Raw genomic sequence first — 421,842 nt, 5'->3', positions numbered from 1 at the left:
TAAATATCCAGAATAATAAGAAGTATGAGGCATGATAATTTATGCAAAATGCCATTGACTAATGCTTATAATTTTATTCAGGTTCCCTCTACATTTATGACCCTAAAAATTCAATTTTCTGTGACCTCCTCATTTATCTTTTCACTAAACATATTATTAAGCATATTACTATTACTAAGCATAAATAGGTTTTCTCTGCATTAGAATCTAGATATTCATGTGATTAGAAAATAAAATCACAAAAATTAATCAGATGAGAGAAAAGAATGTAGAGATAACAGGTAGTAAAAGTTTATAAGACAAGAGAAGTAAAAAAAAAAATGTGTCACTCATAATTAACCTCCTTTAGTTATTTCAATACTTTTATGTAACTATACTTTCTTCAGGTAATTTTATGTCAGTTGATACAAGTTTTTAAGTATTATCTCATATTAGCTACTTGAGGACAAAGATTTTAACCTGCATTTTTTCCTCATCCCATGGTGTCTACCAAATTTACAGAACTCAGTATACATTAAGTAAATGCTTATTTTTCATAATTAATATATTAAATCACTTAAGGTTATTTATTTATAGAAATATGAGATACTATACTCACGCAAATAAGTATGCAGTATGATGAGGTCGGGAGGCAAATTTATACTTCCAGTCTAAAAATTTATATAAAACATTATAAGGAGGTCCTTCAGTAGAAATTTTATTTTTATCTGACCAAATCTCTATGGAAGATATTCTAACAGTAAGTTTTAACTGGATAAACATCTAAATGGAGAAAATAAATGAAAAATTTTATATAAATTTGAACATTGTATTAAATTTTTGTAAAGGTATATTTAAGACATTTAATTCAGTATTTTGAATGTGGAAACTCTTCAAAAGTATGGCAAAATATTACATACATCAATTCATATTACCTATATTTTTACAAAATAAAATTTTAAAATAGTTTTAAAAACTTACGGTGTTAACAAGGCCAATGATCTGAATAATCTTCTGTGTTACAGTGTTTATATCAGAGCCCATGTAATCAAACTGAAAAAGATACATTATCATTTAAAAATAATGGATACTATTAATATACCACACATGTACAATATGCTATTTATACTAAAGTAGCCAGAAGGTTACATTCCAACTGAAATCCATGAAATGCTTATTTATATTTATATAAGTAAGTTAATAGTACTTTGCATATGCATGGATAATACTTTGAATAGATTAATTAAATCTGTTATTTACATAATAGATAACTAAAAATATATAATAACATGATTTTTTTTTATTTTAATTGGAGGCTAATTACTTTACAATATTGTAGTGGTTTTTGCCTTACATTTACATGAATCAGCCATGGGTTTACATGTGTTCCCATGTAAATAATGTTTTAAAATAATATCTAATGCACTTAACTTGTGGCATTATTTACTGTTCATGAAAATTGAATCATAAAAGTTTTTGTGTTATTTAATAATGTACTTATTTCTAAAATAATACATATAATCATGAACTAAAAAATGTATGCATAAGAAGGGAAAATCTTTAATAAAAGGTTTACTACTAAATAACATGGACACTGTTAGGATACATCCTCTGACATCACCATGTAACTTGTATTTTTAATGCTTCTTTATTCCAATCAGCTCTTTCTATGTCTAACTGCTTAAAAATGCCAGGAAAATGTTAAAAAACAATGGTGATATCAGAAATGTGAGCTTTGTTCACGATTTTTCACTGGAAATTCTCAAATAGTTCATCATTAAATGGTGTCCAGCTTAAGATGGATATTTTAGATTATGTTGAGAAACACTTATAAATATTCCCATTTGTAAAACTTATTGAAAATAAAGTTGAATTTCTATACAAAGCCTTTCTGAAGCATACCAAAATAATAATCATTTTTGTCTTCTGACGTATTGAGGCAATACACTTCATTATTACTTAATATTAAGCCATCATTATATTCCTTGAATAAAACATTACATTTTATTAATATACTAGCAAAGTTAATACAATATTTTGTTTAGAAGTTTGTAGCTTTCAGAAATATGGCCTTCTGGGTCATGTGTGTATGCATGCATACTTTATCAGAATTGAGCAAATAAATGTTGCTTACTATATATTAAAGCACTACCTAAAATTAAGTTGCTTGTTGTTTCTACACTCTAGAATCACATTAGCTTATGAATTATATTTTCCTAAAACATTTTTTTAAAACTCTCCTCTAAAATTATCTATATTTAACACTGGCAATTGATCCCTTCAAATTCTTATATTTTCATTTTCTTGAAATATAATTGACATATGCATGCATGTGTTCTAAGTTGCTTCAGTCATGTCTGACTCTTTGTAACCCTATGGACTGCAGCCCTCCAGCCTCCTCAGTCCATGGGATTCTCCAAGCAAGGAAACTGGAGTGGGTTGCCAGTGCCCTCCTCTAGATCTTCCCAACCGAGGGATCGAACCTGCGTCTCTGATGTCTCCTGTATTGGCAGGCGGGTTCTTTACCCTTAGCACCACCTGGGTTTGACTGTGTTAAGATGTACAGTGAAAGTGAAAATCGCTCAGTCGTGTCCAACTCTGCAACTGACAGTCAGTTCCTAGGCTAGTTGATAAGAAGTCCGGGGTCCCTGAGGAGGAGATGGGGTCTGGAATTCTCAAGGAGGAGGAAAGGACAAACATCTTTTTTTCTCTACATTCCTTAGTCTTAGTTACATAAAACATTTTTTTCTTTAAGCCTGATGATTACACACCAAACAACTCAGTTTAAACTCTGTACTAAGGATTATATAACAACAGTATATCCAGCTTGAGGACAGTTTCTCCTTCCTGAAAACCTTCTGGCTAATCCTGTTATCTTAAAATGTAAATTAAGGGAGTGTGTCTAGTAAGATCTTTACAATCATGAGACATCCTTCTGATTTATTGTAATAACTAATTTAAAAAGTATGTAACTCCCTTGGTAGCACTAGCGAGGGGGGCACTGCCTTCTGACGTTTGTGTCAGAAGCTTTCTCTGTCCCTTTTTCACTTTAATAAAACTCTGCTACGCAAAAGCTCTTGAGTGATAAAGCTTGGTCACTGGTCCCGAGGCTAAATCTTCTTTGGAGGTCACGAATCTGACATCGTTCACCGTAAGCTATCAAAACCCCATGGACTATACGGTCCATGGAATTCTCCAGGCCAGAATACTGGAGTGGGTAGTCTTTCCCTTCAGCGGATCTTCCCAATCCAGGGGTCGGACCCATGTCTTCCACATGGCAGGTGCGTTCTTTACCAGCTGAGCCACAAGGGAAGCCCAAGAACACTGGAGCAGGTAACCTATCCCTTCTCCAGCAGATCAGCCCGACCCAGGAATTGAAAAGGGGTCTCCTGCATTGCAGGCGGATTCTTTACCATCTGAACTATCAGGATGTACAATATGAAGATCTAAATTCTTATCTCCGTTGGAGAATTTGTGAAATTTGCATTTGTTTGTTTTAATCTCCCCCAAGGCCACAGTTATACCATCTTAATCCTTTTTAATACCATAACATGTTTTGTCTTTTCGCTTAATTACACTTTCTGCCTATTCATCTTTTCAACAACTTCAAACAACTTTAAAACTTCAAATTGAAAGCTTCATTCAAATTTTTTCATTCTTATTTTTCTAATAGAAACTATTTAAGAATATGAATTTCCTCATTGTTTAGCTTTGATGCTATCCTCTGCGACAGGCATTATCCCTGTTTACCAATATTCAGTTCTCTTTTAACTCAAGTTGTTGTTCAGTCGCCCAGTCATGTCTACCTCTTTGCAACCTCATGGACTGCAGCACACCAAGCTTACCTGTCCCTCACCATCTTCCAAAATTTGCCCAATTTCATGTTCATTTTGGCTAAGATCAAGTGTAGTATCTAATTCAAGAACCCTTCTTTTAAAGACAAGCACATGCTGTTCTTTTCAAATATCCATGGTGAAACAGATCACCAGCCCAGGTGGGATGCACGAGACAAGTGCTCGGGCCTGGTGCACTGGGAAGACCCAGAGGAATCGGGTGGAGAGGGAGGTGGGAGGGGGGATCGGGATTGGGAATACATGTAAATCCATGGCTGATTCATATCAATGTATGACAAAACCCACTGGGAAAAAAAATAATAATAATAAAAATTAAAAAAGAAAAAAAAAAAAAAAAAAAAGCAAGACCTGTACAGAAAAAAAAAAAAAAAAAAAATAAAGACAAGCACAGCCAGCCAATTCACTTTGGCCAAGACAGTGAGGGCAAAAGTGATGCATGTCACTTCCGAGAAGCATTTCCTTAATGTAGCTCACATCTCTCTAATCGGCACTTCTTTTTTTTTTTTTTTTTTTTTTTAATTTATTATTTTTTTTTTCCAGTGGGTTTTGTCATACATTGATATGAATCAGCCATGGATTTACATGTATTCCCAATCCCGATTCCCCCCTCCCCCTCCCACCTCCCTCTCCACCCGTCTAATCGGCACTTCTATGGGTTTGGCAATTGGAAAAGAAACAATCAATCTAGAAATGCCAAAATATCTAAGCACTCTCTAGTACTGAGCCAACACATGGAAAACTGCTGCCCTGGAGAGTCACCCAGAAGCATGGTTGACACGGACTGAATGAATGAAAATTAAACTATGGTTAGCCATTAAGATTTGGAGGATATTTTTTACCATAGCACAACTTAGCCTCTTTCAATTAATACATATCTTCCAAATTTTTAAAATATTATATGTGCTAAGTTGCTTCAGCCGTGTCCAACTCTGAGACCCCATGGACTGTAGTCCACCAGGTTTGTCTGTCCATAGGATTCTGCAGGCAAGAATACTAGAGTGGGTTGCCATTTCCTTCTCCAGGAGATATTCCCAACCCAGGGATCAAACCTGGGTCTCCTGCATTGCAGGCAGATTATTCACTGTCTGAACCACCAGTGAAGCCCACAACATTAAATATCTAATAACTAAGTTTTTCTTCTCTGCCTTGAAAAATTACTCAAAATTGTATTTAATTTTTAAGTTGTATTAATTTTCCCTTACCTCTTTATTCCCTATTGTTTTACTATATTATGATAGTTTTTGCAAATTGGTTTTTACTTTTATAAAACTATTGGTGTTTTCCTTGTGACCAAGAGATGACTACATTTGCATGTATTTTCTATATGTAATCTATAGACATTTCAGTGTATGTTTTTGGTATCCATTAATGAACTTCCCAGGTAGCACTAGTGATAAAGAACCCGCCTGTCAATACAAGAGATGCAAGAGATGAAGGTTTGATCTCTGGGTCAGGAAGATCCCCTGGAGGAGAGCATGGCACCCCACTCCAGTATTCTTGCCTGCAGAATCCCACGGACAGAGGAAATTGGCGGGCTACAATCCATGGGCTCACAAAGAGTTGGATACTACTGAAGAAACAGCATGCATGCACGGTACCCATTCATAAAGTAAAAAGGTCAGTAAGTGTTTAGTAAAGCAAGCTGATAATTTGATCTTTATATGTTAACATTTATTTCCTGTCTATCTGTTAAAGCCTAACACACACACACAACACATGCACACACTCTAGTTTTTCTTAGATTCTTCTGATTACTATCAGAGGTTTTACTTTTATACTTTCATCATAATTTACTCATTACTAAATGCTCATTATTAGAAACTCATCCTTAATTTGAATTGTAACATTCAATATAAAATATTTCTTTCGTTCTCCTACTTGCACTGTTCTATCCCAAACTTTATCTGTTAGTAATATCATCTGGATTTTCTTTTTTTAACAGCTAATCTTGACACGTTTGCTAGTCTTTTAAAAAATATTTTATACCTAATAGTGCTACTTTTAAACTGTCTCACAAATGTCATCTAAATTGAGATTCTTTGCACATTAATGGAAATATTTAATCCATTCAATTATTATAATAAATGAAGCTGATTTATAGCTTTCTATTTTTCCTGTTCATGCCCACATGGTATTTCCTTTTGATTTTTGCTATAAGATATTTTAAGCAGATAGGTTCTATATGATTTCAAGGTTATACCTTCAGTATTTTATAGTCAGATAGTTTAAATATTGAACAATTGGATTCACCTACACAAAAAAAGGCCTCAGTTGCTTATGAGGTGACAATCAAAAATTTTGAGGATTCACTAGAGTTCTTTTTTCCAAAATGCATATAACTCTTACTAGGAAGATACTGAATATGGTTATATAAATAAGGCAGTACCACTTTCTGCTAACTGATAATGCATATATTGCATTCTTCTTTCTGTATGACATAGTGATAAAGTTGGTATACAGTTTTTTGAAGTATGTGTTTTTTAGTGTTACCCAACTCAAAATTTTAGATCAAATTTATTGAGATATGATTTATATACAATTAAATTCTCCTATTTTGGTTGTTGTTCGGTCACTAAGCTGTGATGACTCTTTGCCACCTTATGGACTGCAGCACTCCAGGCTTCCTTGTCCTTCACTATCTCCTGGAGTTTGCTCAAACTTACGTCCATTGAGTCGGTGATGCTATTTAACCCTCTCATCCTCTGTTGCCCTCTTTTCCTTTTACCTTCAATCTGTCCCAGCATCAGGGTCTTTTCCAGTGAGTCGGTTCTTTGCATCAGATGACCAAGGTATTAGGGCTTCAGCATCAGCATCAGTCCTTCCAATGAATATTCAGAGTTGATTTCCTTTAGGATGGACTGGCTTGATCCCCCTGAAGTACTCTCAAGAGTCTTCTCCAACAGTTCTCCAACAGTTCTTCTCCACAATTCAAAAGTACCAATTCTTCTGTGCTCAGCCTTCTTTATGGTCCAACTCTCACATCTGTGCACGACTACTGGAAAAACCATAGCTTTGACTGTATGGACCTTTGTTGCCAAAGTGATGCTTGTGCTTTTTAAGATGCTGTCTAGATTTGTTATAGATTTCCTTCCAATGAGCAAGTGTCTTTTAATTTTATGGCTGCAGTCATGGTCCATAGTGATTTTGGAGCCCAAAAAAATAAAACCTGTCTCTCTTTCCACTTTTTCCCCTTCTATTTGCCATGAGAAGATGGGAACGGATGTCATGATCTTAGTGTTTTGAATGTTGAGTTTTAAGCCAGCTTTTTCACTCTCCCCTTTCACCTTAATCAAGAGGCTCTTTAGATCCTCTTCACTTTCTTTGATACCACATTACAGTGGTATCATCTGCATTTGAGGTTGCTGATATTTGTCCCAGAAATCTTGATTCCAGCTTGTGATGCATCCAGTCTGGCATTTTGCATATGTACTTTGCATAGAAGTTAAATAAGTAGGGTGATGGTATATGGCCTTGTACTCCTTTCCCAAATTTGAACCAGTCCATTGTTCCATGTATCCCATTTTAAGGATTCATTAATTCTGACAAATAGTGCTTACTTTTTATTCTGAAAAAAAAAAATCAATCTACAAAAAATTTAAAATTGAAGGACTATCCATGTATCCTTCACCTAGATTAATTTATTATTAATATTTGCTACCATCTATTCTTTCTATTTACCTTCCTCTACCTGTCTATGGATGCGGAACTGGGCATACATTGTTCGTTTTGTTGAATTACATATAACAGTAAGCTAAAAACACTTCAGCATGTAGTTCTTAAGAATAAGGACTTTCTGCTGTTTCTGTACTATACCATTAACATGCTCAAGAAACTTAACATTTATTCAATAACATTAAATATATAACAGGAATAATAAATAACATTTGTTCCATAAGTATTAACTATACATAAGTGACATAATATCTATATGTCATATCTAATTATATATAATACATAACATCAAATATAAAATATCTCTGGGCAAAAAGCTAATCCACAGATCTGCTTAACACTGAAAACAACCTCCAACCCTGCCAACAGAGAAACCTAACCAGAGCTTCTGGGAATCTCACTAGCCCACCCTGCAGCTCCAATTACAGTAGCAGCTGAGCAGAAAGCCCAGCCAGTGGCTCTCTTGTCTGCAGAGCCAAGGCAATGGCCCTGAGTGTCCAGGGAATTTTAGAGTACAGTCTTTCTTATTTGATCCAAAAATACAATTTCCAGTCCAGGGCTTGTTTTGCAGCCCTAACTGGGCAGGGAACTCATTTATACCACCACCCGAAGTTAAATACAGCCTCACCTAGTCTGATGAGGAAACCTAACTGGAGATCTGGGAATCTGTGTAGCCCGTCCTGCAACTTCCTGGGTAGCTCAGCTGGTAAAGAATCCACCTGCAATGCAGGAGACCCCAGTTGGATTCCTGGGTCAGGAAGATCCCCTGGAGAAGGGAGAGGCTACCTACTCCAGTATTCCTGGGCTGCCCTGGTGGCTCAGATGGTAAAGAAACTGCCTGCAATGGAGGAAACCTGGATTCGACCCCTGGGTTTGGAAGATCCCCTGGAGGAGTGCATGGCAACCCACTCCAGTATTCTTTCCTGGAGAATCCCCATGGACAGAGGAGCTTGGTGGGCTATAGTCCATGGACAGAGGAGCCTGGTGGGCTATATAGCCCATGAGGTCTCAACGAGTCAGACGCGACCGAGCCACTAAACATAGCACAGCACATCCTACAACTTCAGTTTAGAAGAGTCCTTGAGGACAGAGCCCATCCAGTCTCCTATCAGTCTGCACAATTACAATGCCCACCAGGTCAGTGAACACCGTGCATAGTTCTGCTTAATTTGATCCCCTGAGAAAAGGCTGGCTGGAACTGGAACTTGTGGAGGGACCTCGCCCAGGCAGGGAAACGAATTCATAGCCCAGCCCACTTCGGAACACAGCCTTCAGTTCAGGGACCACACCTGAGTATACAGAAGGCTGTGTAGCACGTATCATAACACTGCTTATGGGAGTACTGAACAGAGAACACAGCTCATAGCTTTCTGCTTTTGCAGATCAAAACTGGTAGCCTTATCTGACCAGGGAATTCAGAGCGAAGTGTTGTCTGATTCAGGTCATCTAGCATGAGCCATGGAGGCCATGGGGCTCATTCTGCTGGCACACCAGGTTAGGAAAGCTAATTCATAGACCTGCCTACTGCTGAGTATAGACCTAGTCCTGATCATCTAGGATGCCTGACTAGAGAATCCAGGCAACTGTGGAGCCCCCATCCTATAGCCACACTTGGACAGAGAAGTAAGCCAGGAATCCTATACTACTGTTCTTAGCCAGCACCCCACCCATGACCTCAGCCCTCAGGCAGTAGCCTCACCCAAAAATAGAGTCTTACTGCAAACCCTATTTACCCAAAGACACTACCTGCCGACACTCCCAAAGCCTCAAACTAATTTTAATGGTGAAGGACTATCTCTGCCAAAGTGAGTCTATAAAGTCTGGAATCAGTTCAGTTGAGTTCAGTCACTCAGGCATGTCCGACTCTTTGCGACCCCATGAATTGCAGCACGCCAGGCCTCCCTGTCCATCACCAACTCCTGGAGTTTACTCAAACTCATGTCTATCGAGTCAGTAGTGCCATCCAGCCATCTCATCCTCTGTCGTCCCCTTCTCCTCCTGCCTCCAATCCCCCCCCCCCCCCCCCAGCATCAGGGTCTTTTCCAGTGAGTCAGCTCTTCACATCAGGTGGCCAAAGTATTGGAGTTTCAGCTTCAGCCTCAGTCCTTCCAATGAACACCCAGGACTGATCTCCTTTAGGATTGACTGGTTGGATCTCCTTGCAGTCCAAGGGACTCTCAACAGTCTTCTCCAACACCACAGTTCAAAAGCATCAATTTTTCAGCGCTCAGCTTTCTTCACAGTCCAACTCTCACATCCACACATGACCAGTGGAAAAACCAGAGCCTTGACCAGACTAACCTTTGTTGACAAAGTAATGTCTCTGCTTTTTAATATGCTATCTAGTTTGGTCATAACTTTCCTTCCAAGGAGTAAGCGTCTTATAATTTCATGGCTGCAGTCACCGTCTGCAGTGAATTTGGAGCCCAAAAAAACAAAGTCTGACACTGCTTCCACTGTTTCCCCATCTATTTGCCATGAAGTGATGGACCAGATGCCATGATCTTAGTTTTCTGAATGTTGAGCTTTAAGCCAACTTTTTCACTCTCCTCTTTCACTTTCATCAAGAGGCTTTTTAGTTCCTCTTCACTTTCTGCCATAAGGGTGGTGTCATCTGCATATCTGAGGTTATTGATATTTCTCCCGGCAATCTTGATTCCAGTTTGTGCTTCTTCCAGCCCAGCATTGCTCATAATGTACTCTGCATATAAGTTAACTAGGCAGGGTGACAATATATAGCCTTGACATACTCCTTTCCCAATTTGGAACCAGTCTGTTGTTCCATGTCCAGTTCTAACTGTTGCTTCCTGACCTGCATATAGGTTTCTCAAAAGGTGGGTCAGGTAGTCTGGTATTCCCATCTCTTTCAGAATTTCCCATAGTTTATTGTGATCCACACAGTCAAAGGTTTTGGCATAGTCAATAAAGCAGAAGTACATGTTTTTCTGGAACTCTCTTGCTTTTTCGATGATCCAGCAGATGTAGGCATTTCTGGTTCCTCTGCCTTGTCTAAAACCAGCTTGAACATCTGAAAGTTCATGGTTCACGTATTGCTGAAGCCAGGCTTGGAGAATTTTGAGCATTACTTTGCTAGTGTGTGAGATGAGTGCAACTGTGTGGTAGTTTGAGCATTCTTTGGGATTGCCTTTCTTTGGGATTGAAATGAAAACTGACCTTTTCCAGTCCTGTGGCCACTGCTGAGTTTTCCAGATTTGCTGAAACATTGAGTACAGCACTTTTACAGCATTATCTTTCAGAATTTGAAATAGCTCAACTGGAATTCCATCACCTCCATTAGCTTTGTTTGTAGTGATGCTTTCTAAGGTCCACCTGACTTCACATTCCTGGATGTCTGACTCTAGGTGAGTGATCACACCATTGTGATTATCTGGGTCGTGAAGATCGTTTTTGTACAGTTCTTCTGTGTATTCTTGCCACCTCTTCTTAATATCTTCTGCTTCTGTTAAGTCCATACCATTTCTGTCCTTTATCGAACCCATCTTTGCATGAAATGTTCCCTTCTCGGTAGGTGCCCAATATGCTACTGGAGATCAGTGGAGAAATAACTCCAGAAAGAATGAAGGAATGGAGCCAAAGCAAAAACAATACCCAGTTGTGGATGTGAATGGTGATAGAAGCAAGGTCTGATGCTGTAAAGAGCAATATTGCATAGGAACCTGGAATGTTAGGTCCCTGAATCAAGGCAAATTAGAAGTGGTCAGACAGGAGATGGCAAGAGTGAACATTGACATTCTAGGAATCAGCGAACTAAAATGGACTGGAATGGGTGAATTTACCTCAGATGACCATTATATCTACTACTCTAGGCAGGAATCCCTTAGAAGAAATGGAGTAGCCATCATGGTCAACAAAAGAGTCCGAAATGCAGTACTTGGATGCAATCTCAAAAACGACAGAATGATCTCTATTCATTTCCAAGGCAAACCATTCAATATCATGGTAATCCAAACCTATGCCCCAACCAGTAATGCTGAAGAAGCTGAAGTTGAACGGTTCTATGAAGACCTTCAAGACCTTCTAGAACTAACACCCAAAAAAGACATCCTTTTCATTATAGGAGACCGGAATGCAAAAGTAGGAAGTCAAGAAACACCTGGAGTAACAGGCAAATTTGGCCTTGGAGTATGGAATGAAGCACAGCAAAGGCTAATAGAGTTTTGCCAGGAGAACACACTGGTCATAGCAAACACCCTCTTCCAACAACACAAGAGAAGGCTCTACACATGGACATCACCAGATGGTCAACACTGAAATCAGATTGATTATATTCTTTGCAGCCAAAGATGGAGAAGCTGTATACAGTCAGCAAAAATAAGACTGGGAGCTGACTGTGGCTCAGATCATGAACTCCTTATTGCCAAATTCAGACTTAAACTGAAGAAAGTAGGGAAAACCACTAGACCATTCAGGTATGACCTAAATCAAATCCCTTATTACTATACAGTGGAAGTGAGAAATAGATTTAAGGGACTAGATCTGATAGACAGAGTGCCTGATGAACTATGGACGGAGGTTCGTGACATTGTAGAGGAGGCAGGGATCAAGACCAACCCCATGGAAAAGAAATGCAAAAAGGCAAAATGGTTGTCTGAGGAGGCCTTGCAAATAGCTGTGAAAAGAAGAGAAGCGAAAAGCAAAGGAGAAAAGGAAAGATATTCCGATTTGAATGCAGAGTTCCAAAGAATAGCAAGGAGGGATAAGAAAGCCTTCCTCAGCGATCAATGCAAAGAAATAGAGGAAAACAACAGAATGGGAAAGACTAGAGATCTCTTCAAGAAAAGTCTGGATTAGAGATAGCTAATTCAAATGCTCAGATATCATGTGAGGCATCAAGAATCCAAAAAAAAAAAAAAAAAAATTCAGGAAAACATGATACCACTGAAGGAAATTAACAAAGTTCCAATAACTGATCCCAGTGAAATGGAGATCTATAAGCTCTCAAAGAGATCTGAAAAACTATCTTTAAAAAGTTTAGAGAACTACAAGAACACAAAGACAACTAAACAAAATTAGAAAAACAATATATGAGCAAAGAAAGTTTTCAACAAAGAAACAGAGATCAACAAAAACAACAATAAAAACAAATGGATGTCTTAGAGCTGAAAAAATACAATAACTGAACTGTAGAAACCAAAAGAGTTTCAACAACAGACTCAATCATGCAGAATTAAAAAATCAGTTATCTATAAAACAGGGTATCCGGCGTTATCCATTCAGAGAGAAAAGGAATGAAAAAGAATGAAGAAAGCTTATGACACTAATGGAAAACAATAAAAAGAAAGACTATCTACAATATGGGAAATGAGAAAGAAAAGAAAAATGGACCGCAAGTATATTTAAACCAGTAATAACTGAAAACTTCCCAAACATGTGGAAATAGGCATCCACATCATGGAGGCTCAAAAGATCCCAAATAGGGGTATATCCAGACACATTTTAGTGTCCCTTGGACTGCAAGGAGATCCAACCAGTCCATCCTAAAGGAGATCAGTCCTGGGTGTTCATTGGAAGGACTGAGGCTGAAGCTGAAACTCCAATACTTTGGCCACCTCATGCGAAGAGCTGACTCATTGGAAAAGACCCTGATGCTGGGGGGGATTAGGGGCAGGAGGAGAAGGGGATGATAGAGGATGAGATGGTTGGATGGTATCACCGACTTGATGGACACGAGTTTGAGTAAACTCCAGGAGTTGGTGATAGACAGGGAGGCCTAGCGTGCTGCGATTCATGGGGTCACAAAAAGTCAGACACAACTGAGCGACTGAACTGAACTGAACTGAACTGAAGACACATTATGGTCAAAGGTCATAGACAATGAGAGTTCTGAAAGCAGAGGGAAGAACAAATCACATATGTGTAACACCTTATAAGGGACACTCATAAGACTAACAGCAGATTATTCAATAAGAATTTTTCACTCCAGGAGAAAATGGGATGATATTTTCAAAACACTAAAAGAAAAAATACTGTCAAGTGACATTATACCTACAGAAATGAAGGACAGATACAGACTTTCCTAAGCAAACAAAAGCCAAAGGAGTTCATCATTACTTGACCTGACTTTCAGAGTATGCTAAAGGGAATTCTTTGAAACAAAATGATGCTAATTAACAATATAAAAACATCTGAAGGTAACATAAAATTTGCTGGTACTGCTGTATATATAATCAGAATCACATTCCCTAATGTGGCAATGGTGGTACACAATCACTAACAATTCTAGCCTAAGACATTTTTTAAAGTACTAAAAGTAAACTTGTTAGTTCACATGTCTGATGTACAATGTCATGTGCATGCATTCTCTATAAGTTACGCCTTTGTGTACTTTACTGTACAGTACCATATAGAGTATAGTAGTACAGTATCTTTATTTCAAGCCCAGGATATACAGAAGCAAGCATAAAAGCAGTGGTGATGTATCTGGTATGCTAAGAAGTGCTAAGTGATAACTATGGAAACAAAAGCAAAAATAATTGGGAGGGTGAAGTGAGGCTAGAGATAGAATTGGAGGCCCAGAGAAAGGAAGAAGAGAGAGAAGAGGAAGAAGAAAGAAGAACCAAAGAGATTCATGATGGAGGAGATGGTAAGGGGATTTTCTTTATTTGAGGAGGCACCATTAGCTTTTGAGGCACAGGACCCAAACATAGAATGGTACATGAAGGCTGCAGCAGCTGTTCAGAATGCAATACAGTGCTACAGTATCATCTATGATGAGGAGAAAAAAAGCTACTACCTAGACTGATGCTGAAGCTTAAACTCCAATACTTTGGCCACCTGATGCAAAGAACTGACTCCTTGGAAAAGACCCTGATGCAGGGAAAGAGTGAAGGCAGGAGGAGAAGGGGACAACAGAGGATGAGATGGTTGGATGGCATCACAGACTCGATGGACATGAGTTTGAGCAAGTGCCAGGAGTTGGTGTTGGACAGGGAAGGCGGGAGTGCTGCAGTCCATGGGGTCGCAAACTTGGACACGACTGAGCTGAACCGAACCTAGACATCACTGGATCATTTATTCAAAAGGGTAGATAGAGTTGAATCCAGCAAAGAACCAGGACCTGTGCCATCACGTCAGGCATGAGTGAAGCTGCAGCTTGCCCTTCATCTCCTTGCTGATGACCCGTCCGCTCACCGTCTCCCACTGCCCCTTCTTCCTCCAGTCAGCAGCTCTTCTTGCCTCTTCACTTGATGCCAGCCTTATATGCCAGCTCTTGTACTGTACTACTATACTTTTCAAGGTACTCCGCTATAAGATTTTAAATGTTTTATTTTTGTGCTTCTTTGTTATGTATTATTTGTGTGAAAAGTATTATAAACCTATTAGAGTACAGTACTACCTAGGCTAACTTTGTTGGACTTATGAACTACCTGGACTTGGGAATGTGCTCTTGGAATGGAACTCATTCATATGTAGGGGAATTTCTATAATAGACAAAAGAATGATGACAGAAATGGTCAAAGCAATACCAAACGTCATCAAATCACAGAAGAATACAAGATCAAAAGCCGAGAAATGATAGCTCTACAAAACAGTCAGAAAATAATTAACAAAAGGGTAGTAGTAAGTCTTTACTAATCAATAATTACTTGAAATGTACATGGATTAAATTCTCTAATAAAAAGACAGAGAATGGCTGAATGGAAAAAAAAGAAGAGTCAATAATATGCTGCCAATAAGAAACTCAGCATTAAAGGCAAAAATATATTGAGGGAAAGGATGGAAAAAGAAATTCCAAGCTAATGATAACCACAAAGAATCAAGGACAAATAAACTCATTTCAGATGAAATAAAAATTAAACTAAAAATGGTAACACAGATGAAGAAGTGCATTCCACAATGACAAAGCAATCAATCCATCAAGAATATATAGCAATTATAAGTATATATGCACAAAACATCAGAGTATATAAATATATAAAGCGAATATAAACAAAACTAAAAAGGAGAAATAAACAATAGTACAATACTTAGAAACTTTAATATTCCATTTTCAAAAACATTTCATCCAGAAAACTGGACAGCCACAGGTAAAAGAATGAAATTTAAACACTCACTAAAACCACACAGCAAAATAAACTCAAAATGAATTAAAGACCTAAATGTAAAAGATAGCATGCAGATACTATAAGACTCTTAGAGGAAAACATAGGCAGAGCACTCTTTGACGGAAATTGCAGCAATATCCTTTTGTATCCACCTTTGAAAGTAATGAAAATAAAAGCAAAAATAAAGAATTGTGACCTAATTAAAATGAAAAGTTTCTGCATAGCAAAGGAAACCATCAACAAAATGAAGACAGCCCACACAACAGGAGGACATTTTTGCAAATGATGGGATTGACAAGGGGTTAATCTCCAAAATACACAAACACTTCACACAGCTCAGTATCTAAGTAATAAACAACACAATCAAAAGGTGGCAGAAGATCTAAATAGACATTTCTCCAAAGAAGGCATACAGATGGCCAAGAGGCACATGAAAATACATTCAACACTAATTATTAAAGAAATTCAAATCAAAACTACAATCAGGCATCACTTCACACCAGTCAGAATGGCCATCATCAAAAAGTCTGTAAACAATAAATGCTGGAGAGGGTGTGGAGGAAAGGGGACCGTCTTACATCATTAAGTGGAAATCTTAGTCGCTCAGTCATGTCCAACTCTTTGCAACCCCATGGACAGTAGCCCACCAGGCTCCTCTGTCCATGGGATTCTCCAGGCAGGAATACTGGAGTGGGTTGCCATTTCCTCCTCCAGAGGATCTTCCCAACACAGGGATGGAATCTGCATCTCCTAAATTGACAGGCGAATTCTTTACCACTGAACCACCTGAAAAGAAAGAAAGTGAAGTTGCTCAGTCACATCCAACTCTGAGACCCCATGGACTGTAGCCTACCAGGCTCCTCCATCCATGGGATTTTCCAGGCAAGGGTACTGGAATGGGTTGCCATTTCCTTCTCTGTGAACCACTTGGGAAGCCCCTAATTCAAAAAGATACATGCACTATAATGTTCACTGAAGCACTATTTACAAATATTCAAGACATGGTAGCAATCTAAATGCCCATCAATAGATGAATGGATAAAGAAGATATTGTACATATATACAATGTAATATTACTCAGTCATGAAAAGACTGAACTAGTGCCATTTGCAGCAACATGGGTAGACCAAGAGATTATTATACTAAGTAAGTTAGAGAGAGAAACACAAATATTATACATGTGGAATCTAAAGAAAAGATACAAATAAACTCATTTTAAAAACAAAACTACACTCACAGACTTACAGAACAAACTTATGGCTATCAAAGGGGAAAGATGGGAAAAAATAAATTAGAAGTTGAGATTAACAGATACATACTATATTTAAAACAGATAATCAACAAGGGCCTACCATGTAGCACAGGGAAGTATATTCAGTATTTTATAATAACATATATGGGACAAGAATCTGAAAACAAATAGATATACATATATATATAAATAACTGAATCACTTTGTTGTACACCCAAAACTAATACAACATTTAAAATCAACATACTTCAATATAAAATTTTAAGTGAAGATACAGAAAACTAAAATTAAAAATGAAAAGAAGACATTACAATGGATATCACAAAAATAATCAGGATTTTAAGAGACTACTATGAATCAGTTCAGTTCAGTTGGAAAAGCCAAGATATATTCTTAGAAACCTAACCAACCAAGACTGAAATACACAAAAATATTAAATATGTGACTAGATCAATAATTAGATTGAACCAGTAATCTAAAGCCTTTTTTACGGTATAGTTTTATAGCCTTCTACTTTCATGACATACCATATTATTTTTGATATGTCAGTTGTAAGCAGAGGGTATACGTAGGTATGTATGTGTGTTACGTGCATGTATGTCTTGCATCATACTCTGTTCTTTTCTTTTAATTAAACCTTATCATCGGATTTTATTTATTTATTTATTGGCTGCATTGGGACTCTGTTGCTCTGTGCAGGCTTTCTCTAGTTACGGTTAGTGGAGGCTACTCTCTCACTGCAGTGTGCGGGCTTCACACTGGGGCGGCTTCTCTTGTTGTGGAGCACAGGCTCTAGGCTTGTGGGCTTCGGTAGCTGCAGCTCATGGGCTCTAGGGTGTGGGCTCAGTAGCTTCAGGACACAAGGGCTTGTTTGCTCCACAGCATGTGGGAACTTCCCAGACCAGGGATCAAACCCACGTCCCCTGCACTGGCAGGGAGTTTCTTAAACACTGGACCTCCAGGGAAGTCCTTAACATTGGATTTTAACTGCAGTACTCAGTCCCTCCACATCTACTATAGTTATTTATATATTTTACTTGAAATATTTTATCTTAATCTTAGCTTTTAAATTGTCTCATATTTATACAATATTTAATACACAACATTTTTCTTTCCTTTTTTTGCCTTCCTTATGCTAATTGTGCTTAAAATTTTGCTCTCTTACTTTGAACTGCTTTGTAATTTTATAGAAATATGATTTTAGAGTATGTGTTGGTCACCTTAGCCATGATAAAAAAAATCCTCCATTTTTTTAATGAGTCATGCACTTCAGTCTCTGTGACCTCTGCCAAGAGTTAGCTCAGCTTCCCTGACTCATATTTACCCCTCCAGAATCAATGACTTCCTACTGGGAAAAAATATATTTCATAATTTATATCTTAAAATTTTAGTATCTACACATTTTCTGAGTCTAATGTGTGATTTGTTTTGCTAACCCTTGATATGGTGGTTAAATCTCTTATGGATTTTGAGCTCATATATGGCTGACATTCATCTGTAGGAATCCTGCTTGAACTTGCATTCCTCCAGAGAAAAGTATGACTTGCTTCCATCAGCTGCCCTCAAATCTACCAACCTGGGTCAAATATAGCTTTCTAGTTTAGACTCTACTAACCACTTATGTTGTATGAGCTTAAAACCTAAACCCTGAAGTACATCCTCATTATGAGAATTGTCATTTCAGGAGGGAGGAGCCAAGATGGCGGAGGAGCAGGACGGGGAGACCACTTTCTCTCCTACAAATTCATCAAAAGAATAACTGAACGCAGAGCAAACTTCGCAAAACAACTTCTGATCACTAGCTGAGGTCATCAGGCGCCCAGAAAAGCAACCCATTGTCTTCGAAAGGAGGTAGGACAAAATATAAAAGATAAAAAGTGAAACAAAAGAGCTAAGGACGGAGATCCGTCCCGGGAGCTCTTAGGCGGCATTGCTTGGGGTAGGGTCCGGGCCTGAGTGCCCTGAGGACAATCGGAGGGAGCTTCTGTGAGTTGCCAACTTGAACTGTGGGAGACCAAAGGAGAGAGAGTAAATTAGCCGGCCCGAACACACTGCCGGCCGTTCGCAGAACAAAGAGACCGAGAGGGTCCAGAGAGGAGCTCGCAGGCTGCGGACCGGCCCAGCTCCGCCGGAGGCAGGAGGCAGGGGGGAGGGGAAGGTCGCGGCGAGACACAGGGCGCAGGCACCCGACCGGCGCGGGCGGGACTGGGGCTGGGGACGCGGAGGGCAGAGGGCGCGTGCATCCGACTGGCGCAGCGGAAACTGAGACTGGGTGCGCGGAAGGGAGGGGGCGCGCCACACCTGGGGAGAGTGCGCCCACCAAGCCCCTGGCTGCCTGGACCGCTCTGACGGGGAAGGCACAGAGAACAGGCGCAGCTTTCCCCTCCGCGCTTTTGTGGAACACCCGAGGGCTGGAACCTCGCGCAGCGCGGGGCGCGCTCCATATAGAACAGCCGGGAGCCTGAGCAGCGCAGAGGAGAGAGCAGCGTCAGCCCCTCCTGGCAGCCCCAGCCCCGTCCCGCAGCGCCAGCCCCTCCCCGCAGCGCCAGCCCCTCCCAGCAGCGCTACGGAACTAGCTACCTGAATAAGAGTCCACCTCCGCCCGCCTGTGTCAGGGCGGAAATGAGGCTCTGAAGAGACCGGCAAACAGAAGCCAAATAAACAAAGGGAACCGCTTCAGAAGGGACTGGTGCAACAGATTAAAATCCCTCTAGGAAACATTGTCTACACCAGAGGAGCCTGTAGATATCGAGAAGCGTAAGCTGGAACGAGGAGCTATCTGAAACTGAGCCGAACCCACACTGACCGCAACAGCTCCAGAGAAACTCCTAGATATAATTTTACATTTTTCTCTTTTTTTTATTTTTTTTTATTTTTTTCTTTTTTTCTTTTTTATTTTTTCTCTTTTATTTTCCTTTAAAATCCCCTATTACTCCCCCATTACTCCTTAACTTTCATTTCCATAGACTTTTACGATTTTTTAATTAGGGGGAAAAAAAAAATTTTTTTTTTTCCTTTTTTTTTTTTTCTTTTTTTTCTTTTTTTTTTTCTTTTTCTTTCTTTTTTTTCTTTCCTTTCTCTCTTCTATTTTCTATTTTTCTTTTTATCTTATTTCTTTTAAAGTCCTCTAGTACTCCTCTACTACTCCTTAATTTTCATTTTCAATACACTATAACCTTACAAAAAAAAAAAAAAGAAGAGAAGCCCTATTTTTAAACCGAAGATTATTCTCTCCCAATCTTGACTCTCTGTTTTCTACCTCAGAACACCTCTATTTCCTCCTTTCCCCTTCTCTTCCCAATCCAATTCTGTGAATCTTTGTAGGTGACTGGGCTACGGAGAACACTCTGGGAACAGACAGCTGTGTAGATCTGTCTCTCTCCTCTTGAGTCCCCCTTTTTCTCCTCCTGTTCATCTCTATCTCCCTCCTCCCTCTCCTCTTCTTCATGTGACTCTGTGAACCTCTCTGGGTGTCCCTAACGGGGGAGAATCTTTTAGCCATTAACCTAGAAGTTTTCTTATCAGGGCTGCATAGTTGGAGAAGTCCTGAGACTACAGGAAGAATAAAACTGAAATCCAGAGGCAGGAGACTTAAGCCCAAAACCTGAGAACACCAGAAAACTCCTGACTACAAGGAACTTTAAGTAATAAGTGACTGTCCAAAAGCCTCCATACCTACACTGAAACCAACCACCACACAAGAGCCAATAAGTTTCAGAGCAAGACATACCACGCAAATTCTCCAGCAACGCAGGAACATAGCCCTGAACATCAACATACAGGCTGCCCAAGGTCACACCTAACACATAGACCCATCTCAAAACTCATTACTGGGCACTCCATTGCTCTCCAAAGAGTAGAAATCAAGTTCCACGCACCAGAACACTGATGCAAGCTTCCCTAACCAGGAAACCTTGACAAGCCAATCGTCTAACCCCACCCACTGGGTTAATCCTCCACAACAAAAAGGAACCACAGACCTCCAGAATACAGAAAGCCCACTCCAGATACAGCAATCTAAACAAGATGAAAAGGCAAAGAAATACCCAACAGGTAAAGGAACATGAAAAATGCCCACCAAGAGAATTGTCATTTCATCGACCTTGAACTTAGTTGAACAAAACATAACTTGTTTACCTAGAACTTAGCTAGAACAAAACAGATAACTCATTTTCTTCCTTTTGCTTAAAAGGAGTGGCGTATTTGTTTTGTAGTAGACTATTCTTCTGGTTCAGATGGTAAAGCGTCTGCCTTCAATGCAGGAGACCCGGATTCTATGCCCTGGTTGGGAAGAGTTCCTGGAGAAGGAAATGGCAACCCACTCCAGTACTCTTTGCCTGGAGAATCCCACGGATGGAGAACCCTGGTGGGCTACAGTCCATGGGGTCACAAAGAGTCAGACACAACTGAGCAACTTCACTTTTCACTCTTCCAATTAAGCTGAGGAAATTAAATATTATTGTATGTGGGGTTTGAGAGTTTGGAGGAATTCTAATCTACATTTCTATTGAGGATGTAGCTCTTCTGGAAAAAAAAAAAAAAAGAAAGAAAACTAGCAGGCAAGCTTTAAAAAATGAAAAGATAGTTCACTTTACAACAGTGATTAAGAGCGCCTTAATACAAAATAAATGAATTAACAAAAACTTGGTATAGTCACAATTTTTAAGAATTCATTCATGGTAAAAGCAAAATAAACATTTATCAGAAAATGGTTTTTAAATTTTCATTATATCATTGAAATCAAGTTAAGACAATTATTAAATCATTTAAAAATATAAATGCAAAAAAAAAAAAAAAAAAGAAAAAACTTACCAGATTTTTATCCACAACAATATACATATCAATGTATCGGGAGGATAATTTGGTATGGCCAAGTCTCTGAAAAACATATAACATGACTCCTGAGAAATTTGTAAAAATGTACATTCTATTGAAATTATGTTCAGAGATAAACTGAGAGACATGTTGCTACTGATCTTATATTACGACGATTTTCAAATACAAATTTTAGGTACTATTCAGAAAATTCCAGTTCAAAATATGCCTATGGTTAATAAGAATTTTCAGTGAGATTCAGCGCTCTATATAATACCCAGGCATACTTTGATTTTTACAATAGCTGATATTAGAAATATTAAGTTTATAACATAAAATTTTCCTTTGCTTGTGCGCTCATTCAGTGGTGTCTAACTCCTTGTGATCTCATGGACCGTAGCCTGTCAGGCTCCTCTGTCCATGGGATTACCCAGACAGGAATACTGCGGTGGGCTGCCATTGTCTTCTCCAGGGGATCTTCCTGACCCAGGGATCAAACCCATGTCTTCTTTATCTCCTGCAGTGGCAGGCAGATTCTTTACCACTGGGCCACCAGGGAAGCCTTCCTTTCCTTAGCCTTGTGATCATTTTTCATAGAAATCTTTCATGTGGGCAGATTTTTTGCTATCAATTATTAGAAACTACTTTTGACAAACCATGTGGTTTAGAAAAATATTACTAAAGTTTACAATCACTGACAGCTCACTGGATCCGGGAATGTTATTTATGGCAGCTTACAGGTCTTTGTGGAGGAAGAATTCATCAGCTTGCTTTACACATACCTTATGCAAGCCACTAACTATTACTACTCATTTCTGAATTCTCACATAACAAAGACTCATTTAGAAATTCAGATCACATATTCACTCAAATTACGAGAATAATTCAGGAAAAGGAAGAATTTACATTAATTATCCAAATGTCCACATATGAAAATTAGCTTTTTGGTTTATTTATTCTTATATTCACATATCTGTTTCCAAAATCAATTACCTAAGTTTTTGCTAAACTTTCATCTAACAAGAAGCATAGCAAAAAATTTCATTCTGCATCTATCTGAAAATCATGAAATGCCATCAGGAAAAAGGAAAATAAAATTTACAAGTCACCAAATTTTGCTCTGCAAGTATTTTTCATTTTATAATATTACACAGAATATATTATAATAAGGAGTCCACACTTACTTCTGAACTTTTTCTGACTTTATACTGTGAGCTCTCATAGCTGTAAGTGTCATTTTTCAGTAACAGAGGGATAGGATTTATATCACTTTTTTCTTCATAAATCATGTGCATGAATCCTGATACAGACTCAACTGGTTCAACTGCATATGAGATGTTTTTAAACTGCAGTGTTCCCCTGAATGGTAAAATAATCAAAACAAATCTGAAATTATTCTACTGGAACTGTAATTCTAATAAGAAATGTTGGCCAAAAAAACAATTTTTTTTTTACATTTAAAGTCACCTTGGTTTTTCTATTTATCTCTTTATTCTTTGAGGTATTATTCTAGAACTGGACAGTAATAACACAGTATATGTCTGGCTTTTTATTACAAATATTCCAATAGAAATATTTTTATTATCTTAAAAGAAATTAGTGTTAATGGCATGCATCTGTCAACTTAAAAAAAAATGCACAATGAGAGAGCTGCAAGGTAAGTTTTATTTGGGAGCAAAATGAGGACTGCAGCCCAGGTGATAGTACCTCAGATAGCTCTAACTGTTCCAAAGAGGTAGCGGGGAAGGAGAGTTTATAAGTGATTTTTGTGAAGGTGGTGTACATGCGATCAAGCATGTATTTTTTGTAGAAAGTTTCTGCTAGTCTCGGAAGCTTCTGCTAGCCACAGGAAATAGTCATCACCATGAAGGATTTTATTGCTTTTCTAGCTATGAGGAAAGACAAGAATTGGGCTCATAAAATCAGCTCCTGAGAATATCTAACTACCTAAAGACCTGTTCTGCCAGTCTTCACAGAGCACAGAGTGCCTCATTTCTGCTCTCAACCCTGAACTTCACTCCTTCAGGGGGTACAAATTCAGCAGGAGCATACAATTTAATCCTTGTTGAGGCAGATGGCAAGGGCCAATATGTAGGCACATCTACACACACCTATGACACATCTATGTGTTTAAACAGGTTAAGATCTCTACCTAGGGTGTTGATGTTCTAACCAAGATTTTAGCCATAGGCACTCTTTTCCTTAGTTTAGATTCCTTTCTTCTCTTTGAAATCCCTATATCTCCCCTGACACTTCATGTTCTAAATCATTTGTGTGGCTGAGTTAAAGGTGCTATCTGCCTGAGAATGACTGTGAGCAGAGCCAAAGTATCGGTCAGACTCAGGCATTCCACACTGTCAGTCATTCTAGGAAATTAAGACAACTGTAAAAACATAAAGAACTTGAGAAAACTAGTATGGAGAGACCCAATCAACACCACCTATACTCAAGATTGCTCTAAGCCTCAAGCAGCATAGCCTGTTAGAATCAACATGTAGACTCCCATCTGGAATGGATACTACCAGGGTGACTAACTTTATTGTATCAGTAATTCTGGTTCACTCCTTAGGAAATTGAAATAATAAAGGTGACTTTAGAACTAGAGAAAGTACTGGAGGATAAATATTACAGTTTAGCAAGATCTAATACTGGCAAAAGGAGTATCTCTAAATGGGCTACAACCTGAGTCCTGAACAAATGTTGAGTGATACAAGAGAATTTGGAAAACCTGCAACATATCCATGATAACTGCAATCCATCTGAGAAAAAAGAAAACACAGGAAAAAAAAGGTTAACTTCTTTTTTAAATGGACATTCCAGATACCTCATTTGTAATTTTTACTTCCACTACCTTAGTACTTTAATATGAATGGCCATGACCCAATGAGTTGTGCCAGGCAGAAATAAGAACTCGTTCAGGTTATTTAATTTCACTGAATGTGTGAAATAACATTCCAGTTATTTCATAATATTTATCTTTTAAGGAAATTCAGAATAAGAAATCTGTAACAAAGAAACCTAAGTCTTACCTGAGCTGACAAAGGCTGATGATGTTGGATGTCATTTTTGTCATAAAAGTAAACAACAGACGCTGAAGATAAAAACGACCTAGGCAGAAATCACAAAAACATGGTCAAATTGCAAACAGAAAACATAGAAAACTTATTCTTCATAATACATATTTTATTTTTAAAGGAAGAATTTAAAGTAGTGCCAATTATCTTGGCATATCTTATTGCCCAGATTCTGGTCATTTAAATAAGTTTGGGGCAGAGGGAGGTATTTTAACTACAGTGACATAATACAAAAATGCACGATAATGAACAACTCAAACTGCTAGAAATATCAAACAGTGAAATAAGACAGGTCTCGATTTTCAGCATAGAACTTTCAAATCCTTGTCATTATTGCTCATTAATTCTAGGTTTCAAACTTGAATCTCAAAATTAAAATGTAGGGTTAGGCCAAAATTTTGAAAGATTTTCTTAGCATCACTACAAAATTCACATTCACTAACATTAACTAACCTTAACTGTGGTGTTGGAGAAGACTCTTGAGAGTCCCCTGGACTGCAAGGAGATCCAACCAGTCAATTCTAAAGGAAATCAGTCCTGAACATTCATTGGAAGGACTGATGCTGAAGCTGAAGCTCCAATACTTTGGTCACCTGATGCGAAGAACTGACTCATTGGAAAAGACCCTGATGCTGGGAAAGACTGAAGGCAGGAGGAGAAGGGGACGACAGGAGAGGAGATGGTTGAATGGCATCACCGACTCGATGGACATGAGTTTGAGCAAGCTCCAGGAGTTGGTGATGGACAGGGAAGGCTGGCGTGCTGCAGTCTATGGGGTCACAGAGTCAGACACAACTGAGCAACTGAACTGAACTGAACTGAACCTTAACTGAGTACCAAGTTCTTCTCAATAACACTGGTCAGAATTTTCTTTCGTTCTCCTCAGTAATTATACAAAAACTTGACATCGTTCTGCCAATCGTCTCAGTAACTTCCATGTCACCTCACTGTCAGATCCCCTGTACCCTACCTTACTCCTTATCTTTGAGAATGATTGCTTCTTTTGTTCAAAGCAAACCCTCACACCTGTACTATGCATCTTATTCTGTGCCATGTATTGAAGATACATCACTTTATTAGTACTGTAATTTCAAGCTCTTCCTCTCTACTGTTTTTATCTTAATACTACTGAAAAGTTTACTGTCAAGTCATTATCATCCTGAATAACTGTCCCTCAGCTTCTGTGTCTTCCTTTCGCTATTCCCTACATATTTTCAATTCTCAATAGATTTTATCAAAAGAGTAGTCTACACACAGTTTCTCCACTTAGTCAATTGTTACTCACCCTTAACTGCTCTAGAAAAGATCCAGAATGTCAAATCCAAAAGACAATTTTAAAACAACCATTGAACTGGACTTCTAGTATCATTTTTAAAACTGTGGCCACTTTGTCTATTCACTTAATTTAAATCATACATCACTCATGCTTCTCTTCCTACCTCCCTGACCCTTCTAGCTTGATCTCTTTTGGCAGAACCAAAAAGAGAAATACTGGTCTTTCCCAAGATTCCATCTTTAGCCACCTGTATGTTTGTAAGCACTCTGTAAGTTCTAATTTGTTTTTAATTACTGCTAAATCTATATTGCCAATCTCTCCTTAGAGATTCAAATTCTTACATTTGTATACCTAATGGAAAAAAAGCCACTTGAATATCTTATAAGCAATGCAAACTAAACTCACCCCTCAGATAAATATCTCCTTCATTAATACCCCTCATTTTATTACACTATAACCCACCAATTTTAAGCAACAACTAAATTATCCAAAACTCCTCACTGTTTTCCAATCATCCTAACAAATCTGTCCTCAAGATCTACTGAATTTTTCTTTCCAGTGCAATGATCACTGTTCAAGGTACTATCATCATGCACTTAAACTATTAGATAATCATACAATTAGACATTCCACTTCCATTTTTACCCCCTCAAAAACAGCCTATGAGACTCAATGGACCTATATAAGTATGTGTTTAAAAATATTTATGGCTTCTAATATCCTTACCATGGCATTACAGATCTTCTACAATCTGGCTCCTGCCCACTTTTCCAAAATCTTTTACTTTTATCCTCAAAAAAGATGTCATTCAGTCATTCTCACACTGAAGTTCTGCACACCACAAAATCTACTCTGTATCAACCTGCAGATGATTTCCTCAAAACAGAATACCCCCCAACACTACCCCACTTCTTTTAGAACTAAGTATCTTTCCTCAAGTCATCTCTTTGCGAAAAGCCTTCCCTGATTTCCAAAGAATACTATTTATACATTTATCACAATATTGCATTATAAAACAATTCTTCATTTATCTATTGAGGTGTCTGAATACATCTTTATTACAAATTATTTAACTAAGACTACTGTTTCATTGCCTTTTGTGTGCTTAGGACTTTACCCAAAAACTGATATATAATAGGTATCAAATGTATACACATATCTAATAAACATTTGAATTAAAATGATTCTATGCATAAAACCAATACACCAAAAAATTAAAATATTAAAAGATAAAATAATTACTTACTGCTTTGTAAGATGGAGAAAATATGGATTTCCTCCTATTGTAATGACATAAGCCACCTGTACATGAGCATCCAAAAAAAAAATCAATAATAACACTTACAAAAATGATGCTAAATAATGTTTTCTCTAAGTTATCCTTTTAAGATTGACAAAATTAATAATAATACATAACTATTGTATGTGCTTCCCTTGCCATGTGGATATTCAAATCTTCAGAATTCTGAATTGAGAACTACATGGGAGCATTCCCACATGTCTGCTATTCACCATTACTGACATATCTGAGGGATAAGCTTGCTGATAATCATCTATTGTCTAAGACACACACCGTCAACTCACCATGCCCAAGATAAATGCCAAGATGCCCACCTCACTTGAGAGAAACCATTTCTTGCTCACTCCCAGCCCTCCTAGAAAGTAAATTTTCCTGCTCGTTGGAACAGACACTTCCAAAAGTCAGAACTACAAGAAATGTATTACACCTGTGGCAAGATAACACAACAAGTACCATTGCACTTGGCTTATCAAATGCAAGCAACGAAATTCCTCTGGAAGAGAATGAAGGAGAGAACAGAGGAAGATCACAGACATGCCTAGAGAACCCTCTAGAAGATAACAGAAAATATAAAATTCATTAAATTGTTTATTTGGTTAATTTTTAAAAATTATTTTAGCAAGAGAAATAGCCATTTAAAAGTTTTTAGTTCTTCAACTTTCTATTATAACAAAACAAGATTCTCTGCAATAGACAAATGCTCTGTGAAGAATCACTTGAATGGCACTCTGGAAAGAAGTCTGAATGGAGTCTAGAGGGGACCTGAAAATTGTGCCCTCTAAAAATGCCTTGCTATTAAATAAATATGATGAAAAGAAAGGGGAAAAACAACAACAAAATTAGGATGCAATTAATAAGAAATGTACAAAACTGACAGGAAGAAAAATTCCAAAAGACATCATCCAGAGCTTCTACAAACTTTTATACACAAATCCAACTGTTTGGGTTCAATTGTTTTCTCCCTCCATCCAAATTTACATGTGAATTCCTAACTTTAGAATGTGACCTTATTCAGAGACAAGGCCTCTACAGAAGTAATCAAGTTAAGGAGAGGCCATTAGTGTGGCCCTAATCAGGCAATGGCACCCCACTCCAGTACTCTTGCCTGGAAAATCCCATGGACGGAGGAGCCTGGTAGGCTGCAGTCCATGGGGTCACAGAGTCAGACACGACTGAGTGACTTCACTTTCGCTTTTCACTTTCATGCATTGGAGAAGGAAATGGCAACCCACTCCAGTGTTCTTGCCTGGAGAATCCCAGAGACGGCGGAGCCTGGTGGGCTGCCGTCTATGGGGTTGCACAGAGTCGGACACGACTGAAGTGACTTAGCAGCAGCAGTAGCAATCCAATGTAAGTGGTATCCATCTGAAAAAAGGAAATTTGGACACACCTACACAATGGGAGAATCTCTGATCTCTATAAGCTAATGGCAGAGGCTCGGAACAGATCTGTCCCTCATAGTACTCAAAAAGAACCAATGCTGCCAACATCTTGATCTTGGACTTTTAGCCTCCAAAACTATGAGACAATAAGTTTCTGTCACTTAAGACACATTGTTTGTGTTTCTTTGTTATAGGGGCCTTTGCAAACAAATACACCAACTTTCCCTTAAAAAAAAAAAGATAACAAATGCTAAAAAACAGGATCAAATTTAAAACAAATAAAAAATAGAGAATAACAACAAGCCCACAAGTAATACCTATTAAATAACTGATTAAAATGAGAACATGGAGAATTTCGATAGAAGTGTAGAATCTGTAATAAAGAAACAAATTAAAATTGTACAGCAGAAAAAAACAGTATCTGTTATTAAAAATTCAATGAAAGGGTATAAAAGCAGATTAGACTTAGCAGGGGTTAAGATTGGTGACAGGAATACAGGTCAGGAGAAAATATCCATGTTGAAACACAGACAGAAAAACGCAAAGAAGAAAACAAAAGAAATGTGACCAGTTAAAAATGTCTAACACTCATGTACTTCCCTCGTGATTCAGACTGTAAAGCGTCTGCCTACAATGCGGGAGACCTAGGTTTGATTCCTGGGTCAGGAAGATCCCCTGGAGAAGAAAATGGCAACCCACTCCAATACTCTTGCCTGGAAAATCCCATGGATGGAGGAGCCTGGTAGGCTACAGTCCATAGGGTCGCAAAGACTCAGACACTGAAAAGACAGCCCTCAGATTGGGAGAAAATAATAGCAAATGAAGAAACAGACCAAGGATTAATCTCAAAAATATACAAGCAACTCCTGCAGCTCAATTCCAGAAAAATAAATGACCCAATCAAAAAATGGGCCAAAGAACTAAACAGACATTTCTCCAAAGAAGACATACAGATGGCTAACAAACACATGAAAAGATGCTCAACATCACTCATTATTAGAGAAATGCAAATCAAAACCACAATGAGGTACCATTACACGCCAGTCAGGATGGCTGCTATCCAGAAGTCTACAAGCAATAAATGCTGGAGAGGGTGTGGAGAAAAGGGAACCCTCTTACACTGTTGGTGGGAATGCAAACTAGTACAGCCGCTATGGAAAACAGTGTGGAGATTTCTTAAAAAACTGGAAATAGAACTGCCATATGACCCAGCAATCCCACTTCTGGGCATACACACTGAGGAAACCAGATCTGAAAGAGACACGTGCACCCCAATGTTCATCGCAGCACTGTTTAGGACATAGGCAGGACATGGAAGCAACCTAGATGCCCATCAGCAGATGAATGGATAAGGAAGCTGTGGTACATATACACCATGGAATATTACTCAGCCATTAAAAAGAATTCATTTGAACCAGTCCTAATGAGATGGATGAAGCTGGAGCCCCTTATACAGAGTGAAGTAAGCCAGAAAGATAAAGAACATTACAGCATACTAACACATATATATGGAATTTAGAAAGATGGTAACGATAACCCTATATGCAAAACAGAAAAAGAGACACAGAAATACAGAACAGACTTTTGAACTCTGTGGGAGAATGTGAGGGTGGGATATTTCAAAAGAACAGCATGTATACTATCTATGGTGAAACAGATCACCAGCCCAGGTGGGATGCATGAGACAAGTGCTCCGGCCTGGTGCACTGGGAAGACCCAGAGGAATCGGGTGGAGAGGGAGGTGGGAGCAGGGATCGGGATGGGGAATACGTGTAAATCCATGGCTGATTCATATCAATGTATGACAAAACCCACTGAAATGTTGTGAAGTAATTAGCCTCCAACTAATAAAAAAAAAAAAAGAAAAAAAAAAAGAAGACTCAGACACGACTGAGCGACTTCAATTCACTTCACTTCGCTTCAACACTCATGCAATTATAATCCAAAAAATAAGGAGAAAGGTAAGGCTAAAAAATAACATTTGGAAAATTCACGATTGACACTTTCAAAGCTTATGAGAGATAACAACTCACAGTGTCAAATTATTATATAATTCCAAAGCAAAATGAACACAAAGAAAGCAAACTTAGGCATGTCATACTCAAACATTTAAAACAAAGGAAAGAGAGAAAACACTCAAAATCAATAAGAGAAAAATGACACATTACGTTCAAAACAATTCTTAATAAATTGTGTGAATGACAGAAGGCAATGGAATGACCTCTTCAAAGTGTTGAAAAAAAAGTATGAATACCAGTACTAGCCTATATTAAAACTTGTAATAAAGCTACATTAATTAAGGCAGTAGAATATAGGACAATAGGAATAACAGTCCAACAGCACAGATGATAAAGGGATCAAGGCAACAAGTTGATATAATAATTGTAAATATATATGCACCCAACATGCTGCGGCTGCTAAGTCGCTTTAGTCGTGTCCGACTCTGCGCAATCCCATAGACACAGGAGTACATAAATACATAAAGCAAATATTAACAAACAACAAAGGAGAAATTGAGAGTAACACAACAACAATAGGGTTTTTAACCCTTCACTTACATCAATACACAGATAATAGAGACAAAAAATTAAAATTAATAAGGAAACACTGGCCTTAAATGACACACTATCAAATGAACTTGAGAGATTCTTACAGAAAATTCCATCCAAAAGAAAAATACACTCTTCAGGGGTACTAGAAGCATTTCCAGAATAGACCACATACTATGCCAAAAACAAGTCTCAGTAAATTTGAGAAAACTGAAATCACATCACTCATTTTTTCAGACCACAGAGGTCTGAGACTAGAAATCAGAACAAGAAAAAAAAACTGCAGAAAAACACTAGCATGTGGAGTCTTAACAATATGCTACTAAACAACTGATGTATTATAGCAGAAATCAAATAGCAAGTCAAAAAATACCTGGAGATAAATGAAAATGGAAACAAACTGATCAAAAATATGTGGGATATGGCAAAAGCAGTTCTAAAATTAGGGACATTTTTAGTAACACATCTTATCTCAGGAAACAAGAAAAATCTCAAATAAATAATCTAACCTTACACCAAAGGAACTATATAAAAAGAACAAACAACACCCAAAGTTAGTAGAAGGCAAGATATCAAAAAGATCAGAACAGAAATAAATGACATAGAGATTTTTAAATAAATCAATGAAACTAAGAGCTAGTTCTTCGAAAAGATAAAAATCACAAAACTTTTAGCAAGACTCATCAAGAAAAACAAGAGCCAAAATAAAAGCAGAAATAAAAAAAAGTTCTAACAAACACTCCAGAGCTACAGAAAATCATGAGAGTACTGAGAAGAATTATACACCGGTAAAATGGACAATTCAGAAGAAATGGATAAATTACTAAAAATGTACAATCCCTCAAGACTAAATCAATAAGAAATAAAAAATATGAATAGGCTGTAATGAACTGAATCAGTAATTTAAATAAACTCCAAACAAACAAAAGTCCAGGACCAGATGGCTTTATAGGTGAAGCCTACAAAACATTACAAAAGGAGTTAACACCTATCCTTCTCAAAGCACTCCCAAATATTAAAGAGAAAGGAACACTATCTTATTCAGTGAGGTATCAGCCTGATACCAAAACCAGACAAAGACAACACAAAAAAGAAAACTATAGAACAATATCATTGACGAACATAGATGCAAAAATCCTCAACAAAATATTAGCAAAACAAATTAAACAATATATTTAAAAAATCCATACACCAAGTGGGATTTATTCCAAAGGTGCAAGGATATTTCAATATCTGTAAGTCAAATATTGTGATATATCATAATAACAAATTCAAGAGTTAAAATATTGTGAAATGCAGAAAAAGCTTTTAACAAAACCCAACATCACTATGACACCTCAACATAATAAAGTCCATGTCTGACAAGCCCATAGCTAATATACTCAATCATGAAAAACTGAAAGCTTTTCCTCTTAGATCAGGAACAAAACAAGGATCCTCACTTTCATCACTTTTATTTGGCATGGTACTGGAAGTCCTAGTGAAATTAATCAGACAAAAAATAAGTAAAAGGAAATAAAAATGGCAAAAGTACAACTGTCACTGTATCATGTAACATGATATTATATATAGAACATCCTAAAGAGGCTACCAAAAAACTATTAGAAGTAATAAATGAATTCAGCAAAGTTGCAAGAAAAAAAACTAATATACAGAAATCTGTTGCATTTCTATACACTGACGAACTATCAGGAATAAAAATTAAGAAAACAATCCAATTTACCACTGCAACAAAAAGAATAAAATACCAAGGAATAAATCTAACCAAGCTGGTAAAAAACCTGTACTCAGAAAACTATAAGACACTCATGAGAGAAACTAAACAGATGGAAAGACGATATAAAAAGATGGAAAGAAACTGTGTACATAGATTATAGGAATTAATATTGTTAAAATGACCATATTACCCCAAGCAATCTACAGACTTAATGCAATCCCTTATCAAAATACCAATGCCATTTTTCACAGAACTAAAATAAATAATTTTAAAATGTTTATGGAACCACAAAAGACCTGAATAACCAAAACAATCTTGAGAAAGAAAAACAAGGCAGGTGATGTCACACTCCCTGTTTTCAAACTATACTACACAACTACAAAATGGTATGTTTTCAAATGGTATGATTTCAAAAGGGTATGTTACTAGTACAAATATAGACACAGAGATTAAAAAAAGAGAACACCGAGCCTAGTAATAAGCCCACACGCACATGGTCAAGTAATGTATGACAAAGAAGGCAGGAATATACAATAGGAAAAAGACAGCCTCTTCAGTAAATTGTGGTGGGAAAACTGGACAACCACATGGAAAAGAATCAAACTGGACCTCTTTCTCACACCATATACAAAAATAAATTGAAAAATCAATTAAAGACTTAAATGTAAGACCTAAAGCTATAAAACTCCCAGAAGAAAACAGAGGCAGTATGCTCATTGACAGTGGTCTTAGCAATATTTTTTTAAATATCTCCTCAGGAGACCAGGGGGGAACAAAATGAACAAACAGGACTATATCAAACTAAAAAGCTTTTCACAGTGCAGGAAACTACTACTAACAAAATGAAAAAGCCTATTGAACAGGAGAAAATATTCACAAAAATCATATATGATAAAGGACCAGTATTCAAAATAGAAAAAGAACTTATACAACTCAACATCTGAAAAGCAAACAACACATTTAAAAAATGGGCAGAATATATGAATAGATATTTCTTCAAAGAAGACATACAGATGGCCAACAGGCACATGAAAAAATCTTCAACATTACTAATCATCAGGAAATGCTAACCAAAACCATGAGATATCACCTCATACTTATGATCAAAAAGACAAGAGATAACAGTGTGAGAGGATGTGGATAAAAGAGAACCCTCATACAATGTTGGTTGGAATGTAAACTGGTGCAGCCACTATGTAAAATACTATAGAGGGTCCTCAAAAATTTTTAAAGACAGAACTACCATCAGTTCAGTTCAGTTCAGTCGCTCAGTCATGTCCGACTCTTTGCGACCCCACAAATCTACCATAGGGTCTAGAAATTTCACTTCTGAGTTTTTTCCTGAAGAAAACAAAAACTCTAATTCAAAAAGATACATGCAACCTATGTTCACTGCAATTATTTACAATAGCCAAGATATGGAAGCAATTTAAGTGCCCATCAGTAGATGAATAGATGAAGATATGGTTTTATACACAAAATAGTATTACGCAAAAAGTGAAAACTTGCCATTTACAACACGGATGGACCTACAACACAGTACTAAGCTAAGTGAAATAAGTCAGACAGAGAAAGACAAGTACCATCTGACTTCTCTTATATGTGGAATATGAAAAACAAAACAAATGAACCAACATAAGCTGAGAGACCCACAGATACAGAGAACAAACAGGTAGCTGCCATAGGGAAGAGGGTTAGGGGGGTGAATGAGATAGGTGAGGGAAATAAACAGATACAAACTTTCAGTTACAAAATAAGTGAGTTACAAGTATGAAATGTACAGTCTGGGGAATATTGTCAATAATATTGTAATGACTTTGTACAGTGATAGATGGTAACTAGGTTTATCAAGGTGATCATTTTGTAATGTACAGAAATACTGAATTACTATGTTTTGCACCCAGAAATAACATAATGCTGCAGATAATTATTCTTCAATTTTTAAAATTAACTATAAAATTAAATCTTTATAGACAGAAACTGAGGGGGAAAAGGTGGAAAAAATTTATCATTTGGCCAAAATCTTAAGTTGTGTGACTACCATTAGAGATCATTTTTATCACCAGGTACAATCAGAAAATCAGCCAGTTAACAACAACCACACTCAAATAACTAGCTTCTGAAAGTTTGCAAATCAATGACAACCCCAAGTTTCTAAAAGTCAGCCAATTAGTGACAGTCACAGCTTCTAGACAGGAGTCAGTAAGTGCTTCAATCCACTGATGAGGATTCTGAAAGTAAGACCAACAAGTAGTCTACCTCAACTAAATGCACCAACACAACTGAAAGCCTGTCTATACCTAAACACTCTCCTTTCTGAAAGCCCATGGGTCCCTAAACACTAGACTTCCCAAAACCTTATATAAGATTAGCTGGCTTTCTTCAGAAAGACTGGGTTTACAACTGGCCCTTACAAGCAAATTGTAAGGTCATTATTTGTTTTGAGTAACATATCAAGTTCAATTTATAGTTTGTTCACAAAGTCACAGTCTTTTCAACAGTTCAGCTCTTTTATGATTAGTTATGAGTTTAGACATCTGACAGTTTCACTGACACAGCTGCAAGATTTTCAATTCAATATTTTCAATTCTTTAAATGTTTTTAAACTGTTATCTACATTTTTATTTCCGTATATTTAAATCCCAAAATGACAAAGCACAAGTGCAAATCTTGTAATGAATATTTTGAACAGGAGAAATTTCTCAACTGAAGAAAAGTTCCTTTTTGAAGTTTTTTGTGTGGTTTGCAATTGTTCACTAAACATCAAACTTGGTGGAAAGTCAAATATAAGCCTGCATATACTAATGGCTAAGCAAAAGAAATAAATGATTTTCTCATACAATACCAAAGAAGGTGATATAACAAATTTGGGGGATTAAGAAAAATTCAGAGGAAGAAGATATAAGAAATTGTAGCAGGCACCATAATAGTTTTTCACACTGTGTATCATCAGTCTTTCTGCCCAAATGATTAGTCATTTAGATGCACAACTACCATAAGTATTTATTTCAAAATTGTAAGCAAATTTCCAAGTGCCAGGTTAAAATCCACTGCAACAATTAAAGAATGAAACAGCTCCCTTTGCAATTACAGAAACATGAAAGATGGACATGTGTCACCTTGTTGGAGCACAGCCATAGGTGCAAGTAATCACTATGCAGAAAAGAAAATATTCCTTTGTTTTTGCATAGTATTTTTCTAGTAAAACAAAAAAGAGCCTTGCTCACAAGGTTTTGCAAGTAAAATCCCTTCCAGATGAGACTTAGACAACAGGAAACTTTTGCAGAGATTCTCTTACTGAGTTGAATCAATAAATAAAATACACGGCTTTGGGTGGAGATAATAGTGATGACATGTTTAAGATCATTTAACAATCAAAGTGGAATATAACTATGGTTCAGGCATCCCAAATGGAGTCGGGTGACCACCAGTGGGTGGGGTTTCAGACAAATTCTTGCATCACTGAGAATTTGAATTTTTTGAACTGTATCAAACTCAAGGGCACCACCACTCATTTTCAAAACCGTATCTGCTAGCAGCTGCTGGATGCAACCCTGTAGTTTTACAGGCCCCCTCTCTTTTTCCCAGCTATGTAATCATTTCAAACTCCAACCCCAATTCTTGCTTAATGGACACCCTTACTTCTTGCCAGCTCCAATCCTAATTCTTAACAATTTATGTAACCTAGTAGCTTTCTTCCACCATTTTGTAGTCTGGTGGAACATATTTCAGGTGCTTCTTGGATCAGTGTCTCCCAGGCTGCAGTCCTAACAAACCCCAAATAAATGCACTTTTTTTTTTTTGCCTCCTTGTGAATGTTCCTCCTTGTGAACCTGGTCTGAGCACTCAGCTCTGCCTCCAAGAACTGAATTACTGCCCAACATCAGCAGCTATGGTCTTGATACTAAAAGCAATTTCACACAATTTAAGAAATAAAAATATTATTTCCCAATTACGTTATTTTCTGGATCTTTGATTGCCTCAGACGTTGAAATCTTTTCAGGAATTGTGGTCTGCAGAAACTTTTTATGAAGATCTAAAAGAAAAACAAGCAAAGTTATTCTGATACTTGTAATCTGACATTTTCATTTCTAAATCCAATTCTTCATGTGTTTTTCTACATTACCAACTTTTTTGTGTGTAATATATGCATCTGCTTTCCCTTTCTGCTCTCTTTTGGTCCTTCTTACCCATACATTTTTTAACCCTTTATAATCTTAAGGTTTCATTCTCTCTCTTTTCCTATCTGCAGGCAGGCAGTTTGACTAAGTAACAGTAACAAACTACACTGAGGCAAGAGACATGAAACTCTAATACTTTGGCCACCTCAGGCAAAGAGCTGACTTATTGGAAAAGACCCTGATGCTGGGAAGGATTGGGGGCAGGAGGAGAAGGGGACGACAGAGGATGAGATGGTTGGATGGCATCACCGACTCGATGGACATGGGTTTGAGTAAACTCCAGGAACTGGTGATGGACAGGGAGGCCTGGCGTGCTGCGATTCATGGAGTCACAAACAGTCGGACACGACTGAGCGACTGAACTGAACCGAAGTGAACTGAAGAGACATGGAAATTAAAAAAGTGGACTGCATCAAGAAACTGGGACCATTTGCAGGGCGGGGGGAAAGATACAGAATATTGAATACAAAGGTGATCTGCAATTTTCCACGGAGAGGGTGGAAGACTGCAGTTACCAATGAGGAACTCATTGATAAACGGCTTCTTCATGGCGGTGCAATTATTTCTAGAAGAACAGAATTCTGAATGTCAAAAAGACCACATCTTTCATTTTTGTCCATTTTACAGACAAGGAAACCACCCAGAGAAATGAAAAGATTTTCCGCGCCAACGCTGTCTCTGCCTCCTTGGCTGCAGACCTCGAGGGCAAGCGTCAAGAAGGGGTGGAAGGGAGTCTGGGGCCGGACCCTGGACCGACAAGGGCAGCCCTCCAACCAGAGAAGGCGAGGTTCTGGACTTACTGGGGCCTCCGTGCAGTCCCCTGAGGACGGTGAGAAGCCCTAGAAGAAGGAACATGGCTCCGCTGACCTGGAGCCACACTGGCCCAACAGTGACGGTTGAGGCGTTGCAGCGAATGGGGGCGTTGCGGCGAATGCGGGCCCAGCGCCGGTGGGAGACGCCGACCGCGCGCGAGGAAAAGGCTGGGGGTGCTCCTGGCTGCCTCCGCGAGGGCCAGCGGGCGCACCTAGCGTGGTGGGCAGCTGCGGCTGCGGAGAGAGCATCCGGTTTCTTGAGAAGGAAGGAAAAGCTGAGCAAGCTACAGTGCTCAGATGAGGCTGGTGGCGCCTGGTTTTGTTTGTATCTTCCACTTGGATTGACGGTTTTTGAAGTAGTTTCCAATTACAGTGAGGAGAAGGTGCAAAGGTAATGTATCATAATGCCATTTGCTAAAAATGGCTTTTCCTTACATCACCTGCTGCTGCTGCTGCTGCTGCTGCTAAGTCGCTTCAGTCGTGTCCGACTCTGTGCGACCCCATAGACGTCAGCCCACCCGGCTCTGCAGTCCCTGGGATTCTCCAGGCAGAACACTGGAGTGGGTTGCCGTTTCCTTCTCCAATGCCTGAAAGTGAAAAGTGAAAGTGAAGTCGCTCAGTCGTGTCCGACTCTTCGCGACCCAGTGGACTGCAGCCTACCAGGCTCTTCCATCCGCGGGATTTTCCAGGCAAGAGTACTGGAGTGGGTTGCCATAGCCTTCTCCGTTACATTACCTGGTGACTAGTAAATATCAGATAACCGCAGATATGCAGAAGACACCACCTTTATGGAAGAAAGTGAAGAAGAACTAAAGAGCCTCTTGATGAAAGTGGAAAGCTTCTTGATGAGAGTGAAAAAAATTGGCTGAAAGCTCAACATTCAGAAAACTAAGATCATGGCATCGGGTCCCATCACCTCATGTCAAATAGATGGGGAAATAGTGGAAACAGTGGCTGACTTTATTTTTTGGGCTCCAAAATCACTGCAGATGGTGATGGCAGCCATGAAATTAAAAAGATGCTTACTCCTTGGAAGGAAAGTTATGACCAACCTAGACAGCATATTAAAAAGCAGACACATTACGTTGTCAACAAAGGTACATCTAGTCAAGGCTATGGTTTTTCCAGTAGTCACGTATGGATGTGAGAGTTGGACTATAAAGAAAGCTGAGCACCAAAGAATTGATGCTTTTGAACTGTGGTGTAGGAGAAGACTCTTGAGAGTCCCCTGGACTGCAAGGAGATCCAACCAGTCCATCCTAAAGGAGATCAGTCCTGGGTGTTCATTGGAAGGACTGATGTTGAAGCTGAAACTCCAATACTTTGGCCATCTGATGTGAAGAGCTTGACTCATTGGGAAAGACCCTGATGTTGGGAAAGATTGAAGGCAGGAGGACAAGGGGTCAACAGAGGATGAGATGCTTAGATGGCATCACCGACTCGATGGACATGAGTTTGGGTAAACTCCGGGAGTTGGTGATGGACAGGGATGCCTGGCGTGCTGCGGTTCATGTGGTCGCAAAGAGTCAGACACGCCTGAGGGACTGAACTGAGCATTTAAAAAGCGTTCTGATATTTATTCAGTTCAGTTCAGTCGCTCAGTCGTGTTCAACTCTTTGCGACTCCATGGACTACAGCACGCCAGGCCTCCCTGTCCATCGCCAACTCCCGGAGTTTACTCAAACTCATGTCCATCGAGTCAGTGATGCCGCCTAACCATCTCCAGTCCTTCCAATGAACACCCAGGACTGATCTCCTTTAGGATGGACTGGTTAGATCTCCTTGCAGTCCAGGGGACTCTCAAGAGTCTTCTTCAATACCACAGTTCAAAAGCATCAATTCTTTGGTGCTCAGCTTTCTTTATGGTCCAATTCTCACATCCATGCATGACTACTGGAAAAACCATAGCTTTAACTAGACGGACCTTTGTTGGCAAAGTAATGTCTCTGCTTTTTTAATATGCTGTCTAGACTGGTCATAGATTTTCTTCCAAGGAGCAAGGATGACTGCAGTCACCATCTGCAGTGATTTTGGAGCCCCCCAAAATTGTCTGTCTCTGTTTCCATTGTTTCCTCATCTCTTTGCCATGAAGTGACTGGACCAGATGCCATGATCTTAATTTTCTGAATGTTGAATTTTAAGCCAGCTTTTTCACTCTCCTCTTTCACTTTCATCAAGAGGCTTTTCAAATGCTCAAGTTGACAGCAAGCAAAAGTTTCCTCCTAGTAGCAATAGTTACCCATCAGCAGGCAAATGTTATTTGCAAACACTGGTGCAAACACTGGGACTCGGGTAAGCCTCGTGGTTGGATAGCCATTGTGGGTGTGTGTGTGCTCAGTCTGTCCGTCTCAGTCCTACAGAACTCTTCGCGACCCCATGGACTGTAGCCAGCCAGGCTCCTCTGTCCATGGAAATTTTCCAGGCAAGAATACTGCAGTGGGTTGCCCTCTACTGGACAGCTATTGAAGGCAGAAGTCTCCTCCCCTCCACCCATACAATCTTTGTTCAAATAGAGACTTTTCAAAAAATCTTCTTTAATTTCTTTAATATCACAAGTTATTATTGCCACACTGTGCAGTCCTGTAGCCCCTAGTTTTTACTTTGTTAGCTCCTTTTACAGTACATTCTGCCTGTATTAGGAGCAAGAAGAGTTTGATCTCTTGAGGTCTATAAGCATCCTTTCTTTCACAGATCCTCGCCCATATCATACTAAATACACTAAAATATAGGCATACTTGATATTGACTATACATTTCCTTTAACAAATGTCAGAATCATGTTTATAAATTCACTTTGAAATTGCTTGGTTGTACTGAAAAACAAAGAGAAGTTATTAGCAGAATACAACACTAACAAATAATTCTTAAAAATAACCAAGTGGCAAGAAATAAAATCACAAGTGTTAGTATAAATAGTAGCATGGACACTTATTGCTCCAGTTGATGAACTCTCCCAGGAAAGAACAAGAAAGAATTTTATATATATATATAAATTTATATATTTATAAAATAAATATATATATTTATATATATATAAATGTATATAATTGACATATATATAAATTTATATATAAATATATATAAATGACATATATATATCTATATATATATGTCAAAACTAAAATTAAGAGATAAGGAGTAGAGAAGTGTTAGTAATAGTATTTTCCAGAAGGAGAAAAATTAAAATAACTAGAAGAAAATACTTAAAGGGATAATGGGAAAACTCTTTCTCTTAATTTGAAAAATAAGAGAATGGCTTTAGAAAGGACCCAAGTATTAAAAAGTTAAGAGAAAAGTGAAAGAAAAGGAGAGGACATTTGCAAAGTTTAATACCAACCAGGAATTACTATCTAGGATATCCAACATACCTGAGCACCCCCCCTACACACACACACACACACACACACACAGACAAAGGTATGGGAGGAGACAGAAGGGGACAACAAAATCCAGTAGCAATATAGGAAAATGTTATGAATACTTTTCTTCATAAAGCATGATAAGTAAATGCCTAAAAGGATATAAAGAGATCTTTAGTCTAAATAGTAATCACAATTGAGCAAATTAAAACAAAAATGATATATCACTTTCCATCCAATAAATTAGCAAAAATTAGGGTGGTGAATAGCACCAGGTGCAGGTAAGAATGAGGAGAAACATCAGACTTGGTTTGTAGGCATGTAAGCAGTAATAACCATTCCAGAGAACAATCTGGCAGTTTTCCAAGAAATACTTTTTTTAATATATTCTATGATTTACCAAGTCCAGTCCTGGGGATGACTTCTGGTAAAGGTTACACTAATGTGTAGTCTGATTCCTCACACAGAAAATAATTATAAATGCCTGGCAAAATACCTTTAAAAACCCAAAGGACCTGGAAAATGACCAAAGGCAGACACAAACTTGAAAAGAGTTTACTCTTAGAAGACTACCTTTACATCTAGTAAGAACTAAGAGTTTGTGTGGCTTTCTTGCCTGGTCATGTTCCACAACTACAACAGCTCAGGCAGGGGAAAACTGCATGCAGCCTCAACGGGAGCAGATCACATAGCATACGAGAAAATATTAATGTAAAGCAGGAGATGCTTGTTGTGGTTTCCATCTTCTTAAATTTAAGACTTGTTTTCTGACCTGTCTGGGGAATGTTGTATGTATAATCAAGAATGTGCATTCTTCTGCTTTGGGTGAAAAGTTCTGTAAATGCCTGTTGGGTCCACATTGTCTGTGGTGCTATTCAAGTGTGCTGTTTATTGATTTTTCTGTGTGTTTTACCTATTATTTAAAATGGGGTACTGAAATCTCCTACTATTATTGCATTGCTGTCAATTTCTTCTTTCAGATTTGTCAATACTTGTTTTACACACTAAGGTGCTCTGATTTTGAGTGTATGTATATTTACAATTGTTATATCTTTCTGTTGAATTTACCCTTTTATCATTCTGTCATAATCTTTTTTTTTTTTTTTGTCTCTAGAGGCAGTTTTTGATGTGAAGTCTGCTTCATCTGATTTAAATATAACCACTCCTTTCTTTTCGTTATCATTTGTGGGAAATACCTTTTTCTTCCTCTCACTTTCAGCCTATGGAGACCTTCAATCTAAAGTGAGCTTCCTGTAGATAGCATACCGTGGGAGTTTGCTTTCATTTTTAATCATTCAGCCACTCTGTATCTTTTCATTGAGAAGTTTAACCCACTTTCATTTAAAGTAATTATTGATAGAAAAGGATTGATTATTGTTATTTTATTAACAGTTTTGTATTTGTCTTGTAGTTCTTTTGTCACTCTCTTCTCTCGTTATAGCAAACCAAAAAGCTCTTCACAGCAAAGGATACAGTTAACAAATGAAAAAGAAACCTATGGAATGGGAAAAATACTTGCAAATCATATATTTGAGAAGGGGCTAATGACCAAAGTATATTTGGAATTCATGTAACTCAATAGCAAAAAAATTACAAATAGCCCACTTACAAAATGGGCAAAATGACCTGAATAGACATTTTTCTGAAGAAGACATATAATTACCAACAGATACATGAAAAAGTATTGAATATCACTAATTATCAGGGAAATACAAATAAAAACCACAACAAGATAAAGTCTTACAACTTTTAGAATGGATATTACCAAAAAGATAAACAGGACAAGTATTGTCAAGTGTGTGTGTGGAGAAATTGGAACTGTGGTATGCTGTGGAAGAAAGAATATAAACTGGTACAGCCATTAGGGAAAGCAGTATGGCAGTTCCTCAATAATTAAAAATAGAATACCATATGATCCAGCAGTCTTACCTCTGGGCATATATCAGGAGTAAATGAGGTCAGTATCTCAAAGAAATATATGCATACCCATGTTCTTTGCAGCATAGTTCACAATAGCCAAGATATGGAAATAACCTGTGTCCATAACAGACAAATGCATAAAGAAAACATGATATATTCATTCAGCTGTGAAAAAAAAGGAAATCTCACTCTACTCATTCCTGCCCTTTCTCAATCCTGCCATTTGTGACAACATGGATAAACACAGAGGACATTTGCTAAGTTAAATAAGACACTGAAAGATAAATACTGTATAATCTCATTTATATATGAGATTTCAAAAAGAATGTTAATAAGCTTTACTTGACATTTACATATTTGACAACTACAAAACATACATTTTTAGTGCACATGGAACATTCACCAAAATAGACCATAGAGTGGATCATAGCAAAACAATAGTTTCAGAGTATGAGAATTATGCAAGTATTTTCTCTGACCATGACTAAATTAAGAAAAGATGAAACTGAAAATATCCAAATATTTAGAAATGAAACAACATACTTCTAAGAAATCCATAATTCTGAGATCAAACTAACACATCAGAACTCATGAGATGTAGCTAAAGAGATTCATAGAGCAAATATGTATCTTTAAATGAATTAGAAAAGATTTAAAAACAATGAGCTAAACTTTCACCTCAAGAATCTAGGAAATGAGCAAATTTTAAGACATAAATCAATGAAACAGAAAACAAAGATGCATATGGTATAACCATAGTTAGGAATGAAAAAAGGGACATAACTTTAGCTCCTATAGACACTGTAAAGGATATTATGAACAACTTTATGTCGAAAGATTGACCATTAAATGAAATGGATAAGCTGCTTTAAAATTACCACTTCTGAAAAAAAACACAATAAATGGAAAGTCTAAATAGTTCTCTGGCAAAGATATTAAATCCATAATTTAAAATCTTCCCACAAAGAAAACTCCAGTTTCATTGATGAATTTTGCCAAATATTTATTGAAAAACTGAACAATACATAGTTTCAGAAAAAGGAAAATGAGAGATGTGTTTCCTAACTCAATTTATCAATCTTCGTATCAAACTCTGATAAGGCATTAATCTTTGCTCCTGAGACCAAAGCCCAAGCTGCCTGGGTCCTTCTGTCTTCCGGGATTCATCCTGCGGGTCACCCAACCCAGGGGCAGGAGAAAGGTGGCAGGCAGAATGTGAGGCCTGAGCAAGCACAGCTTCCCTTAGCCCTGGTTCTGCAGTTGTGGGCAGGGAGAGGGGGCAAACAGCTGCATTAACTGAGATCTGCATGCAGCCAGCCAAGTCCAGAGAGGAGGGCCAGGAGGAGGAACACAGGCCACACACAGATCCTTCCCTGAGTAACAGCAGTTGATGCAGATCCCCAGTCGCTCGGGGCCTAGGCAATAAACCCAAGTGGGTGGTGGGAAGAGCTGTGGAGAAGAGCTCAGGGAGTTGATGAGAGTTCAGACTGACTGTCTTCAGTCAAGGGCCCTGACATGGCAAAACTGTGCCTCGGGGTGGGAGAGGAAATAAAAACAGACGCTCCTGCAAATTGGTCCATCTTGGTTTATTGTTTTCTGTCAGCTGTGACCAGGGGAGAAAAGGTTGAATTTTCATTTCTCAGTGAGACCCCCAGTGATATCCATTGCCTTCTGAAGGAATTATGAGTTACTGTGGAAGAGAACAAAGACACATGTGCTTAGGTATTGATAAACAAGTAAATTACCTTCCACTGCAAAACATGCAGTTGGCATACTGCCAAGTGAAAAATTCATATGGCAAAAAAAAGAATTCTAGGAAGAAATTTTATATTTTGCTTATGAAATTACTTAACTGTGAGTAGCTTATTAACTAGCAATTGTGATTTCTGGAGAACCATCGTATTTAATAAGAAGTACTTGCAAATGAGAAAATCTAACATTTTTTCCACATGCAACGAACTGTCCTTGAATATAACAAGTTAAATCTTTGCATTGTTTTTAGAAGTGTAAATGCATATCAATTTTACTTTTTCCATATCTTGGAGCCAATCATTTTTTATTTTCTCATATTGTAAACAGTGTTTTGGTTTTGGCACTTGGAAACTCACAGGCCTTAGCATTTTGCCTATAGTACCTAGTGGATAAAGTGAGTGGCTTAATCATTAATTCATAAACTAATTTACATATCATATGTCTTATTAGAGTCAACTCTAATTTCATTTTATCCATAAGAGCAAGTTCCCAACAAATTTATAAGAACTTTATTAAACTGAAGAAAAAAGACTAAAAGTCTTTTAAAAATGATTTAAATACTGAGTAATCAAGGTTAGTAAAGATTAATGCTTTATTTTTGGTGAAGTACTTTACCAATTCACCAATAAATATTTAGGAATTAGTTGTGGATTATAAGTTTCATTTTAATTTAAAGCATATTTATTTTAAGAGATAGTTCCTAATATATTTGCCTACTATTAAGTGTTTCACTGCTTTTCTGTGATTTGAATCTAAATAAATTTAAGCTTGAAACAATACACTCTGAAAAAAATGGATTTTTATGGCAGTTTCTTCTTGTTTCCCTTCAAAATTGTAGTAAAAAAGGAAATATCTGCTACATTTTTTATACTCATTATTATCAAAAGTCAAAACCAAATTCTTGAACCTCTTTTCCACTTTTATATCCAGAGATTTCTTATTTCTGATCCCCCAACCAAAAGAATGAAAGAGTAAAAAAATAAGTTGAAAATAAATTAACTGAGTCTAATCAACAGAGAAAATAAAATAGGTAGTAAGATAGGGACAGAATTCAGTGATAAGAGAGGCATAAATTTACCCTTCTTATCCTTTACTACATCTGCTATTTTATATCTTCAAAACTTAAAGATTTTTCTTACTACTCTAACCACAAAACTCCCCTATTTTAGAAAGTGAAGTGTTAGTCATTCATTCATGTCTGACTCTGTCACCCCATGGACTGTAGCCTTCCAAGCTCCTCTGTCCATGGGATTCTCCAAGCAAGAATCCTGGAGTGGGTTAATACAGTTAGTTCTCCCTCAAACCAATAAAGGGATTTGTATATCTGGATTTGTCAGACTACTGATTTCTGGCTTAAAAAAATTTTTTTGTCCTGGTAGTGTTTACCTGAGGAGTTGGTTCTATCAACATCTCCCACTGGTTTTCAAACTTTTTAAAATAGTGAAAAAAAGAAAACAGTGAGGCAGAGAAAATATGTCTGCTAGTTTATTAAATTTAACAGAAAGAATAATCCAAGAATGCTTTTTGGTTTATGCTAAACACAAGGACTGGATGAAACACAAGCTGGAATCAAGATTGCCGGGAGAAATATCAATAACCTCAGATATACAGATGATACCATACTTATGGCAGAAAGAGAAGACGAGCTAAAGAGCCTCTTGATGAAAGTGAAAGAGGCAAGTTAAAAAGTTGGCTTAAAACTCAACATTCAGAAAACTAAGATCATGGCATCTAGTCCTATCACTTCATGTCTAATAGATGGGCAAACAATGCAAACAGTGACACTTTATTTTGGGGGGCTCCAGAATCACTGCAGATGGTGACTGCAGCCAAGAAATTAAAAGATGCTTGCTCCTTGGAAGAAAAGTCATGACCAAGCTAGACAGCATATTAAAAAGCAGAGACATTATTTTGCCAACAAAGGTCCATCTAGTCAAAGCTATGGTTTTTCCAGTAGTCATGTTTGGATGTGAGAGTTGGACTATAGAGAAAGCTGAGCACTGAAGAATTTATGCTTTTGAACTATGATGTTGGAAAAGACTCTTGAGAGTCCCTTGGACTGCAAGGAGATCCAACCAGTCAATCCTAAAGGAAATCAGTCCTGAATATTCATTGGAAGGACTGAGGCTAAAGCTGATACTCCAATAATTTGGCCACCTGATGTGAAGAACTGACTCTTCTGAAAAGACCCTGATGCTGGGAAAGATTGAAGGTGGGAGAAGAAGGGGATGACAGAGGATGAGATGGCTGGATGGCATCACTGACTCAATGGACATGAGTTTGAGTAAGCTCCGGGAGTTAGTGGTGGACAGGGAGGCCTGGCATGCTGCAGTATGTGGGATCACAAAGAGTTAGACACGACTGAGCAACTGAACTGAAACACAAACTATACTAATGGCTTAACACTCCAGACCACACACTTCAAGTGTGATATATATTGTCCTAGGATGGTGATTATCCCTCAGTCTTGAATACCACTTCCAGAAGAAGATGACTATGCAAATGACATATTCTATAATGAGAGATAATGTGCGGGGGACAGTTGGAGTAGCTGTAACATCAATCATGTGTGTATGTGAAGTTCAAGATGTATGTGATATTCATCCACTATGCAAGCATTTAGTGAGCATTTACTCTGCTAGGTGCTAACCAGAAGTTGGTTAGCAAAGTATACATAGTCATTATATTCAAGCAATTTCAGAGCTTATTGGCAAAGTAAATCACTAGGGGAGCAGCAGTTTGGAATTATTAGTGTTTGAGCACTATATTACAAATCCCTTGGTAATGGTGAGAGTAGAGGCAATAAAGAAAATCTGCCTTTTTCTTCACACTTAGTTTGGAGGAAGCAATGTCTATAAAAAAGTAACTATGTTAGGAAACATTAAAAAGAAAAAAATAAAGGAAATAGAAATGTCAACAGCTTCCTGAATGGAGGGAGTGACGTCATCAGGGAGGATAGAAACTATCTAACATAGTGGTGCAGCCTGAAAACAACCTGTGGGTATAAAGGAGATTTTGGAATATCAGTGAATTGAATATAACTAAAAGAAGACACTTTAAGGGAAATGCCAAGCAGTACAAGTAAACGAAAACTCTATAAGGGAGAAAAGAAGACTAGCAGATCAATAAATATTTGATGACTTTGGAAGGATCACAAGGCCTAATAGGAAACTGAAAACTCACGAGAACTCTGTATTAACACAATTTCGGGCTGTTGGATTGGGGTGGGGAGTGTGGAACATGTAGAATTTCAGTTTGTTTATAATAGCTGTCTCTTAGATAAACTCCTTTTAAGAGCAGTAATAATTTACTCAGTTGCTCATATTGAGTTTGTGGGTATAAGTGTGGTCTAAAAAAAAAAAAAGAAGTATTTCTCTTTGTGTATTTCATCATAAAACATGTTCAAAAATTGCTCTGATTATGAGTTAATTCACAAAATAATTATAAATATCTTGCCTCTCATTAGACTTAACTAGTTTTTCCCTATGTATCAAAACAGTAGGCAACCAATAAAAATTTAGTAAACTAAAGAAATGACTAAGTTCATTAATACTCATTCCCAGAATGGAAAATATTAATAATTTGTTTTTACTGTAGTACTTCATCAATTGTAGCTGCTCAAAAATATTAAGCAATTATTTGCTCATTTTCAACTTATAAGAAACATTTCCTAAGTCGCTTACCTGCTGCGATTTGTTTGGGCACTACTTTCTGACTTCGATCTAAATAAAAATAAAAATGTCTAAAAGTTAATACGAAGAAACATGCCTACCTTAAAAATGACAATCAAGCATTTTATACCCGAACTACTCTAGTTGAAATGTACATATTCCATTGGGTTATGCTATCATCCCTCATTCAGTGTAGGTGAATTAATATCCTAGAAGAGATGAATTATGTTGACAAGGTTTCAGAATGAGAGATAATAAGAGAGGGAGAAATGGGGCAGTTAAAACTTTATACATACATACATGTGTGTGTCTGTGTATTTGTCTTTATACTTTTGTGTTTGTGGATTTTTTTTGTCTGGCCACCTGTGTGCATGTCTGTGGAAAAGATTAATTAATTAATTCCTTTATTCAACAAATGTTTATTGAGCACTTACCATAAACCAAGAACTCTTGCTACATGCTGGCTATGCAGTGTGGAGCAAGATAAATATAGGCTTTATCCTTTATGATAACAGTGTAATAAGACATACATCCAATGTGAGGAAAAGGTAACTATGTTTAAGGATCACATGATAACTCCCTGACACTGAGACGACATACTAATGAAAATCAATTTTTCTTTTTAGCTTAGTGAGAGTAACTCATGACTCCATAAGTGTCACTGAAAGGAAAAGATCATAATAATGAAAGAGAGAGAAAGGATAAGAAAAGAAGGCATTATAATGGAAGAGGAAGACCTATTCAGATTAAGTGAAATTAAACAGACCTGATGTACAGCCTAGACATCCTACTCTGTATGTTTGGGTGTGTCTGGGAGAGCAGTATACTTTGGAGGAAGCTAGGTGGAGGAATCATGAGGGCACAGGAGCACACTCCAGTATTCTTGCCTGGAGAGTCCTATGGACAGAGGATCCTGGCAGGCTATGTCCACAGGGTTGTAAAGAGTCAGACACCACTGAAGCAACTGAGGATGCACACACACATGCACACATGTTGACTAACCCCATCCCAAACTGTTGGATGTGGAAAACTAAACAATTATTGTATTATTACACAGACATATCCACCTTTCAGGAAATGGAGGGAGACTTAATTAAAACTACTTTGTAACTGTATGTATGGCTGAGTCCCTTTGCTGTTCACTTGAAACTGTCACAATTAATCTTTGGTTAATTAGTTACACCCCAATACAAAATAAAAACGTTTTTAAAAAACTACTTTGTAATCCTGAAAGGCTATGTAACACACAGAATTATTATTTCCTTTACAACCTTTTTCTTCAGCAAATTTTTCTCAAGTGACCAGGGTAAGCACTCATTCAGTTGTTCAAGAGCAAACATATTGGGTTTCTACAGTCTCCAAATAAAGAATTGAACTTCTCCATTTATGAGTTAGCACCATAAACCTTTCACCACTCATTTATTCCTTTGTTTCCCCAGAATAAACTCCCAAAATACATTAACAAACTGAAGAAAGCATTTATTTATTTAGAAAAACACTCACTAGTTACTAGGTTAGAAAATACTAAAGGAAATTTGTGTGTTTGTGTGCTGCGCTAAGTCCTTCAGCTGTGTCCGACACTGCAACCCTATGGACTGTAGCCTCCCAGGCTCCTTTGTCCAGGGAATTCTCCAGGCAAGAATACTATAGTGGGTTGCCATGCTCTCCTCCAGGGGGTCTTCCTGACCCAGGGATTAAACCTGTGTCTCTTATGTCTCTTGCATTGGCAGGCAGGTTCTTTGTTCACTACTAAAAATATTAAGGGGAAAGAGAACCAACCATCTCTTTTAGAAGCTATATGTGTAGTATATCTTATCAATTGTTGCTGTGTAATTAATACTTAGCAATTACTTGTTGAATATCAATTTCTTCATCTTATTTTAAGAAATCGTTTCTAATTCACTTACCTGACAGTATCTGATTGACTGCTACTTTCTGATGTGGACCTAAATGCAAGTGAAAAACAATGCTTCAAAGTTAATACTTTTAAAAAAGTGTGCCTCCATAACAAATGAATGTCAGGCCATTTTGTAACCTACATTAATTCTTTTATACTACTAATCACCACTAATGAATCATTTCAAAAGATTACTAAGTTACAGTCTGCAAATAATAGCATTGCTTTTTATCGATATACCATGTCCATAAAGAACATAGATTTCAAATTCCCAAATAGAAAGAAGAGCAAGAAAACTGATTTGTCACTTCTCAGTACAGAATACATGCTTGATTCCGAATGCCTGATTCAGACCTCTAGGTTCTACCCTGATGTGTTACCCATTGGTAAACAAATTACTGCAGGTGGTGATTGAAAACCCTCACTGACTTCTAAACAATTAGGCAGACTGTACTGACAGGGTAATCTCCACCTCCTATTTGACACATAGAGAAATGGTGAAAAAATAACACAAAATCCAATGAAAATTTAAGGGAAGGAAGTGATATTTCTAATGATAGTTTGAAAAAGAGGAAATAGAAAGCATAAAAGGTAAATGGGAAAATATTGGGTCAAGTTCCTGACTTTTTACAAAAAATCTCTACCAGAACACATTATAACTAAATAGCAACTCTAAGGCCAATGTATAAATGTAGAGGTTGATATAAGCAGAATTCAAAAATGGCCCCGTAAGATTCCCATTCCTTGGTTATTTAAATACTCTTCAAAGTATTGCTTTGAAAAGATTTTGCAAATATAATTAAAGCTCCAAATCTGTTGGCCTTAAAATACAGAGACCAGGTGGGAGCTAAGATGGTGGAGGAATAGGATGGGGAGACCACTTTCTCCCCCACAAATTCATCAAAAGAACATTTGAACACTGAGCAAACTCCACAAAACAACTTCTGAACGCTGACAGAGGACATCAGGCACCCAGGAAAGCAGCCCATTGTCTTCGAAAGGAGGTAGGAGAAAATATAAAAGATAAAAAGAGAGACAAAAGAGTTAGGGATGGAGATTCATCCTGGGAAGGGAGTCTTAACAGAGGAAGTTTCCAAACACCAGGAAATCCTCTCACCGGTGGGCCTGGGGGAAGTTTTCAAATCTCGGAGGGCCACCTAACCGGGAGGAAAAATAAATAAATAAAACCCACAGATTACATGCTTAAAGGCAACTCCCAGCAGAAAAGTACCCCAGACGCTCGCATCCACCACCAGCAACTGGGGGCTGAACGGAGAGGAGCCAGCAGCATTACTTGGGGTAAGGACCGGGCCTGAATGCCCTGAGGGCAATCTGAGGGAGCTAACGTGAGATAGCAACCTAAAGTGAAGGATAGCAAGACAGAGAGAGAAAGAATTAACCTGCAAAAAGCCCTAACCTGAGGCAAGAGAAGGCAATGGCACCCCACTCCAGTACTCTTGCCTGGAAAATCCCACGGATGGAGCAGCCTGGTAGGCTGCGGTCCATGGGGTCGCTAAGAGTCAGACAGGACTGAGCGACTTCACTTTCACTTCTCACCTTCATACACTGGAGAAGAAAATGGCAACCCACTCCAGTGTTCTTGCCTGGAGAATCCCAGGGACGGCAGAGCCTGGTGGGCTGCCGTCTATGGGATCACACAGAGTCGGACACGACTGAAGTGTCTTAGCAGCAGCAGCAAGGCAAAGCTGGCCCATTTGCAGAACAAAGGACTGAGCAATACCAGAGAAGAGCTAGCCAGCTGTGGACCGGCCCATCCCCTGCTGGAGGCATGGGGAGGCGGGCGCCAGCCAGAGCCAGAAAGGGGCAAACTCGGCCCCAGAGAGGGCATCCCCTACCAAGCTGCAAACAGGCTTCCAGTTTCTAACCAAAGAGTTCCTGAGATTCTGGATGGTTGACATCCCCGGGGAGGGTTGCAGCCAGAGATCAGCACCCCAGAACAGACACAAGGGGCACCGGACTGGGCGCGCCCAGAAACTGGGGCAGGGACGGGGAGGGGAGAAGTCGCGCTGCACCTGAAGAGAGTGTGCTCATCAAGCACCTGGTTGCCTGAGCTGCTCGGACCGGGAAACGGCACAAAACGCAGGCCCAACCGAGTCTGCGCCTTTGTGGAGTACCCGAGAACCTGATCTTGAGCGGCTTGGGCCTGGGAAGTGCACATAACGCAGGGCCCGCTCCCTGTAGAGCAACCTGAAGCCTGAGCAGTGTAGACGGGGAAAGCACACACGCCGTGAGCGGGGGCAAACCCAGTGTGGCCGGAACACTGCAAGCACTCCCCACACACGCCAGTGACATTGGTCTGCAGCGCCCCTCCCTCCCCGCAGCACCACTGAACAAGAAACCTAAACAAGAGACCACCTCCGCCGGCCTGTGTCAGGGCGGAAGTTAGACACTGAAGAGACCTGCAAACAGAAGCCAAACAAACAAAGGGAACCGCTTCAGAAGTGACAGGTGCAACAGAATAAAATCCCTGTAGTTAACACCGACTACACTGGAAGGGGCCTATAGATATCGGAAAGTATAAGCTGGAACAAGGAACTATCTGAAACTGAACTGAACCCACACTGCCCACAACAGCTCCAGAGAAATTCCTAGATATATTTTTACTATTATTATTTTTTATTAAAATTTTTTTCTTCTTTTTTTAAGTCCTCTATTACTCCTTTAATTTTCATTTTTATAACCCATTAATACCTTGCAACAAAAAAAAAGGACCCCATTTTTAAAGTGAACTTTGTATATATTTCTTATATTTTTTCTGCTTTTTTATGTTGTATTTTTAACAGTCTAACCTCTACCCTTGATTTTTAATCTTTGTTTTTTAGTATTTGATATCAGTTTTATAGATTTAAGAATCTAATCTTCAGTGCCAATTTTTACTCAGGAGTGTGATTATTGGCTTGATTACTCTCTTCCCCTTTTGACTCCCCTTTTTATCCCCCAGGTCACCTCTATTTTCTCCCTCCCCCATCTCTTCTCAACCCAGATCTATGACTCTGTGGGTGTTCTGGGCTGCGGAGAGCACTTAGGGAACAGAGGACGGCCTAGATCTGTCTCTCTCCTCTGATTCCCCCTTTTTCTCCTCCTGCTCACTTCTATCTCCTTCATCAATCTCCTCTTCTTCATGTAACTCTGTGAACCACCTCCACAGTGGATATCCCTCACTGTGGAGATTCTTGTCACCAATAACCCAGAAGTTTTATTATCAGTGCTGTATAGTTGGAGAAGTCTTGAGGCTACTGGAAGAATAAGACTGAAAACAAGAGGCAGGGGGCTTAAGCCCAAAACCTGAGAATACCAGAGAACTCCTGACTCCAGGGAACATTAATTAATAAGAGATCATCCAAAAGCCTCCATACCTACACTGAAACCAACCAGGACCCAAAAGCCATTAAGTTCCAGAGCAAGACATACCACGTAAATTCTCCACCAACGCAGGAACATAGCCCTGAGCGTCAATATACAGGCTACCCAAAGTCACACCAAACCCATAGACATCTCAAAACTCACTACTGGACACTCCACTACACTCCAGAGAGAAGAAATCCAGCTCCACCCACCAGAACACCGACGCAAGCTTCCCTAACCAGGAAACCTTGACAAGCCAGTTGTCCAATCCCACCCACTGGGAGGAGCCTCCACAATAAAGAGGAACCACAAACTACCAGAATACAGAAAGGCTACCCCAAACACAGCAATCTAAATGAGACGAAAAGGCAGAGAAATACTCAGCAGGTAAAGGAACATGAAAAATGCCAACCAAACCAAACAAAAGAGGAGGAGATAGGGAGTCTACCTGAAAAAGAATTTAGAATAATGATAATAAAAAAGATCCAAAATCTTGAAAACAAAATGGAGTTACAGATAAATAGCCTGGAGACAAAGATTGAGAAGATGCAAGAAATGTTTAACAAGGACCTAGAAGAAATAAAAAAGAGTCAATTAATAATGAATAATGTGATAAATGAGATCAAAAACACTCTGGAGGGAATCAACATTAGAATAACGGAGGCAGAAGATAGGATAAGTGAGGTAGAAGATAGAATGGTGGAAATAAATGAAGCAGAGAGGAAAAAAGAAAAAAGAATCAAAAGAAATGAGGACCACCTCAGGGACCTCTGGGACAATGTGAAATGCCCCAATATTTGAATCATGGGAGTCCCAGAAAAAGACAGAAAGAAAGTACATGAGAAAATACTCGAGGAGATAATAGTTGAAAACTTCACTAAAATGGGGAAGGAAATAGCCACCCAAGTCCAAGAAGCCCAGAGAGTCCCAAACAGGATAAACCCAAGGTGAAACACCCCAAGACACATATTAATCAAATTAACAAAGATCAAACACAAAGAACAAATATTAAAAGCAGCAAGGGAAAAACAACAAATAACACACAAGGGGATTCCCATGAGGATAACAGCTGATCTTTCAATAGAAACTCTTCAGGCCAGAAGGGAATGGCAGGACATACTGAAAGTAATGAAAAAGAATAACCTACAACCCAGATTACTGTACCCAGCAAAGATCTCATTCAGATATTAAGGAGAATTCAAAAGCTTTACAGACAAGGAAAAGCTGAGAGAATTCAGCACCACCAAACCAGCTCTCCAACAAATGCTAAAGGATCTTCTCTAGACAGGAAACACAGAAAGGTTGTATAAATGCGAACCCAAAACAACAAAGTAAATGGCAATGGGACCATACTTATCAATAATTACCTTAAATGTAAATGGGTTGAATGACCCAACCAAAAGACAAAGACTGGTCGAATGGATACAAAAACAAGACCCTGATATATGTTGTCTACAAGAGACCCACCTCAAAACAAGGGACACATACAGGCTAAAACTGAAGGGCTGGAAAAAAATATTTCATGCAAACGGAGACCAAAAGAAAGCAGGAGTCGCAATACTCATATCAGATAAAATAGACTTCAAAACAAAGGCTGTGAAAAGAGACAAAGAAGCACACTATATAATGATCAAAGGATCAATCCAAGAAGAAGATATAACAATTATAAATATATATGCACCCAACATTGGAGCACCACAATATGTAAGGCAAATGCTAACAAGTATGAAAGGGGAAATTAACAATAACAAATAAGAGTTGGAGACTTTAATACCCCAGTCACACCTATGGATAGATCAACTAAACAGAAAATTAAAAAGGAAACACAAACTTTAAATGACACAATGGACCAGTTAGACCTAACTGATATCTATAGGACATTTTATCCCAAAACAATCAATTTCACCTTTTTCTCAAGTGCACACGGAACCTTCTCCAGAATAGATCACATCCTGGGCCATAAATCTAGCCTTGGGAAATTCAAAAAAATTGAAATTATTCCAAGCACCTTTTCTGACCACAATGCAGTAAGATTAGATCTCAATTACAGGAAAAAACTATTAAAAATTCAAACGTATGGAGGCTAAATAACACGCTTCTGAATAGCCAACAAATCATAGAAGAAATCAAAAAAGAAGTCAAAATATTCATAGAAACGAATGAAAATGAAAACACAACAACCCAAAACATATGGGACACTGTAAAAGCAGTGCTAAGGGGAAGGTTAATAGCATTACAGGCTTACCTCAAGACACAAGAAAAAGGCAAAATAAAGAACCTAACTCTACACCTAAAGCAATTAGAGAAGGAAGAAATGAAGAACCCCAGGGTTAGTAGAAGGAAAGAAATCTTAAAGATTATGGCAGAAATAAATGCAAAAGAAACAAAAAGAGACCATAGTAAAAATCAACAAAGCTAAAAGCTGGTTTTTTGAAAGGATTAATAAAATTGACAAACTGTTAGTCAGACTCATCAAGAAACAAAGGGAGAAGAATCAAATTAACAAAATTAGAAATGAAAATGAAGAGATCACAACAGACAACACAGAAATTCAAAGGATCATAAAAGACTACTACCAGCAGATCTATGCCAATAAAATGGACAACTTGGAAGAAATGGACAAATTCTTAGAAAAGTACAACTTTCCAAAACTGAACCAGGAAGAAATAGAAAATCTTAACAGACCTATCACAAGCATGGAAATCGAGACTATAATCAGAAATCTTCCAACAAACAAAAGCCCAGGACCAGATGGCTTCACAGGTGAATTCTACCAAAAATTTAGAAGAGAGCTAACACCTGTCTTACTCAAACTCTTCCAGAAAATTGCAGAAGAAGGCAAACTTCCAAACTCATTCTATGAGGCCACCATCACCCTAATAACAAAACCAGAAAAAGATGCCACAAAAAAAGAAAACTACAGGCCAGTATCACTGATGAACATAGATGCAAAAATCATTAACAAAATTCTAGCAAACAGAATCCAACAACATATTAAAAAGATCATACATCATGACTAAATTGGCTTTATCCCAGGAGTGCAAGGATTCTTTAATACCCACAAATCAATCAATGTAATACACCACATTAACAAATTGAAATATAAAAACCATATGATTATCTCAGTAGATGCAGAAAAAAAAAACCTTTGACAAAATTCAACATCCATTTATGATAAAAACTCTGCAGAAAGCAGGAATAGAAGGAACATACCTCAACATAATAAAAGCTATATATGACAAACCCTCAGCAAACATTATCCTCAATGGTGAAAAACTGAAAGTATTTCCCCTAAAGTCAGGAACAAGATAAGGGTGCCCACTCTCACCACTACTATTCAACATAGTTTTGGAAGTTTGGGCCACAGCAATCAGAGCAGAAAAAGAAATAAAAGGAATCCATATTGGAAAAGAAGAAGTAAAACTCTCACTGTTTTCAGATGACATGATCCTCTACATAAAAAACCCTAAAGACTCTAGCAGAAAATTATTAGAGCTAATCAATGAATATAGTAAAGTTGCAGGATATAAAATTAACACACAGAAATCCCTTGCATTTCTATCACTAACAATGAGAAAACAGAAAGAGAAATTAAGGAAACATACCATTTACCATTGCAACGAAAAGAATAAAATACTTAGGAATGTATCTACCTAAAGAAACAAAAGACCTGTATATAGAGAATCATAAAACATTGATGAAGGAAATCAAAGAGGACACAAAGAATGGAGAAATATACCATGTTCACGGATTGGAAGAATCAATATTGTGAAAATGAGTATACGACCCAAAGCAATCTATAGATTCAATGCACTCCCTATCAAGCTACCAATGGTATTTTTCAGAGAACTAAAACAAATAATTTCACAATTTGTATGGAAATACAAAAAGCTTGAATAGCCAAGGCAATCTTGTAAAGAAGAATGGAATTGGAGGAATCACCTGCCGACTTCAGGCTCTGCTACAAAGCCACAGTCATCAAGACAGTATGGTACTGGCACAAAGACAGAAATACAGATCAATGGGACAAAATAGAAACCCCAGAGATAAATCCACGTACCTACGGACACCTTATCTTTGACAAAGGAGGCAAGAATATACAATGGAGAAAAGACAACCTTTAACAAGTGGTACTTGGAAAGCTGGTCAACCACTGGTAAGAGAATGAAACTAGAACACTTTCTAACACCATACATAAAAATAAACTCAAAATGGATTAAAGATCTAAATATAAGACCAGATACTATAAAACTCCTAGAGGAGAACATAGGCAGAACACTCTCTGACATAAATCACAGCAAGATCCTCTATGACCCACCTCCCAAAATATTGGAAATAAAAGCAAAAATAAACAAATGGAACCTAATTAAACTTAAAAGCTTTTGCACAACAAAGGAAACTATAAGCAAGGTGAAAAGAAAGCCTTCAGGATGCGAGAAAAGAATAGCAAATGAAGCAACAGAAAAAGAATTAATCTCAAAAGTATACAAGCAACTCCTGCAGCTCAATTCCAGAAAAATAAATGACCCAATCAAAAATTGGCCAAAGAACTAAACAGATGTTTCTCCAAAGAAGACATACAGATGGCTAACAAACACATGAAAAGATGCCCAACATCGCTCATTATCAAAGAAATGCAAATCAAAACCACAATGAGGTACCATCTCACGCCAGTCAGAATGGCTGCTATCCAAAAGTCTACAAGCAATAAATGCTGGAGAGGGTGTGGAGAAAAGGGAACCCTCTTACACTGTTGGTGGGAATGCAAAATAGTACAACCACTATGGAGAACAGTGTGGAGATTCCTTTAAAAACTGGAAATAGAACTGCCATATGACCCAGCAATCCCACTCCTGGGCATACACACTGAGGAAACCAGAACTGAAAGAGACACGTGTACCCCAATGTTCATCGCAGCACTGTTTACAATAGCCAGGACATGGAAGCAGCCTAGATGCCCATCAGCAGACGAATGGATAAGAAAGCTGTGGTACATATACACAATGGAATATTACTCAGCCATTAAAAAGAATACATTTGAATCAATTCTAATGAGGTGGATGAAACTGGAGCCCATTATACAGAGTGAAGTAAGCCAGAAAGAAAAACACCAATAGAGTATACTAATGTATATATATGGGATTTAGAAAGATGGTAATGATAACCCTATATGCAAGACAGAAAAAGAGGCACAGATGTATAGACTTTTGGACTTTGTGGGAGAAGGCGAGGGTGGGATGATCTGAGAGAATAGCATTGAAACATGTATATTATCAATTATGAAACAGATCACTAGTCCAGGTTTGATGCATGAGACAAGTGCTCAGGACTGGTGCACTAGGATGACCCAGAGGGATGGGATGGGGAGGGAGGTAGGAGGGGGGGTTCAGGATGGGGAACACATGTAAATCCATGGCTGATTCATGTCAATGTATGGCAAAAACCACTAAAATATTGTAAAGTAATTAGCCTCCAACTAATATAAATAAATGAAAAAAAATAAAAATGAATTAATTTAAAAAATAAATAAAAGCCAAAAAAAATAGAACAGTTATAACAATATACTTTAATAAAAGTTAAAAAAAAAATACAGAGATCATTTTGGTGGACCTGACCCAGTCAGATCAGCCCTTTACAAGTAGGGTTTTCTCTTGCTGGTAGAAGGGAGAAGTTAAGAGACAGTCAAAGCCTTAGGAAGACTTCTATACCCTTATTTTTTTAAAGGTGAAGGGAGGTACCTGAGTAGCAATGCAGGTGGCCTCTGAGAGAGAGAAGGGCCCCAAGCAGACAGGCAACACAGAAAGATATACCTCAGGCCTAAAGCTGGAAGAAATTGGATTTTTCTTACAACCTGGATGAACTATGATCTCAGGCTGGCCTTCAGGTCAGCCTTGTGACAAAACAGTCAAATCCACCTGGATTTTCTACATATAGAACTTCCACACAGGAAATTAATGTGGTTTAAGTTACTAAGTGTGTGGTAATTTGTTCAGAAATACAAAAACTAGGTAAAATTCATATTAATCTTAAAGGAATAAATGAATCAACACACTAACAAAAGATTTATCATCATCAGTAATAAATGCCACACTACACTTACATACCTTTAAATAGTGGAAACAAAATAACTCTCAACATAGAAGAAACCAACACAAAAAGCAATTATCCTCCAATTAAAAATTTAAAAAAATAAAACCCAGATGTCAGCACACACACACAAGAAGTCCATACTACCTAAACTCACATTTGAGAATGAAATAAGCACAATTTTAGGTGGATAAGATAAACAGTTTGCTACACAAAGACTCACTGATGGAAATGTTAAGAGATATACTTCACCAAAAGGGAGGTTGAACATCAAAATATGGAATTAAATTCAAAAAAGAATAGTGAGTAAATAAAGTGACAAGAATGTAGTGAAATCTTAGTATGTTTTGATTAAATATAATAATAATGATAACACTGACTTATTTGTATCAGGCTAAAATTCAAGAGTAACTAAAAACCAAATGATAATACTATGATATAGTGAATAAAAGAGTATAAGGTTTAATGGGCTAATATGCATAAATTGTTAGAAGAAGATCATAAGTACTTTTATATCTAAAATTATAACTTTATATTTAAACAATTTAATAAAACATAATATAATAACATAATAATTAAAGAGTATCACTAAAAGAATACAATTAGAACACATAATGACCAAATTGATAGAAGGAAAGAAAAAAGATTGAAAGCACAATCAATACAATGGAATACAAGAAAGAAAAGAAAATATTGGAAAAGCATGAGAAATAGAAAAAACAAAACAAAATGGTAGTATTTTACTCTAAACATATCAGCAAACATATTATAAGTATATAGACATACTAAATTCAACTACTGAGACACTTGGGGTTACAGATTTTAAAATATCATTGGCAGGCTATTTTCAAGAGACCAAATTAAACAGAAGGCTGAAAGTAAGGGGACTGGAAAGTTCTATCAGATAAACTGAAATGTTGGTACGCTGCTCAGTCGTCTCAGTCATGTCTGACTCTGTACAACCTATGCTCTGCCACCTGCCAGGCGCCTCTGTCTGTGGGGTTCTCTAGGCAAGAGTACTAGAGTGGGTTGCCATGCCCTCTGCCAAAGGTCTTGCCGACCCAAGAATCAAACCTGGGTCTCCTGCATTGCAGGCAGATTCTTTACCGCTAAGCCACCAGGGAAACCCTGAATGTTGGTATACCAGTTATAAATCAGTAAGGACTGAAGTTATTATTTAAGAAATATTAATGAGGACAATATGCTATCCATTACTGATTTTTAAAAAAAATACAGGAAGTAGATATAATTAGTTTTTACCAATCTGTAACTACTATAGAAATTTATACATGAGTTCGGTCATGTATAATCTATCAAATATCAAGTACTTGCTTGCTCATTTACCCAAGCTGTACATGAATATAACCCAAGCTGTGGTTTCTTTGGTAGCTCAGTCGGTAAAGAATCTGCCTGCAATGCAGGAGACCTGGGTTTGAGCCCTGGCACAGGAAAATGGCCTGGAGAAGAAAATGGCAACCCACTCCAGTGTTCTTGCCTGGAAAATCTCATGCATAGAGGAGCCTGGAGGGCTACAGTCAATGATGTTGCAAGGGTCAGACACAACTGACTAAACCCCACATACATCCTTTTTTCTTTACTAATTATACATATTCTAAATTTTATTAGAGTCAGCCATTTTATTCCTTGTTTCCTCAGAAAAAAATTGTATTTTTTTAAGTGAATAGAAGAATAATTTACAAGAAACTAAATTACTATATATTAGTAGCCTGGTTTTCAGAGGATTACTTTACCAACTGTAGCTAGACATTGTGAATTACTAATTCATTCTTAATTTTAAACATGTGTCTGAAGATGCCTTACAGTTTACCTACCTGGTGACATTTCTGTGAGTGCCACCTTCTGACCTGGATATTAAACAAATGGAAAATAGTGTCCAAAATTAGTCGTAAGAGAGCTTGTCAACTGCATAAATAAAAGTCTGGCCATTTTATAAGCTGTATTATGTCTTTTACAAGATTAGTTACCAAAAAAGAAAACAATGTGCAAGGTCACTAAACAGAGATGCAAATAAGTAAACATTCTCATTTACCTGCGTACCTCATCCATAAAAAGTGTATTTCAAACCTGCAATGCAGAATTATCAAGAAGGCACAGATTTGCTTTTTCTTTATCACTTCTGAACACAGAATATAGGTTTGATCCTGAATGTCTGATTCTGACCTTTATACCCCAACATTTAACCTTTTATTCATTGATAAAGAAATGCTACATTTTATAAGGTAAAATCCATACAGACTTCTAGACAATCTGACAGACTGAACTGGTGGGAAAACTTCCCTTTCCATTCCTCATAGAGGAGGCCTGAAAAAAATAGCACGAACTGTTAACACATAACTGAGGTTAACAAGAAAAGAATTCTCTTGGTGCCAGTAAAAATAAAGAAACGGGGAGTTCAAAGGGTAAACAGGAGTTAAAAGTAAATGACTGCAGGGGTGTCTAAACCAGTGATACAACTTTGGGACTAAAGATTTATTAGTAATTCCTTAGAAGGAGTTAAGTTATGAGGATTTTGCATGTAGAAAAACTAAGTGAGCTCCTTAACTGGAGCTACTTAACCTTGAAGCCATGAATGGTCATACCACCCATTCAACAGGGGATAGTTGACCAGTGGCCTTTGGAATGCAGCAGGGAAAATGGGGATATGCAACATGCATGGATAGATGGGGGAAAGTGCATCACTGAGGAGTCCCAAGCCTCCAAAAAATGCACTTTCAGGATGCCAGTTCACACTCTTACAAATGCTTGAACACCATGCAGAGAAATTGCTTTAAATATTTTTGCTTTAAAAGAAGCAAAAGTGAAACCACCCACATGTGCGAGTCTTCAACACAGGGCATGCTGAATTCTCATGGGAAAATCATAGATATTGAAGAGAAAAGAGTCTATGATTACAAAGCCCTAGTAGTTAACATCAGCAGCCATAGCCAAACAGTGAGCTCACACACCGAGAAATACAAATGATTTAAAAAAACTCAGAATATTTAGAAGCTCCATAGAAATCTTTGCAAAAATAGAAGCCATAAGTCTAGAACAGGACTGAGAAGGAAGAAATGGTGATATGAGAGAATGATCTGAGAAAATCAAACAGAATATGAGATGGAGAGATACCTATGAAAGTGTGGTTACAAACCATAAAGATACAGTTCCAATGCTGATCAAAATGGAGTAACAGACAGGATTTACACTTCTGCCGGAAATAACTGAAAATCTGGACAAAACATGTTAAACACTGGTTTTCAGATACTGAATATTAGGCAAGATAGTGATCTATGAGAAAAGAAAATAAAGACCCTTTATTACCCTTTGCCCCTTCTTACTGCAGGGAAGAGTTTCCATGCTGTAACACAGAAATGGGAAGCCAGGCAGAGAAAGAAGTCTCCCCAAATTGAGGTGATACCATTTGGGGAGATCAAGGAAGCTACAATTCTCTGTTAGCCTTTGCCCTGCTTCATTTTGTACTGCAAGACCAAACTTGCCTACTACTCCTGGTATCTCTTGACTTCCTATTTTTGTATTCCAATCCTCTGTGATGAGAAGGACACTTTTTTTGGTGTTAGTTCTAGAAGGTCTTGTATGTCTTCATAGAATCGGTCAATTTCAGCTTCTTCAGCATTAGTGGTTGGGGCATTGACTTGTAATACTGTGAAGGTGAACGGTTTGCCTTGGAAATAAACAAAGATCATACTGTCGTTTTTGAGATTGCACCCAAGTACTGCATTTCAGATTCTTTCATTGACCACGAGGGCTACTCCAATTCTTCTAAGGGATTCTGGCCCACAATAGTAGATATAATGGTCATCTGAATTAAATTCGCCCATTAACACCCAGTTTGGTTCACTGATTTCTAAGATGTCAATGTTCAACCTTGCCATCTTCTGCTCAACCGTGTCCAATTTACCTTGATTCAGAGACCTAACATTCTAGGTTCCTAGGCAATATTGTTCTTTACAGCATTGGACTTTACTTTTACCACCAGACACATCGACACTGAGCATCATTTCCATTTTGACCCAGCCGCTCCATTCTTTCTGGAGCTATTAATAATTGCCCTCTGCTCTTCCCCAGTAGCATATTGGACACCTTCTGACCAGGGGGGCTCATCTTCCAGGGTCATATATTTTTGCTTTTTCATACTGTTCACAGGGTTCTCACACTGAGAACACTGGAGTGGGTTGCCATGTCCTCCCCCAGTGGACCAGAACTTAACAGAACTCTACACTATGACCTGTCTGTCTTGTGTGAGCTTGAACAGCATTTCATTGAGTTATGCAAGCCCCTTCACCACAAGGCTGTGATCCATTAAAAAAAAAAAGGTATATACACACACACACACATAATCAAAAAATAAGTGAAGGTCTCTCAGTCATGTCCGACTCTTTGTGACTCCATGGACTATATATATGCCTGTAAACACTGGTGAATATTAATAAGGTCTATCAGTTCAGCTCAGTTCAGTCACTCAGTCGTGTCCGACTCTTTGCGACCCCATGAACCACAGCACGCCAGGCCTCCTTGTCCATCACCAACTCCCAGAGCTCACTCAAACTCATGTCCATCGAGTCGGTGATGCCATCCAACCATCTCATCCTCTGTCGTCCCCTTCTCCTCCTGCCTTCACTCTTTCCCAGCATCAGGGTCTTTTCCAATGACTCAGTTCTTCACATCAGGAGGCCAAAGTATTGGAGTTTCAACTTCAGCATCAGCCCTTCCAATGAATATTCAGGACTGATTTCCTTTAGGATGGACTGGTTGGATCTGCTTGCAGTCCAAGGGACTCTCAAGAGTCTTCCCCAACACCACAATTCAAAAGCATCAATTTTTCGGCACTCAGCTTTCTTTATAGTCCAACTCTCACATCCATACGTGACCACTGGAGAAACCACAGCCTTGACTAGACGGACCTTTGTTGGCAAAGTAATGTCTCTGCTTTTTAATATGCTGTCTAGGTTGGTCATAACTTTCCTTCCAAGGAGTAAGCGTCTTTTAATTTCATGGCAGCAATCACCATCTACAGTGATTTTGGAGCCCAAAAAAATAAAGTCAGCCACTGTTTCCCCATCTATTTGCCATGAAGTGATGGGACCAGATGCCATGATCTTAGTTTTCTGAAGGCTGAGCTTTAAGGTCTATAGTTTAACTGATAAAACTATACCAATACCAGTCCCCTGGCTGTGAAAATTCACTGTTAATGTAAGATGCTATCATTGATAAAACCTAAGTGATAGAGCCAAGAAACTCTGTGCCATTTTTGCAACTTTTTATATTTCTTGCTGGTGGTTTAGTCGCTAAGTTGTGTCCAACTCTTGTGACCCCATGGACTGTAGCCTGCCAGGCTCCTCTGACAATGGAATTCTCCACGCAAGAATACCGGAGTGAGTTGCCATTTCCTTCTCCAGGTGATCTTCCCAACCCAGGGATAGAACCAGGGTCTCTTGCATTGCAGGCAGATTCTTTATCAACTGAGCTACGAGGGAAGCCTTTTATATTTCTTAAATTATCTCAGAACTAAATTTAAAAGAAAGGAATGGTAAAGCAAAGAATCTGGAAAATGTAACAGGAAATTCTAATAAATGTTAACTAAATACAATAATGATAATTTTTAAAAAAACACAAAATTTATTTGGAGGAAACTGAAAAACCAAATGACAATTAGATTGAAAAAGAGAGATTAGTGTTACAAGGCTAAGATCCTTGTCTTATTCAGAAGACTACATAAATGATTAAATTAAGGCATTGTATATATAACATTTGCTAAATACAAGTTAACAAAAATGATTAAAACAATAAAAACAGAATTAAAAATGTACAAAATAGTAAAAGAAAACAGAAAAATCATAATTAAAAAAATGGAATTTTGGAAAAGGAAACAATGCCAAAAAGGAGGATAGTAAGTAGGAAGAAAATAAAATGGTAAATTTCAACATGAATATCTGAGCTCATACATTAAGCATATAAATATGACAAACTCCACTACTATATTTTTCATATAAAGGCTGTTTATAGGATATCAACTAAAATCTGAGAAAGAATGAAAATAAGGGATGAAAAATATGTAATAGGTAAATCTAACTTGCAGAAAGCAAGCTTGGATACAACAATATAAAAGAGTAAAAATAGAATATAAGATACAATTGTTAATGATGAAAAGAAAATACATCAAGAATACATAACTACACTGAATGTTATATATTTAGTCACTTCCTGGTGGCTCAAATGGCAAAGACTCTGCCCGCAATGTGCAGCAAGACCCAGGTTCGATCCCTGGGTCCAGAAGACTCCCTTGAGAAGGGAATGGCAACCCACTCCAGTATTCCTGCCTGGAGAATCCCATGGATGGAGGAGCCTGGCGGGGTACAGTCCACAGGGTTGCACAGAGTAGGACATGACTAAACAACCAACACTTTCACTTTCAGAGTATATAGAGCAGAAATTTCAACAAAGAGAAAGCCGTGATATATTGGAAAATTTAGCTTGTATACAATAGAAATGAGACCCACTGGGCATGTGAAAGCAACAGATGTGGATGCATTTCAGTTCTTCCTGTCTCAATTACCAAGGCAAGAACATTGGTAAGTTATTAAAACCAAATTCTGAAATTTTTGAAACTTTAAAATAAGGATATCCAAAACTATCTCAAACAATTAAATAAGATATTGATGTAGCATTCAAAATTCCTGTAAAATATAAAGTATTGTTGCTGTTCATAATATTGCCTTACATCTGACTAGATTTAAATGGTTTAACTTCAGAACACAAATTTAATTTACCCACTACTTTGGGATTCCTCTTTCTTGCTAAACCACTTTTTCGAAAGCTTCCATGAAGCAGCTATTATTATTGCTACAACAAGAACAGGTAAAGCAATGTAGATAGCCAAAAGCCACTGCTTCTTCCCACCCTTCTCAGAAGTTCTTTCCGTGGGTAAACCTAAAAATAAAAATACATAAAAAATCAGAGAAAAAAATTAAGCTGTGTACTTTTAAGTTACAGAAAACTTATCACAATGTTCTTAATTTTCATCATAATTCAAGTAACAATGAAAAACAATAATAGAATCATAATACTTAAGACTATCTCTATAAACTCTCATTCTGAAAGAACAGACACTAATTTCCGGGAAGTTCTAATGTATTCCACCTTATACAGCAGCTACAGCAAAATCCCAGTATAAGCAGACCCTCATAACCTCAGAGACATGTAGCCAACAAATTTGCATTATTACAAGGTGCATTATCACAGAATTCCACTGTATCTGTGCATATCTTATTTATCTTTATTAGAGTGCTGGCTCTCCAACATTAGGGATCTGTTTTTACCTATAGAGTCACTGCAGTGTTACTAAAATGGCACAGGCATAAAAAATAGGAGACGTGATCCCTAACTCTAATTCTGCAACTAATTAGCACTGGGTATTCTTTAAGTTCCATGAAGAGTGGGGCTTTGTTTTGCTATCTGTACATGCTTACTGTCATACGATAAGCACCTGGCATATATATGAGGAATTCAAGAAATATTTGCTAAATCAGTGGATGAATGACAAAAACTAAAGTCATGATAAACAAACAGAATAATGTTTTAGCATCCTTCTATCATCTCTTTAACAGCAATCAATAGATTTTTATCATTTAAACTGAAAACTCCTTCAGACTAAAGGTTTATCTTCTACTTCCTTTCTTCTATAACAGACACATATTAGTGCTAGACACAGGGTGTGCTGGTATAGAGCTCAGATCACAGGATCAACCATAAAAGTGGGAAAGAGTTGAAGGATAATTTAAAGGAGAAAGTCAGACACAAGTAAATAAAAATTTTAAAAGATACTCAGCTTCAGTCATATTGAAAAGTTAATATTGGGGGGGGGGAAAGCAAGATTAAGAAAGCATATTGGTTTCTATTTCTTTCGGAAGCCTATTTGTTTACCTTTTAATTACAAATATTGGTTTCTTTCTAAGTGGCAAAAACCTAACTATGTTTTTGTGAAGGCAAGCAATTTGACAATTCTATTAACTGGATATGTAAGAGATAGATACTTGCCCTGTTCCCCAGGCGATATTCTGGATCTCACTCTGCAATCTGGAGGTCTGTAGCCACCAGTACAATTGCATATCATCGTGGAAGTGCACACCTAGAATCATTTTTTTTTTAATTCAGATAGTCATTTAAAAATATTTTCTCATAGAAAGCAAAATTATCTGATGGATCATCAGGCTTACTCTGGTATTTTCATCTAGTGTAATTTTGTTTCTTTGATTTATTTACATAGATAATTCTACAAATCAAATACTTGGTTTCTCAGCCTAAAGTATGCACAGACGCACACACATGCTAAAAAGGAGCTATAAAGTGAGGATCACAATATTTGAAATATCTGGAAAACTTAACACCTTCAAATGTTCACCTGAAAATTTAGTGTGCAATTCCAGAACCATCTACTTAAGTTCTATTGAAAATGACACCATTCCAGCGGTGTGTGTGAGCCAGCCAGTATCAGCTCGCAAGGAGGACTGTGTACACTTCTTCCCATCTCCACTTTCTGTAACATCATGTGGTGGTCTGAAGTATCTGTACACATAGATGAGGACTTTACACTTCCTCAAGCTACTTGGTAAACACTTAACAGCATAGCACTGCCCTTGACCAGGATCAGGTTTGTTCACTTCATTAGTTTTCGTTTGTTTGATTTTTAAGCAAAAGTTTTTTGTATTCCAAGAGGGTATCAGATAACTAATTTTTGTAATTAACTAATTAATGATAGAAACAGCTTTATGGTGCTTAAAATGTGTGAGTCTCCATCCTGAGCACTTTACACTGATTTACTCATTAAATCCTCACAACAGTTCTGTAAGGTTGGGACAATAATCATTCCCACTGAATAACCTGGAGGCATAGATATTTAACTTGCCAAAAGTCACATGGCTAGTAAGTGGTGGAGACAGAATTTAAACCAAAGAAATCTGGTTTCAGTCTCTGACCTTGCCCACTAGGCTATGCTACTCCTCAAAACGATATAAAACACCTCTCAATTTCTAAGATCTCAATTTAAGAATGTGACTCTAATTCCTGTATTCCATGGTTCAGATGTACACGGAAAAAGGTGTTCTGTTTGCAGTTTCCACTGCCCTAGCTTCTATCATATAACTTTCATGTTGTAGTGTGTGTGTGTGTGTGTGTGTTTACTCTGAAATATTGGGTTGGCAAAAAAAATCTATTCATGCTTTTCTAGAACATCTTACAGAAAAACCAGAATGAACTTTTGGGCCAACCCAACATTTCATTGAAATAATATTGCCTTTCTCAGGAGACACATGTTGTCAGTTCAGTTCAGTCACTCAGTCGTGTTCGACTCTGTGTGACCCCGTTGATTGCAGCACGCCAAGCTTCCCTGTCCATTACCAACTCTCGGAGTTTACTCAGACTCATGATCATCAAGTTGGTGAGGCCATCCTATCACCTCATCCTCTGTCATCCCCTTCTCTCGCCTACAATCTTTCCCAGCATCAGGGTCTTTTCCAATGAGTCAGTTCTTCACATCAGGTGGCCAAAGTATTGGAGTTTCAGCTTTAGCATCAGTCCTTCCAATGAACACCCAGACTGATCTCCTTTAATAGCAACCCACTCCAGTATTCTTGCCTAGAGAATCCCATGGATGGAGGAGCCTGGTGGGCTACAGTCCACGGGGTACAAAGAGTCGGACACAACTGAGTGACTTCACTTTCACTTTCACTTTCATTATTAGGGAAATGCAAATCAAAACTGCAATGAGGTATCACTGTACACAAGTCTGAATGGCCATCACCAAAAATCTACAAACATAAATGCTGAAGAGGATGTGGGTAAAAAACAACCCTCTTGCACTGTCAGTGGGAATGTAAATTGATACAGCTACTATGGAAAACAGTATGGAGACTCCTTAAAAATCTAGGGGAAAAAACCACCGTATGACCTAGCAACTCCACTACTGGGCATATACCCTGAAAAAAACCATAACTCAAAAAGACATGTGTACCCCAAGGTTCACTGCACGCTATTTACAGTAGCTAAGATGTGGAAGCAACCTAGATAGCCATCAATAGATGAATGGATAAAGAAGTTGTAGTACATATATACAAAGGAATATTACTCAGCCATAACGAGAAACAAATTTGAATCTGTTGTAGTGAGGTGGATGAAACTAGGGCCTGTTATACAGAGTGAAGTAAGTCAAAAAGGAAAAAATGAATATTGTATATTAATGCATATATATGGAAACTTGAAAACTGGCTCTAATGAACCTGTTTGCAAGGCAGGATAGACACACAGAGAATGAACTTGTGGACACAGTGGGGGAAGAAGAAGGATGAATTGACAACAACAACACATGTACATACATGGACAAAGAAACAAAGCTTGCAGGAGAAGAGTTAAGTCTGAATTGCAAAAAATATGGTTAATTTTTTGCTTTCTACTTTAGATTTCTAAATTTTCAAAGTCTTCAATGATAAATAAGTACTACTTATTTAAGCAATATGCATGAATTTGAAGGAGATAGATTAGATTGTTAGCAGATCAATAATTGTCCTGTTGGACAAATGTAAGCTCCAGATAAGCTTTATCTGACATGGCCAGAGTGTTCAAAGAAATATTTGGGGTGAAGGAGAAAAATGAAACAGAGTAGGTTTATATACATATATATTGCAAGTAAAATTTAAAATGGGAGTTTGAGGAAAGAAACATGATTAAATGAGTCCAAAATAAACAAATCAAACACTATAAAGTGGTAACAACAGAACAGTCAAAACTGATGTGGTAACACTAATATAATTATAAAGTTAAACCTATCAGTGAGTTTATGTATACATATATATGTATATATACACAAACACACATATGCATGTATACAAACATACAGCATACTTGTGAGAGAGTCAATTCCTAGGCAGGTTGATAAGAAGTCCGGGATCCCTGAGGAGGAGAAAGAGGTTGATAAGAAGTCTGGGGCTCTTGAGGAGAAGATAGGGGTCTGGAATTCTCAAGGAGGAAAGGACAAACGTTTTTTTTCTACATTCCTTAGTAAGGATTATATAACAATAATGTATCCTGCTTGAGGACAGTTTCTCCTTCCTGAAAACCTTCTGGCTAATCCTATTATCTTAAAAATGTATATTATGGGAGTGGGTCTGGTAAGATCTTTCTATTGTGAAGTTCTAACCCTGTTATCTTAAAATGTAAATTGTGGGAGTGGGTCTAGTAAAGTTTTTACAACTTTGAGACTTTTTTTTTTTAATTTATTGCAATAGCTAATTTAAAAAGTATATAACTCCCTTACTTAGACTAAGCGAGGGGGGCACTCTCCATCATCCTTCTGACGTCTGTGTCAGAAGCTTTCTCTGTCCCTTTTTCACTTTAGTAAAACTCTGTTACACTGTTGAGTGATCAAGCCTGGTCCCTGGTCCCGAAGCTAAATCTTCTTCTTTGGAGATCAAGAATCCAACACCGTTCACCATAAGCTATCACATGCACAGAGATGTTTCAAAAAATAAAGAAAATGGCAACCTACTCCAGAATTCTTGCCTGGGAAATCCCTTGGACAGAGGAGCCTGTCTGTAGCTACCCCAAGCTACAGTCCATGGGGTTCTAAGAGAATCAAATAAAAGACCTCGCAACTAAATAACAAAGCAATACAGCTAGGTTTGTGTATCAATGGTGACACAACTAGTTTAATGTCTTTCTTTGAATAGCAAATTAACCTCATTCATTGATCTTGTCTGTTGACATATTTAAATTTGTGACCCCTTAAAGTTATTAACAGAAAGAATATATTTTAATTTGGATAGTGTTTTACATTTGTATTAAAATGTGAGTTTTTTTTAACTTTACTGACTTCATACTGCAACCTGCTTTTGATTACTCTAATATTTATTATTTTAATGCTGTGTGATTTTTGGCTTTAAGCTAATTTTCTGAAAGTCAACCCACAGAAAGCTAATTTGCCTTGGCCAATTCACTCAGTGTCAAACTACCTAACAGTCAATTCATGAAATAGTTATCTGGTATTTGGGAAATGAAATTATCAATCTTATTATTTAGTGTTATTTTTTAATCTCTTAAATTATACAAGATTGATTGAGTGGAGTACCAATCACTGAATTGAAAGATTTCTGTGAAGTTTTAATAAAGTACTCTTTATTTTGTCTTCAGAAATGTATCTTAAGACAATTTCCGTTTATATATGTCCAATTTATATCTCTCTAGTTATACCAGCAGAGACAGTTTTTAAAATTTTTGTGAGAACAAAAGCAGAACAGTGTTTTCTGATCTGGTGTATAAGAAGCTCGGAAGTCACCACTCCATCTTAACAAGTAACAAAAGAGAACAAACTGAAAATCAACAATTTTTATGTCAGAGAACTAAAGGTCACAGAACAAACTGATGCCTCCAAAATGGTTGAGGCAGACAGGCAAACACAGAGAACCACAAATGTCCAGGGTAGAAACCCAGGAGCAGAAATCCCCATGAGATTTAACACCAGAACAGGAAATAGATACACTACCAGAGGCTCAGTCTGGCCAAGTCTGAGAGTTAAAAACTCTAAGAGTGTCCAATGGGCCCCACGCTTTTGTGAATTTTACCTCTAGGAGCTGGACCAGATTCTCACAGTAAATATCAGAGAAAAATTCCCTTGCATTTTCAGCAGGAGGAGGGGAAAGGAAGGAGTTTTTGAAACATACCAGAATACTCTGTTCTTTTTGACAAGGTTTAACATTAAGAAAAATTACTATATCAGAAACTAAATTTATTGAGTTTTCTTTTTTTTTCCGTGCCTATCTAACATAGGTGAAGAGAAAATTCTAACTCTAGTCTACTTACCAATCATATTCCATCTAAGAGGGGGGAAAAACTGAGAAACCCTTGTGAAATTCACAGACCACAGGTGTATTAGGTCTAAAAGATAGACCTAATGACAGGACTTAGAATGTTTCCACTCCTCTTCCATAGAGCTTACCACATATTATTAAAGGCTTTCACTATGGCAGTTCCTTTTACCCAGTCATCATGTACAGCTATCAGGAAAAAAATTACAGGGTTTAAAAAATAGCAAAACACACAATTTGAACAGAGCAAGCATCAGAGCATCCGACAATAAGGATGTTGGAATTATCAGACTAGGAATTTACATTAACTATAATTAATATTTTAAGGACTTTAACAAATAAAATAGACTGCAAACAAATACAGATAGGTAATGGAAACAGACAGATGGAAATTCTAAGACAGAATCAAAAAGAAATGCTAAAGATTAAAAACTACAACAGAAATGAAGATGGGATAAGGAGTAGACTTGTCAGAGCTGAGGTAAGAATCTCTGAGTTTAAGGATTTCTCAATAGAACTTCCAAAATTAAAAGACAAAGAGGAAAAAATACTGGAAAAAAATCCCAGACATTCCAAAGACTATGAGACAACAACAAAGGGGATAACTCATGTGAAATGGCAGTGAAAGTGAAAGCCACTCAGTCATGTCTGACTCTTTGTGATCCCATGGACTATACAATCCATGGAATTCTCCAGGCCAAAAGAATGGAGTGGGTAGCCTTTCCCTTCTCCAGGGGATACTAGAAGGCAAAACAAAGAAAGATATGAAAGACACTGGAAGCGATAATGATTGGAAATTTTACAAAATTAAGGTTAGATACCAAACTAAAGACCCAAGAAACTCAGAATCCAACAAGTAGGATGAATGTCAAAAGTTTACACGTAGGTACCATATTCAAATTGTAGAAAATCAAAGATAAAAGGAAAACCTTGAAAGAAGCCAAAGGACACCAAAAAACCCTTATCTATAGAGAGACAATGATAAAAATTACATTGGACTACTAGTCAGAAATAATGCAAGCAAGAAGAGCATGGAGTGAAATATTTATAGTGTTTATAAGAAAATAATCATCAAGCTAGAATTTGGTTTCCTGCAAAATTAATCTTTCAAAAATGAAAAATAGACTTTCTCAGACAAACCAAAATTGAGAAATTTGTCATCAGTAAACCTATTATGGTAGAAATTATAAAAGAAGATCAAAGATAAGAAAAATTATGTAGGTCAGAAAAATCAGATTTACATAAAGAAAAGAGTATTAGAGATGGAATAAGAAAACAAAAAAAAATTTTCTGTTGTTCTTCTTAACTGATTTAACAGAAATCAGACTGTTCAAAAAAATAATAGCAGCTTTGTAATCAATTATGTATGTTTCTGTGTAAGTAGAATGAATGACAGCATGATACAAAAGATAGGAGGAAGGACATGGGTTATTTTCTTATTATAAGATTACTTATACTACAAGCAGTATAGTGTTATTTGAAAGTGGACTTAGGTTAATGTAAAATATATACTGCAAACACTAGGGAAACCCACTAAAAAAAGTAAACCAAAAAATATAACTGATGTGTTAAGAAAGAACAGAAAATGGCATCATATATTACAAAAGACTCAACTAGAATGACAAAAAGAAGAAAGAGTGGAAGACAAAAATAAGAACAAGGCAATAAATAAAAAACAGCAACAAATATGATAGCTATTATTCCAACTATATCAATCATCACTTTGGGTGTTAACGTTCTGATATACCAATTAAAAGAAGCTGGAAAAGTATGGCTGAAGATGGTAACATAGGAAGACCTTGAACTCACCTCCTCCCATGGACTCGCTGAATCTACAACTACTACAGTTTCCTCTAAAAGAAAAAAAAAGTCCAACACAAGCTAAGTAATTCCAACATACCAAGATAATGAGGAAAAACCCACATGGAAGCAACTAGGAGATGCTCAGATACAATCTTGCCATAAACCCCACACCCAGTGCAGTGACCCACAATCAGGAGAGAATTCAAAACCTCTAGCTTCTGGCAGAGCAGCAAAGGATTTCAACCTCACCTCTGGCACCCCAGCTTTTCATACATGAACCTGAGAGATGAACCCCACAGAATCCAGTTTTGAAAGCCAACAGGGCTTGCATCTATGAGACCCCCAAGGTTAAAGCAAGGGATAATGCCAGCAATAAGGCGAAGTGAAAAGCTACCTTTGTTGTTCCCCTTCAATCTACAACCTGTAAAACATCCACACTGCAACAAAGTTGTCTCTGCCCGACACACCAGCACACTACAGAATTCTACACATCTTTAAAGCTAAGGGCAGGTAAACTGGAATAGACAGAGAAAGCAGAAAGGAGAGAAAGCAGAGGCTGTGCCTGCAAACCTGGACCTCCAGCCATGACAGCTGAGTCTGCAACCACAGAGAACCCAGGGGCAGCAGAGCAGGTGGCACGGATGACCCTGGCCTCCTGGATACAGCCGCATCTGCAGCCACGGGTAACTGAGGTGCAGCAGCAGTGGACGTGGGACACTGCCCCTCCCGCTGCTAAGTCACGACTCCGGCCCCCTGCCCCCTAACCCACAGCAAAGGAGCCCACAGACTTTAAAACATCAGACCTGTTACAAGTGGCTGCATGATCCTGGCTCCTGTATCACTCTTCCCCTCCCACAGTGGTGGCAGAGCCTGAGAACCAGGTAATCCTGGACAGGAGGGAAGAGCCCACCTTCCCAGTGCTCTAGGTAGCAAGGACAATGACGCTAACAGAATCTCTAAGGCACAAGAAAAGTGATCATGAGGGCACAGGCAACAACTCTGACAGAAGTGCTCGAGGGCGGAATGTGCAGGCTTTAAAGTACAAAATAACCAGAAACAGCTCCTGTAAGAAAACCCCAATACTTATGCTCTTCCACCACCTACTGGAAAATAAAAGAAAGCTCTCTAATTTCTAACTCATTGAATCATTAGAATCAAGCAGAAAGATATTCCCTACTTAAAATGCACCAGAAGAGGAAAGACTCGTCAAGCGCCACGAAGAACCAGTTAACACAATTTCACAAAAAGAAAATGAATCATCCAGAAATTGAACTTTAAGTCAAAAAATACTGCAGTCTAACTGATAGAGAATTCAAAACAGCTGTCATGAACAAACTCAAGAAGTTACATGAAAACTCAGAAAGGCAGTTCAATGAACTCAGGAATAAAATTAATGAACAAAAGGAATACTTTACCAATAAGACTCAGACTCTAAAAAAACTCTAAAAAAAGAACCAAATAAAAATTCTGGAGCTGAAGAACTCAATAAATGAGATGAAGAATGCATTAGAAATCTCTAGAAATAGAGCAGACCATATGGAAGAGAGAGCTAACATGAGCATGAAGATAGAAATCTAGAAATGATACAAGTAGAATAGGAAAGAGAAATAAGATATAAAAATGACAAAATTCTGCGAGAGCTATCCAATTCTTTTAGGCAGGGCAATCTGGGTAACAGGTATTCCAGAGAAGAAAGGGAGAAAAGAACAGAGAGCATTTTTAAATAAATAATAGTTGAGAACTTCACAAACATGGGGAAGGAACTGGATATACTAGGACATGAAAATAAAAAACTCCTAATAATCTTAATGCAAAAAGACCTTCAAGACACACTAAAATTATCACAAGTCACTGATAAAGAATTTTAAAGGTAGCCTAGAAAAGAGGGATGGTAACCTACAAAGGAACCCCCATTAGTCTATCAGCAGAAAAATTCTACAGAGATGGCAGGGGGCAGAGGGGTGACATTCCCAAAATACTCAGAAACAGAAACTGTCACCCAAGAATACTCTATGTGGCAAAGTTATCATTCAGATATGAAAGAGAAATAAAGACTTTCCAAAGACAAAAGTTGAGAATTCATCACCCCTAGACCTGCCTTACAGAAATCTTGAAAGGAACTCTTCTACCTTAAATGCACATTAAACTTTCAGTAAGGTGATGTATCTGGAGGAGGAAATGGTAACCCACTCCAGTATTCTTGCCTGAAAAATCCCATGGATGGAAGACCCTGAAGAGCCACAATGTAAAGGGTTGCAAACAGTCAGATATTACTGAGCAACTAAGCAAGGAGATACATAGACAGACAAAACTAAACAAACAAACAAACAAAAAAACAACTGCAACTTTGCATCAGAATAGATTTTATAAAATTTTGTTGTAGCATAAAGATTAAAGAGAAAGAAATAGAAAAAAATAACTAGAGCTGTTTCAATTTGGTAACAAATTCACAACATAATCTGAGAAAACAAAAACACAAAAGTGGAAGAGGAAATTGATGGAACTCATATAGGCAAATGAAGATAAGAAGCTATCAGCAGAAAAACCAAATATATTATCTATAAGAAATTTTATTTCATTTTTTATTAATTTTTATTAGAGTATAGAACTGGACACGGACCAACAGACTGGTTCCAAATAGGAAAAGGAGTACATCAAGGCTGTATATTGTCACCCTGCTTATTTAACTTATATGCAGAGTACATCATAAGAAACGCTGGGCTGGAGGAAGCACAAGCTGGAATCAAGATTGCTGGCAGAAATATCAATAACCTCAGATATGCAGATGACACCACCCTTATGGCAGAGAGTGAAGAGGAACTAAAAAGCCTTTTGATGAAAGTGAAAGAGGAGAGTGAAAAAGTTGGCTTAAAGCTTAACATTCAGAAAACTAAGATCATGGCATCTGGTCCCATCACTTCATGGCAAATAGATGGGGAAACAGTGGAAGCAGTGTCAGACTTTATTTTTTTGGGCTCCAAATTCACTGCAGATGGTGATTGCAGCCATGAAATTAAAAGACGCTTACTCCTTGGAAGGAAAGTTATGACCAACCTAGACAGCATATTAAAAAGCAGAGACATTACATTGCCAACAAAGGTCCATCTAGTCAAGGCTATGGTTTTTCCACTGGTCATGTGTGGATGTGAGAGTTGGACTGTGAAGAAAGCTGAGCACCGAAAAATTGATGCTTTTGAACTGTGGTGTTGGAGAAGACTCTTGGGAGTCCCTTGGACTGCAAGGAGATCCAACCAGTCAATCCTAAAGGAGATCAGTCCTGGGTGTTCATTGGAAGGACTGATGCTGAAGCTGAAACTCCACTACTTTGGCCACCTGATGCAAAGAGTTGACTCATTGGAAAAGACCCTGATGCTGGGAGGGATTGGGGGCAGGAGGAGAAGGGGACGACAGAGGATGAGATGGCTGAATGGCATCACCAACTCTATGGACATGAGTTTGAGTAAACTCCAGGAGTTGGTGATGGACAGGGAGGCCTGGTGTGCTGCGATTCATGGGGTCGCAAAGAGTCGGACATGACTGAGCGACTGAACTGAACTGAACTGAACTGAACTGATGGTTGCTTTACAAGCTTGTGTTAGTTTCTACTGTACAGCAAAGTGAATTAGCTATACTCATATACATACCCCTCTGTTTTGGATTTCCTTCCCAGTTAGGTCATCACAGGGCACTGAGTAGAGTTCCCTGTGCTATACAGTACATTCTCATTGGTTGTCTATTTTATACATATTATCAATGGTGTATATACATCAATCCCAATCTCCCAATTCACCCCAACCCCCCCTTCCTCCCTGGGTTTCCATATGTTTGATCTCTATCTGTGTCTCTATGCTTTGCAAATAAGTTCATCTATGCCATTTTTCTGGATTCCACGTATAAAAGATATTTTTCTCTGACTTACTTCAGTCTGTGTGACAGCCTCTAAATCCCTCCACATCTCTGCAAATGACACAGTTTTGCTTCTTATTATGGCTGGGTAAAATCCCATTGTATATATGTACTGCGTCTTCTTTATCTATGCTTCTCCTGATGGACATTTAGGTGGCTTCCATGTTCTTCTGCCAATAGTGCTGTCATGAACACTGAACTGAAGGATATTGTTGAATTTCGGTTTTCTCCAGATATATGCCTAGGAGTGGGATTGCTGGGTCATATGGTAGTTCTGTTTTTAGTTTTTCAAGGAACCTTGATACTATTCTCCCTTTGGCTGTACCAGTTTGTATTCCCACCAAAAGTGTAGGAGGCTTCCCTTTCCTCCACATCCTTTGCTGTATTTATTGCTTATGAATTTTTTTGATGATAGCAGTTCTGACCAGTGTGAGGTGATCTCATTGTAGTTTTGATTTGCATTTCTCTAACAATTGGTAACACTGAGGATTTTTTTCATGTGCTTGTTGGTCATCTGTATGTCTTCTTTGGAGAAATGTCTAACTAGGTCTGCCCACTTTTTCATTTTGTCTTTTTCTTTTTTATATTAAGCTGTTTGTGCTATTTGTATATTTTGGAGATTAATCCTTTATCAGTTATGTCATTTGCAAATATGCAGTATGTAGGTTGTCTTTTCCAGTTGTTTATGGTTTCCTTTGCTGTGCAAAAGCGTTTAAGTATAATTAAGTCCCATTTGTTTATTTTGTTTTTATTTCCATTACTCTAGGAAGTAGGTCCAAAAAGATATCACTGCTATTTTCATATCATAGAGTGTTCTGCCTATGTTTTTTTCTAAAGAGTCTTATAGTATCTGGTGTTGTATTTAGGTCTTTAATCCACTTTGAGTTTATTTTTGTGTGTGATATTAGAGACTAGTCTAATTTTATTCTTTTACTTGTAGCTGTCCAGTTTTTCAGTAAGCATCATTTATTGAAGAGATTGTCTTTTTTCCATGTATTCTTGCCTCCTTTGTTATAGATTAATTGACCGTAAGTTGTGGGTTTATTGCTGGGTTTTCCATCCCATTCCACTGATCTATATTCTTATTTCTGGGCCAGTACCATACTGTTTGGATTATTGTAGCTTTGTAGTATAGTCTGAAGTCAAGGAGCGTGATCCAGTTATATTTTTCCTTCACGATTTCAATTTTTCAAGATTGCTTTGGCTACCTGGGGTCTTTTGTGTTTCCTGTGTTCCATACAAATTTTAAGATCTTTTTTCTATTCTAGATCTTCAAAAAAGCCATTGGTCCAAAAGTACACATGCACCTCCATATTCATAGCAGCACTGTTTATAATAGCCAAGACATGGAACCTAAATGTCCATTGGCAGAGGAAAGGATAAGGAAGGTGTGCTACATGTGTACAATGCAAAAAGAACAAAATAATGCCATTTGAAGCAACGTGGATGGACCTAGAGATGGTCACACTGAATTAAGTAAGTCAGACAGAGAAATACAAATGTCATACGATATCACTTACATGTGGAATCTAAAATAAAGGCTACAAATGAACTTATCTACAAAACTGAAATAGAGTTACAGATGTAAAAACAAACGTATAGTTACCAAAGGTGAAAGTTGGTGAGGGAAGGATAAATTAGGATCTTGGGATTAACAGGTAAACAATACTATATATAAAACAGAAAACTAATAAGGACTTACTGTATGCACAGGGAACACTACTCAATAATTGGTAATAACCTATATGGGGAAAATCTAAACAGGAATGGCTATGTATATGTATAACTGATTCATTTTGTTGTACACCTGAAGCTAACACAACACTGTAAATCAACTATACTCAAATAAAAAAATTTTTTAAAGAAGAAATAAAATAAAATAGGTGTGTTCCACTATCACTTGGAGATTGGAGATTGACAATCCAACCTTCTATCCACTGCACTCTTACTTTTTTGGTGTGGGAAATAAATTGGCCTCAATGGGGAGAAAAGTCTATTATAAAAAGAGGGATAAAACAAATCGTTTTCCCTCACACTATGTATTCACAGACACACAAATTTTATCATAATTACCTTCCTGCAATGAACAGGTTAATGCATTTATTGGAATATTTAACACCTCTGAAAAGTACCCAACTATAATAATAAATTTGCTAAAGGCATCAGCAATTTAATGCTGTAAAATGTTCCCTAATGCAAATGGCAACAAATTTAGTAATCTGATTCAGCCCCATATGGCTAGATACAACAGGTCCTAGGCACATGGTAGAAACCCAATAAATGTCAAATAAATTAATGACTTATGCTGAAAAGTATCTAAGAGAGATATAATTTGGGGAAATATGAATCATGTGCTTACTTACTCCATTTCCATTGCACTTTGCTGAACAATGATTTAATTTGTCTATAAACGGCCCTACTTCTAAACATTCACGATTTACACAAATCTAAAGAAAAACAAACAATTTCCAAGTTAGAGGAGTCCAGTTATCTTAACATTACCATCAGTAATTTTATAACATAGAACAACAGCTATTCAGTGCAGTAAATTTCCATTAAGTACCGCTTCTGCTGCATCCCACAGATTTTTATGTTATATTCTCATTTTCATTAAATTCAAAATGTTTTTCAATTTCTCTTGAGATTTCTCCTTTGGCATAAGTGTTATTTAGAAATGTATAGTTTAAGCTAAAAATATTTGGGGATTTTTCAGATAAGTTTAATGTAAATTATGGACTTGGTGTAGCATCGTGGATAGTGGAGTCTGCATTTATGTAGGGGTAAATGGTACATGGAAATTCCCTGTATTTTCCACAACTTTTGATGTGAACTTAAAACTTTTCTAAAAAATAAAGTATTTTTTAAAATAAATTTTTAAGAAATTATTCTGGTTTATGTTATTACTTCCCCATGTAATAAGAAGCTTGGAAGTTGCCGCTCCATCCTAAAAACAATGAAAAAGTTGAACAGACTGAAAAAGAAAAAACTTTAAGGATCCATAAAAGTGGTTTGGTGGCAAATCACTGCTCTCAAATTGGAGAGACAGACAAGCAAATACAGGGAGTCACAGCTTGCCAGAGCAAAGATTAACAAGGAGAATGCTCAGGTACCAGTGCCAGGTAAGGAAAGTAATTGATGGATAGTAAGAGCCTCAATAAGGACAACCCCAAGACTTAAAAACTCCAGAGGCACCCAGTCATGAGGGACCCCCACTGCTTCATGTGATGTATATCCAGGAGCTTAACCAGGTTCTCACAGTAAATATTAGAGAATTTTTTTTCTTGTTATCTTGCAGAAGGAGGGGAAAAGAAACTATTTTGAAGTAGCCAGAACAGTCTGTTCATAACAAAGCCGGCCCTTAGGAGAAACGAGTTATTAATAATTATAGCCTCATCTGCTTGTGTTCTATCAGAGCCTAACTGATCTTGGAGAAGGGAAATACCCAATATCAGTCTGCTCTTAACCTTCCATATGTGAAAAGAGAAATAGCCAACTCCAGTCTGCTCTAGCCATATTGTCCCATCTAAGGGAAGAAAGAAAAAAAAAACCTGAAAAATATTTGTGAAGTTCACAATCCAAAGGCACAGGTTCACTGAAAGACAGATCTAATCATAGGACTGAAGAATATTTCCCCGCCACAACACCTCCCCACCACATCACTAAAGGTCCATTTATAGCAGTTCTTTTGCCTGGTACATCATACTCAGCTCTCAAGAAAACAGATAAAGTTATATTAAAAGCCAAAACACATAATTTGAAAAATGGAGCAAGTATCAGAACCAGACATTGTCAGGAATACTGAAATTATCAGCCTTGGAGTTTAAAACAACTATGAGAAGGAAATGGCAACTCATTCCAGTATTCTTGCCTGGAGAATCCCATGGACAGAGGAGCCTGGTGGGTATAGTCCATGGGGTCGCAAAGAGTCGGACACAACTTAGTGAACACTCACTCACTCATGATTAACATCTTAAGGGCTCTAACAGACAAAGTAGATGGCACGCAGGAACAGACAGGCAATGGAAGCAGAGAGACAGCAATCCCAAGGGAAAAGAAATAAATGCTGGAATGAAAAAAAGTACTAACAAAAATGAACGATGCCTTTAACGGACTTATTAGTATACTGTACGTATCTGAGGAAGGAAATCTTTAAGATAGAGGATATATCAAAAGAATCTTTGAAAACATAAAAGCAAAAAGAACAAAGACAAAAAAAAAAAAAAGAATATTCAAGGGACAACTACAAAAAAGCATAATGTATATGTAATGGAAATGCCAGAAGAAAAAGAAAAAGGAACAGAAGAAATACTTGAAACAATGTGCATGCTAAGTTGTTTCAGTCGTATCCTACTCCTTGCGACCCCATGGACTGTAGCCCGCCAGGCTCCTCTGTCCACGGGGATTCTCCAGGCAGGAATACTGGAGTGGGTTGCCATGCCCTCCTGCAGGGGATCTTCCCAACCCAGGGATCTTCCCAACCCATGGATCAAACCCAAGTCTCTTACATCTCCTGCATTAGCAAGTGGGTTCCTTACCACTAGTGCCACCTGGAGAGCCCATTTGGAACAATAATGACTGAGAATTTTCTCCAAATTAATATCAGACACGAAACCACAGTTTTAAGAAATTCAGAAAACAATGAGAGAAGAGTATCAGATCACCAAAAACTATCATGACCAAAAATCACCAAAATACATACATTCATTTTACATATTTAATATTTTATTCAAAATCATCTGTCAGGTAAGGAGGAAGAGTCAAAATTCAGATCTCTGTGCTTCTGTCTTTAAAGGCTACACTTTATACTATATGATAGTTCCTCATGAGCAAATTTCTGGCTAAGAACTAAATGAGATTCTGAAGTAAAGTTATTCCATGCTTTCTCCATATTTGGTTGTTTGGTCTCATAGATAACCAACTATAACAACAACCAAGAATAATAGCCAACCTATATTTAGTTCTTACTATGTGTTGGTCATTGTACTACACACTTTATAGTATCGTCTCATTTCATCTTTGCAATAACTCCATAGAGTAAATGTTATTATTATCCCCATTTTACACACAGCCATGATATCTCAAACTGGTTGGGTAACCTGCAAAGTGTCAAAACCCAAGAGGTAAAGATTTATTCCTTGTGGCACCATCTAAGTTGTGGTCTTATCTACTGGGTCACAAAGAGACATATATAATTAAGTGGGATTTCTTCTCACTTATTCAAGAATAAAAGTAAATTCCCAAGTTATGGAATATTTAACTACAAGTATTCCCAAGACCTCTCTCCTTCACACTCCTGTCCCAAAACTCTTGGGGCTTCCTTGCTTACAACACTGAAATTCTAAAAAGTAAAGCAATTAGCCTCCAACTAATAAAAATAAATGAAAAAAAAATAAAAATAAAAAGTAACAAACACTCCCGTTTCCCTCAGAGACCAACTGAAGCTTATTCATTTTCTCCTTATCCAAATATTTAAGGTTATTTGATCATGTGTGTGCTTAGTCACTCAGTCATGTCCAACTCTTTGCAACCCCATGGACTCTAGCCCTCCAGGCTCCTCTGTCCATGGGATTCTCCAGGTAAGAATACTGGAGTGGGTTGCCATGTCCTCCTCCAGGGGACCTTCCCAATCCAGGGATCTAACCCAGGTCTCCCACATTGCAGGCAGATTCTTTACCAACTAAGCCACAAGGGAAATTAATAGAATAGATTTTTTTATTGATTTTGAGCTACTCACCCTCTCTTTATCACAAATAGTGCCATTATTGACCACGAGCGGGTCTTCTGTACCCACTGTTTCATAGTGCATTGTTATACACACAGTACTTCGCACAAAAGCATAAATCACAGAAGCACTGTCTCGAAGGAAAGGAGTTTGAAGTGGGTAGGTACAGATTAATCTTCCACATATAAGACTCCTGCAAACATAATAAAAATATATGATTATTATACATTAGGCATTTATTATGAATGCTTCATATTTTCTTTCTTTGACCAAAAAAACAAAGAATGGTTCTCCATTTATGGTAATATATCTAAGGAAATGTAACACTTTCCTGCTAACAGTTAAAGTAAAATGTAAAAGCCACTGATATAAGCTTATCTTTCAATGATACTAATGATCTTTTGATTCACTGTACAGATTGGTGTACTGATTGCCAAATGAACAGTTCACTCAAGCATTTTATATCTCTCTATAGAGTTGTGACCTCTACCCACAAAGACCTTACAGTCTAATACTAAATATGACATAAATCTTATTAAATGCACTGTAAGTGAAATAAGCAGATTTTTACAGATATTCAAGATGTAGATATATTCTAACTTAGTGGCCAGGGAAACGTCATAGAGAAGATGCCATCTGAGTCCGAGCTTATGAATTAGTAGAATTTCAACAGGCAGAGTAAGGTATTTCAAAACAAATGTCATAGCATAAGCATTACTTATGAAGGAAGTAATACTACAAGAAGCATAAACTTAGATGATAAGTCTGCTGCTGCTGCTGCGCTAAGTCACTTCAGTCAGGTCCGACTCTGTGCAACCCCATAGATGGAAGCCCACAGGCTCCTCTGTCCCTGGGATTCTCCAGGCAAGAATACTGGAGTGGGTTGCCATTTCCTTCTCCAGATGATACGTTTACCAGCCTGTAAATTCCATGAGTACAACGATCATGTATGTTTTGCTAACTTGTATCTAACTAGCTAGTGACCAGCATATAGTAGGTTCTTTAAAAATATTTGTTAAAAGAAATTCATGACCAAAATATCAAAGAACGGGCTCTTCAGATGCAGGAGAAATTGAACTTCATTTTAGAGACACTGGGCAGTCTTCAGCTTGGGGAAGCATTCAAATGAATGGGGGTAGTATTTTCATTTTTAAAATAATGAGTATGTTCAGACAGGAAAGGTGCAATGGCTATCATTAATTTCAATCTTGGGTCAGATCTTGGAGCCTAATAATCATCTACATATAAATGTTTAAAAATCAATGTATGACAAAACCCACTGGAAAAAAAGTAATAATAAAAATTTAAAAAAAGAAAAAAAAATAAAATAACATATGCAAAAAAAAATAAAAAAAAATAAAAATCAGGTTGAAATTTAATAAGCCTGTAGTACAAGAATGATGTCAAGACTAAAGATTTTGACTTCAGATTAACTCCTGCACATATGTGATACCTGAAACCACTGGAATTAATGACATACATAGTGAAAAACTAAAAACAGAATTTTATAGTATATAAGATAGGAATTTTCACTATTTGCATAGCATACCTCCATGGGCAAAATGTATATCTGGGTCCTTCTTTACCACAGTTCCCAAATCTATCAGTTTGAGACTGTATTTCTTCATAGCAGGCAAATGGAGCATTTTTTGAACCTGTCAAAGTTAGAAATATATTTGGATTAAAACTTCCTTTAAATTAAAACTTAAATATATTTAAATTAAAACTTCCTCAATTTCCTCATATGTTTCTTTGCTTTTTTTCTCTATCACTGTCATCTATTCAAAAGTTCCCTAGTGAAGTTTTAAGAAGAGAGAAATGAAGTGAAAAGTAATGCTCATGATTATTTCTCCTTTTAATTCATTTTGGTCATTTGTAGCTCAAAAGATACTATGAGGGTAGAGAAGAGTTGAAAGTGAAAGTGTTAGTTGCTCAACCATGTCCAACTCTTTGCAGCTCCATGAACTGTAGCTCATCGGGCTTCTCTTTCAAAGAATTCTCCAGGCAAGAGTACCGGAGTGGGTTACCATTCCCTTCTCCATGGGGTCTTTCTGATCCAGGGATCGAACCTGGGTCTCCTGCATTATAGGCAGATTCTTTACCATCTGAGGCACCAGAGGAGAGTAATAAAGTATAAATCTTAAGAGAACTCTGTGAAAGAAGGCAATAGAGAGAGAATACAAGAAAACTATTCTTGTTCTCCTAGATTCTGAGTAGGAATTTATAAAAAGCCAGGTCTATTAAAAAAAAAAAAAAAAACTCATTAAAGAAACATCATACCTTCAGAAAGTCTGAACTGAAGGGACCAAAATTGCCAATCCATACATATGTACCTATTATTCCTTTGTTATTGTATTAGCTTTCTATCACTGGGTAAAAAATTACCAAAATCTTGACACCTTAAAACAACACCCATGTCACAATTTCTGAAAGTCAGAAGTCTGGCAAAGCACAGTTAGGTCCTCAGTTCAGGGTCTCAAGGCTGAAATAAAGTTCCTGGTTGGGGTTACAGCCTCATTTGAGTCTATAGTCCTCTTCAACCTCATTGGCTGTAAAGAATTCATTTTTTTGTAGTCGTTGCTTCATTTTGTTACTATCTGTCAGGGGTTGCTCTTGGCCCTAGGAACTCTCCCTCAGGTCCTAGTGACATGGCCCTCTCACAAAAAATGGCTGTTTATTTCTCCCAATAGAGTAGACATAGATGTTTTTCTGGAACTCTCTTGCTTTTTCGATTATCCAACAGATGTTGGAAATCTGATCTCTGGTTCCCCTGCCTTTTCTAAATCCAACTTGAACACCTGGAAGTTCACAGTTCACGTACTGTTGAAGCCTGGCTTGGAGAATTTTGAGCATAACTTTGCTAGCGTGTGAGATGAGTGCAATTCTGTGTTCGTTTGAACATTCTTTGGCATTGTCTTTCTTTGGGATTTGCCGGGAGCCATTATGGGAGATCCCACCCATGACGAGGTCATGAAGAAAATCCCTGACAGGCATGGCCATCCAGGATCCCATCCATGACGAGGTCATGAGGAAAAAACCTGACACGCAAGGCCATTCAGGATATAAGGGACCCTCCAGGTTGGCCTCAGCCTCTATCCCACCCTGTATCCTACCCCCTTTTCTGCTGTTGTTCTTGTTTGCCCTGCTGCAGATTCTTGTGTTGCCTGCCGAGAGCTCTCCTGCTCCTTTTTCACTGAATAAAGATCAACTTAAAACCCTAATTAATAAATCTCCTGAACGCTGGTACTCTATGAAGCGATCAGGGATGAAGGAAATGCTTCAATTCAAACCCTTTTGCTGGCATTCTGGCTTGTTTGATAAATGTGTGCTCTCATTGCAAAAAATGCTGATGATTGTTCTAAACATCCTAAACACAGTACGCTAACAAAAGACTATTAAGTGTAGGTCCCTCCGCAGGGTGAGAAAAGCTCCACAAATATAATAGTTACAAATGTGCCTAATAGAAAATAGTTTAGATAGAGATTAGCTGGTGACTTCTTGCAGGTAATTAACTTTTAGACTAAGAGCCTGTTTTGTGCCATATCTGCTGTTTTTGCAATCCTTTGTATTTCTGTTCTGTAAAAATGTAATCCTATCTAGTTCCCATAGAGATGACACCTAATAGAAAGAAAATAGATTAAGCACAAAAAAGACAGGGTCATTTCGAAAGAACAGCATGTATATTATCTATGGTGAAACAGATCACCAGCCCAGGTGGAATGCATGAGACAAGTGCTCGGGCCTGGTGCACTGGGAAGACCCAGAGGAATCGGGTGGAGAGGGAGGTGGGAGGGGGGATCGGGATGGGGAATACGTGTAAATCTATGGCTGATTCATATCAATGTATGACAAAACCCACTGAAAAAATAAATAAATAAATAAATAAAGGGAAAAAAAAAAAAAGACAGGGTCTGATACTGAAGTTGCTTAAAGTTATACCAGGTGCAAGCCATAAATTGTCAACGGGCCTGAAAGCCAAAAGATATTATACATAGATATTAACCATAAAAAAGGCCCTAATAGGCACAGAGCCCTTTGCGGGGGTGAGGAAGCCCTATTAGAGAACACAAAAAATATTGTTTTAAAAGTGGTTATTGGATCAACGTTTGATTGGTGTTAATGTGCTGAGGTTGTATAGTGGAAACTATTGTTAATATAGTTGGAGATCTAGAAAAATAAGAGTTTAGCCCTAGTGTAAAAACAATAAGATAACTGTTAATTTTAACCAGGAGTGCTAAACAGGGGCTGCCTCACCAGAGCCGCAGAGTATTTGTGTGTCAAACTTTTTAGATAAATTTAGCTGAGAACTTCTGCAAAAAGACTGACTTTTGTGTTAACAGGATTGTATTTCTACTACGTTGCAACCTGCTGTACCATGAGACTGCCACTTTTCTGTTTTCTGCTAAGCTCAAGGCCAGAGATAATGTACAAAAAATCTATGGGAAAAGACTCTCATAAACAAAAAATATACAGAGAACACCTGGTTTCGTGAAGTACAAGCTGATGTTATGTTAAACTAAGTCTGTATGCTTATCTCCCCCTTAGAAATGTACCAACTTAGGGTATAAAGTCTATGGTGAAAAACAAAGCAACTGCCAGACTCCGCTGCACACTCCGGTCTGGTATCTTTCCTTCTCTCTCTCTCTCATTCGCTGACGCCGTTCATCCTGAGGGTTCCCCTGGATCCTGCTGGGGCTGGACCCCGGAAGGGATTGGAATAAAAACTGACCTTTTCCAGTCCTGTGGCCACTGCTGAATTTTCCAAATTTTCTGGCATACTGAGTGCAGCACTTCCCAAGCATCATCTTTTACGATTTGAAATAGCTCAACTGGAATTCCACCACCTCCACTAGCTTTGTTCATAGTGAAGCTTCCTCAGGTCCACTTGACTTTGCATTCCAGGATGTTTGGCTCTAGGTGAGTGATCACACCATCGTGGTTATCTGGGTCATGAAAATCTTTTTTGTATAGTTCTTCTGTGCATTTTTGCCACCTCTTCTTAATATCTTCTGCTTCTGTTAGGTCTTCTGCATGAAATATTCCCTATGTATCTCTAATCTTCCTGAAGAGATCTCTAGTCTTTCCCATTCTATTGTTTTTCTCTATTCCTTTGCCAAAGCCTTTGACTGTGTGGATCACAACAAACTGTGGAAAATTCTTAAAGAGATGGGAATACCAGACCACCTGACCTGCCTCTTGAGAAATCTGTATGCAGGTCAAGAAGCAACAGTTAGAACTGGATATGGAACAACAGACTGGCTCCAAATCGGGAAAGGAGTACATCAAGGCTGTATACTGTCACCCTGCTTACTTAACTTATATGCAGAGTACATCATGAGAAATGCTGGGCTGGATGAAGCACAAGCTGGAATCAAGATTGCCGGGAGAAATATCAATAACCTCAGAAATACAGATGATATCACCCTTAAAGCAAAAAGCGAAGAAGAACTAAAGAGCCTCTTGATGAAAGTGAAAGAGGAGGGGGAAAAGTTGGCTTAAAACTTAACAATCAGAAAACTAAGGTCATGGCATCTGGTCCCATCATTTCATGGCAAATAGGTGGGGAAACAATGGAAACAGTGACAGACTTTACTTTCTTGGGCTCCAAAATCACTGCAGATGGTTACTGCAGCCATGAAATTAAAAGATGCTTGCTCCTTGGAAGAAAAGTTATGACCAAACTAGACAGCATATTAAAAAGCAGAGACATTACTTTGCCAACCAAGGTCCATCTAGTCAAAACCATGGTTTTTCTAGTAGTCATGTATGGATGTGAGAGTTGGACTATAAAGAAATCTGAGCACCAAAGAATTGATGCTTTTGAACTGTGGTGTTGGAGAAGACTCTTGAGTCCCTTGGACTGCAAGGAGATCCAACCCAGTCTATCCTAAAGGAAATCAGTCCTGAATATTCATTGGAAGGACTGATACTGAAGCTGAAATTCCAATACTTTGGCCACCTGATGCAAAGAACTGACTCTTTGGAAAAGACCCTGATGCTGAGAAAGATTGAAGGTGGGAGGAGAAGGGGACGACAGAGGATGAGACGGTTGAATGGCATCACTGACTTGATGGACATGAGTTTGAGTAAGCTCTGGGAGTTGGTGATGGACAGGGAAGCCTGGCGTGCTGCAGTCCATGGGGTCACAGAGAGTTGGACATGACTGAGCGACTGAACTGACCTGATTTCTCCCAAGCCAGCCAAAGAATCTTCTGACATTTCCCACCTTTTAAGGGCTCATATTATTAGGTGAGGCTCCACTTAGAATGATCTCCTTTGGATTGATTCAAAGTTGGCTAATTATGGATCTTAATAAGGTCTTTTTAAAATCCCTTCATATTTTCTATATAAACTAATCATAGGGACGATAGTCCACCATGTAGTCACTGGTTCTCGCCCAACTCAGAGGGAAGATTCTCCAAGAAAATACCACAGTAATGATGGGGAATATCTTAAGAGTTCCACCTAGCAAAGTTACTTTCTCCAGAATGAACCATACTAAGTCTAACTGACCATCTATAAAATATAAAAGTAGGTAATAATATCTACCTTAGTGGATTATTACTAAAATTAAGATGATATTATTTAGTCACTCAATTCCAAGCTAATCCTTCTCCATTTTCTTTTAAGTTAGAGAAGGTTTCTATTATTTACCAGCCATTTCCATGATTTTATATTTTCCCCCACTATTTACTGGAATTTTTTGCCTTCTCCTAATTCTGTCTCTTTCTACAATTTCTTTTTAAAGTTTTTATTTTCTAGTGTTCCTCTTTTTTTCCATTTATTTTTATTATTTGGAGGCTAATTACTTTTTCTACAATTTTTAAACATTAGCCCATCAAAGGCGATTGTGCATATACTGTGAGGGCAGGTAACATTATTCTGAGTATTGACGATGTTTAATCAGTTCAGTTGTGAATCTGAGACTACCAGGTTAGAAATATTCTTCATCCAACCCTATCTTTACTAATCCAAATATTAGTGAAATATTCCTTCTAAAGGTACCAATGTGCCCTATTACTAATTTCTCCCTTGAATACCCTCTCTCATGTTAGGGACTTTCTCTCAGCTTAGTCTGGGTTTTGCATGGTAATATGGAAACACCAAAAGGGCAACATGTTGAAAACGTGAAATCGCATGTTAAATATTTCCTTAAGTCCAGTATACTGACCAAGTCTACAAAGTAAGAGAATGTGCCCTTCCATAGTCCAAATGGTGTACTTAGATTCTCTCTACCCTATTATCAAATACTATGAGGCACAATCCCCTTCATAGATCACTGCCTTGTTGTGGCAAAGGGGCTTGCTTCACCTTCAATGAAGCTATGAACCATGCTGTGTGGAGCCACGCAAGATGGACAGGTTACAGTGAAGAGTTCTGACAAAACATGGTCCACTGGTGGAGATAATGGCAATCCATTCCAGTATTCTTCCCTGGAAAAAGCCATTAACAGTATGAAAAGGCAAAAAGATATGACACCGGAAGATGAGCCCCCAGGTCAGAAGGGGGATAGAGCTACTGGGGTAGAGCAGAGGGCACTTATTAATAGTTCCAGAAAGAATGAAGCGGCTGGGCCAAAGCAGAAACACTGCTTAGTTGTGGATATATCTGGTGGCGAAAATAAAGTCTGATCCTGTAAAGAACAATATTGCATAGGAACCTGGAATGTTAGGTCCATGAATCAAGGTAAATTGAACGTGGTCAAGCAGGAGACTGCAAGATTGAAAATCAACATCTTAGGAATCAGTGAACCAAAATATATAGGAATAGCCGAATTTAATTAGGATGACCATTATATCTACTACTATTGTCAAGAATCCCTTAGAAGAAATGGAGCAGCCCTCACAGTCAACAAAAGAGTCTGAAATGCAGTACTTGGGTGAAACCTCAAAAATGACAGAATGATGTCAATTTGTTTCCAAGGCAAACCATTCAACGTCACAGTAAACCAACAACTGTGCGTAAGAAGTTAAGGTTGACCGGTTCTTTGAAGACATACAATACCTTCTAGAACTAACACAAAAAAGATGTCCTTTTCATCATAGGGGATTTGAATGCAAAAGTAGGAATTCAAGAGATACTCAGAAAAACAGGCAAGTTTGGTCTTGGAATACAAAATGAATCAAGACAAAGGCTAACAGAGTTTTGTCAAGAAAACATGCTGGTCATAAAAAAGTACCCTTTTTCAACAACCCAAGAGAGGACTCTATACATGAACATCACCAGATGGTCAATACCATAATCAGATTGATTTTATTCTTTTCTGACGAAGATGGAGAAGCTCTACACAATCAGCAAAAACAAGACCTGGGGTTGATTGTGGCTCAGATCAACAGCTCCTTATTGCAAAATTCAGGCTCTAATTGAAGAAAGTAGGGAAAACCACTAGGCCATTCAGGTATGACCCCAATCACATTCCTAATACAGTAGAAGTGATTAATAGATTCAAGGGATTATATCTGGTAGAGTTCCTGAAGGGCTGTGGACAGAGATTTGTAACAAACCATCCCAAAGAAAAAAAATGCAAGAAGGCAAAGTGGTTGTCTGATGGGGCTTTACAAATACATAAGAAAAGAAGAGAAGTGAAAGGCAAGGGAGAAAGGGGAAAATATACCCAATTGAATTCAGAGTTCCACAGAACAGCAAAGAGAGATAAGAAGACTTTCTTAAGTGAATAACACAGAGAAGTGGAGGGAAACAATAGAATGGTATAGACTAGGAATTTCTTCAAGAAAACTGGAGATATCAAAGGAATATTTCATGCAAGGATGGGCACAATAAAGGACAGAAACAGTAAGGACCTAACAGAAGCAAAAGAGATTCAGAAGACATGGCAAGGATACACAGAATAATTATACAAAAAAGTCTTAATGACCCAGATATCTACAATGGTGTGGTCACTCATCTAAGGCCAGATATCCTCGAGTGTGAAGTTAAGTGAGTCTTAGGAAGCATTACTACTAACAAAGCTAATGGTGAAAGAAATCCTGCTGAGCTATTTAAAATCATGTATGTGGGGTTCTCATATGTATGAACTAACATCTTATTTCTCCAGTTAATCTGTCTTCTGTCATTTTAGTTATTTGACCAGGCAAAAGAACCAGAGAAGTTAATGGGGATGGGAAAAAATAAATAAAATAAAGTAGAAGCAACTTGGACTTCATCCAAAGCTGTGATCAAGCATTTAAAAATAAAAAGAAAGTCAAAATACAGAAATTAATTGAATTTCTGAACACTAACAACAGCTGAATTTTTTTTTTAATTCCATTCCCAATAGCATCAAAATCAATATGATACTTTGGAATCAACTTAACCAAGTAAGAGATGTATAGCCTGAAAACTGCAAGATCTTCATGAAAGAACTCTAAGAAGACACAAAAAGAAAGATATTCTGTTATCATGGGTCAAAGAATTTACATAATTAAAATATCCATATAGGAACTTCCCTGGTGGACTAGTGGTTAAGAATCTGTCTTGCAATGTAAGGGACATGGGTTCGATCCCTGGTCAGGAAGCTAAGATTTCACATGCCACAGAGCAACTAAGTCTGCACACCGCAAGGACTTAATCTGTGTGCCACAACTAGAGTCTCTGTGTTGTAACAAAGATCCTGTGTGCCACAATTAAGACCTGAGAGAGTCAAATAAATATTTAAAGAAAAAAAGAAGTCCTTATCATCCAATGCCATCTACAGATTCAATGCAATCCCTAACAAAATTCCAAAGGTATTTTTCATAGAAATACAAAAAACAATTTGAAAATTTGTATGGAACCACAAGAGATCCTGAATAGCCAAAGCAATCTTGAGAAAGAACAAAGCTAGAGGTACACCTTCCTTGTTACAATTATATAACAAAGCTATAGAAATTAAAACACTATAGTACTGGCCTAAGAATAGACAAAAAGACCAATAGAATAAGACTGAGAGCCCAGAAACAACCCCCCACAATATACTAAACTAAGATTTGACAAGGGAGTCAAGAATACTCAATTAGGAAAGGAGAATCTCTTCAACAAATAGTTTTGAGAAAGCTGGACAGCCACAGGCAAAAGAATGCAATTGATCCCCAACCTCACATAGCTCAAAAAAAAAAAAAATGAATTCATAAAGACTTAAATGCAAAAAGAAAGAAAACACCTAGAAGAAAACACAAGGGGAGATCTATTTAACATGATTCTTGGTAATGACTTTTTCAATATGACACCAAAAGCATTAGCAACAAAGGCAAAAATAAAAAGTGGGACTTCATCAAACTGAAAAGTTTTTGCACAGAAAAAGAAACAATTAAAAAATGTACCACTTTGGCATATTTTGAGCTAAAGGCTATATATATATATATATATAGCCTTTATATATATATATATATATATATATATATATATATATATATATATATGCCACCCTTCCCTTAACTACCTAGAAGAATTTAAATTAGGGACTTTTTTCCCCCAGAAAAATATTTAATATCAAAGATAAATTCTATCTCACTGGCCTGATCTGGATGGCAAGGCAAATATATAATTACCAAACATCTGCTCTTCTTATCATCCTGTGAATGACCCTCCTGTCCTTAAAAGCCCCAGGCCCCGATCTCATTCCTTAGTGCAGGACAGCATATACAACTCATTTTATCTTTCTGTCTCTGAACCTCTTATGTGATCTCCGATTCTCTCATGTATGTGGGGTTCTCAGATGTATGAACTAAAATTTTATTTCTCCAGTTAATCTGTCTTATGTCATTTTAATTATTTGACCAGGCGAAAGAACCAGAGAAGGCAATGAGGATGGGAAATTTCCCCCTTTCTGATAGTGTGGATCAGCAAAGAAAACATGAGATATAAATATTCAGTCCTGAGAAAGAAGGAAATCCTGCCTTTTGCAGCAACATGGACTCTGAGGGCATTATGCTAAGTGAAATAAGTCAGACAGGGAAAGACAATACTCTATGATAATACTTATATGTGGAATCTAATTGAATTGAGAGAAACAAAGAGTAGAGCAATAGTTACCACAGGCTGCAAGGTGGGGAAAATGGGGAGGTGTTCAAAGGTTACAAATTTCCAGTTATAACATGAAAAACTTCTTGGAATCTTACACACAGCATGATGTTTATACTTAGTAATATCAAATTATATACCTGAAAGTTGCTAAGAAAGTATATCTTAAATAACCTCACCATGAAAAAGAAATGGTAATTATGTGACATAATGGAAGTTTAGCTAACACTATGGTGGTAATCATTCTGAAATATATAAAAGTACCAAATCAATAATTGTACACCTTAAACTTACTGAATGTTATATGTCAATTGTGCATCAGTAAAGCTTGTGGTTGAAGAGACTTAAACTTACCTGAAACTGTAACTATACTAGAAAAAAAGAGATAGAGAAAGCTCTCGGATACTAATCTGGGCAATATTTTTTGGATGACATGAAAGCACAGGCAACAATAGATAAGTAGGACTGCATCAAAATAAAACACTCAGCAAAGAAAATAAGCAACAAAGCAAAAATGAAACCTACAGAATGGGAGAAAAAATTAGCAAACCATATAGCTGATAAGGGATTAATTTCTAAAATATGTTACTCATAATTAAATAAGAAAGATAAAGAGATTTAAAAATAGCAAAGGACCTAAATGGATATTTCTCCAAATAAAAGCCAAATGACCATCAGATACGTGAAAACGGACTCAACATCACTAATCATCAGGGAAATGCAAATCAAAACCACAACTCACACCTTTTAGGATAGTGTGTTATCAAAGAGAAAAAGATAATAAGTATTAGCAAGAATGTGGAGAAAATGAAACTTTTATATACTGTTGATGGGAGTGAAAATTGGCACAGTCATTATGGAAAACAGTAGACAGGCTTCTCAAAAATGCACCACCTTAGGATCCAGCAAGCATATTACTGGGTATATACAGGCAATATGTTAAGCAGATGACTGTGGCAATTATTTCATAATGTATATGCATATCAAAATATTAGGTCATACACCTTAAACATATTTTTAATAAATTCAAAAACTAAAAAGAAATTGTGTGTGTGTGTGTTAGTTGCTTAGTTGTGTCTGACTCTTTGCAACCCCATAGACTGCAGCCCCACCAGGCCCCTCTGTCCATGGGATTCTCCAGGCAAGAACACTGGAGTGGGTTGCCACTTCCTTCTCCAAAAAAGAGATTTTAAACAGAATAAATAATTTAAATATATCTAATTGACCATTGTCTTGGTAATGTTAATGAAAATATTGAGGACCAACTATATAGATGTTACAAATCAATACCTTTTCCAAATACACTCTCACAACGTGCATCAATATCTTGGCAGCCTCCATCATAACAAAAAGCTTTTCCTCCTTCACATTTCCGTCCATTGAGTATAGTTATATCAGCCGGACACCTTCCAGAGCTTCCATTACAAACCTCAGGAATATCACATTCAGGATGTGCAATGGGCCTACATGTAGCACCTGCTTGCATAAACTAGTAGAAATTAAAATATAAAAAGTAAAGCATTATATATGATTATTGTGTTTACCAATATTTAATCTTGCTCTAATTCCATTTATAGCTTAATGAAGTACTTATTCATTAGTGTCTCTCAGTACCTTCCTGTTATAAAACATTATAATAATCATACTGAATAAAACTGAATGTTATCAACCAAAACAGGAGGTAAGGAATATGCACAAGGAAAAGTATATTACAAATATGATACAATGAGAGCCCAAGTTTTGGCTAGAAGGCAGGAAAAGTAGCTTTTAGCTTGGGATAATTATTATTTTAGGGAATATTGTGAAATTTAGGTACTTTCTAAATAAAATATACTTATTCAAACCATAGTCTTAAAGTATGGAATATCTGTAATTCTATGAAAATGTGAAACCTAAAAAACTGAGAATAGAATGCAAAGAATGATTAAGAAGGCAGTTCAACTACTAAAGTCTTTGGGGAAAAAAGGAACCCAATAGTAAACTTTCTCCTGACTTATCCTATGGGTCATCAACATTTTCTTGTATAGCATTCTTAAAATTTATATAAAGAACATTAACAGGGCATTTATCTTATACTTCTTAATTGATGGCTTCTAGTTTATACTATAAAGATCACAGAGCAAAGAATTAACCATGGTAAGATTCCAGGGTTAGGGGAAACCATATCAGTTAACTACAGTGAAGAACACAGAACCAGTGGCAGATCATTCAATAGAGGGCTTCTCATGTGATGAATCTGTCACATACATGTTGGAAGAGCTGAAAAGTAAAACAGGGGACAGGAATGAACATCTTCATCATATAAGCTAAAATGTAACCTTTAAGTCAAATGGTCTTTGTATAACAAATTCATAGTTTAAATTTTGTGCTGACATGCAGCATTTGGAAAGTGTTATATCTAGTGAGTTTCATTATTTATGCATTTATGGGAAATTGCATACTCACAAATACCCATCATAACCTAAAAAATCATTTTTTATAAAAATACAAATATTGGATAAAAAACGAAAATAGTCCCTTTCAATGAAGATGTTCTGCATCAAAGAATTCTGTCATAGCTGTCAATCAAGGCTTAAAACCAATAGCATCATTAGGGAGAATAATGGCATTATAAGGAGGACTCAACATCCAACTATATAATCCATAAAATTAGACACATCACTCTGAACTTATTTTTGTCTTTACATGAAAAGTCATTTATTTTGAGTTATAACTAAGTGTCTGTATTCAAAATAACCAAGACACGTTTCACTTTATACTTAGAAGATGGTAATAAACTAAAATCATACTTTACAGTTGTTGCAGCATAATCCTTTATCACATTCTGAACCTGGTTTCAGCACACAAGTACGAGGATTACAACAGTTGTCAGGCCCACATTGCTATAAATGAGTGGAATACACAATAAAAGTATGTCATGGAAACAACATAAACTTTGGCAAGAGCTATGTTACAGTTTTTTAATTTGGGGGGGAGAAATATGCATGCTGTCGACACTTATAGATTTTTGCATCTTTAAACAATTAAAATACTATGGTGGAACTTACTTTTAATCAACTAGACAACTGGGGAAAATATATAAAACAACTTTTTTTTTTTTTTAGAAACTAAATATTGTAACAGAGAATAGTGGCACCTCCAGTGCCTAAATGGTGAGAGGAAAGGGGAGATACAGATCAAAGGGTACAGACTTTCATTAATAAAATGAGTTTGTTGTCAGGATCTACAGTTAACAATACTGCATTATACAGGTGAAATTTGCTAAGAAGATAGAAATGGTTTTAATGATAACTGTGTGAGATGATGGACATTTCAACTGGTTTGATCGTGAGAACCATTTCACAATGTATACATATATGAAAACATCACATTGAAACCTTAAGCCATATACAATTTTTATTTGCCAATGATACCTCAGTAAATCAGGGCAGGGAAAGAGGTAGGTATGGGACTTCCCTGGAGGAAGTGGTTAAGACTCCATGCTTCCAATACAAGGCATGCGAGTTAGATCCCACATGGAAATAAGATCCCACATTCTTTGGAACACAGTCAAAAAAATAAATAAAATTTTAAAAAAAAATTTAAAGGGGTGAGTAGAGTTTAGACCCACTGCAAAGTTAGAAAGAACAGTCCCCAAGAGTGTCCTCATTTTCACCAGTCACAAGCTCAGTGGATTCCCAAAACCACACTCATGATGAAAACTACAGAACTTGATGAAGAAAATCAAATAAAGTATAAATAAATGAAGAGAATGTTCATATTCATGGATAGGAAGACTTCATATTGTTAAGATGTCAGTTCTTCACAACTTGATGTTCAATGCAATTACAATAAAAAGTCCAGCAATTGTTTTTTGACATTGTCAAACTGATCCTAAGGTTTATACAGAAAGGCAAAACAGCGTAGACAACATAATGTTGAGGAGGAGAAAGTAGGAGGAGCAGCAATAGAAGGAAGAAAACTGAAGGACTTAAAATACCTAGTTTCAAAACTCAATAGAAACTATAATTACGGTACTGTAGTATGTACAAAGGAAATCAGTCCTGAATATTCATTGGAAGGACTGTTGCTGAAGCTAAAACTACAATACTTTGGCCACCTGATGCAAAGAATCGACTCATTGGGAAAGACCCTGATGCTGGGAAAGATTGAGGGCAGGAGGAGAAGGGGACGACAGAGAATGAGATGGTTGGATGGCATCACTGACTCAATGGACATGGGTTTGGGTGGACTCCGGGAGTTGGTGATGGACAGGGAGGCCTGGCTTGCTGCAGTTCATGGGGTCGAAAAGAGTCGGACATGACTGAGCGATGAAGTACATACAAAAAAATAGATAAAGAGTTTATTAGAACAAAATGGAGACCTCAGAAATTAACCTACATAGAGATAATGAAATCTTTGATAATGGAACAAATGCAAATCAGTGGAGAATAAAAGCGTTTTCAACAAATGGTGTTGGAACAACTGGGCATTCACATGAAAAACTCTAGATATTGACTCTACACATTTCACACACACACACACACACACACACAAATAATAATTCAAAGGGATCGTAAATCTAAAATTAAATTGCAAAACTATAAAACTTCTAGGAGGTTAGATTTAAGGGGGTAAATCTACTGCCGAGTGCTCTTTCACAATAAATAAACAGGAATAGTACCAAATCTTAAACAAATTCTTTCAGAAGGTAGGAGTAGGGAGCATATTCCAACTCTTTTTATGAGCCCATAATTACCCTGATACAAAAATCAGAAGAAAAGATTGCAAAAAAAGAAAAAACTACAGACCACAATCCCCTTCTAAAAATACATTCCATAATCCTGAACAAAATGGTAAATTAAAATGATTATATACATGTGTGTGTGTGTGTGTGTGTGTGTATATATATATATATATATATATATAAAATAACACAAGTGCAGCTAATCTCAAGATTGCATGATGGCTGGGTTAGCACTCAAAAAGCAATGAATGAAATGCATCACGTTAATAGAAGAAAAAAAAACCAGAAAATTAATATGATCAGCTCAATAGAAATAGAAATATTTGAGAATATTCAAGATGAATTCTTAATTGAAAATTCTTAGCTAACTAAGATTACACTTAATGTAGAGAAATTGAAAGCATTTCCCCTAAGATCAAGAACATGGCAATAACACCCACTCTCAATATGCCTATTCAGTTTTTGGAACTTTATTTCTGAGGTCTCCAAAGAGTTCTAATAAATTCTTTGTCTATTTTTTTTGTGTTACTACATTGACATTATTATAGTTTTTATTAAGTTTTGAAACTGGGTATTTTCAGTCCTTCAGTTTTCCTGAAAACCTAGCTAGAGTAATTGGGCAAGGAAAAAAAAAAAAAGTCAACCAAAGAAAAAGAGAAGTAAAACTGTGGTTATTTGCTAATAGTATGATCCTACATACAGAAAATCTCAAAGAACTGTCAAAAAACTAGAGTTATTCAATGATTTCGATTAAGTGGCAAGATACAAAGTCAACATACAGAAATCAATCACATTTCTATATGTTAATAATGAAGCTTCTGCAACAAAAATTTTACAAATCCATCCCATTTACAACAGTATTAAAAACAACAAAATACTTAGAAATAATTTTAACCAAGAAAGTGAAAGATCTGCCTAATGAAAATCACAAAACTTTGCTGAAGAAAATTTTAAAAAAGACATGAAGACAAGAAGAAATGGAAAGATATCCTATGTTCATGGATTGGAAAAATTAATATTATTCAAATGGCTATGTGACACAAAACCATCTACAGAGTCAACATAATCCCCATAAAAATACTAAAGGCATTCTTCACAATAATAGAGAAAATAATCCCAAAATTTGCATGGAAGCTCAAAAGACTCCAAATAGGCAAAATGACTTTGAGGGGAAAAAAAAAACCTGGAGGTATCATGCTTCTGAATTTCAAACTAAACCACAAAGCCATAGTAATAAAAACCACAGGTGTGTGGAAACACAAAAGATCCCCAACAGCCAAAACAATCTTGAGAAAGAAAAACAAAGCTGGAAGTATCACACTCTTTGATTTCAAATTACAGCTGGTCCTCCAAATCTGTGAGTTATGCACCATGGTTTCAACCAATCTTAGATTGAAATTATTCAGAAAAAGATCCAGAAAGTTCCAAAAAGCAAAACTTAAATTTGCTGCATTCTGGCAATTATTTACATAGCATTTACATTTTATTTACAAAGCATTTACATTGTATTAGGTATTAGAAGTAACCTAGAAATGATTTAAAATAGTAGGCATATATTGGTAGGTTATGGGCCATTTATAAAAAGAATTTTAACATGTATAGATTTTAGCATCCTTTAAGGGTCCTAGAATCAATCTCCTATAGATATCAAGGGACAACCATTTCCTATAAAGCTACAGTAAGTAAAACAGTATGTTTTGCTTCCTACAAAGTTACCATAGTCAAAACAGAACAGTACTGGCACAAATACAGACTCACAGATCAATGGAACACAATTGAGAGCACAAAAATAAACCCACACATGCACAGACAATAAATTTACAACAAAGAATACACTACAGAGAAAGGAGAGTCTCTTCAATAAATGGCGTCGAGAAAACTGTACGGCCACATGCAAAAGGAAGAAACTAGAGTACTACCTCACACCATAAAGAAAAATGAACTCAAAATGGATTGATTTGAATATAAGACATGAATCCATAAAATTCCTAGAAGAAAACGTAGGCAATAATCTCACTGATGTTGATCTCATAAGGGTAAGGTTTTTGTCGCTCTGAATTGAAAGGCAAGAGTAACAAAAGCAGAATAAACAAACAAAATAAATAAATAAACAAAATACATCAAACTGAAATGTTTCCTCACAGCAAAGAAAACCATCTCAAAGTGAAAAAGCAACTTACTGAATAAAAATATATTTGCAAATCATATATCTGATATGGAGTTAATATCCAAAATACATAAAACACATATACAATCAATAACAAAATAACAAACAACCTGACTAAAAAAATGGACACAGAACCTGAACAGACATTTCCAAAGAAGACACAGAGGTGGACAACAGGCACATGAAAAGATAATCAACATAATTATTAGGAAAATGCAAATCAGACTACAATAAGATATCACCTCACACCTTTTAGAATAACTATTATCAAAAATAAAAAATAACAAATGTTGGAGAGAACACGGAGAAAAGGGAACCCTAGTCCACTATTGGTAAGACCAAAAATCGGTGCAGCCACTATGGAAAACGGTATGGTGATTACTCAAAAAACTAAGAATCAAATTATCATACAATCTGCTATTCCACTTCTGGGTATTTATCCAAATAATACAAACACACTAACTAGAAAAAAATATATGCACTCTGTTTATTGCAGCATTATTTATAACCAAGATGTGGAAGCAACCTAAGGGGCTTCCCTGGTGGCTCAGATGGTAAAGAATTCACCCGTAATGCAGGAGATACAGATTCTATTCCTGGTCAGGAAGATCCCCTGGAGAAGGAAATGGGTACCTACTCCAATATTCTTGCCTGGAGAATCCCATGTAAGAAGCCTGGCAGGCTTGGGGTCCTTGGGGTCACAAAGAGTCGGACAAGACTGAGCGACTAAACATGCACCAGTATGGAAGCAACCGAAGTGTCCATTGAAGGAAGAATGGATAAAGAAGACCCAGTATACATACACAATGGAACACTTCACGCTCAATCCCTCTGTAATGTTCGACTCTTTGCAACTCTGCGGACTGTAGCCTGTCAGACACCTCCTCCTCCTTGCTGGGATTTTACCAGCAAGAATACTGAAGTGAGTTGCCATTTCCTTCTCCAGGGGATCTTCCCAACCCAGGGATCAACCAGGGTCTCCTGCATTGCAGGCAGATTCTTTACCACTGAGCCACAGGGGAAGTCAATGGAATACTTACTCGTTGATAAAAGGAGAGAAACCTTGCTGTTTGCAACAACATGGATAAACCTTGAAAGTATTACACTAAGAGAAATAACTCAAATGGAGAAAGACACCATATAATTTCATTCATACGTAAAATCTAAAAAACAACAAAGCATTCAAAAAAGCCAACTAAATAAAACCAAAAAACCTCATAGATACAGAGATCAGATTAGTGGTTACCAGAAGGAAGTGGTTTAGGAAGTAAGAGAAAAGGGTGAAGGGAGTCAACCCTTTGGCATTAGATGGTAAGCAGACTTGTGGAGCTGGTCACTTTGTAATGTACATGTACATGTAATGTACATGTAATGTAATGTAGATGGTTAATCATAATGCTGTACCTATGAAACATATAATAAAACAAACACCAACATGATGCTGGGACAAAAACAGACATGTCAATCAGCCAAAGGGAACAGAGAACTTAAAACTAAACTCTGGCACATATGGTATACTAATATTCAACAAGGAAGTCAAGAATAGCCAATGAGGAAAGTACACTCTTTTCAACAACCAGGAAAACTGGAGAAACACATGCAAAACAATGACATTGACTCCTATCCCACAATACCCGGAGAAATTAACTCAAAATGGATCAAAGATTTAAATATAAGATCTGATACCATGAAACCCCTAGAAGAAAATGTAGGTTAGAACCTCAGATACTGATCTTGGGTATAAATTTTGGAGCATGAAATCAAACTACAGCATGGACAAACTACAAAAGAAAAAAATCAACAAATGGGACATCAAACTCAAAAACTTTTGCACCTCAAAAGAAACACTTACCAAAATGGGAAAAAAAAAAGACCCTACATGATGGAAGAAAAATTCTGCAAAGCATGTATCAGATAAGGGGTTAATATTAAACATATATAAAGAACTTATTCAATCTGATAACAAAAAAATACACTCCAATTTTAAAATGAACAGAACTAGATGTTTTTCTGAAAAGACATACAGATGGCCAATAGGCACATGAAAAGACACTCAACATCACCAATCATCAAGAAATACAAATCAAAACCACAATGAGACATCACTTCCCACCTGTTAGAATGGCTGTCATCAACAGTACAAGAGACAACAGATAGTGGAAAGGATGTGGTGAAGAGGGAAGCTTTATATATTGTTGGTGGGAATGTAAATTGGTCCAACCAATTGGTCCACTATGCAAAATAATATGGAGGTTGCTCAAAAAATTAAAAATAGATCTACCATATGGTCCAGCAATTCCAGTTCTGAGTATATACCCAAAGAAAATGAAAACTTAATTTCAAAGAGATATATGCACTCTGTATTTATCACAGTATTATTTAATATCAAAGATATAGAAACACCCAAAACACCCATCAATGGATTAATAGATAAAAAAAGATGTGCTACACATACACAATGGAAAGTTTTTCAGCCAAGAAAATGGAAGCAATCCTCCGATTTTCAACAACATGTACGAACCTTGAGTACATTATGCTAATGAGATAAGTTAAACAGAAAAAAGAATTGTGTGATATCACATATATGTGGAATCTAAAAAATTTAAACCTGTGAAAAACAGAGTAAAATGCTTATTACCAGAGGTTGTGGAGACAAAGGAATAAGAGTGATGGTATTTAAGGGTACAAACTTGTAACAAATAATAAATAAGCCATAGAAATCTACTGTACAATATAATGAATATAGGCAATACTACTTTATTATAGTGAAATGCAAAGGAGAAGGGGAAAGGTATATCCATCTGGATGCAAAGTTCCAGAGAATAGCAAGGAGAGATAAGAAAGCTTTTCTAAGTGATCAATGCAAAGAAACAGAGAAAAAATATAATGGGAAAGACTAGCAATCTCTTCAAGAAAATTAGATACCAAGGGAACGTTTCAAGCAAAGGTGGGCACAATAAGAGACAGAAATGGTATCAACCTAACAGAAGCAGAAGATATTAAGAAGAGGTGTCAACAATACACAGAAGAACTGTACAAAAAAAAATCTTAGTGAGCCAGATAACCACGATGGTGTGATCACTCACGTAGAGCCAGACATCCTGGAGTGTGAAATCAAATGGGCCTTAGGAAGCATCATTACGAACAAAGCTAGTGGAGGTAATGGAATTCCAGCTGAGCTTTTTCAAATCCTAAAAGATGATAGTGTGAAAGTGCTGCACTCAATAGGCCAGCAATTTTGGAAAACAGCCATGGCCACAGGACTGGAAAGGTCAGTTTTATTTCCAGTCCCAAAGAAAGGCATGAAGAAGGGAATGGCAACCCACTCCAGTATTCTTGCCTGGAAAATCCCATGCACAGAGGAGCCTGGCGGGCTACAGCCCATGGGGTCGCAGAGCTAGACACCACTGAGTGACTAAGCACACAAGAAAGGCAATGCCAAAGAATGTTCAGACTACCACACAACTGCACTCATCTCACACGCTAGCAAAGTAATGCTCAAGATTCTCCAGGATAAGCTTCAAAAGTACGTGCACCAAGAACTTTCAGATGTTCAAGCTGGATTTAGAAAAGGCAGAGGAATCAGACATCAAATTGCCAACATCGTTGGATCACAGAAAAAGCAAGAGAGTTCCAGAAAAATATCTACCTCTGCTTCATTGACAGCACTAAAGATGCTTCAGCTACACTGACTACACTTTGACTGTGTGGATCACAACAAACTGGAAAATTCTTCAAGAGATGGGAATACCAGACCACCTAACCTGCCTCCTGAGAAACCTGTATGCAGATCAAGAAGCAACAGTTAGAAATGGACATGGAACAACAGACTGGTTCCAAATTGGGAAAAGAGTATGTCAAAGTTGTATGTTGTCACCTTGCTTATTTAACTTATATGCAGAGTACATCATGCAAAATGCCAGGCTGGATGAAGCACAAGCTGGAATCAAGATTGCCAGGAGAAATATCAATAACCTCAGATATGCAGATGACACCACACTTACAGCAGAAAGCGAAGAGAAACTAAAAGAGCCACTTGATGAAGGTGAAAGAGGAGAGTGAAAAAGCTGGCTTAAAACTCAACATTCAAAAAACTAAGATCATGGCATATGGTCCCATTACTTCATGGAAAATAGATGGGGAAACAATAGAAACAGTGACAGACTTTATTATCTTGGGCTCCAAAATCACTGCAGATGGTGACTGCAGCCATGAAATTAAAAAACGCTTGCTCTTTGGAAGAAAAGCTATGACCAACCTAGACAGCATGTTGAAAAGCAAAGACATTACTTTGCTGATAAAGGTCCACATAGCCAAAGCTATGGCTTTTCCAGTAGTCAAGTATGGATGTGAGAATTGGACCATAAAGAAAGCTGAACACCAAAGAACTTATGCTTTTGAACTGTGGCGTTGGAGAAGACTCTTGAGAGTCCCTTGGACTGCAAAGAGATCAAACCAGTCAATCCTAAAGGAAACTGTCCTGAATATTCATTGGAAGGACCGATGCTGAAGCTGAAGCTCCTGTACTTTGGCCACCTGATTCAAAGAGCTGACTCATTAGAAAAGACCCTGATGCTGGGAAAGACTGAAGGCAGGAGGAGAAGGGGATGACAGAGGATGAGATGGCTGGATGGCATCATTGACTCGATGGACATGAGTTCAAGCAATCTCTAGGAGATGGTGAAGGACAGGGAAGCCTGGCGTGCTGCAGTCCATGGGGTCAGAAATAGTCGGACATGACTGAGCAACTGAACAACAACAAATGTACTATAATTGTGTGTGTGTGTGTGTGTGTGTGTGTGTACATGCTCAGTCACATCCAACTCTTTGAGACCCCATGAACTGTAGCCTGCAAGGCTCCTCTGTCCATGGGATTCTCCAGGCAAGGATACTGGAGTGGGCTGCCATTTCTTCTCCAAGGGATCTTCCTGACTCAGGGATTGAACTTCCATCTCTTTTGTCTCTTGCATTGGCAGGCGAATTCTTTGCAACTGACCCCAATTGGGAATCCCTATAATTATGTACTGTAGTAAACATCACCACATCAGCAATCAGATAACAATATATCAGTTCAGTTCAGTTCAGTCGCTCAGTCGTGTCCGACTCTTTGAGACACCATGAATCGCAGCATGCCAGGCCTCCCTGTCCATCACCAACTCCCGGAGTTTATTCATACATAAACATATATAAATATATTACAGTAAAACACTGTACAACTTAAACTTACAATATTTTACTTCAAATTTATTCAATTAAAAAAAAACACTCAGAAAATTTCCTGAATATGGTAAAGCACATCTATTTAAAGAAAAGCTTTTATCTAATATCATATTTAATGCTAAGTCAGAAAACTTTCTCCCCAAAAGTAAGATCAAAGGAAAGAAGGCTACTCTCAGCACTTCTAATAAAAACTATAATTCAGAAAAGTCCACTGCAATTTTTATACTAGTGATGTAATTGCTAAATAAAATTTTTAAACTATCAAAATAAGCAATCTATAGAAGAAATAAATAAAGAAGATCTGAATAAGTTAAGAGATACACAGTGTGCACAGATTGGCCTAACTAATATTGGTAAGAAGGTAATTCCCCTCAAATTGATTTATGAATACAACACAGTTCAAATCAAAGTCCCTACAACTATATGCCAATTCTTCAACTTACATGAAAACAAACTGGTCCTAGAATAGAAAAAGTATCTTGAAAAAGAGGACCAAAGTTTATTGATTTACACAAAATGTTTTTAAGACTTACTGTAAAAGTACATTAGTTAAGACTGTATAATTAGCATAAGGACAGACAAATACACAGAAAAGTATTAAGGGAAAGACACATACATATGGTTGTTTATTATCCTAGGAACAGGTGTTAACTGTTCTCTAAATGTTTGGGGAATTTACCTGTGAAGGAAGCCATTGGTCCTGGATTTTTTGTTGGTAATTTTATTACTATTATTACTGATTCAAAGTCATTACTGGCAATTGGCCTGTTCATCTTTTCTATTTCTCCCTGGTTTAGTATTAGGAGAGTACACATTTCTAAGAATTTGTACATTTCTTCCATTTTTCCCATTTTACTGGCATATTATTATTTGAAATAATCTCTTATGATCCTTTGAATTTATGTGGTGTTGGCTGTAGCTTCTCCTTTTACATTTCTGAGTTTATTGATTTGGGCTCTCTCTTTTTCTTGATGAGTCTAGCTAAAGGTTTATCAGTTTCCTTCATCCTTCTCAAAGAATCACCTCTTAGTTTCATTAATCTTTTGAATTTTTTAGCCTCTATTTCAATTACTTATACTCTGATCTTTATTATTTCTCTGCTTCTAATAACTTTTGGGTTTTATTTCTTTTGTTTTTTAGTTCCTTTAGGTGTAAACTCAGGTTGCTTGGTATTTTTCTTATTTCATAAGCTAAGTTTGTATCATTAAAAAAATTCCCTCAGAAATGCTTTCTTTTGCATGGATTTTGGATTATGGTGTTTTGTTTTCATTAGTCTATGGGTATTTTAAATTTTCTATTTGATTTCTTCCATGATCCATTAGTTGTCTAGCAGTATATTATTTAGCCTTGACATGTTTCTATTTTTTGTACTTTTTTTCTTGTAGTTAATATCTAGTCTCATAGCATTCTAGTCAGAAAAGATGCTGGATATGATTTCAATTTTCTTAAATTTACTGAGATTTGTTTTGTGACCTACCCTGGAGAATGTCACAAGGCAGCTGAAACAGTGTATTATGTTGCTTTGATGTGGAATACTCTGCATTTATATCTATAAACTCCATCTGGTCTGATGTGTCACTTAAGACCAGTCTTTCTAATGATTTTACATCATATGATCTGAAGATGTAAGTGAGGTGTGAAAGTCCCTTACTAATATTGTGTTTACTGTCAATGTCTCCTCTTACATCTGATATTTGCTTTATGTAATTAGGTGCACCTATGCAAGGAGATCCAACCAGTCCATCCTAAAGGAGATCAGTCCTCAGTGTTCATTGGAAGGACTAATGCTGAAGCTGAAACTCCAATATTTTGGCCACCTCATGCAAAGAGTTGACTCATTGGAAAAGACCCTGATGCTGGGAGGGATTGGGAGCAGGAGGAGAAGGGGACGACAGAGGATGAGATGGTTGGATGGCATCACTGACTCAATAGACACGAGTTTGAATAAGCTCCGGGAGTTGGTGATGGACAGGGAGGCCTGGCGTGCTGCGATTCATGGGGTCGCAAAGAGTTGGACACGACTGAGTGACTGAACTGAACTGAACTGATGTTAGTTGTGTTTGTTTAGTAGCCAAGTCATGGCCGATTTTTTTGTGACCTGCATCTCTTTCATTGGCAGGCAGATTTTTTTACCACTGAGCCACTTGTCCTATGTTGGATGCATATACATTTACAAACATTACATCTTCTTGGATTGATCCCTTAATCATTATATAATGTCCTTTGTCTAACAGTCTTTGTTTTGAAGTCTGTTTTATCTTATAAAATTAAGTATTGCCACCTCGGCTTTCTTTTGATTTCCATTTGCATCGAATACCTTTTCTGATTCCCTCACTTTCAACCTGTGTGTGTCTTTGCAACTGACCATGGGCAGACCTGAAGTGAGTCTCTTGGAGGCAGTATATGTACATATATAGGTCTCATTTTTTTTTATCCATTCAGTCATTCTGTTTCTTTTGATTGCAGCATTTAGTACAATTACATTTACAGTAATTATTGATAGATATGTATTTATTGCCATTTTGTTAAATGCAGGATACTAAAGCAATAGGAATCTGTTGCATTTCTGTATATTAATAATGAACAAACAAAAAAGAAATATAAAGACAATCCCATTTAGAATCACATCAAAAGAATAAAATATCTAAGAACAAATCTAAGGAGGTAAAACACCCATACTTGGAAAACTGTAAGACACAGATGAAAGAAACTGAAGATGATAAAAGCAAATGGAAAGTTATACAGTGCTCATGGACTGGCAGAATTAATATTGCTAAAAATGCCATAGTACCCAAAGCAAGCTACAGATTCAATGCAATTCTATCAAAATATTAATGGCATTTTTTCACAGAACTAAAACAAATAATTCTAAAATTTGTATGGAAACATAAGACTCCAAACAGCCAAAGCAATCTGAAGAAAGAATAACAGAGCTGGAAGTATCATACTCCTTGATTTCAAACTACAGTACAAAGAGACAACATCAAACAGCATGATACTGGCACAAAAACAGATACACAAATCCATGGAACAGAACAGACAGCCTAGAAATAAACCCATGCACTTATGGTCAACTAATTTTCAACAAAGGAGGCAAGAATATATAATAGAGAAAAGATAATCTCTTTAATAAGCAGTGCTGGGAATCTGGACAGCTACATTTAAGGAATAAAACTGAAACATTTTTTCACACCATACATTAAAATAAACTCAAAATAGACTAAATACATAAATGTAAGACCAGAAACCATAAAACTCCAAGAAGAAAACTTAGGCAGAATACTCTGACATTAACTGCAACAACATTTTTTGGATCTCTCTTAAGGCAAAGAAAACAAAAATAAACAAATGAGCTCTAATTAAACTTAAAAGCACAGGAAACTATTGGTTAAAGAAAAAAATAGCCTACTGAATGTGAGAAAATGTTTGCAAATAATATGGTTGATAAGGGGTTAATATTGAAAATAGGTAAACTGCTCATACAACTCAGTATCAAAAAACCAATCTCAGTATCATGAAAGTGAAAGTTGTGTCCGACTTTTTGTGACCCCATGGAATGTACAGTCCATGGAATTCTCCAGGCCAGAATACAGGAGTGGGCAGCCTTTCCCTTCTCCAGGGGGTCTTCCCAACCCAGGGATCGAACCTAGGTCTCCCACATTGCAGGCAGATTCTCTACCAGCTGAACCACCAGGGAAACCCAAGAATACTAGAGTGGGTAGCCTATCCCTTCTGCAGCAGATCTTCCCAACCCAGGAATTGACCTGGGGTCTCCTGCATTGCAGGCAGATTCTTTACCAACTGAGCTATCAGGGAAGCCCTAGTATCAAAAAAACCAACCTGATTTAAAAATAGGCAGAGACTTGAATACACATTTTTCTAAAGACATGCCAATAGGTACATGAAAAGGTGGCAACATCACTAAACATTAGGGAAATGCAAATCAAAACCATGATTGAGATCATCTCACATGTGTCAGAATTACTACCATCAAAAAGACCACAAATAAAAAATGTTGGTGAGCATGTGGAGAAACGAACCACTGTACACTATGTTTTCCACTACGGAAAACAGTATGGACATTCCTCAGAAAAGCAAAATTAAACTACCATATGATCCAGCAATTCCATTCCTGAATATATATCCAAAGAAAACAACACTAATTTAAAATTACACAGGCACCCTGTGTAATTCTTTATAATTGCCAAGATGCAGAAGCAACATAAGTGTCTGTCAACAGGTGAATAGATAAAGAAGATGTGGTGTGTGTGTGCATATATATATACATATGTATGTGCATATACACATATGTATATAATACATACATTATTCAGGCATAAAAAAAGAATGAAATTTTGCCATTTAAACTACATGAATGGAACCAGATAGTATTATGTTTAGTGAAGCAAGTCAAACAAAGACACTCTACATTATCACTTATATGTGGAATATAAATTTAAAAATGCATGAATATGACAAAACAGAAATAGACCCTCAGATATAAAGGCCAAACTTGTGGTTATCAGTGGGAACAGGGAAGAGGGTGATATGGGGGAATCAGAATCACCCACTGTTCAGATTGTAACATTAACAGTTTTCCCTCCATTGTGATTCCATTGTGAGGCAATATCCTAAAGGATACTTTATGGTCTGCTCCCACATTAATCTTCAATAAGACATTTATCAAATGTCCAGAGGTTAAGCACAGATTTGAAAATACTGCACATATTTAGTCTGGAACCAAAAGCTCATTCTAGACTTCCTTTTTGTCCTATCAGCAATAATTTTAGGGGAATAGTCTTAGCATTTGTCCAAAACTCTTCAACCTATTAAATCTAGATAGCATATTCCTGTATGCATTTTAACTTTATTTCATTATTGCGAATATTTTGCGTGGCACCCAGTCATGTTTGAGATACACAGCATTTATTACAAAGGGATGAACAGAAACAATAAATTTATCAATTTTCCAATTATTAGACTTACTTCCTCAGTACCACAGTCACAGACTTCATTTTCCTCCACTCTGCCATTGCCACAGATTGATGCTCGATGTCTCTGCATTTGTGGCTTATTCTGAAGACACTGGGCCCCCACGTTTGAAATGAAGTTTTCAAAGTCCCTCAAACTGCAATCGCTAAAAGTCTTCATACCACTGGATTGCCTAAACATGGATCCGTATAATGTCATTGGCATTTTTCTTCTGAAAACACAATTCTATATTATACAAATCAATTTCAAAATGTTAAATTCAAGAGGTAATGATAAATGTTCATAACAAATGCTTAGAGGCCAGTCATTCCTCAGGAAGACATGTGATTTCATTCACTGAACACATATTCTCTTAAAACAAAATCAAGTTCAACAGAAAAAACTAAACAACCCAATTAGAAAATGGGCAAAGGATTTGGATACACATTTCTGCAAAGAAGACACATATAAATGAACAATGGGTATATGAAAAGGTCATCAACATCACTAATCATCAAGGAAGTGCAAGTCAAAAGAAAAAACAATGAGCTATCACCTCATACCTGTTAAGATAGCTATGATTCTTTTTTTAATTTATTTCTTTAACTGGAGGAAAATTTCTTTACAATGCTGTATTGGTTTCTGCCATACAACAACACGAATCAGCTATAATTATATGTATGTACCCTCCCTCTTGATTCTTTAAAAAATAGATGAACATTGTTGGCAAGGACATGGAGAAACTGGAAACTTGGTACATTGTTCATGGAAATGTAAATCCAGTCTCTGCTGAAGACAGTAAAGAGGTTCCTCAAAAAATTAAAAATAGAATACCATATGATCTAGCAATCCTACTTCTAAGTATATATCCAAAACTATTGAAATTAGAATATCTAAGTGATATCCATACTCCTATGTTTATTGCAGCAATATTCACAATAGTAAACATATGGCAGCAACCTAAATGTCATTGAAAGATGAATGGATAAGCAAAATGTGGTACATACTTGCAATGGAATATAACTTGCAATGGAATATTATTCAATCTTTAAAAAAGGAAGCAAGTTCTGCCGTATGCAACAACAGTACAAAATCTCAAGGACATTATGCTAAGTGAAATAAGCTAGTCACAGAGTAGAAAATACTTCATGATTTCATTTATATGAGATATTTAGAAGATTCACACCCACAAATGCAGAGTTGCCAAGAGGCTAGGAGGAGCAGGAAATGGGGAGCTGTAAAATGGGTATAAAGTTTCAGTTATACAAGATGGATAAATTTTAGTGATCTGCTGTTCAACATAGTACCCATATCTAAGTAATAGCTTTAAAACTGGTTAAGAAAACTCCTGTTGAGTATTTCCACTATATATATATATATACTTATATATATATATATATATGTATGTATATATATATATATAAAGAATACAGTAGGGTTTCCCTGGTGGTCCAGTGATTAAGAATCTGCCTGCCAGTGCAGCAGACATGGGTCCAATCACTGGTCCAGGAAGATCCCACATGCTTTGGGGCAACTAAGCCCTGCACCACAGCTTCTGAGTCTGCCCTTGAGAGCCCTTGAGATGCAACTGCCGAAGCTACATGCAGCAACTACTGAAGACCAAATGCCCAAGAGCCCATGCTCCACAACAAAAGAAGCCACCACAATGTGAAGCCCGCACGCCAAAACTACAGAGTAGTCTCCACTCTCCACAACTAGAGAAAGCCCACACACAGCAACAAAGACCCAGGGCAGCCAAAAATAAATAAATAAATAAATAAATACTTAAAGAAAGAAAGAAAGAAAAGAACCGAGTAATTTTGGAGAATAACAAGATGGCTTCCAAATGACCAAATGACTTCCAAAGAGTAGGAAGACTCTAAGCTAACCTCCTCCCATGCACACATCAAATCTACAATTTACAGAGCAACTACTGATGATAAAGATTAGAAGAGTAGCAGAAAAGATCTTTTACAACTAAAGATATGAAGAAGGAACCATAAGTAGATGAGTGGGAGGGGTGGAGACATGATAAAGTCACGACTCATACTCCTGGACGGGTGACCCACCAGTGAGTTCGGCTCTAGCCTCCTCAAGAGCAGCCTCCCCCACCAGTCAGCTCCGCCCTCACCACCAGCCTCCCCAACAAGAACATACCACTAACCTTAGTATCTCTTGAACTCTGACCCCACCAACCAGTGGGCAAACACCAACCTCAGTACCACCAGAGCCCCATGGCCTGCCATGTCAGGACCCAGCTGACCCACTAGCAGGCAAGCAACAGCCCCAGGACTCTCTGAGCTCCAGACCTACACATGAGCAGATTAACAGTATTTTTGAGACACCGTGGGCCCTTTATTCGGCCAACCTGGGATTCAGCCCTGCTCACTAGCAGGCTGTCAACAGCTTCGGGACACACTGGACTGTGCAGTAAGCCATTTCAGGAACTGGTCCCACCAGCAGACAGATACGAGGTCCATGCAGGACCCCTGGCCCCTCAGCCACCCATCTCAATCCCAGTTCCAGCAACCACTGAGCAATGGGGCTCCACAGCCAGCCTCCTTGTGACACAGCTCCACCCACCAGTGGCTGGTGGCATCTGAACAAGGCAGAGATTAGCCATCAGTTGAAGAGGGGCCAACCCAGCCAAGTCCACAGGACAACCCACAGTAGTTAGCCCATGGCAACAGAAGGATACTCATAGCCCTCTCAGGGGGAACCACTAGAGCATATAGCGCTGGTGACCACAGAGGAATGTGCTGCTGGGAGTCCTTACTCCCTTCACTTCTGAACTCATCTGTTGTACAGACTATGTTAAAAGTTACCTACTTTTTAAAAGCAGATATAAATTAAGTCATCCAAATAATATATTAGGAAGATCACTGAAGTAAAGAATGAAGTTTGTACAAATACATTTTAATGTTCTTTTGCTACTTGGTTTAAATTAATTCCAATATATTAACTGTCTTCTATATGAGGTCAAAATGAAGTAGAGAAAATAACAAAGATTTGAGCTAGATAAACTTGCTGCCAATACCAAACTTGTGACTTAATGAGATTTTAAGCAAAATGATTAAACTCTTTAATTCTCAGTTTTCTTATCTCCAAATAGGGGTAATATCCATCCACTTCACAGGCTTGTTATGAGGATTAAATGTTAATAAGTAAAGTGCCTAATTAAACTCTCTGGCTTATAGTAAGTGACTAATAAATCATTGATGAGATTACTGACATCAGCTACAGTTGTCCACTTATAACCTGTGTATCTGATGTAGAATCATTCAGGCTCTGTGTACTCAAGGGCATTTTAAAAAAACACATGGAGGACGTCAGATGGCAGCCAGGACCCTAGCATGAGGCAGCGGGAGCCAAGTAACCTGGCAGTTCCTTTCGCTACAGACCTGTTGCTGTGTGCAGTGGTGGCCAGAGGCTTTGCAGGTGAGAAAATGGCATTTGTGAAGAGTGGATGGTTGCTGTGACAGAGTACCATTTTGACGCACTGGAAGAACTGGTTTGACCTGTGGTCAGATGGTCACCTGATTATGATGACCAAACTCGGCAGAGTGTAGAAGATAAGGTCCACATGCCAGTGGACTGCATCAACATCCGCATGGGACATGAATGTCGGGATATTCAGCCACCAGATGGGAAGCCAAAAGACTGTATGCTGCAGATTGTTTGCCGAGATGGGAAAACCATCAGTCTTTGTGCAGAAAGCACAGACGATTGTTTGGCCTGGAAGTTTACACTCCAGGATTCCAGGACAAACACAGCTTATGTTGGCTCAGAAGTCATGTATGATGAGACAGCTGTGGCTTCCTCCCCACCTCCTTACACAGACTATGCTGCACCAACCCCTGAGCAGGCATATGGCTATGGTCCATACAGTGGTGCATACCCACCAGGAATTCAAGTTGTCTATGCTGCAGATGGACAGGCTTATGCTGTACCCTATCAGTACCCATGTGCAGGACTTTATGGACAGCAGCCTGCCAACCAAGTCATCATTCGTGAGCGGTATCGAAACAATGACAGTGACCTGGCGCTGGGCATGCTGGCTGGAGCAGCCACAGGCATGGCCTTAGGGTCTCTGTTCTGGGTCTTCTAGAGTCCTTGGAACCTAGACGTGCATAGCTTCTGATACCCTGTGTGCAATAATATAATATGCAGGGCATTTCTGTTTGTTATAAATGTTTCTAATAATAGCTTTAATAGTTCCTTTGAAAGTAGTGACAGAATACTTATAAGTACATAGAAGTACTGCAGAGAAAGATTTGGACTATATGGGGCCACTGGCTCATTCGAGGAGTTTCCTATAAAACTCTCACAATACTTTATTTGGACACACCTGTTTTGAAAGGCCATTTTCTTTTTAGAGTTAGGCCTTAGTTCTTAAGGGATAATTTATTTTAGTGTTTTGCTGGTAACATGGTGATGTAGGAGTGAGTGAATGACTGTGGCAAGACTGCAGCTTTTTTGGTTTAATGTCAGACTTTGAAACCTCAGACCAGAACTGGCTGCATGTTACTTCAAGAGTTATAGGCTGGAACCTTCCTTAGGCAGTGGTGTGATATCCCACAGCCTCTGGGGCTCCAGCAAAGCAGACTGCTCAGGATGATGGGCGGGATGGCAGTTCCCTCCTTGAAAATGATGCTTTTTCATTTTATTCTTATTTGTTTGTTTCTGGTTGTGATACTTAGAAAGCATCCCAAATTAGGAGTAGACTTGAGTGTCAACATTTTAGGGCTTTATCATTTAAAACTTGAAGAAGGCACAATAACTCCAAAAAAGTGTGTGGAGGTAGATTTATTTTATTCAGAGGCATCATGTTTTTAGTGTTTGCTTTGAACATTCTTTATTGCCACTTCAGCCTACTTACAGCTTATTTTTCTACTTGTTGAGAAAGTAATATTAAGAAAATGGTGAGGAAAGTGAAATGAGAGCCATAGTTGCCGTGGTCCTGTTTCAGGGGATTGGGCTGATGGTAATCATTATTCAAGCTGTATCCTTTAGAAACAAAATACTAAACTCAGTTTTCAATGCTGCACTGGAGTGTTAATTTTAAACTAGGAATTACTGGAACCACAGATACTGAGTTATGTCACTGAAATGCCCTTGAAGCAGATGGTCTCCCTGTGTTCCCCTGGCTGCCTCCTGACAGACTGGGGGGGAGTTGTGGACTGAAGTCCTGACGTACATGTGATCCCCAATCTCCAGTCCCTGTCCCTAGCTGGGCAAGCCACGCTGGGCAACCGTAGTTGAATCTGGAAGTTCACTGTCCCTAGTGACTTAATCCTGACAGGAAATGCATGTTCAGCATAAAGATGGGCTGAGATGCTTCATTTCCCTGGCCCCAGTTCTCATAGATGCCAGTCTTTGGTCGCCTCACTTAGGTAGTCCTAAATCAAGAAGTTAGGTGAGTTGGAAGGAAATTGTTCACTTTAACTAAAGTAAAATGTTTAGTCAGCATTTTACTTCCATGTGTACTTTTAAATAATTGGCCATTGATATTGAACACATGCCAGTCTGCTTGTTTCTTAGCTCTGTTCATTTAATTTCTTGAGTTAACTTCAGAGTTAGGTTTAAAGAGAAGGGAGAGGTGAGCGACTGTGTTTCAGATCAACATTCACGAAATGGACCAGACCGGGATGCAAGATCTGCATTATGGGAAAAGTTCCTGCCATTGATACAGAATGACCCATGTTTGTTTTCTACATTAACTGTGATCCTGTGCGATTTTTTTCACCTTCCCAAGTTTACAGACACCGGCATGGAATGCGGTTCCAGTTTTTCCCCTAGGGTTGATCTTTTCTTTTTTTTCCGATTGCTTGCCTGTCTCTAATTCTGTGGTGTCTTAAGAACCAGTTTTTCCCTGTATATGCAAATTGTATGTTTATAAGTGAAAATGTTAATACATTAAATGATTGTTAACCTTAAAGCATAAAAAAGTAAAAAAACACATGGAAAAAGACAAATGGAAATAATATTTGCTTTACTTACACACTTTCTTTGAAAATCACATAAAATAATATATGAGAAGTACTGTGGACATGCAAAAGATACATCTATATACATTTATAGATAGATCTTATATATTCATTTATACACCTTACACATAGATGCAAATAAAATTGTTAAATTTCATTAAAATTAAGATAATACTTGCCCTACACACATCAAAAAAGTTTCTTTAAGAAAATGGAGAATATGTATGAAAGCATTTGATATATAACAAAGCAGTATACAAATCCAAAGGTTTATTAACACAGATTCTAAAGCCAGAATGACTGGGTTCAAAACTCTGGACTGCCACAACCAACTATCTGACCACAGATAGTTATCCTTTTTATAATTCAGTTTCTCATCTGTAAAGGTGAGAATATTAGGACCGGCCCTAAGGAGATGCTGTGAAAACCAAATGACACAACATATGCAAAGTGTTTGAAATAGCCTCTCGCACACAGCAAGTACAATGTAAATATCTGTTATTTATATTATCATTAATACCAGACTCTGAGTGAGCTACACAAAGCAACCTGTCATAAGCATACTTGAAAATAGTTGGCCAAATGGACAACAGGCCCAAAGTGGCAATTCTCATCTTGTTTATACAGCTATATAAATCTTATATTTGATTCAATAAACAGTATTATAATTTATACATTTAAATTTAATAAAATTAAATATTTTATACATATAAATATTATTTTTACATATAACACATGTAGAACTAGTTTATAACGTAATATGTCTGTATACAAACATATGTATGTGTTTGAGCTATTTTTAGAATGTAAGACCTAACTTTAGGTGGTGCTTAGAACTATAAAAAGAGTATGTTTTCGAAAAGTAATGGCTTGTTTTCACCTTTGACTTTTGGTTGTTCTTCAGTTATGAATAGGTCATACTTAGCATAGGCCCTTTTTACAAATGAAAAACTTTAGAATACTTATGACACCTGCTATAGCCCTTGTATCATATACCATGTGAGGAACATTGGCAAATTTATAAATCATTGTAGCGAATCCATCACATACTTGTGAAACTTTACAATTTAAAAAACACTTTCCCATTTTATTTTCTCATTTTGTTCTTATATCACTCTGGAAAACAAGACAATAGGCATAATCATTTCCATTTTAAAGATGAGAAAACTAAACCTAAGCAAGGTCTATTAATTTATCCAAAGTCACACAAATGTTATGTCATTTAGATTGAAGTTTTCCCAGAATATTAATATACTCTAAAAACAAAGGTCACTTGTTTTGAGCTACAGATATTTTTAAAGATCCCTTAAGCGATTTCATAAAATACACAGTCTATGGGAAATTCCTTTGGTAATGTATCTTGCAGACTGGATTTGTTATTTTGTTCTAATACTAACCTTCCACCAAACTACTCTTAGGCTTAAAATTTCATATTTAGGTTTTGTTGTACTTGGTCCATTTATATAGTTAATTTTGCACTATAAGCAAATACTAAAAACTTTCACTTGAATTATTTAAACAAATTATTGATAAACTCAACAAATAAATAAAATTTATTTTTGGAAAAACTTACAGGGCTTTTGTACTCATTATGCAGATGGCTCCTGAACATCGACATTTCTTTGGGTCATCATATGATATTCCCAGACTGAGTCCCAGCATCTGGGTAACAATAACTGAAACTGCCTCCAAAGTTACCTCCTTGGGATACTACATCAATATCAAAGGAAATTCAAATAAAAGACAATTCACTGAAGGGTAGTAAAAATAGTATTTTTCTAATTAAAATCATTTTATTGTTTTATCAAATACTTAAGAATATGGAAATACAGTTCCTTAGACAACTAAGAACCTGAAGCCCCTCTTATGAAATTTTATTAAGATATAAACGTATGAACCTATGTCTAGTTTTGCCATGATTTAACAATTGAATGCCTAAGATAATCCTTAAATAACTGTCATAACTACATAAATGTGCTATTTTTACATCAGATTTTTGGCTATATGGACCATGATCTTCCATTTGCCTAATTTCTTAGACCAGCTATCATGTTCATTCAGGAGAGTCCACATGATACTCCACTTCCCAGCTCACAAAGTGGACATATAACCGAAGTACTCAGTTGTAAGTATGCTATGTGCTTCCAGCCAATATTCTCAAAGATACAGTAACTAGTATCAGGAGAAACCACAGAAAACAGATACTCAAGAAAGCTTTCTTATGATTGCTGCTGCTAAGTCACTTCAGTCTTGTCCGACTCTGTGCGACTCCATAGACGGCAGCCCATCAGGCTCCCCCGTCCCTGGGATTCTCCAGGCAAGAATACTGGAGTGGGTTGCCATTTCCTTCTCCAATGTGTGAAAGTGAAAAGTGAAAGTGAAGTCATGTCCGACTCTTAGCGACCCCATGGACTGCAGCCCACCAGGCTCCTCCATCCATGGGATTTTCCAGGCAAGAGTACAGTACAGAAAGAAGGCCACTGCCTTCTTTCTTATGATTAGGCTGTCACAAATATAACAAATGCACAAGTATCTTCCCTGACAAGGAGAAATTGGACAATGGTAATTCACAATATGCAATGACATCATAATTTCTCAAATTATTGCCAAATGTGGCATAAGATAAGGTGCAGGTAAAGGCCAAGATGTTAGGCTCATCAAGGCACTTCACTCTTACAAAAACAAGCTATAATAAAAATTGTGGGGTCAACTGGCTTCTTATGGAAGTGCTAGAGGAAGCACATTATGAAACAGAAAGGAAAAACTATAAACGAGCAACTGAGAATGTAAATAGGCAATCAGAAAGCCTCTACAGCAGCACAGTAGTGACTCGTCATCTCCTCTAGTTATTGGTTTGAGGACCAAGCTCAGGGCCTAGTTATAAGTACTGTAGGGTTATAGCACCAATTTAATTATCAAACTTCCCAGATTTGATGCCGGAGTCAGAATCTGAAACTTGAAATTGGAACTAGAGTGACATGGACAAATATCACTGGACCTCTCTTGCCAGTAGAGTAAGCTTCCCTATAAACAATGAAAAAGTCCCTACATTTAAAAAAATGACACTTTTAATGAAAATAACTGGAACTTTTGTCTCATTACCCCTGCTTATCTCCAGGTCCCTAATCAGAATTAAATTACAACAGGAGTGATATTAACAAGATGATAACATAGGTCTGCCCCAAGTCTACTCCCAGAACATGGAAGTGAGGCTGAAGTACCACCGGCACCAGAAACCAAGACAGACCTCATAAGAAGATCAGCAGGAGCAGCCATGCACGATGCATTACCCCTCCCCCACACTGGTGCAGCACAACACTGAGAGGCCTCCCCAGGCTGTGGTCCCTCAAGTGGGAGGAGAGTACAGAGTGGACATCTAGATCCCCCAGTACTGTGGGTCACTGGGAGCCCTACTCTGGTCCTGCCCCATGAGGATCACAAAGGACGAGTGGGATTTGACCACTGTAAATCTGATCATGACAGAGAAGGCGGGGTAGGGGTGAGGGTTGCAACAATCAATGCTTAGACCTTGGCAAGCCAACTTCCCATTCATAGCAACTGTAGGTCCCAACTAGCAGATCTGCAGAGCCAGGACAGTGGAAGCGTATGACCAGGGAAGTCAATGAGGTGCAGATCTGCCTGATTTGAGTCCTCCGATGAAAAGCTTTGCTGGCCCTGGACCTTCTACCCAGTCGGCATAGCTGTTTATAGCCTTGCCTAATGACTGACATAGCCCCTGGCTACCCCTGACAAGAAGCCTGGCTAAAATGCCTGGTAGCTGCCACAGTGCAGCAACATGAACAGAGAGTATGGCAGGCAGAGCTGATTGTTCACAGAGCGAAGCCAGTGGCGCTGTCTGGCCAGGAAACCTGGAGTCACAGATAGCTTGGGTTGAGCCCACAAAGAGCTAAGCTGATTCTCCAATTCCACCTGGGCAAGGAAACAAATCCATAACCCTGCCATTGCTAAATATAGCCTTCAGAAAGCCCAACCAGTGAATCTAGTCAGAGCACACAGGAAGCTGTGCCATTCTATCCAACAATCCTGCTTACAGTGGCATTTGAACAGACAGCACAGCTCATGGTTTTCCCCATCTTCAGAGCAAAACCCAGTGGTCCCACGTGGCCAAGGAATTAAGGGTACAGTCTGCCTAACGTGGGTCCACAAATAATGAGGCATGCAAGTCATGTGGCCTATTCTGCTGCCTTGTCATGGCAGGGAAGCTAATTCATTCCTCAGCTACTGCTGAGTAGAGTTCTTTTTCCTTACCTTTTAGGAAGGCTGATCAGTGAATCTAGACAACCACAGAGTACATCCTCCTGCCTCATTTGGGCAGGGAACCATGCCAGCAGTCCTGACAGTTAATGCCCCTCATCCTTCACTTCAGAGCTTGGACAGTGGCTCTCACCCCAAAATAGAACCTGTCTGCCCAGGGACATGTCCAAAAACCTAAACTGAGCTGGCTAGCGAAGAACTGTCTGCCAAAGTAAGCCTGTAAAGTCTGGAAGAGGAGACCAATTACTCAAATGCACAGATACCAAAGTAAGGAATGAAGAAAGTAAGAAAAATCATGTGAATGTAACACAATAAAATTAAACTAAAAATGTTGCAAATAAATGAACCAAAAGGAAAGGAGAGCTGTCAGAGAAATAATTCAGAATAAACTTCTTAAAGAATTTTAGTGAACTACAAAAGCAAACAGATAACTAAATGAAATTAGAAAACGGTGAATGAAGAAAACAAGTTCAATGAAGAAATAAAAATCAATTAAAAAAAGATGTCCTAGAGCTTCAACAGTAGACTTGAACAAGCGGAATAAAGAATCAGCAATCTAGAATGCAAGAATATTTAAAAATTATTCAGTCAGAGGATCAAAACCTTAAAAAGAATGAAAAAGAGAGAAGAAAGCCTACATGACTATGGGACGAACACACACACACACACACACACACACACACACACACAAACACACTAATATCCATATCTTAGGAACTTGAAAAGGAAGGGACAGAAAGTTCATTTAAAGCAAAATGGCTGAAAACTTTCCAAAACTGGGAAAGAAATGGACTTCCAAGTGCATAACATACAAAGGATCCTAAATAGGTTGAACCCAAATAGGGTTACATGAGGACACATTACAATTAAATTGTTAAAATAAAGAAAAAGAAAGAATTTTGAAAGAAAAAGAAGAAATCAGGTTATATACAATGGAACTCCCATAAGACTATCAGCATATTTCTCAACAGAAATATTTCAGGTGAGGAGAAAATGGGATTATATATTCAAAAATATCAAAAGAAAAAACTGTCAACTAAGAATTCTATACCCAGATAAAGATCATTACAGTATACTAACACATATATATGGAATTTAGAAAGATGGTAATGATAACCCTATATGCAAAACACAAAAAGAGACACAGATGTACAGAACAGACTTTTGGACTCTGTGGGAGAAGGCAAGGGTGGGATGTTTCAAGAGAACAGCATCGAAACATGTATATAATCTAGGATGAAACAGATCACCAGCCCAGGTTGGATGCATGAGACAAGTGCTCGGGCCTGGTGCACTGGGAAGACCCAGAGGAATCAGGTAGAGAGGGAGGTGGGAGGGGGTATCGGGATGGGGAATACATGTAAATCCATGGCTGATTCATGTCAATGTATGACAAAAACCACTACAATATTGTAAAGTAATTAGCCTTCAACTAATAAAAATAAATGAAAAATAAAAAAAGAATTCTATACCCAGCAAAGCTGTGCTTCATAAATGAAGAAGAGATCATGATTCTAAAACAAATAAAAGGTAAAGGAGTTCATCATCACTAGAGATCCCCTACAAGAAATACTAAAGGGAGTGAAGTTGAAGTTAAATAATGCTAATTAACATCATTAAAACATGAGAAAATTAGCATAAATGTCACTGTTAATGGCAAGTGTATAGTCAGAATTAGATACTGTGATAACATAATGGTGGTGCATAAATCACTCTAGTTTAAAAGTGGAAACACAAATATACTAAAACAATTATAGTAAAATACATTATAGGATATATAATATAAAAAAGATATAAAAGCACATAAACTATAATTAATAACTGAAAAAGAATAAGAACCTGGAGAAGAAGAGAAGTAAAAGTATAAAGTTTAAAAATGCTACTGAGTGGGAGGAGATCAAGATGACAGAATAGAGGCACCTGGAACTCACCTCCTCCCACAAATACAACAAAAATACATCTACATGCAGAACACATCTCACAGAAAATCTACTGAAAGCAGGCGTAAGATAGCATACAACTAAATCTGCAAGAAGGAGTCCTAGATAGTGGAGTAGGATGAAGGTACAAGGGAAAAGAGGAACTGGAATGGGACCTCTGCCACTAGGCAGGGAGCTGTGAAAGAGAAAGGTTCCTTCACTCTAGAAATCTCCTTTACCACCTGGGAGGTCTGGTGGGACAGATAGGGAGCTTCAGAGACTCAAGGGGAGAATGTGGGAGGTGGATTATGCCCCAGCAGGGCACAGAGAGACCAGGACAGACTGCCTTTGCATGTCAGCAAGCTTCCCACATGCCTACTGGAGTGTGAAGTGGCCAAGTTCTGAATCTGAAGCTTCAGTGGACAGTCTGGGGAAAGGACTCAGTTTGGCTATACAGAGATAGCTTGACGGGCCTGGAATATGGTCTGGGTAATGACGGAGTGTGCACAGAATGATGTGAGAGTCCACCATAACACTCCCATTGTCAACACACAAAACAAGGGTCAGAGGTGCACCATAGCAGCTTTTTTGTCAGCATGCTCACAACAAAGCATGGTTTCCACCACCAAAGGTTTTGCAAACTTCCAGGGTACCCAAACATGGAGGTGGGGGAGCTGAAATTTAAGCTGATTATCCATGCTCCCAAATCAGGCACAGGAGTATAACTTTGGAAGGATTCAGACCAGTGAGTTTTGGGACCAGAACAATGCATTCAAGCATGAGGGACATCTGAGCTAATTATTGGTACTCCCATGACAGAAATGATTCCAGGTGCCACAATCAGCAAACTTTGTGGGTGCACACATCAAGTGGCGAGGAACATCACACAATCACACATCTTGGTGGACAGCACCTGGGGAGGAGTTCACAGCAGCTCCTGTCCCAGAAGGAGTGCTCCAGTCCCTCCTACCTCACACAACAGTTTAGAAAAGGATCTGGGAACTTCCATTCCAACAACTGAAGAGCAGATTCAGTCCCCAACAGGGCTGTGACAACCACAGAGCAAAGGAGAGGCTCTGCCCAACATCCAGTGTAGGCTCTAGTCAGCACACCACAATCACACCCCCTATCAAGGGGACAAGGGCCAGCACACCCTGAGAAAGGCATGTCAAGCATTCATATCAAAACAGCCCTTGAACCAAAACTATTGGACTTACACAATCTTACATACAGGGTCAGTTCAGTTCTGTCGCTCAGTCGTGTCCAACTCTTTGCGACCCCATGAACTGCAGCATACCAGGCCTCCCTGTCCATCACCAACTCCTGGAGTTTACCCAAACTCATGTCCATTGAGTCAGTGATGCCATCTAACCATCTCATCCTCTGTCATCCCCTTCTCCTCCTGCCCTCAATCTTTCCCAACATCAGGATGTTTTTAAATGAGTCAGCTCTTCACATAAGGTGGCCAAAGTACTGGAGTTTCAGCTTCAACATCAGTCCTTCCAATGAACAGCCAGGACTGATTTCCTTCAGGATGGACTGGCTGGATCTCCTTGCAGTCCAAGGGACTCTCAAGAGTCTTCTCCAACACCACAGTTCAAAAGCATCAATTCTTTTGCATTCAGCTTTCAGTTCCACATAAAAACAGACCTTCAGACCAGAGTAGATAACTGTTTCTCTTAAATTCATAGAGTCAGAGAACTATAAGGCAAAGGCAGAAAACTACTCCCAATTTAAATAAGAGAAATCCTCTGAAAAAAAACAATGTAACAGACCTCCCAAATCTACCAGAACCCAAGTTCAAAGAGCAGTTAATAAAAATGCTGAAGGAATTAAGAAAGACTGTTAATAGAAACACACATTACTGAACCAAGGAACTAGAAACTATAAAAAGGAACCAAACAAAATTGCCAAGATAAAAACCAAGCTAGGGGAATAGCTCAGGAAAGAATGAAGAGATGGAGCCAAAGCAAAAATGACACCCAGTTGTGGATGTGACTGGTGATGGAAGTCAAGTCCAGTGCTATAAAAAACAATATTGCATAAGAACCTGGAATGTTAGGTCCATGAATCAAGGTAAATTGGAAGTGGTCAAATAGGAGATGCCAAGAGTGGGCATCAACATTTTAGGAATCAGTGAACTAAAATGGACCAGAAAGGGCTAATTTAATTCAGATGACCATTACATCTACTACTGTGAGAAAGAATCCTTCAGAAGAAATGGAGTAGCCGTCATAGTCAACAAAAAAGTCCGAAATGCAGTACTTGTGTGCAATCTCAAAAACAACAGAATGATCTCTGTTCATTTCCAAGGCAAACCATTCAATATCACAGTAATCCAAGTCTGTGCCCCAACCACTAATGACAAAAAAGCTAAAGTTGAACAGTTCTATGAAGACCAACAAGAACTTCTAGAACTAACACCAAAAAGAAGATGTCCTTTTCGTCACAGGGGACTGGAATGTAAAAGTAGGAAGTCAAGAGATACCTGGAGTAATAGGCAAGTTTGGCTGTGGAGTACAAAATGAAGCAGGGCAAAGGCTAACAGAGTTTTGCCAAGAGAATACACTGGTCATACCAAACACCCTCTTGCAACAATACAAGAGATGACTCTACACATGGACAGCACTAGATGGTCAATATTAAAATCAGACTGATTATACTCTTTGCAACAGAAGACGGAGAAGTTCTATACAGTCAGAAAAAACAAGACCAGGAGTGACTGTGGCTTAGATCATGAACTCCTTACTGCAAAATTCAGACTTAAACTGAGGAGAGTGAAAAAGCTGGCTTAAAACTCAACATTCAAAAATCGAAGATCATGGCATCTGGTTCCATCACTTCATGGCAAATGATGGGGAAACAATGGAAACAGTGACAGACTTTATTTTTCTGGGCTCCAAAATCACTGCAGATGGTGACTGCAGCCATGAAAATAAAAGATGCTTGCTCCTTGGAAGAAAAACTATAACAAACCTAGACAGCATGTTAAAAAATAGACATTACTTGGCCAACAAAGATTCGTATAGTCAAAGCTATGGTTTTTCCAGTAATCATGTATGGATATGAGAACTGGACCATAAAAAAGGCTGAGTGCCAAAGAATTGATGCTTTCAAACTGTGGTGCTGGAGAAGATTCTTTAAAGTCCCATGGACTGCAAGGAGATCCAACCAGTCAATCCTAAAGGAAATCAACACTGAATATTCATTGGAAGGACTGATGCTGAAGCTCCAATACTTTGGCCTCCTGATGCAAAGTGCCAACTCATTGAAAAAGACCCTGACACTGGGAAAGATAGATGGCAAAAGGAGAAAGGGATAGCAGAGGCTGAGATGGTTGGATGGAGTCACTGACTCAAACGACATGAGTTTGAGCAAACTTAGGGAGATGGTAAAGGATAGGGAAGCCTGGCATGTTGCAGTCCATGGGGTCACAAAAAGTTGGACACAACTGAGCAACTGAACAATAACATAAAATTTTGAAACATTTTAAAGAATTTTTATCTTACTTTTTTGTTGATCACTTGTTTTGATTTTGAAGTTATTTTATCTGTAAGACTACTTCTCCAATTTTATACCTACAAAAAATCTATTTAGGTTATAGAAATATCTTTGCAGATCTTTTCATGATGCACTCTTCAATATAGTAAGGAATACAAGTGTATTTGTGATATTTTATTCTACTTTAACTTCCAAATATTTGTAGTAAGATACTTTGCACTTCAGAATACTATTAATTCTACATATTTCAAAGTTTTAACAGTGATGAAATATAAATGCAATATCTAAATGTAAATATAAAATGTGTAAAATATATGCTGTAATGCTGGGAAAATTTTTAATGTATTTGTTTTCAAATAAGATTAAGTCATTACATACCAAAACAATTCCTGCAGAATAACTGGTAGCACACATCTTTCCAGGAAATGTTGCTCCCAAATAATCTGGATAATCTCTAAAGCTAAATAAATAAGTATTAAATGACAATTAATTTTGACAAACAATTCATATATGATATCTCCTGCTAAGAATTTTCCTGTAGTTCATAAAATTCTAGTCTGAAGCAAATTGAAGTAAAATCTTTCTCTATGTCTTTGTTTCACATTTGTAAAATAGTGTTAATTAAATGAGATTAAGCATTTTGGGTTTCCCACTTCTGGGCATACACACTGAGGAAACCAGATCTGAAAGAGACACGTGCACCCCAATGTTCATCGCAGCACTGTTTATAATAGCCAGGACATGGAAGCAACCTAGATGCCCATCAGCAGATGAATGGATAAGGAAGCTGTGGTACATATACACCATGGAATATTACTCAGCCATTAAAAAGAATTCATTTGAACCAGTCCTAATGAGATGGATGAAGCTGGAGCCCATTATACAGAGTGAAGTAAGCCAGAAAGATAAAGAACATTACAGCATACTAACACATATATATGGAATTTAGAAAGGTGATAACGATAACCCTATATGCAAAACAGAAAAAGAGACACAGAAATACAGAACAGACTTTTGAACTTTGTGGGAGAATGTGAGGGTGGGATATTTCAAAAGAACAGCATGTATACTAACTATGGTGAAACAGATCACCAGCCCAGGTGGGATGCATGAGACAAGTGCTCCGGCCTGGTGAACTGGGAAGACCCAGAGGAATCGGGTGGAGAGGGAGGTGGGAGGGGGGATCGGGATTGGGAATACATGTAAATCCATGGCTGATTCATATCAATGTATAACAAAACCCACTGGAAAAAAAAAATAATTAAAAAAAAAAAAAATGAGATTAAGCACTTTGGGTTTCTAAAACATATCCAGTGAATCCAAATTCTTGATGACTTTACTGTTCTTGTGACATTTAGTTAAGGTTACCAAAGCCTTTACAGGCTTCCCTGTAAAGGGACAGTAAAGAATCTGCCTGCACTGCAGGAGACCAGGGTTTGGCCCCTTGGTCAGGAAGATTCTCTGGAAGCAAACAGCAACCTACTCCAGTGTTCTTGTCTGGGAAATCCCCTGGACAGAGGAGCCTGGTGGGCTACAGTCCATGGGGTCGCAAAGAGTTGGACACGACTTAACAACTGAGGATGCACACATGCACCAAAGACTTTGATCAAACATTTCAATCAAAAGCATTTTGCTCAATAACAATGAAAAATACCTTTAATGTATGGATTAAAAGTTTTCACTCAAATGTAGGTAAGCTCACCATTTTCTTACTATAATGACTATATTGTTCTACAACTTAAGTACTTTTGTTCTGCTTTGAAAAAGTTTCCATATAGCCTGCCATATAATAATAGCACTATTCTCAGAGATTTATGTAAATCATTCTATTTAATTCTCAAATCCACCCAGTGAAATAGATATTTTTTGTCCCCACTGAACAAATCATATATTAGATGGAAAGTACAAATAACTTGCTCAGGGCATCAGAGTTAATAAGTACTGCTGAAGGATATGAACTTAGGACAGTTTGAATCCAGAGCTGTACTTTCAATTACTAAGATATAGATGCTCCAAACATATTCTGCCATCTTTAGAACCCCAGCCAAAATAAACATTCCAGGATGTATGTAGAAAAGCTTAATACTCAATTCTCAATTTAAAAGGTCCCCTCAGTCTCACCTGCACTTTACTTCACAACTGCACTGTCCCTCCATGGCTCCCTTATTCTCATGTTGTACATCCCTACCCTCCAGCACTTGTATCCAAGTATTTGCCCTTAACACCCAAGTTTAGCTTTACATTCCAATATTGAATTATTGCTTAAATTCTTTCTTCATTCAAGACAGTTCTGCCAATAGATAAGACTTTCCCCTAAACTCTATCCATACTCCTGATGATCTGGATACAATAATAACTATTTTTACTTAATACTGCCCACCCAATCTTCACATCCAATCAGTTATCAAGATTTAACGTTTTACTTCTTCAACATTTCTTGATTCCCTCTCCTTCTACAGAGGTTTAGCTACAGTTATAACTATGAATTCCATGGTCTTTGAAAAGAATTATTACTTACTCCTATATCTCTAAGTACACTGCTTCAATAACCTGTAATACTGTCCACCTTCCTTTGAGTTTAAATATGCCTCAATCTGTCTGCACACTTCTAATTTGATTCATTACTTTGGATCTCTCTCGCACTCTTACTCTCACTCTCACTTTCATTACTTCCTCCTCCTTTAAACTATAAACAGATACACACAATGTACTAATATAAATCTTCTGCAATGACATCAGCAAGATGGCAGACTTGGGACTTTTAACCCTCATCTCTCTCTCCAGAGACACTTTTGAGAAACACTCACAGATGAGAGTATTTTTGTGGCCTAAGAGTCCAAGGAAGGGTCCCACACCACACTTGAGCAAAAAAATCCAGGAACATTCACATTCTTACGTAAAAACAGTTTCACTCTGCCCACGTCACCATTCCCCCAACTCAGCATAGCTCACTGCCAAGACACGCCTTCAGCCATGATCTCTCCCACAGGGAAGGTGAGGGCACAATGAGTGCCCCCAGGCATGCAAGATGATGCCCAAGAGGCCCATTTTTAAATTAAATTCCACTGAGAAACAAATGGACAAAGAAAATACGATGTACATACACAGTGGAATATAATTCAGCCTCAGAAAATAAGGAAATCCTGCCATTTGCAACATGGATAAACCTGGAGGACATTATGCTAAGTGAAGCAAGCCAAACATGAAAAGTCAAGTACTGTAAGATCTTGCTTATATGTTGAATCTAAAAGGGTCAACTTATAAAAGCAAAGAGTTGAATGGCGGTTGCCAGGGGTTGGGAAATGGGGGAAATGGGAAGATGGTCAAAGGTATAAAGTTTCAGTTGCACAGGATGAATATGTCCTAGAGATCTAATGTACAGTCAGATGTCTAGAGTTAATAATACTGTATTGTATATGTGAAATTTGCTACAGTAGACTTAAATTTTCTCACCACACACCAAAAAATGGCAACTGTATAAGATGATGGGTATTTTAATCAACTTGATTAAACTTTTATAATATATACATATATCAGAACATCACATTGTGGACATCCCTGGTGGTCAGTGGTTAAGAAGCCTCCTGCCAGTGCAAGGGACATGGTTCTGGGGAAGAGTCCACATGCCTCGGGTCAATTAAACCCATATGCAGCAACTACTGAGCCTGCATTCCAGAGCTCACAGGCCACAACTACTGAGCCCATGCACCACAACTACTGAAGCTCACATACTCTGAGGCCCATGCTCTGCAAGAGGAGAAGTCACTACAATGAGAAGCCTGCACACTGCAACTAGGGAGTAACCTCTGCTTGTCACAACCAGAGAAATCCCTCACACAGCAACAAAGACCCAGTACAGCCAAGATAAATAAATAATAAACAATTTTAAATGCTATTAAAAAACCACACTGTACCCCTTAAATATATAAAATTTTTACTTATCAATTATAACTCAATAAAGATGGAAAGGAATAACAATAATAAAAGCAAATGAGGCAGAACACATCAACTGCCCTAGGTGACAGACAGGGCTGAACTTAAATGCAGGCATTTGGCCTCCAGAGCTTAAATTTGAATCACTATGCTATGTTATCTCAATAAACATTTGTTGAATAAAGGAAAGATTGTAAAAGGTTTAAAAAAATTAAGCTTACTATGTTTACTGTTCCTCCTTTAGGACCCAGATTATAAATTTCTGGAGTATGGAGACCACAGGAAATTACTGTTAATGATCATAATTTCAAGGTATTTATTCTAGTATATTACATTACTCAGGGGCTTCCCAAGTGGCATTAGTTATAAAGAACCCACCTGCCAATGCAGGAGATGTAAGAGACGTGGTTTCAATCCCTGGGTCAGGAAGATCCCCTGCAGGAGGAAATGGCAACCTACTCCAGTATTTTTGCCTGAAGAATCCCATGGACAGAGGAGCCTGGCAGGCTACAGTCCATGGGGTCACAGAGAGTCAGACACAACTGAAGTGAGTTAACATGTAGCATGTTACTCATATGAAAAATACACTGGTGCTTTAAGATAGCATCAGGATATCAAGAAGGATCACTACTTAAGTTTAAGGATGCTGACTGTACCATAATTTTCATATTTCTAATGGGATAAATTCCCTGTCACCAGTCTCACTATTAATGCATCAAAGTTCAACATCTTAAAATTGGGAAAGGGGTATGTCAAGGCTGTATATTGTCACCCTGCTATTTAACTTATATGCAGAGTACATCATGTGAAATTTCAGGCTGGGAGAAACACAAGCTGAAATCGACATTGCTGGGAGAAACATCAATAGCCTCAGATATGCAGATGACACCACCCTTATGGCAGAAAGCAAAGAGGAACTAAAGAACCTCTTGATGAAGGTGGAAGAGGAGAGTGAAAAAGCTGGCTTCAAACTCAACATTCAAAAAACTAAGATCATGGCATATGGTTCCATTACTTCATGGCATATAGATGGTGAAACGATGGAAACAGTGACAGACTTTATTATCTTGGGCTCCAAAATCACTGTGAATGGTGACTGCAGCCATGAAATTAAAAGATGCTTTCTCCTTGGAAGAAAAGCTATGACAAACCTACACAACATATTAAAAAGAAGAGACATTACTTTGCCTACAGACATCTGTATAGTCAAAGTTATGGTTTTCCCAGTAGTCATGTATGGATGTGAGAGTTGGACTATAAAGAAACCTAAGCGCCGAAGGACTGATGCTTTTGAACTGTGGTGTTGGAGAAGACTCTTGTGAGTCCCTTGGACAGCAAGGAGATCCAACCAGTTCATCCTAAAGGAAATCAGTCCTGAATACTCACTGAAAAGACTGAAGCTGAAGCTGAATCTCCAATACTTTGGCCACCTGATGCGAAGAGCAGACTCACTGGAAAAGACCCTGATGCTGGGGAAAATAGATGGCAAAAGGAGAAAGGGACAACAGAGAACGAGATGGTTGGATGGAATCACTGACTCAATAGACATGAGTTCGAGCAAACTTCAGGAAAGATGGTGAAGGACAGGGTAGCCTGGCGTGCTGCAGTCCATGGGGTTGCAAAGAGTCAGACACTACTACTGAGCGATTCAGTAACAACACTCTTGGTCAGCAGTGTGATGTCTCTGCTTTTTAGCTTTCCTCCCAAGGAACAAGGATCTTTTAATTTCATGGCTTCAGTCCACATTGATCTTGGAGTACAAGAAAATAAAATCTGTCACTGCTTTTCTTAGCAACTTTCAAAAAGACAACAGTATTGTTACTTTTATACAATTATACTTTGTATAATTATACTTTGTAAAAGTATACAAAGTTATACTTTTCGATCACCTTCACCCATTTGTTTGTTTGTTTTTGATTACACTTATAAGTCAGTCTCAGTGTTAGTAACTCAGTCGTGTCCGACTCTTTGCAACCCCATGGACTGTAGTCTGCCAGGCCCCTCAGTCCATGGGATTCTCCAGGAAAGAATACTGGAGTGGGTTGCCATTCCCTTCTCCAGGGGATCTTCCTGACCCAGGGATTGAACGCAGGTCTTCTGTATTACAGGCAGATTCTTTACTGTCTGAGCTACACATATAACTAAGAGTAAACAATATTTGTCTTTCTCATTCTGACTTATTTCACTTAGCAAAATGCCCATAAGACCTACACATTTGTCACAAATGTAAAGATTTTCTTCTTTTTATGGTCAGATAGTAATTCATTATGTATATAAACCTATTTTTTCTTTATCCATTCATCCATTACTGGACAAATAGGTTGATTCACTGTCTATATCTATATCAAATAAAGTAGGCTTTACTTCCAGAAGCATTGGTACATCATATAATTCTTACAATAGATGAAGAAAAACATTTGATAAAACTTAAAATTTATTCACAATTTTTAAAAAACTTTTAGTAAACATAATAAACATTTTATTTGACAAACAGCATCTACAAAACCTGTAATGCAATTTTATACTTAATACTGATACACAGAAATCTTTCCCTTTGCAACAACAATGAAATAAAGATACTTGTTGTTACTTCTATTCATCATATTTTAGTGGTCCTAGATAACATACTAAGAGAGCAATTTGCATAAGTGTTAGATGAGAAAAAATAAAACTACCATAACTTTCAAGATGATATGATTGTACATGCAGAAATTAGAATATCTCTACAGATATGTCATTAAAATTTAAAAATGAATTATATAACATAAAAAGCGAAATCTAATGTGAACTGTGGGATCTATTTAGTAATGCATCAATACCGGTTCACCACCTTAACAAATGTATGACACCAGTGCAAGATGTTAATAATGGGGGGAAACTGAGGTAAGAGTCGTGGGGGAAAGGGAGTATATGGGAACTTCCTGTACCTTTTTCTTGATTTTTCTGTAAAGCTAGAACTGATCTAAAATAAAATCCATTAATTTTAAAAATTAACACAAAATTTGCAATTCTCTATATACTGAATATCCTCAAAAGTTCAGTGAAAAGTAAGAAAATATAGCTGAAGAAATTAAGACAGCAGATTAGGAAAACCTGAACTCACCTCCTCCCAAGGACACACCAAATTTACTAGTATATCAGAGCAACTATAGGAATGATCTGAAATCTAGTATGAAAGAATTTCCAAAATTAACAATATAAAGAAGGGAGCCACAATGAGACGTGTGAAGGCAGAGACTTGGTCCAGTCAGGACTGACACATCCAAGCCCGCAATGTGTCTACAAACAAGAGGCATATCACAACCTTGATCCTCATTGAGGATCAAGAAGTCTGAGTCCCAGCCAAGCTTCCCAGCACAGCCACCTTGCACTGAAAAAGTGAACCATCCCCCTCAAAGTTGGACTTTGAAAACCAGCAGGGCTTACATTCAGGAGAGCCAGAGGGCTACAGGAAACACATACTCCACTCAGAATACACACAAAATCTCACATGCTCTGACTCCCAGCATAGAGGTAGTCATTTGAAAGGAACCTGGGTCAGGCTATATTTGCTGAACTTGAAGAGCATCCAAAAGAGGCAGGAGGTAGCTGAGATTAAGATTCTGATGGTAGATATTTTTGGAATCTCTTTCTACTGTGCTAACAATGACATTTTAGAATCCTCCCTTATCCTATTAATGAGGGGGCATGCAATACCCACCAGCAGGGCCTGCAGCAGCTGTGCATCACCAGAGAGCGCAAGCAGTCACAAGGGGAGCAGGTCTTGCCCACCAGTGGGCCTACAGTGGCCTCACAAGGCAGTGCCTCTCAGCTAGCCAGGCTGGAGGCCAGCCTCAAAACCAGGATGCCAGAGCAGTCAGTCATGACACAACAGAAGGGCACTAACAGCCCACACAGGGAACACATTGGATCACTTAACTCTAATGGCCAGCGAGAAATATGCTGCTAGACCTCATAAGATGCCTCCCATATAAGGCCACAGAGAACCAGGCAAAACGACGAAAGAGAGGAGTGTGTTCAAATAAGCAAACAAGATAAAACCTAAAAAACAACTAAACAAAACAGAGATAAGCAACCTACTACCCAAAATGAGCTCAAGGTAATAATCATAAACATGCTCACTAATGTGGAGAGAAGAATAGATGAATACAATGAGAGTTTCAATAGTTAGAAGATATTTTTAAAAACAATCAGAGCTAAACAATACAATAAATGAAGTAACAAGTACCCCAGAAGGACTCAATAATAGGTTAGATGGTACAGAGAATGAAATGGATCAGTGTTCTGTAAGGCAGAATAGTGGAAATTACCCAATTTAAAAAGATAACAGATTTTAATAATAAAACAAGAAGCTCTGGGGCAACATGAAGTGACATTCACAATCACATTGTAGGCACCCCAGAAAAAGAAGAAAAAATGAAACAGGCAGAGAAATTATATGAAGCAATAATAGCTTTAAAAATTCCCTAAAGAAGAAAACAGACATCCTAGGTCCAGGAATCACTGACAGAACCCAAGATGAACCCTAACATGTTCATACCAACAAATGGTCTAATTAAAATGTGTAAAAGATAAAGAGGGACGACAGAGGATGAGATGGTTGGATGGCATCACTGACTCAATGGACATGAGTTTGAGTAAACTCCGGGAGTTGGTGAGGGACAGGGAGGCCTGGCGTGCTGCAGTCCATAGCGTCGCAAAGAGTTGGACACAACTGAGTGACTGAACTGAACTCAATGACATTGATTGATTCATGGATATTGAACCATCCTTGTGTCCTGGGATAATCCCACTTTACCATGGTGTTTGATTCTTTTAATGTGTTGTTAAATTTGGTTTACTAACATTTTGTTGAATATTTCTGCATCTGCTTTCATCAGTAATGGCCTGTAATTTCCTTTTTTCTGATACATTTGTCTGATTTTGGTATCAGGGTGATGATGGCCTCATAGAATGAGTTTGGAAGTGTTCGTTCCTTCCTCTGCAATTTTTTGGAATAGTTCCAGAAGGATAGATATTCACTCTTCTCTAAATGTTTGGTAGGATTAACCTGTGAAGCTTTCTGGTCCTGGACTTTCGTTGGTTGTGAGTTTTTAAATTACTGATTCAATTTCAGTACTGGTAATTGATCTCTTCATATTTTTTATTTCTTCCTGGTTCAGTCTTGGGAGACTGCACTTTCCCAGGAGTTATGTCCATTTCTGCCAGGTTGTCATTTTATTGGCATATAGTTGTTCACAGTACTGTCTTATCCTTTGTATTTCTGTGGTGTCTATTTAGCATCTCCATTTTCATTTCTGATTTTATTGGTTAGGTCTCTCTCTTTTTACCTTGATGAATCTGGCTAAAAGTTTACCAATTTTGTTTATCTTTTAAAAGAACTCACTCTTAGTTTCAACTAAAATATCACTCTTAGTTATCTTTCCTATTTTTCTTCATCTCTATTTCATTGATTTCTTCTCTGTTCTTTTTTATTTCGTGCCTTCTACTAACTTTTTCTAGTTCCTTTAGTGTCAGTTTAGGTTGATATTTTTCTTGTTTCTTGAGATAGATTGTATAAACTTCCTTCTTAGAATTGTGTTTGCTGTGACCCTAAAATTTTGGAGCATTGCATTTTTAATTTCATTTGTTTCGAAGTGTTTTGTGATTTTTTTTTCTTTAATTTCTTCCAACGCATTGGTTATTTAGTAGCATCTTATTTGGAATCTATTGTTTCTGTTATATCCGGCTTTTTGCTTTTGATTAACTTTTAATCTCATACTGTTATGGTTGGGAAAACTGCTTACTATGATTTCAATTTTAAATTTACTGAAAATTGTTTTGTGCCTGTCATGTGATCTGTCCTGGAGAATGTTCCATGTGCGCTTGAAAAAAAAGTATATTCTGCTGTTTTGGGATGGCATATATATTTAAGTTGATGATATCTTAAGATGCAACACATTCTAACAGTTTTACATTTTATTGCTACTAATGTTTTTTATGTCATATTCTGCATAATTTTTGTGTATATCTTAACTACTTATTGTGGATATAGATAATTTTACATCTTTTATCCTGTAAAATTCCTACCTCTTTGTTTACTATCTGCTTCCCTTTGCCAGTGAGACTTTTCCTCTGTCAGTTCAGTTCAGTTTAGTCCAGTCACTCAGTCGTGTCCAACTCTTTGTGACCCCATGGACTGCAGCACGCCAGGCCTCCCTGTCCCTCACCAACTCCCGGAGTTTACTCAAACTCATGTCCATTGAGTCAGTGATGCCATCCAACCATCTCATCCTCTGTCGTCCCCTTCTCCTCCTGCTTTCAATCTTTCCCAGCATCAGGGTCTTTTCAAATGAGTCAGTTCTTCGCATCAGGTGGTCAAAGTATTGGAGTTTCAGCTTCAGCATCAGTCCTTCCAATGAATATTCAGACTGATCTCCTTTAGGATGGACTGGTTGGATCTCCTTGCCCTCCAAGGGACTCTCAAGAGTCTTCTCCAACACCACAGTTTAAAAGCATCAATTCTTCGGCACTCAGGTTTCTTTATAGTCCAACTCTCACATCCATACATGACTACTGAAAAACCATAGACTTGACTAGATGGACCTTTGTTGGCGTAACAAAGGTTGGTCATAACGTTTCTTCCAAGGAGTAAGCATCTTTTACTTTCATGGCTGCAGTCACCATCTGCAGTGATTTTGGAGCCCAGAAAAATAAAGTCTGTCACTATTTCCACTGTTTCCCCATCTATTTCCCATGAAGTGATGGGACTGGAGGCCATGATCTTAGTATTCTGAATGTTGAGCTTTAAGCCAACTTTTTCACTCTCCTCTTTCACTTTCATCAAGAGGCTCTTTAGTTCTTCTTCACTTTCTGCCATAAGGCTGGTGTCATCTGAATATCTGATGTTATTGATGTTTGTCCTGGCAATCTTGATTCCAGCTTGTGCTTCATCCAGCCCAGAATTTCGCATGATGTACTCTGGATGTAAGTTAAATAAGCAGGGTGCCAATATACAACCTTGACATACTCCTTTCCCAATTTGGAACCAGTCTGTTGTTCCATGTCCAGTTCTAACTGTTGCTTCCTGACCTGCATACAGATTTCTCAAGAGGCAGGTCAGGTGGTCTAGTATTCCCATCTCTTTAAGAATTTTCCACAATTTGTTGTGATCCACATGGTCAAAGGCTTTGGCCTAGTCATTAAAGCAGGAATAGATGTTTCTCTGGAATTCTCTTGCTTTTTTGATGATCCAACAGATGTTGGCAATTTGATCTCTGGTTCCTCTCCCTTTTCTAAATCCAGCTTGAACATCTGCAAGCTCACAGATCATGTACTGTTGAAGCCTGGCGTGGAGAATTTTGAGCATTACTTTACTAGCATGTGAGATGAGTGCAATTATGTGGTCGTTTGAGCATTCTTTGACATTGCCTTTCTTTGGGATTGGAATGAAAACTGACCTTTTCCAGTCTTGTGGCCACTGCTGAGTTTTCCAAATCAATGTCATATATGTTGACAAACTGAAGAGTAAAAATATAGTCATTTGAACCAACACAGAAAAAGCTTTTGACAACATTTACCATGCATTTATGGCAAAAAATTCTCAACAAAATGGGTATATATGAACATTTTGTTCATTTGCTAAGGTACATATTAGTTAATTATTTTGTGGCCCCATGGCCTGTAGCCCACAAGGCTCCTCTGGGGATAGGATATTCCAGACAAGAATACTGGAGTGGGTTGCTATTTCCTTCTCCAGGGGATCTTCCCAGGGATGGATGGAACCCATGTCCAAGGATGGAACACATGTCCCTGCATTGGCAGGCAGATTCTTTACCACTGAGCCACCAGGGAAGCCCTATAAAAGAATATACTGAACATAATAAAGGTCATATAAGACAAACCCGCAGCACCTAAAATCGTACCTAGGAATGAAAAACTGGCAGCATTTCCTCTAAGACTAGGAACACATCAAGGATGCCCACTCTCACCACTATATTCAACATAGTATTGGCATCCTAGCCATAGCATTCAAACTGGAAAAAGAAGTAAAAGGAATCCCAACTGGAAAGGATGAAGTAAAACTGTCACTGTTTGCAGATGACATGATACTATGTATAGGAAATCCTAAAGATGCCACAAAAAACTGTTAGAACTCATCAATGAATTTTGTAAAGTTGCAGGATATAAAATTAATATAATTAGTTGTGCTTCTATGCACTAATAAATTTTACCAGAAAGAGAAGAGAAGAAGACAGTTTTGGGCTTCCTGATGACTCAGTGGTAAAGAATCTGACTGCCGATGTAGTAGGCACAGGCTCGATCCCTAGTCCGGGAATCCCACATGCCATAGAGCAACCAAGCCCATGTGCCACAACTAGTAAGCCTGTGCTCAAGAGCCCAGAGCTGCGAATACTGAAGCTAGTGTGCCCTAGAGGCCATGGCAGCACAGTGCAAAGCCTGTGCACCACAACTAGAGAGGAGCCCCTGCTCGCCATAATTAGCGAAAAGCACACACAGCAATGAAGGCCCAGCCCAGCCAAAAATATATAAGTAAAATCATTTTTTAAAAGAGCAATCATTTTTTAAAAAAAAACTGCTTAAACTTCTTTACAAAAACACAATCTTATTTACAATCACATCGAAAAAAATTAAAAGACTCAGGAATAATCTAACCTACATATAAAAGACCTATACTCAGAAAACTAGTAAAACACTGATGAAAGAAACTAAAGAGAACACAAACAGAGGGAAAGACATATGTGTTCACATATTAGGAGAACTATTGTGTTAAAATCTCATACAGTCTATAGATCCAATGTAATCCTTCATCAAAATAGCAACAGCATTTTTCACCAAATTTGAACAAAGAATACTATAATTTAATGGATTCTCAAAAGACCCCAAATAGGCTAGGCAATTCTGAGGAAAAGAACAAAGCTGGAAATACTTCATTCTTTGATATCAAACTATACTACAAAGCTGTATTAATTAAAACAGTGCTGTACTAGCACAAAAAACAGACATACAGATCCATGGAACAGAACAGATAACCCAGAAATAAATCCAAGTTTATCTGGTTGATAATCTATGATAAAGGAAGCATGAACACACAAGGGGTAAAAGAGAGCCTCTTCAATAAATGGTGGTGGGGAAACTGGACAGCCACATTCTTGAAACTGGACCATTCGCCGTAACATATTCAAAAAATCTCAAAGGGGATTAAGGAATTAAATTTAAGTCCTAAAACCTTAAAATCCTAGAAGAAAAGATAGGAAGCATAATCTTTGATATCAGTCTTGGCAGTATTTTTTTTAATCTGTCTTCCCAGGCAAGGGAAATAAAAGCAAAAAATAAACAAATGGGACTACATGAAACCAAACTGTTCTGCACAGTGAAGGAAGATACCAACTAAATGAAAAAGCAACCTAATGGGTGGAAGAAGATATTTTCAAATGATATATTTGATAATAGATTAATATCCAAAATATATAAAGAACTCATACAACTCAACACTAAAAAATCAAATAAGGCATGCATGCTCAGTCATGTCTGACTCGTTGAGACCCCATGGACTGTAGCTCGCCAGGCTCCTCCGTCCATGGAATTTCCCAAGCAAGAGTACTGGAGTAGGTTGCCATTTCCTCTTCCAGGGGATCATCACACCCCGGGATCAAACCCGTGTCTCTTGTGTCTGATTTAAAAATGAACAGAAGATCTGAAAAGACATTTTTCCAAAGACATAAAGATAGCCAAGAAATACATGAAAAGATGCTCAGTATCACTAATTATCAAGGAAGTGCAAATCAAAAGCACAATGAGATGTCATTTCATACTTGTGAGAATGACTAGTATCAAAAAGTCTACAAATAACACATTGATATATAGATTTACTTTTATCTCTAAACATGTTAAGAGGTTGTTTGTGGGACTTGACAAATTACTTTGAAATTTGTTTGCTAAAAGTAATAACTAAATTCATGGCAAAATTGGCTATTTAACTGGAAGAAAATAAAATTTTACTTATCTTGTGTTATACAAATATTAGACTAAAATGCATCAAAAACTCATTTATAAAACATAATAATATTTATTCTTTAACAAAAATTTGCAGACTAAAATTTAGGGCTGGAGGAGATCTTCATCAAATAGGAAATCCAGAAGTAAAAATAAGATTAACAAACTTGGCCCTAAAAACATTAAAGATTTTATGGAGCAAAAAACAAATTTAAATATCTATAGAAAAATTACAAACACGGAAAAAGTATTTTTGATATATATAAACAATGGATTAATATCTAAACATTCAACAAACCCTTACAAATTACAATGAAGTAGTTAAATAGCACGAAAAGGCAATTTCAGAAGGACAGATCCAAATGATTAACAAACATGAAAAGATGCTCAAATCTACTAGTCTTTGGAGAAAGGAAATTAAAAATTTCAATTTTATATCCATCAGACTGTCAAAAAAATGAAAAGAAAAATAACCCATCCTTGACAGACATGGAAGAAAGATTAATCTTACATATGCAAAAAGAAATATCACCATGCCATATTCAAAATATATACATGCAGATTTATTGAAAGACGTGATGATCATAATTGCTAGTAAATTTTATATGGATACAATGATAAAGTATATACTTACAATTGATTTTTAGAAAACTAACATTTAAAATAATGTAGAAAATTCATCAGGATAAAATATTCTAACATACTCTACCAAGCCTTTGATCAAAACTCATTATAATAATATAAACTTCCCAAGACAAATCCCTTCTTTGTATGTAGTGATTAAGATTATGGACTCTGGAGTTCCTAAGTGTAGGTCCAAAACCTAGACATACCACCAGAATCAAAATCCTGAGTTGGTTTAGTCTCTTGAAATGTCAATCTCCTCATCAGTAAATGTTGATAAGGATAGAAATAAATTTTAGTAATCTTCTTTTATTGTCTGATAACCAGAAAGAGAGCATGAGGGCTGAATGAGTGCATAAAAAATACCCAAAGTGTGAACAGTCAAAAATGAACAATTCCCTAAATTAAGCTAGAACAATATCACAAATCTTTGATTTCTAAGAAAACTGAAACATTATTCTTACATGAATAGATATGCAATATCATGAGGCCTCAGGGTAAGATAGGACTTTTTCCATTCTAAAAATCTATGCAATAATTCATCTGCCTCACCAACTGTAGAGATCTTATTTTTATCGGACCACAATTCCAAAGATGACAGCACAATAGAAACTTTAAATTGGGCAAACATCTAAAAAGAGAAAGATAAATACATGAAAAATTAGTTTTTATGTATTAAATTAACTATATTTATAATTAAATTAATTCCATGTTTGATATATTCACACTCAATTTATATGGACAACTTAATTCTTCAGAAGCGCCACATCAAGTTAATGTGAATTACAATTTCAAAATTAGTATGAATTTTCCTAACTAGTATGAAGTGGAAAATACTTACCGAATTTACAAGGCCAATAATTTCGATGACTTTATTTGTTACTATCATGCTATCAGAGCCCAGGTAATCAAACTGAAAAACAGAATTAATTTAAAATTTAAATATAATTTATTATATAATATGTTTGAGATTTACTCTCATCTACTCTCTCAGGTTGAAGCTCCTTTGGGGTTAGAACACTTCGAAATAAGACAGCAACAAAAAATGAATATAAATTGAATCACTCACATACTGTAGGATATAAAATCGTATAGGCCACTCTGGGTGATAGTTTGGCAACTTCTTTCAAAGCAAGTAATGGACCGAGCAATTGTACTCACGGGCATTTATCCTAAAGAAATAAAATTTGATGCTCACAAAAACCCATGCATGTGTGGAAACAACTCATATGTCCTTCAATGGTCAACGGGTTGCTGGTACATTCATAACATGCTACTCAGTAAAAATGCTACTTAGTTAAAAAAAAAAAAAAAAGATGTTACTGAACTGTTGATATATGGAACATCTTGGGTAAACCTAAAAAAAATTATGCTAAGTATAAACAAATCTCAAAGGATACATACTCCATGATAACATTTATGCGGTATTCCTGAAATCACAGAGGGAGAAGTTGATTAGTGACTACCAAAGGTCAAGAAGTAGGGAAGCAGGGAAGATGGGAATGACTCCAGAGGGATAACATAAGAAAGCCATCTGATGATAGTGCCCTTGAGTGTCTCCATCCCAAGCAGTGGTAGTTATGAAAGGCTACATATGTGAAACTACCACACAAAACCACACATACACACACACACACACAAATGAGTGTATATGGTATAACTGCTGAAGTCTGAATAAGCTCTGAAGAATGCACACTATCCCTTGGATATTCCACAGGACCCTCAAGATAAACATATTCAAAACTACACTGACTATCCTCCCTCAAAAATATGCTCCCACTCAGATTTCCACCTCTTTGTTATCTATGCTTCTATTATCAGTTAGGACCTCCCACATTTATTATACTACATGTTCTATGACAGCAAAACTTTTTCTGTTTTTTTTCACTACTCTATTCCCAATAAATAAAACAGTAACTGGAGATGTAGATGATGCTTAATAAAGTTATCAAAAAAATGAATAAATCAAATCAATTTACAAGTTCTTCTGACTGACCCTCAGTAACTTTTAAAATTGGCCTTTCCCATCTATAGATTTATAAAAGTTTATCTTTGATTACTGGAATAGTCTCTTAAATGCTTTATTTTTCTTCAATCTTTTCACCAGCATTCCTGCCCCTACACTGTTACAAACATGATTCTAAAATGAAAATATAAACATGTCATTACTCTGATTAAAATCATTCATTGACTGTCTATTACCTTTAGGATAAAATCCAAGTATCATGTCAGTTCTTCATTTCTTTCCCTTTCCCCTCTTCAGCCTTGTGTATTAATCATCCTAAACTTCTTTCAGTTATCTGAGCAGAACAGTCTTATGTGCCCTTGCAAAGAAAGGTTTCGCAATAGGTCTTCCTTGGCCCTATCCTCCTCCCACTGCCAAACTAGCCAAATCAGAACACAACCTCCAACAATCTCCTTTATCAGAAATTTTTTTCCAGGTTTTTCACTTTTACAGGTTAGTAAAAAGTGAAAGTGTTAGTCGCTCAGTCGTGTCCGACTCTTTGTGACCCCGTGGACTGTAGCCCACCAGGCTCCTCTGTCCATGGGATTCTCCCGGCAAGAATCCTGGAGTGGGCTGCCATTCTTCTCCAGAGTATCTTTCGAGCCCAGGATCTAGCCCAGGTCTCCTGCATCTCTTGCACTGCAGGCAGATGCTTTACCATAAGAGCCACCAGATTCTCACGCTCCAATTCCCCTGCCCTAATCATCCAAAGGCAAGGTACAAAATACCTTTAAACAACCTCGATTCTCCAGAACCCACTGCAATTTTCCAAACTAGCCGATCCTAAACCTGTTTACCTTGCCTTGCTATTTCTTCCTATAGGAACCATAATAAAGGTTCCTGCCATGTTTTCCTATAGCTCCTTCTGTCTCCTGACCTACTCTTGGTGATTTCCCAGGTGGCATGTTGTGGTACATCCTCTCTTCCTGGGAACTGTGAAACAAAGTGTCTTTCCAAGAGCAATCATCTCCCCATCTGTTAGCAACAGTGTGCCTAAATAATAATAAAATTAAACATTTTAAAACACCTAAAAAAATAAAACACCTACTTACATGCTCTTATAGTATCCCAGGTTACAGTTCTGTCTCTATATCTTTCTCTAGTAATGCACTGGTTTTTTTATTTTTAAAATTATGAAAGTATGATAACACATTTATAGGAGATTTGGGAAATACAGAACAAGGTTACATATAGTTCCACTATATATTACAATTATTTTTTAAGTAGGTAAATTAAGATTCTTAGTTGGAGTTTCAATAACAGATTCTCAAAAATTAGTGGAATGAATATACAGAGAAGTAAAAAGGATATAGTAAACCTGAAGAGCACTATGAGCCAATTCAATATACTTAAGATTTATACAATTTTCACACAATGGTAGGACAAAAATTTTATTCAAGTTCCCATAGATGATAAACTAGAAGACACTGGAATATATCCAGGGACATAAGTGAAGTGGAATTCACTCAGTCATGTCCGACTCTTTGCGACCCCAAGGACTATACAGTCCACGGAATTCTCCAGGCCAGAATACTGGAATGGGTAGCCTTTCACTTCTCCAGGGTCCAAGGGCATCAAACAAGGTGTAAAAATTTCAAGGTGTAAAGGTACTGAGATCATACAGAGTCTGTTCTCTTATCACTGTGGAATTATATTAGAAATAAATATCAAAAGATATTTGAAAATAACCCACATATTTTCAAGTACCATGTGGCATTTACCAATAGAGTTCTTTGACATAGCCACTGAAAACCTCAATAAAGTTAGAAGACTGAAAAAAACAGAGGGTGACTGCAGAGAAGAAAGAATTTTGGTGAGAAATTAATACCAAAATGAGAAATTAATACCCAAGATACTTTTAAAAATCCCATGTATGTGGTAATTAAAAGTCCACTTTTCAATGATGGATATATCTAAGAAGCCCTAAAGAAGGAAAATCAGAAAATACCTGCAATAGAATAAAAATGAAGAGAATGTACCAGAACTTGTTGCATGTAGCTGAAGCTTCTCATTGCAATTAAATACAAAGTGGAGTCTTGAATAATGTGTGAAAACAAATAACGGACACTAGCATAAAATTTTGTTAAATGTGAATAAAATCTGTACGTCAGTTAATAATACTGTATCACATGTTAGTTTCCTGGATTTTTTTTTTAACAACATAATGTCTCTTTAAATTCTCAGAACTGGATTAGAAGTTTCAAGCCTGATTCAAATTTCCTTTAAAAAATCACTAAGATAATAAATTTTCTGGAATTTTAGCAGTAATACTAGATGCCAAAATACATGGAACTATATCAAAGTTTTGAGTGAACATAAATTAGAAATCTAGCATTTTATTCAAACTGAGTCAAACAAGTGGAATCAAAATGTCATAAATATTTTAGACAGGCAAAATTCATAAATATTCTAAAATATATATTATACATACTATTTATACACACACACACACATACACACACTAGGCTTGAGAAAGAAAAACAACATCAAAAAAGAGACAGAGAAATCAGAACACACAAATTAAATGAAATGAGAAGACCGAATATGAAATAGAGAAAGTGAAACAAATGATAAAAGTAAAAGGTCATCTTATAATCCAATTGTTTTTAGACATGGCTGCTCATTAGAAACACATCTGGAGCTTTGGAAAACAAAAGCGATACCTTGGCAATTACATTTTTTTTTAATTCCAAGAAAATTCTGATATACATTTGATTTTTAGAAAGTGAGTATAGGATTTTCTATTAAACAGTAGATTTAGTTTAGATATAGGATCTATTATTTTCTGTTGACCAATCATGAATCAATCACATTAAAACAAATAATTGTTATATAATCAAAATAGTAAAATATGTTTATCAGTTTTCACAATCAATAGCCAAACAAAAAATAAAAGATGATTGTAATTTCAAGTCATAATTGAAACTTGATGAACCTAACAATATAAATTAATTACATACTAATTGGGGGAATAAGTAGAGTGATATGGTAAGTGGAAGAGCATACATGCACATGTTTTCATCCACCCAGCGAGTCTATGTCATTTGGTTCAGTTCAGTTCAGTCACTCAGGCGTGTCTGACTCCCGGCAACTCCATGAACCGCAGCACATCAGGCCTCAGTGTCCATCGCCAACTCCCGGAGTCTGCCCAAACCCATGTCCATTGAGTCGGTGATGCCACCCAACCATCTCATCCTCTGTTGTCCCCATCTCCTCCTGACCTCAATCCTTCCAGCATCAGGGTCTTTTCAAACCAGTTAGCTCTTTGCATCAGGTGGCCAAAGTATTAGAGTTTCAGCTTCAAAATCAGTCCTACCAATGAACACCCAGGACTGATCTCCTTTAGGATGGACTGCTTGGATCTCCTTGCACTCCAAGGGACTCTCAAGAGTCTTCTCCAACACCACAGTTCAAAAGTATCAATTCTTTGGCGCTCAGCTTTCTTTATAGTCCAACTCTCACATCCATACATGACCACTGGAAAAACCATAGCCTTGACTAGACGGACCTTTGTTGACAAAGTAATGTCTCTGCTTTTTAATATGCTGTCTAGGTTGGTCATAGCTTTTCTTCCAAGGAGCAAGTGTCTTTTAATTTCATGGCTGCAATCACCATCTGCAGTGATTCTGGAGCCCAGAAAAATATAGTCAGCCACTATTTCCACTGCTTCCCTATCTATTTGCCATGAAATGATGGAACTGAGGACCATGATCTTAGTTTTCTGAATGTTGAGCTTTAAGCCAACTTTTTCACTCTCCTCTTTCACTTTCATCAAGAGGCTCTTTAGTTCTTCTTCACTTTCTGCCATAAGCGTGGTGTCATCTGCATATCTGAGGTTATTGATATTTCTCCCGGCAATCTTGATTCCAGCTTGTGCTTCTTCCAGCCCAGCGTTTCTCATGATGTACTCTGCATCTAAGTTAAATAAGCAGGGTGACAATATACAGCCTTGACGTACTCCTTTTCCTGTTTGGAACCAGTCTGTTCATGTCCAGTTCTAACTGATGCTTCCTGACCTGCACACAAGTTTCTCAAGAGGCAGGTCAGGTGGTCTGGTATTCCCATCTCCTTCAGAATTTTCCAGTTTATTGTGATCCACACAGTCAAAGGCTTTGGCATAGTCAATAAAGCAGAAATAGATGTTTTTCTGGAACTCTCTTGTTTTTTCAATGATCCAGCAGATGTTGGCAATTTGATCTCTTGTTCCTCTGTCTTTTCTAAAACCAGCTTGAACTTCTGGAAGTTCACAGTTCATGTATTGCTGAAGCCAGGCTTGGAGAATTTTGAGCATTACTTTACTAGCATGTGAGATGAGTGCAACTGTGCAGTCGTTTGAGTATTCTTTGGCATTGCCTTTCTTTGGGATTGGAATGAAAACTGACCTTTTCCAGTACTGTGGCCACTGCTGCGTTTTCCAAATTTGCTGGCATATTGAGTGTAGCACTTTCACAGCATCATCTTTTAGGATTTGAAATAGCTCAACTGGAATTCCATCATCTGTACTAGCTTTGTTTGTAGTGATGCTTCCTAAGGACCACTTGACTTTGCATTCCAGGATGTCTGGCTCTAGGTGAGTGATCATACCATCATGATTATCTGGGCCATGAAGACCCTTTTTGTATAGTTCTTCTGTGTATTGTTGCCACCTCCTCTTAATATCTTCTGTTTCTGTTAGGTCCCTACCATTTCTGTCCTTTATTGAGCCCATATTTGCATGAAATGTTCCCTTGGTCTCTCCAATTATATTGAAGAGATCTCTAGTCTTTCCCATTCTATTGTTTTCCTTTATTTCTTTGCACTGATCCGTGAGGAAGGCTTTCTTATCTCTCCTTGCTATTCTTTGGAACTCTGCATTCAAATGGGAATATCTTTCCTTTTCTCATTTGCTTTTCACTTCTCTTCTTTTCACAGCTATTTGTAAGGCCTCCTCAGACATCCATTTTGCTTTTTCACATTTCTTTTTCTTGGGGGTGGTCTTGATTCCTGTGTCCTGTACAATGTCATGAACCTCTGTCCATAGTTCAGGCACTCTATCAGAGCTAGTCCCTTAAATCTATTTCTCACTTTCACTGTATAGTCATAAGGGATTTGATTTAGGTCATACCTGAATGGTGTAGTTGTTTTCCTCACTTTCTTCAGTTTCAGTCTGAATTTGCCAATAAGGAGGTTCATGATCTGAGCCACAGTCAGATCCTTGTCTTGTTTTTGCTGGCTGTATAGAGTTCTCCATCTTTGGCTGCAAAGAATATAATCAATCTGATTTTGGTGTTGACTATCTGGTGATGTCCATGTGTAGAGTCATCTCTTGTGTTGTTGGAAGAGGGTGTTTGCTATGACCAATGCATTCTCTAGGCAGAACTCTATTAGCCTTTGCCCTGCTTCATTCTGTACTCCAAGGCCAAATTTGCCTGTTACTCCAGGTGTTTCTTGACTTCCTACTTTTACATCCAGTCCCCTGTAATGAAAAGGACATCTTTTTTGGGTGTTAGTTCTAAAAGGTCTTGTAGGTCTTCATAGAACTGTTCAACTTCAGCTTCTTCAGCATTACTGGTTGGGGCATAGGTTTGGATTACCATGATATTGAATGGTTTGCCCTGGAAACAAACAGAGATCATTCTGTCGTTTTTGAGATTGCATCCAAGTACTGCATTTCAGACTCTTTTGTTGACCATGATGGCTACTCCATTTCTTTTAAGGGATTCCTGCCCACAGTAGTAGTATAATGGTCATTTGAGTTAAATTCACCCATTCCAGTCCATCTTAGTTTGCTGATTCCTAGAATGTCGATGTTCACTCTTGCCATCTCCTGTTTGACCACTTCCAATTTACCTTGATTCATGGACCTAACATTCCAGGTTCCTATGCAATATTGCTCTTTACAGCATCATTTGGTTCACATTTACATTTAAGGTAAATTATCAGTATGTATGATCTATTACTAGTTTCTTAATTATTTTGGGTTTATTTCATGTAGGTCTTCTCCTTCTCTTGTGTTTCCTGTCTAGAGAAGTTCCTTTAGCATTTGTTGTAACGTTGGTTTGATGGTGCAAATTCTCTTAAATCTTGCTTGTCTGGAAAGCTTTTGATTTCTCCATCAAATCTGAAAAAGAGTCTTGCTGGGTAGAGTATTCTTGGTTGTAGGTTTTTTCCTTTTATCACTTCAAATATATTGTGCCATTCATTCTGGCTCGTAGAGAAAGCCAGATTTCTGTTGAGAAATCAGCTGATAACTTTATGGGAGTTCCCTTGTATGTTATTTGTCCTTTTTCCCTTGTTGCTTTTAATACTTTATCTTCGTCTTTAATTTTTGTCATTTTGATTACTATGTGTCTCAGTGTGTTCTTCCTTGGGTTTATCTTGCCTGGAACTCTTTGTGCTTCCTGGACTTGGTTGACTATACCCTTTCCCATGTTAGGGAAATTTTCAGCTATTATTCTTCAAATATTTTCTCAGTTCCTTTCTCTCTTCTCCTTCCAGAACCCCTGTAATGTGACTGCTCATGGGTTTAATGTTGTCCCAGGCGTCTCATAGATAGGCTGTCTTCATTTTTTTCATTATTTTTTCTGTATTCTTTTCTGCAGCAGTGATTCCCACCATTCTGTTCTCCAGGTCACTTATCCGCTCCTCTGCCTCAGTTATTCTGCTATTGATTCTTCATCTCTAGTGTACTGTTATCTCTGTTCATTTTTTCTTTAGTTCTTCTAGGCCTTTGGTAAACATTTTTTGCATCTTCATTCTTTTTCCAAGATCCTGGATCATCTTCACTATCACCATTCTAAATTCTTTTTCTGGAAGGTTGCCTATCTCCACTTCATTTAGTTGTTTTTCTGGAGTTTTTTCTTGTCCCTTCATCTGAGACATAACGTTCTACTTTTTCATTCTGAGTAACTTCTGTAATGTGGCTTTTGTTCTAGCCATTGTAGGAGTGTGGTTCTTCTTGCTTCTTCTGTCTGCCTTCTGGTAGATGAGGCTAAGAAGCTTATGTAAGCTTCCTAATGGGAGGGACTGGCAGTGAGAGAAACTGGGTCTTGTTCTGGTGGGCAGGGCCATGCTCATTAAAACTTTAATTCAATTATTTGCTGATGGGTGGAGTTGTGCTCCCTCTCTGTTAGTTGTCTGACTTGTGGCAACCCAGCCCTGGGGTCTATGAACTCCGTGTGGGGTTAATGGCAACCTCCAAAAGGACTTACGCCAAGAGGCATTTTCCAGGACTGCTGCTGCCAGTGCCCTATCCCTGCGGAAGCCACTGCTGAGCCATTCCTCCACAGGAGACCCTCAAACACTAGCAGGTAGGTCTGGTTCAGTTTCCTGTGAGGTCACTGCTCCTTTCCCTTGGGTCTTGGTATATGGAAAATTTTGTTTATGCCTTCCAAGAGTGGAGTCTCTGTTTCCCTCAGTCCTGTAGAAATCCTATAATCAAGTCCTGCTGCCTTCAAAGTCAGGTTCTGTGGGGATTCCCAGTCCCTTTGCCAGATCTCCTAGCTGGGAAACCTGATGTGAGGCTCAGAATCATCACAACAGTGAAGAGGGAGAACTTCTTTGATATTATTGTTCTTCAGATTGTGGGTGGCCTAGCTGGAAGGTATAGGACTTTATTTTATCATGATTGCACCCCTCCTACCATCTCATTGTGGCTTCTTGTCTTCGGACATGGGGTATCTTTTTTTTGGACATGGGGTTCCAGCATCATCCTGTCAATGGCTGTTCAACAGCTCATTACAATTTTGGTGCTCTTTCAGGAAGAGATGAGTGCATGTTCTTTTACTCTGCCATTTTGAGCTGGAAACTTTGCACTGTGTTTTATTGTACCATAGACTCCCTCAATCTGGCACTGAATTCACTAGGCTACAATTATGGATTGAAAATTTGTGAAGAGACTGAAGATATCACTATTCTTCTTTACATGCCCAATATCTGATAACATAGATGTCATAGTTGGTTCGATATTTGTCTTATTAAAGAATATATAAATATTTGTAAAAACATAGAAAATATATGCTTAATCAGCATTTTATGACTGGCAAATCTGGCAATTTGGACAAGAAACTTTTAAAACAACATAATCCTGAAATAAGAATTCATACTTTTGAACTGTGGTGTTGGAGAAGACTCTTGAGAGTCCCTTGGACTGTGAGGAGATCCAACCAGTCCATCCCAAAGGAGATCAGTCCTGGGTGTTCATTGGAAGGACTGATGTTGAAGTTGAAACTTCAGTACTTTGGTCACCTGACACAAAGAGCTGACTCATTGGAAAAGACCCTGATGCTGGGAAGAGGGCAGGAGGAGAAGGAGACAGAGGATGAGATGGTTGGATGGCATCACCGACTCGATGGACATGGGTTTGGGTGGACTCCAAGAGTTGGTAATGGACGGCGGGGAGGGGTGGGGGGAGGGCGCGCCTGACGTGCTGCGGTTCATGGGGTTGCAGAGTTGGACACAACTGAGCGACTGAACTGAACTAAATCCTGAAATAATTTTCATAAACCAAAATATTCCCTGGAAATTTAGTCATCTTTACCAGAAATATCTCAACTTTCTCCTAATGTTCCTTTTGCTCTTTTCCCTAATACTCATTTAATAAGTATTTTAATATCCTCTCTAAATCTCTCCTGTCTCAAACTCTCAACTCACTTCCTGACAAGCTCTACAATCCTACAAATAGAATTGGAAATCAGTATGATTCACATTCTCTGTGGTTTTCCACAGATGTGATAATCAAATATTTCAGGGAAAAAATCTAGAAAAAAAGTCTTATCCCTGTTTTCCAAAATCTTTGAAGTATGGGAGAAATAAAGCAACATTTTACTGAAAACAAACTGAGTTATCACCTCAAGAGTTTTAAGTTCAGAGGTCCTCAAATTGTTTATGGGAATAAGTAATCTAGGGGAGCATTTAGACTAGACTCAATCAGTTGCATGAATAAAACCATTAAAAAATCTTGATACTTTAATGTTAGCAGTTATCATAAATTTATACCATCATTATTTCTGTGCCACTAAATATCTTATTAGCCAAACATTTTCTAGATTACATGCTAAAACAAGAATTAAAGCTTAAAAAATTTCACTAAAAATATCACCATTAAAAATTTTGTGGACTGAGAGAGACTCTAAAGTTGTGAACTATCAGAAAAATAATAATAAAACCATTTTGTTAGGCAGGTTTATTACATAAAGATTTCAAATAAAATATTTCTGATAGAACTAGTGCAATTTTGAATATTTGGTTCTTCACTGTTCTCTGGGAGTGACATGGAAGTAAGAAGACTGGAATATTTAAATTCCTTTCTAGCTAGGGATAATCATACATTCATATCAAATGTTCAAGTGTAAAGAAAAAGTAAAACACATACCAAAGCTTTGTCTACCACGATATGCATTTCTAGATAAAGGGGAATTAAATCTGAAACAGTTGATTCTGGCTAGAAAAAAGAACAACAGTATTTAAAGACTTGAAAACTTTCACAACTTGTTTATTCTAAACTTTTTCAATATTTACACCGTTATTTAATCATAGTTGAAATATATACATATATATATATACTTAAATTATAAGACAATGTTTTGATATACTTATGCAATGTGAAATAACCACCACAATCATGCTAATTAACATATCCACTCTCATATAGTTACCATTTTCTTTTTTCGTGTGTGTGTGTGTGTGTGTGTGTGTGTGTGGTAAGAGCACATAAGATCAACCTTCTCAGAAAATTTAAATTTTACAATACAATATTGCTAACTACAGTTACGTTACTGTTCATTAAATTTCCAGAACTTACTCATTTGCATAGATCAAACTTTATACCCTTTGACCAACATTTCCCTGTTTCTGTTGGTCTGAACCTCTGACAAATACCACTGTACTGTGTCTATGGGTTTGACTATTGTAGATTCCACATAAAAGTGAGATGTAGTATTTGTCTTCCTGTGTCTGGCTTATTTTACTAACATAATGTCCTCAGTTCAGTTCAGTCATTCAGTCATGTCTGACTCTTTGCTACTCCATGGGTTGCAGCATGCCAGGCTTCCCTGTCCATCACCAACTCCCAGAGCTTGCTCAAATTCATGTCCATTGCGTCGGTGATGCCATCCAACTATCTCATCCTCTGATGGCCCCTTCTCCTGCCTTCAATATTTTCCAGCATCAGGGTCTTTTCCAATGAGTCTGCTCTTTGCATCAGGTGGCCAAACTATTGGAGTTTCAGCTTCAAAATCAGTCCTACCAATGAATGTTCAGGATTGATTGACTTTTAGATTGAGTGGTTTGATCTCCTTGCTGTCCAAAGGACTCTCAAGAGCCTTCTCCAACACCACAGTTCAAAGCATCAGTTCTTCAGCACTCCACTTTCTTTATGGTCCAACTCTCACAACCAAACAAGACTACTGGAAAAACCATAGCTTTGACTAGATGGACTTTGTCAGCAAAGTAATATCTCTACTTTTTAATATACTGCCTAGGTTGGTCATAGCTTTTCTTCCAAGGATCAAGCATCTTTTAATTTCATGGCTGCAGCCACTATCTGCAGTGATTTTGGAGTCCAAGAAAATAAAGTCTCTCACTGTTTGCATTGTTTCCCCATCTATTTGCCATGAAGTGATGGGACTGGATGCCATGATCTTCGTTTTTTCAATGTTGAGTTTTAACATCCTCAAGATTCATCCATATTGCCAAAAATGGCAGCATTTTCTTCTTAAGGCTGAATAACATTCTGTTATATTGATAAATGTATATAACAATTTATTTAATCATTATCTATCCAGATACTCAGATTGGTTCATATTTTTGCTACTGCAAATAATGCTTCAGTGAACACAGGTGTGCATATATGTTTTCAAGTTAGTGCATTTGTCTTCTACTAAGAAGAATTATGATTTCAGGTCTTATATTCAAGTCTTTAATCCATTTTGAGTTTATTTTGTGTATTGTATAAAACAGTGATAAATTCATTCTTTTGTATGTCACTGTCCAGTTTTCCTAATACCATTTATTGAAAAGCCTGTCCTTTCTCCATCATATATTTTTGGTTCCTCTGTCATAAATTTACTAACCATATCTATTTGGGTTTATTTCTGTCTGTTGGGTTTATTGCTAGTCTGTTCCACTGATCTGGGTATATCTTTTCATGTCAATATAATATTATTTTAATTAATATAGCTTTGTAATATAGTTTGAAATCAGAGAGTCTGAAGACTCCAGTTTTGTTTCCTTTCTCAAGATTGCTTTGTTATTTGGTGTTTGTAGTTCCAAACAAATTTAAGGATTATTTTCCTGTTTCTTTGAAAAACACCATGGGAATTTTATAGGGATTGCACTGAATATGTAGATTGCTTTGGGTAGTACGGAAATTTTAACAACCTTGATTCTCCCAATCCATGAGCATGGACTATCTTTCCATTTGTTTTGGTCTTCTTCAATTTCTTTCATCTGTATCTTGTAATTTTCAATATAGAGTTTTTCACTTCCTTGGTTAAATTTATTCCTAGGTATTATATTCTTTTTGATGTAAATGGGATTGTTTATTTCTACTTTTGACAGTTTATTAGTGGTGTATAGAAACACAACAGATTTCTGTACATTTGTTTTGTATCCTGCAAATTTACTGAATTCATTTATTAGTTCCAACAGTTTTTCTGTTATGGAGGCCTCTTAGATAATCATCAAGGCTGCAGCCTGACAGGCAGACTTCTAATTACATGCACATCTATTGGCTAAGTGTAATGTTTTCCAGACACTTCAGAGGGTGAGTGCTATCTTCGAGTACTCCAAAGCACATAATTTTAATGTCAAAAGTTACGTAGAAGGACAATGCTAAGAGCCACAAGAGAAAATGTTTTACATACAAGGGAACTACTATAAGACTATTAGCAATTTTTCAACAAAAAACTCTGCAGGCCAGAAAATAGCACAATATATTCAGAATACTAGAAAAAAATTCTAACTATCTCTTCTTCAACTCTGAATAATAAAGCTTCCAAGTTTTATATACAAGCAAAGATAAAAGAGTTCATCAACATTAAACCAGTCTGACAAGAAATTTTAAAGGGACTTATTTTAGTTGAAAAGAAAGTGTGCTAATTAGTGATAAGAAAATAACTTTGAAACAATGACGATAAAAAGATAACATATCAAAACATTTGAGATCCAATTAAAACAGAAGAAAAATTGTAATATAAATGCCTAACTTAACTTTATACCTGAAGAAACTAGATAAACAGGAGCAAACTAAAACCATATCTACCCAAAGGATGAAATATGAAATAGAAATTAGAGAACGGGGCTTTTATCAAGATGGAAGAGTAAATAGATCCTGAGCTCACCTCCTCCCACAACCACATCAAAATCACAACTATCTTCAGAACAACCATGCATGAAAAAGATTGGAACTTACCAGAAAGGATCTTCTAAACTAAAGATATCAAGAAGGAACCAAAGAGACAGGTAGGAGAGCAAACTCGCAAAATAATGAAACTTCATAACTCCCAGAACGGCAACCTACAAACTGGAAACTAATTATACTACACAGATTATCCCACAGGAATAAGAGTTCTTGAGCCCCATGTCAAGCTCTCTAGTCTGGGAAGCAGCACTACAAGTCCAGCACTGGGAAGATGAGCCCCTTCAAAGCATTTTGCTTTGAAGGCCAGTGGGGCTTAATTTCAGGATCTTCACAGGACTAGGGGATAAATAGATGTCAGTCCCAAGAGCACACACAAAATCTTATGTGCACTAGGACCCAGGGCAAAAGAATATGAAAGATGTCTAAACTAGACCCACCTACTGATCCTGGAGAGTCTCAATAAGCAGGGGATGGCTACAGCTCATGCTGGTGGTGATATATCACTGATAGTAGGCATGCTTGGAAACATTCAACTGTGTGAACACTGCTCCTAGTGGCTGCAATCTTGACACATTAGCACCAAGACCTACTTAAGACCTGGAATGCACATGACATCTCCTACAGAAGACAACTTCTCCAAAGTTGAGAAATGTAACTAACCTACCACATACACAAACAGCAATTTAGACTTTTTTTTTAATGAAGCAACAAAAAAATACATTCCAGTAGAAGGAACAAGATAAATTTCAAAAGAACTAAGTGAAGTAGAAATAGACAACCCACCCAAGAAAGAGGGCAGAGGAATGACTATAACGTGACCAAAGAAGTGAGGAGGACAATAGATGCACAGAGCAAGAAGTTAGAAGTTCTTAACAAAGAGGTAAAAAAATAAAGAAAGAAAGAATAACCAGAGATGAAGAATATAGTAATGGAAATGAAATTACATTAAAGGAATTTATAGCACATTAAAATGTTAGAGGAATTGATCAGTGAGCTGGAAGAGAGTAGGGGAACTCACTGGTGATGACCAGAAAGAAAAAAAGAATGAAAAGAAATGAGGACAGTTTAAAAGATCTCTGGGGAAATACCAAGAACACTAATATTCACATTATAGGGATCCCAGAAGATCACAGAGAGAAAAAGCCTGACAAAATGTTTGAAAAAAATAATAGCTGAAAACTTCTGAAAGCTGAAGAATGAAACAGTGAAGCACAAAGACTATCATACAGGATTAACCCAAAAAGGAACAAACCAAGACATATTATAATCAAAATGGGAAAAAATGAACATAAAGAGAAAACAGTAAAAGCAGCAAGAGGAAAAAAATCAACTAATATAAGAGCACTCCCATAAGGCTATCAGCTGATTTTTCAGCAGAAACTCTTCAGGCCAGGAAAAAATTGTCACCATATATTTAATGTGATAAAAAGGAAAAAGCTAAAACTAGGAGTATGCTACCAAGCAAGACTTTCATTCAGATTTGATGGTGAAATCAAAGGGTTTACAGACAAGTAAAAATGAAAAGAAATCAGCACAATCAAACCAGTTTTACAACAAATGGTACAGGAACTTTTCTAGACAAAAAAAATAAAAGGCTACAACTAGAAATAAGAAAATTATAAAACAACCTCATTGGCAAAGGCAAACATACATTAAAGGTAGGAACTCATCCATACACTAAGTAACTGAGAAGGTTAAAAGACAAAAGTAAAATCATCTGCATCAACAAAGAGCAGTTAAGAGATACACAAAACAATCAAATGTAAAAATGTGATACTGAAAACAGTAATTGTGAGACGAGAGTACAAATGCAAGTTTATTTAAATGCATTTAAAATTAAGGTATCGGCAACATGAAATAATCATATACACAGACCTCATGTTACCTCCAATACTTTGGCCACCTGATGCGAAGAACTGACTCAACAGAAATGACCCTGATGCTGGGAAAGACTGAAGGCAGGCGGAGAAGGGGATGACAGGGGATGCGATGCTTGGATGGCATCACCGACGCGATGGACATGCGTTTGAGCAAGCTCTGGTTGGTGACAGACAGGGAAGCCTGGTGTGCTATAGTCCATGGGGTCACAAAGAGTCAGACACGACTGAGCAACTGGACTAACTGACCTACAGACAAAACTCTATCATACACATACAAAGAAGAAAACAAGTTCTGAACATACAACTAAAAACATTCAACAGTCATCAAGACACAAGAGGAGAGTGCAAAAGAGGAAAAAGGAAAAAAAGATTTGCAAAACAAATCCAAAAACAATTAACAAAATGGCAACAGGAACATTAATATTGATAATTATCTTAAATGCAAAGAAATTAAGTGTTCTAACCAAAACACATACAGCAATTGAATAGATACAAACACAAGACCTTTATAAGTGCTATTTACAAGAGTCTTGCTTCAGAGCTAGAGAGACACACAAACTGAAAGTGAGGGGATTGAAAAAAATATTCCACTAATGGAAATCAAAAGAAAGCTTGAATAGCTATACTTATATCAGATGAAATAGACCTACTTAGAAACAGACTTAGAGTAAAAACTGTTACAGGGGACCAAAAAAAGGACACTACATAATAATCAAGGGATCAATATAGTAAGAAGATATAAAATTATAAATATACATGCACCTAACATAGGAGCACCTCAATATATGACAAATATTAACAGATATAAAAGGAGAAATCAACTGTAACACAAGAGTAGTAGGGAACTTCAACACCCCACTTACATCAATAGACAGATCATCCAGACAGAAAATCAATAAGGAAACACAAGCCTTAAATAACGCAACAGACCAAATGAACCTAACTGATATATAGAGAGAGCATTCCATATAAAGAGCAGAATACATGTTCTTTTCAAGTGCATATGGAACATTCTACAGGATAGATCACATGGTATGCCACAAAACAAGCGTCAGTAAATCAAAGTAACAGGCATCTTTTCTGACCACGGTTCAATAAGGCTAGAAATCAACTACAAGAAAAACACTACAAAAACAAAAACACATAGAAGGTAAACAGTATGCTGCTAAATAACCAATGGATCACCGAAGAGATCAAAGAGAAAAATCAAAATGTATGCAGAGACAAATGAAAACACAAGGATATAAAAAGAGACAAATGAAAATGAAAACATAAGGATCCAAAACCTGTGGAATGCAGCAAAAGTAGTTCTTAGAAGCCAGTTTATAGCAATGCAAGCTTACCTCAGGAAACAAGAAAAATCTCAAATAAACAACAGAATATTACACCTAAAGCAACTAGAGAAAGAAGACTATATAAAATCCAAAGTTAGGGTAAGGAAAGAATTCATAAAGATCAGAGCAAAATAAATGAAATAGAAAGTGAAACTAAAAGCTGACTCTTTGAAAAGATAAACAAAATTGATAAACCTTTAGCCAGACTCATTAAGAAAAAAGGGAGAGTGTCCAAATGAACAAAATCAGAAATTAAAAAAGAGAAGTTACAATTGACACCAGAGAAATACAAAGGATCATAAGAGACTACTAAGAGCAATTAAACATCAATAAAATAGGAAGCCTAAAAAAAAATAATTAGAAAGGCACAATCTTCCAAGACTAAACCAGGAAGAAACAGAAAATATAAACTGAACAATCATAAGTATTAAAATTAAATCAGCAATTTTAAAACTCCAAACAAAAGCATCAATGTTCATCAGTGATATTGGCCTGTAATTTTCTTTTACTGTATCTCTACTTGGTTTTAGTATCAGGGTGATGGCGGCCTCATAGAATGAGTTTGGAAGTGTTCTTTCCTTTGCAATTTTTTGGAATAGTTTCAGAAGGATAGGTGTTAACTCTTCACTAAATGTTTGATAGAATTATCCTGTGAAGTCAGCTGATCCCAGACTTCCGTTTTTGGCCACACAATGCAGCATATGGTATCTTAGTTCCCTGACCAGGGGTTGAACCTACCTCCCCTGCACAGAAAGCAAGGAGTCTTAACCACTAGACCACCATGGAACATTGATGCAAAAATCCTCAACAAAACACCTGCAAACCAAATCCAATGATATATTAAAAGAATCATACATCATGATCAAGTGAGATTTACTCCAGGGAGACTGACGAGTTTTCAATATCTGCAAATCAAACAGTGTGATATACGACATTAACAAACTGAAGATAAAAACTTATGATCATCTCATTAGATGTAGAAAAGGGTTTTGATACAATTCAACATAGATTTATGATTTAAAGAAAATTCTCCAGAAACTGAGCATAGAGAATCTTTTCTACCTCAACATAATAAAGACCATATATGACAAATGGCTCAGACAATAAAGCATCTACCTACAATGCGGGAGACCCAGGTTCAATCCCTGAGTCAGGAATATCTCCTGGAGAAGGAAATGGCAATGCACTCCAGTATTCTTGCCTGGAAAATCCCATGGACAGAGGAGCCTTGTAGGCTACAGCCCATGGGGTCGCAAAGAGTTGGACATGACTGAGCAATTTCACTATGACAAATCCACAGCTACCATACATTCAGCGGTGAAAAGCTGGACACACTCCCTGTAGGATCAGGAACAAGAGAAAGATGCCCACTCATACCACTTATATTCAACATGATTTTGGAAGTCTTGGTCACAGCAATCAGAGAACAAACAAAAAATAAAAGTAACCTAACTTTGAAGAGAAGAAGTAAAACTGTCACTGTCTGCAGATGACATGTTACTATTCATAGAAAATCCTAAAGACACTACCAGAAAACTATTAGAGCTCATGAATGAATTTTGTAAAATTATAAGACACAAAATTAATACACAGAAATCTGTTGCATTTTATATACTAACAACAAACGATTAGGAAAGAAATTAAGGCAACAGTCCTATTTACTACCACATGAAAAAGAATAAAATACCTAAGAATAAACCTACCTGAGAAGTCAAAAGACCTGTATTCCAAAAATTTTAAGATGCTAATGAAAGAAATTGAAGACAGAACAAACAGATGGAAAGATATACCATGTTCTTACACTGGGAGAATCAATATTGTCAAAATGAACATATTGCCTGAGGCAATCTACAGATTCAGTACAATCCCTATGAAATAACCAAAGGCATTTTACACAGAATTACAACAAAAAATTTTTAATCCATATGGAAACACAAAAGATCCCGAGTAGACAAAACAATATTGAGAAAGAAAAAAAGAGCTGGAGGAAATCACACTGTCCTCAGATTATACTACAAAGTTACATAATCAAAACAGTATGATACTGGTACAAAAACAGACACACAGATTAATGGAACAGAATAGAAAACCGCCCCCAAAAAAAGAAAACCCAGAAATAAACCCATGCACTTATGGTCAATTAATCTGGGACAATGGAAGCAAGAATACAAGACAGAGAAAAGACAGTCTCTTCAATAAGCGGTGCCAGGAAAACCGGACAGCTGCATGTAAAACAATGAAATTAGAACATTCTCTAACAACACGTACAAAAATAAACTTACAGTGGATTAAAGACCTAAATGTAAGACTGGGTACTATAACACTCCTAGAGCAAAACACAGGCATGACACTCTTTGACACAAATCAAAGCAACATCTTTTTGTAGCCATTTATTAGAGTAATGGAAATAAAAACAAAAATATACAATTGGGACCTAATCAAACTTCTAAGATTATAAATTTTTAAATGGCAAAGGAAACAATAAACGAAACAAAAAGATAACCTTGAAATGGGAAAAATATTTGTAAACAATGAAACCAACAAGGGATTAATTTCTAAAATGTACTAATAGCTCATAGAGAGCAAAAGTAACAAAAACAACTCAATCAAAAAATGGGAAGAAGACCTAAATAGGCCTTTCTCCAACAAAGACATAAAGATCAATAAGCACATGAAAAGATGACCAACATCCTAATTGAAATGCAAATCAAAACTGAAAAGAGGTACAACCTCACACTGGTCAGAATGGCCATCATTAAAAAGTCTACAAATAACAAATTCTGGAGTGGGTATGGAGAAAAGAGAACCCTCTTACACTGTTGCTGGGAATGTAAACTGATACAGCCACTATGGAGAACAGACAGTATGGAGATTCCTTCAAAAAGTAAAAACAGAGTTACCATATGATCCAGCAAATTCCACTCCTCAGCATATATCCACAAAAGATAAAAACTCTAATAATTCAAAAAGATATATGCACCCCAGTGTTCACTGCAGCACTATTTACAATAGCCAAGACATGGAAGCAACCTAAATATCCATAAACAGATGAATGGATAAAGAAGATGTGTTATATGTATATAAAGCAATATTAGTCATCCCAAAAAAAAGAATGAAATAATGTCATTTGCAACAACATGGATGGATGTAGGGATTATCACGTTAAGTAAAGTAAGTCAGAGAAAGACAAATATCACATGATATCATTTATATATGGATCTAAAAAAAGTGATGAACTTATTTACAAAACAAACTTATTCACAGACATAGAAAACAAACTTATGGTTAACAAAGGGGAATGAAGGGGTCGGATAAATTAGGAGTTTAGGATCAATATATACTCATTACTATACATAAAATAAACAGACAGCAAGGTCCTTGCTGTAGAACAGGGAAGTATATTCAATTCTTCTAATAACCTATAATGGAAAAGAATCTGAAAAAGAATATATACATACATATATATATATATATATAACTGAATCACTTTGCTGTACCCTTGAATCTATTTCAACATTGTAAATGAATTATACTCCAATAAAAATTTTAAAAACTGAAAAAACTACCACTATCCAGCAATTCCACTTCTGGGTCTTTATCCCAAGGAAACAAAAATCACCATCTTGAAGAGATAATCTGCACCCCCATGTTCAGTGCAGTATTATTTAGAATAGCCAATAGCCAATGAAAATAACCTAAACGTCCATCAATTGATGAATGGATAAAGAAAGTTGGTGCATGCATACATACACACATAAACACACACACACACAAAGGAATGTTACTGGCCATTAAAAAGAAGGAAACCTTGCCATTGCACCAACATGATTGGACCTCAAGAGCATTTTGCTAAAGGAAATGTCAGACAAAGAAAAATACCATATGATCTCACTTATATGTGGAATCTTAGGGAAGAAAACAAATACAAAATACCAGACTCATAGGTACAGAAAAAAGGTTGGTGGTTGCCAGAGGTGGGTACTGTGAAGTGGGATAAATGGGTGAAGGTGATCAAAAAGTACAAACTTCCATTACAAGATAAATAAGTTCTGGAAATAGAATATACATCATGGTGATTATAATTAACAATACTTCAATGTATATTTGAAAGTTTCTAAGAGAATTAATTTTAAAAGGTCTCACCACAAGAAAAAAAATTGTATACTATGTGCTGTGATGGATGTTAACTATATTGTGGTGATCATTTCAGAATATAAATATCAAATTATTATGCTGTATACCTTATACCAATACAATGCCAATTATATCTCAATAAAACTGGAAGAAAATTTTTAAGTAAAAATAGCTTTTAAAATAGAGCAACATGTTCTAGATTATTTAAAAAGCACAACCAAAGACAGAATGTCCCACTATACAAAAATACAGTAAAAAAGGCTCTGACAGAATTTGGCCAGAACACCAACAATGTCCACCATACTGGTTAATCTAAGCCATTGTAAATTACTCCCCTAAATTCTTAGAAGGAAAATAAAATTGTTCATATTTAGTAAATAAAATTTCATTTTAAAATATATATGTGTGTGTGATAGCATTGAGCACCTTGGCACTCCATGTACATTTCATTGTACATTTCAGACCTGTATTATTTTGGATATATATTAGAAGCTATAGCAGAGACACAAGATAATAATGGATTAAACAAGTTGGAGTTTATTTCTCTCTTCTCTGAAGAGGCATGGTGATTTAGTCTTATAAATTTCTCAGGAGCAAGGCTCATTCTACCTTACTGCTCCGCTATGTACACTATCACTGTGGACTATGTACACTATCACCTTGTGGACTATGATGTACCAATATGTTCACACTGCAGCCAGCAAGAAAGGGCAAAAGAGAAGAGGATAAGCATTCTTCCTTTAGAACTCTATCTAGACGTGACACATTACATCTGTCACATGTCAGTATCTATAGCTTTGTCACAAAATTGTACCTAGGTGCAAGAGAGGTTGAGAAATGTAGTCTTAATTTTTACACGTTTGGCTAAATTCTGATGAGTTTGGTCTATTTAAAAAAAAACTGACAGAAGCCAAGGAGAACATGTATTGTGAACACTGCCATATACTTCTTGTATAAACTACACATATTAATGCCACTTTTCCTTGGCAAAAATATTTTCTCTTTCATAATTACTTTTGTGAGCACCAAAACATACAGCTATACAGGTGAACAATATACATTGGCCATACATGGCATTCAACTTATGAAATTTTAATTATACCTATAATTTAATTAATGCTGATTTCTTGGTTACAAATGCAGACTTCATAAATATTTGATTAATTGATAATTTCCAGGAATATAGAGATAAAAGCAGGAAGTGAGTTTTTAACATTTATGTTGAATATGCACTAATATGCACAGTTTATAAAAAGTAAATGATTGTTGCAAAGAGAAAAAGGTAATGTATGGTTCAAAGGAAATTGTTGAGGCTAAGAAAAGGTGAGAATGTTAAAGAAAAGTAGCTACAGCTTTCTAACGGGCTAATAAACTTCTTTTAAAAATAAATAGAAGCAATAACTGCCTTGAAAGAGTAATGAAACATACACAACTCACTTTTTCACTTATAAAAATGTTATAGTCCATTGGGTTTTGTTCTGTGTCTTGGTTCTTTTCAGGAAGAACTGCAAATTCATTCTTTTCATTCCCTAATTTGTAAAGAAGATGCTGAAATTCAACTGCAGATTCCAGAGGCTCAATTCCATAAGAAACATTTTCAAACTGCAATATTCCTCTGTAAAATTAAGGACAAAAATTTACTGCTTTTAATTCTAGTTTATAATTCTATAATTAATTCTATATTATAAAACTCTGACAGAATTTCAAAAAGAGGAGGAGGAAGGAAAGAGGGGAAGGAGAAAAGGAAAAGAGAAGATACAGAATGTTTTTGGGCTCTGTATTTTGTCCCACACTTTTTGTATTTCAGAGATGACTCTGAAGAGACCAAAAATAAAAATTTTCCCAATTCCAAAAACTAACTACTCATCTAATTTTTTTATAGTTATAAACATAATTGAAATTATTAAATCAGAAATTACATAATCAGTTCCTTAGGTATGCAGCACTACTGTGTATACAGCATTACTGTGATCAAGTCATTCCCCTGTTCTCCAAGTCAGTGACTTAATGAAAGCAATAGCATATAGAAATCTGTAAAAATTTTGATCTGGTTTGCACTATAGTGATCACATTGCTTGTATAACAAAAGGATACATAATGAGCAATTTTATCCATAAAAATAAAATTTAGCAGTAATTATAAGGCATTTATTAATTTTATGTACATAATCTGAATAAGAAATTTAAAGTAATAAAGAGTAAACAACTTTTCTAAGTATTCTTCCCTAAATATAGGTAACAGTTCTAGTGACTATTCTCTAAAAACCAAATTTCAGAATTCCATGTAAAAAGCACCAAGTAAAATTCGTTTGTGAAAACAAGGATCCTACACTACAAAAATGAAGATGAAGAACGTCCTGACAGAATGGAAAGCCCTCCCAGCACTAAGAAGGAAACTTTATAATTCTTAGAGAGTTTAAGACAGTGATATTACTAGAAAAAATGACTAAGTACTATAATAATTATTATTTGTTTATATAGAAGTGCTTCCTCTCTCTGAAGATGATTTCCCGTGTGAAAAGGGCATGCTTCGTTTATATCTCCAAACACTAGGCTAGTAACTGGTACAAAAATATTTGCTGAAAAAAAAGCTACCCAGAACTTAGCTCCTCCAATTTGTTGTAGTCAAACATGTTCATCTCTCATTTCCACAATAAAGAAAAAGAGCAAGGACACCAGGAAATCTAAACTTTCAAGGAAGTTAGACAAGTCTCTGGTCTGTCCGGGAGTTGAGGAGAAATAAGAGAAAAAATATATTCAGAGGAATATATCATTCAGTGATATGATGGGAACATCCACATGGGAGTATTCTCCACATGGAAATCCTCCACCAGCTCCACACTTAGAATAAACTAACCAGTTCACTGCAGCCAAATATCACAACTATGGTGTTTGCATATCAAGAACAAAAAATACATAACCTCAGTCCAGAGCACGTGCTAAGTGTGACAAAAGAATTCGGATATCCTTCAATATATCCTTGGTAGTAGCATTGAGCCTATGAGGGAGAAAGTAAAGTGGTTACCTAGGAGTTGACAAAACTTTCTAATGATTTCTTAACTTTTATACTTAAAACTTTCTGAATACTTTTCATAGGCTCTATACTGTTTATATCATTGTGAATAAAAATACATTCAGAAAAAAAGTCTCCTCAGGTTTGCCACTTTCACTATATTAATGCCTTTTTTCAGATCAATGCTTGGGATTATTATTTTACACCCTGTTTCCAAAGTTTTATATCATATTTTAGGTAAAATTACTTTCCAAAATACAAATTTAGGTCATCAATAAAAAGACAAAGATTGTGAATCTGGATTTTCTTTAAATTCTGACAGTCTGCTATAAAGAGATGTCTAAAATTTAAGGTCACAAAAAAAAATTGAAGATCTAGAAAAAGATATACCACACCAACACAAACCAAAAGGGTAACTCTGAAGCAATACTAATATTGGAAATGTAGACTTTAAGGCAAGAAGCATTAATAGCGATAAAGAGGGATGTTTCTTAATGATAAGAGTTTCAATTCACCAGGAAGATATAAATATTCCAAATTTGCATTCACTTAATAACATAGCTTCAAAATGTAAAAAGTCAAAAATGAAATAATAATAAAAATAAATGCATATTCATACTAAAGATTCAGTTATACATACATACATATAAATGTACTCTTTTTCAGATCCTTTTCCATTACAAGTTATTACATGACATTGAATATACTGTGCTATACAGTAGATCCTTGTCATTTATCTATTTTATAAATAATCACATGTATATATTAATCCCTAAGTCCTAATTTATCTCCCCCTCCATCATCCTTTCTGGTAATCACAAGTTTTATTTTTCTATGTCTGTGAGTCTATTTCCATTTTGTAAATAATTTCACTTATATCATTTTTTAGATTCCACATGTAAGTGATATCACATGATATTTGCTTTTCTCCATCTTTTTTCACTTAACATATAAATCCCCAGGTCCATCTTTGTTGCTGCAAATGGCATTACATCATTCTTTTTTATGGCTGAGTAACATCACACTTTCTTTTTTAAAAACACATAACATTTACAGAAATGAAACCATATTCTGGGCCATGAAACACAACCATAAACTTTAAAGGACTGAAATCACACCAAATTCAGTCTCTGACCACAGAGATTTCTTATTAATGCACTCTTTTATGTTAGAAGTAAGGCGAGCAAGGAGGAGCAATATAAGGAAATTAATGGTCCTTTCCAATTAGAAGTAATATATATCAATAATATTCAACAAATTTTTATTATATGCTATATGATAGGCATTTTTCTAGGCACTAGGGAGGCATCATTGAATAAAACAGACCAAAAGCTCTGGTCAAATGAAGATTATATTGCACTAAGGAAACAATAAATAAAGTATGTGATACATCATATATTGATAACCACTATGGAGAAAAACAAAAGAGGAGAGATAAAAGAGTATGAAGATTAAGAGTGCAATTTAAAATAGGGATTGGACTCCCCTGGTGGGCCAATAGTAAAGAAATCTGCCTGCCAATGCAGGACACATGGGTTTGATCCCTGGTCCACATGATTCCAGCAAGATTCCACATGCTGCAGGGCAACTAGGTCCATATGCCACAACTACTGAAGCACCTGCACCCTAGAGCCCATGCTCAGCAACAAGAAAAACCACCACAATGAGAAGCCCACCCACTGCAACTAGAGAGCAGCCCACACTAGCCGCAAATAGAGAAAGCCCACTTGCAGCAATGAAGACCCACCACAGCCAAAAATTTAAAAAAAAAAAAAAAGAAAACCTTTTTTAAAATCTTAAATCTGGACTAGTCAAGGACTAATTGGATGGTTTTGAGCAAAGAAGTGAAGAAAATGAGGCAAAGAAACATTATATCTTGGGAAAGAGCAGACATCTGGATCTGAGGAGAGAGAGAAAAGTTCTCGAAAGGAGAACATGTCCCGTATGTTTAAAGAACAGCAAGGAAGCCAATGCAACTTGAACAGAATTACCAACGTTAAGAGTAACAGGAAATGAGGTCACAGAGGTAAAGAGGATCAGACTGTGTAAAGCCTGCTGCTGCTGCTGCTGCTGCTAGGTCACTTCAGTCGTGTCTGACTCTGTGTGACCCCATAGACAGCAGCCCGCCAGGCTCCCCCATCCCTGGGATTTTCCAGGCAAGAGTACTGGAGTGGGGTGCCACTGCCTTTTCCGGTGTAAACCCTGCAGGATACTAAAATGATTTTCACCATTTTACCCTATTTAAGGTTTTTTATTTATTTTTATTTTTGGCTGTGCTGGGTCTTTGTTGCTTCATGTGGGCTTTCTCTTGTTGGTTTTCACTTTGTGAACAATAACTCATCCCATGAAGGCTTCTGAGTAGAGAAGCAACAAGATCTGACCAGGTTGGTCTTTTTTCTTTTTTGATCTGACCAGGTTTTATTAATAGGATTCATCTGGTTGCCACGTTGAGACCTGACCCAGGGAATGAGCAAAGTGTGGAAGTAGGGAGATTATTCAGGAAGTTATCACAATAACCCAAACTAGATAATGATGTTTATTTGAAAAACAGTGGTATCAGCAGACAGAGGCAGAGGAAGAAGGTGGGTTCTAAGTACATAATTTGAAAGGTAGAATCAATAGGATTCATCGACAGATGAGACAGGAGTAAAACAAAAGAAAAAGATTTCAATCTACGATTTGGGGTTCAATAATATTTGTGCTTGTTTTTACTAGTATTTCATTTCTATTCATTTATTCAACAAAATATAAACTAATTAAATTGTGCTGCAGAGTAGAATATACTAAGTCAATCTAGTTCATCTTTAATTTATCAAGACTTCAAGAAACCCTAACAATGGGTGAAATGAGGCATACATAGGTCACTTTACAAATATCCTCTGTGAATAAGGTCTTCTATATTAGGAAAGTATCCAGTATAAAAAAGGTTTTAAAAAATCTTTAAAACATATAATTTAAATCTTACCTGAATATTTGAAGAATGAGAATTCATAGATCCTTGATTATACATATAAACCATGAAATTATTTGATAAAAAAGATCTGGATATAAAAAAGAGTGAGAGAATTTTAAGTTATTCTTTTTGAAAAAATATAAAGCAGCAATCAGCAAACTTAGCACCCTCAAAGCCAAATCTGACCTATCTCTGTGTTTGTAAATAAAATTTATTTGCATATAGCTATATCCATTCACTTACATATGGTTCATGGTAGCTTTCATGATACAACAGCAAAGATGAGTCATTTTGACAGAGCTATTATGCTCTTCAAAACCCTAAAATACTTACTATCTGGGTCTTTAGAGAAAAAGACTGCCAATTCCTGACAAAGGTAGTATTTTCTTTCGAACTGTGTGTAATTTTTGTTCAAAGTAATATGCATTTACTCAAAACAATATTTCCCATCTTATTATACTCCTTTAAAAAATAAGGAAAACAAACTATAAGACAAAAGAAAAGCATTTTAAAGTTTACAAAGAAACGAAATGGGTGTAGGATTATAAGAGTTTTTTATTCTTTCTCAATTTTACTATCATGAATATATATTACTATAATGAAGTTGAAGAGCATCCTGTAACAGTCACAGTTCAGCTTTCCCTGGTATCACTCGTTGTCCGCACTATGCTATTTTACTTATGCTTCCTCTCCTGGTGCTCACTTCTCAATCCAATATAATGTAACTAGACCACCCAGAGTAGCTTCTGCTGAGAATCCTCCATTAAAACGGATGCCATATAATGACCCCCTCATTGTCAAATCAAAAAAGAAAAAGCACTTTGAGTCAAATAAAACTATCTGATGCACTTCACACTACTGACTATACTCCCCTTCTTTAAACCATCTGCTCTTCAACTTCAATCATACCATTTACCCCTGATTTTTCCTCATATCACCTTGTCTACTTGTGAAGTCCCTTCATCTGGATCCTTATTTCTTCACTTAAATATTTCCCTGGCATTCATTTTCTGGTTGTTTTTCCCTCTCATCATTAATGTTTACCCCCACCTCCTTATCTTGTTCATTTCCGGTGCCTCAGTTCAGTTCACTCGCTCAGTCGTGTCGGACTCTTCGCGACCCCATGAACCGCCGCACGCCAGACCTCCCTGTCCATCATCAACTCCCGGAGTCCGCCCAAACCCACGTTCATCGAGTCGATGATGTCATCCAGCCGTCTCATCCTGCGTCATCCCCTTCTCCTCCTACCGTCAATCTTTCCCAGCATCAGGGTCTTTTCCAGAGTCAGCTCTTCACATCAGGTGGCCAAAGTACTGGAGTTTCAGGTTCAACATCAGGTCTTCCAATGAACATCCAGGACTGATCTCCTTTGGAACGGACGGGTTGGATCTCCTTGCAGTCCAAGGGATTCTCAAGAGTCTTCAACACCACACTTCAAAAGCATCAATTTCTTCAGCACTCAGCCTTCTTTATAGTCCAACTCTCACATCCATACATGACCACTGGAAAAACCATAGCCTTGACTAGACGGACCTTTGTTGACAAAGTAATGTCTCTGCTTTTTAATATGCTGTCTAGGTTGGTCATAACTTTCTTTCCAAGGAGTAAGCATCTTGTAATTTCATGGCTGCAATCACCATCTGCAGTGATTCTGGAGCCAAGAAAAATATAGTCAGCCATTGTTTCCACTGTTTCCCCATCTATTTGCCATGAAGTGATGGGACCAGATGCCATGATCTTAGCTTTCTGAATGTTGAGCTTTAAGCCAACTTTTTCACTCTCCTCTTTCACTTTCATCAAGAGGCTCTTTAGTTCGTCTTCACTTTCTGCCATAAGGGTGATATCATCTGCATATCTGAGGTTACTGATATTTCTCCCAGCAATCAATTCCAGCTTGTGCTTCCTCCAGCCCAGCGTTTCTCATGATGTACTCTGCATATAAGTTAAATAAGTAGGGTGACAATATATAGCCTTGATGTACTCCTTTTCCTATTTGGAACAAATCTGTTGTTCCATGTCCAGTTCTAACTAATATATATATTAAAAAAAAAAAAAAAAAGATGGCTCTGAAACCTACACTTCTCTCCCGTGACCTAAAATAAATATAAGGGGCTATTCAAGGTCTTCTGTGATTTCATACAAATTTTACGATTATCTGTTCTAGTTCCTGAAAAATGCTTGAGTATTTTGATAGAATTGGACTGAAACTGTAGACTGCCTTGGTTAGTAGAATGGACTTTTAACAATATCAATTCTTCCAGTGTGTAAGCATGGTGTACATTTCCATTTATTTGCATTCTCTTCCATTTCTTTATCAATGTCTTAGAGTTTTCAGAGTACAGGTCTTCACCTCCCTTCATTAAATTTATTCCCAGGTATTTTTTTCTTTGTGATACAATTGTAAATGGGATTTTTTTTAATTTATTTTTCTGATATTTCATTATTAGTGCATAGAAATGCAATAGATCTACACATTAATTTTGTATCCTGTAATTTTACTGAATTCATTTATTAGTTCTAATAGTTTTTTGGTGGCATCTCTAGGGCTTTCTGTGGTATCATGCCATTTGCAAATAGTGACTATTATAGTTCTCCCCTTCCGATCTGGATGTATATTGTTGTTCTGTTCCTAAGTCATGTCCGACTCTTTCCATCCCCATGAACTGCAGCATTCTGGGCTTCTCTGTCATTCACTACCTCCTGGAGTTTGCTCAAACTCATGTCCATTGACTTGGTGATGCCACTCAACCATTTCATCTTCTGTCACCACCTTCTCCTCCTGCCCTCAATCTTTCCCAGCATCAGGGTCTTTTCCAGTGAGTTGGCTTTTTGCATTAGGTGGCTAAAGTACTGGAGCTTCAGCTTCAGTATCAGTCCTTCCAATGAATACTCAGGGTTGATTTCTTTCAGAAAATTATTTCTTTTTAATTGCTATGATTAGGACTTCCAATACTATGATGAACAAACGCAGTGAGAGCAGGCATCTTTGTTTTACTTCTAGTCTTAGAGAAAAAAGCTTTTAGCTTTTCATCATTGAGTATGATGTTAGCTGCGGGTTTGTAAAAATGGCCTTTAACATATAAGTGAAGGGGATTAAGAGATATGAACTACCAGTTATAATACTGTATATAGTTTGTAATCTATAAAAATATATAGTCACTACATTGTACACCTGAAACTAATAAGATACTGTAAGACAACTATACTTCAACCAATCAATCAATCAGCCTTACTGCCACTGGACATTTCTCCTGTATATCCTCTGACACAGACCTGTCCTCTTCCTTCACTGCCCCATCAAATCTCTGCTACCATTGTGTCCAATATCTAATTTTTTTCTGCCACCTCAGTTATATCTCATAAAAAAAACTCTTACATATTCACAATTATGCTTCTTATTATATCTCATATAACTTTTGTAATAGCTTCATAATTGTCATACCATCCTAATTATTATGCAGGCAATTTCCAAAAATAGAGTATACACATGCTCGATCCATTTCCCAGGCTCCAACCCCTTTATTTCTTACTGTTGCTTATAGTTCAGATAATATATTCAAATGCAGTATGCATTCTCTCTTATGCACCTGAGAAGCTCTTTAAGTTGTCATTTACTACTCTTCCCTTCTCTCTAAAGGAGTAGGTTAACTCTTCTTTTACTCAATGCCATTCTTTGACATCTATAACACAATGAATCATTGTTTATATTTCTCTCTTTAAGAAACTTCCTGTCAGCCAAAATACTTCATTTTTTCTTTTCCTTTTTCTCTGCCAAACATTTCTGGAAAAGGCATTTTCACTTAAAACTCTCAGTTTCTCACAATTCAGCTCTCCTTAATACCACATAGTCTAGTTCTACACCCAAAATTTAACTGAAATCAACCTCTTGAAAGTTACAAATTCCTTCCAAGCCAGTATTTCTCAACTGGTTTTCCATCAAAGAATTAAACCCTACATAAAGTTATTTAAATTATTTTCACAGTATTCTTAGGGACAGTATGTAGCTGTTACTTTTTTCCATAAACTATTCACCAGCTCCCACAGTACTGTATGATCTAATTTATTATACTAAATCCCTTATTTCATATTCTTGGTGGTGAGCCTGCCTCCCTGATCAAACCCTAACTGATACAGTTACAGACTTACTTCTTTCTTATTACATCCTGCCCTGATCATATAGATCCTGCTTGCTCTCCTAACTTAAGATCATACAGATTAATCTTCAGATGAATTCTTCCTCTTCCTGTTCCTAGCCTCCCTATTCACTAAAGACTACTTGAGGCATTAGGACCAAAAAATTAATTCACAGGAAGCATTTGTTCATCTGAGACAACTAAACATTTTAATAACTACATTACTTTTAATATTCTATTTTTATCATAAGCAAATGAATTCATCTAAGTAAAATTAAGTCTAAAAATAAAAAATAAAAAGTTACCTTTGCTTAAGGTGCACAGTATATGGTTTCTCATCTATTGAAATACTATAGGATACCTGTTCCTAGAGAATCCAGAACAACTGAGAGTAAAGACAAATGTAACAGAAGAGGTAAAACAACAATTTTATATTCACTAACCCTTCCAAATAATGCTTTAAAAGTCTCAGACTATGTGTGATTTAAAATTTGCAATAATATATCAAAATTTTTAACATTTATTACATAATCTATTCTTATTATTTCCACAAAATTATCCACTATAAGGAGTCATAAAGCACTAGAAACCTATATGTAACTGAATTTTAAACTCTTTTAAAAGAAGAGACTATGTGCCATGTCATAACATCTATTCAATTGCATCACTGGGATATTAAGGTACTCTACTTTAGTGAAGCTTAAAATTAACTTACTCCACTAAGCACAAATGTCATTTATTTTAACCATTTTCCTGAAATGTATGTCCTATTTCCTATATTTTTAAGCAGATTTTTAAACAACATTTGGCATAGATTTTTTACTCCAACTCTACTAGTCTCAAGTTAAAACATGGCAGTGAGTTGCAATATCAGTTTGTCAGTGAATCTAAGAGATGAGACTCTTTCAAAAAGAGAACACATGAAAAGCAAGAGTTAGAATATCATTAAAAAGAAAACTCAGTAAAAACTAAAAAGACATAAATACCAAAACATAGGATCAGTGAAAATAAGAAACAACCAGAAGACAATACAAATTTTTAAAAAATAATAATAATAAGGCAAGCTGTTAAAAGGTCTAGTAAATGGTTGAAAATCATTATATAAGATATTAATTTTAGGGGAAACTGAATGAACTTATATGGGAATTCAAGGTAGTAGTATCTTTGCAATTTTTGAAACTCTAAAATCATGCCAAAATTTTTAAATTTTTTTTTTTAAGTAAGACCAGAAAGAAGCAAAACAAGTATATGTCAGATAAAAGGCAGAAATACCAAACATAAGATCCTGACACTGAAGCAGCAGCATGTCCTAGCTTTAAAATCTTGGACCTGGAGGAATCAACCTGCCTGACTTCAGACTCTACTACAAAACCACAGTCATCAAGACAGTATGGTACTGGCACAAAGACAGAAATATAGATCAATGGAACAAAATAGAAAGCCCAAAGATAAATTCACACACCTGTGGACACCTTATCTTTGACAAAGGAGGCAAGAATATACAATGGAAAAAAGACAATCTCTTTAACTAGTGGTGCCAGGAAAACGGGCCAACCACTTGTAAAAGGATGAAACTAGAACACTTTCTAACACCATACACAAAAATAAACTCCAAATGGATTACAGATCTAAACATAAGACCAGAAACTATAAAACTCCTAGAGGAAAACATAGGCAAAACACTTCTGACATAAATCACAGCAGGATCCTCTATGACCCACCTCCCAGAGTAATGGAAATAAAAACAAAAATAAACAAATGGGACCTAACTAAACTTAAAAGCTTTTGCACAACAAAGGAAACTATAAGCAAGGTGAAAAGACAGCCTTCAGAATAGAAGAAAATAATAGCAAATGAAGAAACAGAAAAAGAATTAATCTCAAAAATATACAAGCAAATCCTGCAGCTCAATTCCAGAAAAATAAATGACCCAATCAAAAAATGGGTCAAAGAACTAAACAGACATTTATCCAAAGAAGACAGAAATGGCTAACAAACACATCAAAAGATGCCCAACATCGCTCATTATCAAAGAAATGCAAATCAAAACCACAATGAGGTACCATCTCACGCCAGTCAGAATGGCTGCTATCCAAAAGTCTACAAGCAATAAATGCTGGAGAGGGTGTGGAGAAAAGGGAACCCTCTTACACTGTAGGTGGGAATGCAAACTAGTACAGCCACTATGGAGAACAGTGTGGAGATTCCTTAAAAAACTGGAAACAGAACTACCATATGACCCAGCAATCCCACTTCTGGGCATATACACTGAGGAAACGAGAATTGAAAGAGACACGTGTATCCCAATGTTCATCACAGCACTGTTTACAATAGCCAGGACATGGAAGCAACCTAGATGCCCATCAGCAGACGAATGGATAAGAAAGCTGTGGTACATATATACAATGGAATATTACTCAGTCATTAAAAAGAATACATTTGAACCAGTTCTAATGAGGTAGATGAAACTGGAGCCTATTATACAGAGGGAAGTAAGTCAGAACAAAAAACACCAATACAGTATACTAACGCATATATATGGAATTTAGAAAGATGATAATGATAACTTGATACAAGACAGCAAAAGAGACACAGATGCATACAGCAGTGTTTTGGACTCTGGGAGAAGGCGATGGTGGGATGATTTGAGAAAATAGCATTGAAACATGTATATTATCATATGTGAAACAGATCGCCAGTTCAGGTTCGATGCATGAGACAAGGTGCTAAGGGCTGAGGGTGCTAAGGTGCACTGGGATGACCCTGAGGGATGGGATGGGGAGGGAGGTGGGAGGGGAGATTCAGAATGGAGAATATATGTACACCCATGGCTGACTCATGTCAATGTGTGGCAAAACCCACTACAATATTTTAAAGTAATTCAGTTCAGTTCAGTCGCTCAGTCGTGTCCGACTCTTTGCAACCCCATGGATCACAGCACGCCACGCCTCCCTGCCCATCACCAACTCCCGGAGTTTACTCAAACTCGTGTCCATCAAGTTGGTGATGCCATGCAGCCATCTCATCCTCTGTCATCCCCTTCTCCTCCTGGCCCCAATCCCTCCCAGCATCAGGGTTTTTTCCAATGAGTCAACTCTTCGCATGAGGTGGCCAAAGTATTGGAGTTTCAGCTTCAACATCAGTCCTTCCAATGAACATCCAGGACTGATATCCTTTAGGATAGACTGGTTGGATCTCCTTGCAGTCCAAGGGACTCTCAAGAGTCTTCTTCAGCAGCACAGTTCAAAAGCATCAATGCTTCGGTGCTCAGCTTTCTTTATAGTCCAACTCTCACATCCATACATGGCTACTGGAAAAACCATAGCCCTAACTAGACAGACCTTTGTTGACAAAGTAATGTCTCTGCTTTTTAATATGCTGTCTAGGTTGGTCATAACTTTTCTCCCAAGGAGTAGGCATCTTGTAATTTCAGGGCTGCAATCACCATCTGCAGTGATTCTGGAGCCAAGAAAAATATAGTCAGCCATTGTTTCCACTGTTTCCCCATCTATTTGCCATGAAGTGATGGGACCAGATGCCATGATCTTAGTTTTCTGAATGCTGAGCTTTAAACCAACTTTTTCACTCTCCTCTTTCACTTTCATCAAGAGGCTCTTTAGTTCTTCCTCACTTTCTGCCATAAGGGTGGTATCATCTGCATATCTGAGGTTACTGATATTTCTCCCAGCAATCAATTCCAGCTTGTGCTTCCTCCAGCCCAGCGTTTCTCATGATGTACTCTGCATAGAAGTTAAATAAGTAGGGTGGCAATATATAGCCTTGATGTACTCCTTTTCCTATTTGGAACCAATCTGTTCTTCCATGTCCAGTTCTAACTTTTGCTTCCTGACCTGCACACAGGTTTCTCAAGAGGCAGGCCAGGTGGTCTGGTATTCCCATCTCCTTCAGAATTTTCCACAGTTTATTGTGATCCACACAGTCAAAGGCTTTGGAATAGTCAATAAAGCAGAAATAGATGTTTTTCTGGAACTCTCTTGCTTTTTCAATGATCCAACAGATGTTGGCAATTTGATCTCTGGTTCCTTTGCCTTTTCGAAAACCAGCTTGCACATCTGGAAGTTCATGGTTCACGTACTGCCGAAGCCTGGCTTGGAGAATTTTAAGCATTACTTTACTAGCGTGTGAGAGTGCAATTGTGTGGTTGTTTGAACATTCTTTGGGATTGCCTTTCTTTGGGATTGGAATGAAAACTGACCTTTTCCAGTCCTGTGGCCACTACTGAATTTCCCAAATTTGCTGGCATATTGAGTGCAGCACTTTCACAGCATCATCTTTCAGGATTTGAAATAACTTAACTGGAATTCCATCACCTCTACTAGCTTTGTTTGTAGTGATGCTTCCTAAGGCCCACTTGACTTCACATTCCAGGATGTCTCACTCTAGGTGAGTGTGAGTGATCACACCATCATGATTATCTGGGTTGTAAAGATCTTTTTTGTACAGTTCTTCTGTGTATTCTTGCTACCTCTTAGTATCTTCTGCTTCTGTTAGGTTTCTACAATTTGTGTCCTTTATTGAGCCCATCTTTGCATGAAATGTTCCCTTGGTATCTCTAATTATCTTGAAGAGATCTCTAGTCTTTCCAATTCTATTGTTTTCCTCTCTTTCTTTCTTATCTCTCCTTGGTATTCTTTGGAACTCTGCATTCAAATGGGTATATCTTTCCTTTTCTCCTTTGCTTAATAAAAATAAGCTATCATTTCACTCTTGGCTATCATCAAAAAATCTACAAATAACAAACATTGGCAAGGATGTGGAGGAAAGGCAATCCTTGTTACTGCTGATGGGAAAGTAAACTGGTGCACATACTATGGAACACAATTGGAGGTCCCTCAAAAAACTAAAAATAGAACTACCATATGATCCAGCAATTCCATTCCAAGGTATATACCGGGGAAATAAAAAAAATTAATTTGAAAGAATACACACACCCCAGTGTTCACAGCAGCAGAATTTACAATAGCCAAGGCACGGAAACAATACAAATGCCCATCAAAAGATAATTGGGTTGAGAAGATGTGGTATATCAATACAATGAGATATAACCCATCCATAAAAAAGAAATGAATTTCTGCTATTTGCAGCCATAAGGATGAACCTAGAGAATATTATGCTTATGAGATGTCTGAAAAAGACAAATACTTATGATATCACTTATATGTGAAATCTTAAAAAATACAAATGAATGTATATGCAAAACAGAAGCAGACTCACAAACAGAATCACAGGCTTGTGGTCCCCAAAGGTCAAGGGAAACAGGGAGGGGCAAATCAGGGATATGGGATTAATAGATAAGATAGATAACAACAGAATAAGCATAGTAAGCATAATAACATAATAATAATTATATTAATTATTAATAAAAAATAAGCATAATAAGCATAACAACAGTATAGCATAGGAAATCACAGCCATCATCTTGTAATAACCTTATAATGGAAGATAAGCTGTGAAAATACTGAATATCTATGCAGTACACTTGAAACTATACAATACTGTGAAACAACTATACTTCAATAAAGAAAATACAACTGAAACTAATACAACATTGTAAAACAACAATAATTCATTAAATATATATCAGAATGAATAAAATTTTAAAAATAATAACAATTGTATACCTACTTTGTATGGTGACAGATGGTAACCAGACTTACTGTGGTAATCATTTCATAATGTATAAAAATACTGTATCCCTATAGAGTAGAGTACACCTAAAACTAATAGACTGTTATATATTAATTATAACCCAATAAACATGCTAAAAATAATAGGTTAAAAATTTTAATAGGCAAATAATTTAAAAGACATTTTGCCAAAAATTATTTAGATGGCTAGTAGCTTATGAAACATCATTTTTCATTAGAACAATGCAAATATAAGCTACAATGAGATACTACTACACATCCAATAGAATAACTTTAATCAAAACAGACATCAGGTGTTAACAAGCATGTGGGAAAACTGAAATCCTCATATATTGCTGATGAGAAATGTAACCTAGTAAGTCACTATGGAAAATAGTTTGTCAATTTCTTTAAATGATAAGCATAAACTTACCATATGACACAGCAAAGTCACTTTTAAAAATCTATTCTAGAGAAAGAAAACTATATGTCCATACATAAATATTCATAGCAGAATGATTCAAAACAGTCAATTTCTGAAAACAATCTTGAATTAAATCAGTAAATGGATAAACAAATGTATTATAAACATTTATTAATGAGCAAAAATTAAGGAAATATTGATAAATGTTGCAAAATGGATAAGCTTAGGTGAAAGAAGCCCAGTAGAAAGTCCAATAGTATCATGTTTCATTTTTATGAAATGTTTAGAAAATGCATAACTACAGAAACAGATCAGCAGTTGCCAAGGGCTGGGGATGAAAGCAGAGAGCTACACACAGGCAGGAAGGAACTTAAGGCAACAGACATGTTCTAAAACTGGATTATGGTAATGTTTACATAATTCATGTATTAATAATCATTGAGTTATACACTTACAATGGGTGAATTCTGTGGTGTCTAAATTACACCTCATTAAAACTGTTAAAAATAAAGTGTTATCAAAAGATTGGCCACTGGACTTCTCTGGGGGTCCAATGGTTAGGAATCTGCCTGCCAATGCAGGGGACTCGAGTTCGACCCCTAGTCGAGAGGATCCTACATGCCACAGAATAGCATGTTCCACAACTACTGAGCCACACTCTAGAGTCCACAAGCCACAACTACTGAGCCTGAGTGCTGCAACTACTGAAGCCCTAGAGCCTGGGCTCCACAACAAGAAAAGCCGCTGCAATGAGAAGCCCATGTATCACAACAGAGTAGCCCTTGCTTGTCGCAGCTGGTCCACGCACAGCAACAAAGACCCAGCACACTCAAAAATAGCTAACGGATTAAATTTTTTTAAACAAAGATCAATCACTTGTAAGCAAGGCATGCTGTCTTGTATTTCTTTATTTTTTAATCTCCTAAGGCTCTTAGCATATAGCTATGCACACAAGTCCAGAGAAATATCTGTTAAATAAATCAATAACTAAGATAAACTATCATCTTTCCAATAAAAATAACAGAATAATTGGCTTATACTCTCTGAAAACTGGTAAATGCAAGGGTAGAGATTAAGAAAGAATATTATACTTAAGACAGATTCTCCTTAGCAATTTTGGAGAAAATTATTCTCTTCATCTGAATCATCTAGATACCACTCAGATAAGACTCTAATTCTTTTACATTATATTCTCTCTTTGAACTTTTAAAAATTATTTTACCATGAGGAAATGACAAATGTTAGAAAAATTAGAACATTCTGATTTATACATTTGCTTTTACCATCAAAACTTTAAATTACTTGTCAGTAGTGATATTGGCTATTTATACTATAATGGAATTTATGTATTTCACTGCTATGTAATAAAAATAAGAAATTTCATATAACAGCATTAACTATGGGAAATCTCTTACATTTTCTACTTCTGAATTATCACTTGTATTTGCTTGGATTTTCTCTGGAAGTATGATTTGTAGAAATGAATTTTGAAAATCTGAAGAAAGAAAAAAACAGTTAATAACTGTGTCCTAAACTTGACTAAATATTTGTGCATGTTCTTTTATAAGACTTGCTTCTGCAAATATGAGTTATCACCTGTGTACTCCTATAAAAATATTGAAAACAATTTAAAAACAGATAGGAGAAATTTTCCTGGTAGTCCAGTGGCTAAGACTCCATGCTGCCAATACAGCAGGCCCGAGTCTGATCCCTAGTCAGGGAACTAGATCCCACATGCCTCAACTAAAGACCCTGCATGCCACAACAAAATCGAAGATCTCATGTGCTGCAACTAAGACTCAGTGCAGACAAATAAATAAATACTACAAACAGATAATATTACTACCTAAATAAAATTAAATCTATTATATAAAACAGATTACAAATATTCTAAATTAAGAGGAAAAAGAACATACAAATATAAGGCATCCAGAAAATAAGTGAAAAAGTCACAGATTTTTATGGTGAAAAACATTTACCAAAAAAAGGTGGGAAATCGGTAAAGTGTTATCACCAGCTAAGAAGTCTCAACAATTTTCTAGATAAGCTAAAGATGAAAGAGTGATAGTTGTTGAGAAATTCTAAAAAAATGCTAAAAAATTTCAGAAATCAGATGTGATAGATCCAACAGAAAGTATTCTCTCCCATGGATATACTTAGGAACTAACTCTAGACTTAGCCAAGTAACTTACTTTGGCCAATTAGACAATAAGAAACGTAAAACAAGCAAACCTGAAAAGAGATTATGCACTGTGGCTTGCCCTCTTACTGTCTTCGAATCTGAAACTGCATGTAAACAAGCCTGAGCAAGCCTACAGGAGGGTGCGGGACTATGTGAAAGGGGGCCAAGGCACCCTAGCTGAACACATTCCAACAGAGACCAGTGTGTGAGACCATCCTACACCATTCAGCTGCCAACCAACTCAGGAGCTGACAACAGCTGCAGGAAAAGAGTACAAATGAGCTGCAGATTAGCTAACCTGGTCCAAACCAGAACAACAGTCCCACTAAACCATAAAATAATGGGTTATGACAGAATATGTCATAGGTTCATAACAGAATAGCGACTGCTGAAGGTGAGGTTCAGTTTTAAATAGGGCTCACTGAGAAGAGAGCATTTGGACAAAGACCTGAAGAAGGTGAGGAGGGGAACAAATGAATATCTTGGCAGAACACTCCAGGAAGAAAAAATATCAAGTATTTAAGACTCTTGGAAGGAAATGCTTGGTGTGTTTGAAATGCCATAAGGAAGCAACAGTGGTTAGAGTAGCATGAGCAATGAGGAAAAGATTAAGAGATGAGGTCAGAGAGGAGGGAGATAAGCTGTTTGAGATCCTACAGGGCAAAACAGGTCAGAGGTAGGGCTTTAATTTTTATTCTTGGAGACATAAGAAACCACTGGAAGATTTTGAGCAGAGAGACATGATCTGACTTAGATTTTAACTGAAGGATGATATATTAATTATCTATTGCTGCATAACAAATTATCCCCAAATTTAGCAGCTTAAAACAATAAACACTTATTAATCCCTATGGTCCTTGGGTCAGGCATCTGGGCAGAGCTTAACTGAATGCCTCTGGTTCAGTGTCTCTAGCAACACTGCAATCAAAGTGTCAGCCAGCGCTGCAACCATTTCAAGGCTTGACTAGCACAGGATCCACTTCAAAGTTCATGCACTTAACTGATGGCAGGCCTTGGGTCTTTCCAGGCTGTTAATGAGAAATCTCAAAAGACCTCTCCATAAGGATACTCACAATAACACAACTTACTTCCCCCAGAATAAGGGATCAGAAAAAGAGATTGCATGCTCGCTTTGGCGGCACATATACTAAAATTGGAACAGAAAAAGAGATTGAAAGTGAGCACCCAGGAAAAAGACACGGTCTTCCTGTATTCTAATCTCAGAAAAGATATCCATTGACCACATTTTATTCACTAGAAACAAATCATAAAACATAGCTTACATTTAAGAGGAGGGGATTACACAAAGGCATGAGTCCCAGGATGTGAGAAACATTGGTAATCATCTCATAGGCTGCCTAAGGAGTGCAAGAGAAGAAATATAAATTCGGAATTATCAGTTATCAACATGTTACTAAAAGCCAGACACTAAATAAAATGGAGTAGGGAGGAGCCAATTCAGTGAGTGTGTATTTTGGATGCTGATTCAAGCAATGTGTGGGCATTATTTCTTGGTGATTACAAACTGTAGGGAAAATTATTACACTCATGAAACAATTGAAAATTTGGACACAGACTGAACATTGGATGATATAAGAAACTGTCATTAATTTCTAAGCCATGATCATGATACTGTGTTTATATTTCAAACTTATATTTTTGTCATTTAGAAAAAAATACTTAAAATATTTAGATATAAAATTATATAATATCTATAATTTGCTTAATAGAGGAAGTGGTAGGGAACATAAAACTGAAGCAGAATTAGCCAAAAGTTAATAATTGTTGAGCCTGTTCTTAGATATGACACTAAAATCATAAGCAAAAGAAAAATATATATATATACACATATATTAGATCCTATCATCAAAACTTAAAACTTTTGTGAGTCATGGAATACTCGCAAGACAGTGAAGACAACCTACAGCATGAGAAAAAAATATCTGCAAATCACTTGACTGAAGGTCTAGTATCCAGAATATAAGAGGAACTCTTGTAACTCAACAACAAAACAACCTAATTTTTAAAATGGGCAAAGAACTTGTGAATACTCAATTCTCCAAAAAAGATATACAAATGCCCAATACATATTAAAAGATATTCAATGTCACTAATCATCAGGGGAACACAAATCAAAGCTACGAAGAGATACCATGTAATAACCATTCAGTTCAGTTCAGTTCAGTCACTCAGTCGTGTCCAACTCTTTGCGACCCCATGAATCGCAGCACACCAGGCCTCCCTGTCCATCACCGAGTCGGTGATGCCATCCAGCCATCTCATCCTCTGTCGTCCCCTTCTCCTCCTGCCCCCAAACCCTCCCAGCATCAGGGTCTTTTCCAATGAGTCAACTCTTCGCATGAGGTGGCCAAAGTATTGGAGTTTCAGCTTCAGCATCAGTCCTTCATAACCATTAGGAAGACTATAATCATTACAAATAAAATAACATGTATTAGGAAGAATGTGGAGAAACTGGAACCCTTGTTCACTACTGGCAGAAATGCAAAATTGTGCAGTCAGTACAGAAAACAATATAAATTTCAAGTTAAACATAGGGCTTCCCTGGTGGTCCAGTGGTTAAGAATGCACATAGCAATGCATGGGACACTGGTTTGATCCCTGGTCCAGGAAGATCCCACACGCCAAGGGGCAACCAAGCCCCTGCACTACAATTATTGAGCCAGTCCTCTAGAGCCAGGAGCCACTACTAATGAAGCCCACTTGCCCTAGAGCCCATGTTCTGCAACAAGAGAAGCCATTGCAAAGAAAAGCCCACGCACCACAACAAAGAGTAACCCCCACTCTCTGAAACTAGACAAAAAATCCGCATGCAGCAATGAAGACACGGTGCAGCCAAAAATAAATAAATAAATAATTTTTTTTAAGCTAAATATAGAATCACTGCATGATCCAGCAACTCTACTTTTGGATATATAAATCTATACAAAGAATTAAAAGCAGGGATTCAAATAAGTATATGGCATACATGTTCATAATAGCTGTATGCATAATATCCAAAAGGTAGAAGCAACTTAAGTATTCATCAACAGATGAATGGATAAATAAAATGAAATATGTATTTTCCATATGTATTTCAAACAAAGGAATGTTACCCACACTTTCAAAATAGAAAATTCTGACACATGCAACAAGCTGGATAAACCGTGAGGGCATTATACTAAGTGAAATAAGCGAGTCACAAAAAAGAAAAATACTGCATAACTGCACTTACATGAGGAAACCAGAGCAGGCAAATCCATAGAGACAGAAAGTAAAATTGTGGTTGCCAAGAGCCGAGGGAAGCAAAAAAATGAGGAATTAGTGTTAAATAGGTACTGAGTTGCAGCTTGGGAAGATTAAAAAAATGTTCTGGAAATGGATGACAGTGACGGCACAACAAAGTGAATGTACCTAATGCCACTGAACTGTACACTTAAAAATGGTTAGAATGAGTAAAAAATAGAAATCAGAGAGCTGAAGCATACAATAATAGAACTGAAATTTTCAATAGAGGGGTTCAACAGCAGACTAGATCAAGTGAAAGAAAGGATCAGAAAGCCTGTAGACAGATCAAGAGAATTCATCTAATCAGAGGAGCAAAATATTTTTTACAAATGAAAGAAAGAATGAAATGAATGAAAAAGAGTGAAGACAGATTCATGGATATATGGGACACAATCAAGCAGAGCAGTATACACATTATAGAAGTCATAGAAGGAAAAGAAGTCAGGGTGGAGGGCAGAACTTATTCAAAGAGGTAATGACTGAAAATTTCTCTTACCTGGGGTAAAAAAAATTAACATCCAAATCTAGAAAGCCAAAAGAAAGTCAAAAAAGGAATTCAAAGAGAAATTACACTGACATACATTGTAACTGCCCAAAAGTAGAGACAAAGACAAACTCTCAAAAAGCAGCAAGAGAAACACAAAATGTTATGTACAAGCAGACTCCCATAAGACTATCAGTGGATTTTTCAGTGAAACCTTGCAGACCAGAATCGAGTGGGATAATACATTCAATATATAGTACTGAAAGAAAAAAATTCCACCTAAGAATACCATGCCCAGCAAAGCTGTCCTTCAGAATTGAAGGAAAGATAAATAATTTCTAAACAAAAGTTAAAGGAGAATGGCCTCACAAGAAATGTTACAGTTCTCTGTACTGAAACAAAAGCACATTAATTCATAACAGAAAAATATATAAAAGTATAAAACCTAAGGTAAAGCTGGGAAAAAAGAGAATCTATAAAAATAAAGGGAAAACTGAATACAGATGTTTTAATTAGCTTCTACTTAAAAAAGCAAATATGCAATATCAGTGAAAACCATTACTTGTTTAATGGGTATAGGGCTTCAGTTTTGCAAAATGAAAAGGCTCCCAGAGAGATGTTATAGAACAACATGAATATACTCACCACTGCTGAAGTATACACTTAAAAATTGTTAAGACAGCAAATTTGCAGCATAACAGGCTAATATACAAATGTCATTCACTTTCTATACACCAGAAATGAGCATTGGAATTTGAAATTAAAAACACAATGTCATGTATATTAGCATCCCCAAAAGTTAAATACTTAGCTATAAATCTAGTGAAATATGAGTAAGATCTCTATGAGGAAAACTACAAAACTTTGATGACAAATAGCAAACAAAAAGTTCAAAATGGATATTGTCAAAATGTCGATCCTTTCCCAACTTGTTCTATAGATTCAGTGCAATCCCAATCAAAATCCCACCATGGTATTTTGTGGTTATCAATAAACTGACTCTAAAATTTATAAGAGGCAAAAGATCCCAAATAATAAACTCAATACTGAAGAAGAAGAAAATCAAACGACTGTCACTATGTGACTTAAAGACTTATAGTAAAGCTCCAGTAATCAAGATAGTGTAATTTTGGCAAGAGAACACACAAATAGGTCAATTAAACAGAACAGAGATCCCAGAAAAGTACCTATATAAATACAATCAATTGATCTCTGACATAGGAAAAGGCAACATAATGGAGCAAAGATAGTCTTTGAAAAATGATACTATAACAAATGGATTTCCAAATGCAAAACAAATAATCTAGACACAGGCTTTAACACTTCATAAAAATTAACCTAAAATGGATCATAGATCTAAATGTAAAATGCAAAATTATAAAACTCCTAGAAGACGGAAACTAGATGACCATTGGTAAGGCAATGACTTCTTAGATACAACACCAAAGACATGATGCATGAGAAAATAATTGATAAGCTGGACTTCATTAAAATTAAAAACTTTTGCTCTGTCAAGAGAAAGACACTGTCAAGAGAATGAGAAGTTACAAACTAGGAGAAAAACATCTGCAAAAGTCACACCTGATAAAAAACTGTTATCTAAAATATACAAGGATCTCTTAAAGCTCAACAATAACAAAAAAAAAAAAAACCCAACTTTAGAATGGGTAAAATACCTGAAGAGACACCTCATCAAAGAAGATATATAGATGGCAAATAAGAAGAAGAGTAATGTTCTATATCATATGTCACTAGAGACTACGACATTATATAGTCATAGAGACTATGACCATTCTATACCTATTAGAATGGCCAAACTGAAGAACACTGACAATACAAAATGCTGGCAAAGATGTGAAGTAACAGGAACTCTCATTCACTGCTGATGGGACTATAAAATGGCACAGCCACTTTGGAGAATAGTTTACAAAACTAAATATATTCTTATCATATGATCCAGCAAAAACATTCCTTGGTATCTACCCAAAAGGAGTTGAAATCTTATGTCCAAACAAAAACTTGTACACAGATATTTACAGTAGCTTCATTCTTAACTACCAAAACTTGAAAGCAACCAAGATGTCTTTTACTGGGTAAATGGATAAATACACTGGTATATACAGACAATGGACTATCACTCAGCGTTACAAAAAAATAAGCTATAGAGCCCTAGGAAGACATGAAAGAACAATAAATGCATATTACTAAATGAAAGAAGCCAATCTGAAAGGACAGCATACTGTAAGATTTCGACCATATGACATTATGGAAAAGGTAAAACTGATGGAAACAGTAAAAAGATCAGTGGTTGTCAGGACTTAGGGGGAAGGGAGAGATGAATCAGTGAAACACAGGGGATTTTTAGGGCAGGGAAATTAGTGGATACATGTCATTATATATTTGTCAAAATCCATAGAATGTACATCAAAAGTGAACCCTAAGGTGAACTATAAATTTTGGGTGATAATGATGTATCAGTGTGGGATCATAAATTATAACAAATATACCACTGCAGTTGCAGGATGTCTATAGCAGAGACTGTACACATGTGGGGACAAGGGAGTATATGGGAAAATTCTGTACCTTTCAGTTTTGCTATGGACCTAAAACACTCTAAAAATAAAGATCATTCATTTTTTAAAATGGTTGAAGATGGCAAATTTTATGTTTTTTATATTTTATCACAATTTAAAATAATTTAAAAACAAAGATAACACATTTTTTTAAACGGGTGAAATATTCAGTAAAGTTCAAAATAGACCAATGGATTTTAACATATTACAAAAAGTTCATTCCACATTGTAACTAACCTTTACCATTTATCAAGTGTGTATTTGGTGTAGCAGCCAAAGGGGAATACTGGTAACTATCTGAAAAGGCTCACAAAATACTTCTCCCTTTCCCAACCACATATATTTCAAATAAAACACTTAGCAACAGATCAAATGCAGAAGTAGATCTGAGAATCTAGCTGTCATCTATTAAGCCAAACCTTTTAAGTAGATTCACAACACCACTCTAAATTCTTTGTTTTGGAAAATAGAGTTTTCATTTTTAAATGTGTTACTTACATTAACATATAATAGGTCTATTACTGTAACTGGCCAGGACCCTATGGGTCTGCCCAGGACAGACCTCCCCTCCATGTCTTCTGCCTACCTCTGTCTACAGAAAAACTGTAGCCAAAGAACAAATTTAATCAGAGAATGGGGGTGGGGGGGGTGGAAATACAAAAGCAAAGTAGCCAAGCAAGAGAAAATAATAATAATTCAGCCATTAAAAAAGGTCAAGGACCTTCAGTTCCTCTTCAAGAGCTAGAGATAATATTCTGAGCTGTAGATAATATCCTTTGAGTGGTTTTGTAGCGCCTGAAACTCCCACCAGGTGGCAGAAGTTAACGCGATGACCAGACCGTAGACATGACATAAGCGGCTCCATCTTGCACAATTCCAAGAACTGACATTTTTTGTATTGCAGGACAAACTATTATTGTACACAGGGCAAGTTATTTTACTGGAGCAGATTATATCTGAGGAAAGTCAGTTTTTTGGAGTCTGAGTTCATGAAGTTTTTGGAGTGCTTTTGAAAGCAAAAATTCTGAGGTACTGCATAACATAACTACAAAAAGGGGAGACCCCCCCCCCCCCCCCCCATTTCAGATTTAGAGTCAGGGCATCAGAGATTTGTCCTTGAGCTTATTAAAAATCACCTTCCTTCCTCAGGAGTCCCTTCCCTATGCCTACGCAGCGCCTAAAAACGGCCCGGTTCCCTGGTGGGCAAAAGAAACCACCAAAAACGAGGAAAGGGACTTGAGAGTCCAGTTGCCACGCAGTGTGACCCAAACAGGTTACGCGTGTAAAGAAGGAAAAGAAAAACCTTCTCACTCCCCACACCGGAGTCACAGGGCATCATCCATGGGCTTACCGGGTCTTGACGTTAGCAAGCCACGGAGACCCGCTAGCCACATCATTAAGCGGAACATGGTGTGACTTCTGGGCTTTTTTTGAGAGGACACTGAGCCCTGCGACCGTTGGCCTTTGGTGAGCCGCGCTCTCGCGAGGCTACCTACGAGAGAGCCGGGTACTCAGCGCCCCGCCCACCAGTCGCCTGAGGGGCGCGCCGGCTCTCCGCTCCTTGCGTTCTGGCCTCTGTAGCGCTCTTTTACGGACAGCCCGCCCTTCTCAACGGCCCAGTGCCCCCACTCCAACTCCCAGTTCATCTGAAGGTACCAGACCACCCCAGCCCTCTCCGTCGCGGTCATCGTCCTCCCACAAACCTTTTGCTTCTTGTCAGTCAGTTCAGTTCAGTCGCTCAGTCGTGTCCGACTCTTTGCGACCCCATGAATCGCAGCACGCCAGGCCTCCCTGTCCATCACCAACTCCCGGAGTCCACCCAAACCCATGTCCATCAAGTCGGTGATGCTATCCAGCCATCTCATCCTCTGTCGACCCCTTCTCCTCCTGCCCCCAATCCTCCCCAGCATTAGGGTCTTTTCCAGTGAGTCAACTCGTCGCATGAGGTGGCCAAAGTATTGGAGTTTCAGCTTCAACATCAGCCCTTCCAATGGACACCCGGGACTAATGGACTGATTGGATCTCCTTGCAGTCCAAGGGACTCTCGAGTCTTCTCCAACACCACACTTCAAAAGGATCAATTCTTCCGGGCTCAGCTTTCTTCATAGTACAACTCTCACATCCATACATGACCACTGGAAAAACCACAGCCTTGACCGGACGGACCTTTGTTGGCAAAGTAATGTCTCTGCTTTTTAATATGCTATCTAGGTTGGTCATAACTTTCCTTCCAAGGAGTAAGCATCTTTTAATTTCATGGCTGTAATCACCATCTGCAGTGATTTTGGAGCCCAAAAAAATTTAATTATTTTCAAATCCCAAAGAACAAGTTATCTCTCACATCGATTAACAGAATGGCAGGTACACACACAAACGAAAAGGTCCTGTGGGAACAGAAAATTCACTTGGAGAAACCCCACATCTAAACTCACAGTGGAGATGCGATTTTACGGACACAAAGGCTTTCAACAGGGTTATTTCAGCCTGAAAAAGAACGGAATGAGCAGAAACATGGCAATGAAAACAGTTGGCCTCTCCGTATGCACAGGGAGATTGGTTCCAGCACCCCCCGTGGATACCAAAGTGCCCAGATGCTCAAGTCCCAAAATTGGCCCTCTGGTTTCCATCTCTGCAGTTTCAACCAACCATGGATACTGAACTGTTTTGCCACTTGCTGTTGGTTGAATCCACGGATGCGAGCCTGCAGATACAGAGTGTCACTGTATTTTTATTGGAATTAAAAAATCGCTTGTAGGTGAATCTGTGCAGTTCAAACCCACCTGGTTCAAGGGTCAATAGTATACACATAGCTTGCACCTCAACAGGAACAACCAATGCTATACTAACACTTATTTTTGGGTGTTGTTGAGCCAAAAGCTAGTTTCACCTCGCTTCACGGTATTAGAACGGTTATAGTAAATGCTTTGACTTGTTAATTGGTGCTAAATATTTTTAATGAATTTTCAGTATCCCATTTGTTTTCCCCTCCTTACTCTTTCCTGTTTAAATCTTTTAAAAAGCAGATTTTACATTATTCTTATTTATGTATATGGCTCTATAATGGAAGGCATGTCCCATCCAGAATTTATATGTCACATGATCTAATATGGTACCTCCAAGATAGTAGTTTCAGTAAATATTTATAGACTTTTATAAAATCTGATCTGTGCTTAGAAAGCCTGGATTGTGCTTAACTATATGGTTAGTAGACCCAGGCATTTGCCTGACAGAAAGGGAAAATGTAATATCTTGAACAACGTAATAAGGCTGTGAACATAGGCATACAGTGACACCAAACTTACATATAATTTACCCTTGATTATTAAAACATCTTTAGCAGATGCCAAAGAATACCTTTAATATTTTCAAATTTTGAAGTGGCATCTATGACCAAGAAATTTTACAACTTTTAAAATAATAATCCAAGATAAATCAAGGACAAACCTAAGTGAAAAAAAAGCATATAAAATATGTAAAAATGCATATAAGAGCAAAAGAAGTTCAGGCTGATCAAATAATCTTTTAGAATAGCTTATTCCCTCATGGTCCAGCAATTAAGACTGCATGCTTCCACTGCAGGGGGCATGGATTCAATCCCTGGTCAGGGAGCTAAGATCCTACCTGACCTGTGGTGCAGCCAGAAAAAAAAAATCCTAAACTTTCAAAGATCCAAGGAATTATTTAATCCTGAGAAAGTTTTAAGTTGCAGAGTTAATATTTACCAATTGTAAAATTTCAGTGATATGAATTACAATTGCAAAATTTGTGGAACTGTATCAGTGACAAACACAAAACTTTTTAGTTGTATATTAATTCATTCAGAGTTTAAATTGAAGACTATTTGGGATTGTTTACAATTTTTATTATATACCTGATTGTTAAAATAATGTACCATCTTCAGAGGACTAAGATATGTGTCTTCTTCAAGACCAATCTGTTTTTCAAGGCTTTTGCAAACAAAAAGCCTTTGTTCACAATTTGCCAGAAGTCTTGAAAATTAGTGAGATAGTATCTGTAAACATTTGACTAGTAGTTTTATCTAAAACTAGTATGTTTTAATTAATAAGGTTATAAATAGCTGAGTATTTAAGAAGTTAATGGACAACACAAATCAGAATTTCAAGTATTTTATTTATTGTAAATCTTATGTTTGTATGTATATATATATATATATATACAAACCAAAAATTTTTTAAAAAACTAAAGAAATTCAGTTAATAAACTTATTAATAAACTTTATTATGAAAGGTTGTGAAAAAATTTTAGGTGCTTAAATTTTCATCATTCATACCATTTCTTCCATAGTAAAAATTCACTTTTTATCACAGCTGAGACAATAACTCACAGATACCACTAATTTCCTTGCACTTATTGAAGAAAACTTTTTCTTTCTTTCTCCAGCCTAATTTCTTGAAAAATATTAGAATCAACAGAGACATTATCAAGCACACCTTAGTAAATGTAAACATTCAAAAGTATATTAATAGCAATCTTTGAAGTTTCAGATTTTGGACTTAAAGTGCTCATGAGATTCTCAAGTGGTTTTATGATAGCTCAACTGATTGAAGATATTATAATTGCTCCTGCTTTTTATTACAGCTATGAATCAACAACATATCTGATTAGTTCTATTAAATACTTCGTACCTTAAAGTTTATAATTTATTTAAAATGATGCTATTGTAAAAGGATGCTATGTTTTAACATGATTCATAATAGAAGTTCTATTTTTAAATTAACTTGGCTAATATTCATTATCATAGATAGATCCATGGACTCTATTATCCATAGAATCCATAGAAACATTTATCCATAGAATGTTCGTAAAAATGGAAGATAACAACTGTGTGTATGTACACACATACACACTTTTAGTATGTTTTTGCACTTTTTAAATAGCATTATATCTTAATTGTGTATTTTGTGCATTCTTCTGAATACAGAGTATTCCTTTATTCATGTAGTGAATGAGATACACAAAATTCTAATGTATGATGATTATTTATCTGTGCAAGATTAAAAATATTAGATATTAATTGGCAGCTAATTAGTTTTCACAGGTATTAGATTATTACATGTTCAACCAGAAACTACACTAATGATAACTAAGGTCAAAATTCAGAGTTACATTTAAGCACATAATGACAAAACTTGAAACAATACAGTTAATTTGAGAATCATTATAATAACATAATTAAAATAACATAATTCATGTCAGGTGCATTAACCTCACAAATGACTGAATAAAATGTATTCAGTAATGGAAATAAAAATGTTATTCTAAATTCCCTGGCTTTACTGCATTTCTTCTATTTCTCATTTCCCACTACTCAAGTTCTGTATTTCTGTATTAATAAAGTCTGTTTTGTGGTATTTTGTTTTCATTCATAATTGCAGCAGGAAGAAAGGCCTTTCAAGAAAATATCAGGAAAAAAAAAAAGTATTAGCTCAGTTCCCTGAAGATGTCTGCAAAATGAAAGGCTAAAAAAAATTCAAGTGAGGGAACTATACAAAGGAGGTGGAGGCGGAGGAGCAGGACGAGCAGGAGCTAAATTTCCCTGAAATGATTCTTTGGGCTGTGGTGGAGGTGGCCTGTGAAGAGGTAAAAAAGACAGTTAATCCTATGTCTCAAGTGAATGAAATAAAGCTACATTCATAACACCCTTCTTAAAACCATCACTGAATTTTACCTGGTGAGCATCTGTCTCACAATTTATATATTCTTCGCCTGATGTTCACTTGGATTTCAGTGCATTCTTATTGCATAATAAAGATTATACTGCAGGACACTACTCTGTGCAATTCAAATGTAATCTGAAGGGCTTTTTGAGGGTAGGGAGGGGAGAGATGTATTTTATGCAACGCAAAATATAATAAAATCTTCTCCTTTCTTGTTGATGCTAAGCCCATACATTGAGTCCTTTGTTTTTCTTGTGCTTTTCAGTTCCAGAATTTCCATTTGATTCTTTTTTAGGTTTTTAAGTTTAGCACATCTAGTTCTGTGTGAAATCTCAATCTTGACTATTAAACTCTGTGATATGATCATCACAGTTACTTTAAAGTCTGTACCTAATAAACTCTATTAACTGGATACCCTCTGAGTTCATTTTCTTGGTTTTAGTCACATTTTCTTTTCTTGTATGTCTGGCTTTTTAAATTGAGATAGTGAAAGCTGTTCAGTCATGTCTGACTCTTTGCAGCCCACAGACTATGGAGTCCATGGAATTCTCCAGGCCAGAATCCTAGAGTGGGTTGCCTTTCCCTTCTCCAGGGGATCTTCCCAACCTACGGATCGAACCCAGGTCTCCTGCATTGCAGGCAGATTCTTTACCAGCTGAGCCAGCAGGGAAGCCCAAGAATACTGGAATGGGTAGCCTATCCCTTCTCCAGCAGATCTTCGTGACCCAGGAATCAAACCAGCGTCTCCTGCACTGCAGAAGGATTCTTTACCAACTAAGCTATTTTAAATTGGGGGCAAACAGTGAAAAAAAAAAACCAAACCTGTAGGAAATAAGTTGAGGGTCTGATTCACCCTTGCCCCTGTGTCCCAACACAAAGCCTAGGATATTTGCTAGAGTACCATCTCCCTGGCAGGGCTCCAGTTTTTGTCCCCTCAGCCCTAGTTTGTTGAAAGCTCTCCTCAGCTTTCTATCCTCGCCCATGCAGAACAGGTAAATACTATCTAGGACAGAAAAATGGTCCCAAAAGCTGAGGTCATCTCTGGAATGCCTTCCTCTCCTGGACCTTAAAAAATAACCCTTCATTTCTTTAGTAGTTTTCTGATGCCTTCATGTTTTCTTGTATTGTCTAGCTTTTCTAGCTGTTCCTAATGGGAGGTCTGGTCAAACCTATGTGATTTGCCATTGCTGGTTATTATAAAGGTCCTTGCTTCTGAATCTTATGGATACCAGAGGCTACAGCAGCTGTTTAGTGTCTTCTTGGGGCCTCTTTAAAATTTCATTCTGACACTGCATTAATATGACAAAATTTAAATAAAACTTCTTAGAAGCTTTTCTGCCAACTGTGCTGTATCTATACTGTTGGTAATAAATATCGTGTCCTAAATTAAATTAAAATGCAAGGGAACTATTGAGACATTAACCCTGATCAAGTAATCTAAGTGAATTCACTTCAGACCTTGATGGGTACTGCTGAGGCTGCCTGGCTCCATAAGTTGGTACTGGAAATCTGTTTGTCTGTATGGGCTAAAAAGAAAAAAAAAAAGTTATTACCACAATGTACTCATCAATATATTTTCTATATAGGTTATTTTCCACATAAAAATAATCTATTTAAAAATCAATGAATAGATGACTTATAATCTTAACATTTAAGATATTTTGCTTATTCAACATATCTTTGCTACTGAGTGTGGAATATTTAATCTTTTTAAGCTATAGTTTTTAAATTCAATAATAAAGTATTATCTTGGCCCTGATCAACTCCATTAGTTAAAAGGTAACATATTAATATTTCTTAGGTCAATATATTTTAAATAAAACCTTCCAAAAATGTATTGCCAAACATACACAGTACATAACTGGTACTGTAAATACCACTAATTTTCAAATACCCTTGATTTCGATGTGGAAATCAGGGAACTTTTGTGCACTGTTGATGTGAATGTAAATTGGTACAGCTACCATAGAAAACAGTATGAAGGTTCCTCAAAATATTAAAAACATGACTACCATATGATCCAGTAATTCTACTTCTGGGTATTTATCCAAAGAAAATGAAACACTAACTTGTATAATTATCTGCACCCCATGTTCACTGCAGCATTAATTATGATAGCCAACATATGGAAGAGTCTAAGGGTCCATCTGTGGTAAACACATGTACATATAAACAAATATTATTCAACCACCAAACAAAATAACATCTTGCTATTTGTGACAACATGGATGGACTACGGGCATTCAGGCTAAGTGAAATGAGTCAGAGAAGGACAAATATTGTTTGATCTCACTTATATGTGGAATCTAAAAATAAACAAAAAAACACCAAATGCTTAGATACAGAGAACAGATTGGACACTGACAGAGGGCAGAGAGGGAGATGAGTAAAAACAGATGAAGGTGGTTAAAAGATAACTTACAGTTATAAAATAAGTCATAGGGATGTAAGGTACACCATGGTGACTATAGGTAATAATACTTCATTGCATATTTGAAAACTGCTAAGAGAGTAAATCTTAAAAGTTCTTATCACAAAGAAAAAAAATGTGTACCTATGTACAACAATGGATGTTAATGAGACTTACTGTGGTGCTCATTTCATATTGTATACAAATATTGAACCATGTTGTGCACCTGAAATTTATATAATGTGGTATGTCTGAAAGTGAAAGTGAAAAGCACTCAGTTGTGTCCAACCCTTTGCAACCCCCTGGACTATACAGTCCATGGAATTCTCCAGGCCAGAATACTAGAGTGGGTAGCCTTTCCCTTCTCCAGGGGATCTTCCCAACCCAAGGATCAAACCCAGGTCTCCCTCATCGCAAGCAGATTCTTTATCAGCTGAACCACAAAGGAAGTCTGTGATATGTCTGCGTGAATGTGAAAGTCGCTCAGTCGTGTCCAACTCTTTGCAACCCCACAGACTGTAGCCTGCCAGGCTCCTCTGCCCATGGGATTCTCCAGGCACAGGCAAGAGTACTGGAATGGGTTGCCATTTCCTTCTCCATGATATGTCTATTTTATCTCAATTTTTAAAAAGTAGAACAGTGGGGGCATCAGGGATGGGAAATTACTGCTTCATGGATTCAGAGTTTCTGTCTGGGGTAAAGAAAAAGTTTTAGAAATAGACAGCAGTGATGATTACACAACACTGTGAATGTAATTAATGCCACTGAACTGTATATTTAAAAATGGTCAAAATGGCAACTTTTATCACATGTATATTTTAGCACAACATAAAAGGAAAAAAAATGTCAAAGACAAAAAATTATATATTACTTAATTTCTAACTTGTATATGTAGGGACTGTGTGATCATCCTATATATCTAGAAATATGGAAAAATCCCCAAGACTTATGGTTAAGGGAAAAGGGCATAACAATTTTTGTTTCTTTTTTACAAAAGGGAAGGGAGAACAGGGAGATTCCATACATATCCTTCCATTTTAGAAGGATATCTAATCATTTAACTTCTGTGTAATTGGAAAGACTTTAGAAGTCTTACAGTACCAAATGCTGCCAAAATTTACTTTGACAGGAATGCTCATACACCACTGACAATGCAATCACCCAATGGTATAATCCTTTTGGAAAACAATTTGACATTTTCAAGTAAATACTCAAATATCTTTCAACCCAGCAATTTAACTTTGGTATATCCCTATATCAGAGCTCTCTAATAAGAGTTTTCTGTAATGATGCAAACATTCTATGCCTATGGTGCCCCTACAATAGTGGCCACAGGTGATCTATTGAGCATCTAAAATGTCAATGAGGAATAGAATTCTTAATTTTATTTAATATAACATAAAATTTACTGTACTAGTACCACCCTAGAACTCACACAGATGCATGAGTGACATACAGAATGTTCATCTCAGTTTTATTTGTAATAATGAACCATTGGAAACTAGTAAAAGAAAAATGGATTTTTAAACTGTGGAATTTATGTAATATAATATCAACAGTGAAAATGAATACATTAGAGCTACATCTATTGATAAGAGATAAACCATAAAGCAATGTTAAGGGAAAAAAAGCGTGATGCAGACACATGTGTAAGATAACAAACAGTGGAAGGGGGGATCGGGATGGGGAATACGTGTAAATCTATTGCTGATTCATGTCAATGTATGACAAAACCCACTGAAAAAATAAATAAATTAAAAAAAAAAAGATAACAAACAAAACATTATACAACATTTAAAAGCAGATAAAGCAATATTTTGTTATTTCTTAGGGATACATGCATATTAGAAAAAGTATATTATTATCCCAATACTCCCTAATACACTCCAAAGGACAGTGATTGCTGGTCCCATTGCTGAGACAACTAGACCTATTATTCCAGGAGCTCAGGACCAGATCTTTAGTTAGATGCCCTGGGGAAGCCAGGTATTGAAAACAGAAAGATAGCAGACATAGGAAAAAAGAGTGAAAGCATAAAACCCAGGTCATTTTCTAGGCTTGGTTTCAAGGCAAGACATTCTCAATGTCTAGTGTTTTCCTCCCATCTCCTCTAAGCCAGGGACCGTAGTGCTATTCCATTAACTAACCCAGCGGCCATCTGCAGACCACACTCCTAAATTCTTTGGAAAATATCTATGTTTATTCCTATGTGTGCATGCTCAGTCACTCAGTTGTGTCCAACTCCTTGCAATCCCATGGACTGTAACCCACCAGGCTCCTGTCTCTGGGATTCTCCAAGCAAGAATATTGAGTGGGTTGCCATCTCCTACTCCAGGAGATCTTCCTGACCCAGGGATCAAACCCAACTCTGCTGTGTCTCCTGCACTGGCAGGCAGATTCTTTACCACTTCACCACCTGGGATATTATGTAAAAAATTTTTCAGCTTTAAAAATGTGATGTGCTGCGCTCAGTTGCTCAGTCATGTCCGACTCTGTGACCCCATGAAATGTAGCCCGCCAGGCTCCTCTATCCATGGAGATTCTCCAGGCAAGAATACCTGGAGTGGGTTACCATGCCCTCCTCAGGGGATCTTCCCAACCCAGGGATTAAACCCAGGTCTCCCGCATTGCAGGCAGATTTTTTACCAGCTGAGCTACCAGGGAAGCCCTAAAAGTGTGGTACCATAATATAATAAAGAAAAAAATTTTTCATTTAAACTTACATTTCTGGGAGGAGTCACTGAAGAAGCAGGTCTAGGAACACTCGCTGGCTGTCTAGAATCTTTTGCTTGATTTTTGCCACCTGATCTGAAAGATACAATTACTTTTGAGCTAAATTAAGATTAAAACATTTCTGCATGACATAGTATTAATACATAGATTTGTATTTTCCCAAATACAGAAGAATGGTACTGGCAGTGGCGGTGGTGATGATCATGATGACAGCTAAAATTCCTACATGGCGTTTTTAACAGTTCTCATGCAGTTTTAATCCTTAGAGTACTAGAAAGTTTTATTAATCTCATTTTACAATTAAATAAACTGAAATACTAAGAAAAAATTTAGACAATTGGGCCAGTGTTCTCAAACTCCTCAAGTCTTCCTGAAATCAGAGACTAGTAAAATAATATTCTTAGGTCTAAAGTAGTCACTCTGAATATCAGGAAGTCCAAGAGAAGCAAAACAAGCTGGCTGCAAAGATGTCGGCTAAGAGTTAGACATTGCCAAAAGGACAGTAAGTAAGCTAGGTACAGGAGACAGCTATTGCTATGAAACTAAAATTTCAGAGATGCAGACTGGAGAATTATCTACATGGATTGGTCAGTCTGAAGTGTGAAAGAAAGTTAAGAGGAAGAGAGGATAGAAAGATGAATCTGGGGAAGTCCCTGGCAATCCAGTGGTTAGGACTTGGTGCTTTCATTGCTAGGAGCCCAGGGTCAATCCCTGCTGAGGGAATCAAGATCCTGCCAGACCACTCAGTGTGGTCAAAAAAAGGGGATAGAGGCATATGTCTCAATAAACTGTATTTTAAAAACAAAAAGAAATCTACATCTGTTTTAGAACACATTAAAAAAATAAAGCTAACATGAGGATTCTCTAGGAAAATATTATGCAGTTTTTAAGTGAGGTAACTGAGAAATAGGGCAATGAAGTAAAGGTGAGCATGCCAGGCAAGATATGAACATTTTGGAATCATTACTATAATAAAAAATAGCTATTAGGTAACTGCATTGTGCTATGGGTTTTATTTGTTAATATTTCCTTATTTAATCCTCACATGAAGCCCTCCAGAGATAGGTAATATTATTATTCTCATTGTAGAGGATGTAAAGCAAGGCTCAGATACTTATTATTTCTGTTCATAATTCTAGCAAATGATAGCTTTGCTAGAACTTGAACTTAGGTCTGACTACAAGGTCCATGCTAACACATGCTACATTCTAATGCCAACGTATTAGAAATGATTGTTGAGAGACAGCAGTACATGTAGACTAGAAATGTCAGGTGTCTGAATTATGACAACCCTTTCTTTCATCAAAGATTATTTTCTAAAAGCTGATGATTCATAAAATCTGTTTTTAAAACAGACTTGAATACTTCTAGGAGAACTCATACTGGAAATAGACAAGGAAGAAAAAATTTTAATGGCATGCAAATCAGAAGTTGTAGCCCCAAATTCTACTTACCCCACTATCAGAAATCAAAGTCAAGTAAAATGAAGCCTAGGGGCCATTTTCAGTAGTATACAGGTTGGTGTCATCATAACCCTTTTCCCTCACCATTATAAGAGGTGGCTGAGTCACCACTTACCCTTTAATTCCTGCTCATCATGTCAAAAGAATAGAAAGATAAACTAGAATCCTAGTTTTAAACTATCTTCTATGATAAGATTATCATTATACATAATTAAATTACTTAGTAAGAATTTAAAAGAAAAATAATCTAAGTACTCATTTGTCTGTGATCTCTTCCTTCTGCAGTAGCTTTTCCGTAGCTGGTCTCTCTTAATGAAGACAAAAACAGCCAATACAATAAGAGGAACAATTAGGAAGAAGAATACCAGGAGTCCGTCCCTCAAGGCAGTATTCGTTTCTAGAGAGAAGGAGTTTATATTAACGATAATTAAATTAGAAGTTAACTTGTATTAACTAAAACATACTAGATGATGATATATTTTACATTCATTTTCACACTGTTCAAAAGTCACACTGATATCAACTGAAAAACACTGAGAAGTCTTATTGACTCCTCCTGCTTACCCACTTCATTTCTGCCTTCCTAAAGATAACCACTTTTATTAATTTCTTCTATAATCTTAGTGTTTCTTCATGCAAAGATAAGCAAGAACAAAATATGTTTTATTGTGAACCTTTCTTACACAAAAGGTAGCATGGCATAAATGTCATTCCACACATTATTTTTTCACTTAGCCATACTACATATCTTCCCAAACCATACACAGAGCACCACCTCTTTTTCTGTACAGCTATACAAAACTCCATTGCAAGGATGCCCTGTAGTTTATTCAGTCAGTGAGTACCCACTAATACTTTCATTTTTCCAATCTTTGCTATTACAAAAACATATTACAATGAATAGCCTTGTATACATGTCATATCACATAGATGTACCTATAGAATAATTTCCCAAAAGTAGAATTGACGTATCAGAGGGTAAATGCACTCATCGCTTTTTAAAGGCATCATCAACTTGTCTACCACAGTGGTAGTTACAAGTTAGCACGCCATATATCCATACAAAACTATAATACAAAAAGGTACAGGCACCCCTATATTCTTGACAGCTTTATTCACAATAGCCAAGACATGGAGACAATCTAAATGTTCACTGACAGATGAGTGGGTAAGTAAGATGTGGTACTTAAACACCATGGAATACAACTTAGCTATAAAACAGAAAGAAATTATGCCATTTGCAGCAACCTGGATAGACCTAGAGATCATCATACTAAGTGAAGTAAGTCAGAAAGAGAAAGTCAAATACCATATGATATCACTTATATGTGGAAACTAAAATATAACAGAAATGAACTTATCTAGAAAACAGAAACAGACTCACTCACAGACACAGAGAACAGACTTCTGGTTGCCAAGAGGAATAGGAGGAGGGGATGGATTGGGAGTTTGGGATTAGCAGATGCAAACTATTATATATATACTGCATAAACGCCTGATGTAAAGAGCTGACTAATTAGAAAAGACCCTGATGCTGAGAAAGACTGAAGGCAGGAAGAGAAGGGGACAATAAAGGATGAGATGGTTGGGTGGCATCACCAACTCGATAGCCATGAGTTTGAGCAGGCTCCAGGAGTTGATGATGGACAGGGAAGCCTGGCATGCTGCAGACCATGGGGTTGCAACAAGTTGGACACAACTGAATAACTAAACTTAACTGACCATATAACACAGGAAACTATATTCAATATCGTGTGATAAATCACAATGGAAAAGAACATAAAAAGAATGTATATATTCATATATGTATAACTGAATCACTTTGTTGTATAGCAGAAATTAACACATTGTAAATCAACTATATTTCAATAAGATAAATTTTCTGAAAAAGTTAGCATGCTAGCCAGCAATGTACAAGAATTCCTCACAACCTCACCCACAAACTACTGCATTTTTGCCAAACTGGCAGGTGAAAACTTATAACTTTCATTATTTTAATTTGGATTTATCTTTTTATACCATGATTTGAGCAACTTTTCATATTTAAGGAAATACTGTATTTCTTTTTCTTCTCAGTCCTTTGACTACTCTTCTATTGGTCTATAGGGTTTTTTTTTTTCTTCTCAGTTTCTAAAAGTCCTTTATCTATTAGGGAGAAAAGTTTTGTCTATGATATAAGTTGGCAATATTTTTCCCATTTTGTCATTTGTCTTATGGTACAATGCTTTTCTCCATGCATAATTTTATTATTCCAAGGTAGCTAAAAATTTATCAATCTTATTTTTTGTGGCTTATGGACTTTAAGTCTCATAATTTTAAAAACTCATTAATTAACATTAATTTTGTCTGCTTCATGTTCTTCAGTGAAAGAATATAGTATATACGAACATAAGTGGTAAACTGTGAAATAATCCTAATTTTAAATTTGTAAAAGTACCAAAACTTCGTTTTAAAAGTTATATGAAAAAAATAAATAAATAAAAAATAAAAGTTATATGAAACTACATAAAATACTCAACACAATTAAAAATAAAAATATGAAAACTTAAAGCCAATTTGATGTATCATTTTATATCTAATAAGAAAAAGACCAAATTTAAAGCAACACTGGCCAGGTTATATTAAAATTGGCACCTTCATAAATAAATAAATAAAATTGGCACCTTCATACTGTCAGTGGCATTACACAAGCTCATTTGGAATTTTTATCAAGAACCATAAAAAGGATTATAGCCTTCAATCTAATAATCTCATTATGGCAATTTATGCTTCAGTTGGGGAAAATGTATAAGTATTAAGATGTACACTACAATGTCATCAGTGCATATCAAGAACTTAGAAACAACCTAAATGTCAAATAATTAGATAACAGCTAAGTCAAGTCATAACACAATCCATCAATGAATTCAAATGTATAGTTCTGACTTCCACTTCTAGCCAAAATGGGGTAACAGGGGCCAGATTTATCCTGCTAGCTATAGCAACCAGAAAACCAAGCAAAACACTTAAAGCAATGATTTTCACAACATTGGACATAGGGCAATGAAGAGCAGTGATCCCTTAGAGCTTTACAAGGTGAGCTCTACAATTGCCCCAGTTTCCTGCCTAGGGAAAGTTAACAGATTGTGATGAGGGATGTGGGAACCTAAGGAAACTCCAGTGGTTTCCTTGAGGTGAGGAATGGATTCTGGTTGAGGAAGAAGCCAAGATAACTAGAGTTCACAGGCAAAGTACCAGAAAGGAGAAAGCTGCACAGACAAAACTTGAAAGATCTGCAGAGAGTTCCCCTCAGATACTCAGTGGAGAACCGATCAATGTATGCATGTAAGGAAATCACCTGAAGCCAGAGAAAGAATCACCTGAAAGGATCAGTGGGAACAAACCCCACACACAACTCACACAGGACTAGGAAGAATGCCTGTTCCTACCACTTTTAGTGGAAAACTCCATAGTTAACGGCATTGAATAGAACAAACAGAAAGGGTTTGCCTCAGTAATGGGGTAAAATCAATCCAAGGCTAAACGCTGCTCAGGCCCCCCCCAAAAGAGCTTTAAAAAAGGTTCTAAAGGACTGTACTAGATCCAAGTAACTTAAGCCCACTTAAGCTTATATCCAAAGCTCATCAGCAGAAATCCCCAAATACCTAATATCCAACAGGCAAAATTCAGTTTCTGGAATTCAGTAGAAAAGTTACAAGACATGCAAAGAAGCAGAAAAAATATGACCCGAATGAGGAGAAGATTAATTCATAAAAACTAAGAAATGATACAGGTGACAGAATTAGTAGACAAAGACATTAGATATTACTATAACTGTATTCTACATATTCAAGAAGCTAGAGTAAAGATTGAACATGCTACGTAAAGACAAAAAAGGAAGGAAAGAAGAAAGAAAGGGAGGAAGGGAAGGGATGGGAGAGAAGAAAAAAGGAAGGCAAAGAAAGAGAAAGAAAGAAAGAAAGGAAAAGAAAAGGGAGGGAGAAATAGAACTTATAGAGATAAAAACTTCAATATCAAAGATAAAGAATACACTGGATGGACTTAATAGCAGATCAGACCTCACAGAAGAAGAGTAAACTTGAAGAATAATAGAAACTATCCAAAATTAAACACAAAGAATAAAGAATTTTTTTTAATCAAGGCAAAACACTGAGAAGTGAAAGAACTCCAAGTAGCCAAATATACATATAATTGGAGTCCCTGAGGGATGGAGAAAGAAAAGAAAGAAAAAATATTTGAAGAAATAATGACCACACTTTTCCCAAATTTAAAGAAAAAAGCACAAATCCAGAAAGTTTAAGAAACCCCAAGCACACCGTAATCAAACACTAAAAATTAGAAATAAAATCTAATTAGCAACCGGGGGCCGGGGGGGGTTGGGGGGGGGGGGGGACACACTACAAACGGAAGACAAAAAAAAGATGACAGATTTCTCAGGAAAAACAATGCAAGTCAGAAGACAACGTAAGAACATCTTTGAAGAAGTAAAAGTGGTATAAACTGTCACCTTAGAATTCTTTACCTAGTTATTATTCAAGAAGGAAGGCAAAATGAAGACCTTTTCAGATATAAGAAAGCTAAAAGTAAATTTTTCACTGGTAGAAATGTGAAAAGAAGTCCTTCAAGCAGAAACTGAATGATACCACATGGAAATCTGACTTTACACAAAAAAGAAGAGCACCAGAAATGGTAACTATGTAGGTAAATATAAAGGCCTTTTCTATTATCTAAATTTCTTTTTAAAATAATCAATTGCTTAAAGCAAAAGTGATAACAATGTATTATAGGTTAAAAACATACACAGTATGATAATACAGTACAAAAGCCAGGAGGACAGAAATAGAAGCATCCTGAAATGGCACAATATCATATGAAGGGAGACTATGATAGAAAAATATCATGATGTTAGATTTAAACCCAAGCATATCAATAATCAAACAAAATATAATTGGCCAAAACAACTCAATTAAAAGGCAGAAACTGGCCGAGTTAAAAAAAAAAAAAAAAAAGGGCCAAGACCCAGCTAAATGCTGTGTATGAGAAACCCACTTTAAATATAAAGACACAAACAGATTAACTGATGTGGGAAGTGAGGGGATGGTACAAGGATGCCCAATTTCTGACATGGACCAGAGAGAGATCACACTCATTTTCCCCTATACTACTTGCCGTTGTACGTAGGTCCACTGTCCACACTTCCTCCGTATCCTTTAGTCTCACAGTTGGGGGGAGCCCAGCCATTGTCACAGTGACAATTTTTATTGCTATTACATACCTTCAAAACAATCAAAATACCACTTTCATTAATTGTGAATGACGTTCTAAATCATGAACTCAAGCATAGAAGCCAAGAGAAAAGACTAAATTCATGCAAATCCATAGACATTCTTTTTAAGAATGAAGAATTTATCAGGTATCTGAATTCCCCAATATCTAAAAACCTCAAGAAATCTCACTGAGAATCCTCACCGAGAACTCTCATTATTCAAGCACTACTTTCATGAACAAACCAAAAGAGACTATTACCTACCCCATGTCCATGACACTTTTCCTGAATGTCACAGTCATAATTCAGAACAGAAGCATTTACACATGCGAAATTTCTACAGATCTGAAAGAAAAAGAAGTAGTGAGTAAAGAAAACTTGAACACATTAGTAAACTAGCCAGGGGGGGAAAAAGACCTGGGTGTAGATTATTTCATTGGTGAATTCTTTCACACTTTTAAGGAATAGTTAATTCCCATACTGCATATTTGATGAAATTAACTGACATAGAACTAACAATCAAAAAGGACAAAGATGACACAAAGGCCTAAAGCAAAACTATAATCTGTCCTTCTATACAAACATACATGTGAAAATCTAAAGTAAAATATTCACAAATGGATTTTTTCAAATCAGAGATAATCCCACTACTATAGAAAAGGCTCTGAAACTCCACAACTATTCATTTACATTTTCTTTCTTTAAATTAGAGATTTAAATTAGCTGGATTTTTAAATCTTTACTTCACCCTTGCAGCCTTTTATCTTTTCTCTCATTTCTCTCTTTTCTGTTCTGTTCTGAACATCTTTCTGTTCAGCTTCCTCACAAAATCTTCCAACTTTATATAACAATAAATCTATAGTTCAGTTATATATGCATGAAGATGAACAGTGTACTAGGGTTAGGAGAGGGAGACAGACATCTCCTAGGAGGATGACCAACTAATATCAAAAATCTTATCTTCTCATCTCCAACCTGCTCCTAGGGTAATAGGCAACTCGTTGCTTTGTTGACAAGACAGGAGAAGCAGACAGACAGAAGGACTAGCTTCTCCATCAGTCGACTAAATGTAAGTCCATTTTCAATATCATGTTTTCCCCCACCCCTCTCAGCTATAACCATTGTTTCCAAATCACCAATCTGTTTCGGGTTCTGCCAGGCTAAGATACAGGCTCTTTGTTCACACTCTATCAGTCTGCACTGTAAGTTGTAGGTCCTACTACTCTGGCAAACTACTTTCTTTCCTCTTTCAATTTTTCAAAACCTGTTGAAATTTTTATCTACTGATGCAGTCTCACATACTTCACACTTTGGAATCTATTCCCTAATTAGTTCCTTTATATTTTGAGAGAAATTGGCAGACAAACAGGATAAATGAATATTGCCATCCAGCATCTTTTATAGGTTTTTTTCCAATTCATATTTTCACTCTGAACTTGCAATAACTTGTTCTAACTGACTGTAATGATTACTTTTATGTGTCTGCCTGTATAAGACAGAGGTCCAGGAATCAAGGCGTGGAGTGGAGTGGCACCACTCACTATTTCTCTTAGTGATCCACTAGCAAAATGTTTGCTCCCTGCTCCCACGACTTTATGCTCTATAGTTAATCTAAAAGTCTTAATTCTAGAGGGAAGAATGCTTCCATCAGGAAACACGTCAGTGATTCCACTGAACTGTAAGTTAAGACTGCCACCCACTCACTTCAGATTCCTCAGGCCTCTGAATGAACAAAGAAGGAAGTTACTGTGGGCTGACGTGACTGATCCATTCCCAAGGGAAAACTGGATTGTTATTCCACAATGAAATAAGGAAGAGTATGTGTGGAATATAGGAGATCCCTTAGGGTGTTTCTTAGTATGACCATTATAAAGACCAGTAGAAAATTACAACCACCCAATCCTGACAGGACTACTAACAGTCTAGAGCCTTCAGGAAAGAGGGTTTTACAGCATCCTGCCAAGTAAAGAACCCTAATCAGCTGAAGTCCTTGCTGAAAACAAAGAGAATAAAGAATGAGGGAAGAAGACAGTTAAAAAATACCAGCTATAGGGACTTTCCTAGTGGTCCAGTGGTAAAGTCTCTGTGCTTCCACTACAGGAAGCATGGGTTCGATCCCTGGTTGGGGAACTAAGATACCATAAGCCACATGGTGCGGCCAAAAACAAAACACAAATATAACATCAGCTATAACTATATTACAGAAATGAAAACTGTAATTATCATGACCATTCCCTCACTTTGTTATAAACATGTGCATGTGTACGTGTATCAAATACCTTTTTCTTCTCTTAGTCCCTCAGGTAACATACAATGTATTACCTTTATATCACAGTATTTAAGTATTGCTAACTTTACATGACAGGATTTAAGTTACAAGACATCAAGAAAAGTACACAGTGGCCAAAGAATTAATCTTCTCCTCAAGGTAGGATTTAGTGCATTTTCGGTTACACACGAGATAACAATATTTGTACACAGTTCCACCATGTTATGCAAAATTATGACCATGCTATTGTCTTCAAGATTATTTCAAAGACTGTTATCATGTTGAAGATTATGTATAATTTAAGGAGATGCATAAGGACCCCAAGCTAACAAGATGTGGACCTGTGACGTTAATTTCATGCATCAACTTGACTGGCTTACAGGGTACCTAGATATTTGATCAAATATTATTCTAGATGTTTCTGTGGGACATTTTTGGATGTGATTAACACGTAAGTTGATCAAATGTAAAGCAGGTTACCCTCCTTATGTTGGTGTTGTCCAATTAGTTAATGGCATGAATAAAACTAAAAGGCTCACCCTCCTCCAAATAAGAGAGAATTTCTCCTGCTGCCTGCCTTCTAACTGGGACACTGGTTGTTTTTTTTTTTCCTTGCCTCTGGACTCAGACTGAATCGTAACTCTTTCTGGGACTCAAACTCGCTAACCTTTGAGCAGGAAGTACACCATCAGGCTGTTCTGGGTCTCCAACTTGCCCACTGCAGATCTTGGGATTGTTATCTTTCATAATTGTGTAAGCTAATGCCTTATTTTTTAAAAAACCTTATACACACACACATACGCACACACACACGCACACAACCTAATGGTTCTGTTTCTCTGGAGAACCTTGACCAATTATTTCTCTATTATATTCAAACCATAAACAACCAAGCTGTACACATGTTGAGGTAAACCACACTTTAGCCCACTGAGCGCAAGGCACAACCCAACAGCAAAAGCTACATGGGCATGAGACAAGGACGGGTATTTCTCTACTTCTATTAACTGAAGTCTATTCTAGTGACTGTGACACTCAATGTTTGGGTTCCCCTCAAAACACCTATGCTGAAGCCCTAATCCATGTGTGGTGACATCTGAAGGTATGTAATTAGGGTGTGCTGAGGTCATGATGGTGAAACCCTGGTCCAATAGGATCAGTTCCCTTGTATGAATAGACAACAGAGAGGAGACAGTCATGCCTGTACTTCATGAGATCCTGAACTGTTCCTACAATCAGTTCCAGCCCCTCAAGCCAAGGTCAGGAAGCAGCCCAGCACATCCAAGTACCTCGCTGGGGACATGCATATCCAATATCCATGCCTCAAGAACCAGGTCTACAGACTTCAGTTTTGGCTGCAAAATATGAAACAGCTCCTGGGATTTCATTCCAGTCCATTTCAATCACAGTCCACAAACCAGTCCTGCCCATCCAGGGACCCAATTAGTGAACAGACAGTAGCCTTCTCAGGTACCTGATAGGAGCTCCAGCCATCCATGCAATTGGTAATAGGCCTGCTGTTTCAGGACCCAACTGTGGACCATGTCTTGGGGCTACCTCCTGAAAAGGGCAGTTCAATATACCCAGGGACCTGTTAGCACCCATACCCTACCAAATTCCTGATAAAAAGTTCATCAACCACAGGTCCCACTGCATATCTAGAGACAGATCTGAAACCAGCTCCAAACCAGGCAGACTAAGATTTCAGAGATAATCCCATCTGCACACAAAATAGACAAGAGGTCTTTACCAGCTGAAACCTTTCTGTAAAGACTGGAAGAGGTGTTTACCCCCTTCAAATACACAGACACCAATGCAAGGCTATGTGGAAAAATCAAGCAAATACGACATCACCGAAGGAAACTAATAAAGTTCCAATAAAAGGGAAAAAAAACTTATAGTAGATGCACAAAAGATAAAGGAATTAAAGCATGCACTACAATAAAATGTGTCACAAAACAGAAAGGGAGGAACAAAAAAACTACAAAACAGGCAACAAACATTTAACAAAATAACAGTTAAAGTCTTTACCTATCAATAGTTACTTTAAACATAAATGAACTAAATTCCTAAAACAAAGGACACAAAGTGATTGAATATATTTTTTAAAAAAAGAAAAAAGATCTAACAATATGTTGCCCACAGGAGATTCACTTTAACTTTAAGGATATGTACCAGTTGAAAGTAAAGAGATGGAAAAAGATATTCCATGCAAATAGTAACCAAAAGAGAACAGGAGTAGTAACAGTTGTATCACAGATAATACACTTTCAGACAAAATCAATCACAAGAGACAAAGAAAGTTACTATATACTGATAAAGGGGTCAATTCATCAAGAGTATGTAACAATTACAAGTATATATGCACCCTGTATTGGAGCATCTAACATTTAATGCAAATAATAACAGAATTGAAGGGAGAAATAGACAGCAATACAATAACAGTATAGGGGACTTCCGTTTCAATACTGGATGGATGATGCATACAGAAATGTAATAAGGAAACAGAAGACCTGAAGAACACTATAGACCAAAATAGACCAAAAGATATATACAGAGCATTTCATGCAACAGCAGCAGAATATATATTTTTCTTAAGCACACACAGAACATTCCATGTAATAAACCATATGCTGGGCCACAAAGCAAGACTTAAGAAGATTGAAATCCTATCTGGTTTCTTTTTCGACCACAGTAGTATAACTAGTGGAAAACTGGAAAATTCACAAAACTGAAAATTAAACAACACACTCCTGAACAACCAGTCCTGCCGTTTGCAACAATATGGATGGAACTTCAGGGCATTCAGACTAAGAGAAATAAGTCTGATGGAGAAAAATAAATTCCATATGATCTCACTTATATATGGAATTTTTTAAAAAACTGAACTCAGAGAATGGAAGGGTAGTTGCCAGGGAATGGGAGAAATGGAGAGATATTGGTCAAAAGGTATAAACTTTCAATTATAAGATGAATAAGTTCTGGAGATCTAATATTCAGCATGGTGATTACAGTTAGTAATACTGTATTATATTCTTGCAAGTTGGTAAGAGTAAATCTCAAAATGTTCTCACCCAAAAAAAATGTATGTGAGGTGATAGATGTGTTAACTAAGCTTACTGTGCTAATTATTTCACAATATATATCAAATCATTACATTGTACAGCTCAAACTTACCCAATGTTACATATCAATTGTATTTTAATAAAGCTAGGCTTGGCTGCAGGGGACAACAATGGAAAACAAAGATGAAAGAAACAGTAAAAGAACCACAGGAACATTATCTGAGATTCTGGGTTCCAAAGCTCTATATTTGATTCTGTGGTTTGAGTCAGTAAATTTCCTGCTATGATTTAATTCAGTCTTCGTTGAGTTTCTGTGAAATTTAAGAGTACTGACTAAAATCCACAGAGTAAATTTTCATCAGTTAAAAAAGCGTAAGTGGACAGCTTTAGAAATATGATAGTATATTCACCAGCACAAAGACTAAGAAATAAATCTACATTATCAGTGTTTGCTCCAGGGTTGTAAAGACAATTTAATGTCACGGAATTTATCAACATAACTCAGTATATGAACAAGTCAAAGGAAAATATGTAGTGATTATTTAAACAGCTACTGGAAAATACTTATAAAATTTTAAAACTATTTGTTCTTTTCTTCTTACTGATTACAATTAAAAGGATTCTCCATTAAATGAAAAACACTATCTATCCCAAGCCAACAGTCAAAATCACATATAACCCTGAAAGACTGCATGCATTCCCAGTCAAGTTAACAAGAAGACAAAGTACACTATCATGATTATTATTTAAAATTATCCTGCAAGTTTTACCATTGTAATTACACAGGAAAAAAATTCAAATTGTAAGTATCAGAAAGGAAATCAACTTTCTATCATTTACAGATAACAGCTTACCTAAAAAATTCTATTACAATAATAAAAATTTGTAACACTAAGTGTATGGCTGGTGACAAAGTAAATATACACAAGTGAACATATTTTTCTGAATATCAATAATAGCCAATAAAACATAAACAAAATAGCTTCTCTTACCAATAAAAACAAATTAAAAATGTAACATAACAAATTAGAAAACATAGTAAGATAAATCTGTGTTATTCATAATAGCAATGAAAATATAAAATACCTAGGAATAACAAAAAAATGAAAAGGAGCTTTATAACTAAAGCTTTAAAACACAACCCCCAAGAAATTGAGAGACATACCATGTTCTTCTATTAGAAGACTAAATAATGTAAAGATGTCACTTTTTTCCCATTACAAATTTATAAATCTGATTTGATCCCAACCAAAATTCCAAAGCGCTTTTATTTTTAATTTTTTTTTTTGGCACCTTGACAAAATGATCTCAAGTTCATCTGTAATAATAAATGAACATTAATAGTGAAGAAAACTATGAAAAAAGAATGAAGGGGCACTTATATAACCAAATATTAAAAATACATTATAAAACTGATAAAAACTAAAAGAAGTCAATACTGACATATGAGAAGTCAGACCAATCAGTGGACATGATGTGAAAAAGCAGAAATCAAGCCCAAGTATATATAAAAATTTAATAAGCAATTTAAATAAGATTTCAAATTAAAAGATTATACTTGAGGTGTAGGCAATTAACAAATCATTCTAAAAAAAAAAGTAACATTAGAAGTCAACATACAGTCATCATCTCTGAATGAATAAAATGATAAAAAGAGAAAAAGAATGCCAACCTCATACTATACACTCAAACTGGACTAAAGAGAAGTATTTAAAAATTTTTAAATGTCCTAGAAAATAATACTCTTGATACTATACTAAGAAAAGTCTTTAAAATTTGAAAGTAAAGTCGGACTTTCTTTACTTTTCCTTTCTTAAAGGAAAAGAATAATAGATTTGTTTATATAAAAAAGTAAACATGGAAAAAAATATTAAAATCAAAAGAAAGAGGCAAGTAATAAACTGGGCAAATAAATTTTTAAAATGTATTACATTAAGTTTTATATGACATAAGTTACAGCTCTTTAAAAACTGATAAGAAAAACACACCATTTTTTTAATGAGCAAAGAATATTAACAAGCAAATCACCAAAAGGAATAAATATATGGAGATTAAAAAATTTAATGTCACTAGTAGTCCAGAAAGAGCAAAATAAAAAGAAAATGACCAATGAAAGTTTAAAAATAATAGTACCTAATCCTGATTACAATATAGAGAATTGAAACACTTACTATTGGAAACTGCTCAGAAAGTAAACAGGGAAAAACTTTTCTAAAGAGAAGTTTGGCAAAACTACCTATAAAACCTTAAACATATGTCCCCATTAGGGTAGCCTTTAACCTCAGAAAACAACCAGGATGTTGTAAAATTTCTTAGAAAGTCCTTTACCTCAACATTTAACTCAGCAGCTGAGTTAATGGCATGGCAAAGTGAAAGTCGCTCAGTCATGTCCAACTCTTTGCGACCCCATGGGCTATAGTCCACGGAATTCTCCAGGCCAGAATACTGGAGTGGGTAGCCTTTCCCTTCTCCAGGGGATCTTCCCAACCCAGGACTGAAGCCAGGTCTCCCGCATTGCAGGCGGATTCTTTACCAGCTGAGCCACAAGGGAAGCCCATGGAAAAGGCAGACACAAAAACACAAGGGTCTTTTTGTAAGAATGAGGGACAACCGAATGGGAACTGAAAACTTTGTAGAAACTGAGGCAACCTAAGGGTCCCTCTGTCTTTTTCATGTGTCCCATGGTCCCATAATCAGTCAATTGTGTTCGCTCTTTCCTCCTCTGTTCTCCTATGAGTTGGTTTCTTCAACTTGTTCAACAATCCTGCACCCTTAGATCTCTCCTATATACCTTAAGCTTGCTATCACCCTTCTAGCCCTACTCCTACATTATAGCATCTCTCAGAGACTTCTCAGTTTCAGCTCTACTCTTAACTGCCTTTCTTTACTTATGTATTACCCCCACAATGGAATTAGGCCTAGCTCATCTCATCCAGAACCACTGGTAGTAACTCAGCATCTAACTCCTGGCTCACATATGATCCAAACAGCTGTGGTCAGAGAAGCAGGCAGGAAGCATGGGGAGGACAAGCATTACAACACTTCTAGTACAGTCACATACGCATGTATACACACACACACACACACACACACTCCTGAAAATTCCCTAAATGTCCCAGCAAGTAGTACCCTGGCTAATAAACTACAGTACATTGAAAGGGGGGCGGGGGAGGTGCCCAATATATTACAACATAGAAACAACAGGTTATAATACATGACTCTAAGGAAGAAATCAGAATAATAGAATTACAGCTTCTTTTTATGGATACAGAAGGTTCTTTAATGAAAATGTGGAAACTACCAAATTAGATGCAGATAATGAATATTCCAACTCAGTGACCATTATAAAAACTGATCATTTTTGTAGTTATAAGAATGCATTATATGAAACTAACACAACACTGTAAATCAACTATATTCCAATAAAAATTTTAAACGAAAAGAAAGCTTTATATGGCTGTAAATCATCAGGAGGTATAGCCATTCTTAATTTTATTCTTGGTGGCTTTTTGTTTTTCCAAATCTCCACAATGAGTAGAGATTTCTTTTATAACCAGAAAAGAACCACTCGCTTTGTATAATGATTTTTTTTTTTTTATTTCTTAAATTTTTACTTTGTTTTAAAAAACATTTTTATTACCTTTCCAACATCACATCTGGTGCCTTCGTTCACCATGCCAGGATCCGGAACATCGGATCCAAGCTGGAAGTCCACACCCCAGCATTTGGTGCCTTTTCCAGGAGTCTGAATGATGGCAGGCACAACTCCGAACACAGGCAATTGTTGTACATTCTCACACTGAAGCTTTCCACACAAAGCATTCCTGGAAAGAAAGAGAAATAATGCAAACTACAATGCATCTGGTGTAGATACAAAAGAAAAATTATATATTTTTGTACAGAGAGTTTATTTCTATTTAGCTGAAGGGAATCTCAACAGAGAAAGTGTGTGACAGCAACAGAGATCAAAGTAGCTCTCTTTAACTATGGCAAAGACAAGAGGTTAAATGCGTGTAAAGATGCAAATTCTAGGGTACCAGGGGCGCTGATGCTGACACCTAAGAATCCCTCTTCACTATCTGCTTAGGGCTCAAAAAAGTCTAACTAATATAGTTGATTTTAAACGTGATATAATTCTATAAATGCTTTTACATAGAAAATAACAGAATTATACCAAAATTCAATGGTATCTTTTTATTGAGTTATAATAAAAAGAAGTCAGATTTTGTAATGTTAAACAAGCTTGAAGGAACTCCATCGCTCTTCGCTTGGCTAACTTACTTACTGAAAGACTCAATTCATTAGTCCATTAATTCACTAATTCAGTATTCAGTTCAGTTCAGTTCTCAGTCGTGTCTGACTCTTTGCAACCCCATGAATCGCAGCACACCAGGCCTCCCGGTCCATCACCAACTCCCGGAGTCCACCCAAACCCATGCCCATCAAGTTGGTGATGCCATCCAGCCATCTCATGCTCTGTCGTCCCCTTCTCCTCCTGCCCCCAATCCCTCCCAGCATCAGGGTCTTTTCCAATGAGTCAACTCTTCGCATGAGGTGGCCAAAGTATTGGAGTTTCAGCTTCAGCATCAGTCCTTCCAATGAACATCCAGGACTGATCTCCTTTAGGATGGACTGGTTGGATACCCTTGCAGTCCAAGGAACTCTCAAGAGTCTTCTCCAACACCATAGTTCAAATTCAGTATGAGAACTCTACAAAGACCTCCCTGACTACAATTCCTATTACCAAGGGTGTGCAAGTTAATGTTCTTCCTATATCTCTTCATGATACATTAAGTATCCCTAACATCAGCTCTTATGATGCTGCACTGAAATTTTCTTTTTAATTGCTTGTCTTTTGATCTAAGCACCTACCCTATTAAATCTCCCCTATAATATCATGACCAAGTCATTGTAGGATATGGTTTTTCAATTCCTCTAATTCATCACCTCCTAAATATTCTCACACTATCATAACATTCTTTTACTTCCTGAGTTAACATCTTTCTCTCTATAACTTTTCCTCATTGGTCCCAGATGGTCGACATGAGACCACACAGATAATATCTTTTCTTTCCTCTACATGGCAACCTTTTAGGACAATTGTCATGCAGGTCCGAATGACTTACTTCACCAGGGCAATATTCTACAATTATTTCTCATGCAACAAGGAAGCTCCCCTCTTAAGTATGTTCCAGTTTGTCTCACTACCTATTGAAGCACAGTGCTCGGAGTGGAACAGGAAACTTCAGTTACAGTCTGATTAGCAAAGAACAAGATGACCTGTCATTTACTTCACTGAGATATTATACTTCTATGAAGCCCAGGATGACAGTAGCTCTTACGGAAACTACATTATATTACTGATGTCCTTGAATTTATCCTTAGCTAAAACCTCTATTTGATTTTTGCACATGCTGCTATTAAGCCTGCTCTTCCTTCCATCCTGCACTTAAGAGTTAAGTTCTTTTGTCCCAACTTGACATTTATTCCTTTTTTAAAAATAATTAATTTATTTATTTGGCTGCACAAGGTCTCAGTTGCACCACTTGGGATCTTTAATTCTGGTATGTGGTATCTAGTTCCCTGACCAAGGATTGAACCCAGGCCCCCTGCATTGAGAGCAGAGAGTTTTAGCCACTGGACCACCAGAGAAGTCCCTATATTCATTCCTAAGTCACCATTTACTTACAAGGCAACCTGAGTAAAGTGCTTAAACTTTCTGAAGTTCAGTTTCTTCATCTGAAAAACAAGAGCTAAATAATGATGCCTATGTCACATGCAAGCATGCATACTAAGTTGCTTCAGTCAAGCCCAACTCTTTGCAACCCTATAAACTATGTAGCCTGCCAGGCTTCTCAGACCATTGAAGTCTCCAGGCAAGAATAAAGGAGTGGGTTGCCATGCCCTTCTTCAGGGGATCTTCCCGACCCAGGGATCAAACCCAGGTCTCCTGCACTGGAGGCATATTCTTCACCATCTGAGCCACCAGGGAAGCGCCTATGTCACATAGTTAGTTACAATTAGTTATGAAAACCTCTAAAACAAAGCATAGAATAAAACAGGTCTCGGTTAGCATCTATTGGAACCTACCAAAATTCATTTTTCTATAACGTACTCAATGTCTAATGTATAGTCTTGGTGACATATTAAAGAGTTAAAAGAAAATGGCTGATTCATGTTGAGGTTTGATAGAAAACAACAAAATTCTGTAAAGCAATTATCCTTCAATAAAAAATAAATTTAAAAAAATAAATACTCTTAATATATTTTAAAAAATCGATCACAAATCATTAAAAGGATAGTAACTTCAACAGAAAAATAATAGCAAAGATGCAAATATGCAATTCACAAAATAAGAAATGCAAACAGCCAATAAAGCTAAAAGATGCTTACTGTTATATTCATTTAAATATTATCTTGCAAGCACCAATAGAAAAACTGCTTCAGGCAAATAGTCATATAAGCAAATAAAATGTTTATGTGACAAATACTGCCAAAAAAAAAAAAATTCCAAAGTAGAGACTTTGGTAATAATAAAAGATTCAGTTCCTTCAGAAGACATATAACAATCCTAAATGTGTATGCACCTAATAAGATAAGCACCAAAGAACACACTTTAAAACACATACAAGAAGAATTTACAGAACTAAAATAAGTAGACAACTTCATAATCATAGTTTGAGATCTACACATATCCCTCTCAGAAACTGAAGGGGAAACAGATAAATATGCACATATACCCAAAATATAGAAGATTTGAATATGACAATTAATTAACTTGACATTTATGGAACAATATATCCAACAGCAGCAGAATACTTTGCTTTTTAATTGACATGGAGCAGTCACCAAAACAGGCCATAGGCTGGAGAGTAACTCACATCCCAACAAATTGAAAAGAACTGAAATCATGCAAGTATGTTTTCAATGGAATTAAACTAGAAACCAAAAACAAACAGAAAACCAGAATACTCCCAAATACTTGGAAATTAGCAATACATTTTTAATAACTCATGAGTCAAAGGAGAAATCACAATGTGACTGAGAAAATACTATGAACTGAACAATAAGGAAAACAAAATATATCAAATTCAATGAAAAAGAAGCATGCAACTTTTTAAGCTGGTCACCCTTCCTTCAACTTTCAAATTGCTACTTTTCTCATTTTGATTTAGCCTAATTATGTTAGTCAAGATGAATCAAACTCCCCAAAATGCAGGAAAGAGTCTTCCTTGGTTTTTCTTAAACGTCATAAAAGAATCTAGAAAGTGCTGTGCTTATGACAGGTTTTGTATCTGACTTTCCCTTTATCTAGAAAATTACCTATTACAGCATCTATCTTATTCTAAGGCAGTATCATTTTTAAATGATTGTTCTTGCTAAGGCAATAGTAAGGCAATAAAGCCTTCCCATGCAATTTAAATATACAAAAAAATTCTCCAAAAAGAGTGCTACAACAAGTTTTCAGACTACTCAAGATAGTCATATACCCTCTTTTGAAATACTTTCTTGTTTTTCTAACTACTTTCAACCTACTGTTTTCTGTATCAAGAAAGATATATTGCAAATACTCTATGAAATAGTTTCTATGAATAATTAATTTGTAAAGAATTAGAACAACATAAATTGACTAATATTTTTTTTAAAGCACATGGCATTAAGCAATTCTGTAAGAGGGACATCTGATCCTGTGAAGGAAGCTGAGAACGGCTTAGTTCAGTTCAGTTCAGCTCAGTCACTCAGTTGTGTCTGCCTCTTTGTGATCCCATGAACCACAGCCCCCATGAACCAGGCCTCCCTGTCCATCACCAACTCCCAGAGTCCACCCAAAACCATGTCCATTGAGTCAGTGATGCCATGTAACCATCTCATCCTCTGTCATCCCTTTCTCCTGCCCTCAATCTTTCCCAGCATCAGGGTCTTTTCCAGAGTCAGCTCTTCACATCAGGTGGCCAAAGGATTGGAGTTTCAGCTTCAGCATTAGTCCTGCCAATGAACACCCAGGACTGATCTCCTTTAGGATGGACTGGTTGGATCTCCTTGCACTCCAAGGGACTCTCAAGAGTCTTCTCCAATACCACACTTCAAAAGCATCAATTCTTCGGCGCTCAGCTTTCTTTATAGTCCAACTCTCACATCCATACATGACCACTGGGAAAATCATAGCCTTGACTAGACAGACTTTTGCTGGCAAAGTAATGTCTCTGCTTTTTAATATGCTATCTAGGTTGGTCATAACTTTCCTTCCAAGGAGTAAGCGTCTTTTAATTTCATGGCTACAATCACCATTTGCAGTGATTGTGAAGCCCAGAAAAATAAAAGTCAGCCACTGTTTCCATTGTTTCTCTGTTTGCCATGAAGTGATGGGACTGGATGCCATGATGTTAGTTTTCTGAATGTTGAGTTTTCAAGCCAATTTTTTCACTCTCCTTTTTCACTTTCATTAAGAGGCTCTTTAATTCTTCCTCACTTTCTGCCATAAGGGTGGTATCATCTGCATATCTGAGGTTATTGATATTTCTCCCAGCAATCTTAATTCCAGCTTGTACTTCCTCCAGCCCAGCGTTTCTCATGAGGTACTCTGCATATAAGTTAAATAAGTAGGGTGACAATATACAGCCTTGACGTACTCCTTGTCCTATTTGGAACCAGTCTGTTGTTCCATGTCCAGTTCTAACTGTTGCTTCCTGACCTGCATACAGGTTTCTCAAGAGGCAGGTCAGGTGGTCTGCCATTCCCATCTCCTTCAGAATTTTCCACAGTTCATTGTGATCCACCCAGTCAAAGGATTTGGAATAGTCAATAAAGCAGAAATAGATGTTTTTCTGGAACTCTCTTGCTTTTTCAATGATCCAGCAGATGTTGGCAATTTGATCTCTGGTTCCTCTGCCTTTCTAAATCCAGCTTGAACATCTGGAAGTTCACAGTTCACGTATCGCTGAAGCCTGGCTTGGAGAATTTTAAGCATTACTTTACTAGCGTGTGAGATGAGTACAATTGTGCAGTAGTTTGAGCATTGTTTGGCATTGCCTTTCTTTGGGATTGGAATGAACACTGACCTTTTCCAGTCCTGTGGCCACTGCTGAGTTTTCCAAATTTGCTGGCAAACTGACTGCAGCACTTTCACAGCATCATCTTTCAGGATATGAAAGAGCTGAACTGGAATTCCATCACCTTCACTAGCTTTGTTTGTAGTGATGCTTCCTAAGGCCCACTTGACTTCACATTCCAGGATGTCTGGCTCTAGGTGAGTGATCACACAATCGTGATTATCTGGATTGTGAAGATCTTTTTTGTACATTTCTGTGTATTCTTGCTACCTCTTCTTAATATCTTCTGCTTCTGTTAGTTTCTACCATTTCTGTCCTTTATTGAGCCCATCTTTGCATGAAATGTTCCCTTGGTATCTGTAATTTTCTTGAAGAGATCTCTAGTCTTTCCCATTCTATTGTTTTCCTCTATTTCTTTGCATTGATCGCTGAGGAAGGCTTTCTTATCTCTCCTTGCTATTCTTCTATCTTAGAGGAGTTAGTTAAAATGAGATCTGACAGAGACAGAGAAGCAAACTAAGCAGAAGGAATAGCACATGCCAAGGGCCTGTGGCAGAGGGCCAGATCAGTAGAGTGGAAGTATTTCTCAACATTTAATGGCTCAGTAGAGAAAGATGAGCCTACAAATAAATACATTAAAGAAGCATCCAGAAACAGAGAAAAATACTAGAAGAGCATTCCACACAAAAGCCAAGGAAAGGGGCTTCTTCAAGGAGAAAATGGTCAACATAGATGAATGTTACTGAAAGGTCCAGAAGCTTGAAGACCTAAAGATACTCTGTTAGATTTAGGAACATGGATGTCATGGTTGCTATTTCTTCTTCATGAGCAGTTTTACCTCAGTTGCTTGGTTATTAACTAACAGAGTAGGAGGTGAAGTGGGTAGAAGAGAAGCACAGCATTATGTATTTAATTTTTTGGCTTTTTACAACCATTTTTAAAATAAAAATATGAATATCACAAAAAACAAAATAATTGATACAGAATGTTAGCACTGCAACAGGTATAATACAGTCTAGTGAGTTTATTCTCTAGAGCCCCATGGCTTCATGGTCAAAGCCTCTGGGTGAACATCAGGTGGCAGGAATTTCCTGCCCTCACATCCACCAGAAGAGCTCCATTCAGAATGATTTATATGTTTACATACCTACATTTATCTATCCGTGTATCTGGAAAGCACAGTATTAGAGACTAACTCCAAATCTGTAAAATTAACATTAGTGTGTGTGTGTACAGTGCACAGAAGTAAAATAAAGGAAGATGTACATACACCAAAATTAGTGGACATATACAGAAAGAGAGATCATGATAACTTTTCTCTTGTTTATAACTTTGCAATATTATTTTTCACAATGTGCAAATGTTATAGAAACAAAAATGTTTTCTAATTAATCACTTAAAAATTATATAGAGCCAGAAGAAAATTATGAAGTTCTGAATTAATTCTGCAGGTACCTTTATATAGGGGTTTAGCAGCATAATCTTTTAACAAAAGGAAAAAGAAGAAGAACGTTTATTTGAGGTTCTTACTATAGAACAAGAATAAACAAAAGTGACATTATAAAAAACATTACATTTTAGACAGGTAATGTCAAAAGCTATGAATTATTTTACCATTCCTATTCAGTCTCTCTGAAGCCATGTTTTACAAAATTGTAAGTCTGAAAAGTTATATATTTAAGAGGAGAAAGCAGTCACAAGGAGCTATAAAACTTCCTACAGATGACTGATATCACATTCTTTCATGTGCTTATTTTTTTTGCCTCCACTTACCCAGTGGCACACTTCTTGTATTCATTGCCAGAGAAACCACAATTGCCAAATCTGTCACCTTTGGAATTCACATCAAGGAAACATTCTTTTGGGGCAGCCTTGGCTTCTGTAACATCAAAAAAAAAAATTTTTTTTGGTACACCTGAAACTAACACAACATTGTAAATCAACTATACTAAAAAAAATTTTCTTTTTAATTTTTAATGTTTTTAAGACTTGGCAATTTAATTCAGAAATAAAAGCATTCACCGTAACAGTCCATATGCCTGGATGAACTGCCTCAACAACTATGAAAAGATTTCAGAACCTACAGGTGAAACATTTTGCTCCCACATTTATAACTAACAACAAAATGTAAAGATAAAGCCTGGTTGGTACTTAAACGCTAGCATGGACTCGAACACTCAAGTCCTCAAAGAAGTGTCATTAAAGAAGAAGAAATTATAAATAAATCAAAAACCATGCACAGTACGGCAGCACTTTCAGTCTACTTATTTTCACTGTTCTCACAGCTCCACTGCACCCCTGGTTAGATCAGGCTGGGGAGGGTTGTTGAAAACACTGCCAGCTATTATTTTTTCACACAGGGATCAAACCTGCATGTCCTGCATTGGCAGGTGGATTCTTTACCACTGAGCTACCAGGGCAGCCCAATTTACCATATATGGAAGCTTAATTTAGGTATTAATTACACTGACAAACAGCCATGACACTGACAAAGTATCAATCCATTCTTGTTTTCTGGTATTTTATATGTGTATCCTTTAATGCTCAACTTTGCCACTTATATATATTCCTAAAATATTTTATTTGGAAATATTTTGCAGCCAAAATGGTAGTACTTTCCATACAATGATGGAAATTCATGTGTATATCTTACAGACCTGGTACAATATTGTTCGGTTTAAAAGAAAATGGACATGCACTGCAAGGAGATGGAATAAAAAAGAGGCAGAGATGAAGTAATCTGAAAATGGATGCAGAATACTTGCACAGGATAAACGTCACATGGCAATAACCCTAGCAAAACACACATGCTCACATTTATATAAGAAAATGCAGCTAAATTAATAACAACCCCCAATCTGTAATTACTTTTTTGGTCTGCAATAACCTGCTCATCAGGGCTTCCCCTGTGGCTCAGCAGTAAAGAATTCACCTGCAATTCAGAAGATGCAGAGACATGGGCTCAATCCATGGGTTGAGAAGATTCCCTGGAGGAGGAAATGGCAACCCACCCCAGTATTCTTGCCTAGAGAATCCCATGGACAGAGAAGCCCACTGGACTACCGCCCATGAGGTTGCAAAAGAGTCTGACACAACTGGGTGACTAAACAGCAACAAACCTGCCTATTAGTGCAAAATATTGGTTTGGCCAAAAAGTTTCTTCAGGTTTTTCCATAACATCTTGGAGAAAACCCAATTAACTTTTTGGACAAACCAATATATCAGAGGGCTTCCCTGGTGTTCAGATGGTAAAGAATCCGCCTGCAATGCGGGAGACCTGGGTTTGATCCCTGGGTTGGGAAGGTCCCCTGGAGAAGGGCATGGCAACCCACTCCAGTATTCTTGCCTGGAAAATTCCATGGACAGAGGAGCCTCGTGGGCTACAGTCTATGGGGGCACAAAGAGTTGGACACGACTGAGCAGGTCTCTCCTGAGAGGGTCTCTCCTTAGTCCTTATCTGATCAAAGTTTCCATGATTCCCTCCTTGGATTTAATTTGCGAGAGCAGCTCACAGAACTCAGAGAAACTTTTACTCACTAAATTACTGGTTTATTATCAAAGAATATATCAATAATTCAGGAACAGCCAGATGGAAGAGATGCACAGGGCAAGGTATGGAGAAAGGGGCTTGGAGGTTCCAGGCTCTCTTCCTGCCTCTCCACAAGTTCACTAAGTCCCAAGCTCTCCTCTCCGGTTTTTACAGAGGCTTCATTATATGAGCAAATTGATTAAACCACTGGCCACTGGAGAGTAACTCCATCTCCGGTCCCTCTCCCCTCCCCAGAGGTACGGGGACTTAAAGTTCCAACCACTAACCACAGGGTTTGTTCTCTGGCAACCAGCCCATCTTTAGGTTACCAAGGGGTTTGCCAAAAAGTCACCTGATTGACATAACAAAAGACACTTTCAAGGCTCTTATTTGGGAAATTCCAAAGATATTAGGAGTTCGTGCCAGGAACTGAACAAAGACCAATTTTTCTATTTGTTTGTTATAAATCACAAGATTACAAGAGTCAACACGGCTCTACCTAAAATTATAATTAATCCATATTAAGAAGATGGAGAATGAAAAATGAACATGAGTAGGGTAAGAGTTGACAAGTGTAGGGATAAGAGAAGGGAAGAAATTTAATCCTTATCCTCCACAGTGAAAAATTAACATTTAACACCTAGAATGGAAAAATTTAAAAAGTAGCATGACCAAGGAATTATCTAAAGACCTAGAGGCAGTAACAAAGTAATTAACCAGAAGGGAGGAAGAAAAGGTTAAAGTGGTGGCCTTCAGGGATGGACTATTGAGTGGGAGTACTTTGATGAGTGCGTGCTCAGTCGTGCAACCCCATGGTCTGTAGCCTGCCAGGCTCTTCTGTTCATGGAATTTTCCAGGAGAGAATACTGGAATGGGTTGCCATTTCCTACTCCAGGGGACCTTCCAGACAGAGAGATTGAACCCTCATCTCTTGCATCTCCCGTATTTGCAGGTGGGTTCTTTTACCACAGCACCACCTGGGAAGCCCAGAAGTACATTTTACTTTTTCATAAAACCTTGATGAATAATTTATATATATATATATATATATATATATATATATATATACACACACTACTAGGAAAAGAATGGATTCCAATTATATAACACAATACTCTAATGTTCTGTGATCTAAATACAGCAATATAGACAGAATGCAAAAACATTTTGAGTGAACAATGAAAAGAGAAGACCCATGTGTATATCCCCATACTATTTACATGAGTTTATTAAAGCTAAAATACAATACTGTGCATGTATATATACATATAATGTTAATATACACAGGACAGAGCGGTGAGAAAGTAAAAGCAAAAATCACCAAATGAACTTGGACGCATCAAATTCATGACCTTGACTGCCTATGGAGAAGGAAAGATGGAGACGTGATAGGAGACAAGAAACAGAACTTCAATTTTAGCAATAATGTTCAATTTTCATTTTTAACAAAAACTAAAACAAAAAATATATAAATAAAAGCAAAGCAATCAATATAAATAAAGTATCTTACTTGAGCCAAAGATGACTTGACACTGAGCATCGTAATACTGGCACATGCCATTGTAACAATAGGCTTTGTTATTCTGGCAAGGATACCCATTCTGAATAAAAACATCTGGCTGACAGAACTGAGAAGAACCATTGCAATACTCCGGAACATCACATTCGTTGGTTTTTCCTCGGCACAAAGTGCCTCCTGGACGGAACTAGGATAATAGGATTGAAATTGAACAGGAATATCAGGAAAATTCCCACAAATTAACCAAATTTGAAACCACAGTATTTATATCTATAAGAAGGTCTAACAAAAACAGAAGATTAAATAACCCAATAGAACAGTGAACAAAGGCCAATAACAGGAAATTTATAAAAGTCATGAAATATGGAAAATGAAAAAAGCAGAGCATCATAGATGACCAAAAGAAATGCAAATTAAATGAAGATATAAAAGCACTTTACACCTATCAGACTAACCTGGATTATAACACTGGCTAACAACAAATGTTTAATAAGCGAAGTCAAAATGTTAGTCACTCAGTCGTGTCTGCCTCTTTGTAACCCCATGAACTGCAGCCCGCCAGGCTCCTCTGTCCATGGGATTCTCCAGGCAAGAATACTGGAGAGGGTTGCCATTTCCTTCTCCAGGGGATCTTCCCAACTTCAGGATCGAACCTGGGTCTCCTACATTGCAGGCAGACACTTTACCGTCTGAGCCACCAAGGAAGACATGTTAGTAAGAGAAAACAAAAATAATGATCATATAGTATAATCAATACTGTACACTGCACAGTTATCAGTGCATTGATTACACTGGCAAATACAGACTGGCACATCTGTAGACAGTATAAAAATGTCTGTCAAAATTTTCACATGCATACTCTGTTCCAGCAATTCTACTTATAAGCAAAAATTGGAAGCAATCTAAATGTCCATCATTAGTTGACAAGATAAATAAATTATGGTACAGCCATATAAAGGAACACTAACTATATAAACCTAAAGAACTAAATGAATAGAAGAAAATCAATAGTATATTGCTGAAAAAAGAGCATAGTAAAAATATGTATACCCATGTTTATCCACTTACACACACACACCCCCCTTCATATTTACATAGGAAAAAGTGACTAATAAATTATCAACAATGGCTAAATGAAGGGGATAAAATGACAGAGGGTCTTTCAGTATCAACTTTCTATTGTTGAATTTTTAATGAAAAACACAGGTCACTCATAAATCAGAAAAAAAAATGTTTCTACTTAGGAAAAAAAATCTCTAGACCATTTGCCATATAAGAAGATGATACAAAATTGCAAACAAGTATCATAAAATTTTCCATCTAGTCATGTAATAAAAATAGTGCTCTCTTACAGATCAGAGAAAACCAATTTTGATACAGGCACATTTTTCCTTTTCCTATTTTTTTTTTCCCCCAAATAGGGAGGAATTCCCTACCCGACAGTCTTGACAACAGGCACCATATGCACATTCAGCAAATGATTTAAGTTTACAGGTCTTTCCTTCACAGCAAGGGTCCGATTCACATTCCTGAGAAGAGAAAAAGACTGTCAATAAAGAAAGAAATTATTGCCATCAAGACTCATTAACAAAATTCTTCCTTTCAACCTATGCTTCTTTCTAACCTGGCTGTAAGAGGTACTCTGGAAACAAGTCACTTACCATCCTTCTGGATTTATCAGCGACTGTTCAGCTATTATCTAGGTCTCAACAGTATTTCAAAGGACTGAGAGTATGTGTCTTAGTCTGCCGGGATTACCAGAATAAGATACCATAGACTAATGACTTAAACAAAAGAAATTTATCATGTCACAGCTCTGGAGGTTAGAGACCCAAGATCAAAGTCCTAGCCAATTCAGTTTCTGGCACAGACTTGCAGACAGATCCTGGCTTGCAGACAGATGCCTCCTCGCTGAGTGCTCACATGGCCTTTCTTCAGAGCATGTGTCAAGAGAAGGGAGCAAGCAAGCTCTTTTTCATAAGAACATTAATCCTATCAGATCAAGACCCACCCTTATGACCTCATTTAATCTTAATTACTTTCCTGGAGGTCCTTTCTCCAAATACAGATATACTTGGGGGTTAGGGTTTCAACACATGGATTTGTGGAACACAAACATTCAATCTATTACAGTATGTTTAATGATCACAGGAAATTGAGTCGCTCAGTCGTGTCTGACTCTTTGTGACCCCATGGACTATATGGTCTGTGGAATTCTCCCGATCAGAATACTGGAGTGGGTAGCCCGTTCCTTCTCCAATTTCCAAAGGAAATGAAGCATCCATAAATGCACTTCTCTTCATGCTCAGGGTCTGATTTCTCTGCAGGGTAGGTTTTTACCCATGTGGACATTATATTGCATGACTTCTCTCACCCACTTTGGACCACCATGGCTCTGTACTCCCACCCTCCAACCTCCCACCCAGACACAGCTTCTCTCCTATGTTGAAACTAATGTCTTGAGGTCTAAATTGTTTGTGAAAGGAAGGAGAAAGGAGGAAGAGGACAAGGAGGCAAGAAGGAGGTAGGGGAAATAAGTTTCAATTATTGAAGAATATTTATTTTCCTATGTTACAGAATTCTAGGATGATGGGTTTTTTTCCTTTCAGAACCATAAATCTGCCGTTCTATTGCATTCTGGCCCCAAAATCAGCCACCATTAATCTATTTGTTCCAGATTTTCTTCTGACTTCTTCCCTTATTTTCTGTTTATCTCAGCACTTTAATTACAATGTACCCACGATCAATCTTTGTAATGATTCTGACTTGGCTTTACTTAGTGTTTTGGAATTGTAACTCAATGTTTTCTGTTAAATATGGGAAATTTTCAGCCATTATTCCTTTGAATACTTTTCTTCTCTCCTTCTCCCTCTCCTCTTGAGATTTCACTTATAATTCCATTAGGCTAGTTGATATTGCTTACATGTCCCTGATATTCTGTTCATTTATTTTTTAATTTTTTCTCTTTTTCCTTTAGATGTGGATTATTTCTTTTGTTCCACTTTATGTTCATTGACTCTTTTTCTGCCATCTTACTCTGCTATTAATTATATCCATGAATCTCACTTATTAAACTTTTTGGTAAGTTTTATAATTTCCATTTGGTTCTTTATTATACCTTTCTCTGCTGAGATTCATCTCTTTACTCATGAAGACCATATTTTTCTTTAATTCTCTGATGATAAAGAGTGGAATATAATTCATGGAAGCTTTATTCATAATAGCAAAATACTAGAAACAACCTAGATATCTTTTAATGGATGAATAGTTAAACAAACGTCAGATAGGCCCTTTGTGCTAGTGAAAATACCAGCCTAAACATTTTTCCAAATCTCTGAAGTAACATCCATACAATGGACTGTTACTCCCCAATAAAAAGTAATAAAACAACAACATAAACTGACCTCAAAAACATTACGCTTAGTGAGAAAAGTCAGCCTCCAAAGGTTATATGTTGTATGATTCCATTATTATTGCAGTGAAAAATATTACTGAAATGGCAAAACCACAGATGGAAGCCAGGGGCAGGGATAAGGGCCAGAGTCAGGGTGGATGTGATTACAGTGAGGTAGCAGGAGGGAGTTCTTTTGTGTTGATGGAATAGTTCTGTATTTTAATTGAGGTGGTGGTTACATAAATCTCTATATGGCAAAAAACGACATAAAAGTATACACATGACTGCAGGTTAAAAATGGTAAAAGCTGAATAAAGTCTGTAACTATTAATAGTTAACATACCAATGTCAGGATCACTCGTATGATATGGCTCTATCACTACATAATTTGTCACCCTTTGTGGGAAAGTGAGTGAAAAATACATAGGATTCTTTGTACTGTTTTTGCAACATTCTGTCAGTTTGCAATTATTTCATAATAAAAATTTGGAAAATTATCTAAAACCACGCACCATACAAAAAAAATATGTCAAAATGGATCATAAGCCTAAATAAATACATAACCTAAAATGATAAAGCTTCCAGAATAAAACATTTGCAATCTTAGATTAGGCAAAGATTTCTTAGATACAACAACAAAAGCACAACCCATTAGACACAATCTGGCTTCATCAAAATATAAAACTTCTACTCGTCAACAGATACTGTTAAAGTACTTAAAAGAAAAGAATAGGAGAATATACTTGCAAATCATATATCTGATAAAGTATTTGTTATCTAGAACATAAGAAGTACTCTCAAAATTCAATAGTGAGAAAACAATCCAATTTTTAAAGGCAGGAAGGAGTTTAAGAGACGTCACCAAAAAAGAGATAGAGATGGCAAATAAGCACATGAAAACACGTTCAGATCACTAGTCATTAGGGAGAAGGAAATTAAAACCTCATTAAGGCACCACTTCACATCTAACAGAAAAGCCAAAATTGAAAAGAATGACCATATGAGGTGGAAGAAAGGACTTAAAAAGAACCAGAACTCAGGTACAATGATTACAAGAATGTGAAATGGTAAAACCACTTTGGAAAACAGTTTGAAAGTTCCTTGGAAAGTCAAATATACACCCACCATATGTCCCAGTCACTTCACTCCAAGGTATTCACCCAAGAGAAGTGAAAACATAAATCCATATAAAGACTTGACCGTGAATGTTCACAGCAGCTTTTGGTGTAGAAACAACCCAAATACCCATCAACAGATGGATAAACAGCAGGTAGCATCTCCATACTACTCAATGATGAGCAACAATGAAAAGGAATGAACCACTGACACAGCAGCATTCAACATGGATGAAGCTCAAAATAACTATGCTGAGTGAATGAACCTAGATAAAAAAGAGTCATTCCATTTACATTAAATCCTAGGAAATGCACACTAGTGAGAGCAGATCAGTGAGGGCCTAAGGAGGACTGGGAAATGATAAGGGGTGCCAAGCGTCACAAAGAACTTTCTGAGATGATATGTGCATTATCTTGATTGTGGTGACAGTTTCACATATGAAAACAGGTATCAAAGCTTAACTTGTATGCTTTAGTACTTTTAGTTGAGACTTCCCAGGCAGTCCAGTGGTTAAGACTCTATTCCCACTGCAGGGGGTGTGGGTTTGATCCCTGGTTAAGAAACAATGAGTCCACATGCCATGCAGGGTGGCAAAAAAAGAAAGAAAAAATTTTACAAATTTAAAAATTAGAACAAATAAAATAATAAAAATAAATAAATTAAAAATAACAGCAATAATAAATGTTTTAAGGGAGACTTTCCTTGAGGTCCAGTGGGTAAGACTCCAACACAGGAGGCATGGGTTCCAACCCTGGTCAGGAAATTGAGATTCCACATGCCATGCAGTATGACAAGAAAATCAAAATAAAGATAAAAAATGATAATAATAATTGTTAAAAAAGAACTTCTGTGTTCTAAACAGATGCAGTTCATTGTTGACAAGTGTTCATAATTGCCTGTTTCTTACCCTAGCTTTGTCTTGACCAAACTTTAGTGAAGCTTCTTTCTTTCCTGTAGACCCTTGAACTCTACTTGTCTGCACAAAAAAAAGATACTTGGTGATACGTGCCCCTCCCCCAAGTACTTGAGGGCAAGTATCCCCACCCCTTATCAGCTTCAGCTTCTCCTGGAAATCACCAGACCCACAGGACAACTTCCTATGAGACCTCACTGGGCATTTCCCACCCCCGGCTCCCGCCCCGTTTGCCCCACCTCTACCCTATAAAAGAAAAATCTTTCTGTTTGATTTTGAGATACTTCCAGATTTCTGAGATCAGCGTATTCTCCCTGTTACAACAGTCTTTCTTCTGAATAAAGCCTTTTCTTATCTAAGTTCAAATTTGGGGGGTTTTTTAACCTTGTATTCAATATACTTCAGTAAAGTTGTTAATTTTTTTTTTCAAAAGTACTATGTAAAACAGACAGATGGCTTCATAAAAGAAAAGAGGATCAGGAAATAGACTGTGTATACAGGAATTTTGTTTATGGTGAAACTACCATTTTAAATGGTTTTGTAGCTCACTCTCCACATGACACCCCCCCACACACAATTATAGAGCTAATATAAAAAATTTAAATTACAAAAATGCTAGAAAAAAATAATAGAACATAGAGGGGCTATATGATGAAAATCTTGAAACAGGAGTAAAACTTGTACCTTGCTCAGTTACAAAATTATGGGGGGAGGGGGAGGCGCACTAAATGCCATGACATTCTTTTGGTAAAAGTACAAACTGACACACCCTTCTTCCAGGAAACTCGATAGTCTCTAATAAAATAAAAAAACACATGCTTTTCAATTCAACAATTCTACCTTTATGTAATTATCTTAGAAAAAGACTTCTGTATGTGTGTATATATATATATGAACATACACACACACATACTCAGGGTATATACAAGGATATACTGTTCACTACAGAAAAATACTAACTACAGTGAGTGACTGTCTTTAATGAGAGTATAGTAAAATAAATCACAATATATTCCTTATACTGAAATATTAGTCAACAAAGGATCATGTCCAAATAACAATGACATGGAAAAAAATCTGCAGGATATATTAATAGAAAAAAATTCTACATAACATACTAAGTCAGATTTTATTTATGTAAAAAAAAATAAAATCCTAAAACAAACCCAACTATGATATAAATATACATACTGTACATGAGTCTATAAACACAGAATAAAATCTATAGAGAAACATACTAAACTTATAAGAATAACTACCACAGCAGAAGGAGGTTAAAAAAATATATGGAAGAAATAAAAGTATGAAAAGAATTTAGCTTGTGCTTACTATTTGAAATTTCAATACCAAGAAAAATAACTGTGACATTTGAAGGGGAAGAGATACTTTTTTCTAGAGTAATTTGTAGTACAAAAGTTCAAGAAGCAAATACAGACTATTTCAGTTAGTTCGATAATGAAGTAAACAGGAGAAATCAAAACATATAAAAGAATTAAGGAGAATGCCTGGAAAGAAGAGCTTAGTCATCCTAACAGTGTAACATTAATTTAGAGATTAAACATAACCTCGTCAGCCTTTATTTTCCTCATTTGAAAATGAAGGTATAAAGAAATAATGAATCTCCAAGGGTTACTGAGAGGATTATACCATGTAAGACATTAAGCAGAGGTTGCTAACGTGCAGGAATAGTGCAATGATGGCCCATCACAATTTCATCATAGAATACATACTGCCTGGGAATTCCTTGGCAGTCTAGTGGTTAGGACCCAGTGCTTTTACTACCAAGCGCCCAGGTTTGATCCCTGGTCAGGGAACTAAGTTCCTGCATGCCATACAGCATGGCCCCAAAATAAAACAGAACACACAAAGAAAAACATACTGCCTTTCTAGAATGTGAAGTCTTCTGGCAAAAGCCAGGCACTGTGTGATCTGGCAAGGAAAAAGAAATTCCACTTGTGGAAAAAATTGAGACTATAGTAAAGTTTACACACAACTGAATCAATTCCTTTAAAATTTAAATTTAACTTTTTTTTAATTTTTTAAATGTAATTAAAAATTGTTTTCCTCCTAAGCCTTGTCTGACAGTGTTAAGTAGGCCATTTTGACAGGAAAATGGTTGAGATGCAAAACACTAATAATAAAGATGGATCCAGACTTATGGCTCTAAGTGTGGTTAACAGGTATGAGAAAGCCAGACACAGCAGGTGAACTGAAGGTTAACAGAGGGAAAATGCTAACTTGAGTAGCAAGAACGCTGTTAACCAAGAACTCTGAAGAATGGGCCGGCTTCAATTTATTATTGAAATGAGGTCAACTAAACAAATGTTTCTGCAATGTTTCTGACAGTGACAGAACAGTGAACGCTTACAAGAGCCAAGTGAAAAACTGAGTCGTTCTTTAAAATAAATAAATGACTCAAAAACCATAACAGAAAAGGTAGAAGGTAGCAAAAATAGAAAAATAAACATGGCACTTTCCTGGACACCAGAACAGATGACATCATTGGTTATGTTCTAGGAAGGAAGGGATAATCAACCCCCCAGGAACATATTCCCACAAGCAAAATACCAATTTTCATTTTGCCACTAAATTTTACTTTACCTCCTATGCTCAGTTCAATTCAGTTCAGTTCAGTCGCTCAGTCGTGTCCGACTCTTTGTGACCCCATGAATCGCAGCACACCAGGCCTCCCTGTCCATCACCAACTCCCGGAGTTTACCCAAACTATGCTAGAGTCATGCACAGTGAGCTATTTTATTTTTTGCAAATCCCAAGGTAACTTTGCAAAGCAAACATCACATGTTAAACTGACCTTTGGCGTCCCACAGTCACATTCTTCCCCGGGATCCACCAACCTATTACCACAGGAAGGAGCACTGTAGGCTTCATCACGCTTTGGAATATTGAGAAGGCAGTTTCCACCTTTATTTAAAGTTAACTTCTCAAAGTCATCTGCACTGCAAGAGCTGAAGTTTTTGGAACCTCTGTAATAAACACAAAGAAAAAGATCTTAAGTCATAGCAATTATTCACTTTGAAAATCTTAAGTCATGTCTTCAACCAACAGGAAGTGATTATTTAAAATGGCAGAGGGGGGCTTCCCTGGTGGCTCTGTGGTAAAGAATCTGCCTGCCGATGCACGGGACACAGGTTAGATCCCTGATCTGAGAAGATCCCACATACAGTGGAGCAACCAAGCCAGTGCACCACAACCACTGAGCTTGTGCTCTAGAACCAGGAGGCCGAAACTACCGCGCCCACGAGCCACAGTTAGCCCGCAGGCCTTAAAGCTCATGCTCCACAACAAAAGAAGCCACCTCAATGAGAAGCCTGTGCATTGGAACTAGAGAGTAGGCCCTGCTCATTACAACCAGAGAAAAGCCCCCACAATAAAAAAGACCCAGCACAGCCAAAAATAAATAAATAAATAAAAATTATTAAAAAAAAAAAAAGAAACTGACTACTTGCAAAAAAAGAAGTAAATAAAATGGCAGATGGAATTCCCTGAAAGTCCAGTGTTTAGGACTTAACCCTTTTCACTTAACACTTTCACTGCTAAGTACTTAGTTTCAATCCCTGATGAGGGAACTAAGACCCTGCAAGCTATGTAGTGTGACCAAAAAAAATAAATAAAATGGCAGAAGATACAGAAAATACAAAATCATAAATCTCATCATCAGAAGAGACCTCAAAAATTGTTGTTGTTCAGTCACTAAGTTGGGTCCAGCTCTATTTGACCCCATGAACTGCAGCACTCCAGGCTTCCCTGTCATTCACTATCTCCCAGAGTTTGCTCAAAAATTATCTAGTCCTATCTAGAGTTAAGTTTATCTTCCACAGTAAAAGTTCCTTCAAAAATGCAAAGCGAGTTCTCTTTCCCCACCCTCTTGTCACCCCACTGAGTGACATTCCTGTGTGTCCCTCGCTAACACCAGGAGCTATGTGACAATAATGTGAACACCCAGTGAGGAAGCACACACACTACTGTCACAGAGAAGCAGCAAGCACTGGCGCAGAATTTCAGCTACAGTTTGAGGTTTAATTGCCTCTGATGGTAACTTCTAAGAGTTGTAGTTAATACTCTGAAGGCTAGACGGGCTTCTAGAAATGGTCCAATTTGAACTATATATTTACTTTGTTGTTGTTTAGTTACTAAGTTGTGTCTTACTCTTTTGCAACCCCATGGACTCTAGCCCACCAGAATCCTCTGTCCATGGACTTTCCAGGCAAGAATACTGGAGTGGGTTGTCATTTCCTCCTCCAGGGTATCTTCCCGACCCAGGGACTGAACCCGCATCTCCTGCACTGTTGGCAGGCAGATTCTTTCCACTGAGCCACCAGGGAAGTCCCATGTGATATTTATATAAATTCAATTTTGATGTGTTTCTATGTGTTGCTGGAGTTCTTTTAGTTATTGTTTTACTCAATAACAGTATTTTTAGATAGTCCCATTGGCTATTTTCACTTTGAAGACTAGTGGGAAACACACTCATCTATAACAAGAACCTTTGAGGAATCCAAGTCATATTAAAAGTTTATCATAGGCATTTGGTGCCCAGAAAGAATCTCCTTTTCATTGGTTTGAGCAATGGTGCCAAAAGCAGCTGTGGGGAAGAGAACTGTGTTACATGGTAACAACTGAGAAGGCATTCCTGTTGATTCCATGTCTTCTGCATATCCAGGGAATCAAAGAAACAGATCCTTTCTTGGGAGACCTTGTCCTCTTGGCAAACTCTTCCCTTGCTAACCAGACCAGAGCCTCCCAGAAGTATTCAGTCCTGGCTCTTGGCTCTTAGGACTGGAAAGCAGTTACACAGGAGGTAAAGACCTAGCACAAGATTTCCCACAATAATGAAAACACTTGTTTTCCATATTCTTCTTTTTCTTGCTACTCTCTGCTTAAGAACATTGTGAGGAGGAAGAGTCCTTTTGAACAATATCTATACCTTCAACAAATATTTGTGGAATATCTATTATGTACAAGACACTCTTCTTTGTGCAAGGGAGAAAACAGTAAACAAAGCAGGCCAAAAATAAAATCCCCACCCCTGTGAAGGTGACATTCTACTGAGTGAGACAGACTATAAACACAATGGGTAAATAAATTCAATAATACATTAGAAGATATGTGCTGCTGGGGGAAAAGGTGAGCAGGTAAAGGGGATGGACTTTGTTGGGGGCAGAGTGATCAGAGTAGAGTTTTCAAAGAGCTGTCAGGACAAGTGCTTCAAACACTGGGACAACTGAGTGAAAACTGGCTTTTGGAGTGAAGAACATTAGAGGGAGAAGAAATAGCAAGTGCAAAAGCCCTAAGGGAGAAATCTGCCTGCTATGCTCAAGGATCAAATAAGGAAGCCAGTACGGTTGGAATGGAGTAAGGCAGTGAGGGGTACAATCAGAAAGGTGGGAAGAGGCCAATGCATGAATCTGACTATCTACGATGAGTGAAATAAGGCAGGGGAGTGACACAATGAAAAGCATGAAGCAGGAACCACGTGATCTGATTTATGTCTTAATAAGATCACCAGGTTGGCTATGCTAGGCAGGAAAATCTCACAGGAGGCAACAACTAGAAAGAAGGCATTATTACTAATTGACACAGAGAAGATGGGGCGGAGCAGGTTTTAGAAGCAACAAGAGTGTGAGTCTAACGGATGTCAAGTAGAAATGTCAAACTAGAGCATAAGATAATTATCTGATAAACAAGCAAGACTTCAATTGTAAACAGTCGTTTTTTTATTCTTATTATTTTTATTTCCTATTACTGTTCTTTATACGGTTAATACAACTGCCTGCAACATAGTGCCTGCAACAATGAATATTCCTACATTCTTCAATAATCTAAGAATATATTAATTAGCTAATAGTCACAGGAATTGTGCAGACATGTGTATATTTCCTATATGTGAGTCCCTAATTTTAATCTACAGAGTTCACCACTTCTAAACAGATTATTCTTGAAATAAACTTGTTATTCAGTCCTTGGGACACATTTTCTCACAGAAACAATGTTTTATTTGTGTGATTATAAAGCAATCTACATAAAAATCTGTTTCATACACAAAGAAGTTGACTATAGTACTGAGAAGGATCACAAAATCTTCACCACTTCTTACGCAGTTTAGTAAACCAAGATAACAACAAACATCTCCATGTTGGCCTTCATGAACACTTTGGATAATAAAACAAAGATATGCTTTTCCCTAGCCATCCTTGGCCGCAGCCAAGAGTAATAAGATGAGCTTCCTCTTTCTTGGGTTGAATACCAATTAAAGCATTCCTACTCTCTCTCTATCACCTCTGGGTACTAAGAAACTAATCTAAAGCATCTCTGCATCTCTTCAGTCATATTGAGGCAAGTTTTACAAAACTGATGCAAAAGAAGGTAGAAGGGATGGAAGTGGTCTATCAATGTATGACCCACCAAAATCAACTATCATTTAGAACATTCTCTCTATGACTAATCTGGAAACAACCAGAACACAATTCCACCACTACCATCCTAATCCCCATAGCCTAGGAATAGGAAGTCCTAAGAAGGAAGTCTAAGTGATGGCACTCAGATTTTTTTTTTTTCCCAGAGCAATCTGGAGACTTCCCTGTCAGTCCAGTGGTTAAGACTTTGCATTTCCAATGCAGGGGACATGGGTTTGATCCCTGGTCAGGGAACTAAGATCTCACATGTCACACAGTGTGGACAGAGGGAAAAAAAATTTCTTTTTAATTAAAAAAAAAAAAAAAAAGCACTCTGATTATGGAGGCTTTCTGATAATACTGAAGGGCAGAGTTAAGAAAGACCTGTCTCTAGAAAAGACACCACCCAGGAAGACCACCACTCATACGACCAGGCATCTAAGTGCAGTGTGTAAGGAGGATACTACCAGGTCTCTCAAATATCTTAAATAATAAAAATCACATTACAAAAGTTAGATTGTCTACCTTTTAAACAGAGGTGGCTTCAGCTAATTATCTGGGAAAACTCTAGCATCAAAACTAAAGGCCTATGTTAGACAACTGTACTCCAACATAAAATAAAAACAAATTTTTAAATAAAAAAACTTTATAAGGCCCAACTTCTAACAGTCAACTAATGTTCATTAAATAGCATAGGAAGTAGAAGGTGGGAAATCTGTCCTCAAAAAGGAGATTTAATACACTAAGGACAACATAATCTTACTTCTCAAATTATTCTTACAAAAACCTGTTCAAATACAATGTCCAATGAATTATTAAAACATAACACGAAGACACAAGATATTATGAGAACAACTATGAAAAAAATGAAAAGACACTATGAGAAAAAACCAGACAAACTCAATAAAGTCTCCAGATACTAGAATTATCAAACAATAACCACCCAAAAAGAAAATCTCTGCACACTTTGGTCAGAGACAAAAATGAGAAGCTTGAAAATTTGGGCAGGGAACTAAAATCGACAGCCATAACACAGCAAATTTGATGTGTTTTTCTAAAATATATTCTTTAAACATTTAAAATACTCTGAATTCATCTTACAATTTGTATTAATTTAATTGGCATTTTTCATTCTAAGTGGTATGCTGTAAGGGTATCATAATCAATGGCATCTACATTTGCATAATATAGTACATTAGTAATCATATTAAACATAAGCAGATTAAATGATTCAGTTAAGAAACATATTTCCAGGCTGGATTATAAAACAAGACCTAAATGTAGGTTGTTTAGAAGCATATATCTAAAACATAAGAATAAAGAAAAGTCCAAAGTAGAGAAACAGAAAATACATACTATTAACTCAACCAAAAAAGAAAATCTGTGGAAGGTAAATTAGTATCAGGCAAAATTGACAGTCCTATCTAATGCAATAAAAAAGGAAATGAAAGACATACATACTAGGAAAGAAACAAAACTGCCTTTGTTTGTGGATCTCTTTCTGTGGTTGGATGGCCACAGCTCATGCCCAGACCCATGCCAAGTGTCCACATCAGCCCTTCTTGCCCAAATACTACTCCCCTCTGGGGAGAGGGTACTGGTGCTGAGAGGGGGGATAGCACACATATAAAGGGAAGAGAGCAGGCTAAGACCCAACCCTCAGCACTTGTACTCTGGCAACTCGGGACCAAACCCCACCTTCAACAAGGCAATATTGGCCACTGAGCAGAGAGGAAGTGCCATCAAATACCCAGCTCTAGCTCCAGAACCCCCATCTCCAGTCCTATCCCCTATTAAGGTGACAGCTGTCCGCATACCCTGAGGAAAGACATGATTTGTATTCATGAGAAATCCAGCTCTCCCACAAAAATACAAATGACCCAATTTTTTTAAATGGGCCACACATCACACTAGCAAATTGAAGAATAAAAACCATACGATCATCTCCATAGATGCAGGAAAAGCTTTTGATGAAATTCAACATGCATTTTTGACAAAAACTCTTCAGAAAGTGGGCAAAGAGGGAATATACTTCAACATAATAAAGGCCGTATTATGATAAATCCACAGCTAATATCCCAATAGTGAAAAGTTGAAAGCATTTTCTGTAAGCTCAGGAACAAAACAAGGATGCCCACTCTCACCACTTTCATTCAACATAGTTTTGGAAATCCTAGCCATAGCAATCAGAGAAGAAAAAGAAGTAAAAGGAATTCAAATTGAAAGAGAAATAAAACTGTCACTCTTTGCAGATGACATGATTCTATAAACAGAAAATCCTAAAGACACTACCAGAAAATTACAACAGCTCATCAATGAATTTGGTAAAGTTACTAGATACAAAATTAACACACAGAAATCTGTTGCATTTCTATACACTAACAACAAAATATCAAAAAGTGAAATTAAATGAACAATCTCATTTACCATCTTCATCAAAAAGAATAAAATATCTAGGAATAAGTCTACCTAAAAAGGCAAAAGACCTGTACCCTGAAAATAAGACACTGATGAAAGAAATTGAAGATGACACAAACAAATGGAAAGATATACCACGTTCTTGGATTGGAAGAATCAGTATTGCTAAAATGACCATAATCCCCAAAGCAAACTACAGATTCAATGCAATTCCTATCAAATGATCAATGGCATTTTTCATAGAACTAGAACAAAAAAAAATTTTAATTTGTATGAAAACACAAAGACCCCAAATAACCAAAACAATCTTGAGAAAGAAGGACAGAGCCGGAGGAATCACGAACCCTGGCTTCAGACTATGCTACAAGGCTACAGTCATCAAAACAGTATTGTACTGACAAAAAAACAGACATATAAATCAGTGGAAGAGGATAGAAAGTCACAAAAATAAGCCCACACAGTTATGGTCAATTAATGTATGATAAAGGAGGCAAGAATATACAATGGATAAAAGACAGTCTTTTCAACAAATGGTGCTGGGAAAACTGGAAAGCTACATGTAAAAGAATGAAATCAGAACATTCTCTATTTTAAAATTTATTTATTTTTAATTGAAGGATAATTGCTTTACAGAATTTTGCTCTGTTCTGTCAAACCTCAACATGAATCAGCCATAGGTGTACATACATCCCCTCCCTCTTGAGCCTCCCTCCCATCTCCCTCCCAATCCCACCCCTCTAGGTTGATACAGAGCCCCTGTTTGAGTTTCCTGAGACATACAGCAGATTCCTGTTGGCTATCTATTGTATAACATTCTCTAACACCAAAAATAAAGTCAAAATGGATTAAAAACCTAAATGTAAAACCAGATACTATTAAACCAGACACTCTTAGTGGAAAACAGAACAGAAATCTTGTTGACATAAATTGCAGCAATATTTTTTGGATTTTCTCCTAGGGTTATGGAAATAAAAACAAAAAATAAACAAGTAGGACCTAATAAACTTTAAAGTCTCTGCACAGCAAAGGAAACCATAAACAAAACAAAAAGACAACCTACAGACTGGAAGAAAATATTTGCAAATGATGCAACCAACAAGGGATTACTTTCCAAAACATACAAAGAGCCCATACAGCCTAATCAAAAAATGAGCAGAGGACTTAAATGGATATTTCTCTAAAGAAGACACACAGATCACCATCAGGCACATGAAAAGATGCTATATTGCTAAATACTAGAGATACAAATCAAAACCACAATGAGTCATACCAGTCAGAATGGCAATCATTAAAAAGTCTACAAATAATAAACATCAGAGAGGGTGTGAACAAAAAGAAACTCTCTTATACTGTTGGTGGGAATGTAAATTGGTGCAACCATTATGAAAAACAACGTGAGGATTCCTTAAAAAAACTAAAAATAGAGCTCCCATATGATCCTGCAATCAATCCCACTCCTGGATGTATATCTGGAGAAAACTCTTAATTCAAAAAGACACATGCATTCCAATGTTCATAGCAACACTATTTAAAACAGCCAAGACATGGAAGCAATCTAAATACTCACCGACAGATAAATGAATAAAGATGTGCCGTGTGTGTGTATGTATTTATGCGGATTGTATATACGTATATAATAGAATACCATGAGCCCATAAGAAAAAATGAAATAATGCCATTTGCTGCAACATGGATGGACCTAGAGATTATCATATTCAGTGATGTAAGTTAGAGAAAGACAAATATCATATATCACATCTATATGAAATCTAAAACAATGATACAAATGAACTTATTTATAAAACAGAAACAGATTCACAGACAGAAAGCAAATTTATGGTTACCAAAGGGGAAAGGCAGAAGGGAGGAATAAATTAGGAATTTGGAATTAACATATACACACTATTATATGTAACACAGGTAGACAACAAAGACCTAGTATATAGCACAGGGAGCTATATTCAGTACCTTGCAATAATTCATAATGGAAAAGAATCAGAAAAAGAATATGCGCGTGTGTGTGTGTGTGTGTGTGTGTGTGTGTGTGTGTGTGTGTGTGCACAGAGCTTCCTTTGTGGTTCAGTGGTAAAGAATTCACCTGCCAATGCAGGTAAACACAGGAAATGTGGGTTAGATCCCTAACTCAGGAAGATCCCTGAGAAGGAAATGGTAACTCACTCCAGTATTCTTGCCTGGAAAATCTCATGGACAAGTGGGCTAAGTCCCAGGAGGTCGCAGAGTTGGCCACTACTGAGAGACTGAGCACACACACTCATATATGCCTAGTGGGCTAAGTCCTAGGAGCTTAGTGGGCTAAGTCCAGGGGGTCACAGAGTTGGCCACTACTAAGGGACTGAGCACACACACACATATATGCATGTATCTACAAGTGAATCACTCTGCTGTTCTCTTGAAATTAACACATTATATTAACTATACTTCAAATTAAATTAACTTAAATGAGATGAATTAATCAATAATTACAGTAGGGTTCTTAAACCATTCAGATGAAAGAAAATTTATACTGATGCTTTATAGAACATGGCAAATCATTTCCTCCCAGAAATTTGAGTACTGATGAGGGCTACATTCATTGTTTACTTTTAGCATTAAACAAATGTTCAATAAATGGTTTTAAAAAAGAAAAAGGAAGAAGAATAAAAAGAATTCAGTTACTCACGATGCTCCTGAATTCATAATGCAGCTCTTTACAGCACAGTGACAATCTCTCCCATCATCATGACTCATTCCAAGGTTATGACCCAACTCATGAGCAACAATGGATGCAAATTTCTCCACTGGGATCTGCCCAAACTGTCCAAACACAGGAAGGTATTAATTAGGTTTCTGAAAAAAAGGATTACCTTTTTTTTGTTTCTAAAATTACTTTTTCACAAAAGGAGATTCACCACTACAATGTTGACAGCTGACATGATAAAGCAAGCAACCAACATCAGATTGTAAACACTGCAGTCTAGTAAGAAACTGGTGTGACTTAACATACTGATGACGGAGGTAGACCATTTAAGCAACAGATCAGGAGTACCAATAGATTATTCATGGTGGTTGATGGGAAAACAAGCTCATGGTTCTAATTTAATTTCCTCAAATGGAGTCTCTGTCTCTTAATTCATAAAAAGTGAGGCATTAATGATCACATAATAAGTATTAGAAAACTTAATCCAGTCTCTAGGGAAAGAACACATCTGCTATGGCCCTTGTAACACTCAAAATATTGTTGTAAGGACTAGGAGAGGAAAAAACGATTGCTGGACATTTCATAATGCAGACATGCAAAGATGTCAAAAAGAAAACGTACCACATTAATCCCACCCGCGTGGCTCCTTGAACAGACTGTCCCCACAAACGCCATTCCTGCAGTCCCACCAAACCCTCTTTTCCTAAATGAAAAGAACAGGGAAAAGTTATAAAATGTACTTGAGGAGAAAAAGGTAGACTTTGCTCCTATTTCTTTGGGTAACCTTAAACTAATTGGTAAACCTATAAAAACTGGGAGAAAAATGACAAAGATAAATAGCACTTTAAAAATCAGAGTTCAATTAAAGCCTCATCTCTTTTTTATCTTCAGAGAGTGAAAGTTGACATTATAAGTTCATTTTTCAGACAAATGAAGATATACATTAGATATATCAAACCAACTTGTTTTCCACCTTTTAGATGAAAAACCTTCCTAAAATGCATTATACTTATTTATTCAAAAATTCTAGTGAAAAGAGACAGATAACAAACTCAATGGCACATTCATACAGGAGGCTTCGAGCAGGGAGCACAGAGAACAAAAGAGTAAGAATGGTCTCCAGTTTGCTGCTTGAACATCGGAGACACACCTGTATCTCAGGACCTAGTCCCTGTGCCTTCCCCAGTATACACCCATCACTCCCTCACCTCCTTCAGGTCTTTACACAAAGGTCATCTCTTCACTGAGGCCTTCCTCACCATGTTACTTAAAATTTCAACCTCACTCCTCCAATATTTATTTCTACCTCTACCCTCTCGGCTTTATTTTTCCTCTTTACAGTTTATCATTTTTTAGCATACTATAAGCTGCTAGGGTAAAACGTAAACGAAATTTTTGGCTGACCCAATATATATATTTATTTATCTTATAAGATAAATCTCCTTCAACACAGTATGAATTCCATGAGAGCAAGAATTGTCTCTTTTGTTCACTGCCATAACCAAGGGCCTAGGATATACACATAACAAACATCTTTTAAATGAATGAATAACCATTCTCTGGGACACGTGACCAGCCAGGACAAGAGGCTGATACTGACAGAAGGGGATTGCCATGGAAACATTTTAGCCAGATCAGCCCCAAGTGAGTCACATTTATGTTCTCAATGCTTCAAAAAAGGCTTTTTAGTATCCTATTCTCAACTACAACCAATCAGGGATTATCAGATACCTGAGAAACACCTCTAACATGGCAGTCGAAGACCAAACAGAGAGAGACAGCTTGGTAGGTGTGGCTGGGCAAAGCACAGGGAGTGCTTGTCATCCGTTCCTTTTGGTCTTTTGTGAACAAGAGGGCAAACTCACTGTCGGGGTATGAGGACACTTCTGGGTACAATTTTACTAAAAATTAATTAAAATGTCAGGATCAAGCTTTTGTGGTTATGGGGTCATAAAAATCCATGTAGGCATTCTCAATGCCTTACTCTAAATTAACTCATATGACAAAAAAATAAAATAAAATCAAGGGAAATTTCACCTCAGAAAAGATTATTTTAGGTACCATTCAAAATTGAAGGAGGGAAAAATTATTACATAAAATATTTTTTGGCAAAAAGTCAGCCTATCAACCAGAAAATTTCTAAGAAGAATAAAATGTTTTTTTATATTTTAAGTGAGGGTTTTGATATAAGCTTTTGGAAAATATCTGTATTAACTAATCACATAAGCTTAAGTTTTATTATAGTACCATGAAAATGCTATGTAGAAAAAAGAAAAATGTTTAAAATATATCAGAAGGATGGCAAAGAGACTTTAAAAACACTATTATAACCATGAAACAAGAATTTAACCACATAAAAATTTTAAGGGAAACAAAAACAGCTATTAAACATTAAAAATAAGATAGCTGAAATGAGAAACACAATAAAAACTTTAGAAGGTAAATTTAAGGAAATATCCCAGAAAATATAACAAAAAGACAATGAGAAGAAAGGAAACAAAAGATAAAAAAATTAGAGGACAACCACAAGAAACTCAACAGCTGAGTAAAAGGAATCCCTGAAGGAATGAAGAGTAAAAATAAAGAGGATGAAATCACTTACAAAATAATTTGAGAAAAATTCCTAGAACTACAGTTTCAAGACTGAAATTACCCACTAAGAACACAGCACAATGAGTGATAGAAGACCTACACCAAAGCATATCATCAAGAAAATTTAGAGGTCTGGGAACCTCTAGAAAAGATCCTACAAGTTCCCAAAGAAGGAAGAAAAAAAAAAAGGCATATACTAAAAAACAAGAAACAGAATGCATTAAAGTTTCTCAGTGAAGTTGTACTGAGAAAGAACTTACGTAGAAAAAAATTCACCCATTCTAAAGTGATTTTTAAAAAAAAGAATGAATTAAGGCTTCTCAACAGTAATTCTGGAAGTGAAAAGACCAATGGCCATGCCTTCAAAATTCTGAAGGAAAAAGATTTCATGCCAAAGATGTTAGCCCTGACAAAATAACTTAAAATGTACAAAACAAATGAAAAAGCACAGTCCTGAAAGATTGAGTTACTTAAGCACTAGAATAATCAGAGGTCAAATTGAGATAAATTTTTTTAATTAAAGTGTAGTTGATTTATAATATTTTGTTTCTGGTGTACCAGAGATCATTTTTAAATTCTGTTTTAAGATTGTAAAGCACATTTTCTGACATGAAAGAAGTCAGAACTTTTTTCTTTCAATATATCCCTTCACAAGAAGAAACTAGAAAACATGCCATAATAAAATAAGGAAGTGCACCCAGGAAAGAAGAAGAGGATGTGGGATAAATGTCACAAGAGACTCAACAGAGACAGGTCTTATTAGCACACTGCACTCATTCTACAAAGCAAACTTTTTCCTCATTTAAATGAATGCTCAAAAACCTTAAGAGAATATGATTGCAAAAAAAGGAAAAAAGCGAAAATTATTATTCTGACCATATATCATAAAGAGTACCTTTAAGAAAAATCACTTACAGAATTAGCTGTGCACTGTCATGTCTCCGACGTGTTACAAGAAACTTTTCCCGCCACTGTACGAAGTTTGACAACACGTCGCCAGCACCTCCAGCCATACTGATCAGATTTTCATTTGTCCAAATCTCAAGCCCAACTAGCACAATTCGAATATTTAACATAATGTACATCTGGGAAGAAAACAAATAAAAATATACAAAGTTTATTAAAGAATATGAGAACAATTCCTGGGTATATATCTGAGAAAAACAAAAACACTAATTTGAAAAGATATGTTTAACCCAATGTTCACAGCAGCATTATTTACAATAGCCAAGATTTGGAAGCAACTTAAGTATCTGTCAACAGGTGACTGGGTTCACACACATACACACACACACCAATGGACTATTACTCAACCATAAATAATGAAATTTTGTCATTTACAACAGCATGGATGGACTTGGAGTGTATTATGCTTAGTGCAGTAAGTCAGACAGAGAAAGACAAATACAGTATGGTGTCACTTATAGGAGGGCTTCCCTGGTGGCTCAGTGATAAAGAATCTCCCTGCCACTGTAGGAGGTGTGGGCCGGGAAGATCCCCTGAAGAAGGATATGGCAACCCACTCCAGTATTCTTGCCTGAGAAATCCCATGGACAAGGAAGCCTAGCAGGCTACAGTCCATGGGGTCGCAAAGAGGCGGATACGACTTAGTGACTAAATAACAACATCACATCTTGGTGGAATCTAAAAAATATACAACAAACTAGTGAATGTAACAAAAGAGAAACAGATTCATAGATATAGAGAACAAACTAGTGCTTACCAGTGGGGAGAAGGAAGGGAGGGGGTACAGGACTGAGCGACACAAACTATCAGTTACAAGGATATACTGTACAACACAGGGAATAATAGCCAATATTTTATTGAGTTGGCCAAAGAGTTCTGTCAGGCGTTTCATAAACAGGTATGAAAAAACCCAAATGAACCTTTGGCCCACTCAATATAATAACTATAAATGGAGTTTAACCTTTAAAAATTGTGAATCACTATATTGTACCCCTGTAATATATATAATATTGTACATCAACTACACTTCAATAAAAGTAATATGATAAAGTAAAGAATATGAGAATATCTTTGAACTTACAATTAAGTAACACAACCACTTAAAAACAGGATTCCTCTTTATCGAAAATGTTTCCTTCAATATAATGGAACTTTAACTTTTCGAGGGTCTGAGTTTCCTCATTCATAAAACAAAAGTAACAAAGGTTTGAAATCCCTTTTATCTTCCATTCCAAAATCTGACAAACTCTGGATATTTAAAGCTTTTCATATTTTGGTTCCAAACCTTTCCCTAAACTAATGCAAGCCTATTTATTGTTCACCTTTAGTTCACTTAATATAAATAGTCATACATTTCACTATAGAAGTATCAATGAGTTAGATTACAAGGTGCTACCCCAGGATCCTTTTGGAGGTGTAAAGTAATATCGATACATAGTGAACATATAATGTATAGTGAACAATATTACCTTTCTAAACTCTTATCTAAAATTCTAATGACATGCACCCCAAAGGTTTCAGATAAAGGTTTATGGAACTCATCTCTATTTCACAGAGATACTGTGAGGAATAAATGAGTTAATAAATATGTCACTTGAGTCAGTATTGAGTACATTATTTAGTACATTTAGTACAATAGGACATTATCACTATCATCATCATCATTATTATGTTTGGTATTCATATTAGAGATTAAATTATTCCACATACAAGTGATACTGTATGGCATTTGTCTTTCTGCGTCTGACTTCACTCAGTATGATACATGCTCTTATATGTGGACTCAAAAAAAGAGGGTACAAATTAACTTATTTACAAAACAGAAGTAGAGTAAGGTGGGGGAAATCAAACTTATGGTTACCAAGGGATAAGGGGGGGGAGGGATAAATTAGGAAATTGGGACTGACATACACACTGCATATAAAACTAACATGGACCTATTGTATAGAATACTCTGTAAAGGCCTATATAGGAAAAGAATCTGAAAAAAAAAGAGTGGATATATGTATATGTATAACTGATTTACTTTGTTGTATACCTGAAACTAACACATTATAAATCAACCATATTCCAATAAAAACTTTAAAAAGGAACATGTATCTAATTCTTCAATATCTCCCACTAGATGAATAAACTCTAAAATTTCAAATCAAATCCCTCCCTCTCTCTATCTCTCTCACACACAGAGTCATATATGGTTTCAGAGCAGGAGACAGCCTTATTTAAAATAAGTCTCTCAGCAAAAATTCAAAGATCTCTTCATAAGTGCCAGAGAACCTCAGTCTATCTACTGTGAAGTAAAAGTCATATTTTATGGCAAGACAAGAAAAATTTACACAGAAAAATTTTTCTCTGCCCTTTGGCCTCTTCTCTCACCCCACTGTGCATTTGTCTATCTGCATAAGGCATCAACCAAACCTCCCCATCAGCAGAAATACCTGCTCAACCATAAACAGTAGCATTCTCCTAACATCAAAAAGGCAACTCCTTAAAGATAACATTCCTTCTTGATCTTGCTAGGGCCCTGATGACACTTAGTTCTGGACTGTGTAAACTGTCAATAATACCTCACTGAATGCACATTCCTCTGTCTCAAAAAAACTTACATAACTGTGCCTTGACTTCTAATGGGAAAAACAGTTCTCAAAGCTTTCTGAGATGTTCTTCCTGGATTATAATCCTCAAATTTGGCTCCAACAAACTTCTTAGATTTCTTTCTTTCTTAGATCAACTGATGAATTTCTCCTCAACACTAAAGATAAAGTAGATGCTAATTTGAAATCTCTCGTTTGCTAAATCTCACTCTCTCTAAAATTATACTTTCCTTTTAAACATAGAAAAGTTACAAAACAAATTCGAGAGCAAACCCAAAAAGACCGAGTTAATTATCCTCTAGAATAATCAGAGCCCCAAATCAGACAATTTTAAAATTCTATTCAGAGGCTGTGAGAGGAAAGGACAGAATAATCCCAGCTGACAGAAAATAAACTTACGCTATCCAAGTAGTTTGCTAAACTTATCATCTCTTCTCGCACTGCAGTCTGGTTTTTTCCCATCTTATCATACTGAAAGGCAAAGAAGAATACTCATGATCACCAAAGCAATATAAGAAAAAAAAATCTATAATCTCAAGATAAGAATCTAAATACTTAAACCATTTTCTACCTATGTGGAGAAAGTAATGAGAAAAAATATTTCAAGTCTCCTTTTTTTTAATTCCTTGTTCATCATATTCTACTGGAACCTTTAATACATTATCTGGGACAGAGTTCATGCTTATTCACATTGCCTTATGCTTCTTTCTACACTTGAGGCTAATGAACCTATAATGAACAAATAAGAATATATTTCTATCTCCTAAAAGTATGGCTTATTATTTTCCAGTCTATATGCAATAAGGGTTTTTTTTTAAAAAAAAAAAAAAACCATATAGATTCTCAAAACTGCCTCTGCGGATTATAAAAAACGACTTGTCAGTTGTGTTAAGTTTCTGCAAACAACTTGGTTCACAGCAACAGCAAAGCTGGCAGAAGTCAGATAAAACATTTCAAATAATCTATAGGTTAAAATATATAGCAGTTATATCTAAAATTAATAATCCTGTAAATGCTGAAATGAATACGTAACTTTTCTTAGTTGAGTAAAGCACAATCTTAAGTATAAATAAGGAAAATGTCCTATGTTATCCTGTACAATGAAATAAATAGTAAATGCTAAGCTGACCCATTCTCCTCTGCTCCCTTTTAAACTTATCATCTAAACTCTGCTCCCTCCTAAGAAGGGAGAAGTTTAATTTTGCCAATCACCCAAAAGAAACAGTGGGAAAACATCACCAGTAAAAATAAAGGTAGAGGTAATGTCAGTGCTACATTCAGTTCTGGACATATTATGAATATCATGTAGGAATATTACAGGGAAAAGTCATTTAAGAAAAATCAACACAAATATACTTCATATTTCCCTCAAGGGATCCTCACTTCTCACCTTCTTCTCGTGAAAAAGGAGAAAAACTGTCACCAATCATACCTTTTCCTTCTCTACAACGATGAACAACTCTACATAGCGCGTCTGTGGCAAGATGTCTCTTCTTCTCTGTCAAAAAACACCAACACCACAAAGGAAAGCAAAAAGTTAGAAGACTACATTCTTCAGACTACATATAAGACGACTACATATAAGACTCCTATTTTTAACACACAATGATCTTATCCTAGCCTCTAGTCACTTGTTTCATGTCTGATAGGAAATTCATAAAATGATTTTTAACACATCCTACATCAATAAGGCCAAAAAACATGTGTTTTTAAAAGTGATATATGCCATTCGTAGTGCTCTGAGAAAAATTTTAGTTAAAGATAACATGAGTTATTCAAGTTTCCAAAGATGAATTATTGATTCTCTAATATCAAAACTATACATACATACACATATATTTTAATTGGATACCCTACTATTCTGTCGAGAGTGGAAAAAAGAATATCTGCTAATGACCCAAGGAGAAGGAAGGACAAGGTCTGGACTTTATTTTCTTGTTCTTGTCCTTTATTATTTTCCTTCCAGTTTTATTGAGTTACAATTTGCACTGACATACAAGGTTGCTACTTTTAAAAACTGACTAGTTTTGTGATTTTCAAAAACTTATGTAAACTGTGCATATATGCTCAGCCACTCAATTGTGTCCAACTCTTTGCAACCTCATGGACTGTAGCCTGTCAGGCTCCTCTGTCCATGTGATTCCCCAGGCAATAATACTGGAGTGGGCTGACATGCCCTCCTCCATAGGCTGTTCCTGACGCAGGGATCAAACCCATGTTCTCCTACATCTCCTGCACTGGCAGGCAAATTCTTTACCACTGTGCCACCTGGGAAGCCCCCATGTAAAGCATAGAATGAGCTAATATTTAAGTGCTTTCCAATGACTAAACTTAAAAAGAACCATCCAAGAATCAAAAGAATGAATGGCAGAAGAGATGAAGAAAACAATGCCATAAATTAGTATGAGTTCATTAAAATACTCTAGAAGAGGCACAAGCCTCTTGTAGAGGCACAGAGACATCATCTCATTATAGAGAGAGCTGCCTTTGTCTGCAACTGAGGTTCCTCTGGTCCCAGAAACAGCTCAGGTTAAGAGACCCCTGTCAAGAGGGAGCCAAGGAATCCTAAAGAAGTCTCAAAACACGGATACCACGAATGCCCCAGGAAAACATCTGAGATCATTAAAGTCCTAAAACGCAATCTCTCTCTTTCCCTTTCTGTCTCTCCCTCTCTCTCACTTTAGAGCTCCAGTCTGTGTAAAGGGTATTCACATAAAAAAGTCCACTGCTCTCTCAAAGTCACAGTAATGGATTATTAGAGAGCAATGACAAAAAGAAATATAGTTACTGTTTAAGACTTAAGCCCTCCTTTCCAAAACACATAAGTCTGACTGTATTCAACTTGGTGGCAGGAACTACATATTACTCATCTTTTTATCCCCTGGTACCCATCACAATGTCTGGCACAAAGCTGGCAAAAACACAGTAATAACAAGTATTGGTTTAATGCACAAATACATGATTGCTTTTAAACCTGAGTCAGAGCCATGAGAAATACATCAGTTCCTTACTCTAAGTAGCTGAGTGATGCTAGGAGGCTCCTCTTCTTCATCCTTTGTGATTTCTTCTTCCATAACTTTGTTGGAAACCCCACATTTCAGAGGCTCTTGGTGGACATCATCCATTCGATAAAAGATGTGCTCAAAATGAGAGCTGTTCTGCAGGGGTTCAATCCCATAACTCACATTCTCTATATGCAGCAAGCCTCTAAGTGTTGTATTACACATACACAATTTTTTAGGATGTGAAAAAAAAAAAAAAAAACAGGAAAAGGAATTAAGAAACATGAATTCAAGTCCTAGTTCTTAACATATGTAAGAAGGGATAACATGGTCCTGAGAAAAACAGAGAGGTTTTAGAGTCGGGCAGCCCTAAATTAAAAGCTCAAGACAGCTACTAACTGGCCTGAAAGTTACTTAACCCCTCTGTGAGATCACTGTATAAAGAAAGGCAACTCAGAATAGTGGCTTAAAGTATGAAGCCTGGAGGCCAGAGGACCAAAGTTTGAATCCCAAATGTTTCCTACTAGCCTTAGTAGACATCCTCCCTAGAGTTGTCCTGAAAGCTACTTAATGAGTACAAAAAATACTAAGGACACTACCTGGAACACAGTAATTGTTCTACAAGTGTCATAGTTTAGATGGAGATAGTACTCATCACCATCTCATATAGTTTGCTTGAGAATTTAAAGTAATAGTTATTAGTTCAATCAATCATGTAACCAATCAACCAGTCCAGTGTGATACTGCCAGGCCCTTCATAAATTTAATATTATTATCACTTCACTTGACACATGGTAAGATTTCTCTGAACCTCAACTTGCTCACCTAAATATGGAAGCAATCAGCCCCTTCTCACAGTCATTATGAAACTTAGATGAAAGAACAGAAGTAAAAGTTATATAAACCTAAAAGGTGACAGAAATTTAAAGTATGCTTTGTTTTTAAATAGCAAAGTTTATTTAGTGGTCTCAAAAAAATGAAATTTTTTATGTAGGTACTAAAATTCATCACCTGTAACACTGTCCTAAATAAACATGCCAAGAATGACATCTGAAACACAGTTAGAAAGACCTTCAGCAACATCAAAGTAAAATCTAAATTTGAGTACCCTAAAATGACTTGATCTGGAGACAGAGATAGGTAAAGGGAAAAGAATTAAGGGAATGAAAAAATGCTGATAATGAAAGTTCCTTACCTGAGTCCGAAACAGTCACTGAGTGCAATGGATGAATCGTAAGTGCCCTCCACATATCCCCGATAATGACAATGATTCTAAATGATTAAAAAAAAGTGTCATCTTCAAAACACTATTACCTTGGTGAAAATAATCATAGAAAGTGCAGAACTAGAAATTATTCAAGGCCAATCAACTAAACTTTTTATTCTATTATTGGTTTAGTCGCTAAGTCATGTCTGACTCTTGACACCCCATGCACTGCCAGGCTCCTCTGTCTGTGGGATCCTCCAGGCAAGAATACTGGAGTGAGTTGCCATTTCCTTCTCCAATTCTATTATTGGCATTCCATAATTATCACATGGCATTCTCTGGACTATCTTCGGACTGTCTACTATCACCCTATGGGTACAAAGAATTTGAATTTCTGCCAAATTTTTAAGGCAGAAGTCCAAAGAATACTAAGTACAAATAACTCTACCCCAATAACCTTTAAACCTAGAAGCGGAACAAGGCAGCATGATGTCATGTTTAACATTTTCAATCACAGATAAGAAGACACCACAGCGGCCAACTGAAATCCAATACAGAAGAGGGCCTTGTGACAGACTGGTGGTACCAAGGGGAAAAACACTCAGTACACGGCAAAGACAGTGACTTTCACTCTCCTTTTCTGCCTAAGCATATTGATTATGCTACTGTTATTAGTTATACATTTAACCATCTTGATAAATTAAAGACCCTTTAGTCTTCATTTTGAGCAAGAAATTGACCAGTGGAAATATAAGCATATCACTTATTAATATCAGATTTTTTAGTACACAAGGAGATTTTTCTCCTCTTTAAAACACTAAAAAAAAAAAAACAAACAAACAGCTAAGGGGAGTAGGAGAAGGAGGAAGAGGACTAACCTTGCCAGATATTATGACGTATCACCAGCCTTAAATAATTAAAACAGTAGGATCTTGGTGGTGCATTAACTGAGAGACCAACCAATGGAGCAGAACACAGTCTCAAAACAGACCAAAATACATGTGGAACCTTATATGATAAAAGTGGTTATCTCAAACCACTGAGGAAAAGATGCACTTTTAATAAGTGGTGCTCAGCCCACGAATTAGACATTTGAGAAGGAATAAAAATAGATCCATACCTCACATTATACATAAGAATACGCTCCAGGACTGGGGTGGGGAGGGAGGTTCAGGATGGGGAGATACATGTGCACCCATATGAAAGCAAAAAATTTAAAAAAAAAAAGAAGAAAAAGCTCCAAATGGTCAAATCGAAACACTAAAAAATATGAGCCTATGCAAGAACTAAAAGAAAGCATAGCTGAATTCCTCTTTAACCTGGTGTAGAAAGACTTTCTATCACTCAAAATCTTGATGTAACAGGAGGAAAGACTGACCATTTTTACTGCATTAAGAAAATAAAAAAGATTTTAAAACTTCTACATTAAAAGAAACACCAAGAAAAAGTAAAAAGACAACTCACAGACTGGAGTTATTTGTAACTTTTATCATAGCTAAAACTATACTATAGTATAATACAAAGAACTTTGAAACATTAAAGGAGAAAGATTAAATCCAACAGAAGATGGTGCAAAAGAGTTGAACAGACAATTCACAAAAGGTATGAGAATGCCCTTATATAAATGAAAAGACTTCAGTTTCACTCGTGATAAAGAAGGAACCCATGCATCAATGCTGATATAAACAAATAAGAAGGAAAAACTCTTCTTGACAGTAGAAACCATCAATGCATACAGAGGCACTGATGAAGTTAGGAAATCACCATTTTAACAACCACCATAACAACTGACGCAAATATTAAATACTGAAGCCAGTGAGTAAAAATTTGAGAAGTAATGAGATAGTTAAAAAGCCTCAAAATATCTAGCCAAAAGATTAACTAAAAAAGCAAAAACAGAAACTTCACAGAGAAGAAACTGAGCAGACAACTCCTTAATCATCAAGGTTAACACTGTCAGTGGGAAACTACGTACAGGACATGCTCATGATACATACAGGGAACCCTTCAGGGTGGATCCCGGCCAAAGGTGCACAACCTGAATCTAATTGTGAGTAAACATCACACAAACTCAACTGCAGGACATTCTACAAGACGTCGGCCTGCACTTCTCAAAAACGCCAATATCATGAAATACAGCGGAAGACCAAGGATTTCCAGACTAAAAGAGATGGGAGACTGCTTGGTGCAACACATGAACTTGAATTTTCTTTCACTATAAAGTACATCATTAGGATAATGGACTAAAACAAATATCAATAAGGTCTGTAATTGAATAACAGTATTGCTTCAATGTTAACTTCCTAATTCTGAGAACTATACTACGGTGACTTCTTTTGAAGTTCTTGTTTCTAGGATATTTACACTGAAGTATTTAAAGGGCAAAGGGACACCAGGTGTACAACATACTCTTCAGGGGGAAAAAAATAGAGAGGAAAGGATAAAGTACATGTGATAAATATTAACACTCGGAGAATCTAGGTTAAGGGTATACATGACTGTTTTCTATTATTCCTGCAACTAATGTAAGAATTTCTGAAAAAATTATGCACTAAACAACACAGGCTAAATTTCAACATTTTACAGCTTTTTCCAGTTCAGTTCAGTTCAGTCACTCAGTCATGTCCAACTCTTTGCAACCCCATGAATCGCAGCATGCCAGGCCTCCCTGTCCATCACCAGCTCCCGGAGTTTACTCAAACTCATGTCCATCGAATCGGTGATACCATCCAGCCCTCTCAGCCTCTGTCGTCCCCTTCTCCTCCTGCCCCCAATCCCTCCCAGCATCAGCTTTTTCCAGCTTGGGGTTATTTACAACCACTGTTTTTCTTTGTAGCACTTTGAAGTTAAAGTCTAGCTTTGAGTTTGTCTTCTCACCAGAGGGAAAGAAATATCTCTTCTATTACAGATGGGGTAGCACTTACGAAACAGTAACACAGTAACTTACAAAATTAAACTTGTGAGTTAAATTTGTCAGTGAAGCTTCTCACTTCAATTACTATGGAAGGGCTTATCATTTGACATGACTGAAATTTAGCCCTTGATCACTTAATCTACCAGCTTAATGATATTTCTTTAATAACTTGGTTTTATTAAATCTTTCCAAAACCTTCCATTTAGTTTTTAAAAAAACAACGAATCTTATTTTGCAAGTTTGCAAAACACCTAACTGCATCCGATGATTATAGTAAAGGTAAAATGACAAAAACAGTTTGGAAACACACAAACTATAAGCGAAAATACTCAACTACTGGGAGCAGGAGTACTCATAACTATTTGAGAATAGCCTCCTGCCACAAGAGCCAGCGAGCTTGGGGCAGTCTTTTCAGAGGAAAGAAGGAGCATTCATTAATAGAGGGAGTTAGTTAAGGCACTTTCTAATGCATCTGCAAGGTACCCAAATGTCTAAGACTAACACTAATTTGGAGTTTTGACTTCACACAGCAACTCATATCAAGTGGTTATTAAAACTGTGTTTCTTTGTAAAAAATATGGCCTTGCAAAAGATGCCGATGATGAAAGCCACATGAGAGATTTACAAATTAAATAGAAGAATCACAAGGGAAAGCATTTACATTTTTCAGTGTGACTTAACTGCATTTTATGAACGTTAAATGTCTATGTCACCATGATATCTCACAATGTTGTCACACACAGAAAAATCCTAGTACCAAAGTTTAATTGCTAGCTCAGATCCACATTCACACTTTTATCTATCTGAATTCAAAATTATTCCATTTTTATCTACCTGAAACTATGTATATTCAGTGGCCAATAAGTGAAAGGCTTCATCTGTCTTAGTTTATATTTTTCAAACACCCAAGAAAACATAATTAAATCGTAATACTTTATAAAAGTTGCATAAATTTCCATATAACCGAAATCTATTTTGAGCAGTTTTAAGCATATAAACTTTGAATAATAGTAACAAAAAATATTTACTGAGTTCATAGTTGTTGGACTGACTAGTAAATATTTTACCAGTATTAACTCATTTAAACTTCCAATAAGCCCATGAAGTTATAATTATTATTCCCATTTAAAGGTGAGGACACTAAGGCACAAACAGGTTAAAGAAACTTGACCAGCAAATAAATAAGAGAGACAGGAATCAAGTCCAAGCAGTATGTGTCACCAAAATCCAGGCCAAGAAACCTCTCCAAGGGAAAAAGAATGCCTTTGTAAAAAATCACCTCTTTCATTGAGCGGCATAAATTATGTGGTCTTTGGTCTTATGCTATAGTAATCTTCAGAAGGATGACTGGGTGGATGGATGGATGAATGGATGATCTGTGGTCTGGTTAATGCTATCAATACATTTAAACTGCTCTACTATTTTGCTGTTCAACACCAGACAAACAATAAAACATACAAAGCAACGCACTTTTCAAAAATATAAAATAAAATAAAACAACAAACAGAACACTAAGATAAAAAAATCAGAAAATTGGCCAGAAAAGGATAGGTTGAGTCAGCATTGCCTTTTTTTTAAAAAGTCTCATAAATAATCTAAAATAAAGCTTTTGCCTTCTATTTATTTGAAGAGTGCTGCAAAAGTACAAAACTAACACAACTCCACCTAGCAATGTAACAAAACTCAGGGGAAAAACAATACATGCTTAACAGGGGTAAAGATTTCTCCTGAAAACTATAGCAAAAAATAATAATAATAATAATAACAGATAATACCTAACTGCCAAAAGGGACTTTAAGACATTCTTTCCAACTAAAATTAGAAATGCTTATGCTCTAATTAAATAATACATAAAGTCAAAGTCGACATCTGTCAATTATTTCACATATTCCTCCAGTTCTATCTTCAGGAATACTCTGTTCTCTGATGCAGAGAGGACCACACTTCTTTAGAAAAGAATTCTCAACAAAAAAGTAGAACATCTAATAGCAAACAAGTGCTTGTTCTTTACTAATGGTAAGTCAAATGGTTTAATAAGGAAGTTGAGATGTGCTTTATTCATCAAGGTTCAGCAAAATCAAAAATCAAAAAATAAATCAAACTTTTCCCCTTCATGATCAGTAGGGGTTATCATTAAGTAGAAGATTATTTTCCTGGTCTTTTAAAAAAACACTTGACCATGAAGAACCAGAAGAGCTATAAGGTACAGTTTAATCTATGTCAATGTACCCACCACTCCCACCCCAGGACAACACTATATATTATCATATCAAAGGACACCCTCGGGTTACAGTCCAGAGCAGCTGAAGAGAATGCACTTTAAAACTATAATTGTTTCAAACTCTGTATAGGGTCAAGAGGAAAATAAATTACCTGTATATTAGGGTAGTCAGAGATCAGAGCCCCTTCTTTGTTGTAGGTATAAACTACAAAATCTTTGGGTAAAAGGTCTCTGCAAGAAGAATAAAACACACCATATAAGATTATTTTATCTCTTTACAGCTAAGAACACAACTTTTATAAGACATTATTCCTAGAAGAGATGCAGGAATAAAAACATTCACCTGATAAATTGTTGTTTAAAGAAGGAGCTGCCATAAAACATAAAGCCCATGAATGGACTTGGATCTGAAATCGTGTACATTCCAATCAGAAAGAAATGTTTGAGTTGCGCATCTGTTTTCATGGTCATAAAACACTGATTGCAAAAAACATTTGTAATGTCCTTAAAGTTTTCTGATTCGTCTCGTAGGAAAAGTATAAATTTGGCTATATGGTACATCATATTTCCAGAAGAAAATAAATTATTTTACCCTTTTTTAAATGTCCTGCATAAAGAAGCGGCACTGATTGCCTTTGATCTCTAAGTACAGGGGCAAAATTTCTGTCCATTATTTAAAGAAGCAATTATTGCTGATTCTTGAATCTTCCTCCCATGCTAAGGGAGACCCGCAGTGTAAAACACACGTGCAAAGACAGGGTTAGCTTTATTACCATAAAAAAAAAAAAATCCAATGACACTTGAAGACAGTAAGGCTGACTTTATTATCAATGTTAAGAATAGGGACCACTGCAAAGAGATTTTACAGGGGGTGGGGAGAAAGAGCAGGCTCAACTGCAAATACAGCATGGGCAAGTGGAAATTTTCAGCCAAGGAGCACAGTGGGGGTCAGTGGATGGAAAACTCCTAAGAGGAAACATCAGGGGTGAGGAGCATTCTGGCTAAACCAACCTAACAAAGTCTTGCTGAAGACAAGCCAGGGTAACCAGACATCACTGGGCGGGGAAGTGGGTGGAGGATAAAGAACTTGATCAGACATCCAGAGTGATCAGATATGGAGGGAGAGGGGAATTTTTTTCTAAAACTAGATTTTACAACAAACCACACTGATAGGCCTTGGAGAAGGTTCTGGAACCTAACTGAAGTTTGGTCAAGCAAAAAATCTTTGTCAGTCTCCTCTCTTGTTTAAGGAAAGAAATTATATTCTTCTTTCCTCTGAATAATACAAGCCTATTTCCTCATTCAGTTGTCTTTTGTTCATTACAGACCAGCTGAATCATCTGTTGGAACTTGGTAGAAGGGGATATTTACTGGGTGGAGCTAGCAGTCAGGCAGTTAATGAGGGGAGTTTCTATGAAAATAAAAGAAAAACAAAGCTGAATAGTTAGAAACCAAGTTTCTGAGCTCAGTGGGCAGCCATCAAGATTTTTTTTACACTTGAGCTTAGGGCATCTTCAGATGGTACAGTGAAAGCGGCACTGGCCACTGACCGATTTTCCTGGTTGGAATGTCAGTGGTGATGGCATCAGGTATTCTGATGAACCTCCTGAGTGGCCCACACCACAGGAGGCAGTACAGATTGCCTGCATGTGATCTAGTCAAAAGGACTTTTTTGAAGGCTCCATCAATCTTCCAGCTACAGCTTAGAGTTTCAAGAGAAGGGGGAGTTTAGTTCTCAATGACTCCAAGTCAGAAAGGATAAAAACCGGAAATGATAACTTAGAGGGTTATAGCCAGATACTGAAGAATTCGGGATTTGGTAAAGATGGCGAAATATGCAAGATGAAAGCAGCAACAGTTCACTACAGTTTTCCATTGAAACAAACAAAAAAAACCCACATTCTCTCTATAGTCACCCCCATTTCTGTGAAAGATAAAGTAAGACTAATTTGTTTGCATATAAGTCTGGTCTCATTAAATCTGGCCTAGTTATTCACATAAGTACAGTAAAAACAGTCATTGACCATATAGTATTTCATTTGAATTTGCTTTGCTACAGCATTTCAGAAGGAACCAAAGACTCTTAAGGCTAGGAAGCCAAGTCAAGAAGTTGCCACCAGATACACCTACAATATCTATAAATTTGGGTAAACTCTCTTCTTGAGGTCCCCCAAATATCCTGAGGTTCCTGGCCCTGCCACAAGTGATCTTCTTTACTCACCTGTAAGGCAGAAAATCCTGTAACCCAGAACAGGCCAGTTTTTCCAAGGGGAGCTGTATAAACATTGCCTTCTTAAAGTCAAGCTTAGTTCCTTAAAGCTATCTGGTCATATCTGATTCAACACACATCATTCTCAAGTATGACACTACAATCAAAGCCTTGGTTATAAAACCAAGGTTTCCAATTGTTTCTTGTTACAACGAGGGCAGATTTTAACTGACTTCTGCAAATAACTATACTGCTATGAAAAATAAGATGCGTTAACATATCAAATAAGCCTTATTAGTTCAGTATACCTTTTTGTAAGGAGAGAAACAAATCCTTTGAGATTTTCCAAGATCCATTTGAGAAATCTCAAAGTTAGTTTCAGGCCAAAAAGACTCCAACTAGAACTTGATTTGGGGAAATTTTCAAACATGCCAAAAAGTTTCAACATTTGACTAAACTGGATCACAAGTGTCACTGTGAAACAACACTTAACTGTCCATTTAGCCAAAGTCACAATTAAAAAATTTCAAAGACAAACACAGAAAGCTACATAGTTATTAAAAAAAAAAACTCAGTTCTCTTAATACTGAGATTTGGTTTTCTCACATAATCAAAGACCTGATAAACACATGTCACACAGGAAATTATCTTAAAACACATCTTATCTTCTCAAGCTATGTACTTAAACGTAAAGAAAAACAACTAAACCAATAATCTAAGGAAACCTTGTTTTAACAGAAAAAAGAAAACCAAATTCTGGTTTTGCATCAATATACTATTAATACTAGGCAAATTAAACAAACAAACAAACCAAAAAACCTTACAAGTAAATCCATCCAACAGTTTCCAATTTTGACCACACAAGGAAAGATTATTTTTCCAAGGTCCCTTTTCCACAAATTTTTTTATATCACTCAGTTTTTGTTCCACATTTTTCTTCTTTGTCATTCTGGAACAACCATTTATTCCACTTTGGGACAAAATTATTCTCTTTTTCCCTTAGCAAAACATATCTTTTATATCCTTCCTTATCAAAAATACACCTATTTTCCCTGCATATAGTTTGTTTTCTTTATCCTTATTATTCCTAATAGCTTCATTTATGTATATTAATTAGATTTTAGTCATTAGTAATCCTAATTTTCAGTAAAAGCTAAAAAGCAGGCAATTGCAAACTGTCTGCTACATGCTATCATTCTGTAGAAAATTTATGAATACATTTCATAATTTCTCGAGATGTATCTTTTTCATAGTATAATTTCTCATGCTTATCAACAGACACAAATACATTTAGCTTCCCTATACCACATAAAAACAAGATGCCAAAGTAAATAAAATTAAATTTCTCTTCAGCAATTAATATTTCAGTATTTTATCTTATTTAGAAATTATCTAGTCAATGATTATCCATCTTCAACTTAGTATAGCTTTTAGGTTTCAAGTTATGAAAAAAACTTTTGAAATCATTTTTAAGGAGACATAAAACTTAATTACCATTGAAAAGTTCACTTACTAACTTCTATGCCACTTACATCTATTTATTTTATTTGTTCTGAATAATTATTCTTGAATGAGTCATGAAAATTTCATGAGCCAGTAATTAAACAAAGCTAGCTAGCGATCCACCATATTAAGTTGTTTTTCTTATTGACAAATCAGGCAAGTATCCAAAAATTTAAAAAATCACAAAAGCAAAAAAAAATTTTTTTAATTATATATTTATGGTTCTTCCCCCTTTTGTTTTTAACTGCCATGCTTGACATCAAGCAATTCCTTTTTTATTATATATCTCGTTCTTCAGATCAATTTATAATTTATAATCTTAAACATCTGGTAGAGATAACAAGCTTATCTGAATAGTAAACAAAGGTAGGAAAAAACTGCATATCTGCATTACATATTTAATACTGACAACTCTGAAGTTGTCAGAGTTTATCAACAATTGTATCTACACTATAAAAACCAGCAAAAAGATTATTTGAGATCATGTGAACTTAAAAAAAAAAAAACTTGGGTTAGTGTCTGTATTCCCAAGAGTTTTAAGAAAATAATTTATATAAGTGCTCATTCCACCTCTAAACCTATTTGAATTGGATTTTTTACGGGATTTTATAAATTAATGTGATTCATTTCCAGCAGGAATAAACTATCTCACATGTATACATACACATAGACATATATAAACATACAGACAGACACAAATAGAAAACATGGTTTTCATTTTAAAATTTTAGCCATGAGTTAGTAAAGCAGCAACATAATCTCAGTGGTTTATCTCCATTTTGTATTTTCAACTGGATTGACTCTGGCAAATAAAACAAGTTAAGGTTACCTGCCTATCAGTATTTCTGGAGGAGATTTTCAAGATTTTCTTTCACCATGGTATGTAATCTTCCTTTGCCGTGGTCTAACTTTCAGGCAGGTGACTGAGGAGACATCCAACTGCTTTCTGGATGTTTCCAAAACCCACGTGAGTCATATAACCTATTTCCATTTGTTCTTTTCAGACTCAAGTAGAGTTATTTTCAGAGCTACTTGAGTTTCATGAGAGCCCCTGATGGAGGGCAAGGAACTAAAAATGAAAATGACTGTGGGAAGCTGAGGCGCTGCCATGGAAGGGGAAAATCTGAAGTCTGTTGGAGGTAGACAGAGGGATGGAGGAGGTGGGGGTTCAAAGTGGGACATATCAAAGGATCTAGGGAATGGGGTGGCAGGGGAGATTGATGGTACCAGGAAGAGGAAAGAGGAGCAGAAGCAACGAGGGAGCAGTCAATCTGCTCTCAAGTTTCCCAAAGACACCAACAAAGTTCCAAATTATGCTCAGCAAAACATGTTAAGAAGAAAGGAAACAGACAGAGCTGGCATAGTAGAGAGTCAGCAGGATGGGAGAAGAGGTGGTTTAGTTGGCTGAGAAGTTCCAATGGGAGAAGCCAGAGACAAGAAAGAGAAAAGAGAGACCTCACATAGAGCCAAGAGGAAGGGACTTCCAGCTCAGGGAGCCAGGGAGTAATCCCCAATCAGAACAAGGAGCCACGGAGGGCTGCCAGCCCAGGAGGTAGCCTGGGACTCTGACCCAACTTCAGAGTATACACTCAAAATCTTAAGAATCAAGTCTATCTTTACCAGTTTCGGTGGACATTTGTCTGGAGCAAAGGTTCAGGAGTCAGACTCACCAGTGGATCCCCGATCAGTCAGGACTGAAGATGAGTGCTTTGCAGGTGCATACTTAGGGTCCAGAGTGAGAGGTCGGGGGTCCAGTGATGAATCTGATCCTACCTGAGTCATGCCACCATGACTGTCACAGAAAAATATATTCCACGACACTTCTTACAGATGGTGAGGCCAATCTTATTTAGGGGTTTGGCAGAAGTTATGGGGACCACTGCAATGGGATTTTATAGTGGGGGACAGAGGTCACACTCAACTCCAAGTACAGCAGGTGGGAATTTGTACCCAATGAGCAAGGTGGGAGGTCAGTGGGTACAAAATTACTAAGATGAAACACCGGGGTGAAGGAGGCTCTGGCTAAACCAATCAAAAGGATTCTTACTGAAGACAGACCATGGTGATCAGACATCACCTGGGAAGGATGGCGGAAGATGAGGAATTTGATCAGATACTGAAGGTGGGGGGGTTCTTGCTAACCTCACTTAGCAGGGTTCGTGCTAAAACCAGATTTTCCAACAAAGTGTACAGATGGGGCCCAGGGGAAGGTTCAGTAGCCTGACCAAAGTTAGGTGAAGGAAAAGCTCTGCGTCTTCCACAGCAGAACTGGAGCAGCAATATACTTATCTTCAGGGCTTACGGACCTGTCAGGGATGCAAGGTGCCAGCTAGTCATTTACAATGCGACTCTTAAGGCTCTAAATCTCCAGGCGTCTAGACTGTTTTAAGAGATGGAAAGATGGATGGTTGGCATGCCATTTAATCAGCTACACAGCCTGACTTTAGCCACGTGACCAGTGTGGTATAAAACGACCCCCTTGGTAAACACGTGCCTGGGCTACCCTGAAAAGGTGACGATTCACTCACATCTCGGTGATGTGTAATCTGAAGACACGTGCACATCTGTACAACTGAGAAAGGACCCGGAGGGACCCTGCCTGAAGTTCTTGAACCTTCGATGATTTCCTCTGCTGTCTTCGTCCTGAGTCCTGTCCCCTTTACCTTTATGAAAGTCTCCTTGACTGAGCACGGGAGGAGTCTGTGGAGTCCTGAGTCCTTCCAGTTATCCAACCATGGTCGGTCGATGCCCTGTCTCTCCTCTCTCCTCAACATATACACACTCTTTGCTCCCTCTGGTGGTGAATTTAAAAAGAATAACTGAAGAGGGTACTTGGCCTTGCTCTGCCCTTCTTCCTCCTTAGAAGTCACCGCCTGCCAGTGGGAACAAACTCCACCATGCTCCTCTAGGACAAGGACTGCAATGGTGCAGCGCTGACGTGAGCGGCTGAATCTGCCTAATCCGGGGTTCAGGACTCGCAGGTTCACTGGGCTCTCATTCTCTGGTAAATCCCCTAACCCAGCCCTCACCAACCATGAGAAGGATAGTTTAACCTTCTATCTAACTCACTCCTTTATTTTATCTTTAAATTTTTTCAGCACGGGGAGAAAAGAGGTGTGCTATCTTCTGCCACACAACACCCCAGTCCTGGCCAAATACCTCAGGTAAGTATGTACATCCCTCTGTAAGGAGGCTTCATCGTTATCACCAAGGGATTCATGGTCCAAAACAAGTTAGGCCGTGAGAGGAAAAAAGTAAGCACTCAAACAAACTCATTTCTTCACTCAGAGCCATAATAGGCTATCTACCCTAACTCTTTCTCACTAGTGACCATTAGCTTTGAAGACTGCTTCTCAAAGACATACAAAGACCTGGCAACTCTTAACAAATGCCTGGGAAAGTACCATTTGCCCCCCGCGCCCCGCCCCCCCCCCCCCCCTAGTTCAAGAAGCATAGGAATGTAGACACAACATCACACACACACATATACGTCACTAGACTTCAGGTCAAATGACTAGGATGTCTGCCCCTTTTACAAACTATGTGATGCTGTGTAAATCAAGTAAACCTCTTGAACCTTAGCATTCTGAGTATGAAGCAAGAATCACAAGACTCCTCTATTATCAAATTGATATGACATACAGGTGAGGAAAATGCTTTATAAGCTAAAACTAGGTGAATATAAGAAACTGTTATTATGTTGAAATCATTTTAATTTGCATTTCCTATGGAAAGAGTAGGAGAAAATATTTATATCTATTAAAAATTCTTGTACACAGTGACATCATTACATTGGAGACAAGCTGGACCTCAGGAGTTCTGAGAAAATTAATAAGTAATACAATTAAAAGTACCGGGTACAGTGCCTAGGACACAAAAAGCCTCTCTGTCCGAAAGTATCTGTCGCAGTGCCTAAAGCTCGCCAGAGAGATCTCACTCTCTTCAGCTCAGCATTCTCTTCTAAGATAAAAAGTGTTATTCAAACTTGAGGGTCGGTAAAAAATCACCCAGGATGGAGGTTTGTTAAAACACAGATGGCTGTGACACCTCCCCAAATTCTGCTTCATTCCAGGGGTGGACCTGAGAATTTGCATTTCTAGAAAACTCTCAGAAGCTGCTGCTACTGGTTCTGGGAGACATCTCTGAGCAGCACTTTACATCCCGTCATTCACACCTCTGTGTAAATGGGCTCTTACGAAAAGATACTGAAGTTTAGCTTCCTAAGAAAAGGGAGGGCAGGGCAGGATGGGCCACAAGACAGTGGGTGGCTCAGCACAGTCAGAAACACAGAATTTCAAAAAAGCAACAGAAGAACACAGATTACCAAGGCAGGATCAGGTGAAAATATGCCAAAACTAAAAAGGAGGGCAAGAGACCACTCTTATGGACTGAATGCTTGTGTCCCCTCCAAAATTCCTATGCTGAAGCCTTCATCTCCAGTGTGGCTACACTTGGAGATGGGGCCCACTAAGGAAATTATGGTTAAATGAGGTGATAAGGGTGGGGCCCTGAGCCAACGGGATTAGTGTCCTCATAAGAAGAAACATCAGAGAGCTCACTTCTCCATCTACCCACCTCCTGTGTACACAGGCCAAGGAGAGGCCATGTGAGTGCCAGCCAGAAGGGTCTGCACCCCAAGAAGAGAGTCCTCACCAGACATTAATGCTGGCACCTTGATCTTACACTTCCAGTCCTGGGAGAAAATAAGTGTCCGTTGTTTAAATCTGTAGTATTTCACTGTGGCAGCTCTAGCAGACAGATAAAGCTACTAAAGACTTCTTTACCACCTGCTCAGTGGTTTCTTGGGCCAGTCATGATTTTAAAGTTTTCTTAAGTACAAGCTTCTCTTCCTTTAATTTAGATTTATTTTCCTTTGCTCAAGTGTCAGTGGAAATGCAAAACTGTAGGGATTTTTCCACATTTCTACTCTTATTAGTCTCACCTTCTTAACAAACTACTAAGCAATATCTAACTAGAAAAGAAACCCATATAGTATTGAAAAAAGAAAAAAATTACCAAAAAGGCAAAGTAAATTAAATTTCTTACTTATTCCTTTCCAAGTGAATTATATGCTCTTTTCCTTCAGCTTGAATGACATAAGATACCTAAATGCACAAAGGAGAAAAGAACAATAAAACACTATCTTCTAAATAACTTTGAAACAGGTATTTAAAGGACACTAGAAATTCCACCCTGAATGAAAATAATTTGGCACTGACTGGAACTCTTTTATGAAACAACCTGAAATATGCCCATAAATAATAAAAATAGAGTCTAATCATCCCTACCTTCTTTTAATAACCTATTGTGGAAAACGACCCACATGTTTATCTAAAGTCTTCTTCAAAATTCATTTACAGTTGCAATCGAGCTATAACTTCAGGGATTATTTTTACTAAGTCCATTCCTGTATTACCTATAGTAAAAAGTAATTCTTCCTTTTGTTTAAACCTAATGAACCTCTTAGTTTCAAAAGATTATCCCTCATTCTGGGTATCTGAAAGCTAGATGAAATTAATACACGTTTATGACTTTATATCTTCACAGGACTTAACACATTTCATCGGTTCTAAACCTACTTTTTCCCCTCACATCTCTGTGAACATCTCTGAAATTGGAACATATCATACAGAGGCAAAGTGGTCTAACTGGCAGCAGTCTGTTTCTTTCTTAATTACTGGCACGTTAAGTAACAGTGTACCTCATGAAGACTGTGTCTCAGAATCAAAGAACTGAGATAAGTCAACTTACATACCCTCTGTTTGTGGAATCCTCTTCTCTAACTTAAACACTAAAATAACTTCCCCGGTGACTCACCGTTTCATTAGCCAGAAGCACTTAATGTTATCTCTAGAAACTTAATTCTAATAAAAAAGATAGTCATGGAGGGACTCAACAAACAATAAAATTATCAGAAGTGTCCTTACTATTAGAATTAAGTAATAATTAAATAATAAGTGTTTATTATCCTCCCTACTGCTTCTGCACTCCAAGTGAACACTTTGCCAAGAAACAGCAGGATCCACTTTCCTCAGGCACTTCAGCATCTGACTCCTAAGGCTGAGACAGGATCCACATCCTGGGGTTCTACTTCCAAATTCTGCGTGGGGACCTCCATCTCCAGAGGCAACAAAAACACCAATCTCCTTGCACTGTTTTGGCATGTGTCTTTCTATTCCTTTCTGCTCTTGGGCAAATATAGGATATAAAAACACCACTGTCATCTCCCCTGAGAAGAATTCTGAGAATTTATGACATTACATTCTTCCCCCAAATAGCTGCCTGCATTGCTCATTCCCTTCCTTCTGGTCTTTGTTCTCCTAGAGTCACCTTCTTCGGAAGGTCTTCCCGGGCTGTCCTATTAAAAAACACAAACCCTCCTACCCATCACCCCCAGTTCCAATACTCCCCAATTCCTTGCTGCTTTAATGTTCCCCACAATGATTATCACCATCTTGCATGCGTGCTAAGTCACTTCAGTCGTGTCCGACTCCATGCGACCCTATAGACTGCAGCCCGCCAAGCTCCTCTGTCCATGGGATTCTCCAGGCAAGAATACTGGAATGGGTTGCCATTTCCTCCTCCAGGGGACCTTTCTGACCCAGGGCTCAAACCCACATCTCTCATGTCTAACTTGCACTGGCAGATGGGCTCTTCACCATCTTAAGTAATCTCTATTATTAATCTTACAATTATATTACTTATTTGTCTCTCTGTCTCCTCCCATGAGAATGGAAGCTCCACAAGGACATAATTCTGTCTGTTTTGTTCAAACCACATCCCCAGGGCTTAAATGGTGCTTCCACCTCTCTCCCGATTATTTATCAAGGTACATTCGGGACATTCACTACAATCTCAAGTATCTATGTGTGCAAAGCTGATGAAGATCATCAGAGATATGATGAAGTAGAAAAACACTGTCCCTATGCTACTAAGTGAAGGGGGAAAATAACAATGAAAATACAAATTAATAAAGGCAAAACAAAATTAAAGAGGAGACTGTCCAGTTCAAAACAAAGCAAGGAAAAATTATAAACCATTCCACTGGAAGGAGATCTTAGAGTTATATACTCCTTACTTATAAAGAAGTAAATGAAGACGAATGATCTACCCAATCCATGGTAATGCCAGAGGGAGGGTAACTCTGAAAGTTCCTGATATTAACTCCAGTGTCCTCTTCACTCTGCCTAATCCCTAAACAATGTATGACCTACCTCATAGCTAGAAATACTTTGTCAATTCAGAGGTAATAAGCTAAACTCTTTATCCTCATCACTTGTTACTGGTAAATCATAATAAAGTTAAATTATACTTTGATGAAGTTGAAGGGTTTGCAAAATCAGTTGATATCCAAATACATTATTTCTGAACTTCACAGTAAGAGAAAAATAGCATTATTGAAAAATAATTTTTGTCCATTGTTAGTATAGTATGTTTCTTCCGATATGGCGATAAAACTCACTTTTGCAAACATTCCCAGATATAAAATACATGCATATAACACACCATCTCCAGTGTCAGTGAAGATTCAGCATGCAGTACTCTACCTGTCATACACTAAGAGAGAGGTGAGCTCTTGTTGTAAGAATACCACTGTAACCATCACCAGTCAGGTAGGGGTCAGAGGTCTATGTAACCAGCATCCTACACCGGTCATAGACTTTTATTTAACTGACTTTTTCACCCACTTATGTTTCAAGTTGATTATTTTGTCTTTAAAAAGAAAACAAGCTACTAAGAATCAATATGTCACTTTTACTAGAATAATGTCCAATGGACACCAGTGCCTTAAGCCATGAGCCAACATTACTCACTGAACCAATCACTGATGACGATAACATTCTTGTCTTAAAATGAGTGAAACTGAAATACATACATATTTCTCAAGAGATAACTTACCTGCTCTGAGAAGGGCCTAGGGGCTTCTCTTCGTTCTCGAGTTAATCTCCAGGGAGTTATAATTTCATAAGAAGAGAGATGGGAGGTCTGTTGAAAGCCTACAGAATAAGGAACAACAAACATAACAATTGAACCTGAAAAACTACATGCCCCCCAAAATACAATGGAATCAAAAGCCAAATGTTCAAACAAAAGCTGAATGTTCAAATCATAGAAAAATCATCTGACATTCTCACATTAAAATACATATAGTTTTAGAACTTTTCTGGTGGTCCAGTGGTTAAGACGCTACGCTGACAATGCAGAGGGTGTGGGTTCGATCCCTGGTCAGGGAATTAAGATTCCACATGCCATGCAGCACAACCAAAAGATAAGAAAATAAAAAATTAGTAATAAAAAATAAAATATTCAGTTTTATATAAAGTTTTATAGGAAAATAGCAATATACTAGATAGTATAAGGGGGAAGAAATGTATTTCTTAAAAACAAGGATGTTAGCCTTTATCCAAACAGTGTATACACAGCAATCATCTTCAAACAATTTTTTAGCTATAAACCCTAATGCTCTGTCTTAAAAGAAATCTTAAGATATAAACACAAGGGGAAAAAAAAAAAATGCTCCCGTGGGGAAATGGAGGGAAGGCTCTGTTCACTTCTCTCTCATTTTCCACCTTCACCCAACATGAATGACATCCCAAGATGGTATGGGGATGCCTACAAAATGGTCAAGGACAATAAAAGGAAAAAGTTACTTTTAATGCCTGATGTATTAACTCTAATAAGTAAACACCTAACAATGTAGCAATTATCTCCAATGAAATTACTACTATTAATCTGTTCTAAAAACCTGAATAGTTAAAATGTATAAAAAACGAAGAACTCAGAACCATCATACAAGACTTTCTCCCAATTCCAACCTGTACAGCTCACCACAAAGTGGAATCATGGCTGAACCAGGCCTGGCTTCTAAAATCACTTGAAAGGGGAGAGGGGTAACCTAGGAGTGTGGAGTTCACAGACACACACCACTGTATGTAAAACAGACAGCAACAAGGAACTACTGAAAAGAAATCTGAAAAAGAATGAATATACATGCATGTATATACACAGATATGTATATAAAACTGAATCACTTTGCTGTACAGCTGAAACACACACAGCATTGTAAATCAACCATACTCCAGTAAAAGCTAAAAAAATCTAAAAAAGGACCTTGTGCTACTGTATAGCATAAGGAACTAAATTCAATATCTTATAATAATCTATAATAGAAAATAATCTGAATACATATAACTGAATCACTTTGCTATACCCTTGGAAATAACACAGTATTGTAAGTCAACTATACTCAATTTTAAAAAGCAAGATCTACCTAAAAGAATAAAAATGAAAATAAATAAGTAAATAAAACAATGAGCACAAAGTCATCTTGTTTCATTGTCATTGAAGTAATCAAGCAGGATTTATGTATAAATACAAAATTTTACTGTTAGGATCCCATTTGGTATTTTTGAAATTATCAAAGGTATTAAATAATCATGTATTATTTGAAAAATAACATAACTATAAAAAAATTAAGTCATCACTTAAGCAAAATTTGGACGTAATTAAAACAGGCCATATAAATCCCTTAGGAAGACACACCCCCATGCTGGCATCTGATACAGTCTCATTTTAACGCTGCATAGATATGTGAAAATCTTGAGGAATTAGTGTTAATTTTTTAAAGTGTAATATGCATACTGTGGGTAAGGTTTTCTTTAAAAGTCCTCATGTCATAGAGATTCATTCTAAATATTCAAGGGCAACATGACATGACATCCAGGATTTGCATCAAAATAATTCAGTGTGCATTTGAGGGATCAGACACATACGAAATTATATTAAAATCTGGATTATATTTAATTATATTAAAATCTGGGTACACAGGAGTTCATTACTTTTTTTTTCTGGCTGCAGCATGCGAGAATCTTTGTTCCCTGACCAGGAATCAAACCTGCGCCCCCTGCAGTGGAAGTGCAGAGCCATAACCACTGGACCACCAGGAAAGTCCCTTTTTGTCTTTCTTTTTCCTTTTTATTACTCTTCTCTCTACTGTTGTGTATGTTTAAATTTCTTATAGTGATATAATATTTTTTAAAGTAATAATCTATAGGGAGTGGGAGGAGGGGAGAGACTTTCATTTTTACCTTCACTTTATAAACTCTGTATTATTTATAACCTCTATGAAACATTACTAATACAACACATATCCTATATGTGAGACCGCGGTGCATGCTAAGTTGCTTCAGTTATGTCCAATTCTGTGTGACCCTAGGAACTATAGCCCACGAGGCTCCTCTGTCCATGGGATTTCCCAGGCAAGAATACTGGAGTGAGTTGCCATGCCCTCTTCCAGGGGATCTTCCCCATCCAGAGATGAAACCCATGTCTCTTATGTCTCCTATATTGGCAGGTGGGTTCTTTACCACTAGCACCATCTGGGAAGCCCTGAGACCATGGTGCTGGTGGTTTAATTGCTCAGTTGTATCCAACTCTTGTGACCATATGGACTGCAGCCCTCCAGGCGCCTCTGTCCTTGGGATTTTCCAGGCAAGAATATCAGAATGGATTGCCATTTCCTTCCCCATATGACCATAAGGTGTGTCATAAACAAACATGTAAGTACCATAAGTAAACATACCAAACTTGTTTAAAGTGGTTACCCCCATGGAATAGAACTAGGGAGTAGAGTAATGAGATAAGGACTTTTATTTCCTGCACTCAAGCCTGACTATATTGTTTGAATTTGTTTTTATGAGTATTCTGAAACCCCAAATTACCGTTAAAGTTAAAAGGGGAGGAAAAAAGGTGTTTCTTCAACTTAAAAAAAAAAAAAACTTAAAGTACTGATTATCTAGCATCTCAGCACCTGCTGTCTACCCATCAGTCTCATTAACTTCACGTCTAGATTATGACACCTTCTACTCCCACTCACCTCCGTTCCATCCAAACTCTTAACAGTCATTCACTCCTTAACTGCCTTATGTCCCTCAGAGGTCTCAAATGCAGATTAAAATGAAGTCCAACCTTTCACAAAACACCACTGTGCATTAAAATGTCTATAATCTTGTCTAGTTTGGAATTTTTAAAGATACAATGCAAACAGGAAAATATAACTTATTTCATGTTCAATACAACACGTCACACTAACAGTTTTCAAACTCTTTACCCTGTTTGGCATAACAACAACTAAATGGGGCTTCATGTCATGACATAAAAAGAACAGAAATGGACTCCAATACTCACAAAAGCAATCAGAGGCTGGTTGACATAAGCGTCCTTATGATACACTATGACAAAATACCCCTCAGATATTTGGAGTTGTCAGTTGGGAACCATCTCAAAAGAAATCCATGGCCTTAACTGATGAGGTTTCAAAGCACTAAGTAAAAATACTCTTAATCCTAAATTAACTTAGGTGTAGGACTATTTCCTCGCCCAAAATAAACCTTTCAAGGACCTTCAGTTTTCTCAAATTCCCTTAATATTTTTGTTCTAGATCATGGTCACTTGTTCAACTACTAGGACAGTCACTCTAGAAGTAATGATAGGAATAAAATGCTTTCCATGAGTAACAGATGAGAAGCTCCGTGTGATAAAAAGTCAATCATTCTGTGCATTTATATGAATTTCCTGAGATTCTATAAATATTTCAAAGTAAAAGATTTTTTAAGTAAATCATTACAGGCAGGGATATGTTAGTAGGCTCAGGAAACTGTTATGCGAGGAGCTAAACCATATGTAACTCAACTGAAATTTCTTTGTTACAGCTCAGAAACAAACATCACAGAGAAAAAGAAATACCTCAGAAAAGATAACTACCAATGAGCAGGCACATATCTAAAGAGCTCTCACGCTGAAACCTGAGAAGGTCAGGACTAATTTCCAGCCAGGACTGAAGCTATGGATTTTTTTTTTTTACCAAGATTGTTAGCAAAGAATGAAAATCCAATAAAGGAATATAAGACACATCCTTTCCTTCCATACATTTGCAACCACAACTCTTGTTTTGGGGGGGGGGAGTGGGGGAAGCGAAATTAATCATTTATCTTTTAAAGGCTTTCACAACTACACCACACCAAAATAACTTCTACACATAAGAGCTACTATTCTGTTACTGACTTCTTGGTTTTAAAATCCAAAGATCCACTTTCTGAGTGCCTTAGGAGTTCAAAACATCATAAGAAATGCACATATTGTGGTTAGGTCATTCAAAAATAAATATACACTAGTTGTATGAAAACCCTCCTTCCCATATTTTTCAACACTTCTTTATCACTAGTCTTGGCTTATTTGTATTCTTTTTCCCGTTCATACCTTGCATAGATTTTCCCCAAATTCCCTTTATTTTTTAGTCTTTAATTAGTAGCCCTTTCTCATGGGAATCAAAAGACCAAGTTTCCCATGTCACTGTAAAGGATGTGCATCCACATTATTTGTATTACAAAGCTTCAGCCTCAGCACTATTGACATTTGGGGCCAGAAAATTCTATGCTGTGGGTGTTTTTCTGGCCAAAGCAGGGTGGTGAGGACCTCTACCCACCCTATCCAGAAGCTCCACCAGTGTGACAACTAGAAAATATCCTACAGATGCCTTCCAGGGAGCAAAATCACCCCCCCAAAAAAACCACTGGTAGAATGGCAACCCACTCCAGCATTCTTGCCTGGAGAATCCCAGGGACAGAGAAGCCTGGTGAGCTGCCGTCTATGGGGTCACACAGAGTTGGACACAACTGAAATGACTTAGAAGCAGCAGACAGTTCACAATGCAAATCTTAATACAATCAGCTCAAATGTGACAGAATCTGATGCTTATGTGACCTTGTGCATAAGGTGACAAAAGTCACATTACTAGAAAACACAGGCTAGAGATAAAAGTAAGAGTTGAAACAGGAAACTTAAAATGTCCTATACTTAGTAAAAGAAAGAAAAAGGTGTGAGTTAGTAGCATTTTTTTCTTCCTCTGACTCCTTAGGTATTTTTATGCACTGTGTTTTGGAGGAAGTCTGACTACATGTTGTGTAACAGTACCTGTGAAACTGAGTTCCCTTAACGAGTTTATGATTAATCTCTCTATTCCAAACTCTATCCCCTTTCTTGTCCCCTCTGACCTCAGTCCTACACTAACTGAATAGATCAACCAGAGTTAGGTGACTAAGACTGCACTCCGGTTGCCGATAACAGTTGAGGTGATAAAACTGCTACTGTAGATACTATCTATCATTCCTGTATAAACTCTGATCATTTCTCCAGGGCAGGATGAGCTCACAGGCCTCCTTCCATGGACCACCTGGCCGGCCAGCGAATCATAAACCAGACACATTCTGACTCCTAGAACCACGATTACAAAATGTCAGAAAATGACACAGTATAGCAGATGGAACTCTGCTCAGTGTTCTGTGGCAGCCTGGATGGGAGGGGAGTTTGGGGGAGAACTGTTGTTGTTTAGTCACTAAGTCATGTCTGACTCTTTTGCAATCCCATGGACTGTAGCCCACCAGGCTCCTCAGTCCATGGCATTCTCCAGGCAAGAATACTGGAGTGGATTATCATTTCCTTACCCAGGGGATCTTCACAACCCCGGGAACTGAACCTATGTCTCCTGCATTGGCAGGCAGATTCTTTACCACTGAGCCACCCAGGAAACCCTGGAGGAGAATGGATACATGAATCCTTATGGCTGAACCCTTTCACTGCCCACCTGAAACTGTCAAAACATTGTTAATAGGCTATACCCCCAATAAAAAATTTAAAGTTTTTTTAAAAAGAAATGCTAGAAGATGATGATAAATCCCAGCATCTTTGCTCTTCTCCTTAAAAAAAGAAAGAAAGAAAAAAAAAAAAAACTCAAAAGTCAAGCTGAAGTGGATCTGAGACTTGTCTCCCACTCTGTACAACAAATCCTGACTTCACTGCAAACACCTGCTGTCACAGTTTGGCTTTCTGTGCCCCGGGCACTGAAGTCCTTCCTCCGTTACAACTGTAGACAGAAATAAGTTAAAAGAATTCTACCTAAATGCAAAGCAAACAAATGTGAACCTCAGCCAAGGACTTTTCCCTTTTCCTTCCCACCTACTATGTCAACAAAGAGTCACCCTTAAGTACTTTCACTACAGAAAATAAACCTGGGTTCAACATACAGGCTGAAGACAATTCTGTTTGAATTATTTCTTGAAGAGAAACTAATTAGATTCATAAATCACTGTTATTTTGAGCCATGTATTTCCATTCCATTTACAAGGTCAATGCCACATGAACATATACATTAATAGCTCTCTTCAAACATAACCATAATTTCCACTGCTATGTCCTATATTCTGACAATTTTTGCGTTATCACCTTTTGTTTTACATTTACCTATTTTTACATTTAAAAACAAACAGGGCCTTTGTCATTGTTTGTGTGTAAGCAGTCCTTCGGGGAAAAAAACACCATTTATAAGATTTAATACCACAGAGGATTTAAATTCCTCTACCAAGAAATTTAGGTTTCTTGAAACAAAGGGCGGTACATTATTCATCCTGTTTCCTGCACTAGTGCAACAGACATTCAATAAATATACTGAGTAAATGACCTCTTTTCATCTTTACAGCTATACATACATAGAGCTTATAATTGCAAATTTTCATGCACAACCTAAAATAAGCTTTATTTTTTATGATTAGCATCTTTCATAGCAATTTCCCACAAATCCTCATGCCCACACATTTGTCCATGTTAATGCAATGCTATATTTCACTGTACAATAAGTCCCCTACATACAAACCTTGAAGTAGCAAACTTCCAAAGATGCAAACATGCCTGTGTATACCAGCTATTATACTGCACTACTGTACTTTTTAAGGTACTGTACTGTAAGATTTTAAATGTTTTTGTTTGTTTTTTATGTATATTTGTGTGAAAAGTTTTCTAAGCCTATTACAGTACAGTATCATACAGTTGATTGTGTTAGTTGGGTACCTAGTTTAACTTTGTTGGACTTAGGAAGGCACTCTCAGAACAGAACTCGTTTGCATGAAGAGAACTTATTGTATTGATACATCATATACTTCATACATTGCTTACCCTCCCCACTTAAGCAGCTGAGATGGGAGCTTCTATTCATAACAAGATTCCAACCTATCAAAGGAAGTGGAATGGGCTCTCTAGGGCTCTACTTGTATGAGAGTTCTTAGGAGCTACTAAAGGAAAGGGTGGGGAGGATCCTTTCTAAAATAAGTTAAACCATAAAAAAAAAAACTCATGAAAAGGAAAAAAAAAATATGTCAAAGAGAAAGAAGCATTTCCCATGTATGGGAATGGGTTTTGTCAGTATGACAAATGTTTGACAGTGACATCATTTTTACTTACTATAAGTTGAAATACTCTAATTCTTTATGTTAAAATCAACATAAACAAATACAAAACAACTGTATATTTTTAAAAAACTGAATAAAATAGGTGAACTTCTCACGTTCCCTAACTCACTTTGGGGAAAACCATTTGATCGAAATGACACGTCACAAAATGAAAAATAAACTGTTGATACAATAACATCTTGACATATGAACAAGACTATTCAGTTCAAAGTGTAATTCAACTTTAATTGGGTCCATGTTGGCCCCATTCAAAGGCAGGGTAGTAACAGGGGTTAGTTACTGTGATACCAAGAGGACCAGATTTACTTATGAGGCAGTCCCATAGTTCTGACACAAACGATGGCATAACTCCAAGTCTCTGTTGTATACTAGGCATCAAAGGAAAAAAAAAAAAAAAGAAATATCATGAGTCTATCTATGTCATATATTTGAGCTTGTGGCTATTCCAAAGAAAAAGCTTCCAGTTACTTAGAGCTTGCATCTTTGGGGGGATTCTACAATAAAGCAGGGTTTAAATATATATACATACATAGTCAACTTTGGTAAGGTAAATTTTATTTATTAATTTTTATTTGGCTAAGCCACGTGGCTTGTGGGATCTTAGTTCCCCAGCTAAGGATCGAACCTACGCCTTCCACGGTGAAATAAGCAGTTCCTAATCACTGGACTGCCAGGGAATTCCTGGTAAGGTAAAATTCAAAGTATGTTTAGAAAACAGTCTTGGAACCCAGCAACTTGTTTTATACATATTTTCATTGGAAATGCTTTTATTTTCTTACATAAGAGTGTGAAACAAATTATCTTTATATTTAAAAGACTACATTCTCCTATTTAGCACAAACATACAAATTCAAACAATTCACAGGCACCTAAAAACAAAATTAGTATGGACCAAGTTCTTACCACCTAGTTCATTTTACAGTGATTCACCATGAGTAAGCTTTAAAACTCATTTCCTCTAGAATTGTAGTCTTGGGGAAAAAAAAATTTAGGTCTGTACATCATAATCACTACCTTAAAAGAAAAAATTGAGTGAAGTTTCATACCTGCCTAATTCCCGCAATGATACAAAGTTACCTTTGTCGGCCCTAGTTTTTGTTGTTTTTTTTTAAGTGTACTATGTCAGCTTTTTGGAATGTATACTGCACTTCCTCATTGACACAATTGTTATAAATAGCAAAAATTTTAAAAAAAATCCTAGAAAATCTATTTAACTCCTAGAGTAACTGATGTGTGGGTGGTTCTTACTGAGTACTCAAATTCCTCTTTCATTAGTTGAAATGGTTTCAGCACATGTTTTAAACATCCTGTATTGCAAAAACTTGGTCAGCTGATTCTAGAAGAACATTCCCGTAGGGAAACATGAGTTGATTTCACTGCACACTAGTACAAAGCCTCTTAACTGTTCTCTCCCAGCCTCCAGTCCCTCCCTTCCATAGTCTGTCCTCCACTGTGTAGCCAGTTACAGTAATCGCAAATCTAAGTTATACCACGTGCTAAGTGCATGTTAAGTTGCTTCAGTGGTGTCCAACTCCTTGCAACACTCTGTCCATGGGATTCTCCAGGCAAGAATCCTGGAGTGGGCTGCCATTCCCTCCTCCAAGTGATCCTGCCAACCCAGGGACTGAACCCACATCTCTTACATCTGACCTGCACTGGCAGGCGGGTTCCTTACCACCGCTGTCACCTGGGAAGCCCACATCCCTACTTAAAAACCATCCTGCCCAAACAACTTCCTCCAGGGTAAAGTCCAAATCCCATAGCACATCACAGAAGACTCTCCCCAACAGGTCATCAACTACCCCTAGTTTTTTCCACACCTCCCTTTCAGGTGGACCCTCTGGTGAATTCTCATCATTCCTTAACTAGTCCTGTTCTTATCTCTCTGATGTTGCTGCTTCTAAGTCACGTCAGTCGTGTCCGACTCTGTGCAACCCCATAGACGGCAGCCCACCAGGCTCCTCCGTCCCTGGGATTCTCCAGGCAAGAATACTGGAGTGGATTGCCATTTCCTTCTCCAATGCATGGAAGTGAAAAGTGAAAGTGAGGTCGCTCAGTCATGTCCAATTCTTCTCCACCCCATGGACCACAGCCTACCAGGCTCCTCTGTCCATGTCCATGGGATTTTTCAGGCACGAGTACTGGAGTGGGTTGCCATTGCCTTCTCCATCTTATCTCTCTAGACTCTTGCGAAAACCTTTCTGCTTTGAATTCCTGTCCTAGAATATTCACCCATACAGATCAGTTCAAATATCACTTTCTCAATAAAACCTTCCCCTACATTCTTCAGATAAACGCAGCACATTTGGTCACTCTATGCCCCTCCACAAGCACTGAGCTAGGTGTTCATAGGAGTTCGATGACGGCTGATTAAATTTTGAAAGCATATATGTGCTTAAGTGAGGGACTGTTAAACTATTAACTGTTTAACTATAAACTGTTAAAGCTGTTGTTAAAAAACATAAGGATATTCCATCCATCTATATGCAACAATGTAAAAAATCAATACATAAACTTTAAATATCAGTCTTATTTAAAGTATTCCAAACAGAATCATGGATTACTAAAACTCCAGATGTTTAACCTACTTCCCCTTAAACGCTGGTAAATGTTAACCATGTATTAATAGAACACCATAGCAAAAACAGTTTCAAACAGAAAAGATTTGGTACCTTCCCAGTCAAGAAAGTTTCAGTACTGAGAGCTTTAAAATTCCTGCAATGGTGCAAATTTTCTTAATTGAAAAATAATAAAATAAGGAAGAAAAAAAAATCTAAATTTAGTCCTGCACTGAAATCCTCATCTTTGAAAAACTCTCAAGATAACGATTTAGTAGAAACCCCATTCTCCATAATACTCTATGGCTGATAAAGAAAACACAGCCATGCAAACAATAATTTAACACGAGCCAAAACAAAGAAAGACGGTGTTGTCAGAAAGAAGCTAGTGTTGGCGATTTAAATGTTTCCACTATGTCTGAGCATCTCCAATACAAATACCTTGTGTATTTAAAGGAAGTTTCACAAGTCAAAAGCTATTTCACATAAATGATTCAATTCTTACCGTAAGCCTGTGACTTAAGCAGAGCAGGGATTATCTGCCTGGATTTGAGACCTTACCAACCCACTAAAAACGGAGATAAAAGACTGGCTATAAAAATGTAGCATTTCGTTTCCAAAAAAAAAAAAAAAGAGGTATTCTTACTAGAACAACAAAATGCCCCCCCCCCAAAAAAAAGCAATCCCCCCCTCCTCTTATTTCATCACTAAATTCAGCCCTGTGGTACCTACTGTGACTCCGCTAATAAAATGATGGTCAAAATTTCAAGTCATGAAAACCTGGAGCAAAAAGTTCCATCTCCCGGTCTCTTTCCCAGTGACATTTACCCTGCAAGCAAACCCCAGCTCCATTTCTCAAAAGCACTTCTCAAACCCTCCGCGAGCATTTAGCCAGCCTCCCAGGCTCTCAGCCGAGTCCCTGAGGTTCGGGGTCGGACCGAGAGTCGCCCCAGGAAGGTCTTGGGGGGTGGCACCAAGCTTGGCGAGAGATTGGGGGTCGGACTCACCCCCAAAAGGCTCTGCTCGGCAAGAGACCGAGGACTGGGTACCAAACCGGAGAACAGTGCCCAGCAGAACTGGCGGCGCCCAGACCCGGAGCCTCGGGTCCGAGCCCTGGTCCACAGGCAGCCCAGCGGCTCCGCCTCCCGACTCGGGTCGGGTTCCAGTGCCCAAGCCAGGCCCCGCCACTCTCAGGCACCGCGGGGTAAAAACTCCGAGCATCCCGGCCCTAGGAAACTGGAATCCCGAAAGGTCCCTGGGGGCGGACACCCACCTGACCGAGCCCCACCGAGGGCCGGGCTCAGCAAGCCCACCAACAGCAGCCACCGGACGCGGAGAGTCTCAGAGGGCGAGCCCACGCCCGACCCCATCTCAGCCCGAGCCCGCAGGTTCTCCTCAGCACTCGGGCGCCCCTGCCTCCGCCCGCTCCACGATTCCCCAGCCCCGCCAGGGCCCCAGGGCTGGCAGCGATGCGCGCGCGCTCGGCACTGACGCAACTCGGCTCCGGTCCGAGCTCGCTCCCGACGCGGCGCCCGCTCGCCTGACTGACGTACGGAGCGCTCCGTCCCGGGCGAGCGAGAATGGGCTTTCTCTCCGGTGCCCTCAGACCCTCTCAGGAGCCAGCCCCGCCCATCGCCACTCGCCCCGCCCTCCCGCTTCAAGGCCCGCCTACTCCGGGGCGGGTCGAGAGAGCCTACTGGAAGAAGCACTCGTCACGGAAAAGGAGGAGGAGCGTGAGCCCCAGAAGCGGAATTGACCCTCAGAAACGAAACGCAGCCCCGCCTCCTGCGCAGCCTTTCCTTATTGGCTGTCTGAGTTGGGCGGGACGTAAAAATCTGGGCTCCCATTGGCTGTTTGGCATCGAGGCGTGGGGCTCCGCGGAGAGGCCTTGACCAGGCAGGGCTTGGGTCCGCGGTTGCCGGCTTGGGGCGGGGGTTCTGAGCCCGGATCTCCGCCTCTGCGCCCGGGAAGATGGTGCTGGGGGGCTGCCCGGTGAGCTACTTACTTCTGTGCGGCCAGGCGGCTCTGCTGCTGGGGAATCTACTGCTGCTGCATTGTGTGTCTCGGAGCCACTCGCACAACGCCACCGCCGAGCCCGAGCTCACATCCGCTGGCGCCGCCCACCCGGAGAGCTCCCCGGGCGCTTCGAGCTGGGAGTATGGCGACCCCCACTCTCCAGTCATCCTTTGCTCTTACCTGTAAGCTACCGGGTCGTCGAGGCGGGTGGAGATGGAGATGGAGGGCCCTGGGATACACGGGGGTTGTGCGGGGGGGCGGGAGGAGGGAGGCTTCTTTATTTTTCCCCCCGAGTCCCTCTCCACCTGGAGGACCTACCTGATCGTCGACACGCGGGAGGAAAATAACCATGACAGATTTCTCACTCAACGCACTGCTGCAGGGGAAAACCGCTCTGTGTCGGTGGCTGATCCTTTGGGCTCCCCAAAGAGGAGAACTAGGGAATAGTGACATTATATAGCCTGCGGAAGAAGGGTACGAGGTTGTACCTGCTCCCTTTAGCCGAAGGAGACACCCTCGTTCGTGCTGGTACTGAGTGGTGCACATGTGGAGTAAATCACTCGTCTCTACATGGCACCTACTTAAAAAATAAAAGCAGTAACCTTAGCGTTGCAGAACCAAGTCAAACCTTTCAACGTCTCTTTTAGGTCAAATAAGAAAAGGCTTTTGAAAAATGCAAGAGAATTGGGAATCCTTTGGCCTGGATTTTGCCCCCATAGCCTTGTGGCTGTTTGCCTAGGGAAGAGATGAAGCCTAGGCAGAGGTAGAATCGCTGTAGAAAAAGGACCAGAAACACCCCTCATCCCCACCCCGCCCCAACCAAAGGGTCACTGGATGGCTGTTTGGCCTGCTGTCCTTCAGCCTAATTGACAGCATCTGTTGTCTTGGGGAAGACTCAGAGGGATAACCCCCAGAAAATTTGCAGAAATGTCTCTTGCCCGTTATGACTACATACATGTAAACAGCCATTTAGAAAGACCTTAATGATGACCTTACTGGTGATTTACAGACCCGATGAATTTATAGAATGTGAAGACCCAGTGGATCATGTTGGAAACGCAACAGCATCCCAGGAACTTGGTTATGGTTGTCTCAAGGTGGGTTTTTGTTTGGTTTTATAAGCAAACTCTTCCACAGAGAAGCAATATTGCCTAAATGCTATTACAGAAAAGTATGAGGAGTTTTTTTTTTTTTTAATTCATTGAAATGACCTACTGAAAATTTCCAGCATGGTCAGGGTCAGTGGCTGAACAAGACATTTAGTCTTCTCAGAAAGAAGCAGGCTCTGTGCCCAAACTACTCAGGTGCAAAGACCAATCTGTCTTTGGTTCCTTTGGCCATTGTGATTGACAGATTTGAAGCTCAGATAATCACCCCTGACTACCCTTCAAGGCACGTACTTTCCTGAAAGAGCAAAAGGAAGGTTTATGCAATTTCTAAAACTGATGCTGGGTTGAGCACTATCTTCGTTACATATGCATTTGGGACAAAGCTTCTCTTGCCAATGACCTTTCTTTTCACTAGGCAAGCAGTTTCCACTACGTCCTTAGGAAATAGATCAGGCCTATCAGTATACTTCCCTGGTGGCTCAGTGGTAAAGACTCCGCCTGCTAACACAGGAAACCCGAGTTCCATCCCTGGGTTAGGAAGATCCCCTGGAGAAGGAAAGGGCAACCCACTCCAGTATTCTTGCCTAGAGATCCCCATGGACAGAGGAGGGCTGTCCCCTGGTGGGCTACAGCCCATGGGGTCACAAAGAGTTAGACACACTGAGCGACTGACACTTTCACTTTTCATCATTATATGTCTTTGTAGGGGGTTGTAGCATTCAGGAGCAGCCTTAGATAACAGTGGCCTCTTAGAATGAAAAGAAGCCCTTCAGTTCGATTAATAATATCCCTGAAGCTGGACGCATGCTTCCTAGTCAGTCTCCCCAGAACCAACCAAGTTTACATACTTCCTCCCCTCTGTGGACTCACCATTATGTTATTTTATGCTGCATAGTGCAAGTCAGGACACCGTCAGCTATAAGAAAATTATGGGGAAATATTCTTTGTTACTAAATCAGACACAGGGAAATACACCTGAAAGTAACAAGGCCAAAAAGGCAACTCTTGCTGCAGTCACAAGTAAAGAAGTATTTTCAGTACAATGAGATTTTGTTCTATGGGTAATTATTGATAAAAGTTTGAGTGAGCATTGTATGCTCATGTTCAGTCACTAAGTCATGACCAACTCTTTTGTGACCCCACGGACAAGCCCACCAGGCTCCACTGTCTGTGGGAATTCCCAGGCAAGCATCCTGGAGTGGGTTGCCATTTCCTTCTTCAGAGGATCTTTCTGACCCAGGGATCGAACCCTCATCTCCTACATTGGCAAAGAGGTTCTTTACCACCAAAGTCACCAGGGAAGCCCAGAGTATCATATAGAGATCAGTCTGAGCACCTTGACAGGATCAACCCAGTGTTTAATGAAAATGGGCAAAAATAAGTGATCTCTATACAATACTTACTTTTGCCCATTTTCATTAAAACACTGGGTTGATCCTGTCAAGGTGCTCAGACTGTCACTTCCCCCAGAAGTCCTGGGGGCCTGTCAGCATTCGGGCCCCCATGTCCCAAGGGAGGGGCAAGAGTAAACATCCTCATGTTCCACCCACTTCCCTTTGAGGAATGTTCCAGCAAGATCAGTAGGGAAGTACTCAATAAGGTGCCAGTGGAGAACACCCAGCTGTGCTTTCTCTGCTAGAATTCAGTTACACAAAGGGTCGGAGGTCTTCTTCTGAAATTTTTTGCTGGAATTTAAACTTACATATAGATATATTACGTTACTATGGATGTGAGCTGAAAATCACAGTTTCGAGACCCGAGTAAAGTCCTGAGTCAGTTGACATGCTGAGTTCTTTCCTATCGATGTTCATTTGTAATATATTTAAAACAGACCTCAAATGCACATTGACTTGTTTTTTAATTGGAGTATAATTGCTGTGCGGTGTTGTTTTAGTTTCTGCTATACAACAGCGTGAGTCAGCTATAGGTATACGTATCTCCCTTCTCTCCCGAGCCTCCCTCCCACCCCACCGCCCAGCCCACCCATCTAGGTCATCACAGAGCACCAGGGTGAGCTCCCTGTGGTATACAGCTTCCCACTAGCTGTTTTATACTTGGTAGCGTGTGTGTCTCAGTTCTACTCTCTCAATTCATTCCTCCCTCTCCTTTCCCATCCCCCCCGTCACATACACATCCACAAGTCCATCCTCTACATCTGTGTCTCTATCCCTGCCCTACAGATAGGTTCATGAGGACCATATTTCTAGATTGCACATGTATGTGTTAATACACGATGTTTGTTTTCCTCTTTCTGACTTCACTCTGTATGATAGTCTCTACACATTGACTTTTTGAATACCCGTTCCCAAATATGCACTCATGTGCTCTTCTCTTCTGTAAATCTGGGATTAATTAAAGCCTTGTGTCCCGCTAATCCAAAATGTCATTTAATGAAACTGATTTTAAACTTCTGTACTATATTATCAAAGAAGGTAGTCACAAGGAAAGAAAATGAAAAGGAGTTTATTTAAAACCATGTCCCTTGAGGACCGACTCATTGAAACTCGCTTGAAGTATGTCACTAAACTCCTCGCTCTTTAGCACAGCTTTACCCCACCTTCGTTAGGATAGTTATTGTCCTGGGCCAGCTTTTGTTAGTTCACATGAAGAGATGGTTTGTGTTGCTCGCTCTGGCAAGTGTGGCTGTTCTGTTGTGGTTGTCACCCCGCAGTTCGGGGGTCAGGCCTACGGAGATGTGGAGCACACTTCGGTGCAGTGCCGGGCCCTGGAGGGGATCGAGTGTGCTAGCCCGAGGACCTTCCTCCGAGAGAACAAGCCTTGTATAAAGTAAGTGCTATCTGCATGGAGTAGCTGGTACTTAGATGGAGGTAGGGCTGTTCTGCCCTCTTTTGATGTTGACTTTTTCTTTGACCGTAAGTGTTAAAGGGCAGCATGATTACCGCTGTGCATACTCCACGGACACAAGCAATGGGGTGATAACGTTGGGGACACTGAACAGGAGGCCAGAGGCTGTGAATTCTAAATGTCCCTTTCACCAATCAGCTAAAGGACCTCTGGGCACCCAGAGTCTCTGTCCCCTCCTCCACAAAATGAAGAGGTAGAACAGATGATCCAACTTCAGAACTCCTGCGATAGGCATACGTCCTTCGAAAACAGCCGTAGAATTTTAGGAGGAAAGATTTTATTATGAAAAGTGCAGGCCTTTCTCCCTGAAAAGCAGTATTATCTTAAAGAATTAGGTTATTGAGACTTCCCTGGTGGTCCGGGGGTTAAGAATCCATCTTCCAATAAATACAGGGGATGTGGACTCGATCCCAGGTCCAGGAACTAAGCTCCTACTTGCCGCAGGGCAGCTAAGCCCACATGCCACAACGACTGAACACGCGTGCTAAGAATGAGAAGCCTGCACACCACAGCGAAGATCCCCGAGTGCCGCAACTGAGACCTGACACGGCCAAAAATTAATTAACTTTTTAAAAAACGGATTAGGGTTATTTCTGTAAACTCCATTTGAAGGCACAGAACTTATGTATACTATTATATATACCATGATGGAGAGTTGTGACTGAGTTAGGTGATGCCATTAGAGTATCTGCAATTGAATGTCATCACAGTATGTAAGACAGAAGTCCTTCTAAAAAGTCCCATTTTTCGGGAGCCATGAAACAGCAGGAGAGGGACGTGGAGATCAGTGTTCATTTAGGGGAAGGTAACACCTCATGAGAGAACTACATTCAGAACTGCAGCCTCCCTCAGGATAGGAGCCTACTCAGGAAAGGGATGGGCGCCCAGACACCACTCCTACCAGGATACCTGTGCTGTAAATGTCCTTAATAGTTTCTTATCCAGCCCAACTCTGTATTGGTTCCTCTGGGTCTTCTATACCTTGTGTGAGCATGTACTAAGTCGCTCAGTCGTGTCTGACTCTGTGCGACCCTGCGGACTGTAGCCCGCCAGGCTCCTCTGTCCATGGGATTCTCCAGGCAAGAAGACTGGAGTGGGTCTCCATGCCCTCCTCCAGGGGATCTTCCCAACTCAGGGATTGAACCCATGTCTCCTGTGTCTCCTGCATTGCAGACAGGTTCTTTACCACTGGGCCACCTGGGAAGCCCCCTCCATACCTTAGCAAGTACCTTTTTGAGAATCTAGACAAACTAGAGATCTTCCTTTGGGGGAGAGGGGGTTGGTAAGAAGTCACAGAGGGACTATCTTCCCATCTTGTCACTTATGTGAAATTCACTAATAAAGCATTAAGTGTTTTCATTTTCACGTGGTAAGCATCTTCCTCTTGATTCCTTCTGTCTAGGTATACCGGACACTACTTCATAACCACTTTGCTCTACTCTTTCTTCCTGGGATGTTTTGGAGTAGATCGTTTCTGCCTGGGACACACTGGCACAGCAGTGGGGAAGCTCTTGACCCTTGGAGGACTTGGGATTTGGTGGTTTGTTGACCTTATTTTGCTGATCACTGGAGGCCTGATGCCCAGTGACGGCAGCAATTGGTGTACTGTTTACTAAGAAGAGCTGCTGCTGAGGCCCAGAGAGCAAGGCTCTTGGATTCATCTCTGCAGGCTCAGAGTTCCTGGATGTCAGGCCTGACCAGTATTTTCCCTCATTGGAGAGAATGGGTTTGGTTAGGAAGGTGGCTTCAGACTGTGGGTGTTCGACCCAAATTTGACCTTGCTGACTAGAAATGACAAGCAGACAGTATTGTGGGTATCAAGTTTGTACCTTTCCTCATGTACCAAAAATATAAAGGATAGTGCTTAACTTATAAGCTGCAGAAGGGTCTCCTTATTCTTTATTTCTGTGTGCTGCTATGTCATCAACCTTTTGGAGCGGTTGGACCCAACAGGATGTTTTTGGCCTGTGCCTTTGTGACCCTGAGTCTTCGTGCAGTGGAGGTCAGAAGCTGAACCAACGAAAATGTCCAGCAGAAGTAGAAACAGCAGTAAATTTTAATACACGCTGAAATTCTGACTTTCTGAATTTAAATTGCGGAATGAATGTTGCCAACCTGGAACGCTTGTTTGGGTATTTTCAATAGGTAGAATGAAACTCAATATCTGTTGTGCTTAAAGCTGAGCATCTGAAATGATCCTATTAATAAACCCTATTGTTTCATTATTATTACTCCTGAGAGGCAATATATCCAGTATAGTAATTCCGTCTAATGTCCAATTATGTTTTGAAAGCCAACAGTTCCAGACATGTCTGGGTTCAGCTATCCTCTTGGCAGAATTTTCCTATTGAAAAGGTATCATTTACCAATTTAGAAAGCCCATGTTATAGACTGATTAAAAAAAAAATCATACAAGTAACTCTAAATCTCTTCTTCATGATTACATAATATAAAATGAAGAGCCTCACATCCTTGGAAAGGAAAACAGACTCTTCCTTAAAGGATCTTACTGCTGAGTGCTAGATAGAATTAGGATGTGACTTGTGGGAAACAAAAAGAAACTGAACACATTTGTCAAAATAAGCATGGTACCAAAGTCTTTCACTGTGGGCTACAGTGGTTAGTCATAGGGAAAGAGACAGCCAAGCTTTCGAGTTCCCACATCACAGGGGATAAAAAAAAAAAATGTTCTAAACTTGTGGTTTTTAAAACTTAGTTCCCATCCCTTACAATCTGAGTTGAACAGAACTGTTAAGTGTAAAGTAAAAGGGGGGTTTACAAAGAGCCTGCTATTTGGGCAACATATAAATTCTAGGAGCAATTAAGGTAGAACCGCTCAAAGTTTAGTCTCGTAATAATTGACATAAAAGCCAGGAATCCCAGTTAAAATAACTGGATACTCTCTATCATTATGAAGCAGTTTTCCTGAAAGTTTCAGCTTTATTATCCCTGATTAACATGACCACTTTTCTTATGGTATTAAATGGTGGCAACTATGTAAAAGTGAAAACAGATTATTCTGTTTTGTCTTGAAAGTTCTATACCACATTGACCTCAACTTCTTCATAACTGTAAATTAATAGATTCTTATTTATAATCTCTACAGTCTAAGGCAATATATTTTAAATTGCTGTGGGTCCTGAAGAAATTGAACCTTCTCCCCAGAAAAATGCACATAAACTTAAAATTTCTGCATAGAACTTAAGAGAGTTCAAGGATGCCCCTTTTTAAAAAGAAAAACTCACTTTTAAGAAAAATCTGGAAAACTAAAATTGAAATCCTGCCCCAAATAAGACAATACTTTAAACCACAAATCCTGCTTCATCTCACACTTAAAAAAAGAAGAAAAAAAAAAACTCCTTAAAGATATTCACAAACCCCATCAAAAGTTATTTTTAAAAAATAAATAAATAAACTGTGGCAGCTTTCAGACTCAAAATCATTGATCATGAATGTTTCCAGGAAGAAGAACTTGGGTAAAGAGGTAAAAGTCTGTAAATTATTAAAGTTTCTATTTTATAGAATATTTTATAGAAGCCCTCCTCACAGAAAAGCTGCTGGGAACCAGAGTTGTTTCCACTGCTAGCTGACAACCTGAGAATCTATATTCCTCTGTGACCATCCAAATTTGTTAGTTTCAGTGTGACTTCTAGGTGATGAGCATCTTCTGTATTTACAAACCCTGGCCAAATGTGATAAACCTGAAAAACTGTTTGAGTAAAGGAATAATATTAAAAATGCGATTTCCTTTGGTTATCAGTTTCTTAATATTGGTAGGGGTGTGTGTGTGTGTGTGTGTGTGTGTGTGTGTAGTGTTATATCCAGTTTATGGCTATAGAGAAGTTTTACAGTACTAAAGTGTCCTTCCATCAAGGATAAATTAGAAACTTCCTATTCTCAGTTGTTTCCTGTCTTTAAATAAAAATTTATCAGCTCCCCAGACTTCCTGGCACCATGTCCATCTACTTGCTTTAGGCTCCTTAGCAGCAGTTCTAACACCCCCAACCTGATGGTTCTGGAATGTGTGTATGTGTGTTCTAAAGCACACATTTTTCTTTAAAAGAAGGAGATCCTAAAACCCCTTGCCATCACTGGCACATCTTCAATACAAACCAGGTAACGTAGCTTTGGTTTTGTTAGATAATTTATCTTTAAAGCAAGGCTCTTAATTGATTATCTCAGGTGTGACTGTCAGAATCAAAGTTTGACTTTTCCGACGAACCAGGAGGGAAAGTGAATCATTAGCCTTAACAGCTTCAATCACATCAGTTGTCGTGGTGACAGGCAGTCCGTTTATGCTGACAATTACATCATGGTCTTTCAACCCAGAGCTGAGAGGGGAGAAAAAAGGACCATGAAACTGTAAGAGTTTGACTTAATCCCCATCTAGAATTTAATGTCTGTCCCTTAAGGCACTACTATCGTGCTGATATTAAGCATGCAAACCAGGGAACCAGAAGTAGCCCCCATCCTCCCAAATGTGCCACTTCCCTTCTGGCTCAGACAGTAAGGAGTCTGCCTGCAATGCAGGAGACCTGGGTTTGATCCCTGGGTTGGGAAGATCCCAAGGAAATAGCAACCCACTCCAGTAATTCTTGCCTGGAAAATCCCATTTTTGGAAGAGCCTGGCAGGCTACACTCCATGGGGTTGCAAAGAGTCAGACACAACTAAGTGACTTCACTTTCACTTTTCACTTCCAAATACAGGGGCTGTTCTAATATGTGCTGCAGAATCACTAGAGGACAACAACCCTATTCACCTTTCTAAAATTCATATTCCACTAGAATCATATGTATGAAATTTGCTCCTCCCATATGTTAGATTTGGTTTGGAATAGTGAGTTGAGCTTTTCTTTTCTGTTAACCCCTGACCTCACTTAACCTGAAACATACCCTCAACCTTACCAATAAACGTGAAAAGCCCAAGCAATACATATTTTTCCGGACAATTACACTCTGATCAGTGGGATGTTGACAGCCCACTTACCTGCCCCACCTTCACCTAGAATTTATGGACCTGGAGGGTATGCTGAGCAGTGCTACGGAAGCAGCTTCCAGAAAGTCAAAAACCAGTCACCAAGCTCCAAGCTCTAAATATTTAAGGCTCCAATACTAGGCTTCTTTCCCTCAAAGTTGTGATTATATTCAGCCTCCAACATATTTGTTTCACATAGAATATATGTTCTAGAAACAAAACGTTCCAGATACAAAACAGCACAGTAAATATATAGTCATGTGGACAATCTGTCTTAAAGTCAAAAACAGGCCAGAAGTCAAATTAAATGACCGCAGGAGACACCATTTGAGGGAAATGGCGGGGGGTGTGGGTGGGCATTGGTGGAATTCCCTGGCAGTCCAGTGGTTAGGACTCTGTGTTCTCACTGCCAGGGGGCCAGGTTAGACCCCTGGTCAGGGAACTGAGATCTCAAAAGCCACGAGGTACAGCCCCCAAAAAAAGAAAGAAAGAGTGAGGAATAGGAAGCTGAGAAGCCCAGGGAAGAAATCAGAATGTGGGAGGATTATCAGGGTATGTGGAGTTTATTTTTTTAAAAAAAGAAGAAAAGCGAAAACAAATTTAAAGGAAGTGCATATGAAGAGAAGTTCAAGGATAGAGCTAAAAGCAGAGAAATCCTTGAGAACAAGGGCAGTTGCTGGGGGCGGGGGCATAGGAGGGGGCATTGGTGCCTGGTATGGTGCACAAAGAAAGAAGTTAATTCAATAGTTCTGTAAGTAGAAAAAGAAACCTGTAAAGTATTACTGGATGCAAACTATGCATCAAATATGGGGAAGTGGGGCTCAGACAGAATAAGCGACCTTCCCCACGACTGTCAGCTTGTAAGAAGCTAAAGTAGGATTTCATCCTGGATGTTTCAGACTTGAAAACCCATCTTCTTACTAGTCACTCTGCCTCTCAGAAACAATAACAGCAGCCGCAAGAGTAGGATAATACAGGGGCCAAACAGGGTCCCACAGCCCTGCCTTCTGACTGACACATCATGTAACTTCCAAGGTAATTAACCTCTGCACCCCATTTGCTGCCTCTGTAAAATAATACCTATATCCCAAAATTACTATATAATACCTATATCCCAAAATTACTAAATAATACCTATATCCCAAAAGTAAGGTAGCAAAAGAATAGATTTGGAAATTCTAGCAAAATTAATTTAAATTTATGTGAACTGGTAGCCACATTAAAAAAACTTGAACAAGTACATAAGACCCTTTAAATGATGCCAGACACAGTAAGTGGTTGATAAATGACAGCTGTTATTATCGGAATTGTTATCACTATTATAAGTGGGTGACACCAGGAATATTTCCAGTTTATCAGAGACTTCAAGCCAGCAGCAATTCCCACCGTGTAATGTGCACCTGAATCCCCTGAAGATCTTATTTAAAAAGCAGATTCTGGTTCTTTCTAAACTTTTTATTTCATACTAGTGTTGTATTAGTTTCGGAGTACAGCACAGTGATTCAGTAACGCCTACACGTATCTATTCTTTTTCAAATTCTTTTCAGTGGTACTCCTGTCACTCTAAAAAGCTCTAGCTGATGCCATTGTTGCTGGTCTACAGACCACATTTTGAGGAGCAAGGACTGAAGAGCTGAAAGAAATAGCTTTGGCCTTGAACCAAAAGTTAAAAATAAATGGGGGCAGGGACCCAGAAAGTCTAGAAAAGCCAATGGCAAGTCAAATATAGTAACTGGAAGCCTAACACTCAGCTGTTCCGAACAGTTAGTACCCTATAGATTCTTGCCCTATGAAAAGAGTTAACTTAATCTAAGCAGACTGTTGAGCTCTTAAAAAAACAAAAACGGTGAGGGAAGGATATGCAAGAAGCATAAGAGAGAGACCAGGAGAATAACTGTAGGCCGAGTCATCTTTTCTCTCAGTAGTTATTGGAAATCTCTCAAAATGTCTCTAGCCTTTGCTTTATTCACTTTATGCACTTGTTTAGTGCTGGCCTCTGATAGTGTCGGAGAATTCTTTAGTGTCATCCAGGATTTTAAAGTACCTAAAATATGTTCCTAAACTCCTAACCCTCCAGATTCTTCTGATTCTTATTAAGTAAGGTAGCAAAAGAATAGATTTGGAAATTCTAGCAAAATTAATTTAAATTTATGTGAACTGGTAGCCACATTAAAAAAACTTTTTCTGTAATTTTTAAACAGATGAAACTAACATATAATATAAAAATGTACTTTAATGTCTTAACTATATATCTAAAATATCATTTTAACATGTCATATTTTAATAACTATTATACATATTTTACACTCTTTGAAATCTTCTAGAAACAGCATATACCTGATGATAATTTCTTCCACAGTGCAGTTATTAAAGTAAAATGCAGTCTTCCCAGAACAACAACAACAGAAAAAGGTATGCTTCTTGGGAAAACATTTTACATTGCTTCTGTTTTGCTTTGTTTTAATTATCAATTAAAATTAAGTAAAATGCAAAATGGGGTTTCCCAGGTGGCTAGCGGTGAAGAACCTGCCTGCCAATGCAGGAGACCTTAACAGAAGCAGGTTTGATCCCTGCCTTGGGAAGATCTCCTGGAGAAGGGAAATGGCAACCTACTCCAGTATTCTTGCCTGGAGAATCCCACGGACAGAGGGGTCTGGTAGACTGCAGTCCACAGGGTCATAAAGAGCCGGATAGGACTGAAGCGACTTAGCACGCAAGCACACACAAAACGTAAAATGCAGTCGGCCAGTCACACCCCTCAGGTGTTCAGTGGCCTCTGGGGGTGGAACCCACGGTACGGGATAGGACCCTGGATCCTACGTTTACCACGGGACACATCTAGTGAGAACGGAGGAGCCTGGGCCGGGGCCTGCACTGCTCTTACCTTTCAGCAGCTGTTCCTTGAATCACCTCATGTACAAAAACCCCAGAAGTCACGTCAGGGAATTCTGGATCTTGCCTTTTCATTTCTTGAAGCAGGCTAGGAAGAGTGACAAGTTTCCCCGGGAGGTTAGGAAGCACAGTGAGCTAGCCCTGGCCTGCCCCTAGCTCTCAGCGGGGACTCTGCTCTGCCCAAGGCTCGCGCCAAGGGGACAAAGATGCCATCTAGCTGGTCACAGGGCCACAGTCATTCTTCCCCTGATTCTCGGTGCCAAAGCCTAGAACCACTGGATGTTATAAAGTGTGGCCATAGTGGGACTTCCCTGACAGTCCAGTGGGTAAGACTCTGAATTTCCACTGCAAGGGGAACAGGTTCAATCCCTGGTCAGGGAACGAAGATCCCATGTGCTGCGTGGTGCAGCCGAAAGAAAAATAAGTAAATAAAAAAAATACAGCCACAAGTGAAAGAGTCCAGTGGAAGGTATAGTGCATCGGTGCCGGCAGATGCGGTCACCGACTCCATGACAAGTGGTAGGTGATTCTTCCGCTGCTGACCACATCCTCTACCTTCCCCATGCAGACTCTCTATCTGTAACTTTTGCTTCTGAAATACAACCCAGACATAGTCAAAGCCCGTTCTTACTTCATCGTGAGGGGTAGCATGCGCAGACCCAGATATTTCTTCTGTGAGAGAGCCTTTCCTGGAAAGGAAAATTATAATGTGTTACTGACAACAAGACCTCTCTCCTTTTGGCAGAGCTTAAAAGACCCAGAGTCACAGAATATTCCTTCCAATTATAACTGCCCTCTCAGGCTGTCGGCCAAGACAAACGTGCTTCAGAGAACCTTCTTCATTAGCGCAGACTCACTGCCCCACTTCCAGCCCCGGGTTTTCCTTTCCACATCAATTCAACCCAAATATTTCTGGGTACACCTCACGCCAGGCCTTGCGCCTGGCCCCCGGTATTACTGCCTGGCCCCACTGTGATCGGGGTTGGGTCTAACATGAAACATAACTCTGTTTTCTACGGAACTCAAAGGAGTGTCTCCGCCACAGGTAAGGCCTTTGAGGGCTCCTGAAAAGCACTGGAGGGGAAGAAAAAGGTGAAAAGTGAAAGTGTTACTTGCTCGGTCATGTCCAATTCTTGTCGACCCCATGGACTATAGCCCGCCAGACTCCTCTGTCCACGGAATTCTCCAGGCAAGAATACTGGAGTGGGTTGCTATTTCTTCCCTGACCCCAGGGATCAAAGCTGGGTCTCTTGCATTGCACGCATATTCTTTACCACCTGAGTCACCAGGAAGCCTGGAGAGGAAAAAAAGTCCGAACCAACTCCCCTTACCTTTCAACTGGCGCTCATGGAATTTGGCCAAGAACTGCCGAATGCGATCCGAGGGAATAGCAAAGGAGATTCCGGCAGTCACCTTCAGCGTGTTTATGCCAATCACATCACCATCCTGCCAAAGGAGGGGACATTGCTCAGCTGCCCAGGCAAGGAAGGAGAGAAGCTTAGGGATGCTTAGGGTAGAGCAGCAGGTGGCATCTTAGGGGAACAGCAGGGTGGCGGGTTACAGAGGGGACCTACTCCAGTACAGATTCCTACTGAGGAGTTTGGGGTTTTAATCCTGAGCTCACTTTTTTTTTTTTCCCTTGCTCAAATTACATTGATTTTTCAAAGTGAACCACAGTTTACATTTCAACACAGATAAGAGGATAAGGAATATACGCCTTTCTATTCCTTAAATGAGACTAAGAATAAACATGGAAAAGGCAAAAAGCTGTTGACTTTCAGTCACACTTCAATGAAACTATTCAGAAGATTCGGCAAATTGACCTTAAGAACAAAGCTCCCCTAAACATAATTTATGAAGTGGGAAATACTTTTTCTGAATTTCATCATCCCTTAGCTTTTGTTAGGTAATGGGCAGGAGAAAAAAAAAGAGAGACTTCCTAGCACACTGAAATATAGATTATAATTCAATAGGTCTGGAGTATGACTTGAAATTCTGCATTTCATCTCTGCTCTAGTAAATTCATTGTCTATTGGAGAAAAAGCAGGCCCAAAACCACGTGCAATGTTATAAGTAAAAAGTGCTCAGTGATTTCACACCCAACTCATCCTCTTACAAGCAAGTGTAACATGTAAAGAGGAACCAAAAACAACCCACTCAAAGGGACTCAGAGGCCACAGTCACAGGCTGTGTTTCAGACTGCACTGCCCTCTCAGGTTGTCAAATGTATTTGAACAACGAGAAACCCTGGCATTGCCACCAGGGATGTTGAATAAAATTTAAGAATTAAGTACATGACAGAGCAACGGACTATTGCTGATGCCTTTATCATCTCTACGCAAGTCAATACTAAATTAGCATTTTGGGGTGAGAGTTAGTTCTTCACATGCAGAAGCAGGAGCTCATCAAGGATATACATTCCACAGTACAGTGGTCATTTGACATAATTTGGGTTTAGTACCCAGGACTTTTGTTAAGTACCCAACGAAAGCAGGGAACACATGGAAGAGATGTAAGCAGGTGTGAAGGAAACTCTGGCACCCTCAACTGGATGAGCTCACACGCCAGGATGACAAACCCATCATAGACCTGAAATTTTCCTAACTCTTTACTTACGGTGCAATAAGAGAAAAGCACCAGACCACACATCTCTACACAGGAGCAACATCGCCATCTGCACCGTGAAATGTCAAGTCTCTGAAAGCTAGGAAGAGGTGTGAGGCAGCAAAAAAAACGTGGCTACTTACCAAGTTCACTAGAGGCCCCCCAGAATTCCCGTGCTGAAGACAGAATTGGAAAAAGCCATCAGTACTTTTTTCCTGGTCATGTCTACATAGTCCCTAAAGAGGTTTATCAAAAGCAGCCTGTTCTAGTGAGCCCGTTCCCCAGAGCAGGCAAAGGCAGGCTGCATCATCATCAATTCCGAAATCAGTGCAGGTAAAGGACAATAGGAAGAGGGGACTTCCCTGGTGGTCCAGAGGCTAAGACTCTGCACTACCAACGCAGGAGGCCCGAGTTCCATCCCTGGTCAGGGAACTAGATTCCACATGCCCCAACTAAAGATCCCAAGTGCCACAACTAAGACTCAGATAGATAAATAAACAAATAAATGAATATTTTAAAATTTAAAAAAAAGAACATCATCAAGAGGACCACCACTTCCTATGGCAGTGGTGACCTCTGTGACAGACCCTAAGAGACCGTCCAGTATTATGGATTCCAGTTATCACATCGCACAGGCTGACCGCTAACAGCATGGCACTCCATCCCTCCCACAAGGATAGACCTGACCTCTGAACATCCCTGAAAGGCTGAAGGGAAACAAAGGTACCCTGAAGTGTTCTCACTGCATTGCCAGTGAGATCTTACTGGCCATTGCATCTTACGGGCTGAGGACAGCCACCCCCGTGACTTACATTAATAATGGCGTCCGTCTGGATATAATCCATGTCTGAATCCTTCAGCCCAAGCTCTTTGCCCCCTCGCTGGGTGGTGCTGACAATTCCCGCAGTCACCGTGTTCTGCAGTGAAAACGGGCTCCCCAAGGCCACCACAAACTCTCCAGCTCGCAGGTCAGATGACTTTCCCAGCAGCAATACAGGGAGGTCAGTCTGTATGTGGGTGAGGAGGGATGAGGTGGATAAATCAAGAATGGACTCAATCAGCATTTGTGTGCAACACATATATGACACGTGCTCTACCATTTTAGCACCCACAGTCTAAGAATCGACCACGCACCTCGGTTCTACAACTGCCTGAGGCTTCTTCCTTACATTTTGACTACACCAGACTCTCACTTGTTAAGATGATCAGACCATCTCTAAAATCTAAAATCACTGCTTGCAGAAATAATGATAAGTAAACAAAGTGAAGTTAATTGATGAAACATAAACCGATGTCAGCAGTTTACTCAGCCCCACTCCAGCTCACGAGTTTGCAAAGTTAATAAGCCACAACCAGAAAGGAGGTCACCCAAAGCAGTCTTTCTCATTGATGTGCACATGAACCTCTTGGGAATCACACTAAGAGGTAGGTTCTCACAGACGCAGAGAATGGACATGTGGACACAGGGTGGGAAGGAGAGGGAGGAATGAATCAGGAGAGTAGCTCTGACACATACACACTACCATCTGTAAAACAGATAGCTGGTGTGAAGCTGAGGTCTAGCACTAGGAGCTCAGCTCGGTGCTCTGTGATACCTAGAGGGGTGGGATGGTGGGGGGAGTGGGAGGGAGGCTCATGATGGAGGGGAAATATGTACACAAATAGCTAACTGACTTGGCTGTATAGCGGAAACTAACACAACATTCTAAAGCAATTATCCTCCAATTAAAAACTAAAGAGAAAAAAAATAAAAGAGAGCATAGTACCATAGCACTATAGAGGAGAATAAAATAAAATAAGAAAAGGCAGATTCTGATTCAGTCGATCTGAGTTTTCTAAACACTTCTCAGATGATGTCAGTGCTGCCGGGGTGTGGACCACTTTGCATAGCAAGGAACTCAAAGCACATCTTAGCAGCTTGGAATCCATTACAGTCATGTCTGGTGTTCTAAGACAGCAGAGAAATAAGTTTCCCAGAAGCAGTCTCTGTTAGAGAAGGAACTGAAGGAGAGAAAAAAGACAGCTGTGTAGTTAATAGAAATTGCTAGGGACAGACAGATGGGCACAGAAGAAAATAAACAAAAGAAGGAGTGACAAAGAGAAAGAAAGAGAACCGAGGTGGGGGCGAAGCACGAATATACCAAGAAGAAAAGATGTGTGATCAGATGAGGGAGAAAAGACCAGCAAGTTGATGGAAATCCCCAAATACGCAGACTCACATTTGGCTCAATCTTAATTAGGGCAAGATCCAGTTTATGGTCAATGTCCTTGACAGTGGCTTCATACTGGACCCCACTTTGCAGCTCCACCTGGATCCGCTGCTGGTTAGTGAGGACGTGGGCGTTGGTAACAATGAGCCCGTCCTCAGACACTATGAAGCCAGAGGCACTGGATGCAGGAACATCCTCACTGCCAAGAGGCGACCTGTCTCAGCAAGACAACAGCATAAGCCGAGGGCGGACAAATCAGGGCATCCGCCGTAGTCTGGAGGCCCGAGAAACCTGGCGTTTATCAAACACTCTCTCATCCTAGTTTCCTCAGACATTTTACTTCTCCCTGTTTCCATTCTCTCCACGTTAACTGGACTCTGTGTATTCAATGTCCTGGCCATCCCTTAGGAACAGGACTGAGAGCTGATTCCAACTCTCCTTTTCTAGGAATGCCCCCTTCTTGCTCTTCAAAGCAGCTGTCCTCTGCTTCAAAGAGGACTAACCTAATCATGGAGAAGGAAATGACAACACACCCAGTATCTTGCCTGGGAAATCCCACAGACAGAGAAGCCTGGCAGGCTGCAGTCCATAGGGTCACAAAAGAGTCAGACACGACTCAGCAACTAAGCCTAATCCTGGGGGCAAAAGTGGACCTAGCGCCACTTTATCCAGCACCCAAGCAGGGAGGGAGTCAGGGAAGTCTGGTCTCCGCCTAGTTTCCACTACAAACTGGTCTTGTGACATATGACAAGTTTCTCTTGCCCTCTGGGTCTGGGATTCCTTTCATGCAGAAGATGCCAGGCAAAATCACCATTGAGATGCCTCCTGGCTCTTGCATTTGACCTCGAATTTGTCTGAGGGAGAGGAGTACCTCAGATTTGCAAGTCAGAAATCCTTATGACTAGGGCTTTTGGCAAAACGACCAACAGACCATACAAGGTCTTTGAGCCCCTTGATTTTCTCAGGGCGGTTTCTAAGACTAAGTGATGCTGGGAGAACTAACTGATGCTGGAAGGGCCGATGCGGTGGGAGTAGGGGGGCGGGGTGGATGGAGCAGAGAGGCTCTCAGGAAACTTAGCCCAGAGGTCTAGCTTCCTCCTCCGACCCCTTTTACCTGCGAAACAGCTGTAAATGAACCACGGATGGGGCCACCTTCTCCACCACCGAGGCGATGAAGTTGAACTTGCTCCTGAGCCAGCCTGCGCTTCCGGTCCCTGCGAAGAGATACTTTATTCTTGGGGCAGGGGTTGGAGGAGTAGGACCCTGGCTGCCTGCCCGCATCGAGGATCACCTCTCAAATCTCTCGGCTTCTCTCCCGTCTTTCCCTCCCTTTCCTCTCTACGGTCTCCCTCTGTGTATTCACTGGGGTCCCCATGAGGATACACCTTGAGGAGACCAGACCTGTCATCCTGATTGGGAAATTACTTAAAAGGGAAGACGGTGGTCAACAGCTATGGGGAGAAAATTGGGGAGCAACCACATGGGAGCCGGTAACCGGACACCAAATTTCAGGAGCGTGCGTGCTCAGTCGTGTCCGACTCTTTGCAACCCCATGGACTGTAGCCCACCAGGCCTCCTCTGTCCATGGGATTCTCCATACAAGAACATTGGAGTGGGTCGCCATGCCCTCCTCCAGGGGATCTTCCCCACCCAGGGATCGAACCCTCATCTCTTGCGTCTCCTGCATTGGCAGGAGGATTCTTTACCCCTGAGCCACCACACTTAAGGAGGGAATAAAATCGGGAGCTCGAGGCACTGACTCCCTTTGGAAAGTCAGCCGGGAGGAGGCGGCGGCGAACCCGGCGATGGGAACTCGCTGCTTAAAGAAGCGAGAAGGGGGCGCCGAGAGCGCGCGCCCGCGGCTCACCTGGGTCCCCACAGCCCCCCTTCTGCACCGGCACTGCCGGGAGCGCGCCACGGAGGCGCGCGGCACGGTTCTCGGCGCGGAGCGCGCACAGGCTGGGGTAGGTCCGCCCGTCGCTGCCGCACACGATCGCCCCCGCCGCCGGGCAGCCGCAGGTGCCCAGCGGGCGGCCGCCGGAAAGCTGGGGCGCGCGCGGCGCGTGGCACTGCAGTCCCGGGGCGCACGGCCGGCCCAGCGGCCCGCCGCAGGCTTCGCCCTCGGCCGCGGCGCAGACCCGGCAGCACCCGCAGCGGTCGAGCACAGGCGCGGTCCCCGTCGAGCACCGGGGCAGCGGGGGGCAGCGCGTGGGTTCGCAGGCCACGGGGCAGGGCGGCACGGGCCAGGCCCGCCTGGCCTGGACCCCGCGCCCTGTTGGTGCGGGCAGCAGCAGCCACAGCAGGACGAACGGTCCAAGCCCGGCAGGCCGCCGCAGGGGTCTGGTCATCCTGCTCGCGTCCTGCTTCCCTTCCGCCTTCCCTCTGGACCCTCTCAGATGAGCAGCAGTCTCCGGACTGGGGTACTCCCTTCGCCAGCCCCCGACTTTAAGGGGCAGAGCCTGGCAGCCCTCACCATACCGCCCCCCCCCCACCGCTGTAACCCCCACTTCAACCCATCCCGTCCAGTCCCAGGAGATGGAGACTTGTCCTCGGCCCTTCCCCGAGCCCCGCCAGGGACCCACCTCATGAAACCAGTAACACCCAGAACGGGGGCAGACTGACAAGACACATCACCCACCCACGGACAGACGGTCAGCCTTAGGAAAACATGCACCACATTTCAGTATTTCACGTGGTTTTATTACAAAACAAGCAAGAAAACAGTTTTAGAAAATTATTTTTGCTACATACCAATTAGGAGATCACATAAAATGAGAAGCATAAGAGTTTCCATGCACTCAGCTCAGGCTGCATGTCAGTGCATTTCAGCTGAAACAGGCTGGTTCAAAACACAGGATCATACCACACCTTCTGGAACAGCGGGTAAGGGGTCAAACAGTATGGTTTTGGGCCAAATATTCACTTTATTCAAACTCTACCAGGCATGAGTGACTGTAATTCACTACTGCAGGCAATAACACAGAGAGAAAAGGGGAGTAAGGGAATAGAAAGTGATGGCTGGTAGAAACTATTTCTGACATGTTGGAAGCTTATAAACAAAGCTAATTTGGGAAACTCAGTTTCCAAAATGCTAGTTACTACCTCCTTATGTCTATCTGGTTAACAGTGAAAACAAACATATCTAATCTCACAGCTCAGCTACTGAATCTGCCACTTACCTATTGGATCCTTTTAGTCCATATCAGACCACAGTTACATTGTGGGGGAGGGGAGGTAAGAAAAACAAAAAAAGTCCCTTCTGCTTCAAGTGACCTATGAAGTTGGACTCTGGGAGCCCAGCATTCTATTCAGAAACCGATGTGTACCTCTTCTGTTTTCACCTAAAATCACCTTACTTGATGGACATCTTAGTAGAACTGTCATCTCACAGAATGCAAAAGGCCAAATTACGTTCACCAGCCATCAGCTGACCCTGAGCTAGCAAATCCTTAACTTTCAAGAACCTGAAATTGTTAGACACAGTGGGTCAAGACCACGACTAAAGTCTTATGAAAAACAGCAACTCAGAAAATGCTTTTATCCCATATACACACAAAAATGCAGTACCTTTTTTGGTTCCTTTTTTTTTTAAAGAAACAAGATTTAGTCCAGAGCCTATGCACTTAACTACTAACCGATCCTGCATCCCTGCCCTGTTTTTCCCATTTGGTTCCACTTTTCACATTTTTCACATTTCAAACCAAACACTTTGGTCATATATGCACCATCTTTGGCTCATACGTGTAGTGACGTTAAAAGGTATGATGTGAAATTAACCAGAGGCTAAGAAACAATGGACACAAAAGGGATTCTGAAATAAGATTTGGCAATGAGCATGCCTCTAGGCTTCACTGAAGATAGTTATATTTATCTGGTGTTGGAGCTACGTTAACAACATTCTAACTGGGAATTCCCAAGTATCTGCCAACTAGAATCCTTGTTTTCCCTCTATCATGGTAATACAATCTGGATTTATGTTTAATTTAATACATTCTCAAAACAGCTCTTACTGAGTAAGAAACAGATCAGCTTACTGTAATGGCCAATTAATTTAGCAGTAGTAATCTAGCAGAGAGCTTATTGAAAAGAGAGGAAGAAATGGGTAGATTTTCACATCTGACACACCAAGAGATGACATCTTTCCATGAGTCAGGGAATGTATAAGAGATCTCAAAAGTTCCTAATTTATTTTTATTAGTTCTGTATCTCTGTGCACTTTCTTTGACCTAGCCAAAGAATTTTCTTGTGGGAACTTTGAAGATGAAACCTGAGACAAAGAACTTGAAGAATTGGGAATGGCTTCTTGAAATCGGGTGACTTGAAATATGTTGTCACCTGATTACTCATAAATAAGTAATCCCCAAAGAAGGGATTTTCAAGACAAAAGTATATAAGAGGCTTCAGAATAAAGAAAAGAGAAAGAGAGAGAAATTCAGGGTAGATTTCCTTTTTCAAACCAGGACCGGTGGGCCAAACAATTTAAGTGAAGCTTATCACTAAAGCAGTTCAGTCAAGAAAAGTTCAGAACCTGACAAGGAAACTACCCTGCCTGAAAGAAACAGATTTCCCTCAAGCCACTAAGGATTTTCTGACCACATGTTTTTTGCTGCCATTGGATGTGAACATCAGGAGGGGAAGGGACTGACTTAGGTAAAAATGCTTCTCTTAGTCTCCTGCTCTATTTGTTAATTTTTAATTTAAAGACAAAAATTAACTCATCTAGCTGATGCAAAGTTATAGACAGAAATGAGTCAAAATTCCTTCCCTTTAGGGAACCCTGGTAGCAGTTCACCACATAAGCTGGACAGACAGATTCTCCCAGGAACCCTGGAAATAGTATTTCTTGACAAATGGAAGAAGGGACATCCTAAAATACAGGATGGGAAATAAAGTCTATGCTCTTCTACCTGGGAAATCTCTAGCCAGTAACGCAGAGCCTCTAAATCAATGTTTCTATGCACAGTGTCTATTTTTGTTAAAAATATAAATATCTGTCAAGGCTAACTTTGTTATCTCCTCGGTGTTAAGCACACAGAACCTCATCGGACGATGAGGTGTCCTCATGCAAGTAGACACAAGGCATCATCCAAAAGGCAACACAAAGAACAGAAAGAAATCAAACCTGCCAGGTATACTATATACAGCACTGAAAACTAGACTAGTATCAGCCCATGAAAGAAGAGTTGAGAGGCAAGGACCCAAGATAATCTGTCTTTGCTAAAAGAGGCTTTTTCCTCTGTCGGGAAAACATGAATCAAAACATTTTAGCTGGGTGAACTAAACTCCATCTCTTCCTGGCACCTGCTTTATAGCAACTCTCAAGCTCTAAGATAGAGATCTGATGGATCACACAAGTGAATTACCATACACTCATCAACCCTCCAACACATTTCAGTTAACACCATATCAAGGGCAATGTCTGTTTCGTTCTCAACAATGAACACTGATAATATCAGCCCATCCTGAGGGTCTGACACAGAAACAGAGCGGGCAGGTCTGTCTCTCATGGTGACAGTATTTGGGGTCAAAGAACATCTCAAAGACAACAGAGTAATTCTCAAAATTGGCTGATGCACTGGGGTTGAATTAGTCCCCCACACCTTCAAAAGGCCCCTATTTCTTCCCTTATGGTGGTCCCCTGTGGGGGGGGGGGGGGGCGAAATCTCCCTGGTTGACATCCGGGGCCTCCCATGAGCCCCCAGATTTTAACACCATCCCTTAGAATGTACCCTGACCAAGCTGGAGCCTGGGTCCCCCACCCCCCCAACCGCCACCACCCCCCCTACCCTTTCAGTTGGGTTAGTTACCACCCTCCCACTTCACAGTCAAACTTCTGCCAATGTATAAGAATAGGATAAGACCAAATGACTGGCCTTAAGGTTCTGGCCTGGCCTGAAAACAAAGGGAAGAAGCTAAGACAAAGACAAGGAACTAAAAATTGGTTAGGAATGAAACTGGACTTCCAACCTCCTCTCACCAGGTGGACCGTGGAAGAGTCGAGCAAGAGGCACACTAAGCAAGCCGACAGGTCTAACCTAGTGACCTTCCCAAATGAAAAACACTGCACTCATTTTCTGTAAAAAGTCAGCTGGATTCCCACTCCAGGGCTCCACAGGGATGCGAGTGCCAGGAAGGTGTCTGTCCTGCATCAGATGGAGACACCGAGTCACGGCCCCTTGTCTGAGTCCACCCCCTCCCTCCCAGGGCACTGCGTCTCATCACACATCAGAGGTCCGTATATTTTCATCATCGAGGTTGAACACAAATGGCTTCTCCTTGGGGTGCTGGGGTTCCGATCGGTGCCTTATCCGGGAGCTGGGCGGCACCCCAGATGTACTGCTCTCCCCAAGTCGAGGCGTGAACAAAGAGTCCTCAGAAGTCTCTTCCGTGGGAAGCAGCTTTTCCCCGGCCTGGGGGACGGGTGTCCAGGGCTGCCAGGAGGAGGCCAGGGAGGGGGCTTTGCAGAGGGTCTTTCTCTCCTCCCCAGGAACCCGCCCTCTGCTCAAGACAGAGTTGGGCCCCCCTGAGAGGCTGGAGCTTCCGGGGCGGGTCAAAGAAACGGACCGAGAAAAGGACATCTCCTGTGGAAAATAAAAGAGGGAGGGAAAAAAAGAAAAATAAGGTTTCCTGACAACATTCGTCCCAAAGGCCCAGGAAGAGGCCCTCCACCCAGGATCACCTCCTCACAGGCCCAGAGATACATGTCTACAGAAGTCAACTATGTCCAGTGGCGGCATTCACTCCGCAGGTGTCAAAGACTCCCTGGGAAGGAGATGTGTAGGACACATCAGAAGCCCTGGTTCTCTATCCAACTCTACCTCACCTCCTCCAATGACTGAACAGAAATAAAAATTTGTACCCAGATCAGTGGAAAGAGAAAAACAAACAAGACAGCTTGGGGTTTCTGCTGCATCTGGGCTCCGGGCTGCTTGCCTACATCACCAAAACCCGCCCACTCGGGACAACTCATCGAAAGGCTGACAGTGACTGTGAGCAGGAAGGAAATGACTTACTCTGGGGTGGCACTTGAGGGCCTGGACAGCTGCCCCGATCTCCTTAATCCAGCTGTGCATGTCTTCCGGACTGTCCGCCTGCAAAACACCCAAGGCACGTACAGAGCCACGAATGGCACTGCGACTTCAGCTTTCACGTCTGTGACTCAATTCTAAGTTCAGAAAACCACACCACTGGAGCAGGAAGGGCTCTCAGAGATCATCCAAGTGGCTTTCGGACCTCTGAGGATATGTGTTTTCCCCCAGCAAAGTTGTCTCTGTCACCTTCTCAATAAAGTGGACAGTGGTTGTGAGAGGAGAGCTTAGAGGTGAAGTCCCTCACCCCCTGTGGAACAAGATCAGCCCAGCCTCACCTCCTGTTTCACAGAAAAGTAAAAGGAGGTTCAGAAAACCAGAGCTCAAAGTTTAGGGCTGGTTTTGATTCCACTCCCCAGATACCCAAAGCAGTCATCTTTCTGTTTTACCATAGCTATCTGAACAAATAATCGCACTTCCAGCTCCAGTCCCACTGAAACCAAATCCTCTGCAAAATCTCCCAGAGAGGCAGCTTCTCCAGGAACGGGGCCCAGTTCCTGGAGAAGCTGCCTCTCTCAAAAAACAAACGATCTGGGTCTGTCCTGAGTCCCACCCAGGCCTCCACAGTTGCTAGACTTGCAGCACTTGGCTCACTAATGCGTACCGCACTGCTGAGCCCTTAGAAAGTTCTTGCCCTGGGAATTCCCTGGTGGTCCAGTGGTTAGAACTCCGCACTTCCACTGCTGAGGGTGAGGGTTCAATCCCTGATTGGGGAATTGAGATCCTGCAAAATGCACAGTGTAGCCCGACTTGCCCCTAGAAATACCGAGCAACCCCAGAAGGGGGCAGCAGCGGATCTGTGAAGAAAGGAAAATCCCAGGCTGAGACACAGCAGGTGGGAGCCCCAGGAATTCTTAGGGCCTTCCAGCTTAGCAGGTTGAGCTCAAGTGATCCTGGCAAACGTTTACTGAGGCCTTACCCAGTGTGACACGTGACATCAGGCACAGAGTTGGGACCAAGACTGAAGGCCTGACATTCAGAAACTTCCATTTGTTCACCTCTCTTTGTCTCCCTGCACTTTCCTCGGGTAGAGCCACCCCAAATTACCAGCATGCATTTGCGTGCCTGGGCACACGTGAGTGCAATCACAGGCAGGCCCTGCAAAAGTTTCCACATACACCCCTCACTCTCCCCACCCCTAAAATGTTTCCTTCTCTTTTCATTACACACCAAGGTAATACACGACTGATTTTTTTAAAACCCTCAAACAAAAAGGCCGCCTACCCCTTCCTGTCACGCCAAACCAACCCTCCCTGGTTAGATGGGTGCAGGACACTTACAAGAGGCGCAGTTTCACACCCCAGTGCTCTGGGCCAAAGAGAGGCAGCAAGGGTGCCCCAGTGGAAGAACTTTCTCACGCAAGTCCACCTGCTCCCTCTTTCCCCGGGACTTTTCCCAGTTACTGGACAGCCCGGTGGCTTCCCAGAAAAATAAATCCACCCCAAGTCCAAAAAGAGAACCAGGAAGCAGTCTCCAAGATTCTTCCAGAAGGCATTTTACTTACAGCAGGGCTAGCTGACTTGATCCACAAGTAGAACTACTAGGAAAAATTACATGAACTCATTTAGCCAAAGCAGTTTGAAAGTGCCTGATACATGAAAGGGCTTCATATTAGTTATCACTGCTGTTATTATTATTATATGAGGGACTCAAATGAAGCCTTAAATTCCAATATTATAAATGTTTCGTGGCCTTTTTTTTTTTTCATTTTCTTCATATTCAAACTGCATATAATTCTAAAGGGATCAAACTGTTGGGATCAAATAAGATAACATACTTTTTCTTAATATGCTTATTTATCAACTCCATAAAATGGTTTACAGACAGGAAGCTGACCAGGTCTTCACTGCCTACCTGTTTTCTGTTGTATTCTTTTCAGCCTTCCTAAGGATTTCTGTACATATTTCTATATTTCTTGAAGTCTCTCAGATTCCTTGAATCTTGTTATTTGAAAATACATTGATCATTATTTCTATTATAAATAATGTTATTCATAAATGCTCATCTCTAATTCTATAGTTTGGACACTTAAAGTAAAATTATCTTATATTTCAACTCGCCTTTGAGATATTGCTTTTCTCTGGATAAACATTATTCTAGTGCTTAAAATATTTTTCAAATAGAAAGGCGGATATTGATCCCACGTGAGAAGAAATAGAATATTATGTTATTGAGCTCACAGTTAAAATCTCTATTAGTAGTTTTAAGAACTGGACTCCACGGACGACAGAAATTCAGTGAAACCTCCAAAACTATATGTGAAGATTACAGTATATGAGTATATCTATCTTTTATGGAAAGCCTGTGCTTAGCTTTCATCAGAAACTCAAAAATATCTTAAAACCACATCACAAAGGTAGTTTCATGAACCAGAGGTAAAAACCAGAGCTGAATTCCACCCACCCTATGGTGAATTACTAAGAGACTGAAAAAAAAAGGCTGAAAACAGTAGAACAAGAAGGGAAGTGCCAAGCTTATATGTTCGTCTCTTACGGGTCTGCTTAAGTGTGTGCTATGCTTCTGGTGCTTGGTTCAAAAGAAAAAGCAAGGTTTCTGTCCTTGAGGGCAGTTTTTGAGGTGAGAGGAACAAAGGGTATTAAATGAATCACTGCAGACTGTGGTTTTTATTGCAGTCTGATGAGCTTTGATTGAGGATCTACTATCAGCATTATAACAGATGCAACGGTTTTAAGCACTGAATTCTAACAGGTCATCAATAAAAGGCTTCTAGAACCTCCTTTGGTTTTCCAGTGGTTTCCACTGCAGCGGGCACAGGTTCAATCCCCTGGTCAGGGACCTAAGATCCTCATGCCGCAGTTAAAAATAAAAAATAAGAGACTTCCAATATATATATTACTGGTTACTTCTGTTGCAACTGCCCAGAATTTTTAGGCAGCCCCTTCTCAATTCTATTCCCAACCTCTGCAGCCCTCCCTTCCAACAGCTAAATCACCCCTACCCTCTCCCCAGGAGCAAATCCCACCTTCAGATACAGCCCTGCCACGTATGATCCATTCAGAGGGCAAAACTGACCACAGTCATCTGAAAGAGAGATTAAAATATCCCCTCTTCCCAAATACATGTCTCTGCGGGGCCAGATTTTCTTCATACTCTTCCATCAAAACAACATATGGCCACAGACTGAATGCAGAAGCAGATCTGAGAACCCTGCTGTCTTCCAATAAGGCAGCCATTAAAGAGATTTGCAAAAATACCAAAAAAAAAAAAAAAAAGCTACTCCTGTTGCTTCTCTGTTTTAGAAACAGAGTTATTTTTCATAAAATGTTACTTGTGATAACACAAATGAGTTTACGGTGGCTGTTTTTAAACGAATAAATACATATTCTTAAAGAGTTTTAATCTCTACTCCTCCAACTTTCTGAGTCTGCTGCTATACACAGATTTGCCCAGTCCCTCATTTATTTATTCAGGGCCATGCGAGGGTTCTTTCATCCTGACAGCAGATGGAAAAGGAGGACAGAAGTGATGATAAGGTTCTGGTTAATGTGCAGACACTCTTGCCAACGATGCAGTGTCTTCTGAACACTTCTTGGTTGCGTTCATGTTTCCCAAGTGACTATCTCCACCCAAAGCTCTGTCCTAGACTCACCTGGCATCATCCTTCACCTGACAAATGCTTATTTAGCACCACCACGTCAGGCACCATCCTTCTAGGGCTGTCCTAACAGGTCACCTTGGGCATCTTGCAGGAACCACAAACACAACCACCCGTGCAAGGCTTCCCTTTGCCCTCGACAGCCCCTCCTTCCATGTATCCGTCCTCCGCGGTGATGGCTGCTATCAGTCGCCCTGAGGCTCCAGCCAGGCATCTGGGCAGGGTCTTCACCTCCCGTCTCTCCCTTCATCCCACATCCAATCGACTTTAAAGTCCTAGAGAGGACTCTTCAAATTTTTCCACTCTTCTTCACCCATCCAGCATCAGGCTTCTTTATCCCCCACTGAAACCACGACAATAGCCTCCCAATGGCTCCGGTCTCACCCTTTTCCTATCCGTCCCCTACACTGCCAAGCCACTATACTGCACCAGCCAGGACATTCATTGCCAGGGTCCAGAGTCCCATTGAAGTGGCCAGGATCAAGAACTACCATCTCCCTTTTACAGACGAGGAAAACAAGGCTCTGAAACTTACACCATTGTGCAAATGGGATTTTTAAGAGGCAGATCTGATTGGGTCACTGCCCCAGCTTAACCTCCAAGGGCCTAACCCCCAGGATAAAATACAGCTTTTTAACAAGGACCCTCTGTATCAGCTTTCCAGCACCTGAGCCTCTTTCACCTCTAGGCTTTTTTTTTTTTTTTCACATGCTGCTTGCTGTTCCCTCTCCCTGGGCCAATACTTCGGCCACCTGATGCAAACAGCCAACTCATTAGAAAAGACCCTGATGCTGGGAAAGATTGAGGGCAGGAGGAGAAGGGAACAACAGAGGATGAGATAATTAGATACCTTCACCCACTCAATGGACATGGAACTTGAGCAGACTCCAGGAGATAGTGGAGGACAGGGAAGCCTGGCGTGCTGCAGTCCATGGGGTCACAGAGAGTCAGACATGACTTAGCGACAACTCCCTGGGCCACTTTTCCTCCATCTTCCTTCAGGAAACTTCCCTTAACTCCGAGACTAGGGGAGGTGCCCTTCTTAGGATTTCCCATAGCAACCACTACCTACTCTAAGGGTAGCCCTTCTCACACTTTCTTATTTTCTTTCCCCCCACCTCCATGAGCTTCATACTTTAACACACGTAGGTTCTTTGGTCATATTCTGCATGCCATACTGGGATCACCCAATCGTCTAAATGATTTTTTTAACTTGCATATATTACAGGTTAATACTCTGTGCTGTAAAATTCAATTTCACACATCTGCCACTACAGTATCATACAAAACCACTGCCGGCGTGCTAAGTCGCTTCAGTCGCGGCCGACCCTTTGCGACCCCTTATGGACTGTAGCCTGCCAGGCTCCTCTGTCCATGGGGATTCTCCAGGCAAGAATACTGGAGTGGGTTGCCATGCCCTCCTCCAGGGGTCTTCCTGACCCAGGGATCGAACCCCTGTCTCTTACATCTCCTGCATTGGCAGGTGGGTGTTCTTTACCACTAGCGCCACCCGGGAAGCCCGCGGAATAGTTTCACTGCCCTAAAAGGTCGCCTGTGTTCATCTCCCCAACACGCCGACCCCCACCCCCCATCACACTGTTCTAATTGCTGGTTTTCTTGACTGTCTCCCTCTCTGGGTCAGGATCTGTTCTGTTGAATGTCGGGTCCCCAGGACAAGGCAACGCCCTGTACTCTGAGAAGACTCTACAAATATCTGTCAAATCTAGGAACTGGAAGTTCTTGTTGTACCTACAGCTCAGACTTTGGCCCCAAACAGCACGGAGGCTGCTCGAAGGCCCCAGCACTTTCCAGGGCTCTTCCCGGGTGTTCATCTGAATGAATGGAACCCACAGATGCCTCCGGCTGTCAGCAGGTCTGCTGGGCTCAGCCAAGGGGACCCGCTTGGAGGGGGTGGCTGCTCACGAAATGGCTAAGAGGCGACCTCGCAAAAAGGAGGGCATTTAGTGCGGAGCATGTAGGGAGCCCTGAGAAACTATGTGCAGGGAGGCCCCAAATTTCAACCAACACACCCCACAGCAGCCCTGGCACAAGAAAGGCAGCAGCATCGCCAAGGCGGGGGAGTCAGGGGGCACGCCATCTGTGGACTGACCGCTAGGCGGGCCGGGGTGGGGACTAGGCCTTGAAAGTCTAGGCCGTGCTAGAGGCTGGAAATCTGCCTTTCCAGCTCCCATGATCTGAGGAGGAGTTGGGAGAACTCCAAAGCCGTGGGCGGAGGGGAGACGCTTCTGAGAGCTGAACGGTCGGCGCCCACACAATGGCTTTCTCTGTGCAGCTGGCTATGCACCTGGTCCCCGCACAGGGCCCTCTGTGCTCTGGTCCTTCCGCACGCAGCGCCGTCCACACACAGACGGGGCTTATAAATACCCTCCAAGGGAGAAGTGAAACCACTGACCAGTTCTCCTTTTCTCTGCTTAGCTGGCGCCCGGCAGCTGAGAGCAGCTGGTACAAGCTCACCATCCCCAGCGAGGTGGCTCGGGCCGCTCTTATTATTTCATGGTTGGGAAGCTTGGGGGCAAACATCCTGTTTAGAATGAAACAGGACCCGGACTGACTATCGGGGGGCTAAATTTATCGCCGAGAAACTTCGAACAAAATAAAAGAGAAAGCAAAGGGAAAAGTAGGCCTGCAAGCACGCTCGCCACAGAGAAGGAAAGTCCCCGTCTTCTCCGCGTCGGGTAGGAGCTTTTTACCTGCACGTAGAAGGTCCTGGAGCTGGTTATTATTTCAAACAGGTTGTCCCTCATCAGCAGATCGCTAGACAGAGAGAGGGAAAGAACGTTACCAGGTATGCTGGTCACCCACTGGGGACCTGACTCAAGCTAAGACGGGTACCTGTGCTGCCTACCATAAAAAGGGGGTTCACAGGCCATTCCTCCTACAGCCCCTGCCTCAGAAAGCATTGCCGTGTTTCCTTCAGCTTCACTTCCTGGAGGATCTCCAGTGGTTTAACCATCCCCAGGGCCACCCCCTCCCCAGTACACACCACCACCAGTTCTCACAAGACAAAGCTCCTTTGCTTCTAAGACCTCTTGCCTCATATGCACCACACACCCACACTGCCTACAGTTGTGTTTCTTTAGTGGCCAAGATGTATCAAGTGCTTTGTGAGAGGTACCATTTTGAGGGATTTTAGGGTCAAGTAATGAAAGTCTTATTGGATACAAACACACACATGTAAAAACACAAACTGTTATATATCGATTATATCTACATTAAATATATATATTATATACATATATTATTTATTTGTATGTATTATAGAGAGATAACAGACATATAACAGTATATTCATTAAAAAAAAACAGTAAGTTTGTTTCCAGTGTACATGATTTGATATTTGTGTATACTGCAAATGATCACTGTCTAGGCATCACTCACCATGCTACATAGTTAGAATTTGTTTTCTTGTGATAAGATGATAACTTTTAAGATCAACTCTTTTAGCAACTTTTAAATACAGTACCCTTAACCATAGTCATCATGCTATACACTCCATCCCCAGGACTTATTTATTTTATACCTGGAGGTTTGTACCACTCAACTCCCTCCACCCATTTTGGTCACCCCCAACTCTCCACCTCTGGTAACCACCAATCTATTATTTGTGCTTTTTAAAAAATCTTTTGGCTGAGCCATATGGCATGTGGGACCTTAGTTTCCCAACCAGGATCAAACTGATGCCCCCTGCATTGGTGGTGCAGAGTCTCAACCACTGGACCACAGGGAAGTCCCTGTCTTGGTGTTTTGAGATGCGCTATTTCATCCAATCTTCACCACCATTCAATGAGGCAATAAGACTTTCCCCACTGGGGAAACCTGGGCTCAAAGAGGTTCTGTGACTGGTCCATGGCACCGAAGTAAGTAAACGGCAGAGTCAGGATTTGAACCCAGGTCTGATTCCAGAGTCTACACTCTTAATTACTCCACCACCAGGTGCCTCTCCTAAGGGACCCAAATCTCTCATTTCCAAAGCCTTTCTCCATCCACACAGCAACCACATCCGCTTCACCAAATCCCTGCTCTCTGGAGGGGGCTGGATGCGAAAGAGGAGAAAGGGAAGGAGAGTGTGGACCACTTGAAGGTGCTTCAAACTGAGGGTGAGGTTTGTAAGAGGGATCTGACTTCTGCAAGGAAGAAGGCTAGAAGTAGCTGGTGCTTAGCCACAAGCCTCCAAATAGCCGAAATGATTTCCAGGGTGAAACGCCTGCCTGGTGTATCCAGTCTCTGGGGGAACATACAGGAGCAGGAGATCCACCTCCTTTTCCATAAAAGAACATTAAAAAGCAAAACTATAGAGTCAGATGCTGAAGCGTGTGTTACATGCCGAGAGTTAGAATGATTCCAAGAAAGGACTAACCGCAGGCGGACATCCCTGGCGGTCCAGCGGTTAAGACTGCACTTCCACTGCAGGGCATAATGGATTCCATAATGGATTCCACCCAGGAACTAAGAACCCACATGCCGAGCAGCATGGCCAAAAATTTTTTTTTTTTAATGGAAGAAAGAAAAGACAGGACTGATCACAGGCAGGGCTGGCTTCAGGAATCAGCACCTCGAAGGAAATGGCAGACGCATGGCCAGTGACAGGGGCATGTGGGCAAAAGAGAAGCAAAAGATTAAAGACCCCCAGGGGAGGGGACAGCTATGGGGGGGGGGGGGGGGGCAGGGTGTCAGACAGACTTAGGGCCTGATCCTGACTCCACTGGGAAATAGTATTATGGGAATATGGTAAATGGGAGTATGTTTAAAACTTCGTGAGCCTTTGCACTCCAGCTGTACAATGGAAATCAGAAGCCCGTCTCTATCAAGCTTATCACCACAAAGATCAGTTATAAGTTATACGCGGCATCTGGTGCAAAAAGAAGGTCACACAATGCTCACCTGAAATGCATGTCATTAGCTATTGTAGTCCCTTTCTGAGTATCTGAGAAGAGATGGCACTTCCTTCTGGCTAAAGTGGTTTAACCTTTCAAACTATTCATGCACGTACATACAGTCATGTAATCAACTGCTGGGGAGGAAAAAGCAAAACCAGGAGGAAATCCCCACCCTTTTTGCATCCATTTCTCAGGCTGTATGAAGCCTTTCGTGCTTAGCTGCTTCAGTCGTGTCCGACTCTTTGCAACCCCATGGATTGTAGCCCACCAGGCTCCTCTGTCCATGGGATTCTCCAGGCAAGTATACTGGAGTGGGTTGCCATTTCCTTCTCCTATGAAGCCTTTAAATTAAATTTAATTCAACAAACATTAACTGACTACCCAGATGCCCAGAACCCCCCTGACTGGGCTGGGGAGCAGTCTAGTCTCACAGGCCTGGAACCTGCAGTGTCTGGGAGCTTCCTTCCCTGGGTATCTGCCTGTCTCTCAGTTCAGTCTGACTTCTGGTCAGCGGCTCATGTGAAGTGTGAAGCTCTCTTAGGACCGAATCTTATCTGGGTTCTCTAAGCCACCCCAGCCCACCCGTTGACCTGCACAGGCCTCCAGGGTCGGGAACAGGTCCCATCTCTCCTCCACCCATGGTCTCCTCCAGAGCCACGCTTCTGGAACTTCCATCTGTAACTGCTCTCACAAATGATAATCTATCGGTGGGAACTTTCCTTATCTTCTAAACTCTGCAACTGTGTGCAAGGGCTCACGACAGTCCCCACTTCCTTGGGCCACAGAGCACCTCGCTTTCATGCAAGACCCTCCCACGCCTTCACATGAGAACAGTCAGCCTGACGTCATCAGCTCCCCTGGTGACACTGGCTCTGCACGCACAGTCCGGGGAGGGACATACGGCAAACTGCCCCTGCAGACTGCAGACGCAGGGCCGAGTGAGGACCACCAGGCGCCCAGATGCCCCTGGGTCTCTAAAGCTTGGCTCCAAGGGCACCAGTATGGGTGTCGGATATGGGAGAGCCATTGAATGGGCCCGAGGTCCCAAATTCGTCCTGCCCTCCGTGGCCCTGGAAAGGTAACCATTTCCTGGTGGAAAGAGGAACATCTTAAAAAATACTTCTTCTTTCTGCCCGGCAGCATTGCCGTGAATCAGGCCTGTGTTATGAAGACATCAGGGGACCTCCCTGGTGGTTCAGTGGTAAAGAATCCACCTGCCAAGGCAGGAGACGACCCCCGATCTGGAAAGATCCCACACGCCGCGGAGCAACTAAGCCCGTGCACCGTAACGATTGAGCCTGTGCTCTGGAGCCCAGGAACCAGAACTACTGAGCCCACGAGCCTAATTACTGAAGCCTGCATGTGCTAGAGCCTGTGCTCCACAAGAACAGAAGCCTCCAGGATGAAAAGCCTATGTGTGCACCACAACTACAGCGTAGCCCATGCTGGCCACGACTAGAGAAAAGCCCACACAGCAATAAAGACCCAGCACGGCCAAAAATAAACATTTTTTTTTTTAAAGAAGGTATCAGGAACTTTGTCAAATGGAAGAGAAGAGAAAACGCATAACAAGCTGAGTTCAGAGGCATTGGCACCAACAGGGATCTGAGCAGATGTGCTGAAAAGTGAGTGACTAAGGATACAGTTACACCACCCCCCCACCCCTGCTCTCTGAGGGTCAGTCCTCCTGGGCAATGAGCATCCAACACCTGAGAAGGACCTCTCTCTCCTCTGGTCCATATTCTTTCTTTTCCTCCATGAGAACAGTGTTACATAGGCTCATCTGAGGAGTGACAGTAAAGGGCTGGGAAGCAGGCAGGTTGGTCCAGCACACCATCTTGCCACTGTGACCACTTGGATGGAGACAGGCAGCCACAGATGTGAGGGAGACAAGGGCCTCCTGCTCTTAAAGGAAGGCTCTGGAACAGAGCCTCAGACAGGAAGTAATGGGACAGCAAAGATGGCACACTGGGTTCTGACCAGAGAAGGAGCAGAGACAATTACCCAGACTTGACCAGACACTCGTGGGTCTTGAGAACATCCTTGAGGAATATGGTACGAAGTGGTTCTCGGTCCTAGGGGAGGAAACGGGGAGACAGAGTGAATGAGGCTGTCTGCCCAAGGCCACTACTGGGACCAGCCAGCCATTATCATCAGACATGACTGGCTGAAACCAGGTCGCAAACAAGACAAGGTCTCGAAAAAAATCGAGAGGAGAAAAACAAAAAAATCTAAGAAGATGCTCTGCGGTTCTCAGCACACACGGGGGGGGGGGTGGGGGGGGTAGAGTTCGTTAAGGCCACTTGAATATCATGGTGAAGCTGCCCACACCACGTGGACAAAGCTAAGATGCCGCACACTCCCAGCACACAGATGAGTCTGTGCCCACATCTCTGCTCACACGCATGTGCACGTGCGCACACACACACACACACACACACACACACACGTCTCTTGAGGGCCCCAGAGCCACGACAAACCTGCTCACACTTGAAGTAGCAGATGGTAAAGTCATCCAGCGCAAAGAAGCGCCGCTTCCAGCTCTTGCGCTGTAAAAGGGTAGAGAGCAGAATGTTAGAAGAGGTCCCCAGGGGTGCATTCTGGTCCTAAGCTCCTGGGGACCCCGCCCCGCAAAGGCCAGGGTCCCAGCTTGGAGGACGGGGGTGAGGAGCCAAGGATTTCTTCCTCTGCGGAAACACCTGGGGGCACCTCGGCCTGCAGGGCGCAAGCTTCCTTTGAGCCCCTCCCAGAATCAGCCGGTGTGGGCGTGGCTAGCTCCACCCTCCTCCCAGCAATCTGCCCTCCCCTCGGGATCGCCCACACCCCCTGTTCCGGGGGTCCCCAGAAACCCCTTCAGCTCCCCTCGCGGACACTCACCACGTTCCCCTGCTTCACACAGTAGCCGCTCTTGATGAGGGGCGGCCCGGTGGGACCCCGGCAGCCGGTCGTGGGGATGTAACTCTGAGACCTCCTTAGGATGGCGTGGGAGCCCGGCTCACCCACTTCCTGCCCATCCCCGCCGTTCTACATGGAAACGGGGGCGGCAGGGTTAGCGCCTCCCTGCTCCTGACACGGCCCCACCCGCCTTCCCCACCCTCCCTGGCCCGTCCCCTCTTCCTCTTGGCCCACGAGGGCCAAAGAGGGCCAAATGAGAAATAAACCAGAAAGTAAACTTTCGCCTTGGGCAGGCACTCTTCGGGGTGCTTTCACAAAGCAAGGCTGGGGAGGGCCAGGAGACCCAGGAGAAAGGGAAGGGCTGCGAAAGCAAGCCAGACAAGGCAGAGGCACAGTGAGCTTGTTTCCAGCCTCCCTCGGCCCCGCTTTCCCGCTTGCTTCACAAGCGCCAGTCCCCGTGGGTGATGCAGAGCCATCCTGGCCGCAAAGCTTCCGATGCAGCAGCCTCAGCCTCTGCACTGTCTGTATTCTCCATCACCCCATGTGCACGGGCTCTCCCACCCCCGCCCTTTCCTCGGTCCTGCCCTCCTGTGATGTCAGGGACACACCAGGGACACCCCCGCACCCCATGCCCCAGCCTGGCAGCCCCAGGCCCCAGCACCTGGTTGATGGGCGTGTGTACCACCACCCCTCCGATGATCTCTGTCTTGTAGGCCACCTGTGGCTTCTTCTCTAAGGCCAGAGGAGTTGCTAGGCTCTTGAGAACTTCGGTCGTCAGGGGCAGGTTCCCAGCTTTGGGTACCTGGGAGGAAGGACAGCGTGGTTAACCAGGAACAGAAAGCCCTGAAAAAGCAGGGAGATGACCAAGGAGCGGCGGAGAGGAAGAAGAAAGTTAATGTGCCGAGTTATAGTAAGATACCCCTCCCCCCCATGTCCTTCCATCCATCCAAACCTGGATAAGAGGAATTCAGCAAACCACGCCCACCACACACACACACACACACAGAGGCACACACTCAGCAAATGCGCTGAGCACCTACTCCCAGTGAGCCAGCCCCTGCCTGGCTAGAGACCAAAGATACACCAGCAAACACACACACACATCCTGCCCTCCCTCCACGTCCATGCTGATCAGGGAGACTGATCACAAACATACAGCAAGACTGACAATCAGAAAATTACAAATCGTGGTGAGTGCCTTGAAGACAATAAAACAGGAGCTGAGAATGACATCAGGCCATCTACTCAAGTGGACTGGTTGGTATTATGGGCGTGGCTGGTGTAAGTCTCCAGGGGAAAGAGATGCTGAAACAGTGACCTGGAGGATGAAAAGGAGCCAGGAACATAAAGATGGGAGAAAGGATGCTCGGCAGTAGGTAAGACGCCTGTGGCATATGGTACAGGCCTTGGGGGGCATGTCCCAGGGCTTGGGGTGTAACCCCTGAACTGTCACTAAATGAGTGACACAGTCATAGAGTTGTCATGGTCATCAAACTGGTAAGAGGATATAAATTCAAACACTTAAATACAAATAAAAATACAAAAGTATTTTAATTAAGATATTCTAAGTAAACTTTTTAAAAATTAATTAATTTATACTTTTTTGGCCATGCTGAGTCTTCACTGTGGCACAGGCTTTCTCTAGCTGCAGTGAGCCAGGCCTATGCTTCCTTATGGTGCTTGGGCTTCTTGCTGCGGTGGCTTCTCTTGTTGCAAAGCTTGGGATCTAGGTGAGTGAGCTTCAGTATTTGCAACATGCGGGTTCAATAGCTGTAGCGCTTGGGCTCAGGAGTTGTGACGCACTGGCTTAGCTGCCCTGTGGCACGTGGGATCTTCCAGGACCAGGGATCGAACCTGTATCTCCTGCATTGGCAGGTGGACTCTTAACCACTGGACCACAGGGGAGTCCCTCTAAATAACTTTTTATTAATGTAATTTACTAGCACTTACAAAATATCGCCCTTCTGCAAAATGATTTATCTTTGATCCTCTCCAGCTGATCAAAGAATCACAGAATTTTTAGGGCATGTTTGAGACCACAGGTTGCAAACTGGTGGTCCAAAGGCAGACTTGCCCCAACTATGTCTCATCTGTCCTATCCAGTATGTTTTTCAACCTGCAATTGAAATCTGAAATATTTCACACAAAACAACCCTGTTTTCCAGCAAAGCAGTAGTTCAATCTTTGGATGGGGAACAGATTCTTCAGTTTGTCCCAGTCCTGACCATCCTCCCAACCCGAGGTGGGCATTTATCCTCATTCATGTTGCCGCTTTTCTACCTCCTTGTCCATTTCTCATTTATACTGGAAAATCTTTCATCACCAGAGAGGCCCAGAGCAGTCTAATCATTTGCCCAAAGCCATGATTAATATTAACACCTAAGCAGAGACCAAGTCCCTGAACTCTGCTGGTTCAGTCCCCACCACATCACAAAGCCTGTCCTTCACGAGGACCCAAGACCCCATGTGAGTCTGCCAGGAAAGTAACTGCAGACCCCAAAAGAAAATCTAACATCCTATTTCACTTCTTCTACAGTCTTGGAAGCTAGAAAGACCTAAGAATCCAGATCTTTCAAGAGCTCACAGCTCAAGGATATATTATCCAACATGGGAAATATAGCCAATATTTTGTAATCATTTAAATGGAAAGTAACCTTTAAAAACTGTAAAAGAAAAAAAAAGTTTAAAAAAGAAAAACAAAACACTATTGCAAGACTTCCGTAGTGCTCCAGTGGCTAAGATTCCACACTCCCAATGCAGGGGGCCTGGGTTCAATCCCTGGTCAGAAAACTAGATCCCACATGCTGCAACTAAGATCTCAGTCAGTTCAGTCGTGTACGATTCTTTGCAATACCATGGACGGCAGCACGCCAGGCCTCCCTGTCCATCACCAACTCCCAGAGTTTACTAAAATTCATGTCCATTGAGTCGGTGATGCCATCCAACCATCTCATCCTCTGCCATCCCCTTCTCCTCCTGCCTTCAATCTTTCCCAGCACCAGGGTCTTTTCCAATGAATCAGTTCTTCACATCAGGTGGCCAAAGTATTGGAGTTTCAGCTTCAGCATCAGTCCTTCCAATGAATATTCAGAACTGATTTCCTTTAGGATGGACTGGTTGGATCTCTTTGCTATCCAAGGGACCCTCAAAAGTCTTTTCTAACACCACAGTTCAAAAGCATCAATTCTTCAGCGCTCAGCTTTCTTTATAGTCCAACTCTCACATCCATACATGACCTGGAGCAGTCTAATTAATTTTAAAAAGCTACTGTAAGCCAGGAAGTGGGGTGGGGGGAGTTCACAGCTCAGGGCCATAGGAGAACTAACTCTGCCTGCCAAGGATGGGAATGAAGGACCACACCCATACGCATCTAACTCAAAGGAGTAAGACCATCATGATCAACACTGGAGCCCCAGAAAGAAGACAGGACCCTTCTTCCTGGCCTGTGCACTCAGCTTAGATAGTCAAGGGCAACTTCTGCCCACCACCTCTGCAGATGAGGTCAGAAATCCCCCCCTCTCCTTTCCTTCTGAGAGACAACAGTTGTTTTGGGTCTCTGCTCAGTGCCAGGCGACGGAAGTACTCCTCTCTTCCTGCATTACTACGCATCTCAGGCCACTTTACTAGGTAGGCATCCGTTTCTCTATTTCATAGATGAGGTAAACAAAAGCTCGTTAAAATGAAGTCATGGCCACTGCTAAACACCACTACCTACCACCTTCTGGGACCACCCTTGCCAGTTCCTCTGCGTTTTGCTCTGGTGAGTGGAATCCTTCTGGGATGTGGGTTAGTGCTGGGGTGTCCAGTAATAATGTCCATTGTTGAACAGCACACCTGCCCCCTAGTGATCCAAATGAATTCCTGAAACCCAGCAAAGGAGGAGGGGAGTAGCCTTTCCGAGTTCACGATGGCCGGAAAAGGACCCCTGGCGGCTTGGGTGTCGTGTCGCCTCTCAACCCATCAGCCCACCCAGAGAACAGCTGGTCATCACTGCTCACACCCCTGCATTATCGGCTCCCTCTGACCAACCGCCTGGCTCTCCAAAGCCGCTTACACTTCCTGAGACGGTGAATCAAGAGAGATTCACCGGAGAACAAACTCACCAATAACCATGCGCCAGGTCTTAAAAAAAAGGACATCCTCTTGGCTTGTCCATCTCCCAAGATCCCAGTGAAACAGGGCCCCTTCCCACCACCCTGTCCCCTCCCTGGTGAAGGGTCCCCTGATGCAGGAGATCCACAGGGTTCCATTTGCATCATGAAATGAAATTTGCAAGGACTCTCTTCCCACAAACAGGGCAAGACTATGAGGAATAGTCCAACTGTGGTAGGGGAAGGTGTGCTATAATTTCACTGTCCAATTTTTAATCCTTTCGAAAAAATGTAGTGAGTTGAATGATGTCTCCCCAAGATGTCCATGCATAACCTCAGACATGACTTTATTTGGAGATAGGGTCCTTGCTACTGCTGCTGCTGCTGCTAAGTCGCTTCAGTCGTGTCCGGCTCTGTGCGGCCCCATAGACGGCAGCCCACCAGGCTCCCCCATCCCTGGGATTCTCCAGGCAAGAACACTGGAGTGGGTTGCCATTTCCTTCTCCACTGCATGAAAGTGAAGTCGCTCAGTCATGTCTGACTCTTAGCGACCCCATGAACTGCAGCCTACCAGGCTCCTCTGTCCATGGGATTTTCCAGGCAAAAGTACTGGAGTAGGTTGCCATTGCCTTCTCCTAGGGTCCTTGCAGAGGTAATTAAATGAAGATGAAGCCATGCTGGTTTAGACTACAAGGAAATCCAACCAGTCCATCCTAAAGGAGATCAGTCCTGAGTGTTCATTGGAAGGACGGGTGTTGAGGCTGAAACTCCAATACTTCGGCCACCTGATGTGAAGAACTGACTCATTTGAAAAGCCCCTGATGCTGGGAAAGATTGAAGGCAGGAGGAGAAGGGGACGACAGAGGATGAGATGGTTGGATGGCATCACCGACTCAATGGACATGAGTTTGAGTAAACTCTGGGAGTTGGTGATGGACAGGGAGGCCTGGCATGCTGCGGTTCGTGGGGTCGCAAAGAGTCAGACACGACTAAGCAACTGAACTGAACTGATGCTGGTTTAGGGTGGGCCCTAAGCGCAGTGACTCACGTCTTCCTAACAGGAGGGGTCACACAGACACATAGGCCATACTATGACGGAGGCAGAAGTGGAGGGAGGCAGCGACAAGCCAGGGAAGACTCTGAGGGCTAGAATGGGCAAGGAAGTATTCTCCCCTTGAGCCTTCATTGGGTACATGGAAGGCCTTGCCAACACCCTGATGTCAGACTTCTCAGGACTGTGGGAGAATACATTTCTGTTACTCTAAGCCATCCACCACTTGCAACAGCCCTTAGGAAACTAACACAGGAATACTACTCCGAGCAAACCCAATTCTTTATTTTTTAAAAAATGTTTATTGGGGTACATAGTTGCTTTAAGTGTTGTGTTTGTTTCTGCTGTAGGGCACAGTGAATCAGCTGTCTGTACACAGATATCTGCTCTCTATTGGATTCCCTTCCCATTGAGGTCACCGCAGGGCACTGAACAGAACTCCCTGTGCTACACAGGAGGTTCTCATTAGCTACCTGTTTAATACATGGTGGTGTACATATGTCAACCCCAGTCTCCCAATTCACCCCACCCCCTTACCCCTCGGCGTCTGCACTTTTGGCTGAATACCATATGTTGGCCATTATCTTCAATCACAAGGACTCAGTGACCTAGCACTCAATGACCAGTGATCTGTGGTTACTGGCTCCTGAACCTGGGCGGGTCACTCTGATCCCCAGGCACTTCCACTGCATCATTTATAAACCAGATGATCACTCCTGCCCTCCCTGCTTAAGGTTTTCATGAGGCTAGCAAGAAGCCATGAATGTAAAAGTGGTATGTCATCTAACTTTTACATCTGCTGCTTGCTTTTCATATTTTTATAAACCCTTCCAGGTCTCGGAAGTCAGAAGGTCCTAGGCTTGAATACCAGCTCTGTCATTTAGCAAACTCCAGACTTAGGGCAAGACTCTTATTTCCGTTTCCCTCATCATAAAAATGGCAGTAAAAGCACCTGCCTCACAGGAGTGATATGAAGGATGAGCAATGTGGCCGGTGAGAAAGCCCGGCTGGATACACAGTCTGTATCTTTCACCTCTGCATCCCCTGCCCCCAAGATGCTTCACTTTGCATACAAGGTGCGCTGAGAGAAATTTGCCTGTAATGAGGAAGTCGGGTACCCCCTCCTCTTCCTTCTGTCCCACAGGATCTTTGGCAGGAGGAGTGAAGAGAGGTATAAATGGAGCAGAGGAAAGTCAGGGGGACCCTAGAGGTTATGGAGCCCCTGCGGAGGCTGGGACATCTCAGCAGGCCAGAAAAGAGGATGTGGAACTAGCTGCTGGGAGCAACTCTACACTCAAGGCATAAAAGCAGGACAAAGAGGCCCCTGCTGCCTCACAGTCTCTGTAGCCCAGCTCACCAGGCAGGTCCAAGAGAGGACACCCTGGGGTCTTCCCTGGTGGTCCAGTGCTTAAGACTTCACCTTCCAATGCAGGGGGTTCGACTGGATCTTAGCTTGGGAAGCTAAGATCCCACATGCCTTGCAGCCAAACAACCAAAACATAAAACAGGAGCAATACTGTGACAAATTCAAAAAAGACTTTTAAAAATCGTCCACATCAAAAAAAAAAAATTTTTTTTTTAAAAAAAGAGATAACGCTCAATGAGAAGAAAGTATTAGACACTGAAAGAAACTCCCCACAGTGTGGAGGACGCAGAAAGGTGAAGACTCCAACAGGAACGAAGAAAACCTTTATAAAGTCAGCATTCTGCAGACACACACCCAAGTGTGTGTTTTAGCAGCTACCCCCCTTCCCAGACCCCCACCATTTCCCTCTCTTTTCACTACCTTACCAAGGTTTATCAGAATAACCAGCCAATAAGCAAAACCACATCGATGACCGAATTGTCCTCTGCTCAGAGGCAGCATCACAAGTGCTGGATAAGTGTACAAGTTTCTTCTTCTGTGAAATTATTCACGGGAACCCTGACGTATTGGGGAGAGTAATCTGCCCCAGCACATACTGGTTTTTACTGGAAGTCACTAGAATGCTGGCACTTCTGAAGATATGATACAGAAAATCAGCTTTTCAGCAAAGTGTGGCTTACATGCCAGAAGTCGGTCTATATTATTGGTTAAAGGTCTAGTTTTTTCCTTTAAACAGTTTTCCCTTCTCCTTATTCCTACCCATCTCCCTTTCTTTTTCTGTACTTCTAAGGAGGAAGAAAGGAGTTCTTCGTTAGCCAAGTCAAGGAAAGCAGGAGTCCTCATAGAACAACCAGCAAGCTGGTGCTTATAAATGTTAGGCTTTCCCAGGATAGGTCAGTGGATGGCCTGGACTGGTCTCCAGGTGGCCTCTTAAAGTCAGAAGAGTCTCCCCCAAGCCAGGAAAAAGTTCCGACTTCCCCCCTCATGTGAGTTTCCTCTGCTCCGTTTCTCAGAGTCAGCACTCCATTTTCCAATCCCACCACATTCTGAATCAGCATCCCAGAATGACCCAAACCACGACCGCCTGGGAGCCCTCCCAGGAAGCACAGCGGGAACACTCCATAAACTTCCCCTCGAACCTGATTCAGACTCAGACTCAGTTCAACATGCGGCTAGTCGGCCAAGGTGTGAGAAGAGGTGGGGCAACCGGTCTGGAACGGGTCCTGGGAAAGTCCCCATCACCACTGGGCCACTCCCCACCCGAAATGGGCCAACTGCAGAAAGACTCTCACCAGAAAGGAGAAGGATCATACGTACGGTGATTTTGCTGGCTTGGTTCAAGGCCTCCACCCAGTCCTTCAGATCTTTCTGGTCGTTGGCTTGAAGAAAATACCTCTGCGAGAGGGCATTGATGACTGCAAAAGGTACAGGACAAAGAGAGAAGAATCCAGGTCAGAACACACACGCCAAAACCAAGGTGTTTGATGTCGCAGGGTAGAGGAGTCCCGCCAAGGAGACCAAGATGTTCCCCATGGTACAAAGTCACCTGGGAATATCTGGGAAGCAGAGCGCTCTCAATCTTAAGAAAAATGTGGATTATTATTCCACTGGCCACAAGACAACACTAGTGGCCTTCATGTGCTGCTGTGCAGAAAGGCGGCTCATTCACCATACACCAGACACACGCCTGGACAGCTTTTCAGAGGCGCCAAACGCTGGACGGTCATGATGATACACATGTAAGTTTGGCCCGATGCTCCTGGTTTCCACTAGCAGAACTGACCCGGGTTAGGGGTCTTGTCTGTGGTTGAGACATGGAACTAAGGTTGCCTGGGTTCAAGTCTGTGACCTTGTGAGACCCCATTTTCAACCTGGCCCTTCCTCAGCACTCCATGAGGTCAACAATTTACTTCTGGGTTCTTTTTTTTTTTTTTTTTCCCCTTTTTTAGATCTGCTGACCACAAAATCTGAGAGTCAGATTTTTGAGCTTGGCAATGATATTTGAAGGAAGTGGGAGAAAGAGTGCAAAAGAAGTTTGAACCAACCTGAAGTGGGAAAAGAGGACAGCTTAAAGGACCATTTTACTCTCCTGGCAAAAATAAGCTAGAACTGGAGGAGGTGAGCATCGTGGGGTAGACAAAGAACCCCTTAGTTCATTCACTCATTCCTTCAGCAAACATTTACTGAGCAACCGCTTTGTGCCAGGAAGCACATGCTACGTGCTGGGGATACAGCAATGACAAAGCTGGGGAGCATCCGGGCCTTTGTAGAGCTTACACCCCAGACATAAATCAGAAGCTATTTGTTAGCATCTGCTCATAGCACTTAGTACAGCACCGAGAAGGCAGTAGAAGCCAGTTAAATACTGATGCTTCAATGACCTGCATCTACTGAGCGGCTCTGTTTCCTGGGTCACCCCCAGCCATCATTCATTAGCAGTAAGACTTTCAGTAGAATATTCCCTAGTTCCCTCAAGTCTCCATACCATTCCTCTGCTCTGAGTTAAAGTTTCCTTAAGACTTCCGGCAGATATCTGCCCTGCAGAGCCAGGAGAACTGAGACATCATGGGCGCCTGTGCCTCTGTCTTAGGTTATTAACAATCTTCGCAGGGAGACCAGGGAAAGGAAATCATGTGAGACCCAGGGATATGGGTGGGACAGCGGTCACTCACACACACCGGGTACAAGCCACATGTGATCGATCACAGGACCGTCTCCACGCAAAAGAGGAAGCTGCTATAGGAGTATTCAGAAAACCCACCCTCTGCTCAGGACTCACCGAAGCAAAACGGAGTTTTGGGTTTCTGCTTTGGGGTGGCAATGCTCACCTAAATCAGATGAAAAAAGAAAAGAAACGTGAGTGTGTTTCCAACAGTGTTGTAAAGTTGTGTTGTTTTTCCCTTCAAAACTTTTTACATTAGGAGACTTGGTACAAAAGGAAGAATATATAAAACACATGAGAACATTTTAAAAACTAATGATCGAGTGGAAACCTTGCACTCATCATCCAGATTAAGAAATCACCCACTATCGATCCTATTTCTTAGAAGCCCTCTGCGCCCCTCCCTGGTAGATAGAATCCCGGCCCCACCCCTCAGAGATAACCACTATCTTGATGTCTGTGTTGAATCTGCAAAAAACGCTCACAAGCCACTGAGTCCTGAGAAAATTCTCTTTGGACCACAAATATATGTAGCTTTCACATTAGCGAGACCCTCTGCTCCTCTCCCAAGCACCAACCTCCTCCCCTAGACCGTTCTGTGAATTAGAGGTGGAATTATCACAAATACACAGATTTCAAACAGAGCGCACAGAAAGGTGAGTCACTCACTGCACTGAGACACATAGATCAATTTCCCTTACCTTTCCCTGACTGCTTCACCATGAAAATAAGCACTTCGCACCTGCCCAGAGAGCAGCTGACGGGATCAGGGCACATCCCATATTGAAGGCAAGGGCCTAAGAAAGCAGGCTTTTTCTACCTCCTGCCGTGTCATCCTGCCTTTTCAAGCCTGCCCCTCAATGTACGTTCTGATTCTGTGCCTGCTGTGAGCCCGTCTCATTTGAGTTCAAATACACTGAGCAAGGAAAGGAAAACATATTCCATCATATGGAATTAGAAGATGACTGCCCTGGAGCAGGCCTCCACCACTGGACCTGGGATTTCTAAGGGGGCAGCCCCTTCCCCCAGGACCAAGGTTGGGAAACACTATTCACACGTGGCTATCATCCACTCATGCACACCATTCCCGCATTTCTGGTCAGGGGCATTGTCCAACTTGCTCTCTCCCAGAGGCTCCTGGAGTGGTTCTAGCTTTAACAGGAGGCTCAGTAGAAGCCAAAAGCTAAAGAAAACATTGGGATCAAAATTAAGGCTTCAGGACTTCCCTGGTGATCCAGTAGCTAAGACCCTGCACTCCTAACGCAGGGGACCCACATTCCATCCCTGGTCAGGGAACTAGATCCCAAATGCCACAGCTAAGAGTTCCTATGTGTGCCCAGTCGTGTCCGACTCTTTCTGACCCCTTGGATTGTAGCCCGCCAGGCTCCTCTGTCCATGAGATTTCCCAGACAAGAATACTGGAGTGGGTTGCCATTTCCTCTTCCAGGGGATCTTCCCAACCCAGGGATCGATCCCATGACTCCTGCGTCCCCTGCATGGGCAGGTGGATTCTTGACTACTGAGCCACCTGGAAAAAATCCTGCCCTGCCTCAACTAAAGGACCCGAGTGCAGGCCAATAAAATAAAATAAAAACAAGAGGGAAAGATCCACCATTAAAAAAAAAGTAAGGTCTTGTCATGGCTAACAGTGGCTCAGGATCTGATCATGACGGACACACCAAGCTGACACACCAGGGTGACTGGATTCTCCCTCTGGGCTCTAAGTTCTTTCTACAGACCTGGCCCAGATTTCTCAACAACCCAAATTAATACTGCCCAGAACACTCCAGATGGGAACCGAGGCGGCAGCCTGTAAAAGATCAAAGGAAGGACAGGCGGTACAGCCTGGGCTTTGGTGCCAGAGGGCCAGGGCCCCCGTCCCAGGCGTCCCAGCTGTCTCACCATTTCCTAGTCCATCAAACAGTAATAATAAATCATGCTCTCACAGGGCCACGGTGAGGATTAAATGTGACAGTGCAAGTGAAGCACTTAACCTGCCTTATCATGCAGATGCTGCTCAACCAAGGAGGGGCTGTTTACACCCACTCCACGTACCAATACAAGCCATGCTATGCTGGGCACGAGGGGCTTCCCCAGTAGCTCAGATGGTAAAGAATCCGCCTGCAATGCAGGAGACCCGGGTATGATCCCTGGGTCGGGAAGATCCCCTGGAGAAGGAAATGGCAACCCACTCTAGTACTCTTGCCTGGAGAAGTCCATGGATGGAGGAGCCTGGTGGGCTACAGTCCATGGGATCACAAAGAGTCGGACACAACTGTGTGACTAACTTTCACTTTTCATGCTTGGCATGACAGATAAAATGCTAAGGGCCTTGTGAGCTTCTCCGGGGTCCCAAAACATGTATGAGACCTGGTTTCCAACACACAAAATGAATATGGCACACTCAACAGTAATAACTATTCAACTGAATGTCTATATGACGTTACAACAACCTCATCAACAAGTATTTAACTAAATGCCTACAAGATGTTGCATTAAGCCAACTTCATTCACAAAAACTTCATTCCAATTAAACATTCACAAAAACTTAATGCCAACTTCATTGGTATTAAGCCAACTTCATTCACAAAAACTTCATTCCAATTAAACATTCACAAAAACTGCACAACATTCAAAAATAATTAGCAGCTTTGATTTTCTTGGTTCACGAGAATCCCTGGATGTGCAAGACGATAGCTGGGAAATTAGAGCCAATCATAAATTGAGTTACTCACAGTCAAATCATTTCAAAAAGGAAAATGATGAAAAATGATGAAAATCCTTTCAAATCTTTCACAGCCAGACAATTACAGTCAATGAGGGAAGTGGAGCCATTCTGATATGTTTACCACGATGTGAGGTGTATGCTAGAGGGCCTAAGAAAGTCTTTAAATAATCCCCCAGACGATAAAGATTTAAACAAAGATGAGCCCGCATATCTGCCTTCAAAGTGGACGAAAAGCCCATGGCCTCTTTAGCATCTGTGCGCTGGAGCCCTGCAAACAAGCCCAGGCCCCTATGCCATCTTGTACTCCTGGGATTCAGACCCCAGAATTCAACCTGAGCCACACTGGGTGCCTTCCTCCTGTTTGCATCTGATGTTCTGATCTGTTGGTGACTGATGGGCTTCCTCCCTCAGCACCCATGTTCCTGCAGGTCCTCAAGCTCACAGCTCCTGTGCGCCCCACCCTCGGTTCCTGTATGACCCTGACCATCACAGAACTACCTCGGCCATCCAGGCCTTCCGGACACTTCCACCCTGGCTGGGTGACACACGGTCCACTCTGACCACAACTCATTACCAGCCTGTCCGAGGGAAAACATGCTTATGACCAGAAGTCAAAGCTTTCAAAGATATCGCCTGGCTTTCCATTTGCTTCTACATGTTTATCCAATGTTCAGTTGGGAGTACGTGTGATTACACGCCTGCACACCTGTAATCTGCCTTGTGGTGATCACAGAAGGCTTACCCGGCCAAGCAGCTCTTGCTGAATTAACAGGACGCCAGTTCTAGGTCAACCTTAATGGGTGGTTTAGCAAAGGTAAGACCCTCAACATCTCTGATCAGCCCCCAGATTGGCAAAGCCAGAGGGGAAACAACTACACTCCTTCTTACAGTCCTGGAATGATGAAGAAAATAAAGGGACTTCCCTGGTGGTCCAGTGGTTAAGACTCCAGGCTTCCAATACAGGGGGCATGGGTTTGATCCCTGGTTGGGGAACTAAGAGCCCACATGCCTTGGTGTGGCCAAAAAAAAAAAAAAAAACAAAGCAAGTCCCATCTATTGGCTGCTATGCCCTCAAAAAGATAGGCCAAGGTGGGAGCAAAGGGGAGCGTCTCACTCACTCCGGAGGAGTGTAGCTCTGGCCTTCCCCCAGATCCCAGTGATGGGGGGCAGGACCCCCACCTCCTGGGAGGGATAGCACCACTGCCCCCACCAGCAGCACCTCCTGCTGGTGACCAGGCCAGCCCCTGCAGCTCCTTCACACGTGGTGAAGGCGCAGAGAGGCTCTTGAAGAAGCGGCGTGGTGCATGGGCTGACTCTGGCCACAAGTAAGTCGCTGCACAGCAGTCGTTGACCGGTGGGTCCTGGGTGAGGAGGCGGGGGGGCGGGTGAGGCAGGGACCAGGCACAGGTCACCCGCAGAGCGATGCAGGCGAGGCCGCCCCCCCACCCCTCAGCCCGACAGACTCTCAGGAACTCGCTCTTATCAGATCGCACAGAGACCACAGGAGCAGCAAAGCCGTGGGGCACCGGGGCACTGCGAGCCCGCCCCACCCTGGCTCCCCGGGGCCGGAAGTGGAGCTGGGGCCCCTCCGGCGGCAGCAGCAGCAGCAGCAGCCCAAGGCCTTGGAGCCTCGGTGCCGCCCAGGGAGACCCTGCCTCACGAGGCCGCACCAGGAGCCGCAGAAGAGGCAGTCACCCACCCAGAGTCATGGCAGGCTAGAAGCCGGAGCCTCTGAACCAGCTTCCAGGGGTCAGTGAGCCCTGGAGGCACAGGCGAAATCAGGGTGTGTGCACACACACGTGATTTACCTGGGACAGGAATCCACACTTCTCATCAGACTTTCTTAAGGATCCATGACCGCACCCCCCACCCGCCCATGCCCGCCAAAAACCAGGAGTGAGCCCTGTTCCAAGAAGGTCTTTGTTGCAGTTAACAGCGAGCCAGGCCACAAGCTGGAAGTGTAAGTGAGCAGGACCCTATGGGCCTTCCGCAGACAAAGCCTTCCCCCATATCCTCTGCTTGAGCTCCTCTCTGAGGTACCCAGATAATAGTATCTGATGCAAATTTCCTGAGTTGTTTTGCAGATGTGAACCCCATCCCCCAACAACCAGCAGCAAATGGAGGAAGGACTAGATGACCTTGAGTACGTGGTCCCACGTCTCCTGAAGCCCGAGGGCAGCTAACGTGAACTCCTGTGATACTGCCCAGCTGTCTCACCATCAGCCCCATCAGAGAAATGTGCACCCTGAGACCCTCAACCCCCTCATCTGCCCTTAAAAACACTTTGCGGAAACTCTTCGGGGAGCTTGAGACTTCTGCGGGCTGTGAGCCACCTCATCTCCTTGCATGGCCTGGCAGTAAACCTTTCTCTGCTCCTGACTCTGACGTTTCAGTTTGGTTGGCCTCACGGGTCAGGCCAGGACTCCCGTTAACAGAGGCGGGGCTGGCTGCGGGGAAGAGAAGGACCCACAAACAAAGCGGGGAGGTGGGTGGAGTCAAAGGCCAGCATCCATCTTTTTCTAGTTGGCCTGAGAACTGGCCCTGCTGCTGTGACACATCAATTTCAGAACCTTCCTCTGTGTTAGCCTCTCAGAAGATGGATGTTCCCAACACCAGCCCACAAGGACAAGCACCCTTAGCGGAGGCCACGCACACCACAGCCGGGCTACTGCTGCTGGTGCAACACATTCCTTGGGGAGGGGACACCTAGGGGTTAACAAGAAATAACCTGGAATGCTGAATTTGATACCAGCACAGGCTAAATGTTTTTTTTTCTGGGAAAACCCCTGCTTTCTGGCACTGGGTCAGGCAGCAAGCAGTTCAAGGCTCTCCTCTCGGTGAAACCTGACCCACTGGCAGCTGTGGGTTTTGCAAAACCCATCCCTGCCTGCCTCTCCCCTCCACGGAGGGTAAAAAGGCAGGTCCCTCCTGCTAAAGGAAGCAGCCCTCCGAAGCCGAGAATTCGAGAAACCCTTGTCCGAGCTGCATTTATATATCACGATTCTGCAGGAGATTTTAGTCCCTCTTCTCCCATCAGGAAGGAGGGGAAAAAAACCCTCTCAAACGGGAGATGGTTTGGAGTTTCATTAATCTTAAGGTTCTCTGCTCCTCACTCTCTGAATTCTCTCTCTCCCAACTTCCTAATGAAATGACCTAATGAGCTCACAGCAAGACAGGGCTCCGGCCTCTGGCCGCGGGGAGGCAGCCACATTCTGACCACAAAGCATGCAAATTGCCTGCTTTCCTAGGCCCTTCCCCTCTCCCGGTCCTTCCCTCCTCGCTCTAAGGCGCCCAAACACTGCCCTGCACCCAGTCACCTCTGCTGGACTCCCACCTGCAACCCCTGCAGTTGCCTTCCCCTCTGGCCCAGCTGAAATGGGAGGGCTGCCTAAGGACCCCCAAAGCTTGTTATGAGAGGAGCCAGGAGCCACTCAGAGCCCCATCCCCCGAGGAGGGGAGAATGTGGACAAGGAAGCTGAGGTCCCCAAGAGGCCTGAGTGAGGGCCTTCCAGAACTTCGGTGCTGGCTGGGGGCCACCTGACTCTTCTCGCTGGATGAACAGTTCCTCCTTCTAGCAAGGCTCTAAATCCCCCAGCCTTCTTATTTTTATCACTGCTGCATCACAGGTCAGCACCAGTGCCTGCTCCAGGGAGGGGCAGCTACACAAAGCTGAATTCAGCAGCTCCGTGTGGGCACCATCCACGTGGAGCCCCCCAGCCCCCACCCAGGTCTCAGCCCAGAAAAGGGGTTGCTCTCGCCTCTTCTGTGCAGACTGGACCAGGAATGGACTGTCAGCTGGCCTGCCAGACCCTCCAGCTTTCTGACTGCTGAGTGGTTTCCTGGCACATCTGGGCACCTCCTTGGGGCCCTCCCAGGCTCCCCTCCACAGTGATCTGGTCCAGCCCATGGATAAACTTTCAGGGCCACCCCAGCACTTTCTGAGCCATGCCAGTTGAACCATACGCTTTGGGAGAATCCTTTACAGTCACTGGGTTTTTTTTCGCTGTTGTGTTTGTGTTCCTTTTGGTCCCAATTACAAAAAAAAAAGATCATGTCCCAGTCTTTGCCCACCCACCTCCCATCCCTCCTTTGCAGGAGCTGGCAGCATCACTGACTAATGGGTCCCAGGAGTGAGAGGCTGCAAGATCACCCTCCAAGAACCTGCTGACCACAGGCCACCTGGCCCCAGTCAGTTACAGGCTTCCATGGGCATACAGGGAGCACATCACAGCCCAGCAAGACCCCCAGGAGCTGATGGCCGAGGTGTATGCTTCCTCTAGTTCAGATACTAAACCTACTTACAGACCGTGAATTCCCAAAGCTCCAGGCCAACATTACCTTCGAGATGTAGGTCAGCTGCAGAGATCCGACAGCTCCTGCCCCAATTGCCAGGTTCTGAAAGACATAAGTTTTGCGTTTGAAGAAGGATGCTATGCGAGGCAGTGGATACAGGACTAAGGAAGGCTGAGAGTCTGGTTCTGTCGATGCCACTTTCTGGCTTTGCAATCTTGACTAGTCACTTCTTTTTTTTTTTTAACTTTTGATTTTATTTTGGAGTACAGCTGATGAACAATGTTGTATTAGTTTCAGGTGTACAACAAAGTGATTCCATTATACATGTGTGCGTGCTGTCACTTCAGTTGTGTCCAACTCCTTGTAACCCCAAGGGCTGTAGCCTGCCAGGCTCCTCTGTCCATGGGATTCTCTAGACAGGAACACTGGAGTGGGTTGCCATTTCCTACTCCAGGGAATCTTCTCGACCCAGAGATCAAACATCTCTTACCGTCTCCTGCATTGGTAGGTGGGTTCTTTACCACTAGGATCACCTGGGAAGCCCTAAGCCCTTCAATTGTACGTACACATGTGTCTATTCTTTTTTAAATTCTTTCAAATTCTTTTCCCAGTGAAGCTGTTACAGAATATTGAGCAGAATTTCCTGTGCTATACAGTAGGTCCTTGTTGGTTATCCATTTTAAATACAGCAGTGTGTACATGTCCATCCCAAACTCCCTAACTATTCCTCTCCCACCATCTCTCCATAAGTTTGTTCTCTAGTCACTTACCTTCTTCACCTCACCACAGTATAATTCTTGCCACGGTCTGTGGACTTAACGTTTCCCTGAGCCTCATTTATTTTAGAGAGGTATTCTAGTACAGTGGTTAAAAGTGGGGGCTCCACCACTTTGTGAATAAGTTCCTTCATCTCTAAGCCTCAGTTTTCCCTTCTGTAAAAACAGGGATCATAATAGTACCTACCTCGCCAGACAGTTCTAAGGATGAGTTAATAGACTTATGACCACTTGTGGGAACTTCCCTGGTGGCTAAGACTCCATGCTCCCAATGCAAGGGTCGTTCCAGCCCTGGTCAGGGAACCGATCCCACATGCCACAACTAAAGAAGAAAAAGATCCTGCGTGCCACAACTAAAGATCTCTCATGCCACAACTAAGACCTGGCACAGCCAAATAAATAAAATAAATAAATATTAAAAAAATAAACCACTTGGAATTGTCCCTGTTTAGAGTCATATATGTTGGGAGGGGTTGGGGGGCAGGACGAGAAGGGGACGACAGAGGATGAGATGGCTGGATGGCATCACCGACTCAATGGACATGAGTTTGAGTAAACTCTGGGAGTTCATGATGGACAGGGAGGCCCGGCGTGCTGCGATTCATGCAGTCGCAGAGTCAGACACGACTGAGCGACTGAACTGAACTGAGAGTTATATAGTCATATATATGACTCTGAACAAGTGTTACCTAGTTTATATATATATATGTATATGTAATAAAACATATATTGTCCTGACTGCTCTGATATCCCTGTTGGCTTTATCTTATTTGATGACACTTCAAATTCTTTTCTTAATAAATATGGAACAGAGTCACACAATCTAGGGGGCAAATAAAGGAAAGAAAAACATAGTTCTTCAGTCTATTTCAAAGGGCAGTTATGAGTACTAAATGGAATATCTGTACAGTATAAAAAAAATGCATTATTAAAACATCAAGAAACTCACAGGCACCTTGTCTGGCAATGTTCTACCCTGACACAGTCTCTTGGCTCTCTAACTTCTCCACTGTCAGAAATGAAGGGATGAAAACACGGGGGTGCTAGATGCCCATCAGCAGATGAGTGGATAAGAAAGCTGTGGTACATATACACAATGGAATATTACTCAGCCATTAAAAAGAATACATTTGAATCAGTTCTAATGAGATGGATAAAACTGGAGCCCATTATACAGAGTGAAGTAAGCCAGAAAGATAAATACCAATACAGTATAGTAACGCATATATATGGAATTTAGAAAGATGGTAACAATAACCCTATATGCAAGACAGAAAAAGAGACACAGATGTATAGAACAGTCTTTTGGACTCTGTGGGAGATGGCGAGGGTGGGATGATCTGAGAGAACAGCATCGAAACATGTATATTATCAAGTGTGAAAGAAATCGCCAGTCCAGGTTGGATGCATGAGACAAGTGCTCGGGGCTGGTGCACTGGGATGACCCAGAGGGATGGGATGGGGAGGGAGGCGGGAAGGGGGATCGGGATGGGGAACACATGTAAATCCATGGCTGATTCATGTCAGTGTATGGCAAAAACCACTACAATATTGTGAAGTAATTAGCCTCCAACTAATAAAAATAATTGGGAAAAAAATAAATAAAACACGGGGGTGGTAGCGTACCAAAGAAATGGCCATCATTAGAAATCACAGCTGTGGAGTTTCTCATATATAACTTGGCGAATCCACTCCCTGCTGACCTCTTAAACTATTGCTGTAAGCCTCAAAACAATAATCTGGGAGCCCCTATTTTGAAGACCTGGGGTCATCTCAAAGCAATAAACAGAGGCAAATCTAGGATAATGGTTGCAGATCATTGTTCAGTCGCTCAGTCATGTCCAACTCTTTGCAACCCCATGGACAGCAGCACGCCAGGCTTCCCGGTCCTTCACTATCTAGTAAATTTCCTAAAGGGTCAACAGTGGGATGACTTGTCATTCCAGGAGATTGCCCTTAAGAAATACCTTAGATAGCAGGGAAGAGTCCTTCCAGGTCCAACAACCTAAATTCACAGGCATCACTTGAAGTAAGGCAGTGTGTGAAGCTTCCTATACATAAGAAAATGGATGGAGATAAAACTGCGATAAAAGGATTCTCAGAGCCCTAGAAATTTAGCGAAAGAAAGGACATCTCCTCTCTTTTGCAAATGAGGCCATAAATCTAAAAGCTGCCCTTGAGTATCTGAATCAGCATTTTGAATATGGACGACTGGATTTACACATTTTTTTAATGACATAATGACTGCACTGTTTTGTTTTTTCAAAGAAAACTCTCTATTGGATAACAACAGATAGTCCTAGTAGCCTTAAGTGTTAGTCGCTCAGTCGTGTCTGACTCTTTGCAACACCATGGACTGTAGCCTCTCCAGGTTCCTCTGTCCATGGGATTCTCCGGGCAAGAATACTAGAGTGGATAGCCGTGCCCTCCTCCAGGGGATCTTCCCCACCCAGGGACTGAATCCAGATCTCTCACATTGCAGGCAGATTCTTTACTGTCTGAGCCACCAGGGAAATCTATACCCCCTTAATCCAATTCCAAACACAGTACTCCAAGAGGCCAGTGAGCAGCGGACAGTGCCTCCGAGGAGGCCGTGAACCACCCGAGGCAGACAGCTCTGCAGAGAGAAGCTGCCCACAGCTGGCTGCATTGGCACAGTCCCGGGGACACACCGCCACCGGCCACCATGGCCAGCGGGCGCCTGGCCCACCCCCAGCCCCCGCTGTGCACTTGAGGGAAGTGAGTCGTGTGTTGAGGGGATCTGCCCGAGGTCACACACCCGGCTCGGGTTCTCCTGACTTCCACCCCGAAGCCCTAGAAGCAGCACACTGCCATGTCTAACTTAAGCGGCTGGAAATCTAGCTGAGACATCACTGTCCTAGGCCCGCAGGCAAGTTCCCCTACCTAGAAGACGGGGCTCATCAGCCCTGTTTCCTGGGCTGGTTGTGAGAGTTACATAAGGGTAAACAGCGGAGCCCGGCCCAGGGCAGCTTCCATCCCCGACCAGTGGCGCTAATTACGAGACGCAGACGCCAAGTCTCGGAGCCGTTCTTGCCCAACTCAGTCTCCTCACCCCAGACCACAGCCAGAGGCCTCCAGAGCCCTAGCTGGAATTACGAGCCATCAAGTGGGATTTGAGGAGACACTCAAGACACAAACCCACACGTCCTGCCAGATATGAACCCATCCCACTGCAACGACTTCATCTCCCTTCCACTCTCCGGAGGGAGGGCGGTCCACCCTCAGCCCTGGCTGCCCTCAGCTCTCTGGCTTTGGAGAGGACACAGTCGTTCTCCCAGCACAGCGAGCCCAGGGTGGAGGTGTCCCCAGCCCCTCACCACGGTTCTCCCTCTGCCTGCCTGCTCCTAGGATCACAGGCACCTCCCTGCACCACTGGAGGCCAGGAAAATCTGACGCGTGTCTGAAAATGCAGTTCCCCCCGCCCCGCCCCCAACTGTGCTCCTCACCCAGGGGGAAGTGAGTGACGGGGGGGAAAACAAAACAGGATCACCGAGGCTTGATCCAGACTGATGGCGTGGTGTCTGCTCCGATCGCTGGACCTCAGAGATGAATGGTGACAGCTCGCTGCCAGAGTGGCAGCTCCAGGCTGGACACTTCCAGGTCCAGGAGGACTGTGCCAGCTGCCTGAGCTGAGAAGCCAGATGTCAGGGCAGGAACGCTGGGAGCCTGCACCTGGGGAGGGCCGGGTGTCAGAGCCCACCTGGGGACACACCGTCTCCTCCAGGGGACGGACGGGAGGCCCCGCCTTCACAAAGCCACATCTCAGCGCATCCCAGCATCCTCTGACAGCAGCCTGTCTGCCCCCTCCCTGAACTGCCTCCCTGAAATGCACATCAGCCTCTCCTAGGGCGCTTGTTTTAAAAGACCCACCCAAAAAACACTGAATCAGAATCAACTGGAAGGCAGTCAGAACATGCTGGAGTTGTTTGCCACATGGCTTGTTAGATTTTGGTTCCCCAACCAGGAACTGAACCCCGGGCCCTCAGCAGTGACAGCCCACCAGACCACCAAGGGAATTCCCAGAACATGCACATTTTTTAAATGTCCCCAAGTGATACCTCAATGGGTCCAAGTTTGAGAACAATTGGTTTACAGGACAAAATCTAGTCCTGGATTTTTTTTTTTTTTTTGGCCATGCCTGGTGGCTTGAGGGATCTTAGTTCCTCAATCAGAGATTGAACCCTTGCCCCTGGCAGTGGACGCCCTGAATTAACCACTGGACCACCAGGGAATCCCCCAGCCCTGAGTTTTATACTGGAGGGTATTTTACTATGCCTTTAAGTCTCTTCTCGCTAGATTTTAAGCACATTGAGGACACGAATAGAATCTTTCTCTACCCAGGAGACTCTTCGATTTTTAAATTAAAACACAATTTGCATGGCAGTTAGGTTCCCAAACCAGCCCTTAAGTTGGGAAGATCCCCTGGAGGAGGAACTGGCAACCCACTCCCATATTCCTGTCTGGGGAATCCCACGGACAAAGGAGCCTGGCGGGCTACAGTCCATGGGGTCGCAAAGAGTCAGACACAACCGAGCAACTGAGCATCCACGCGCATACACTCATGTGACACTAGATGACCAGGACAGCTCCTCTCCACTGGGAAACACTGTGTCCTTGGGAAGACACGTTCAAGTTCGAACTTGGTCGTCACTTGAGTCTGCAGTTCCCCTGTCCTGGGGCCGGAGGGGGGCAGTTCCTGTGGATAGGAACTGGGTGCAGGGGGAGACAGCCCCAAGTAAAACGGGGTCAAGGACCTTGGGGAAGGAGCTGAGGAAGGAACTAGGGAGCGGACCGGGGGCCTCTGAGCAGACAGGAGTGAAGACAGAGGCTGATGGGGAGGTTGCCTGTGTAGATCAGCTTCTTGCTAGATTTGTCCACAAGTAATGCCCACGCTTGTGGCTCAGCTGGCAAAGAATCCGCCTGCCGTGCGGGAGACCTGGGTTTGATCCCTGGGTTGGGAAGATCTCCTGGAGAAGGGTAAGGCTACCCACTTCGGTATTCAGGCCTAGAAAATCCCATGGACTGTGTAGTCCAGGGGGTCACAAAGAGTCGGACATGACTGAGCAGCTTTCTCTTCAATGCCTGCGCTTCCTCCCAGGGTTTTAACATAAAGGGTAGGGGCGCCGGCAGTGACAGGTTTCTAAGCTCGCAGGAGATTCCACCACACGGCCAGGTCTGAGGCCCCCCACCCCTCCCCACCCCCACCCCCACTGCAGACGCCACCCAGCCTGCTGACTCTGCGCTGGAGCCCAGGCAGCTGGGGAGAGAGGCCACACCCAGCTGCGGCCCAGAGTCAGCCGGTGGCTGCAGCAGCACCAACAGGGAAGAGGAAGAAGCCGGCCGTGGGCAGAGTGGGGGGCGGGGGGATCCCAGGGCCCCGATGGGTGTCTGGGAGTCAGGAGCAGCCTGTACATTTCCCGGGCTTCTGAATTTTCTGGAACAATGTAGGGCACAGGGCACATTCCTGTTGAAGCTGGATGGTTTTATGAAGACGCCGCCAACCCTTGGTCTCTGCTCAACAGTTCTCCTGCCACTAAGGTCCCAAAGGGAGTGCCCACTTCCGAGAGTGGGAAGCGGAGGGCTGAACACCAAGGAAAAAGTGGAGATGCCCACAGAGATGGGGTATATCTCCCCGAGGAGCCTTTATTTCTAGAAGCAACGTTGTTTCTTCTCAAAAGAGAAAAATGTCCCCATCCTCTAGTGAGAGTAATGGGAACACAGAAATGACCAGAAGACCCATCTCCAGATTCCAAAATTCAGGGAACGTCAGCGCTAGAAGTTTCTGCAGCTGCCTGGTCATTCACCAGGAGCCCTCCAAGCCTCACCTTGGGGAAACGACTTCCCCAAGAAGTCAAGTGAAGACAGACAGACAGAGCCCCTTACTCCTTACTCAAGTACAGCCCGAGAAAGGAAGGTGAAACTGACAAATGTTTCAAGTCTGTTATGCACCAGGCTTGCTGCACAAGGTCACTTCACTTCACCCTGACAACCCCATTTCACAGATGAGGAAACTCAGGATGGAGCAGGTGAAGCAAGTTGCTAACCAGGTCACACAAGTACTATGTAGTCTCATGAGGATTTGAACCCAGCCCCGCCTGGTTCTCAAATCCCATGCACCATCCTTTATACCAGGTCACCTCCCATGAGACAGTTCTTCACATTGACCAGGACCTGCTCAGCATCTACAAGTTGATTATCACCGAAAGGTAAACACAAGAGCAGGACCAGCAGGGTTACACCAAGAGGCCCTAAACAGTTGCCCAAACTGGGCAGGGCAGGAACTAGTCAGACTGGCTCTTGGATGCCAAACTCCAAAAGACCAGGATTCAGAGAGTGAGCAGGGGGAAAGAGAGATGCTGGCCCTTCTCGCCTTCTCTTCCGTGCTTCCCGGGTGCCTGGCAGACAGGACCAGCTGGCCCAAGGTTAACTAGTGGGAGGAGGAAGGGGTGGACATGGAATTCCAGAGCCGGGGCATGAGGCACCGAGGCCGCCCACGGACTGAAACCACAACTTGAACCACCAGCAGCCAAGGCCAGACACAGACACTCGAAAAAGCAAGACTTGCTCAGTAAGCAGGGCGGTGTGATGGGAATGGAGGGAGGGGAGACCCTGATGTCCTCTGTCCACATCCCAGCCTTGGCCTGGCATGAGAATGACCCAAAGGCAAGTAAGCGAGATACTCCCAAGCTCTGGGTGGGTGGGTGGGCGATGCTTTACCGGATGCTCTGAGACAAACACATGTCTTTCCCTTGCTCGGGAGTTCCAGCTGCTGGTACCAATTTGACTTAGATACTCAGTTGTGTCCGACTCTTTGCAACCCCATGGACTGTAGTCCACCAGGCTCCTCTGTCCATGGGATTCTCCAGGCAAGAATACTGGAGTGGGTCGCCATGCCCTCCTCCAGGGGATCTTCCCAACCCAGGGATTGAACCTGCATCTCCTGCATTGAAGGCGGATTCTTTACCGTCTGAGCCACCAGGGAAGCCCAAACGAGAATGCTGTGAGGAAAGGTGAAAAGCCCATGGCTACTCTCTCCATTCTCCAGGTCAAATATGCATTCAATCTTTCCCTTCAAGAAAAGTCAATCCTGGGACTTCCCCAGTAGTCCAGTGGCTAAGATTGTGAGCTCCCAGTGCAGGGGGCTGGGGTTCGATCCCTGGTCAGGGAGCTAGATCCCACATGCCATAGCTAAGACCTGGTGCAACCAAATAAGCATTTTTTTAAAAGTCAATCCTATAGGGAGGGGACATATGCACACCTATGACTGATTCATGTTGATATATGACAGAAACCAACACAATATTGTAAAGCAACTATCCTCCATTTAAAAATAAGTAAATTTAAATTTTAAAAAATAGTAAAAATAAAATAAAAAGTCAATCATGTGTCGTAAATGGCTGCGCTGGGGTAAGGCTTGCATGCTCTTATCCGGCTGTCTCTTTCCAGTGGACACACGCCAGCCCCAGTTCAGCCAGGATGGACGTCATGAAGTGTCAGTCTCTTGGCCACAACAACCCCCAGCTCCTCACTTCCCTCTTCCAAGGCTGGTGATAGTGACCTCAGACTTGGTCGAAGGCCTGGGCTCTATTTAATCCCCTGGACACGTTCAAGCTCCAAGACGCCAACTGATGGCCACGGACATGGTGCCAAAACCTTCAACTCAACAAGCCGTCTCATTGTCCCTTTCCTCAACTCAGCCTCCAGCCCATTTGCCTCAAGCTCCATCATCACATCCCCTCCCCCATCTAAACGGTTCTCTTCCCAACTTCCTCACATCCATCAGCCACTCGACATTCTCCCCCAGTCAACCGGGCAACACACCGCTGACTGTTCTACTTCACCCTTGGGTCAGTCACCAAGCCTGCTACCTACTTCCTTCAGACAGCCTTCAGATCTGACCCCTCCTCTCTGTTCCCCCCACACCACCCCCTGCAGACACCGCGGGAAGGTCTAGGACAAATTCCTCACTGTTATCTTCAATCCCAGGTTCTCACTTCCCTGTCCATCCTGACGTCACTGGCAGAACAAACTTGAACAAGTAGCATCTCTAAAATAGTGCTTGAGAGTTTGTCAGAGCACTCTCCTATTCATTTATCTTCACAGCAACAATGTCAGAGCTAGTGGTAACACAGGCTCAGAAAAGGGGATTTTTTTTCCTAACACACAGCTTAATGAGTTCATCAAGTTGTCCTGTGCTCCGCTGATATAACTAACACGATGGATGCTGAAGCAGAATCTGATACACAGCATTTCTCGCAAATGCGAAATCACCTGCTTTGTGTTAGAGGCACTTTTTAAAATAGTAAAAAATACATTTGTTTATATAAACATACTATACAAAACAACTATAAAAAACAACTATATAAAAAGATGTATACAACAGATACACTAAACAAACGCTGAAGGTTCCAATCTAAAGCAAAACCTGACAACAATATAACCAAAAACAAATTTTAAGAAAACTAAGAACAGTCATCACCACGGTTCTACATTAGTAAAACCTCTGTTAAGCTTCATAGCGTCTGTCTCTTCAGTTGCTTGGACTTTAATAATCAGTAATACAAACTACTTTGCTAGTGTGTGAGATGAGTGCAATTGTGCAGTAGTTTGAACATTCTTTGGAACCAGAGATCAAACTGCCAACATCCATTGGATCATCAAAAACGCAAGAGAGTTCCAGGAAAACATCAACTTCTGCTTTATTGGCCACGCCAAAGCCTTTGACTGTGTGGATCACAACAAACTGTGGAAAATTCTTAAAGAGATGGGAATACCAGACCACCTGACCTGCCTCCTGAGAAATCTGTATTCAGGTCAAGAAACAACAGTTAGAACTGGACATGGAAAAACAGACTGTTTCTAAATAGGGAAAGGAGTATATTGGCTGTATATTGTCACCCTGCTTATTTAACTTATATGCAGAGTATATCATGCAAAATGCTGGGCTAGACGAAGCACAAGCTGGAATCAAGATTGCTGGGAGAAATATCAATAACCTCAGATACATAGATGACACCACCCTTATGGCTGAAAGCAAAGAAGAACTAAAGAGCCTCTTGATGAAAGTGAAAGAAGAGAGTGAAAAAGTTGGCTTAAAACTGAACATTCAGAAAACTAAGATCATGGCATCCGGTCCCATCACTTCATGGCAAATAAATGCGGAAACCATGGAAACAGTGACAGACGTTATTTTGGGGGGCTCCAAAATCACTGCAGATGGTGACTGCAGCCATGAAATTAAAAGACACTTGCTCCTTGGAAGAAAAGCTATGACCAACCTAGACAGCATATTAAAAAGCAGAGACATTACTTTGCCAACAAAGGTCCATCTAGTCAAACCTATGGTTTTTCCAGTAGTCATGTATGGACACGAAAGTTGGACTATAAAGAAAGCTGAGCACTGAAGAATTGATGCTTTTCCACTGTGGTGTTGGAGAAGACTTTTGAGAGTCCCTTGGACAGCAAGGAGATCCAACCAGTCCATCCTAAAGGAAATCAGTCCTGAATATTCATTGGAAGGACTGATGCTGAAGCTGAAACTCCAATACTTTGCCCACCTGACGCAAAGAGCTGACTCATTTGAAAAGACCCTGATGCTGAGAAAGATTGAAGGCAGGAGGAGAAGGGGATGACAGAGGATGAGATGGTTGGATGGCATCACTGACTTGATGGGCATGAGTTTTAGCAAGCTTCAGGAACTGGTGATGGACAGGGAAGCCTGGCGTGCCGCAGTCCATGGGGTTACAAAGAGTCGAACACAACTGAGCGAATGAACTGAATTGAATGCAAACGACTAACATGATTGTCCCAAAGTACTTCTTAGTTTTTACTTCTTTTTAATTTAAACAAAGAACATCTTGTTATAAAAACAAGAAGTTTTCTAAATGACTAACATTACCAAAGAAAGCATATAGAGCACTTATAGTATTTTATGCTAACTCTCAAAAAGTCCCTACACTATTTTAATTCTTAAAACATCAACTTAATAATTTACCCTAAGCAGAATTTGCATTTTGGTGGGGAAAAAAAAAACCGAGATCTGTTGCTTGAAATCTTCTTTGCGGAATTTTTTTTCCCAGAGGAATTCAGAATTCTTACTCTAACCCAGAATGGACAAAAGCATGCCAGAAATTCCACTTAACCCTTGAAATCATGTGTTTACATGGATAGTTAATATACCGATTACATAAAATCCATGCATTAAAAACACTCTGTCCCCCAAATTTCTGCGGATGTGAAAGATACACCACGAAAGTTATATGCTGAGAATATTTCTGGACAGATAACACACAAAAGCGTGGAAACACTGGCCGCCTCTGGTTAGGGAGACACGTGGCTGGGGGCCAGGAGTGGGAGGCAAAAACTGGTCACTAAATCAGGTCTCCCAGATTTTGAATTATATACCATGTGTGTGTACTGGCCATTTTTAAAAGCAAGTTATCTTCCTGGTTCTTGGCATTTTCACAGGTTCAGCATATCATGCAAAAGTCTTTGGCCAAGCCACGTAAAATCCCTGGAGGGACCCTAGTTCCCCTACCAGGGATCAAACCTGGGCCCACAGCAGGGAAAGCACTGAGTCCTAACCACTGGACAGCCAGGGAATTTCCCCAAAACCTTTTAAACATTGTTAGGAACGTGTCTGAAATCAGCAATGGCTGACTTCTGAAATCAGGAGAATGGCTGTTCTCATCTACCTTTCCTGGACTTGAACTGCAACGTTCCCCAGCCTCCGGGGACTGCTTCAGACTGCTTCAGACTGGCCCCCTCAATCCGAACTGGCGTTAGCCAATCTGCCTGTTACTGCTTGTCCTGAATCCAGTGGGTTTTGTACACTGACAGACTCCCACGGTTTGCGTCAAGTCTGAAGTCAAGGGGAGAGTCTGTTAGCAACCAAGGACCTCTGCGCGGTGTTAAACACATCGCAACCTTAAACCTGTTGCTCCATCTCACCTTCATTTCAAAAATCTGAACATAAGGCGAGTACGTACTTGAACTCTCGGTAAAGAAATCAAATGTTAATAAAATAGTATACTCCCCCCAAATCTTTTGAATATTGTTGGATTTCAGGGAAATTTTGCTCAAGGAGGATTCCAATACAGAAAGCACAAGTTTTTAAACGTGGCAATTTTTGCCGAGCCTTTAAGGCAAAATTATTGTCCATGCCATAGTATATGTTAATATCATTTTCTACCACTCTTCTGTATTCTTTCTACTAAAATGCTGCCAAATATCCATCTTTATGTCAATACAGCTAAAGCTCTCCGTCCCTTTCAAAGGAAAGAACTGCTTTCAGCTTCAAAAAAAAAAAAAAGCAAACGGCTTTTATCAGGGTCCAAGAGTTACCAGGAGAGATGTCATCTTTTTGGATACTATGGTGATGATTTCACATCATGGCCTTTGGAAAATAAGAGCATCTGCCTATTTTTTGGCAAAAGAGAGAAAACACAATCTATGTAGTAAATCTGACAAGAACAACTGTTGAAGTGCAATAATACTGTTTTCATGCTTCGATTTATCCTTTGTTTGGGGCCATATGATTTAGTCTCACAATTACTTATCCAGATGGGCATCACAAGAGTGCAATGTAAGTGTTGTCATGCAACTGAAACAGAGTTGGTTATTCAGTTGGTAAAAGAATAGAGCAGCCCAGTGAAGGAATTTCTCCTTTTCTGTCATGATAAGGACCAACATTAAAGTAAAACACACCTGCCATGACATCACTGTAATGTTTGACAGGAAATCCAGCCAATGCCTGTCCCTATTCAGGCATTATCTGTGTCCTTGATGTTGTCAGCAGATTGATTTTTAAATGCATGAACCAAGTCAGAGGCCATAACCAATAACATTGAAACTTTCCATTTATAGGGTCCTTTAGAGCTAATGGGTTTCATCCTCTACCTGTTTGGTGCCACCTCTGTCTGGCGTTAAAAGCAACTTGATTGCATACTTCAGCACAGAGATTCTAGACTCTTTATCAGGCACTCAAGGCTGTACCTGGCCTGGCACACATACCCGCCGAACACACACCCACAACCAACCCTCCCCAGCAGACGCGGCGATGGCCTCCTATCTCTGTTTTCCATCTGAGGGCTGTCCTCAGCTACTGAATCCATTCCACCCACCTGCGCAGGGCCGGAACCCTGACGGTCCACCCTGGGGGGTGCGGAAGCCAGCCCCCTTGGGACAACTTCAAGTGCCCCAGAGCAAAAGGCTAAGCCCATCGTTTGCCAACTTCTGCCGGAGCGCTGACCCGCGTCTGCTCCCTCCCCTTCCCTGTCCTGTAGCCAGCTCTGTTAATAAAGAGTTTGCCACGAATCCTAGCTTCAGTGAGTCCTGGTCTTCTGGGGAACTCAGAATCCCGAACGCCCTCGAAGCAGGCAAGCTCGCCTTTCCTTCTGGGTGCCACCCCTGCGCTATAGCAGCGCTGTTTCCTTGTCCCCTTGTTTCCTTATCCACTTCAGCTCTGCTCCAGACAGGCTGCATAACAATCAAACGAGATTGTTGCTATTCAGTCGCTAAATCGTGTCTGACTCTTTGAGACCCCGTGGACTGCAGCACTCCAGGCTACTGTTAAGTGAAAACACTTCAACCTGCAAAATGCACAACAAATGTGAATCACCTGTAGCAATAACAACTCTAACCTCACTCACCCTTGCAGACCTGGATCTAAGCCGCCCCTCCATGAAGGGGGGCCCAGCAGTTTTCTCCCTGCCTCAGTTTTATCTAACCCTCTATCTCCTCACCTACAGCGCAAGCCGCACAGAAGGCCCAGACTCTGTCTTAGGCGCTGTTGCAGCGTCAGCATCCAGGCTGGTGCCTGGCATATGGGGCATATTTAGCAAACATGTGATAAATAATGATGCTGAATTTTGAAGATCCCGCTCTAGTCCCAGTCCCTTAGAAAATGGAAGGGTTAAGAATCACCCAAAGGGCCCACAATGACTCGCCTAACATACAAAACACCTCAGGGCCAGAGTCAGAACCTGATCCTTGATCTCTCATCTCCCAGGCCTGGGAACATTCCATCCGAGACTCCACCTCCTGGCCCTCCATCTTCCCTGGACCAGCAGCACAGAGGAAAACTGCAGCTCCTTCTCTAGCATCCAAACTAGTGACATCTGGGCTGTTCACTTTAATGACGTGTGTGTGTGTGTGTGTGTGTGTGTGTGTGTGTGTTAGTAACTCACAATCAAACGAGATTGTTGCTATTCAGTCGCTAAATCGTGTCTGACTCTTTGCGACTCCATGGACTATATAGCTCGCCAGGCTCCTCTGTCCATGGAATTCTCCAGCTAAGAATACTAGAGTGGGTTGCCATTCCTTTCTCCAGGGGATCTTCCTAACCCAGGGATGGAACCCAGGTCTCCTTCACTACAGGCAGATTCTTTACTGTCCAAGCCTCCAGGGAAGTCCGATGACATGCTACCTTGTTGTAAAGATGGATTGGCATTTTTACCGCTGTAGTTTTCTGTGTGCTGTTTTCATTTTGCCAACTAAATCTGAAGTTTTCTGGTGGCAAAGACCTCTCTGAATTCCCCTCCACGTCATCTCCTCCACATCAGCATAGGGTTGAGCACATGTATCAGGAGGAAAGAGGCAGACAAAGGTGAAGAATACAGGGCTCAGTGGTGGTCCTTGGTGGTCCAGTGGTTAAAACTCTGAGCTCCCAACGCAGAAGGCCTGGGTTCTATCCCCGGGCAGGGAACTGAGTTGCATGCCACAACTCAGAGCCTGCATGCCGCAACTGAAAGATCTCACGCAGCCAAATTAATATTGTTTAAAAAAAGGTGAAGAGGGTAGACACAGGAGTGAGACAGACCTGGCTCTGTGCTTACCACCTGCACGGCCTTGAACAAAGTTGCTGACCATCTCTGTACCTTGAAGGGGAAATGCTGGATTTCCCAGGTCTCAGGATTACTGAGAGGACCTTAACAAGATAACATGCAATGCATTTTGCACAATGGCTGGTATACCAGACCCACTCAGTGGATATAACTGCAGCTAGTGATACTGGTAGTAGTAGTGGTAGTAAAAACAGGCTCCCAAACAGCGACTTCCAAGGGGTTTAAACAGGCATAGGTCAGAGACTTGGGTTCAGAAAAAAACCCAGCTTATTAAATACCGAAACTATTAGAGTAGGTATCTCCTTTTCCCTATAAACTTAAGGCCTTCAGCGATGACACACAGTCCCCAGTGTCCTTCTCCATAGGGAAAGACCGACCTTACCCAGGTTTGCTCTTGGGGATCGCCTTCCACCCCTCTCTTTCTGACCCCCTGCTTTCTGCTTCACCTCACTCTGCAGAGCCTTCGCTTGGTACAGGCTCTTGTCCCCAGTTCCAGGATCGCAGTGTTGGACACTATCCATTTCACAAAGGCATCTCTTTAACAGCCTCTTTCATTCATTCATTCATTCAATGAGCTCACATATATCAAATACTGGACACCAGTGATCAAAAGTCAGACAAGCACATGCCCTCGAGGACCTCCCAGCCCTGAGAGTGCCCCAGCTTCTCTTTCTTAATCAGAGACTCACCTTTGCAAGCTCTCCTTCCTCCCAAGCAACACTAAGGCGACTGCCTCATTCTCAGGCATAACAGCAGGGGAGCTGGTGTCAGACAGCCGGGGTTAGGATCCTGGCTCAACCACTTTCTTATGACATAACCACGGGCAAACTTCCTCCGCTCTCTGCCTCACCCACCCCACCTTTAGAATGAGGACAGTGATGCCTGCCAAATAGACCTGTCAGAATGAAATGAAAACCTAATAAGCCTGTAGGGAAGAAGAATCTTAAAAAAGAGTGGATACATGTATATATATATATATAACTGACTCGCTTTGCTATACACCTGAAACTAACACAACATTATAAATCAACTATACGCCAATAAAAGTTAAATACAAAATAAAAGTATAAGTCTGAGAGTGAGGCAAAGACAATAAAAACATTTTTCTAAATGTTACTGTTGGAAAAGGTCCTACAGTACTTGTATCCAAAACGCCTACAAACTATTATGCAATAAAATCATGTATTTATGTGTTAGTTGCTCAGTTGTGTCTGACCCTTTGCAACTCCATGGACTACATGTAGCCCACCAGGCTCCTCTGTCCATGGAATTTCCCAGGCAAGAATACTAGAGTGGGTAGCCATTCCCTTCTCCAGGGCATCTTCTCGACCCAGGGATCGAATCCAGGTCTCCTGTATTGCAGGTGGATTCTTTACGTCTGAGCCACCAGGGAAGCCCAAAATCATGCATATACTCAAAAAAAAAACAAAAACCCAAAGAACTCTTTAGAATGGTGCCTGGCACATAGTATAAATGCTCACTCTACCATTTTACAGCTTACAAAAAGATCTAGCTTTTAGAGGGAACAGCTGTCTGGCCATTAACACAATGAAGGGCTAAAGCTAACAACTGAAGTACGATGTTCTGAACTATTGCTATGTCACAGCAAGTCTCTCCTTTTTTAGGCGTCTGCCAGCCAGCTGAAACCTCTGCTTCCAGGGAAAATGTAAAGAATCTTGAGCAGGGACCACAAGCTCTATCTGTAATCCAGGCTCGAAGAAGGCTCTAGCACAGTGCAGGGGGTCAGAGAGGCTCAGAAGGCTGGCCTGGGCAGGGTGGGAAGAGCCTCAGAGGTGGACCCCAGAGACCCCGGCAAGGAGGCCCGAGGCACAGCATCCCAGGGAACTGCAGGTTCTGGAACCACAGACAGCCGATCAGAGGGCAGCACAGAGCCAGGGGACTCCTGAGCACTGGCAACAGTCCAGATCTGAGACAGTGACCTGGTGGTCCTGGGGGATCCATCCACTCTCAGGGGAAGAGAGCTCGGCAGGATTCCCCCAGCACCTGAATTTTTTTTTTTCCTTATTTGTTTTTAATTGGAGGATAATTGCTTTACAATGGTGTGTTGGTTTCCACTAAACAACAACATGAATCAGCTATAAGTATACATATAGCCCCTCCCTCTTGAGCCTTCCTCCCACCCCGCCCAAGCACATGAATTTGGGTTGAGAACAGTCCTAGTAGAAAGCAAGAGCTAACCCCCTGAGCTAATAAGACAGGTGAGCAGGAGAAGATACACAAAGAGAGAAAAGGGGAAGGATAAGACCCAGAGACCCCAGCCCAGGGCTCAGCCCTGGCTTCTCAGAAGCCACATCTACTGGCAACCAATATTTGATTCCAATCCCTCTCATGGGGGGGAGGCAGCACCTTAAATGCTACTTCCTTTCCCAGCGGACGAGTTGCCCCAGTCGTGGGCACCCGTGCAGAGCAATGCCAGGAAAATGATGCAGCAGAGCCCAAAGGCAAACCCAAGACCAACATGTCCTAGGAGGCCAGCATTCCCAGTCCGTCCAGAATGGAAGAGACTGTGTGTGGGTTTCACTTCGCACGCTCAGCACTTTAAATGAACGACGCCCACAGAAGGGCTACCAGGGATGTGGGTGAACCACGGGGCTTCTATTTAGGGTTAAGTCTTTCCCTGAAAGGGGGTTGGTTCCCAGGTGCCTTATCAGTTAAGAATCTGCCTGCCAAGGCCAGAAGACACAGGTTTGATGCCTGGGTCAGGAAGATCCTCTGGAGGAGGAAATGGCAACCCACTGCAGTATTCTTGCCTGGGAAGCCCCATGGACAGAGGAGCCTGGCAGGTTAGAGTCCATGGGACTGCAAAAGAGTCGGACACAGCTGAGTGAGCAACAACAATAACTTTCCCGGAGAAGGCAGCTGGTGGCAGTGACCTGAGTAGGTTGTCCGTACCTAGAGCGTTTTCTCCCAGCCATCAGATCCACAAGACACATGCCAAAGGTCTCTAGCGGGTGAGCCCCCGGATTTTTTGTACTTTCACATCTTACGGCACAGAGCCCTCCCCTAATACTCAGCCTCTCCTCTTCCCAAGTCTCTGAACGAGAGCCAGCTCTCAGCCACACGCCCACCCCCGACTCCCACGCGGCCGTGACCCACAACCAGGTCCGGAGGCCATGCCAGGCTCTGGGGCCCCATCCCATCCAGGGCAGCAGGAAGGAAAGAGCCAAGAGCACTCACAGGGCCAGAAAAAAAAGACCTGAGATCCCCAGTCAGGAGCAGGGCAACTTTTTCCCAGACTAGTGATGACTCGAGGGATTCCAGGCACAGCGCTAAAGAGCCTCAGGCGCCGTCTCGGTGCCTGACCCCACGGAACCCTGAGCCAGGCACCCAGTTCTGCTGCCTGCTTGCCAAAGGCAGTGCCAGTGTGAGCCTCCGTTTCCCATCTGTGGCAAACTGGGTGGCCCCCAAAGTCACCTCCCACCCAGGATCCAAACAGGTCCAACCTTTGTCCAGTTCAGGGAACCAGGTCACACTCTGCCGGGGCGGGGCCCCAGACTGGAAGAGCAGGAGTGGCCACGAGACTCAGTCCTGCCGAGAGGGAACGGGAAGCACTGTCCAGAGTCGGCATCCAGCCCTGCCAGCCTCTGCTGGACTTCTGCAAGGGTTAAACTCCTGCATCCTTTCTCTTTTTTAATTGTAATTTAACTTAATTTAATAAAATTGTTTTTAATCTTTTGGCTGTACTGCACGGCGTGCTAGATCTTAGTTCCCTGACCCGGGATCGAACCTGCACACCCCCTGGCATTGGTAGTTCGGAGTTTTAACCACTGGACCACAACTCAATGCTCTGTGGTGACCTAAATGGGAAGGAAATCCAAGAAAGAGGGGACATGTGCATGTGTGGCTGATTCACTTTGCTGTACAAGAGAAGCCGAGAAAACACTGTAAAGCAGCTACACTCTAACAGAAATTAACTTTTAAAAAAGAGCACATACACTCTCTGAAGCTCAACCTTCTCATCTGTAAAACAGATGACAACAACACCTACTTCACTGTTGTGACAGACTCAGTTCACACTGGCTCACGGAGTCAACTGTTACATTTCTGGAAATCTGCAAGCCAGCTGCAATGACAGCCATCATTAAAAACTAAACTACATAGAGTTATAAGTAAATAAAATACATTGAAATTTTGTAAAGTTACCAATGGTGAGAAAAGACACCAGATCCCCAAGGGGTAGGAGAGATGAGCTTCCTTTTCTACAATGTGGGGTGGCTTCTTGTACATGTATGTGCGTGTTGTGTGTGTGCATGTTGTGTGTATGTGTGCTGTCTGTGTTGTGGGTGTTATATGTGTATGTTGTGTGTGTTTATGTGTGTGGTGTGTATATTACATGTGTATGTTGTGTGCTGTGTGTATTGAGTGTGCTGTATGTGTGTTTGTGTTGTGTGTTGTTTATTGTGTGTGTTGTGTTTGTATGTTGTATGTGTTGTGTGTTGTGTGTGTTATATGTGTGTGTTGTGTTTGTGTGTTGTGTGTTGCGTGTATGGTGTGTGTTGTGTGTTGTGTGTATTGAGTGTGTTGTGTGTTATGTGTGTTGTGTGTATTGTGTGTTGTGTGTGTTATGTGTGCATGTTGTGTGTATTGTGTGTTGTGTGTGTGTGTTGTGTGTTGTGTATGTTGTGTGTTATATGTGTATGTTGTGTGTTGTGTTTGTATGTTGTGTGTTGTGTGTATGTTGTGTGTGTTATGTTGTATGTGTATTGTGTGTGTTATATGTGTATGTTGTGTGTTGTGTGTATTGTGTGCTGTGTGTTGTGTGTATTGTGTGTGTTGTTTGTGTGTTGTATGTGTTGTGTGTGTGTGTTGTGTGTGTTGTGGTGTGTGTGTTGTGTGTTACATGTGTGTTGTGTGTGTTGTGTGTGGTGTGTGTGTGTTGTGTGTGTGGTGTGTGTGTTCTGGTGTGTGTGGTGTGTGTGTTCTGGTGTGTGTGGTGTGTGTGTTATATGTGTTGTCGTGTGTGTATGTCGTGTGTGTGTGTTGTGGTGTGTGTGTATTGTGTGTGTGTTGTGTGTGTTGTGTGTATGTTGTGTGTTGTGTGTATTGTGTGCTGTGTGTTGTGTGTATTGTGTGTTGTGTTGTATGTGTTGTGTGTGTATTGTGTGTGTTGTGGTGTGTGTGTATTGTGTTATATGTGTGTTGTGTGTGTTGTGTGTTACATGTGTGTTGTGTGTGTTGTGTGTATGTTGTGTGTGTTGTGGTGTGTGTGGTGTGTGTGTTATATGTGTTGTGTGTGTATGTCGTGTGTGTGTGTGTGTTGTGGTGTGTGTGTATTGTGTTATGTGTGTTGTGTGTGTTGTGTATTACATGTGTGTTGTGTATGTTGTGTGTGTTGTGGTGTGTGTGGTGTGTGTGTTATACGTGTTGTCATGTGTGTATGTCGTGTGTGTGTGGTGTGTGTGTTGTGTGTGTTATACGTGTTGTCGTGTGTGTATGTCGTGTGTGTGTGTTGTGTGTGTGTTGTGTGTGTGTTGTGTGTGTTGTGGTGTGTGTGTGGTATGTGTGTGATAGGTGTTGTCGTGTGTGTATGTCGTGTGTAGTGTGTGTGTGTGTGTATTGTGTGTGTGTTGTGTGTGTTGTGGTGTGTGTGTTATATGTGTTGTCGTGTGTGTATGTCGTGTGTGTGTGTTGTGGTGTGTGTGTATTGTGTGTGTGTTGTGTGTGTGTTGTGTGTGTTGTGGTGTGTGTTGTGGTGTGTGTGGTGTGTGTGTTATATGTGTTGTGTGTGTATGTCGTGTGTGTGTGTTGTGGTGTATGTGTGTTGTGTGTGTGTTGTGTGTGTTGTGGTGTGTGTGTGGTATGTGTGTGATACGTGTTGTCGTGTGTGTGTGTGGTGTGTGTGTTGTGTGTGTTATATGTGTTGTCATGTGTGTGTCGTGTGTGTGTGTGTATTGTGTGTGTGTTGTGTGTGTTGTGGTGTGTGTGTGGTATGTGTGTGATAGGTGTTGTCGTGTGTGTATGTCGTGTGTAGTGTGTGTGTGTGTATGTGTGTGTGTGTGTGTGTTATGTGTGTTGTGGTGTGTGTGTTATATGTGTTGTCGTGTGTGTATGTCGTGTGTGTGTGTGTTGTGGTGTGTGTGTATTGTGTGTGTGTTGTGTGTGTGTTGTGTGTGTTGTGGTGTGTGTGTGGTATGTGTGTGATAGGTGTTGTCGTGTGTGTATGTCGTGTGTAGTGTGTGTGTGTGTATGTTGTGTGTGTTGTGGTGTGTGTGTTATATGTGTTGTCGTGTGTGTATGTCGTGTGTGTGTGTTGTGGTGTGTGTGTATTGTGTGTGTGTTGTGTGTGTGTTGTGTGTGTTGTGGTGTGTGTGTGGTATGTGTGTGATACGTGTTGTCGTGTGTGTATGTCGTGTGTGTGTTGTGTGTGTTGTGGTGTGTGTGTGGTATGTGTGTGATACGTGTTGTCGTGTGTGTGTGTGTCGTGTGTGTGTGTGGTGTGTGTGTTGTGTGTGTTATATGTGTTGTCGTGTGTGTATGTCGTGTGTGTGTGTGTGTATTGTGTGTGTGTTGTGTGTGTGTTGTGTGTGTGTTGTGGTGTGTGTGTGGTATGTGTGTGATACGTGTTGTCGTGTGTGTGTGTTGTGGTGTGTGTGTGTTGTGTGTGGTGTGTGTGTTGTGGTGTGTGTGTATGTGTGTGATAGGTGTTGTCGTGTGTGTATTGTGTGTGTGTGTGTGTGTGTGCGTGTGTGTTGTGGGATATTCCCCCTCCCTTCCGACCAGTAGGCTGTACTGCCCGAGAGAGAGGACGCCCCACCGTGAGTGAGACCGGGCAGCTGCCTGTGCCCTCCCAGCCACCGCTCACCTGGGGGTTGTCCATGTACCAGAGCAGGTAGTTGGCCTGCGTGTCCAGAATAAAGTACCTCCGCAGAAACTTGCCGCTGTTCTCATTCTCCTCGATGTCCAGAAACCCACAGATTCGGTTCTGCCGATCCACATAAGGCATTCCTGGGCTCTGCTCACATCACCCTGCGTGGCGGGAGGGAGGGCGGGAGGGAGAGGCCGTGAGAAGGAGGGCGAAGCGGTGCCTCGCTCTGGCTGACTCACCTCTGCCAGCAGGGAGGCCAGCACCCCCTCCCACAGGCATCCTTCCCCGGGGCCCCGGACATCCCACCCCAACCAGACCCCGGAAATGTCCATCAACTCCGTTCCACAGATGGTCACCAAAATCCATTAACGTGTATTCAACTAACTTCCCTGAGGCTCCACTGTGTGCCAGGCAGGGTGCGAAGCATCTTCACACTCCCGGAGAATGTAAGCCCAGACTCTGGGTCAGGGGCCTGGGTTCTGTTCCCAGTTCTGGCCCCTTCCTGACTGTGTGGCCACAAACTGTTTTAACCTTTCCAGGCCTCACTTTCTGCCTCTGTAAAACAGGGATAATAATGGGACCTACACCTCCTAGGGTTTTGGTGAGAATTAATTAAATGCTTGGCCAAAGAATTGATGCTTTTGGACTGTGGTGTTGGAGAAGACTCTTGAGAGTCCCTTGGACTGCAAGGAGATCCAACCAGTCCATCCTAAAGGAGATCAGTCCTGGGTGTTCACTGGAAGGACTGATGCTGAAGCTCCAATAGATCAGCCACCTGATGTGAAGAACTGACTCATTGGAAAACACCCTGATGCTGGGAAAGATTGAAGGCAGGAGGAGAAGGGGATGACAGAGGATGAGATGGTTGGATGGCATCACCGACTTGATGGGCATGAGTTTGAACAAGCTCCAGGAGTTGGTGATGGACAGGGAGGTCTGGCGTGCTGCAGTTCATGGGGTCGCAAAGAGTCGTACACAACTAAGCGACTGAACTGAACTGAAATGCTTGGCAGACATGAAGCATCGATAAACACTAGGCATTATTATCACTTTTCAGAAAAGCCTTGTGAAGTAGGTCATAACCCAATTTTATATGCAAAGAAAATATCACAGAAAGGACTTAGTGCTCAGTCGTTTCAGTCCAACTCTTTCCAACCCTGTGGACTGTAGCCCACCAGGCTGCTCTGTCCGTGGGATTCTCCAAGCAAGAAAACTGGAGTGGGTTGCCATGCCCTTCTCCAGGGGATCTTCCCGACCCAGGGATCAAACCCATGTCTCCGGCATCTCCTGCAATGCAGATGGATTCTTTACCGCGGCGCCACCAGCGAAGTCCAGAAAGGACTTAAGCTCCAGTACAAATACTTGGATAAACTCTGCTGGGAATTCAGGTGCAAAGAGCAGCCCCCAGAGCCCTCAGCCCCGGCCTCACTTCTTTCACTTCACTATTTCCCAGAAGCCACTTGTCATCAGAAGGGTGAGGGAGCAGAAGACACCCATCTGCAGACACCGCCCCTGATTGCAGAACAGGCTCCAGCGATTTGAGACAAGCCGCATCCTGGGCCTCCCCAATCCTGGCTTCCTCCTGTCTGATTAGCCAAAGTAAAAGCCCCGTTCTCTTCCCCAAGAGGATAAGCGCCCTCCAACAGGCAGGCACATCCCACCTGGGTGCACAGCACACTGCAGAGGTGGGATTCGAAGCCCAGGGATTAGAAAACCCCACCAGTCAGACCCTCGGGGACAGACAACACCCACCCCGGGTCCCGCTTGAATAGACCCAGAGAACAGACGTGGACACAGTGGGGGAAGGAGAGGGTGGGATGAATTGAGAAAATGGCATTGGCTCCAACAAAGCGAAATTCACCACGACCCAAGCCCGCCATGGCCCCGAGCCTCTGACGAAGCTCGGCGGAGAGGCAGCTGGCTTCGGGCCGTGCCCTGCTGACCCTGGGTCAGCCTGTGACCCGAGATGCCACACCCGCAGGCCTCCGGGCCAAGAGGAAAGTCTCACAGGCAAAGACACGCATTCCCACAAGGTAAGGCGGATTCTAAGGATGTTGACGATAGCGTGATGGACTCTCTAAGGGGCCTTGTGGAGCTGAGAGGCTGCTCCAAGGAAAAAAATACTCCACTCACACACCAAGATGCCAGGCATTCTAGGTAAGGTCAGGCAGAAATTGGGACGTGGGGCAGGCGATTCAGGCAGGAGGCAGACAGGTCAGGGATCTGGTGGTAACTCACTAAGTAATGATGGGGGGCAAAAAATGTAGTGGGCAGGGAAACGGGACAGAGATGAAACAGCACAGCTAGAAAAAGAGAGTAAAAGAAGAGGTTAAAAAGGGAGAGAAAAGTGGAAAAAGGAGGTTTTCCAAGATGGCACAGGGGCAGAGGGACGCCAAGCTTGGGGGCGGGGGAGATACCCCCCTTCCCCGCACACAGTGCATCATGTGGTCTGAGGTCCCTGTGGGCAGCTTCCCAAACTAAGCCTCCACCCCAGCTTTAGTCTCACAACCGGCCCAGCAGTGAGTTCAGGAAAGAGAGATGAGATGGGCTTTTTAAGCCAAGGGTTGGGAACGAACGCCACGGGAGCAATTTCAAGTCTTGCAGACACCGGATCAAAGACGAGGGGGAGAGAGGTCAGAGGCTGGTTGGGGAGGAAGTGGATGGATCCTTGAGAAAGGATGGAGCTTCCCCCAGGGAATCAGGGGAACTCAGGAGTCCCAGGCAGAAAGGCTAGGTCAGCCCTGCAGTGAGGGTACACCCATCCCCCAGGAAAGCTCAGCAAACTCCCATGATGCCAGCCCGGCCACAGCGACAGACGTTCCGGGGGCTCCTGGGCTGTCACCACTCCTGGGACATCTCTAAGAGGAAGGGTATAAACTGCAGCGGATAACACAGTCGACCATTTCTGGGTGCAGCCAATAAGCTGGTAATACTGGCACGCTTCCTTTCCAGTATCCCCTCTTTAGCCAAGGGGATTAATTAGTGTCTTTTACCCAAGTCAGAGGCCAGAGAAGGCACTCTTTCCACCATCAACATTTGTGAACAGGGGGCTGCCCATTTGCATGGATCCAAGGGTGGGCTTTCCCGGTGGCTCAGCTGGCAAAGAATCTGCCCACAATGCAGAAGACCCAGGTTCTATCCTTAGGTCATGAAGATCCTCTGAAGAAGGGCATGGCAACCCACTCCAGTATTCTTGCCTGGAAAATACCCATGGACAGAGGAGCCTGGCAGGCTACAGTCCATGGGGTCAGAGAGTCCAGCATCACTGAGCAACTAACTTTCACTTTTTTCAAGGGAGGAAGAGGACTCACAGGGACCAAAAGGCAAGTTAATAAAAGGAAGAATTTTGGTTACGTATCTCCTGAGTGTGGTTCTATCCCGGTGCGGGGTGGTGGGGAGGGAGCTGCTCAGATGTCCTGAGAAGCAGCTGAGTCACACAGCTCATCATCCTGTGGGAGGTGGGAGGGGTGGGGGCACACAGAATGAGCGGCAGGAGAACCAAGCATCACACAGAAATATGGTTAGATCGACCCACGCAGAAGCGACACGCAAACCTGAGGTCCTGAGCCTGGTCCTCTGACAGCGCATCTTCGTCCCAGCAGCTGCTAAGATTTGGTTCAGGGTGCCGGCCGCCCCCGGCTCCAAATCCCCTCTCCCTACCTCTTCAGCCTGCCTCCATCATCAACCAAGTCTCCGGGGGCTGCTCCCCTTTTTCTCACAGAGGCCCCTCAAAGACAATTCACTCTGCCCCCAGCCCCCCACACCCCAACCATCTGGCCTGGAGGGGAGAAAGAGCCCCCAGCCCATAAAGGGGGCGGGACTTGATGAAACATGCACATATTGTCACCCCTTCGAAACATCCTTTCCAGCTCTCATGATACTCCTCAGGGGTAACAGTCTAGCCTGTTCTGTAAACTCTTTGTTTTAACCAAGTTCCCTGAAGTAAAAATACAGGGTAAACCGTGACCCTGGGGGCTGAGTCCCAGGAATTGCCCCCCCACACACCATATCCCGGGACCCTCACCCAGACAGTGACTCTGGTCCCATCTCTTGGGACAACATGGCAAGTGTTCTTGTTGTCGGGTCAGACCACCAGAGAGCATTCTCTCTGGCCAGCCCCTCCACCTTCAATACCAAGACCACCTAGCAAGGAGTTCAACACACAGAGGACAAACTTTGCAAGAAGGGACCTCGGTCCACCCCATTCAGCACCCTCTCTTTCCAAAGCATGCCAACCTCCCTAGCGTTTTTTCATTTTTAGTGCAAAACTCAATATAACAATGCTGGCATTAAAAAAAAAAAATCACTCCAGCCAATCATTTACAGTTTTGCATGCTTTTTCATGCTCCTGTCCACATAATCAACCTTCTTAAAACTTTCAATTATATCATAAACATGTTCCATGTTCCTGCCCAGTCTTTATAATCAGTGTTTTTAATGGTTGCATAACATCACTGGACTGGACTTACTATAATTTACTTAAACCATGTCTCCATGATTAGACAGTTAGATGATATCCAATTTTTCTAATGCTAAAATTCATGTTGTTATACTTTGTTTCTTCTTTTGCATATGGATACCACATAAATTCCAAGTCATAATAAGACTAGATCATAGGTTATGATCTTTTATAACTCTTGAGACCCATTACAAAATCGCTTTCTAAAATTATTTCATCTGTTTACACTGCAGCCAGCAACATATTGTTACATTGCTATAATCCTACATACACTGAATGTTCTTATTATTTTCAACTGTGGCTAGTTTAAATATATAATGACACCCAGGGAGGCAGCACATTTTCTCATGTTAGCTTCCTGCTTCATCTTCCTTCCTAGACTTTGCTTAATGCAAATCAAAATTATGTGTGCACACAATCAATTTCTCTTCCTCTCTCTCCCTTCCACATAGACACACACACACACGTCAAACAAAACCAAAACATGGCTTCACATAATCCAAGTAAGAAAATAGTGGTTCATAATGAAAAGTAAAAGAGGCAAGTTTTACATGATCTAGATGTCTTGTAAGTTCCCAAGTATATGCTGTAGATGAAAATATGTTAAATATTTAATTCATGATAAAAGTGAAACTTTTAGAAAGAAAGGGACTTTGCATGGAGTTTGCCTACTGATCAGCAGCAGAAAATGAGTTAAATGCCAACCTGGCCTAACCCGAGATTGCTGGCCAACACCTGCCCACTGATGAGATAAAGATCAGGAGAAGCAGTCAACAGCTGCCCACCTTCCAATGAGATGAGGGCATCGGGCGATACCCCTGTCCCAAATATCACTCCACTGCTCCTTCCAGAACATTGGGCTCCTTCACAGGAGGAGATTTAAGCCAATAAAATTGTCCCCTAGGAATTGAGGCAACTGACATCTTTATCAGGCTCATTAATACATAACAGATAACCTGGGACTTCCCTGGTGGCCCAGACTCTGCACTCCCAATGCAGGAGTCCTGGGTTCGATCCCTGATCAGGAAACCAGAGGACAGGTGCTGCAACTAACACCTGGCACGGCCAAATAAATATATACATATTTTTAATTAAAAAAAATACTTACATATATAATAGATCTATATATAATAGATCACTGGGACCAAGACCCCAAGAAAGTAAACCATGTCCCAGCAGAAGACTGATGCACCAGCGGGGAAGAAAAGTAAGAAGGCTGCAGTCTGAAACACATGACATCTACTTGAAGACACTGCCTAGAATTTTTGCACGCCTGGGACAGGCATGGCAACCTTTCTGGAAAGTAACTTGGCAACACGGAGCAAGACAGCTAAAAATGTGCAGTTTATACCCTCTGACCCCAATAATTCTACTTCCAGCATTCCATCCAAGTAAATAAACAAAGACGCAAATACAGATTAAAATAAAAAGATAGCAACTGCAACTGAATTTATAATGACAAAAAGCTGGAAATACCCTGAGCATTCCAATGATTAAGGAATAAGAAGTGACAGGATATTCACATAAAGGATATGCTGCACATAAGGAAATGCTGCACAATCTTTTAAAAAAACTATGTTTTCACATAATTTTAAATAAATTAGGAAAAAACTCACCATAAGTTTTAAGATACAATAACACAATTTAGAATATGAACCCAAGGCCTCTAAATATTGTTTTTATATTTCTGCATTTGGATAGAAAAAGACTGACATCCAGACACTAAAATATGAGCAGCTGTTATTCATAGGTCACGGGCAAACTTTATCTACATCTGTATATTTTTCATATTTTCCAAATTTTTCTACAGGAAATGCATGTTACTTTATTTAGCAGGGAGGAAAGCTATTTAACTCCACACACACCCCCATCCCCAGGGTAGAAGTTTTGAAGCTGAGAAAAAATTTCTCAATTCTCCAGAGTCCATAAAGTAGCAAAACCGTGCTTAAATTATAGCTCTCTTGGGACTTCTTGGTGTTTCAAAGTCTTAAATCTAATAAAGCCCTATTCCACCCATCACTACTACTCAAAACCTTGGTACCTACCCAGAGGGCTCTGGCGCCCTCCAACCTAGTTGGAGTTCTCACTTCCTATTGCAACCTCCTTGAAGAGAGGCTCTTTCTTTCCCTTCTGGGTTTGGTTCTTTGCTCTCTGGTCTTCATAAAAGGAGCCCCTGTCCTGGGGGTCAGCTGAAGATTCACAGCCAAGCGGGTGCCTCGCTCCTGCTGCTGCTTCACCCTCTGCGACGCAGCCCGCCAAGTGCTCCGGGGAAGGGAAGCAGGGACCCCCAACAAAGACCACCCCCCACCACCACCCCCCCACCCCCGGCAGTGGAATTTTCCTTCTTGAAATCTGGGAGACGGGACTGACGCGTTTAAATTAAACGTCGAGACGAATGAAAAGATGGATAAACAGTTTTTTAAAGAAAAGCTAAAGAGCTATTAATTCATAAAAGCTCTGGCTAACTGTATTGGATGTCTTATTTTTAAGATCACGAATGTGGGTTTGAAGATACAGGAAAAAAAAAAAATAGAGGGAAATAAGGGAAACTCATCTGCCTGATTGTTCTGATACTTCAAACGACAGAAGTGATAACAGATAAAGCCTTAAACGGTACTGGTTCCAGGATGAAATAATCTACTATAATCTCCTGCAGTTCAGAACTGAAAAAAAAAAAAATACATTCATCCATTTGTACCTTTGGAGATTCTTCTTTCACGTGATTTGGCGTTAGCAGGACAGGGAATTCCAAGGATTCTGCTTCAGAAAAAAAGTCAGGAAGGTGTTTCTTGACATGGAGGGGTAGGGCACGCAGTGAATATATGTGCTATCTTGTCACCCTCCAAGGGTGGAAGCTGGGGACAGGAGCACCGGTGGTGAACGAGAGGGACACTGCAGGAAATTGCTAAACTTCTACAGGAGAAAGTGAATCGGGAAATGACATCAGAGGTCTCAGCAAGGGCTGTAATGAGCAGACAGGAACTGGGGTGTGGAGTTAGAAAACGCTGGGCCAGGCGATCAGAGAGGTCGCCTGTGCTTCAGTCCTCCAGCCTGTGTCAGGGTGCATGTGGAGGGCCCAGCGATGCTCAGGGGCTCAGTAAAAACACAAGAGCAGTAAGAACAACAATACAAGCATCGTCTATTTGGCAACCCAGCCCGGAGACTTGGCCAAAGGTTCCAACTTTGAAAGTGTGGGAACATCTATGTCCTATGGTTATAATATCACTGCATTCTGAAACTGTCATAAGAGCACATTCCAAATAGTCTGAGGCTGGAGAATAATGTGCAAGAGAAGGGAATGTCCTGAGAACACGTTCCCAGCGGAAGAGCAGGCTGAGGAATGCAGACATCCACAGGAATGGGGAGGGGAGGAAAAGGTACCCAGTCCCCAACGGACCCAAGAACCCTGAATGGAGGCAAGAAACACCCGAGGAAAGTTTTCAGGGGGGAAAAATTGCTGGGGAAAACGCAGGAATGACTGAATACTGATACTGAAAATGACAAATATTTTACATACTCACGATCTCTCTGAACAACAGCCTCATCGCTGTTCAGAGAAAATGTGGTTGCTGTACTAACACATATATATGGAATTTAGAAAGATGGTAACGACAACCCTATATGCAAAACAGAAAAAGAGACACAGAAATACAGAACAGACTTTTGAACTCTGTGGGAGAAGGTGAGGGTGGGATGTTTCGAAAGAGCAGCATGTATACTATCTATGGTGAAACAGATCACCAGCCCAGGTGGGATGCATGAGACAAGTGCTCGGGCCTGGTGCACTGGGAAGACCCAGAGGAATGGGGTGGAGAGGGAGGTGGGAGGGGGGATCGGGATGGGGAATACGTGTAAATCTATGGCTGATTCATATGAATGTATGACAAAACCCACTGAAAAAATAAATAAATAAAGGGGAAAAAAAAAAAAAAAAAGAAAATGTGGTTGCTGGATGGAGCTGGCAGGAAGCAAAGGTCTGCCTTTGACTCAAGGTTCCCGACCCCAGGGAATTCACAGCACTGGAAGCAGCCACGGTGTGTGTGTTGGGGGGGGGGGGGGGGGGGGGGCGGGGAATAAATAACCTATAAAAACTGAGATCTCCCACTTTCAGAATGTGAAAGTCCCCAGTTAGAAGATTCAACAGTTCAGTTTCTCTGTAGGGATTCCTAATGGTAGCAGCAAAGAGAGCATCCTTATTTCTCCTAAGCACTAGCCTTTTGCAAGGTGCTGGGAGAGTATAAACAGTCTAAGCCTGCTAGTCTAAATGCCTTGGGCTCTGTCCCTGGAAGCAGGGAAGGAGGAGGGGCTGGGTGTGGCCCAGAGGATGTGCGGAGGACAGCGATCAGTCGGTTAGAGTGCATCTGATGAAACTCTGGCAAGAAGAGGGCGTGCTGACTTCACCAACGTGCTGGGGTAAAGGGAAAGACCATGGGTTTCAGAGCCAGACAGACTCGACTAAACTTTCCGGAGCCTATTTCCTCATGTGCAAAATGGAGAGAACTGCTGTGCCTACTTCAAAGGCTGCCATGTGGATTAAACGAAATGTGTGAAAAGTGCTTAACAGGAGGTCTGGTAAAGACGAAGCACTGGGTAAATGTGTGTGGGGGGGAGGGGGGGTGGGTAGGGCTGGGGTGCCTAACAAGTAGTATATGACTTCCATCACTCGTTTAAACAGGGCGGACAGCTGCCAGACTGTCTCCACCCCTCCAATATCAGTAAGCAAATCCCACTGGGAAAGCAGTGACACTGGAATCTCTCACAAGGATTCAAATGAGCTGTCGTTACTCACCCATCTCCTCAGAGAACCATCATATTTCTCACCTTAAATTTCTCAAAGAAGTTATTGAAAAAAGTGCAAGAGATCCATGGGATCCATATGGGCCAGGCCACCCAGCAGGTTCATAGAACCAGGCCTGCAATCAGGTGCCAGGAAAGGGACTCTGGAGCCACCTCCTGCTCAGCCCAGGGCGGGGATCAGAGATGCTCTCTGCAAGTGGACGGCCAAACGGGGTCTGCACTGATGGGAGAGCGAGCCCTCACCTTTGCCCTTTAACCATCGTGTGTCTCAAGGAGAAGGGGACCTCACTTCCCACCCTCTTTATCTCAGCTGGCCAGCCTCTAAGGGCACAAAGGTCCAGACCTGAAAGCCTCCTGCTGCCCTGGGCAGTGTTGGAAGCTCCAGTCCCAGCAGGCGTGGATCTTTCCCCCAGGGGAGAGAACCTAATTCAGTTTTTAATCTTCTGCAAGTCAATTCAATCAATGGGGGTCAAGGGTAAAGAAAAGGCTTCCAGGAGAGAGAGAAGTTATAAAGCCCAAAAGGGTGGATGGTTTTACCAGCAGGGACCAGGGGAGGGGAGAGCAGAGCAACCCAAGTAATCGGAGTCTTCCAATTACTGTTCAACCGCACCAACCACCAGCCTACATAGACCCATCCCTCCTATCCCATTGCCCCGCCCTGGCCAATTCCCTGGCTCAGTGATGGGCTTGTATCAGACAGAGCTAGCAGTCTTCTCTTGCTGTCACATGACAATATTTGCTCTGCTCTCTTCCTTTCCAAAGCCTAACGGACTGGACCACCGGAGTCCTCTCCAGCTCACCAAGATGCACAGAAAACTGAAAGTAAGGCAGTCCCAAGTGCTCACTCAGGCTGATGCTGAAGCTCCAACACTGTGGCCACCTGATGCAAAGAGCCGACTCATTGGTAAAGACCCTGATGCCGGAAAACACTAAGGGCAGGAGGTGAAGGGGATGACAAAGGATGAGATGGTTGGATGACATCACTGACGCGATGAACATGAGTTTGAGAAAATTCTGGGAGACAGTGAAGGACAGGGAAGCCTGGTGTGCTGCAGTCCATGGGGTTGCAAAGAGTCAGACATGACTGAGCAACAACAGCTGCTCGTGGTGGAGGAGGGAAGAAGCAGGGAAAAGCATCGCTCCAGCACCCAGACCATCTTTTCCAAACTCCAGGACTATGTCAGCCAGAATAAGCAGTGCCACAATTTCAGGGAAGCCGAAGAGATATTTACTGCACTGGGGCCACAGTAACATCCAATTTGAGGGGCATCACCCACCTGTCCACCTGTCCCACGAAGAAGATGGGAGATTCAGAAAGCGCCAGCTGAATGCACATCCGAAAACCATGGCCCTGCTGATCTGGGCTCCTTAGTGACCCAGCACTTACAGCAAATATCAGGCAAGCCAGCAGGCAGGCTGCTCAGAGGGGCTTGGGTGATATTGCTGAGGCTTCGCCCTTCTCGTTTTTTGCAGAATCTCTCCATAAGCAGGCACCAACCAAAAGCAGCATATCTCCAGTATTTATTTTAACCTCGGGGGGAAATACTGAGCTGAGAACAGTTCAGCACACTATGATGACATGACAGGGTTTGCAGGCCCCACTTCCTTATACAGAAGAGAGAAGCAAGTGCCAAGGGCAAAAGAAAAGAAGGGTTGCAGACTCTCCACCAAACGGCAGGTGGTTTTTCAATCCACACCCAGGTGATCACCCACCCACCTGTGAAGTGTGTGAGTCTCCCATCAGTAGGAGTGCCACACACACTTGTCAAAAGTGGGGCTGAGAACTTTTCCTGGTGGTCCAGAGGTTAAGAATCCACCTGTCAATGCAAGGGACACGGGTTCAATCCCTGGGCCGGAAAGATCCCACAGGCTGTGGGCCAACCGCGCGTCACAACTACTGAGCCTGTGCGCTAGATGCTCCGCAAGAAGGGAAGTCACCGCAATGAGAAGCCCATGCACCACACCTAGCAATGAAGACCCAGTGCAGCCAAAAATAAATAAAATATTTTAAAAATAAATAAAGTATCAGCTATATGCTGTCCATATGAGACTTAATTGAAAAAAAAAAACAAAACAGCAGGGCTTACAAAGAGGGCAAAGGGCACTTAGGTCCAAAGGCAACATCCGAGATAAATCCTCACAAACCCGCCTGAACCAGTCCGAGGCACTTTCACACTGCGCTCTCCTCTTCCATTTGGATCGGGCAAACAATTCCTGTGCTTGCAGTCAGTCACTCATTCATTCAACAAACATTTACTCAGCACCTAGCAGATGTCATACACCAGGCTGGCACAGAGTCTAGACTACAAGCTACAGCCAAAGTCACTTGCATTCAAGTGGCACACAACACATAATGCTAATATCTGAAAAAGGATGAAGATTTTTTTTAAAAGCCTCTGGCTTCTTGGGTTTCCCTGGTAGCTCAGAAATAAAGATTCTGCCTGCCAATACAGGAGACATGGGTTCAATCCCAGGTCGGGGAAGATCCCACATGCCACGGAGCAAGTAAGACCCTGTACCACAACCGCTGAGCCTCTGCTCTAGAGCCTGGTAGCTGCAACTACTGAAGCCCCTGCACCCTGGAGCCAGGACTCCCCAACAAGAGGGGCCACCGAAATGGGAAGCCCACTAGAAGAGTAGTCCCTCCCCCCCAACCTCCCCCATTGCAACCAGAGGCAAGCCCTGGAAGCCAGGAAGACCCAGCACAGCCAAACATTAATTCCAAAAGTTAATTAATTTAAAAAATTTCTAAAAAGCCTCTGGCTTCTCAAAGCATGCTGGATCTCTATTTTCACAGTCGGCACTCTGTTCTAAGTACCAGTGGACGTCCTCTGGCCTCTTCAGGTGGTAAGCCCCCTGAAGACAGAGGCTATCTTTTGTTCAGCACTGTCTTTGGTGCCTTAATTACCAAAAAAATACCCATTGAATGTAACTGAAATAGAAAACACTTCTACTCTTCCCAGATCTTTGGCCTCACTATTTCGGAAGGTTCTGCCCCCCAAGACAGAGAGATGATGAAGCTTCAGAAAGGAGGAAAGCCGGGGCGGCGGGGGGGAGGTGACTGACTTAGATATATTGAACACAACGGGAGTACAACGTTGGAACTTCAGCCCCAGCGCACCCAGCCCTCGGCGGCCCGCGGCGCCCCTCCCCCTCCCCCTTCCTCCTGGAGCCACAGCTGGCGTCCCGGTAGAAGGCCCCGTCCCCTCCCCCTGCTCCGCTGTTCGCTCTCCTCCGAAAATCCCCATTTGGAGTCCTAAAGAAAGATAGGGGGGTGGGAGGGGTACGAGAGGAGTTAGAAGGGGAAGATGCGCCGAGTAGGAAGGAAACCTCCCCGCGAGGGGCTGGGGGCAGGGCTGGCCTGGGGAGGGGATGTGACCGCCTCGAGCGAGCTGGCCCGGCAGCGCCTCCTCTCTGGACGTGTCTGCACACTTTTCGTTCCTACACTGCCTCTCTTCTCCCTTTCCTTTTTTTTTTTTTTTTTTTTTAATTCTATGCATTAACAGTCTTTAGAACTGGAGCAGAAGAGGGAAGCGTGTAAGGTGGAGGGGAAGAAGTTGATGAGACAGCCAGCCAGATCCCCTTGCGTGCTTTCCCCAATCTGGCACCCCACCTGCATTTTAGGGCAGTTTCCTTCAAGTCACCCCAGTGCCCGCAGTTCCAGAGGCCCGAGGGGGCTCGAACTGGGACCACTGGGCAGAGGGGGATCTCCCTGGGAAGCGTTCTAGGCCTGCCACGGAATAAGGCTAACAGGGGAGGAGAAAGATGCGTCTCCGAGGCCCCATCCGTGCCCCGGGGGACTTGCCTGGACGCCGTCCGCTCGCCTCCCCTACCCGCAGCCCCGGCAGTCGTTGCAGGGCGGCCACCCCAGCGCCAGAACCCGCCGAGAAGTTTCGCCGCTGCAAACGTGAGAAATCGCAGCTCGGCAGAACACCCGCCCCCACCCAGTCGGCGGCCCCACCCCCGCAGCCCGACCCCTGGCGGCGGCGACCTTGACCACCCCGGACGCTCCCGAGGGCCGAAGCGGGGGGGAGCTGCCCTGCGGGCTTCCCGGGGACCATCGGAGGCGGCCAGCGGCGGTGGCGACCCGCCCAGGGGTCCTGGGTCTGCAGGCGGGCAGCCCCCCACCCGCCGCCCGGCCTCCCTGCCGGCCCTGGCGGCGCCCTCCCCGGCCCGCGCTGGCGCCCCACTTACCCCGCCGCGCAGGGCCGGGGCTCGGGCTGGGTGCGCGCGTTACATCCGGCTGGAAGCGCCTCTCCCGCCCGCCGGGCCGTCGCTCTCGGGGGGACGGAGGGGACGAGGGGTGGTCTCTGTCGCCGCCAAACTCTCGGGGGCCTCTGGCTCCTCCTGCTCTTCTCCCCCCGAGCCCTCACCCACTCCTTCTCTCTCGTCTCTCGGCTCTTTTTTCCGGGTTAATTACGTTTCGCATTAAAGCAAAACCCAGCCCCGGATGTGAGTACAAAGCTCCGCCGAGCCCGCCGGGGGAGGAGAGGGGTGCCGGGGCGGCCGGGGGGCGCGGCCGGGGGCGCGGACCTCGCGGGGGCGGGGAGCCCGGGGGCGGCCCCCAAGGCTGGGTGCAGGGAGCACCTCCCCACTCCGCCCTCGCCGGCGGGGGGCGGCCGCGCAGGTGGGACGCGGGCTGGGAAGCCCTCCTGGCGGAGGGAGGCCCTGCCTCGGACTCCGGGCCCGGGCAGCAGGTGTCCGAGTGGGAAGGGGGCCCGGGGATGAGAGCATCCTTGGGGGAGGGAGGTGAGCCGGCGCGCGGGCTCACTCGACTCCATTTCTTCTTCCCCAACCCCTTCCTCCAGAGACTTCAGCCGGTCCTCCCTCGGACCCCGAGTCTTTAGCCATCTGGGACCGCGGGGCTGAGGTTTAGGGTTAGGGTCGAAGCAAGTTATCTCAGCTCTCCCGGGTTGTCACGAATGAGCCCCAGGAGCCCGCTGGGGTCGCAGGTTCTAAGGGTGCATAGGGAATTTTTTCCGAGCGTGGCGCCTAGACGCCCTCCCAGCCCTCGGAGCTGGAGTGTGCTCTGGAGGGGGCGGGAGCGGGGGAATGGGAAACCAACATGCAGGTGTGAAGTCCTATCGCCGAGAGGGACCGAAGAGAACCTAAGGGCGCCGGCGCAGCCTCTGCCTTATCTCGTTCGATCCACGCGGCCACCCTATGGGTATCAATCCCCTCCACGATGAGGAAACCGAGAGTCAGAGACGTTAAGTAACTTGCCCTGGGTCCCACGGCTACCAATGGCAGGTCTGTCAGGTTCTGACGCCAGCCTCGCACCAAGAAGACAGATAATTGAAATGTACGCGTGGTCAGGCGCCTAACATTCGAAACCCAGAAACGCGGTGGATTCACCTCGGGATGGAGGACCTGAGCTGCGATTTCTGGGGATTCGGATGCAGTTGCAGTTGATGAGGTCGGAGTCCTAATTGCAAGGCTTTGACTGAGGGGAGGGCCTAAGAAGACGTCGAGGCTCAAAGGCTGGCTGGGCGGGATTGCAGGAAAGGCTGGTCCCTGACCCAGAGATGCAGGGGAAAGACAGACTGTTAAAAAGTCTCCGGGACCTGGGGCAGCAAAACTTGGAGAAAGGGGGGCCCCAGCCAGATGAACCAGGAGGCAGAGTACACGCCCCGAAAACACCGGTGATGAAACCACACAAGTTTCCTCTTCCATTTTGATTGCCAAAGCAAAAATGAGCCTCCTCGCTCTCTCAGGTGTGAAAAAAGACTGTTTGCTTTAGACCATTTGCTCTGAATGAGGAAGGAAAGAGGGACACAAGAGAAAGAGCATTTCCTTTGAAATAAATACATCAACATAATTTTTTTTCTGCTCATGAAGATTTTTGCTACTCACATACATTTCAGGCTGAGGGTTTACTCCACAACCAGATGGCTTGGGTTTGAATCCCAGCTCTGGAGCTTATTAGCTTTGATCTCAGAGCAAAGTGACAACCTTTCCTGGTCTTATTTTCTACATCTGGATGCTTGCAAAGAATAAATGAATTAACATTTGTAGAATGTTTGGATTACTGAGGAACGTAAGGTAGGTGCTATGAAAATATTTTTTTAATCTAAAAATTAGATTATGGTTTTCAGCGTGAAAAGGAACAAAATTCCATCCAACTCCCAGCAAATCCGACTGGAACGGACAGTTTCCAGTGGGAGCAATGAGGGAAAAGTCTCAGGTTCCATGTTATGGTTCATATTAAAACCCATAACACTCTAGTCCCCTAGGGAGCTTGCCTGAGTCACTCATTCACAGAGCCGCAAATATTTCCTGAGCACTACTGTATTGGATGCCTGGGAGGCAAAGTTCACTGAGAGGATGAAAGTGTCACTCAGAGGCTGAGGCAGCCTTGTATCCCTCCTGGAAGGGCCATGAAAATGGCACACGGTGAGAAAGTACCACCGCAGGTGCTGGTTCATTTGCGAGGGGGTCCTTGGAAGGAGGTGGATTTTGAAATAGGCCTGAGAAGACCGGTGCCGTTCGACTCATGTTGGACTGGGAGAAGAGTCACTGGTACACTTCCAATGATGCGTATCCTTCACTGGGAAGCCCCGTTTACTGCCAGACTTGTCCCTGGCCAGGACCTGGTCCCAGTTAGACTACAGTTTCTTCTCTGACTTATGTATTTCCGGTGCTTCCTCAGAAGACCCCCATCCCCTTCTACCATAGAGGTGAAGACGGTCAATTGAGTCTGAGCCCCGCTGTGGTCCATTGACCATCTCTTCTCTGACACATTTTGAAAATATTTCCATTGACTGATTTTATGCTTTTTTTTTTTTTTAAAGTGCAATAAACAGCCCAGACATCTGAAAATGTGACTGCCTGTGGGGAAAGGAATGTCAAAAAGGGCCTTTCACAGCAGCTATTTCACTCCCTTGTTGTGTCAGCGCAAATGAGGTTCAACAATTTGCTCAAGGTTTTGCAGCTGGTTAGTGGCAGAGATGTTTCTGGAACCCAGGGTGGAGAATCTTAGTATTGATACAGGAAACTTCCCATGACAATGGAGACTCCTGGTCCAGAACCTAAGAGTTTAAATGGAGTCTTATGCTCCAGCCATTTATGCACTTTCTATTCATTTTCAGTGTTCACGGCTGGGTTACCAGGTGTCCCAACAACCTTCAGTCCTGAGCCAGGCCACCCTCCAGGGAAGTGCATTGTTCTCTGTCCTTAAAGACACGATATATAAGGTACCAGGCTGCAGCTGGGGCCAGTGAGTTCTGTTGGGGAAGGTGTGGGACTGAAGAGGCCAAGGTCAGTGGTTGATCCAGGTTCAGACTGGTTCATTTTGCACAAAGATAAATTGCTCCAAGGCCATTGCACTTCTAATGCTAGCTGTTCATTTTGTAGAGTTGCTGTTGGTTTCAGTAGCCAAGTACCATCCATTTCTCGAAAGATTACTCAAACTACTATTGGTCTATTCAGTCCTGTTCATTTAGCGAACAATTATCTGAACCTATTAACCATTGTTTCCTCCCATATATCATGTGCTCAGTCACGTCTGACTCCTTGCGACCCTTTAGGCTTGTAGCTCACCAGGGTGCGCTGTCCATGGGATTTCCCAGGCAAGAATACTGGAGTAGGTTGCCATTTCCTCCTCCAGGGGATCTTCCCGACCCAGGGATCAAATCCAGTGTCTCCTGCACCTCCTGCATTGCAGGCAGGGTCTTTACCCAATGAACCATCAGGGAAGCCTCCCATGTATTTTGCACTTACTTATTTTCCAGGTACTTACTAAATGCTAATTGCTTTACACGTATTGTCTTATTTAAGTATTACAACACAAGGAGTTAGGTACAACTATTTCCCCATTTTATAGATGACATGACTAAAACATAGGGACCAAGCCCAGTCACAAACCTGTCCAGTCGGATGCCAGAGCCAGCCCTCTTAACCACTGAGTTTGTGAAGGATACATACAGGAAGACATAAAACAAGACATTTTCCCTACACATATTTGATAATCATCATCATTTAGAATATCCATTCCATTTCAGCAAGCAATTTCATGTCCAGAAGATCTGTCCTACAGAAAGTCATCTGTAGATATAGATAACATATATGGAATGTATGTTTATGTGTATATATGGAGTATGTGCTCAGTCGTGGCCGACTCTTTGCGACCCCGTGGACTGTAGCCCACCAGGCTTCTCTGTCCGTGGGATTTTCCAGGCAAGAACACTGGAGTGAGTTGCCGTTTCCTTCTCCAGGGGATCTTCCCGACCCAGGGATTGAACCCAAGTCTCCTGTGTCTCCTGCATCGCAGGCAGATTCTTTACCACTGTGCCACCTGGGAAGCCAAGGAGAGATGTAGATCTCCCTCCCTTGGGTTGTCCACCAACTCCCGTCACAGTGTCGTCCACAGATGGAGAGGGGGCCGGCTGGCAGAGTCAGAACAGAGCAGGCAGCTCCAGGGTCCACAGGAAATTCAGTTTTACCTACCACAGCAAGGGTGACCCAAGGCTCCGCTGGGGTAATGAGAATGGATCAAGTGGGACCCTTCGCCAGGCAGGCACTCAGGCCTCATCAGTTCGGTGTGTGAGCTCTCTCATCCAGCTTATTCACAATGAACTGGGGCTGGACAGGGTTGCCTCTCCGGCGTCCCCCAGTAGGACGCTGAGGACATTCTTGCTTCCAGTGCCCTCCTTTATGACAAAAAGCACATTGGTTCAGGCCCAGGCAGCTTCTTGATGGTCTGTCCAGCTTTCTCAGTCTTTCAAGGTCCCCTCGAAGTGGTGGGTGAATCAGAACAGCCAAGAGTATATATGTCGAATAATACATTTGCTGCAGCATTGCTCATAATAGTGAAATTTGGAAATCACTGTCATATTCCTCAACGAGAGACTGAACAGGTAAATACTGCTACAGCCACATAATTTTATACTAGGTTGTTGTTCAGTCGCTTAAGTCATGTCCGGCTCTTTGTGACCCCATAAACTGCAGCACGCCAGGCTTCTCTGTCGTTCGCTATCTCCTGGAGTTAGCTTAAACTCATGCTCACTGAGTCAGTGAAATCATCCAACCATCTCATCCTCTGTTGCCCCCATCTTCCACTGCCCTCAGTCTTCCCCAGCATCAGGGTCTTTTCCTTTGAGTTGGCTCTTTGCATCAGGTGGCCAAAGTGTTGGAGCTTCAGCTTCTGCACCAGTCCTTCCAATGAATATTCAGGGTAGATTTCCTTTAGTATTATACTAAGTGGCTATTAAAAAAAATGAGATACCTCTCTGTATGAAAATTATTAATTAAGTGGGAGGGAGGTACAAAGTTGCCTATATAGTAGAATCCCATTTGTGTAAATAAAAATTGTATGTTTATTATGTGAAAAAAAAGTTAAAAGACTACATTGCAAACTGTTAACCACAGTTCTCTTTGGGCAGAAGAGGTGGGGTTCTAAAGATAGATCTCACTTTTTAAGAGACGTATTTCTGTAATTTTTATTTTTTCCAATAAATCTGTATACATTTGGTTACCAAAAAAGAGCACTAATGATTTAAAATTTTAATGAAAAGTGTTAAAGAGCTCTGAGACAGCACACTGCAGCCCTCAAGGATCCCATCATTTAGTTGGGAGGGAATATAGCATACAGAAAGGAATATCATAAAAGCCAGAAGCTCATATTAATACATGCAGAGAAGAGAGAGAAAATTCTGTGGGAAAAGAAAAAAACAGCCAACCAGGGTTGAGAGGTGCAGGAGAAAATGTAGGAAGGAGACGACATTTTGGAGGGACCTTGCAGATATAGATAGTGTAAAATATAGAAGGTGGAGACAGGTGTTAGAATAGGTGGATTCAGATAAAGTGACTGGTCCATTTCGGCTGGAGTACAGGGGGGCCAGGAAGGATGAAGGAAGGATTTTCATGGGGAGCAAAACAGGAAAGAAAGGTTGCCGGAGGGTATTTATTGTTAAGCAAATGAGTTGTACGTATTACTTTAGGCTTTAAGAGCCACTGGAGGGACTTCTCTGGCAGGCCAGTGGTTAAGATTTTGCTTTCCAATGCAGGGGGTGTGTGTTCCATGCCTGGTCAGGGAGCTAAGATCTGACATGCCTCTCTGTCAAAAAAACATAAAACAGAAGCAACATTGTAACAAATTCAATACAGACTTTAAAAAATGGTCCACATCAAAAAAAAAAAAAAAATGAGCTATTGGAGGTTTTTGAACAAGGTAGTCACACAATTAGAAGTGAATAAGCAGCAATTTCATAGTTCATGGCTTCACGGTAACTGGTCTCTGACACTAAGCTACCACCAAGGATGTGACTTCTGACTCTCTCCCAAATGAGCTGTGTAGTCATGCACCAGATACCCTACTTTTCTGTGTTTCTATAAAATAGAGAAGGTGGTGATAACCCATAACCTATCTCATATGACTGTTGTTGAGATTCAGTGAGTTAATGTTCTTAGGGCACATGGTAACTGCTGAGAATGTCTGTTAAATTTTAACAGTTTCATACCTTTGGATTAAAATCTTTGCATTTCATTTTGAAACTTTTACTAAAAAGAGCTCACATTACATGACAAATTATTACCTGTTCTTTCTTCACACTTTCACAGGATTATAGATTATCAATCCCGTTTTACACAGATGAAAGAATTTAGTTTTTAAGGAGAGAGATACACTCTCCGAATCACAGAGCCAGACATGAATTCTGAGTCTTGTTTCAGTGGTCCCCGCCCAATACCCAGCGTTATTACTTCGCTCCAATCCTCACCTTTGAGGACAGAAAAAGATAGAAGAACACGGGTAATTTCTGTTTATAGGATAAAGGAAAGAGTGGTACGGGATGGTAATAAAGTAAAATCAAAAGAGAGAAAACTTCCATGAAACGCCTGGAAGTGTGTATGTAAAATCAAATTTTATATACACAAGTATATACATACTGATATGTGTACATTATATGGCGAATTATGCTGCCTCGCGAATTATGCTGCCTCTCAAAATAAAACGTGTATGTCGAAGACCTAACTCACAATCTGACTGCGTTTAGAGATAGAGCCTTTGAAGAAGTAGTTAAGGTTAAATGAGATCATAAGGGTGAGGTCCTAATCCAACAGAACTGATAGCCATATAAGAAGAGGACGCGATCTCGCCCTGTCTCCAGGGCACACAGAAAGGCCACGTGAACACACAAGGGGGCAGCCATCTGCAATCCTAGAAGAGCGCTCTCGCCAGAGCCCAACCTAGCTGGCAACCCCTTCCCGGACTCCAGCCTCCAGAACGCTCAGAAAAGAAATTTCTGTTGTTTAAGCCACCCACTCTATAGTACTTTTTATACTCATATGTATAGAGAGAGACATTACATACGGACTCATGCCAGAATTACTTCCCAGTGACAAAGTTTGGAAAACATTGCCATACTGTTAAATCTGACGCTAATATAAACTTCAAAACGAAGTGCCCATCCAGTCCCCAGAAATAACAGTCTCCTGGCCAAATGCACCATTCCTATTGATTCATGCGATGGCATTGTTTTTCCGTCAGTTTGAATAAGGGCCGTGCATGGCTGGGATTCCTGCATTCCCTGTGATTACAGGGAAAGAACTGGGTCTGTGGAATCAGAGAGAGAGAATGAATGGACAGACATTAATACGTTAGGTTTGGATCCATGACCATGCTTTGGTACTATAGTTAACATATTTTTGCTTAGACTAGTTTCATAATTCATTTCCTCAGCACCAAGCTTACATGAGGGCTACAATTAGAAAATACTGGGCTGAAGGTAGTCAAAGTTGGTAGCTGGATTAAACTCTGTTGGGTTTATTCCAAGAGATGCCTGTGGTGGTCAGTGAACCGGATTGGCTGTTACCTCAGTGATTCTCAACACAAGCTGGTGATTACAAAACAAAGAAAATCAAACAGGATATTTGGACAGATGGATTTATGTCCTTCCATTATTTTGTTATTAGGAAATACATGTACACAGTACAAAGTTCAAAAGGTACAAAAGAGGAAGAATGAACAAATATTTTATTTTTAAAAGTCTTTTCTATTTCTGAACTTTCCAAGTATTCTTCCATAGGCATGTATTATTTTATGATTATGGGGGGAAATGTTACTTTTATAGGCAAATAACTAGCTTTTAATTTAAAAATACCACAGACATCTTATAGTTGTTTTGTGACTAAAAAAAAAAAAATAGAACTAACTGTATCTTCAACTTAAAAATACTTGTGAGTCCATGGATATATTTTTCAAGAAATTTTAGCCAATTTTGTATCCATTCAGATTAGAACTCCTGCCACTGGAAAAGATGCATGAGACCTGGCTGTCAGTTTGAACCTTGAGACCTGTGAAGTTGAGTGTGAGTCACCGGAGACAGGTAATTTACTAAGGAATCTTCTTTCATATTTCATCATAATTTGTACAATGACTCCACATGTCTGTCAAACTTTGTTAAAATGAAGTGTACCACTAGGCTGGAAAATTAAACCCAGTTCAGCTTCATTCCTTCATTTAGTAATTAAACAATAACAAGCTAAATTTATCCTTACACCTAATACATAATGATGGTTTGGATGTTCTAATTGGATAAGTGGCCAAATGCTCCCTCCAGCATCTGATGTCAGAAGATGTCACAGTGCTGGCTGGCTGCCAGACATATCAGGAACATGGTCTTGACCTGGAGGTCACTTTCTGGCAACTTCAGTCTCTGGAAGAGAACTCTGAACCGGAAGATAAGACAGAAAGAGCCTCTGAGTAGCCAAGCCCCTGTGTCTTCACAGAGATGCTTTTTTTAGCCTTGCTTATTGGTTCTGGCTGAAGATCTAATTTCAAAAGTTCCAGTTATGTGGTTTCCCAGTCCTCAGTGGATTAGAAACAAACAACAACAAAAAAAAAAAAAATAGAAAAGCTTTTGGAGATGGAGGGGGTGGGGGGAGGGGGAAATGACTTTATTCAGTTCATTCCTCTCTCTGTAAATGGATTAGTTGACAACAACAAAGGAGAGAAAGAAAAGTTAATAAGCATTCCGAGAGGTTATATGTGCCCAAGACAATCTTCATCACTTTCAATGATGACTTTGGGGTAGGAAAAGGTGGTTAAACTGTGATAGGCGCCTTGATTTTAGGTGAGAAGTTTCATACAGTTTTGCTAGCAAGAGTGGTGAACTCAAGGAGATAGTAGAGGAGACAGAAATCATTCAAGCTCTTGTATATTTTTTAAATATTTTATCATGTGCATTATGTTTCTTTTGCTTAGTAATATATTTTTCAAATTATTTAATGCCCCTACAAAAGACTTTCAAAGTTCCTGAAAAGAAAATTGTACAAATTAAAATATGGAAGACCTGGAACCATAAAACTCTAGAAGAAAACATCATGGGTAAGCTCCTTGACATTGGTCTTGGCAATTATTCTTGTTGGATTTGACACCAAAAGCAACAAAAGGCAACAGAAGCAAAAACAAGCAAACGGCGCTACACCAAACTAAAAATCTTCTGCCCAGGAAGAAAGCAAAGAAAACCACCAACATGATGAAAAGAACCCCTATGGAATGGGAGAAAATGTTACAAACCATTTATCTGATAAGGGGTTAATATCCAAAATATATAAAGAATTCATGTAACTCAACAACAAGGAAAAAACCAACAATCTGATTTTTTAAATAGGCAGAAGAGCTGAACAGACATTTTTCCACAGAAGATATACAAATAGCTGACAGGTACATGAAGGGATGCTCGGCATCATTCACCAGTAGGGAAGTGCAAGTCACAACCACAATGAGTATCACTTCACATGAAGAAGGATGGCTTTTTATCAAAAAGACAGCGAAGGACAAGTCAGCAAGGATGTGGAGAAAAGGGAACCCTTGGGCCCTGTCGGAATGCAAAGTGGTGTAGCCACTATGGAAAACAGTTGGGAGGTTCCTCAAAAAATTAAAAATAGAACTACCGTATGATCCAGCAGTTCCACTTCTGTGTATATATCAGAAAGAAACAAAATCACTATCCCAAAAAAGATACCTGCACTCCCACGTTATTTTTTTTATTCACCATAGCCAAGACATAGGAACAACCGAGGTGCCCACTGAAAGATGAATAGATAAGGAAAACGTGACATATATCAAATGAGATACTGTTCAGCCATAAAGAAGAAGGAAATTCTGCCATTTGCAACAACATGGGTGGGCCTGGAAGGCATTATGCTAAGTGAAGTAAGACCGAGGAAAAACAAATTCTGTATGGTCTCCCTTATATGTGGAGTCTAAAAACACCTGAACTTACAGAAACAGAACAGATCCGTGGTCGCCAGAGGCGAGTGGTGGGAGCTAGGGGTGGGGGTCGATGTGGGGGCAGAGAAGGTGGTCAAAAGGTGCAAACTGCCAGTTATAAGATAAATAAGTTCTGGGGGTGGATTGTACAGCATGGTAACTATAGCTAACTGTACTACATTGTATATTTGAAATAAAAGAGTAGATCTCAATGTGCACCTCACAGAAAGAACTATCATTTACTTTTCTGTTCTGATGTGAAGAACAGTGCTTCTCAAGTTTGAAACTATCACAACATTATTAAATGACTATGTTGTTGTTCAGTCGCTAAGTCATGTCCGACTCTTTGCAATCCCATGTACTGTGACTCCTCTGTCCTCCACTATTCCCCAGAGTTTGCTCAAACTCATGTCCATTGAGTTGGTGATGGCATCCAACCATCTCATCCTCTGTCATCCCGTTCTCCTCCTGCCTTCGATCTTTCCCAGCGTCTGGGTCTTTTCCAGTGAGTCAGCTCTTCGCATCAGGTGGCCAAAGTACTGGGGCTTCAGCTCCAGCAACAGTTCTTCCAATGAACATTCAGTACTAATTTCCTTTAGGATGAAATGGTTGGATCTCCTTGCAGTCCAAGGGACTCAGGAGTCTTCTCTAGCACCACAATTCGAAAGCATCAATTCTTTGTTGCCCAGCCTTCTTTATGGTCCAACTCTCACATCTGTACATGACTACTGAAGAAATCATAGCTTTGACTAGATGGACCTTTGTCAGCAAACTGGTGTCTCTGCTTTTTAATACACTGTCTAGGTTTGTCATAGCTTTTCTTCCAAGGAGCAAGCATCTTTTAATTTCATGGCTGCAGTCACCATCCACGGTGATTTTGGAGCCCAAGAAAAGAAAAGTAACTTCTTCAACGTTTTCCTTTTTATTTGCCATGAAGTGATGGAACCAGATGTCATGATCTTAGTTTTTTAGCATTGAGTTTCAAGCCAACTTTTTCACTCTCTTCTTCACCCTTATCAGGAGGCTCTTTAGTTCCTCTTTTCTCTCCAACTTCAACTGCTACAGTCCCTGTGACCGAGCTTCCGCCATGTGGATTTCCTCTGCCATATGGGCATATGGTTGCTTCCATTCTTTTTTTTTTTTCCGCTTTCCTTAAAAAGAAAGTCCACCAGAACCTCGGCTGCTATTCGAGAAAGTCACTCTCCTATGAGGGGTTCACATCAGGGTCTGTTAGATGACTTCTATTAGTTACTATCCAGGACTGCGGTGGCTCCCCTATACTCAGGAGGTGACAAGCAGGCATTAGAGTAGAAGTCTGTTAGAATGCAGCTTTGTAATTACATGTCACAACACCATGAGTCAAACCGTGGTCAATGAAAAGTAACTGCATGTTCTTGAAATAGGTCCGTGGTGAGCTCCAGGGGCTGGTTTATTTTTGTTTTCTCCAATTTAAGCCCTTGTATCATGATCCTGCAACTACCTCCCAGTCCAAAGTAGAAGGGCAGCATGATGGGGTACCAAGAACTTGGGAGCCAGGAATCCTCTGAAATCTTAGTAAAATGATGCTGACATGTTTTATTGTTCAAAGTTATAAAGGGTCTAGAAATGTAAGTATTATGAGCAGAAATGGCAGGGAGACAATGATATAAAACAGTGATCTTCAAACTTCTTCACCAACACCCCCTAAAAATTGCTGGAGGACTTCCCTCCTGGGCCAGTGGTTACGAATCCACCTGTCGTTGCAGGAGACACAGGTTCGATCTCTGGTCCAGGAGGATGCCACATGTCAAGGGGCAGCTGGGCCAGGACTCGGCAACTACTGAACCCTTGTGCCCCAAGCCTGCGCTCCACAACAACAGAAGCCACTGCAGTGAGAAGCCTTCACACCGCAACCAGAGAGTAGCCCCTGTTCGCTGCAACTAGAGAAAAATCCGCTTACAGCAAAAAAGACCCAGCACAGCCAAAAATAAAATAAATAAGTTAACATTAATTTTTTAAAGGCTGGAAAACTATGTATCTCTGCACACGTTTTTAAGTTGACATCTGTAACTTTTAATCACAAGTTTGAGTGATTGCAAAAAATGTGTTCTGCCAATTGTTAACATGGGATATTTTTAAATAAAACTGTCACATCACTCTTTTTAAATGCATCCAATAGAAATCATGTATCATAGTAACTTGACACTGCCATTCCGTTTTAGAAATGAACAAATAGCTCTTCAACAGTCAGGCATGTTAAATTTTTCCCTTTCCTCAAACTCTATTTTCATTCCACTTCTAGAGAAGTTTATCCAAATGTCATATATTTTTGATATCTTTTATTACTTGAACATCTCTTACGGATTACCCCATCCCATTTTCTGAAACAAAAATGCCTCTGTAAATTGGTTTTACAACTTAGAAATTAAAAACTATCCTGTGACCTTCAGGCTCCAAGTGTTACGACATTTTTTTGGAGACTAACTCATCATTGCCATAATTTGTAACAAGATAAATATACATTGTGAAATAGTGATCTATTTCATTGATCACTATACATGAAGCAATAAAATGTTATTGGAAATTATTCTCTTAATGAGATGGATGAGGATGGATTTTAAAATATATTTTTATATATTTACATATATATGTAATTAGTTCAAATATCCATCAATTAATATTATTTAGCCCAAGAATGAGCAGGTATAGCACCAATACGGTTCCTATTTCTTATTTTCATGGACTGAGGAACCTTGTTGACCTGAATAAATAGATGGGGCTGTATGAAGTTTTGTTACAGCAATGTTTAGGGTTGATCAGAAGAAGGGCTTCAGAGCGGGGTCTGATATGACTGAGTGAACACAAACCCTATGCAAAGATTTCTAGCCCGTTCATCTTTGCTAGGGAACTTAGAATCTGTTTTTCATGTTCATCACAGCACTGTTCACAATAGCCGAGACATGGAAGCAAACTAAATGTCCATCAACAGAGGAGGGATAAAGAAGATGTAGTACATCATACAATGGAATTGTACTGTATGTGTGTACTCAGCCATTAAAAGTAATGAAATAATGCCATATGCGACAATATGGATGACAATAGAGATTGTCATAGAGGGTGAAACAAGTCAGAGGAGAAATATTGTATGACATCCTTTATATGTGGAATCTAAAAAGACCTGATACAAACCAGAATCAGACTCACAGGCTTAGGAGAACGAACTTATTCGAAGGGTGGGGGAAAGGAGAGTTAGGGAGTTTAGAATCTACATGGGCACATTGCTATATTTAAAATGGATAACCAACAAGGACCTACTGTGTAGCACAGAGAACTCTGCTCGATGTTATGTGGCAGCCTAGATGGTAGGGGAGTTTGCGGGGGAATGGATACATGTATGTGTGTGGCTGAGTCCCTCTGCTGTCCCCCTGAAACTGTCACAATGCTGTTAATAGGCTATACTCTAATATAAAATTAAAAGTTTATTTAAAAAAATAAAACAAAAAGAAATCTACTTTTCAGCAGAGCTGAATTTGGCAGTGTTGCTCAATTTTTGGAACTCCTTCGAACTGTAGGTCAGCCATCACTTCAAAAATTACTCTGTGGGGGAGGTTGGGGGGAGCATATGGGAACATTCTGTACTGTCTGCTCAGTTCTCCTGCAAACCTGAAACTGCTCTTAAAAATAAAGTCTTCTTTTTTTAAAATTACTATAATGATCTATCAGTGGTCAGCTCAGTTAGGTTTTTTCCTTCCAAGTTTTACAGAAGATCATACATTGGAAGCCACCTGCCTTGCAAAGTGATTTGCACCTCAGTTACAAAAGCCTTTTGCTTTCTCAACACAAACACAGATGTTTATTTATTTTGACCAAGGAGAGCGGCATGCGGGATCTTAGTTTCCCAACCAGGGGTGGAACCCATGTCCCTGGAGTGGAAATGGGAGGTCTTACCCACTAGATCACCAGTGAATCCCTCGCCTTATTTTTATTTTAATTTTTTTTCAAAAGTAATTCATTTGTTTATTGGTTATCTATTTTAAATACAGCAGTGCAAACAGAGATATTTCTATCCACCCACTGTCTCCGCCCTGGAGGTTTTTACAACAAAGGGCAATGCCTTTGTTTCCTTTTTTAGAATAGAGAGAAGGCTGGTGTGAAAGGGCAGGTGGGAGCTGGCAGATGGGCAGGCGGACATGAGACCCAGCTGTCTGTCTGTCCGTCTCCGGGAGATGGAGAAACTGATTCTCCTAAGACTGAGACCTGTAGGGGCCCATCCTTTAAACATCACCCAAAGGAGGTGACTTAAGTGTGTTGTTGCTCAGGCGTGTCTGACTCTTTGTGACCCCATGGACTGTCGACCACCAGGCTTCTCCATCCATGGGATTTTCCAGGCAAGAATACTGGAGTGGGTGGCCATTTCCTTCTCCAGGGGATCTTCCCTATCCAGGGATCAAACCCTGGTCTCCCACATTGCAGGCAGACTCTTTACCGTCTGAACCACCTAGGTGACTTAAGAACTACCTCAAATACACAGAATTATAACATCAAGACTTTAGTAACGTATTCTGTTTGTCTGAAATTCAAATTGAACTGCATGTCTAGTACCTACAGTCTACCTGGCAACCCTTCCTCATCATAGTCATTCATTTTCAGAGATGAGAGAAACAGAGACCTGGAAAGAACAAAGTACCAAGGATCTTTTATTGCTCCTTCCACCGAATTGCCAAATATAGTTGTTGTTTTCTCGCCTCTCATCACAGGGCCCATGTTTATCTGTCTCTCCTACAGTGTTCCCGTCCTCCTTATCCAGAGCAACAACAATAACAAAACAAGATATGATATGCATGACAGAAGGGAAACTGTCAGGGGAAATTGAGACCAGGAATTGTCTTAAGAGAAACAGAGACAGCATGTGGGTACAGCGTGGGCAAAACATCTCTACCCCGTCACCTCAAAAACAGTGGCTAAAAAAAGGAGAGGGCTTATAAAAAGCCTCTGCTTTCAGGGCAGACACCAAAGTTACATGAAATTTGTAAATATTCCCCATCACAGGCTAACCCGTGGATACATAACAGAAAACATCATTCAAGTCCAGCCTCGAATCAGATCACCTTTGCCACACATCATCCTGAGCTGCTTCTTAGGAAAGACACCAATCAAGCCTTTCATTTTTTTCTTTCCCCTTCTGTTCTGTTTACTATCACTGCCCTCTCTCACTCCCCTCCCATCTCCCAAGCACCAAAAATAATTTGAATTTCAAACCTTTTTTTGGCCTTCCTGTGGGTGTGGGAGGACCTCCCTTGAGAATTGGTCTGGATCTAGGTGGTGGCATCCAGAATTTAGCAAAATCTCTGTCTATACCCCACTCCCGCCTCCTGTTCTCAAGACTCGGGGCATTCGGGTGCCTCCATCCCCCCAGACCTTCTCTATCTCATTGTTAGTGAGAAGAACCCCTCAGGAGTCCCCAGCCTCCACTCACCTGCCCTGGTTTGGGAAGAACAAGCCTCTTTGCACAAGAAAGCCAGCTTCTCATCAACTGTAGGAGGCCACCTCCACGTGGCTAAGAACAAGGAGATAGCGATAAGGAGGAAGGCCAGACCTGAGCCCCTCGGCTCAGGAGACCCAAGCAATTTCCTGTTTCAGAGACAGTTTTAAAAATGGAAAAACTGATTAAATTCATAGAGGAGGGTGTGTGTGTGTTTCCCTCTCCCCCAGTCACCCCCGTGACCCCTTGATCTTTCTCTGGGGGACAGCTGATCTGCTTTTCTAAAGAACCTCTCTAGGGGCTTCCCTGGTGGCTGAGTAGTTCAGACTCTGGCTTCCACTGCAGGGAGCACAGGTTCGATCCCTGAATGGGGAACTAAGATCCCACACACTGTGCGGCGTGGTCAAAAAAATAAAAATAAAAAAATCTCTCTAGATCTAGCCCCAGTCCCTCCCTGGCCCTCTGTCCTCATAGCGGTTCCTTAGCCAGTGTCTCAAAAACCCTGATACATTTTTGTTACAAGAATAAGGAAAGGAGGGAAAAAATGAGAAAGAGAAGAAGGAATGAGTTTTTTTTTTTTTGCGGTTTGGGACAATTTTCGGTCAATGTTTTCACGACTTGTTTCTTCTCCCCTGTTTCTTTCCAAGCCAAAGACAGTGCTCAAAAATACTACTAGTTACCTGCGGGATGTTCTTTTCTTTCTCTGGTCCAACCTGAGATGCTCTTCCTAGATTTGGAGTTGGGAGGGAGGAGATGAGAGGGGTGATGTGCAGCGATGAAGAGCCAGTTTCAGGCACCAACCAGAGCCCCTGCTTTCGATTCTGCAGAAAGCAGGGACTCGGTGGACTCTGAGACTGTGGACGCTGAGCCCAGGATGGTGGGCACTCGGGTGCCTGGCCAAGGAGGAGGGAGGGCTCACCTCTCCCCTAGAGAGAGACGAGAGAGGAGGAGGAAGCGGGGAGATTGAGGAAGGAGGAAAGAAAGAAAAGGGAAAAAAATAAGGAAGAAAGAAAGGAGGAAGAGACAGATGGAGGGCAAACTTGAATTTTCCTCTATTTTGACAGCTTCCTTATATTAAAATGGGTATAACAATGCCCCCCACACAGTGTTACTGTAAGGAATAAATAAAATGAAAGTATAGTAGTACAGTGCCTGCCATACAGTAGATGCTTAATTAATTTCCTTGAGCATAAAGGACATTTACACTGATGTTGTATTTTCTTAGCTGTTTGTCTTCCCTCCCCGGACTCTCAATGTCTTACTCATTTCCTCTATCTATGATGGGCTTCTCAGGTGGCTCAGAGGTGAAGAATCTGCCTGCCAATGCAGGCAATGCAGGTTCCCTGGGTCGGGAAGATCCCCTGGAGTAGGAAATGGCAACCCACTCCAGTATTCTTGCCTGGAGAATTCCATGGGCGGAGGAGCCTGGTGGGTTATAGTCCATGGGGTTGAAAAGAGTCAGACACGACTGAGTGAGCAAGCACACACTCAATCTACCTATGACAGTGCCTGGAATATAGTAGACAATATATATCTTTAAGTTAATTCATCAACTAATTAATACCCAGCCCCATCCTCACCTGGCCCTGTTTGCCCGGCGGTCAAGAATATACTCTTCGCCCTCTCTCCCTCTGCTCCCTGGACCACCATTCTGGAACTTAAACTCTGAACAAAGGTTGTCAGACATGTAGTGGATGAAATGCCAGTACTCCACTTCCTAAAAATACCAGAGAGTTTTCTCAGCAAGCACAGGAAGGCAAGAGGTTCAGAAGCGCAGACTGTGGGTTGTCGGTATTTCTAAATCCACTGCAGAACCATGATGTGTTCAAATTAAAGCCAGAGTCCAAGGTACTGTTTATATTCAAAGTATTATATTTTAAAGACCAGAGGACATCAGCCTTCCCAACACATCCAAAGAGGGAGGAACAGCATTCTAAGAGAGATAGAAAGAGAGGAAGGAATGAGGAAGAAAGAAAAAGGATGGAAGGAAGGGAGGGAAAGATAGAAAGCTGAAACAGTGGATTCTCAAACAGGCACATAGAAATCCCAGTTAAGCATGGTCTACTGGACATGTAATTTTATCTCTGCTGTCTCTTAAGTCTCCACTAAAATGTTAGCAAAGGAGGAAAGGAACATACATCCTCAAGAACAAAGAATGTGAAAACAGCAATAACCAACAAAAAATGTTAAACCTTTTAAAAAACACGACAGCTGTGGTCAGTGGAAACTAACCTACTATATCAGAAAAACCTAGACCTGTGAAGATTGGAAGCATCAAGAAACCAGCCACTCAGCATCTCCAAGTCCCAGACAGGCTCAAGAATTCAAGGAGCAGGAGCCTCTGAACTGGGTGGTGGAGGAGGTGTGGTTAGGGTGGGGCTGGAAACAGGAAGATGGGTTGAAAGCTTGCGTGAGGAGGAAGAAGATTGAACAAGGAAGCCTCAGGGCTTAGGATCTAGGCTCCACCAAGGACAGAAATGAGACAGTGGAAAGACAGTCAGGGGTGGAGTCATTGAAAGCCCATGTACTGAACAGAGTGCCACCATTTGCTCTGGCCTCCATCTATATTTGGCTGGAAAACATGCTGAAGAAAGCTTAAATTTCCACACTGTCCACCCCTAACCCCTAGCAGGAATGTGGAGGAGTAATCTCACTGGGAAACAGTCCAGCTCAAGAGAAAAAAATGCTACAAAATCAAGTATTTGTCTCCCTGTGCAATGGCTTTGACACAGCCCACCTGTCTTCAAACCCGCAGTTATGCTCAACAGTTTCAAGCAGATTTTAGTGCCTCACTGGTGACTGTGAACCACCATCAAGGACCATAGAGGAGGGAACTCCCTAGTGATCCAGTGGCTAAGGCTCTGCCACCCTAACCCAGGCGGCCAGGTTCAATCCCTGGTCAGGGAACTGGATCCCACAGCTAGGGGTTTGCATGCCACGGTTAAAAGATCCTGCAAGCTGCAGCTGAATAAATAAATGAGGACCACCAAATAGGGAACTCCCTGGCGGTCCAGTGGTAAGGACCCCAGGCTCTCACTACCAAGGGTTTGATCCCTGATCAGGAAACTAAAATCCCAGAAGTCACACAGTGCCGCAAAAGAAAAAAAAAAAAATTAAATATTTGAGGGAATCCTCCAATGTAAAATGTAGACTAAAACAAATGGAGGGAAAAAGGGAGCATTTTGAAGAAACAAAGGCAATGCAGGGAGAGAAAAAATACTATTACTATAACATTGAGGTTAAAAAAAAGATACTGTGTTCATTTTTAAAATGATAGTAATTTTTTAAAAATATCAGGATGCCCTTTAACGAGAGAGAGAGTGTATAGAAAACAACAAAGACGTCATGGAGGTTACAAATGTGATAGAAAAAAAAAATTCTTCCAGAGGGTTGAAAGGTAAAGTTGAGGGAATAAAAGCGAAATAAAAAGATAAAAAGTTGGAAAGTAAGAAAGATGAAAAAAACTGATATGAATTCAGGAGGCTCAATATCTGCTAAATGAGAGTTATGAAAAGAGAAAACAGAGAAACTAAATGAAGATAGAGTCCCAGAACTGAAGTATGTCAATTTGAGGGATGGGGTGGGGAGGGAGAGTGGGAGGGGTCCCAGAGGAAAGTGGACACACATGTGCCTATGGCTGATTCATGTGGATGTATGGCAAAAACCATCACAGTACTGTAAAGTAATTATCCTCCAACTAAAATAAATAATTGTTTAAAAATGGCCAATGAGTGCCCAGCACAAAGAGTGAAAGCAGACCCACACCAAGACACCTTTCACGTCACTGTGAGCCTTCAGAACTTCAGGGATAAAGAGAAGACCCCAAAACTTCCAGAAAGAAGTATATCACACTCAGAGAAGTCAAGAAGTCAGGATGGCTTCAGACTTCTGAACAGCAGGACAAAGGGATCAAGGCCTTCTGAAGGCACTGAAAGGAGAAAATGATTTATAACCTAGACTTCCATACCCAACCAAAGTGTAAAGCAATCATGAAAACAGAATAAAGATAATTTTCAGGCATTCGTTGTCTCAAAAATTCACTTGCCATTTCCCTGTTCTCAAAAAGCTACTGGAAGATGTACTCCTCCCTACCAAAGGAAGAGACAAATCAAGATCCTTGAAAAATAGGCCAAAGACAGGAGAGAGGTGGAAAGAATTCCCAGAATGAAGATGAAGGAAAATTTCCAAATCATAGCTGTGAGGCAAACCTAGGGAAAAAGCAGCCCACATCTGCTTTCTGGAGGACAGAGAAAGCCAAGATTGCTGAATCTCGGAGACATTCAAAGGAAAAAATAAGAAACTGACACGTTTGACTGTATTAGGAAGAATTTTATAGTTCTTGTTAGTTACAGAATTATGTTCTTATTTATAATATTAAGAGTTTTTTAATACTAATAATTTTATAATGCTTAACTTATAATTTTATAATTTATAGTTAGAAGATGAATTAAAGACACATAGAAAACCAAGTAAACAATAGTAACAACAACAAAGTGGCAATTATTAATTCCAGGAAAAACAAAAAATTACATGGGAAAGAAAAGAGTAATCACCATGTGCTATGTGGCACTTCTCTGAACAATGTTTGCATTGTCAATGTAAACATTACATTATTACATTACTGACGTAAACACAGAATATTGATTTGATAAAAACTGTTACATAACTGGGAGAGAGAGTAATAAGGAAGCTAGAATCTCATATTCTGGAGTAAGATATCCATAGAAGGAAAAGTCAAGAACTAGCAGCATAATCATGACATATACTAGGAAAGCAAACAGCATAGGATATAGCTGAGTTGAAAGTGACTGCCTTTCAGGTAAGGATGACAGTTGAAGCAAGGGGCTATTTTTGGTGATGAGCCTTATAGCGCTATTTCATGTTTTAAAAACCGAGTGCCTCTGTTGCTTCCATATGATCGCTTGAAAGCTGACAAACCAGGCAGTCTGAGTTCTGGTCCTCTTCTTCCCGCCCCGGCTACAGGATTTCAGTTTCTCGTAAGTCAGGTGAGCTGATGATGTCAGAAGGTGGGTGTTAACCACAGTCCTGGAGAGCAGTCTCCCCAAACACTCTTCTCATCCTCTGAGATCCCGGGACATGGAATCTACCCCTTTCCCATAATAATTAGGTTTATTCCACCTCTAGAGTAAACCGGAGAGGTCTGGGGGCATCTTTATGGAGGTTGGAGGAAGTTTTTATTCCATTTTCTTTTACATGAGATAAAGACAAGAGGCAGAGCTAGGGCAGTATTGGGAACCACGTCTCCACGTTTAATGACATCACATCCCGATCTCCTAAACCCGATCAAATATTTTTGCCCTCTCTCCCCAAACTGGTTGAAGACTTTCTCATGGTTAGGGACCATCACTAATGTGTGTTTTGTTTGTTTGGTTGAGGGTTTTGGTTTGGGGTGTTTTTTTGTTTTCTTCCCATTCCCCACCGATCATGACAGTGGCTTGATTACTATTTGCCCGTCCTGCCTTGGTGAGAATCCTGCAGTGCACGTGTCCATAAAGCGGGACAGGTTTATTTTAAAAGAGAATAAGAAAAACATGATGGCGGTGGGGGATTTTAGTCACAGGACCGGAGGAACTGCTTGAGTGGTTCTCTGGACCACCTTCTGTTTCTATTTTTGGCTGGTCATTTTGTCCAGTTCGCGGCACCATCACTGTGCTAGGTACCAGAAAGCACCAAGACCTCAGCTGTCCTGTGCCCCTGCTGTCCTGAGCGACCTTGAGAAATTCAGACATATTAGTTTAGCTTCATTTTTCTCCCCTGGAAGATAAATCATTGGATCGGCTGATTGCTACAGGCCTGTCTCCTGCTAAGACTGCACAAGTCTTGACTATTTACGAGGAAGCAGACACATGGCCAGGGCTGCTGGGGCCTGTGCCACCCCCCCACCATGGTGGCGGGGAAGGATGGGGTTGTTCAATATGGAAGGAAGAGGGGAAAAATAGTCATACCAGGTGGCAGAGGGCTGAGCCGGGCAACAGATGTGAAAAGGGAAGTAAAATAAAGCGTGAGTCAACTGCAGGTGGAATAATTCATGAGGCAAAGAGCACCCCCACCCACATGGCTTCAGGTGACTTTGGCAAGAGCGGCCTGTGCCAAGCTGGGTCATCCCAGAAAACAGTAGCAATATGGTTTCCATCAGCATCATTGATTCGGAAGAGGACCGCTGCTAACTATGTGGGGCCAAAAGCCAGTGAGCGTTTAGGGTGAGGGCTGGGAAGGCTTGCGGTGGGAAGGGAGGGAGAGCTGGAAAGCAGCTTATAATTACCAGTCAGGTGAAACTGGCCCCAGTGTCTACTTGCCCAGTGTACTTGCCCACACGTCTCAGCTTTGAGGAAGCCCCTCTCCCGTCCCCGCACCTCGGATTGCCTGAAAAATGCCCTTTCTCCAGCCCCGACTTCTCTGATTCCTAGGAAGGAGTCTCTGTGTTCTTTCTCAGGTACCAATGGATCCCTGCTTTAATTTGAACCTCTCCCCTATCCCACCTTGGTTGTTGTTTAGTCGCTCAGTTGTGTGTGACTCTTTGTGACCCCACAGACTGGACTGCAGCATGCCAGGCTCCTCTGTCCCTCACCATCTCCTGGATTTTGCTCAGACTCGTGTCCCACCTACGTGGCTCAGTTGATTGGTCCATGGATGAGCCTGTGACCCATGTCTGGCCCATTTGCCAACTTATTTGGGATGTTTCAAATGAGAGCTGAATTCGCTTTTTTTCTCCAGCTATGACAGCAACAGAGATGATTTCTCATACACATGTTACACTCAGCCACAGCTGAGACCAGGACTAGTCCAGATGGCCACAGGTCCAGGGCAAAGGCCAGAAGGGGCCATTTTGATACGAGCAAGGTGGGTCTCTCAGAGGTGGTCAAGGCCATTGGAATGGCCCCAGATGTTCCAGATCCATTGAGACAAGTTCTAGACAGTAGGCATGCAGTCCAGAAATTGGTACCATCGTCCCTAGAAACAAGGCTTCCCTTGTTTCTGCTCCCGTGGCTGCCATGGGTATACAAGTTCACTTGGACTTCTGCCTTTTCTGTCTTCTTTTGCACTTCAGCCTGTGTATTTGCTTCTTTTTCCACTTGGCTCTCATAGCATGGAGGTTTCTCAGAAGATGGTGCTAAGGCCAAGAGAGTCTAGTGTTAGTCACCGGGTCGTGTCTGATTCTTTGCGACCCCGTGGACTGTAGCCCGCCAGGCTCCTCTGCCCATGGAATTCTCCAGGGAAGAATACTGGAGTGGGTAGCCACTCCCTTCTCCAGGGGGTCTTCCAGACTCGGGGATCTTCCAGACTCAAGGATCGAAAGTGGGTCTCCCACGTTTCAGGCAGATTCTTTACCATCTGAGCCAAAGGCTAGAGCTGAATTTAAAAATCCAGGTCCTCTTGTGCGTGTCAAAGTTGGGTGTGAGATTAATTACCAATGGTTGGTAGAGAGAGTTGCTCTGAGAAAAATGAAGTTCCCAAGTTAGAAAAAAATAAAATATTAAGAGTTGTGGGGGCTACAACAGCTGGGCCCCTCAATCGTGAGGAAGTAAAAACCCCATGTGAAATTCTAAGAGGGTACTCATCAAATCCTTCCTTTTCCTTAACCTATATTGGGTTGTTTCTGCTACTTGTAACCAAAAGTCTCATGTAATGCTCAAAATCTAATCGGCTTCTTTTAAAATCCAGATTTCCCCATTTACTGGATAACTGAAAATTTTAATCTCAAGTTGAGTTCCTAGAACTGGCAGGAATCCATGAGTTGAAAAACAATTGCTACTGATTTTGGAGCCAATCAAATACATTTTGCTTAAAAATAAATTGATGTTTAAGACTTCTGGAACATTCGATTTAGACTATTGAGCAGGGAATCTCTCAGCAGCGAGGCAGCCAGGCAGGCAAACGTGTGGAACGTCAAACAGGGGGATTCTCTTGCCATTAGATATACAGAGTCACGTTTTTCAAGGTCATTATTCAAAATGAATTTCACTCACAGTGCTCTTGATCTGGCCACTTCTTTGGCTAAGCTGACCAGATTACCTTTATGGGACATGCATGCTCTTTTTTCCCTCCTGGGTCCACGATCAGCACTCGTTAACTGACCGCAGTGTTCTCGTGGCCTAAGTCAAAGCCTCTGAGTCTCAATACAGCTTTCCAAGCAGCTGAAACCAGAGCCGGTCCATGAATGAAACCTACTTGCCCCTCCTGAACTAGGCAGCTTCTAATACAATCTTGCATTAAGCTCCTCGACAGGATTCATTCATGAATTTATTGATGCATTAAGAAAACATGTATGTCTGGAGTGCCTTCTTTGGGGCAGGACCTGTTCTGGGTGCTAAGGAAAACAGTCCCTGACTCGTGGAGTTCAGGGAGCAAGGAAACCTACAAGTAAGTGACAGAAGTGTTCGAAGGACAGAGGAAGCGAAATGGGAGGAGCAGAGGGCAATGGGGATCCGAGGTGGTGAGGGAAGGTGGAGCGGAGGCCCGCCAGAGGTGACGGAGGGAGCCATGAAAGCATGGGGGTGCTGTAGGCGAAGGGAACGCAGGTCGGAGGCCCTTGCGGCCCCGAGATCCGCTTGTTCAAGGAACAGCGGCGGGCCCTTATTTCTGGAGCGAGTGTACAAGGGGGACTGTAGGAGATGCGTGTGTGGGGGCCACATACCCTCGGGACCTGGTAGCTTTGCCTCTAACACAGTGAGCTGGCCAAGCCTGGGACAACCCAGTGACTGAACAGTTTGGGCCAAAAGACTGTTTTCTGTTTTCTTTTTGTGACTGAATTTAAAGGTATCCTTGGGTCTCATGGTGATGTCACCATTCGCACGGGTCACCTCTCCCACCTGTGCCCCCAGCCGCCCATTGCCCCCTCCCTACAATTATCATTGACAGATATGCATGTGTCTTTCCAGAGATATTTTGTGCATTGGTAAGAACATTTTTAGCCTCCTGTTTTACACACATGTTAACATATTATATGCAGTGTTCTCTACTTGATAAGGACTTTTAGAAAGGGGCACTCAGGTTTCATCAGGAATTTATGGCAGAACAAAGCATGTCGATCCAACCTGCTCAGAAATGTCAGTAATTGGAAATACTGTACTACCGAGTTTAAAATACGGCCTTAGTCCATGCTTTGTTCAAAAGCTTTGTGAAATCTAAATTCAACCGGCAGTTGATATTTATTAATATAAACCTGTGAGGCTACTTCTTCATGGTTGATGACGTTCTTATTCAAGAATGGTGGCAAGGGCAAAAAATTGAGGAAACTGGGGTTCTTACTCTTCTGGTTAGTCACACTAACTTTTTGTGTGACCTTCGGCAAGCTGAAAGAAGAGAGGGAGGAAGGGAGGAAAGAAGGAAAGAAAGAAAGATCAATGTGGGCTTAGTCTTTCCTGAAAGTGGAAGACTGTGTGTGTGTGTGTGTGCCCGCGCGCACGCGTGTGCACACACAAACCATAATGAACAAATGTGTCTTTATGACATTTACTTCCTAGAGGAGGAAAAAGAAAACAAACAACAAAAATAATTAAAATATACATAATAAATAATGGGGGATTCCCTCATAGCTCAGTCAGTAAAGAACCTGCCTGCAATACAGGAGACCTGGGTTCAGTTCCTGGGTGGGGAAGATCCCCTGGAGGAGGGCATGGCAACCCACTCCAGTATTCTTGCCTGGAAAATCCCATGGACAGAGGAGCCTGGCGGGCTACAGTTCATGGGGTCACAAGAGTTGGACACGACTTAGCGACTAAACCACCACCACACTAAACAACAACAAATGCTAAGAAGGAAAAATGAACCATGGAAGAAAGACTTGGAAATAAAGAGGAAGTAAAGTTTGTATGTACACCCAAATGTGTCGTTAAAAAGATGACACTGGAATAAAAGTGTGAAGCCAGTGAGGCAGCAGCCAGGGGAAATCCAGGGAGGAGAGGCAGAGGGTTCAGGGCAAAGGCCTGAAAGCCACGTGGTGAAGATGGGGAAGGTAGGAGGCAGAAGCTCAGACGGGCCAGCCCCCTCGGTGCTGCCTTGAAGCCACTGCACAAATTATAAACGGCTTCAGGCTGCTGTGTAAGTCCCAGAACAAACCCCTGTCAAATCACTGCAGGTGAGTTTCTATTAGACACAACGGAACAGAATCCTTCATTGATTCATCCACTTTTTATAAAAATATTTTTTAAAGTAAACTGTGACAGTACTGATTGTCACATTCTTTTGGGAAAGCAATTTTCAAAAGCCTTAAAGTTTTTTTTTTTTTTTACTTTTTTTTGCCTAGGGATCTGTGCTCTAGGAATCAGTCCAGAGGAAATAATCTGAAATGCAGGTGAGAAAAAGTTATACCCAATGTGCTCTAAGCTGCATTGTGTCCCTGGACCCCCATCCCACAAACCCCCCCACTGAAGTCCTAATACCCTCAGAAGGTGGCTACGTTTGGACATGAGCTCTTTAAATATCTAGGTTAAAATGAGGCCCTTAGCGTGGGCCTTAATCCAATATGACCGATGTCCTTGTAAGAAAAGGAGATTAGGACACACACGCAGACAGGGAAAACCACGTGAGGGCACAGCAAGGAGGGGATCGTTTGTAAGGCGAGGAGAGAGCCCTTGGGAGAGACCAGTCCTGCCCACACCTGAATCTCAGAGCTCCAGCCTCCAGCACTGTGAGAAAATAAATTTCTGAGACTTCCCTGGTCATCTAGTGGCTAAGATTCTGCCCTCCCATTGCATGGGGCCCAGGTTTGATCCTCAGTCAGGGAACTAGATCCCATATGTCACAGTTGAAGATTCTCACATCACAACTGAAAAAGATCCCTCCTGCCACAGCTAAAGACCCAGCACAGCCAAATAAATGTCAATATTTTAAAAAATTCCTGTTCGTTAAGCCAGTCTATGGTACTAGGCTATGGCCACTTGAGCTAACTGACAAACAAGTTTTAAAACCATTATATATTTGAAATAGAGAAAAATGAGAAATCTACCAGCTCATATCTGCTTATCATGGGCTGGAGCCTGAATGACGATGAACCCAAGGACAGTCAGAAAGCAGCTCAGCCAAGGGCTCCCCATGGTTTGTCTGCCGTTTATTCGAAGTGCTTGCCAGAGTACTGAGAAATGCATCCCCCCTCGGCAGCTGCATCTCAGGAGGGGAGGAAAACCCGACCCTGGAGGAGCTCGGAGGCAGCCAGGTGGCTGAGTCCTGGGGAACAGACAATGGGACAAAGGACCTGTGCTGTTCGTGGGCGCTGCTAACCAGGGTCAGGAGAACCGTGGTCCGTGGATAACTTTTCTATGAGCTCTCACTGAAAAAAACATCTTGATGGGAAAATATGCTAAAGGCATAATATGCTCTAAAGGCAAATATGCTCCTCGTGGGGAAGACCAGCGGTCGTAAATCCTCCCGCTCCCCAAACAGCTGCAGCTGCAGCAATTCACCCAGAGGCTTTGCCAAGAACACATCACTGTCTGCACAGACGCACACGGAGCCGGGCTGAGCAGAGGGCGGCTGGCCGGAGGTCAGATGAGAGGTAACCATTACCGACTCCCGAAGAAAGACTTGAAAACTTTAAATCAAACTACAAATTATGATGGCTCATTCCTTCCATAAATCCTCAGTGCGGTGACTTCACTTGGAATCAAGCAGCAAGCCATGTGTTGCTCCTCGTGAAGTTTAAGTCCATGTAGCTCCTCATTTAATGGTACAAAACTTCAGTTGACTCTGTTTTAGCTTTCTGTACATTTATTTCTTGACTCACCCATCTGTGTGATGTATGACACAGTGTTTTCAGAGCAGGGGCCCGTGCAGTTCATTGCACATGATAAACACTCTCTAAATATCTGCTGCTTGCCTAATATATTTAGACCGCAGCAGGACATTTCATGTTGATTCAATATCACCTAATAGAGTCCACATTCACCTAGCTCCAAGGGCACACAAAATTCTTCATGAGAGCAGTCCCCAACCTTTTTTGGCACGGACCAATTTTTCCATGGACCGGAAGGGAAAGGGATAGTTTCAGGGTGATTCAAGTGCATTACATGTGATGGCGCACTGTATTTCTATTATTACATCAACCATTAGATCCCAGAGGTTGAGAATCCCTGTTTTAGAGCTATTGTTGGCTAGCTTTTAATCTCTGAACCTCTTAAGACATTTTCTTGTATTCCCAGTTGCTTGGTCACAGTCTCTCTGTGACCTGTACTTTCCTGCAGAAAGTACCTGTGTCCTTAAAGGCAAAGGAGAAACTGAATTCCCTGGCTCTTCTCTGTGGACCAGAACTTGCATAGTGCATCAGATCTGTTGTGCACCCAACGCAACAACCCGTCTCCAACATAGATTCCAAGGGAGGCGTGGGAAGGGCAGGCTGTGTTCCAGACCTTTCCTCTGAGCATCAGCTGTAAACACAAATTCACTCTGGAACTTGGTTTTCAAAGGAAAACAAAGCTATGAATAGCATTTGATATTCATAATGTGTGACCATGTCCCGGTTAGCTAATTTGTTTTTTGATTAGCTGCTCACATCACCCGAAGTAATTCGGGCCTTTGCCTTCTGACCACGGAAGCTTGGTGGTGGTCTGTCTTTAGGTAAGTCACCCCAAGTCACTTTCATTTCAAAGTGACCAAACAACTCAGTCATTGAAGACAGACCTGCCAGGTCCAAAAATTATGTGCCCCAAATCTAGCCTTTGTTAGCGGACATGTCCCCACTCCCCTTCCATATTTAACATTTTTTGAGCGTGCGTGTGCCAGATGATTCATCCAAGCTGCTCGGGAAGCTGTCTCCACTGGTGACGGTGCAGCTGATCCACCCTCTGCCCTCCCCTCGCCCGGTGAAAATGCAGAATATCAGTTCCACGGCACTGTCTCCAGCGCCCTGTTGCTTCCTTTATTTAGGTACCGTGCTCTCAGGCAACTTGCTCCCACATGGAGCTTTCCATCCCTCGATTACGTTTCTCCACCATTTCTATCTGACTGTACCTCCCAGAGTGTGAACCCTAAAGAGGGCGAGGACCCCAGGATCCCCAGGGTGCCCAGAACCCACAGAGCAGACCCTCCGGCAGTGACCACCTTGCTCCACGGCCCTTGCTGATCCAAGGAGACTGCATGGTAAGCTCTTTCCCCGCGGTATCAGCCCAGGAACCCGGCTGTTTCTTCCTGCTTCTTTGAGATTCTCTCCTGGCAAAGGTGCCAAAAATTCACTTCCTTTGAACTTTTCAGCAATTCTGATGCTATTACCAGAGATTCTGAAATTTCCAACGGCACCAGCTCTCGAGTTTCTTTTTCCAACTCCAGGGGACAGAACTGTGTTCTGAGGTTCAGGCTAACCCCCCCTAAAAAATGAGTACATGGATTTTCACATTCTGGAGGAAAGCCAGGCTTCTTTCTCTCTCTCTCTCTTTTTTTTTTTTTTTTGCTGTTTTTATAGTTGATTTCCAAGCTGGCTCCAGTAGGCGTCCAGCTCTCCCTCCTGCCTTGGTCTTTCCCCTCCTGGCTCCTGTTCAATGACTAACGCTCTCCAGAAGTATTTATGGACCCAGCTATCTACCATGACCTTGTGATCATACTAATCCCTGGCGTGAGGCTGCTGCAATGGGCCAGTCACAAGGGTGAGGCGATGGGAGAGGGGTGGACAGCGCCTCATCCTGGAGCAGCCCATTTATTTATAGAACTGGGCTTTTCCTCTCCTTCCTAGAGTTGGCTGTTAGGGCAGCGGATTGCCTTATCCTCAATACCCACTCTGGGAGATAGACAACAGCACTGGGGAGAACCAGAGATCCAAGGGCAAAGGCCAGAGTTCTCAGGGTCAGGGCACCAAAGGACTGCTCTTGCCACCTCTGTGGGACAGACTCAAGGAGGCCTGAGCTCCCAGGGCTGGCTGAACACCGAGCATTATTACAGCGTGCACACTTACAGCCCCAAGGGAGCGGCCAGTGCTCCTGCCTGGGGACCCGGGGCTCAAGGGCTTCGGAGAGTGTGAGTCAAGCTCCTGGGAAACTCTGGTAGCATCTGGGGTCTGCTTGACCTGACAATTCCTTTGGGGTCTTGGAAAAGTCTATGAGAAAACTGCTATTAGAAAAGAGAAGAAAGATGGAAGGAGGCCTGACTTTGCAGGTGGTGGAAAATGGAATTGTCAGTATCTGGATTAAGAAAAAAAGAGAGGGAAAAAAAAAACAACAATCCAGGCAGGACTTCGGGGAAGGAGTGAGAACGGAGGCCACGTGACCAAGATTGGAGGAGGACTCAAGTCCACAAGGCTTGTTGTAGTCTCATCACAGTTTAGCAAGGGATTATCCAATGCCTCCGGTGACCGAGACAGATTCCTGTGTTCAAGTGCCGCGCCATCTCCACAGTAAATCACCTGAGGGCAGCAGCCTTAGGGCACAGTGTGAATCCCATGAGGTCTCATATGTGGATTACAAGTGACCATCATTAGCTTTAAAAAAGGTTTTTCGTAGGTGATGATGTTGTTGATGGTGATGGCTAGATAGTCTGGAAGGCAGGAACCCTGTGCATTTTTACTTATTTTTTTTAATTTTATTTTTTACTTATTTATTTTTGTCCTGTGGCCTCACCACACAACATGCAGGATCCTAGTTCCCTGACCTGGGATCAAACCCATGCTCCCCTCCCCCCCATCACATTGGCAGTTCAGAGTCTTAACCACTGGACCACCAGCAAAGTCTTCCTTGTGTCTTTTTAAATCTTTATCCTCGCTCTGCCCAGTGAGTACTGTGCACATAGTCGGCTTTCAAAATCATTTACTAGATTCGTATTAAATAAATGATGATTATTATAGTTCCATGTCTGCCACATGGACTTTTGTCCTGCTTAGCAGACGCTTTTCTCTCTCTCTCTCTCTCTCTCTCTCTTAAACAGCAACAACCGAAAGAGACTCTTCTGAGGCTGGTGTTCAGTTTTCCCCTGGAGTCCCTCTCCTGTGCGAGACCACAGGGCGGTGGTCCTCAAACTTTAGCCTTCTGTTGGAGCCCCTGGGGAGGGGGTGGTGCTTGTGTTTTTGATGAGTAGGTATGGGGTGAGGCTCAAAAACGTGCTTTTCTAGGGTTCTCATAGTGACTGCTGCTGGTCTGGGGACCACACTTTGAGAACCACTGTCATAAGGGTGTGTTAGGAATGTCTCAGATTCTCTTCCCTGAAACTTGAGGACTGAAGAAAAATCCTAGGAAATTGTCCACAGCTGCATGTGGGGAGAGACCTCTGCAGAATGTTTCGCCGGGAATCACTGCCCATCTCTGCACAAGGGTCAGTTTCTTGAGGACTTAGAACGTGCCAAAGTGGGACAAAGGTGGCCGAGAACCCACGTGGGGATCCCAGTCTGCTTTGACTGCAGGCTCACTTCGCCACGAGGGGCTTCCCTGGTGGCTCAGGCGGTAAAGCGTCTGCCTATAATGCGGGAAACCGGGGTTCGATCCCTGGGTTGGGAAGATCTCCTGGAAAAGGAAAGGGCAACCCACTCCAGTATTCTTGCCTGGAAAATCCCATGGACGGAGGAACCTGGTAGACCACAGTCCATGGGGTCGCAAACAGTCGGACACGACTGAGCAACTTCACTTTCACTTTCACCTCTCCACGAATCAATTCTCCTCACTCCAGCCAATGTGATTGTCCAAATCAGAAATCCGGTTGCCTCTGTCTCCTGCTTAAAAACCTCCAATGGCTTGCAAATAAGATCACCTGCAACATTTGTTTAGATTCCACATAATATGTGTTAATGTATGATACTTGTTTTTCTCTTTCTGACTTCACTCTGTGTGTCTCTAGGTCCGTCTAGCAGAAATAGTGACACAGACGTAGGGAACAAACATGAATACCAAGGAGGAAAGGGGTGTGTGTGTGTGAATGAATTGGGAGATTGGAATCGACATATATACATTACTAGGTATAAAATAGGTAACTAATGAGAACCTACTGCACAGGGAACTTGGCTCAATGCTCTGCGGTGACCTAGTGAAATCTGCCCAGTCGTGTCCGACTCTTTGTGACCCCACAGACGCTAGAGTCCATGGAATTCTCCAGGTGAGAATACTGGAGTGGGTAGCCTTTCCCTTTTCCAGGGGATCTTCCCAACCCAGGGATTGAACCCAGGTCTCCCGCATGGCAGGTGGACTCTTTACCAACTCAGCCACAAGGAAAGCCCTAAATGGGAAGGAAATCCAGAAAAGAGATATGTGTATACTCATGGCTGATTTCCTTTGATGTGCAGTAGAAACTAACACAGCACTATAAAGCAACTACACTCCAGTAAAAATTAATGAAAAAAAAAGTGAAAGAAAAACAAAAAAACCTCCGATGGCTCCCCACTTCCTCCAGAGTAAAGCCCAGACTGCAGGTTGGAGGGCCAGCTCCTCACAATTTGACCCTTGTCTGTGCCTTCAACTTGGATGTGCCTGATTGCCATGGTCCCCAGAAATGATCTTTCACCCCATTCCTCTGCACAAGCTGGGTTCAGAGTGAACTTTCTTTTATTATTATTTTTTTAAATTGAAGTACAGTTGATTTACAATGTGGTATTAATTGCTGCTGTATAGCAAACTGATTCAGTGATACATCCATCCTATTTTTTCCATTATGGCGTAACACAGAATATTGAATATAGTTCCCTGTGCTTCACCATACGACCTTGTTGCTTATCCATTCCCTATATAAGAGCTTATGTCTGCTAGCCCCATCCTTCCCCAGAGTGAACTTTCTGGTCCCTCTCCCCAGCATCCTACCTGCTGGGCTGTCCCCTGCTAACCTTCCCAGCAAAGCTAGCCTCCTGTGTAGCCCCCTCCCCTGGGCACGGGTCCTTTGTTACAAGATGTCCTTAATACTTTACTCTCTGACTCACCCCGCCTGGCTATGGAGGGACCAGGACTGGATTATTTTGTGGTGGTTTTTTTTTTTTTTTTTGATGTGAGTCATTTTTAAAGTCTTTACTGTAAGTGCTATGATATTGCTTCTCTTTTAGGTGTCAGTTTTTTGGCCATGCGGCATGTGGGATCTTATCTCGCTGACCAGGGATCGAACAGATGCCCCCTGCCCTGGAAGGTGAAGTCTTAACCACTGGGCTACCAAGTAAGTCCCCAGGAGTGGCCTTTGAGTCCCTAACACTTAGCACACCACCTGAATCACAAAAGCCCCTTGGTGAAGATTTGTTGAGTGAATGGAAGTTGCTGCGGCCTCAGGGTAGAAGATCACACACAGACTTCAGTAATTACCTTGGAGACTTTTTGATACAAAACAGGGGAGGGGAAAAACTCCAACAAAACAAGGATCAAGTCAGGGAGGGAAGTGCATTTGCAGGTAAAGATGAGCGGAGACCCAGAGAGAGGGAGATGGGAGGACTTATCAGTGTTCCCTTTAAGTCCCCTGCAGTAAAATTAATTCCTCCAGTCGTTGTGGCTCAGACAACAAAGCATTGCCTGCAATGCAGGAGACCTGGGTTCGATCCCTGGGTCGGGAAGATCCCCTGGAGAAGAGAATGGCTACGGCCTCCAGTATTCTTGCCTGGAGAATTCCATGGACAAAGTAGCCTGGTGGGTTACAGTCCATGGGGTCACACAGATTCAGACACGACTGAGCGACTTTCACTTGCTTACCTAAAGCACAGCGACAAGCCAGGTGGGGGTTTAGAAGCAAACAAATGAAGCTTTAGGCCCTGGCCTTAGAAGGGGAGGAAGTCAGAGGTTTTGCAGAAGGGGAAGTCGGAGCCTCCTGAAATTACTGCACCGGTAAGAAGGCCTCCCCAGGCCCTTAGCTCACGCCTCTCAGCTGTCAGGCTCCCCTTCTCTCAGCCTGGGCGACAGCATCTTCCTGATCCCCTTTTGATGTGATGACCTTAGATGATGACAAGTTGCTTCCAGGTCTGGATTCTGTGCGGTGTCTGGGGACATCAGGTGTTTCTTTCTGCACTTAGTACATGAAGCAACTTCATTCTGGGAGCTACTTTTATGCTTGCAACCCATGGGGTCACAAAGAGTCGGACACGACTGTATGATTGAACTGAACTTTGTACTTCTAAGGCTGACTTCTAGGCGTAGGATGAAGCTTATAAAATAGAACTAGCCTAGGGACTCCTTTGTGGTCCCTGGTTAAGAATCTGCCTTCCAAAGCACAGGTTCTCTGTGGTGTGCCCTGTTGCTTCAACTGTGTCTGACTCTTTGCGACCCCGTAGACTGTAGCCCGCCAGGCTCCTCTGTCCGCGGGAGTCTCCAGGCAAGAATACTGGAGTGGGTTGCCATGCCCTCCTCCAGGGGATCTTCCCAACCCAGGGATCCAACCCAGATCTCTTATGTCTCCTGCATTGGCAGGTGGGTTCTTTACCACTAACGCCACCTGGGAAGCCTCCAAAGCAGGGGACACAAGTTCAATTCCTGGTCTGGGAACTCAGGTCTCACGCACAACTAAGCCTGCAGGCCACAACTAGAGAAACCCAATGTAGCCAAATAATAATAATAATAGTAAAAGAAAAATGAATAAGACCAGGAGGCCTGGTTCCCCTCTCTCTGGTGCTCAGCTAGCTGCCTGCATCGGGGCAGCTGTAGTTTGAACTTCCATCCCAGCTCAGGCCGCATCTATGAAGAATGCCCACTCTGCTTTCCGTGAGGCTCTTTCACACTGACCCCACGGCTGTTCTCCATTCCTAAGACTGTGCCTTTGCAAACTTGGATCTACTTGGCGAGTTCTCTCTCTGATATCACTCTCCGTGAACTCCAATGGCCAGGAAAGTATGATAAACAAAAGAAGCCCCGGGGGAAGTTTCTCAAGCTCCAAACGTTTGATCTCAAAATCTGGCTGAATTTATCGGCTGAAACTACCATCAACAGGATGTCTCCGGTTGACCTCTCTGCCTTCAGCACCAGCCATCCTGTTCTGAACACAGAGCTTTTCAGGCCTCCTCTCCGCATCTGCAGAGATACCTCCCAGGAGACAGGAGCCTCTGTTCTTCCTGGAACCAATGTAAACGCAGAGGAGCCTTAAAAAAAAAAAAAAAAAACATTTAATAGTTGGAGAGGCTCACCCCCTCCTTTTAACTTCTGAGCTCATTCCCTCTGGGAACAAGTGACATTTCGATTCTGGTGTGTAAGTTGTTTCTTCTTTAGATTAGTTTTTGTGTAAACATTCCGCGGCAAATTATTTTCACATTTGGAGCTTCTTTCAAGCGGCCAGTCAGACTGATTCCTCTTCTGTTCCCTTTGCTACCCGCAGTTCAACTCTCTCTCACGCGCCCACTTCCCCATTTCTCAAACTCAAACTAATTCTACTGTTGGTGAAAATATTTCCCCCACTTTCTGGAATTTCCATGTCTCAGGGTTATCTCCCCTGGGCCACAGCCAAAGCTGCACCCAGTAGGAGCAGTGAAGCCAGCCCAAGTCAGGACGGAGCGGGAGGATTGTTGTTCACGCAGATACAGTCTGCAGAGGCCAGAGCTGCCCTCAGAAGGGGCCTTGGGACCCACAAGACAGGCTTAGCGTGAGAGGGAGGACAAGCCCCAGGACCACGCAAATGGGGAGCAGCTTTCTAATTTTGAGACTGACCGGAGGCTGGCAGTCACAACCAGAAAAGCAGGCAAATCACATCCTCTTCTTCAGCCACCAACACCATTGCTCTTCGTACAGGCCCACAAGGGCAACGTCTCCTTCAGTCTTGTTTTCCAACATCGCCGTTGAAAGTTGGGCCTAATTTGGTGAAATTTCCGCTTTACAGACTCTAACTCTTAGTGTCAGTCCAGTTCAGTCACTCAGTCGTGTCCGACTCTGCGACCCCATGGACTCCAGCACGCCAGGCCTCCCTGTCCATCACAAACTCCCGGAGTTTACTCACACTCATGTCCATTGAGTGGGTGATGCCTCTCAGTTTACATATATATATGAATATGAAGGCTTCCTTAGTGGCTCAGACCGTAGAAAATCTGCCTGCAATGCAGAAGACCTGGGTTTGATCCCTGGGTTGGGAAGATCCCCTGGGGGAGGGCATGGTAACCCACTCCAGTATTCTTGCTTGGAGAATTCCATGGACAGAAAAGCCTGGTGGGATCTCAAAGAGTCAGACATGACTGAATGACTAACACACACACACACACAGAGCTATACTGGATCCCATTCAAGGCACGCGGGATCTTCAATTTTCTTTGCGCCATTCAAGGTCTTTATAGTTGTGGCACTTGGGATCTAGTTCCCTGACTAAGGCTCAAACCCAAGCACCCTGCTTTAGGAGCAGAGTTTCAGCCACTGGAGCAGCAGGGAAGCCCCATCTACCTCTCAGGGACTGGTCACAACTCCAGAGGGTGCCATTCACACAGACTACAATATAATTATAAAATAGCAAGCCGCTTCTCCTCAAATAACACGGTATTGTAAACCAACTATATTTCAATTACACGAGCAACCAACAAAAGTCTCTTTAAAACTTAGAGACATCATCTCTCCTTTTTCTTCTATACATTAGGTAAACTGGTGAGTGGAAAGAATACCAATCATTGCCAACAGCCTCTGTGTCATAGTCACAGAGTCACCATGCACCTTGGACAGGTCCCCTGGTTGCCCACATCACACACCTGCAAAACAGGGAAAAGGGACTGGGTCATCGCCAAGCGCGCTGCCCTCTGGCAATGATGTCTTCTGATCAGCAGAAAGTGAGATGTCTTTGATCAATAAGTTCCATGACGGGGAATTTTTGCTTAGTCATTTTCTTCCAACGTTACACTGGCATCTTAAGTTGTTCAGTCCAGTTCTGAATTCAGCAGTCTCCTTGCAAGACTGTGGATTTTGAAGTTCAGTAAATCCAGATTCACCAGGCTAGTTTTCTTCCTTGATTTTCTGAGCTTGGATCTTTTCTGCGCCATTAAAACCAGAGGGACTAATTTGAGGAGTTAACTGAGGTGGTCCTTTGACATTCAATAGCAGCACTGGCCCCTCCCGTTTTCACTTTTGCAAACAAAAGGGGCGAGAAAATTAACCAGATAACTTTGAACGTTTAGGAAACAAAGCGTTCCATTCTAAGCTTGGGGCAGTGAAGGCTGAATCAAGGTTCCTCATGGGTTTTGTTCTCTATCAAATCACAACTTGACCAACATTTTCCACCAGGGGTCAGAAGCCAATACGGTGAGGACAGAGGAGAGACACTTACTGCCAATTCCAGGACTGCTCTGAGATACCAAGCTTCAGGAAGGAGGCTCGGGAGACAAGTCTCTTTAGTTGACTGCATCCAACCAGCATTTGTCAGGAGGTCGGGGTGTGAGGAGACAACTTGTAAACAATACTCCTGAACCTCGAGAATGATTATAATCTAACACATGTGCTGAATTAGAAAATAAAAACAGTGCTTCTGCAGCAGGGGTGGGAGGTGGGGGCATAATATTCTAAGTCAGTTCAGCTCAGTTCAGTCGCTCAATCATGTCCGACTCTTTGCGACCCCATGGACTGCAGCACACCAGGCCTCTCTGTCCATCATCAACTCCCAGAGCTTGCTCAAACTTATGTCCATTGAGTTGGTGATGCCATCCAACCGTCTCATCCTCTGTCATCCCCTTCTCCTCCCTCCTTCAATCTTTCCCAGCATCAGGGTCTTTCCAATGAGTCTGTTCTCCACGTCAGGTGGCCAAAGTATTGGAGTTTCAGCTTCAACATCAGTCTTTCCAATGAATATTTAGGGCTGATTTGCTTTAGGATGGACTGGTTGGATCCCCTCGCAGTCCAAGGGACCCTCAAGAGTCTTCTCCAATACCACAGTTCAAAAGCATCACTACTTTGGCGCTCAGCTTTCGTTTTGGCCCAACTCTCACATCTATACATGACTACTGGAAAAACCGTAGCTTTGACTAGACAGACCTTTGTTGGCAAAGTAATGTCTCTGCTTTTTAATATGCTGTCTACGTTGGTTATAACTTTTCTTCCAAGGAGCAAGCGTCTTTTAATTCCATGGCTGCAGTCACCATCTGCAGTGATTTTGGAGCCCCCCAAAATAAAGTCTGTCACTGTTTTCACTGACTACCCATCAATTTGCCATGAAGTGATGGGACCAGATGCCATGATCTTAGTTTTCTGAATGTTGAGCTTTAAACCACCTTGTTCACTCTCTTCTTTCACTTTCATCAAGAGGCCCTTTAGTTCTTCACTTTCTGCCATAAGGGTGGTGTCATCTGCATATCTGAGGTTATTGATATTTCTCCCAGCAATCTTGATTCCAACTTGTGCTTCCCCCAGCCCGGCGTTTCTCATGATGTACTCTGCATATAAGTTAAATAAGCAGGGTGACAATATACGGCCTTGACGTACTCCATTCCCTATTTGGAACCAGTCTGTTGTTCCATGTCTAGTTCTAACTGTTGCTTCGTTACCTGCATATAGATTTCTCAAGAGGCAGATCAGGTAGTCTGGTATTCCCATCTCTTGAAGAATTTTCCACAGTTTGCTGTGATCCACACAGTCAAAGGCTTTGGCGTAGTCAATAAACCAGAAATGGATGTTTTTCTGGAACTCTCTTGCTTTTTCAATGATCCAGCGGATGTTGGCAATTTGGTCTCTGGTTCCTCTGCCTTTTCTAAATCCAGCTTGAATATATGGAAATTCACAGTTCACGGGCTGTTGAAGCCTGGCTTGGAGAATTTTGAGAACTACTTTGCTAGCATGTGAGATGAGTGCAATTGTGCAGTAGTTTGAGCATTCTTTGGCATTGCCTTTCTTTGCGCTTGGAATGAAAACTGACCTTTTCCAGTCCTAAGGCCACTGCTGAGTTTTCCAAATTTGCTGGCATATTGTGTGTAGCACTTTCATAGCATTATCTTTTAAGATTTGAAATATCTCAGCTGGAATTCCATCACTTCTACTAGCTTTGTTCGCAGTGATGCTTCCTAAGGCCCACTTGACTTTGCATTCCAGGATGTCTGACTCTAGGTGAGTGATCACACCATCGTGATTATCTGGGTTGTGAAGATCTTTTTTGTATAGTTCTGTGTATTCTTGCTACCTCTTCTTAATGTCTTGTGCTTCTGTTATGTCCATACCATTTCTGTCCTTTATCGATCCCATCTTTTCATGAAACTGTGCAGTAGTTTGAGCATTCCTTGGCATTGCCTTTTCCTGGGATTGGAATGAAAACTGACCTTTTCCAAGTAATTTCTTCCTAATGAATACTAAGAACACTAAACTTCGTAAGGGTTTTGAAAATATAGATTAGAGATTTGAGGTCATCTTTCAAAATAGAGATTTTTTTAAAAAGTCCTTTGCAGGAATCCCTCTGAAGGAGGGAATTGTTTTTGTTTAGGAAAATACCTTGAAGAGACATTTAGGTTTTAAAAGATGGGACAGAGCCTGAAAAGACAGATCCAATGGAGGAATTATCAAATCACTGTGCATAACAAAGAGGAAGAAATGTGATCGTTTTGTTTGTTATTGTTGTTGGAAATGGTAGAGCAAGAGATGGAATGATGGTGTGTGGTCTGTGCTAATGGCTGTAAGTAGGGATTCCAGAGTTGGGTAACTGAGCCTCCTGTTTATGAAACTCACTGTGATGCATTTAGTAATAAAGCAACTTTAGATGTAAGAGAATTGGTACTTGGCTTCCATGTTCAACCAGGATTGGGCTAAGATACTTTCTTTTTAATTGTGGCAAAATATATGTAACATGGCTTCCCTGGTGGCTCAGAGGTTAAAGGGTCTGCCTGCAATGCGAGAGAACTGGGTTCGATCCCTGGGTCGGGAAGATCCCCTGGAGAAGGAAATGGCAACCCACTCCAGTATTCTTGCCTGGAGAATCCCATGGACAGAGGAGCCTGGTGGGCTGTATTAGTCCTTGGGGTTGCAAAGAGTCGGACATGACTGAGCGACTTCACTCACTCACTTCACTCATATGTAACATAGCATTTACTATTTTAACCATCTTTTAAAAGATTTTTTTTTTTGATGGAACTATTTTTAAAATCTTTATTGAATTTGTTACAGCTTTACTTCTGTTTTGTGTTTTGGTTTTTAGGCCACAAGGCATGTGGGATTTTAGCTCCCCAACCAGGCATTCACACCCCTTCCTTGGAAGGCAAAGTCTTAACTACTGGACCACCTGGGAAGTCCTTATTGTAATCATTTTAAAGTGGGCAGTTCACTAGTGTTGAGTACTTCCGCGTTGGGCTGGGCTCAGAATCTTATTTTCTCAGAGGGAAGGTTTGACACAATCTCAGAAGACAGAAGCACGCTTTCATCTCCTGTGTTCTTCCTACCCGTCTCCCTGCTACCATCTAACCAGAAGGTTCCTGAAGTTGCTGCTTCCATCCTGGAGAAGGAGGTAACCCCAGGATGGGCGGTTGACCCCATCCACAGGTAAGCCAGGGTGATCAGTCGCCACTGAGTGGATGGTACCCAGTCATAGCATGAAATCAGAGGACACAACTTGACCTTCGGAACCATGGCCAACGGGTGGGACAAGCTCACCCCAGTCATTTCATTGGTTAATGTATTTAGATGTAAGAGAATGGTACTGGCTTCATCCTCTGCCCAACTCCCATTCTCAACCAGGCTTGGGATAAGGTTCTTTTTTATAAATTGTGGTACAAGATAGGTAACATAACGTTTACTATTTAAACCATTTTTTAAAAGATTTCTTTGATGGGACCATTTTAAGAGTCTTTATTGAATTTGTTACAGCCTTGCTTCTGTATTCCTGCATCCTGTCTCCAAATCCTGCATTTGAGGGACTGAAAATTTTGGATTCTGTGTATCTTCTATGGAGGGGTTTACTGTGTATATAAATGCATGTGTATGTCTAGCACGTAAGCACTCGGTAGGTACCAGGCATGTCTAACATTCGTATTTAATGTGGTGACCCAAGAACAAAAGAGCAGATAAAATCAAGGAGGGTCTTGGAGTGCAGGAACGGGAAAACCAGACCCTTACCGTCCTTCCCTTCCCCAAGTTGTAACTATCAAGGGATTTCAGGTCCTCCTGAGCAGTATAACCTGTCTCCCCTCCTGCCCCATGGGGAGAAGGTATTTGCCTTCCTCTCCCCTCCAGCCAGTATATGTGCCTCATCTAATCAGCAAATGACCCGCAAGACCGCTATCCCATCCTTATACCCTGGGTATAAAAGTGGACCAAGGACCCGTATTCAACATCGGTTCTCCCTTGTGCTGGTCCGCTGTTCTAACAGTGTCTCCCACTCTAATAAACTTTATTTCCCTCTCATTCTGTCTCATGTCTGGAAATTCTTTTCCAACCCACGCACAGACCACGACATTTAAGTTATTTCATTCTTGTGATGTTAACTTGTTCTACATCCACAGGATTTCTATGTCATTATTATTGTATCACTAATACTACTTTGGTGAAGATTTCTTTAAAAATATTTTTAAAGAGGACTTCCCCGGTGGTCCAGTGGTTAAGACTCTGTGCTTCCACTGCAGGGTTCATGGGTTCAGTCCCTGGTTGGGGAATTAAGATCCTACATGCTGTGAAGTGTGGGACCCTCTCCAAAAAAAGATGCTAAGGTACGTATTTGAGTCAATGCAACTATAGAGACATAGAAACAGTCATTAGATTCACTGGAGGAGGGACTGGTGGTTGCCAAGGAGCAGGGGGAAGGCGGAGGGATGGAGTGGGAAGTTGGTGTTTGCAGCTATAAGCTGTTATATATAGAATAGATAAATAATGAGGTCCTACTGTACAGCACAGGAAACTATATGCAATACTCTATGATAAGCCACCACCAAAAAGAATATAAAAAAAGAATGCATATATACGAAAAACTGAATCACTTTGCTATACAGCAGTAATTGCCGGAGAAGGCAATGGCACCCCACTCCAGTACTCTTGCCTGGAAAATCCCATGGGCGGAGGAGCCTGGTGGGCTGCAGTCCACGGGGTCGCGAAGAGTCGGACACGACTGAGTGACTTCGCTTTCACTTTTCACTTTCATGCATTGGAGAAGGAAATGGCAACCCACGCCAGTGTTCTTGCCTGGAGAATCCCAGGGACGGCGGAGCCTAGTGAGCTGCTGTCTATGGGGTCGCACAGAGTCAGACACGACTGAAGTGACTTAGCAGCAGCAGCAGCTGCAGTAATTAACACAGCATTGTAAATCAACTGGACTTCAATTAAAACAAAGAATTCCCTGGAGGAAGGAAGATGGATCCAAGCTAACCATAAGAAGGGAAACTGCTGTAGAGTTCTTGGTGGTCTGGTGAGGACACTGGATTTTCTATCCGCCAGGGATTGGAGATTGAAGTCCATCTTGCCCATAGCATCGTCCATTGTCAGGGAGACTCCCTAGGTGATAACCAAGTCAGACATCAAGTCGTGTCTCCAGTGGGAGAGAAGGAAGTGCTCTTTGGGGCTGTGCAAATCCCAGGTGATCTCTGCCTGCAGGAGCAGGCGGTGTAGACCAGCATCGCTCTCCACAGGCGTGGAGCTCACACGCTGCCCCAGCCCATCTGGGTTCTGCTCCTGACTCTGCCACAGGCCGGCGTGGATCCTTGGGCAGGATGACCTTCTCGTTATTCCTCATCTATGAAACGGGGATGATAATAATCCATTAAGTCTGGAAGTGTATGGCTGTCCTCAAGGACATCTTCAATCTATAAAAAATATATTTTTATGGACACATGGTAGTACTGACTTTTTAAAAAAATATTTGTTAATTTGACATTGCCGGGTCTTCAATTTCCGTGGAGGCACGTGGGGTCTTTCATTGTAGCGTGTGGGGGTCTACTGCGCTGACGAGGGATCGAATCTGGGCCCTCTGCATTGAGAGGACAGAGTCTCAGCCACTGGACCACCGGGGGAGTCCCTTGTCGTACTGACTCCTGTCAGAAAAAGACTGTGAAAGAATAAACAGGTAAAAGCAGATTCGTAAGTGCTCAGATCAACTCCCCAGCTCTGTTCTCTCCGCCTTTCACCCTCCAGTTCCTTTCAACTCTGTAAATAAAGCCTGTTGGAAACTGAACTAATGAAAGTGATCCCATCCATAGACCTGTGTCCGTGTCATGCAGTTGACTATTGCCTTGTGGCTACACCTGTTTTGCAACTATTCCTAAGTTTATTTCAGAATTCCTTATTCTCTCTATACGTCTAGGCTCTTTGGGCTCTCCTTTGAACCTTCTGTGACAATTTTACTGTTTCCCTCATTAATTCATGAGTTGAATAAAATCTTTGGAATGTGTTCATTTTATATATCCATATGACAGTCATGGTTAGCCAAGAAAAGTATAGGTCATAAAACTAGTTTACGTCCATGCTTACTAAATGATTAGCTTCAGTTCTGGAAACTACCGAAATCACAGTTCTCGGATCCTTATATCAGAACAAGAAGAGCAAGAAGGTTTTTGAATCCTTGTTATCTGTATTTTGACTAAGGATCACACAGTGGATTTCAGAAAGCTTTATTTAGACCATATTTGTAGTTGTGTGTGTGTGCACTCAGTCACGTCCAACTTCTTTGCGACCTCATGGACTGTAGCCTACTAGGCTCCTCTGCCTGTGGAATTTTTCAGGCAAGAATACTCAAGCAGGTGGCCATTTCCTACTCCACAGGATGGTCCCGACACAGGAATCGAACCCAAATCTCTCTGTCTCCTGCATTGACATGCAAATTCTCTACCACTGTGCCACCTGGGAAGCCATGTATGTACTTAATAAATATTAATAAAATGCACTGGTTTTTAATCTGTTAAAAAGTAACAGGGGGATGTCTCTGGTGGTCCAGTGGTTAAGATTCCACACTCCCAATACAAGGGGCCTGCGTTCGATCCCTGGTCAGGGAACTAGATCCCACATGTCACAACTAAGACTGGGCACATCCAAACCATTATTTTTTTTAATTAAAAAAAAAAAACACAAAGCCACTTCTTGGGGGAGTTTTCTAAAAATCCTTTTCACACTTCACAGGGTTATTGTGGAGTTGGAAGTGGGTTAATGCATACATGATCCTTAGTAGCGCTTGGCACATGGGAAGCACCGTGCTTTAGTGATCTCTGTAATTATCTAGACCACAGGGCTCAGTACCCTATGATATAATTGTTAACGTCCATCTCCCTCTACAATGTAAGGTCCTTTGGGATAGGAACTGCCGCACAGAAAACAATAAAAACAAAAGCCAAGAAAGAACCTGGTAGATAGCCAACAGATTAGTTGAATAGTGTCACAGAGGTTGGCAAATTTTGTTTATAAAGGACCAGACAGTAACACAGACTTTGCTGGTCACGAGGTCTCTGTCCAACAACTTAAATCTGCTGTGTGGGTGGGGAAGCCACACAGACGTTACATAAATAAATGTGGGCGGCTGTTACAGTAAAACTTTATGGATGCTGAAATTTGAATTTAATATAATTTTACACAACATGAAATATTATTCATCTTCTGATTTTTTCCCGAACACTTAAACGTGTAAAAGCCACTCTCAGCTTGAGGGCTATATAAAAACAGGCAGTAGGCCCGACTTGGCCATCAGCCATGGTTTGTTGAGCCCTGAATTAGATGTTGGGTCCATCAAAGCCAAGAATTTTGTCTTCTTTATATAGCCTTTCATCCAGTCCTTCTAGTGGAATAGATGTTCAGATATTTGTGGGATTAGGCAACACATGGACAAAGGCAAAAGGGAGACATTTTAGGAGAGTAACTAACTGAATCATTTCAGAAAGGTTCAACCTGTAGTTTGACAGGAGGATGCAAGCTTGGCCGGGGCCTGGCTGCGGGTGGGTAGAAGGGACTTGTCCCACGCGCATCAGCCGAGTCTCTGTCATCATCATGCTTAACTGAAACTTCAGTGACACTGATGTTTTTACAGACTGCCCGTCAGCTGCCTCGAAACCTTTTCAGAACAAAATGGAATTATAAATAATTCTGAAGAGTCTAGGCTGGTCAGAAAACGTGACCTGAATCACATTACAAGATCCCTTCTCCAGACAAGCTAGAAAACCTATTGGACTTATTCTGTCGACCCCGGTCAGTTTCATAGACCTGAATTGGGAATTTTCTAGAATTAGGAAACTGGCATCTTAGTGACCAAACACACAGAGGCCCATGAGTGTGATCCACCTACGAGACTGAAGAGGCTCCGGCAGGAGCTCCGGAGGCCGCAGGCTCCACCTCTGGGTGACCATGCCTCTCGCCCCCTCGCTCTCCGACTCCCTCTCCGGTGTTGTCTCCTGGACCAACAGAAGCATTTGCCTCCAGCCTGGTGAACCATCTCCTCCCTGAAGATCATAGCCCCTGCACACCGTCACTGAAGTCACTGCCACAAACGTACGGCTGTATTTTCGCTTTGTGTTGTTGTGTTAGTTGCTCAGTCGTGTCTGACTCTTTGCGATCCCATGGGCTGTAGCCCGCCAGACTCCTCTCTCCATGGGATTCTCCAGGCAAGAATATTGGAGTGGGTTGCTATGCCCTTCTCCAGGGGATCTTTCTGACCCAGGGGTCAAACTCAGTCTCCCACATCTCAGGCAGATTCTTTACCGTCTGAGCCACCATAATTCCATTTCATTTTTTGTGCCTCCAATTTCATTTAGGGCTCAGGCAAAGGTTATTGTGGAGGGTGAACTTCCAAACAGGAATCCCATAAAAAGCAATATTTCTTAAGGCAGACCTATGACCAGATCAATTAGAACATCTCTGTCCAGAGAAACTCTCTGGAATATGAAGGAAAACAGGACAGAAACTGGAAAAAAGCTCAAGCTGTAAAGACACATTTATTTATTTATTTTTTTTTAAAGATAACTTTTTATTTCAAAATTATAACTTCTTTTTTTTTTTTTTAGTGTTTTCTTTTTTTATTATTATTATTATTATTATTTTTTCCAGTGGGTTTTGTCATACATTGATATGAATCAGCCATGGATTTACATGTATTCCCAATCCCGATCCCCCCTCCCACCTCCCTCTCCACCCGATTCCTCTGGGTCTTCCCAGTTCACCAGGCCGGAGCACTTGTCTCGTGCATCCCACCTGGGCTGGTGACCTGTTTCACCATAGATAGTATACATGCTGTTCTTTTGAAATTTCCCACCCTCACATTCTCCCACAGAGTTCAAAAGTCTGTTCTGTATTTCTGTGTCTCTTTTTCTGTTTTGCATATAGGGTTATCGTTACCATCTTTCTAAATTCCATATATATGTGTTAGTATGCTGTAATGTTCTTTATCTTTCTGGCTTACTTCACTCTGTATAATGGGCTCCAGCTTCATCCATCTCATTAGGACTGGTTCAAATGAATTCTTTTTAATGGCTGAGTAATATTCCATGGTGTATATGTACCACAGCTTCCTTATCCATTCATCTGCTGATGGGCATCTAGGTTGCTTCCATGTCCTGGCTATTATAAACAGTGCTGCGATGAACATTGGGAAAAATATGGAACGCTTCACGAATTTGTGTGTCATTTATTTTTAAGATAATTAATTTTAAAAATGTTTAATTATTAAATAAATTTAAAAATATTAAAAATTGAAGTGTTGATTTGCAATGTTTCAGGTGTACATCAAAGCGATTCAGTTATACATGTGTGTGTGTGTGTGTGTTTCTATTTAAAGCCATGGTTTTTCCAGTAGTCATGTACGGATGTAAGAGTTGGACTATAAAGAAGGCTGGGTGACAAAGAATTAATGCTTTCAATTTGTGATGCTGGAGAAGACTCTTGAGAGTCCCTTGGACTGCAAGGGGATCAAACCAGTCAATCCTACTAGAGGAAATCAACCCTGAATGTTCGTTGAAAAGACTGATGCTGAAGTTGAAGCTGCAATACTTTGGCCACCTGATGCAAAGAGTCAACTCATTGGAAAAGACCCTGATGCTAGGAAAGATTGAAGGCAAAAGGAGAATGGGGTGGTGGAGGTGGAGAAGGTTAGATCGAATCACTGACTCAATGGACAAGTTTGAGCAAACTCCAGCAGATAGTGATGGACAGGGAAGCCTGGCATGCTGCAGTCCTTGGGGTCTCACAACTTAGCAATTGAATAACAACAACATATTCTTTTTCAGATTATTTTCCATTATAGGTGATTACAAGATATTGAATATAGTTCCCTGGGCTATTCAGGGAACTGAATAAGTAGGTCCTTATTTATCTATTCGCTATAAAGTAGTATATATGTGTTAATCCCAAACTCCTAACTTATCCCTCCTCCTTTTCCCTTTTGGTAACCACAAGTTTGTCTGTGAGTCTCTTTCTGCTTTGTAAATAAGTTAATTCATATCATTTTTTGGAGGTTCCACACACGAGTACAATCATGCTTATAAAAGGCAGGCAGCCCCAGCTTGCCACTTTCTGCATTTCTTGCCACATACATCTGCAATTATTGCAAAATAAATTTAAAACATTTAGGGAAAACTGCAGTTATTTCAACAAATATTCCAACCGACCAATTATTTTCCCAAACCTCTGGAATTCTCCAGTTTCTACCTGCTTGACATTGGGGTGAAGCTTCCTGCTTTTTTTACATTTTTATGTCTTCAGTTCAAACGCTCAGATTCAGCTTCAAACTTTATCACCCTTCTGCAAATATATGGGCCCCTCGGGACGTAGTCACTCACCTCACACACATGGATTAAGGGCTTGTGGTTACCAGGCTGAGGGATGGCTTATGGGGTCAGAGAAAATCACCCCCATCTTGTGAAGACTTATATCAGATCTTGGTAGCTGCAGCTACAAATGTTCATCATTTGGAAGTGAACTGTAAAAAAAGAGTTAAGTACAGGCTAGGAGAATTCTTGCTTATAACAGAGGAAGTGTGTGCTTCGTTGCTAAGTTGTGTTTGAGTCTTAGCGACCCCGTGGACTATAGACCACCAGGCGCCTCTGTCCACGGGACTCTCCAGGCAAGAATACTGGAATGGGTAGCCATTCACTTCTCCAGGAGATCTTCCCCACCCAGGGACTGAATCCAGGTCTCCTGCATTGCAGGTGGATTCCTTACCGTCTGAGCCACCAAGGAAGCCCCTATAACAGAGGAGGTTCCAGATGTGGGTTGGTTTTATTTTTTTAAAGCAATGATCGCAAAACAGAAGTGGGGCTTCTAAACCCGAGTAACTCGCCCTCCGCTGCCAGAGACGGGGAGGAGGGGTTTGGGGAAGGAAAAAAGACTTAATGCTGTTATTTATTTTTTAACACACTTTATTTTTTAGAGCAGTTTTAGGTTCAGAGGATTTTATTCTTCATATGCTTGCCTGTTAGCTTCCTGTTTCCTTCTTTAGAACCTTCTCAGCTATCTTTTATTTTTCTTGCCTCATTGCTTTATAGTGATAAATAGAAATGATAAAAATGAACATCTGTACCCTATTCCTATGCCATATTTTACCACTAAGCATAATAATAGCTATAAGTTTTTCATAGATAACTTTTTAAAAATTTAAATACATAAACAAATTTTTTGTACAATGCTGCCTTGGTTTCTGCCATGTAATATGCAAATAAGCATTAGAAAGAAATGGTTATCATGTCCTCTTTCCTGAATGCAGTTTCATGTGCTAAAGTTTTGATTTCTTTAAGTTACTATAAACTGTGTGGTTGCTGGTTACTAAGTGGTTGAACTCTGTAGTTTACTTTTAAAAGATGGATAATGTGAACGGAAGTTAGTTTTTCCTCCCATAAATCCCTGACTGAGTCCACAACCCCTTTTGCCCCAATAACCTAAAGTTAGTGGCTTTCAAACTTTTCTTTTTTTGGCCTTTTTAGGCCCCTAAGCTAAGACATTAAAAATTGCAAGCCAGTACACACGTATGCATGTTTAAGTGAAATAAAAGTCTCACAAAACAAGGTTTGCCTTCATTGTTTACTCTTACAAAAGCAGTTTTCTGCAATTTTCTAACCCATATCCTCTTAAGTGGGTTTTGACCTGCCGGTTTAAAAACCACGGTCCGAAAGGCTGACTGTAAGCTGTGGGACTGGGGCCCCCAAGTGACCATTCTCACACATTTGCATTAGAAACTGATGCAGCAAATAAAATCATGTTTTTTTATTATTTCCTTTTTTTCTACCTTCCTTCCTCCCTACATCCCTCCTTCGTTTCTTTCTTGCCTCACTGTGAAGCTTGTGGAATCTTAGTTCCCCAACCAGGGATTGAACCTGGGCCCTCGGTAGTGACAGCGCGGAGTCCTAACCACTGTACCACCAAGGAATTTCCCAACGTATTTTTGCCTAAAAACCAACGTTACAAAGATCAGTTGAAAGGGAGAAAGGAAAATAATGTCGGGGGGGGGGGCGGAATCAGGATTTCATAAGAGACACATTTTCAGGACCAGTTTTCCAGTGAAGTAGAAGGCACATTATGGTATGTCACCACGAGGTCTGGATTGGTCTGTCCAGGGATGCAGAGACTTTAGTAAAATACTGCGATATGCCTGACTGCACCAAATTCGCTCATTGTGCTGTTTTGGTATCTAGCACCAAAATGCCTTTTTGAATCTACAGAGTGTCTTGTGGTTGAATATTTGTGATTATGAGCTTCCATATCTTAAGACCTGGACACATTTAGTCAGCTTATTCTCAGAAATGTAGACAAGACGGGCTGGGCTCCTTCACTGGGTGTGCACCTGAGCTGCTGGGTCTGTGGGCACGTTAGCGGGGGAACGTTGGGTGGTGGGTCCAGCAGCCGTAGTTCAGGCAGGAGGACAAGACCACAGCCATTCTGGAAAAGGACCAGGGAACGGCATGGGGTAAAACAGGCTTTGGAAACTAAAAACAAAGATTCTGAGGCCTGAGTCCAGAGGGGGGAAAAAAAACCAGGCTTTAAGGAATAAAAGATTCACTTTATCTCTGTTACACTCACCAGTATACCTAGTTGCCACAAGGCAAGAAGCTCCACTATTAATTTTAAAGTTCTCTCTGTTCTGGTGCTTTATTGCAGAATATGCTCATGTATTTCTTTTCCCTCACAGAAGCCTTTCCTGTTCCTGACAGCCACCAAAGAGACACCTGAAGTTGATCAAAGAAGTATGATGATTTCTAGACATTATCAGTGATCATAAGGCAAACCTCCCTTTTTGAAGCTTGGTGGCTCAGACAGTCAAGAACCTTCCTGCAACGCAGGAGATGCAGGTTTGATCCCTGGGTCAGGAAGATCCCCTGGAGGAAGGCATAGCAACCCACTCCAGTGTTCTCGCCTGGAGAATCCCATGGACAGAGGAGCCTGGTGGGCTACAGGCCATGAGGTCGCAGAGTCGGACACGACTGAGCAACTAGCACTTACACTTTCGCTCCTTCTAGTCCAGGAGCTGGCATTTTTTTTCCACCTTCACCCTTGGGCACAAACTATCTCTTAGTAAATAGCACAGCTGTCTAATTAAGAGCTTTTCTTGCCTGAGTCTTGGGGAAGCGACATTTCTACGGTAATGCTGTAGGAGGATCCAGAAAGGGCCCGGCAACCTGACACTTTCACTCTTGGGGGCGGCCTCAGAGGATAGAACGGAGCCTGTCCATTCTGCAGACAAAGCTGAGCCAGGGAGCTGTAGTGGCCGGAGAACGCGAGGGCATGGGCTTGGCTGTTCACCTGGGACTTGGGTCCAGGCCTCTTCCCTTCCTGGGGGATGTGGGCTGGCGCTTACCTCTCTAAACACTGTAGCCACAGGGAACACGGCAAGAAGTCCAGTGGATCCACTGTCTTATGACAAGTCCACTACTCTCAGGGCATCTCACAACAGGCGTTTTCAGAATGATTTTCAAAGAAAAACTGGGGGACTGTGGCCTTATAGTTAGCACTTGAGGCAGACTTGTAAAGTCATAGATCACAGGAAAGGGCCTGCTAGCATCCTTAGTCCAAAGGAGGGGGTTAAGGGGCCTAGTCAAGGCAGCTGACCAAAACCAGGACTAGAAAGCACGTCTCAGCCTTCACGCTAAAGCTCTTTCTGCAAACAAGGAGGGCAGAAAGGAGAACCGGAGCTCTGATTTCCCTCCCGGTGCCTTTCCAAGACAACAATGAATTATGCATCTTTAGGTTTTGTGTTCTTATTAAACTTTGGTGACATGATTATGCAATGGCTTCTCCGACATTCACTGAAATACTCTCACTTGAGATGAGAAACAGCAAGAAAATTCACTTGGTGAGGACAGAGTTGCTCCTGAGTCCTGGTGAGGAACATTTTCCAGTGTGCCGGACACGAACACGTAGTGGCCTGAATAAAAGTGGGATTCGAGATCAAAGAGACCTGGGTTCACACGCCAGCCACATTCCTGGCTGATTGATGTGAAGGGTTTTTTAGTTTCTGGGGAAGAATAGCTTCCATTAGCATACTGTTTATAGTGAAGTTTCAGGGAAACTTCAAAACATTTCTCTTTAGGTGACTAGCCTCAGAGATTTTATTTTTCTCTATTTAATTTTTATGAAGATGAAAGTCGCTCAGTTGTGTCTGACCCTGTGACCCCATGGACTATACAGTCCATGGAATTCTCCAGGCTAGAATAGTGGCGTGGGTAGTCTTTCCCTTCCCCGGGGGATCTCCCCAACCCAGGGATCAAACCCAGGTCTCCCACATTGCAGGTGGATTCTTTACCAGCTGAGCCACAAGGGAAGCCCAAGAATACTGGAGTGGGTAGCCTTTCCCTTCCCCAGGGGGGTCTTCCTGACCCAGGAATCGAGCTGGGGTCTCCTGCATTGCAGGTGGATTCTTTACCAACTGAACTATCAGGGAAGCCAACCTTAATTTTTTTTTTTAAATAGGAACATCATTAACTTACAGTGTGTTGCTTCTTTTATGTGGGCAGATTCATTGACATCTACACACACCAGGGCTTCCCTTGTGGCTCAGATGCTAAAGAATCTACCTGCAATGCGGGAGACCTGGGTTCGATCCCTGGGTTGGGAAGATCCCCTGGAGAAGAGCATGGCAACCCACTCCAGTGTTCTTGCCTGGAGAACCCCACGGACAGAGGAGCCTGGTGGCTATGGTTCATGGGGTCGCAGAGAAGTTTTTGGAGCTTATGTTCTAGTAGTTTATTGAAGCATGCTGACTAGCATTCCTTTTACTCTAAAGTACATTTGCTTGTGAACTATTTATATACGTGTTAGTGTGTATAGGTTTCTCTCACCTCCTAATTTCTATTTTTTCCCCACTTTTTCCCATTGATAAGCATGTTTGTTTTCTATTTCTCTATTGAAATGTAGTTCATTTTGTTGAGTTTTCGATTCCACCACTAAGAGACATTACATGATGTCTTTCTATGTCTTATTTAGTATGATGATATATGGGTCCATTCGTGTGGCCGGGGTGGACATTACTTCACTCCTCTTCATGGCTCAGTCGAGTCCGTTTTCTCTCTGCACCACTTTTTGCTTACGCTCTCATCTTTCCATGGACATTTTCATCGCATCTGTGACTTGGTTATTTTAAGTAGAGTGCTGTGTTGCCCACATCTTTTCAAATTCAGGCTTTCTCCTGCAACCCACTCCAGTATTCTTGCCTGGGAAATCCCATGGACAGAGGAGCCTGGTGGGCTACAGTCCATAGAGCAAGAGTCAGACACAACTGAAGAACTAAACCAGCCCTACAGCCCACATACCCAGGCATAGAATTGCCTGATCATCTGATAGCTTGACTTTTGGTGTCTTAAAGGAGCTCCCTAGTGTTCTGCATGCAACTCTATACCCTTCTCATTTTCTCGGACAGTATAGGAGGTCATCCTTTCCCAGGACCTTCTCCAGCACTTATACGTAGATGTTTAAATGATAACCACTTTGACTGGTGGGAAATGATACCCTGTTATAAGATTCAATCGCTTCTCTTTAATCTTTTTAATTGATTTTATTTTTAATTGAAAGATAACTGCTTTGCAATATTGCGTTGGTTTCTGCCATACATCAACATAAATCACCCACAGGTATACATATGTCCCCCTCCCTCTTGAACCTTCCTCCCACCTCCCACCCCTTCCCACCTCTCCAGGTTGTTACAGAACCCCGGTCTGAGTACCCCTGACGCATACAGCAAATTCCCATTTAGCCTCAGAGATTTTTGCCTGTTTCACTTTAACTCTGCAAATGCAGTATATGGTAAATGAATGAAGGTAGGAAAAAAAGGTCTTTGGTTTTTGATTGGTCCTTAAATGCCTCGACTTAGAAACTGACATACACATACCACCATCCAAACCTGGGAGCACTCGGAGGCAGAGAACTAAGAGGCAGAACAAAGGCCTAAGAGGGCAGCAAATTCTGTTGCCTGCTTTGAGAGCACGGATGCTCTGAAGTCCCGGCCACTGCACTGCTCCCTCTGGGACTCGGGGTCTCTCACAGTAAAGTGATTCTGTTGACTAGATCAAGTTTTTCATACTTGACGACCAGCCCAGCAAGAAATTCTGTTTTTCCTTTTTTTTTTTTTTTGGCCGTACCACGTGAGTGGCAAGTGGAATTTCCTTGGCCAGGGATTGAACCTGTGCCCCTACAGTGGAAGGATGGAGTCTTAACTCCTGCACCACCAGGGAAGTCCCAAGGAAACAATTTTTCATCATGACCTAGCACACATTTGCTTATGTCTGAAACTCCATGAATACTCTTCCTTCTTTTGTGTAACGCACTCTACTTTCTACTGTACTTTCTCTTATATTTATTATGTATGTATTAATTTATTAAGTGCCATGCCACCTCGTTTGGTAATTTCTTTTAAAAAAAAAAATGTATTTATTTGGTTGTGCCAGGTCTTAGTTGAGGCATGTGGGACCTAGTTCCCTGAAAGTGCAGAGTCCCAGACACTGGAAAGTCCTTCCTTTGGTCATTTTACAGGATTCCCTCTGGGCAGCTGAGGGGGCTCCTGAGTGAGAAATATTCTTTTTAAGAGCTTCAGAGGCTGCCACATCTAAGAGAGTGACAGTGCTCTGGTTTTCCTTAGGATCCCCACCTAAGTTGTAGATGAAGCCTTAACTGGACTCTTAATTTATCTTTTCCTGTAAAAAAACCCATGACATTTCCTAACCAGTTCTCCCCCTCCTTGAAGTGGAGAGTTGGTCTGGTTAATACTGAAAAAAATTTTTCCTGATATTAACCTAGAAAAAAAACATAAAACCTCATCTCTTTTCTGTGGGCTGTGCTGCAATGTTTACACGGTTCGGGCTGACCCTGTGTCCTTCAAGAGCGGGAAAGCTTGGGGTGACTTAGGATTTTACAGCTTGACATATGCCAGGGCAGACAGGCAGTCTGTAAGCAAAAGCAAG

The 421,842-nt window shown here is 40.4% G+C and overlaps 8 protein-coding genes and 1 long non-coding RNA gene across 12 annotated transcripts in view; 3 read left to right on the top strand and 6 right to left on the bottom strand.

The window, feature by feature from the left end:
• Positions 1-650, bottom strand: part of LOC133050491 (disintegrin and metalloproteinase domain-containing protein 5-like) — an 81,462-nt gene extending 80,812 nt beyond the window's left edge. Inside the window, exon 1 of the mRNA XM_061134687.1 lies at positions 599-650. The gene's annotated coding sequence lies outside the window, so the exon portion shown is untranslated. The remainder of the gene's footprint in view (positions 1-598) is intronic.
• Positions 651-22,679: 22,029 nt separating this feature from the next.
• Positions 22,680-37,980, bottom strand: LOC133050542 (disintegrin and metalloproteinase domain-containing protein 5-like). The gene is made up of 7 exons (XM_061134785.1): positions 37,918-37,980; positions 36,893-36,972; positions 27,235-27,290; positions 24,668-24,746; positions 24,321-24,397; positions 22,823-22,997; positions 22,680-22,694 (listed from the first exon to the last, which is right to left on the bottom strand). The coding sequence occupies exons 1-7, from the start codon at positions 37,970-37,972 to the stop codon at positions 22,680-22,682; spliced, it is 537 nt and encodes a 178-aa protein (XP_060990768.1). The 5' UTR covers positions 37,973-37,980.
• A 6,672-nt stretch (positions 37,981-44,652) lies between these two features.
• Positions 44,653-190,501, bottom strand: LOC133050380 (disintegrin and metalloproteinase domain-containing protein 32-like). The gene is made up of 23 exons (XM_061134531.1): positions 190,339-190,501; positions 181,879-181,958; positions 174,697-174,758; positions 170,271-170,346; positions 167,214-167,290; positions 165,731-165,908; positions 153,958-154,026; positions 143,442-143,513; positions 143,065-143,231; positions 128,426-128,507; positions 119,926-120,062; positions 112,381-112,558; positions 98,071-98,163; positions 96,572-96,770; positions 85,833-85,938; positions 84,296-84,476; positions 80,925-81,008; positions 68,036-68,126; positions 66,769-66,928; positions 61,813-61,845; positions 50,538-50,576; positions 48,643-48,681; positions 44,653-44,897 (listed from the first exon to the last, which is right to left on the bottom strand). Exons 1-23 carry the CDS (start codon positions 190,394-190,396, stop codon positions 44,888-44,890), a joined length of 2,271 nt encoding a protein of 756 aa, XP_060990514.1. The 5' UTR covers positions 190,397-190,501; the 3' UTR covers positions 44,653-44,887.
• Positions 115,865-116,473, top strand: LOC133050330 (pleckstrin homology domain-containing family B member 2-like). Its single transcript, XM_061134481.1, has one exon. It carries the CDS (start codon positions 115,949-115,951, stop codon positions 116,471-116,473), a length of 525 nt encoding a protein of 174 aa, XP_060990464.1. The 5' UTR covers positions 115,865-115,948.
• Positions 190,502-193,101: 2,600 nt separating the features above from the next.
• On the bottom strand, positions 193,102-281,550 carry ADAM9 (ADAM metallopeptidase domain 9). 2 transcript variants are annotated; one of them, XR_009691644.1, is made up of 23 exons: positions 281,260-281,550; positions 270,029-270,126; positions 267,176-267,234; positions 258,570-258,648; positions 253,271-253,347; positions 252,085-252,280; positions 250,506-250,571; positions 249,473-249,544; positions 246,429-246,598; positions 243,543-243,624; positions 242,904-243,037; positions 234,205-234,376; positions 227,406-227,498; positions 225,961-226,156; positions 222,695-222,800; positions 215,512-215,695; positions 206,802-206,882; positions 206,441-206,546; positions 201,527-201,668; positions 199,799-199,883; positions 196,735-196,812; positions 196,124-196,191; positions 194,525-194,578 (listed from the first exon to the last, which is right to left on the bottom strand). XR_009691644.1 is itself a non-coding variant. In XM_061134812.1 (22 exons), the coding sequence occupies exons 1-22, from the start codon at positions 281,354-281,356 to the stop codon at positions 194,479-194,481; spliced, it is 2,463 nt and encodes an 820-aa protein (XP_060990795.1). In that variant the 5' UTR covers positions 281,357-281,547; the 3' UTR covers positions 193,102-194,478. The 2 variants fall into 2 exon arrangements, 1 of the variants encoding a protein (XP_060990795.1); XM_061134812.1 differs by lacking the exon at positions 196,735-196,812 and having other exon boundaries at positions 193,102-194,578; positions 281,260-281,547.
• Positions 281,551-281,852: 302 nt separating this feature from the next.
• On the top strand, positions 281,853-289,719 carry TM2D2 (TM2 domain containing 2). Its single transcript, XM_061134431.1, has 4 exons — positions 281,853-282,184; positions 283,012-283,099; positions 285,783-285,898; positions 287,379-289,719. Exons 1-4 carry the CDS (start codon positions 281,958-281,960, stop codon positions 287,590-287,592), a joined length of 645 nt encoding a protein of 214 aa, XP_060990414.1. The 5' UTR covers positions 281,853-281,957; the 3' UTR covers positions 287,593-289,719.
• A 16-nt stretch (positions 289,720-289,735) lies between these two features.
• On the bottom strand, positions 289,736-301,005 carry HTRA4 (HtrA serine peptidase 4). Its single transcript, XM_061134430.1, has 9 exons — positions 300,525-301,005; positions 299,772-299,871; positions 298,667-298,871; positions 297,260-297,454; positions 296,591-296,623; positions 295,175-295,289; positions 294,475-294,532; positions 293,836-293,931; positions 289,736-290,307 (listed from the first exon to the last, which is right to left on the bottom strand). Exons 1-9 carry the CDS (start codon positions 301,003-301,005, stop codon positions 290,142-290,144), a joined length of 1,449 nt encoding a protein of 482 aa, XP_060990413.1. The 3' UTR covers positions 289,736-290,141.
• A 330-nt stretch (positions 301,006-301,335) lies between these two features.
• Positions 301,336-368,538, bottom strand: PLEKHA2 (pleckstrin homology domain containing A2). Of its 2 annotated transcripts, none has more exons than XM_061134847.1 (12): positions 368,263-368,538; positions 354,810-354,973; positions 333,391-333,447; positions 326,442-326,490; positions 324,980-325,077; positions 317,816-317,956; positions 317,137-317,283; positions 316,740-316,808; positions 316,264-316,334; positions 312,073-312,136; positions 305,671-305,748; positions 301,336-305,238 (listed from the first exon to the last, which is right to left on the bottom strand). In XM_061134847.1, exons 2-12 carry the CDS (start codon positions 354,948-354,950, stop codon positions 304,876-304,878), a joined length of 1,278 nt encoding a protein of 425 aa, XP_060990830.1. In that variant the 5' UTR covers positions 354,951-354,973; positions 368,263-368,538; the 3' UTR covers positions 301,336-304,875. The 2 variants fall into 2 exon arrangements, with proteins under 2 accessions (XP_060990830.1, XP_060990832.1); XM_061134849.1 differs by lacking the exon at positions 368,263-368,538 and adding an exon at positions 367,874-368,007.
• A 28,054-nt stretch (positions 368,539-396,592) lies between these two features.
• LOC133050332 (uncharacterized) lies at positions 396,593-410,832 on the top strand. Of its 2 annotated transcripts, XR_009691594.1 has the most exons (6): positions 396,593-396,836; positions 400,699-400,805; positions 407,881-408,043; positions 408,368-408,503; positions 409,123-409,206; positions 409,644-410,832. It is a non-coding gene; the product is annotated as an uncharacterized LOC133050332 (long non-coding RNA). The 2 variants fall into 2 exon arrangements; XR_009691593.1 differs by lacking the exons at positions 409,123-409,206; positions 409,644-410,832 and having other exon boundaries at positions 408,368-408,904.
• The last annotated feature ends 11,010 nt before the right edge of the window (positions 410,833-421,842 follow it).

The sequence above is a fragment of the Dama dama genome, chromosome 32, assembly GCF_033118175.1.
Source record: "Dama dama isolate Ldn47 chromosome 32, ASM3311817v1, whole genome shotgun sequence".
NCBI classification, from domain to species: domain Eukaryota; kingdom Metazoa; phylum Chordata; class Mammalia; order Artiodactyla; family Cervidae; genus Dama; species Dama dama.
Note: the sequence above shows the minus strand (reverse complement) of the source record. Positions and strands in the feature narration are given on the sequence as shown.

Coding starts and splice junctions, on each gene's coding strand:
- LOC133050542 (XM_061134785.1), bottom strand. CDS start 37,972: ATGTTCCTTCTTCTAGGGCTTCTCACCGTCCTCAGGGGACTGCACGGA. Junction 24,398..24,667: donor ATCAGCCTTTGTCAGCTCAG/GTAAGACTTAGG, acceptor CTTTTTTCTCAG/ATGGATTGCAGTTATCATGG. Junction 22,998..24,320: donor AACATTTGTTCAGGACTCAG/GTTGTAGCCCAT, acceptor TTTACCATTCAG/GGGAACACTGCAGTTTAAAA.
- LOC133050330 (XM_061134481.1), top strand. CDS start 115,949: ATGCCAGTGGACTGCATCAACATCCGCATGGGACATGAATGTCGGGAT.
- LOC133050380 (XM_061134531.1), bottom strand. CDS start 190,396: ATGTTCCGCTTAATGATGTGGCTAGCGGGTCTCCGTGGCTTGCTAACG. Junction 174,759..181,878: donor ATAATTCAGAAGTAGAAAAT/GTAAGAGATTTC, acceptor TGGATTCTCTAG/GAACAGGTATCCTATAGTAT. Junction 48,682..50,537: donor AGTCAATCAGATACTGTCAG/GTAAGTGAATTA, acceptor ATTTTTATTTAG/ATCGAAGTCAGAAAGTAGTG.
- ADAM9 (XM_061134812.1), bottom strand. CDS start 281,356: ATGGGGTCGGGCGTGGGCTCGCCCTCTGAGACTCTCCGCGTCCGGTGG. Junction 234,377..242,903: donor ATTATGAATTCAGGAGCATC/GTGAGTAACTGA, acceptor TGTTTATTACAG/AGGTTCCAAAAACTTCAGCT. Junction 227,499..234,204: donor GTGACTGTGGGACGCCAAAG/GTCAGTTTAACA, acceptor TTCTCTTCTCAG/GAATGTGAATCGGACCCTTG.
- TM2D2 (XM_061134431.1), top strand. CDS start 281,958: ATGGTGCTGGGGGGCTGCCCGGTGAGCTACTTACTTCTGTGCGGCCAG. Junction 282,185..283,011: donor GTCATCCTTTGCTCTTACCT/GTAAGCTACCGG, acceptor GGTGATTTACAG/ACCCGATGAATTTATAGAAT. Junction 283,100..285,782: donor TTGGTTATGGTTGTCTCAAG/GTGGGTTTTTGT, acceptor GTCACCCCGCAG/TTCGGGGGTCAGGCCTACGG.
- HTRA4 (XM_061134430.1), bottom strand. CDS start 301,005: ATGACCAGACCCCTGCGGCGGCCTGCCGGGCTTGGACCGTTCGTCCTG. Junction 299,872..300,524: donor GGGGGGCTGTGGGGACCCAG/GTGAGCCGCGGG, acceptor ATCTCTTCGCAG/GGACCGGAAGCGCAGGCTGG. Junction 295,290..296,590: donor GGGGGCCTCTAGTGAACTTG/GTAAGTAGCCAC, acceptor CTCCTTTGGCAG/GATGGTGATGTGATTGGCAT.
- PLEKHA2 (XM_061134847.1), bottom strand. CDS start 354,950: ATGCCTTATGTGGATCGGCAGAACCGAATCTGTGGGTTTCTGGACATC. Junction 305,749..312,072: donor CCAGGACCTTCTACGTGCAG/GTAAAAAGCTCC, acceptor GGTGTTTTGCAG/GCGGACAGTCCGGAAGACAT. Junction 305,239..305,670: donor CCCTCAAGTGCCACCCCAGA/GTAAGTCATTTC, acceptor TATTTTCCACAG/GAGATGTCCTTTTCTCGGTC.